Source organism: Equus quagga, chromosome 15 (genome assembly GCF_021613505.1).
Source record: "Equus quagga isolate Etosha38 chromosome 15, UCLA_HA_Equagga_1.0, whole genome shotgun sequence".
NCBI lineage: Eukaryota > Metazoa > Chordata > Mammalia > Perissodactyla > Equidae > Equus > Equus quagga.
Window position 1 is genome coordinate 82,833,536 of NC_060281.1, and position 521,594 is coordinate 83,355,129.

At 48.5% G+C, this 521,594-nt stretch overlaps 2 protein-coding genes across 7 annotated transcripts; both read left to right on the forward strand.

Moving 5' to 3' along the window:
• The first annotated feature begins 6 nt into the window (after positions 1 to 6).
• GRK3 (G protein-coupled receptor kinase 3) lies at positions 7 to 128,297 on the forward strand. Of its 4 annotated transcripts, XM_046639773.1 has the most exons (23): positions 85 to 221; positions 8,660 to 8,845; positions 9,010 to 9,112; positions 29,791 to 29,867; positions 58,043 to 58,116; positions 68,237 to 68,338; positions 70,072 to 70,146; positions 76,201 to 76,262; positions 81,307 to 81,358; positions 83,071 to 83,162; positions 87,415 to 87,514; positions 94,038 to 94,116; positions 95,738 to 95,868; positions 97,982 to 98,076; positions 102,146 to 102,253; positions 109,425 to 109,491; positions 109,950 to 110,050; positions 114,583 to 114,649; positions 115,673 to 115,768; positions 118,964 to 119,126; positions 121,310 to 121,446; positions 123,828 to 123,941; positions 125,027 to 128,297. In XM_046639773.1, exons 3-23 carry the CDS (start codon positions 9,066 to 9,068, stop codon positions 125,186 to 125,188), a joined length of 2,001 nt encoding a protein of 666 aa, XP_046495729.1. In that variant the 5' UTR covers positions 85 to 221; positions 8,660 to 8,845; positions 9,010 to 9,065; the 3' UTR covers positions 125,189 to 128,297. The 4 variants fall into 4 exon arrangements, with proteins under 4 accessions (XP_046495728.1, XP_046495729.1, XP_046495731.1 ...); XM_046639772.1 differs by lacking the exons at positions 8,660 to 8,845; positions 9,010 to 9,112 and having other exon boundaries at positions 7 to 221; XM_046639774.1 differs by lacking the exons at positions 85 to 221; positions 8,660 to 8,845; positions 9,010 to 9,112 and adding an exon at positions 11,779 to 11,930.
• A 13,165-nt stretch (positions 128,298 to 141,462) lies between these two features.
• On the forward strand, positions 141,463 to 391,010 carry MYO18B (myosin XVIIIB). Of its 3 annotated transcripts, none has more exons than XR_006885372.1 (44): positions 141,463 to 141,627; positions 156,661 to 156,806; positions 158,548 to 158,706; positions 163,443 to 164,681; positions 165,164 to 165,230; positions 166,055 to 166,167; positions 167,426 to 167,602; positions 171,925 to 172,123; positions 173,830 to 173,972; positions 174,772 to 174,872; positions 178,127 to 178,190; positions 188,908 to 189,052; positions 210,967 to 211,140; positions 214,681 to 214,771; positions 216,196 to 216,388; positions 219,655 to 219,735; positions 221,688 to 221,835; positions 228,583 to 228,742; positions 231,452 to 231,635; positions 232,457 to 232,679; positions 236,077 to 236,186; positions 247,169 to 247,234; positions 252,212 to 252,340; positions 254,167 to 254,310; positions 255,436 to 255,525; positions 268,998 to 269,117; positions 269,462 to 269,570; positions 273,136 to 273,263; positions 278,130 to 278,284; positions 282,008 to 282,131; positions 282,958 to 283,158; positions 286,889 to 286,999; positions 291,262 to 291,366; positions 296,647 to 296,799; positions 313,993 to 314,106; positions 315,419 to 315,535; positions 317,960 to 318,043; positions 319,084 to 319,221; positions 321,638 to 321,823; positions 353,148 to 353,278; positions 366,849 to 366,893; positions 368,176 to 368,313; positions 387,325 to 388,941; positions 390,806 to 391,010. XR_006885372.1 is itself a non-coding variant. In XM_046640628.1 (44 exons), exons 2-43 carry the CDS (start codon positions 156,768 to 156,770, stop codon positions 388,559 to 388,561), a joined length of 7,635 nt encoding a protein of 2,544 aa, XP_046496584.1. In that variant the 5' UTR covers positions 141,463 to 141,627; positions 156,661 to 156,767; the 3' UTR covers positions 388,562 to 388,572; positions 390,806 to 391,010. The 3 variants fall into 3 exon arrangements, 2 of the variants coding, with proteins under 2 accessions (XP_046496584.1, XP_046496585.1); XM_046640628.1 differs by having other exon boundaries at positions 387,325 to 388,572; XM_046640629.1 differs by having other exon boundaries at positions 273,139 to 273,263; positions 387,325 to 388,572.
• The last annotated feature ends 130,584 nt before the right edge of the window (positions 391,011 to 521,594 follow it).

The following is a 521,594-nucleotide window of genomic DNA, read 5'->3' on the forward strand; positions in this document are numbered from 1 at the left end:
GGGGGGGGCTGCCCCGGGGCGGCCCCCCCACGTCGGGGCGCGGCGGGCGGCGGCGGCGGCTCCTCGGGACCCGGACGGGACGCGCTCCCGCCGCCGCCGCTCGCCAACATGGCGGACCTGGAGGCCGTGCTGGCCGATGTCAGCTACCTGATGGCGATGGAGAAGAGCAAGGCCACCCCGGCCGCCCGCGCCAGCAAGAAGATCGTCCTGCCCGAGCCCAGGTACCGGCTGCCCCCGGCCCGCGCCGCCGCCCCCCGCGGCCGCCAGCGACCCCCTGCGTCCGGGAGGGTCGGGCGCTGCGCCGCGGCTGCCCCCCGGCCGGCGACCTCGGGGAGCGGGCGCTGCGGGGCCGGCCTCGCCGTGCCGGTCTCTAAAATGGGGCGGCGGAGAGCTGTTGGGGGGACTCCGGGAGAGAGCGCCCCAAAGTGCCCAGCGCGGCGCCTGGCTGTTAGGATGTGGTTGTGACTTGGCTGGACCAGCCCCCTCCCTGTCTCCCAGTCCAGCCCCGTCCTGTGCATCTTTCCAGCCCCATCCCTATGGTTCTCCCTGTTCCAACGCTGTGGTTTCCTCCTGCCCCATCCCTGTCACCCCTTCTGCCCCTTGCCTGTTGTTCCCTTGTGCTCCATCCTGGTCGTTTCTTCCCTGGCTCCTGCTGTCCCTCTTTCCAGCTCCATCCTCTCCTGAGCTCCCTCTGGGCTCCTTAGCTGGCGAGTGCAGGCTTCTTGCCTTTTTGTTCTAGGTACTTAAACTGCTGTTTTCAGTGCTCGCTCCCCTTGAGGTCCACCAGTCTAGACAGCTTCCTACCCTCCTTTCCTTTCCTCCTTTGTGCCCCCGGGCAGTAATGAGTGGCTTTGGACCCACTCAGTTTTCTTTCTGGTGCTGTGTGTATCTCCTGAGCGCTTTCCTCAACTTGCAGATCTGGTGGCACTTTTTTGAAAGGTTGAAATGAGATTCACTTAAAAATGCACATTGAATGGGTGATTCCAGACAGGAATTTGCTGTTTAAATTGCCAGAGAAGGGCCCCCATTGAATTGGCGAGGGGCTTGGTGAGGTCCATACCAAGTTGTAATTTTGTCTCGAAAATGATTTATTATTGATGAGCTAGTCAAAGACTTCACTAGTTCGTGTCACTAGCACAGCCCCAGGAACGATGGTCCATCAGATTAATAGTGAGTTTCAAATGGTACATCAAAGGATTAAGGTTGGATTTTTTTCGCCTAGCTTCTTTCCTAATTAACACCATCATGAGTTATACAGCAAGCGAATGTGGCTCCTTGATGCTAAATAGCTCTTAGTGGAATTGATGATAAAAAGCGGCATCTTCTTTATGGTGAATCTGAAACCATGCAATTTTGTAAAATATTAAAATCTCACTTAAAGCTGTTCTCTGTTTGAAACCATCAGTCCTTCAAATGTTATCTACCCAAGATTGCTTGTGTTACCTTGACATAAGAAAAAAGTCTTTCAATGCTAAAACATCACCAGATTATTTTACAAGTTCATCAGCCTGTACCCTACGTTATAGAAAATGTCAGTCCCTTTGAGTTATTTGTTGTGAAAAGCCAAATTGTGTAAATGAATGCATGTGAAGTATTTTGGGCTTCCTTTGCGCTTCCTAGCCCATGACTTGTTAGTTTTGCAGAATTGTGCTCTGATGAGCAATGCCAAGCTGAGAAAATCAGGGGAGAGTTCAGACCTTCTGGAGTGTCTTGAAATTAATACTGCTTGTCCAGAGTTTAACATATCTGGAGCTCGTTCAGAATCGGTGCTGTTTAAAATTGCTGGCAAGTGGGAAATTAAGTAACACGAGAACCCCCAGTTAAAACTTGAATTTCATTTAAAACCCCCCCAAAACCACATTTCTATAAATGTGCTATAAAATGCTTAATTTGGTTTTCTTCTGCCTTTTCTACTTTTCCTAAAGGGCAGGGAGTCCTACATATGTAGAGTTTCCATGTGTAAAGTCAACAAATCTTAATTCTTGGGGGGGGGGGGGCATATAAAATTACTAAAATTAGGAACTTCATTTTTTTTTTCTTGCTGTTTTGAACTTAATGTGACTTCTGCTTTTTTAGTGTCCTTCTTAAGAACATGCTTTATGCTTGGGCTCTTCACTTGCTTGTATGAATGCCTTTATTTTTTCTTTAGTAATGCTTTCTTTTAAGGCAGAATTAGGGATGAGGAGCATATTTCTCATGACATTTTAGGATTGAGAAATATCAACGGGGAGAGTAATTTTAGGAAACAGCTCTTTAGTAATTGTTATTCTGTTGCTGTTTTTTAAATAGACTCTTGAATTAGGCCACTGGAACCTCCTCCTGGGATCCTAAGTTGTTTTCTGTTTATCTGAACAGCATTGGCTTTAGTTTTGTAATGTGACCATTTACATAGTAACAGCCACTACTTGTGCTGTGTTAGGATTCTGTTACATTGAGATTATCGCGTAAAACAGCTTGTAAGTGTTTCCCCCTGCCCCTGGATGGCAGTTAGTGGCCTACCTGCTCCATTTTGGGGCGGGGGTGGGAAGCTGGGGGATTTCTAGATGTGGTAAGGAAGTTAATTTCACGTTAAAATGCCTCAGCATGATGACTCAAAAAACTAGAATGATTTCACTCTCTCGGTAGAGGATACTGGTCGAATGTTTTCGGATGAGAGTTTCTATTTCAGCTTCGTTTTGGAGAGAGCCGTGTGACCACCACTCTCTGGTATTCTTGAAAAAGATGTTTAGCTTTGTATTTTTAGTATCTCAGTGAGAAGCATCAACTTGCCACCGGCCTATCACCAGTGACCTTTTATTTCCAGCTAATTATTTCAAGTCACTGTAGTATTCTGTGTCCTTCCTTATTTTAGTTACTTTGCCTTTTCCACAGTTTTAAACAGAAAAGCAACAGACGTCAACAATATCTAGCTAGTTTAAATGAAGTGCCGGGTCTGCAGTCCCCTGCCTATTATGGGAGGATCTCAGAAAATGGAACATTCTGCCCGAGGGAGATTCGCTTCTCTGAGATAGCAAGAGGCAACCATTTTGTTATGTTGACACATTATTCAATTAACGAACCAATGAGTGTAAATCCTGTTAAAGCTGACTATTTGTTCAAATTATGTAGCTGCTTTAGTTTACTGGAACATTTGTTGAGCTAATGTGGCTGATAATGGATCTGTTGGGAATAGTAGGCTGTGACCCATGGATTCACTGTGCAGGCCAGTGGAAAACAGGAGCGTTTAGATGTGCCTGCCAGTTGTTTTACACCATGTTAGAAAAGAACTACTTTTGTTTAATAGGGTCCAGTTCATCAGCCAAGGCCTGCTAAGGGTCAGCATCTTAAGAGATCAAGACGGCTTTTACTTTAGGCCCCTTACTCTTTTAACTTTTCCCAAGCGGAATCAAATTCAGTTGACTTGAAATCACGCATAGTTGAAAAAGGTTGAGTCACATGAAATTGATCTTTCTGTTTAGTGGACCTTGAAAATTTTGAATCATCAGTTGCAAAGCTTGTCCTTTCAAAGTATTCATTCTATCACAATGTGATAGGAAGGTCTGAAAACAGCACTTTAAAGATTCTTTCTGACTTCCTGGGAGCGTTTAGACTGTTCTTAAGGACATTTGTGGTATTGTCTATTACGTTGATTCAGTACGTGGTTGTAGAGCTAGGCATGGGGATACCGAGGAACCCGACACAGCCCCTTCTTTCAAGGGGCTTCCAGTCCAGCGGGAAACGCAGGAGCAGTTGAGCAAGAAAGGTTTACTGTAAAGTATAATTGCTAGAAGATTCTATTTAACCTCAACAGGTAGGCTTTGGATGGCTTTTTTTATTCTGTGTTCATAGAACACATTTGCTAAGTGTTTTACAATAATTTGTTAATTCTTCCCTTTGACAAGCTATCTAGCCATGATATACACAGTAATATGGTAGTTTCCGTCTTCTTATAAACTCCCCGATGTAATGGATGCTGAAAAGTAGCTCTGTTTTCTTCTTTTGGGGAAATGCAGTTTCTTCAGTAATTTCCCTAACTGCTGTTGAGGAGTGATCGGTGAAATATGGAAATAGTCCTGTCTGTTTTTGTGGTCGGGTATTCTGTGCCTACGCTCTTCTGTGTCCCCAGCCTAACTCTGAACTGGAAAGCCAATGGTGAAAGAATAAATGGCTTTCTGGAAGAGCGTTCTTTCTGTTGATGCGAGGATTTCTGTGTATGAAACAGTGGTGGCGTTCTTGCTGCTTTTTCACTAAGGTCCACATTGAACGTGTAATTTGTTCTGACCTTTCTGGTATTGTTTCACTCTCGGTCGAAGTTAATTTGAGCTGGGGACCTGAAGATGCAAGTGCCGTGTGTAGTTGTCAGTTCCTAGAAATAGATGTTCCAGCGCAATCAGTTTTGGACTCAGCATCTGCCCAAGTCTAGCATCGTGAAATGCTTTGAAGTGAGAGCCCAGTAGATCTCTTTGAGGTACAGGCAGTCCCAGCTTTTATGCACAATGTGTTTTTAGAGACAGCATCTTCAACGCGCTTCCTCAGTACCCTGCGTTTGGCTTTGCCAGACATCTGTTTGGGCAAGGATGGGAGCTGTTGGATGGATGTCAGTGCTTGAAGAAGGGATGTGCAGGTCTTTGTCGGTCAGTGGATGGATGGCAAGCCTAGTGGGAAATGCAAAGTGGTAGAGAACAGGATGCCTGGGGTCCCCGGAGCCCCCAGAAGGGAGAGAGAATTGACCTTCCATCAAGTAGTAATATAATAACTGCCTTCCATTGAGAGCTTACCTACTGCCGGGCAGTCTGCATAATTAGTGCATTTATTCCCCACGATAGTGCTATCAGGTGAATAGCAGTTAAGGCACACTGCCCAGGTGACAGCTGAAGGTGGCTGGAGCAGGTGTCAGGCGCAGGTTTCCCAGTGTCCGGGTTCTTTCCGTCTTGCTGGGCTGTCTTGCCAGAAGGAATCAGGAACACCCTCACCTCTTACTTTGCAAGGAATGCACGCAAGAGTGATACTTGTTGGTTTGGGGCAAGATCATCTTTCGGGCCGTTTCAGTGGGCTGCTAGCGCCGCGTCTAAGTCAGGACGGTCCACAGAGACTCAGAGAACAGCTGTTCCCCTGGGGCCTGCGAAAAGGGTAATTATGACTAAGGGAATGAGCAGTTTCTTCCTTATTTCCCAGGAGAAGCTCGAGAGTTAAATGCCTGTTCTGGTTAATACAAGAAGCGCAATCTCGCCGCTGTTAATGAGAAATCGTTTAATGGACCGCCTCACCCCGCCCCAGCCTCCAAACGGGATTTCTACCTGTGGTCTTATTTAGAGAAAGGAGCCGCTCAGGCTGCCTCCCCAGAATTGCCATCTCTGGGAAAAAAGAAAAAGGGCCAAACAGTGTTTTTGGCTCTGTTTGCAATAAAAATCACTTTCTCATTCAGAGAATCTTCCTCTATTAATAAAACTGTGTCTGAAGACTGCTGTAGGTGCAAATGTGTTCTGTGCACGGGGTGGTCTGGTGCATTCTTATTTTCTGGACTTTGGTGCTGGGGAAATGGAAATGATGAACTCAGCAACTTTTACTATGTTACTGTCAAGTCATTTGTATGCTAAGTAATTTGCATGCGAATGAGGATGGATGTCCCTGACCTGCCCCTGCTTCTTCTATTTCTCACTTCTTTATATTCTTCTCTGTTTTTATCGTTGATGAGAAGCTAGAACCCCCAGGCCTTTTTTTGATTGCTACACAGGTCTAAAGTGCGGGAGGAGAAATAACACCGTGGCTCCTTATATCCTGTACATGTTTCTTCTAATTTTGGAAGTTTTCTTTGGGGTCCTCTGTGCTTCAGCCCGGGGTGGAGCGTAGGTGTGTTATAATACACTCTGTGTTGGACATTATAGAAAAAGCCCCATAGAGAGTACGGTGACAGTGTGTTTGCAGGTCATGTATTTTGTGACTGGTGGTCTGTCACAGTCAGCCTTGGCCTAGCCTTGGACCTGTCCTCTCATTTGCTATCATTTCCTTCTTCCAGGGTCTCGAGCAGGAAAGGGTGATTATAGGAAAAATAGCCAGGCCAGACTGTGAAGGCCAGCTGTCATTGCTGGCCCCTCATTTTCCTGTGCCCTCCCTGCTACCCGCCATATTATAATAAAAGAGAAAGTTCTAGATTAGGAACCATCAAGAATGGACCTGATTCCACTGGCCTCTTGCCATGGGCCCTCAGTAAGTCACTTAAATTCGTAGTATTCAGTTGCCCCATCTGTACAATATGATACCTAGTCATTTCTGATCATAAAATGTCCCAGTTAAAATCTCTGTCTCTTGTGAGCATTTTGTACCCTTACAACGTATTTGTAAACAGGAGAGAACATTAATGGCAAACACAGAGAACCCACACAGAGAAAAAGATTGGAAGAAACGTCAAAAGATGATTTTTCTTTTATTTACACCATAGGTGGAAGTTAGGATTATATGCACTCCGAGGTGTAACATCTTCAACAAGAGCAAAATGGAGCAGATAGAAGGCAGTATTGCATGGAGACCCGTGAGCCTCGTGCTCTGAGGGGCAGGCTCGGGAGGCAGGGCTTCTGAAAATTTGGATTATTGACCCTTAGAACCATAAGTAGGTGAATTTCTCAGATTTCTCCTCAGTTTTCTTCTGGCTTTGTTGTGGCACTGTTTGTCTAGAACCTTCTACACATGATGCCTCACTTGGTTCTTTTTCTTTCTTCCTCCCGCCTCCCCCTTTTTTCTTCCCTCCATCCCTCCTTCTTTCCTTCTTTCCTTCCATCCATCCATCCATCCATCCATTCTTCCTTCCTTCTATCATCCATCCACCCATCCATTCATCCATCCATCCATCCATCCATCCTTCCTTCCATCCCTCCCTCCCTCCCTCCATCCATCCACCCATTCATCCATCCATCCATCCATCCGTCCTTCCTTCCTTCCTTCCATCCCTCCCTCCCTCCACCCGTCCACCCACCCATCCATCCATCCATCCATCCATCCATCCATCCATCCATTCTTCCATCCATCTATTCATCCATCCATCCATCCACCCATCCATCCATCCATCCATTCTTCCATCCATCTATCCATCCATCCCATAGGCTCTGGGCTATGTTGGCTGCAGTACAGAAGAGTTCACACACATACTATTCTTAAATATAGATAACTAAGCAATTAGAAGAGTTGACTCATCCTTTGGAGGTCTTTGCTTCAGTAAACTGAACCAAAAATCATAATCTAAAAGCAGCTGGCTTCAGTGACTGGAGCATAAGGTGATTCATTCTAGTCTTCCTGAGACATTAACAGATTGCATATTAATAACATAGCATGATAGTATCTCATGTTTGAAAAGATCTTGGAGGGCGTCCAACCCAGTGGTGCCTTAGATGGGTGACTTCCCTCTCTAGCAGGCAGCCAGGGTCGTCTTGGAGGACCGTCTTTGCAAGCTCGGTGGTGTTACAAAGCCCTCGTGTAAATCATTCTGTGTACCTCTCTCTGACTCTCCTTTGTGGTCATGCAAAACTAGTTTAACCCTCTCAAAAGTGACAGATCTCCCAATATCTGAAGGCAGCTGTCCTAGCCAGGGTGGCTTTTATAGGGAGCTGTTCCCAGTTCCTTTCGACTTTCTTCATGTCATACTGAATTCTGCACACCGCTCCTTGTGTAATCCACGCCCATCCGTCTGCAAATTACCTAGCTAAGTAAGAATATTAAAATTTATGAAGACTAGAAGGATATCTGTAAAATTACTATAATTAATTTAATGATGGCAAAACTAGTCATCAATCCTATTTCAAGGGTAGGGTTTAGTCCTAGAGTTCCATTATGGAGAGAACATTTTTACTTCCTTGAATGATTTAAAGCTCATTACCCTGGTTTGATGAGGGGGTTAATGTTCCCATTAGTCAGAGTCTCGAAGCTAGGCACTGGCGATGTGTGTTATTACAGGGCCTGCCGTTTGCCGAGTGCCAAGGAGGTGCTAGGCGCTGCGTAATTCTTAGATAATTATGGGCTAAAATATTTTAGGAGGAAAGTGAGCTTTAATTATGCCGAAGAGATCCTCTTCTGAGGATTTTAGGGTTTATGTTTCATGTGTTCAGAAACTTACAACTCCTTTAGCTGAGGGGGGCAGCAAGCTTCTTCATTTGCAGCAATAAAACTTTCTTGAGTGACATGCCCTTCGTATTTGTGCTCTGTGTGAGTCAGTGCATGGCTCCTTATTACCTTATCTGGAAAGATGACTCTGCTTATACGCGCGGGTTATTTCTTATGCATCTTCCGTATCTGCATCAATTTTGATAAGGGTTTAAGTTAAAAATGGACTAGCTGTTACGTGGGAAGGCATTTACACAGCTGTTCAACACCGCAGACTTGCATTTTGCATTGTGAATGTCTGAGGCCGTGATGACGTTTTAGATGTATCTTCTCTTAAAAATAGGAGGTTTTTGCTGTTTGGTGGTGGTGGTGGTGGTGGGGGGTCTATGCTCCATTTAGAAATGGGACTCATCCTGATGGGTAAGGCGGGGGACTCGAAAATTCATCTTTAATCAGGCCTACCTTTTCCAACTTATATTGTAATGACACCCTAACTGGGAAAGGAAGCATGTAACGACTCTTGTCGTCACGACGTGAAGCACAGAACGGAGTGTAACGTTTTCGTGCTATCCTTGTGTGTTCCCTTTAGGCCCTGCCTCCTTCTGTTTTGTTTCCAGTGGCAGCAGAAGAAAGCTCATAATTTATGCAGAACATCCCAACTAGAATTGCTCCAGAAGGGAACATCTTTCCTGTACAATAGCAATTTCCAGTAAAGCATGAGAAGATACCTATGTTAATGACTCCCCTTCCAGCCCCCCACAAAACCCCCAAAATGGTGAGAGTTTTTGTGATCAGGGATTTTTTAGGGTTTCACCATTTGGTTAATTGTTTTTTTAATTCCATGTGGAAAACTAGCTCGTATTCTGTGTTTCTGTCTTTTAAAAAAAGGGACCTGCTCAATGAGATTGGTGTTTCAAATTGTGTTTCTTAAAAATTCAGGTTACTCTATAAGAAGAGCTTATTTTCCTCTGGCCATTTCATACTGGAAAAGTTTAATGAGGTGGATGGTAGAAACTCCTGCATGTGAGATTAGAGTTTTAAGGTAAGGATTATGGCCTGTGGTTGTCTCATGACTGTCTAGGGTAGGATATATGATGACAGAACAGTAGAAAGAGCAAGACCTTTTTTTTCCTTTTTTTGGTGAGGAAGATTGGCCCTGAGTTAACATCTGTGGCCAATCTTCCTCCTTTTGCTTGAAGAAGATTATCCCTGAGCTAACATCTGCGCCAGTCTTCCTCTATTTTGTATGTGGGACACCACCACAGCATGGCTTGATGAGTGATGTGTAGGTCTGTGCCTGGGATCCCAATCTGCGAACCCCGGGCTGCTGAAGCAGGTATGCGAACTTTAACACCATGCCACTGGCCTGGCCCCCTGCAAGACCCTTTGGAACTGCCTCAGAGGTTCTAACCTGTTAAAACTCTCTCCTATTCTAGGAAACTTTCTCCAGAACTGGGGTATGACTTGGATCAGTATTGGAATGATCATGATGAGACATAATTGACTTGCTGGACTTCACATTTAGAGCCTTATGTGTGTCTGTTAACTTATTAAACCATGGCGTCTGATAACTGATTTCATATTTATGTGATAGATTTGAATTGAAAGTAAAAAACCTCCACTAATACTTGGATATAGTGCTTTATACTTTTTTTTTCTTGAGGAAGATTAGCCCTGAGCTAACATCTGCTGCCAATCCTCCTCTTTTTGCTGAGGAAGACTGGCCCTATGCTAACATCCATGCCCATCTTCCTCTACTTTCTATGTGGGACGCCTGCCACAGCATGGCTTGCCAAGCGGTGCCATGTCTACACCCGGGATCCGAACCGGCGAACCCTGGGCCACCGAAGCAGAACGTGAAAACTTAACAGCTGCGCCACCAGGCTGGCCCCATATGGTGCTGTATATTTTTATATGTATTAGCTCTTTTTACTTCTTGCAGTTATCCTCTGTGTTAGGTAGAAATTTAAAAAAGAAAAAAGAATTACCCCAGACATGTCCACACGGGGATGCTGAGAGGTGTATTTTGTCTATTTGGGGCAAAAACTGTCTCTCTCCTTAGACACTCCTATCTTTCCTGTGGTCCTGGGGGTGGCCCTCAGCCTTTCAGACTCAGAAACTAGATTTTGAGTTTCGGAAACTGTCCTGAGCGTTTATCTGTCTCTTGTTGTGAAATTCACGTCAATCGGCCAAGTCTGCCTGACCAGCCCGTTGTCTGCTTTAGGCTGGTGGTTCTTATTTTAAAGTTAAAGACCCCTTTGAGAATCCGATGAAGCTAGAGGCTCCCACTCCCCAAAATGCACTAACTCACGTAGCAGATTTATCTGAAAAGCCAAATGATAGCTGGAATGTCAAATCACTCCTTTGCGCTCAATGCCAACTCTTTCAGGGGCCTGGATGCCCGAAGTCCGCGTGACCGGAGTGTTCTCTCCTGCAGGTTGCCGTTGTGCAAGTGAAGTGGGCCTGAGAAGGTGGCACAGCCGGCACGGGCCTGTGTCTGGATGGCTCGGCAGGGTCTAGCCTCTCGCTCAGCAGATCCAGTAGCTGGGACCAAGTCATTTCTGCAGGGGCTCGCTTTACGCTGGAGGTGGAATACTGGAGTGCCCTGACAGTGAGTGGCTTCTGTGAGCCTTGCCTGTCTATATTTCCGCGTTTCCTGTTCTGATTGATGGGCAGGCCACCATTGGATCTGCTGATACAGTCACTGAAGCCACAGCCGAGGCTCGCCAGCCCAGGAGCCCCTGGCATTTCTCTGCCCTTTGTGTTATGTTTTGATTTAGCGTTTTTATTCTCAGAGGGCCACTTTTCGTCCTTATATTCAGATTCCTCGAAACGGCTTCCCAGTCCTCATCATCCCTGCTTTAGAACGGGGAAGTTCAGGTTCAGAGAGAAGCTAATTGCTCAAGATGACATTGATGGCAAAGGACACAGTTGAACCTCAAACCAAATTCTCTGCATTTTAATAGACGTCAGTGTGTCTTTTGCCAAGTGAATCATCTAAGAGAAGAAGGTTCTTGGATTGGGGTAGGGGAACACTGTCAATTTCAGGCGTTACTATCACTGAAAATGCATTGTTTGTGTTCAGTGAGGGTTATCAGCTCCAGCGATCTGCTAAGGTGCTTATATACACAGTCTGTGCTGCATGATGCCGTTTTGGTCCATGATGGACTGTCCATAAGATTGGTGCCATGTAGCCTAGGTGTGGAGCAGGCTATCCCGTCTAGGTTTGTGTAAGTGCACTCTATGATTTTGCACAGCAACGAGGTCACCTAACGACACATCTCTGAGAACGTATCCCCATCATTGAGTGGCGCGTGACTGTAATTTCACTGGAGACATTGGTTTAGTAATAAAGATAGGATAATTCCTTAAAAGATAAGATGTCATAAATTTCATGTTAAGTAATAGGATCGTTATCAATAATGATGGCAATGTTATAAATTGAGAAAAGCTACATGTAAGGGGTTCTTAATATTTTCTTACCCCAAACATCTTTTTATTATTGTGTGTGTAGCCTTCTCTTAAAAAACAAAATTAAAATTCATCTCTCTCCCTTTCAGTAGGTAAATGAGTGTTCTTGGCTTGAACAGACTTATTGTTTACTCTGGATACATAGAGGATTTTTTTTTTAATATATGTATATATTTTTTCTGCTTTATCTCCCCAAACCCACCCTGTACACAGTTGTATATCTTAGTTGCAGGTCCTTCTGGTTGTGGGATGTGGGACGCCACCTCAACGTGGCCTGACAAGCGGTGCCATGTCTGTGCCCTGGGCCGCTGCAGCGGAGCGTGCGAACTTAACCACTCGCCACGGAGCCGGCCCCAAGATTTTTTATGTTAAGCTTGATAATGTTAGTGGTAAGTTCTAAATGGTGACAGACAATTAATGGAATGGGTTTCCTATTTAACCTTTATACCGAAAGGTTGTTGAGATCTCATTGGGATGGTGTTCTGTGTGTTGGGCACACGTTAGCGGGTCCGTTTACAACTTACCTTCTTCACTGAGTGGTACACGCTCAGCTTTCCTTGTTAGTCGTGTTGAGATGAATCTCATTCTTTTGAATTTCTGCGTGACATGTCATAAAACCGTTATGTACCTAAGCCTGTGTTCAGTGACTACGCTCCCCCGTGTGTCTCCGGGCCTGTGTGAGTCCTTCTGTAGGACAGCCCCTCGAAGTAAGAAAGATGTGAGTATTTTTAGTTTGGCTAGATGTTGCCAGATTGTCCTCTGTATTTTAAGGATAAACAGAGCTGCATTCAGAATAAATTTAAAATCATTTCATATGGACCATGTAGACACAATTGGGTGATAAGAACCAAGATTTTAACTTTAAACGAAGAGATACATGAGTACCAGAGCTAAGTGAAAATCCTGCAAGGTTAAATTGGCATTGGAAAGTCGTGATTTTTTTTCTTTTCAAATTTGTATTATCAGCCCCAGCCGTTTAAGAGCCAGAAAAGCAATTGGGGTCCTATCTCAGTGGGCATCCTGCCCAGCCACTCCTGATGCTAGATATGGGCAGGGGCCAGGCGAGACAAACCTGGACCCTCAGTTTTCTGTTGAGTCAGAAAGCAAAGGAGGCATCCTCGAGTTGGAGTGGGCACCATGCTAACAAATGCAGAGGCTGGAGGAGGGGCTCCCGCTGGCCAAAGGTGAGACAATTTGAGCAGCAAGAGAATACGGCTGCAACTGGTTACATTGCTCTGAATAAATTGGAACCCTTGTGGTCGGCAGAATAATGGCGTCCTAAAATGTCCACGTCCCAATGTCCATAACCTATGACTGTACGTTGTCAAGAGGATATTAAGGTCTGAGATGGAATTAAGGCAGGTGACGTGCTGACTTTAAGATAAGGAGAGTATCCTGGGTTATCTGAGTGGCCCAGGGGAATTGCAAGGAAGGGAGGGAGTCGAAGTCCGAGTGACCAGCATAAAAAGGAGTCGACCCGCCACTGCTGGCTGTGACCACAGGCTGGGGCCAGGGCCCAAGGAGATGGATTCTGCCCTGGGGCCTCCACGAGGAACGCAGCCGTGCTCACACTTTGATCTCAGCCCAGCGAGGCCCATTTCAGACTTCTGACCTAAGATCTGAAAGGTCATAAATTTCTGTTGTTTTAAGGCCATCCAGGTTGTGGTAATTTGTTACAGCAGTGATAGGAAGCTGATACACCCAGACTCTCCAAAAAAAAGAGGTTCCCAAACACAACAGAGGAAAACGAAGCACCTTGTGGATCCCCTCTGGCAGTGAAAATAGGGCACTAGCTCTCTCTCTGAAAAGCGGCAATTAAAAGGTAAAGAATTAAGCATTTGTCTTACCTTTCCTGTCAGAACTACATTGTGGGGTCACCAAAAATCCCGAGTTGATGGGGGAAAATTCCTCCTTGCATAAGAATTGCAGCAGATGAATGTGGAAGGAATGATGGAGTTAGAAAAATCACTGTTTTGCGGCTCTTCAAGTTTTGATTTAGGAGAAGATCATCAATGTATGAAACGGCTAAGTGACAGGTTGATGGGGAATTTTACCAGGAGGGGTGAGACTGCCACCAACTGAATTTTCTAAGTAATTTTCACATCAGGAAGAAGGAATAACGTTACGCCCCCTTGGGTGAAGGAGTGTAAAGTACCAAGACCACCGAGTGAGTGTTCCTGCCCCGAGAAGGTCGCTTGCATATAATCAGGTCTTCAGAGGTAGCTGTCAGCTCACAGGAAACATGGAGCGAGAGGAATCGATCGAGTGACTGTAAGAGGAAGCGAACAGAGAAATCCAGAACGGGCGACGTTCAGGACTGCTGTGGTGGTTTCCTCCGTGAGTCCCTGGAGTGAAGATACAAAGTGGGTGGTGGGCAGGGGGCTGCTCCAGACAAACGGATTTAAGAGCCAGAACAATCAGGTGAGTGTATGATCTTGAGGGTGTCCTGATACAGACTCATCCAAAAGACCGCTCTCAGACGATCATGGGCGTTTGAATAGGAACTGGGTACTAGGTCTTCAGGAATTATTACTATTTCCAGAGCGGTGCTGGGGAGCCATAATGCATTGTGTTTATGGGAGGAAAATGTCCGTAATGTTTAGAAGTGCAGACTGGAGTAGTAAAGGTAAAAGGACACGCAGTCTGAGATTTGCTTTAAAAAGCGGAGGAATAGTGGGGTGTGATAAAAGTGGCAGGCTTAAATCTTGATCACTGTTAATGAGGTGCTGAATGATGGTTATGGGGGTTCACTATACTCTTCTTTTCCGTATGTTTGAAAAATTTTACAGTAATGTTTAAAAACAGTGGAGTAGATGGCTGGGTGTGAGGATCACGGCTATGTTCTGGCAGGGCTGATGAAAACCTCAGTTGTCCCAGTGTCACGTGTAAGAGGGCTGGTGACTTAGCATATAAATTCCTCTGACAGCATCGTACACAGATGAAAGGCATCCTGCAGCTCAGATAACTTAGACCGAAGGGGGATGCTGTGCTTTCTGGAAACTGCATCTGATGACTCAGAAACAGGCTCCACGACACGGATTGCAAAGAGGTGGGGAGAGTTTTTGTCAGTCCATTTGCAACCAAAGAGTCCTGACTGATCCAGGTGGTATGGACAGATTTCCAACCTCTTGGCCTGAAGACTGCTCACAGAAGGATGAGAATAGAACATGCGAGAAGGCTGAGTAAGAGACAAAGCAGAGTGAGACGTGAAACTTTAGAAAATGGCATCCATTTACTCCCTGAGTACCAGAGGCTTCTCTGAGCTTCCTTCAGTCATGAATAGCTATTAAATCATAGCTCTGAGGCTTAAATTTAGGAGGAAAAAATAATAGCCCATGTGCTTTCAGATGATCCACTCTCTGAGCGTACTTTCCCTGCTTAATGACACTGTGCAATGGAGTCTCTCTTATGAAAATTACTTTCACAGCGTTCTCTTTTTAAATTACTCCAATATGAATTTGTCAAAACATTTCCAAATAATTACTTTAAAATAAGTGTTTTCTAATGGGTTGCTCTAAACCAGGCCTTCCTAACTAATTACCAACAAGACCAGTATGAAGAAAGACAAAATTACTAAGAGAAGTCAAAGAAAACTGGCTCAGTGGAGAGCTGTCGGGTGTTCCTGGAGAGGAGGACGCAATATTGGGGGGATGTCAGTTCCCTTCAAATGAATCGAATCAGAACCCAAACAAGACTTTTAAAGAGCTGACAGGCTGATCCTCATTCATCTAGAAGAGAAAAATGGGCAAAAATGACCGGTAACATCTTGAAAAAGTGAAACATTGGGAATCTCTTCTACCAAGCAGAAAACATGGCTACAGCATTAAAACAGTGTGAAATTGTGCAGTCCATACGTACAAGTGGTACAGCACGCAAAGTCTTGTCTCTACGTACATTTACATTCATCTGTAATATAATTTGAATTTGGCTTATGAATAAAGTTGGCATTTTGAGTCTGTGAGGGAAAGGATGCTGTGTGATTGCTGGCCATCCAATAAAGTCATAATCTCTCCATGTTGTACGAAAAAATAAATTCCCGTGTTTAATGAGATCGTCATAAAAACATTAATAATAGAAAAATATGAGAGAATGTATTTTTAGGACTCTGGAGTATAACAGGCTCTCCCAAGGAAACCCCAAACCTGGAAACCATGAAGGGGAAGATGATGACTATATGACACAAATGGAAGGTTCTCATGTGGCAAAAGGTATCATGTACCAAATTAAAGACAAGTCGTGGAGAAATTCCATGGGGTGGTCTTGTTTGGAGCATGTTTTAGGGGGTAAATCTGTTTGCCTAGACAGTGCTCGTTTCCTGAGGTTCTGGGCTGGTTCACGTGGCCTCGGGGTGGAGTGGGGGCAGGGGGCCCAGCTGTTTGGGGGCGAGGAAGGATGTGATTTGTATCCAACGAGTCAGCATTTTTGCCAGAAAGAAAGTGTCATCTGTCAGTCCTTGGAAAGGAAGTGTTCGCTTGAAATAAGCCGTGAAAAGCTGGTCATCAATCTCGTTTTTCACACACTTAGAAAAATAAGTGAGTCCAAAGGTGGAGGCTGTTTTGTGGTCTGGCGTTTTTCTCTGTGTATTTGTTTTTTAATTGCTGTCGTCCTTTGGCCCTGTTGTTCAGTTATTTGGTGCAGGCTGACGTGGCTTGGAAGATCCTTCTCGAGTGGCCCCATTGCTTCCTGTCCCATTTCATCTTTGCCAGCGGCCCCTCAGGTTCTGTAGTTCAGCTGTGTTGAAAAGGCTGTCACCTTCTGTAATTGGCCCAAAGAAGCATACTTGTCACATCGTGTTGGGAACTTGCTGTTTACTTTGCTGTCGCCCCTCTCGACATGAGTTTCTTCAGGACAGAGACGCGTAGGACTCCCCGTGTCTTCCTGGTGGCCCGCGTGGTGCCTGGCCCATAGAAAGGATGCAGTACACGTTTTGAATGACTGAATGATTTTTTTTCAAGTTTCAGATACTTATTCATCAGCGTAGACCCTACACAATATCCCAACGTGGTTTTGTGCACTTAGAGGGGAAGTCTTTCCTGGTTAAGTGGACAGTTGTGCCGGTGGCTTCTGGAACACCTTCATTCTTTATTCTTTACTTTTCTCCGTTTGGGGCAGACCTTCACTATAAAGCAGCTTCATAGTGAAACATTTCGTTTAGATGTTGGGACCTTCTTTCGTCACTTTGCTGTAATCTGTTCACTGAGTAGAACTTGTATGGGTCATTAGGACCCAGTTTGTTCCAGGGTTCGGGGTTGTTCTTTCTGTCCCAACTGAAGTCTGATGTATGTTTATGTATTTACAATGCATTGTGGGAAATGGGACGACAGTGCCGTTCGACGGGCAGCGGAAACTGTAGCGAGAGGGCTTACTCTGCTGGAGTCGGGGGAGGCGTCACAGGGTTAGCGACCCCGACCTGGATCCTGGAGGATGAGTAGGAGGCTTGCCTTAGAGGGAATAGCATTTGCAGAATCACTGAGCAGTGAAGTCCGGTGTGGCTGCCCTGGGACGAAGACAGCGGCGAGATGTGGCTGAGGATTTGGGGCCCCTTTGGAAATGCTCCCTATTATAAGAGTTTGGATGTTGGTCAAAGTGAGGGGCCCTTGGAATCTTCTGGGTTAATTACACGAAAAGTTGCTCTTGGAAACGAGGAGGATGCCGCGCGCCCTCCTGCAGGGTCTCCTTGCTGCTAGTCTCTTCCCCTCTGATGCTTGTTCCGCACAGACCTCGACACAGCTGTGGAGTGAAGCTGCTTATGTATGGCTGCTGACTCAAAGGCATTTTGATGAAAGGGTGAATGGATTCTAAAATGATTATTGTAACCGATATGAAGGGATGGTTTAGACCATGAAATTCAGTAGCTTTGATTAGGTAAACTGATGACCCCATGAATTTGTTTATCCGTCAGATTGTGTGTCTTTGGGGGTGACTTTTGTCTATGGCGACGGGTTTTTTTTGGCTAGGGAAATTTGAGTATGTTTAGTGTCCCTTTAATGTCGGGTAACATATTGCAAAGAAAAAGGCATTAAAAACAGGATGTGGATTGTCAAAATATTGTAGGAAAAAAGCACAAAGGATTCACATTTAGCTGAATTGGGTTGTGACCCTCTGAATTTAGATCTCTCCTGTGGAATTGTTTAATGCGATGCAAATTATATGCAAGACTTTTCTGCCGAAGACTTGGTGACCCAGGAACCTTGAGAAGAGTTGACATTAAGCTGTACCAGACCCTTGCACAGCCCTCAGAATCTGGTAGAGTTTGGTGGTTTGAAACCTACTAAAGTTTTTATTGTGACTTTGGATAACCTAGCTTTATTTGGGGTGTTTAATGAATAGTGAGTGGAAAATATTTAGTAACTACATATGAAAGAAAGCAACTTGGAGGGAGGAATTGAATCTTGGTATGACTGCTTAGTCATCCTGTTTTTTAAAAATCTGCCTTTTGGGTTCCTTGACGGTCAGGAATGGTGCTTCTAACAGGGCATTCTCTTAGCATCATGCTCCATCTTATGCGATGCTAGTTTTTTTAGGTGATATGTTATTTGAAGTATTTGTTTAGATGCCTTTTACTTTAGACATTAGAATGAAACAGAATTAAACTTTGTATGGAATATAGGGGCTTTTAATAATGGGAAATATTTGGCTATGTCGCCAATATTGCAGTTTCTCTACTAGTAAGGTGTTGAAGTGCAACTTAGCTCGCCTACTCTTTGCCCAATAGAGAGCAGATGTCTGGTGCCTTGTCTTTGAGCCCCTTTAATAGTAGAGAAAAATTTTTAATTATGATACAATATTTCTGATACTTACCCTGCATTTATATAGCAGGACCCCAATAGGTCATGAGAGGTAGGGTTGGTGTATCTCCAACCAGTTGGGATTAAATTAAAAAAAAGTCCATTATGCCTCCAATCAATATACATGGTATTGTATATAGTATAGATGCCTTATTTTGATGAAGAGGTATGTAAAGGAATGGTCCAGGAATCCAGAGGCCACAATTTGATTTTTTTCAACTCTCCACAGTGAAAATTCTGAATACATAGAGGAGAGAATAATGTAATGAAATTGATGTCGCCAACACGCAGCTTTATCAGTGATCAGCGCATTACCAATCTTGTTTCATCCATACCTGCTAGTTCCCTTTAGATTATTTTGAAGCATACCTAGACATGGTCTGTCATTTCATCTGTATTTCTGTATGTATTTCTAAAAGAGGAGAACTCTTTTAAGATATAAAAACATAAGCAAAAACATAAGCATACATTGCCACTGCTAAAAAAGTAATACTTTCTTAATGTCGTCAAATTTTCAGTCTGTATGCCCATTTCTCCAGTTTTTGTAAGAATGTTTTTCTTACTTGAGTTGAGTTTTAAATAAGGTCTGTCCATTATGCCCGATTGTTGTTTCTTTTGCCCTTTTGAACTATAGGTTCCCCAATTTTTGTTAAAGAAATCAAGTCTTGTGTTGTGTAGAATTTCCCACACTCCAGATTTTGCTGATCGCATCCTTTTGGTGTAATTAAAAAACACCACAACAGCTTTATTGAGTGTAATTAACATAAAATAACTGCACATATTTCAAATGTCCAGTTTGGTAACTTTTGTGTTTTACCACAATTAAGGTAATGAACTTATATGTTATGTCGCCTTTCAACAATTTTCGATTTTCTGACACCAACTGGGTGTCCTGCGATTCAGTTCACTTCTGGCACTAGCTCCCCTGAGTTGGCACAGACCCCCAGATTAAGGGCTCAGTCCCACAAGACTGCCCCACTTCAGATGCCAGCTGCAAATGGAATCCTCAGTATACCCTCCTTTCTGCCCAGCTGGCTACAAATTTGGGGGTTCCCATGACCCTCCCCTTAGGTTTGATGTTTCACTAGAACTCACAGAACTCAGGAAAGTGCTGTGCTCATAGTTAGTTTTATTGTAAAGGGTACAACTCAGGAACTGCAAAGTGGCAGTTACCTAAGGCAAGGTCTTGTGGGGAGGGTAGAGCTTCCGGGCCCTAGCGAGGGGCACCACCCTCCCAGTGCATCGATGGGTTCCCCAGTCCCCAAGCTCTCCAGAGCTCATCGTTCTAAAGTTTCTATCAAAGTTTCGTTTTGTGGGCGTGATTGATTAAATCGTTGGCTATTGGTAATAGAACTCCATCTCCAGCCTCCCAGAGGTCAAGTGGTGGGGCTGAAAGTTCCAGTTCGCCCATCACACGTTTGGTCCCTCTGGCAACCAAGCCCAACCTAAGCTGTCTAGGGCTCACCAAGGGTCACTCATTAGCATAAACTCAGGGGTGGTTGACAAGGGCTCCTTAGGAGTAAGACATGCCCATCACTCAGAAAATTCTAAGGGTTTTAGGAGCTCTGTGCCAAGAACTGGGACAAAGACCAAATATATATATATTTTTATTTTACCATATACATCTTCCCCGAAGTTTGCTCCTGCCTCTCTGTAATCAAACGCTATGTATTCTCTGTCTCTCTTTTTTGGATCTGACTTCTTTTACTCAGAATAATTATTTTGAGACCCGTTTGACAACATGGATGAAATGGACAAATTCCTTAAAAGACACGAGTTACCAAACGTAATACAAGAAGAAATAGAAAATGTGAAGAGCCCTCTATCCATGAAAGAAATGGATTGTAATTTAAAACCTTCCCAGGAAGAAAATTCTAGGCTCCAATGGCTTCACGATGAGTTCTATCAAACATTTAAGGAAGAATTAATGCTTCTTATGCCAACTCTTTCAGAAAATAAAGCAGAAGGGGATAGTTCCTTTCTCATTTTATGACTCATATTGTCCTGTTACCGAAACCAAAGAAAACTGCTACAAGAAAAGGACAAGACGTCTATACTCAAAGCTACAAAATATTGATAGAAATTACAGAAGATCTAGATAAGTGGAGAAATATGTCCTATTTATGGATTGGCCACTTAATATTATTAAGAGGTTAATTTTCTCCCAAATTGATCTGTAGATTTAACATAATACCAATCAAAGGCCCAGCAGGCGTTTTCTGGGAAGAAGTTTCATGTTGATTTAAAAACTTTTTTTTTTTTTTATTAATGTTATGATAGATTACAACCTTGTGAGATTTCAGTTGTACATTTTTGTTAGTCATGTTGTGGGTACGCCACTTCCCCCTCTGTGCCCTCCCCCCACCCCCCCTTTTCCCTGGTAACCACCGATCAGATCTCCATATCAATATACTAAATTCCACCTATGAGTGGAGTCATATAGAGTTCGTCTTTCTCTGACTGGCTTATTTCGCTTAACATAATACCCTCGAGGTCCATCCAAGTTGTTGTGAATGGGCCAATTTTGTCTTTTTTTATGGCTGAGTAGTATTCCATTGTGTATATATACCACATCTTCTTTATCCAATCATCAGTTTCTGGGCATGTAGGTTGGTTCCACATCTTGGCTATTGTAAATAATGCTGCGATGAACATAGGGGTGCAACGGACTCTTGAGATTTCTGATTTCAGGTTCTTAGGATAGATACCCAGTAATGGGATGGCTGGGTCATAGGGTATTTCTATTTTTAACTTTTTGAGAAATCTCCATACTGTTTTCCATAGTGGTTGTACCAGTTTGCATTCCCACCAACAGTGTATGAGGGTTCCTTTTTCTCCACAACCTCTCCAACATTTGTCACTCTTGGTTTTGGATGTTTTTGCCAATCTAACGGGTGTAAGGTGATATCTTAGTGTAGTTTTGATTTGCATTTCCCTGATGATTAGCGATGATGAGCATCTTTTCATGTGTCTATTGGCCATATTCATATCTTCTTTTGAGAAATGTCTGTTCATGTCCTCTGCCCATTTTTTGATCGGGTTGTTTGTTTTTTTGTTGTTAAGCCGTGTGAGTTCTTTGTATATTATGGAGATTAACCCTTTGTTGGATAAGTGGCTTGTGAATATTTTTTCCCAATTAGTGAGCTATTTTTTTGTTTCAATCCTGTTTTCCCTTGCCTTGAAGAAGCTCTTTAGTCTGATGAAGTCCCATTTGTTTATTCTTTCTATTGTTTCCCTCAACTGAGGAGTTACAGTGTCCGAAAAGATTCTTTTGAAACTGATGTCAAAGAGTGTACTGCCTATATTCTCTTCCAAAAGACTTATTGTCTCAGGCCTAATCTTTAGGTCTTTGATCCATTTTGAGTTTATTTTGGTGTGTGGTGAAAAAGACTGGTCAATTTTCAATCTTTTGCATGTGGCTGTCCAGTTTTCCCACCACCATTTGTTGAAGAGACTTTCTTTTCTCCATTGTAGGCCCTCAGCTCCTTTGTCGAAGATTAGCTGTCCAAAGATGTGTGGTTTTATCTCTGGGCTTTCAATTCTGTTCCATTGATCTGTGGACCTGTTTTTGTACCAGTACCATGCTGTTTTGATCACTGTAGCTTTGTAGTATGTTTTGAAATCGGGCATTGTGATTCCGCCGGCTTTGTTTTTCTTGCTCAGGATTGCTTTAGCAATTCGCGGTCTTTTGTTGCCCCATATGAATTTTAGGATTGTTTGTTCAATATCTGTGAAGAATGTTCTTGGGATTCTGATTGGGATAGCATTGAATCTGTATATTGCTTTAGGTAGTATGGACATTTTAACTATGTTTATTCTTCCAATCCATGTGCAAGGAATGTCTTTCCATCTCTTTATGTCATCGTCAATTTCTTTCAAGAAAGTCTTGTAGTTTTCATTGTATAGATCCTTCACTTCCTTGGTTAAGTTTATCCCAAGGTATTTTATTCTTTTCGTTGTGATTGTGATTGGGATTGAGTTCTTGAGTTCTTTTTCTGTTAGTTCATTGTTAGTGTATAGAAATGCTACTGATTTATGCACGTTAATTTTATACCCTGCTACTTTGCTGTAGTTGTTGATTATTTCTAATAGTTTTTCTGTGGATTCTTTGGGGTTTTCTATATATAAGATCATGTCGTCTGCAAACAACGAGAGTTTTACTTCTTCGTTACCTATTTGGATTCCTTTTATTTCTTTTTCCTGCCGAATTGCTCTGGCCAGCACCTCCAGTACTATGTTGAATAGGAGTGGTGAAAGTGGGCACCCTTGTCTTGTTCCTGTCCTCAGAGGGATGGCTTTCAGTTTTTGTCCATTGAGTATGATGTTGGCTGTGGGTCTATCATATATGGCCTTTATTATGTTGAGGTACTTTCCTTCTATACCCATTTTACTGAGGGTTTTTATCATAAATGGGTGTTGGATCTTGTCGAATGCTTTCTCTGCATCTGTTGAGATGATCATGTGGTTTTTGTTTTTCATTTTGTTGATGTAGTGTATCACGTTGATTGACTTGCGGATGTTGAACCATCCCTGTGTCCCTGGTATAAATCCCACTTGATCATGGTGTATAATCTTTTTGATGTATTGCTGTAATCGGTTTGCCAAAATTTTGTTGAGGATTTTGCATCTATGTTCATCAGTGATATCGGCCTGTAGTTCTCCTTCTTTGTGTTGTCCTTGTCAGGTTTGGGGATCAGGGTGATGTTGGTTTCATAGAATGTGTTAGGGAGTTCTCCATCTTTCTCAATTTTCTGGAACAGTTTGAGGAGAATAGGTATTAAGTCTTCTTTGAATGTTTGGTAGAATTCTCCAGAGAAGCCATCTGGTCCTGGACTCTTATTTTTGGGGAGGTTTTTGATTACCGTTTCTATTTCCTTACTTGTGATTGGCCTATTCAGATTCTCCATTTCTTCCTGATTCAGTTTGGGGAGATTGTAGGAGTCTAGGAATTTGTCCATTTCTTCCAAGTTGTTCAATTTGTTGGCATATAGTTTTTCATAGTATTCTCTTATGATCTCTTGTATTTCATTGGTATCTGTTGTGATTTCTCCTCTGTCATTCCTAATTTTATTAATTTGCGATTTCTCTCTTCTTTTCTTGGTGAGTCTGGCTAGGGGTTTGTCAATTTTGTTAATTCTTTCGAAGAACCAACTCTTTGTTTCATTGATCCTTTCTATTGTCTTTTTTGTTTCAATATCGTTTATTTCTGCTCTTATTTTTATTATTTCCCTCCTTCTACTGACTCTGGGCTTTGTTTGTTCTTCTTTTTCTAGTTCTGTTAGGTGTCGTTTGAGGTTGCTTATGTGAGCTTTTTCTTGTTTAGTGAGGTGGGCCTGTATTGCGATGAATTTCCCTCTTAGGACTGCTTTTGCTGCATCCCAAATGTTTTGGTATGTTGTGTTCTCATTTTCATTAGTCTCCAGATAAAATTTGATTTCTTCTTTAATTTCTTCAATGATCCATTGTTTGTTGAGAAGCGTGTTGTTTAGTCTCCACATTTTTGCACCTTTCTCTGCTTTTTTCTTGTAGTTGATTTCTAGTTTAATAGCATTATGATCAGAAAAGATGCTTGATATTATTTCAACTCTCTTGTATTTATTGATGTTTGCTTTGGTTCCCAAAATATGGTCAATCCTTGAGAATGTTCCATGTGCACTTGAGAAGAATGTGTAACCTGCTGTTTTTGGATGAAGTGTTCTATATATATCTATGAAGTCCATCTGGTCTAATTTTTCATTTAATTCTATTATTTCCTTGTTGATTTTCTGTCTGGATGTTCTGTCCATTGGTGTTAATGGTGTGTTGAGGTCCCCTACTATTATTGTATTGTTGTTGATGTCTTCTTTTAGTTCTGTTAAGAGTTGCTTTACAAATTTTGGTGCTCCTGTGTTGGGTGCGTATATATTTATAAGTGTTATGTCTTCTTGGTGGAGAGTCCCTTTTATCATTATATACTGTCCCTCTTTATCTTTCTTTATCTGTTTTGCTTTGAAATCTACCTTGTCTGATATTAGTATAGCGACACCTGCTTTCTTTTGTTCATTATTAGCTTGGAGTATTGTTCTCCATTCCTTCACTCTGAGTCTGTGTTTGTCTTTGGGGCTGAGGTGTGTTTCCTGGAGGCAGCATATTGTTGGATCTTGTTCTTTGATCCATCCTGCCACTCTGTGTCTTTTGATTGGGGAGTTCAATCCATTTACATTTAGAGTGATTATTGAGACGTGGGGGCCTACCACTACCATTTTGTGTCTTGTTTTCCGCTTTTCTTCAGTTTCCTTTGTTTCTCGTCCCATGGTTTAATCTGTTCTGATGTAGAGCTGCTACTCTCTGTTGTTGTCCTTCTACTTATCTCCTCTGCTCTTGGTTTTGTAGCCCCTTTCCTTTTTTGGTTTTTTCAGGAATGAGGGTTTTCCTGAGGATTTCCTGAAGAGGAGGTTTTGTGGCAATGAACTCCCTTAATTTTTGTCTATCTGTGAAAGTTTTTATTTCTCCATCATATTTGAAGGATATTTTCGCTGGGTAGAGAATTCTCGGCTGTAGATTTTTGTCCTTCAGATTTTTGAATATATCATTCCACTCTCTTCTAGCCTGTAAAGTTTCTGCTGAGAAATCTGCTGATAGCCTGATGGGGGTTCCTTTGTAGGTTAGTTTCTTTTGCCTGGCTGTCCTTAGTATTTTCTCCTTGTCGTTGACTTTTGCTAGCTTCACTACTATATGGCGTGGAGTTGGTCTTCTTGCATTGATAAAGTTTGGGGATCTATTGGCTTCTGTCACCTGAAGATCCATCTCCCTCACCAGATTTGGGAAGTTCTCAGCCATTATTTCTTTGAATAGGCTTTCTGCCCCCTTCTCCTTCTCTTCTCCCTCTGGTATACCTATAATCCTTACGTTGCATCTCCTAATTGTGTCTGATAATTCTCGGAGAGTTTCTTCATTTCTTTTTAGTCTTGCTTCTCTCTCCTCCTCTGCCTGCAGCAATTCTATATTGCCATCTTCCAAATTGCTAATTCTTTCCTCCATATTATCGGCCCTACTGTTCAGAGCATCTAGATTTTTCTTAATCTCCTCTATTGTGTTCTTCATTTCCAATATTTCTGTTTGATTCTTCTTTATCGTATCAAACTCTTTTGTGACATAGCTCCTGAACTCGTTGAGTTGACGGTCAGAACTCTCTCTTAACTCATTGAGAATTTTAATGATGGCTGTTTTGAAGTCATCATTATTTAGGTTATATATCTCATTTTCTTTGGGATTGTTTTCTGTGTATTTGTTACTTTCTTTCTGTTCTGGAGATTTAATGTATTTTTTCATATTGCTTGATGTTGTTGATTTGTGCCTCCGCATGGAGATAGAGTTTAGTTGCTCCTTTCACTTGTTTCAGCTGCTGCGGTGGGGGAGCAGCTGTTTATACTGCACCAACCAGGAACCCTGTCCACAGTTGCTAACTGGGCCTGGGCCCCTCCTCATAGCCACAGTGGCCCTTTGGATTCCCTTCTCTGCTGTGGGGGCCGTCACAGGGGGGCTTCAGGCTGCTGGTGCCTACTGTTGCAGCCCGCCTAGATGTGCTCTCTCCTTGGGGTCTGCAACGGTGTTATGGGCTTTTCCAGCGGCCAGGGGTGGGATCACTTATATTTGTCGCTCCGTTGCTGTCGGCACCCACAAAATCTCACTTGTCCTCTATGGGTCGTAGGAGAGCTATTGGCATCTTCTACAGTCTGTGGTTAGTTCACCTAGCTATGCTGCTGTTGCCCTGGGGTCTTCCAGCCTTGTGGCTGGTGGCTGGGTGCCTTCTACTGGTGCTGTTCAGAGGCTTTCCCTAAGGCTGCTGTGAGCCTGTAGGGTTTCCCCCTAGGCTACGAAGCTGGGTCTCTGGAACTCCCCCCAGCCCCAGTCCTCTCCGAGATCTCCGGCTATCCCTAGACCCACGGGGTGGGCAACGGCAGCTGGGGGTCACCCCGCCCTCTGGGATTCTCTCCGGGCCTCTCCCGGAGCCGTGAATGCTCGGTGTGGCCCCTCTGCTAATGGCAGACAGAGAGTTTTGTCTGCTGCCCGGGCGGAACTCCGGCGCTTCCCGTCCGGGTCGCAGAGCCGGCCTTTGAAACTTCCCCCAGCCCCGGTCCTCTCCGAGATCTCCGGCAATCCCTAGTTCCACGGGGCGGGCAACGGCAGCTGGGAGACCTCCGTACCCTCAGCGACTCTCTCTGGGACCCTCCGGGCGCCGCGAACACCCAGCGGGGACTCCCCGCCAATGGCGGGGAGAGACTCTCCCCGCGGGCTCAGGTGTGCAACTCCAAAGTTTCCCTCTGCGTTTAGGAGTAATTGCGGGGGGTTTAGGTAGGGTTCTGGTCACCTGTTTCCACCGTCGCTCCTCTGTTGTGTGCTCGCTCCTGCCCTAGATGTGTGTGGATCCTCTGGGGGCGTCCGTTGGAAGAAAGCCGCTTGCGGGTACTAGGCTGCTCGTCGGGGTCGGAGAGTTTTCACCTATTTCCACATCCTCCCGGAGAAAAGTCCATCCGCCTTCCGATGTATAGTCGCGTGGGTCTCTCAGACGTCCTGAAATGCTGTCTGGATATCCTTTGTCAAGCGATAACTGTCCAAATAATTGTAGACTCGAAGGGGGATAGACAAAGAGGACTACTCACGGCGCCATCTTGGATCCAGCGATTTAAAAACTTTTATGGAAATGCAAAGAACCTAAGAGAGCTGAAAAAGAAAATAAAAAGCAATAGAGCTAAGTTGGAAGACTTAGATTACCTGGCTTCAAGACTGACGGCAAACCTATGGCAATCAGGACAACGTAGTATTTAGGGAAGGATAGACGTATAGATCAATGCAACAAGATAGTCCAGAGATAGACCCACACAGTGTTGGATCGACAAAAATGACCAAAAAATTCAATGGAGAAAGGGTAGTTTTTCAACAAGTGATACTGGAACAATTATGTATTATAAGGAGGAAAGGAACCTTGATTCTTATCTTGCATCATACACAAAAATTAACATGAAGTAGATCTTAGGCCTAAACGTAAAAGCTAAAAGCTTTAAAATTTCTAAAGGGGGCCGGCCCAGTGGCGCAGTGGTTAAGTTCGCAGGTTCTGCTTTGGCGGCCCAGGGTCCCCAGTTCTGATCCCGAGTGTGGACCTGCGTACGTACCGCTTGGCAAGCCATGCTGTGGTAGGCGTCCCACATATAAAGTAGAGGAAGATGGGCACGGATGTTAGCTCAGGGCCAGTCTTCCTCAGCAAAAAGAGGAGGATTGGTGGCACATGTTAGCTCAGGGCTAATCTTCCTCAAAAAAAAATTTTTTTTCTAAAGGAAAATATAGGTTAAAATCTTCACGACCCTGGGATGTGAAAGATTTCTTAGCATAGACTATCCACCAAAGAACTAAACAATAAGTCAGAGGTCATCAGCTAAATAATTCTGCTCTGAGAAGGACTTCATGAAGAAAATGAAGAGGCAAGATGCAGACTGGGAGAAAATATTATCATATAGATCTGATGTAAGACTTGTTTCCAGGCTATATAAAGAAATTTTACAACTGAGGAATAACACAGACAACTCAATGAAAAGGCAAAAGATTTCACTACGCCCCTCACAAAAGAAGATATGCAGATCCCAGTGATCATGCACAAACACGCTCAGCATCGTTATTCATTAGGGAAACGCAAATTAAAATACAAATGAAAACAAAATGCCGCTACACACCCAACAGAATGGCTAAAACTAAAAAGACTGACAACGCAAGTGCTGGCAAGGGATATGGAGCAACTGGAACTATCATACATTGTTGGTGGGAATATAAAATCGTATAACCAGTTTGGAATCTGGTCCAGCACTTTTTCATAGTGTGAAATATAATTTACCATGGGAGCACCAATTTCATGTCTACATATTTACCCATGAAAAATGAAAACACACGCCCATAAAAAGACAGATGTACAAATATTTAAAGCAGCTTTATTCATAATAGCTCCAAACTGGAGACAACTGAAATGTCTATCAGCAGAAGAATGGAGGAACAAATGGTGGCATATTCGTACAATGACATACCACTTGGCAGTAAAAAAGAACTAAATACTTATGCGTACAACACTATGGGTGAAGCTTGCTTATGCCGAGTGAAAGAAGCCAGACACAAAAGACGACATATTGTATGATTTTATTTATGTAAAATTCTAGAGCTGGAGTGAGTAATCTATAGTAACAGAAAGGAGATCAGTAGTTGCCTGGATCCTGGCGTATGGGGAGATTGATTGCAAAGGGGCATCTTTTGGGGTGATGCAAATATTCTATATCTTGATTAGGATGGTAGGTATATGTGAAAAACTCATCTAATGGTACACTTAAAATATGCATTAATTATGTATAAATTATACCTCAGTTAGTTTGTTTTAAAGTGTAAAAAAAAAGGGGGAGGTAATGTCAAATTGTTGTCCATCCGTGGATGATAGAGATGCGATCTGTGCTTTTGCCATTTGGATAATCACTTTTGGTTCACTCATTGAATGATCCCTCCTTTGCCCATTTTTCTGCTTGTTACTTCTATTGTGTATTGAAGTTCTCTGGCGGGGGTGGGGCGGGAGGAGTCAGTGTCTGTGTCTCTGTTCCATTTCACTGATCAATTTATCCTGTCTTAGTTATTTTAGCTTCATAATTAGCCCCATTATCATTGTTCTCTTTCTTCAGGAATGTTTTTGATTTTCTTGACCCTGCGTTGGTTTGGACACATTTTATAAAGAGCTCATCTGTTTCTGTGTTCTATGAAAAACCCTATTGGAATATTGATGGATGTTGTATCGATTTTATAGATAAATTTGGGTAAATTTTGAATTTTTGCAGTATTAAATCTTTCTGTTCATAACTGTGGTGTTTCTCTCCTTTTATTAAAATCTTCTTTAATGTCTCTCCATACAATTTGTCATTTTCCCTGTAAAGTTCCTCCACATATTTTGAAAGATTTCTTCCAAGGCATGTGATATTTCTTAATTTACCGTAAGTGAAATTTTCCGTCTAATTATGTTTTCTCATGGTTTATTGTTGATATATAGGAATGTGATGTCTTTTCAATATTAATCATAGATTCGGGGGACATTTGCTTTTGTTTTAGAAAGAAGCTCGTTGGTGGATTAGCAGAATTCGTCGTGTATGTGCACACACTGGTGCATATTTTGGAAAGCAGTTGTGTTCAGGTTGAGCTTTCCCAAAGTCCTTGTTATTTTGTGTAGTCGAGCCTCTACATGTGAGGTTGGCCCCGAGTGGCAGGAGAGGCTACTGCTGGAGCCATAATGTGCCTGGCTCTGCGTCTGCTCAGCCGTTCCTGCCGTCATGGGTGTCAGTAAGAGGGGCCTCTCGTCTGGCCAGTATCCTTGAGTTAAGACATCCACGTATTTTCTCATCTGGGGATGGTTCCTCATGATGCTGGCTGTAATTGTTAAAAACGTGTCACTCTTCTCTTTTAGTATCCGGAGTGTGATGCAGAAGTATCTTGAGGAGAGAAATGAAATAACCTTTGACAAGATTTTTAATCAGAAAATTGGTAAGTCCTGCTTGCTCGCTTGGCATGCTGTCATTCAGGATGGTGTCGGGAGACAAACAGTTGCATACATGCAGCCGTAATGCATTAAATGCTTTATAGCTCAAGCCGGGAATGACGGGGATTTCATGGAATCAACAGGATCCTTAACGATTGCTTGTATTCCTAGTAACGCATCTTGTGAATAAGCTATTGGCAGACAGACTAGTTTGATTCTAGGTTTTAAGGCAGTTTGGGGGTTGCCAAAAACAAAGGATTGGGTAGGTGGTGGGCAGAAAGAAGCTCTCCCTGGACCCGCTTCTGACGCTGCTGTCGTACTTTCTGTGATCACAGGGAGCTGGCCTGTGTCCTCAGAAACGTTACCCCACTCTTGTGGTTTGCTGTCTCCTTCCAAAGCGTGGGGCTGGCTCACTGGATCTCATCAGGTTTCAAGGGTTTGTGGGTTTTGTGCCCTGCTCGTTATTGTCAGTTCCACATCAATTACTCGTATTCCTGTGGCTCCTTCAGAGTCTCTGCTTAGCGTGTCACCGGGACTCCGCCTGTGGTGTACGCAGATTAAGCAGCCAACTCTCACCGGCTGATGCGCAGCCGGTCATGGCCCGTGCTGGTCTTGGCCCGTGCAGACGTATGGCTGTGGAGGAGCGCTCTGTGCCTACCAGCAGTTAGTGCCCAGAGAAGTTCGACTGGGCAGGAATCGCTTCACTGTGGGGTTTCAAGGCTAATGAAGAAATGAGATGTGTTATGTTCTCACCTGCGAACTGAAAGGCTGGCGATTTGTTTAGAGGTGACTGTCAGCCGGGTGAGGTTAGAGCCGTAGTCCACGTACTTATTTTTTTTCATTCCCCCACATCAGTTCCTGCCATCCAGAAATTTCCTAAACAATATTTTGTTCTCATCTAGGATAGGATTCGTCATTTGGCCCTCCAGCTGGCTGTCTTGTTAACCTGCCCTCGGTGATGTGGCAAACAGATAATTCTAGGGTTTTTACGTGAAAAATGCATAGCTAAGTGTCAGACAATAGGCAGTTCTTTTTCATTCTTTGCACCTTGCTGGCTTCCTGCAATCATTCAGACAAAGTTTGCTGAGGAATTGGGTCTTAGTTTTCAAATTATTTTACTTCTAGAGGAAATTACTTACTGAAGGTCCCTAGGACTCTATTTCTGCGTTTAGTTCGGTTTCCGTGATTCATAGACGCGGACCGATGATCCCTTTGGCACTGAATATTCTTAGCGATCATTCTGGGCAGCCGTTCCGCTCACAGGTACGGAGACGTGGACTCGGGCGGTGCAGCGACTTGCTCTGGTCCCCAGTTCTCCTTCTGTGCTCTGATCATCCTTTAAAGACTATTGGAAAGGAAACAGTGAACATAAAATGTGCTCCAGAAGGTCACCCGGTGAGCACTGGATAGATTTTTTTAAAGAAAGAGTTACGATGCTCTTTTTTGTTCATGTAGAGCAGAAACTGGTACCGAAAGTCTTTGGATTTTTGTAAACCAATTTTCACCTGGTCACAACAATTAGCCCTGTATTAAGGCGGTCTTCCATCGACATAGTTTCTGTGATAACCTGTGAAATACAGTGGTGGAAAGGTGGGTGACGTGCTCTGGAGAAGCAGGTGACGTGTGGCCTGTCTGCAGTGAGGACAGTGTGTGGAGAGCTGATGGCCCCGGGCCACACGGGAAAACTTCATCCTGCTCGTCGGCATTTGGGTGGGGAGCAGATCAGTTAGAAGGGTTTGGTTTTAATCTCATTTTTTGTGGCCACTTCTCATTGTTTTCATGGGATCTGGGTAGCCGTCATCCATATAAATGCTCTCCTTTGCTTCTGATTTTGTCCTAAAAAAATAGAAAATAAAACTGTCATGATAACAAGAGAGAGAAACTCCATGTCTTTGGAAGGGAAGAGAAAAAAAGGATTATTTATTACTTAAAATTAAAAAAATTTTTTTTTACCGCTTCATTGAGATATTTTATATAGCATAAAATTCACCCATTTAATGTATACAGTTGAGTAGTTTTTGGTGTATTCACAGAGTTGGGCAACCATCAACACAGTCTCATCTTAGAACATTTTCAACACCTGAAGAAGAAAGTTGGTCCCCATTGGGGGTCACTCTCCATTCTCCCCCTCCCCCACCCCCTCCATTCTGCTGATGCAATTTCTGTCTCTGTGGATTTGCGTATGTTGGACACTCCACGTAAGTGGACTCATACAGTATGTGGTTTTTGCATCTAGCATCTCTCAGGATAATCTCTTCCAGGTTTATCCGTGGTGTAGCCTGGATGAAGGCTTGCTCCTTTCCTTTCTCCGCTTGATAATATTCCACTGTATGGATGGACCACATTTTGTTTATCCCTTCATCTGTCGATGGATATTTGGGTTGTTTCCTCTTTTTGGCTGTTATGAATCATGCTACTATGAGAAGAGGGTATTTTTTAACATATAATTTGAGCAAGTGGATCCCTGTTATTAAGACACACTGGTGGATGTGACAAGCCTGCCCTCGTGCGCGGCTCTCATTCCAGTCTCTGAAATGCATTGAGGGTTCCTTCTCCCTTTGTGTTTTTGCTCCTCGCTCCTCCTCCTGTGACCCCTTTCCTGTCTGCCATCTCCCCAACACACGTGCCAGCCCCCAAACATTGTCTTTTCCATTTTGGTCTAAACCTTAGCTGAAGCTGGCTCCGCGAGACTTTGTTCTGAGCACCTAGTGGCGTTCGTGTGGCCTCATCCTCCGCTCCAGCCAGATTCCACCCCCAGAGCAGCCTCACGCGGCACTGATGGTCTGTAACTTTTATCTCAATGGAGCTATTAAAAAAAAATTGTTTAAATAAATAACTCTTTCTTCCCTTCTTTCCAGTTTATGAGCTTGGGGCTGGTGAGCTGGGTGCGGGGAGCTGAGTGTAAACTTGGCTGCAGGAAAGATCAGCCGCGGAGTGGGGGTGGGGCTGGGGAGAGCGCACAAGGGGATGCCCCGGACACGAGTCTATCATTATGTTTTGACACAGCTGTGTATTTAGGGTGTCTAGCCCTTGTCTGTCTGGTCCCTCCTTCTGCCGTGTGGCATTCTCATTTTCTGGCTGGGGATTGGGAGTGGGGAAGAACAGAAGGTTGACAGAGGTAGGAGCAGGTCTCCCTGACTCCCCAGGGCTTCTATCTTCCTGTGACAGCATCCTCCTTTTTCCCTTTGTCTTCGCCATCTGTTTTGTCTGCCCCTTTCCATGACTGTGTCCACGTGTTACCGCCTGGTCGACTTCTGTGGTTTTCTCTTGTTGCTCTTTCTGCCTATCAACTCTTCTCTTTTCCTGTACCTCCCAGCATCCCTCATGCTGATGGTCAGCGCAGCGTCGGGAGGACTGCCCTCTGATGGATGCTGTAGCTGATGCTGACGTGTAAAAATATTTTGTGAAGTGAAGCGTGTAGAAATCTTTCATTTACATGGCCTGTGCGGCTTTGCTGAGGTGATGGGTGATGGGCGGACCTGGTGGCTACGCCCCAAACTGGTTCTTCCGTTGCTTTTCTCGTCTATAGATGTGGGACTGAGAATAGTACCTTCTTCGTCAGGTTGTTGTGAGGATTCGGCAGGAAACGTGTATGACGCTCTTAACAGAGTGAGTGCTTCTCAGCAGATGCACAGTGAGTGGAAGCTCTTAAACGAAATTGTTGGTTATAAAAATATCGAGTCATACACAGAAGTAGACTAGGATAATGAACCCCCGTACATAGACATCACCCAGATTCAGTAATTTTCAACATTTTGCTGTACTTGCTTCATCCATCCCCTCCTTTTGTGACTGCTGCAATATTTTAAAGCAATTAGCAAACCCCTCATAGCATTTCAGCCCCATGTACGTCTGTAAAACACAGGAATGTTTTCTTGTACAACCGCCATGCCTTTATCCCAGCCAATGAAAGTGATGATTCTTAGTTTAGTATTTAATGAGGATGCTTACTTTAATACTGCGTCTGATGAATGCATAAAGTCCCTTTACTCTCGTTTGTTTGAATCAGGATCCAGATTTTGTTCTTGTATTGTAATTGATGACAGCGTCTTTTTTAATCTAGAACAGGTACCCCCTCGGCCCCCTCCCCCACAGGTAATTGACTTATGAAGGAAACGGGGCCAGTTTTCCTGTAGAGCGTTCCGCATTCTGGGTTTTTCTCTTTGCTGCTCCTATTTCCTACATTTCCTGTAAACTGAAAGTCAGCTCCAAACGCTCGATGAGATTCGGCGTGAATTTTGTGGCGTGAGGGCCTCGCAGGCGGTGCTGAGCGCTTTGTGGCAGGAGGTGCACCCCACACAGGCGGGCCTCTGTCCTCCCGTCTCCAAAGGGGGCTCAGGTGTGGTCAGCGCCCAGGTTCCTCATTAAGCCGTTGTCTGCTGTTTGTTTCATCTTCATGGGTGATATCTGCCTAGATCGGTTATTTTCTTAGGTAATGGCAAAATGGGGAGTTTTCTCGTTATGTCGTTCCTCCACATCTAGGACTTGACTCAGCAACTTGAGCTGTTTGGTTGCCTTTAGATTTAGTTCGTGTAGGAAGGGTGGGTGTTGTTGGCAGAATTTTCAGACGTCTCCCGTTGCCTTCGCCTCTGGGGTTCCTTCCAGGAGTAGCCGAGCTGAAAGGGATGTTGCAGGTGTCATTACTGTTGCGTTGTGGGTGGGCTTCATCTGCTCACACCAGCCCTTTAAGAGCAGAGCATTTCCTCAGGCTGGAGGCAGAAGAGAAAGTCAGGGGTGGAAGCACAAGAAAGAGTGCACGTCCTGTGGCCAACTGTGCAGGTGGAGGGGCCCACAGGGGAAGCACTGTGGGTGTTCTCCAGGAGCTGAGTGACTTCTCGATGGCAGGCAGCAAGGACACAGTGACCTCAGTCCTACAACCATAGATGCTGAATTCTGCCAACAAGCTGAATGAGTTTGGAAGCAGCTCCCTCCCCGGAGCCTCTAGATACGGACCCAGCTTGCCAACACCTTGGTTTTGGCCCTAAGGCGGGAAACCCAGTGGAGCCCACCAGGGCCTCTGACCTGAGCGACCGTGAGCTAATAAATGAGCGGTGGTTCTTTTTTTTTAGGAATATTAGCCCTGAACTAACTACTGCCTATCTCCCTCTTTTTTTGCTGAGGAAGACTGGCCCTGAGCTAACATCCGTGCCCGTCTTCCTCTACTTTACATGTGGGACGCCTACCACAGCATGGCTTTTTGCCAAGCGGTGCCATGTCCGCACCCGGGATCTGAACCAGCGAACCCCGGGCTGCTGAGAAGTGGAACGTGCGCACTTAACCGCTGCGCCACCGGGCCGGGCCCCTGAGCGATGTTTTTAAGTCACCGAGTCTGCGGTGGATTCTTACACAGCAGTAGAAAACGAACCCAGCAGGATCAATGCTTAATTCTTTGTTTTTAATTGCCAGTTTTCAGAATTAAAAGGGTTAAGTGACAGCTGCTTTTATTCTCTTTCTCATCCTTATATAGAAATTATATGTCTTACTGGACATGAATTAAGTTGATTCCAAATTTGCTGTCAGTAAAACTTAGACATTTCGATATTGACACTGTTCTTGCTTTGGCTCATTGAAGGGATGGTTTTAAAGGGACATTGGTTTTTGAATAGACAGTAAAATCAATTTGGCAGTTATGCTTGAGATGATTCTCTTGATAAGATATACTGAAATGATAATTTCATCATATGCAAGTGAGGCACATGGCATTTGATAAATTCCATCTGTCTGTCGACAATCTACTTAGCTTCTCTGTCTGTGTACCCACTCCTATTAGGGGAGGATGTTTCTGATTAGAAGGAGAGTCCGAAATAGGTCCTTAATTCGTGAAGTATGCAAATGTCGCTCTCGTGTATAAAGAACATCACGGTTAATGTAATATTGCGCCACGTATTGCCACAGGAGACATTTCATTTTCTGACAGTGACTTCAGAGTTTGATCCAGAGTTTGAAAATTAATCTTTTTGAACTTGCGTGAAATAGTCTTGGTGTCCGAATCATGACTTTTGGTCAAAATAAAAGTTGGCAATTTTTACTTTTTTTAAAAGCAGCTTTATTGAAATCTATTGGTAGTACCTGCCATAAAATTCACCCATTGTAAGCATACACTTTGATGAGTTTTAGTACATTCACAGAGCTGTGCAGCCATCACCACAATCCAATTTGGAAACAACTCCACGCCTCAAAGAGACCCCTTGTGCCCATGTGTGGTCACTTCCTGTCCCCGTCCCCAGCCAGCTGCTAATCTGCTTTCCGTCGCTGTAGATTTGCCTTTTCTGAACCTTTCGTGTGAGTGGACTCTTACAGTATGGAGCCTGTAGTCTTTGCATCTGGCCTCTGATGTAGCCTGGGGTTTCGGAGGTTCGTCCATGCCGTGTGTACTGGTCCTCCGTTCCCTTTTGTTGCTGAATAATATTCCTTTATATGGGTAGAGCACACTTTGTTTATCCATTCAGTAGTCGATGGACACGTGGATTATTTGCACTTTTTGTCTATTACAAACGATACTGCTGTGAACATTTGTGTACAAGCTTGGACATACATTTTCATTTCTTCTGGTTATGTAACTAGGAGAAAAATTGCTAGGTTGTATGGCAAATTCATGTTGTTTTTTTTTTTTTGAGGAAGATTAGCCCTGAGCTAACATCTGCTGCCAATCCTCCTCTTTTTTGCTGAGGAAGACTGGCCCTGAGCTAACATCCGTGCCCATCTTCCTCTACTTTATATGTGGGATGCCTGCCACAGCATGGCATGCCAAACAGTGCTGTGTCCGCACCCGGGATCTGAACCAGTGAACCCTGGGCCGCCGAAGTGGAACGTGCGCACTTAACTGCTGCACCACCGGGCCGGTCCCAAATTCACGTTTAACTTTTTAAGAAATTACTAATTATTTTCCAAAGTGGCTGTAGTGTTTTACATTCTTCCATCAATTTATGAGAGTTCCAGGTTTGTCATAGCTCTTCAGCGCTTGCTGTTGTCTTTGTGATTATTGCCATTCTGCTGGGCATGTTGCTGTGATGCTGAAAGCTAGGCCACTGGGATTACAAATACCATCAGGGTCACCCACAGTGGACAGGTTTCAGCGGAGCTTCCAGACTAAGACAGACTAGGAAGAAGGACCCGGCCACCCACATCTGAAAAATCAGCCATGACAACCCTGTGAACAGCAGCAGAGCATCGTCTGATAGAGCGCCAGAAGGTGAGCGGATGGCGCAAAAACCAGGCAGGTTCCGCTCTGCTGTGCACACGGTCGCTAGGAGTCGGAATTGACTCACCAGCACTGACAGCAGAGTGGGTATGAAGCGGTGCTTCATTCTGGTTTTGATTTGTGTTTCCCCAACAGTTAATGCTATTGAACACGTGTGTACTAATTAGCCATTCTTATGTCTTCCTTGGTGAAATGTCTGTTTAAATCTTTTGCCCATTTTAAAAATTGATTGTCATTATTTATATTATTTATCATATGGATAATTTACAAATTTTTTCTCCCAGTTAGTGGCTTCTCTTTTTCATTTTCTTAATGGTGACTTTGGGAGTGCAAAAGGCTTTAATTTTGATGAAGTCCAATTTATACATTTTTTTTTAATGAATCATACTTTGGTGTCATATCGAAGAACTTTTTGCCTGATGAAATCTACAGAGATTTTCTTCTATTTTATTTCTAAAAGTTTGATCATTTTAGCTCTTATGTTTAGGTCTTTGGTCGATTTTGAGTTGATTTTTGTATATGGTGTGAGGTAAGGGTCTATCTTTTTTTTGTATGTGGGTATCCAATTGTCTGAACACCATTTGTTGAAAAAATGTTTCCTTTCCACTTGGGTTATCTTGGCACCTTTGTTGAAAATTAATTGACCGTAAATGTAAGGACTTACTTCTGGACTCTCACTTTCGTTCCATTGGTCTTTGTTTCTGTCCTTATGCCAGCACCACGCTGTCTCGATTGCTGTAGCTTTATAGTAAGTTTTGAAATCGGGAAATAAAAATCCTCCTACTTTGTTCCTTTTTCTAAAAATTGCTTTTGGCTATTCTGGATCCTTTGCATATGCATTTGAATTTTAGCATCAGTTTTTCAATTTCTGTAAAAAAAAATCCTGCTGGAATTTTGAGAGAGATTGTGTTGAATCTATAATTTGGGGAGAATTGCCATTTTAACAATATTGAGTCTTCTATGAAAATGCAGTGTCTCTACATTTATTTAGATTGTCTTTAGTCTCTCTCAGCCATGCTTTGTAGCGTTGTAAATTCCTTGGGATTTTTCTACATGTGGGATCCTGTCTCTGAATAAAAACAATTTTACTTCTTTTCAATCTGGTGCCTTTTATTTTTTTTCAATTTTTCACTTTGATTTCCTAAATACTTTTTATGTTGGTCTCAAATGTATTTAGCCTGATTTCAAAGAACATTTACCTAGAAAGAATGCATAAATTATATTTGGCATTTGGGGTTAAGGCATAAGAAATATACTTGCCGTGAGCTTTGAAAACAAAAGTATATATTTCATTATAAAAAGAATACATTGGAAAAGCAGAGATTACTACCTTAGAATATCCTTTAAAAAAAATTTCTAAGCAGTCCTTATGGAAATAAAGATGGACGCAGATATGTCATAGGCATTTATTTAAAACATTTGGTAATTATACAAGACCACAGAATAGTAAGAAACATAAGTGACAAGAAAACATTTTAGGGTTATCTTTTTGTCACTTTCAAAGAACAAACTTTCTAATCTAGTTTAGAATTTATAAAATTATTGCCTGAAGTGTTTTGTGCTTCAAAACACAATAGATATTGAAAACCTGCAAATATTTATAACGGTGCAAATTCCCACTCAAAGGCTGGGGTTATGTTACAGCCAATGGAGCATTTTTGCCTGTGGTTGGACAGCGGGAAATCCTAACCTGGGAACCAGCTTCTGTCTTTGTTTTCCCTTTTGTGTCCACCTTTGTCTGGAAGTGTTTGCTTCTGTCACTGTGAAGGGCCTTCCCCTGACCCACACCCTCTGATGGACGGGTCACGGAGCCGGGTTCCCACCCTGTCTTATCCATAAAACGTTCTCCAGCTGAGAGCAGGCAGCCACCACCCGGAAGAAAAACCTGGGGCCCCATTCAATGCTGCATCAATTATCCATCCCTTTGTGCAGACTGTCAGCGAGGGAAAGAGTTAAAGATCCATTTAAGCTTTCAAATAGGAGCGAGCAACACTTGACTAAGCAACAGCTAATTGGATTTTCAATTGAAAAGGCCACGCAGCAACAGGCACAGAGTGGTGAGGGAGCCCCAGGAAGTTAGGGACACAGATACTGTGGAGTTTCACCTTGGGTTTTCTAACAAAAATGCTGCCCAGAGAGCAGAGACACTGGAAGAGAGGGAAAAGCTGTTACTTAAAAACCTCCTGGCAGGCAGGCTTTTCAGCTGAGTTTTTATCTGTGTTGGCTTCGAGAAGCCTGGTGTCGGCTCCTCGCGTTGGCGTCTGCCCCAGCTGGGAGACGCCACCTGCCCTGCAGCGCAGCCTCTCCAGCTCTGAAAATTTGGGACAGCTGAGAGATTGGAAGCAGCTTTCAGAGAGGTTGAAAGGGCTATACCAGTTCCATGAGAAAATTTAGTTTTTTAAAAAAGCAGTTTATTAGGGCTGATTTTCCTTTTAAAGCCATCATTCAAGTTCTAAGATCAGCCATAGTGATCACTTCTAAGAAAAATCAGAAGAGCGACATTTTACTGGAATTACAATCCTTTAGCATCTGCTAATCACCAGAACTGTAGGAAGGCTGGCATCTTACCGCGAGACCCCCGGGCTGCAGGCTGGCGGCTCTCCTTATGATCTTTTAAATTGTTGCCACTGAGCTTGCCCTGAGCTCGGCTGATAGCAATTACAGGTACTGTTAGTTTAAGACTGTGATGGCTCCCTGGTCCTGAGCGCCGCTCTGCTTCCTGGGCCAGGTAAACATAACGTGCCCAAGTTCACGCACCTTTCGAGAGGCACAGCCAGGATTGGAAGTTATGCTCTTTACAACTGCTTTTTTCTGCCTCTGGCCAGGAAAAGTGAGTGTGGAAATTAGCACGCACATGGCGTTTCTCTCTGTCTCTTTTTAAAATAACATATCCTATTTCCTGTGTAATGATGCTATAGTCCAGAATTGGGGTTGATGCACCAAGATCTCTCTCTATCAGATGTGCTTTGCTGAACGAGACATTCCTAATCGAATATGTTTTGAGGGCTTCCCTGGAAATGTCTGTTTAAACAAAAAGGCCATGGTCAAGGCTACGACAGCGCGTCAGGCCACAGAGGGCTTCCGTCCCCCAGCCAGCTTGCCCCACCAAGGAATCTATGTGAAACCCACAGACCTCTGGCATGCCAGTGTTGACCACTTGTAAAGTGTGTTTACGGCTGCCAAGGAGGTCCTGAGATTCATGCAAAAGGGCTGCTGGTGATGTTTCTGAGGCATGAGTTTGTCTCAAATGTGGGGAAGCCACTTTCTTAGGCAAGAGGTAAGCCTCGCCCGTCAGCCAGCGCCTGCAGCTGACTCAGTGTGCTAGCTCTCTCCCCGCCAGGGTCCACATATTGTAGGGAAAGAAATTTGTACACTCTGGCAGTATTAGCAAATGTGTGTGGTCTTAGTTTACATTGCTGGAGAATGCCAGGGACCTGGGAAACATCGCCTATCCTGAAAGGGTTGTCCGTCAGCTTTTTGAACTGATGGTGGGGGGTGACGCTGGCTCGCGGACCAGCGCGATAGCCGTGGAGGCGGTGAGAAGTCACTGCCCTCCAGACTTGAAGATGGGATTTGTAATGAGTTGTATGGTGGCACGAAATTGGGTGGGAGGGACCGGGGCTTGCAGGGGACGCATGTCCCCGGGTCCAGTTAAAGGAGATGCTCTGGTAAGAGGCTGAATGTGTAGGGTGATGGTTTTGTTCCTGCATCTTGGAATTACCGTGACTTGATTTGCACCGCGGGCCAGTTGCTGGAGAGTGTTGACACGCCCCCTTTGCGTTCTGCCTGATGGCTTTAGGTCGGCCTTAAGCTCGGAGCTCTGTCCCAACTCTGATCGCCTTCTGCTCGCTGACGAACAGAGAAGAGAAGCCCCAGCAACGGTGGCGCAGGGAGAGTTGATCTAGTCCCTGAAAGAGACTGTTTATAACAGTGGAACACAAAGAGAGAAGCCAGGACAACTTCCCGAAGGGCAATTTTCCTTGTCTTGTAAGATGCACTTGCTTTCCACAGAAATCTTTTTTTTTTTTTAATTAAAATTTTCACTGCTTTGAGTGTGGGTGAAAGAAGAAATTTTTAAAAAAAAACTGTTGTCAAGTCTTCAAAGCTTGCTCTTTAGGAATCCTCTGGCTACCGTCTGATTGAGGGCTGTTGAGAAGATCCAAGTTAGTTTTGTTTCGTGGCTTCTGCTCTTAAACCAACAAGCGGGTTCAGAATTGTGATAGAAATGAACGTGAAATAGAATAGCTTCCTGGGAACATTAATTTAGGCCGTTTTCATCCATTGCATTATTTTCAGAATATGCCTGATATCCTCCTCATGAGGTACCACATATATAAGAATCCAATTGTTACTTATTTTTTTCCTTGTTTACTGATATGTCTGTGTTCCTCTTAAAAACAACTGTGTAGAGGTATAATATGTATGCAGTGAAATACATCCGTCTTAAGTATATTGAGTTTTGACAAAAGTGTACACCTGTGGAGGCCGGCCCGGTGACACAGTGGTTAAGTTCATGTGCTCCACACGGGTTTGGATTCTGGGCGCAGATCTAGCACCCCTTGTCAAGCCATGCTGCGGCAGCATCTCACATAACCATAGAGGAAGACTGGCACAGATGTTAGCCCAGTGACAATCTTCCTCAAGCAAAAAGAGGAAGATTGGGAAAGATGTTAGCTCAGGGCCAATCTTCCTCACAAAAGAAAAAAACTGCCCACCTGTGTACTTAACTGCCACAATCTATTTATAGACCATTTCTATCACTTTACAAAGTACACTCTTGCTCCTTTGTATTCGGTTCACTGCAGCCCCAGGCAACCACCGATCTGCTTTCAGTCTCAATAGATTGCACTTGCCTTTTCTAGAACTTCTTATCAGTGGAATCAGATGATAAGCAGTCTCTGTGTCTGGGTTATTGGCTTCAGCACAACGTCCTTCCTTGAGGTTCATCTCTACTGTTGCTTGCATTGGGATTTTCTTTCTTTTATTACTGAGTAGTATTTCTTTGTACGGACTTAACATAGTTCACTTGCTTGTGGATGTTGGGGTTGTTTACAGTTTGGGGCGATTATGAATAAAGCTGCTCTGGACCTTGTTGCACGAGGCTTGTTGTGAACACGGGCCATTGTTTCTCTTTGCTAAGTCCCTGGGGGAGGAGTTCCTGGATCTCCTGTGAGAGGTGCGCGCACGTTACAATTGTTAAATCGTTTTGATGAGTTGACCCCTTTTTCATTTTGAGATATCCTTTATCCTGGTCATGATATATTGTTCTGACATCCTCTTTGTCTAAGATTAGTATAATCATTCCAGCTTTCTTGGTTTTAGTGTTTACATGGTTTATCTGTTCTCTAATCTCTGCCTTTTAATTAGAAGATTTGGACCATTTATAGTTAAATAATTACCAGTGTAGTTGGGTTTAAGTCTCACATCCTTCCATTCGTTACTTTGTTGCTTTTTGCTTCTTTTCCTGGCTTTTCGATTGAGTATATTCTAGTACCTTATGTGGTTGTTACTCCTGGCTGATTAGCTATATATATCTTCGTTTTATCTACTTTTTGTGTGTTTCCAGGCGCCTTGGCTTCCCTGAACTCCTGCTGCCCTGGGCTCAGCAAGACCCCATGGGCTGCCTGGGTCTCCCTCCCAGTGTCACATTTCAGAACGTACCTGCAGGCCAAGAGTGGCCCATCCTGGCGCCCTCCTAGTTTATTTCCCTTCTCTTGGGGACCACAGCCCTTTCCACGTGTGAAGACAATTATTTCCTATATTTTGCCCAGTTTTCTGGTTGTTGTGGTGGGAGGTTAAGTCTGGCCCTGGTTGCTGTATTATGCCCTGAAGTGTAGTTTTCAAAGTAAAATATTTGGCTCTTGGTGGGAAATGGGTTAAATATACGAAACTGGGACAACCTGTAAAACTCTAGACTTACCACCCCATTGTTATAACTTCACATAGTGACTCAAAGATGATGATCACTTTCCAGCAGGACGGGCAAATCTGAAAGTAGAAGCTTTGAGCAAGTCTGTTTCAGGACCGTTTGATGATCGCAACAGTTACCAAGCCCTTGGGCGCTCAGCATTCTAAGTACAGAGCTCGGTCAGTCTTCAGAATAACCCCCGCGGAGGTCGTTGGTAGCCCCATCTCACGGGCGAGAAGGCCGGCACTCAGAGGGGAAGCGACTTGCCCGGTGTCTTGCCCGCAGCGACGGGGTTGAGCTGGAATTGAGCCGACAGAGCAGGACTAATTAGGAGGGTTTTCCTGATTGTGTAGATGAAACGTCTTATGGGGCTGCAGTGGAGTTCAGCTTCACTAAGGCCGGAACTTCACGCAGGAAGTGGTTCGTTTCTTCCTGAAATAGCTCCGTGTTGCCGGGACAAAGCAGGGTGATTAATTTCCCACAAGAAATGGCTCCACCCAAACCCTCACCCTCTCTCCATCTTCTCTCCTCCTCTACTCCCTCCTCCCTCCCTCCTTTCTTACTTTACTTTTCCGTTCCTTTCTCTTTCCCCTCCTCTACCTGTCAAAAGAACAATAAGAAAATGGCAAAAAACAATGAAATAAAGACTAATCCCAGTTTAATTTATGGAAATGTAGAATATTGGGTCTAAATGCAACATTAGATTTTATGCGTCCCGGTCCCTTTGTTTTATTGATGAGGAAATGAGGGAACATTGGCACAAAGTGAGTCGACTGAACCCACACGGCAGGCGCTGGAGTGTAGGTGTACTCACCGTGGTAGGATGTGGGTGTCGGCTGCCTGCGAGGTGTGGTGAATGTCAAATGGGCGTAAGCGTCCTGTCTGTGCTGTGTGGCTAATGACAGCAGGTGACAAGAAGGAGACCGGCCAGGCAATTGCTTCAATTTGTCATTTAGGGAATGCTTCTTTGAGGAAATAATTGGTTTTGAGAAGGAAGGAGCCATCCCCGTGCAGATCAGATAGAAAAGCATTCTCAGCAGAGAGGGAACAGCATTCCTGGCAGAGGGAACACGTGGTCATTAGCCGGGGGGCAGAAGGAGCACAGTGCGATTCAGAAACAGCCAGAAGGCCAGTGCTGAGTGAGGGGGGGGCAGGCGCCGGGGTTTTGTTGTACGTTTGGTGGGAATCTCTGGTGGGTTTTGACACACGTGTTCTCTGTTTTAAGATCGTTCCTGCCTCTTTATGGAGAGTGAATTGTTGGGGTCAAAAGTGGGAGAGAGGAAGCAGGGAGATGAATCCAGAAGATGCTGGTGGTGGCTTCCGTCAGATCAGGGAGCTGGAGATGCGGGAGGCGGTGGGTTGGGGATGCATTCTGGACGTGGAAACTGACAGGTTGGCTAATGAGTGTGGGGAGCGAGGGAAGAGAAGACTCAGGGAGAACTTAAGTGCCGTTTTGGGGGGCAATAGTTTACTTAATTTCTATGATCTAGGGGAATACATACATTCTCTTAAGTATATTTCCTTTAATTATTCAAAACTTTGGATAGTTACTGTACAGAAAGATGAAATGAGACAAAGTGACACAGCGGCGTGATGGAGTTGGGCGTATGCTAGTTCCCGGCGCCGGAGGCTTGGCGAGGCCGTCTTGTTCCCATCTGTCTCCTGCATCCTTGTCTGTGCGCGTCCACTCCCACAGGGCGCCCGCACCCGATCCCACAGCTTCTCCTTGAGCCGTAGCGAGCCAGCTCTTGGCCGTCTCCTGCCTAGAGATCACTTCCTGGGTCGTGTGGTGCCCCTGTCCCCTGAGAACAAATCCAAACCTGCCTCATTGTCTCCTCCCCTCACCGGAAAACCCCAAACTCAGAAACCAAAACACACATGTGCACACGTGCACACCAGACTGGCCCCTTCCCTCCCCTGCTGTTGATATTGATGATACCGCCGTTTCCTATGACACCTGGATCGCAAATTTGTGACACCCGTTGACCTCTCTGCCCTTGTCACTCATGCCCTGTCATTTTCCATCTCTGCCACCACTTTAGTCTCTCCCTAAGAGTTTCCCCTAATCCAGACACTGGATGATGTGACTCGGCCCGTACCGTGACCCACATTTTTCAGGACTGGCTGTCCATCCTAGTTTTATTTTCTTTCTTCATCCCCTTTTCTACCTGTTGGGCGGTAGTCCGAAGACACCGCTTCCTCATGTCGTGTTCGTGTTCTCAGCCTGTCCTGAGCCCCCGCTGCAGGAGAAAGCTCGTCTGTGACTGTCACTCACGTCACCGCGCCTGGCCTCAGTCCGTCTTCCTCCTGGCACCCGCCTTCACTGACGAGCGCCCTGTGCTGTCGCCTCCCCTTGCGTTCACATCTGTCTCCCTCTGTGCAAGGCCCCCTCCCAGCTGGTGCTTTGCTCAGAGATCCACCCAGTGGAGGGCTAGCTTAACCCCTTATTTCTGACGATAAAACAGCCCGTTTTCTTACGTTGCTGCGTCACTGGTCTGTGGCATGCATTTGGCACTCACTGTGGAACATCTCTATTACACATGCCTCTTCATGCTGTTTCCCTCGCTGGGGTATCAACTCCTTGAGACCAGAGAATGTCTGATGCTGTTCCCTCTGTAATGCTGAATTTATACGGCAGAGGAATCGACCCTTATTTTCCTTTTGGTTGACTTTCTGTTTCCGCAGGAGGTCCTTTCAACGGCCATTACTGTAAACTCTTATTTGTAACGTTCTGTGTAAAGAGTGTATTTGTACACTGTGTCATGACAGCATTCCGGGGGAGAGGTAAGGGCCCACTGATCATACACTGGTGTCCCCTCCGTCACCTTCGCCGTGGGCCTCGAGGGCATCTGCGCTGTTGGGATGGGTGGTAGCGTGAACATCCTGCAAACAGGGGGATCAGCTGGCGGCTGTTTGGAACAGACAGGTCACAGACTGGCAGCTGTGTAGTTGTGCCCAGCCCACCCCTGCGCTGTGTGGAAGGAACATTCATTGATAAAGCCAGGTTGCTTCCCATGGCACCATCCGCACTTCTGGGAGATGGTATAAGGCACTGAGTGTAACTTTCTTTAAAAAATTAAGCCTGGGCCAGCCCTGGTGGCCTAGCGGTTAAGTGTGGTATGCTCTACGTCGGCAGCCTGGGTTCAGTTCTCGGGTGTGGACATACACCACTCTTCTGTTAACGTCCATGCTGTGGCAGTGGCTCACATAAAAAAGGAGAAAAAGAGGAAGATTGGCAGTGGATGTTAACTCAGGGCGAATCTTCCTCAGGGAAAAAAACCCCCACAATGTCAAGTAATTTGTCAATTAAATGACAGCTGGTTATAAGTTAAAATGAATTTGAGCAACATAATGAAAAACCATCTCATCATTGTAGTAAGTAGTCACTCATATTCATTAAATTTCACGTCAAATATGAAACGCAACTTGGACTGCGAGTCTCTTGAGGTTCCCCAGTAGTGGGCTGTGGACTTTCCTGCCCCAGCAGTCGGCACGGGCAACCTCGCCACCTGGCCTTCCACCATCACGGTTCTATTGTGTCTCGAAGGCGAAGGCTTTTGATAACGTGAACATTCTCATAGAAATACTCAGGGGGTGGTGGTAGGCAGGCACTATTAACACGTGGGGTCAGCACCAGGTCCCTATTTTAGGTCGGCTTAGGGAATGGGATGAGGACACGAAAGGCCGTCTAGGGACAGGTGGTGGCAGATGAGTGTCTATGGCAGAAGCCGAGGCGAAAGGGAAGGGGTAAGAATTCAGCTTAGCCCAGGGCCTGCCATGTTGAGGACACAGAGCCCACCTCTGGAATCCTCAGACCTGGATTTGAGAGCTGGATTTGAGAGCTGAGCTTTTTAATTTTTTATAAAACAATTGCCCACTTGTAATAAAAAGGATTCGCCAGCAGGCTTTTTGGCCTCTCAGAGCTCTCGGCGAACACTGAGTGTTGTGTAAGGGGTAAATAAACCCCTGGTGTCGGGGTTCTTCTAAATGGACCCTCCGCCTGCTGGTGGAGCGTGGCTCTCCTCGTGCACTGAGGCGTTCATGATGTAGTGAAGCACCCTTCCCACCGCCTCCCCCGAGGGACTGGCCCTCCCCGGGATTGAAGTCTCCCTCTGTCCTTACCTCACCTAAAGTTTCCTGCCTCAGAGACTTGTCTGCTTTCCCCGACCCTCTCTGGTCCATTGATCTCTCCACGCCCAGCTGGTGCTCTGCCTCTTCCTGAAACTCTGTGTGACCGTGCTGCACGCTGCACCGACCTGCCCCTTGGGAAATTTATCGAATGTTTATTGAGCCGAGGAAGTCCCAGCCATTGTGCTGAGGATCAGAGAGAAAAATACACAGGAGCAGGCGGTTCCCTCGTGGAGCCCTCAAGTAAATAACAAGACTTATACTGACATCTTAACATGATGCCAGCTGTCTATTCCAGAGGCTGGTGTCGTGTGTGACAGGGAAATGCTAGAGGTGTTTCCATAAACGCCAGGAATATAACAAGGAACCAGAAATGGATGTGTGGATCACCCAGACGGGGCCGAGGACCCGAGAGGTGGAGAGCTGGAAGATTTGGCACAGCCGACCTGATGGCAAACCCCAAAGCAGAAGGGCCCTAGACACCTGTGAGCAGAAGACCCATAACCCAGGGTAGACACAGGCAAAGACTATGCAGACAGGCCATTACAAAGGAAAAACAGGGCCAGCCCTGATGGCCTGGTGGTTAAAGTTCAGCACGCTCTGCTTCAGCAGCCCAGGCTCAGTTCCCAGGCACGTCTGTCAGTGGCCATGCTGTCGTGGTGGCTCACATACGAAAAGAGGAAGATTGGCAGCAGATGTTAGCTCAGGGTGAATCTTCCTCAACAAAAAAAACCCCCAAAATAAATAAATAAAAAGCAAAAACAAATGGATCCTAAACATTTGAAAAGATTTCAACCTCACTAAAAAAATAAGGGAAAGGCAAATTAAAGTTACTCTGAAATAGGATTTTATTTTTTTATCTTTCAAATTGGCAAAAGATCCTAAAGTTCAATAATGCTTTTTTTTTTTTGAGGAAGACTGGCACTGAGCTAACATCCGTGCCCATCTTCCTCTACTTTCTATGTGGGACGCCTACCACAGCATGGCGTGCCAAGCAGTGCCATGTCTGCACCTGGCATCTGAACCAGCGAACCCCAGGCTGCCGAAGCAGAATGTGCGCACTTAATTGCTGTGCCACTGGGCTGGCCCCCAATAACGCTTTTGATGGGGTTGCGGGTTTCAGAACAGGTCCTCTGTGCCATTGCTGGTGGGACTATGTACAGGTCCTACTCCAGTGGGGCTAGTTGGGCCAGGTCTGGAAAAGAACAGAATGTCTGTGTAACCTTGAGCTCTTCAGTTTCCCTCTGAGGAGTGTATCCTACAGATGTACTTGAACACGTGAGACATGATGTATGGCAGAGATTATTTCCTGCAGCAGTTCTGTAAAAGCGAAATATTTGCAACAACTCAAATGTTCATCATTAGGGACGAGTCATATAAATAGTGATACTCCGCACCATGGAATGCCACGCAGCCATGAGGAGGAAGCAAGGAGCTCTTCTTGACGAGTCTAGAAAGGTCTCCAGGGTTCTACTATTGTGGGAAAATGCTGATGGCATAGCATGGCGGAAGATAAGAGTTCGTATTCAGACCTGCCTCCGTGTCGTGTTAGAAGTTGACACGTGCTCCTGTAACAAAGAGATGCGGGATGTCAGGGCCTCTACACACAGAGGTTTCTTTCTCATCTGGTGACAGCGCGGGCCGGTGTTTTGGGTTAGTGGGAGGTTTCCCTCCGGGTGCCAAGCTCTTTCCATGTTGTGGTGCTGGTGTCCCTCAGGACTTGTGTGAAAGAGGGAAAAGAAGTCGCACTGATTTCCTAACAGCCCTGGTCCGGAAGTGACCCCACCACTTCCCCGAAAAGACACGTACCAGGAGCCAGTAACCGTGGTCCCCTTGGAGGTGGTGGTGGTGGCGCACCACCGGGAAGACGGGGGACGGGGATGGGAAAGAAGCTTGTCACTTGATACCTTGTAATGTATTTTTAACACTTTGACCCATTTTAGCCATTTGTGAAATAAAAACAGAAGATTGAAATATACTGAGATAAGGCTTTGAAAGGTCTAAGAACGCCAGGCTATGGGAGCAGAGAAGAGGGGCAGCGCCTCCCCCTAGCCTGGGCTGGGGTCCCTCAGAGTTGACTGCCTTATGTTACTGCCATTTGAAGTCCTCAAGGTGAGGTGGGCGTTAACCAGATAAAGTCTGGAGGGAATGTGAGAAAGAGGGATGGTTGTGAGAAAGACGGTGGAAAGTGGGTGGAGGAGAATTGTCAGGTGGCTGGTGGGAAGGGAGTGGGTGCGGAGAGAAGAGGAGTGTGTTTCACTTAGAGGAGTCCGTGTGAAGGTGCGGAGGGCTCGTGGCATGTCAAGTGACAGGTGCTCCCATCGGCCGTGCGGGCGGGCATGGTGCATGCTGCGCCTCTGTGCAGGGGAGGCTGTGGGGCAGAGTGTGGTCTGCACCACGGGGCAGACAAAGGAAGCTGGGTCTTAGCCAGCATTCTGGGCCACCTACAAGGAGAATTTCCAAAGCAGGGGGACGGCATGATCGGGTCTGGGGCAGCAGCGTGCGGCATGAATCGGAACAGAGACTGGATGAGTGGCCGGGAGCCTGGTGAGGTTGCTGTCTGGTGATCTAAGGAAGGAATGCGTCTGTCCCTACAAAGTAAATGTGACACTTAACTAATGCTATGTGATGAAGTGTTATCTTTATGTCTATCTGTCCATACCTCCAATCAGAGTATAATTGTTTTGAGAACCTCTACATTTCACACTTACAGTACCATGCTATAAATACTTATTGGTTGATTCTCTTTTGTGTTTTTTTGTTTTTGTTTTGGTGAGGAAGATTGGCCCTGAGCTAACATCCGTGCCACTCTTCCTCTATTTTGTGTGTGGGATGTCACCTCAGCATGGCTTGATAAGCGGTGTGTAGGTCCACGCCCAGGATCCGAACCTGCAAACCCCAGGCCGCTGAAGCAGAACACGCAAACTTAACCACTACACCATGGGGCTGGCCCCTGATTCTCTTTTGTTTTAAATAAACCTTTGTTGAAATACTGCTATAGACAAGTGCTCAAATACAAGTGCATAGCCTCCTGAATTATTACCAACTGAACACACATGTGTAAATTGGTTGACTCTCATTCTGTTTCTTCCTTGTGAAAATTGTGGTTAGACTTGGCATGTCCAACCCCATCCCCATTTTGTCCCGGCCGTGTTTAATCTGGGTTGGACCTGCAGACTCTGATTTTCCTAATGCCAATTTTAATCATTGTTCTTGGAGGAGTCTTTGGGAAACATAAATCAGATGGCATATTGGCATAATATTTCTACTTCACTTTCAATTATGTTAAATCTCACTTTAGTTGTCAGTTAGTTTGTTTATGATCGGATGTGCGCAGAACTGTGATAAATGAAAACATGGACCAAGTCTGGAAAGAGCGTGTGGCGGAGCAGGAAACTTTGTCTTTTCTATCATTTCGTAATAAAATTTTTTAAAAGGCTAAAAGTAACCCAACTATTCGAAGGGTTTGGATATACTTTTCTTGCCGCTGTATTTTCACATTTTCCTCCCAGGCCCAGTTTCTTTTGCTTTTCCTTTTGAGTTAAGAGCCAATTGCTTGGGAAATTGTGGATTCTTCTTCAGCCACCTTCCTTACCATCTGTGCTTTTGTCAACTGGACTATTAATATTCAGGGCCCCAAATCTCCCCATTGTCTAAATGAATGATCTCGTTAATTAATCTGAGAATATTTTATTGAACACATCTGTGAGGAATTTAAATTGAGGCTGGGATGGATAACTTGCATTTTAGAAGACCTCACTATTTACAATATTCCTAAGTTACATTTCATTGATAATTTTCTCTTTCTGTGAAGTTTGAAGTCAAGAAGTGAAAGTTCTAGTTTGATAAGTAGAGTCAAATAAAAATAAATAGGTTTAAGGTTTACATTGCAATAAGTAAATATAATTAAATATTCATTTCAATTTGTATTTATTTAGTCCTGTTGGAACTCGGAAGAAATGAAAGCGAGAATTATTCATTGGGAGTTTAGGTTAGAAAGACTCAGCTGGGAAGGATGGCACACCCGATGGGAGTTTTCAGTTTTTATACGTGTATGCTTTTATTTTCTTCATTTACGAGTTTGCCTTTCTATTTATCATTTAAGATTTCCTTTATTTTCGCTTCAAAGAGTATTGTGTATCCTGGATGTGTCGGAGTTGTTGCTTCCGACCCCTGCATTACCGAGCAGCTTTGTCGTTACTCATTTCGTCCCATGCCTCTGTGTGTGCGTGGTTTTATCTCCCGTGCAAACTTGTGCTTCGTGAAGAACGTCTTATAGATAGTGAGGGCCGTGTAAGTGGTCAGGCATTGGCTTCTAGAAATTTTAGATCCCGGTTTGTGGCCCACGGACAGCCACTCCAGCAGTCCCCCCTTATCCACGGGGGACGCGTTCCAAGACCCCTGGTGGGTGCCTGACCCGCGGACGGTACCCGGCCCTGGTTCTCTCTGTCTCCTTCAGTCTGGGGAATTCCTCAGCCGTCTTTGGGTTTCTTGACTGTAACATTTTCAGAGTACAGGCCAGCTGTTTTGTGATGTCTCTTTATTTTGGTTTGTTTAAAGTTTCATAACAGTTTAGATTCAGATCATGCTTCTTGTCAGGAATACGGCAGATGGCTGTGTTGTTCTCATGCGCTGTGACTTTGTTTTGTCCCAGTACTGGCGATGCTAATTCCAATCACCTCCTGAGGTGGGTGTCTGCGAGGGTCTGCAGGTGCGAGCTCCCCTTTGTAAGACACCAGTGATTTATAGGACATTCCTTCTGAGCCTGTGTGGATATTCTGGTCCTCATCAAACTCTGACCCACTGGCTTTGGCACCTTTTGATTTTCTGACTCCATCATTCCTTCTAGAGTTTTTGGTCGGCATTTGACTCTAAGAAAGCGCCTTCCCTCCTTTCTCTTTCTTTCTTCCTCCCTTTCTTCTTTCTTCTCCCTCCTCTGCTCCTTTCTTCCCTTCCCTCCAGGGTGGAGTCCTGGAGTTGCAGACCAGCCTCCCCCTGGTAGTCAGGATCAGTCACCCCCGCCAGCACAGTAACTCTGTTCCTTGCCTGTTGACTCAGAGGCACGAGGAGTCCAAACCATCCGACAGCTGCTCAGTGAGCGAGAGTTCTGGAGCCAACATTTGACGTTGTCAGTCTTTTTGACTCTGCCGTTATAGTGGTTGCACAGTGCTTTTCTTGTGTTTGTTGACTGTTTGTGTCTCTTCTTTGTGAAGTGTTCGAATTTTTTGCCTGTTCTCATATTAGGCTGTTTTTCCTTTTAAAAATTGATTTGTAAGAGGTTTTTATTTGGGGGGAGGGGGAAGACTATTGGCTCTGAGCTAACGTCTGTGCCAATCCTCCTCTTTTTGCTTGAGGAAGACCGTTGCTGAGCTAGCATCTGTACTAGTCTCCCTCTATTTTATGTGGGATGCCGCCACAGCTTGGCTTGACGAGCGTTGCTAGGTCTGCGCCCAGGATCTGAACCTGTGAATGAACCTTGGCCACCAGAGCGGAGTGCACAAACTTGATCACTACGTCACCGGGCTGGCCCCGTTGTTTTGTGTTTTTTTAATGTATACATAACCTGGGTACAGGCCTTTTTCAGATTTAAGTTTTGTAATATATTATCCCAGTCTGTGGGTGATCTGTTTTCTTAAATGTCTTTTAATGAGCACAAGTTCTAAATTTTGCTAAAATCAAATTTATCATTTCTTTCTGTATCCTGCCTGAGAAATCTGCTGCATAAATATTTCCTGTGAAGATACTCTATATATTTTCTAGAAACTTTATAATTTTAGCTTTTACATTTAGCTCTATGATCAATCTTAATTTCATTCTTTGTGAGGTGTGAACTAAGAGTTGTTTTCCTTTCTTCCCCCCATTTGAATATAAGGTTTTCCAGCACCATTTGTTGAAAAGACTTCTTTTTCCCAATGAATTGCTTTGGTATCTTTGTTGACAAAAGTTGACTGCATATAAATGAGGGTGTATTTCTGGGCCCTCTATTCTGTTCCGTTGTTTAATCTTCTGCCAGAACCCCAGTGTATTGATTCCTGTGGCTGTGTAATGAATCTTGACATCCACTGGTCTAAGTCCTTGAACCTTTTCTTCTTTCCCCAGATGTTTTGGGTGTTCTAGATTTTTTGCATTTCCATATACATTTTAGAAACTGCTTGTTGGTTTCTTTAGAAAGCCTGCAGGAATTCTGATCGGGATTGCACTGAATCTAGAGATCCATTTGGGGAGAGTGAACATTGAACCAGTACTGGGTCTTCCAGTCCATACACTGAGTGTATGTTTCTCTTTATTTAGATCTTCTTTAATCTCCGTCAGTAGTATTTTGTAGTTTTCAGCTCATGGCCTTAGCATGTCTCTTATTTATTTATTCCTAAGTTTGGATTGTTCTTTGATGTTATTACAAATGGTCTTGTTTGAAAATTCCATTTTAAAATTGTGTGATACAAGTATATCGGAATGTCATTGATTCTCATCTCCTTGTATTTTGTGGTCTTGCTGCATTCGCTGTGTGTCCCAGTAGTTACTTTGTAGCTGGGATTTCCCATGTAGATAACCAGATTGTCTATGAACAGAATCGGTTTTAATTCTTCCTTTCCACTTTGAGTAACTTTTATTTCCTTTTCTTACCTTATTGCACTGGCTAAGACTTCTAATACAATATGGAGTCGAAGGTGTGAAATCAGGCATTCTAGGCTTTCTTAATCTGAAACGCTTTGTGCTTTGTCATCTCAGAGTTCAGAAAGGTCTTAAGGACATTCTATGTGAAATACATTGTCCTCTTTTTATCATCCATCTCAGCATCATATTTAATTCCTTTATATTGTTTACCATAAATTACAGTTGTTTTATTTGTTTACTTCTTTGTTGTACGGACCTTACGTCAGCTCTTAAGCCCTTTTTGAGAAAAACTCTGTCTACACCATTGCATCTCGGTGCTTAGCGCAATGGCTCCTAGACAGCACTCAGTGAGGGCTGTGTCAAATCAGTTGATGTTGGTAGGAACTTTTAGCAGTTACACAGTCTCTCCTCCTTCCTAGTGTTTGAATCTTATGTCTTAAGGGATTTTTTTCGTATTTCTTTTTTCCCCTTTTAAATTTTTTAGGAGGTTAAATTGCAGAATTTCTCATAGAAACCACTTATATTTAATACTTTCAGAAGTTCTTAATTGATATTTTATAAAAAGCAATACAAGGGCTGACCTGTGTATTGACATAGTGGTTAAGTTCGGCATATTCCACCTCGGTGTCCTGGGTTCACGGGTTTGGATTCCAGGCACAGACCTACACCACTCATCAGTGGCCATGCTGTGGTGGTGACCCACATACAAAATAGAGGAAGATTGGCAATAGATACTAGCTCAGGGCTAGTCTTCCTCAGCAAAAAATAAAAAAAAAATTGCAATACAATTCTTTCCACTAACTTTTGCAAAATATTGTGGTGGCAAATTGGGATCATTTGCCTTTCCTGGATGTTATAGACACTCAAAAGTTAATCAGTATTCAGGCAATTTGCAGTGGTTCAATAAAGAAACAAGGGCAAACACATTCCATAATTATCTAGTAAGCAGGTGTTGGGGCCCTGTTTTTTATTCTTTAAAATCTGGAGAAATTGCACTGATGAAGTGAACTTGTTAGGCAAATTGTTTCCTTATTTTTGCCCTTTAGCTTTTGTTCTAATCTGAGTAATGCTTCATTTGTTTTTTTATGTAATTTAAGCCTGATGAAGGTAAATTGCTTTCAGCCTGGAGCACAATGATCTAAAATTTATCCAAAAGCCAAAATATCTTTCTTCTTGCTGCTCCATTTTTAGCAACTGCTGTGATAGAAAGTAAAGCTCCAGTTTATGTACAGACGTGAGGAAAATACTGAATTTTTTCCACTGTAGAATGTTCAAATAATCTTTTGGCTCATCCTACACTTGACAATGGAAATTGCATTAAAGAAGTGGGTAAAAACATTTGAAGTCAGATGTTTATTATTCTATTCCCTCTCCCCCTCATCCTTCTTCTCTCCCCCCTCCCTTTTTTCTTCCTTTCTTCTTTCCTTGTTTCCTGCCTGCCTTTCTCCTCCCCTTCCTCCTTCCTTTCTTTGTCCTTTCTCCTGAGCTCACTCTGTGTCACAGTCGGTGTTTTTGTCGCTGCAAATGCAGTAGAGAATGAGACATACACAGCCCGTCCATATGCAGCTTACCTCGCAGTGGGGAAGGTTGAGAATAAAGAAGTAAAAAACATATGCATATGGTAGGTTTTGGTAGTCGTAAGTGCTGTAAACAAGTTGTCAGTGTTTGTGTTGTATGTACGTGAACACGTGGGCATGCACACGCATGTGTTTGTGAGAGAGAGAGAGGAATGGATGAGAGATGAGAGCGACTGAGGGTCACAGAGGGCCTTTCTGAGGAGGAGGAGCATGTGAGCTGAGCTCTGACGGTTCCTAAAACCCAGGGAAACAGAGTTTCAGGAAGTGGGGATAGCAAGTTAGAACCCCTGAGAACGGATTGAACTTGGTGTTAGAGAAACTAGAATACAGGCACTTGGCCTGAGACACGTGAGCTCGGGACAGAATCTAGCAACAAGGCTGGAGAAGAAAGTAGGGACTAGATTCTGGAGGCCGTGAGAGGGCGCGATGAAACACTTTCCATCTGCTTCCAAGGGCCGTCAAAAGCTAGTGGTCCATGCGTCGTGTTATTTCGTTTTGTCATATAGACATTTTAAAGACGTCTCTAATATGATCAGAATACCTAAATTCAGATTCTCATTTTAGTTTTTCGGTTCCAAAAATAGAAAAAGAAATACATGAAGCAGAAATTGACAGAACTGAAAAAAGATGAACAAATCCACAATTACAAATGGCGATTTTAACAGTCCTCTGTCGATCATGCATAAAATAAACAGACAGACATTTATGCAGTGAGGGCTGAGAGGACAGACCCGGGCAACCTTGTCAACCAACTTGGCTTAATTGCCTTTTTATTTTGCTTAATGAAATGCTCCGCCCTATACGCTGCTGTTTTTTCAAGTGCACCCGAAACATTCACCTAGATGGAGCAAATGTGGGACCCAAACCGAGTTTCAGTAAATTTAAAAGCATTGAAATCATATTGAATCTGTTCTCTGACCACAACAGAATTAAACAGAAGTCAGCATCAGAAACATACGTGCCAGAAAACCCCCAAAATATCTGGAAGTTAAACTATACATTGTTGAATGACTCATGAGTCAGAGAAGAACTGACAAGGGGGATTGAAATTACTGTGAAATGAATGAGAATGAAAAGACAACCAATACTCTTACTTAAAAATAAAAATATTAACGTGCGAATGGGTAGAGATTTGCATCTTCAGCTCTTCCTGCTTGTCTGCCTCTTGAATTTCCTGTCTGCTTCGTATGTGGCCTCACCCTCACCACAGTTCCTTGATAAGATTAGTGTGGCCCTGCTTTTGCTGCCGATCTGCCCCCAACCCTGGTTAAGGCTGGCCTTGCCCGTTTAGCTTGAGTTGTCCTAATACTTTTAGTTCCAATGAGCAAGCATCTACCATTTTCTTTTCTTTTTTTTTTTGAGGAAGATTAGCCCTGAGCTAACATCTGCTGCCAATCCTCCTCTTTTTTTTTGCTGAGGAAGAGTGGCCCTGAGCTAACATCTGTGCCCATCTTCCTCTACTTTCTATGTGGGACGCCTGCCACAGCATGGCTTGCCAAGTAGTGCTGTGTCCACACCTGGGATCCGAACCAGCGAACCCCAGGCCACTGAAGCAGAACGTGCACACTTAACTGCTGTGCCACCGGGCCAGCCCCATGTCTACCATTTTCAAAGGTCATGTTCCTGGAACTATGTAGGGGAATTTATGGAGCAAGAACAGACAAGTTCAAGTTACATGATTCTGACGCTAACTGGAATGAAAATCTTGTCAAAACTGCTTCCTTTGTGTCCGTCCCACCTGGGGAATTCGGGTCTACCTTCTGTCTGCAAAGTAGACTTTCTGTGAGTCTTTCTTCAGTTCCTTTCTGTGACTTCTGTTTCTTCTAGCAATCCTTTGCTTGTTTTGTTTTTGTCAGTTGTTTTTAACTTTTTATAATCTTCCAGTATCTCCACCCTCAGTGTGCTAACAGTTTGTCCTACTCAACCTCATTCTTGCTTTTCAGCTTGCCTGTGTGTTAGGCATTAAGCTGGACATACATTGGCAGATGGGGTGGGAGATATGAATCTGATAATTAATTGGAGTATGCTCAGTACTCTCACAGAGGCATGTTGGAAAGCCCACGTAAACATATATTTAGTTAACAAGTATTCATTGGCCTCCTACTGTGTACCAGGCACTGTGCATGGGGGCGGTATTCCAGGCATAAGGGACTGGTTGTTTAAAGATGAAGCGTGGAGTTGTATAGGAGCAAAGAATGATCTGGGAATGTGCTCTGGCATGGGGCATTTGGTGGGGACTCTGAGGGACTTTGGGGTAGTAAGTGGTGAGAGAAAAGTATAGTATCTCCAGTATTCAGCTAGAAAGGTTGTGAAAGTCTGTCTGTCTTTTTAGGGAGTTTAGCCCTGTTTCTGTGGGCACAGTGTTTATCAGCTCCATGGCAACCCTAACCAACACTCCCACGGTACCCGTATCTCTGACTTCGTGGTCATCCTTCTGCTTGCTCTAGTAACCAGTGGCTCTAAGTGGCGGTGACCACCAGCCCTGCTTATGGTGCATTTTTAAAAAGTGGGAGGGGGGCTGCCCATAGAGAAGGAACCCCAGACCAAGGAGCCCAGTATGTGGTCCTCTTGCTTCACCTGGAGTGTTTCCTTCTCGAGTATAATTAGCCTCTTGAAATCTTTATTTATTTACTTTTTTCGAGGTAGGGGAGGAAGAGGTTGAGGTATGAACACATTCCTTTGAAAACATCCTGTGAGGTAAAAAAATTCCATTTATTGCCCACCCTGAAATTTTCTATTCTTTTCCTTTAGGTTTCTTGCTATTTAAAGATTTTTGTTTGAATGAAATTAATGAAGCTGTCCCTCAGGTGAAGTTTTATGAAGAGGTAAGAAGTTTTACTGATGCTTTTCTTTCAAAAGCATATTTAAACTGTCCTTTGGAAAATATTAAGACTACTAAATATCTTACAAATATTCGTTGAGAGTAATTAGTAGTACAAGATATGATATGTGGTTTATTAGAGATGTGACAACATCTGTAAAAATCATACTTTTAAAGGCTTTAGAATGCTCTGGAAACAGTGAGGGATGTGTATATATATGTATATATATCTAGTTGGGCTAAGTTTCTAGAGATGAGAGAATCATTCAGAGGTGCCCTGGGGATTACCAGCCATTTGGTTTTCTGCAGAAGCCTGCTGATTCTGGAGATGACGCTAGGCAGAAGGCTACTACTGGGCGAAAGAGAAACTAGCGAAGTTTTCTGATCACACGTTGCTGAAGTGACAAATCTGAGACTTGGTGGGAGGCGGGGCCCTCAAACACACAGCTGGTTTTCCCAACGAGACATTTGGAGGGGAGCTGGAGAGAGAAGCCAACAGCTTCTAGAAGACACGTTGACATTCCCCACTGCCCTACCGTGTTGTGCTGAAGTGTAGACCTGCTGTGTCAGGAATCTGAAAACTGAACAGGCCTGAGAGGAAACCCTGGGAGTGGTCCACCGACACTGACGATCTGTAGCTGCTTATCGCCTGGGGCAGCTGTTGATTCCAGCCGTGGTGGGCAGAGGAGAGTCCAGCTCTGTCCCCTGGCAGAAGGCTGCTTCTGGGAGACAGAAAAACCAGAAGAGGTTTCTGGGCCTAGAGAAAAAAAACAAGTGAAACTGGAGAAACCCCAAACACGTGGTTAGTCTCCCTCTTGAGATGTATGCCGAGTATTGAAGCCGAATGAGGCAGGAGGCCAAAGAGCTGTTGTGAAGACGTCTGGAGGGCAGCACTGAATCTGGGGCTGAGGAGACAGTGAGCGCTCACTGTGCTCCATGGAGAGGCTACCTTAGCAAGCGGGCAAACCGGAGGCAGACGCAGTTCTGCAAAAATGGCAACTGAGCCCCAGCCCAGCTTAACCCCTTAGTGGCTTATGAGCCCCCTCCCCACCTGTGTAACAGAGCACAAGGGGAGCCCTCTCTGTCCTTTTCTATAGGTGGAAAATAATATAGAGAGACTCTCCAGTATTCAGCATACAGTAGAAAATTCTTAGACATCTAAGAGGCAAGGTAATGTGGCTCACAAACAAGGGAATAGAAGCAGACCCACAGATGAATCAGATATTGGAATTAGTTGACAAGTACTTAGAAATAACTATAAATAATATGTTCAAGACAATAGAGGAAAAGATGGATAGCATAGATGGAGGAATGGTGAATTTCAGCATAATTTGAATTCATTATGAAGAACCAAATGGATGTTCTAGAACCTTGTGGCTAGAACCTAGCAGGTTGGTTACAGCATAAAACAGGATTAATAAATAGGGAGGCAGTCAGTAGATAATCTCAAACTGAAGCACACAGAAAAAGGAATGTACAAAAGAAATACATAAGGACATTAAAGACATGTGGGACGTGGTTAAAAGAAACGTGTTGAATTGGAATCCCAAAAAGAGAAGAAAGAGAATGGGGCAGAAGTAATATTTGAAGAGATTATGCTAAGAATTTTACAAAAGGATGAAAGACAGCAGCTTAAAGATGCAAAGAACTTGGAAAACCCTACACAGCGTGAATACAAAGGTAACACACCTTTGCACATTGTTATAAGTCTGTGGAAACCTACTGCAAAGAGAAAATCTTCAAATCACCCGGAGGGTGGAAGGAGACACGGTGCTGTTAAAGGAGCCATAATACGGCTGACCTGACTGTGACATCTGAAAAGAAATGGTAAAGAAAAAGGCAGACAGGGAAATGGCCATCTTTAAAGTAATGAAAGAGGAAAAACTGCCAATCCAGAATTCTATTCCCAGCAAAAATTTCCTTCCAAAATGAAAATGAAATAAAGACATTTTCAGACGAAACCTGGGAGAATTTGTCAATAGTGGACCTGCGTTAAGATAAATACTAAAGAGAGATACTATAGGCAGAAAGAAATTGATCCCAGATGGAAATGCGAGAAGGAATGAAGGACGTTATACAGGGTCAATCTGTTTGTAAAATATAAATGAATATTAAACATGGAAACAATAATATAATGTTTTAGGTTTTTTAAATGTATATAAAACTAAAATCTATGACAGCACAAAAGGCAGGAGAGGGGTTCAAGAAGTCAAGTATTTTAAGATTCTAGGATTATTGGGGGAGGATAGTAAAAGTAATAATTTGTGTTGGCTTTTAATCAGTTAAGGATACATACTGTAATCTCAAGGTAACCTTCAAAAGAATAAAATGTGTGTATCTAACAAGTTAAAAGAGGAAAAATGGAATTAAACAACATTGGATTAATCCAAAATAGGACACAAAGAGAGGACGTAAAATAGATGGGTCAAATTGAAGACAAAGAATAAGATGCTATAAATTTATCTACATAAGTAATTGCATTTAATGTAAATGGACTCAATATTCCAAGTAAAAGAATAAGTTTGCCTGGATAAATAATCACACTCTATTATATATTGCATACAAGTTACATACTTTAAACAGGAGGATGGAAGAAGATAGACGATTCCAACATTAACCAAAGCCAAGCTGTAAATCAACACTAATATCAGACAAGCTGCACAGTAATGCTGCTTGGAGAGAAAAAGAGATTATTTCATGATGATAAAAGGGTCAGTATCACAATCTTAAATCTGTATGTTACAAATAACATAACTTCAAAATATAAAAAGCAAAAGTGGACGGATCTGAAACAAGACAACTCTACATTCCTACTGGGTGACGTTAACACACACACTTCAAGAACTTATAGAACAAACAGACAAAACATTGGTAAAGATAGAGAAGGTCTTAATAAAGCGATGAATAAATTTGACCTAACTGACGTAGACAGAATGCTCCATCCAGCAAAAATGGAATTTGCCTTCTGTAAAGTACACGTGGAAGATTTATCCAAATGGATCGTATGCTGAGCCCTGAAGAAAGCTTCTACAGATTTGTTCAGAGTCTGCTCTGACCACAATGGAATTAAGCTCAAATTTAATAAGAGTTTACTAAGAAATCCCTAACTGCCTGGAATGAATATGCTTCTAAATAATTTATGGGTCAAAGAAGAAATTAAAACAGAACTTAGAAAATATTTTTAATTAAAATGTATTTAAGAAATAACATATGCTGTTATTAGCATGATGTATCTTTACCCTAAAGCATTTTAAGTGGTCCAAAGAAGGCAAAGCATAATTTGAACTAATTTTAGTAATCTTTGTATGTTTGAAAATTGGAGAGAGATTCCTTTCTTTCTGGTTTATTGATATACATGAAGAGTTGATATTTTTCTGTACTTTTTAGATTATATTAATGTATTTCCAAGAAGAATGGTCAAATTATGGTGTACATTCAGCATCATGTAAAAAAGTAAGCTAAATCCAACAGGATTTTACTCAGTACGGAGAACTCTATTATTTCCGTCTGAATCATAATCAGGCGTTTTGTCTGGATGAGTATGACAGCTTGATCTGTCAAAAAAAATTTCTTTCTTGTGTCTTAGAAGCTTCGCTCTCCGGTTTCAGTGTGTGCTGAGTCGCCTTGTGAGACTCAGAGAAATCTCCTTTAATAGATAAATCTTGCTAGGTTGAAACAGACGGGCAATCGACATGGGGTTATTCTTAAGCACTTCTTGCCGGTATTGGTGACCGATGCTGATGTGTCTTCATCTGAACTTGAAACGTTGGAGCTTTTCTTTGTTGGCTTGCTCCCCAGCGCTTCTCTTTCTCTTCCACCTCCGCACACGGTGGGTCTTGTTGACCAGATTATTCCCGTGGGGCGTAATGCTCCACGGCTCCTCAGCAGCTTGCTCGATACTCTTACTGAAGATACCGTCCAGCCTTGGGGCATCACGTACGGTTCTCGAAATCAGTGAACCTTTAGGCATTGAAGTTATCAATAATTCTCTGACTCCTCGGTTTCATCATTTCTGGTGGTTGTTTTATGACCCCAAACCCCAGGAAACTCTTGTCAGACATCTTGAAATGTATGTTTTGTATATGGTATTTCTACTTTCCTGTGTCCCCAGACTTTTAATGCTTAACCTATTTCCTGTGCATTAAGGTCCAAAGAGCTTGTCCTGACATGCACCTGTCTCTATATGAGTAATCACCTACCTTTCCCTCTTTGTCTTTCTCCACCTTCTTACATAGAACTTCCACTAACCGACATTCCCCAAACCCACCAAACCCATTCTCGTTTTTGTTGCTTTGCTTGTGTCCTCTCCCCAGCCTAGAACCGGCTTCCGCTTCTTGGCTTGTGGAAACCTCGCTTCTTTTGTGGTCTAACTCGCTGTCTGTGTTCCCCACCGAGTCTGTGTGTACGGCTATCCCAGTCTTCCGTGATTGCTTCCTCCTTTGATCCTCACACCATGCGTTGTCTCTAACGCTGGTGTAGTGCTTAGTATATGCTTGCTGCGTGCGTGCGTGTGGTCAGTGTTTTCATCGTGACCATTAGTTGACTCGCAGACAGAAGGCCTAGCTAGGGTTAGGGGCAGCCGTGCCTCTCACCTGCCGTGTGATGTGGGGCCAGTGACTGAACACACTCTGGAGGCGTGCCTGGTTTCAGATCCAGAGGTTACAAGTGCGAGCAGTACAGTGTCCCTGCTCTTAAGGGGCTCACAGCGTGCGGACTTCATATTGGAGCTTCTGTGACCTCATCTATGAAATGAGGCGCAAATAGGATACTGGATGCACAATCACTTTCTAAACCAGAATATTTATAATATGCTGTTTAGGTCTATGGGTGGCCGTACGTAATGGTCAAGAGTTCAGGCTCTAAATTCAGACTGCCTGGGTTTGGATCTGGACTCCCCTCGTTACTAGCTGCATAAAACTGGGCGAGCGGTCCAGCTTTTCCCCCTGGGTTTCCTCGGCTGAGAATCCGAGAGATGGCAGAGCCCGTCTCTCAGGCTTGTGGTGTGTGCATGGAGCACGCCAGAGCAGCGCCCGGCCTGCTGTTACTCCTCAGTGTGTTGATTTATACGCTCTCGTTCCAGTTAGATTTGGAGGCAGCTTATAAATATATGTATGTTATACCCAGATTTAGAAATAAATCTTGGAAAACAGGAAATAAATATAAGATCAGAGGTAAAGTTACCGTCTAGGATTTCCTTCACTCGTTCAGCCCGTGTTTATCAAACACTGACGCTGGGCCAGGCATTGCTGGGATGAGCAAGGTAGACAAAGGCCTTGCTTTCTCTGAGCTTCTGTTCTATTTCCTTGAGTTTCTGTTGAGAGAAACAGAAATAAACAGGAAATGTATCAGGAAGTAATAACGTCTATACTCCAAACAGACTCGAAACTCAGTGTCAGGTATTCTGACTTGGGGGCCACGTTAGATCGATGGGTCGAAGACTGACCCCCTGGAGAAGTGGCGTTGAACTGGAGACTTGAATGACAAGGCTGGTCTTTCGAAGATGGGAGCAGGGTGAGGAGGGAGAGCGTCTTAGGCTGAAGTCATGGCTCAGACGTAGCCCGTAATGTGGTGGGAAAGAGCGTGTTTAAGGAACTGGAAGAAGCCGGGTGTGGTGTGGCTGTAATGGATGAGGGGGGTGGGGCGGGATGAGACGAGATCAAGCTGAAGAGAGAGAGGGTTTGCGGGGCCAGAGTAACAAACGCAGATTTTATTCTAAAGCCTATGGAACATTTAAAATGGGAGCGTTCGGTGGATATTTTCTAAATATCACTGGTTGATGTAATAAATCATCTCCATCTTTACTGATTTTATGTCTAATTGTCCTGTCGATTGCTGAGAGAAGGGTGATAAAATCTCCAGCTCTGACTGTAGGATTGTCTTATTTCTTCTTTTTATTGTTACTTTTAGATGTATTTTGAAGCTCTGTTGTTAGGTTCATATATGTTTATGATTGCTATATCTTTTCATATGAAGTGTCCCTCTTTCTTGCTGATAATATTCTTTGTCTTGAAAATGACTTCACGGGACGTTAATATAGCCACTTCCATTTCCTCATGCTTTCTGTTTTCATGATGTATCTTTTCCCATCCACTTTCAACCAGTGTTTTTATGTGTAAAGTGTCTTTCTTTTAGACAGATATAAAAGTGTTCCCCCTCTCTCATTTCTGACAATCTCTGCATTTTAGTGGAGTAATTTTAGATATTGTGTTTATCCTTTGTGGGGTTTCTTAAATCTGTAAGTTTATATCTTTCACCAAATCTGAGAAAATTTGGGCCGTTATTTCTTAAAACCTTTTGTCTCCCTCAATCTCTCTTTCTCCTCTTTCTGGAACTCCAATTATATGTATGTTTGATTTTGGGTTATTATCGTAAATAACACTGATGCCCTGTTCAATTTTTTTCCCCGAGTATTTTTTCTTTCTGTTCTTCAGATTGGGTAATTTCTAGGGATCCATCTTCAAGTTCATTGACTCTTTTGACATCTCTAGTCTGCTATTAGGTCCATCCATTGAGTTTTTTATTTCAGATATTGCGTTTTTTAGTTTTAAATTTTCCATTTGGTCCTTCTCATAGCTAATACTTTTCTGCTGCTGTTTCCTATCTTTTAGTTCATTACATGCGTATTTTCTGGGATGTCTGAGTATAGGTATCAATCATAGCTGCATTAAATCCTTATCTGATAATTCCAGCATCGAAGTCATCTTGGACTGGTCTTCACTTATGGTCTGTTTTCCTGCATTTGGGCCACATTTTCCTGCTTCTTCATATGTGGAATAATTTTAGATTGTATATCTTGTACATTGTGATGGATACATTGTAGACACTCTAAACTCTGTGTGCTTCTCCAAAGGGTGTGGATTTTTTGCCTTAGCAGTTAACGTGGCGCACTCAAACTTTGAGCTCTTTCTGCTACCGTGGGTGGCAGCTGAATCCTGTTAAGTTCTTTTAGCCTTGGCTGGACTGCTTTGGGTCTGCTGTGCTTACCTGTCATTTTGGGGTCCAACAGACATCCGAACAGAGTCTATACACAGAATTTCGGAGTTCCCCCTCTTTGGCTCTTTATTTTCAGGAATGTTCTCTCTTCCTTCCCAGCTTCTGTTTGATGCCCCTTCCCCATTATCTGTGTACTTTTGGTCACTCTCCCGTGCTCCAGTGTACTTGGGTTTTCTGTGTGTCCAGAATTTACAGTTGTTTTCTCAGGAAGATTGTTCTAGTAGCAGTTGGTTGGCTGTTCCCTGAAGCAGAGCCTGGGTTGTGATATATTTTGAATGTCAATCCGACGTGATTGGCTGATGAGCTGGACGTAGGGGCTGGTGGGGGTTGGGGTGTGAGAAAAGAGTGGAATCGATGATTATTCCTTTTTTTGGTTTAAGCAACTGGGAGGATTGTTTTACTCATTCTTGTGATAAAGAAGACTAGGGGAAGAGCCTGCTTGGTTGGGGTAGAGAGGATGTGCGAGTGTCAGATCAGTAGTTCAATATGTAGACTCTGGAGTGCCAGGGAGAAGTGAGTCCTAGAGATCCAGACTTAGTCACGGGATATAATTGGTCATTGAAGCTGTGGGACTGAGCAGCTTTACCTTAGGAGAAAAAGGGGTGCCCCAGCATCGTGCTTGGAGGCACTTCAGTGTTTAGAAATACAGCCTGGGAGGAAGAACTACTGAGGGAGGCTGAGGAAGGGGTGCCGGTATGCACAGCTCCTGACGAGTGTAGACCGCAGAAGTCAGAGAAGAAAGCTTCAGAGAAGGTGGGAGTGGACGGCTGAGCTGAATGCTCATGGGAAGTCAGTGAAGCTAAGGACAAGAGACAGACCCTTGACTGGGCAAGGCAGAGGCCATTAGTGACTTCTCTAGAACATCTCACTGGAATGGTCATGGAGCAAATGGGAGGGGACAAAGTGGACACCGTGACAGTTATGGTCCCAAAGCACTTGCTCTTAGGGTTCCAGATATTTAGGCTCCATGTTCAGCCTTGAGTTTTGTAACCATCAAAGCAGAAAGCGACTGTATCATCAGTGAATGTTCATCATTGGTGACGATGCTTCTCTTCTGCTGAACGGGACACTTTCCACCTTGACCTCAGCCCTCTGACGGCTCAGGTTACCCAGACAACCTGACTGCCAGAAGTAGAGGTGGCATTTTCTATGTGGATGCTACAGTAAGGATGTCCTGTCGAGAGCAAATCGATAGTTGACTGCACGTTCTTTAATTAATGGTCTTACTCGTAATAGCAAGTGAATGTTGAATGACACCCATTGATACTTTAGGCTCTTACTTTGCCCGCCTTTTCTGTTGTTCAAGTTGGAGTTTATGAGCCCCAGGGCTCTTAATAAAGCCAGTATTGTGGTTCAGAGTATCCTTTGGCCGAGGAATGAGAATTTTCTGGAATTACTTTCGTAGAGTTGGCGTTTGTTTAACTAGACGTCAACCTGCTTTATAGGCCCCCCGGAACATAGACTTACGTGTCGTTGCACTTGTTTTCAAGGATGCTAATTCTGTGAAGGCTTCATTCCTTGAGTTTGTTCGTATGTTTAGACAGAAGCACTTGCCTTTGGTTCACTAGCAGTCGGCCTGTTTTGTCCTAGCATTCTGACACAAACCTTTGGACCTGCCTAAAGCAAAACAACACAAGAAATCAACCAAGCCAGAGTCCTGTGTTCATTTCCTGACTCTCCTTCAGATTTTGGTGTCTGGCGTCTGTTGCCTTGCGGCCGCCATCTTTGCTCTGATGTGTGTTTGGACTCTTCAGACTTGTTCCCCTGAGTTGACTCAGGATGGTTAGGCCCAGGTCCTTTGGTTGTGCCAACAGTGTTGGATTGCTTCTGTGTGAAAAGAGTCCTTTCCTCTTGGATGGGGTATCGGCCTACTCCAGTCTCCCGCCTTTGTCAGGTTTTATTGTCTGTTCCAAGGAGATTCTGTTCTAAGCCCCCAACTTGTAAGTTTCAGGCATCTCAGTGTGACACTGATGGTGTTTCAGGGCAATTAAGACGATCCCAGTAATTTCTCAGTGTCTGAACCAGCTAGCCTTCATAAAGGACCTCGGCATTTCACATCCCCCTCGCCCTGCCGACTGTGCTCTTTCTCTGTCAGAAATTCCTATAGGATTCACTGGTTTTGATTTCAAAACTGTCAACCCCACACTATAAAGTAAAAAGGTAACTTTGTTGTATTGAGTTCATACTCTCTCCCGTAGGAGTGGTTGGCCCCACCTTTTATCAGAGCAGAATAAAGAGCACACAGATATTATGAAAGTCAGTGTAATAAATGGTTACCTGTGAGAAACAATTTTTTCCCCAAAATAAGTCATACGAAGTAGTCATTATATTGAAGATCTTTCCTGCAGTCTTCCAGCTGGCTCCATATTTCATTTGCGTTTCCATTCTCTTCTTGTCTTTTGGATTAAAAGTATTTCTGTAAATAAATGAAAACACTTCTCTGATCCAGGAGCTTCTGTTAGCGGGTGAGAGCGATTGGCGTTATTTCCACATAAGGCAGGTATTCCTAAGGCACGTTTAATTATTTGGCTCGCTAACTTAGCAAAATAATACCCTTTGAAGTAACCTTTCTGTTAATACTTTTATATGCAGATGAGGTTCCAACCTGAAAAACCAGTGCTTTTATCTGTGGGTTAATGTCTTTCCAATATATTTAGTTGATTAAAAAATATCTCTGCAGGAATCCTCACCATATATTTTTCCCTCTTGTTCATCTTGTAACACTGTAGTTGAGTGAGAACAATCCCCATCATAACTTTTAGACCTGAAGTACAGCCAAATTTAAATTATTTTTTCTTTGGAAAGGAGAATTGGCATGGATGAGTGGTCCATGGCTGGTATATTGTAAGATAATTGTAACCATGGCAGTATTTGTTTCCTAATATTGTGTTTCTGAATTTAAATGACGAAGTTTATCTTAGGAAAATATCCATTTGTATCTTTCAAGTTGGATTTAAATGATTCCAACTGCGTTGTTGCGACATTAGAAGTAGTTGTTTCCTGTGGGATAGCCGGCTCAGTCATTTGCTTGATCTCATGTGGAAGTGGTTTCTGCCAAGACTAGTAATATCTTTTAATAAAGTGAGTTTCTGGGAAGACATTCCTAATGATGATAACTTTAAAAAATCTAGATAAAAGAGTACGAAAAGCTTGAGAATGAGGAAGATCGCCTTGGTAGAAGTCGACAGATTTATGACACCTACATCATGAAGGAGCTGCTGTCCTGTTCACATGTGAGTATCACTTTTTATTCTGTTACTTTATGTGGGTAAATATGGGACAGCCTTCAGTGTTTGCAGAATGAAAGCAAAACAGGAGGAGGTGTTTAAAAATTAAACAGTCTTCATCCAGGGTGACACCTCCTTTTTCTCCTTTGTCGTTTGTTTCCTGTTAATGCAGATCCAGCATCTGTTGCTCCATGCACACTTCCAGAAGCAGATGCTTTCACTGCAAAAATTGATGAAATAGCTGATTCAGATCAATGGAATACAAGGCTAATCTCCAATCTAGACTTTCTGAAGGAAATTAAGCTTTATCATTTTTAACTTATCTATATGTTAACAATTAGGCTAATCAAATAGTGATAAATATGAATCTTAAATGGTTTGTTTGAATCAATAAGGAGGGTTATACTTATTATGTTAATTTTGTTCATTAATAGTTAAATAATGGCTGAGATAATTTTTTTTTCCCCCTTGTAAGTCAGATTTACACTCCAACTCGGCCGTTAGGATAAACTAGCTTCCTAGGAAATCATTCCACCAGGAGTGAGTGGGATAATTAATAATGAAAATTTCCCCTGTAATCTCTCTACATTAAGACTGTTTTCCAAAGGAGTCTGCTAATCGTCCTAGCCTGCTGTGTCCAATACGGTAGCCACTAGCCACATGTGACAGTTTAAATTTAATTAAAATCAAATGGAATAAAAATTTAATTCCTGACTTCCTCATCAGCTACCTTTCAAGTGATCAATAACCACATGTGGCCAGTGGCTCCTGTATCAGACAACACAGACCCACAACATTTCCATCAGCGCACAAAGCTCGATTGGACGGCGCTGGTCAGGATAATGATGTATGTTAGTGCTTCTGTATTTATTGTGCTGTTTACAGTTCCTGCTGGCTTCTGAATAACTGTGGCTAAAGGTGATACCTCTTGTAGCATATGATGCTTGTTGTTCCCACCTACCTTGTCGTAGAAAGATTTCTGAGCTAGAGCTAGTCGTTGATGCTCTTTGCTTGCTCCCTTGCTGGAGAATGGCTGAACTTTGGAAAATGCCAGATAGTCACTGGGAAAGCCTCCGTTAACTTAGTTTTCGTGTAGCTCAGAAATTTAGAGGGTTTTCAGCAGTAGGATGTGCTTTTTAAGCTTTTCTCGTGCATTGTTGAAGAAGGCATAATTTGAAGTTTTAGGGGACAGTAGAGTTTGTAGTTCTTGTCAGTGTAGGTTCCATCCTTTTCGACCCGGTCCCCCTCAGCTGTGGACACAGCAAGACTTTCCTTAACCAGAGCCCTTTACCTCCCTGACTTAGCTTTGTCATCCTGGCATTTAATTCTTAAGTATATTTTCATGCATTCATTTTATCTTATATAGTAGGAATTTTACATTTTTAGGACCCTGTTACCAGCTAATTGAGGGATGTATATATTTAATAAGGTGACGATAAGATTCTTTATACTTTTTCATCACCCTCAGCTTGAACTCTTGTGGAATTAGACGTGTCCATCAGATGCCCTCAGGCTTCCCCACGTGGCCTCTGAGAGCTCTGGAAGCTCAGAGGAGCGAGCAGCTGTTTGGATGGCCCACGATATTCAGTAGACTTTTAAAGAATGTTTGTTAATGTAATTATCATAGGTTACTGTGTAGTCATGGTTGTGTTAAATGATCTGTTGTGATGATGTATAACATACAGAGGTTTGTTCGTTTTCTATTTGTGGAAAAAATATTGTTTTTGATTTTTAAAAAGCCATTCTCAAGGCAAGCTGTAGAACACGTGCAAAGTCATCTATCCAAGAAGCAAGTGACATCAACTCTTTTTCAGGTAAGATAAAATTATTTCCAAATAAACATTTTAATTTGCTTGACCGTTGGGCTTGGTGACATTCTCCCTGCATGTGTGAATGTACTTGAGGAATTGATGTATAAACCCGTGTTCTTATCTGGAGCGTTATCTGGAACAATTGAACTTTAATATTGTTTGTCTTCTCGTTGAAATGTGCTCTTATGCCAACATCCTGCATAAGGACTTTCCTGAAAAAGGTCACAGAGCTTTCTAGTAACGTTATTTTCTATAAATTAGTCAAGACAAGACATTGGAGGAGAAAGCCTGGTGCCATTTGTCATTCCAGGCTCCTGTGATGAGCAGGGACAAGATTTATTTTGTAGAGAGAGGTGTCGCTCCCCATGGGGATTATCCCGCAGGTGAAATAGATTCCTTTTCAAGCATCCAGAGTGAAGGTTTTACGACCCTGGAGTCTTGATGAGCAATGGATTTGCCTTGGCTCCTCCTATCTTGAACACAACACAGGCATCGAGATCTAAACGACTAGATTTGGAAAGCTAAATCCACAGCTGGAGGGCCCACGTAGCTGCCGCCCTTCAGCTGTGATGGTTTCACCTCCTCGCGAAGCCTGTTCTGTCCTGTGTGTTTTCTGTAGAGGTGGCAGCGGCTTGCAAGGACATGGTCAGGTTTTCAAATGGGTACCGTACCTTTTATGTCCCTTGGTTATAAGAAGTAGGAAGGAATGCCATAAGTAATGTGATGATTTTCATCAATGAAAAGAATTAATTTATCCTTTTCTTGGGTTGTTCAGTTCTTTACAGAGAAGTGAGTTGATTTCTGCTTTGGTGTCTCAGGATAGGATTTATTTATACAAAATGAATCTGATTATTCTATAAAGAAAATACTAATTTGGCTCTCAGAACATTTGGATATAGAACAAATTGAGTGTTACATGTCTGCCAAAATAATTACTATTAATTAATTAAAGTAATTAGGTAATTAGGACTTTTCCTAAAATGTGGGACCTGTCTGTGTAGTCTAGTTGGTTATGAGCTTGGGCTCTGAATCCGTTGACCTGGGTTAAATCCTGGGGCCACGGCCCAGAGACCCTGGGCGAGCTCCTGCCCTTTTCCTAACTTCACTTTTCTCTCTGTAAAGTGGAGATGACAGTGGGCTGTCTCTCCCTCCCTCCGAGGGATCCTCGAGGATTCTGTGAGGAAAGTACACGGTGTGTTGCTTTGCCCTGAGCCTGCCCATCACAATGCTCCATAAATGTTAGCTATTAGCACCTATTTTACATTCAAAAAGCGCAACGTGAATTTTTGCTTTTTGTTGTCTCCATGGTATTTTAGAGTCAGAATTTCAGTTTTCAACAGACTTTGACGTGGTTCGTAGACTGTCTTACTGTCAATCACATTTCACGTTGCTACATTACACCTCACAGTACGTGGATTTCACAACTCTGATTTGAACTTTTCCTGGAGCCTAAGTAACATTAAAAAAAAAACAACAAAACATTCCAGGTGAGACACGAAGACCACCAAGATTCAAGATTCGTGCCTTCAAGGAACGTTCATTTAGAAGCTTCTTCTTCAGTATATATTTTAAAAACACTTTCCTGATTTGTTCATAAAAAATTAAATGAAAATAGTATTTCGGTAAAATAGGTATAGAATGGGTGGTACTCTTATTAGGTGAAAGAAATAGTCATTATTAAGTTGATTAAATTAAGGAGTGAATTAGTGACATGTACCATCAGAACACAGTGACCCGGAGTGTAAATAGAAGTTACACCTTTGAATGCCCTGTTTACAGAGGCGCATTAGCCATAAAGTGCATTGAAGTTCTTTGAGTCGAAGTTTCTTTTTTCCCCAGCTTTATTGAAGTATAACCGACAAATATTGCGTATGATTTAAGATATGCAACGTGATGTTTCTGTTTTGTTTCTTAAAATACTTATTTATTGATTGAGGTATAATTGACCTACAACGTTATGTTAGTTTCCGGTGTATAACATAATGACTCAATGTTTGTATATATTGCGAAATGATCATCACAATAAGTCTAATTAACATCCAGCACCATATGTAGTTACAAAATTTTATTTCATATGGTGAGAACTTTTAAGATCTACTTTCTTAGCAACTTTCAAATATGTGATACAGTATTATTAACTATAGTCACCATGTTGTACATTACATCCCCGTGACTCATTTATTTATAACTGGGAGTTTGTTCCTTTGACGCTCTTCGCTCATTTCATCCCCCTCTCCCGCCTCTAACAACTACCAATCTTTGCTCTGTATCCGTGAGCTTGTTTCTTTTTTTAGATTCCACGTATAAGTGAGGTCATAGGGTATTTGTCTTTCTCTGACTTATTTCACTCTGCATAATGCCCTCGAGATCCATCCATGTTGTGACTAATGGCAAGATTTCGTTTTTTTATGGCTGAATAATATTCCATTGTATATATATAAATCCCACATGTTCTTTATCCATTCATCCGTTGATGGACGCTTAGGTCATTTCCATATCTAGGCTATTGTGACTAATACTGCAATGGACGTGAGAGTGGAGATAGATTTTCAAGTGAGTGTTTCCACAATGTGATGTTTTGATAAATGTATACATTGTGAAGTGGTTACCACAATCAAGCTAATTAACAGATCCATCAACTGACATGGTTACTTTTTTTTGTGTGTGGTAAGAATACGTAAGATCAACTCTCTTAGCAAACAGATTTCAAGTATACGATACAGTGTCTTGAACTGTATCACCATTCTGTACACTGGATCCCCAGAACTTATTCATCCTGCTTAACTGGAAGTTTGGACCCTTTGACCAACATCTGCCCATTTCCCCCACGCCCCAGGCCCTGGCACCACCATTCTCTGCTTTTATGAGTTCGACTTTTTTTAGATTCCATATATAACTACGATCATAAAGTATTTGTCTTTTTCTGTCTGGCTTATTTCACTTAACATGATGTCCTCCAGATTCATTCATCCATGTTATCACAAATAGCAGGATTTCCTTCTTTTTAAAGGTTGAATAATATTTCATTATGTGTATGTAACGTGTATATATATATCTCCATCCATCCGTCCCACATGTTCTTTATCCACTCATCCATTGATGCACACTTGGCTGTTGTGAATAATCCTGCGATGAATGTGAGAGTGGAGAGAGATGTCTCTTCTAGACACTGTTTATACCCAGAAGTAAGATTGCTGAATCATATGGCAGTTCTATTTTTAATTTTTTGAGGAACCTCCATACTGTGTTCCGTAATGGCTACCCCAGTTTACATTCCCGCCACCAGTGCACAGTGCTTCCCTTTTCTCCACATCCTGGTCAACATTTGTTATTTCTTGTCTTTTTGATAAAAGGCACCCTTACAGTATGAGATGAGATCTCCTTGTGGTTTTGATTTGCATTTCCCTGATGATAAGTGGTGTTGAGCACTTTTCATGTACCTGTTGGCCCTCTGTATGTCTCCTTTGAAAAAATGTCTACTCAGGTCCTTTGCCCATTTTTTAACCAAGTGTTTGTTTTTTTGCTCTTCAGTTGAATTCCGTATATGTTTTGGATATTAACCCTTTATCAGATGTATGGTTTGTAAATATTTTCTCCCATTCCGTAGGTTGCCTTTTCACTCTGTTGATTGTTTCCTTTGCTGAGCAGAAGCTTTTGAGTTTGATGCAATCCCACTTGTCTGTTTTTGCTTCTGTTGCCTGAGGTTTTGGTGTCATATCCAAAAAATCATTGCCCAGACCAATGTCAAAGAGCTTTTTCCTCTATCTTTTCTTCTAATAGTTGTACGGTTTTGGGTCTTACGTTGAAGTCTTTAATTCATCTTGAGTTGATTTTTGCATATGGTGTGAGACAAGAGTCCTATTTCATTCTGCATGTGGGTGTCTAGTTTTCCTAACACCATTTATTGAAGAGACTGTCCTCTCCCCTTTGTATGTTCTTGGCACTCTTGTCAAAGATCAGTTGACCGTAGATGTGTGGATTTATTTCTAGACTCTGTTCTGTTCCTTTGGTCTGTAATGTCTGCCTTTACGTCAGCACCGTACTATTTTGGTTACCATAGCTTTATAATATATTCTGATATCAGAAAGTGTGAGGCCTGAGTTGGAATTTCTTATCAAGGAGAAGAAGGTAGTGAAACAAAAATGCTCTGAAAGTAAATACAAAATGCTTTTTATTAAATTCTTTTGCTTGCAAAATTGACATTATAAATAAGTAACTGCATAGGCACCATTTGGCGACAAGGGTTGGGAGGGGTCCTGGCTTACATTTGGGTGCCCACAATGGGCCAGGCTCGGTGCTCAGCTCTCACCGTTCTTGATCTTTAATTCTCACAGTGGCCTTGCAAATTAGATATGCTATCCTGTTTTACAGATCAGGGCCCTGGGAATCAGAGAGCTGAAGCAGTTTGCACGTGTGCCCCTTTTGAACTCTGGCTTTTGCACCGTTTACTTGGCATATCTTGTGGTTCTTTCTGGTGAAAAGTGGCAATATGGTGTATTATGTGCAGTCTTGAGAACTTCTAGTGACCTTTGTCTTTTATTTTATTAGCAGAACGTAGGGGATTTTTGATAAAATATGAAAGAAAAATTTCAATTGACATAATAGTTTTTGTAAATAGAAAATTTGCAGTATACAAATTTAGCTTCTTCATAGAACTTAGAGCACTTGATTGGTTTTGTCTTTCGATGTCTCTTGGACCGCTTGAGACTTGTGGCCCTCAGCTTTCGCATCTAGAGGACTCAGCTAAGAGACGTTCTATGTCATCATGGAAACACAGGGTCTAAGAGCTTGAAAGAGCTTGAGAGAGAGGGTTCCGCTTCCCCTTTTACCAAGGAGGGAATCAGTTGGTTTGAGTGACCAGTCTCGGTGCCCTGCCCGGGACAGTGACAGTCCCGCAAGGTGGCGGAGGCTGGCTTGGCCCTGAGTCTCCTTTTTGCCACAGGAAGTGAGGCCCCACAGAGCTGTGGGTGTCTCACAGCCTGTGTTTGGTGACTGTGGCTTCTGCAGACTTCCTGGTCTTGTCACTTGCTTTGGATGCTCCCACGATCTGGTCCTTCTTTTTTGCAAAATTTCTGGATGATCTGTGAAGACACAGAAAACGTTAAATTTGCATCATTCAGTGAGTGTAGGGTCTCAAGACATTTTCTAAAAGTATCAGATTGACTCAAGGCTGAACCGTGACAGGTTGGTATTTGATGTTTTTATAGATTTAAAGTTCACGTGGAAAAGAGAAGTTTATGCAGTTTCTTCGGTAATGTGTAAAGCAGCGTGCAATGGAAGGAGCTTGTTCCCCCACGAGGGGAGAGCACTGCACGCGTGAGCCAGGAGCCCTTGCCCGCATCCCGGTTTAGCCATGAACTTGCTCAGAGACTCTGGAGAAGCGCTCGCCCGCCATGCGGCTGCCTCCTTATGTGAAAAATGAGGAGCGGAGTTAACTCTCCCCTCTGGTTACCTTTAGCTCTGTGATTCCAAGAAGCAGAAAATCAATAAAGAAAAATGTCACTAAAGAGTTTTAGTCTTTAAGACTCAGTATTAATGCTGATCATTTATAATAATCACAATCAATTGATTTTAGCTTACAGGATGTGCTACGTAACTTACAGGGCCAAGTACAAAATGAAAATGTGGGCCCCCTGTTCAGAAATGACTAAGAATTTCAAGATGACGTCAGCAGGGCACTAGACCAAGCCCTGGGCTATTCTGAGCACGAGCCCCATGGGATGCACAGGTCGCACGCCCGTGCAGCCAGCTCTGGTCATTTAAGAAGCGGGTATGACTTGCCAGGAGCTGTGCAAGTCTGTAAGGATGCAGCGGAGAGCAGGACAGACCTGCCTTTGCCTTCGTGGAACGTGCCATTAAGTGACGTAGATAACTATTACATAATTGTGACGATGAATCCGTTCGCGAAGCTGGACAAGGGCCAAGAAGGACAAGTGCAAGATGCGGTGGGAGCGCGTCCCTGGGAGTCCCACCTGGTCTGGGTCTCACCGATTTGTGTTTTCCACTTTAACACCTTCCTATTTATGCAGTGTGCAATTTCTTTTCTCTCCTTTCCAGCCATACATAGAAGAAATTTGTGACAGTCTTCGAGGCAACATTTTTCAAAAATTTATGGAAAGGTATGAAACTTCATGTATAGATATAAAATCTTTTTTCATCGAGATATTTGACACGTTAGTATACTGTATGTGTATAAAATCTTGTGTTGCATAGGTAAACTTCATTTTACCCGTTAGGCGCTGTCCTTCCAACGTGTGTTTCTTCGTTCAAGTGCTTAGTAACCACGTCCCGTGTACCAGGCTTCGTGTTCCTTTGTTTCCTCAACAGCTTACGTTATTGTTTAGAATTTTAGAGCTTAACTTCTTTTTTGACCTTTAGTTCTTTAGCTTCAAAATGCTCTAAAATTCAAATAGACTAGGGCACCTTATACTAACAGTAGCTCATTGGAACACCTTTGCTAATCCAAGCACACGACTCTATAATGTATTTAATTCACTTGTTTGCACTTTGAAATCACATGCCCCCAGAGTAGGACAGCCCTGCGCTTGATTCTTTATGTCATAGAACTTAAGGATATGGGCAAGTGTCTGTGGTCACATATATGTTATTAATATACCTAATAAATATGTCTTGGGGCCAGCCCAGTGGTGTAGTGGTTAAGTTCACATGTTCCACTTTGGTGGCCTCGGGGTTCACTGGTTGGGATCCTGGGCATGGGCCTACACACTACTTGGCAAGCCATGCTGCGGTAGGCGTCCCACATATAAAGTAGAGGAAGATGGATGTGGATGTTAGCTCAGGGCCAGTCTTCCTCAGCAAAAAGAGGAGGATTGGCAGTAGTAAGCTCAGGGTTAATCTTCATCAAAAAAAATAAATCACTAAGTGCCTTTGGGTTGTTCAAACTATAGAGCATGTTTGTGACAGAAAATTCTGGAAATTATTGATGATGCCTATAAACGGGTCCAGCTCACATCCTCTGCAGGCACCTCCCTGTCCATTCTTCAGTCCCCTGTTTCTCTGTGATAATGCCCTGTCGGAATGGGAAGTTCTAAAATTCCATCTGCATTCACACCGACTGGACTTTTCGCCATCAACTCGGCTAATTTCTAGACAATGGACGTGCTGACTGTCTCCTCTCCAGAGCAGCCTGCAGCTGTTCAGTAATTGCCCTTTAAGAACAAACGCTGCTTCACTGCAATTTTTTTCCTCCACTTATTCGCAGAACTAAAGTAATTTAAAAAAAAAAAAAAGTTGTGTTGTGATTCTAACTAGAGTTCAAGAGAGAATTTTGTCCTCGAGTAGAGTCACTAATATTCATACAGATGATTCCACTTTTCTGAGTAAGAGCGGAAACTTTGCCAAAAAGCAGCAGAATCAAACCGAGGGGATGGGTTGCTGGCTCAGGGCTGACTCCGTCGCTCTTGGTTCTAAAACCTGGCCTTTCCCAACTCAGGTCAGCCTAGCTTGTATATGATTCTTGAGAGAGACGGGAGAAATTGGGATGGGAATTAAAATTGGGGGAACGCTCTCCAACTCTTTGCTGTGTGTTTTGCTCACCACCAGGCAAACCTGCATGGGTCGTTTTCTCCCACTGAATCAGCCATTCACTGTTACTGTCACAGGAAACGCCAGGGAAGCTGGCTGCACGCACACTGGATTTCCTGCGACAGTTACTGCTTTATGTCAGTGAATTATTTTTAAAGTCAACTTGTTCATTTTTATCCCCCTTTGGGTTCTTTTTGTGTTAATACATTCTCAAATTAGAATGAAAAAAAATCCATTATCCAAGAATTTCGAGTCCCAGCTTTGAAAAGCACACGCACCCCATAAATAGGACCTCGCAGCCTCCAGCCTCGCCTGGACCACTGCCCTGCTGTCTGCTCATGAAGAGGCAGCTGCCCACCGCGCAGGGGCTCATCTCTCCCCTCTCCTGAGCCGAGCAGGGGACCAGTTGCAGGCACGGCTGGATCGGGAGGGGAAGCTTTCCGTCTTCTGGATGAGCCTGTGGTCCTCTGTCAGGGAGTGAACTTCAGCTGCTTAACAGTCTGGAGCCGGAGGCAGGGCTGGGAGTTAAAAACGCTTATCCACCCCACCCTCACTGCACCCCAGTCCTTTTTGCATCTTCCCAAGTCGTGTGCAAGGGCTCTGGCTGGCTGAGCCCTTTGTTGCCCAGGCTCTGTTCTCTTCTCAGCCGCTGGTCCTCTTCTTTTAAGAAGCGCCCATTCCGGTGACTAGGTGCTGACTAGGCATGGGGCTTGAGGAAGCCCCATGGACGCGTGACTGAGCCTGGACACCTGGGGACCATCTGTACTTGCTAGAGGAGAACTTGTTACAGTAAACCCACACTGAAGGGGCAACATATCTGTGTGAGGATGTTCTTTTTTTTGGTAGGGGGTGTCTTCCTGGAGCAGGGTGTGGGTTGAGAGTTGGTTCTCCTTGACTCTTCTCTTGGCCAACAGGGCCCTTCTCTTTCCCCGGTTGTTAGCCCTCCACAGCTAGTTTGAAAGTTTATAAAAGGTGCCAGATCACCACCCACTGTCTCCAGCTCTGAACCCCTGCATCCGTGAGAAAAGAGAGCATGGGTTAGTCCAACAAGCAAGTGAATTTCAAAGTATTGTTACCACCCAAGCAGGGTCGTCTGCCCTCCGCAAGAGGCGCCAGTGGATAAGAGGCAAAGTGGTGGCAGAGAAAGGGTTTTTATTACAGCTTGCTAGCAAGAGGGAAGGTGGCCGACTAATGTCTGAGAGCACTTTCTTAAGAGGGGCACAGAATCTTGAAGCAGTTATATAGGCCAATGGGTTGTCAGGGAGGGCGTTAGGAAGGCTAGCCCCGCTGGTGTCACAGACTGGAAGTTGCCACATCAGAGCTTTCCGTTGTCGTGGGTATCAGCGTGGAATCTCTGTCCAGAGGCCATCACATTACTACGGAACTCAAAAGAACAAAGTTACCATCTTATCGCAGCTGGGAGGGGCTGTAAAATGGACAGAGCCTGCCTCTCCCCCACCCTGGAGACAGGCCCTGAATTATCCAGGCAAACTAAAGCAAAGGTTCAAAGGGGCTGGTGAGTCAGGGTTTTTCATAGTCCAACATGACTTTCTCCTATAAGATGGCTTCCCTTACGCTAACTTTTGACTGTGCCTGTATCAGTTAACTCGGCGGTGCTAACAGTGACCGTCATGGATTCACAAACGCTGAGTACACCCCAATGTGGTTGTGTCTTGTGCACTCACCCTGTGTTAAAAGCTGTTTGAGGGGCCGGCCCCGTGGCCCAGTGGTTAAGTTCGTGCACTCTGCTTTGCCGGCCCAGAGTTTCTCCAGTTCAGATCCTGGGCACAGACATGGCGCCGCTCATCGGGCCATGCTGAGGCAGCGTCCCACATAGAAGAACTAGAAAGACCACAACTAGGATGTACAACTATGTACTGGGGGGGCTTTGGGGAGAAGAAGAAGAAAAGAAATGGTTGGCCATCGATGTTAGCTCAGGGCCAATCTTTTTTAAAACAACAAACTGTTTGAAACAACTCTCAGAAACTCTCAAAATATAGTTTAATTTTACCAACCTCATGGAAGTGTCAGGAGGATCTAGGATGTGCTTTCTAAAAGTCCTTTTAGATTCATTGAGAAAAGACGCTATGTAATTACAAAGAATTCTTCTGCTTTTGATTTTCGATTTAATTATTAGCCTCAGATATATTTTTGAAAGATGTTTAGAAGGCGTGTTAAATGAAACCTCCAGGGAATTGGGTATGTGGATGTCCTGGGCATTCTCTTATAGTGCTGATAACACCACTAAGTTGCATTTCATTAAAATTCCTTCCCTCCCTTCTTGCCTTCCTTCCTCTCTCCCTCCTTTTCTCCTTTCTTCTTCTTTCATTCATTCATTCATTCATTCATTCTAAGAACCCTGAATACTCTATCTACATGGCCAACCATCACAAAAATTGTTCCTTGCTTTTTTTTGAGGAAGATTAGCCCTGAGCTAACACCTGCCGCCAATCCTCCTCTTTTTGCTGAGGAAGACTGGCCCTGAACTAACATCCATGCCCATCTTCCTCTACTTTATATATGGAACGCCTACCACAGCATGGCTTGCCAAGCGGTGCCATGTCCGCACCTGGGATCCGAACCAGCGAACCCTGGGCTGCCGAAGCAGAATGTGCGCACTTAACCGCTGTGCCACCGGGCCGGCCCCTGAATGTTCCTTGCTTTTACGGAGTATTCAATCTAGAAAACATTTCTTTTGAAAATTTTAAAAACAAACACCGTATAAATATGGTGCTCATTAATAAGAAAAGTAATCAAAATAGCATCTTTATTAAACAGAGATGGCATAGATACTTTTCTTACTTCATGGATGAAAAGTCACTCATCCAGCAGTTGAGTGGGTTGCGGGAGCACGTCTGTGCTGTGTGACTTCCTGCTCTTCCGGTTCTGGTCTCAGGGCTGCTCCCTACGCTGTGTGTATCTTGGAGAGGCAGCACTTGGTCTGGGTTCGGTCAGGCTCCACCATTCTCTCACTATGTGACCTTGAGCACGCCTCGGTCTTCTCAGCTGTAAAGGGGGGTCATCCCCGTGTCCGGTCATCGAGTCGATGGTGGGAGTCATGAGCAGAGCCTGGCACATGCGAGGTACCATCTGAGTGCTCGCTACTCTTATAATTATTTATAAACATGGGTTTTTGTCATTTAGAGCTACTCTGTCCGCTGTGGTAGCCACTAGCCACATGTGGCTGCTGAGAATTTGAAATATGCCTAGTCTGGCTTAAGATGGACTATAAGTGCAGGATACACACTGAGCTTCAAAGACGTCATATAAAAACAAGGATATAGACTATCTCACTAATAATTTTATTGATTACTGTTTGAAATGATAATTTTTTGGTATGTTGGGTTGCATAAAATACATTATCAAAGTTAAATGACCTGGGTGGCTCGTGTTATCCTTCTCTGGGACACCGCTGGTGTGATAAAGATGTCACCACAGCAAAATGGCAATTAAAAGAGAAAGCTCAGGCCTTTGAGTTTATGAAAAAATGTTTAAGAAAGCTTGCTCTGTTTGAGAAGCAACAAAATGGTACAATTCTAGTTTATCTGGTAACGTTGTTCTTTAAATCCAGTTAATTTGATATTTAACTTTTTGGTAATTATTTATATTCTCTTTTAGTGACAAGTTCACTAGATTTTGTCAGTGGAAAAACGTAGAATTAAATATCCATGTGAGTATCATCTTTTTCTTTTTTTTTTTAAGTAAAAACTTCCTCTGGCTTAACTTCGTGAGAAAGTATTTCGTTCTGGAACAAACTCCCATGGGCAATACACTGCCAGATGTCGTTCTTACAGCTTTATGTAGGAACAATTCATCCTCCCGTACCCTATTGTAAACGTTGGCGTTTGTATTCTCTTTTATTCATATTCATATACAAGAATGTGTTTATTTATTTAAGAAAGGCTATTTTAAGCAGTCATTGACCCTTTAACGGAAATAGTAGTAAATATATGTCTACAGAAAGTAATTCCCGTATGCTCTTTTCTTTCGCCATCCTGCTAACGTCCCCTTTCGTTTTCTTCTTATTAAATGTAGTCACATAATAAAAATGATGACGTCTTCTCCTAAATCCAAGTTTCATCTTCTTTTTTTGTTGTTTTGAGAATGTTCAAAGCAACCGTCAAACGCAGGCTGCTTTCTCACGTGTGTTTTCTTAGCGTTTCCTCTTCTTTTAGCTTTTCCTCTCTGTAATTCCAGGGCGTCACCTACGTCACTGTCAGGACGCACTTTTCATTGTATGGCCTCTCTTACCTTCTTCATGTTCTCCCTTCACAAAGGTTTGCAGTTGGGAAAAAGAAATAATCAAGTGGAGTTTTTTTTTTTTTTGAGGTTTTTACTTGAATGGTACTGTTGGAAGAAGAGGTTTTCTTTTCTTTCTTTCTTTTTTTTCACCTTTCCTTTTCTATCATATTTCCTGGCAGGATTTAGAAGCAAGAGGCAGTGACACATTTTTTAAAAATCCCTTATGTCTGCTGTGGATTTTTGTTATGCTTATGCTCCTTCACACCTGGTGTCCTCATGTCTCCGTGTCCTCTGAGCATCAAACATGAAGTTTTTGGGTGAAACGCTCCACCTGGGCCGCGGCCGTGATGTTTGAAGGGTTGTTGGGGAACCCTTCAAGAATCTGACCCTTATCTTGCCAGGATACATAAACGAGGAGGCATTTGCTGTTGTCCGACGGCCTCTTACCATGAACGTAGGACGCGCTGTCTCCTCTGTTCCGTCAAGTGCTATTAAAACCGCTTATGGAGCAGGACATAACTGAGAGGCTACTGACAAAAGGAAAACGCTTATGAATAAAGCCTCTGTATGTGCTTTGCTCGCACTTAGTCTTGTTCATGCTCACATGCCCAGCACGAGTCCTCTCTGTTCACTGATGTTATCGATAAAAAATTCACGTGGCCAGCATCCGTTGCGTTCACTCATCGTATGGCCCACTGTTATGAAAACACAGAAGCCCTTGACGTACACTTGTCTTCGACCGTGACGGTTCCTGGAATTGCTGGACCCTTCCCAGACTTTTGGCTTCAGGCTAGCTAAGGTCGCTTTTCATTTTGACTAGAAATTTCACGCTCACTTATCTTCAAGGTATGTGTCTTGTCATCTAAGATTTATGAGACTGAAAAAACAGTCACACTTGACTCCCACTCTGTCATCTTCCCACTTGCCTCTGTTTTGTGCATTTTGAGAGTGGAGCAGAAGAAGGTTCTAGAAAGTCTTGCCGCCTTGTGCGTCTCATCTCTCAGTTCGAGGAATCACTCTTGGAAGGGGCAGATCCCTACGTCAGAATTGCCATTTTAACAACTATGTATGTTTTGCATGAAAACAACCGCCTAATATTTATTCAGTTTTACGTTTCTGTTTTGTATTTCCACTTCGCAGTTGACCATGAATGATTTCAGCGTCCATAGGATCATCGGACGAGGAGGATTTGGTGAAGTGTATGGCTGCAGGAAAGCAGACACTGGAAAAATGTAAGTTTTTATGCTCATATATTTTGCTGGGAATACTGGAATTTTACGCTTGTGTCCAAAGAAAATGCCTACATAAGTATATGGAATCCCACGATCTGGCTTCTGTAATTTACCCCAGAAGAAAATAGACTCTATTTTGTTAAGCATAGTAAATGAGAAAAGTAAGCTGAGACCTCTGCCTCTTAGGGCCAAATGGGGAGTCACCCGGTAACCAGGTATCACGAGCACACGGTGGTTCAGGCCATGGGCGGAGCCAGGCACCCAGAGGTGACCAGGAAGGGGTCTCTGGGTCATAAGGCAAAGAATTCTCTGCTTTATGGAAGAGAGACATTCTCTTCTAAATAATGACCCACTTCTGATTAACGTATGCGGTTTTGGGTGATGTAACATTCCAGGAGACGTCGGTCCCATCGATGAGTAGCTCGGGTGGGTGCCGGTGAGCAGGACGCCCTGCTGCGAGGATCATGATCATGGGGCTCTGTCACTCTACTCTGTCGTTTGTCTTATGGGAAGTTGGTACGAGGCAATGAAGTGCCGTGAGCCAGATGTGAGGTCTCCTGGAAGATGAGTGATGGAGTTCTTAAGTGAGGGAGGAAAATGTTTTTTTAATATAGAAGCAGTTTAAGTGAACATATTTTTGAAAGCAAAAGAGAATAGAACAGAACTACAAGTTTAACCAGGCGACAGCCGTGTTAGGACAATGGCAAGGTGGATAGTCTGTGAAGCTTCGTTTATAGATCGTTGAGTCAGCGTAAGGAGTGACGGAGGTCCCTGAACTCAGCGCCCAACTCCCCCTGCTGCCCCAGCGTCACCCACAGGCTGTCACTCAGCCTCGGCTTGGCTCCCTCCCGGGAGTGGGCAATGACGGCCTTGCCTTTCCGTTTTCAGATGGCTCCCACAGCTGGCATGCTTTTTATTATTTGGGGGCTGAAATTTACCTTCGCTAATTTCTGCCCATTGCTGCCTTCCTGCTTGGGGACCCCATGGAGGGCGAACCCAATGCCTGGCCCCCAGGTGTCTGAAGTCTGGTGTCGTGCAGAGACAGGAAAACCTGGTGACCCAGAGTGGCGGGCCTGGCGCCATCCGACTAGGTCGGAGGCAGCTTCCACGCTCTCTGGCTTGAGTTCGAGCCCTCCGGGAGCCTCTGTATCCTAGCCTATAAACTACGAATAATTAAAATACCTACTTTGTAGAAATAATACCCCCTAAAGCATTCAGAACGCTGCCTATCCCACAGTATTAGCAAACAGTCGTTTCTGGAAACATTCATCCCCGTTCTTTACTTGCACAGTAGACTTTCTGATCCTAAATGACACGCTTTACCCATCACTTGTTACACTTCACTGAGTTTGTTTATCTGTTTTACTCCACGTTGCCGCTTGTCAAGGTGTTTATGAGGTCTAATCTGACACATGCTGTTGTAGAGGCGAATAATATCAAGTTGTCTCTTCAAAAAGCGAATGTTATTTCGCTGAACTCTCAAAAACAGCCAGCGTTTGGTAAATAGTCTTTTATTTCATAGATTAAGGGTAGACACTTAGCAGCACTCAGCTAGAACGTGGCCAAGCCCCACTCCTGTGAGTCCCTGAGTGTGTCCCCCCGAGTCTCCAGGCTCCCGGTTCCCTGCGCGCTGGCCCTGAGCCCCTCAGGGACTCGACAGCCACCTGCCCTGGGGAGCCTGATCCAGGCGTCGTGCTTTCTCAGGGCTCAGGGCCTGGGTGAGCCGTATGCGCTGGGCTGTGGCTTAAAGGTTTTATTAAACCCCATCCTGGTGGAGGGTAGTGACAGAAGCAGTATGAAGCATTTTGAAAATTCTGTATCATAAAAAGTAAATATTTAAAGAACCCGTCACTCCCCGTGTTCTCTATATTTGATCCCATAATTGAGCAAATCAGTGACTCGTCAACGAATATTTTATAAAGAACTCCTGGAGGAGTGGATGAAAATATCAAATTTGAACATCTGTCTCTGTTTTACTGTAAGTCAGGACATTCTGAGTTATGAGCAGTTAGAAATAAATGGATGTTCTGTGTTCTACCTCAGCCGGACAGCTGTCTTTGTGGTATCCCGGGGCCTGAAGAAGTAGTCCGTCAGTGGGAATTTATACGCAGAATTTTACACATGCACAGAATTTTCAAGGCCCTGCAACCCTTGTAAAAATCTTCCTTTCAGCTCTCTGTTGTCATGTGGAACAGCCTGCTCTCTTTAACCTGTGATTACAGAGCATGCCAAAATAACGTCTGTATTTCCTTCATATTAATTTGTCCCAAGTTTTCAAAATTTCTTAAGTTGCCAACTGTTTCTTCGCAACTAACTTTAATATAAAAATTTATTGATTCTTTTTATTATTTGAAATACAAGTATCAAGATTAAAAACAAACCCATTAAATAGCATTTTAGAACATGCTCTTTTGAACACGTTTTTCCCTTCCCCTTTTATTGATCGCCGATGTTTTAGAGTCTCACACTCTGCAGTCTTATAAAATCTTTTTTTTTTTTTCTTTGAGGAAGATTAGCTCTGAGTTAACTACTGCCAATCCTCCTCTTTTTGCTGAGGAAGACTGGCCCTGAGTTAACATCCATGCCCATCTTCCTCTACTTTATATGTGGGACGCCTACCACAGCATGGCTTTTGCCAAGCAGTGCCATGTCCACACCCAGGATCCAAACTGGCGAACCCTGGGCTGCTGAGAAGCGGAACGTGCGCACTTAACTGCTGTGCCACCGGGCTGGCCCCATGCAGCCTTATAAAATCTTGACCACTGGGGCTGGCCCCGTGGCCGAGTGGTTAAGTTCGTGCGCTCCGCTGCAGGCGGCCCAGTGTTTTGTTGGTTCGAATCCTGGGCGCGGACATGGCACTGCTCATCAGACCACACTGAGGCAGCGTCCCACATGCCACAACTAGAAGGACCCACAACAAAGAATATACAACTATGTGCTGGGGGGCTTTGGGAAGAAAAAGGAAAAAAAGTAAAATCTTAAAAAAAAAAAATCTTGACCACTGCCAAGTTCACGGTTCGTAAATGCTGAATATTATGCCTACACCAATACACAGAGTGGTACGAGCAGTACCTAAAAAGTGTATTCCGCTGAATTTATTTACATTTGTCTTTATGCTTTTATTTAATTGGAACTTCCATTCATGTATGATAGAAATATCTTAATTACTGCTTGATTTTTTAAAAAAAATAACCTTTTTATTTTAGAATAGTTTTAGGTTTACAGAAAAGGTCCAGAGAGCACAGGGAGTCCCACATGCCCCACGCCCAGGATCCTCACCCTGCATTCGTCACAGCTAATGAACCAGTGTTGAGACATTATCATTAACAAAGGCTCTCCTTACTCAGATTTCTGTGTTTTCTACCCAAAGTCTTCTGTTCCAGGATCCCACGTTACGTTTGGTCATCAGGTCTCCTTAGGCTCCTGTAGATGGTGACAGTTTTTCAGACTTGTCTTTGGTGGCCATGACGGCCCTGAGGGGGGCTGGTCTGGTGTGTTGCAGAGGGCCTGCACTTGAGTTTGTCTGATGCTTTTCTCATAGTTACACTGGGGTTACGGTCTTTTGGAAGGAAGACCCCAGAGGTAAAGTGCCCTTCTCATCACATCACATCAAGGGTACATGTTATTAACATGCCTGTCGAGGTTGACCTTGACCTTGACCACTTGGCTGAGGTCGTGCTTGTCAGGCTTCTCCACTACAAGGCTACTGTCCCGTCTCCTCCGTACTCTGCTCTTTGGACGGAAGTCACTGTGTGCAGCCCACACCAAGGAGTGGGTGATGCTCTGCTTCCTGGAGGGGGGAGCTGATTGTTTTCTTTTTTTTTTTTACTTTTTTTTTCTTTTGAGGAAGATTAGCCCTGAGCTAACATCTGCTGCCAATCCTCCTCTTTTTGCTGAGGAAGACTGGCCCTGAGCTAACATCCATGCCCATCTTCCTCTACTTTATATGTGGGACGCCTACCACAGCATGGCTTGCCAAGCGGTGCCATGTCTGCACCCGGGGTCTGAACCAGCGAACCCTGGACCACCAAAGCAGAACCTGCGAACTTAACCACTGTGGCCCCTGATTTTTTTCTTAATACATGCGAATTAAAAAAAAAAAAAAAAGTTTTTTGCATGGCACTTGGGTGCCATTTTGCTTTTTTAAAATGCTGTCCAATCTTGAGAAATTTTCTCCAGTATGATGTGTATTACTTAAATCAGCATAGATATATTTTTGGTGTGGATTTTTCAATAATATGTATGTTTCTAGGTATGCTATGAAATGCTTAGATAAGAAGAGGATCAAGATGAAACAAGGAGAAACATTAGCCTTAAATGAAAGGATTATGTTGTCTCTCGTGAGTACAGGAGTAAGTATTCAATTTTGAGCATTGCTTTTCTTTTCTGTATTTATTTGTTTTAGAACAATTTATTAAAAATGCAGGCTTTTTTTTTTCTGGCGACTTATGGGGCTAACCAATTCTTGGGTGGGTTAGAATGGATAGAATGCAGGCAGCAGCATCTCTAAGTTAATATGAGAAGTGTATAATTCAGATATTATCTTTGTTTCATTTGGGAGTTAGACGTCGTTATGCACGCCCACGACTTCTCCCTTTACTGCCTGTTTATGCCTGCCTTCTTTGCAAGTGTCGTTGCAGAGATGGCAGGAAATAATCATAGCAACAAGAAAAGAATCACTTGAGTATAATTAAGAATCGGCTGTTGTCGACTGAGAAGGAAACCCAGAGAAGAAAAAGGAAGAGAAAAGTAGCTGTTGTCATTCATAAAAGGAGAGGCAGCGACGTGGGCCAGTCAAATCTGAGTTGTCCCTTTGGGGTTGCCCCCAGTCTGTGTGTCCTTTGAAGGTGACTTTATCTTCTCAGCACTTGGCCGCTGTGACCTGCGGTGGACTTTGGCCCTGTCCGTTTCTAGCAGTGTTTCTACCTGTTGGACGTTTTGTTTGCGTGCCCAGCTCTCATTTTTAGCTCAGCACACGTGTAAACATTGACTTTGTGTCTTCTTTACTTGACAAACAGCTTCCCATTCTGATGTCTTTTTCTGTTAATGGTGTTCCCCAGGACCCAAAGCTTGGCTCTGATTTATTTGTACCGTCGCCAGTGTACACATAAGGACACATCCAGAAAAACCCAGCGTCCCAGAGACCTGGGCACGCCTGTGTGCACCCGCAGGTTGTTTCCATCCAGTGTTCCGAGGAGGCTGGGGAGTTGGGATCTAGAAAGAAAGGCGTGAAGTGAACATGGAGTGGCCAGTTGCATGCTGTGTAGCTCACATGAGAGTTTTCTGTTAAACACTGAGCCAGGAGGGTTTGTACACGGTGAGACGTGGGCGGCCCTCTGCGTATCCTGGCTGGGTGCTAAATAAGGTCATCTTCACCCAAAGGATTTGAACAAATCAAATCTTCATGGTGAATCCAAGAACCCCTTTCCTCTAGTAAGCGAGGAACCTGAGACCCAGGAGGGTCGTTTCCTTGCCCAGCGTCTCTGGACTCCTGGCACCCCACTGTTCCTCTCCCGCCATCGTTTTATGGGCTCCATGTTTTTATCGCATCGATTTATTGTATTGTAGTTTATATTATTCTGGTGTTAGTTTTAAGTGGTTCTGGAAAGGCTATCTGCTGTGGAAGCAAGAGAATATCATAATTTAGCTCAACAATAACAAATGAAAATGCCATCGCTATAAATAATTTCTAATATGTGCGTCTGCCTCCCAACCTGTGGACGTGAAGCATTTCAAATAAGAGTTGTCCTGTGTGTGTGTGACCAAGGTTTTAGCTGGCTGCAATGGCAACTGAGCAGCCTGCTCCTCGTGTTGGACTCGGTGTGAATGGCAGTGGCTTCTCGTTTCCATTGGCAACGTCTTCGTCTTAAATTTCAGATGTGGATGTGTGCATACTGCATAGTGTAAGTGGTTATTAAGATACTAATTTTTAATGAGTTATCTCAAAACCCTAGGTCTTTCTTCTCGAGAAAGCCTATGGAAAAAAATGTTGGGTTTTGGGAAAGTATACGTACAATTTTCATGTAGCATTTTTTTGTTGTATTCAAGTGAGGGAGAATGTGGTTGAGTAGTTGTATAGATTCTCACTGGTTTGCCCCTAAGGGAATGAAGACAAAGAAAAAATTGGAGTTATATTGGCCTACTGGTTGGAACTAATTCTAAAGAATTGTTTATATTTTTTATTCAAACGCCAAAACTATTTAGTATTTTTGTCACTTCTAAATACATAATTTAAGCAAAAGAGTTGTAGGAAAGTTAGTTGGAGATTTTTTTGCTAATCAAAGACCACTGTCTCGAGGTTTTTGGTGATCTTGAGTCTAAAATTGCCGCATTTGGTTAGACGGTAGGTCAGCCCGTGTCAACACGCTCTCCTGGGGGATGGCGCGAGCCTGGACTGCAGCCGCTCGTCGCAGCTTTCTTTTTACTGGAAGGTCTGTTTTTCTGTCAATCTCAAATTGAGCATTCCGACCCCTCCTCCCCCAGAGACAGCAGGAACTACTGCCCCCGTCTTACTCTGTAATTCTTGGCTAGAAAAAAGGGCATCTGCGTGTCTGAGAACCGGGTGGAGAATGTCCATAGCTGGAAGGGCAGACAGCACGTTCCTGAAATAAGTCACTTCCTGTTCATCAGAGGTGACTCGCTTGGTCCTTGAGCCATATTTGAGGGTCTGGGTGGTGCCAGGCGCTCTGCCACGAGGTGGGGGCTCCCAGAGCTCGACTTCGGCTCTTGCTGTTCTAGAGCCGCCTAGAAAGCGAGAAGGTGGTAGTATGCAGATAAGCTCAGAAATGTGTGCATAACTGGAACACGTGGCTGGAGCTGTGAGGGACAGGTACCCCCAGCTCGGAAGGTGTTTAACCGGGTGGAGACGGGGTCGAGGGTGCTGCTCTGAAGTCAGAGGAGTGTTTGAGGACCTCACGGGAGGCAGCGTAGCTGGGCCTGAAGGGATGGGCCGAGTAGCACAAGATGAAGACGGAGTCCAGAGCAGACCATGAAGAGCCTTCTAGGCCCGTATTGAGGATTGTTAAGAATCTTAGAGCCATTGGAAGCAAAGAGTGTTGAAGAGGAAGACAGCATGATGAGTTTGAAAAGACTCCTTGCACCGCGGTGTGGGGAAATTTTCTGCAGGAGCGGCTTCATCGTCCATTTTATCACAGTTTTCTACAGAGTTCCTGCAGAATGCAAGCTGTTTTGCTCCCTGCCGGTAGGAAATCAAAGAAGAGAGTTCCTGGCTGAGGGTTTGCCTCTGAAAATCTACCAGTTCTTGGTGACCTTTAATTTTTAACGAAGGCAGAGCGTCTTCCCCAGCATTATCTTGGGAACTGTATCAACCCCGGCATTACATTGCTGCCCCTTTTTCCACGTTGGTCGCCATCCAGTCCTTTGCGACTCGGACCCCACAGGAGACCCAGGAGAGCGTCTGCTCAGCGCCTGAGCCATGCAGATTGCAGTCCTTGGGTTCTGTAGAGGGAACTGAATCCTAGCCCTCTAACCGAGCTTTTATTTTCTGTCGCCATGGAAACCTGGCCTTCATAAGTAGCCTCGCATCAGAGAACCCTGGAGAGGCCAGGGGACCTGGGGGTTGACTCTTGGCTGGCTGCCACATTTCTTTGTGACCTCAACCAAGTCATTTCCCTTTTGGGGGGCTTAGTTTCCTTGTCTTTAAGAAGTCCGACCAAGTGATTTTTTTTTTTTTTTTTGTGAGAGCCCTTCTTACTCAGGTGGCCTATGATTCCCAATTTACAATTCACGTCCCATCCAGTAACATCATGTCTTAAGAATACTTGACTCTTTTGCCATTCTCTCAGGGCCGTTGTTAGAAGGATTGTATACCATCGTGTGTGGAAATCCCCCTTGGCGGGGTCTGCTTGTCCCCATGGAGATGTGAGTGTGGTGCCCTCTCAAGCTGGGAAAGAGCCCGGCTGTGCTAAGTTCTGGGTCCACCCGCTTCTCTCTAGGTCAGTTTGCTATCAGATCAGGAACCAGATTTGTGGGGAACCCCATTCGGGAAGGAGCAGAATGAGCGCCTGCAGCGGGCTTTTAGAAACTTCTGGTGAAACAGGTGGGTTCCCAGTGGGATGGTGCCCAGGAAGGCCACAGGGCTTTTAATAGAAAAGGGATAGCACCCTTGTTTCACTTATTTTCAAGCAAAATAAATCTTGAAATCAGTAAAAACGAACACCATCTCAACAGAACTCTAAGGAAAACCAGGTAACCGCAAAATGAATTTTGTAGTTCATTCTGGAGCAATTTCCTCCAGAAGATTTATGGAAATTGAATTCAAGTTCATGAATCTTTAGCGTATAGGAATATGTTAGCTCCAATTTATCTGTAGGCCGTTAATACAGACGGTTGAACAATGCCAGTTCTGTTTATAGATTATTCTGTTGAAACTTGAATCTTTTCTGTGGAAGTTAGTAATTCTTTGTTTCTGTTGAGAAAGTGGATATAGATATTTTATGCCATTTTTTAGTTGAATCGGTGGAGTGGCAAGTGTTCGCTGTATAGAAAGAATCTAAATAGGCCTGGTAGTTCTGGCGGAGCACGATGGATTTCCACAAGGGAACACGTGCGTGTGTCTCCAGCACCAGATCAAGAGATGGAAAGTTACCGGTGTTCCAGAAGCCTCCCCCTTCCGTCACTCGCCCCACCCCACGCCCAAGCTAACTACCACCCAGGTTCCTAGCACCGTTAATTTAGCTCAGCCTGGGTTTGAACTTCATGTAAGCGTTCTCTTTTGTGTCTGGCTTCTCACTCAGCCTTCCTTGTGTGGTTCGTCTGTGTTGTTGCACACGGCAATAGTGCCTTCTCTCTTTTTTTTAACTGAGGTCACCTTGGTTCGTAATGTTCTATCCATTTCAGGTGTACAACATTGTATTTCGGCTTCTGTGTAGACTACTTCGTGTTCACCACCAAAACTCTAGTGCCTTCTGTGACTAAATACAGGGGACAGCAAGTTAGGAGTGGCCCGTGGACCAAGTCTGGCTTGTGACCTTTTTTGGTACAGGCCATGAACGAAGGATGATTTTTACGTTTTCAAAGGATTGTAAAGAAAAGAAGAATATATGACAGAGGCTGTATGGGGCCTGCGAAGCCTGAAATATTTACTTGTTTGGCCCTTCCTAGAAAGTTTGCTGCCCTGCTCTAGAATATTCCATTGCATAAAGAGGCCACAATTTATGTATCCATCCCACTGTTGGTGGACACTGGGGCTGTCTCCTGGTTTGGGCTGTTTCGAATAGTGCTACGAGGAACATTCTCGAGCAGTTCCTCTGGTGCATGTCAGTACACGCTGCTGTGAGGTGGGTACCCTGAGTGGAATCTCTGGGTCGTGGGGTTTGCAGGTGGCGCTCAGCTTTAGGAGATACCACCAAACTGCTTTCAAAACTGGTGGTACCGTTGGATACTCCTAGCAGCCGTATATGAAAGTTCCATTTACTCCCTATCTTTCAACACTTGATATTGTCGGTTTTTTAAGTTTTAGCTATTTTCTTGGGTTTTAGTGACAGCCTGTTGTGATTTTAATTTGCATTTCCTTGGGGACAGCTGAGGTTGAGCATCTGTTCATATGGGCTTGCCCGCCCTAGAGTATCCTGTTATGTAAGGTGCCTACTTTTTATTATTATTATTTTTGCCGTTTTTCTGTTGGGTTGTTTGCCTTTTTCTTTATTGATTTGTAAGAGTTCTTTATATATTCTAGATATGAGTCCTTTGTGTGTTTATGGATTGTAAATATCTTCTTCCATTCTGTGGCTTGTCTTTTCACCCTCTTAATGGTGTCATCTGATGAACGGAAGTTTTTTGTTTTATTTTAGTCTAGTTTATCAATATTTTTATGGTTAGTGCTTTTGGTGGCACATTTAAGAAATCTTTACTTACCCTAAGATCATGGAGATGTTCTTTTTTTTCTTCTTCCAGAAGTTTTCTTGCTTTACGTTGCTCATTTAGATCAGTATCTACCTGGAGTTGATTTCAGCGTGTGGTGTGAAGTAGGGGTCAGTGTTGATATTTATTGTACAGATATCCCACTGCTCCAGCATTGCTGATTGGAAAGGTCGTCCTTTCCCCCTGCCCTGTTGTGTCACTTTATCATACATCAAACGACCCTTTATGTGCGGGTCTATTTCAGGATGCTCTGTTCTGTTCCTTAGGCTTAATTGTCTGTCCTTGGGCTAAGACCACACTGTCTGAATTACTTTTGTTTTATAATAAGTCCATTTCTTGCACTATAAATTTCCCAGGTTTGTTTTTCTTCAAGAATATCTGAACTTTTCTTGGCTGCTTACATTTCCGTATAAATTTTAGAATCTGCGTGTAAATGTTCATTTTAATTACCATTGCATGTAAACTATAGATTAATTTGGGGAAAGCTGACATCTTTGCAATTGAGTTATTCAGTTCCTGACCCTGGTATTTTTTTCCACTTTCGGAAGCTAATTTAATTCCGTGTTTATTCTGAATGTTTCAAGACGATAATACAGATGACATTTTTCCTCCCGTGGTATGGTTTTTCCAACTTCAGAATCAGAGATTGAAATGGATATTTGACTAGCCAGAACCAAAATGTAGACCAGCAAAAAGAGGCAGTAATATTTTCCTGTAGAATCTGAGTTTTTGGAAGATGTAGATAGAAGAGTCAAGATTGAATCCGAGTGAGAGAGGACCTTCGAGTTTGCTCCAATTGGTGCTGTTATGTCTCTGTGTATTTTATCAGTAACCAGATGCGTTTTACTGCGGCTGTTAAAGTTACCACGTGGGTGTCTGTACTCGATGGGCAGGGCAGTGGTGTGGGGAAAAATCTACACGTGGTATTTGGTGGCAGATATGCTTTCCACGACAGCTTTTGCTTTTCTTATGCACTTGTTTTCTTCACTCTAGGATTGTCCTTTCATTGTCTGTATGACCTACGCCTTCCACACTCCGGATAAACTCTGCTTCATCCTGGATCTGATGAACGGTGAGCCACACTCGGGAAGTCTGGAGACACTCACACACGTCGCCGCGCTGTGAAAGCTCAGCATGCGTTAATTTAGGCACACTGGCACTTCGGCTCTTTCAGATAATGAGGTTCCCCCTGAAGTTTAAGGAAACCTTTGACTCTTCCATTTTCAGTTAAAATTCGTTTAAAAATATTGACTGCAGTTTCCCTCTGGCCTTCGTCATCTCTCCCCAGGAAGTTGCATTTTCTAGAAAAGATTTTCATAAAACACTTATAGTGAAGCTCAATTTTCTGGAATACAGCTGGCCTAGATCTTTAATAAGCTTGTTTCCTGACCCCCCAACTTTTAGGAATGAAATGCGTCGTCATAATAAAGGCCAAAGACAGAAATGTATTTAAAAACCAACTTGGAAGGACTGACTTTGGGCCAGTGCAGATTTTTGCCCAATCTCTTGCCCCTTTGAAACCTGCAGTACTATAAGTTGAACTTTTGAACTAGGCATAGTGACCCCGAGAGTGCCGAAAACTTTATAGCTAGAAAAGTAGTTTCTAATACTAGAAAGCAGCATGGTATGTGTTCAAAGGGTTTTTAGTAACAAGAACTAAAATAAAGAGGCATACAGTTCAACAAATGGAATACCTAGGTTTTTTTGAAGTTCATTTGAAGTTTTATTGTGTTTTGAGCGCTTGATTTAACATGAAGGAATTTCACAGACACAACAGTGAAAGAATCAGACACGGCAGCATCTAGGCTGTGTGTTCCGACTGACGTGACTATCAGAACAGGCAGAACTAATCGACGGTGGGAGAGACGAGAGTAGGGTCCCCTTTGCTGACCAGGGGCCGGGAGCCGAGGTACTGACTGGGTAGGGCCCTTCTGGGATACTGGAGACCCTTTACATCTTGTTCTGGTCATGGTTCGCAGAAGTGCGTGCCTGTGAAAGAGAGGAGTCTTGTAAAGCCAGGGCAGTAAGGTTGGACACACACTAACTTTTATAGATCAATAGAAGCTTTTCCCTTACAGTTTATAAAACGTTTCCTTACCCTGTTGGTGGCATTTTCTGTCTGTGTAACTTTAGGCTGCCTGTTTACATTTTCCGACATTTTCTTATGAAAAATTTCAAACATATATCAAAATTGAAAGAACTCCTGGGCACCCACAAATACCTGCCTCCTGGATTTTACCAGTTAAAATTTAGCTGTATTTGTGTGATCGAATATCTCTCCGTATAATCAGTTTGTTTATTTATTCGTGTATTGCCCACAGAGCCAGTCGCTGAGCCACGCACTGGATCACTGTGTAGGTCAGTTCGGTTAGTAGACAGGACTTAAGCAATCGGAGCACAGTAGCTCAGCGCAGCCTGGGATGGTGCATCTGGGAGCCGCGCTGCCTGCCCAAGACGGGTCACTTTGTTGTATATCATCCCGGTCATTGCTACGTCCAGTCTTCTCAATGTCGAAGTTTTCGCTATAATTTTTACAGTGTCTTGTCAAACCGCAGAAACCAGAGAGAGGCATAGAGACAAAGCCGAAGCACAGTTGACCTTTTTTGCCGCGTCCTAACTATTCAGGAGGACAGCAGTTTTTGTTCCCTTTAAATGAACACGCTTTGCATTAAATCAGGCGTCTCTGATTGCAGGGGGCGATTTGCACTATCACCTTTCACAGCACGGGGTCTTTTCTGAGAAGGAGATGCGGTTCTATGCCACGGAGATCATCCTGGGGCTGGAGCACATGCACAACCGGTTTGTCGTCTACAGGGATCTGAAGGTGAGGCCGTTCGCGCACTCGCTCTGTCTGCTGGACCCGCGCAGTCCGTGTTGTGGTCTCTGTTTCGTTGCATCCTGTCGTCTTCCTCATCTCAGCCCCGATGACGTCTTCGTCTGTGGGCCTCCTGCAGACTGCACACTCTGTTCTGGGACCTCGTGTCCACCCCCAGTCGTCACTGTCCCTCAGTGCCTGCTCCAGTGCCTGGTACAGCTCATGCACTAACTCAGACATTTTCCTGGGTTAATTGACGAAAAGCAGGGTAGGCATTCTTGGTGTCTTCCATTTTACAATTTATTGTAATTCACTTAAAGGTCACTAAGCAGCTGATTTGGCCATGGCTCTGTGTTAGAACCGGAGAGGTACAAAGATGAACGAGCGGAGACCATGCGTCTCACCTGGGGCTTAGACCTCGGTGAACCAAGACATCACGTGGCCGGGTCGTAACTCATCTGAGGCCAGGCTGATCCAGTGGGGCGGGGCTGCCGATCAGCCTGCAGAACTTCCCCCAGTCGCCACTCTCAGAGCTTGATGCTGTTTTGAGACTGCCTTGAAAATCACTGCTAGATTTTTAGATCCAGCTCGTAGCCCGAGACTGCTGTGCTTGGGCTTCTGTTCTCGTTCTCTTGAAAACCTCACTGGATTGAGAAAATGCATTCAGTCTATTCTGAGTTCCTCCCTTCCAGACCTTGGTGCTGGGACCCGGGTTCTGTGTTAATGGGGGAGGTAGGACTTCGCTCCGTGCATCAGTGGTGTCACTCATCCAGCCAGCAGTCTGCAGACGGGGGAGGGATAAAGGGGACCCTGACAGGATGTAGAAATGCTCATGCAGATGCATAAATGTGTAAATAATGAGAAGAACAATGACAGGAGTGGCAGTTTCCCAGTAGGAGAATGTGTTTGCCTCCTGTCGCAGATTCCTTTTTGAATGAACCCAAGGAAACCAGCTGAAATGTCCCAACTGAAATGTACAGATTGCGTTCCTTTCTCTAAGGAGCTAATATGTTTTGCATTAGCTTTTTAAGGTTCCCCTTTAAGAATCTAAAATATTGTATTTTATTTTCAAGCCTAATATTTTTTTTCACAAAATGTTTGTAAATTTTGAAGCTTTCTTCAAGGTTAAAGAATTATTCCCTTAGTTCCATATGAACATAAAGAGGAAAAAATGTATTTTCATCGAACTAGAAATAATTAGACGCTGCTTGGCACATGACATTTTATTTCCTCATGTGATTTTTGCAGAAGAGTGAAATGCATCTGAAGGCCCGTGAAATGCCATTGTAATACATTTTAATTTAAATCTATAACCGGTTTCTAATCATCTTTATGCTGTATTTTTGTTTTCCAAGCTATTTAGTGCGCAGCGGGCTTAATTTCTATTCAAACTTAATTCTAGTCACTCATGATTATTCATGCTTCATTTTTATAATAGCATGGCATTATTTTTATTTCAAGGAAAACAATAGTTGATCTCCAGCAGAAAAATATCATTAAGATGACTATAATTCAGTGTATGTTAGAGAGAGGAGCTTTGTTTGCCGTGATTATGCTGAGTAAATCTAATCTTAATGGACACATTTCATCAGAGTTGCGGTCAAAATTGTATTTGGTCATTTGGTCGAGCCCTGGGTTGGTGACGTACCAACAAACAGAAATGACATTTATCGGGATTGGTGTGGCCCTGCGGAATATTTTTGGTCTCTTAGGTCAGCGTTTGTACATTCCCGTAAGATTCCTTCTGTTCTGTGCTTGGTGGCCTTCCTCTCCGAAGTCCTTGGCCGAAGCCAAGAAGCTGGCGGCCTCACCCGCTCTGTGGACAGGCCACTGTCCTGGCCAGATCGCTGTTCTTGGCGTGAGAAGGACAAGCTTTCAACTGTGGTGAACTGTTGAACGAGTGGGATCCTTCGCTTCTGTCATTACCATTTTCCTGCTGAAATTAACATGAAAAACACTATTCTCAGTGTCACGCCCTCCCTGGGTGTGCTAATATAAGCTAGCATTGGTGTTTAGGAACAGACTGTGGTGAAACAGTAAAATACGTGTGCCTGTCGTTTTAGAAGTTCTTGAAGCCCCCAGGCATTTTGGGAACTCTTGAAGATCTTCTCTTTCTCTCTAGCCTGCAAACATCCTCTTGGACGAACACGGACACGTGCGGATATCAGATCTCGGCCTGGCCTGTGATTTTTCCAAAAAGAAGCCACACGCCAGCGTGTGAGTAGTGCATTGACTGCTTGCTGTCGTTTCTCTGAGGCCACTCGTTTATTCACTCAGACCCCGACCTGGTCGTGTGTTCCCCCAACTTTTTCTTGCCATTGGTGATTTCAATATGTGATGATGCCTGGTTGGGGGAAGACCCCATGTCCCGGGGTGTGGGAGGACACGAGGGTGGGACACTTTCTCTTGCTGTCTGGGGGAAGTGTGGACAGACCCACAGCAAAGGGCTCAGGGGCCAGGGTGGTCTGTGGGAAGGAGGGATCTCAGCAAGACGCCCAAATTCACACTGGCTGTGTGACCCTGAGTCGGTCAGCTTACCTCTGTGACCCTCGGTCTCTTCTTCTGTAAAGTAGAGGTAATGATAAGTGCCTGAACGTTGTCATGAGGAGAAGTGGAAAAGGCCACGTGTCATGGAAGCTATGAAAGCAGCCCTCCAAGGAAGGCCCGGAGGTCAAGTTTCTCTCTCCATCTACTTTTTCCTTCCTTTTCAGAGTGGCTTCTATTTTTCTGAAGAGAAATTAGGAATCTGTCTTTTTTTAATTAAAAAACCAAATCGTCTACTTGCAGTTCAAGCTTGCAGGTCATGTTGTTAGATTTGAGTATTACATCAGGCCTCTAAACGACCGTGTGGAAGAAACTTCCTGACGCCGCAGCCCTCGGCCAGCAGCTGACCTGTCCTCAGCCTAAACTACCTCTGGCCATGGCCCAGCTTGATCAGCGCGCGTTGTCACTGGCCCGAGGACTTCCCTGAAGCCGGGGTTGTTACAGTGACTGCAGGACTCTAAGGTGGCTGTCCCAGCCCTCTCCAGAAACAGCACAGGATGCGTCCTGGCTTTCGTTTCTCTTTCTTTGGTATCAGTTTATCTGGTTGGAAAGTGTGGACAGGTGGGCAGCTTGCGGAAAAACAGATGACCTTTGCTTTATTTTTGCTTTTTAAATTTATCATTCTTAGCACTGAACCTTTTAAAATTACGCTTAACAGAGAGCTAACGTTCCTCTCCGTGTTGAATGCTCTTAAAAAATCTCCCAGGAGCCTCATTTCCCGCAGCCGTGCAGAAAAGCGGCAGATGCTTCTCAGAAGTCAAGCGGTTCTGAATTTCAATCCTTTTCGAGGGGCTGCTTAAAGCTGAGCCGCCTTTTAGAGCCCTGATCAGATGTTAACAGTGAATCGCGCCGTCTCTGTAAACACGTTTCTTTCTACAGAATCTGGGATATGGTGATAAAAGCATTAGCATTTTGCCAGCACTTTACAGTTATTAGGCCAGAACCTCTGCTTGTATAAGCTTCTCCTAGGGAGTTCGTTAGACATTTTTTAAGAGAGTCATTTGAATTTTTAATGCCACAGCTATTTCATATGCTAATTTCTTCCATTTAGTGTAGTCACAACTGAATACGAATCCAAGAGCTCATAAGACTTAGTCTTGTAAAGGAATTAACTTTCGGGTGTGGGGTTGTTTGTTTTCTTACAGAGCCACTCCCACCTCTCTCTGTGATTCCCTTGTCGGCTCTGAGAGGTGGGTGGGGTGCGCCGGGTTTGACCAGCATCTGTGAGGGGATGAGGTTGGGAAGGTTGGTTTCCATGTTCAAATGCCGAGAGCGGGGCCACTACTTAAAAAGGATGAACGCGCTATGAAGTGCCCATTTGTGAGGGAAGGAGGCGTGCTGGGGCCGAGAACAGAGGCTTTCGAGCCCGCAGCTCTGGGTGCGAACCCTCCCTCCCACTGTGCCAGCCTCGTTCTTCTCCCCATAAAGACGAGATGATCATGATGTTTCCTTGACGTGACCGTCGTGAGTGTTGTCAGCTAATTCGCACGGCAGGTGTTTATTGAACGTTGGCTGTGTGCCAGGGGCTGGCGCTGTGACTGTGCAGTGGTGACCAAGACAGAGGATCGCTGCCCTCCTGAGCCGGCAGCCCAGGAACCTGTCAGGGCCGGGGGGGAGGGGGGCCCAGTGTGTGGGCTAGCGGTGCCAGCAGCCACAGCCCTTGTCCTGTCATTAGCTGACCACTGCTCGCCCAGGCACGCATGGCCAGCTGCTTTGAATATCTTATTATTGTCACAGAAAGCCCATAGGTCATAGGTATCATTATCTACTTTTTGTGGCATGGAAACTGAGGTTCAGAGAAATTAAGTAACTTGAACAAGGTCACTTACCTGGCACGTAGTGGGGCTAGAATTAAAATCCAGTTCTGTCTGACTCCAGAGCTCGTGCTCCTTACACTAGGTGGGCAAACTCCCCGAGGCTTTGAAGTGATCTGCTTAGTACCAAAGATTTTTGGCCGGAATTTCACCCGGTTCCACAGGTCTTTTCAAAGCTGTAGGTGTGATCCGGGCACTCGCCCGGTGCGGCCCCATCTACAGAGCAGCGTGTGGGTGAGGTTCCTGACTTGAGTCCATTTACTGATGGAAGCAAATTATCATAAACTAAAAGTTAACTGTGGAGTAGCCACAAAATTCAAAATAAAAGCATTGACTTGAACGGATCATTGTATGTAGTTTGAGTCCCTGCTTACTTTATCGGAGAGCACAGAGCCGCGTCTCACGTCGCGTGTCTGCAGACGTTCAGGTGCTGTTTCCGTATTAATCGTGGTGCAGATCTCCAGGGGAAACGTCAGGACATGCTCGTGGCTGCCGTGTGAGCAGAAGCAGAACCCCACAGTGGCAGGCGCGCGGTGTTCTGCTCTCATGTGTCCTGTGTCAGCTTACAGGTCTGATCTGCATTAACCCGTTGTCACTATCCTTGTCCGTATCTTCCCGTTCCACAATTGGGTTTTGATCCCCACAATCTCAGATTCAAAGGTCACCGCAGAGGTTTTCCGCGGCAATGCTGAAATTAAACCTTCCCAGAAAGTGGTTTGGCTGCCTGGCCCTCAGGGACGTCGCCCGTGCTCTCAGCATGGCTCCGTGACCTCCTGCTCTAGGTTCTGGATGGTGGAGCTTTTCTGAGTCCTGGACCAGCGCCTGTCTTCACTGTTTGTTCAGAGTAGGACTCTAAGGCAGACGGTGCCGGGCCCAGAGCTGATCCAGGATCTTTAATGATGGAGGATCGCTTTGCTGAGCAGATCCTCATTGTTCCTATAAGGAAATTAAAAATGATTATAATGCAATAAGAATAGAGATTGAAATCCCTGGCACGGGTTGGGTTTTTAGATGCCCACACTTTGCTAAACCCAACGCATCTGTGTAATCCCCGCAGCCGCCCTGTGGGGTGGAGGTGTTGCCACCCGTTTTCTCAGTGAAGCGTGGGAGCATGCAGGGTGGCCGGGGGGGCCTGTGTGGGGCCCTTTCAGGCTGCGTCTTGTCACTTCCCCGCGGGCCGCCTCTCGCTCTTCGAGATGGAACGGTGCCTGCCCAGATCCTTAAGGAGGGGTGGCAGTCGGAACGGGAAGGGACTGACAGGTTGCAGACAGCGTGGAGTATCTCTAAAATGGTGTCCTCCCTGGTGATTTGTCTCCGCTCCCTGAAAATTGTCTTCGTGTTTGCTCAGCTGAGTCCTTGAACCTGTTGGCAGCTTTTAAAACCTGACACGATTTCTCCATCTTGTACCTGTTGGCTTGTGCCCCCCCTTCTTCCTCACTCCTTTGGGGACTGTCACTGACCGGGTAGGCCAGGGGCTACTTCCTTGGTCCTCAGCGCGGGCGGGGGGGTGCCACACCGGAGTGCACGTCCCCATCCCTTCAAGGTCCATCACACGGTGGCGTGGTCGCCTGCTCACTGTCCCCAACCCCACAGATCTCCCGTGAGAGCTCCCGACCGCCCAGGAGACCTGTGGCTCCTCGTGGCCGTGGTGGAGAAGGACTGATGTGATTCATATTTCACCTCCGAGCCTGCGGACCTCGCGGGTTTCATGTTTATTTGGTGTGGCAATTTATTTCTATTAATTCCTATACTAATTAAGACAGAAAGGTGGTTTTCCCGTTGGGCGTTGGGTGAGTCGTTCTGGTGGAAGCCCCATCGTCCCCACTCCCTTGTGCACAGTCGCTGCCATTGAATGAAGAACGCCCCGACCTCTTGATGAGCCGTTAACGTTTCCTCCAGTGACCGTCTGTCCACTTTCTTCCCCCTAGTGGCACCCATGGGTACATGGCTCCCGAGGTGCTCCAGAAGGGGACGGCGTATGACAGCAGTGCCGACTGGTTCTCCCTGGGTTGCATGCTGTTCAAACTTCTGAGAGGGTGAGTGAACCACGTCCTTTTGCTACTGTCGCCGTGGCGTGTGCTTGGAACAAAATCAAGAATGTTTAGACCTTCTTAGGCCCTAATATTATTTTAGATCACACAGCGATCTTTAAGTGACATGCTAATCTAGACAATGACTGTTGCTCTTTCCCGTAAGCTTATAGAAAAGCTTATGGTTGGTATTTTTGTTCCATACCACTCAGAAGTTACGACCCATTTAGACCTAAAATAAGACTGCGTTGAAGTGTTTCTACTGATAAGCTTTATTTTGGGGAATAAATGTTATTTTAAAATGTGGATAATTAAAGAAGGTAGGATAATTTTTTTCCCTAGAGATCGATGACTCACGTCTGTCTTGTGAGCCTAAAGCATTTTGAGGGTTACCCAAAAGGATGAAGACTCAAAATGAACCCATTGTAGAAGTGCGCGTTTGTTTGTAAACATGCCAAAATTGATTTGTGTTTTTTAAAATGCAAAGATGAAATTGTGTAATTTTGTGTTTTTAATTAATTTGTGTTCTTTTTGGCCCTCAGTTCTGAACTACCAAAGATGAGGGAATAGAGTGAAAAGACTATGAAATGAAAGCGTTCTCAAAATATGTTCTCATATGGAGCACTTAACAGTTATGTTAATGGTTCAATTAATTTTAAGAATTTTTAGCCAATTTTAAAGGAGGTCTTAAGTTTTTAAAATATATTTTTGATTATTCTTCATTCACAAAGATACAAAAAACACTTGATATTAAAATTTCTAGAGGCCGGCCCAGTGGCGCAGTGGTTAAATGTGCATGTTCCATTTTGGTCGCCCGGGGTTCGCCGGTTCGGATCCTGGGTGTGGACATGGCGCCGCTTGGCAAGCCATGCTGTGGTAGGTGTTCCACATATAAAGTAGAGGAAGATGTGCCTGGATGTGAGCTCAGGGCCAGTCTTCCTCAGCAAAACGAGGAGGATTGGCAGCAGATGTTACTCAGGGCTAATCTTCCTCAAAAAAAAAAAAAATTCTGAGTCAAGATTCCCCCTCTCATATTTCTCATGTGGACACAGACCTGGGAGTTTGTTAACTTTTGGCGTGTCTGTTGGAAAGCCTCACAGAGCACCCCTGCATCCTCTTACCTTCTGCACATCTGAGAAGATGCTGGATTCCATGTCCTCCCCCAAAACGGGGTTCGAAGCACCCTTGCTGCCTCCTCAGGACCCCGACAGTCCAGTGGTTCTCTGCTTACCGTATTCATGTGGGAACGAAAATTGGATTATTGCTTAGAAAGTCAGGTCCTGTTGGTCCCTAATTGAATCATTGTGTTTGTGGAGCCTGGCTGGCCTTAATTCATGTCGTAAGACTAGCTCACCTAATTAGAACGTTTCTGCGAGACAAACCAGAGAAAACCACGTCCCACCCGAGACGCCCTTCCAGCCGGTGGGGTCGCTGCTTGCACAGCGAGCACGTGGAGAGACGCCGCAGGTCTTTGTGGGGTCTCCGCTCGAGATAGGATGGGACATCCAGAATCCCACTAGAGAATTTCGAGATGATAAAAACCCTGTGCAAAAGCTCACCTGTGGAGTGCGTTAACTCAAGAGTCAGAAACCAACAGTAAGATGCAACAGGGAACCCTGCAAATCCTGTCTGTTTATGGTAATGTCCCTGCGTATGGATTGGGGGTGAGCTGATGTGAGGCTATTTTTAAAACATCTGAAAATTTGTTTAACCATTAGCCATATGCCAGCAGTGTGATTTGTGGCTGATAAAGTGGATTTGGTCTTATTTGGCCATAAATCAAGTCTGGAGTATTGACTTGGAAGATCTGAAGTCCTTTGTGAAGTCTTGGATGAGGCTCTGCTTAAGTATTAGGTTCCGTGTGGCTCCTGTGGAGAGGAGCTTGGCCGACGGGAAGGCGGCTGGAGGATGGCGAGGAGGCTGGGGTGGGATCGAGGAGGTGAGATGGCGGTAGGCTAGAACGTGGCTCCTGTGGAAAGCACAGAACTTAGGGGAGCCGTAACGATCAGCACCAGCTATTGGAAGGCCCATGTTATCTTACATTCACGCTTTATAGCTGCAGACGGAAGGCATTTTAAGGAAGGAGAAGTTTTCCATTTGACACAAGAATGTCCATTCAAGCATTTGAGTTGCCCAGTGAAGGAGTGTCCTGCCTCACGGATGGCAAGCTCCCTGTCACTGTCTGGTGACTGTCTATTGACCCTGAAATAGAAAGAACCCTTCCAGTGTGTAATAGAGAGGATTGGGTGAATCTTTGCCATGAAGGTGAATGGTCTTGTGCCGTTCTTTCTGTTACTGGTTCGGAAGTCATGCACAGGAAAGGATATAGCAGTAAAGCCAAGGAGCGGGGAAACAGCGTTTGACTTAGTGATTTAAATTAAATCTGGTAAGCATGTCTGGAGTCCCTATGATACGCTATGGGGGAAAGAAGGAAGGGAAGGAGAGAAGGAGAGAGGGAGGGAGGAAGGAAGCCACATACGGCTCTTAAGGACCTTGCAGGAGAGTAGACACACACTGGGGACTGTGAGCCAGGCGGTCTGTGCTGACTCACGGGGTGGCACGGTCCTGGGGACCACGGAAATGGGCAACCAGCTCTAACTTGGCAGAGGAGGGCCTACTTCCCGGTGGAGATGGAACACGAAGAGATTTGAGAGACAGATAGGATGGCAATCTGAAGACTTGGGGCCAGGCTAAGCCTCTTTTCTACATGGAGGGGACAATACAGAACAGGCTGGCTTTCCCCATCAGTGACCTGTGAGTGGCGGGTCACCTGTTTGTCAGGAGGGGAGGGTGTGCTCAGAAAGGAAGGCGAGAAGATGCGGTCAAGACTGGGGAGCACCTAGCACTCCATGCTGGGAGGTGGGGCTTTGTTCTCGAGGCCCCAGGGCTGAAGGCTTTCGGGCAAAGGGGGGACATGGTGGGGTTGTTTTCCAGTAAGAGGATTCTGGCAGCAGCACGGCGCAAGGAGGGACAAAGACAGGAGGCGTGAGCACCTGGACTAGCACCGCGGTACTGGGACTTAGTATTATTGTTAGAGTCCACAGCACTACAGTGATTTTGAGTTTTTTCTTTTTTTTTCCAATGGATGCTTGCATGTGGAAGGATCGGAGTCAAAGACGGTGCTGGTTTAGATTCAAGGTAATTGGGAGGGTGGTGATATCACTACCAAAATCAGCAGTTGTAAAATGTCAGTGGTTCGTATTAAACTGATGTTTGTTGAGGGCCCTTTAGAAACAAAACCCTGTGTTGGGTCTGCAGGCGATGGGGCTGTGCCCAGGAGCCTTCTCCTCTCAGTGGTAGGCGAGTGGATTGTGTCACCTGTCCGCTTCCTTACCAGGTTGCATGTGGGAAAACCTTGAAGATTTGTAGAGAAGCGTCCTGTAGTTTTCACAGGCCGCACAGAGGACAGCCTGAGCAGCTGTTTTCTCGGGCACCAGGGGCTTAAGAAATGGAAACAGGTAGAGCAGGCGGGTGAGGGGGCAAAGCATCGGGCTGCGGGGCCTCCTGGCTGAGGGCTCGGGGAGCAGCTTGTCCCCTGGGCATCCTGGCACTCTCACAGGGCAGCCACAGTGTCAGTCCTTGTGGGTGAACCAGACGCTGTCAGCCGCTACCCAGTGCTCCCCCCAGGGACGCTTGGCAATGCCTGGAGACGTTTTTGGTTGGCACAGCTGGGGGAAGGGCTCCTGCTGGCATCCAGCAGTGAGAGGCCAGGGATGCTGCTCCACAACCTACTGTGCGCAGGACAGCCCCCGCTGCCCCCAGAAGGAATTACCCAGCCCAGAAGGTCAACAGCGCCGAGGATGAGAAACTCTTCTCTAGAGCGAGTTTCTTCACCTCCTTCCCACATCCGAGCAGGGGGGTCGAACCGGGTCACCAAGGGTCCCTACGCTTCTATTTTCTGTGAGCGAATACTTCTTGCACTGACCAACGCGTCCCACTGCTTCTCTGGAAACACTTCTCTGCACCCGTGGTTTTGTCTCGACGCTCCAGAAGAACAGCTCGGGCCTGAGGGCAAGGAGCCTGGGTGTGAGGAAGTGCTCCAGGCTTGAGTGCGTTTTGCATCCCTGGTCTCGCTGTGATGGACCAAGCCGTTCAGAGGCCACGTGTGTGGGTGCGGCTCCCTCCTTCCCCTTCAAATGATGTTGTCAGATATTTAAGAGCATCTGCGTAGGAGGATGTGTCCCAGTTGCAGATGTGTGGAATTGCTGTCGTGGTCCTCAGTCTGGATTTCAGATGTCTGTTGAGGAAAAGAATTGATGTGACGATAGCCTTGATCTTAAGCTTGTCACCATTGATTGTCTGTCCCTGAAGATGTCAGATGCAGGAAGAGCCTGCGTGTCGGCCTAGGGAGAGTTGGGCTCTGCCTGAGGTTACCCAGTTTGTTCCATCGGGAAAAAAGGAATGTTTATAAATATTTTGGCAGCTGTTGGCTTAGGTTCAAAACACAGATTTGATGTAACGTGCAATCTTTTTGGTATTCTAAAATTAAGTTTGGATGTAAGAGTTTTTAATCACTTCATTATAGATGTATTGTTTTTGAACTCATTGTTTCATCGTGAATATGATATCTCTGATGTGGTGTGTGTGTGCGTTTTCCCCCATCATTTATCATGTCTTGAAGAATTTCCCAACTCATCTGGGGAAAATTTGCAGCTCTATCTGTCCTTCCAAAGCCACATCTGACCACGGCACATGTCACTTCTATTCCCATAGCATTCTCTGATGCAGCCGGAATGTGGCATGTGCTGTGGGCAGAACTTGGCCCGCCTTGGGAGCCGTCGACAGGCCTGTGACTGTCTCCTATTTAAAGCGGCTGCTTGGGGGAGCAGCTGTATCACACAGGGGCTGTGGGCACCACGTGCCTCGCTCAGAATGGAGATTATTACTATCGGAGCTTTTCTTTAACATTTTCCAAAACAGAAACAGATCCTTTGGTTTCAGTCACAAAGAATAATCAAGAATACATTGGAAACAGACGTGCATCAAGATTTTTAACTTGAAAGACCAAACTTTCTCAACACTATGGCACAGAACTGCAGAGCTGCGAAGCATTTCCGATCATTGCTTACTGAGTCGGACACGGAATAGCTATATTTATAAAATGGGATTTTTAGGGACAGGGCCCATGTGCTGCAAATGTTTTTGGCATCCCTAACTTTGACTCCAGGCCCCTTGCAGGCCTCCCTCTGGTCTCATGAAGGGCTTTTTAAATTTAGCACAGAGCGTTTCTGGCAGGGCACAGCCGCCCTTCTCCAGAGAGGCAGGACACAGCCCTCCGTTCCGGGGCAGACACGGGCGAGCACGCGAGGGTCAGGAGCTGGTGAGGGGGCCTCTGGCATTGCACTCGACAGCCAGATCCAGAAGGGTCTGCCCAAACACAGGATCTTCACATAATCCCCTTTTGTACAGTAAGGAACTTTGTGGGGTGGAAAACAGAGAGACTAAGCTTTTAGTAGGATTTCATAAACCTTTACTCCTCTTCTCTCAAACCATGAGCATGTTAATATCCCTGTGCATTTTGCGTAACAGAGCGATATAAGTATGATCCTTTTAAAAAATTATATCTTATAAATAACAAAAAGATACTGTTTGGGGTCGTATCCTATTTGCTTTTTAAAGGCGTTCCTTTTGCATTTTTCTCTTTGGAAACAATCAGGGTGGAAAGAATATTTCCAATCAGAATCTGTTTTGAAAATCACTGTATGTTTGCTTGGGACTAATTCACCTTGTTTAGATTTTTTTCCCCAAAATTAATGCTTTCAAGGGATGGAAATTACCTTGTGTTTCACTGCATGATAAGAAAGAGAATAAGGCGTTAGAGTGCCCTCTTTTGTACAAAATGAAAATGAAAATATTTAAGACAAGAAATGCTCTGAGATGTAACCATCTCTTCAAGAAATGTTTCGGTGCATGACTTAGCTAATTCAGTAAGGTGGCCAGATCACTGGGAGAGCAAAGAAACGTAGAATTTTAGTTATTTTTTCCAAATCACACTGATTTATGTGTTCAACTTTCTAATCCATTTTATAGTTAACTTTCAAATATTTTACATAATATCTTGCCTCAGATTATCTATGCCTTATAAACAAATCTATAGGGTTAATCATTCTACAGGCATATCTCAGTGTAAGAAAGTACAATCATCTATATCCTTTCTTTAATTTTCAAATAAATAAATAAGGCAATGAGATTTGCTAATTTGCGTATTTAATAGTCTCTTTGAATGGTAAGATTTCCTTTAAAAGCCAGCTTCTCCAGAGTTTTAAAAACGTGGTAAAGAGTGAGAATAATTTGTTTTACATAGTTTATCAAGCAGACGTTCATTTTATAAAGTGAGATTCATCTTCATTAACTTCACAAATGATTACTCCATTAGATACCTACTATATACTGCCATTGTCTTGGCTTTTAGCATATACATCATTTTGGTTGTCCCCTTCCCTGTTTCTGCAAGGGACGTGGCGTTTATACCCATTATACAGATGAAGAAATTGGTTTTGAAGATTTCTGTGACTGGCTCACAGCCAGTGCACAGACGAGTTGCAACTTGAGCCTGGTTCTCCGACTCTTAAGCCCGGGGGCCCCGTGAGCGGAGCTTGAGTAAGAGCTCTCAGATCTCTGGGTGTCCAGGGACCCAGGTTAGTGTATCTCTGTTATCGTCAGAGGAACGTGTTGCTTAAAATCACTGGTTTCTCGAGGGGAAGCGTGTGCATCTCGGTCCTGTTTTTGGTTTGTCCCTCCTGGGGTGGGTGGTTTGAGGGACTATTAGGCATCTTTCCAAAAAAGAAAATTATATGACAGTTAATATCTCAGACACTAATGTGGCAGATATTATATAAGTGACTTTCATTTTCATGGCTACCTGTTGGCTAATTAGGTTTTTTCTAATATTTTAAAATATGCTTTGGAATATGTTTGCTAAAGCGTATTTTAGTGCCGTGATTTCATTGAAGTTAAAGGTGGGACGGTCCAAATGAGATGTAAGTCTTCCTCTTTCAGGATCTAACATATCTGATTGTCAGTTTTTCTCTGGAAATGATAAATGTTCATGGCTCTTGTGTTTCTGTAGTTTTGAATGAACAGTGACAGAACACAATGCTTTACCTATACAGTAGCCGCTGATGGGTGCTAAGTTACGTGACAGCATCTTGTAATAACATGTTCTCTATTTCTACAGTCACAGCCCTTTCAGACAACATAAAACCAAAGATAAGCATGAGATAGACCGAATGACGCTGACCGTGGTAAGGAGATTAAAAACTCTATTTTTATTCTCATTTTAATTTTCGTGTTTCATTCCATTACAACGAGTGTAAAAATTTGCTTTCTTAAAATAAATCAGTGAAAATACAATCCCTAGAAGAATTTCTGAAAGAAAAATGAATGGAAATAGATGACAAGGTAAAAATCAAGATTTGCCAACCGATAGTAAGAGAAAGGTGCAGAAAACTGGGAACAAAGCTAAAGAGATCAAATCAGAGGGAAAACCTCTGAGCTGCAGAAGAGGAGGAGCCCTCTGATTCTTCTGGCCTGGCCCCAGCCTGTCGATCGACTCTGAAAAGGACTAGTAACTGTTTCGTTTCTTTAGAGTAAATATTTGTGATGAATCTGCCATCTTCAACACTATCCTCTAAATCTGACTGAGTGTGAGGAGGCTGTGTCCGTGGATGCATGTTTGAAATCCTGCTCTTTTTTCCCCCAGAATGTGGAACTTCCAGACACTTTCTCCCCTGAGCTGAAGTCCCTCCTGCAGGGCCTGCTCCAGCGAGACGTCAGTAAGCGGCTCGGCTGTCACGGCGGCGGGTAGGCCATTGTTTCTGCCTTTCGCTGTCTTTACCGGAAAGCAAATAGTTACTTGCCATATATCAAAAGTCTTGCCTTGGGGCTGGCCCAGTGGCGCAGCGGTTAAGTTCGCATGTTCTGCTTCTTGGCGGCCCAGGATTCGCCGGTTCGGATCCCGGGTGTGGACATGGTACTGCTTGGCACGCCATGCTGTGGTAGGCGTCCCACATATAAAGTAGAGGAGGATGGGCACGGATGTTAGCTCAGGGCCAGGATTCCTCAGCAAAAAAGAGGAGGACTGGCAGTGGTTAGCTCAGGGCTAATCTTCCTCAAAAAAAAAAAAAAAAAAAAAGTCTTGCCTTGTCCTTAAAAATCTTCCATCTCAATTCAAGGGGAAAAAATTACATGGGAAATAGATGTGTATTTTCCTATGTGTTCTGTAATTAACAAGTTGGAGGGGTCGCTAACTTCTTAACTTGAGAAGTCAGTCTTGTGGGTGATGGGAATGAATTCCGACATTGCATAGTCCATTTGGTTAAGTTTTAGTAATGATTATGTTTGTGATTTTGGCAGTTTCACATTCTGATCAGGTACTCGCATATTTTCTCTCATGCAAAACTAACTGCATCTTATACGTGCTTTCTACCCGCTGCTCCCTCTGCCAAAAAAAAAAAAAAAAAACCCAGACGGTAATACCTGGAAAGCTGCTAGAAAAAGACTTAAGAGAGATCTTTCCCCTCTTTCTCCCTCCGCCATCGCTTGGTTTGCATAAGAAACAACTTTTAACTCATGTATGTGTGTCATAGATGTGTGTGCATGCGTGTTTTTACAGTAGCATATGTGTGTATACATATTATATCTATATATTATATGTATATTATATAGATAGCTAAAGAATGTGCTTATATGCATATTTCCTTATTTATTAATTTGAGAAATTACTTATTCCTGCAATAATAGGTAAAGATTTAGCTCAGTTATTACTCTCCATATAGCTGTCCCTTTCCACCACCTCCCAAAAGAGTTGAAGCACTGTTTTTGGTTCCTTTTTCGCTTACCCTTTGACACTTTAAATTAATGTACTTCCCCAGTGGGCCTTGTTCCCCCACTATAAATAGTGTTTCTCGAGTCCCTAATATATAGAAGGAGAGGTGGGCATCCTGTCTTGCGTTGTGGTCTTCTCTCCCACTGCTTAGTTTCTGGCATTGTTAAGTTTTATTTTTACATTGTCAAATTGATGCTGTTTCTTCCCTCGTCTGGGATCCTAATCAATCTTTGCGCTTTGCACAAAAGGCTGATTTCAAAAGTTGCCAGTGAAAAAGCAGTATTTATACTATATGGCAACGTAAGTGTCATTCCTTACACAGTTTCTACAGAGCCTGGTCATGCACTTTGTTTTATATATATATGGCGTATATATGATATGTGTGTGTATTTATATATATTTTATATATATAAAATTTTTTAATATCTATTTTATGTTTCAAAAGATGATCTCACAGCTGTGGACTCTGTTTTCTCTTTCCTTTCGTGGGGACTCAGCCTACGGGCTCCAGAGAGTGCTGGCCTCCTTTCTCTTCCTGCTCATCAGCACCCTCCTACCAGGCCCTTGCCTTTGTTGGTCCTCCTGGTTTGAATCTGCCGTAGACTTTAAGCCCGTGCCTTCCGCGTTTCTGGGTCTGCATGCCGCGTCCCAGACCCTTCAGCTGGAGCAAGTTCTCATGTGAGAAGATGAGAGAGGGCGTGTGGGGGTAAACTTTCTGTGCTCCTGCATGTCTGAAGTGTCTTCCTGCTGTCCTCAAGCTTGACTGGCCTTTTGGCTGCATCTACAGTTCTAAACCGAGAGTACTTGCCCCCGAACTTTGCAGACACCGCTTTACTGCGCCCCGTGAAGAGTCAGGGCTGGTGTGGAACATGGCTCTCAGTCATGTCGGGACTTCAAGTCCCCCCACTGGGACGGCTCTTCATTTGATTTATCCGACACCTCCTCGCCTCCATTCCCTTGGATCGCCCCTAGAACTCCTGTTAGATGGAAGCTGGGATTTCTAGAATGGTCATCCACGCTCCTGATCTTGTCTATTACCTATGTCTTTGCTTTGATTCTGTTTGACTTTCTGATAGCTTAAGTTTCCAACCCTTTTATTGATTGCTTTTTAAAATCTTTAGCAGGTTTAATTTCTTAAAAGTAGAACCTTTCAGGGTGGCCTGGTGGCATAGTGGTTAAGTTTGTGCGCTTGTCTTCAGCAGCCTGGGGTTCGAATGTTCAGATCCCAGATGCGGACCTACACTACTCATCAAACCATGCTGTGGCAGCAGCCCACATACAAAATAGAGGAAGATGGGCACAGATGTTAGCCCAGGGCCAATCTTCCTCACTAAAAAACAAACAAAAAATGTGGAACCTTTCATAGGTCCCCCCACTCATTAGAATAAACACCAGCTGCAGTTGTTTTCGGTTGGATGCAGAGGAAGAAAGGACGAGGTATGAGCATAAGTGTGCATGTGTGAAGGGTTCCATGTACAGAGTTCCAGTCAACATTCTGTCTTCAGCCTGTGCCTCCCCGACTCCCAGCCCCTCGCCCTGCCTCACACTGTGATGAGCCTGCAGCTCAGCATCTCTGCCCCCAGGGCAGCAGTCTGCCACTTTTTTTTTTTTTTTTTTTTGCTGAGGAAGATTCACCCTGAGCTAACATCTGTGCCAATCTTTCTTTATTTTTTTTGTATGTGGGAGACCTCCACAGCATGGTTGGTGAGTGGCATAGGTCCACACCTGGGATCTTAACCCATGAACCCGGGCTGCTGAAGAGGAGCACAACTCTGGCACTTTTTGCCGTCAGTGTCTGCTCCTCCATCCACTCCCATCTTGTCTGCTGATGGTCCTCTGTCACTCTCTTCCCGGTGGATTTGTGCCTCCACGTTCCTCTTGGATCATTTTGGTGGTTGCTGGGAAGGAGTGAAGTCATATGCCTGTGCTCGGTCACCGACCTGAACCAGAAGTCTTCTCCCTGGGGTATTTTTAGTTGCTTGGATGTATATGTGTGCAGGCAGACTTCTTGTTAGCTTACCACAGTTAATGTGAGGAACAGTGACGGGCACAGTGTGGAACAGAATAAGAAAATCACCCAAGTGTTGGTGGTGAAAATGCAGAGGGACACAATCTGACTTGGATTTCCTTCCTTCATTCCATAAATATTTGCTGAACCCCCTGAGTGCCAGACCCTTCTTAGTGCTGGGCTGAGGCAGTACCCAGCTAGACATGTCCCTGCCTTCTGGGAGCTTCCATTGGGGGTGGGGGGTCACATTGTGGACACAGTCAGATGATTGAGAGGACCACAGACAGTGAAAGCACAGGAAGAAGTCAATGAGGCAGGGCGGGGCCTGAGCCACCAGCCTTGTGAAGGAGGGCAGACATTCCAGGCGCAGGGGCCAGGGAGGGTAGGGCTCCGAGGTGGAATCAAGCTTTCACGATTTAAGAAAGCAAGAGGAGAGAGAGGTCAGGAGCGGGTCAGCGGGCTGGTGGGCTCGCAGGTTCCCTGTGCCGGGGCCTTTGGAGAGTTCGGAGCCAGGCAGTGGTGAGATCATTGAACAGGACCCTGGGCGCTGTGCCGAGGGGTGGGCTGTGCTGCGGTGGCGAGTGGAGGCTGGGTCAGGAGGCAGGTAGGGCGGCTCCCGTGAGTGGTGGCGGTGGCTTGGGTGGTGGCTGGACGCATTGATGCAGTGCAGGACCTTTAGCATCCTCTCTGTGATCAGAGACGCCGCCGCCCCTCCTGAGCATCGCGTGAGGATTGGAGGTTCTAGGGAGGGGTTGGGCCCGGGACTGACTGGGGGAAGAGAAGAGTCGCGATGGTCTTGGCCTGTTGGCCCGAGGCTGCAGGGGGTGGGAGGGAAAGTCAGGAGTTCCGCTGTAGACTTTTTCACCTCTTCTAAGTGGAAAGGTCGAGAAGGCACTTGGACATGGGGGCCTTGCTTGGGGTGTAGATTCGGGGGTCATCTGCTAGGACAGGGCACTTGAAGGCCCGGGCAGGGTGCCGTCACCCACGGAGTGATGGCAGAGGAAGGGGGCCGAGAACCCGCCCCGGGGCTCAGGGTTGGCAGAGCACCCCTGTGGGGCCTGGGAACTGCCTGATGCAGGCAGTCTTCAAAATACACTGCTTCTGTTCTGCACCCGCTGAGCCTTAACGATGGTCCCCAGGAAAACTTGTTTCTTTGATTTATAATGAGGAAAACTTGTTTCTTAATATATATATCATATATCTGTTTATATATCTGTAAAATAGACACTTATCTATGAAAACTCTTACGTCGTCATAAACTGCAATAAACATCCCAAATAAATAATCGTCTAGGATAATATTCCTAGCTTCAGCATACAATATTTCTGAACATCACAGTGTTTCCTGTGTTGCCTTGAAAAACACATATTTTCCTTGCTTTCTTAAAGAACTGGAAGTAGTTGTTTCTTCTGTGTTCTTAATGAGAGACAATTTTTGCCAAACATTTCTTATAGTTCCAACTGCATGCTCACCGCTGTTACAACTCTCTCTCTTCTGCAGCGCACAGGAGGTGAAAGGGCACAGCTTTTTCAAGGGCGTTGACTGGCAGCATGTCTACCTGCAGAAGGTATGCCCCCCGGGACCCCGCCCCGGCTCCCACGGCCTCCACCGTCTCTCCGTCCGTCTCTGCCTCCCGGCTCTGCTCCCGTGGGTCCCCGCCCCCGCCTCCCCTGTCCGCGGTGTTCTTGCTCTTCTGTCCAAGTGTGGCCAGGTGGCTAATTCCCTCTGAGGCCGCCACTCTCTCTTCATTTCCCTAGGTTAAACATTTTGAAAATGTCTTCTATATAAATTAACACATGGTGCAGTGTTCTGTAGCTAATCCAAATGTCCGCACAATTGAGACATTTTTAGCTTCAGCTCTTCTCGACGTCTTATCTCAATATGTGACTATTTTTATGTAGATCTATGTAAAAATGTGTGAGAAACGTTTGTCATAAACTTACATATACTTTCCAGCCCAGCACCACATAATTTAAGAATTAGCGTAATTGGATATCATCTTTATTTCAAGATATTTTGATATTCTCATGGATATAGGCAAACCCCCAAAATTAGTTTTTTAAAAACATCGGTTGTCAGCTTTGGACTTGTTTTTGCATGAACTCAAACTGTGGAGGATTGATGCTCTGTTAGTCCCGCCTGGTTCGAGTTAGAGGTCCAGCTCTGGTCCGTCAGCATCGGCCCCAGGACCTTTGTGGGTGTGGAGCCCTCTGTCTGGGGCCCTGTTGTACATGAATGCTGCAGCAGCTCGAATGTGGCCCCGTCATCCGAGAGAACATGCTTTCTTAACGTTGCACCGGGAGGATGGGCAGCTTTGAGGCTTCACTATATTTAATAATTATTTAAGACTTTGAGCATGAATCTTTTTCTTTTTTTACTTAAATTTGTTAAAATCCAGGGCTCCCTTTGGGGCTGTTTCAGTGCGCAGGCTCGTCTGTGAAACGTGTGATTGATTTGTATGAGCTCGGACGCCGTGCTGCCCGGTGCGGCGTGTGGATACCCTGCGCGGTGTCCCCTTTGTGGAGTGGTGGGTTGGGACGGGACCGTAAGGTCATCTGATCCCTGAGCCACACCTCTTTGGGTATTCCAGTATCCTCCACCCCTGATCCCTCCCCGGGGCGAAGTCAATGCTGCCGACGCCTTTGACATCGGTTCGTTTGATGAAGAGGATACCAAAGGCGTCAAGGTACGAGGGTGATGTTTGCTTGTGGTTTTCTGGGAGGGTGGGGGGATTTTTTATTGGGAACCAAACTGAGTGATTGTCTTGGTGTTGGCCTGTTTGTGGCATGTAACTTACAAACGAATATCTGCGTATTTGAAGAACGTGGAAGTCAGGGACCTACGTGAGTTAGAAGCTGTGAAAGCTTTCTGTGGACTAATCATTTTATGTTGGACAAACTGCAAAAGGGTCAGAGTTGTATTGATTTGGATATATGTGTGATTGAAATGAAACTGGAATATGTGTGAAGCAAGAAAAACAACTGTGTGATGGCAATTGTACGTCCCCTCGTGCCAAAGAGCCAGGCATCGTAATTCTTCTAAGGATTTAGATCTCTCCGTGTTGGGATGAAAAGAGCAGACAGCAGGAATCGTTTTGCATGTCAGTCAAAGGTGAAATAATCACTGTTTTTTTTTTTTTCTCTAATCCTCTGCATTTTGGGAACTTTTGTTCATATCATTATATTTCCAAGTAGACAAGATATCATCACAGATGGTGAGTCAGAGAGGAATCCTCCGCTTCTGGAGGCTAAGTCGAAGTGTATCACTCGTGTCAGCGTTCATCTGCCCCCACTTTCACTGCTGCCCCCGCATCTCCCCACTCCCTCCGTGATGCTCCCTGTCTCCTCTCAGCTGCCTGCGCTTATGCCCTTCTTCTGGTGGCCCCCCTCATTTTTCCTCTCAGATCCTCCCCTCCAGAAGGCTGCAGCCCCGTTAACACACACACCTGCGAGGCGCAGAGAAAAGAGGGACACGTCAAACGCAGGGTCCTAGCAGGAGGTGTAACCAGAGACACACAGAGCCGGCATCCGTAGGATATGGGGACAGAGGTGGCTGGAGGAAGGTGTGAAGATGGTGGGGAAGGGAGCAGCTGGCTCGTGGGGCACGAGGAGTGCAGCCGGGGTCTGGGAGGCAGCGGAAGCTGTTAGAATTGGCGGTGTCAGGAGAAGCGCTGGGTCCAGAGGACATCAGGGTGTTTGCAGGACCAGCTTCCCAGGAGTTGGGGCTCAGGCAGGAGGGAAGTCAAGAGGGCCACGGCCACGTCTGTGGTCTGGAGCAGTGGCTCGCCCGGGGACAGCAGTGTGACCAGTGCCCAGACGTGTACCCCGCTAGGCGGCGTCTGTGTCCTGGACGCCCAGTCCGTGTCAGGTGTGTTAGCGCCTCTCTGCAGCAGGGCGTGTGGACAATCCATTTCCAAAGTTACTTAACAGGATTACTGCTGTCACATAGACTCCTGTCACCAGATGTACTGTTGTCCATCAGAGGGACTAAAAATAAAACGGCCGTCACGTGGGAGCCTGTGAAATGTTTTGATGGTAAAAGAGAGTCTCACAAAGAGGTCCTCTTAAGTTTTGTCACTCATAGTCTAGGCTTCAGAGTCACAGCCTGGGCTCAAGTCCACACTCAGCTGAGCGAACCGGGACCCTTCAGGTCACTTCCTGCCACCGCGGGAGTCTCACCTGGAACGTGAGCGGTTCCATCGCCACGATTTCTCTCGGCATAAATGAGACGACCTGGGGAAGCCCCCTGACATACAGTCAGCGCTCACACGAGGAGCTGCTGTTATGTGGTTTGGGCTTTTCCTGAGCAACAGCCGAGAACCAGCACGCTTCGAGTCAGAAGTGGGGGTGGCAGGGCGGCAGCATGACGAGGAGCCCGGGTCCTGGCCCCAGGTGGCCTCGTCCAGTGGGAGCTGCATTTTAAGAAGCCATCTATTCTTTATCTTTGAAAAGGGGGCCCAAATCGTACATTGTTCTTTAAGGAAAAAGCTCACCTCATGTAAATATAAATTTTGTTGTTTATTTTATTCATTTTTAACAACATGGGCTGGGTCGTAAAGATGAGGCCTTCCTGAATCCGTGGGAGGTGGAGCAGTTTGTACGTGAGGCAGAGTCGACCCTTCCAGAACAGCTGCTTTGGAAAGGAGGGTGTTTTTACTGTGACTCTTCAGGGCTGGCCCAGTGTCCCTGATCAGGGTGCTCTTCTGGCCTGATGCTCCAGCACCACACCACACACACACACTCACACACTCACAGACGGGTGTGCACGCGCCTCTGGTGTTCACACTCTGAACAGCCGAGCATTTGAGCTCTGGGCTTGGTTTGGGCGTCTGAAGGAAGCAGGAAGGGGGAGGCTGTAGGAATCAAGCAATCTTCGATCAGCACGTTATGATAACGGGTCGGTGTGAGCCGGAGGGGCCGCCCGGATCGGGAGCTGGGCCCACGTGCTTCCGGTGTCGACTCATTGGCTGAAGGCCTGCGGCCTAGTGCTTCAAGCTCGCTCGCTCTTTTCCCTCTAGATCACGCACCTTTCTACTGTCCATCCTGTACCGAGGCAAGAGAGTGAGCAAATCATGTTTCTAGAGAGATTTGGGCTTTCGAAAGGCAAACGTGTTATTTTCCATCAGTGGGATTGCTCGCCTTTCCAGCACCAAACTGTGGCTCAGATGCATGAAACCATTTTCCTTGCTCATTGTCAGAGTTCAGCCTCACCTAGGGGGAAGTGTGAAGAATTTTGAGTAATAGTTTGGAAGGGAAATGTTGTCCTTAAGTGTAGTTTTTATTACAGCAGCTCTTAAAGGCCACGCGGCCTGAACTCTCCGTGTATCTTAAGCTTTAGACCCACTTGTACGTATGATCAGGCTGTTAGACTGGAATTCAGTGGGAGGTTCATGGAATGGATGGTAAATTCCTAGCTTATCTTTTGGTTTTCTCACTTCTCAGATTAATTGAGGTGGTTAGAAAGCCCTCCTGGCTTCTCCCTTGTCATTGGGTCTGAAACCTTAGGAGTCTACTTTCGTACTTTTATAAATAAAATAGCCTTGCCATAAATAAAATTTTATGTCATTAGAATCTTTTAATACTTTAAATAAAACCCTCTATATGTTAGTTTTCCCTGGCAAAAATGTAATGAAGAGAGCCTAGAAAAGTGGGCGGAATCTGGCTGATCCAGGAACAGAAGTGAAGTGCTCATCAGTTCTAACCACTCGTGGATCCTGGTTGCCTGATTGTCCCTATAGAGATTTGTGACAACGAATATCCATTGTCTCTGAATGATTATATGCTGTCGTCTAGTTATCTTCCTACATGCAGTTACGGTGCTTTTGAATCTGTTGCCTTCGTAAGTATGTTAAACCATAAACCTCTCGATTTCTTAAAATAAGCTTCTTGACTGCGACCAAGAGCTCTACAAGAATTTCCCCTTGGTGATCTCTGAGCGCTGGCAGCAGGAAATTGCCGAAACCGTTTACGAAGCAGTAAACACCGACACGGATAAACTCGAGGCCAGGAAGAGAGCTAAAAATAAGCAGCTCGGCCACGAAGAAGGTAAAAGAGCGAGTGTGTCTCGAAGTATTTCCAATGCCGTGCATTTTCGAAAGTTCTCGTAAAGCCGAAAAGGCGTTTGGGTCATAAAGTACTTTCCAGTAGGGGGAAATGCCATAACCTGTTTTAGTTTTTTCTGGCTGGAAAAGTTCAGTTTAATATATCAGTCTTCGGTTGACATAAATAAAAATATGTCAAGACAGGCAGCAGTGTTTTGTGGTGTGTCCTCTTATCTTGGAGCCTTCAGATTCTTGGTTTAAGGCTCTGCTGTCACCACCGTGACATTCTTAATGATTTTTAAACAGGGGGCCTGCATTTTCCTTTTCCACTGGGCCCCGCACAGTCTGTAGTTGGCCCTGGTCAGGAACTTAGCATCACAGGGCACTTGTGCAGAGATGTAAGTGTCTATAAATACATTTATGTTATCAACAGCATTGAAGAATTGCACAACCGTATTTTGATTTACAATATTTGAGTGCCCTGTGAGGATTTTCAAAGCAGAACTCATTACATCCAGTGTTCAATAAACCATTTATTCTTGACGCACCACAAATCGTCACTCTTGATTTTTTCTAAGACCTTATGAATTTTATATACTTCAATTTATTGTGGTTGATGATAGTAAGATATCACTTCGTTTTACTTCTAATTAAAGACCTTTGCGAGGTGAATATAGGACAAGAATGACCAGAGAGAACTTCCCTGTGTAATAGATTGCCTCGGTGGGGTGTCTTGCTGTGGCGTCATCATCTTATCAGCAGTTTCCCAGTAGCTTTTATCCTTACTCCTGGCATCGGAGTCACCTGGGCACACCAAGGGGACGTCACAGCCCTCTGACCGCGCACACCTCCCTTCTGCAGAGAAAGGGCCCTTATTTCTAAGCTCTTCCTTAGAAAACAGGTCCATCGAGAGCGCTCTGGACTGTTTGCCCAGCAGATTTTACACAGGAACTTATATCCATGGTAATTTGCTCACGGGCCAGCCACGATGGCACTAAAATCTTGACAGATTGGACCCAGAAAAAACGCACGTCTTAATGACCTTGTTGAAGTGGCTCCTTTTCGTTAGAGCTGCCGTTAGAATGGCTGGCGGGGGAATGAGTCGGTCTCCCTCTGTTGGGGAGTCATTTGGGCATAGCTGGGTCTCGGTTGCAGATCTCAGAAGTCTTCCTCACGGAACATTCTAGCGTGGGCTCAGATCTCGGAAGTCAGCATCCAAGGCTGACACTTTAAATGCCCTTTAGAAAGGCAGACGCTTCTGCTGTTAACATGGCAGCTCCGTGGAGCTCCCCCCGTCGCCTCCACCCCGCCTCGTCCCCTCGCCCCTGGGTTCTTCCCCTCCTGCCCGTGCTCATGGGAGGCACCGTGGGGATGGCCTGTTTGTTTACAGTCTGAATGTCCTCCTTAGAATGTGACCCCGAGGGTGAGGAGTTTGTCTTTTGCTCATTGCTGGATCCAGAATGCCCAGCACACGCCGGCACCTAGGTGTCCACGTAATAGTTGTACAATGAATGGGTAAGGGAGTGAATGAATGATGTTAGCATGGTCACCAAGGCCTTTAATGAAGGCAAAGCCAGCCACTTCAACTTAAGCTTTTCTTTTTTTTTTTAAGAGACAATACTTCCCTATAAAAATGTAATCAGGGCTCGACATGAGTCTGAATTAGCCTGGTCTGTCTACGTAACCATATATTTGGAGGATAAACATAATCTTAAATCTAGGAATGAACAGTTTCTGATCCTTGTGTTACTTTGGCTTACTGGACGAGAAAACCCCCACTCTGTTCTTTTTTATAAGAGTGAAGGGAGATCCCCAGTCCCACAGGAAGGCGGGAGTGCTGTGGGCATAGCTTGAATGTAACGACTCTCTCTTCTCCAGTTCTCGTTACACCCGATAAAAATATAGCTTGGGAACAAGCTTTCGCCCTCTCAGAACCATAAGCGAACATCAGGAATTTATCAGAATATTGAGCAATGGCCATTTCCTATACCAGTCGAGGGTTGAAGAAGCCTGTTGTTCAGAGTCCCAGTAAACACGCATTTAAAAACAGAAATCGTGGTTTCTGTAATGTGTTAGATTTATGCAAACTTGATTTTTCCAAAAAGCGTGTAGTTCCTTTTCTCTGAGAGTAACGGGGACATCCTGTCCCAGCGCCTGTGTGACTTCTGGTTATTTTCTGCTCCTCAGATTACGCGCTGGGAAGAGACTGCATCATGCACGGGTACATGCTGAAGCTGGGGAACCCGTTTCTGACTCAGTGGCAGCGGCGATATTTTTACCTCTTTCCAAACCGACTGGAATGGAGAGGCGAGGGGGAGTCCCGAGTAAGTCTCGGGGGCGGGCTGGCCACGTGCGCCGTCTCCTTCTGCCGACCGTCACCTGGGGACTTCAGATGGCTGACCGGCTGCAGAAAGCGTCCTCCGATGCTCGCTCTATTTTAACTCGTGTGCATCAGATTTTAATGTGCAGACTTTAATTTTTAAACTTCTGAGTCAAAGGAAGGATTTCGTAATATCTGAAAATAGACCGTGCCGTTCGCTGAGGTCAGGAGGCTGGAGGGCGGTTGGGTAGATCCTAAAAGAAAGCAACTCCGGGACGTCGGAGTCAGACAGAGGCGCTTAACTCCACAGCTCGGTGTCTCTGGGACTCGGAGCACATGACGTGGACTGAGCCTCAGTTTCCTCATCTGTGAAATGGGAGAAATAGAAATGATAACAACTACAATTTTTGAATATTTATCTTTGGCCAGATGCTGTTTAAAAAAACGCACATTTAATTTGCTTAGCAGCCTTTGAGGGTCCAGCTCGTGTCGTAAGGGATTTCATACAGTTAGACAGGGAGATGCAGCTCAGGTCCTTTAGGAGCCAGTGTTTGTGAACAAGCTAACAAGAAAGTTCTCGTCCACGCTGTCTCTCTTGGCAAGTCAAGCAGCATTTATTGAGCACCTGCTGTGTGAGGAGCGCAGGGCCTGTCACCGGGGAAGGCACCCCCCCCAGGCAGAAGGCGTGTTTCTGCTCTTGGGGAGGGAACGGCCAGTGGGAAGCGGGACAGCGGGCCCAGCGGTTAACAGGGAGGGTGATGTCCCGGATGTGTGGGAGGCTGCCCCTCAGTGCCCCAGCGGTCAGACGTGTGGACGGCTGTAAGCCCGAGTCCTTTATCTTTATCTTTGAGTTGGGAATGTGTTTTCTAAATCCCTCTTGGTGAGGACACCATTTAATTAGGAGTGATTGCCATTACATGTCACCACATTCTTTGCAGAGAAGCAAGATCTTCTGTCACTAGTGCCACAGAAGTCATTTTCTTTTTTTTTATTGAGGAAGATTAGCCCTGAGCTAACATCTACCACCAGTCCTCCTCTTTTTTTTTGCTGAGGAAGATTGGCCCTGAGCTAACATCCGTGCTCATCTTCCTCTACTTTATATGTGGGACACCTACCACAGCATGGCTTGCCAAGCGGTGCCATGTCCGCAACTGGGATCCGAACCAGTGAACCCTGGGCCGCTGAGAAGTGGAACATGTGAACTTAACTGCTGCACCACCGGGCTGGCCCCAGAAGTCATTTTCTAAAAGTTATTGTATCTAGGATCTGAGTTACGATTAATAAGACTCTTTGGGGGTCCTGAATTACAACTCAGGTGATGGTAGGTGGTATATAATATAAAATATATAATGTTATATAAAATAGATATTTTCTTTGTATATATTTATATATTATATATATTATTTTGTTTACATATTTATATTTTACTATTTTATAATTTATATTATATAATACTTACCAGGATCTGAGTTATAATTTGTATAGATCTTATTATATAATTCTATAATATTTCCATATATATTATAATATATAATATTTCCAGATAATGAGTGGCCCTGATCATATTTTGCATTTATTGTGCTCTCTGCTGGTAAGTCACTCTTGTGCACGTTGAAAGGAAATTGTCTTACTTTCAGGATGTTTGAAAACTAAAAAAAAGTCTTCCTGTGTTTCACATCGGATGCAATAAATTATCTTTAAGAGTCAACGTTCAGCGTTCCATTCGAGAAGCTACATGATATGCATGGGTGGCTTCCTAAGTGTAAATAAGGAAAAAGGAAATGTGAGAGTTGATGGTGGTGGTGTTTGTCATTTAGGGTTTCAGGCGTATTTATCCAAACAAACATAAAATGGTAAGGTTCCCCCGACACTCTAGCATCCCCTTAGGCAATAGTGCGATAGCCCTGGTGTGACATCTTTTAAGGCTGTCACTGGTATTGAGAAGATCATTGTGATGTTCTCAGGCTAGCGTTCCCTGACATTCACTGAGCTGCGGGGTTGAGACTCAGCCCCACGCCTTTGCTCGAGTAAGTCCTGTCGCGCTCTGCCGTTCCCTCACGGCTGTGTTGATCGAGTTTACGGAAAGCATCGATATGGTTCCTAACCATCCAAAAATCAATTCTGTGTTGAGGGAAATAGCTTTGCTCTTTTGCCTTAGAGAGACATTCCTTTCTTTGCGGTTTTCTCTGAGATGTGTTAATTTGAACTTTTCTTCAGGTTCTTTTGTAGCCATTTCCTCCCACTTCTAGAACATTGTCAAAGAAAGAAAAATACCAATTTTTTTTTTCTAAGCTTATCATTTGGGGTGTTATTTATTCATTTAACTTAAGAAATCCTGAAATAATGTGAAGTAATTAATCATTTTGTTTTTCTTTTTATGGCTAGCAAAATTTACTGACAATGGAACAGATTCTGTCTGTGGAAGAAACTCAGATTAAAGACAAAAAGTGCATTTTGTTGCGGATAAAAGGAGGGAAGCAATTTGTCTTGCAATGTGAGGTGAGTTTTCATGTCGTTTTTCCTTAGACGAAGGTTAGAACAGTTAAATAAATATTCAGCAAAGATGGCTGCCTGGTGGGACAACATTTTCTTACCCTATGCTTTATCACTTACAGACTTTGCAAGAAATCCCAAGGTACAAGTTCTCAGCAAATTAACTTTTTTTTTTTTTTTTGCTGAGGAAGATTTGCCATGAGCTAACATCTGTGCCAGTCTTCCTCTATTTTTTGTATGTGGGACACCTCCACGGCATGGCTGACGAGTAGAATAGATCCATGCCCAGGATCTGAACCTGTGAACCTGGGCTGCCAAAGTGGAGCACATTTAACTTTAACCACTCCGCCATGGGGCCGGCCCAACAGTTATTGTTAAAGGAACAAATATTAGAAAATGTGAGGAGGAAGTACATGGAATGACTTGATGACTTGATCTGGAAACTCTGTGCAGTGTGTCATAGGGGCCTAGAATTGTATTTGACACATAATTTTCCCAGATCTTATATTTCCTCACATTCTAGGTTGAGGTTTGCATGGTTAAATAAACATGAAGTACCAAAGGGACTCCTCTTGGAGAAAGGCCATCTTTCTCTCCCCAAATTTCTATCGTAGCCCAAATTTAATTCCTGAGCACTTTTCTACTGGGGTACGGGCGTGTGTGTGTACAGAGTGTATTTAGAGAGAGAAACCATGGTAGATACAAAAACGTGATTAAGAGCTTCAGGACTGCACTGCATACGGGGAGATGCTTTTTAATTTGTCAGAGGTCCTGCTCATGGCTTGTTTTTAGACTTGAGTTGTTCTGGAAGTCAGAAGTCAGAGGCGGTCTCTGCAGAACCTAAAGGCACTGGTTCTCCGGGGACCTTGCATGGGGATCGTCCAAGGGGCTTAACCCAGCCCTGCCTTCTCTCTGCAGAGACCCTGGAGTGGGTCACTGCATGAGTCACTGCTGATGGCCCCACGGTGGGGCAGAGAGATAGAGGGTGCTTTCATGGGGGCTTCCGAGGACCCTGGTAGTGACCAGAGGCGTCCGCGCCTGTGGCCGCATGGGGAGGCTGTCCCGACTTGTGCCTGTGTGTTTCTGTGTAGAGTGACCCCGAGTTTGTGCAGTGGAAGAAGGAGCTCACCGAGACCTTCACGGAGGCCCAGCGGCTCCTGCGGCGCGCCCCCAAGTTCCTCAACAAACCTCGAGCTGGGCTGCTCGAGCTCGCCAAGCCGCCCCTCTGCCACAGGAACAGCAATGGCCTCTGACCTCAGGGCGGGGAGGGCTCTGGGGACCACGTGCCTGGAGGAAGTCCACCCCGGCTGCTGACAGCCCTGGAAATGGGTCCTTTGGAGAAGCATGAGGAGTCGAGGCTGGGGTCCCTCATCTCCGGGTTTCTTCCACCGTTGGGAAGACCCAGGACCCCGAGATGCTCCCAACAGGAGCCGTGAGCACGCTCAGGCTTGGAGTCGGCCCACCTCCCCTCCTGCGTCCTCCTGACGCCACCGCATCTGTCCGCACTCGAAACTACTGAGGACACGAAAGCTCTTTTTCTTTGCTACACACATATTTTGGTATATACGAACCTAGAACTCCAGATGATTCCTGCTTGTCACTTCAATTTATATGGCCGATGTCAAACGTATCTTAGACTTGCCCAGATGGCATTTGCCTGTCTGCAGTGTTCGGTAATGGACTGCCCCAGTGTTGTCATATTTTGTCTATAAACAGCCACTGCTGACTCTCTCTGTCTCTGTTCCATGCTGCTGAGGGAGGGGGAGATCGACCGTGTGTTTCTTCTGTGCCCTCGAGAACCGACTTCTTCTTGTCCTGTGGTTGAAAGCTGAAGATGTTTTCTAAAGAGGTTGCGCTGGGGCCACACAGGTACCGGCCCGCCTCTGCCAGGGCCCAGGGCCTGGGGACCTCGGGGCGCATGGAGCCACTCGTCACTGAAGGCGTCCAGCGGTGGATCCTCAGAGAGGTGGACGGTGATTCTGAAGGAGACACGGTAGAGGTCTTACCTTTAGGGCGATAGCGATTTTTGAGAATGTTCGAGTAAACCAGCAGCACTTTCACGGGTCCGGGTGTGTGTGAACGCTTGTGGGTGAGTCTCTCGGGTTTCACCAATAAGCAGTCGTGTGACGCGGTAATTCTGGTCCCTTCTGCCTGCCCTCAGGAAATATAGGAGTGATGGATGTGTAAAGGAAGGAAAGAATTGCTCTGTTTGCCATTTTAGTGTAATTTAAAGTGAGTTTTATTGAAAAAAAGAATGCTGAAGAATGAATGTGTCAACAAGGGTTCACTGTGTCTGTTGACTCTTGTGTTGTCCTGGGTCTGTCCGTAGGGAATGACACTTTGCACCGGTGGGTTCTGTGACAGGACCCCATCTGAGCGTAGAGGCCATCTGCCCATGCCAGTGGCTCCTTGCCGTGCCCTGCTCGTGTCCCAGTAAAGTGCTGGGTTAGAAGAACCAGAGTGCTTCCCCACGAAGTCCCCCATGTCCTCAGACTAAAAATGATAACAGTAATTTTAAGAGTCCACATGTTTGCCCTGTTCTTAGTGCGATTTTGTTGTGTGTTTCTAAGTGAGCCAGTAACAGTGTGCATGACTTGACATTGTGATTGTCTGCTCCCCGTCCTCGACATTTTCAGTCGTCCCAAATCTTTGTTTGGACATTCGTGCGCCATGTTCACTGAGAAAATAAGTACTTTCTAGTGAAATTCTATTTTGAAAATTTGGAAGATAATTGCTGATAGAGTCTTTTATTTCATAGGAGTTACTTTGGAAAAGAAACTCTGAGGGTCACTGTCCGTCTCAACTACTAGTCAGAGTCTAAATTAAAATACGTGTTCTGCCATCTGCTGTGTGAACATAGGGGAGGGCGTGCTATTTACGCGGGTTCCCCCAATTTAAAAGGGAAGACTAGTATTCAAATTCTGTTTAAAGCCAAAGCAAAAAACCGCCAGAGACAGCAAAGCAATTGTTCTTTATAAAGAGGGCGCGTCCTCCCAGGCGTGGCTGATGACGGCTGTCACCGCGTGGTCGCCGGCTCCATTGCCAGCGCCCACGTGCTCAGCACTCAGATTGAGGAGTCGCTGTGCCCTAGGCCTCTGCTGGACAGGGTGACGGGCGCATGGGGAGGGCACGGGGCCTCCTTCAGGGTCAGCGTCGCCCATGTCACACCTAGGGCGATAGCTATGCCAGTTTGCATTTCTGAAAAATATGATATTTGCTCTGGAGTAAAATATAAGGTTCATCTCTCTTTTAGAAAAGAAAGATGAATTGGAAGATATCCTGAGAGTCCTTTAGCCTCAGACTTATTCCTGTAAACTTGTATGCCCCCCTCACGTTCGATGTGTAATGACCTGGCTGAGAAGTTCGTTACAGGGATGCAGTTGACCACAAGAGCTGCAGGGGATGCGGCTGGGCGGCCTGTGGGGCGTCTCTGCTCTGCTGGGTCTGGTTGGCTGTCCTGGCGAGGCAAGTCTTCCGCCCGAACTGGTGCCTGCAGCCGTTCTGATGGGGTCCGTGTTTCTGCTGCTGGATGCAAGACCCTTCCGGGACCCCTCCGTGCCTGCGCCTGGTGCCCAGGCGGTCACAGGAGTTGGTTGGTTTGCAAGTCTTGGTAGATGTGGCTGTTCTTGGTTTTCTATGTGACCCTTCCTGTGTTTGACCATTAAAAAGGACAAAATTCAGCACAGTCTTCTCATTATTTTAGATTTATCTGGGCGGGATATTTTAATATTGTCAAAGAAGATAAGCGAAGTTGATATTATTTTTATAAAACTGTGTTATAAGTCTTGATCTCATAATTCAAAGGAAATGAATAAAGCAAAACCTAGAAATAATAGATTACTTTAAGCTGCTATACAACGTGTATGGAATAAATTAAAAACTTTTGTGAATCCAAGGTTATTTTTTTTAACCTAAAACATTCTCTTTGGTGCATTTATTCCCCTTGTGTTATTGGGGTTCCTGGGTTTTCTTTCTATATCACATTGAAGTGTGATTTTTCAGCAAGACTTCTAGAAATTAGCATCGTTTCACTGCTGATGCAGATGTTCTGCTGTGACGTGTCTCTGATTGGTCGACTCACTGTTGTTATCGTCTCAAATTCTGTATCTGCAAAGAAGGGGCCAAAAGCTGAGTCCTGTTGTGGGAAGGAAGCATTCTGCTCAAGAAAGAGAGCGACCCAACTGGAAACAAGGGCAGCAACAGCAATGATCTATTTTCAAGCAAGATTCGGCTTGATTTGCAGTTTGAAATATGTCGTACAGATATTAGAAACAATTGTTTTAAGGCCCTCAGTGTCCATTAAAAAAATACCGTTTACCCACCGACAATGTGATCTGTCTAGATTAAAAAGATCAAAGTGTGGTTTTTTTCCTGATGATTGTTTTCATTTCATTCGGAATTTATAGTTGGGTCAGTTCAATACAACATTTGACTCTACAGTGGAATTGATTTTTCTGCAGTTTCAAAATGTTCACAAACCGAGAAGAAAACGAAATTCTCAAAGTTGGCCTTTTTTCGCCTCATGTCTATCTATAAAAAATACTTTGCAATGTGCTGAGGTGAGATAAGCCTTATCTTGTATGATTGGAGCGTGTGGAACTTTTTCTCGGTTCTGTTCAGGGCAGTGTTTCCGGGTCACTCAGAGATGCTGGAGGGATGAACCCCGCCCCACCCCAAGGGCCTGCCGTGGTGCTGGCGCCTGCAGAGGTGTGGGGCTTCACTGGGTCCGTGACAGGTGGTGGCTGGGAGGTGAGTGGAGTGGGTGTCTCGGAAAGAAGGCTAGTGGTGGAGATGGGGCAAAGGAAGAAAGGAGTTAATTTGCTGATAAAAATCATTCCCTTTATCCCCTAAAGCACTCAGGAGATGACTGAGTTAAGCTTGATGTTTTGGGTTTTTTCCCCTTTTAACAGAGGAGTTGAGTAGTAATTATTGTAAGACTTGGTCACTTTATTTTTGAATATGGAGCTGCTGGATTTAATAACAACCGATTGCTTTCCATCAGGACTTTCCGTAGAAATTAGGCCGTGGCAGCTTGTCATCCAGCATCGCCGGTGAGGGCTCACGGGACCCAAGCTGACACCCTGTCTGCGTGTCACCTTGCAGCCAGTGGAGGCCAGAGTGGGGTCTGGGTGGCTGTCGGGGCATCGCCCTTTGCTCAGCTCGGACACTTGCACATCCACTGACGTTTCCATAAAACCTCTAGAAGATAACGGGACCCGTGCCCATTTCTAGAGGGAGCCGTGATCGTTTAAATTTTCAAAATTCTTTTTCTGAGAGATCTCACATGACTTTCCCTCCCAGCTAAGGTTGACTTGAGAGCCCTGAATTAATTGCTTAGATTCATGTTAATATGAATATTTTTATCCAGGCCACATTTTTAAAAATTGTACTGTAGAATTAATGAAAGTTGAACTCTAAAATGATCCTCCTCGATTTCCTCAAGTCAGTGGACTTTGGATTTCCTGTGCCCCCGAAGATAAGAGAGCTGTTCCAACAGCGGAGTACCAGGGATGGGACCCCGCAGTGTCCTAGGGCCTGGAACGTGCAAATGGCCCGCCCCCTCGCCAACCCTTGGGCCGGGTTCCTGATGGGGCTGGGGTACCATTGATCCGTAAATGCAGCACCCCAAATTTTAAATTGCCTTTATTTTGAAAAAACACACTACAGAAAATGGGTTAACAGTGTATACATTTCATCAGAAACATAGGAAAAACCCTGCATTTTAGAGATAAATAACTCATATAGCAGAGCTCACTTCTTGTACCTAATGGTCTCAAAATCTCTGAAAACTGGTAACTATGCTTCCATTTTTTATTCTATCCTAATATAATATGCTTTGCTGTAAGGGTAGGGAATGGAAATATTTCTAATCATGTATTCATATTACAAAGGACTTGAAATTTGTTTCTTAGTCGCTTTATGTTCCATGATGTATATATTATATGTGGTTTACAAGCTAAACACTAGCCAATTTTTTGTTCTGTTGTTAAGCTGTATTTTTCTATGTTTTCACTAATTATAATAGATTTGGCTTTTTTCTGGGTAACATAAAGAATTGCTAAACTACAGATATATATAAAACAAGAGTTCTATTTTAGCACAAAAGCCTTTTATATTATTTATTGAATCCTTGAGTTTGTTTCCCTCAGAAACATTCCTTATCATTTCTGCTCCTTTTTATGTGTATAGTTTGTTATTTAAAGGAATGACCGTCCTTTCTGTTTTTCACAAAATAAAATCGAAATATTGCATGTAGCAATGTGCAGCAAACGGCTCTTCTCACGGGCTGTGACTATTTTCGACAACAGCGCATCCTTCGGTCTGTGTGGAGAGGCGCCTGCTTTTGGTACGATCTGCAGATAACTGGCTATGAAATACTGCTTCCATCTACCTCTCCAGAAGGCCGCCTGCCTGTTGACAGGTGCCCAGAATGCTCTACGCTAGACTGGCTACATTATAAAAGAATTTCAATGAAACCTTTTGGTGTAATTCTCTTGTGACGTATATTGGTTTTTAAAGGCACCACCTCCTCCAGGGCCCCCCAGTGGGCGGGGCCGATAGATACATCCTTTCTGGACAGCTGGCCTTCGGAGCTGATACTCCGATTGTGCCAAATCCCCACAATCACTCTTCCCGTCACCTCTAGACTCAACTGTCGCCCCTGCTTTGTCAAGCGCTGGATGGAAAGTTCCTACGCGACACCATTCTTTCTAACTGGCCAGCTGTGTTTAAGAACACTGATTCTAGGAGTGGCACGTTTAAATGTGACTCTTTCCCCCTCGCTGTTTCAAAATGGTTTGGAAAATGGGGTCATAAAGGCAAATGGCCTCGTATGTGATAAAAGCTTTACTAGAGGTCTCATTTTTGAGCGGACCCTTCAGGATTTATGTGAAATAGAATGGGGATCGGGCCCTGCGAGGGGGGTTGCTCCCCACATGCTCACCTTTGCTCTGCCTGTCTTCCTAGTTGCCTCGCCATCAGTGTGGTACCGTATTTCCTGTATTCTTGGTGAAGTGTGATACCCTTAAAGAAAGAAATCCGTTTTCTATTGTGCGTTGGTATACACAGTGAAGCCAGTGAATTAGATATTGCAAATCTAGATATTGTACCAATAAAATTAGCATTTGTTTTTATCTCCTTTCACATCGATTGTGCCAGTGGGAGTATGGCCCTCTCTCCGTGTACGTTTACTAGTGCACGTCTGAAACAGCAACCTATGAGATGCTGTTCCGAGTCTGTGGTCACCCGCCCGTGTGTGCTGTGTCACCGTCGGTTAGTGTCAACATCTTTTGGTGATTCTGGAGCAGCAAGGCTGGTTTCCTGTGTTGATAAATTGCTTACATAAATCTCAATAAAACGAATCTGTACAAAGATACTTCATTGAGTGTTCTGTTTTCCCGCCGCTTAAAAACTGTTTGTCAAGCTGTTAAGACATCAGGATGTGACTCATTTTAAAGGATCCTGACTTTGGGGAGAATTCGTGCAGGGGCTGCTACTATAATGAGAAAGGGGGCTGCAGTCGAGCGTTTCTGCTGATTTCCTGCGTTGTTGGAAGCTGGACAGCATCACAGGTTCAGAACCACTCGTGCCTCCAGGAAGACGTGTTGCCAGGAAAGAGTCTGGAAGGTCCGGGCCTTGAGGAAGGCCAGGAGGTCCAGCTCATCTCCAGTTTGTCTAGGAGCTACGCCACGCTCCCCAGCATACTCCTGGGGCGACCTTGGAGTTCTTCCCAGAAGTTAAGACCCCTCACTCTCTTTACCTGCTCCCACACAGACGTGCTGAGAGACCCCATGGTACGTGTCCCTTTAAGCCAGAGACCCAAAGAGGTGGTGGTCCCAGCGCCACAACCGCCTGAGCAGAACTGTCTGTCTGTGGGTCCACAGGTGGAGGGCGTGGTGGGCATTTCCTGTCCTTGAGCCAGAAGTACCGCCTGTCTTTTGCTCGTTCAGGAAGGAAGGAAGTGGCAATGGATCTGTATAGCCAACCAGTTTCCCTGCAACGTATTTGTGTTTGCCCATTTGAAAACCGTTTAACCAAATCGTTGACAGGAGACCCAGCTATGGAGTGGGTGGTCCACCCCACGGCAGCTCCATAATGGAGCCGTCGCTCTGCTGCATTCCGTTCCCAAGAGCTGCTCCTGAGAGCCGCAGACGTCAGTCACTCCTGGGCACCCGGAAGGAGGGGAAAAAGTGCTGGAGACCCTATTCCCAGCACGGTCACTTTGGGCATCCTCTTTGGTCCTCAGTTTAGTCATCCCTAAGTTGAGAGAGGAATTCCATGGTCTTGAAGGACCATTCCAGCCGAAAACATCCTCCAAGTTTCTGACGGAGGCTAAGCGTGAGGGACTCAGGCTGTGCGTGGAGGGCAGAAAGGAAATGCTCCCACTGCCTGTCCCACGGCTGTGCCCACGTCACCTTATAGCTGACGGTGTTACTCTCCCATTGTAAACCGTGCCTTCCCTGGTCCGCGAGTCCCTTCTGCTTTGCCGGGGCAGGAACCACGTGTTGAATTCAAGGAGGGGAATCTAACAGCTCCACAGCTTTCTCTTCCTGGCCCCTGTTTACCAGTCTGGATGCTGGAGATTGAAAAAAAGGTTTTCAGTCCGAATTATTCAGGCTGGCTGTGTCCAGGGATCAGATTAACCAAATAAACCCCTGAACCTTGACTTTGCGCTCACAGACGCAGCTTCGGAAGTGCACTTAATCAATAAAGTCCACCAGGGGGCATTTATTTAGTGGCTCCTATTATTGGATATGTAACAGGCAAAATGGGAGACTGAGGCAAATAATCGTGGCAAGGAGACATTTTGCCTAACATGGACGCCCCAAATAACTGGTTTTTACATTTTTACTTTTATTCTTTAGCCTTGTTTCTGAGTAAAATGCCCAGTTCTTCACTTACCCTTTGATGTATAGACACAGTGTCGACTTGATGGTCAGAAAACACGTCTTTCTTGGCTAGAAGGTGCTGAGTGGTAGAGGGTGGTGGAGTCAGCTTGTCTGGGAGCTGAGCTGGGCTCCCCGGCTACCTCCTGGGGTGGCCGTGGGTGGGTTCCTCAACCTCTCAGTGCCTGTGTCGCCTCATCTCTGCAGTGGGATGATGGACACACACATCCCAAATCTATCATAGATTTTCTGAGGGTTTAATCAGTTGGAACATACACAGTGCTCGGAATGCTGTGTGACAGTATTCCCTCGATGCAGACCCCCTTTTATTCTTATTAATATTTGGAACTGTTTGTGGATCCACAGCAGTATATTGTCAACTCACAGCTCCGGGTTCTGGAGTCCTGTCTCGTCTGCAAGCCCACCCACTGGCAGGACCTGCTCCCCATTCTTGGGAGCTCAACGCCGGGCTGGGAGCCTCCTGGAGGGGGAAGGACCCGAGGTGCTGCCCCGGCTGATGATTCTGAAACGTGCCCTTCCGTGGGTGTGGGTGCAGGTCCTGAGCGACAAAATGCTGCTTTTCAGTTTACGTAACTGAAATGTGCTTCAAAGCGCAGATCTGCACCCGCCCTACCTTGAACCTTGAACCGCCTGTCGCGGGGATGTGCTCGTGGTTCGACAGTCAGCTTTGAGCTCGGGTCTCTGGCGCAGAAGGAAGTTTTGATCGCGCTGCTTTTGGACGGTCGTGCCTCTTCCAGGAGAAGCAGGTTCTGTGTCCCCTCCGGCTAGCAGAGGATCAGCTGGCCTTACCGCTTCAGTCCTGAGCCATCCAGCTCTTGAACTTTCCGTTGCTGTTTCTGTGGGGTCCCCTTTCCATACTCATCAGGTGAGCTTGCTATCGCCCGGGCCCGGAAGATGGAGTCACAGATGCAAGGGCCTGGCGTGCAGCCCTCACTGGCCTCTTAGTGTTGCTCCGAGCAGTTTGCTGGGAAGGAGTCTTAAGGCTCGTCATCAAACTTGAGAATTGAAGGTTTAAGCTCTTAGCCTCTTCGCCAGAGATCAACACTGCCGGGAGCACCAGTAGCGAATGTGAGTTATAGAAACCGCGAAAACAGCAAGGCGTCTTCTTATTGTCTTGGTTCAGGCTGCCTGACAAGTCTTTTTAAAAAATGTCAACTGGGTAACATCTAGAATCATTTTAGGCTTTAAGAAACAATGGCAAGAGGAAAATGCCAGGGCAATCACTAAAAGGATAGAAATCGTGAATAACTTCCAAACTGGGACAGAGAAAAATTGAAAACGAGAAAGAAGTCTTGATCTATTATGAGTATTTAACTCTCGTTTGTTTAAAGACACACAGAGTTCAGACGCCGTGGAGCAAGGGCAAGGGGAAGATATTTGCAATATGTAGGACCGAAGGACTAGTGTGGATGACATATGAGGAACTCCCACATCAATAAAAAGTCAGCTAAGCCAATGGAAAAGTGGGCTGAAGGCAAAAGACGATTCACAGAAAAGGAAATGTCAGGGGCCCAGAAACATGAAAAAATGCACAACGTTATTAGTAAGCAGGGAACTGCAAATTGCTAATTTCCATTGCAGAAAGACAGAAATTTTAAATGAAAACTCTGATCGTTTGCAAGTGCTGGTGAAAATGTGGAGTGGCTTGTACTCTCTTTGCTGGGAGCTGTGCACGTTGCCACCGCCCTTTTGAAAACCATTTGGTATTTTCTAGAAAGTGTGAACATCATGCATATGCTACAACCTGTGGTTTCCACTCCTAGTTGTGTGTGTCTTCTCAGAGAGACTTTTACACAAGTATGACGGGGGGTGTGTACACCGATGTTCATCATAGCGTTCTTGGTAATAACACACAGAAATGTGCCCGTCGCAGTAGACTGGATAAATGCAGCATTTTCCTACTGAGTACTGCACAGCCTGCCAACTTATAAACCACGGGGGCGTGCACCAGCGTCAAACTGTTACACTGAGTGAGAGAAGAGCAAATCAGAGAATAATACATATACTATGATTCCATTTATATTCGAAGTTCAAAATAGACAAACTAAGTAGTATTTTATCACAGGATACCTATATATATGATAAACCTGAAAGAAAAGAGAATGATTAATGGAAAATTCAGAATAATGACTGATTAAAGAAAATTCAGAATAGCGATCACATCTCGGGGAGAGCAAAGGGTTTGAAGGCGTTTGTACTATATGGTATTTCTTGTAGCCCACATGTAATTCTGTGCATGTATTCCTGTACATGTGTGTAAGACATTTGACATTTTTTCCTGTACAAGAAGTCGAATGGGGGCTGGCCCCGTGGCCGAGTGTTTAAATTTGCGCGCTCCGCTGCAGCGGCCCAGGGTTTCACTGGTTCGGATCCTGGGTGCGGATATGGCACCGCTCATCAGGCCATGCTGGGGCAGCGTCCCACATGCCGCAACTAGAAGGACCTGCAACTAAGATATACGACTATGTACAGGGGGGATTTGGGGAGATAAAAGCAGAAGAAAAAAAGAAAAGAAGTCGAATGTACCATCTTGAGAGCATTTTTAGTAGGCTATTTTAAGACACTTTAGTCTTGGGCCTGGAAGAACGTTGACGTGGAAAGACGTTCATAGTATATTAAGCGGAATAGGTCCCTTTTGGAAGACCATGTGTGTTCCCTTTTGGAAGATGCGTCTCTGCCTTGAAGAAAGTCTAGAAGGCGAAATTATTGGTAACAGGGTTGCCTGGGGTTAATGAGGTGGATTCTCTGGGTGATCATGACGGGTTTCTTTAGCTTGTCCGCGATGAATTTGTGTTACTTGTGTATTCTATTTCTACTTTTCCCCCCAGGAGGCTGGTCCATGTGGTCCCACGTAGATTGGACCAGCGGGCGCCCTTAGTATCTGACTTTGGCTGGGCTCAGATAAAGCGAGCCGCTGCAGGAGCCCAGAGGGCAGGGGAGAAAGAAGTTGGGGTAATATTTCCAGCCTCCCTCCACCCACGTTACCTTGGGTCAGCTGCGGTCAGCCAGCCCTCCGGGTAGCCGTCCTGGCACACGACGCCTCCTGCATCCGGCCAGAGCTGGGAGCCACCAGCCTCTGCGGTCCACACTGTCCTTGTTGGTTTTCCTAACCTCTGTCCATGATTGTAGACAGTCTCTTTAATAAACTCTGCTGGCATGAACCGACGTGAGAATATCTTTTCTGCTGTGACTCCCAGACTAATACCCACATCCTTCCTCCCCCATGCTGCCCCCGATTGCCTGGCAGAGACTTTATGACAGTACTGGTGGAGTGTGACAGGAGCCCACGGCCCTCCCCGTCCTCGGGAGCCCGGGGTGGGAACTGTGCGGGAGACAGTTTGTCAACCTCAGCACATTTGGGGCCAGGTAATGTTTAGTTGGGGAGGAGGGGCTGTCCTGTGCATCCCCGGCCTCGACCCGCTGGATGCCAGCGCATCCTCCCACCCCAGTCTTGACGACCCAAAATGGCTCCAGACGTTGCCAGATGTCCTTAGGGGGCAAAACCACCCCCAGCTGAGAAGCCCTGGGGAGAGGATGGGAGAGTCTCAGTGTGTTGGGGATGGTGGCGGCAGGGACTCCACAAAGGTGAAAGGCTGTTGCTGGCATTAGAGGTCAAGGCTCTGACTCCTGGGAGTCTGCGTAGACCATGAGGTCTGCCATGTGGTTGCTGCGGCCAAATGCCTTGTTGTGCCAGGAAACGAGCTTGACCAAGTGATGTTGAGGGTAATGCTAGCCTCCAAGGTTGGGGAGCAGGGCTTACTGTCAAAATCGCAGGAGGGGGGGCTGGCCCCGTGGCCGAGTGGTTAAGTTCGCGCGCTCCGCTGCAGGCGGCCCAGTGTTTCGTCGGTTCGAATCCTGGGCGCGGACATGGCACTGCTCGTCAGACCACGCTGAGGCAGCGTCCCACATGCCACAACTAGAGGAACCCACAACGAAGAATACACAACTATGTACCGGGGGGCTTTGGGGAGAAAAAGGAAAAGATAAAATCTTTAAAAAAAAAAAAATCGCGGGAGGGGACCTGGCCCTCCGCGCGGCCCAGGGCTGCCTCTGACACCTGCTTCACCCCCTTCTCAATGTCAGTATATTTGGCAGATTTTTCCAGACAGCAGATCAGATCCGCGAGACACCGTGGGGATGAGGACATGAAATCGTGAAATGCGGCGCCAGTGAGCTTCCCGCTCAACTCAGAGTCACCTTTGCCCACAGCCTTGGTCAGTGGATGCGGGGGTGAGGATAGGGCTCTGCATCCACCCGCAGATCTCTGGGCGGCAGCGATGCTGCAGACCATGGTCCAGAGTCGTGGTCATGGATGCCCTGGGCCAGGGAGTCTGTAGTGGATACTGTCACGTGCTGTCTAGATCCTCCTCCATCAAAGGACTCCTTGACTCAGCTGCTAGGGGTGCAGTCCTCAGCCGCCAGCCCCTTCAGGGGTGCCTCAGCCACAGCGAGCTGCCTTGCCTGATGTCATGCCCCACCCAGGGTGCCCACATCCAATGGCTGGTTGACACAGAGGTACGAAGCCCTGGCCATCTTGTCCCAGCCTGGCTCCAGAGGTCACAGTGGGTTGGCCCAGGCTGTCTTTGGGTCTTCATCAGAACTACACATTTTCCTCTGCCTAATCCTGATTCCTTCTCCATCCTTCCACAGTGGCAAGGGCGCTCCTTAATAAACATCTGTTCATTAAATTCTATCTCAGAGTCTGTTTCCCGGAGAACCCGATCTGCACCTGTTGGTCCCGGGTGTGGTTGGAGGAAGCAGGCACTAAGATGGGAGGTGGCAGCTGGACCACGCCTTGCCTGGCTGGCCGTGGTCATAGGTGGAAATAGGTGGAACACACATAGCCGCTGGTGTGCAGAGGGGGGCCCAGCATTCAAAGCTCCAACAGGTGAATTGGGAGGGTAAACCAGTGGGAGAGAATGCACTGGCTGGTGTGCCCCATCGAGCATTTGAGAAAATGGGAGAAATAATGGACAATGGAATTGGGTGGCTGTTGCTAAGCTCAAAGGATGCTTTGGAAAAAGATAATAAAAATCAGAGAGAAATTAATTGCTCATTGAAAACTAAGTGTGAAAGCCAGTAGTATGTAAGGAGGGGCCCAGCTGTAGTGGGAGGGAGGGGAAACTGAGGACGGGACCCAGGACTTAACAGTCAGACCAGACAAGCTCCAAGGATGGTTAAACTCCCAACCGAGGCAGGTCTGCTTTGCCAAGACGCACTCTGCTTGGGAAAGAATGAGACCTTGTCACATGGGCTGGGGACATCCAAGCCGATGCCCGTGAAAACCTTGGATCTCCAGAATCCTCTGGACTCTCCGAGGCTGCAGAAGGTTCTGCTCCTTCCTAGGGAGAAATGGCAGCCCCCCTGCTTGAGGATGAGGAGGTGGCCATGTGGGCCCCGTCAGGACCTGCTCCTCCACCCCTCCTTGCCACTAGGCCTGTGGCTAGGGTGAAGTTATGTCATAGGCCAGCTGGGGACGTGCTGGGCCTGATAAGGGAGGAAAGGAATTAGACCCCGATGGCGCTGCAGGACCCAGCCAGCACCGACGGGCAGGAGCTGAGACACATGGGATGGGATGCTGTGCACGTTTGAGCAAGGGGAGCATCAGGTAAGGCTGCATAAAGGAGAGTCTGCGCATTCGGGGTCACTCTCGTGGGCTACAGGACTTCACACCCGGGCAAGGGCACCAGGAGGTGGTGCAAACTCACCACCAGCCTGACTCCTGCAAGCCTGGGAAGGCCGGTGCTGGGGAGGCTGGGATGCTGGAGTTCCCGTGGCGAACAGTGAAAGAGGGATGAAAGGACTCAGAGAGGTGGGTGGGCTTGAGGGGGTATACTAAGTAAGGCCAGAAAACCCCCCAGGGCCAGGTGGACACCTCAAGTCCAGCAGGGGAGAGGGCACCAGCACCATGAGGAAGCTCAGTGTTGGCTCTCCTCTGCAGGCAGTGCTGATGTTAGGAAAAGCTAGTATAGATCTACATTCAGTCATTTAGTCATTCAACAAACATCCACTGAATACCTACCATGGACCATGCAGACTGGAGCAGTCAGTGGGACCGGGCTTCCCATTTTACAGAGAGGCTCCCCGGGGCCCAGTGAGTGGAGGCCACTTCCCCGAGGTCGGGATTGGGCCTGGCCCCAAAGCCCATGCCCTGCCCCCACACCCAGAGCTCAGCACAGACACCACCTTGGACCTGGGTCAGAGGGCAGGCCCTGGGGGGTTTCCTCTGCAGGGATCTCTCCCCTCCACACTCCAGACTAGAGTCTCTGTTCACTCATTGCCTTGTGCACCAGTGATTCCATGAGCCCCTCAGAGCCCGGCCCTGTGCTGGGATGAGCAAGGGACCACAGGCTGGAGGGCATGGACAGACAGACAGACATCTGAAGAAAGCATGATGTGGGACCAGGTCCTCAGACACCTGCTCCAGCCCAGTTTCCATACATTCACTTCTTCATTCCATAAGCATTTATGGAGCACCTGCTGTGTACTGCCACTTAAAGAGACACAGAGAGACAGCTCCCCTTCATCCCACGGGGACCGTGACACACAGTGCAGGCCCCCGCAGTAGTGGAAGGATTCTCGTGATTGTCGCACACACAGACATGCACGGGACTTTCCTCCAGTTTATCAGCACACGCACATGCACATGCATGCATGCTCACACAGACACGCATGTGCACATGGCTCTCCCATAGCAGTGGGGATGATAGGAGCCCAAACCCCAGAGGCCGGGTGACGGCACGTGACCATCCGAAGGCGGGTGAGCACTCTTCCTAGTGTGTGCGAGGTGGGGGACACCCAGGGCTCCTGCTGGCGGGACAGACGGAGATGACCAATAGAATGTAGCATCTCACGGGTTCTGCTCAGAAAGGAAATTAAGGATGATCAGGCGGCTGGAGTCAATTGCCCCAATAAAATGTCACAACCACTCTGCCATTTCGTGGACCCAGAACTCACTGAGGAAAAGGCCAGGTCTCCAGGGAGAAGGGTCACAACCCCAGGGCAGGTGTGCACAGTCATGATTCCCTCAGTTTTTGCCCAAAAGGACCTATAGCCCCTTGGACTGTCCGTGCTAACTGGACGGGAAGCACCAGAAGGGACCCGTTCTCTGGGGGCCTTGCTCCGAGTGCCTCCACTTTCTCGTCCTTTCCTCCCACCTGGGGAACGAAGCCCGGAGACTGGGAGATAAATGCTCACCAGGGGACAAAATGTTATTTACAAAGGCCACCCTAAATCGTAGCCGGGTCAGAGCCATACTTGATTGTCCTGGGGGATGAAAATGCACCCCCACAGGTACGAGGGGAATAAAGTAGACCAGCCAGGTGCCCTCGGGACAGACGGTTTCTGTAAGGTCAACCTAACCATCATTGCAGGTGGCGGCTTACGGAGACCCCAGCCCGGGCCCGGGGGGTCATTTATGCATGCCCACCCATCAGTTAAGACCCACAGTCACGAAAAGATGTGAAGGACAGAAAAGCCCCAGGAGACGAGTCTCAGCAGGTGGGTTCACGTTTCAACAGCAGAGGATGGAGCACCACGTGGAGAAGGCAGCCTGTGGAACCTGTCCTCTTCAACCCGGCGGGGAGCGGCCTGAGATGTGCCACGCCACCCTCGGAGGGGTGCCCCCTGGGACCCTCACCGATGTTGTGTTGATTGTGTAGACTGCCACGTCCAAAGCGGGCTTTGCTTAGTCTTTTGATGAACTTCCAATTGGATGCTAATTCTCAGGACCCAGAAGGACATAAGTGCTCTGGGAACATGTTACTCTACCCGCCACGGGGACAGAAGAGTAACAACAGGTGTTAATAGTCGAAACGCTTCTTAAGAGAAGCAGCATGTCCTGTTCGAACGACCCTGAGCTTCAGAATCAGAAAGACCTGGATTTCAGTCCCGACTCTACTCCTCGCCAGCAGTGTGGACCTGCATGGTCCAGTCTATCTTTTGAAGCCTCTGCTTTTCTCCTTCCCGTCAGTGAATGAAGCGGTCTATAGAGCATCCTGTTTGGTGTGGTGTTTAAGACTGTGCCCGCTGGGGCCAGCACTACCTGAGTTCGAATCCTGCCTCTCCATTGTTTTGGGCAAGTTGGTTAACCATTCTGTGCCTCAGTTTCCCCATCTATCAAATGGGAGTGGGGATAGACCCTACCTCATTGGGCCGTCGGGAATAGTAAGCGAGTCCCTTTAAGTCCTCAGTTGCGGGTCTGGCGTGTGATCACTGCCACGTATTCCTTGGGCCCGTTTTCATGCATCGGTTCTTTCCTAGCAGGAACCAGCATTGGTTCAAATCATTTCTTCCCAGCGTCCAGCTGGAGTGCAGACCCGGGCTCACCTCGCCCGGGTCCTGTGGCCTCTGGTTGTCCGCACAGTGCAGAGGCCGGAGTGCGGGGGTGCGGCCCGCTGGGACGAGGATGACGGGTGAGAATGTGCTTGCGTCGGGAGCTGTCCCCTCCCCTGGGCCGCGCCACCAAATATGTCCATGCTCTCTGAGGCCTGGTCACCGGCCGCCCCGGGCTGCCGTCTCCTGGCCAGACCTGGGGCTCACCGGCTAATTTTAGAAATGACTTGTCGACTCAGCTGCTGCGATCACATTGGCGCAGAGGGAGGGAGGGTGAGGGGAGGACGAGGAGGAGCAGGCAGGGAAGGGATGTGTGTGAGGGTGCGGGGAGGCGAGCGCTGACATTTCTCCTCCGCCCCTGCTGGCCGGCTTGGTGGGGTCTCGGCCCTGCGACCCGGGGAGCCCTCTTGGGCGGGAGTGTTTCCTGAGACGGGTGGCCCCGCGTGGAGCAGGTACTGTCGGGCTGGGTTTGGCGACGGGCACCTCGCGAGCTGTTGGGCCTGATTTTCCAGCATGTGCTTTTGGGTGCTTCAGGGGCCAGGCCTCCAGTCTTTGTGTCTATTTTAGGTCTTTCTGGCCTAAAATATTTAGAGCCTGTAAGATTTAGAGCCTACGAGACCTTTCTCTTCTCTGGCTGCCTCTGTCGCTCGTTCAGAAAACGAGAGTATTTCCTGGAAGGGTTTTAAAACAAAGCACGAGGGCGAGTGGACACTTTGAAAGATCGCCCTTGTCAGGACCCAGCTGTTTGCTAATCATTTAAAAAACTATGTCCAGAGGCCTGAGACGCCTCCGCTGTGGGATCTCAACCGGCAGACGTCAGGGTCCCTATTTTTCCTCAACGACCAGCGATTTCTGCTTAACTGGTTGTCAGTTTACGGTCAGGGAGCCAATCTCTTCCCTTTCACGTTTCCAACCGTGCTGAGTACAAGCCTTCATGGTAAAGTATTTGCGTATTTTTATTCCAGCTCAGCATGTGTGGGCGGCCGGGGAGGAGAGATGGTGTCTCCTGGACCAAAGTTTGAATTTCACGCGGCACTGGCTTGATGCTGCGTCCCAGAGGGGGCCTTTTCTCTGGTGCCCTTTCCAGGTTTCTCTTTGAATGGAGCAGTTCCACAGGCCTCAGGGACAATGGGGATGGTGGGGACACCAAGGAGGCTGTGCTTAAACGTGGAGCCCCCTCCCTGGAGTCACCACGACCCGCCCCCACCCCAGCCGTGGGCCTGGGGCTGCTGCCTCCGTGTGGCTCTCGGGGAGAGGCGGCTGGGAGGGAAAAGCCGGGTGGGTTCCAAGCCGCCCAGGCTGGCCTTGACCCGGCGGGGGCCTGGGCTTCCATCCCACAGGGCCCGGAAAGCTGGCCTGCTGCTTTCACTTTGTGGCCAGCCAAGGAGATGCCAGGCCGCTCACCGCGCCAGCTCCGGAGGCTGAGGGTCCCCCGCGGGCTTCCGTGTCAGGCAGGACGGTGGTGCCTCAGGGGCTGTGTTTGCTACCGAACAGACTTGTATTCTGTATGTGGATAAAGAGTCCAGGGTGGGTTAGGGGAGGGCCCGTGTGGTTTAGGTGATGGGTAAGTTCTAGAAAATAATAGAGAGAGAGGGGAGGGGGAAGGAGGTGGAGGAGAGTCTCCTGAGGTTTGAGGGGCTGCGTGTCGCCAAGGCACACAGGCCTGGTCACCTTGAGTGGCCTAGTCTGGGCTCTGCTGACTCTGTGACCTCAGACAAGTCCCTGCCCCAATCTGAGCTTCGGTTTCCCCTTCCGAAACCTGAGGGGGTTGGGTGACGCCATCCCGGAGGCGGCTCCCAGGGTTGACTGTCCCCGGCAGGGCTCCTCCCAGTGCGGGGTGTCCACCACCCGCCTCAGCCTCACCTGAGGGCCTTTCAGGACGCAGATTCCCAGGCTCGTCTTGGAACCACCCTCCCGTCTTGGGAGGGGGCCCAGACGCGCGTGGATTTAAGAGCTCTCAGGGGGTTCTGGTGCCCACGGAAGGCGGGAGCCGCCCGTCCTCTGCTGTGAGCCAAGAAAACACAGGGGGCAGCTGCTCAGGACCCGCTGTGTCAAACGGGGAAACATGCACGCTGCTTTGGGAGGGCTGATGTCTGCAAAATTTCCTAAGGCCCCTGCTCACCCAGATCAGGCGTTTCTGATGGCATTTTGAGATGAGAACAGAGGCCCGAGAGCCTGAGAGACCCTCCTGGTTCTGCTGCGTCTCCACGAGGCCAATGACAAGACGGCCCTTCAGCGGGTCCTGGTTTACCTGGTCCCTAAAAGCAACTGTCTGAGTGGTGTGGTTCGAGCAGGTGGTTAGTTGCTGCGGCATATGGCATAGCCTTAATTTTTTTAATGAATAAACTTTATTTTTTAGAGGACTCAGGTTTACAGCAAAACTGACTGAGCAGAAAGTATGGAGAGTTCCCAGACACCCCCTGCCCCCAACCACGCACAGCCTCCCGCACTGGCAACATCCCCGCCAGAGGGGGACATTTGTTACAATGGATGAACCTACGGTGACACGTCGTTATTGCCCAAAGTCCACAGTCGACATTAGGGTTCACTCAGTGATGTACATTCTGTGGGTTTGGACAAATGGACAACAACACAGATCTGCCATCACAGCATCACACAGAGTAGTTTCACTGCCCTAAACATCCTCTCTGCTCCTCCTGTCCTGGCAACCACTGATCTTTTTACTGGCTGCATAGTTTTCCCTTTTCCAGAATGTCATAGAATTGGAATCATACAGTCTGTAGCCTTTTCAGATTGGTTTCTTCCACTTAGGAATGTGCATTTAAGGTTCCTCCTTGTCTTTTCATGGTACCCTTCACGTTTAACCTACGTGACATTGAATTATTTGAAAAATGGAGAAGGCGAGTTTGAGACAAGTGGAGGGTCCCCGGGTACTGACGAATTCAACCCCACGTGTTCACAGATAGGGCAACTGAGGCACAGAGAAGGGAAGCAACTGCTCAAGGACACACAGCTCTGCAGGGAGAGCGTTGGACTTAGAATAGCCCCTGCCTTCCAGGCTGGCATTCAGGGAGCAGCCTGGGGCTCATGGTAGGAATAAAAACCCAAGTTTCCCTATTACTCTCAGCCCAAAATCTTCTCCGTCATCATCTTTGAAATCTCAAAGGAAGGGGTTCAATCTGAGCTTTAATTTCAGTTGCAAGTAATGAAAATGCACTTTATTACACAAACAAGGTCCTTGAGATGAGAACTAATGGGGGCATCTCATAACCATCAAGGCAGATTCTTACACACACACACACCCCCCATTCTGTCTCAAGGATCCAGAGCCACCATCAGCCTCTTCTGAATCACCTCTCCCGCCCCCGCAGGACTCTCTCCGCTCCCTCATTTTCCTCTTCCACTCCGCTCGTCACTGTGACTCTCACTGACCCTCAATTCCTTTGAAGAACCAAAATTCCTGATCACGAAGGAAAGACGCTGGAGGATTGGCAGTGTGGGTTTACCAAATACGCGGCCAGTGCTCTCACTCAGGGAAGGAGGAATTTCAAGGGCCAGGGTCCCAGGGGAATTTATCCCCGCCCATAAAGGACCGAGGGCACGTTCAGCTGTTTCTCTGATACCAGCTGGGGTTTGAGTTTCCATTTCTTGGAGGCCAACTGGCTTAGCTGTTGAGTTGAGGGACAGACGGTCGCTCAATGCGGTTAAATGTCTCATTCACGCTGAATTTTCCTGTGAGCTTGGGCGTGAGTTATTGGCCCCATTTTTCAGATCAGGAAGTGGCATTTAGAGGTTTAAGTGATTCAAGGTCATCGGTGAAATGAAACTGGGACTTGGTGCCTTTCTGTCGGAGGCGTGTATGTTTCATCTAGTTTAATAAACAACATGAGCTAAGATAATGAATTCTGCAACACTGTTTCTTACAGGAACAGAGACCAAAGCCCCTTCACACTCACTGCCCTGTTCAATCTACTGATAATCAAGGGAGTGTGTGTGTGATGCGGTCCCAGCTTCATTGAGGAGGAAACTGAGAATCAGAGAGGTTTAGTGACTTGCCTGGGGCCACAGAGCTCCTAAGAGGGTGAAGAGTCTAAGAGTTACTTCTCTTCTTGTTCTGTCAACAGAGGGTTGGCTTATTTTCTCAGTTCTATGTCACATCTGTTTACTGTTCAGAACAAGATTAGTTTGCTTCTTTTTTTTTCCCCTTAATGCTCCCCTCCACTTGATGTGATTTTTCCAGACCAGTGTTTCTCAGTCTCCCCACTGTGGACATTCGAGGTTGGATAATTCTTTGCGATGGGGCTGTCCTGTGCATTGTAGGCTGCTTAGCAGCATCCCTGGCCTCTACTCACTAGATGCCAGAGGCACCCCTCTCTCTGAGGATGTCTTCCAACATTACCACATGTCCATGGGGGACACAATCGCCACCTACTAGAACCACTGATTCAGTCCAGTTCCATCCAACAGAACCTTCTGTGATGACAGAAGTGCTCTGCGTCTGTGCTGTCCAATATGGTAGCCGCTGGCCACGTGTGACCACTTGAAATGCGGCTAGGGCGACTGAGAAGCTGAAGTTTTCATTTCATTTAATTTTCATTCATTTAAATTTAACTAGTCGCATGTGGCTAGTGGCTACTGCGTTAGTACAGCTCCAGGTAGCAAAACAGCAGGGGTAGAAAGATAACCCTTTGATGGACCGCTCAAACCCTAAATGCAGTCAGGGGAGCCTCCCAGTAGAAGTCCGACCAGCTTCTTGCTTCACCGTGGCAGGGGGAACAGCAGACTGGAAATAGCAAGTACTCGGCACAGGCAGCACCCCTAACCATTCCTGTGTCCACGGCAGACATTGCTAGTCAATCACCGTACACCTTCCTGCTAGTCCAGGGGCAGCTCAGATTCCTTCTCGGTACAGCACCCCAGGCAGCTCCCAACTACAGATCAGTCGATGCTGGCATGCGAGAGAGAAATTACCGCCCATCCAGGACTGGGCCACAAGGCTCATTGGTGAGGTCCTGCATCTCATCAGGCTGTGAGGTAGCTGGCAAGGGTCGGGTGGTCAACTTAGGCCAGTGGCACAACCACAGAGATGGAGAGGAGAGAGGCAATGTGCTGGAGGAGCCAAGATTTTTCTCTCTAATCATTTCTCCAAGAAACACTCGTAGCACCTTCTAGGGGTGGAGGCAGGGGTGGGGGTGGGGGAGGGGAGGTGCTGGCTCGTCAGCCACCAATGAGCAAGGCATTCGGAGATTTCACTTGACCTGGGTGCCATAGTGTGATTTATAAGCAGAAATATGTATTTGGTCATTCAGATGATCAAAATATACTTCTCGTATATATTTGGTCTTCGTCCACAGTTCCTGACTCACAGCTCCCAAAACCTGAGCGATAAAGCTGATGTTACGTGAATGAGGTGACTTTTGGAAAGCGCCTAAGGAGAGGGGCTGGTGGCCAGGGGGCGCCAACCGTGTGATCAGAGGTTTGGAACTTTCAGACGCACCCAGACCTCCGGGGAGGGGGGAGGGGCTGGAGACTGAGTTCAATCACCAATGGCCAACGACTTAATCAGTGATGCCAAAATACTGGGGCCTCCATCAAACCCAAAAGGACGGGGTTCCGAGAGCTTCCGTGTTGTGAACACGTGGAGACGTGGGGACAGTGGCACTCGCGGAGGGAGTCAGAGAGAACAGGGCAGAGCCCTTCCCCACGCCTTGCCCTGTGCATCTCTTCCGTCTGGCTGCGTCATATCCTTTTCTAACAAACTGGTGATCTAGGAAGTCAATGTTTCTCTGAGTTCTGTGAGCCGTCCTAGCAAATTCATGAAACCCAAAGAGGGGCTTGTGGGAGCCTCTGGTTTGTAGCCGGTCCGTAAGAGCACAGGTGGCAGCCCAGACTCGGGATTGCGTCTGAAGTGGAGGCTGCCTGGTGGGACCGAGTCCTTTGCCTGTGGAATCTGACGCTGTCTCCGGGCAGATCATGTTGGAACAGAGTTGACTGTGTCAAATTCTCCACACCCTGCTGGTGTCTGAGAAATGCATGATGTTGTGTGGGAAGCCCCAGGCCCCTCCACCCCCGCCCCATGACGTTGGAATTGAGTCCATGAACCTAAAAGACTGGAACTCCACCAGAGTCCACAGGGGACAGGGCTGCTGTGAAGGGACGTCGTCATAAAGTGAGTGATGTCTGCTGGGTGGACTCACATGACTCCAGGGAGTAGACGAGAGAGGCGGGGCCCCCATGTGACAGATGGGGAAGTTGCAGACTCGATGTTGAACACCAGGCAGACAGGGGTCCAAGCTGAGGTGCGAGAACTCCGGGGTTGATGTCAGCCCCCTGAAGGGCGGGACGGCCTCTGTGTTCAGCCTGGCCACCCTCTTTCGGAGTGAAGGGTCCACTTCTGCTGCAGACAGCAGTCTCAAAAACTCCCGGGAGACAGTGGCTGGCGTTCTGAAGGACCTGGGAGCTACGAGAAACTTCCCACCTGAGAAAGGGTTGAAGGCACCAGGTGAGAAAATTGGGGGCAGACCCGACAGGTGGCACATGGAAACCCTTATCTGCCGCTCCAGAGAGCAGACCTGGGGCCGGCACGTGGCTGTCCTGGTGAGGCAGCTCTCTGGGTAGGAGAAAAAAGCAGCAGACCCCAGGCCCTGGGAGATGAGGACCCTGGTTCGGCTGCTGTCAGGGGCTGTGGACCCTTAGCTGAGTCCCTTCTAGAACAGTCACTCCCTGGTCTACAGATGCCAGGAAGGGGAAGGTGGCTTTAACTACTTCTGAGGGCCCTGCAGCTCAGGGTCCAAAGAAGAAAAGCAATTAGATCAGACCCCGAATGTCTTACTGAGTAGTGAGCTCCCCGTCACTGGACGTGACCAAGAGGGACTCATTGATTCTTGAGGCTGGGCCTCTGAGGCTCCCTGACAGCGGATGGGGCATTACAGGCTGTCTCCACCCCCTGCTGTCCCTCTTTTCTCAGTTCTTCTCCATCTCAATGCCTCACCTGCTTTGCCCTCCCTCCTTCTCTCTTCACTATCTCTCTTTCCTCCTGTTAACATCCCTGCCCTTGTTTCTCACTCATCCTCCTCGGCTCTCTCATCTTCTAGGATAATGTGGGTTGTTGCGGGTGTGGCCTGAATCCTCAGCTAGTCACGGCTGTGGGCTTCCCTTGGCTTGATTAGGGGAGGGGGTCTGTGTAGCGGGCAGTCCCTTTTCATTACTGTCTGGCTCTTTGGCCGCCAAGCTCAAGGTCTGGACGAGCTTGGCTGGACCGTGTGTGAATTATGAGAGTCACTTTGTCCACTTAGCTCACAGAGGGCAAATAGATAGCAATCGTGCATCCTTCCCTCCCACCTCACCCTGGGCAGACATTAATAATCAATCAGAATGTTCTTTTCCACGGAGCCCAGATAAACTCAGAGTCCTTCCTGTTTAAGACTCCAGGTGGCAACTCCCCATCTATCGAGAAAGGGGTCATTAGGAAGCACAGAAAGAAGAACTGAGCCCCCAGGAGCCAGCACAGACTTGGAGCCCTTCCAAGGGAAGCCCCAGCCCCAAGGCCTGGCTCCTGGGAAGAAGGGATGGGGAAAGGAGATCCTGCAGGAGGACCCCAGGGAGAGTGTGCCGCGTGGATGCTGGAGCTGGGCCCCGTTCCCCCAACACTCTCCCAGGCAGCCTCTCCTTCCCCCGGGGACGTGGCCGCCGTCTCCTCAGGGCCCCAGCACTTGCTCACTCCAAGAAAGGGATTATTTATCAAAGTGGGGGCAGGATTTAATGTGACCCTCAAGGCAGGGATCAGCAAATGACTGCCAAATTCAGCTCTCCCCCTGGTTTGAAAAATAAAGTTGTGTTGGAAGAGCCCTGCCCATTCTTTTACGTATCGCCCATGGCTGCTTCAGAAACACAAAGGCGGAGCTGCGTAGGTGCAACAGAAACCATAGTCCCTGGATGCTTGAAAGATTTACTGTCTTACCATTACAGAAAAGATGTGCTGAGCCCTCGACCCAGGAATGCACAGCATGCCGGGCTAGCAATGGTGGGAGCTGTTGTTTCCTCTGGGACCGAAAAGGCAGGACAGGGAGCTGCTGCCAGAACAGGAGAGGACAGTATGTGGAGAGGGCGGCAGGTGGAGAGGGCGGCAGGGGGAGAGGGCCGCAGGTGGAGAGGGTGTCCCAAGGGCCCTTTGGTTGAGGCAGGTGGCTGACCCGTGGCTGCCCTGCAGGCAGACGCTGGAGAGCACAGACGCCCTCTGTTTGCTGCCGTTGGGTGATTCCCCATAGCTGAACCCACCTGGGAGTGGGAGGGCAGAAGAGGTGGAGGGTGTGTCTGAGGGGGCAAACAGAAGACCCCCAGCTCGGGGGCCAAAGGTCGTGACTTCTACTCTCCCGGCATCCTCCTCTCCCCACTGTCCCTGCCTGCCTGGCCTCCAAGGTGACCCACAGAGAGACCGGGTGTCGGGCAGCTGGCTCGTCTCCGCTGAGCATCCTCGCTCCACGCAGGTTTTCACAGTGGCCAACGCCTTCTGCCTGCCTCCAGGGACCTCGTGAGCCAGCGGGAGAATAAACACACTCACGGGGTACACTGTGGGCAGACAGATTCTAAATGGAAGTGGACATGAGAAAGGACCAGAGAGGGACACCAGTCACCTGGCCAGTGAGCAAAGGGGCAGGTGATGGGGGGGATCAGGTGGAGGAGGCCGGAGGCTGTGAGAGGGTCCTGTGAGGGTGGCACTGATGGCGCTCTCAGGGAAGGAGTGATGGAGGAGGTGACCCGACAGGGATATGAAAGATGGAGGCCATGTGTAAGAGACGAGAAGGAGGAAGGACGCGGCTGCTGTTGGGAAGATGCTGCAGGCCAGACACGGTGACCCGCGATGCGGGGAGGTGCATGCACCATGGTGGTCGTGAGCACAGCCTCTGAGGTCAGACCATCTGGGTCCAAGAGTCAGTTCCGTCACCCCCGGGCCAGGGGCGAGGCCCTGAGCCTCCTGAGACGGGGTGACCTGCAGAAGCCACCTTACAACGGGGCGGCTGGAAGAAGAAGTTTGTGGTCCACGGAAGTTCTCAGCACCGAGCAGTGCCTGCATCCCAGCGGTACTGTCATCCAGAGCCCTGCTCCCGTCCGGGGTGGGAGCACAGAGACCTCAGTGTTGAGCAGAAGGACATAGGCACCCAGGTCATCCACGCCCTCCTGTGGGACCCTGAGGAAATTTGCTAACCCCTCATCCCCAGACTATAACAGCCCAGCACCGTCACTAACACCAAACAGACGCTAAGGAAATATCGAAGCCCGCCCGGCCCGCCCCCTGCATGGACCTCCTAGAGCCAACGTCCTAGGGCTCCGCAAGGCGCCCCAGGACCTGCAACACCTCTGAGCCCCAACCTGGAGGCCCCGGATTGGTCTTCTCTTGTCATCACCAATGTGGAGTTGTGCTGGGAGCTGAGCATATGTGGGAGGAGGCAGACACGCCTATGGGAGGGTCTCAGGTTGGCCTTCTTGCTGGGTGACCTTGGGTAAATGCTTCAACCTCTCTGAGCCAATGACTGCTCTATGGGCATGACGTCAACCACGTGGTGCTGTTGTAGGAACGAAATGTGATAACAGATTTTCAGAGAATTCAACTCCAGGTCCAGCAGGAATCTAACGGGGCTGGGGACAATTTAGGTGCAGGGATCCGACCTCGGTGCTTGACACATGGTAGGTTCTCCCTAAATGTGGGTGACTCATCCTGTGCTGGGGCCTGAGTTGGGTCTTGGGCGGGACAGCCTCAACCACGGAGCCACAGGAAACTGAAAAGGCAATTGAGAGCAGGTCCGAGCGATCAAGCATCTGCTTCGAATGGGGGCTTCCTCTTCCCATTTGACAGCTGAGAAAATTGAGCCTCAGGGAACTTTCCAGGGCCCCACGGGGTCATGGAGACATGAACTCGGGCCGTGATAACAAATCATATTGAGAGCTAAGTATGCGCCAGGCACTGCTCTAGGCTCTGGGCTACATCAGATGGAAATTCTGGCTCTCACAGGGGCCACGTTCTGCAGGGGGAGTCAGAAACTAAACCAAAAGTACCCAGCATGATGGACAGTGTTTAAGTGCTACGGGGGAAGAAAGGAGCAAGATAGGATGATGGGCAGTCTGAGCTAGGGGGTGTGGGGTGGGATGGGGGCTAAGCTGCAATTTAAATAGGATGGTGAAGGCAGATCATTGAGAAGACGACTCTGAGCAAAGACTTGAAGGAGGTGTGAGTCATGCAGAAGGAAAAGCATTTGAAGCACAGGGAAGAGTATGTGCAAAGGCCCTGTGGTGGGAACCTGGGTGGGAGGGTGCCTCCAGGAGGTCAGTGTCACTGAATTGGAGGAGCAAGGGGGAGAGGTGTTAGGACATATATTCACGAGGGCCTTATAGGCCACTCTAAAGACTTGGGACGGGGCCTGGCCCCATGGCCAAGTGATTAAGTTCACGTGCTCTGTTTCGGCAGCTCAGAGTTCGCCGGTTCAGATCCTGGGCTCAGACGTATGCATTGCTCATCAGGCCGTGCTGTGGCAGTGTCACAAGTAGAAGAACCAGAATGACTTACAAGTAGGATGTACAACTGTGTCCTGGGACTTTGGGGAGAAAGAAAAAGAGGAAGATTGGCAACAGATGTCAGCTCAGGGCCAATCTTCCTCACAAAATAAAAAATAAAGACTTAAGAGTTTGTTCTTTGAGACGGGTGATATCATTTGAGGACTGGCTGCGGTGTCAGGAATGGACACTGGGGGAGAGAGGATGACCCTAGAGCCTTTTGGACCCAGCATATGTACATGGAAACCTGTTTTGAGCCATCCCCGGCTTGGGGGTCACCAACCTCCCTCACCCCTAAGGGGAGACTTGAGACTTTATACCACGAGTTCCAAGCATCTGGGGCCTCCTCACGGGCTTAAAACAGCAACTGGTGGGGCAGGTGTGAGGGGCAGGCCAGGAAGGGAATGTGGTGATAAGAACTCGCTTAAATTAAGGCCTGACAGCCTCCTCGGCGGGGTTGGCTCCCGGCCCCGGGTCAGTGGGGCTGGCCTGGAGCCGCTGAGGGAGGACGTGTGGAAGGAAGGCCGCGCTGCGCTGCCTCTGTTCCCCCGAGCGCTGTGCCCTCTGGGCAGGCCGGCAGCCCCAGCTGAGGACAGCGGGGACCGTCAGCCAGGGTTCCCCCGGGAGCCTTGAAGCTGAGGGCAATTCCCAGGAGGCAGCCAGTGCCCGGGCCAGGCCCAGGCTGGAAGGAAAGAGTGGGGGCCGCGGCCAGGACTGCCAGCACGTCAGGCCTATTCATAACCCGGCTTGGCTCCCCAGGCGTGTCACAGAGCAGATTCTGTCCGTGAGTCACTCGGGGCCTCTCCGGGGTCTCCCAAGGGGATGAGTGGGGAGGGGGTCCTTTGTCCCCCCTCCTTCCAGTCCCTCTGCCCCGAGATCTGGCCTCCTGCCTAATCATCTGCTTTTCACGTGTCTTTGCAAGCTGGAGAGCGCACACCATAGGGGGCTTGTTCTCCAGGCAAAGACTTGACTGTTTGCACAGGGACGTGTTTCCAGGGTCTCCCCGGGGGCATGTGACTCCATCAGAGCTGGAATGTCCCTTCTTGGGTCTTTGGATGTTGAAGTTTTCTCCCTGAGGTCTCAGCCAGTCACATTGCCTGTCAATGTTTCTTGGCCAGCTCCTGGAATAAAAGCCCAAATCTGTAGCATTTGCCGATTTCTGCAGTGTAAACACCCCCATGGCTGGTTTCAAGCTACTAATGTGACGTCGCCGATTGCAGAGGACGAAGGAGATGTTCACACTGGGCTCTCGCGAGGTGATGAGAGCCGGCCTCGACCCGGTGCGTGGCCAGCCGGGTCCTGTCTCATCAGCTTCCTTGTTGTGCAGCTGCCCCCGCGGGAGGCAAGATCACCTTGAACCGTCTTCCATGGCTAAGGCACTGACAGCGGCTACTTACAGGCCACCGAGGCCTTTGGTGGGTGGTAGCTCTGACAGCCGGGGGTGGGGGGCTGTCCTCCAGGAAGGGGCTGGGAGGGGTCCGTGAGGGACACACTCAGAGGGCAGGCCCAGGCGGGAGTTGGAAGGGAGAGAGTCAAAGGGAGAAGAAAGAGACTCGGTCCTCCACTTGTGGCCACCTCTGCTGAGATCTCGGTGCATGCCCGTCCCCTCTTCGTTTCCCGTGTGGAGCGTTCTGTGCTTTGCTCATTTGGGAGGGTTTCAGCGTGTGCAAGGTCGCCTTCCACCTTCTTCAGTATACAAGCCAGCGAGAGCCAGTGTGACCTGCAGTGTCGCACTTCCAGTGTGACTGCAACTGCTTCCCTAACAAGCCTGGTACTCTACAGCCGGGATGGGAAATGGTGTAGCCACGTTGGAGAACAGTGTGGAAGTTTCTAAGAATCAAACATAAAGTTACCATGCGACCCAGCAACGCCACTCCCAGGAACCTACATAAGAGAAGTGGAAACATGGGCACACAAAGGTTTCCATGGCAGCGTCATGCGTAATGGTGCCACGGTGGAAACAACACAGATGTCCACCACCCCGTGAATGGATAAGCAAGATGCGGTCCATCCACGCAAAGGGACACCATTTAACAGCAGAAAGGAATGCAGCGCAGACACACACAACAACGTGCATGAGCCTCAAAAACGCCATGCAAAGTGACAAAAGCCAGACGTGAAAGACCGCACGCTCTAGGATTCCATCTGTATCAAGTGTCCAGAAAAGGCATTCGATAGAGATCGAGAGTAGATTAGTGGTTGCCTGGGGTTAGAAAACAGAATTCAACCGAGTAAATTTGAAGATCTAATTGCTTTATTAAACAACTCATGAGTCAGATAGCGTCCTGTGGAGCAAGCAGGAGGGTGCTCAGAGAGGCTGTATGAAACGGAAGGTTTTTATAGGAAGAAGGGCAGACCAGGAGCTATTAGCCAAGGAGGAGAAAGGGTTATTTTTAGGCCAGGACTTCTCCTCTGGGGAAAGCTATGGGAGGGGTCTTTATCAGCAGATTCGCTACTTCTTCTGGGAGGGGGTTGGGAGGACCCATATGACAGATGACCTTACTGATGCTTGACCAGAACATTCTAGAGTGACTGGTCCATGAAAACTGCATTTCTGGGAGAGGTTGAAACTGCCTGAGATCAGGTCTTAAATCCAGGTTTGATATCACGGGCTCCAGCACCAGCGACTCCATTTTGGGCCTCTGGTTTTCTTTTTCACCGTGGGAACAGCTGGTCATTGCTCACGGGCACGAAGGGTCTTTTTGGGGGTGATGAGATGGTGGAGATGGTTGCAAACTCTGTAAATATGTTTTCAAAACTGTAGATTTATCAAAAATCATCAAATTGTATGCCTTACAATGGCTGAATCTTATGGCTGGCGTAGAAATTATACCTCAATAAAGCTGTTTTAAAATGTTTCCTAAGTACTCTTTTCAGTGGGTTTATATTATTCCTTCAAGTTAGATGTGCTGTAATCTATTTGATATTTTCTAGTTATTGGACACTTGGGTCTGTGGTTGTGTGTGTGTGTGTGTGTGTGTGTGTGTGCTACAAGCAACACAGTGATGACATTTTCTGCCTTAGGATTACTTCCTCAAACTTATTTTCCAGAGGAAGGCTTTCTAGGCCAGCTGGGAGAAAATATTCACAAATCGTATGTTCAATAAGGGGTTAATTTCCAAAATATATAAAGAGCGCTTACACCTCAACAATAAAAAAAAATGAACAACCTGATCAAAAAATGGGCAGAGGATATGAACAGACATTTTTGCAAAGAAGATATATAGATGGCCAACAGGCCCATGAAAAGGTGTTCAGCATCACCCATCATTAGGGAAATGCAAATCGAAACTACCATGAGATATTAGCTCACACCCGTCAGAATGGCTATTCTTAAAAAAAGAAGAAAGAACAAGTGTTGCAAAGGATGTGGAGAAAAGGGAACCCTCATACACTGCTGGTGGGAATGCAAACTGGTGCAGCCACTGTGGAAAACAGTATGGAGATTTCTCAATAAACTAAAAATGGAAATATATGACCCAGCTATTCTACTACTGGGTATTTATCCAAAGAACATGAAAACACGAATTCGAAAAGATACTTGCACCCCCATGTTCACTGCAGCATATTCACAATAGCCAAGACGTGGAAGCAACCTAGGTACCCATCAGAGGAGGAAAGGATAAAGAAGATGTGGTATTTATACACAATGGAATACTACTCAGCCATAAGAAATGATGAAATCCAGCCGTTTGTGACAACATGGGTGGACCTTGAGGGTATTACGCCGAGCGAAATAAGTCAGAGGGAGAAAGTCAAATTCTGTATGATCTCACCCATATGTGGAAGATAAACAAACAAGCAAACACATAGATAAGGAGAACAGATTAGTGGTTACCAGAGGGGAGGGGGATGGGGGGAGGGCAAAAGGGGTAAAGGGGCATGTGTGTGTGGTGACAGATGGACACCAGACTTTTGGTGGTGAACACAATGCAGTCTATGCAGAAGCCGAAATAGAATGATGCACACCTGAAATTTACACAATGTTATAAACCAATGTGACCTCAAGTAAAAAAAAAAGTTATGAACATTTGTTAAGGTTTTCAATATGATGCTAAATATGCTAAATTGCTTCCCAGGAGGGCTGGGCCGATCAATAGCTTTGGTTTCCTGCCCTTTCCTAATTTGCATGGCCAACCTGTGGAGCCCACCGCTCCTTCACAAAAGAAACACACTGTTCTGTATTAGAAGTCGGGATACTGGTGGCCCTGGCTGGAAGAGTAACTAGAAGGGGGCATGGGGGAGGGTCAGGTGGGCTGCTAACCTCCTGTTTATTTTTTGGATTGAGATATGATTTAATACAGTAAACTTTTCAACCTTAACTGAAGAGCCGGATGAAGTTTTACGATGATATACTGGCACAGCCATCACCCACGTCAAGATACAGGACATTTCCATCATCCCAGGGCTTTCCTCGTGCCCCCTCCCGCCTCCCCCCGGCCCAGAGCTAACAGCTCCTCTGGCCTCCGTCACCATCCGTTAGATCTGTCGTTCTTGAACTTCTTATAAATAAGATATTTTTATTTAAACAATTTAATTTTTAATAATTTTAATTAAATTATTTTAATGTAATTGAAATTGTTATTATTTTAATTAATATGATTTTAAATTTAACTTAATATATTGAAAAATAAAATCATATTTTTTATTTGAAAAATTTACAATAATATTTTTAATTTGATCGAGGTGCTGGTAGGATAGTTATGTTCTCTATGGGAGAGCCACTGATTATATACTTATCTGCTTGTGTGTTGTCTCTCAATAAAAAGTCGAAGTGTGGGGTCAAGGGGGAAGGGTTTCAGGGCGCTGTCCCCTCCATGGGCGGCGGCCTCCACGCTGACCGTCCTCCTCCCGGGTGTAAACGGCGGTGCGCTGGGCCGACAGTGTGGTCTTGGGTGATGGCGTTGGAGGGGAGCGGGCAATGCCCCGAGCTAACCTGTCTCTCTCTTCTCTCCCCCGTGTGTCTCCTGCGGCAGGCTGTGTCCATCCATCTCATGTGCTGCGTGTTCCCGTAGAGCCTTGTTCCGTGCCGTCCGGCAGAGAGCTCCGTCTCGTCGCCTCTCAGGCCCTGCCCTGCCTCAGCATGGCCATCTCATCGCGCCTCGCCCTGTGGGAGCAGAAGGAAAGTGGCGCTCAGGGGGCGGCTCCACCCTCGGGGGACAAGCCACAGTGCAGGTGGCCCAGGCTGCCCCTCCCACCTCCGGCAGTGCCTCCCCCGGGGCATGTCCGGTCCCCTCTTCCATCCTCTCCCAGCCAGCTCGGTTAGCCTCGGCCTCTCCAGCCCAGCTGGGCACGGGTGACCGTGCCTGGGACCCCTCCCATGACAGCCTGGTCTTTCCCTGCCCCTCAGTGGGCAGCGGGGGAGCGAGGATTGACCAGCAGTCCCGTCTCCATCCTTGTGGCAGCTCTGATGAGCACCGGGGTTCTTGTGGGAAGAGGGGTCGGGGGGCACAGGGGTGGGAGCAGAGGCAGAGCTGTTGGCTGCCAGGCTTCTGCGACGGCGAGGGGTGTCCGTGGTCCCTGCCTTCTGTCACCATGGAGAACGGGAAACGGACTCTTCTCCCCAGTTATCCCTCTTTTCCTTTTTGTACTCCTCGCAAGATACCATGAAGGGCTACCTCTTTCTTTGATGTGTTTTCTCCGCCCCTCATCCCACCCTCGGGATTTGAAGAGATGGAGGCTGAAGGGTTGGGGGGGAGCACGAAGCTTCTCTCCCTCCTGGCTGCCTCTGCCACTCCCGGACAGATGTGGGGGTAGCATTGAGAATGACGCTGGAAGGAGCAGAGGTTGACCCCGCTGAGCGAGCCCTCAGTCTCCCTGTCTCTTATGACCCGTGGCTTCCAGTCCACGTGGAGAAGGGGACGCATGGTGTAGACGTGAGCCCAGCCTCGCGTGTCCCCTGCCTCTCCCTGCCTCTGCTCTGTCTCCCGGCTTTCCTATCTCCTCTGGATTCCCCGGTTATCAAAGATGAAGTCTTTGCCAGCCACTCGCAGAGGACCTTGATAAGGAGCCTATTTTAAACCAGTGTGTAGCTCTGCCATAGAAAGTGCTGGAGATTTTTTTTTTTTTTGAAGTCATGAGCAGTCCCAGTGATGCTGGTTAAAGACACACCCGAGTGGGCCACAGCCAGTCCAGGTCTCAGCCCCCAAGGTCGCTGTGGCCCACGATGGAGTCTGAGTTGTAACCCACGTCTAGCCCAGCTCTGGCCTGGACCACGTTTTTGGGGTAAAATGCCCGTGTCCAGCCTGCCGGCTGTATGTCCCAGTGTTGGGGAGCCCCTCTGGCTGCCCAGGTCCTGGTTTTAGGACTATCGGGAAGCCCAAGCACGGGGTCAGTGCAGTGGGCTGTAGCTAGAGGGTTGGATCCTTGTATAAGCCGTGGCTCTTGCCCCTCCCTCCTTTACCGTGTTCCTGGCGCACAGTGAGCGATTAACTAATAGATCAATCTATTATATTAATTGCAAGCTGAGATGGGCAGGAGAATGATGACCCAGTGGATCCCTGTGGCCCATTCTCGCCTGGAAACTGGAAAATCTGTTTTGGGACCAAGTCCTCCTGGGGATGCGTCTGTCCCACGCGAGGAAGGGACCAGCAGCCTCATGGTCCAAATATACCTTAAGAGGAAACTCGGTCCAGGCAGAAATCTTATTGACTGGAGTAACCTCTGCAGCTTTCACGGACCATCTTGGGTCCCCCCCAGAGCCCCGCCAGGACTCGTCTGCCTTGCTGTGGCCTCCTACCTGGGCTTGGTCATGGATGTCCTCCTCGGTCCCCTCCCAGGCTCCATCGCAAACTTTTTCAAGGGCAACTTGCCCCCACTGGTTCACTCACTGAGCTTTCTCCTTCCTTATTTCTGCAAAACAGATCCGGGAAGAGGACAAGAGCCCTCCACCGTCCTCGCCCCCTCCCCTTTTCTCTGTCATCCCAGGGGGCTTCATTAGGCAACTGGTCCGAGAGACTGAGAAAGAGTCCAAGGAAGCGAGACGGAGGAAGGAGGCAGAGCTCGCCTCTCCGGAACGAGAGGTAAGTGGCCCCGCAGGAAGGGGACCCGGTGCCTGTCAATACCCACCGTCCTGTCCTGTGAGCCTCTGCTCAGTCCTTCTCTATCCCACCTTTGCTCCTGCTGTCCCACTTCATGGAATGTCTTTTCTTCAGCTTGATCTGTTGAACTCCTATGCATCCTTCAAAACCCAGCTCAAATCGTACCTCTCTGGAAAGCTGTTTCATTGCCTTCCTTCCTCTGATTCCCACTGACCCCTCTGTGCCTACATTAATTGCAGTCAGCATGGTAATTACTTGATCATATGACTTGTTTGACTAGGAGTCCCTTCAGAGCAACAACTCTCTCTCTCTCCTTCAACTCTGCATCTTAAGCAGATCTTGTAGTACTTGGTTCATAGCGAGGGCTCAACAAGTGTGTGTTGAATGAATGAATGAATGAATGAATGGTATCAGTTGATGTATGATGGTGGGATCATCCTACCCCTACTTCTGCAGAAAGGGAAACCCAGAGAGTAGCTAAGGATGTGTCATTAGCTCGCTTTAAGCAGAAAAGATACTCAGTTGGTCCTCAGTGGTTATGGCTGCATTGGTTATTAAAATATCGGAACCCTTCCATTCCAGGAGGTAAACAGCTGAGACCCCAGCCCCCCCAAGTGCCCTCCAGTGGCTGTGCTCACCGAGGTCCCTCCCCTGAGGCCCCCAAAATGGCCACAAGCCAGTAATTAAAGGGTTATTGCTTAGCGCAGGTAGGGACCTCCGTACCTGCTCCAGCTCGCGTCCCTTCTGATTGGCTGATGTCCACTAAAACCCCTCAATTATTCTGAACAGCACAGCTGGAATCAAGCAATAGTTGGACAAGATGCAGCCCCTGTCTTTAAGAACTTGCAAATTTGTCCCTGATGGTGGCCACTCCCTCCTTTTCCCCAGCTTCTCAGCCAGGGAGCCCGGACAGGATGACGAGGCTGGACACCAGGGAGGCAGGCTTAGGGAGCAGTGCACCCTGAGGGATGTCCTTTTTTCATGCTCATCTGTTAAACTCTTATGCATCCTTCAAAACCCAGCTCAAATAGTGCATCTCTGGAAATAGTGCCTCTGTGTTAGGCAGAACAGGCATCTCCTTGTGTCCCTCCAGCACCCCCTTGAGGTGGGGCAAATGCCGCAATGATTGGGCTGAGACATCTGGTGGCTGTGGGATCTAGAGTTGTCATGAGCCCAGGGGCCACCCTCGCTCCACCTCCCCCTCCCCTTCAGCTGTTTGCCCGGCCGGCCCTCCATGTGCCTGCATCTGTCCAATTACGACTTGGCTGCATCAGAGAAGTCCTCTGGCAGCTGAATAGCAGCAGCTGCTGGAGCCCCTGCCAAGTCTTTGTCAGGGAAGAAGACAGGAAGGACAGGCGCTGTCCCCACCCCTGCCTGACCCAGATGTAGGCAGGGGCCAAAGTTGCCCCCTGTGGGCTGGTGTTAGGTCATGATGAAATATTGCTGTGTGCCGTTTGTCACTAGACGATTCTCTCTGTGCTCTCATGGGTGTATTTGTGCAGTAGTGGGGGAGATGGAATTACACCCACTTCTCAGAGGGGGAGACCGAGGCTCTGAGAGGTCAAGCGACTTGCCCCAGCTCAGGAGGCCAGCCAGAGGCAGAGCCAGGGCGAGAGTCTGGGCATTCTCTGCTCTCGCCAGCTGCCTGTGGAAGGGGCAGGTCTGGGGAGTGAGGCGGCCAGCGTGGTGGCCCCAGGGGCCTGGGGAGGAGAGGGCGCCCTGAGGCTGCAGGCCGTGCTGGCATTGCTGTCCGTAAGCTAAGAAGCAGAGCCGAGCAGAGCATAGGGACAGGCTGTCATCGCTGGGCCTGGACAGAGACTCAGAGCCAAGATGCGGGATGGACGGGCCCCAGACCACGACAGGTGTCTGGACCACGGGCCAAGACGTTCCTGGGCCCGGAGCAGGGCAGCCTGGGGACATGTTCTTGTGAGGCGGCAAGCCCTGGCTGGCTCCTGCCAGTTGAATTTTCTTGTCCCCATCAGTCAATAACTCCAGACACTCTCTCCTCATCCCAGTGCAGCCGCGTCATTTGACCCTCATATAATCCTCGCCGGGAGCCATCAGGATCCATCCCCATTTTGTAGGAACAGAAAACAAGGCCCAGGGACGTGACTTGGTTTTCACAAGGCCACCCAGCCGGTGAGGGACAGGGAGAGGCTGGAATAGCACTGAAGTAGAAAGGGACCCATATTGAACGTCAGGAGAGCTCGGTTCCAGCTCTGGCCCCCTCACTCTGTGTGGTTCAGGCCAAATCCTTTCCCTGCTCTTGGCCTCAGTTTGCTCATCTGTGAAATGGATGTGCTGTGAGTTTCCTCTCTGCTCCTCCGGTACCCTAAGAAGGCCGCACGGGGGACACAGGGCTTTGGGGACTAGAAACACAAAGGAGGAGAGTTCACGAGGTCGGGGGAGGAGGCTGGGATTGTTGTCCTGTCTGGCCCATCCCCACGTTACCGTCTCCTCCGTGGTGGTTGGTTAAAAATAAGGCGCTGACTCACTTTCAAAATGGTGTACACGGGGGTGAGATGTGCCAGGCGCGGCCTATGTCCTTTCCGGGGCTGCGTCCTCTCTGGCCCCCGGAGGTCAGACTTTGCCACCAGGCTCGGGGCCCCAGGGCGGGGTTCTCGGTCCTGTTTGCATGTCGGAATCACAGAGGAGTCACCGCCCAGACCAACCACATCAGACTCCGGGAGTGGGGCCCATGCACGAGTATCCTTTAAAGGTCCCGGGAGACTCCAGTGAGCCCCAGGGAGACAAGAAGGACATTAATGTGAGCAGTTGAGGGCACTGGCTTTTGGCTCAGAGAGGCCTGCGTGACGTCACCTTCTGGCTTTGTGTCTTGGGCCATACTGTTTTTGTGTTGGCTTCCTTATCTGTCGGATCGGGGGAAGTTCCGACCCCACTGCGGTGGGTTCTCACGTGGGTGAAGCAGGATGTGGCCCGATGGTGATGAAGGGCCCATTGCAAACGACCTATAAATTATGGCTGTTATTATCATCATCGTCATTGTCACGAAGATGAAGACAAGGGCTATGCTCTTGAGGCCTCCACCGCCTAAAACAGGAGAGGAACCCAAATCAAGGCCAGAAGCAGAACGTGGCCATTGCTGCAGGTGGCGTGCCGGCCCAGTGCCCTAGGGTGTCGGGGGCATAGGGGACAATTTCGGATCTAGGTCCTTAGGCGAAGTTTTGCAAGGAGGTGGCATTTGAGCTGGGTATAGAAAGCTGAGACGAGCACGGATGCGGGAAGCAGGCAGGGCTCTCCAGGCAGCAAGCTCAGCATGAATGGGAGCATGGAAGCAGGGAGGCGTCAGACGTGGTGGGAGATGCCCCGTGTGGCTGAGGCATCGGGATAAATGGGGACAGTGAGACCAGGGTGGGTGGGGGGCTCCTCGTTGAGCACTTTGAGTGGCAGCTGGTGGTGTTGAGTGGTTTTCCCGTAGCCTGTGGGCAGCGGCCCAAGTCTTTTGATCAGGTTTAAAGTGATGGGCAGCGAGTGGAAGGGACGCCAGAGCAGAGGTTGTGACCGTGGCCCGGGTGAGCAAGAGTGGACCTGGATCTGAGAAAGGAGACAGACATGAGGCTTTGCAGAGTGGAATCGAGACGATCCTGGGGCCAGTTTAGATGCAAGAGGACGATGGGAAGTGCAGATTCCCAGGCCTGGGGGTGGGGGACGCTGGTCTTAGTGTGGTCCAAGATGGCAGAACCCAGACGAGGGCAGGTGGTGAGGTCAGGGCGGAGCAGAACCGCCCACCGGGTCGCTTTCCGCAGAGGCAGAGGGAAGGCTGGCCGTGAGAGCAAGGCAGGCCGCAGCCTGACTGGAGGATGGAGGGCTGGGCGGGGCTGACATCACAAGGTGGTAAAAGGGCCTGGAGAGGAGCGGGCGGTGGAGACTGGGGGCCGGATGTTTGGGTCAGGCCGGAGTGGAGGGGCTCGGGGCGGGAGCCAGGGCCCTTGCCTGGTACGGGGGCGTGGGTATGGGTGCCTGGATGCCAGAAGTGGCAGCAGTTCAGTTTGTTCCATGCTCAGCAATTTCCAAAGTGCTTTTCACGTCACGTCTTACAAAAAAATCCAGATGGTCGAGCGGCACGGCGGGAAAACTGAGGTCAGAGAGGACAGGTGGTCCATGTCCCCCAGCTGGAAGGTGTCTAGAACAGGTCCTCTGATGACAGGCCCCAGGGTCTCTCCCTGATGATTCCTTTCTAGCCGAGCAGGAAAAATGAAAGCATACATAATAATAATAAAAATAATAACAGCCACAACGGCAACAATAACAATGACAGCAGCAGTTACTGTTACTGAGGACTGACTGTGTGCTGGGCACAGTTTCTGTGTGTTATCCTGAATCCTCACACCCACCCTGCATGGCAGGCCATTATGATCCTCATTTCTGGATCAGGAAACTGGCTCAAACAGAGAGCGGAAGTAACTTACCTAAGGCCACACAGCCAATGAGCGGCAGAGTTTAGAGTTGAATTTGGGCCTGTTGGGCTCCAAAGTCCACTCTCCTTCCACTCTGTCACTTGGCCTTGAGGTGCCAGGCCAAGGCCCAGGGGGTTGGGGTTCGACTGATTGCCTGGCACAGTGCCTGTCAGATCCCATAGGTGCTCGAGGGTCTTTGGATGGATCAGTGGCTGGGTGAACAAGTGAGTGAGTGAATGAGTGAATGACAAAGCTGTCAGATCCACCAGCAACTGAGTACGATGGTGGTCTCTCTCCTAGATCCCAGACATTTCCACTAGCCAACCCAACAGCAAATCCAACAGTGGCGCCAAATCTGGAAGCCAACAGATTCCCCAGGACAGCCAGCCGAGCTCTGCCCAGGACTCAAGCATTCCGGGCAAGGAGCGCGAGGGGGCCGGCCCCGCGGACCCCATGCTGATGACCAGCATCAACGGCGAGAAACCCCAGGAGTCGGGCCCCGGCGGGACACCGGCCAAAAAACCTGTGCCCTTCAGGAGAGGAATAAGAAGAGGCGACGTGTTGCTCATGGTGGCCAAGCTGGACCTGGACGCCGCCAAGCCGGAGCAGAGGGCCCAGCCCCGTGATGGCCCCACCTGCAAGTCCCCACCGCCAGCCACAGACCCTGGAGGGGAGAAGAAAGGGGAGACCCCAGGGCCTCCTCGTGGCCCCCAGGCCAGCACTGAAGATGCAGCCCCGAAAGCTGAGAAGATTCAGACTGGGGGTCTTGGGGACCCAGGCCAGAAGGCACAAGGCACAGGGGAGAAAGGGGGCGGGGCCCCCCAGACCAAAGGGCTGAAAGGGGGTGAGGGCAACGAGGGGCCAGGTGAAGGGGGGCAACCACGGACAGCGGAGAAGGGGGCAGGGGACCCCCCAGCCAAGATGGCAAAGGGAAAACTCTCCAAGGATGCCGGCGGGGAGGGGAGGTGGGCTGGGGCCCAAATCCAGATGAGAAGGTGGGGAGGTTCCCTGGGCAGAAGGAGCAAGTGGGATGGTCCCCAGAGTAAGAAGGACAGAGAGGGTGACCTCCTAAGTAAGGCAGAGAAGACAGATGGACCTCAGATCAAGACGGAGACGGGCAATGCACAGGAGAAGGTTGGCAAGGTGGGGGAAGCTCCCAGACTGACCGAGAAGGCAGGGGAGCCCCTGGGTGAGATGGGGAAGGTGGGGCAGCCTCAGGGTGAGGCCGGGGAGGCAGGGAGGGCTGGGAGCAAGACTGAGAAGGGCTGGGAAGCCCCCAAGGAGGCGGACGCACGGGGGGAGACCCCAGCGGCAGCTAGGAAGGCGGGCCGGCCAGACAGGAAAGGGCAGAAGGCAGAGGAACCCCGTGCCAGGGTGGACGTTGGGGCCAAAGCTTTGGAGACACTGCTGGCACGACCCAGACCCCCCGCTCTGGAGAGCCAGGCAGAGAGGACTCAGACACAGAAGGAGACCCGAGAGGGGCCGGCCCTGCAGGAGGGGGGCAATGGAGGCCAGAGTGGAGCCTCTGACCAGGACCAGGTGAGCGGCTGCGGCCCGGGAGAGGGGAGGGGCAGCAGGACCCTGCAGAGAAGGAGGGATGGGAAGGACCTGCCCCTGAGGGTGGACAAGGTAGGGACAGGAGATGGACAGGGAATTGGAGAGGGCTGGCCAGCCCAGAGGAGGGAACAAGCAGGGATCTCGAGGCCCCCACTGCCACCTGTCCCGGGGGTGAGATTCCTCATAGAGTGAAGGAGTCCCCAAGAATGCAAGATGTCCCCTCGCGGCCGAGCTTGCTCACAATGTCACATGAGAGACTGCTCAAGATGCAGCCTTCTGGGCCCTCCTTGGGGCCTGTCATTCAAAAGGCCGGGGATGGGGTCACAGCATCTGCATTTGAATGAGCCCCCCACTTCCCCTAGGCCACACTGGGAGGAACTCCCAGGCAAGGGGTTCACCCTCACATGGGGGTGGGGGTGGGGGGCAGCGTCATCCTGGTTTAATTCTGTGGTCTGTGCCCTCAGGCTCCAGAAGACAGATGGTACGAGGCCGAGAAAGTCTGGCTGGTCCAGAAGGATGGATTCACCCTCGGTAATTAGGGGTGTTAGCACATCTGCGGGAGGGGGTCTAAGTCTTTTCCTCTTGCGCCCCCTACTGCTGCTAGCCACATTTGCCAGGTCCTGATCACAGTTTGGGGAGAAAGGAGGAGGAGGAGCGGCTGAGAACAGCATGGGGATACATGGTTTTGGGTGTGGGAATAGCTGAGCATCATCTCACCCTTGGCAGTGGTCCACAGGGTGCTGTTTCAAAGGTGTTTGAGCTTTGGTGATTAACTGTTAACTAATTCACTGGTGCAGCAATGTTGTTTGGTTCCTACAGCCTTCCGCCAGGAATTCGGAGTCTAGTGCAAGTGGGCAAATAGCTTTCATCTCGTGAGCCCCCTCTTGTGGATTAGTTGTGACCACACTCCACTGAGAAGCGTTTCTGAGTTCCGCTCAGAACACGGTTGGGAAAAGTGATTGATTAGTGATGCCTGTCATGGGCACCAAGAGGGGAGAGGGCAGCCCGTGTGCCATTATCTGCCATCCCAGGTCTAGGTACGTGATGGGTCCATGCATCCAGCCACCTGGGTGCCTACTCTGTGCCTGACACTGTGCTAGCTGATAAAAGCCCAGAGTGAGGTGGACCTAGTCTCTGTCCTCAAAGTGTTTGGGGTCACAATTCAGAACCCTCCAAGTGAATAGGCTGCAGCCCTGGGAGTGGGGAGGGGCTGGCGGGACCCTCCAGAGAAGGGTCTTGTCCCAGGAGCCCTCTCCAGCTCCCTGGTCTGGCTCAGCAGCTCAGAGCCTGTCTCTCCTCCCCTCCCCTCCCCTCCCCTTCCCTTCTCATCTGTCTTTTTTTGGCCTGTCCACCAGCAACGGTGCTGAAGCCAGACGAGGGAACAGCCGACCTGCCAGCAGGAAGGGTGCGCCTTTGCATTGATGCTGACAAAACCATCACCGAGGTGGATGAGGAGCATGTTCATCGGGTGAGCCCCCTCCCCTGGCTGCTCCACACCTTCCTTCCTCACCCCTGCAAGAGGTCTCCTGGTCCCTGACTGTGGACACTTCTTTGGCTTGATGCTCTGGAGGGAGTGATAGGGAAGATCACTATCGCACTCATTGCCCTGCTGGAACTATATTGTTAGGGGGTCACTACTCTGTCCCACAGCGTCCCCTTTATGAGGGTGCCTGAAGACATAGGTTTGCCAGGTCTTGGGCCTGGGAGTTCTTCTGCTTGACCTGAGAAAGTGATTGCTTTTCATTTTCTGGACGTCGCAACTCACGTTACAGAGCCTGTTTCCTTTTTCACCCTGGCTGCTGGGGAACTCAGAGCCAAATTTGCTGCTTGCCATTACCCATAGCATAGGTTCCAACGGCCTAGGTTTTGGGTATCAACCTTTATTTTGGTTTTGCTTTTTCAGTTGTTTTGTATAAATTTTACAGTGCACCATAAACCTATTTGAGGATAAGTTGAAGTAGGACAGAAAAAAAATTGGTGTCCTGATCCTTTTCCACCCCTCACAGCCCACTAATTGAGAAGGAGTTTCCTCCAGGAGCTCCGTGTGGGCCTCGTTCATCTTCATCCCTCTCCGCTCCTCCTGTGCCCACCCCAGGCCCTTAGAAGAAAGGCTGATCCCTAAGGGAGCCCAGGCTTGACCCAAACCCCAGAGCAATAGGCCCAGAGACCTTCTAGAAGTGGAAAGAATGGCGGGAAGGCTTTTAGAATGGATGCCCCAAGCGGAAGCTGCAGGAACCCCTTACTTCTGGAAGGGTTGGGCACATCTCCAAGGGATCGATGCCTGATGGGCCAGCAGAGAAACGGGGCTGTTTGGCCATTGGCCTCCATCCCTGAGTGTCGCAGAGAGATGCAGGGTGCCCCCACAAGACCCCGAAGAGGGAGAAATGGCAGTGGGCCCTGCCTTGCTCTGGAACACCCCCTTCTTTCTGTGTGTTTGAGACACAGAAGGCGCTCTGCATCTCGCTGTGTCTGTCTTGGGCGCATCTCCCCTCAGGGGCCAAGGAGTGTGGGAAGGAAGGACCTGTGTGAAGAGAGGGGTGGCTCTCAGGCTGCACAAAGGGCAAAGTAGAAGGGCTGCCCTATTTCATTTGTAGGGTATCCTCTCTCTCTGTTCTGGTCTTTGGCACCCCTCTCCTGGGACAGCCTCACCAGGGCTGTGTGCGAGTGCAAGGGGGGTGGTGTGGGGGCCCAGGAGGCCAGAGGACACTCTGTGTGCTGGTTCACAGGCCAACCCCCCCGAGCTGGACCAGGCCGACAACCTGGCCTCCCTGGTCAGTGTCAACGAGTCGAGTGTCCTGAACACGCTTCGGCACCGCTACGAAGCTGGGCTGCTGCACACCTGGACCGGGCCGGACCTGATCGTCCTGCAGCCGCGGGGGTCCCCGGCACCCTCTGCAGGCAAGGTGAGCGGGGACCGTGGGGGCAGGGTGGTGGGGACAGGTGCAGGAAGGGTGGGCTCGGGGTGGTCCCTCTGCATCTCAGGGAGAGCAGAGCGCCCTGCGAGCCTGTCTGTGAACAGCATCCTGCCAGACATGAGATTCGGGCACATCGCAGGCCGTCAAGGACCCTGTGATCCTCCCGCCTTGGAGAGGACAGATAGTAACTGATGGAAACAACAGAGGAGCGTTAAAGACGGCGATAAGAAGAGGAATAGTGAATGAGTGCCACCCGGGTACCAGGCGCTGCTTCAGGACTTTCGCGTAGTATCTCAATTAATTCTCACGCCCACTGAAAAGACGGGCGCCATCACTAGCCCCATTTGACAGACGTAACCTGGCCGGGCCAGTGGCTAAACGCTCATCTTCAGCAAGCAGAGGAGGCGGAATCAAGGCCAGGCCACCAGCTCCTCTGCGCTCTGAACCCCACGCTGGGCTCTTGGGGGTCCCGGAGGCCCATAGATGTTGGCATGGAAACAGCAGCCTCGGCTCTGCTTTGGTTTGCTTTGTTCCTGCGAAGTGTGGAAATAGGCAGCTTTGGTGAGGACGGTCAAAGCAAAGCCGATCTCTCTGTGCCCCCTTGAGGAACGGGCTGCAGCCGCAGCTCAGCGATTTGAGCCGGATCCCCTTCATTCATTCACTGCTGTTGATGGACACATGGAGTGGGGGTTCTCCTACAAGCCAGCCACGGGCTGGGGAGGAGCAGGGGAGAAGGCGGGCTCAGAAGGCTGCTCTCGGGAGCTTCCATTCGAGTGGGGAAGACGGTCCCCCAACAATAAGATTACAGTGGGCGGAGCAGACGAGGGTGGAGGAGGCGACAGTGAGGAGTCCGGAGAAGCGGGACCCTGTCTTAGACGTGGTCTTAATGATCTGGCTTTTACTCTGAGCTTGACGGCAGCTGCTGGAGACTTGGCAGAGCGGCTAGGTGGTCTGACTTACATTGTAAGGACCTTGGCTCCGGGTGGAGGACAGATGGCAGGGGCAGAGGTGGAGGCGGGAGACCCGAGGCAGATCGGACGTCTTGTCTGTGTGCCGTCCTGAGGATTGTCGGTGGGAAGACGCAGCCCCCAGGACACCCGCTGATGCACCGCAGGGGCCTTGCAAGATCACGGTGCCTCGCTGGCCTCGGTGTTTCGTCTGTCAATGTGGGTGAAAAGCCACATCTTGCCCTCTGGAGTCCCATGGGAGAAATATGGTCCTAGCCCCCCAGTGATGCTGAGTCCAGCGGCCCTGCACCCTTCTCCCCGAGACTTCTCTTCTCCGGATACCCCGCCCCACCTCCTAAGTCATCCTCCAGGCCCCTCCCCAGCCTGCTGGCCATGGCCAGGGGCCTGGAGGACGACAGCTGGGCACGTGCATTTTCCCCTCCCTTGCTGTGATGGCTGTGCTCCTGTTACTGCAGCCCAGGGCCTCTGAGCCTTCCAAGAAGCACAGCGAGTCCTCTGGCTCCTTGGGAGCCCCTGGGAGGGACATTTTGTGCAGGCCTCCAGGCAAGCCAGATTCTCCCCGCCTCTCCCCGATTACGGCATCCATTGCAGAACGGGGCCAAAGAGCCTAGGAGGACAGCCACGGGAGCACGGCCTGGAAGGAGGAGCTGGAGTCTCGGGGTCACCTAAGCCCCTAGCCCAGGGCCCCCGTTCCGTTCCCTCAGGCCCTCCAGCCTCCCACACCCCAACCCACAGCCGCCTCCTATTCTTTGGCTGAGTCGCATCTGGTTCCTCAAATGGCCACCAGGTGGGAGCACAGACCCGCGGTGAGGCTGCCACTGGGACCACCTGGAAGTCGGCCTGGGTGGGGGGTCCGGGGCAGGGCTGGGGGCCTCTCTCACTGGGAGTCTGAGCCCACCTGGCGGCTGGGAGCTGGGTGGGTGCCTGGAGGGGGGTGCAAGTGGGCAGGATCGTGTGGGGTGTAGATGGGCCCCCTCTGTGTGCAGGGGCCTCTGCCACTGTTGGGTGCAGGTGCCTGTGAGCACACCAGCGTGCAAGCCTGCAAGGGCACGTGTGCACCAGTGCACGTGTGTGCATGCACCCGTGTGTGTACACAGGGGCCTGGAGCTGCAGAATTGTCTCTTCCTCTGATGGGGGCCGATGGATGGGATAACCTGTCCCCTGGACTTCAGAGTTTCCAGGGTGGGAGGCAGCTTCAGACCCCAGGACCCTCTGCCCGTCTCATGCCCTAAGGCTGTGTCCAGCCAGCATGGGGCTTGTCCCACCTTTGGGGTCCCTCTGAGGCCTGTGTTTTGCATCAGGATAGGGACTCTTTACTGGAGTCTTGGAGCAGGAAAGGCCAACGGTGGATTGGGGGCACCCCTTGGCCCCAGGCTGGGGGTCCAGGCTCGGGGGAGGGCCACCACACTGGGGCTGGTGCCCCTGGTCCTGTGGAGGCACTCGGGGTGGGGTCTTGCTGGGCCCGGTGGTCTCCCATGTAGCCTCCCAGCTTCTGGTGTCCTCCTCCAGCCAGGCCGGTGCCCGGCCCCCTTGGTGCCCTTCCACTGACCCCTCTGTCCCCGGTTGCCCGCTTCTCTTCACGCCTAGCACACTCTCGTCACCCCAGGGAGCTCCGTGCTGCCCAACCCACTGCCAGACGGTCCAGCCTCTGGCCTCCTCTGACTTGACCCTCAGCAGCGTGTGTGGAGCCGGCCCCCCCCCCCTCCACTATCGCTCCCTCCTGGGCTCCAGGACGCCGCTCTCCTGGTTCCCTCTGGCCCGTGGCCCTCCTTCTCAGACCCCCTGCGGGCCCTCCTGACCTCGCCGAGCCATCCCCACCCCCACGTCCCATCCTCAGCAGCCTCTCATTTACTTTTTGTCCCTATAATTTTGCCTTTTCTGAAAAGTCATCTCAATGGAGTCGTACAGCTCGTGCCCTCTGAAGTGACTTCTTCCACTTAGCCCAGCGCGGGGCTTCACCCCAGGGCTGGACCTCCAGCCGCTCATCTCTTTATTTTACTCTCTTTTATTGCTTCTCCCTTCACAGGGGCACCAATTGTCCTGGTTTCCGTGGGACCCAGGGGTTTCCTGGGACCTGGGACTGTCAATGCTAAAACCAGGATGGGTCGTGAGCTGAAGGACATTTGGGCTGTTTCTGGGTTTTGGTGATTTTGAGTATATGTTCACTATACGCAATGACATGGAGGGTTATTGGGGACATAAATGGTCGTTTCTCTTGGGAAAATACCCCGGAGTGGACCGCTGGGCTTTCTGACGGGCGCATCTCAAGGTATAAGAAACAGTGAGTTGTTTCTTGTATGTTTCTCACTGTATAAGAAACTGTTGGGGCTGGCCCGGGGGCGCAGTGGTTAAGTGCGCACGTTCCGCTTTGGTGGCCCAGGGTTCGTTGGTTTGAATCCTGGATGCGGACATGGCACCACTTGGCACGCCATGCTGTGGAAGGCATCCCACATAGAAAGTAGAGGAAGATGGGCATGGATGTTAGCTCAGGGCCAGTCTTCCTCAGCAAAAAGAGGAGGATTCGCAGCAGTTAGCTCAGGGCTAATCTTCCTCAAAAAAAAAAAAAAAAAGGAAACTGTCAAACTGTCTTCTGGATGCTGTACCATTCAGCGTCCGACAGCACCGTGTGACAATTCCAGTCGCTCCCATCTTCACTGGAACTTGGTAGTGAGTGTTAAAAAAATTAAAACCATTTCTTAGCCATCCTATTAGGTGGGTATAGTGTCTCCTTGTTGGCTGGGATTTCTTTTATCCGTTGTGTGGTGTTGTGTCCCCACTGCCTGGACAGTGCCTGCTACATGGTACATGCTCAGTGGATTTTTTTATTGATGAGGAGTGAATGAATGGATGGACGGATGGTTGGATGGCCGGATGAAGTGGAAGGAACTTCAGCCATTACCTAAATTGGTTCTGGCAAATGCACAGCACATGTACCGCCAGCTGCCCCAGCCCCATTTTGTTTCCACGGCAGACATTACTAATCGATTGTGCCATTTCATCGAGCTGCCTCATTCCAGGCAGTACTTCCCAATAATTTGAGCAGCAAGTGAGATGAGCCCCATGAGCTAATGCAGCCCGGGGTCCAGCCTCCCGTTAGCTGAAGAGGACATCTGGGCCCAGAGTGGCCGCCAAGGCTGCCCGAGGACTCACAGTGAGCCCCGGGCAGGGCTGGACTCCAGGCTGGGCTCTTCCTGGTGAAATGCGAGACTTCTCCAGCAAGGAGGGGGCAGGACGGGAGGCAGGGACATGGAGCTGGGCTCGAGGCTGGGGTGGCATGCTGTCTGGGGTACTCCCTGGGCACCAGCGGGGGTGGGAACACTGATGCCTGGGGTCTTCCTGCAGGTGCCTAGAGGCCGCTGGGATGGCCTGCCCGCCCATGTTGGCTCCCTGGCCCAGCGGGCGTACTGGGAGCTGCTGAGCGAGCGGAAGGACCAGAGCATCGTGGCCCTGGGCCGGAGCGGTGCTGGGAAGACCACCTGCTGCAAGCAGGTCCTGGAGCACCTGGTGGGGATGGCAGGCAGTGTGGATGGCACGGTCTCAGGTATGGTGGTCTCCAGGTGCCATGCATTGGGGGTGGGAAGGACAGGGGGAGGGAGGATTGGAGTGGGCGCTGGGCTGCCCCTCCCTATGTCCACTCAGCTGGCAGTCACTGAGCATATGTGCTGACTGTGCTTGCCACTGGGCCACCCCTAGTCCATGGGACACCTTTGTGCGAATTAGAAAGAGGTCCTCCTTCTTCAAGACATTCACAGCCATCTGTGGGGCAATCCTCCACTGACATTGTTAGAACCAAACACTGGACGGCCACGTGCTGGGGAATCATCCTAATCAGCATACAAATCTATGATAGTATGATGAAATGAAGTGCCCTTTGGACACGGTGTCCTTGTGCAGTGCACAACCTGCTGAACTGTACAGAGGACCCAACAAGTCAAGTCAGGAGGGCAGGACCTGTGCTCAGGAGGAGCTGACAGCCAGAAGGGAAACTGAACCGCCCGTATCTGCCAAACTCGAGTGCTCTGCACAAAGTGCTGGTTAGGGGAGAGGCAGAGGGAGCATGGGGGGGAGCAGGGGAGGTGACGTTTGTCCTGGGCCTTAGAGAAAGAGTGCCAACTAATAATAATAATTAGAATTTTAATAACAATCCTAGTAAACACTTGCTGAGGGCTTCTGTGCCAGGGCCTATTCCAAACATCTTACCTTATTTATTACTTACAACAGCCGTATAAGGTAGATATTATTATTATTCACATTTTATAGATGAGGACATTAAGACTCAGAGAGGGTAACCAGCTTGCCTCAGGCCACACAGCTAATCTATCCTTGAGCTGAGATTCAAACTCAGGCAGTCCGGCTCCAGAGCGGTGACCCCCGGGCCAGCGTTCTCAATGCTTTTTCATTGTTGTTCCCCAAACGAGCCTTTTTAGACATTTTTTTCCCCTAGTCATCCCCCCACGATGAAGTTTTAATGCCATAGATACGCCACGGTCTGTTATGCGGTGTATGTACATCTGTGCCCTCTACATAAGGTGGGAAAATTCCCCCACCCCAAGGACCTGCTTCTGCCCTCGGGGGGCAGTTTTCCAGAAGACACGGCCCAGCTATCGTGCTTTTCTCGTCGTAATAAATATAATGCGAGCACCACCACACCTGGAGCGCGTCCTAAGAACTTTACTTTATTCAATCATCCAGTTCTCATGACAACCACATGAAAGAGGTACTATTATCGTCCCTGTTGTACAGATGGGGTGTCTGAGGCACAGGGAGCTGCATTAATTTGAGGGGAGGTGCCAGGGTTAGACAGGGTGGGAGTCAGGCTAGGCTGTATCCAGGTGCCTAGCCCAGTGCCTGGAGCAGAGTAGGTACTAGATGAATAGTTGCGAGGAGACTGCGGGGCTTTTAAAGCCTGCTGTGACGGGGAGTGCCCTGAGAGTGGGTCTGAGCACGTTAATGCCCTGCCCTCCTCCTGGATTCCCTCAGGCCCAGGAGGCCCCAGGGCAGCCCCTGCCACCCAGATTCTACCAACCCTGGATCTGTGTGTCTCTGTTTCCTGACTCAGTCTTGCTCTCACTGCAGTCCTGCTCGCGGCGCAGGGCCAGGCCAGTGGTGAAATGTGTGTGGTTCGGAGCTGAGCTGGGGAGGTGGCAAGGAGCCCGCTGGGGTCTGGGGCCAGGATGTGGTCAGGCCCTGGGGAAGGGCGGTCCTGGGAGAGGTGAGGGTGACGCCCTGCCCCGTGCTTCCCCACAGTGGAGAAGATTCGAGCTGTCTTCACCGTCCTCCGGGCCTTTGGCTCCGTGTCCACCGGCCACAGCCACAGTGCCACCCGCTTCACCATGCTGATGTCGCTGGACTTCAATGCCACAGGCCGGGTCACGGCCGCTCAGCTGCAGGTGAGACCTCTGCGTGGATGGGAGAGGGGGTTTCTCGGGGCTGCAGGGTCCCCAACCCCACTCAGCAGAGCCCACGCCTCCAGCTGGGGCCCTGGAACGTGTCTATATGGTGATGGCTCCCCAGGCCGTGGTCAGCCCCTCCCCGCCTTGCTCAGGGACCCCGATGGCTCTCCTGGAGCAGGCCAGCCCCTCTGCGTCCCGGAATGTGGCGGGATGAGCAATTCACGGGGAGACATCGAATTCAGCCGCTTGGTGGCTGATGCTTAAAGCGCCAGCTGGAATTCCACGGATCCCCCCCCGCCCCCACCTTGGCGCAGGTGCACGAGGACCCCCGCCGTTTGGTGTGCATCCAGCATCGCCAGGCCCCTGCCATCCCCCTCGGACACACTGTTGGAACAGAAAATAGCGTTAGGTTGTTAGAAGGGTTGTTTGTACGTGGAGCTGGGATGACACCCAGGCTCAAGGAAAGCTCCTGGGTGCCACAGATCCCCGTCTGCCCCAGCCCCGAGACTCCCCATTCCTCGCCATTTGGGTCCAGTTACGAAAGTCTCCCCTTCTCCCCTCTGGATGCGTCGCTGGGAATGGGCTCTGGCGTCATGGAGCCCCTGGATGGACCCTGAATGAGTGAGATAAGGGACACAGCAGTTTTGAGATGAGCGTCCGGAAGAGTTTGGACCTGAGATGTTGCCTCGAAGGGTGGGCTGGGGTGGGGTCCCTCCGGGCCACGGGGCAGCAGGGCCCCAGGCACGGGGTGGAGGTCCCCAGAGTGCCGACCGGGGGCCGTCCTCTCCCCTCGCAGACGATGCTTCTGGAGAAGAGCCGTGTGGCACGGCAGCCGGAGGGCGAAGGCAATTTCGAAGTTTTCTCCCAGATGTTGGCAGGACTGGACTTGGATCTCAGGTGAGCGGCTGGGCCGGGCAGGGACAGCCGAGGGCCGTGGGACACTGGGCACCTGCTCTCCCGGGGCCCAGCCTTAGCTCTGCCCGGAGCCGAGAGGCGGTGGAAGCCAGTGGTTAGGGTCCCGGCCTCTAATTCCAGCTGCCTGGTACTGCTCACAGGCTGGGTGACCTTGGTCGAGTGTCAACCACTCTGAACCTCTGTTTCCTCCTCGGTAAAGTGGAGACAATACCTTGACTGACCTCATAGGATTATGTGAGATAAGTCACATACAGCTCTTCACAAATCTGGGGGGTGGCGGAGGCTGGGGCTGGGCCGGTGGTGTGTCAAGACAGGGCCTGACAGCAGCGTGGGAGGAGAGCAAGGAACAGCAGACCCCAAGTCTTCCAGAAGTTTCTAAACTCTGGAGGAGCCCTGGGTGCACATGAGGGGTTGCCCGCATGGGGCACCTTAGGTCAAGGGGACGCGGGTGGAGCAGCCGGCAGGGTAACCAGACAAGATTCATCTTGGAGGCCCTCCTGGGGGAGGTGGCCCAGCGAGTCCCCAGCTCTGTAGGGCCTCCTTGGGCCTGTGGCTCTCTCTCTCGGAGCCTCGGTTCCCTGGTTTGTCGAATGAATGGGCAAAGTTCTAGAGGAGCCCCAGGGAGGGGAAGACGCTGGCTTTTCCCTGGCGAGGGGCGAGAATCCGTGTGTCCCCTCCCCTTGTGTCCCCCATTGTTTGTCTCCTGCCTCCCTCCTCCGTGTGAAGGGCAGGATCCACCTGTCCCGGGCCTCCTGGCTAAGGCCGAGGGACAACTGTACCCCTTGGAGAGAGGGCCGTTAGCGAGGGGACTCCCGGTTTCCAGAGAAGGGTAACTGAGTAGTAGGGAAGCTTCTGGAAGGCCTTCTGAACCTATCGAAGAGCTTGGGACAGAAAGGTGTAGTTTCGTGGCTAGGCCCACAGACTTTGGGGCCAAGCTGCGTGGATTCGCGTCTGGCTTTTCCACATGTCGGCTGTGTGACCTCGGGCTAGTGATTTCACCTCTCTGAGCCTCCCTTTCCCTGTCTTCAAATGAGTGTGATAAAACCTGCCTCTGAGTGTGGCAGTGAGGATTCAAGAGTGAGTAGGTGTACAATGCTTACAGCACCAGGGCATACCGCATGCTTTGTGTGGGTGTGTTGTTCTTCTGGAGGATTTGATCTGCCCCGGCACCCCCTCAGGTCCTCACCAGGCCTGTGCTGGAAAGAACTGACTTTGGTCAGAGGGACATGTGTTTAGATCCAGGCTTTGCCACATGTGGTCCTCTCTGAACCTCAGTTTCCTTTTCTGTAGAAGGGGAACCTACTAGTGCCAACCCTGAGGGCATTTAAGCCAGATCCCATGTCAAGGCAGCGGGCCCCGTGTGGGAGGGCACGCTGTATAGACTCTGCACATGGGAGTCTGAACCCTGTTTTCTGGCTCCCTGGCTTCGGGTGGGGGGCTTCGCCTCTCAGGGCTCCATTTCCTCATCTCTTGGAAACCGAAGGGCATGCACATCTCCCCTGAGACCCCCACAGTGGGGCCATCCCTTCTGTACCCCCTGGGGGGCTCCACCCTGGGCCTGGAGCCACTGCCTGCTGGAGAGGGGGAGTCGGGGGTCCCTGTGATGGGCACAGGGAGGATAAGGCTGGGCTGCTGCCAGCAGAGGGTGCCAGGCCTGGGGGCTCTTTGCCGGTGGGCCTGACTGGGCGAGTGTGGCATCTTTTGGAGCCAGGACAAAGCTGTGTCTGAGAGGACGAGGCTGCCCCGGAGGAGTTTTAGGGGCCCCGGGAGAGTGGAGAAAAGTGCTTAGAACAACTCAGACCTCTTGGGGGTGTGGTCTCTCTGGGGGCTCCCTGGTGGTCTCAGGCCCTCTCCCTTTCTCACCCTCTGCAGCTGCCAGGCTGTTCCCTCAGCCACAGTGAAGCTTCCAAAGGACAAAACTGGTTCCCACTTCCACAGACGTCCTTCCTTTCTCCCATGCATTCATGCGGCAAACTCCTATTCATCCTTCAAAACCCTGCTCTGAATCCCTTCTTTCGAGGAGTGCTGCCTGGTTCCTACTCCCTCAGCTTCCCCTTTATACCATTTTGGTGCCTGGGGTGAGCCTCTGGTCTAGCACCTGGCACCCTGGGGCATCCGGGTCTCTCTCCCTCACCCGACAGACTGTGAGATCTCAGAATCAGGGGCCCTGCCTTCCTCCTTTCCGTCTTCCCAGCACATAGCGTAGGGCCTATTAATCATTTGTCAAGTTGAACTTCTGACTAATGGAATATAGACCCCGTCAAGTGCAGGGGGACAGATATCAAGTCCTACTGTGCACCAGGCCGGCAGTGGGAGTTTCTCTGTATCATCTCATTTAATCCTGTGAGGCGAGCGGTAGGAAGCCCGTTAACAGAGGAGCTACAGGGGGACCCAGAGAAGAGAACTGGCTTGTCCGCTCCCTCGTGGGGCTGGGGTTGGACTCAAACCCTGGCCAACAGGGAGCCTTCCAGGCTGTGAGGCTGAGGCTGGGGGGGCGGGGCCTGGAGAGAAGTAGGGGAGAAGGCACAAAGGGACCCAGAAGTGGAGAGAGTGGCTGGGGACTGTGGTGAGCCCCCGCCCCGGGGACCAGCACGAGCCCCATGGTGGGTGGGGGCCTGGCCTGCTTCCACCTCCCCGTCTGCCCACATTCCTCAGGCCGGTGGGGCTGGGCAGCCCCTTCGCCGGGCCCACTCTCAAGGCACCTTTAGTCTGAGCACTGGAGGGGCTTTCAACATCCTGTCGCCTTGTGGGGGGAGACAGAGGCTGGGAGAAGGGGCGGTGGCAGGACAGCGTGGGACTCTGTGCTCTGGGGGCCAGAGGAGCTCAGCCCGACCCCCGACCCTGCGTTGCTGGCAGTGTGGGCAGCGTGCTGACTGCCGGTGCCTCTGCTTTGTCGTCTGTAAGATGGGAATGACATTGGCACCTGTCGGGTGGGGCGGTGCTGCGGATCCTGGAACTCGCTCCTCCCAGCGGTTCTAACATCATCCCTGAGCCGGTTCTCCTAGTGGGCTGGCAGGAGACCCCGAGTTAGAACCCGCTTTCAGGATTTGAGCCCCGGACCCTTTCGTCCAGGGTTTCCTGGCGCTTAGGAAGGGCCGAGGGAGGGCGGTGAGCGAGGAGTATTCGGGAGGGGGTGCTGGGGCCGCTGGGGCCGCCTGGGGCACGTGAGGGCCCCCTGCCTGCCGGGCCGCCAGTGCGGGGTGTCCTCCTGACCCTGCCCCCATCTCTGCTTCCAGGACGGACCTGTACCTGCACCAGATGGCGGACAGCAGCTCCTTCGGCATGGGCACTTGGCCCAAGGTAAGGCGGGGGTCCTTCTGGGGGGTGTGGGTGTAGCCCAGGGTGGGAGGGTGACGGAGGGGGCCCATGCGACTCGTCTGCGTTGCTGTTGGGTGCATCGCTGGAAAGGCTGTTGGTGTTGGGGAGGCAGGGGCTGGACTCCCCGGGGCGAGGAGACATGTGCAGAGAAAGGCAACAAGGGGACGGTATCTGTAAAGGGAGGAGCCTGGGCTCTGGGGACAGGCCATCTTTGTTCAAAGCGCGGCTCTGACACTTGTTAGCTGCGTGACCTCGGGCATGGAAGCCAGCCTCTCTGAACGTCTGTTTCCTCTTTGGTGAAATGACGATAGGAGCCGTGACTGCCACACGGGCTCGTTGTGGGATGAAAGGAAACAATGGGCATAAAGCACCTAGCACATTCTTGGCCCAAATCCGTCAGTTGGGGACTCTTAGTAAACGTCACTGTGAGTACTGTGGGCGGACGCCTCAGAGCCGGCTTCCTGGAGGCTGTGGCTTGGGAGCAGGGCCTGAGAGGTGGCGTTCAATTGATGAAAAAAGCAACTTGTTCCCTCGCTCGTTCATTCTTTTATTCATTTTTTTATATGTCGACAATTGTTTTCTGAGTCGCCTCCCCCTACTGCCCCCACCAGCACCAGCTGTGCCAGGCCTGTGCTAAGTGCTGGGGTGATGGTCCGTATCCATGAATTTCCCTCTGTCAGGAGAGAAGGGCTTGGGGACTGGTGCAATCATGTGGGATAAGAACATGCCGGAGGCTGCACAGATGCTGTGGGCACCAGGGGGTTGTTGAAAGACCTGCTTGGCCTCAGTCAGGGAAGGCTTCTTGGCCAAGGAGACAATCGGTCTGGGTTTTGTAGGATGAGTAGGAGTTCGCCAGGTGGAGAAGGGTGGATAATTTCTACTCCAAAGCCTTTTTCAAACATATATGTCTGGGAAACAAATGGTGTTGGGATAATTGGACATCTTCATGCCAAAAAAAATGAATTTCAATCTGTGTCCTCATACCATATACAAAAATTAACAGGAATTGGATCATAGTCCTAAACGTAAAACTGAAAACCGTAACATTTCTAGAAGAAAGCGGGAGAAAAAATTCTGTAACCTTGGATTTGGCAAAGATTTCTTAGATGTGACACCAAAAGCACGGTCCAGAATAAAACAAATTGATAAATTGTACTCCCATGAAGTGAAGAACTTCTGCTCTGTGAAAATCGCTGTTCATGTGAAAATCCAAGGCACAGACTGGGAGAAAATATTTGCAAATCACATATCTGATGAAATATTTGAATCCAGAATATATAAACGACTCTCAAAACTCAAGTAGAACAACCCGATGGAAAAAAAAATGGGCAAAAGATTTCAGCATACTTCACAAAAAAAAGATACATGGATGGCAAATAAGCACATGAAAATACGCTCGACATCATTGGTCGTTACAGACCTTCAAAGGAAAGCCACAATGTGACACCGCTGCAGGGTCACCAGACTGTCTGCATTTAAAAAGACCGATCGTACCAAGTGCTGGCGAGAACTTGGGGTAACTGGAGCTCTCCCACCCTGCAGGTGGGAATGCAAAATAGCACAGCCGTTTTGGAAAACAGTTTCTTAAACCAGTTAAACATCCACCTCCCGTATGACGCACTGTTCTCCTTCTAGGTGCTTATGCAGAAGGATGAGACTGTCACGTCCATACAAAAACTCTTGCAAGAAAGTTCACAGCAGTTTTATTTGCAACAGCCCAAACTTAGAAACTACCCGAAGGTCTAGTTATGTCTGATAATTAAGCCGGGTGAAAAATCTCAGCTGAAAGAGAGTGCAACTCTGTGATTCCATGTATGTGAAACTCTAGACAGTGCAAGCTGATCTGCAGGGTCAGAAACAGGTCAGATGCCAGCCCGGTGGCCTAGTGGCTCTGCTTTGGTGGCTTTGGTTGGGTTTCCTGGGTGCAGACCTATGCCGCTCATTAGCCATGCTGTGGTGGTGACCCACATACAAAATAGAGGAAGATTGGTACAGATGTTAGCTCAGGATGAATCTTCCTCAGCAAAAAAAAAAAAAAGAAAAGAAAAGAAGAGAAAACAGGTCAATCGTTGCCTGGGGATTGGGTGAGGGCAAGACGAGGGGAGAAAAAATTATAAAAGGGAGCCTTTGGGGGTGACGGATATGTTCATTGTCTTTACTGTGGAGATGGTTTCACGAGTGTAAATGTCCAAGTTTATCAAATTCTATGTTTGTAAAGACAGGTGGGTTCTCCTTTGTCAATTACACATCAATAAAGCGGTTACACACACGCTGGGTGCCGTCCACAGAGTTACTGAATCAGCGGGTCTGGGGTGGGGCCTGAGAATCTGCATTTCTCACGAGTCCCCAGGGCTGCTGATGCTGCTGGTTCCGGGACCTCACTCTGAGAACCCCTGGAGCAGAGCCCTTTTCCGTGGTGGGTGGGGTGGGATGGAGCGGGTGATGCAGCTCCCCCGTCTTTAGATTCCGGGGGCTGATCCACGGTCCCCTTGCTGGTCCCCCTTCACTGGGGCGTCTGCGGGGTGTTCATCCTTCATGCCCCCATGACTAGGGGCCGTTGGGCACCCAGACCTCCATCTTGATGGCGGAGGATGTGGGGCGATCCCTGCGCTGGGTTTTCTCGTTCATTTAATGGGTTTTGGCCAAATGCATCCATTTCATCAGCAAGAAGGTGGTTGTTTGTTTTCCTGTTGTTTTCGAGGAGGAAAAGGGCGGGAGCCAGGCCTGTGACCCGTTTGTTCACAGTCTTACGCAGGACGGTCGCTGCGGGAATCCGCGTCCAGGAGGCGTTTGAAGTGGTTTGTTTTTTCCCTGTGTTTCCGGGGGTGTTTTTGAGAACACTGGATGTGTGGGAACTGGTCGGATGGCCCTTTGTTCTCTCTGCTCCTTGGCAGGTACGCAGAGAGTGTTTTCTCTGTTCTTTGAGATCAAAAATAAAGTCTGAGGACTCGTCGGTCTTTGAGACGAGCCTGGGCTAGTTCTCTGGAGGGGGCGGTCTGGGGACCATCTCACAAGGGAGGTTGAGGTCAGAAAATGCCTCCTGAGAATGGGAGTTGCTAAGTAGAAACCCCCAAAGGGGTCAGATTTAGCAGATAAAAATACAGGATGCCCAGAACTGATTCGTCCTGTAACGGATCGAACCACGGTGACCACAGCTGATGCTGCTGGACGGATCGTGTCCTTGAAAGGTGACGAGAGCCTGGATCCTGTGTTCCTACCACACACACATGGTGACCAGGTGAGGTGACGGATGTGTAACATACTTGATTGTGGCGATCACAGCACAGGGTACGCATATATCAAATCATTACCTTGTACACCTAAAAATTCACAAATTTTATTTGTCCATTATAACTCAATAAAGCTGGAAAAAATACAGGATGCTGGTTAAATTTGAATTTCAGATAAACATCTAATAGTTTTTTAATGTAAGCGTATGGCAAACAATACACGGGCAGGCCTGGAGGGCTGGAGTCGTATCAGAGAAGGCTGCCTGGAGGAGGAGGCACAAGCTGGTCCTGGACTTAGAATGAAGTTAGACGAGTGTGGTGAGGTCCGTTTTCCGGCGACACCAAATATGGCAGGGAGATATGCTAAAAAAAAGGATCTGTTGTTGGTCTGAAATTCAAATTGGACTCGATGTCCTTCCTCGTATCTGGCGATTCTACTGCCCGTATTTCTCCCCCGCTGAGCCCTCTTTCCCCGCCTGCTGGCCGTTCCCCTGACTGGTCACTTCTGGTTCTGTTTCATCTGTCACAGTCGGTTCCATCGTCCCCTGAAAATTCACCGACGATGGTGGTTGGGAAGCGGTCTGTGGAGTCTGACATACGCGGGTTCCAGTTCCACCGCCAGCACTTAGCTCGGTGGCCTCAGACCCCCGGGCCTCAGTTTCCTCATGTGTAAAATCGGGATGGTCATTGTCCGCCCTGCTCCGGAGTGACGTGAGATGAAGCCCGTGACGCCCCTGGACAGTGCCTGGATCCACCCCATGCCGGCTTTATTATTATCATCGCTGTTGTTATTATTGGGATTAGTCAGTTTGAGCCGGACGGCAGCGTTGGACCAGCCAGGTGGGGCCAGGCCTCAGTGGCCCCCGGGGTCCCCGATCCACGTTCCTCGCGGCACATGCCATGTTTTTTCTCTTTCTGGCTTTATCTCAATTCTCCTCGAGTTTATATTTTTAAGGAAACATTTATTTAAAAAATTAAATTAGTCCATACGTCCGTGGGAAAATCAGAAAAAAAGCAGAGATACAAAAAACCCCAAAACGCACACATTCCAAACCAAAAAACAGGCTCCACGGACGGCACCCTCCAGAGACCTCCGTTGGTCCCGTCTCCACGGATCTCCTCTCAGTAATTTTCATTTGAAGATTTTACATGGAACACAAACTGTAGAGGGCCTTCCCATGGTCCTTGATGGTGAGGTGATAAATATCTTTGTGCATCTTCTCAGGCCTGAGCTCCTCCCCCTGCCCAGCCCTCTGTCCACGGAGAGGCCACCCGTGTGGTGTATGTCGCCACTTCCTTGGTGACGGTCATCATGTGTCACACTGTTAACTTATGGCCTGTCTCCCCTCGGCCCTAAGTTCCGAGAGGATGAGGGGTCTTCTGTGTCCTGTCCACTGCTTAACGTACAAGGCCTTGCACTGAGCCAGGCATGCGAGTGCTCAGTAAATGTCTGTTGAGTGAATAAGTGATTGAGCATGTTCCCCACCACAACTTGGCAAAAATCACATCTTTTCAGCTTTCTAAACTGTGCTGCTGTGGTAGGCAGAGCTGTGTTAATGATGTTCTAATTTATCCCTCTGTGTCTGTGAGGCGTGTCCCCAGGGCTTTGGGGATCTGGTGTCTGTCTTTGGACCCGCCACCTGCATCCTGGGAGCTGGGGCCATTGCTGGCAGTCACAGACGACCTGGAGAAGGGGATTAGACAGTTGGGGGCTCTCATCCCTCAGCCAGCCTGGGCCTCCGGGGTCCTCCAGCCCAGGATTAGTCGTCACACGGGCCCAGCCCAGGGGGTGCATGCACTTTACCCCAACGTCAACGGCTCCTATTTGGGGACACCAACTGCAGCTCAGTGACATTCACTCAAGAATGGGTATTTATTGCCCTTATTAGAGACCAGGCACTGACATGCAGAGATGACCCAGCTGGGTCTCTGTCACCAAAGGCAGGTGGGGGGCTGCCACTGCCACATAAGAGGGTCATTCCAAGCCAGAGAGATAGGTGCCTGAATAGAGGTGCGGGCAGGCTGAGGCCAGGCTGGGAGGGATGGGGGTATATCTGGGAAGCCTGCCTGGAGGAGGTGACAACAGGCTAGTCCTTAACTAACCGTGAAGTTAGACAGGTGCGGCGCGGTCGGCTACACCAAGCTGCTGAGGCAAAGGCATTGGTGGAGGGACACCAAACAGCGCAGGGTGAGGCTGGGGGTCTGGGGGATGTGCTGGGACCCTCGGGTGGCGCTGGCCTCAGTGGCCGCCTCTGCTCGCCAACTGCCAGTTCCACCTCTGGCCCCTCACCGCGCCCGCACTCCCTGCCATGTTTCAGCTTTCACGTGGCACTGAGTCGGCTGTGGCCAGGACACAAAGTCACAAAGCTTTGAGATGCTTTTCTTCCTCTCTGTAATTCACTTTTCTGCAAGCTTGCCTGATGTTTTAAAAAAGGACCCAGCAGCAGTGGTCATAATAATAACAGGAATCCTTGCCTCCCAGCAGTCTGCTTCCCGCCGTCACCTTCCAGGCGTGGGCCCGAGCGAGCACATTTATTTATTTATTTATTTATTTGAGGAAGATTAGCCCTGCGCTAACATCCGTGCCCATCCTCCTCTATTTTATGCGTGGAACACCTACCACAGCATGGCGTGCCAAGCGGTGCCATGTCCACATCCGGGATCCAAACCGGCGAACCCCAGGTCACCAAGAAGCAGAAAGTGCGCACTTAACCGCTGCGCCACCAGGCCGGCCCCGAGCACACCTATTTTTTATGACCGGGCGTCAACTGCGGAGGAAGGGGCTCTGATGACAGGGTGGGGACCAGGCACTGCTGTCCGGGGCTCTGCCGGGAGCTTTGTCTTATTTCATCCTCCTAACGGTCCTTTGAGGCAAAGGGTTATTTTCGTGTCTGTTTCTCAGGTGGAGTGAGCAGGCTCAGAGAGGTGGAGTAATTTGCCCAAGGGCACAGAGCTTTGAAGTGGCAGAGGGAGGAATGGAACCCGGGTCGGCCTGATTCCGAGCCTGACATTCGTGTCCGTCCCCCTGTGTCATCTCAGCCCTGTGTTGTGGCTGAAGATCGTGTGCCCTGGGATCTGACCCACTGTGTGCCCTTGGGCCGCGTGTCCTCTCTTGGCCTCAGTTTTTCCACCTGTGGAGTGGGTAGAGCAGCCCCGACTCCTGGGTCTGCTCTTAGGATTGGGGGCCCCTTAGAATACCTGGCATATTGTGACTCTGCCCCTCCCCAGCTGGGCGGCCTCAGACAGGTGCCTAACCCTCTCTGAGCCTCAGTTTCCTCCTCTGTCAATTGGAGACACCTACCCCTGCCTTACAGGGTTAAAGCGCCTGTGCAACACAGTAGGTGCTCAATTAACGCATCCTCTTCTTCCGCCTCGAGTGGACTCTGGTGCCAGGAGAGGACATGGATCAGTCCACGTTGAGCGTGGGGCAGAGCCGCTTGGGAACAGGGGGCCCCTGGCTCTGGCCCCACACCTGCCCTGCCCTCCCCACTGTCTCCATGAGGTCTGCCCTCCCCATGCCGGCACCCATGTTGTTTCCCAAACGAATAGAGTCAGTGTTCTCATTTTCCTCCCAGAGCCAGGCTGCAGGTCCAGGCGCGGAGGGAGGGGCGTGCCCCGGGCTGGGTGGCGGTAGAGACACAGGGGAGCCCACCCCGGCCCTGGAGGAGGGGCTGGTTCCATCCCCACCAGGCTGCCTGAGGCCCCCGTGGTGCATATAACCTGGGGAGAGGACGCCCAGGTGCCGGGTCCCTCGGCCACGCGTTCCATTGGAGAGCTGCTCCCAGCTGCAAACCATGGCTCCAGGACCCTTCGCTCTGCAAGACAAGATTCTCGGCCCCCAACGCACCCTGTCCCCCCAGCCCCGCGCCCTTCTGCTCGGGGACCCTTCCTGCCTCCCCAGCACCCAGTTGGCCTCACTCGTTCGGTTTGTTTCCTACATCGCTTCTTCCAGGAAGCCTCCGACCCCTGCCATTCTTCCCACCCCCAGCACGCACTGTGCTGTGTCCATTTGCACCTCTGTCCCCCTTGTTGGACTGGGAGCCCCTCGAGGAGAGGACCGTGCCTGATGCACTTTCCATGGAGGGCTGGGCAGGGACTTGGGCAGGAATTGGGAAAAGTGTCTCCGGAAGGAGGAACAGCCTGAGCAAAGGTGAGGCGTGTGGGATGCAGTGGTGAGTGGAGACCAGCATTTCCTGAGCACCACTGTGTACCTGGCTTCTTCGAAACAAACACATCAACTCATTTAATCCTTGCAATGGCCTGAGGAGGAGGATGGGCTGTCATTTCCCTCCTACAGAAGCAGAAACTGAGCCTCGTGCAAGGGCAAGAGATCTGTGCAAAGTCACACTGAGAACATCCGGTTCTGTCTGAGTCCGAACACAAACCTGGCCTCTGTGCCACGTGGGACTCTCCCGGGCCCGCTAAACGCAGGCCGGTTTACTGTGAAAGAACATTTTGGATTTCGTTTTTCCCCTCAATTGCCAGCAGCCTTCGCTTGATCTTGAGCCTCTGATTGCAGCAGACAAACCCTGGGCATCTTGTGCGTTGACTTTTTTTTCACCAATTTTTCCTGAAAATGAGGTGAGCCATACAGTAAAGCATATAAAGGGCACTAATGTGACGTGTACAACTCAATGATCATTATATTCTTAAACACACCTGCACACGGCCCAGGTCAAGATCTAGAACATTCCTCATTCCCACAAAGGCTCCCTCAAGGCTCCTCCCCATGAAGGGTTTCCCTCCCACCCTGGAGTCGTCACCCTAACTTCTCCTATCACACGTGAGTTTGGCCTGCACTTGACCTTCACAGACATGGAACCGTAGGATGTCGTCTCGGGTGCCCGGCTTCTCTGACTCACGTGGGGTCTGTGGGATTCATATACGTGATTGCACGCATGGGTGACGTGTTCCTTTTCCTCGCTGCGTAGTACTCCACCACTGTGCCCTGGCTAGACCACCCATCGTTTACCCGTTCTTCTGTTGATAAACATTTGGGCTATGAATTGACTTATTCCACTAACTTGACTGATTTCTATTTTTGTGATATTGGTGCAAGGAGTGGCTTTTATCAGGGCACTATGCAGAGGTCTTTGGCTCTCTAGAATCTTACGGAACTGCGACCATTTCCTGCTGCTAATTGTCTTGGATCACAAACGTATATATTTGTCCCTCCATGTCTTCATTGCAACAGAGACTTGGCGGAGGGAGGGAGAGAAAAAGAAGCAAATATGCTCCAGCAGAAGTTTCTGGTTCTTCCCTTCACGTGAGCTAAGTGGCAGATGATGGAGCGCGCCTGTAATTTAAAGTCAAATGCTCGTGGCTGACAGTGGGAGCCGTAATAAATGTGTTGCCACTGTCCTTTTCGTGTCCTTTCTCTGCTCCTTTGAAATCTCATAAATAACCAAGCGCGTGTTGGTGAGACGCCTGCCTCTCGTCCCCGGCTCCAGCGCAGCAGCTGCGGTTGCTAGGTTGAGCTCCTGGTTGCTAGGGATTCTGTGGTCCTGTGGTGGCCCAGAAATATGATGGATCCGTGGAACATGCTTTTGCTATTAATCGAAATATTTCCACAGCGAATCTCTCAATGTCACTGCACGCTTTGATGGCATCCCAATTGCTGGATGATCCTTGCAGGTTGCTTTCCCAGTTAGAAGAAGTGGCTTGAATGGAGACACAAATGGCCTAGACGGGGAGTCAGAGAACCTGATTTTGGTCCTGTATCTGATATTAATTTGCTGTGTGACCTTGGGCAAGTGTCGTCCCCTCTCTGGGCCTTGGACTCCACAACATTCAAGGACTTGCCAGCGTTAGTAGCCTCTAGTTCATCACTCAAGCTCTGTAGGCAGGCCAACTGCAAATCAGTTCCTCATTATCTGCTGGTGGATTGTAGACAAAAGAATTCTCCTCCCTAGCTCGCTTCCTCTCAACCCAGCAGGCTTCTGGGCTGAGAGTACTTGGCCAGATGGTGTGTGTGCAAGAGTTTCAGACTAATTTTAATATTCAATCAAACATAATTGGGATCATAAATCTGGAAAAGAAAAAAACAACACCCTACAACCCATAAACATCTGATCATGTCATTTTCTCTTTTCTCCTGCTTAAAAATCTTTGGCAGTTTCCCATGGCTGACTCTGGGGGTGGCAGACAGGTTCCATTTCTGTTGCTGAGGCAGATCAGTTGGTGGCAGCTGCAGCTGATGATGTCCTGAAAAGAATCTGGACTTGCTGGTGTCCTGTGGGCTCTTGATCGATTATGATGTCTGCCACGGGTTGGACTCTGGACTCACGGTGTGGGATCTTGATGGGTTAATGATGTCTACCACGGGTTGGAATCTGGACTCACTGGTGTGCTATGGGATCTTGATCAGTTAATGATGTCTGCCACTGGTTAGAATCTGGACTCACTGACAGGTGGTGGACCTTGATTGATTAATGATGTCTGCCACAGGTCAGAATCTGGACTCACTGGTAGATGGTGGACCTTGATCAATTAATGATGTCTGCCACACGTTGGAATCTGGACTCACTAGTGTGCTGTGGGATCTTGATCGATTAATGATGTCTGTGATGGGTTAGACTCTGGACTCACTGGCATGCTATGGGATTTTGATTGATTAATGATGTCTGCCACTGATTAGAATCTGGACTCACTGACAGGTGGTGGGATCTTGATAGATTAGTGATGTCTGCCATGGGTCCAGGAATGTAGACAGGGGCACGTATTTGCCAATCATGGCTGGAGCTCAGAGCCCATACCCTTTAAGATCATCTTGGAGGCCTTCACGGTTGGCCCCTGCCAGCTTCTTGTGCTCTATCTCCTCTCCTTCTCTGTCCACCCCACCTCCAGAAATACCTCCTTCTGTGTCCACATCCAGTTGGCCACCTGGTGTCTCCAAAGATCTCCTTTGTTTGTGTTGCGCCCTTTGTCAGGACCTTTATTACACTAAATCAGTCGGCTCTGCCTGTGTATCCTTCAATCACAGTTTTGTCTCGTCGTCTGTGACAGCTCTTTGACTCTCTCGGGTGGGGTTGGTTAGGCCATTCCCGCGCCTGACATCCCGTAGTGCCCACTTATACCCGTAGCCTACCACTCCGCCTGTCTCGTGTTTGGTTACTCTCATGCCTCTTTCCACGTCTGCCTCGAGAGGCCCTCAGTGTCACGTTCTGGGTTCCACCCATCTTTGTGTTCCCGGAGCCCAGCAGGGTGCAGAGCCACAGTAAACCCACCGGGTGAACTCATGAATGAGGAAAAATCACACCACCTTCCCACGTCAGATAGAAATGGTTTTCATCACTCTCCCAGCAGCCTGAGTTCTGGGTGTCAGCACTCCTCAGCTTAATTGTGGGTAATTTACTGTGCTAACAAAGCAACCACACGTTCCCCAGAGACGGAGCCCTGCTTCGCGGGGTGAGTTTGCATTCTCTCCACCCTGATGGCCTCTCTCTCCTCCTCTCTCCCTTTGCTCTCAGCCTGAAGACAAGCAGAAGGCAGCGGCTGCCTTTGCCCAGCTCCAGGGCGCCATGGGGACGCTGGGCATCTCGGAGAGCGAGCAGCGAGCCGTTTGGCGGGTGTTGGCGGCCATCTACCACCTGGGTGCCGCGGGGGCCTGCAAAGGTAACGTCCTTCCTGCCGAGCTCACCTGGGCTGCCAGCTTTCTCCGTTGGCAGGTGCCCCACAAGGCCCTTCTCTCAGTGAGGTGGGACAGGGCCAACTGCCACCTTCCGTGTCTCGGGGGCGTCTCTCGGGGCGGCTGCTGAACCAGGCATGGTGAGAAGAAGCAGGGCTGGATGTTTCTAGCAAATCTTGTAGACTGGCGCCACCCAACAGAACTTTCCACGATGATGGAGACACTCTCGGTATCCACTGTCCAGTGCAGTAGCCACCAGCCGCATGTGGCTGTTGGGCATTTGACATGCAGCTAGTGTGACTGAGGAATTGAATTTTCAGTTGTGTTACATTTTAATTAGCATAAATTTAATTAGCCATGTGTAGCTGTTGGCTACTGTACTGAGCAGAGAAGCCCTGAAACATGTGAGAGAGGTTGGGTCCAAGCAACAAAGGGGCTGTCTCTGTCTGGACATCTTGGAGATGCTCCCCACTATAGGTGCTGGAGCTGACCCATTATCCTTTTCCTCCCGGGTCTGCTCTCTCTCCTTATTTGTCTGTTTCTCCGGTGGTTCTGATCACCCCTCGGGCCCTCACCCCTCCCTATCTAATCATTCCCTTTGCCCTGTAGACACTCCCTGGGACAGCATTTCTGTCCTGGCTTCTCTATTCTTACTCTTTGTCTTTTTTTCTTTTTTTTTTTTGCTTGGACTGTTGCAGTAGCCTCTTTGCAGCTGCCTTCACTTCTCCTTATGTCTATCCTCAGTGTGACCACCGGGCTCCTCACCTAGTGCCACTCCCCTGCTTAGAATCTTCCCGGGGCTCTCCCTTGCCTGCTAAATAATTTCTTGGCTTGGCATTCAAGGCTCCTCACCTCCCTAACCAGCCTCTTCTGCCCTCTCTTCTGGCACAGTAAAAGGTCCTGAGGGGACAGCAGGGATCAGGAGTAATGTGGTTCCTGCCTTGATGGGGCTTATGGGGCCTTGTATTGTGATTGAGTCCTTGTCTAGCTCTTTCCAGGAGGGAGTGGCTTCCTTTGGGCCCAGAACATAGAGTTCTGGAGTTGGAACTCACTTGTCAAATGAACATGTGTGAGTTGAGGTCTGTCCTCTGGAATGATGTACTGACTCTGCCCATTCTCCTGTGGAGCAGCAGACGCTTCTAGAATATGCTGGCACATCATTCCTGCCATTCCCACAGTCGTGGGCCGTGTGGCCCATTGTTTTGAGTCTCATCCGTTTCAGCCACATGCGTTGGCCGCTGATTTGATTTCGGAAATTTCTAGAAGTTATGCTGAGTCGGACGTGAGTAAAATAGCCGTTCCACAGTTGGTACCATGTCAGACATGCCTGACTACACAAATGTGCAAAAAACAGGTGCCACTTGCGTTTCTGAAACTCAGCCACGGGCCCTGCTCAGACCCTTGGGTGTCGGGATGTCACCACTGTTTTGTTCACGGGACGTAACATCTCTCGCTCAGCTTCCTGGTCACTGGGACCCCCAGGGTCATGAACACCAGGGTGTGAGAACGCGGTCCTCTCACCAGCCTAGGGGGCGTTTCTCTTCCTGCAAAACTCTAGTCGCCAGTTAGAAACCCCCAGCTCTGCGTCTGGCTTCATCTACACCAGGGGTCAGCAAATTGGGGCTTGGGGGCCCCATCCAGCCTGCTGCCTGCTTTTGTGCAGCCCGCAAACTAAGAATAGTTTTTCCATTTCAACTAGATGAAAATATGCATATATATGAATAATATTTTGGGACTTATGAAAATTATCTGGCGTTCAAATTATAGTGTCCATAATTCAAGTTTGCTTGGAACACAGCCACGCTCGTTCATTTACGCGTCTACGGCTGCGTTCCTGCTACAACGGCAGAGAGGAGTAGCTGAGACACGGATCGTACAGCCTGCCAAGACAAAAATAATTACGATATGGCTCCTCACAGAGAAAGTTGGCCGACCCTATTCCACACCATCCCCCTGGGAGGTCTCAGCCCTCGGGGGTCCCTGTGCCTCTGAATTAACTGTTCGGTTGTGCTCTGAAGAAATTTCTCCATCCTCCTCGGCTCCAGCCAAACTAGAGAGAGGATGTCAGGAATCTGGCCCTGCCCCCAACTTGCTGTGTGACCTTGAGCAAGTCACCTGTCTCTCTGGTCTCAGTTTTCTCGGATGCGAAATTCTGGAATTGGGCCAGATTAGAGGTTCTTAATCTGGGGTCCGTGTACCTGGCCACCCATTCAAGTGTGGGTTTCAGGGCTTTGTTAGTTTTCTAAGGCTGTTATAACGAAGGACCACAAACTGGGGGCTTAAACAACAGGAATCTGTTTTCTGACAGCTCTGGAGGCTGGAAGCCAGGATCAAGGTGTCACAGGGTGGGTTTCTCCTGAGGCCTCTCTCCTCGGCTTGCAGATAGCCACCTTCCTGCTGTCTTCACATGATCACCCTCCATTTGTGTGTCGTCTGTCCTGATTTCCTCTTCTTATAAGGACACCAGTCACACGGGATTGGGGTCCACCCATATGACCTCATTTCACCTTAATTACCCCTTTAAAGGCTCAGTCAACAAATACAGTCACCGTGTGAGGGACCCGGGGCCGGTACTTCAATGTAGGAGTTTGGGGTGGGGCATAATTCAGCCATAACACACCCCAGTCCCTGAGATGAGCCGGCACTGACTTTGTGCCCATACCCGGCTGAGGGAGGGATCGGAGAGGCTGTGAAGACGGAGTCCTTTCTTGTGAGTTTGCCATTTTATTTGGAGAGAGGAAACTTCTGAACTTGACTCCATCAGCCGATTTTGTAAACGGGCCGAGTTTGGGGTGCGATCACTCGGTGCAGGCCGGGAAAGCTGTGGAGGTTCAGAGTCGGGGTGTGGACGCCCTCCGACTGGGGGTGTGAGGAAAGAAGCAAACCCATCTTACAGAATGGGAAGCTGAGGCTCAGGAGGTCTAGATGCATTAAGCCAGGGTTCAAACCCAAACTTCTCTGGGCTTCCGTGGCCTCCTCTTTCAATGCACTGAGGATGGGGTTGATGGGAGGAAAAACGGGATCAGGAAAACGCAGCTGAATTAGGCTGGGTTCCCCCGAAGACAAAGATTTGGGTGCATTTAGATTATTTGCACCCAAAGGGACCCCAGGAGGCACTGGTGGGGAAGTGAGGCAGGGAGGGGAGGGAGGTGACAGGATATGTTGATGAGCGGGTTACCTCTGGGTGTTTGGGGCTCAGTCCCCCTGCGGACCTCAGGGAGCCTGAGGGACATGCCTCCTGGTTGAGTTACCCAGGAGAGGAAGCCGGGGTGTTTATACACCGCCTCCTGCTTCCCCCTGCTTGACGGGTGCTCCTGGGTGGAGGGCGTTACCTCCTGCACCCTGAGCCTGCCCCGTGCGTGGGCTAAGCACGCTCCTGCAACCAGAGAAAGCAGAGAGGAACAGACAGGTACCCACAGTGACAGGCCAGGGACACCTATGGGTGGCACGTGTCGGGTGGCCAGGGCGACGCGGGGTGGACGGGTCACCAAGAGCATCTAGCTCAAGGTGGTCCTCCTGGAGGAGGTGGCTCCATGACGGTGGTGTTGAGCCCGGAAGAAGGGACTCTCCCAAGGAGACACAGCCACTTGCCTCTCTGTCACACTCCACTCAGACAGGTTGCTCCCTCCTGGGGATCTGCAAAGCCTAGGGAGAGAGGAGCCTTGCAGATGGCTGCGGGCTGCCTTCTGATTTCCATGGTCACACGTGAACCCTCGCTGCCTTTGATGTGACAAGACAGAGGCCAGCGAAGCCCCCTGGCCTATTGACCTGTCCCCAGAGCAGTGTGCTTCCCGCCCCGCGTTCCTCCTCGTGGGGCACGTGGGGCGCCCCCTCTGATGTGGGCTCAGGAACCTGACCCGTACCTGTGGCCGCCTGTGATGCTAAAAGAGAAAGTCACATTTATAAATATTTTATTAATACATGATTATGGCAATAATTTCTCCCAGCCTCCCCCACCCCACCTTATAAATTATTTTAAGAGGAGCCACTGTCAGTCTGCCTGGGAGGCCTGCCCGATGATTTACTAACTGTATATTGTGGTTCGGAAGATTTCATAATAGGCAGCTCTAAAATCAGCGGTTAAGAATTTCAGAGTCGTATATAAATGTCTTTGCTTTGTGTCATAACAGATCATTTTGAAATATATTAAGAATCATTTCCATTAATCAGCTTTTTTTTTTTTTTCATTAAAATAATTCCCTCCCCCGGTGCGCCTGGCTTCCTTAGCTTATTTGAAAGCCCTGATTCTGATTTTCAAAACCGACATCACCCCCAGTGGGGAGATTTAGGGCCTTATAACTGGACTCGGGGTTTCTGAGCTGTGATAGCGAAAACAACCACCCCCGCTAATGTCAGTTTACTGTTTTGTGGTTTCAAAGCCCCGGGACCTCACTTCTGCCTTTGGGTCTGATTAGATTTCTGCAGTAACCTGGTGAGGAAGAAGAGCGCCTCGTGGGCAAGAATCAGGAGTCAGCCTGCTGGGTGTGGATCCTGGCTTGGCTTCTCTGAGCCTCAGTTTCCTCCTCTATACCACAGGGCTCATGATGGTACTCACTGCGTAGGCTTGTTGTAAGGGTTAAATGCATCCATGCCAAATGTGTGGCACACAGGACTTGGCCCATGATCGGGTGCTTCCTAAGTGTTGGCTTTCATCCATCTCCACTTGATAGATTAGAAAACGGAGGCTCAGAGAGGGTATGTGATTGGCCTGACATCACACAGCTCGTATGTTTCAGAGTGAGCTTCGGAACCTCGGCTGGGCTCCCTGCAAAGATGACTCTATTGCCCTAGACTTTGCAATGGGCTGTTAGGGTCATTCTCTGCTGGAGAATTGGCTTGTTTTCCTGGGTGCCGTGCTGAGAGCTTACAGCCACGAGGACGTCACTGTACAGCCCTTGAACAGCCTGGGGAGGGTGAGAACTGTTAGGATGCCCATTATACAGATAATGAGGCTGCGGCTTCCCAGAGAGGTTGACCCACATCTCCCAGGGCACACAGCTAAAGCCACAGGTGGGATTTGGACTCAGGTCCACCGAGCTCTGAGCCCAAACTCTGGGGCCACACCTGCCGCCTCCTCAGCTCCATGGCTGCTGCTTCTGTCCCACTGGCTCCAAGAGGGCTGCTGATGTCACTCGTTCCCTGGGACGCCCCGAACCGTGTTTACTCACACTCCTGACACCAAATGTGGGGGGTTTTCCCCCCACACCCACTGATTCTCTGATTCTCCAGACACCCACAGGGGGTCCTACGATTCAGTCCCATTCTGACACTACCTGGAGTTAGCACAGAGCCCCAGGCTCTGGGACGGTCCCCCAAAACTGCCCGACCTCAGACCCCAATCAGATGTCTGGGCCACGTAGGCTTCTGATGGACTGGCTATTGAGTTGGGGTCCCCACACCCCCTCCCTAGGTTCGATAATTTCCTGGAACAGCTCGCAGACTGCAGGAAGGCACTTAGCTGGCTCTCACCGGTTATTATAAAAGATACGACTCAGGAACAGCCAAATGGAAAAGATCCACAGGGCGAGGCGTGTGGGGAGGCCGCGTCCTCTCTGGCAGGCCGTCCTCCCTGCCCTTCTCCGTGTCCACCAGTCCAGAAGCTCCCCAGACTCCGGCACTTAGGGATTTGTGAAGGCTTCATTCCACGGGCACGGCTGACTCGATCCTTGGCCGTGGGTGCTCAGCTCAGTCCTCAACTCCTCTCCCTCCGGGGGTCGGGGCGGGGCTGAGAGTTCCAAGCTTGGAATCATGCCTTGGGCTTTCTGGCGGCCAGCCCCCCTCCTGCAGCTGTCTAGGGTCCCCAGACGCCAGTCAACCCAACGGCACACAGAAGCCCCTCTTGTCACCTCGCAGTCTCCAAGGGCTTGAGGAGCTGTGTGCCGGGAACTGGGACAAAGACCAAAAATGTATTCATCGCAGGCTGAGCCCTCTGCCTCCACCAGCTGCCTCTGGGACATAGAGCCTTGATCCCTGGGTTTCGGGTCAACCGGAAGGGGCACAAGGCAGTGGACATGTGGAGGGCTGGGTGGAGGCCGGGGACCCGGAAGGGACGTTTCCTTTGCAGTGTCGTCCTCTTCCTCCCACTGTGGAAATGTTACTTCCTCCTTCTCTTCTGAAAACTTGCTTCCCTTTTTTCGTGCTTTTCCCAGCCCTTCTTTGTCCCATAAAAGGCCCCTGAGCATGTGCAGGGTGGTCCCAGGCCGATGGGGGCCCAGACCCTCTGGTCTCCATGTGGTCCCAGCACACACGTGGCCCCTGCTCAGTTCAGCTCTCCCCAGGGAGCCTTCAGCACTGACATCACATGTGGCCCCAGTGTGCCTCCTTGGGGCCCCTCTGAGCCTTCTCCGTTGGGGGTTCATACCCTGTTCCCCCTGAAGTCCCGCCAGGCCCCGTTGACCCCTGAGTCCCTGAGGGTCCCTGCCGCCATGACCTCCCCCACCCGCTTCTCAGTCCCTTCGGCCCCTGTGATGTGGTGGCCTTCACCCCAGGAGGCTGGCTCCCCGCAGGGGCCCTGGGTCACCCTGTCACCAGCGGTGCCCTGGGCAGCCTCAAAGTCAGAGGGGACGCCTCCCCTCAGGATGTGGCAGGGAAAGGACATGGGTGTTTTGAAGTCAGCCGGTCCTGGGTTCAGATCTCAGCGTGACCTTTTAGTAGCTGTGTGTGACATCAGCCATGTTACGGAACTCGCCTGAGCCTCATCTGTGGGATGGAGGAGGGGCCGCACACAGCTGTCTGGGGGCTCCCCCAAGGTTGCAATGCCAATAATGCTCTGACCCTGGGCCGCCTCCCATCGACAAGCTGGGTGGCTCCTGGGGACCGAGTCCGTCCCACCCTCTGCATCGTGTCTCCAGAGTGGATCTCCAGGGGCACCAGGGGACTGGCTCCACACGGCGGGCGGAAAACCCCCGGTGATTTGACATCATGGCTGGTTTGCTGCTAACCCAGGCTCGTGGCTTGGGGCCATCCCCCGGGAGCCATCAGGCAATCATTCATCCTGCCTCATGTTTCTTTCCTTGGGCGAAAAGTGGCCCACGGAACAATTCGCTAGCGCCCACGTGTTTTAAAGGACAGCAAATGGATGCTCTCTGGAGCTCGCTTGATAAGGAGAGAGGGAGGGAGGAGGGAAAAGCTGAGGCCTCGAGTTGGGCAGAGTTGGCTTGGAATGCTGGTTCCTCCACCTGCTGGCTGTGTGATTTAATGTGGGGAACGGATATCACCTCCCGGACCTCAGCGTCCGTGTCTGTAAAATGGTAATAACTCCCCCCTCCCTCCTACGGCCGTTTAATAGTCAGATAATGGACATGTAACACCTGGCACAAGGGAGGAGGTCAGCAAGCTGTAGCTGTCTCCTCTGCAGAGTGTTTTTGCTGTCGGTTGTCTTCATTGGCATTGAAGCTGGCCCCTTAATGGGTGGGGGTCATCAGGCCCCATAGGTGGGTGAAGACCCTGGGCCTCTGCGAGATGAAGCTCCTTTCCTAAGGGCCCACGACGAAACTTCTGTGCTCATGAATGAACCAGGATCCAGTTCTGGACTCTCAGTCCAGTGTTCTCCCCACAACTTAGCAGAAGGTCCTGGGGGCCAAGGACAGTGCAGGGTAGTGGTCAGAGCGGCCAGGACGGACTCAGACCTGGGCTTTAATTGAAGTGAGGGTCCCAACACTCGCTAGCTCTGTGGCTGGTCCAGTTACCGGGCTGTGTAGCAATTCAGCCCCAAACTCTGCAGCTTAAACAACAATCATTTTATTCTCTCCGGCGGCTTCTGTGGGTCTGTGGTGTGGAAGGGCTCAGCTGGGCGGTTCTGGCTGAGGTGGCTCGTGTGGTTGCTGTCAGATGGTGGCTGGTGCTGGCACTGGCCGGGCGTCTCCCTGTCCTCGTGTGGTCTCGGGTCTCTCTGCATGGGCTTCTCCGGGCTTCCTCGTGGCCGTGGCAGCTTCTGGGTTCCAAACACAGGTTTCCAGAGAGCAACGTGGAAGCTGCGTCGTCGTTTCTGAGCTGGCCTCATTGTCACGCAGCATCCCTCTGCCATGTTCTGTTGGTTATAAGAGTGTCACACCTTCGAGGGCCAGAGAATCTAGACTCCACCCCTGGGTGGGGGAGCAACAAGGTTCTAGAACACGTAGGATGGGGGCTATTGGTGTGGCCACATTTTGCCATCGTGGCCTCGAGCAGGTAACTTAAGCTTTCGGAGGCTCAGTTTTCTGGCCTGTAAAATGGGATTGAAAAGAGTAGTGGCTTCCCAGGCCTGCTCTGCAGGGGAACAGAGGTGCTGTCTGTCGAGGGCGCAGCACAGCGCCGGGCACATGGCAAGTTCTGGCTGTTGTCGTTACGATGCTGCAAGGCTTGTGGAGTCCCACAGCTGATGCCTCCAAGTCCCCTGCTGAGGTGGCCAGAGGAAGCTCCCAGGACGTCAGCTCTCTGCTTTCATGACCGGTGCCCCCCCACTATCCTCTGATGCCCCCTAAGGACCCTGTCCCCAGAGAAGAGTAAATCAAGGGTGAACCCAGTGCCCTCTTTGCAGCAAGAAACCATTTCTCTGTCTCAGGGCCTCTTGGCTGTACGTGATTAAAATTAGACCCAACACGCTTTCCAGGAATGAGCTCTGTGAACAAAATCCTCTTGGAGTCTCCTTGCTCTGCCCCTCGGCCCAGGGCTGGGGGACACTCCACCTGTTCTCTCTTTTAATTCTCGCCTGATGGGCAGGGCAGGAATCCCACTTTGCGGTTCAGGATGCTGAGGCTCAGAGAGTTTATGTAACATTGCCAAGGTCAAACAGCATCCTGCGGTGGAGCCGAGGTTGGAATCAGTGTCTGTCCACCTCCACAGCTGCTGCCCTTCTCCTCCACGAGGCCGCCCGCCTGGCCAGGTCCTTGGGTGCGTCTGGCTGCCCGGACCTCAGCTCTCTCCTAAGAGTCCTTCTCAGCTCAGTCTAGCCTCCATCCGCCCCTCCAGCCTCCACTCTCCGTTCCTCCACCTGGAAGGTCATCCTCTAAGCAGGCTGGAGGCAGGAGAGCTCCGAATTGAGGCTTACGGCCTGGCCTCTGGGACCAGGCCGATGTGAGTTCAGTTGTGGTTCCCCTCATGATCGTGGTGATGCCCGGACCTCTGAGACGCAGCGTCCCCCTCTGTAAATTGGGGACAACAACAGTGCCTACCTGCTAGGGTAGGCTTACATTATTTATGTAAAGTGTTGTCGTTGTTATTATTGGCATTACTATTATTTTTTTTTTTTTTAAGGATTGGCACCTGGGCTAACAATTGTGGCCAATCTTTTTTTTTTCTGCTTTATCTCCCCAAACCCGCCCTGTACACAGTTGTATATCTTAGTTGCATGTCCTTCTAGTTGTGGGATGTGGGACGCAGTCTCAACGTGGCCTGACGAGTGGTGCCATGTCCGCGCCCAGGATCCAAACCTTGGGCCGCCGCAGTGGAGCACGCGAACTCAACCACTCGGCCACGGAGCCGGCCCCTCCATTACTATTATTAATGGAAAATCTGTCCACTGTCCAGAGTTTTCCCCAGTGAAGCTCGAGTCCACAGGGCTGACTCGGGCTGGTCTTCAATCCTCTGCATCCTTGGGGGCCCGTAGCTGTAAGAGATGACGGAGGCTCTCCCAGGAAATCTGAGGCTGTTTGTCACCCTGTCTGCCGTCCCTCATTATTCCACGAAAATGACAACAATGTTCAGAATCCAAAAGAGCAACAAAGATGAGCGATGCCCGCCTTGATGGCTGCGTGGCTCTGCTTTCCTTCTGCCCCGGAGGTTGGCGGGAGGTTTAATTTATTTGTCTCTCACTAAACTTGCCAGTCTGCATGCCGCTGACCCCACGGCCTAATAGATGACACGGTCAGGCCCATCTATCACCCGAGGAGAGGCCGCGTAACGGGTAACGAAAGGAGGCTGCCCGTCAGCCTGCCGGTCCCCGCCTGCTGCAATAAAGATGTCAGTCCCTGAATGGATGGGGCCGTCAGTCCAGGAGCCCAGAGGGCCCCGCAGGAAGGAGAGACGATGGCAATAATGCCAAGGGCCCAGCCGCCCGCCCTCTGCCGGGACGCCCCGACATCCAGCAGTCAGGGCCGTCCACCAGGGAAGGGAGGGGGCGGCCCGATGCTCCCCAAGCTGGGGCGAGACCCCGCATGCCGAAGGCCGGTGGGAAAAAACACAGATGCTACCAACACAAAGCCAGGACCACACATTCAAGCACTTGGTGAACAGTTTGACTATTTTTATTATTTTAAAACAAATGCACGGTACTATTGTAAAGTTGTCTTATGAAAAACGAAAACAAGACAGAAGAATATAGAGTAAAAGAATGGTCCCTACTCACCCCCCCACCGGATCCTCTGCCCTCAAAGGTGACCATTGTTAAGGTGACATTTGTTACAACTGATGAGCCCATGTTGACACGTTATTATTAACTAAAGTCTACAGGTGGCATCAGGAGTCACCTTGGTGGCGTCCACTCGACAGGTTTGGACAAAGGTCCAGTGTCATGTTGCACCACGACAGGGTCACACAGGACATGTTCACTGCCCCGACAGGCTGGGGTTTTTTTTTCCCTCTTCAACTTTTTGATCTGAAATAATTATAGACACACAGGGAGATGGAACAGCAATGCATGGAGTCCCGCGCCCCCTTGCCCCGGGCGGGGCGTCTGTAGGGCCACAGCACCTGTCACACCCAGCAAATCGACACCCGTGTGTTCCTGTCGCCTCAGCAACGGGCCTTTTAAAACTGTGCATTTAGCTGCATCGTGCGTATAACAAACCTATAGGTTGTTTGTTTGGTTGGGTGTGGTTTTTACACAAATGGGTTCACACCATCGCCATTTTTACGCTCTCTGATTTTTCTGTGTCACAGAGAGTCTTCGACCTCTTTGCACGTTGGTTCGTGGCGACGTCCCTGATTGTTGACTGCAGGGGCGTGCCAGGAGTAGGCGGGCTGCGTGACAGTTCTCCAGCCTGTCATTGTTCAGGTCATTCCCTGCCTGGTGTTATAAACAACGCCCCAGGGGACATCCTTGCATGTAGAGGGTGTGCACCTGAGCGAGCGTTTTGGAGGCCTGGTTTCCCGGATGTGGGGCTGCTGGGTCCGAGGGCGCGTTCGATGTTTAACATCTCGATGAAGGCAGCCCAGATTGCCTCCCTTGGGTGTTTGTTTATACACCAGTTGGCTCATTTAACCCTCACAGGCCTGAGGGGTAGTCACTGCTGTTACCATTTCTGTTTATAGGTGAGGAAGCTGAGGCTCAGAGAGGTGAAGCCACTAACTCAGGGTCACACAGCTCTAAGGGGCACAAAGCTGGACCTTCTGCCTGCCATGCACTGGGTCGCCGGGGGTCTGAGGAAGGCTTGGCGTTTTCAAATAGACCTGCGGCCTCCACTTTGGGGCTGCCACTTCTGTCCACTACCCCAAAACGGACGCTTGGCCTCCCCTCTCTTTGCTTTTCCGAGCTCACTGCTGTTTCTGGAAGTGAAGCCTGCAGGGCTCCAAGGGGTCGAGGCCAGGCTCTCATGCGGGGGTTCCTCACTGTGGCGGCTCAGCCCCCTGCCTCACTCTCCTCCAACTTAGAGGGGCTTCTCCCACACTCCCAGCGGCTCCGTGCCCCTAATGAGACGGACGGCTCCCTTGTCACAGGGCGTTCGGGGCTCCGAGTATGCAGTTTTCCCACGAGTGCTGATTAGGGCTGGTGGCTGGGCCCCGCTGGCTGGGACCAGCCGTGCCTGTTTCTTCTGGCTCTGGGTTAAGGGACGTCAAGAGTCATCGAGTCAGGAGGAGCAGGCAGCTGCGGCCTGGCCTCCATGACTTTTCTGTGCAGAGGGCCTCGGAGGGACGGCAAGCTCGGCCTCCCACAGCCTCGGCTGCCAGGGGGACACCTCCCTGCGTGGTTGCAGATGCCTGGGAGGATGGCCCCTCTGCCTGACCTGTGAACGTCCCTGCCCGGCTGGGAATCCACATGCTGAGGAGGGGCTGGGATGGGCAGGCCTGAGCCCCTCTTTGTCAGGGCAGGGACTGAGGCCCAGAGAGGGGAGGGTACTTGCTCAGGGTCACACAGCACGGCTGTAGGGGATATAGGACTGGAATCTGAGTCTCCGATTCTCTGGTCATTGTGTGTCCACTCTGCTCAGCCTTTCCTTTTTCCCCCCCCCCCCCCCCGTCTTCATCCTTTTTCTCCTCCTTCACGTCTTTCCTTCTCTCCTTTTCATTTCCTCCCTCCTTCTCTCTCTCTCTCCTCCTTTCTTGTCGTCTCCTCTATGCCTGTTGGGACAGGCCCTCGGCTGCCCTGGGACACCATCCTCACTTTCTAAGACCAAATTTCCATCCAATCAAGGAAGATTGACCCAGACAAGTGCATTGGTGATGCTAAGAGAAAATTCTAGCAGGAGACACCCAAAGTTCAGAGTGGGCAGCCTCATCTAAGGGGTCCTAGGGCCTGGGACCCTTGAGCTGAATCTCCCAAACTGGGAGGAAATTGGGGAGGGTGGTGCAAGCATAGGGACCTCCGTGAGCAAAGGTGTGGTGGTTTGAGCAAGGCCTGGGGCCTCTGTGTTCGCGTCCACAAGGCACCAGCCTGAGGGCCGTGCACTGGCACTGTGGGGATAAGACAGGATTACCACGTGGCCCCACAGCCTGGAGGTTTCATTGATCTGTCCTTGGACCCAGCACCCCTGAGGCCTGTCCCCTCCTGGGCGCCGTCCCACCGCCTGGCTTCCCGAGGCCACAGGCCCACATCCTCCACCCTGGATGGCGGCTTGGCTCCTTGACTGACAGCTGGTGCGGCCAGGCCTATTCTGGGCCACAAGCAAAGATTTATTCTGCGTTTTCTGAGCATATTGAACTCATTCATTAAGCTGGAATGGCTGCTCTGGGATGTAAACAATTATATTAAAAAACCCACAGAACCCTGGAGTGGCTGATGCTGGAAGCCAGGGCTCGCTGGTAGCCCCGAGCCTTGGGAGGGTGGGGCGGGGAGGTGGGACCACCTGGGGGATGAGTTCAGACTGGCCAAGCCACTGCCCTGCTGGGCGGCCCTGTAAAGGCCTCTGCCCTCCTCCTGGCCTCTGTTTCGCCTACATAACAGCAGCTAATGTTTATCCAGTGCTTACATGCCAGGCACTATTCTAAGATCTTTGGCCATCTCAGCAATCCTGTGTAGGGGGGTGGTAGGTGCTGTTATCCCATTTTGCAGATGAGGAAACTGAGGCTCAGAGAGGGGAAAGGACTTGCCCAGTGCGGGTGGACCAGATGCTCTGTGGGGTCTCTTTTATCCTTGATCAGCAGAGACACTAACCTGTTGTGGGAGGGCAGACAGCCGGGGCTCCGTGAAAACTCTGCTGTGAACATCTGCACCCACCGCTCAGAGACCAAGCACAGCCACGCTGCTGAGGACAGGATGGCGAGCACGATGATGATGGAATCACTGACTGTCACTCTTGGCTGAGGATCCGCTCTCTGCCAGGCATGACTTAAGTGCTGTGTGTGGATTACTCCGTTGACTGCTCCTGACCCGGTCTGTGGCTGAGACAGTGGAGGCTCAGAGAGCAAGCTGTCCAAGGTCATGGACGAGGGCAGGGGAGGGGCCCAACTGTACCTGGGAGTTCTGTCTTGGGAGCCTGTCCCCCTGTTCTTTATGCCACGTTCTGTTGCATTGTCCATGGCATCATCGAGGAATGGAATCAGTCCTCGGACCTTTTCCTGTGGTTGTTGCATCCATGAGACTAAGTGCTTAGCACATTGGAGCACCAGCTGTCGTGGGCTTCCCTGGGGCCCCAGGAAACAGCCTCAAAGGGGACAGTTTGATGGGTTGAGTGACTCTGGTGCAGCCTGCTGTGGTGAGGGACAGTTGAATGTGGCAGGAGCGTTGGATGGGGGGCCACCCAGGGCTGGGTTGGGCCCTGGCTCTGCTTCACTAGCTATGGGGCCTCAGCAAGTCCCTCACAGGCTTGCTGTTGGCCCCACCCCCAGGCTTTGCTTCTGCAGTGCCCCTGAGGGACTGAGGGACGCCTTTCAGCGGAGGTCTCCCTGGTGACTCTGCTCCTCGGCTCGGATCACCCGCTCTGGGGACACTCCCAGGCAGCTTCGCATCCACTGTCTCATTTCATCCTTAGAGCAACCCGCAGGGAGAATAGTCACCCCATTTTCCAGATACAGAAACTGAGGTTCCGAGAGGTGAGATCTCCTGTTCGAGGCCCTGCAGCCAGGCTGAAGGTGTCTCTGGATGTCCAGCCTCCAGTTCTTTCCACCATTCCCCCCCCCCCCCATCCCAAAGATGCCACATCAGCCTTTCCCCTCCAGCCTCTTGATCGATTTAGTTCAGGAGACCCCAGCCCCCTGCTCCCTTTCTCTTGTAAATTCCAACGCACATTGGCATTCTCAAGGTTCTGAGAAGTCCTGCAGGAAAGCAGCCCATTCTTCTGGGTTTAACCTGATGCTGCCCCACCTGGTCTGTCCAATCAGCCCTCTGTTCCAGAAAACCTGCTCACGTTCCCTGGCACATTGGGAGGCGTCTATGAGTTGTCGTTCCAGCTCTTAGGGTGCGGGCAGTGACTCATGTAGGATTATGAGCAACTCAGCAGCAATTTATAGACGGCTTGTTGGCCAGGCCTTACAGTGGGCACTCACTGTGCAGACGGGCAAAGGCCCTGGGGCAGATGGCAACTTTCTCCAAAGCCAGACAGGTGAAACAATATATTCAGGTTTGTGGGGCTGCATGGCACCTGGGGACAACAGGGACAGGCAGGAGCCATAAGAAGCGGGAAGGGACTAGAAGTTCTGGCCTCTAAGAGGGTTGCATCTTCTATGATCCCAACAATAGACCTTTACTGGATGTCCCCAGGCGGAAATCTCAGGGTGCGATCACAACTGCAAGAGTCGACATTTACTGAGCGGATTCTGTGCTAAGTGATCTGCCCAATAACCTCACTGATGCTTCACCAGAACTCTGTGGGGATAGATTCCCATTTTACAGAAGAAGAAACTGAGACTCTGAGAGCGGATGTCACTTTCCCGACATCCTGGGGCTCGAAGCGGCGGAAGTGAGATCTGGACGGGGGCGGTGTTTCCGGAGCGCTGCCTTTTCTTGCAGCATCTCCACCCCTTTCATCTTCTCTCTTCCCGGCAGGTGGCCTCCTTCCTTGCCGGCCTCCGAATGGTGAACGTATGCGAGAAGACTTGTGAGCCAGACGCACCAGCGTTCTAAATAAGTCACGTAACGTTCAGTCATTCAACAATGGCGCGGCTATTGTTGGAAGGAGAAACAACTCGGTTATTAATAAACGCAGGAGCCCACAGTAGTTGATGGCAGTTGAGCTCATGGCCCGTGGGGGAAAACACTCGTGTCATGGGCTCCTCTCTCCCTTTTTTTGTATTGAGCGCAAAGGGACAAATCTGCCTTTGCAGGTGGCTTTGAGCAGCTCAGAAACTGCAGTTCCATTCCTTTCTCTTGCTCCTTCCTTTTTTCTTTCTCTCCTTTCTCCTTTGTTCGTTCTCTGTTCAAATCCCAGCCTGCCTCTTACTGATGCTGTGACCTTGGGCAAGTGGCTTGGGTGACGTGGTTTGCCCAGGGTCACCTGGTTAGTTGAGAGCTCTTTCATCTAAACCGGTATTTCCTAAACTAGTGTCTCCCGGGACATTAGACCTGCAAGCTGCTCTATGAAAGCATTTGGAGGCCAAATAAGTCTGAATAGAACTTCCCTTCTTGGAGATTTGTAAGATATCCTTTCAAGGCTCTGAGAAGCCCTGCAGCTAAGAAACTTGTTTCAGCAAGCAGAGACCGAATTGATATGGTACATGCCCTTTCCACCCTCTGGAGAGCTTCTGACTCAGCCCTGTCCTTGGGAGCACATGGCTGGAGCCGGGCCTCGCCCAGACGTGACGGTGGCTTCTGAGGAATAGACAGAGATGGAAAGAAAGCAGTGTGCGGAGACCTTGGCTCCCTTTCAGAGAACCTTCTCTTGGCTTCTAGAATTGAAGCGAGAACCGAGCCAAACCTTGCTCAGTGTGAGGCTCTCTCTGAGCCTTAGCAGCTGCTGGGACAAGGCTTCAAGGGCAAGACCTTCCTGTGGGAGGCGATGCCGGGGAGTGCTGGGAGGGGCTTGAGGATGGGAAGCGGGGCTGGAAGGCAGCCACAAAGAGGGTGTCATCAGGCCAGTGACCTATGTGGTCACCTGGGGCTCCATCCCTCCAGGGACCTCTGGGGGTCAGCAGAGAGCACCCACCCGAGTTATCCCATTCGAAGGGCGTTGTCGCTGGTTCAGGGCTGGGGATGTGAATTCTGTGGCGCTCCCAGCCTGCTCTCCGTCTGAGCAAGTGCAGTTCGAGAGAGTGCCCTCTGCAGCAGGGAGCACAGTGGGGCCCGGGGGAACATGGGGGAGCAGTGACAGCTCGGTCCGGGTCCACCCGCCATGTTGCCATCTGAAGCCTGTCCCCGTTTCCTCTTGATTGACCTCAGCCCATGCATATGCTCAAGCCAAGTCTAAATGGGATATGTGGGGGTGCCAGAGCCACTCCTAATCCTGTGCCCCTGGCCCGGGGGGTCAGGCGACCTGGACTCGAGTTCCAGCTCAGCTATTTGCATGCTATGTGACTTAGGGCTGGGCGATATCCCTTTCTGTGTCTTGATGGCCTCTGCTGTAACATCAGGCTTAGCAACACTCAGCCTGCAGACCCTGCAAGGTGGTTGGGAGGTCAGCCCGGGTAGCCCAACCATCCTCCCGCTCAGTGTAGACATGCTCAGGGGTGCGTCCTCCAGGCCATGGCAAGATGCACGGCCCATCGGTCATTAAGAATAATAATAGAATTGGTATTGGCAAATAATTTTTAATGTAGAGCAGATTCAAGGGTGGGTGGTCCCATCCTATGTGGATTGTATTTATAGAAGTCCAACCACACACACAAGGGCAATGTGAGGTTAGCAGTGACAGACGCGTATTTTTTCTTATGTCGTGGTCCCTAAAGGCAAGCCACCACTTCCTCTCATGTCCCATGGGGGAAAGCTTGCTGTGCTGGACTCCTGGAAGCATGCTACCATCCCGTACGTTCTGGGCAATTTAAGAGGTTCTCAAGGGAAATGTTAAGGGCTCGCGATGTTTCTCCTTAGACTCTGACCCTAGGACGATGCCCCTTTATGAGAGGAGGCCCCTCTGCCCAGCGCCGTGGTCAGGGTGTTGAGTGCCGGGTCAGGAGTTCTGAGTTCAGATCCGGCCTCTGCCGCTCACCAGCTGCGCACCCTTGGAGGGTCGCCCTCTCGGAAGCTCTGTTTTCTCGTAAGTCCAGTGGGGATGTTGATGCTGCAGGAGGGTTGAAGGAGGCGGCGTGTGTTCAGAGCTCAGCTCAGTGCCTGGCATGTCACGCGTGCGCAGGACATGCTGCTGGCCGATGTTGTGATATTGAGGTCGCCTTTGTAATACTCTTGGGCATTTGCATTCGGGTGTTTTTGCTTGAGTGGGTGAGACAGAGGAGGGGTGACTGGTGAGTGGCCAGGGGGCCTTTCCTACCAGTCAGCATCTCGTGTCCTGAGTGATGCATGCAGAAGGAGAGGCGGAGGGTCCCTAGACGTCCTGCGTGGGACGCCTGTTGCAGAGCCGCCCCGCGGGTGCACCGGCTACGGGCTCCTGTTTGCCGCCAGCGACTGGCAGCATGGCTGGCGGCCAAATGCACACGCGGGAAATGATCTCTGCGTTTAGCTTTGGGATCGTTCTGGGCACAGCCTCTTTGCCTCCTGGATAGAGTGTGTTGATTGCCTCTGGAGCAGGCTGGGGGCAGGAAAAATGCACAAACCCCCACGGAGTGCCCTTGGAGGAGCCAGCTCCGTCCTGTCTCTCCGTTTCCATCTCTGTCTCGTGGCCTCTCCCTCTCTGTGTCTCTCTGCCTCTCTCGCTTCAGTTTTATCTTTTATTTGATCTTTCCTGTTCGAGAAGGCCATCTCTAAGTTTCCGATGGCTGGTCCCTTGGGGGCAGGGGAATAGAGAGGTTCTCGCTCCCAAATCTTGGAGCACAGGGGCTGGGGGGTGGGCAGGGCTGGCCATCAGCAAGAAGCGTTCATTCCTTCGTCGATTCCTTCCTTCATTGAATCACTCATTTCACAACTGTTTGTTGAGCCCTTCCTGGTGCCAGTTCTGTTCTGGATAGAGCAGTGACCACACAGATGTCTGCTCATGCGGAACAGCACGCGACTACTGCACGGTCTGAGATCAGCGCACGAGGTGGGGATCCCGCTCTGCCACTCACGCCCTGTTCCACCTGGAACAAGAAACTAGACCTTACCGAGTCTGTTCCGCATCTGTGAATTATCTCAGACGGTTTTATGAGAGTAAAGAGGGTGAGGCCAGGGAATCACGGAGCACAGTGTCTGACACCGTGCGCGCTCAGCGCTCCGTGGCTGTTCCTGTTGGTTAGATAATGGCTGTGGGAGAGGAGCCGTCCGTGTACAAGAACCTCACTTGTACTGGAATCTCCAACCTCGGTGGCATTCAGAGGACAGCTTTGTCCCTGGATTTGCGGTAGCTGGGTGGGCGATGCTGAGCCCAACGTGTCCACCTTTCCATGGGGGAGAAATGACCTCAGGGGGCGCAGAATTCCTGGGGGGTGAGCTGCGTCAGAAGCGCACCAATTCATTATTCATCCCACAAATCCTCTTGGTGAAGCCACGGATAGACAGCCTTGCAGCCCTATGAAGAGGTGTTTGAGGCTTTATGACTCCATTTTACAGACGAGGAAACTGAGGCTCAAAAACGCTGTGTGACTGGCCCAAAGACTGACAACTGGAAATGGCAGAAATGCCCGTGGACCCAGATGCTGTCTGGTTCAGCGTCCACGCTCTTGTCCAGTTCCCTTTCTCCCTGCCTCAGATGCCCCCTCAGGGTTCCCAGCCTCCATCGAGAAGGCTTTGGCCTCCACCTGTGTCTGGACAAATAAGGAGGAGCCCTCGGGGTTGGATTTTGGGCGCTGGCCAGCCTTCCAGGGAGCTGGAAGCAGAAATGCCTTTTCCTGGCACAGCTGCCCGTGTGCCTCCTGGATTTCCCCGTAAGGATGCTGCTCGGCTGCGCCTGGAAATATCACCCTTAAGTGAGGCAGGGTTTAGAGTCCGGCCGAGTCCCTTCACTGCTCCTCTTTCCCTTCATGATGTCCCCCTGGCTCGGCGAGGCCACAGAAGGTCCGTGCAGGTGGAGGTGGGACATTATTTCAGAGAGCGGCCGTGGAGGGTTGACGGGGCAGGACATCGCCCCCTAGAAACTTGCCTCCTATTTAATTCACTTTCAAGCCCCCGCCCAGGGTGAAGGAAGTCCCCTTTATTGCTGGTGACCTTCAATGCCTCTCTCTAGCGCTCACTAGTCTGCCTTTTTAATGAAGAGAGAGCAGATCTCAGGCTCCCACGTAACTGTGTCTACTTAGAAGCTAAGGATATTTTTGTGCTCATATTGTATTTATTTTCTGCTTCTATTTGTCACAAGTGGTAACGGTGTTGGTTTGCAAACCGGCCTCCATACACAGAGGGCAAGGAGAGATGGAAGAAGAGGCAGGCCACTCCAGATGGGTGGGCGGCAGGTTTGATAAGCAGGGGAGCTTTGCGAGACGAGTGGATCTGTGCGGCCGCCGGCCGGAATCTGAAGAGTTTATACGGAGGCCTCCGCTGGGCTCAGTCATGTGCGCGGTCCAGATGGTCTCAGGAACACCTCAGTCTCTCAAGGCGGCATCCTCGACGACGGCTCCCACTGTAGGAAGGATGGACGGAATGTCCGTTTCAAGGACAAGGGAGCCCGCGAGGAGTCTCTGATTGCCTGGGGCCAGCTCACAGGTCAACCAGCGGTCACCTTCTTTTGATGACCTCCTCCAGCCAATGGGTTCTCGGTTAAGATGATGCTATAACACCTCCTTTCACGGTGTATTTATTTACGTGAAAAGATAAGTGAGAGCATTTGAAAAAGTCTTATCCGAGGTTGGATCCCAAGGATGTGTGTACATTTCCTGAAGGCGGCGTTTGGAGGATTGCTTCTGGGGAAATAATAGCTCTTCCACTTAGTCTGACTTCTGGTGACTTCTCTGAGTCTGTTTTCTCGTCTATCAAATGGGAATGATCATCCTGCTTTCCAGGACTCTCGTGATGATTAATAATAATACTAATGAATTGCAACTATCATTTATTGAGCCTTTTCTGCCTGTCACACCTGGAGCTCTAACGCAAGCTTCCTGACTTCAAAAGCCAGGAGCTGAACAAAGATGACGTCTTGGATAAAATGGGGTCAATGGGTGGTAACTGTTATCATCGCCACCATAATCATTTTTAAAGTGGCGGGACTTTTCATTAGCCACAGGACCTCTCTGAGTCTCAGTTTTGTCATTGGTAAAATGGGAGTGATTTGTAAAATGGAGGCAATGAAATAACGTTCTTGTGATGGTCGGTGCTAAGTGACACATAGGAGGACCTCAGTGAGCAGTGGCTATTTATGGTCCCCAGTGACCTGGGGCCAGAGCTCCTCGTCCTCGTGTCAAAGTCCCAGATAAAGGCTTTGTCCAAATTTCTGATTTTGCCATAAACCAGGTAGATTCTGCATGAAGGATGGGACCCTCGCGATCTCTTCCCGATAGATTAGGAAATCTCTCGGCAGGTGTGGTTCTTGTTTCACAGAAGGAAATGCATTTACAGGAAGATAAGAGAGGGGAGAAAATTATTTAAGGATGGCACTATTTGTTTTCATACAAGTTATTTACTTTTTATTTGAATTACAAAATTGGTGCACAACCACCGTAGAAAATGTGGAAAATCCAAAACCCCCCAGACCCAGCTGTGATTGTTCAGATTTGGGCATATTTCCTTTTTTACTGTTTTTGACAGCGTTTAGAATAATTTACACGGTTGACAGGATACTGTGGTGTGGTTTCCAGTTTGCTTTTCATTTAACTTTCGACTGCAAGCGTCATCCATATTGCACAAAGTCTTCGTTGCTGATCTTAAATGGGCTTGTAATCGTCCGTGGACTGGCTCCCCACTGCTTCTTCAGCCTCATCTGTTTCCTCTCCTCTTCCCCTGATGTTTTAGCCATGCTTGTCTTCTTGGCATCTCTCGAACACACCGTGCTCATTTCTGCCACAGGACCTTTGCACTGCCTCCTCCTTCTACCGCTAAAGCTCTTCCTTGGTTCTTTATGTGGCCAGCTCCTTCTCACCTTTCATAACCCAGTTCCAACAACATCATGTCCTCAGACAGAGCCCTCTCTGACCACCGTAGATCCCTAGCAACTCCCTCGGTTTCTCTTGATCTCGTCACCCGGTTCGATTTTCTCCTTAGAGGAGGGGTCTCCTTATCGCCTGAGAGTCTTATTTATCTATTTGTTTACTTGTTTATTGTCTCAGTCCCTCAGTAGACTGTAAGGTCCTTGAGGACAGACACCCTGTCTGTCTTGCTCATCCCAGATTCCCCAGCGGCTAACACAGTGCCTGTCACATAGCAGGAGCTCAGTAACTCTGTACTGAAGAAGTGGATGGGGGGTTAGACGGTTGGACGTGTGGCTAGGTAGGTAGCTGAATGGGTAGGTGGGCGGGTGGCAGCGGGTGGTGAATGGGTGGATGGAGAGAGAAACGGGTATGTGGGTGGATAAATCCTACTTTTACTAACCATTCCCCAATTCCACAATTAGCGTGTTCCCCATGATCATTTTGATTGCTTCCAAAAAGGGGACAATGCAAATGGCAGGGAATAGGAATAAACGTGTCTGCTCCAGAAAGCTGAGCCCTGCCTTGGGGCCATCACCCGGGGGTCATCCCCCAGGGCCCAGGCCTGGGCCCGGGCAGTTGTTCAGGCTCCTGCCGAAGTTGGGAGGTGGAGAGATTCTCTGAGGTCCCCTTGGAGGCCCACCCGGCCCATCCCCGGGACCTCACCACCAGCGTCTGCTTTGTCCCTGTGCAGTGGGCCGGAAGCAGTTCATGCGGTTCGAGTGGGCGAACCGTGCAGCCGAGGCCCTGGGCTGTGAGTATGAGGAGCTGAACACGGCCACCTTCAAGCACCACCTGCGACAGATCATCGAGCAGGTGACGAGTGGGCCGAACCGGCGGGGCCTTGAGGACGAGGAGACCAGCTCAGGTACCACGCTGCTACCTCCCCTGGTGGGCCGGGTCCCCGCTGGGCCAGCCCCTGGGGCACTCCAGCGTTCTCTCACCCGTCCGTCAGGGATGTATTGAGGCTCTACCATAAGTGGACATTGTCGGTGCGAGGGAGGCCACTGCTGGTGGGACTGGCCGTGGGCCCACCTGCACAGGTGCTCATGGTCCGTCCAGTGATTGCAAAGGCTGCTGAAACCTGGCGGGGGGCACTGTGCTGCCGAGAGGGGACATTGTCGGCAGCCCCAAGGGGCCAACACTTTCCCATATGCTGGGCCCCTGCTCTGTAGGGAGAAGACTAGCCTTCCAGTGTGAGGAACAGAAATAGGGGCAGGATGGCCGGAGGGGCTAGGAGGGCAGTAGGAGATGAGGTTGGAGAGCGAGGTGGGGTCAGCTCATGGAGTAGTCTGTCAACTGGAGTTTTTCGGCTCACACCGATGAGAAGCCGTGGAGGGGTGTAAGCAGGGGAATGGCATGACTTGACTTGTTCTTTCTGAAGCTCAGCCTGGAGGAAGATTGCAGAATGAGTGGGAGAGGGGAGAGCCATTAGGAACCTAACCAAGTCACCCTGGTCAGAGGGGTGGTGGGTGGACAAGGGAAGTGGTGGAAGAGACGGGGCGAGGTGGACACATTCAAGGTCTGGTTTACAATCACAGAGGATGGCGTGGGTCCTGGGGGAAGCGAGGGACCAGGTCGGCTTCCAGGATTTCGGCCTGGGCAGCGGAGGAATGCGGTTGCTTTGAACTGACGTGGGGAAGGCAGGAGGAGTTGGAGCCGCACCTCCTGGGGTCTGCTGGGCCCCATGTCTGCAGCCACTGCAGGCCAGACGCTTGGCTGCACAAGGCGGGGCAGGGGCGTCTTGTGAGCCCGGGGGTCTCCAAGTGCACTCTAAGGGAAGCTCTCCCGGAGACCACAGCCTGGGGGTAGTGGTAGACTGTGGTGAGTCCTGGTTTTGGGGCAAAGCTCTTAGAGGCCCCTTGGGTCCTTGGAGCTGCTCCATGTTCCAGGGACTTTGGCTTGATGGCTGATGTCACTGGCCTTTTGTGTCCTTCCTTCCAGCTCTAGAAGTAGCTGTCCTCTGACACACACACACACACACACGTGTGCATATACAGGGACACACATGTGCACAACCACGCACACAGCATGCTCATGTGCACAGACACACACAACACACACACACACATACATATAATTGCACAGACACACACCACACACTTGCACACATGTGCACAGACCTATACAGGCACCACACAAAAGGACACAGACATGCACACACAGGCACCTATGTGCACGCACATGCGCACACACAAACACCAAACACGTGGCCATGGATACACACCACACATGCACAGACGCGTGCATACAACACACACATTCGCAAACACGTTCAAGACACATACCACCTCCATGGACACAGACACTCTCCCCCCAGGCAAATGTGCACAGCCACCACACACACACAAGCACAGACACGAGCACACACTGCTTTGTGAGGCCGAGTCAACCTCGCAGGCCAAGGTCTCCGGGGGTGGAGGTTAAGCAGGCAGGGGACCAGCGGGTTCAGGAGATGCTGGGAGGCCGTGGGTTGCCTAGCAACGGCCCAGGGTGGGGGTGGAGTTAGAAGAGGGATGGGGAGTGCTTTGGGGCGGCAGCAGGCTGCCTGCAATGTACCAGCACAACGATTTCTCCAGGTGCCAGTGCCGGCAGATTTGGACGCTGTTTTCAATTCTGGGGACGGAACCAAAACCTAAGGGTCAGGATTTGTGATCTGGTCTCCTGGCTCCTCACCTGACTTCGTTCAATGCACCCTAATCAAGGCAGGCTGTTTCAGGGGGACCAGCGAGCGTGTGTGTTTAAACAAAATTGAGCCCACAACTATAATAATAGTTTGCGAAGGTTTTCATCCCTCCCACCATTACAGGGGCAGAGCTTTGCCATCTCAGTCAGTGTTCTTCTCTACCTGACTTTCCGCGTGCCTTTGCACGGAGCACTGCAAATTAGCTAACCCATTTGCTATTGTTGGATATTCAAGTTGTCTCGAAAAAGCGATTTTCGCCAATTTAAGCAACAATCGGGAGAACATATGTCCCCAGAAATCTTTGTTCCTCTGAATATTTTATTAGAATAAAAGCCAAGAGCAAGGTTATCAAGTCTAAGTATATGAACCTTTGATGGCTTTTGATATAAAATTGCCAAATGTCCCTCCCAAAAGAGGGAACAACCAACATTTGCTGAGGATCTGCTACCTGTCACGCTCTGGGGGTTTGAAAGCCAGAAACCCAGAGACCGTCCCCATCCCCAGGGCGCTCCCAGCCGGGTGGGGAGACACAGTCCATAAGTAACCAGGAGAGATGTGCTGTGGTCAGTGCTATGAAAACAGAGTCGATCTGTCCTTCCATGTCTGGCCTTTTTAGCTCAGCATAATGTCCGCCAAGCTCATCCACATTGTAGCAAATGGCAGGATTTCCTTCCTTTTTATGGCTGAGAAATAAACTACGGGATCCTGCTTCTGTTAGGAATTTACAGCAGTCAAGCTCACAGAAACAGAGAGGAGAATGGCAGTTACCAGGGGCCGGGGGCCGGGGAAACGGGAGAGACTGATCAAAGGCACACAGTTTCGTTGAGCAAGTCCCAGAGAGCAGACGAGTCAGGAGGGGGATCCGTCTCCCATGCAGCAGGCGCTAGTTAACAAGCCCGTGCCGTGTACTCCCACACTTCTTAAGAGGGTCGATCTTTCGTTCAACGTTCCAATCACAAACGTACACACACAAACAGGGAGAGAGGAAACGTTTGGAGGTGATGGTTATCTTATGCCGTTGCTTATAGTGACGTATGCCGATCGTCAAACCCATCAGGATGTGTCTGCCGCATAGGGAGGTACAGCTGTTTGTATGTCAATCACACCTCAATAAAAAAATTAATTTTTTTAAAAAAGAAGCAGGGGGCTCGCCTGGTGGTGGAGTGGTTGAGTTCTCCTGCTCTGCTTTGGCGGGATGGGGTTCGCAGGTTCAGACCCTGGATGCGGACCTGAATAGCGCTCATTGGGACATGCTGTGGCGGTGTCCCACATGTAAAATGGAGATAGATTGGCACAGATGTTGGCTCAGGGAAATCTTCCTCAAGCAAAAAAGAGGAAGATTGGCAACAGACGTTAGCTCAGGGTTAATCTTCCTCGCCAAAAAAAAAAAAAAAAAAAGAAGCAAGGTAGAGCTGGGAATTGGCCTCATGGGGTAGTGGTCAAGGCAGGCTTCCCTAAGGAGGTGACACGGCTGGGCCCCATGGGGTGATCAGGAGAGCATGTTGGAGAGACTCTAGGGCCAGGTTACCCAGGATCCTCTAGGTCCTGATAAGACACTTGTTCTTGGTCTTAAGAACACGAGGGCGTCATTTCAGCCGTGGGGGGATGTGTGTGAAGGAGGGCAGTTCTCTGAGGCAGGTAGGGATGCCTCTGGAGTGATGTCCCTGGGCCCAGGCGAGGGCCTGACCACAGGATGCTGACCCTTCCCTTTTTCCCGCCCAGGGCTCAAGATGACAGGCGTAGAGTGTGTGGAGGGGATGGCCTCGGGCCTGTACCAGGAGCTCTTTGCTGTCGTGGTCTCGCTTATCAACAGGTAACGGCCGCCTTTTCCTTGGGCACAAAGTCGGCCTCTTTGCAGATGGACGCAGGAGCCCAAGTACAGGGCAGGGTTTTGAGCTAGAGAGTGGGTTTTCAAACCAGATGGCGTGGGGTTTAAATTCGCCTTGGCCACCCAAGGCGATCACCTCGCCTCCCCAGCCTCCCCTTCCTCTGGGGAGCAGGAGGCGTAATCGGGCTCCAGCATCCTTTTAAAGGGATGAGGCCAGGACGTGGCAACGGAGCAGCCGGGTTCTCCAGGGTCGCTGCGGATGCAGAATCAACTCGCTCTGGCGCTGATGGAGCAGGGACCATCCGAGAGAACAGACACGTTATCTAGAAACCACGGGGGTCCCTGTGGGCGGAGGCAGGGGTGCTGGAGGTGGGAGTGCACTGCTGGCGGCGAGGCCATCAGCCCACGGGGGCGGCTGCTGCGCGGTGTGGGTCCTGGGGCCAGCAGCCGTGGAACGAACGTGTTCCACCCCAGCTTTGACGTGCACCCAGGAGGCATCTGGCTTCCTGGACGTTAGTGGACTTAATCTTCACCCGTGTCTGTGTGGGGCTAATCGTCTTGGCCCCATTTTATAGATGGGAACCCCTGGCAGGTAACGGAGAAGAGCTCCCGTTTGAACTCAGGGCCGTCGAAACCTGTAGTGGCTCCTGCTGCTGCTGATAATCACAGAGAGCGTTGCAGGCACTGACCGTGTGGCCGGTCTGTGTTCAGAGCGTGGATGCTTTGTCACATCCAACCCTTTCCACAGTCTTTGAGCTGGCCCCATCCTTAACCTTTTCACAGCTGAGGCTCAGAGAAGTCAGGCAACTATCTTGAGACACGCAGCCCCTCTGTGGCAGAGTGAGAGTTGGAGCCCACACGGGGCTGTCCCTTAACTCCTGCATTTGGATGTCACCAATCTCTGCTCTGGCCATACCAACCGTCATCAGAGGATCCCAGGAGGTGACAGCTTGAAAGAACTTTGTAAACTGAGGCACTGAACAAAATTGTTTTTCTATCGTATGTGTTACCAAGAGAGAAAAGGAGGCTCTAGTCCTAACTTTATAACTGATTTGCTGTATGGCCATAAGCAAGTCATTTCTCCACTCTGGGCCTGGTGCAGAGAGATTTCCTGAAGGCCTGCTGTGCCCACGGGAGGCCATTTCCATACTTCAACTCCTCCCATTCTTGTCGCAGCCCCTGGGTCACCCTACTCATCCCTACCATCATTTAACAGTTGGGGAAAGCCATGCTCAGAGAGGTTAAGGAACTTGCCCAAAGTCACACAGCCTGTGAGTGGTGAGCCTGATTTGGAGACTTGATCCGCTGGATCCCCAAATCCGCCCAGCCTGCTTCTCCATCGCTGTGATGGGCGAGTGGGGGGCCGAGACAGGCGGGGCTCTAAGATTCCATGCCGTCTCTCTCCCCAGGTCCCTCTCCTCCCACCACCTCTCCATGGCCTCCATCACGGTGGTGGACCCTCCTGGCTTTCAAAACCCCCGGCACCAGGGCAAGGAGCGGGCGGCCACCTTCGAGGAGCTGTGCCACAACTACGCCCACGAGCGCCTGCAGCTGCTCTTCCACCGGCGGACCTTTGTCTCAGCGCTGGAGCGACACCGGGAGGTCCGGCCTGGCGGGGTGGGGCCTCCTCGGGGCTCACGGCGGGCGGGAGGCAGACGGGGACGGCGGGGCCGGTCCTCCCATAACCGTTGGCTTCCTCCTGTTGGGCTCACAGCGAATGAAACCTTAGCTCCAGGCCTGGTCCCCCCAGGCCCTCTGTGCCCCATCTTCCTGGGACGCCCAGCCCCCACCCACGGCCCCTGCGCCCTACGGTCCAGAGATGCCAGGGACGTGGGGCTCCCCAGGCCTTGCTCCCACAGCCGTCCCTTCTTTGGGGCGACCTGTCCCTTGTCGCCGCTTCCCCCAGCTGAAGCCTCCTCCAGCCGTAAGCCTGCATCTTCCCCAGCGTGGGAAGCACTTCATGCTCCGTTGTGGGGTGAAGACCGCAGGTTTGCACACCTTTCGGGTCAGAACGTGGCTAAAAAGTCACAGATGCAGTTCTGCTTCTGGGAACTCTGTGTTTCTCTGGGAAACATGGACACATGCCTGCCAGCCTTTCTTTTCTCATTAAAAATCAAGTTTAAATTGAAATATAACATTTACACAGGAAAGGGCATAAGTCAGATGCGTACAGCTCGGTGAATTTACCCAGACAAACACACCTGTGCATCTACCATCCAGGTAAAAGGTAGAACATTGCTAATGCCCCCAGATGCCCCCATATCTACTTTCTCCCTCCTCCCTGAGTGGGGACCTCTTGACTCCAGCAAGTGCTAATACCAAAATATTAGAAATGACCATGCTGCTCATCAGTAGGATAATGGGTACTGAAGTTATGGTCATTTCTTTGTTTGCAGCCTGCACAGCAATCAACACATGGGCATCCACATGGATAGTTCTCAAACAAATGACCTTGATGAGACCTGGGGTCTGACCCTAACTCTGTCAGTTATGGGCTGTGTGGCCTTAGGAAAGTCACTCACCCTCTCTGAGCCTAGATTTCTTCACATGTGAAACAGAAATAGCTATACTCCTGTATCAGTTACGTTTGCCTCAACAATGCTACATAAGAAATGACCCCAAAACATAGTGGTTTAAAAAATAACATTCTCTTATTGCTCACAAGTCTCTGGGTGGCCTGGGTAGCTCTCTGGTCCTGGCTGGGAGAGCTCTCGTGCCTGTGCTCAGATGCTGGTTGGGTAGGTGGCTCTGATGGTCTGGGCTGGACCCTCATGTGTCTGGGGTCAGGTGGCCGTGATCTGGTCCAGGCGGGCCTCAGCTGGGACACCGCGTCTGTGCTCCGGGGCCGTTCTCTCCTCCGGCAGGCCAGGCCAGGCTGTTCTCTTGGCGCTGGGCAGGGTTCCAAGAGAGTGGGCAGAAGCGTGCGGGCCCCTTGACATCCAGACTGGGGACTGGCAGCGTCACTTCTGCTGTATTCGATCGGTGACAGCAAGTCCAGGGCCAGGCCCTGACTCAGGGTGGGAAATAGGTTCCGCTTCTTGGCGGGAGAGGCTGCAGCATCTCTGTGCAAAGAGTGTGGATCCAGGGACGTGGAGGGGGGGTTACGTTTATAATCATTTTCACCCACTGCCGGAGGGGCTGTCTGAGCGTTTAATGCAGCAGAATAGAAAGCACCTGTGTTAGGCGTTTAACCTATGGGAACAGCTACCATATTTTTTCCCCAAAATATCTCACTTATTTCTGATCATCAAAGTAATACCTGTTCTTTATTAAAAATTCTGGAAAGTGTCCATCAGTGTCAAGAAGCAGAAAACACCATCTCCTTTCGCCTCACCATCGAGAGGCCACCCCTGTCCCTGCTCTCTGATTTTATATGAGTCATTTTTCCAGACATTGTCTCCCCTGCAGATTTCTGATCCTTCCGTCCCCCCGGTTTGGTTGCCTGCTGTTCCCCTCGCAGCATCCTGCCCATCACATTTTCTCCCTCCACTTAGACAGCTCTTCATAAACGTGCGTTTCAGTGCTTGTGTCCGATTCGATCTTGTCTCTCCTTTGGCCATCTGGGCGATTTCCACGGTTAAGCCATTATAATCAACACTGTGATGAACATCTTTGTGCGGAGCATTGTGTGGACATTTCTCGTTGCTTTTCTATGGCATCTGTTCTCATCTATAGTTTGTGCCGGCTCCCACAGCACTCAGCACTCGGCCCAGCACACAATAAATGTTAGAAAGGTTTGGACTGAATTCTTGGTTCCTGGTAAAGCTCTGACTCTGGTTGCCGACAGCCTCGCAGGATGAACACTGTCAGGATTTATTGGAATGTTGGTGTACAGCCTTTCTTCTCTGACAGGGGCTAAGGGTGACGATAAAAACAAACAACCCGATTAAAGAATGGGCAAAGGACTTGAATGGGTATTGCCCCCCAAAAGATATACAAATGGCCAATAAGGACATGAAAAGATGCTCAACTTCACTGATCATTAGGGGGATGCAAATCAAAGCCACAATGAAATCTTGCCTCACACCCATCGGAATGGTTATTATTAAAAAACCCCAAACGAGAAAATAACAAGTGTTGGTGGGGACGTGGAGAAACTGGGGCCTTTATGCACCACTAGTGGAAATGTAAACTGGTGCAGCCACTGTGGAAAACAGTATGTGTTTTCTCAGAGTTAAAAATAGAATTACCGTATGACGTAGAAATCCCACTTCTTGGTGTATCCCCAAAAGAATTGACAGCAAGGTCTCGAAGAGATATGTGTTCACACATGTTCATTGCAGCATTAGTCACAATCACCAAAAGGTGGAAGCAACCCAAGTGTCCATCACAGATGAACAGAGAAACAAACATAGTCTAGCCACACAGTGGAATATTATTCAGCCCTTAAAAAGGAAGGAAATTCTGAGACATGCTACAACACAGATGAACCTTGAAGACATGCCCAGTGAAATAAGCCAGTCACAAAGGGACAAATACTGTGTGATTTCGCTCATATGAGAACTTGGAGCAGTCAAATTCCTGGAGGCAGAAAGTAGAATGGTGGTCCGCAGTGGCTGGGGGATGGGGAATGGGGAGTCCTGGTTTAATGGGTACCAAGTTTCAGTTTGGGAAGATGGAAAAGTTCAGGAGGGGGATGGTGGTGATGGCTGCACAACGTGGTGGATGTGCTTAATGCCACCGAACTGAACACTTAAACATGGTTAAAATGGTAAATTTTATGCTAAGTATATTTAGTGTAATTTTAAAAAATAATTTACGAAAAGCTGAGCAAGGATGAAAGTCCTCACGTCTCTTTCCTCCTCCAGGAGTTTTCTCCCCCGCTCAGCTCAGCAAGGAGCTAATGCTGATCTTCTCTGCCTTTCCAGGAAGGTGTCCCTGTGCAGTTTGACCTTCCGGAGCCGTCCCCAGGGACCACGGTGGCCGTGGTGGATCAGAGTCCCTCCCAGGTAACACAGGGCCCCGGGAACCCAGGCTCTCAGACACCAAGAAGGCTTTCTATAGAAATGCGGGCAGACTTCAGCCTTTAAGCTACGATTGACGCCGTCTGCACCTAGGATCACCCAGAGGTTTTTAAAGATGCTCCCAGATTCTGCACTGATTGCTCTAGGTGTGGCCTGGGCGACGAATATTGAAATCCCTCCACTGAGAGCCCCTGCTCTGCTCCAGGTCCGAGTCTGCATCTGAGAACGCACTCACGCCAGGAGCCTGGGGCCTGAGCCGAGGGGCATCCACGGCCCGGCCCAGCGGCCACCAGTTGCTCTTGCCGGGAAAGGTCAGGTGTCCCTAGGGGATGGAGAAAGGGGGCAGTGTTGGGTCCAGGCCCCCGACCTCCCGTGGAGGCAGGCAGGTGCTAGTCTGGGGGTTACCTGAGTCTTTACCCATTTTCTCCATCCCGAGAATGCACTGTGCTGACCCCCGACCTGCAGCTCGGCTCACCCCTCTCCCAGAACAGCCCCGGGCCATTTCACTCCACTCGCCAGGCTCCCATCCAGTCTTGGGGACTTTGGGTGTGTCACTCCACCTCTCCGAGCCTCAGTTTTCTCCTTTCCAAAATGGGACCGATCGTAGCCCCCAGGGTTGCTGTGAATGTCCACGAGATCTGGCACAGAGAGCACCGGGCGCGTCCTGCAGGTGGCCTTGCTCCTGCATTCGACGGCACAGGCTGCCTTTTCCTCGTCCCTCGTCTCCTGTCGGCTGGGCTGCGTTCCAGCCTTGGCTCACGGCGGGCTGCACCTGTGCCCGCAGAGCCCCCTCGTCCGCAAGCCCCGCTGACTGTTACCTGCTCCTTCTCCTGTTGTCACCTCTCGGGGGGGTTCCGCCTCCCTGGAAGGGACGGCCCAGGCAGCAGGAAGAAGGAAGGGCCCTGGTGTCCCCAGGACGCCTGGGCAGGGGCTGGGGACGGCTGCCTTCTGAGGGCGGGCTGGCTGTTGATTTCAACCCCAGTAAAGAGGGCCAAGGTGGAAGGCTCAGGGTACGGGGTCCAGTTCCAGTTCTGCCCCTGTGCCTCTCCTGGGACCCTGGACGTGTCCTTCTCTTCTCTGGGCCTCTGAGTGGGGTGGAGCAATGTTTCTGAGCTAGGGGACCAGCTGTCCTGGTTTGCCTGGCACTTGCTGCTTTTAGCACGGAAATCCTCACGTCCTGGGAAGCCCCTGGTCCCATGCGCCCTGGGACGCACCTCATTTCCTCCAGGGCCACTCGGCGCCTTTTTGGGTTGTTCAAGGGCCACCTCACTGTGGGCCCTTGAATAAGCCCTTCAGACTCTCCAGGCCCTTCTCTGCTTTCCAGCCGCAGAGCGACAGGTTTCCTCAGTGGTCCCTGACTGTTTGAAACCCAGCTCGTGGCTAGATTTAAAATTCCGTGCCTGCGCTGTTGAACCAAGCTCACCTTCTCCTCTAAAATGTTCTTTGGGCACTTTTTTTTCCTCTCAAGATTTTAGTTTAAAAAATAAAGACTTCTAAGAGGAAACGCAGATAGAATGAATCCTTTTGTGTTTGGCTGTGCAGAGATATACCCTGCAGCCTGTGTGTATCTAGAAACATGTAATTTACAGAGTGCTTCCTCTTGTTAAATCCTCGCTATGGTCCTCTGAGGAAGGTGTGCCCAGCCTCCCTTTTGCATAGGAGGACATGAGGCCCAGAGAGGTGCAGTAAGTTACCCAAGGTCACACAGGAAGTGAGGACAGAGGCAGGATTTGGACCTCTTGTAACTGAGAGGTTGTTAGTTTTGTGGTTTCGACACTGAGAATCTGGGGGTGAGCAGGAATGTGGATCGGGGCTGCCACATCTGAGTCGTGACGCCTGGGACTCAGATTCCTGACTCCCACAGGTGGGAAGAGAAGCCGGGGACTGGCCTCCATCAGCGATCAGGGCTCCTTAACATGTCCTGGGTTTCCCGCCAGGTCCGCTTACCAGCTGGAGGAAGCACTGAGGATGCGGGGGGCCTTTTCTGGGTCCTGGATGAGGAGGTCCGGGTGGAGGGCTCGAGTGACAGCGTGGTGCTCGAGCGTCTCTGTGCTGCCTTCGAGAAGAAAGGAGCTGGGGCTGACGGTAAGGAAATAAGGAGCGGGGGGGAAGGATGCTGAGTCCAGCCTGGGAGTTGGAATCTGTCCTTGTCAGTTGCAGAAAAAGCCCTGACAAGGCCTGCACTGGAGGAGGGGAGGGTCTGAGTGCAGAAACGTCTGTGCGCGTACCTGTGTGCCTTTATTCATTTCTGTTATTCATTCGTGTATTCAACAAACGTACGGAGCAGCTACTGTGTGCTGGGTACATTGCTATGCAGTGGTGAACCAACCTGATGTGGCCCGAGTCCTCCAGGGGAGAGGATGGGGGATGAGGCCATGGAGAAGCTAACAGATAAGCACATACGTGTCCAGTGAGCCTGAGATGACAGACTGTGGCGCTTGGCCGTGTGCATCAGGCAGACTTAATTTCTCGGGGGACAAGGGGGCACTCGGCGGAGATGTACGTGGGTAAATCCACCAAAGAAGGGGGAACACGGTGCAGGACAAGATGGAGTTGTTGTCTGGGCTCAGGCTGCAGAGGCCTTTGCAAACTGTGCGGAAAACATTGGTCTTAATCTCAGAGCGTTGAGAAGCCGTGGGTTCTAAGCAGCGGGAGACACGGCCAGATGCATGTTCTGGAAAGTTCACCCGGGCTCCAGTGTGGAGACATGGCAGGAAGGTGACCAGCGGGGTGAGGGAGGAGCTGGCCTGGTCCTGGGATGGTGGGCTGACTCGGGAGGGATTTAGGGGGTAGGATCCACGGCACGTGGTGATGGGTTGTGTTGGTGGGAGGGAGGAGGGGAGGGGAGATGGAGGCACGAGCTGGATCAAGATCAGAAGCCATGGGATCTGGCATCAGTCGGCCCCAAGTTCAAGTCCAACCGGCCGTACCTTCATCAACGTGACCCTGAGCGAACCTCGCAAAGTCTCAGGTGGTGTCCTTGAACAACGGGGGTGGGGACCCGCTTCACCGGAATTTGTGCTACGACGGTTGGGTGAGAGGATGTACGTGGGGGGCTCCGCTATTGGCTGCCGAGTGTTGGTGATGAGGTGGGGCTGCTGATGGCGAAGAGGAATATTATCCTTGTCATTTGAGGAGGTGGAGGGACACTGTCTGTACTCCCCGCAGGGCCCCGTGCACAGAGCTTTGTGTATATCGTCTAGACGAATTCTGTCACACATTCGGAGGTCGATATTCTTAACCCCCAAGAGGAGGAAACGGAGCTCCAGAGAGATGCTTCTGGACGTGCTTGTCCAAGATCATCCTGAGGGGGTGTGTCAGTGTCAGATTCACAACACGCTGGGTCTGGATCTGAACCTCTTGTGATCCCAACCCCAGCGGGTGCCCTAAGACATTTACGAAGGTAGATACACCGAGATCTTACGGCTTGGCCGTCAGGACCTGGGCCCATTCATTCAACAAATATTTATGGACCACCTAATATGGAGCCGCCACTGTCGTAGGCCGGGAGATACGTCCCGGAACAAAACAAATATTTCCCCCCGACCCGGGGAACTGATGTTCTGGCAGGGGAGATGGATGATAAGACAAGTGGATCTGGAAGAAGGAGATTGAGGACCACGATTCTGGTTGAGGTCGCTATTGAGGGTCGGCAGAGAAGATGGGCAAGGACTCAGCCCCAGGACATTCCAATGTCAAGGGGTCAAGGACAAGGCGAGTGACCAGCAAAGGAGACTAAGGAGGAGTGGCCAGGGAGGGAGGAGGGATGCCGGGGGTGTGTGGCATCCTGGACGCCGTAGGAGAAGGGAGGGACCAAGTGATTTCAGTGCTGCCGTGGGGTCAGGTGAGGCGTGGCTGAAGAATGGTCATTGATGTGGCTTCGTGGAGGTCATTGGAGATCAAGACAGGTGCAATTTCAGTGGCGCATCCGGGTGAACGTGTGACTGGAGTGGTTTATAAAAATTGGGAGAAAAGTTGGAGAAAGACGTATGACAGCTCAGTGCTGCTGTCCACCGGGCTGGCGATGGCAGCGTCCTCCACCCTGGGGAGGGACCCACTGAGTCCTCTGTCTGGGACATTCAAGGAGCGTTCCTGTGCTCGAATCGGGATGAGATTTTCTAAGCAACAGCATCATCTGCTGGTTCCAGCAGCTCTCCTTGGACCCAGCTCAGAGCTCTGCTGCCCGGATTATTCCCAGAGAGCTTGGCTGTGCGAGCGACTGGCCCAGGGCGAGCCTCTCTGCCAGGCACAGGAGGGGCAGGGTTTGGGGCTCCCCGTGCTGTTAGGGGCCCATAAAAATATTTTCATTTCTGTTCAAAGCAGGACAAAAAATGAACTTTGAGGTCAAATACAGTGTTTTCATATATATATGCTATGGGCCAAATTGCCCCCTCCCCCTCCCAATTTATATGTTGACGTCCTGACCCCCAGTACTTCAGAATGTCACTGCATTCGAAGACAGGGTCTTTAAAGAGGTCATAAGGTTAGCTGAGGTCCTTGGGGTGGGTCCTAATTTAATGTGACTACTGTCCATATAAGAAGAGGTTAGGACACGGGCATGCACAGAGGAAAGACACAGGGGTACGGCGGCCGTCTGCAAGCTAAGGAGCGAGGCCTGGGAATGAAACCAACCCTGGGACACCCCGATCTTGGACTTCCAGCCTCCAGAGCTGTGAGAGAATAAATTTCTGTTGTTTAAACCCTCAAGGTAGTTTGTTATGGGTGCAAACTAAGACAAAGTCTTTATGTATGATTAATATGAATCTGTTTTTATATCAACACAGTCATGAAATGTAATTTTTAATATTTTTTTTTATGGAGGAAGGGGCCCATGAATGCAAGTGTCTAGGGCCCAGGAAAGTCATAATGCAGCCTGGGCGTCCCTCACTCCCAAGGGTCCTGGGGCTCATCTGGACTCTGGCAATGATACTTCTGTCCTCTGAAGGTCACCTCTGTTCTCTGCAGTATGTCTGCCCCTTTACCAGCCGGTGAATGAAGATAGAGGAGCTCTTAGCCCAAGCCAAGCATTGTGGGCTCCACTTCCCCTCTACAGTGGGGTCACTGAGGCCTCGGAGCGGCCAACGACTGATCAGGGCCCTGTAGGCACTGAGAACAGAGGGGACGGTGCCCCTGGGAGGCCTCCCTCCAAAGGCCAGGCAGACCCCTGGCCCCTCTCCAGGCTGTGAGAGGGTCCCCCTCCTCAGGGAATGACACCAGGGCCCAGCAAGGGAGGGATTTGGGGGGGGTGGTGATGGAAGAGGGAGCTCACCCAGATCCACAAGCCCAGGCCTCAGACCCCAGAGACCCGCCTGGGATCCCTCCTCCATGGCTGCGCTGTGATGTGTGTGACTTCTGGGAAGCCGCGGCCTCTGTCTGTAAAATGGCCACACCCACCTCCGGGACTCGTGCGAGAACAGAAGAGCTAATGGGTGCCAAGAAGCCTTAGCACATCCTCCTCAGGCAGAGTGATTGTCCATTGCTCCCCCTTAGAGCCCTTCCTGACCCCTGTCTGCAGCTGTCCCCCCACAGCTCCCTGGTCTGTCCTTCAAGGCCCTTTCTGGGCTCTGGAATGTTCCGTTATCTCTGTGCTTTACTTGCTCCGGTTCCCCGATGACCCTGTAGCCCCCGAGGGTGCAGGGCGCACCTGCTGTTGTCCCCTGCTGTCTCCCGGGGCCTGGGACACGGCACGGCCTCTGTGGGTATCTGCCACTTGCCCCGCCCTGCTCCTCCCTTGCTCCGTCCCAACCACACAGCTCTCTTTGGTGCCCCTTGAACACCCCAAGCACGCTCCCACCTCAGGGCCCTTGCACTGGCAGTTCCTTCTGCCTGGGACGCTATTCCGCCACGTTTCAGCACCACTCACTCCCTCGCCTCCTGGGGGGCCTGCCGACCACCCTGCGTAAAAGAATAAACCGCCCCCTCCGTCCCCCTGCCCGTCTCCCTTCCCCACTCGCTTTCTCTTCCCCGCTGCAGCCACCCCCTCGGACGTCACGCCTTCACCCTCACGGGAAGGTGGGCTCCATGACGGCGGGGGGCTGTCTGGTCCCCTCTGTGTCCACAGCCCCCGGCACAATGAGGGGTGCAGCGCATGCCTGATGCAGCATAGACGGATATGGGAAAACCCAGTGACCCAGAATCGCATGAACGCACATCTCAGAGGGAATGCGTCTGGATCCTGACTTTTAGGCAAAAGAGACAAAGAGTGGAGGCAGAGGCAGAAGGCGTCTTGCGGGGTGTAGCTGGGGCAGGAGGGGGTCCGGGTAGATTTGGGGCCCCCTCTTCTTTTCCTGTGAGGTGCTCGCCCCAGACACCCCGAGCTCGGAGGCTCTCCGTCCCCAGCGGAGAGATGCTAGTATATCTCTTTTGCTGCTGACGGAGACACACACATTAACTCAGACATTCTGGGTAAAAAATAAAAAGGTGTTTTGCCTCTAGGGTTTTCTGATGAGCTCTGAGTTAATGAGGACGTTCCATCAAGCAGAGCGCGTGGGGTTTCTGGGTAACCCAGCACTGACTGTCCCCTGGCACCTAAGGTGCGTTTGCTGGGCGGTGGGCCGAGCAGGGGGCTGGGGCCGCCCTCACGGAGCCCAGGCCCAGTGGACGGTCAGGTGACAGGCATTCGCAATGCAGCCGTGGCGGGTGAATGCCCGGGGCAGAGGTGGGTGGAGGAGCCCCAGTCTGGGGGTCAGGCTCCTGGGGGAGGTGATGGCGCTGAAGCCACAAGAGAGATGCTGGGTGAGGCTCCATCTTACAGACGTTCCCGGGAGCTCCTGACAGCAAAAGCAGCCTGTGAAGTGATTGGATGAACAAAACGGGTGTGAAACCCTCTCCGGGAGGAAGGGGCGGGGGGTGGGGAGGCCTGCGTCCCGGGACTCTTTTCCAGGACGGTTCCTGGGAAACGTGGCATCTCCGTGTACTGGGCCACCACCCTGGAGGGGACAGGCTCTGGGGCCGGCAGACCTGTGTCCTCATCCTGGTCCTCCGACGTGCTGTGCAACTTTAACCAAGCTGTCTCATGTCTCTGAACCTCAGTGTCACCTTCTGGAAACCAGCCTGGTGATGCTCATGCCACGGACCAGAGCGAGGACTGAATGACATCATGCGTGTCCGGCAGAGGCTGGTGGGGGCTCAGCAAACACGAACGCCCTTTCCTCTCTCTGTCCTTGGTCCCCCTCCAATGCTGTAGGGGTCCTCATTCAATTCAGAGCCCAGCCCTGTGCTAGCTGCTGGACACAACGATGAGGGGACACAGCCCCTGCCCTCAAGCTGCTTCCAGTCCAGCACAGGGAGGCAGCCCCGAGACGGAAGCCTGCAGCGTTGTCCGGGCAACGTGGACGTGGGTGCCAGAGCCTGGCACGCGCTTTGTCACCGTGCTCCCTGTGGGGTGCTTTCTCTCCCGTCGGAAGGGGTCTCCTTGAGGGCAGGGGCTGTACGGCTGTGACGGGCTCCTGGCAGGCTTCTGATGCAACGACCCTTCACTCAACTAGAAGTGCTCCTTGCTGGTGACTTCAGTTATCCAGAACACAGAGGCGATCCCGGAAGTGAGCACAAGGACCCCCCAACCAGCCAATCACGCAGCAGAATCCACGCCCTTTCTCACAGGAGGCCTGCAGGCTCTCAGACTGCGTTTCTTTTGTATGGAATTCCAAGAAATGCTGGTGCCTCGTTTCCTAGTGCCCTGCAGTGTAGAGGGAGCAAATCAGGACTTGGGGGAGGGGCTCGAGACCCCAGTCCGCGCAGGTGCGTTGGTAATAGCGGGCTTGGAAAGCATGGAAAGATCCTTCAGAATAGATGCAAGAACTGAATCAATGCTGGCGCTCCTGATAATAATTGGTCAGCGGCCACTGCTCTACTGGGAGCATCACTGCAATTAGAGGATTATAATACATACTCAACAATTCATTCATTCGTTTGTTCATTCATTCATTCCACAAGCCCTTCTGGATGCCATTTGTGAGTCAGGCATGATGCTGAACACTGAGAATGTGGAGATAAGCCCTTTGTGACTCTAGAACACCAGCAGAAGGTTAAATGCAGGAAAAGGAGTGATGCCCACTATGGCTCTTTGAGTGACGGCTATGTGCCAGGCCCTGCGCTAAAATATTTCACACACATTCTCCCCTTCAGCCTTATGCCGCCCTGGGAGGGATGCATTATTGAATCCACATTTTACAGAGGGGGAGACTGAGGCTCAGAGATTTCAGTGGCTTGGTCCCTGTCACACCGCAATAGGTGATAGATTCAGAATTTGAAACCAAGTCTTGTCTGACTCCTGGCGCATTTGTTTCTCCCGTTCCATCCTGTGCAGCCAAGTGTCTGCCAGCAGCTCCCAAGAGTATCCTGTGCATTAATTTGGTTGATGGTATTCAAGACGATTTTAGGGGGCACATGAATAAATATTTTCAAAATATGTAATGATTATGTATTTACCTCCATGAATATTAGAAAATAAATCTAGGTGGCACAGCAAACCTGCAATATATTTCTTCTTTTTAATGGATTTACTTGTAAAAGTATGTGTTGATTTAAAGAAAACATTAAGTCAATGACAGCCCAGGGGTTAGCTGGGTATGGCAATAATCGTGAAGATCGTCCGCCCTGGTGATGTTTGGGGAAGCAGGTATCCTGGACTCAACAAAGCGCGGGGGAGCATGATCCACTCTGGAAATAATGCGCACAAACGCACAAAGCCGGGGAAATGTGGGTGCCCAGAGCTGGCAGCTTTAGCGGTCTAGAAACATATGAAAATGGACAAAGCGTGTTCTTGCTGATGCCACGCGATTGCAATGTCCCCACCGGGCCCCCGTGCTCATGTGCTGTGTCTGTTTTCAGGGATGTCGGCCCTTCGGACCTGTGAGCAGCCCCTCCAGTGTGAGATTTCCCACCAGCTGGGACGGGACCCCGTGCGCTATGACCTCACGGGCTGGCTCCACAGAGCCAAGCCCAACCTCTCAACCCTGGGCGCCCCCCAAGTCCTGCAAGAGTCCAAAAGGTGAGTCCCCAGGGCTGGGGACGGGTCAGGGGCGTCTGAGATGCTGTGGTTCCCTCCCCACCGGGGCTGTGCGGTCACAAGCGCTCAGGGAGTGAGGGCCAGCCTGGGAGCCCCTCCCTAAGGACGCAGAGAACCGTAACTGGAGTCGGAGCGGTGCAGCGTCTCCCTGAGGCCAGCGTGAGTCCAGCCGAGGAGAGAAGCTGGCCTTCCGGGGAAGGTGGAACAAAACCTCAAAAGCTGTGACTTCTTCTTTGGCTTTTTGCCTTTCATTAAGTCTCTGAGAGATCATGTGACTGCAGCGACTTTTATGGACATCCTAGAACTAAGGGGTCGTAAATCCGAAGTGATCACATTTTGGAGCATTAAAAAGAGCTCACTCCCTTCCCTAACTGCTCTTCTCAGAAGGGCTGGCTGAGGGCTGGCGGCAACGCTGCCTTCAGTTCCGAGTTATTGGGAAATGCCCGATGCGTGTGGCACGTGCACGGTGATCCTCCCAAATTCATTGCTGGAATCCCGCAGGGGCAGAGCTTGGGGACAAGAACAGAATCAGAGGCCGCCAGGGAGGTGTTGGGGGTGTGAGAATGGGGAAGGAACGACATTTACCGACCGCCCACTGTGTACCCGGCATCCGGGGAAATGCTTTATGAGTATCTTATTAATCCTGACAACAGCGCTGTATCCTTAGCCCCATTTTATGGATGAGAAAACTGAGGCCCAGGAAGTGAAGTGGCTCGCCTTTGACCACACAGTAAAAGTGGGGCAGAGCCGGGGTTCAGCTTGGGTCTACGTGGTCCTGGCAGAAGTTCTCAGGACGTTATGGTCAGAGTTGATTAGAAACTGCGTCCAGAGGGGCTGACGGGCACACAGCTCTGGAAGAGAGATCAAGTCAGGGGATGGGCACAAGGAAGGTTATCGAGTGCACAGAGGACTGCGTGGAGAGCCGGGGGGCCTGGGTCAAGTCCTAGCCCTGCCCTTGTCACCGGGTGCCTGCAAACAGTCCCTTTCCCTCCCCCGGGCTTTTTTCTTCCTCCATCGTAAAATAGGTGTTCCCAGGGCTGGGCTGTAAGACGCCGTGGCTCCTGCACAGCCTTCGAGTCAGGCAGGTGTTCACGTCCTGCTCGGCCCCTTTCAAGCTGCATGACCTGGGCCTCAGTTTCCTGATCTGCGAAGTGGGAGCAATGACGCCAAGCTTACGCATTTGGTGTCACGCTTTGGTGACTCGACCTAGCGGATGGCTTACGAAGGAGCCTGGGTCACAGCAGGCCCGCATCACACGTGCCGGCCCCGTGAATCCCCCTCCTGCTTTCAAACCCTGCGGCTCAAGCTGAGGGAGGGGTGTGGGCCTAGGAAAGGGCCAGGCGACACTTTGTTGAGCAGGTGGCCGGCGAGTGAGGGGCCTTCTGGGAGGAAGGAACAGCTCGTGCAAAGTCTCGGCTCACGGGGGCGAGAGAGCATGGCAGGTCTGGGAGCGAAGCCTGTTAGGATGCCTTTCATGCTTGAGAGCCAAGCTGCGGTGATTTCTGAGAGCAAACCGTGCTGTTTCCTAGCCTGGGCTTCTGCACCCAGGAGCCCAGATTCTGCAGGACCGCTCGTTAACATTCCGGTTCCCGGGCCCATCTGGTCTCTCTTGGGGAGGGTTTTGGGGACCGACCTTGCTGGGAAGGCGTCCCAGGAAGTTCTCATGCACACTCAAGTTTTGGTCAAGGACTTTTGCTTTACGTATAGGGAGCTTGGGCCCAAAGGGGACATGTGACTTGCCCAAGGTCACGCAGTCAATTGAAGACAGGTCTCTCAAACCCACGATAGGGCGATCCACATGTGGGAGTCAGGGCTGTGGATGTGACCTCCCTGCCCTGTACCAGAGAACCCTGTCCTCTCCTCTCAGGGCTCCTGCGCCCAGGGGTCTCCTCCAGGCTCCTACCTAGATTTTTATTTCAACGCGAGCGTATTCAAGCCGTTGTTCATCTTTGTGCTCTGCCGTGCATTTAACAACTTTATACGCCATTGGCACGTTTGGGCACGACTCATTTTCTTGCACGTCTGGACAGTCAGCTTGGGCATAGAGGGTGATGGAGAACGTGTCTCCAGGGCTGGGGCCGGGGGTGCGGCCTGGCCTTGCGGGAGTGATGGACGATGCCTGCCTGCTTCCACCGGAGGCAATGGGGCAATCAGGCCCCGGGTGGCACAGTAGGGTCTGCCCGGCCTTATTAGTCCTCTTTGCCCAAACAAGAGGGCAGGCCCGCTCAGGTCTATCAGAGCCCTCGCCGACTAGTCTCAGAACCTGGACACTACAGGAGTGCCCTGGGATGACACTGTCCACGCTTGGCATCAGGCCGGGCATTTCACGGATGGGTTGAGACCTGTCTGTGGGACCTGCAGTCCTTCATTCCTGCATGAGGCACGTAGTAGGCAGCTCTTACATACTGGATCTGTTCTGGGGGTAACCGAGATGATTTTGCCCTCTGAGAAAGTGCAGGCTTAGGAGGTGTGTACCCAGTAGGAAGAAGGATGTTCTTAGGTCCGGGAGGGAGAGAGGCCTGAGGAAGGAGCTGGCGCTGGGCGGGAAGCGAAGGGCCTGTGGATGAGCGGGAAGCAGCCAGGACGTGTGATGCGAGGGGAGCGTTCAGTCAGCAGATCAGGCGGAAGCCAGGTGGACGCATTCCCCGGGAGCACCCTGAAGCCCCCTCTCTTTCCCCTCCTGTCTGCCAGGGAGGAGCTGAGGAGTCTGTTCCAGGCCCGGGCCAAGCTGCCGCCTGTGTGCCGGGCCGTGGCAGGCCTGGAGGGCGCCTCCCCACAGGCGCTGCAGAGGAGCTGCGTCGTCAGGAGGACCTTTGCCAGCAGCTTCGCGGCAGTGAAGAGGAGAGCCCCGTGCTCGCAGATCAAGCTGCAGATGGTGAGTGGGGGCCCCGTCTCCGTGGCACCCTGGCCTTCATCTCCATGTGGCCCTCCCCCCTCCAGGATGGCTTAGCTCCCTGCATCCTCTCTGAGCTCCCCAGCGAGCCTGGAGGGGCGGGCCTCATCCCACGCTCCACAGTGGGGGAAACTAAGGCTCCGGGCAGCACAGAAACTTGGCCTCGTCACACTGCTGGGAGGCGACAGACCCGAGTCTGAGGCTTAAGCCTCGGCTGCTCGTTACTGACTTGAGTGGCTTCGGCAGGTCTCAGGAACCCCGGTGACACTGTCACAGCCAGACCAGCCCCGCCTGCCTTCCTCTCCTCTCAAATGCCTCCATTTTCACCACTGGGCTCTCCTGGGGGGAGGCAGCAGGATCCAGCACTGGACGTAAATACGTTACCCAGACACATTAATCTAATAACAAAGGAGGGCGCTTGGGTTGGTTGGCGCAGGCTGAGCCCAGAAGGGTGAGACCTGGGAAGGTTACATTTTGCAAAACAACCTTATAGCATATTATACAAGAAAAGCCCTCAGACTAGATCCCGGGTTCCAGTCCACCCCTTGTGCTAGTGGTCTGTGTGACCCTGGGGCTATTTGTTTGCCCTTTCTGTGCCTCAGTTTCCCCATCTGTACAAGGAATAATGGCCTCTTATTTCTCATGAGTACCAAGCAGGCTGTAGATACGAGGTCCTTGGTGGAAGACACAGGTGCCCCCAAAGATGCCCAGGCCAGGCTGAATGTTTGTTTGGGGAGTGTCCAGACCCCTGTCTGTCTCACCCCAAGACGGCTGGCCCTGACCCCCTCTCCTCTCTGTCCTAGGACGCGTTGACCAGCGTCATCAGACGGTCTCAGCTACACTTCATCCACTGCCTGCTCCCGGGTCCAGTGGTGGAGGGCAGGGGCAGGCAGGGGTCTTCGACGTCACTACAGCCTGGTGGAGACCAGCCCGGGGCTGGCGGGCCCCTGCCCTTGGACATCCCGGCCCTGAGGGTGCAGCTTGCAGGGTCCTGCATCCTGGAGGCGCTGCGTCTGCACAGGGCAGGTAAGAGGCAGCCAGGGAGCGAGCGCTTGGCTCCGACTCCTGGGACATGCCCGTCAGAAAATGCAGCCACGGGACAAGAGCACCAGCCATGTGCCTGGAGCTTTCCATGCGGCATCCTATGGACGCTTCCCAGCAGCCCTGTGAGAGGGGAGCTAGGATTACCCCCATTTTACAGATGAAGAAACCGAAGCTCAGAGAGGGCAAAGGACTTCCTGAAGGGCACACCACTAGGATCTGGCAGAGCATGGATCTGGACCTGCCTCTCTTGGAGTCCACAGCCCATCATATTTCCTGAATTAGTATTGCACTCCTGGAAGGCTAGGGCTGTGTCTTACTCATCTTCCTTTCGTCTAAGGAGCGTCTAGCTTGGGATAGAGTGGCATCCCCACAATGAGTCATTTTTTGGTTGTCGAGATGCTCAGCCTGGTTTGGGAGATCCGTGTGGAAACAGGCAATGATAATACGATGTGCTGAGGGCCTGCAGCACGTGGGGATGCAGGAGGCACCTGGAGACCTCGAGGAGGAAGCTCTGTGCTCTCACTGGGGAGATTGGAAAAACCTCCTAGAGGGTATAACATCTTTGTCGGGTCTTGAAACAAAGCAAGCAGCTCACCTCTGGGGGCTGAGGGGAGAGGGGATGCTGGCAGTGAGATCAGCTTCTACAGAGGCAGGAGGCATGGAAGAGCCCGGGTGTCCGGGGAACGGGGTTCAGAATGCGTACGGCAATTGTGGGAGAGGAGGCTGGGGGATGCAGCAGGAAGGCTGTGAGAGCCGCCTTTCGGAGTTTGGCTTCTGCAGGTCCAGCTGAGGAGATGATGGGGCGGTGAGGGGAGAGAAAAGTGTTTTCATTACAGGAGCGAAGCCTCTGCCTTGTATTTTAGAAAGCAAGCATGCACCGAGGTTTCCACCCTTCGCTCATCTTATGAACTGAGTTTGGTCTGAATCCTTCCCATATTTTCCTGCCTCTCAGACCCCGGAGGCCACCATGTGGATTCCCCTCCTGGCAATTAGAAACGACTCAGGCTCCTTCTCCGCAGAGGGTGGGGTGGCTGGGGCTGGGGGGCAGTCTAGGTGGGCACCTGGTGTTTAATATCTCTGTGGTCACAGTCCCCATCTCCTCCCACCGCGTTCATAATGGAACCCTGGGCACGAGGTGCTTGCTGGAGAAGCTGGGAGCAGCCAGAAGCAAAGATGAGACCCTCACTCCTCTAAGGGTCTCATTGATTTTCTCTCCTGCCCGCACAACCACGGGCAGAAGGAGAGAGAGTGTCACAGGAGAAGAACAGGATAGTCACAGCCAGCGGCTGATCGGTTCTGCCTGGCTGGCTGGCGGAAAGCGCCGGGCCTTTGCAGGTGTCTTGAAGCACCTGTGAGAGCCCCTGCATGCGTGCCCGGGTTGGCACGTCCCCTTCCTCGGGCCTCTTGTCCTCACTGCGGCGTCCGCCCTCCACGTTCTCAGCACGGCCCAACTTGGTCAGGACGAGTTTTCCAGCTAAGTAAAGGGTTGATGTCTCATAGTAGGTCTTTCCAATTTCGGCCTCCCAGTCCTGGCTCATTTCCTCATGTTTTTTCTGCTCTAAGTTGCTTCTGTCTGTCTCACACCCTGTAAGAAATATCTACACGCATCCGTAGATACAAACACACGTATCAGATATTTATAATTCTGAATTTGTGCATCTGTGACGCGCAGATGCATATGCACACATGCATACACATGTATGCTACTTATTGAGCACTGTGTCATTGCTCGTGCTCCCTGACGTTGTTCTCACACAGCATGGCTCCCACTCTTAGCATAGTGCCTGGCGTAGCGAATGCTCATTAGATATTACGTATCGTACAGCCTGGCGCAGACCCTGGAGTGAGTCGGCCGGCCCTGACTCTGGCCGACAGCGGGCAGGGCCTTACATGGTGCCTCCTTCTCTTCCCTGACAACAGCTCAGATCTCAGAGAGCTGTTGAGCGGGTTGATGAGTTAATAAGGAAATGACACTTTGAAGAGTGCCTGGATGTAGGAACCCGCTCAATCCACGCCAGCCTCTCTTACTATCATCAGCATTGGATTTCAGCCTCATCACGACCTTGTGACAATAGATCTTATTATTCTCCTCTGATGAGTGAAGAAATTGAGTCGCAAAGAGCTTGGGTCATTTGTCACCTGCCCTAATAAGGCTGACTCAAAAGGGCAGGCTTGTAACCTCCCGGCTCCCCTGTCTCTGTGCGGTCGGCATCCTGTGAACCTGGCCTGAGGCCCTCCTCCTCCCCCAGGAAGGCTTCCTGGATTTGTCACACGCACCCACTCTTCCTCACTCTTCCTCATGGTTTATGCGTTTGTCTTATTGTGATGTGAAGGCTCCAAGATGAAGTGAGGTTTCACCAGACATTCTCTCATCCGGCCACTTGAGGGCTCTTTTTGAGGCAACTGAGGCTCTGCCGTTCTTCTTGTATCAGGACACAGTCTGAACCTTGAGGCTTGGAATTTGAGTCCGGGTTCCTTTGGGATCCAGTCCCTGGTCATCTTTGAGCTCATTATGGGCTCCTCTCCGCTGGGTGAGTTACTGTCCCTGACTGGGTTTGAGCCCCCACTGGGAGAGTAACTATCTGTGTGACTTGAACTCTTGGGGCCTCGATTTCCACATCTATGAAATGGGGACAATAATACAGGTCCCAGAGTGTCTACGACACAAGGAAGTTGTCATCCTAGCGTCTTGCACACGTGAGTGCTCAGTAGATGCTGGCCGTTGCTCTGACTGTGGAACAAATCTTAGATTTCTCCGCCCCAGCTCCCCCTGCCTAGACTTCTCTTCCACACCAAACCCGCGGCAAACTCTTACGGCTCCTTCAGAGGCCGGCTCTGGTGTCACTTCTTGGTAGCTTTCCACGTGCCTCTTCCTGGCTTCCCACACAGAAGGATGCAGCTGTGTCCACCCTGTGTGTTAGACTTAAAAGAACCCTTACATATTATCTGCTGTGGTGTTTCCACGTGCATCTGTGGGATGGAATAAGTGTTTTTTTTTCCCATGATCAAACAGGCTTGGAAAACTCTGGGCTGAGCGGAGCTAGCCAGGCCTCTTCCCTGCAGACCTTCTCAGAGCCTTTGACACCAATGCTGACAGGCATTGTGACCTTCCAAGAGGCAGGTGGAGAGTGCAGCTTTTGCAAACTTTCAGTGGAGCGTTTCATAGGGTTCATGCCCTGGGGAAGGCATTTGGGAAACGCTGATTGGACCCAAGCTCTTAAATCAGTCAGTGGGGAAACTGAGGCCCAGAGAGCGGAGTCTGCACAGCAAGTTGGTAGCCAGGCTGGGAGCAGGACCCTGAAGACCTGCATGCGGGGCCCCCGGCTGGTCTTCTCATTTGGACTCCTTGTTCCTCTCTTACCCGCTCCCACCTCCCCAGGCTATGCTGACCACATGGGGCTCACCCGGTTCCGCCGACGGTTCCAGGCGCTGGACCCTCTGCTCATGAAGAAGCTCATGTTGGCCGCCGAGAGGATTGACGAGAGGAAGGTACGTGGAGTGGGGGGTGACGGGGGCTGGAGGCCTTGGATGCTTCTGTTCCTTAGGACATGACCCCAGGGGGCATCTGGACCCACTGGGATCGGAGAGCCAGGCCTTGGGGACAAAGATGAGGGTGGCGTGAGTTTTGGCCCAGATCCCTGCTCCGGACTGTACCTCCTGCAATGTCACTTAGGACACTACCCGTCCCAGAGTGGCCCTTCTGAAACCCTGCATGAGGAAGCGCAGGGAAAGAATCAGATGAGAAGAGTGCAACCCAGTGAGCAGGGCCCTCAGCAAGATGAAGACCGTCCTTTCCAAAGAGAGTTCCCCTCAGCACACAGCACCCTGAGCTAGGCTAGGCAAAGAGGGCTTCACCGTTTGAAATGTCTGGGGAGCGTTTTCTCTACAATGAGAGCCCACATCGTAGAGAATTACAGTGAACACCTCCCCAGGGCCTTTGCACCAGCTGTTCCCTCTGCCTCAGCACTCTATCCTCCAATCTTTGCATGGCCAGTGCCATCCTGCTATTCAGATCTTGGCTCAGACGCTACTCTCCATCACATCGTCTTGTTTTAATGTTTGTGTAGCACTTATCCTTGTCTGAAATTACGTAGACCCCCCTATGTGTTTTCTGGCTCATAATTTTATGTCAAACAAATGAATGAATGAATACGTATACCTAACCTTGTATTTCTGCCCCTGTGTGTCTCCTTTCTCCAACTCTAGGCTCCTAGGGCTGTAAGCTCATCTTTACTCCTGGTGCCAAACCATCAATAAATGTGTCTATCAGAATGACCACAAATGATCAATGATTACAGAGATCTTTAGAATTTGCAAAACCCTATTGCGTCCTCAAAACAGCCCTGCACAACAAGAGCTGTTACATGCCTTTTACAAATGAGGAAAGGGAGGCATCTGGGGGTCGATTGACTCCCCTGAGGCCACCCAGGGAGGCATGGGTGGGTTTTGGCCTTGAACTCAAATTTCTTGATTCCAGGGAGGGTAGTTGAAATAACGCAGGCTCCAGAGTCTAACAGACCTGTAGATGATTCCCTTCTAGGGACGTGTGAACTTAAGCAAGTTAATTTATCTTTCTGCCTCAGTTTCCTCATCTGGAAAGAGGGAACAACAATAACTCCTACCTCAATGGGGTGTTTGGGGATGAAATGTGATAGTATAGTGGATGTGCTTGACACAGGACCTGGTGCTTAGGAAGGGCTCAGTACGTACGCACTACTGTCATCAGCATCATCAGCATCAACGTCAGCACCAGCATCATCATCGTCTTTCAAGGCCAGACTCTATTATATTCACAACCATGTTGAAACCTGACCTCCAGGTGAGAGTGCCCGTGTGTGCCTGAGACATCAGCACTGGAATCCTCAGTGAGTCATGAGGCTAGAGAAGCAAACAGAGTCACAATAATTAGGTCCTTCTTGAGTCTTCTCTGCAGTAAGGGACACAGCATAGGCCACCTCCTGCAGACGGGGCAGCATCTTCTATGCGGCCCTCCTACCTCACCATGGGGAGGGGGCGTCAGACCCAGCTAGTGTGGTCCCCCACCCAGGGAGGGGGAAGCCCATTTTGGAAGCCGTGAAACTCTGCCTGGCTTGGTGCCGCCAACCACTCTATACCGATCTTCATTTAGCGTTCCTTAGCATCCTTGGTCCCCCGAAACTTGATCTCTGTTTGGAGCATCTGGAATGGAGCCGCTGTAAGGGTCTTGGACTCCTCTGTAGCTGAAAACAGCACCAAAGTGAGCTGTGGGGGAGTTTTCTGTGGGGAAAACGGGTGTAGCATATGGACGCATTTCTATTCTGGACGACTCAGCAGTTCTCTGTTGTAGCCAAACCGAAGCCACCTCCGTCCCCACGATGGAGGCCTCAGAAAATGGAAAATTACAAGGGGAAGAGCCTTGGTTGGGCGTTTTTGCTTCTTATTATTCTTTTTTTTTTTTATTTGCTCACAAATTTCATTTGCTGCAGCAGAGGATTTTGGTGGCGACAAAAGGAAACGTCATCCTGCCTCTTATGAAAAAGCTGATAAATATTCATTTGCTAGGCAACGTGATATGCCATGAATTATACATGGACACGTGCTCGGGGGGCAAACTGTCAGCCTCTGTGTGCAAAGCAGTTAAGACCTCAGGATTTAATAAGACAAGTGTGACAGCTAGAAAAGGTCAATATTGTCATTAGACACTAGACGGCAGCAGAGGGAATTCATTGTCAGGGTGTAAAATGGGCCACGGTGAGGTCCCCTGTGTGCCTAACATGTGGCGTCTAAACATTGGTTTTTCATATCAAGACTATTTCTCAAGACAGTATTCTCCTTTGGTGGTACCTGCTGGATATTTTGTGTTCCCGAAATAAAAATACCGCTATTTTTAGCAACTTTTAGGCTTTTAGCACATGCGTACAAACTCCCATCACAGCATATCATGCACGTTGTGATAAAGGTTACAGGTCGTTGATCTGAAACAGCCACCAAAAGAGAAAGCCCCCCCCCGTCTGGGGATTACCCCCATTTCACAGCAGAGGCCACTGAGGCTGTCACCACCCAGCTGGGTCGTGGTGGGGCTGGGATGTGAACTCAGGCTCTCAGATCCCTCAAACAGGGCTTTTTACTTTTTATTCTGGTAAAATACACAGAACGTAAAATTTCCCATCTTCACCATTTTCACATGTGCAGATCAGTCGCCTTAGGCACATTCACGTTGTTGTGCAACCATTACCACCAGCCCTCTCCAGAACTCTTTTCATGTCGCAAAACTGAAACTCTGTCCCCATTCAACACCAGCTCCCTGTCCCTTCCCCCACCCCCAGCTCCTGGCAGCCACCATTCTGCTGTCTCCTCCATGGATTTGACTCCTCTAGGTCTCTTCATGTAAGTAGAATCATATAGCGTTTGCCCCTTTGTGACTGGCTTATTTCACTTAACATAATGTGCTCAAGGTTCATCCATGTTGTAGCAGGTGTCAGAATCTCCTTCCTTTTTAAGGCTGCATAATATTCCATTGTATGCATATACCTCATTTTGTTTATCCATCCATCCATCAATGGACTTGGGTTGCTTCCAGCTTTTGCCTCTTGTAACAATTTGTCTATTGTTAGTTATAATAATGAATGATGCTGCCATGAACGTGGGTGTATAAATATATTTTCAATGCTCCGCTTTCCATTCTTTTGGGTGTACACCCAGAAGCGGAATGGCAGAATCATACAGTAATTCTATATCTAATTTTCTGAGGAACTGCCAAACGTTTTCCAGAGTGGCTGCACTATTTTACATTCCCACCAACAATGTTCAAAGGTTCTAATTTCTCCACATCCTTGCCAACATTTTTTATTCTCTGGTTTTTTTTTTTTTTTTGATGGTAGCCACCCTGATGGGTGCGAGGCGGCATCTCATGGTAGTTTTGACTCGCGTTTCCCTGATGATCATGATGTTGAGCAGCTTTAATGCCCACACAGCACTGTTGAATGGAAGCCCTTTGAGGACAGGCAGGGTGTTGGTGAGGTTCTGTACAGGACGTGCCATCCATGATATTAATTTAAAATAATTATTGAATTCACCCAACTTTAACCAAGTGCCTGCTGTGCGTCTGCTGTGCTAGGTGCCAGAGACACAAGAATGGACAGAACATAATCTCATGGGGGGAGAAAGACTAACACAAGCAATTCCCGTACCGAGGGATGGCTTTGGGACCCAGAGAACACCCCTAAAACTTTTGATATTTGCAGCAAGGGTGAGGGTGGGGCAGTCAGGGAAGACACCTCAGAGCAGTGACGATTGAGTTGAGACTGGGGGACAATTTGGAAGAATCAGGTAAGAGAAAGAGCACAGGCGTTCTCACTCAGGCTACAGCACTCCAGAGACCTGGAGTCACAAGGTCACATGGCTAGTTTAGTATAGCTGATGCCAAGTGCCAAGAAAAGGGGCTGAGGATGTTGGCAGGGGCTGGACCAGGGCTCCTTGTTAGCGGGGACAAAGAGTTGGGTTCTATCAGGCCGTCAGTGATGGTCCATTGAAATGTTATCTTCAGAAACATGGCATAGAAGACCTGACCTTTATTACTTGAGCTGGCTTAAGCAAAGTTATGAAGGAAGTCAAGTGCACTCTGCCCATTCTCTGCTCCTCTCTGGAGAGCAGTGTCCTCATGCTGACCTCCAGCTATTCAGGATGCTCCTGTCTCTTCTAGACACCCAGGCACATGCTCAGGTCTCCGGAAGGACACTATCTTCCCCCTTTAATCATCTTGGGTCCATTCCTCTCTCCCAGGTTATCCCATGTAGTTAAGAGTATGCCTTAACCTACAGTGAAACCCACCCAGAGTGACTAATCGTGGCATCTCAGACAGGTCCGTGGAGGAGCTCTTTCAGCTCATCTTGCATATGTCCCAGATTCTTCCCCTTCAGTCTCTCTACTGCTGAGGCTGCTCTCAGCAGTGTGAGGGAACCTTGGGCTCACCTCGCCCTCTTCTCCTCAGAATGTCTACAGTGTAGATTGATTGACTTTAGTCAACAAAATCTGTGTCCCTGGGGACTTGAGCTGAAGAACACAATTAAGGGCTGTCAATTCATCTTCTCAAAGGCAGCCATTCTTGTTGTGTCTCAAACCCTGGTGGACACTCCCAGTTTTCTCTGAATTTTGGCCGAGTCCCTTTCTGCTGGGAAGAAGCCCCTGTAAGCCCATGGCTGGGAGAGGGAGCTGTCCGCTCTCAGGGTGCTGAACGGCTATTCAGAGTCTCCCATGGCCTTAGCCCTCTGGAATTTTTTCATTATCATTTTCTTGCTCACCTTGCTGTCCTCCATTTTGAGTCTATTGTTTTAATAATTTTACCTGTTTTCCATTCACTGTTAACCAACCCAATTATGCGTGTGTATGTGTGTGTGAACACGCGTGCTTATTTGTTTGTTTGTTTATACAGTTTCTGCCCTGTGCTGGGCATTCTGTTTACAGTCTTGAGCATATCAAGTTCAATAACAGACGCCTAGTCCCCACCCTTATGGAATGTTTTGATCAGAGTATAAGTGAGAGGTTCAGTGATTAAAAGCATGTGATTTAGAGTCAGACAGACTTGAGTTCAAATCCTGGTTTCTGCTACCCCTCTTTCCATTCGTCCATGCCCCTTGATACCTGATAACTGTATGACCATGGGCAACATGTAATAGGACATAACAAAGTGCCTGGCACATAGTAGGTACCCAACAGATGGCAGCAGTTGGGCCATGGTGTGGGTTTCATGGAGGAAGTGCTGTGTTGGGTCATCATCCAATGCCACAGACACAGGTTCTCCATATCGCACAGCTCATTGAGGAGTGAGTTTTGGAAGCATTTCTCAGCCATGGCTCTTCATTATTTCTGGGGTCTCTCACCGCTTGTCTGCCGTGTTTAGCATACTATGGGATGTCAGACCATACGATTTTTGGGTATGTCCTTGTCGAACGTTGGAGAGACAGCTCTTTGCACAGTTCTAGGACACAAAGGAGCTCTGTTAGTGGAGGCATGAGCTGGGTTTCTCCCAGGTACATTCAAGGGCTCATCATTTGAGTCTGGAATGGTGGAGGCGAAGGGCGTGTCATCACTTGATAGTGTCGAAAAGGGGCTTATCACCTCAGAACCTGCAACACTTCTTAGTGTTTATTGAAACTCAGCATGTGCCAGGCATGATGTAAGCACTCCATGTGCATTATAATAGCTTCTTGGAAGTCTTTGTCTATTAAGTCCAAGATCTAAGCCGCAGAGGGTTTCTATTGACTGCTTTTTCTTGTTTCCTTGAGTATAGATCGCAATTCCACTTTCTTTGCACGTCTTGTAGTCTTTTTTCGACAACTGGACATTTTAGATAATATGTAACAACATCTCTTGATTCTGATCGTTTCCCACTTATTTAATAACTTATCTGGACTGGATTTATGGAGTCTGTCTCCCCCGTGGTGTGCGACTGCTGATCCCTCTGCTCAGTTTTTTATTCTTGTTTTTATTCCAAATTGTGGATTCTCAGGGGTTGCCCCTGTGTCAGCATAGCTTAGTGGTCAGCAGGAGTAGTGATCAAACACATTGGATCTGTGAGACCTGATTCTCATGGAGCCGTGAGTGGGTTGGGAAATGTGTTCAACGTCCAGGCATTTACAGTTGGGCCCCACTTTTTGCTTTCTGTTTGGCTCTTTCACATGTTTTCTGCCTGGGCACATGGCCTTATGTTTAAATAGGGAGATGTGGATAGCTAGGGCCCTCTCCCTCTCTCCTGTGCGTGCGTGTGTCCTTGAGTGTGTGTGAAGTCTTCCAGATTGTCAAGACCCGCTGTGGCTGTCCCTTGCTAACTTGTATCTCCTTGCTAACTTTCCAGCTAGTCCCTGGTCCTTGGCTTGCCCCAATCAGGATAACAACCTTAAACTAGCTGTGCCATTGACCTTCTGCATTTGTTTGTTTCCAAGATCACTATGGTTTCTGACAGTGATCCTGGGTGTGGGGTTTTTCTGTGCTTCACTCTATAAGTGAGCTCCTTCTGGCAGCAATGTTGCTGGTTTTCACAGCTTGCCTCACCCTGGTAGCACTGTGGCAGTAACAGAGCTCGGTGGGGACTGGAAGAATCCTAGTCAAGACTGCCATAAACTCCCACTGTTTTTTGCCTAAAGTTCAATAGTTTTTTTCCCTTCTTTCTTTCCTCCTTTCCTCTTTTCTTTCTTTCCTCTTTTCTTTCCTTTCTTTCTTCCCTCCCTCCTTCCTTCCTTCCTTTCTTTCTCTTACTGAGGTCACATTGATTTATAACACTATGTAAGTTTCAGGTGTACATCATTATATTTTTGGCTTCTGTATAGACTGCATTGTGCTCAGTACCAAAAGTCTAGTTTTTATCCACCACTCTACATATGTGCCCCTTTACCCCTTTCACCCTCCCCCACCTGCTTCCCCTCTGGTAACCACCAATCTGTTCTCCAGACCTGTGTTTGTTTGTTTGTTTATCTTGCACATATCCATGAAGCAATACGGTAATTGTCTTTTTCCATCTCAATTATTCCACTCAGCATAATACCTTCAAGGTCCACCCATGTTGTTGCAAATGGCACGATTTCATCTTTTTTATGGCTGAGTAGTATTCCATTTATATATACACCATATCTTCTTTACCCATTCATCCACTGATGGGTACTTGGGTTGCTTCTAAGTCTTGGCTATTGTGAATAACACTGCAATGAACATAGGTGTGCATGTATCTTTTGAATTAACATTTTTGCGTTCTTTGGATAAATATCCAGAGGTGGAATAGCTGGATCACATGGTAGTTCTATTTTTAATTTTTTGAGGAATCACCATACTGTTTTCTGTAGTGGCTGCACCAGTTTGCATTCCCACCAGCAGTGTATGAGGGTTCCTTTTTCTCCGCATCCTCTCAATACTTTTCTTGAATAAGTGCTTCTCAATTTGTTGTAGCCCACTTTCAGTTTCCAGAGTATTAAATTTGTTGCTTTTGAAATTTTTTTCCACTTTCATCATTTTTTTTCTTGGGGAGGGGATTTATCAAGTTCCTTGTTCCATCATCTAAAAGTCTCACTCCTACACGCTACTTTTGTGACCTCATTCAATCCCCAATATGTCCTTGTAGGATAGGCAGGATTACCCCATATTCTAGAATATGAGGATCAGAGAGGAAGAGTGGCTTGCTCAGGGTCACACAGCTGGTGAGTGGTGGAGCCGGACTGGATCTAAGCATCAGAGGGCTGAGGACAAGCTCAAGAATCTGATTCCTTAAGACTTGTTTCCTCCTCCATCACTTCTTAGCATGTGACCTTTGACAAGTCATTTCATCACACTGGACCTCACTTTCCTTCTCAGTAACGTAGGCATAAAATAGTACTTTTTGGAGAGGCTTGAAAATAAAATGAGTTATGGGTAAAGTACTGAGATGCTCAGACTCAAAAACACAAGAGAAAATTGTTTCCTTGGAGCAAAGTGGCCAACATTTTACTCAGCGTCCCATGCTGAGTAGGGAGAGGCATCAATTATCCAGACAATTCAGACGGAATAGCCGATTCCATAAAGACGTGGGACAAGGACAACATTTCTCATAGTCACCTGGATTCTTGCCCTGTCTTCCATCAACCAGCTGTGGGACAATGAATACATTATGTAGAAGCAAATTAAGTCACATATTTGACCTAAGCAAGTGACAATTTTATGTAGTTCGATCTAAGAGTGATATTGACGATGATAATGGTAATGGTAGTTAAGTGCAAAGTCACTTACAAAGTCTTTTTCACAAATTCTCAACTGCCTGACGCCTGTACGGTCTGGGTAGGGCATAGAATCACCATTTTGCAGGTGAAGAAAATGAGGGTCAGAAGTCCAGTTCAATGCCCGTAGCCACTCACTCACTCTATCCTTTGGACCTCAGCTTTCTGATCTGCAAAATGAGGTCAACAGAACAGAATGTCTCTGTTAGGACTAGTGTTCTTGGCTACACAGACATTTAAAGGCTTTAAGAAAACAAGGAGATGGAAACGAAGTCTCAGATATTGTGGGGGTTCGATGTGTGTTTTGGCCACGTTCAGAATGTACCTGAGAAATGGAATGGTCTGTGTTTTGTACCACCTCTACTAGGCTCTGACCACGACCGAGCGGTAGGAGTCACTCCAGGACATTAGGACTAGCTCATAATGTTTGTTCGGTCATTACGGTATGCCAGGTCCTATGTGAAGCACTTCACAAGCACAAACACAGAATCTTCTGAAATAGGTGCTGTTATCTCGCCTCATTTTTCCGAAGAGGAGCCTGCAGCTCCATGCAAAATGCTTGTCCAAGGTTGCAGAGGTCATGAGTGGTAAAACCAGGATCTCAACCCGTAGGCATCTAACTCCACATCCTGAATTTCCTCCCCAAACCTCGACTCTGGGTGTTAACTCCTAGGTAGACTTAGGAAAATTTCTTAGGCTGTAGGTTTCACTTATTTTTCATCCATCTATCTTATTTTCAGCCAATTTTTATTTTGTTTCCCTCTTGTTCAGAGAGAAAAGATGTTGTATTTTGGATATATTGGTTTTGTGCATTCTGCTGCCTGCAGCTCCCTGGGAACACTTTTGGCTAAAATGTAATAAGCAAAACCATTGAATCTTTGGAGGGTGTTGTGGAATGTTCTTCGAAGAGGCCAGAGGAGGAGACTTCCTCCCACATTACAGTCTTGGACTAGACTTTTAATAAGCTTTTTTTCTTCTTCTTTTTTTGTATCTTAGGAAGTTTTCTGTGATACTGATGACCCATGGAATTGAAACTCATCTACGAAATTACTCCAATCTCAATACCTTTTGCTTCTTCAGTGTTGCAATTACTTTTCTGACAGTTTATTCTGAAAATAGACTTTGTGATTTTCAGTGAATGGAAGGTCCACGAGGGGTGGTGTGGAGGTGGAAGGAGAGGAATTGGCAGTCACAAAGGAACTGGGCGACCTGCATTTATCTGAGGGTACAAGTCTCTGGCAGGGTTGTTTTAGAGCTGAGCTGCAGGGCGATATGAAAAGAGGAAAATTCCATTAAATGGCTGATGGTTTGGCCAGTGCTGCATCCAGGAGTCTCTCTGAGTGAATTTGTTCCTTCTGCATGGAGCTGCCTTTCTCCTCTCTACCCTTTACCCCCATTGGATGTCTCTTGTTCGGGTAGTCATTTATTTAGTCATTCTATTTATTGAGCTCCTACTGTATGCACAAAATAGTACCAGGTGCAGCAGAGGAAATAAGAGATGAGTTAAACACAGGCTCTTGCTTCATCATCTAGGTCAGGCACAGAAGGTTAATGGCCATGTCATTTATTCAGCAAATATTTGAGAGAGGGAGGTAGTCGCTGGCAAGTACAATGAGAGAAGGACAGAGTACTGGGGAAGCTGTCCCAGAGGACTTTAGTGACACACTGGGTGAATTGCCTCATGCCCTAGGGTCCTCTGGAGCCATCCTGGGCGTGGGAAGCAGTTCAAGATATCGATGTTGCGATGTGGCCCAGCAGACCTTGATTCGAACCGGGCTCTGCCCATGTGCAACTTATAACCTTGGAACAACGTCTTCACTTATTTTTTTTTAATTGTGGTAAATATATATAACATAAAATTTACCATTTTAACCATTTTTAAGTATGCAATTAAGTGGTATTAAGCACATTCACGTTGTTGTGCAACCATCACCGCCATTCATCTCCAGAACTCTTTTCATCTTGCAAAATTGAAACTCTGCCCCCAATAGACACTAACTGCCCCTTCCCTTCCCCTCAGCTCCTGGCCACCACCATTCTGCTTTCTTCTCTATGAATCTGACTCCTTTAGGGACCTCATAAAAGTGGAATCATACAGTATTGTTCCTTTTGTACCTGGCTTATTGCACTTAACATGGTGTCCGCAAGGCTCATCCATGTCATAGCACATGTCAGAATTTCCCTCCCTTTTAAAGCTGATTAATGTGTCATGCGTATATACACCACGTTTTGTTTATCCACTCATCAGTTGAATGGTTGGGTTGCTTCCACCTTCTGGCTGTTGTGAATAGTGCTGCGATGAACGTGGCTGTGCAAACACCTGTTCAAGCCCCTACTTTCACTTCTTTTGGGTTTATACCCAGGAGTGGAATTGCAGGATCATATGGTAGTTGTATGTTTAATTTTTTTAGGGACCGCTATACTGTTTTCCAGAGCAGACACATCCTTCATTTAGTTTTGTATCTTTGGTTTTCTCTTTTATAAAATGGGCGTGGTAGTATGGTTGCTATGAGGGTTAAATAAGGTGGCGTCTCTGAAGGTCCCAGCAAGTGGATGGCACACATTAGGTGCTCAATATATGCTCATCTTCTGCACTCACCTGGGTGAGCCAGGGCTCTGTTATCCAAAGCTCACAGACACATGGGATTGTCCTCTCTCTCGTGATGCACCAGCCATCCAGCCAACCTGACCTTCCTCTTTGAGAATCTCCCACCTTTAATCTCTCTTCTCCTCTGACTTTTCTTTTCTTCCCAGGCTGTGGAGGAGCTCCTGCAGACCCTGGATCTGGAGAAGAAGGCAGTGGCCGTGGGGCACAGCCAAGTATGTAGTGCACTTTTTTTTCCTTTTTTTTTCTTTTGGTGAGGAAGATTGGCCCCGAGTTAACACCTGTGCCCATCTTCCTCTATTTTGTGTGGGATCCCACGACAGCATGACTTGATGAGCGGTGTGTAGGTCCATGTCTGGGACCCGAACCAGCAAACCCCGGGCTGCTGAAGTGAAGTACACGAACTTAACCACTACACCACCGGGGCGGCCCCCATGTAGTGCTTCTTTCTTAGGCTGTTCTGCCCACCACACCAGGGACCCAGATGAGACCCGATTTGTGTCCTACCTCAGTGTCTGTTACCTCTGAGAATCTCCTTATCATGAAACTGAAATCAGGGCTAACGATTTTCTGCCCCATGTATCTTAACAAGGTCGTGAAGATAAAATGTTATAATGTGGGAGGAAATAACATCGGGAAATATCATTTTTTAGAGGCCCCCTCCCAGGACCTCAGTGTTCTGCAAGAGTTAACCTTCTGGACCTCAGTAGGACTTTCTGAGCCTCAGAAAGAGCTGCCATAAAACCTGAGAAGAAACGCTCGTCCTCTCTCAGAGCCTTGTAACTTTTACTTTGCAACGAACTGTAACGCAACTGCAGGCCTAGCTGATTTGCGGCAGTGAGTGGAAAGAAAGGGCTTGGGAAGAAAATACAGGACTTTAGAGTTGAAAGAAATAGCTTTTGACAAACTGGTGTTGAGCCAAAAGCTCTTCCAAAAATGTTTAAACATTTAGAGAAGAGTTCCACAGAGCCCTCATATGCTCACATTTAAAGTTTTCAAGAGGGAAAATACAGTTTTTAGGGCTTGCCAAACTATTTGACCATGGGACTCCCACCCTTTTGCTTTTGTGGAAGATGCTTTACTGCCTCCCAGAACGAGTGTTCCACAGGTTAGAGTTTGGGAAGTGGGGTACAGAGATTGTAAACTCAAGGACCAGATGGTGGACAGGGGAGAAGGGACAAAGTTTAGAAATGCAAACTGGAGAGAGAATAGACCAAAGGAAAAACAGCTCCATCCGTCTCCCCACATAATTATATAGTGATTAACGTCAACCAATAAACCTTTGTTGATTGCCTTCTACCTCCGGGTGCTGTGAAAGGTGCTGGGGAAGGGCTCTGGTCTCCAGAAGCCCACTGTAGTGACATTATTGTCCATTAGTACCTCTTGGAACCCCAAGGAGCCTGCCCCATCACACTTCCATCTCTGGAGGGCTCACAACCATTTACACTCATCGCTGCCCCATAGACACACTGGGCTCTCCCTGCAGACTTCTTGGTCCTGCTGAAGCATATGGTTGAAGCTGTTAGCCTGCTGGGATTTCAACCTGATTTATCCAGCTGGGAGTTGTCAGCAACTGGACCTTTGCAGACCTTTCCAGTAGAGAGAATAAACCTGTCGGTTACTGGGCTCCCACCAGGAGCCAGGGCTACGCTAGGCAACTTCATACATTGGTTCTCTTTCTCCCCTCACAATCTCCTGGGAGATAATTAGTATATTCCTTCTCTACAGATGAGGAAGCTGTGCCTCTGGGAAGTAAGCTCCCTTTCAAGGTCTTATAGGTAGCTAGGTACAGGTACAGCTCCTATGAAAACCGGTATCGATCCAGGGATCTTTTCAATACACTGTGGGTTCTATTATTTATTAATGGAAACATATGATACGTTCTTTACGCATGGGTTGTTATGATCCAGAATCAGAGAAATTATTCTTCGGCTCCAAGAGCTTCATCCTTCTAGACTAGCGGTTCTCAAAGTATGGTCCCTGGACCAGCAGCATCTGCATCCCTGGAGAGCTTGCTAGAAAAATAAACTCTCAGGCACCACCCCAGACCTGGTGAATCTGACATTCTGGGGGAGGGACCCAGCAGTCCGGGCTGTAACAAGCCCTTAGGGGATTCCAGGGCACGCTCAAGTTTGAGAACCACTGGTCTAGATAAGTACTCAGTTAGTTCATGAATGCAAAAGTCAGTGCTTATGATCCCAGGAGCTATTGTCCCGGGAGCTATTGGAGAGCAAGGAAAAAAACAGAGGAAGACAAGAAATCGCTAGGCACAGTTTCACAGTGGCAGGCCAAGAAGTCTATAAGCACAAACATCCCAATAGTAAAACAGTGTTTTTATTGAGTAATACTTGGTGTTCACTAAGAAACCGTTAAGAGCAAATTAAGGTCAATGTATCCTTTTGGAAGCCAGGCTAGACTGAGATCTCTAAGGGCAAATGCAACATGTATATATATATATATATCTCACAGGATTTAACCCTTAATAGGTGGGAAGGTTACAAAGTAGAGAAGAGAAAAGGCTGCCCTGGTCCACACCCAGGCTCCAGCACTTCCTAACTGAGTGCATCCTGAGTGAGTGATTTAGCCTCTCTGAACCTCAGTTTTCTCATCTGTAAAATGGGGCCACTGCTTTCTACCTCCCACATTGGCCGTGGGAATCAGTAACTTGCCATTTAACCGGGGTTGGCTGTCATTACTTGTCGAAAACATTTGTCAGTGGGGCAAGATGCTTATCAAATCTGATAACATTTTAGTGTCTAAAGAATTGAACTCCTTTAATCTGGAAAATTACTAAGAGGAGAGAGCTAATTCCTCAGCAGGACCAGATATAGGAGCTGTCACTGTATCAGAGTTTTAAACCTTGGCCTTCGGCATTTTTTAGTGGAAAAAGAGCTTGCATAGCAGTGGGCCCCCTAGATTCCTGAAAGATGGGGGTGTCGGGGTGTTACACTCTGCTTGGGTTCGATAAGCAGCTGGACCCATGAAAAGCGACTAATTTAGATTTTCCTTTGTGATTCTCAGTGCCTTATCTAGGCCTGTGACTAGGGCCATGACATTTATGAAAAAAGTGGGATTCCACACACGGTCGGCCTTCTGATCAGCAATACGCTCTTAAAAGGGGGGGAAAAAAAGCAGGATAAGACTCCGCAGAGGCGATGACTTATTCCAGTTCTGTGTATGGTCGTTTCCAATTATCTTTTTAATGAAAGCTTCATACTTAATCAATAGCGGTTTGGGCAGCCCCCACCGCCTTTTGTAATGTATGAACTAGCGCTGTCATCACTTTGATCATTGATTTTTTTTTCATGGCAGCTTTTGGGACTCACCAGCTTGTGAAATTAATATAGTCATTATTGAGGCCATCTGATAGGTAATGAGTCAATCATGTCATTATTTCAATGAGGCTAATTGTCTTGGTGGCCCTGGCTCATAGGAAGTGTTCTGTAAAGCGATGGAGGGTTACGAAACAGAATTAGCACCGATTGGGTGTGCTAATTTTCATTTTCCCATCGAGAAAGGGTTTACTGTGGGACCAGTGCAGTGGTCTCCATTACAGAAAATCGGTTTAGGGGCATGGAGAATAGACCTTTTGTCTCACCTAGAATCAAATTGCAATTCAACCGCAAACTTCATGCATCTGTATCATAATGAACCAGGAAATGAAGCCACATGTTGACACGGAGAATGGGGGCAGGACATGAACTCACGGTTTTGGGTTCAAGTCTTAGGTTTGTCAATCCCCAGCCATATGAACTGGAGTCACTTACACAGCCTCCCAGCGCCAATGGATTCCTCAGAGGGTTGTCTGGAGTTTTAAAGTGAGACACAGGAGGAAGAGCTTTGAAAAATGCAGCTGGCATACAAATGTCAATTACCTTTGGTGATAATTACAGTCTTGTCTGGAGTCAGGTAGAAGGAGATAAATCCTGGTATTGCCATTTGCTAGTGGAGGATTGTGGGAAATGCCTTTTTTTAGCCTTGGTTTATCCTGCTGTAAAATGGGGGCATCTTAATAGCGACCACAGAGGATTGTGCATGTAAAGGGCTTTAGCTGTGTATCAGGTGGTTAGTTCAGATCCAAAACGCAGTAAGGCCTCCGTAAAATGTTGGCCATTAATCGATAACGTCAGCGATTCCTTGATAACATCACTGATTAAGATGGAGCTACCCAGTGCCTCCAGAGAGAGGCATCTTTGGGGTTATAAGCCACATCTGGCAAAGAGACTCCCAGGGCTGTTTATAGAAATAAGCAGCATAAAGTCTTCTGAAAAGCATCGCTTCTCCTATCACTGACTCGGATCCCACGGCTAGAGCATCTTTCCTTTGCCTCTGGGGAGGCGAGAACAACACAGCTCCCCGACCACGTTGGCGGGAGGAGGCCAGACCCCAAAGCTTCACGGGCTCTCGGAAAACCCTCCTGTCTGCCCTGCAGTCTGTTCGAAGGCAGCCCTGCGGGGTGCCCGAGGAGGCATTGATCACTCTGCTGCAGAGGCCTCATCCATTATTGACGAGCCAAGGCCTGGAAATTGTGGACCTCAAGCTGTTTTCTGCTAGATGCCTGAGCCCCTTCTGTGGGTGGCACGAGCCTGGCCCCGTCCTCTCCTGACTGAGGAGGGCTGCCCTCACCTCCCCCACATTCTCTGCCTCTCCTTCTAAGGCAAGACCCAGTATTTCTGGGGCACAGCTTCCCTCAGATGGCGGGTGACACATATCAAAGAGAATGCACATCCCAGGCCTGACACAAAAGCCCACTGGCTCATACTTTCCTGGCGTGAGGCCTCAGAATCTGCATTGACGACCCCCCCCCCCAGGTGATTCTAGTACACAGAGCAGTTTCGACAGGTCTGTCCTAGCAGTGGTTCTCAAAGGAATGTGTGTGGATCCCCTGGGGATCGTGTTGAAATGCTGGCTCTGATCCGGCAGGTCTGGGGTAGGGTCCCAGCTTCTGCATCTCTGGGTGGCCACGATGCTGCTGGCGTGTGGACCACACCGTGCATATCCAGGGGCTGGAAGAAGGGAGGGAGGAGCAGTCAGAGACAAGATGCTTTGATAATTCAGACCCTCAGTTAAGGGCATCTCCTAACAAACATTTCAGGCGGATACAAGAAAACTGGGGTCTGAGTGGCAACCGCCTCCCACTTCAGACAGTCTGATGCGGCGGCGAAGTCACCTGCAGCCTTCTCTCCTTCCAGGTCTTCCTCAAGGCGGGCGTGGTCTCCAGGCTTGAGAAACAGCGAGAGAAGATGCTGATTCATAGCATCGTTTTTTTCCAGGCGACTTGCAAGGGCTTTCTGTCTCGCCAGGAATTCAAGAAGCTGAAGGTATGGAGGTCGGCCTGCCTCGTGAGCCTGGCAGAGGAGTGAGATCCTGGGAAAGCAGCTCTCTTGCTGGTCCAGGGGCTGGAATCCCGCGCTTCTCACTCTCGTGCGTGAATCTGCTGCGGGATAATGTTAACGCGCAGATTCTGATCTGATGGATCCAGGGCGGGCACGGGAGTTTGCGTGTGTCCCATGACGGTGCCAGTGATGCTGGTCCACGAGCCACTCTGAGCGGTGAGACTCAAGTGATGCTTTGCAAGATGCTGTGATTGTTTCCAGGATGTTGACAGCAAGTTACCAATGATGTTGGCCTCAATCTAGATATCCAGGAGCTTGTCCAAGCCCTCCTGGGTCGGTTCATGGTTTCAACCTGTCCCATCTCTGGAAAACTTGGCTTTCAGGGGTCAGCAGATGGGGGATGGTCAGGACCCAGCCACAGAGGCCTTTGGGACTAAAGGGCAAGCTTAGCGTCTACAGTTGTGACCCATCCTGGGCCACCATCCTCGGAGCTCTCTGGAGACTGAATTTCCTCTCTGTAGCCTGAAAATGGAGAGAAGGCAGCGCAGGTTTGGAGACAAACAAGACCTGTGCTCGAATCCCACCCCCACTGCTTAGAAGCTGGGCGAAGGGAAAATGAGATAAAGGGCACTTAGTATGCAATGAGGCACATAGTAACTGCTCAATAAATACTCAGTACTATTACCTTAGTATTGTCACTGTTAATTAGTACTACTAGCCTGAAGTCTCATTACATGGGCCTCCAGCTTATGTGAATTTGTAAAGTCAAGTACATGCGCTTGGCAAAGCAGAAAAAAGCAAGAGCCTGGATAATTCAAGTATTGTGGGCAATCCCACTGGCCCTGCCCTCGAGGACCTTATGCCCTTGGAGTAGAGGGTAATTATGAGCCTGGGCTCTGTCTGCAGCTGGACTGCGTGGGCTCAAATCCCAACTCTGCCGCTGAGAACCTGTGTGACACTAGGCACGTGACTTTAACCTCTCTGTGCCTCAGTTTCCCCATTGGTAAAATGGAGATAATAATAACAACCCCCTTCACGGGTTGTCGTGAGGATTGAGCTAAAGTGGGTGAGATGCTCGGGGCAGTTCCTGGCCCGCGGGAAGCACCACACCAGCTGTACAAGTATTGGCCGTTGTAACGGTGATGACGGGAAAGGATCTTCTGGCGCGTAAGTCAGCAAGAGTCTCACCTACAAAAGAATGAATTAGGTCAGCGGCTCCCCAAGTGTGGTCCCCGGACCAGCAGCCTTCGCATCAACTGGGGACTTGTTAGTAGCGCAAATTCTCGGGCCCCGCCCCGGCCTTGCTGAATCGGACCCTCAGGGGGTGGAGCCCGGCCCTCTGTGTTTTAACAAGTCTCCAGGTAATTCTGATGCACACAAGTGTGAGAAGCACGGAATTCCTGTTTAAACACACTTAAAATGAGATCTATCCTTAAATATCAACTCACAACGCAATCATGGCCATCGATTGTTGTGGGCAATTTCAGGGATTTTCAAAGATAGATTCTGCCTAGCACAGTGACTTTTGAATGTAATCCCTCTATAAGATGTGACCCTCTTGCGTAATATTTTACACTCCTTGTCCTGTTATTATTATTAGGTCATGCGAGATTCAATTGTGGCTTAATTCCTGATCCTAAGAACCTGACTCCATGAAAGGAAGCTTTTTTTTTTAAAGTTACCCAGTCCCTTCCACTAGGATATAAACCCATTTCCCCCATCCTTTTGGCCACCGTCTGCCTCCTGTCTTTCCTTTCTCTTCACCTGGGTTGGGAAGGACCCCTCAAATCTCCACTCTCCTTCCCCTGCAGATTCACCGACTGGCCGCACAGCGCATCCAGAAGAACATGGCTGTGTTCCTGGCGGTCAAGGACTGGCCGTGGTGGAAGCTGCTGGGTTCCCTGAGGCCCCGGCTGAGTACCGCCATCGGGGATGAGCAGCTCCATGCCAAGGAGGTCGGTCCATGCGGCAGGCAGGGTGCTGCGTGCTTCTCCCTCCCTCCGATCCCATCTTAGCCCTTGTGTCCACACCCAGTGCCCCCACCCCGGAAAATTCTTGATCTGAGAATGCTCTGCCCAGCAGCTCTCCCTGCCATTTCTAAATATCTCTTCTCCCCTGAACACAGACCACCCGCCATCCCGTGCCCAGCTCCCTTCTAGGCTCATGGGGGCTGGTCGGATGCAGCACGACCCCCCAGGGAACATGATCACTTACTGCTCATCCCATGAGACCCCTGGTGGACCTTTGAGTCCTTTACCCTCTTACCTCTCAGAGAACTCTCCCCTGACTGTCCCTTCCACCCCGTTTCCGTCCACCTTTGATAGGTAACCGTTTTGACTGATTTCTGGTTTATCCCACCTCTTGTTTCTTTTTGCAAAATACAGCACATACACACACTCTTCGTTCCCTTCTTTCTTACACAAAAGCTAGCATACTGTATTTATTCTTCTGAAATTTGCATTTTTCACTTAAAAGTACATTTAGAGAATCATGCCATATCCCTTCTTTTGGGGATTTTCTTTAAAAATTTTTTTTATTGAAATATATTTGACATTTAAGGTTGTATAAATTAAGGAATACAACATGTTAATTTGATACATTTGTATATTGTAATATGGTTGCCATTTTTTTAGAAATCTGCCTTGTTCTCTTTTCATGGCTGCATAGTACTCCTTTGTGTGTGCATTCCAGAGTTCCAATTGCCAGCCTGCTGTGCATGGGGGTTTAAGTTGCCCCTAGTGGTGGTGGCATAAGCATCGTGCTGAGCCACTGGCAGTAAAGTGATATTCAGGGAGGATGCAGGGCTGAGCCACCACCTCACCCAGGCGTGCCCGGTCTCAGGTTAAGCAATGGATCCATTTCGAGAACCCGCATTCAGCCCCTAGACCGGGCTGATGTGAACCAGGCTTGCATGAGCAGAGATGTTGGTGTTTGGAAATGGTGAAAGAAAAGGTCCCTTGTAGGCACTTGGCATCTGGGCATCCTCACAGACAGGCTGGCCGAATCACCCACTCTGTTCCCTGGCCACTCTTAACACCTGTGGTCCCGAAAGACTTCTATTAAGGTGTTTGTTTTTGTAGGAGGAGCTTACAATGCTGAGAAAGAAGCTAGAAAGATCGGAGAAGTCTCGGAATGAACTCCGGCAGAGCACAGACCTGCTGGAGAGCAAGGTAGCCGTGTCCCTCCTGTGGGGGTCCCCGTGCGGGGTGAGGTCTGTTCACGGGGAAGATGGCAATGAGCCTGGTGTTGTGCTCAGCGCTTTACAAGCCTTCTCAAAACAACCCTGTGAGGTGCATGCTCTTATTGTCCCCATTTTGCAACGGAGGAGAATGAGGCCCGGAACGTTAGATATCTTCCTGAGGCCACACGACCAGCAAGCAGAGAGCTGAGATTCACACCCGTGTCATCCAGCTCTGAAGGGAAGAATTTCTTAAATAAATCACAAAAGCACAAATCACAGGGGAAAAATAAATGTGACTATTTTAAAGTCATCAGCTTCTGTTAACAAAGTGTAAAATGAAGACACACCACAGACTCGTAGACAAAATTTGCAACACATGTAACTGGCAAAGGCATCCAGAATCTGTAAAGAATTTCCTCAGATCAGTTGAAAAAGGCAAACACTCCAATAGAAACAAAAAATAGGCCAAAAAAAAAAAAATAGGAATTGGCAATTCCCAGGTGGCGAACTCTTGTTTCAAGGGTTCAGAGGTTCAGGAATTCCGATGGCCAATAAACTCACGAAAAGATGCTCAGCCTCACTAGCAATTGGGACGTGCAAATTAACACCACACACGATAAATGCTGTTTCACACTTCAGACGGGCAAAATGGAAAAGTCTGATATAGCCAAGCATTGGCAGGGCTTTGTAGCAACAGGGACTCCCATGCTGGGGGTGACGGTGTAAATGGATCCCATGGCTCTTAAACAGCTTAGCATTATCTCTGAAAGCTGAAGCTGGCCGTTCCCTGTGCCCCAGTGAGTCCGCGTCTAGGTATTGTGCTAGAGTCTTGCTCCCGTGCATATATGCAAAGGCAGGTGGTATATAGCAGCAGCGTTTGCCGTGTTAAAGAAGTGTAGACATCCAGTGGGAGTCTGTTGATAGAATGCATGAACACATTTATGTTATATTCGAATTTGAGTTACCAAAAGTGAAAACGAGTCAAGAGGCGAGCCACCCGTGGCCCGCGGGTCCAGTCCAGTTGTCCCCCCGGTCTTTGTCAATAAAGCTTTATTGGCACACGGCCACGCCCATTCCTCCATGTGCAGTCTCTGCTCTCGTGCCGTGGGGGCAGAGTTCAGTCGTGATGGAGACGGTAGGACCTGCGAGGACTAAAACTAGTTCCCCTCCGGCTCTTTAGAGAAAAAGTTTCCTGACCCTTCAGCTACACACCCACGAATCAACACGATTGCCCTCGCAGACATAACTCTGAAGGAAAATGACTAAGTTACAAAAGAATACTAAACTGTGATGTCGCACATATTAACTTTTTAAACGTGCAGAAGGATGCTCTCTATTGCTTGGGGCGTTTACAGCACAGGAGCAGTAACCCCAAATCCGGAGTAGTGGTCCCCTCCGAGGGGTGGAAACGGACTTGTGACTGGACGAGATTGTGTGGGACTCCGGGCTGGGGTCTTCTTTCTGTAGTTGGATGTTGAGTTTGGGGGTGAGGGTGGGAACGCGAGACAGACTGTCCCTGTCCCCAGGCAGACTAGCGTCAACCATGGCTTTCTCAACAAATCCAGACAAGGTAAGGTGGGGCGTGGTCAGTGAGCTGTGGGGAGAGCAAAGAAGAGCCGTTCAAGGTTCAAGGACAGTTTGCTGTTCCACGTACCCCTCAGGGCCAGGACTACGATAAGGAGAGGAGAGCGAGGCGCTCATCCGGGCCGCAAAACTTCAAGGGGCGCCAAAAGACTCAGCACGATAAATACTATTTTAATGCAGTACCTGTGAAAATGTTAACTCATGCAAAAAAAAACCCATAATGAGCCAAATATCAAACTTAAATAAACGCAGGATCCGTGGGGGAGGATTAGGGTGAAACAAGTGAGACAGTCTATGGGATGGGATCCCGTCTTCATTTAAAAGTTTGATATTTTATTCATCACAGATTTCTGGCACTGATTTTGGTTTTCTTGAAGATTGCATTCAAATTTTGTTTATCTTAATTTCTGAATTATTTGGCACTCCCTTAAATTTTGCAGCCCAGGTGGGTGTTTCGCACGCCTCGTCCTTAGTCTCAGCTATCTTTTTCCATGAAGCCCTGTGTACCTCATTTATTCAGCAAATATGTATGAGCACCTCCTGTGTGTCAGGCATGTGACTGGACATCTTGGTTAAGGTTAGGGACAAGGCAAAGTCCCCGACAGACTAGAAGCACATAAACAAGTGAAGGAGTTTCAGATTGTGCGGGGCTGCAGATATTAAGTAGAGGGAGGTGGCAACAAAGGGAGGTTGAGTAGGAGCTATTTTTGCCCAAGTGGTCAGAGAAGGCCTTGATTCTAGATCTGAATGATTCAATGTCCCATCTATGTGCAGATCTGGGGGAAGAGTAGATATGGCATGTGCAAAGGTCCTGAGGCAATGTGGGATAATATCTGTCAGTCCAGAGCAAAACTAGAGCTTTCTACGCCTGTGAGGCTATGGGGTTATTATTACTGATAATAGTGCTTGGTTTGGTTGATGCATAGAGATGACTTTAATTAGATTCACGATCAAGGCAACAGAGCACATTCTTTTTCTTACGTTGCCAGCCCCAGCTGAGCATGGCTGGCTCACATGGGGATGTGGAATGAAGTTGAGGAGGGGGCTCTTTTCTCCCCTTCTCATCCTCTTCATGATTGTGTTCACTCTCCCCACCAAGGATTCTCAGCCTGCGTAACTCATGCCCTCTCCCACCGCAACAGTAAAGCATCCACTGTTGAGTGGGCCATGCACGAGGAAGAAGCAGGAGCTTGGAAGTCAGTCCCGTCTGCACATAGTTAGGAGCTGGGCTGAGCTGCTGCACCAGGAGCCTGTGCCCTCTTAGGGGAAAGACTGTAAGGAGCAGAGGAGGTGGCGCCCATGCACCTCATGTTCTGGCTCGAGGCTCTAGAGAACAAGAGCCTGACCCCTCTTGCTGGAAGCAGCAATGAGTGGAGAAGCAGAAGCAAAAGATCGGAGAGCTGTGGGCTGGCGGGGAACATCAGTGACTTCCCTGCCGAAATTCCTTCCCGCGGAGCTGACATGCAATGCGGTAATTCATCACGAGCTGTCAGGTGGGATGTGGGGGCTTGCGCTGCAGTGGCTGCCCTGCTGGGGGAGATGTGGCGAGAGGGAGGGATGAGATGCGCATCTTTAGCATCTAGAGCCACAGCCTCTGGGGAACTGGGAGAAGGGAGGGAGGGAGCCAGGCTTCTGAGCCCTGGACCAGACCAACCAGTGCCGGCACCTACAGAAAATTCTGCTGGGTTCTTTGTGTCTTTGTATCACACATGGTCATGTAAGATGTATGGGGCCTTGAAAAAGTAAGACAAAATTTAAGAGAAAATCAGAGCAAAGGGAAATAAGAGTTGACGAGTATACCAACCAGGGAAAGAGAAAATAGAACTTTGCCATTGGCCTCAGACTCACTTTTGTTTCATGGCCTTTGAACATGCTGTTCCCTCTGCCTGGAACACTGCCCTCCACCCTCTTCACCTGGTTAATGCCTGCTCATCCCTTCTCACTTAAGTCAAGTGGCACTTCCTCCAGGAAGCCTTCCTTGATTCTCTAAGGGTGGGTTAGGCCCCCACTATATGCAACCACTGGCCCTGTGCTTCCCCTCATGGCATTGATGGGTGCATTCTAACCACCTCCTGCAGACCTGCGTCCCAGCCAGATGGTGAGACCCAAGGGCAGGGATGTGTCTTGCTCATCACCTTGGCCCAGCCCCTGTGCAGAGCAGACACAGAATGGGCGAATGGAACCACTAAAGGTGGGCTGGAATTTTGACACTGAGCTTCCTAGCAACCAAAGCAAAGAGCAAACCAAGATATTCCATAAACACAGTGTACCTAGCTTACACACACACACCCCTGTTGCCTGAGATAAGAATAACTTTGCAGGGCAGTGAGATATTACAGAAGTTTCTCCCATGAGTCTTCATAAAAAGGACACTAACGGATATGGCGAGGTGCGACCTCAGCAACGTTCATAGAGTGAGGTCAATTCCCTAAAAAAGGATTCAGCTGGGAGTCAGAGCGGTTCGTTATCTGGGAAGCACATTTAGGCGACTGAGCTTAGGATTTCTTCCTCCCCCTTCCCAAATCCTCTCCCTCCCTCGGCTTCCTCCTCTTTCTCCTTTACCGCCATCTTTTTAAACTTTATATTAAGGTCCAACATGCAAAAAAGTGCACACAGCTCAACGAATTTTCACAAAGTGAACACACCAATGCAACCAGCACCCAGACTGAGACAGAGATCATTCCCAGCTCCTCCCAAATCCCCCCCCATGCCCCCTTTCAGCCACTACCCTCCAAGGGTAACCACCGAACTGACTTCTAACACTAAGGGTTAGTTTTCCCCCATTTTTGAACTTTACTAAATGCAATCAAACGTGTGTACTCATTTGTGTCTGCTTCCTTTCATTTTTTTCTTCCTTCCTTCATTTTTTTTTTCTCTGAGGATGATTGACCCTGAGCTAACATCTGTTGCCAATCTTCCTCTTTTTACTTGAGGAAGATTGTCCGTGAACTAACATATATGCCAATCTTCCTCCATTTTGTATGTGGGATGCTGCCACAGCATGGCTCGATGAGCAGTGTATAGGTCCATGCCTGGGATCTGAACCCATGAAGCCTGGGCCACTGAAGCAGAGTGCATGAACTTAACCTCTACACCACCGGGCTGGCCCCCTGCTTTCTTTCACTTGACATTATGCTTGGACATGCATCCGAGTTATTGTGGGGGTTGTGTGTTACTCATTCTTGTTGCTGTAGAGTGTTCCATGATGTGTATAGACCGCTGTTATCCATTCTACTCTAAAGGAAGATTCGGGTCTTTCCAGTTTTGACCGATCATAAGTAAGGCTGCTGTGAACATTCTTACACGTCTTCTGATGCACACAACCTAGGAATGAAATTTTAAGTGATTTCGGTGTTCAGTTTTAATAGCTACTGCCAGATAGTTTGCCAAGGTGTTTGTGTCAATTTTCACTCCCCTGGCAATGGGTGAGCGTTCAGTTGCTCCACATCCTTGCCAGCACTTGGTATTGTCTGTCCTTTTCAGTTAGTGGTTTTTGTGGGTGTGCAGTGGTCCCACACTGTGATTTTAATTTGCACCTTTTCACCTGTTTTTGGCTATTTGGTTATCCTCTTTGGGAAATCAGTCTGTCAAGTCTTGCCTATTGCTTTTCTTATTGATTGTAGCAATTCTGTATATATTGTGGATATAAGGTCAGTCATTGGATATAAGTAGTACAAATATCTTTTTTCACTCTGTGGCTTGCCTTTTCGGATGCAGTAATTTGAAGTATTTTCTGAAGCCCTGAGTCTCTTCTTACTTGCCAAAGGGCAAGGAAGAGGTCAAAGGGTTCCAGAACTCCCAAACGTGCACCAATCACCGTAGATGCACTTCTTTGGTTTCATTCTGTATTTTGTCGATTCTCAGAGGTGCGTTATCTTCCACCTTTGTACATCTCCGGAGTCGGGATCCATCTTCATGATCAACGACATCTTACACTGGACATTGGGGGCACTTTTTTGTCTTACACTTGCATCTTATCATCCATGGCGGTTCAGATTTGGTGAAAAGATCAAGGCTCCATACACCTTTGTATAAACATTTGTGATGCAAAGATGCCGAGAACCTGGGTAGAATATTCTGTAGTTGCTTGGTTCAGCGCTCAGAAGCCTGGCTCCCTCCCTTCCTTCTCCCGGTGTCCCACAAGCTGTGGCTGTAAATGCTATCGTATTGGGGTCCAAGTAGGATTTTATTTGAAGAAAGGGCTCTAATTTCCTTCCCCCCCCCCCCCCCAAATGCTATGGATTTATATTGGTTGTTTTTGCACTATAAAGAGCATCCGAATCACCTGGGAGGAGCTGCTAACCCTGCAGTCCCCCAGTCCCAGCTCCCAAGGGTCTGACCCAGGAGGTAATCTTGATGGGGGGCGGGGGGGTTCTTCTCTGCTTCTTTAACAAGCCTGAGGTGGTCCTGATGCAGGAGGTCATGCTGCATTAGAGCAGCGGTGCTCATCCTCGAAAGTGCGCCAGAATCCCCCGGAGGATGTGTTAGAATAGAGGATGCTGGACCCCCACCTTAGAGGTTCTGCGTCAGTGGGCTTGGGGTGGCCCTGGAGCTTCTGGATTTCTAAAAAGTTCTCAGGTGAGGCGGAACCTGCTGGTCCCTGGACCACACTCTGAGAAACCTTAGGCCTGAGGACCTAGAGAAGGGAGCTCCTTGCATGCGCTTCTCTTTCTCAGAAGAGAGTTTCTATGAAACGCCGGGGCGTAGACACTCCTCCAGGGCCGTGGGTCACGAAGACACCCTGCCCCCTTTCACGGCCTCTGCGCCCCACCCCCTTGTCTCAGCATGGGGGAAAACAACGGATAGAAACGTTGCTGAAACGTTGTGCCTCGTCAGTGGAAACGCCATTTGACTAGGCCTATTAAGGAGACAACATTACTGCAAGATGATTTAAGGGCTTCATTTGCGAAGGAGCGAAAGAGATCAGGAGCCTCGGAGAAGCCGGCTGTCAATATTCTTCAAGCGTGCAAAATCTGCCTCGATGCAAAGTGGGGTTTCATATTTTCACAAGAAAGCAGCCCCGTCTCGTAGGAAGTACCTGTAAGGCTTCGAGAGCACACGGGGCTACGTGAGAGGGGGGTGCTTTCTTCTCTTTGGAATATCTTCTGGGTTTTCCCCCCAAGACGTTATTTATGGCAAAAGCCGGAGGCCCGCGCGCTCGGTTGTCTGCTCTGGTCAGCCTGAGAAATTTCACTTTTGGGTACGGAATGGCTGAGAGAACCCACCAGGATACAGTCGGGGCTGGAGATTTAGGTCAGAAAGTCCATTTGCAAAGCACCAGGGGGGCGGGGTTCGGTTCATGAGTGTGCCCGGCAGGTTACCTCCGGGAGGGGAGGGGAACCGACTTGCCGGAGGTCCTGTAGTCACATAGGGACGGGTCAAGGTCGCATCCAGGTCTCCTGACTCCCAGCCCTGTGCTCGCCACAGCCCTGTGCCTCTGTGGGGCCTGGAGGTGGAAGCTCCCTCGTCCCCAGGAGAATGCGACAGCCTGCTTCCTGTCTGACTCAGGATATTAGGGCCTCGTGGGCCTCACCTGCTGGAGCCTGCGGGGAGGGTCTCCTTCCTGCGGACGGCTGGCTGCAGCGGCTCTGTGGCCAGAGTGTGTGCAGGTTCATCGAGGACCACAGTGGGGTTAGCTGAGGCCCCGCAGAGGTGGGCACAGCTGGAATGTCCTTTCTGTCTGTCTCAGTTTCTCCATATAACAATCAGGGCCACAGTCTCTTCTCTTGCGACACGAATGAAGAAGCTGGGAACTGTCCAAGGTCAGCGATGGGTATGATGACTGACCTGGCATGTTTGGTACAGGAGCGGAGGGTCCGTCAGGACAGCTGGCTTTGTACCCTTATTGCTACGAGATTGGGGGCAAATTCTTCAAGTCTCTGAGCCTTTGTGTCATCATCAGCGAAATGGTGACAGTAATAGTTCCATATTCTTCTCCACGGGGTTGCAATGAGGAGGTGCATATAAGATAGTCATCGCACTGTAGCCTCTTACAAAGCAAACCTTCACACATCTCCACTATCACTGACGTATATTTAAATTTTTTTCATCCACCCTGCGGTAGACTGTGTTCCTCAGAGATAATGATACATCTTAGCTATTTCTTACCCCTCAAATCATTCAATTTGGATTGAATGAATGAGTGGAATAATGCTGAATTTAATCATTAAAGGAACATTTAATGAGCGGTGTGTCTATGCCGGGTGCTGTGATAAATCCTCTACCTGCATTATCTAATTTTACCTTCCAATCAAACTCCCAGGAAGGTGTTAGTACTCCCATGTTCCAGATGAGGAAAGTAAAGACCAGAGAGGGGAAGCAATTTGTCCAACATCACACAGCTGAGGAGTAGCAGAGCCTGGATTGGAACCCAGGTCTGGCTGATTCCAAACAGCCGGTGATGGAGAAGGAGCATCCACATAGATGGGAATGAGGTTGGGGAGGGCTTCTTGGAGGATGGGTCTTGAAGGATGAGTAGGAGCTGGCCAGGTGATGAGGTAGGGGAGCATCCCAGGTGGAGGAAACAGCGCGAGTGAGACGGAGAGTGGGGACCTGGTCTGGCACATGCATTCCTGGTTGTTTGAGTGTCTCGTGTATGGGGGGGGAGTGGTTATGGGGTGGGGATCAGGCCATGAAGCTGGGCCAGATCGTAGGGCTATGAGAGTCGTGTTGGCGGTCTACACTCCATCCTAAAGATGAGGGAGGGACCAAAGGACATTTTCAATAAGGGTCGTGTAGGTGATGACATCCGGGGGGTCATTTCCTCTTTTGGGGTCTCTAGGGAACCTCGAAGGCCCCTCCTGAAGCTCATGAAAGCCCCTAACCGCCCCTCCTCCCGCCACGGCGGGGCGGTGATGTCATCCCCACGTGCCCCGCTCAAAGGTGCCCCTTCTCTGGGCGTTCTTCCAGAAGTGGCCCCATTTCCACTGACACGGGTGTGCCGGCGCTTGGCGTCCTCCTCTACTCCTTGGCTCACTCAAACCTTTACTAGCTCACCCGGCGTGTGTATTTTGAGCCCCCAAGAGGCGATTTGATGTTGTGGTTGGGGGTGAAGGTTCTGGAGCCAGGCTTGATTCACATCCAGCTCTGCCGCTGGCTGGCTGGGCATCCTTGGGTGACTATGTGCACGCTGGTGACTCAGTTTCCCCCTCTGCAATCTGGAGAGATCAGGACCTCCCTCTCCATGTTGCTGCGAGGACTCTGGGGGTGAACCTGTGCTGGGCACGCAGGAAGCATGGTCTTGGGTCTGGATATTATGAAGATAACTCTTGCTGTTACTTGGTAGTGGGTGCTATTCCCTGCTGGGAAGAGAAATACACAGCGTGGTGCCTGAACTCGTGCCCGGTGTGCGTCTCTGGGGAGCCCTGGAGCTCGCCACTAAGCTGGAGATTTGTTCTGAATTTCCCCTAATGACAGCTTTGGGCGCAGGTACCTCGAGACTGAAGCCACGGCTTAATCTCCTTGACAAACAAACAGTGTACCAGCTGGCTGGCTCTGCAGTTGGGCTGGCCCTTCCCCTGTGGATTCATTTTCTCTCCCATTCTCTTTTTCTTTTTTCCCGATTTGGTTTTTCCTTTTCTCTTTGAGTTGCTCAGGTTTATGGGGATGGGGCCCCGCACAGGCTCCCTTTGTCCGTGGCCCCACAGGGTGGTTGAGGTCCAGGTCTTAGCTGACCTTTGCTCTGCACCCCTCTGGCTGTCCAAGCTGACAGCCCTGAGCCGCTGCCTCCTGCTCTGCTCCAGGTGAACAGTGACGCCTGCTCCGCTGACCCCAGGGGCCTGGGGGTGGGCAATTGTGCTGGACGGCAGATTTGGGACAGAAGAAAGTGCTGTAGTTATGAGCCAGGACGCGGGACTTGGGCTTCCTGGGCTGGACTCCCTCTGCGACTTACAAGCTATGATCTTGGGCTAATCATTTCAAAGTTCAGTGCCTCAGTTTCCCATTCTGTTGAAAAGGAGTAACAAAAATGCCCTCCTCATTAGGCATTTGAGGGGCTTGAAGAAGATGGCATGTGCCAGTGCTCCACCCGTGTCTATCCTCAGCATTTGAGGACTGAGAGCTGTTTCCCATACAAGGGCTTAGCACGAACAGATCCTTTTGGTTCCACTGGAAAGCGCTAGAAGAGAGTGGAAGCATGCTCGCCTTGTGCTCTCGTAGCGAAGGGCATCTTGGGCGTCTCGAGAGGCTTTGAGTACAAGAGCCAGGGGCAGGGGTAGGCTGAGGCATGTGGGGCCCCATATTTGCCTTTATCTCCCCAACTCGATGCTGGGTCCTTGAAGGCGGGGCCGGGTACACAGTAGGTGCTCACATAGTGAATGACAAGTGACAGTGACAGCCCAAGGGAGCCCAGGTGTGCTTGGAATTTGACATCTACCAAATCCCCGTCACCCTCTGCTCCCCAAACTGCACGTGATGCCAGGGCGCGGGATAGATGATTTCTGTTTGGGTCGATGCAAAACGTACAGCAAATTCATTCATGCCTGTCTGCGTCTCTCTAACGGACCCTTGGAGTCATTGTCCCTAAGTAATGGTTTGGCCAAGTGGTGGATCCAGGGAGGTTTTCCGATGATTTCCTGTTAATTCGTCCTTGAGTAATCTGCAAGGACACTTCTGGCTTTGCACACCGGGCTCTCCCCCTCATTAAGCTGCCTTTCTGCTGGCATTCACCTAACAGCCTTGGGCGTGGTGCCCGCCCCTCACCTCTGTGGACAAAGCCCCTGGGCCCCGAGATGTGGGAAGAGAGGGATTTGTGGGGACAGGGGAAGTTCAGGGGCTGCTTGTCTCTGTGAAAATCGTCGGTCATTTCCCCAGTTTGAAAGGACTGGTCGTCTTTTGGGCTCCTGACTTGGGTTCTGTAGGAACTCAAAATTAACGCATTAAATTAATTTTGTGCTCCCTTTGCTCAAGCTGATTAGCGCAAATCAAATTTCACACTAATTGGCTAAGGCAGAGAGAGCAGGAGCCCAGTGTGTGGGATGGATGCTGATGGTGGGGGTGGGGGGTGGAGGTGAGGGGCGTGACCTGGGGCGTTCCTGGATTGACCAGCCTGTATTCAGTGCCCATTGCAGATGATCACCTCTCCAGCTCGGGGGCTTGTGTGTGTCCACAAGCAAATTAACCCATCTAAAGCCAAGCGTGAGGCCAAGATTAGGAAGAGATCCTAGCAATTTCTATGGCAGTAATTCTATTTAAATTATTTTGTTGAGGTCACTTGGTTTATAACATTCTGTAAATTTCAGGTGTACATCATCATGGATCAGTTTCGGTGTAGACTGTATTGTATTCACCCCCAATAGTTTAGTTTTGTCCGTCAACGAACGCCTGTGCCCCTTTATCCGTCTCACCCTTCTTCCACCCTCTTCCCCTGTAGTAACCACCAATCTAGTCTCCACTTCTATGTGTTTGTTTATCTTCCACACATGAGTGAAATCACTCATTTGTGTTTGTCTTTCTCTGTCTGACTTATTTCGCTCCGCGTAATACCCTCGAGGTCCATCCCTGTTGTTGCAAATGGCGCAGTTTTGCCTTTTAAACTTTGTTGTGCTTAAGAATCACCCTAGAGTGTTGAAATTCAGATCTGTGGGTCCAGCCTCAGAGGTGGTGGTTGGGGGCATCTGAGGGTCCTGGAATTTGCATTTTAACATCCATCCCAGGTCAGTGCAATGCAAGTGTTTCCCCAGAACACTTTAAGGACAACAGTGTAAGGAATAGCAAAAGATGGCCCCAGCCCAACGACAGCCAGGAACACTCTGGTAGAGCCCCTCCTTCATGGACTGGGGGCTGTGACTTGGATGTGACGGATCTGGGTTCTGCCACTTCCTTGCTTTGTGATGTCACAGCACGCCCCGTAAACCTCCTTGTTTCTCTGTTTCTATTGAAATCTGCATTGTGGTCTGAGCCGTCACTGGTGTGGCCAGCAGGATGGGAAGCGGATGGGCTGGAGGAGAGAAAAATCTGGGGAGCAGAGAATCTACAGGCAGCCCAGCTCAACTTTTTTTTGGACTCTTTAAAAGATACTGTTGTGTGTTTTTCTGATTGTGCAAGTGGTTAAAAAAAATCAACAGTATAGAAATGCGTCAGAAGGCAGTTGGAGTCCCTTGTGGGCCCACCCTTCCAGAAAAAAAAAAATCCCTAGTAACAGTTTGGGAATGCCTTTTTTTGTGCAAGTACAAATAAAAATGGGAACATGTTGAAGATTCTATTCTGCAACTTTGCTTTTTTTTTCCCCCTTGGCAATGTACCTTGGGGAGTTTTTAATGGCAGAAAATATAGATTTGCATCCTCTCCCTTCGTGGGGCAGCTGAATGATTATTGAGACAGCCTGTGAGCTGATAGCATTGATGGGGACTCGCTTGGAAGGGCAGCCAGATTCCATACTGGAAGGGCCACTTAGCACCTGTGTGATAACACCCCACCGGCGCCCCTCAGTACCACGCGGAGGGTCTGATGGGAGAGCGAGGTGTTTTGACATCTTCGTACGTGACATTAGTGGCATAGAATGGGAATCCCGGGAAGACAATGGGCATTGCCTAATTCAATGCATTTACAGCGCAGGGGACCAAAGCCCCGTACAGGAAGACGCCAGTCCACGGTCACACAATATGTTAGTCGTTCTGTTGGGACTTGAACCCTGTACTTGCCTCTATTTCTTTTTCTTTTCCTTCTCTGACCCTTGACTTTAACCACAGCCTCACCTAAGAGGTCACCTGTTTCATGATCCACCCTCGTTCTGTGCAAGGTCATTTCTGAGCCTCTTGGGCGTAAAGACTCCACTCGTATATTTCTCTCCCCACTTTCTTCAGCATATCCTTGAGCCTGGAAGGCTGCATTTTGGAACAATTATACCATTTGTTATTTACTGGTCAGTTATTTTGGTGAAAAAGAAAAGTCAGTGCTAATGGGAATTCATTGAAAAATAAACATTTGTCTTTTTAATTTTAAACCTGTCTATCTTACCTCATTGAGGTAGGACCTAAGCCCTTTGAGAACGAGCATCTCACTCAAGATCCACTTCTTTCTTCCTTAAACCAAGCCCCTAACACACGACTATCTGATTTCCAGTTTTGATTTCAAGCAGAGCCAGTGGCAAAGTAACGTGAGTGTAGAAACCTAATCTTTTACTTTTGCTTTTTTTATAGTTCTTGCACCTACGCCCATTTGACAGGATTTTAAAAAGCAACTCACCTGTATTTATTCTTTTCAAAGCATTCACCCTAGTTTTCCTGGAAATTCTTTGCCCAGCCACATTTTATGGTTATGTAATAGCTAATTGAATAGGTAATTACAGTAAAAATGGAACAGGCATAAACAGGTGAGGAACACACACAATTGACATTAGGTGGGCGTGACTATGGCCACGCCCGGTAGAGGCAGATGGTAGAGGAGAGCTTCCCTGGCTGAGAGCGTTCCTATGTGGGGGCGTCTGTGGGTGTGTCTTCCTGAGGGAGCCAGTTGGTTGGTCCAGCAAGAGGACTCCCTCAAGGATGGTTAAGCAGAGTTTGTACTAGAATAGCTATTTTTTATTGAGCAGTTACCATGTGCCAGGTACTGTGTTAAGCTTTATGTGGATTATCTCACTTAATTCTCAAAACAATGCTGTAAGTTATCCCTTGCTCTCTGAAGATGAGAAAACTGAGCATCAGATGGACGTCCTATCTGGTTTAAAGTCACACAGTTGGTGGGTGTCGGGCCAAGAATTCTAACACACCAAGACCAGTAAAATCCTGATGCCCGTGCTCTCGATCACCTCATTACACTGAAGGGTCGCCTTGCCATGAGAGCCAGTGATCTGTCCAAGGGTGGTCATGTGGAGTGTGCCTAAGGGAGAATGGTTGGCGGCCCTAGTGAGTGACTTTCCTTGAACCCTTCCCATCCCAGATTGCTGACTTGACCACAGAGCTCGCTGATGAGCGCTTCAAAGGGGACGTGGCCTGCCAGGTGCTGGAGAGTGAGCGGGCCGAGAGGCTGAGGGCCTTCCGGGAGGTCCAGGAGCTGAAGGTGAGGGGTCTGGGGTGGTGGTGGGTGGCTGAACAGGGTGGCTGGGAGTGGTTGGGCCTGCCCTCCTCTGCTTACATCTGGGACCAGTAAACCCAAGCAAGATGCACAGGCTTACTGAACCCCATGCTCAAGGTCCTGGAGGACACTTGGATCTTCTTAAGGATTGGCCTTGGAGATGCCCTGGGTGAAGACTGTGCAGAGGGTGGACAGTCCCTGGCTAGGGAGGCACCCTGGGTGAGGACCATGCATGGGTGGCGAGTCCTGGTTTGGGAGGCACCGAGGGGGAGATGGCCAGCTCAGGCCTCTGTCCAGCCCCAGTGGGGACCTCGAGGCCTTTCTTCCAGAGCAAGTATGAGCAAGTCCAGAAGAATTTGGGAGAAGTGCAGAAGCAGTTGGAAGAAGCTCAGCAGAAAATTCAGTTGAATGACTTGGAGAGGAGTCACACTGGAAGAGGTGAGCAGGCTGGGACCCTTGGGGTTGGATGCTGGTGGGAAAAGCTACCTTTCATGTCATTCATTCATTCATAATTCATTCACTCATACACACTGAGCGCTTACTCTGCGCTAGACCCTGCGTGGGGGGCTGAGACCTTGGCAGAGCCTACAGTCTAGTGGGACAGACAGACATTGAGCAGATAATCCCACAATAAATATCCCAAACAATGAATTATCCATGTGACAGGTGCTGGGTAGTAATAATGCAAAGAATGATAACAAAGTAGTATCTCGATGGGCAAGGCACCTTTATATTTATATGAGTATTTTTAGTATAAATTTTGGGGAAGGCAGTTGACTGCTTAAAAGTGAAACCTATGACGTCACGATTCTGGATTTGAATCCAGACTCCATCTTTTATTAGATGAGTGGCTTTGGGCATAGAAATTATTGGGCCTCGATTTTCTCATCTTTCAATGGAGGTAGTCACAGATGATTAATAGAAAGGGTTTAGCCACTTACATGGCACCAAGGGCTGAATAGCTGTTAGCTGCTTTACCCTTATTACCAATACTTCTAATAGTGGGATCGTAATCCATGCTCGTAACCACCCACGGAGCAGAAACTACTACTGTCCCCATTTAAAAGTGATGTCGGGCACTGAGCAGTTGCTGAATGAATGGAGAGGAAGTGAGGGGACCCCTGAATTGCCCAATGATCGATGTGCTCAGCAGAGCCAAGCGTTTCTGGTGGTGCCCGTCTTACACAGTTGCCTGCAGACTCACATCCCATGGTTGGATGGGCATGGTGACATCTTTGTCAACTCCGCTCCCTGGTCTAAATGAGTCAGGTGAGAAGGATGCCCAGGGTGCTTGTCAGCCTTTATCAAATGTTGACATCATTCCTTCGGTGCCCCTAGAGAATTCATGCCCCAGAAATGTCAGGGACACTCAGAGGAACGGAGATCAGGAGGCGGTGGAGAAGAGACAAGGCGCGTTTGCTTTCTACTCTGCTCTTGTCCTGCTCTCATCCTGGCCGCCCCCAGGGCAGGCATTTCCCAGGGAGGTTAATGCAGAGGACTTTGAGGTTGTAAGAAGACCTAACAAGGTGGGTACATACAAGGTCAGGGAAACGAGTTTGCACAGAACCGGCGGAGAGGAACAGCACAGTCTCCCCAGAACATCATGAGCCCCATTTCCGTCCTGACTGTGGCTTATGTTTCAGTGGTACGCCCCTGTGTGTTTTCCTATGGAAAAGCGTGGGAGTTGAATGAGAGGGGGAGATGGGCACATTAGTCACAATGCTATATAGGTTCTCAGCTCCAGATGCTCATTTTAGGAAGCCAATCCACAAATATTTTGTTTTTCATTATGAAAGGAATACATACTCCTGATAGAAAATTTCTAAAATGCAGGAAAGTTGAAAGAAGCAATATAACAATTTAATCCCACTGCTGCAGTGCCCCCACAACCCCCTCTATGGATCAAGCTGGAGTATAAATTATCAAAAATATATGTTTTTCCTCGATGCAGGGTTAAGTATTTAAAGACAACCGTTTATGGTATGCATCCAGCACTGAGCTGGACACTGGGAGCCGGGGGGAGGTCACAGAAGAATTATAGTTGGGCCCTGCTGTCAAGAAACTTGCAATATAAGTGGGGAAGTCAGATAAACCCAGGAAAAATGTGACTGGAGAATGAAGGGCTGAGCTGTATGCACTGATTGAGAATGGCACCGTGGGAAGGGAGGGTAGAGGTGGAAATCAGCCTTGAAGACTGGAGAACAGTTTCCTCATCTGCTCATGTTGCCCCCTCATTCCACCTGCTCCTGGCACATCATAGCACAGAGTATGCAGTCAGCCAGAGAAATGCTTTCTACTTCCTCTTCTTTTTCCAGGCTATGCTGTTTGCTACTTGAGATTTTGTTTTTCCTGGTGGGGAGGCAGAATTCTTTTCCCATCATAATATTATTTACCTTAGTGGAAACATGAAAAAGCTCTAACTCCTCACAATTAGATCATCCTTCTGTTTGGGTTAGTTATCTGGGTTTCCCTGTTGTGGTCACCTCCTTCAAGACTCAGTCCTACCATCCACCCACCTATCCATCCATCCACCCACCCATCCATCCATACATCCATCCACCCACCCACCCATCCACCCATCCACCCACCCACCCATCCATCCATCCATCCACCCACCCATCCATCCATCCACCCACCCATCCATCCATCCATCCATCCTTCCATCCATGTATCCATCTATATACTCACCTATACATCCACTATTCCAGTGAAACTTATGGAGCATTTATGATATGATAGGCATTGTAGTAAGTTCTGGGGACACAACAATTAACAACAACAACAAAAAAAAGGTTTGCTGCCCTTTTACTTTTGAATCCTCTTCTGGATTTCCATAAGCTTCCTTTATAAGAGCCTTGATCATGCCAGGTTGCAGCTATCTTTCCACATGTTTGTCTCCGCCACAAGATTCTCTTGGAAAATAGAATGGTTTCTTATTTATTCCATTATTTCTTGTGCCTGATATGGAGTACTGTGCTCAATGAATGCTTGGATGGATGGTAGGTAGATGGAAGAATATATGATGGATGGATGAATGGGTGGATGAATGGAGAGATGGATGGATGGATAGATGGATGGATGTATGGAGGGATGGGTGGGTGGATGGACGGATGAAAGGATGGATCAATGGAGAGATGGATGGATGGATGGATGGATGAATGGATGGATGAAGAGATGGATGGATGGAGAGATGGTGGATGGATTGAAGGATGCATGGATGAATGGATGGAGAGATGGATGAAATGGATGGTCTCTATCTTAAACTCTCCACTTGTGTAATGTTTTCCACAGCTCCATTACCTTAAGGGACATCACTCTATTACTCAGAGAGTCAAAAGTTAAGACATCATAACCTAGTCTAGCCCACTCTTTTCAGCCAGTTTTCATCACACCAGCAAATGATTTTTTTAGATTTTTATCAAATCAAGGAATTGTTCTCTTATCTCATAGAGACATCTTGTGACCAATGTCTCTGTTGTTATGCATTCAGTAGACTTTTTAATTATTGCTCATTGATTTGTTAACTAATTCAACCAAGAGTCACCGATTACACGCTCTGTGTCACCCAGTGTGGTTGGCCAGTAGGATGACTGCAGTCGGTGAACTTGTACAAATATGGGGAATCTCCTGTGTGTAGGGAATTCTTCTAGAGGGTGTTGAGGATCCACCAAGAACTAAAACATCTCCCTTGCCCTCAAGGATTGTGGAATTTTCTTGGAAATAGAAAGATATGTGTGCACTTGTATAGAGAAATTGAACAGTATAAAGCAACCAAACTAGAAAAACGAGTAATAACCAGACAACTGGAGACGGTCAGGAGAGATCACCTGTAGGAAGTGTTTTTCTTTAAGCTTAGACTTAAAACAGGATTTCCTAACCTGAAGTCCAAGGTCGAGCCTCAGGAACTCTATTAATGTTGTGAAGTTGTGGACAAAGAGCTCAGAAAGTGGAGAAGAAGCTCGCTCATTCACCCAGCCTTCCGTCTTGGCCTCCCTTTGTTAAGCAGCGGACGAGTGGCAGATGCGCTTTGACTGTGCCCAGATGGAGAATGAGTTCCTCAGAAAGCGGCTACAGCAATTTGAAGAGAGGTTGGACTCAGAGCTGACATCCAGGAAAGAGCTGGAGCAGAAGGTAAGAGGCAGGAGTCTGGGTCACAAAAGTGGCCGAGTGGGCGGGTTCTCACCCCTACTGTGGATGATCCAGCTGTTGGCCGGCCCTGGGTGGGTAGAAGGAGGGTGCCAACAATTTCGTGTTTTTCCACCTCCACTGATATTACAAATGCTGGTCACTGTGGGAGGTGGAAAATATTGTCTCTACACGTGGGTCTTCTACACTGGGGAAGAATACTCTGTGGCATAAAAAACTTGAACGTTAACTCAGGGTCCCATTTCTGCTTTGACCTTGTGGAAATCACTTTACCTTTTGGGTCTCGGATTTCTCATCTATAAAATGGTTGATATGCTCTTAAAACAGTCAAATTTTGTCCATTCTAATCTTCCACCTCCATCTCCCATCCAGACCAGAGCAAGAGCCTTCTAACTGGTCTCCTTGCCTGCAGCCTCTTCCCTCAACCGCCTGGCACACTGCAGCCAAGGGGTCTTTCAGATTCTCTTTCACATTGTTCTGTTATCGCGAGTTGTGCTGGCTCTCGTGGTGGAGTGTTTCCTTGCGTGTTTTGTACATTTTGATTGTGAGCTCATCTTCAACACGTCCCTCAACTCCCACTGTAGTGGCCCCAAGTAGTTTGCTTTGTGAAATACTCCTTGTTTTCCCTTCCCTCATGGTAAATTTCTTGTGTGTGTATTTAGCCATTTTTTATTGTGAGTTAATCTTATTTTTAAATTTTAAAAAGTTTTTATCAGTTTTAATGAGTCCCGTATTTACAAGGTTGTGGGTGTGCTCTTCGAGAAGAAGCATTTTTGCACTTTCTTCTGCAGCAGCCCCTGAGGTTATGCTAAATTCTCCATTTCAGATCTTTGCAACACGTGCAAAGTGTCAATTTGAACTCTGAACCTGCATGAGGCACAGACCTCAGGTTTTGATATCTTACGGGACTCCTTTCTCCCCACTCAGAGCCAGAGTGGCAGCAAGCTTTCTTAGCACCTTCCCGGCCAGTGTGGGGAGCTTTCCTGCCCCCTCTCACCGAGGGGAAGCTCCTGAGGGGCCTGACTTAAGGCCAGTGTCTTCATTCCAGCTCCCCACCTTCCATGCGTCCAAGGCCCTGTCTCCTGTCTCTGTCAGGGAATTAAAACACAACCTCTATCCTTAGGGATGTTCTAGATCTTTCAGCTGCTCCTCTTCTCCCTTACCCTGGCTACCATAGTGTCAGCATCTACCCATATTGCTCTTCTTTTGTGTCCTCTGCATTTCCTACATCCTGAAATTTCCTTTTCTTTCTTGAAAGTGCAGCTGGATACGAAAAATATAACATCATTTTACCTAGTGTTTCTGGATGGACGTTTTGATGGTTTGGGCTCTTTACCTGTTTTGCGTTCTCTCCATCACCTCTAGTCTGCATTCCAACCAGTCTCCACTTTAACCGGTGATGTGCTGGTAAACCGGCTCTCCGAAAACAGACCAACAGACACCCTGATGTGTAGTATTTTCCAATTGCCAGTTTCTGGGGTGTAAATAGTCCCACCATGGCCAGTTTGAAGCTACCATTCTGAGGTCTCTGAATGTGGAATTGGGACGAGATTCGCAGAATCAACTCTTGTAAGTTGGCATAAGCCCGCTCCAGCACTCCATTGAGTCCAACCACACCCAGTTGCTTAAGGCTCACAACAAAATTGAGAGGAAGGTATGGAGATTTCCCATAAGCTCCCTGCCCCCAAACATGCGTAGTCTCCCCCATTATCAACGTCCTCCACCGCAGGGGGACATTAGTTACGGTGGATGAACCTACACTGACACTTTATGATCACCCAAAGTCCATAGTTTACATTAGGGTTCACTCTTGGTGTTGTCCATTCTATGGGTTTGGACAAATGTATAATGACATATATCCACCATTATAGTTTTATACAAAGTAGTTTCACTGCCCTAAAAATCTTCCATGCTCTACCAATTCACCCCTCTCACTAACCCCAGGCAACCACTGATCTTTTTACTGTCTCCATAGTTTTGCCTTTTCCAGAACGTCATGTAGTTGGAATCACACAGTACACAACCTTTTCAGATTGGCTTTTTTCACTTGGTAGTATGCTTTTAAGTTTCTTCCATGTCTTTTCATGGCTGGATGGCTCGTTTCCTTTTAGTGCCGAATAATATTCTATTGTCTTGGGGTACCAGAGTTTATTTATCCACTCACCTACTCAAGGACATCTTGGTTGCTTCCATGTTTTGGCAATAAGGAATAAACCTGCAATACATCTCCATGTCCAGGTTTTTATGCAGACATAAATTTTCAGCTCCTATGGGTAAATACCAAGAGGCATGATTGCTGGATCAAGTGGTAAGAGTGTGTCTAGTTTTGTGAGAAACTGTCAAACCATCTCCCAACGTGGCTGTCCCATTCTGCATTCCTGCCAGCAATGAATGAGAGTTCCTGTTGCTCCACGTCCTCACCAGCATTTGATGTTGTCAGTGTTCTGGATTTTAGCCGTCGAATAGGTGTGTAGTGGTATCTCAGTGTAGTGTTAACTTCATGTCCCTGATGGTGTATGATGCAGGGCATCTTTTCATAAACTTATTTGCCATCCGTCTTCCTTCTTTGGCGAAGTGTCTGTTAAGGTCTTTGGCCCATTTTTTAATTGAGTTGTTTTCTTATTATTGAGTTTTAAGAGTTCTTTGCATATTCTGGATAACAGTCTTTTATCAGTCGTGTCTTTTGCAAGTATTTTCTCCCAGTTGGTGTCATTTCATTCTCGTGATAGTGTCTTTTGCAGAGCAGAAATTTTTAATTTTAATAAAGCCCTGCTTATAAATTCTTTCTGTCGTGGGTCATACCTTTGGTGTCATATCTAAAAAGTCATTGCCAAACCCAAGGTCATCTAGGCTTGCTCCTGTGTTATCATCCAGGAGCTTTAAGGTTTTGGATTTTACATTTAGGTCTGCGATCCATTTTGAGTTAGTTTTTGTGAAGGGCGTAAAGTCCAATTCATCTTTTTGCATGCTGATGTCCAATTGTTCAAGCACCATTTGCTAAAAAGACTGTCTTTCCTTTATTGAATTGCCTTTGCCCCTTTGTGAAATATCAATTGATTAGATTTCTGTGGGTCTATTTCTGGGCTGTCTATTCTGTTCCATTGCACTGTTTTTTCCTTCCTTCCAAAAGTGCCTTATTCTTTCTCATCCCTGGGCCTTTGCATATGCTGTTTCTCTTCCTAGAACACTCTTTCTCTTCTTTACCTAGGTATCTCCAACTATCCTTAAGATCTCAGCTTAAATGTTGTTCCCTCCAGAAAGGCTTGCTTGACACAGATTGGGTTCCCCTGAATTGTTTTCCCAAGTATAAGCCTCCTCATGCTGCACTGTAGTGGTCTCCCCAATTAGAGGGGAGCACCATGAAAGCTGAGGTTGTCTTTGCCTGTCCCACTATTATATATATCTCCCCATTGTGAGGGGGTAGTATCCTGTGGTCACCTTGCAGAGTGGGCCAGGGTGAGACCACATGGGATTATATAAACAGTGGAGGTGAGGCTCACGTCCTCGGTGGTAGTGATGGTTTTGGTGGTTCCTTCCAAGATGGACAGGATACTGTGATCCTCAGGAGACACCCCGAGCTGTAGGTTCCCATATGCAGGAGGAGAAGGGCAAGGCCCAGTTCTTTAATAACAAATTATAAAGTCAGGTCAGTTTCCCCTAGGAAGGGGGGTGGTATTCATGCTACATTAAAAAGTAATAAAGCTGCAACCTTTTCTGAGCAGTAGAATCTAAGAAAACATCCCATTTGCCTTCGAATACGGAATTTAGAATTACAGGCTTCATTAACTCAGCATTTTGCTTATTTAAAGCAATTCTTTAATGAGGCCATTTCTTCAAAGCGAGTGTGCTGAGTTGCGCTTGCTCCCAGATCTAAAGTAGGACATTTGGGAGGGTGCTTCCCGGAGAAGATGCTGGAGCTCGGCCTCTTCTGTTTGTTTACGGCCGTGTGCATTCCTGGGTAATTCAGCCCATCCAAAGTGCCGCTTGCTGCTCTCACCTTTCCAGCCCGGCTGTTGGGTTTCCTGGGCAGATTTCCAGGTGTGCCATTTTGGCTGCTTCATGGCTAATCCTCATATAGCACCACAGATTATCCAGCCGATGGGGATGTCAATTATACAATACTCAAGGTGTTTCCAGTCCCGGAGGCCAGTGATTAAGATCTGGTGCTCTCACCGCTATAGCCCGGGTTCATTTTCCAGTCAGGGAACCACGTCACCTATCTATAGGTTGTCAACTGTGGCGGCTGCATGTCGCTGTGATGCTGAAAGCTATGCCACGGGTATTTCAAATACCAGCAGGGTCACCCATGGTGGACAGGTTTCAGCAGAGCTTCCAGACTAAGACAGACTAGGAAGATGGACCTGGCCACCCACTTCTGGAAAAATTGGCCATGACAACCCTGTGAACAGCAGCAGAGCATCGTCTGATACAGTGCTGGAGGGTGAGAGGATGGTGCAAAGAGACCAGGCAGGGGTCTGCTCTGCTGTCCACAGGGGCGTTAGGAGTCAGAATCCACTCGACAACACTAACAACAAACTCAAGGAGCTGTCGAGTGGAGGCAGGGCATGGAAAGAATCTGTGGCATGTTGACAGGAGGGTTATTGAGGAAAATGAAAAACAACCCCAGGAGATTGATGGAATTGTTCCCATTATACCCCTGATCAAACTGAGGCTCAGAGAAATAGCTTCTCAAGGAGACACAGGTAGAAAGTGGTCAAGACAGGGTCTCTCCAGCTCCAGGCTGTTCTTTCTCCATCACGCTCACCTTGGGAATGGCAGCCGCTTGCAACAAAAAGTAGAAAGCTCGTTGAGCGCCACCAGAGTGAGTGATTCCTTCCATCCCCCCCACAGCTTGGGGAGCTGCAGAGCGCTTACGAAGGTGCCAAGAAGACGGCTCACCAGCTGAGGAGGAAGTGCCACGGTCTGACCTGCGACCTGGAGGACACCCGCCTCCTGCTGGAGAACCAGCAAAGTCGCAACCACGAGCTCGAGAAGAAGCAGAAAAAGTGAGTCATGTTCTGCATCCTCCCTTGGGGCCAGGGCGGGGGCTGCCTCGGTGCTGGGGTCTTCTGGGGTCCCTGGGTTCTCCTCCTAAGCCCCCTCACTTCTGTTCAGGGCTCCTCGTTCATGGGGTGTAACCGCGTCATCCTGCCCTAAGTGCCCGGTCCCCTCACATCTTATTCTTGGTTCTCCCAAGAATTCAGCAAGAAACTATTCTTTTCTGTTACCCAGTCTCAGCTCTCCTACCAATGGACTATGTGACCCTGAGGAACTTTCTCGGCTTCTCTGGGCCTCAACTTCCCCATTTATCAAGTGAAGAATTTGTTATGGAGGGCGAAGACAGTCTAGCTTGGCGGTTAGCGCAAATGCTGATGTCACCCCACCCCCCAAGTCCCAGCTGTGGCTCTTTCTAGCTGTGTGACCTTGGACAAGTCATTCAACCCTTCTCAGCCTCAGAGTCTTGTCTTTAGGTGGCGGGTGAGGATGCCTCCTTGTGGTGAGGACTAAATGATACAATTGGCATCTACAAACAGACAAAATTTGGGTTCCCATCCCCATTGTTGAAAATGGGCAAAGAGAATGAGGAGATGACCAAGAAGTGGAGTCGCTGCCCTTTGCATTTAGGGTTTGGATGCTCGGATCACGTGAGCAATTCTGCTGGAGGCTGGACCTTGTGCACCAAGAAGATGCCCATCTTGAGTCTGCACACGGGTTCCCGTGTCCGCTTCCCGTGGGGATGCTGTCACAGCTCGCCAGTGGTGGAGCCTAGCCTGGAGCCCAGGTCCACACTCACGGGCTTCCTTATACAAAACCTCAGCCCTGTGATGCCCTGGTTCCTGGCCACCCTGGCTGTGTCTGAAGGTCTTCAGCTCACTCGGTGAGGGTGGGTCCTGAGCAGAGGTCCTGTTTTGAGCCAGAGGAGCCCTGATGGAGACTTCATGAGGGAAATAGGTGAAATGCAGCCTCTTTTAGAAGGTCCAGGATGAAAATACAGAAAAACATTCCGGTGTGTGCCAGGACCTGGTTTCGCTGAGGACGTCTCTGTTCCAATACTTGGTCAGCCGAATTTTATTTCCATGGCAATGGCATTGATTTTGAACTTGATCTGAATTCAATACTATTTCTCTCATTTATCCTTGAGCTTTCCTGAGCTGGCTTCTTCATCTGGAAAAAAAAAAAAAAAGATCTTTTAGGAGTTGTTAGCATGCTCCCCAAAAGGAGAGGTTTATTCTCTTCCTATGGATGTTTGACTCCGTTTCCTTTTCCACCTTCCCGTGGGTGCTCTGGCTAAACCTTGTCCTTACAGTGGGAAAAATGGCTTAGGCCCGTCTTGGCCATTTCTTGGGTGACCTTGTCAAATGGTACCATCCCTGTGGGCCAGAGAGTGACCGAGGTTTCAGAGGAGTCCTTGGACTTAAGCAGGTCACCTGGCGCTGGAGAATGGCTCCAACAGACCCATCTGTCAATCGAGAGGCACGGACTCCGTCATCCCTGAGGTTTCCGGGGGTCATGGAGCTGTGAGGATCTTGGTCCTCCTCTGTGGGTTTTGCTCCTGTTCTGAGAGGCTGTATGGAGGGTTTAAGCCCTCTGATGGGGGGAGGGGGGCCTGCCCCTGGAGTTTATGCAGCTAGATAATTCCATCTCTTGGGTCTTTCCGTGACCCCTTTGGGCAGAATCTCTCATTCCAGGTACTCAAGAACCTCCCCCGTGAGGCCCCCTGGGAAAGTCCCCATTTCTTATACTCACATTTCCTCCTCTCAAGACTTACCTGTCCCGTGATGCCCTCCGCTCTGCTACCATCTCTTGACAGAACACGTTAACTTATGTTCTTATGCTAATTGCAAGTAGCAGCCATTATCTTTCTAGCTGGACTAGCTTTCCAGCAGGGAGCCTTCGGGGTCAGTAGAAGTCTCAGTCCAATGGTGGAAATTTGGGCCGAATGACTCTAGTGAGGGAAAGATCTAGAAGTTAGCAGTACTTCCTTATCTCTCTCTAAGTTTAATCAGATTGTATATCCAGCCGCCTCCTTAGCTTGTGGGCGATGAAGGGACGTCTTCACGCTGCTAGAGCTCCCTGCTCCCGCCTTGGCTTTTAAGTTCAGAGTGGCCCGCAATGGTTCCATTGGCGTCGGCTCCTGGTTGCCATGGTTACCCCATGGCCCGCCAAGCTCAGTTCTGAGGGCTGATGGAACCCCAGCCTGCTTCCTCGGGGTAAGCCCTGTGCTGGGCTCATGGACTCCCACACTCACCGGCGGCCGGACCCCAGGCCCACTCCCAGTGGGCTGAAGGGTGTGTGCAAATCCGTCTGGCCTCAGGCAGTGGGTGGGTCAGTGTGTGCCAGAAGTTAAAATCTGTAGGAGCCATTCTTTGGCATCAAGTGACCTGCTAAGTCAAGGGCTCCTTTGAAACCTCAGTCACTGTCTGGCCCCCGCTGTCTTCCCCTCCCTGTCCCAGGGCATGAGCAGGTAGATGGGGACTAGCTGAGACAGGGGAGAAGCTGGGCTGAAGCCCACCTGCACCACTGTAGAACTTGGGGCTCAACTGCTCCATGTCTCTGAGCTTCAGCTTCCTCCTCTGTAAAATGGATGCAATGACATGTTTCTTGCTGAATTGTTACAAGGACTGTATGGACCCCAACCCGGAGCCTGGCACTTTGGTGCTGCTGGAGCATTATGATCATCACAATGTTCCTAGCGCCTCTTGAATGATGTCACCAGCAGCCAATCAGAAGGCTCCTGGGCTGTTCCAACAGTGGGGCTCCATCTGTGAGCCGTGATTGGCTTTCCCAGGAGTCTGAGGCTTTGAATGACCATCTAGTCTTAAGGGACTTTGGATAATCTTGTAGCAAGGGAGAGCTTCTTCTCACCAAGGCCCAAACCTCACGCCCACTTCTTCCATCTGGCTGCACCAAGTTCCCCGGAGCTGTGGGCTGAGGGCAAGCGACTGAAGTCCCATCTTACTGAGGCTTGGCGGAGCCTCCTCTGCTGGTTTTCTCCTCTGTGATCAGCACCAAAGGCTGAGACAACTGCCTGGCACGGCATGAAGTCCAAGAAACACTTCTCCCCCGCAGTCCCCACCGTGGAGGGGCAGGTGGGCCCCGTCGAGGCGTTTCCTAATTCTCGAGATGGCCCCCAGTAGGACTGTCCCGTCTATGTGTTTTCTGCTGGGGAGACAAATGAAGACCAGACTGAATTTATAAATATCCCACATTTTGTTGCTAATTACTGCGCTCCCACATGACTGAGGAATGCGTAAGCCGGACCATATAGTGTGAAATATGAAATGTAGACCATCCCTTATTTAGGCAAATATATGCATTCATTCATGCATGCTCGATGAATATTAGATACCAAACCTGGGCCTCGCAGATTTAATGGTTCTTGGCACATATGAGCAAACCGGATAGATTAGCTTTTCCTATATATCTACAGGTGTTTTATTCTTATTTTCTATTTGTATATAGTTTTATGCTATTTTTATTTTTATCTATATGTTTTTATCACATTTTAAGTAAGTATCCAGGACTTTTGTGGAAATATAAACCCTAAAAGTTGCTCTCTGGTATTCCAGGTTCCTACCCCGCATCCACCATCTTATATAAAAGCATCGAGCAAACGCTCCATCCTTTCCTTCTCTCTCTCTTGAGTGGTTCCCAGCAAACTGCTCTCGCCAGCCCCTCTCCTCCCCCACCCCAAGCACGGTGCCATGACCCATGTTCTGCTTGGACAGGTTTGACACGCAGCTGGCCCAGGCCCTGGGTGAGTCGGTGTTTGAGAAGGGCCTCCGAGAGAAAGTGGCCCAGGAAAACACCAGCGTCCGGTGGGAGCTAGGCCAGCTTCAGCAACAGTTGAAGGTAAGGGATGGGAGGCACGGAGCCCTCTGCACCCTTGGGGGCAGGGTCTCAGGAAACCCCACTGGGCACCTGCTGTCAATGGTGATGGGGAGAGAACTCTGTGTGGGTACCTGGTCTGCCAGCCAACTGGGGTCGTGGATCCCAACATGCCTGAATAAACTAAATAGTGGGTGGCAGATTGATCGTCAGACCTCCCTAGTGTCATGTAGTGAAATTGCTTTGGTCACCTGTATGCGTTCTAAGGTGCCATCTGTGAGGTCTGAGAGGTTCGGCAAAGAATGAGTCAGCTGTAGCCCCATCCAGGGGCAGTGCCCTATCCCATGCAGGCTCCAATGCAGAGGGAGTTTGTAAAATATGACATGGGCACCTCACCCCTTACTCTTCGGTGGCTCCCTATTACCCCCGGGAGAACCTCTAACATCTTAGCCTGGCGTGCAGCTCCTTCATGATCTAGCCTAAGTTCTTTGACCCTGGAGCCAACTTGCTAACCTGGAAGAGTCATTTCTGTACACTTTGCCTCCCTGCTCCAGCAGCTCAATCTTAGCCTTGGCAGGTGCACAGCTCACAAATGGGGCAAACACTTCCTGGAGGTGTTTGGGCTCTGATGCATTGCTCTCCCACAAAGGCCACCATCCTGCCTAGGTGATCTGTCCCAGAGAGCAGCCCTTGGTGTCCCACAGGGGGTGCCGTGAGGGGCTGCAAGGGAGGTGGAGGTCGAGGTGGCATGCCTTGAGAAGTGGTGAGCGCCCTTCCAGCAGGCGGTAGACAGTGAGGAAGGGGCACCTGGTCATGTGACTCTACATCTCTGTCCCCTTTGTCGCTGTAGCAAAAGGACCAGGAAGCCATGAAGCTGAGGCAGGAGGTGGAGATGCTGCAGGCCCATAAGCGGGAGCTGCTGGGGTCATCTTCTCTGGGGGAAAATTGCATCGCGGGCTTGAAAGAGAGGCTCTGGAAGCTGGAATCCAGCGCCCTCGAGCAGCAGAAAATCCAGAACCAGCAGGAAAACACCATCAAGCAGCTGGAGCAGGTAGGGAAGCTCTGTCCAGGAGCCATGCCCTGCCCCACGCTGACCCCAGTGCAGAGGGGTGTTATTAAAGCACGACATAGGCACCTCACTCAGCCACTCCGCATCCTTCTGTGGCTCCCTATTGCCCCAGAGAATCTCTCAACCCATAAGGCTGACATTCGGATCCTTCATGATCCAGCCCTCCCCTACGGTCCTAAAAGCATCAATGTCCCCTCACGGAAGCTTGCCTGATCGCCTTCTCAAAAATAGCCCCACCCCCATGCCACATTTGCTTCCTGTCTCCAGAGCTGGTTTGTCCTCCTTCATAGTACCTGCCATCATATTTTTTAAAAATTTGTGCAATGCTTCTCTCTCCCATTCGGGTATAAGTTTCAGGAAGCCAAGGATTTTTGTTGGTCTTACTTATCAGGAACCCACAGAGCCTAGAATGAGGCCTGGTACATCATTGGTGCTCGATAAATGTTGACCCAATATCTGACATTTATTGAGTACTGTCTGTGTACCAGACTCAGCCCTAAGCTCTCCCCACGTATCATCCCGTGAATCTCCACAAGCACCTTATATGGTGAGAGAGTAGCCTGATCCCCACTCTACAGATGTGAAAGTTGAGGCTCAGAGACGTGGAGAAAGTAGCAGGGATGGGCTTGGAGCCTGCACCGTCTGACTCCACAGGGCCTTGAATACCTACTATGTGCACGGCCTCGAGGAAGATTGGAGCACCGTCTCTGGGAAATGCAAAATAACTAAGGGGAATAGGTAGGGGTATCAAATACTCCAGTACCAGCACCCTCAATGAGGTACCACAGGAGTACTTATCTGCTTGTTTGTTTATATGCCCACCTTGTTCAACAAAGAATTCGAGGCAGCTTATAAGATGCATGCATAATAAAACAGAAAAATTAGAAATAAAAATCTGAACCAGAAAAACACAAGATAAGTTAGATGCTAAGGAGGAGTGGGGATGGTGAATTAACACACAGGGGCACAAAACATACGATCTTACATACTTTATAGTTTTAGCTCTGAGGTTCCTGGTGGCCAGAGAGAAAAAGGAAATGTGTTACACACATGTTTTTTATTGTCCCCTAGATGAAAACAAACCAGTTCTTCAAGGGTAAATAAGACTTTTCCTGAGGCTTAGCTCTGAATAAACTTCTTATGTAGGATTTCATAAGACGCAATTATCTTGAAGTGGTTTTAAGGCTAGGGCCCCTTTTTCAAGAAAATCTCACCAGGCAGTGTGAATGGGTAAAGTGGGGACCTCTGAGCAGCAGTGATGAAGTCGGGGGTAGGGGTGAGGGTGAGGGATGCGGGGGGAAAACTGGGGTGCCAGCCCTTGCTTCTCACTTACCCCCACTCCCTTGGCACGGCCTGCTCAGTATTGAGACATGGGGATGGTGGACATGGATGGCCAGAGTCTTGAGCAGTTCAGAAAACACAGTTCCTTTCCTCACGCAGTCAACCTGTATTTATCAAGCAGCTACTTTGTGTCGGGTACCGTGTAGATGCTAAGCATGCAGCTGTAAACAAGGCAGACGTGGTCCCCGCCCTCCCAGCATAGCGATGCTGATGCTGAAGGTCATGGGCAAGTTTAACTTGCAGATCTGGTCTGAGGAGCAGGGTTGGGGAGACAACCAAGAAAGACTTCCTGGAGGAAGTGCCATTTACTGAAGCTGAAAAATGGGTCTGAGTTGGCTGACCAAGAGAATTCTGGGCAGGAGGAACAACCTGGAGGTGGGAAGGTCATGGGACATTAAGGAGCTGTAACATGGTCCCATCCAGACAGGGTCCTTGAGGCAGCTCATGGTCTGTATGACGTTAGGCAGGCCGCCTGTTTTCTCTGGACTCAGTCTCCTCATCTGAAGGATGAGGTAGATGAAGTCAGAGCCTTGTCAATCCCCTGGTCCCCCTCCACCCCGGCTGTGAATCTGTGAATGTTCAGGAAGGGGGGGGAATATCTGTGTGGGTCATTCAGGGACATGGAGGACGGCGCAACGTCATATAGCAGCCCAGAGTCAAGAACAAAGCAAGCGCCTGGGAAAATGGTGTGAACTCTTTAAGATACCGCCAGGGAGCCACTCGGCGCTCCGAAGCAGGAAAGTTCTCCTGTGACCTCAGGGACCTGAAAGTTAATGCGGCTTCCTAAGTTTCCACCCTCAACTTACTCGGGAGGCAAGGCTGACTCAACACTTTCATCGGTCTCTAGCCTCACCCGTAACCTCATCCTGCGTTCATTGTGTCCTTGTAGACATCCAGGAGATATTTATTGGTTACAATATAGCACTTTTTCCAGGGAATCTTATGTTAACTCATATACGCTTGACATAAATGGTATTGCAGCCGTCAGGAGTGTCCAAGAGGCTAGAGAAAAAGGAAAAAGAAATATTATATTTACTTGCTTAAGCTCCTCATTTTGGATTATCTTCCCATAACCTCTGTCATTTTAAAGGAGGCGAGGAAGGGAGTTGACATTTAAAGGGAGCCCGCTTCATGCCAGCAACTGTAATAGGAGCTCTGACGTCCTCTTTGCTTTAGACGCTTTGCCACAGTCCTGTGTACACAGCAGAGAATATTATCAACATTTTCAAAGACCAAGATTGTTTTTTCTCAACTTAATTTCCATGTTAGGGCCAGCAGTTGTAACCTTCTGAAGCTTGGTGAGAGACGCCAGGCAGAGCAATAAATAATCAGAAGGTCGTAGTTTCTACAATGTAACCCATCTACACGCTTCGGTTCCAAATGGTGCTTCATGGACCAACCCCATTCAAGTGTGTAGACTAATGAAAGCTTGAAGGTATAGATTCATGGGACCTGCATCCCAGAGATTCTGATTCATTAGGTCTAGGATGAAACCCTGAAATTTAAAGTTTTAAAAAATGCATTTAGGTAATTCTAATGTGTCACAAAATGTGAGAAGCAAGAGCTTGGAGCGGTTTCTCAGTTATGCAGATTGAGAAAGTGACGTCTTGAACTGAAATTGGAACCCATGACTTCTGTCACCGGTTCTAAAACCTTTCATACAATGTCACACAGTTTAAACATCACACACAACTCTTTGCTCAGAGCAAGTTTTGGGGGCTCTCATTTAAAAGGCTCATCTCCTTCCTGGGAGCACAGCTAATTATGTCAGGCTGCCAGGAAGGGAGAGGATGGTCCTTTCTCTCTGTTTTCAAGATAATGGGGAAAGAGCGAGTAATGTTTATGTGACAGGCACCGGCTAGATCCTTTACACGGATCATCTCATTGAGTTCTCAGAACTCAAAGATGGTTGGTTTTTACAGAGAAAGGGAACCGGGCAGAGTCGAGGTGAATTGTCCATAACATCCTGGGTGAGTTATCTCCCGTTCCGGGCTCTCATATCTTCATAAATAAAATTTTGTTCCACCATCCGTCCACTCACCTATCCACCCATCTAAAAACCATCACTGATGTCTCATCCAGGAATAACAAATTTTTAAGAACGATAAGAGTGATTCTGAGGCTACATTTAAACTCAGTGGGAAAGAGTGTGATTGACTGGTGATGTCTGTTATGAGCACAGGAAGGGATACAGGCAGCCTTGGGGCTGTTTGTTTACCATTTCTGACCTTCCTGGGGGCCTGGGAGGATAACTTGACCCTCATCCATGCACTCCAAACATGGACAATGCAATTGGGATGCCAAGGATGACGTGGAGGGCCTGGGGAGTCAGTGAGGGTCACCCTCACACTCTGTCCTTGCTGCCCCTCAGCTCCGCCAGCGGTTCGAGCTGGAGATCGAGAGGATGAAGCAGATGCACCAGAAGGACCGTGAGGACCAGGAGGAGGAGCTGGAGGACATCCGCCAGTCCTGCCAGAAGCGGGTATGTGAGCGGCGAGGCCAGCCACGCCCTTGGGCCCTGATGGGTCCAGCCTTGTTTCTCTTCCCTAGAGTGAAGGGGAGGCCGGGGTCTGGGGACGGGGCACTTTCTGCAACCACCTGCGACTTAGCTCCCTAGGTGCTTTGAAGGGGTGCTTGCACAGAGGTATCTATCTTAAATATGGTCCTGGAACTTCCAGAAGCCTCTGGAACTGTCCAGCATAATCACCCCACGATTTCTCCCAGGAGCCCATGATGCCATGCGGCTGATGCTTTGGGCGAGGACATGTATCATAGATGTTTCAAGACGGGGACCGTCCCTTCTGGCTATTTCCCTTCTAACTCACATAATTTCTTGCATTTATCCAAGCTCTTTGCAGACGTTTAAAACAGTGTATAAAAAAGCACTAAGTCCTTGAAATCTCACCACCTAGAAATCATCGTTATTACTATTTTTAAATATTGCCTTGTCTCTCTCTTTCATCGTATCCACACACCTGTGTATTCGTAGAGATATCATTTTGCCTAAATGGGTCATGCTGTTTTGAAGCCTGCTGTTTACACTCAGAGGTCTGTCCTGGGCCTCCTTCCATGGCGGTAAATACAGAGCAAACGTACGTTTAATGGCTTACAAGGAGCCCACCGGAGGAGCGTGCGCTAACTTACTCAAGTCTCCTGTTGTCAGACACTTAGGATGTTTCTGACTTTCTGTTACTATACTCGGTGCTGGGACAAACATCTTTATAGATGCTTTGACTGATGTGAGTGTAAGATGAATCTTTACAGCGGGATTGCGGGCACGCTTAGGGTTTGGCCTCATGTGCCAGGTTTCGTCTCTGCAGGACTTCTCCGGGTCTTTCCTAGCCTGGTGCACATTCTGAATCTCCAGGAAGGGGCTGAGACCATTTCCCAAAGTTGACCGCGATTATTCGCTCCCTATACAGTATCTCTGTGGAGACATTAGGCTGTAGGGGTGAGAACTGGGGCGTTGGGGTCCATAGACTCCTGCCCTTCAACTTAACCACTGTGTGATCTCGGAGAAGTGATTTTAAACCCTCAAATTCCACCCAAATCCCGTCCGCTCCCTGGCTCCTTGCTCTGTATCCAGGGCTGGTCAGTCAGAGACAGTTTGTAAGACACACGAGAAAGCCAGCGTTGCTATATTATTTGGAGTCGCGGAGAGTTGGATCAGGTCCCAACCCCATTAACTACCCAATGTGGGACATTGGAGAAATCCCGTAACCTTGCTCATAAGCCTCGCTTTTTTCATCTGTACAATAGGGTCATAATGGCTCCCTGGCAGGGTCGCAGCACAGAATCAAGCAGATCACCGATGGGGAAACGTTGCGTAGAGTTTCCTAATTGAATCCCTGGATGTTGGAAACTAACAAGCAGCGCCGATGTGTGTGGATTTCCAGGCAGCCGGCCCTTCCAGATGAGCCAGGGACCCGGCCTGGTGGTTGGCTTGTTCTTAGGCCTGATTAACCCACTCAAGAGAAGACTGGGTGCCCTGCAGAGCCCCCAGTGCTGCATGATCCTGGGTGGGGCTGGAGGGGGCCTCGGTGATTGTCAGACCTCGTTGGGGGATGGGAAGCTAGCTGGGCTCGTCCTCGGGCAGATGGGACTGCCCTGTACCCTGTCCCTGCTCCAGGGGAGTGTAAGAACTGAGCCTGTTCTTCACCCCCAGTGGTGGATGCTGCCACATCTGCTGTCAGTCGTGCTCCTCATATACTCCTTTTGGGGCCCCTTTAAGGCTCATTTCCTCTGGGGGTTCACATGGATCATCCTCAGGGCCCAAGTGCATCCCCCCAGAGGTCCCCAGGGTTGGAGAGAAAGTCTATGATTTGGGGCTCAGCCTGACCTGTGTGCCCTCAAGAAAGTCCCGTAACCTCCCAAGACTCAGTTTTCTGATCTGTGAAATGGGAGCCATGATAGAAACTGTTCTCCCTTCCTTTCGCTATTGTGAGGATGAAATAGATGAATGAGAAGTGCCTTGTAAACTGGAAAGTTCTTGGAGTTATCACTGAGCAGCCAGTTCCTGCTTATTTTCTGTTATTCCATATTTGGGGGACACAAGTGGCATTCTTTGAACTCCCAGTGGGCGCCATGCACCAGGCTGGGTTCTTTATGTCTGTCAGCTTACATAATCCTCACAAGAACTCTGTAAGGTTTATTGTCCTGCTTCTACAGATGAGGAAACTGGAGCTCAAAAGGTTGAAGTGACTCACCCAAGGCCACCCAGCTGGGAAGTAGCTGAGCCAGAACTTGATCTCAGTCCTGTCTGACCCAAAGCCCAGTGTCTTAACCAAAACACTATATATGTATATACATATATACATGCAATATATGTATTGCAATATACATACTGCAAATGTTTAGACCACAGAAGACAATGTAAGAAGCACTTGATAGAAGTCAGCCTTGGGCAATGCTGTATCCTTTAGCGCTTCCTGCATGTGAGCTTCCCAAAGGCTCTGATAAGTCCGTCACTGAAGAACCCATTAACTCAGTGGTTCCCACACTTATTCTAGTGCAGACATCCCTCCGCACCCCCCCACATCATACCTGTGAACACCACGTGGAAATATTCTACGGAACACGCTCGAGAAAACTTTGCCTTGCTTAATGGATAGTTTTTATTATTTTGTATATGTTTCAAAATGAGTTTTGGCTATTCCGGTCTTCATTCTAAAAGCAGACGTGAGCAGAGGGCCTTGAATCTCTTACTCTGAAAAGAGAGTTTTGAAATGAACTTGCTTTCTCCATACATCGCCATCAATCATTATAATTTCCCCCCGTGTGTCAGGAGATGGAGGCCCCCAGTCCCTGCCGCTGTGCCCTCGGGTGAAGGTTGCACAATTTCTGGTGCATTCCAAGAGTGCATCACAGCATGATGAGCACCCCGAGCCAGGGCCCCGGCAAGGTGGGGATGTGACCCAGACCTTCCTGAGGCTTTTCCGTGGACAGATTTATAGAGAGAGAGAGTGAGGTCAGAGAAAGGTGTTTTTCTCCTTATGACAGACTCTCACATCGACTTCACATCTGCCGACTGCCCTGCTCAGTCCGTCTCTCACGGTGGCAGGAAATCAATTGTGAGTGACCTGGGTGGGAATGCGGATGGCCGTCTGGGGTGGCAGAGGAGCTGGGGCCGGGAGAGAGACCGCTAACTGCTCTCAACAGCAACTGACTTAGGCGTGTGTGCTTCAGAACCCCTCTCTGACTCACTTTACCCGTCTGTGAAATAGGGTTCTTGATAGTGCAAGATGGAGAGGGAGGAGGAAGGGGTGAGGTAACATACACGGGGGAGGCGGGGGGAGGGGAAGAGGGTGTGAAAAGCACTGCTAACGCGGGGTATTCCCTCCGGGGGAGTGCCTGCCTTTGCTGCGTGATTACTGAGCAATCAGAGTGACCGTAAACTAAATGAGATGCTCATCCTGATGTCTTAGCTGGTTCTGGCTGCTATAACAGAATATCACAGATCGGGGGCTTAAACCATGAACACTTATTTCTCACAGTTCTGGAGGCTGAGAAGTCCAAGACCAAGGTGGTGGCAGATTGGGGGTCTGGTGAGGGCTCTCTTCCTGGCTTGTGGGTGGCCGCCTTCTCGTTGTAGGTGGAGAGAGAGGAAGCCAGCTCTGTGGAATCTCTTCCTGTGTGGGGGGGGGGCACTCAGCCCAGCCTGGGGGCCCCACCCACATGACCTCATCTAATTACCACCGGAAGGCCCCACCTCCAGATACTGTCACACTGGGGTTAGGGCCTCAACACAGGAATTTCGGAGGGACCCAACATGCAGTCCATAACACAGAATAATCTCATATGCAACTTTTCTTCTTTTTTTTTTACTGCATCATTGTATATTTATCAATGGAGATGGATGCATTTTGCTATGTTGCACATAATGTTGTGCAGAACCTTAAAAAGTCTGAGTGGCAAGAGTTGTAAATAGTCAATAGATCTTGGCATAGGCAGGCGACATCCGTTAGGGAACGGGTAGGGAGCTGGTGGAGGAGGCTTCACAGTGAAGGGCAGGGGGCTCCCCACAATTGGCCGGCTCTCCCCATAGTTGTCTGGCTCCCAAGCTTTAAGGCTCCTGAGTTCTCTGACAGAGACACCCCTTCCCAATCTCTAGGGCAGCCTTTCTGGAGCTGGACAAGGGGCCATGAGCTCCATGTCATCTCGCTCCTCCGAGGGTCCCTGCCTGGTGGTATTTGTCCCAGTGGAGCTCATTTATCCCATGCATGCCTCTGCCCTTTGTGCCCGCAGCTCCGCCAGCTGGAAATGCAGCTGGAGCAGGAATATGAGGAGAAGCAGATGGTCCTCCATGAGAAGCAGGATTTGGAAGGCTTGATCGGGACCCTCTGTGATCAGGTAAGGCGGGGACACCAGCAGACACTTGGGAGAACACTTTCCCTGCCTCTGGGCCCTATTTGAGAGGCGGGTTCGTGGGGAGGCCAGCTGGAGGGGTCTCAGGACTAACCAGGGCCAGTCCCCTCACCTGGCTTCCACCTGCTTCTCTCCAGCGCCCTCTTCTCCATCACTTCTGTCCCTGCCCACACTCACCGGCTCTTCTAAGGGGACCTTCCAGTGTCTGCACACAGCAGGGTCTTGGGAGAGCCTGTGAGTCTAAACAGAGGGGGCCAGCAGTGGCGGATGAGGCCGCCTCACTTCAGCTGCTGTCGGGGTGAGAGTGTAGACAGCCCTTGCTTTACTGGGGTGGGTGTGAATGGCCAGGGCACTCACAAGTGGCCTCGTGAGAACAAGACTTTTGCTAGAGGCTTCAAGTCAGGCAAATGTGGCTTTAAGCACTCCCCAGGCCACTTCTGTCTACACAGCTTTGGGCGAGCTGGTTAACCGCTCTGAGCCTCTGCAGGGCAGGGCCTGTGGGGTTGTTGCCATTGCTGAATAGCAGGGTTCTCAGCTGCAGCTCTGTGGACATTTCGAGCCACATCATTCTTTGTGGTGAGGGGCTATCCCAGGCTTTGTAGCATGTGGAGCAGCATCCCTGGCCTCCACCCATTAGATGCCAGCTGTACCCCCCCGGATGTGACAGCCAGAAATGTCTACAGACGTTGCCAAATGTCCCTGGAGAACAAAATCGACCTTCCCTCTTACAGAGAACCGCTGCCGTAAATAAGGCAGCCGTCAGAGCACAGGGCCAGCTCGTAGTTTCAGAGTTGGGAGGAAATGCTCCCTCGGCCCCTAACTATTCCTTTCTCTGCCTGTTCTTCTGCTACATGAAACCCCAAGGTTGGAGGGATATGCCTGTGGCTTCTATGATCTCCTTTAAAATAGCATAGGAGTGTATTTTAATGTATTTGCTTAACATGCGTTCATTGTCTTTTAATTAGCAATGATCCTGCCATCAAAGACCTTCCCCAAGAGTCATTAGTTTTGTTCACAAAGGAATGTGGGCCTCCTTCAAACGCTCATCTAGGGCAGCCGGGCCTGGACAAATAGGTGCTCACTATGCATTTTGAAAAAAGTTGATTCAATGAGTGAATCCTAGCTGTTCTGAGGAATAGGGTTCTATACATGACAAATGGATCAGCTTGTTAATTTTGTGATTTAAATATTATACTCAAATATAAAAGCACAAACCACAAAGGAAAAGTTAAAAATATATTAAAAAAATCACTTCCTATTAACTTTGATTTTGTCTGCTTGAACTGTTTCTGGAAGAGTCCTGTTATATTCCCACTGTTATTGTGGTTTTGCCAAGTTTTGCTTATAATTCTGTTTTAGTTTTCTCTTTATGTATTTTGAGGTTATATTTTTAGGTGCATCTAAATTTATCATTGCCTTATTTCCTTGGCAGATTGTAGATTGTTTCTTTGATTATTGTATAGTGTCCCTTTTTCTCCACAAATGGCTTTTGCCTTATTTTATTTTGCTTGTTTTTTTAAGATGCCTGCAGGACTTTTTTTATCCCTTCATGTCCAACCTTTCCAAATGTGTGTGTGTGTGTTTCATTTAAACAGTTGGATACTTTTTAACCCCATATTTTAGTCTCTAACTTTTCATAAGAGAATCTAGTTCATTTACATTTATTATAATGACTGATATATTTGAAATTATTTCTAGTCTCTTATTTTTGCATTTAGTATTTGCTGGTTTATTGTCCTTTTTCTTTGCTTCTTTCTTTATTCCTTTCCTGCTTTTAGACAGATTGATAACATTTTCTGTGATCCCTTTTGTTCTACTGTTCGCTCTAAAGCTACAAACCGTGTTTTTATTCTGTTAGTAGATAAGTATTTAATCTTAATTTTTTCTAACAGACTTTATTTAATTTTTACCGCAGTGCTATGGGATAGTTATTATTAGTTTCTTCATATGAGAGAAGTGAGGCTCAAAATGTATTGCAAATTGCCCAAGATCATATAGCTTGTTAGCGGTCTATGTAGATTTGAAATGAGGTCTATATTATTTGAAAGCCTATTTATTTTTTTAATCTAGCACCTTGCTGCTTAAAAGCAATTAAAGTCCAGTTAACTAGAATCAACTTTTGTTGACTGTGTTGATTTTTTCATAATGTTATCGAGAGGTCCAGCTCTGCCACTAATTTACTGTGCGACCTTCAGCAACACGCATTGCCCTCCAAACCTCAATTTCCCCATCTGTAAAGGGACTTGGTTATCCCTAACAACATTTCCAGGTCGTATTTTAAAAGTATTTGGAGAGATCTTTGACAACAGACATTTAACTCCTGCCCCAAACAATTTGCCTTCATGATAAATGGTGAAACATTTGAGGTTTGAATACAGTTTCCCACAAGAACACTAAACATCATTTAGATTTATTGGTTAATTATTCACCAGATTTATCCAAATTTGAATCTTCATGCTGCAAAATGTGAACTTGCAGAATGACATTTATTTCCCATTAAGCTAATGAGGTTTTTTTTTTTTTTTGCCCTCCTCTCCCGTAGTAATTCATTATGATGGGGAGGATGACTTGTCTGAGATTTTGTTGTGAATTTTGTTTGCAATAATTCCTCTGGAAAGGAGATGGTGCCAGCATTTTTAGGGGCTCTCTGGCAGTGAAGACGGTAGGATCTGAGCCATCCCTACTGCATGGTCAGTGACAACATCAAGGAATGTCCCTCATGCCAACTTGCCCCACAGCAGGATTAAAGGCACTTTAGAATATATGCAGAGCAAGAACACACACAAAAATAAGAAAGATGCAAAGCACACTGTTTGAATGCAATCACGGTAAAGACCCTGGGCTCAAGTTAATAAAGTGGGATTCAGGTTCCACCAGGTGCTGTGGTGCAGTGGTTAGAGACTTGCATTCTAATGCTGAGCTTCCTGGGTTCAAATCCCTGGTCAGCCCCTTAGTAGCAGTGTGACCTTGGGCAGATCACTTACCCTCTCTGTATTCGTTTTTTTCAGCTGTACCTCCATTTCCCCAGGACAGCACCTGCTTAAGAGCCCCACACAGCTCAGAAGGCAGGAGCTGGTTCCGGGCAACTTGTCTCGCTCTGTGACCTGGCCCACCCTCGTGGTTCATACCCTGATGCTAATCACCCAGAATTGCATGTACAAGACAGTTTCCTGGCCCTCTATCTCGCCCATGCAGTGCCTTCCACCTGCAGTGCTCTTCCTGAACCTCACCCAGCTCCTGCTTATCTCAGACCCTTCCTGACCCTTCCCAGCCTGAGCTGGGTGACGCTCCCCTGTGTCTTCATAACGCTGTTTCCTCTCATCATCTATTTTACTCAAATTACCTCTCTGCTGTCAGAAAAGCTGGGTTCATATCCTAACTCTGCCACTTATTACTAACTGTGTGATCTTGGGCAAAACTATTTCACCTCTGTGAGCTTCCGTTTCGTCATCTGTGGGATGAGAATCATAATACTACGCACCCCATACATTCATCGGGAGGACTAAATATGTTAATATCCGTAAAGTGTTTAGAACAGTGTCTGACACTTAGAAAGCCCTCCATAAATGTAAGCTATTACTACTTTTATAAAGGCAATAACAATAATGTCTATTTTTAAGAGATTGTCACAGGAGTTAAATGCAATAACACGTGACAAAGGGCCTGGCACGATGCCCAGTCTTCCGCTCAGCAGGTGAGAATATGTGTGTGTGTATATATATATTAGACCAGCATTTTAAACTGAGCAAAGCCGTACATCAGAGCATAAAGAGGCCGTATTCTAAGAACCAACTCATTTTTCAAAGAATTCAAAACTCGTGCTAGAGAAATAATAAGGCAAAATCTAGAGATGTACATTCTGGGTCATCAAACAATACTCATAATCCTTTATATTTGTAAAGCACTTGACAGCGTACAAAATGCTTTCAATCCATTATCACACCTGATCCTTGTCTTGTCTCGACATGGAGGATAGAGAATTTTTTTCTTTTTGTTCTTTTGGAGAAAAGGAAACTCAGGTTCAGAAAGGTCGCATGACTCAGCCACAGTTCCCGCCAGCCAATGGCGAGCCAGGATGTAAAGCCTGGGTAACCTCCTTCCAAATCCCACATTCTTTCTAGAATATTCTGGGGCCTTCTGAGCCTCCCAGGAAGTGTTTGTACTTGGTGTAGAGACACAGATATCCAGGTGTGTAGAAACTGGGTCCCACGGTTGAGACACCTATATCCTATTTTCTTGGAAGCTCCCCACCTGACTGATGACGCCGTGTTCTTTCCTCCGGTCCCCTGAAGAGAAGGGGACTGTCAGGCTCTTTTAGAGACGCAAGCCCAATGTTTTTAAGTCAATGCCCTGTTTCTAGGGGAGACCGTAGGCTGTCGGGGTTTCACGGCAGGCCCCTGTTGTGACTCTGTGTCTCCCTTGGTTGTCTCTGCCTGTGTTGTTGACCTTTGAGAGTGGTCACCCTCCTGGTGCCAAGTCCAGAATGTGGCTTCCTTAAGAGCCACCTGACAACTGTTTGCTTGGAGTACAGGGCCTGCAAATTCAGGATTCTAGGGGAAGGAATGTGCTCTCCTCTGGGTAAGCTCCCTCTGCTGAAAATGACCGCATCTGCCCGTCCTTAAACTGGCACAAGGGACCAGCTCGAGGGACAAAAAAGCTTGATTGAGACGTTCAAACACAGCAAGCGATTTTTACTACTCTTTACTGAAGTGTAACACACACGCAGAGAAGCACGCCGTATCCCACTGTACAGCTCAATGAATTTTCATAAACTCCTCAAACCAGCAGCCAGACTAATAGCGCGAATAACGGCCCCCTCCTGGACTAGCCAGTCCCTTACCTCCAGGGTGACTGTGGTCCCTACTTCTGCCAGCAGAGGTCCTCACCGGGCAGGTGGGCTCCTGCGAGGTGAGGAGAGGTCCCACTGAGGACTTTCATGCAATTAAAGATGAGACAGAATGACTTTGGGTCCTCACAGGCTGCCATCACAGCAATGACGGCAACTCATCTTCCTCGTGCCTTTCCTATGAGTTGGGCACAAAGCTGAGCCCGTATTTAATTTTCGCAGCAGCCCTGTGTGGTTGATGCCGTTCCCACATTCAGATGAGGAAACTGAGGCTCAGGGAGGAGAAGGGTCTTGTTCAAGGTCTCCCAGTGTGAGTGGTGGAGGCAGGATTCAAATCCAAGGGGCCTGGTTCCAGAGAACTAGGATTTGGGCCACTGCTTTGCTGTCTTAGCTCACAAGAGCCCTCCCTTGGCTTCCAGATCGGCCATCGGGACTTTGACGTCGAGAAGCGTCTTCGGAGGGACCTCAGAAGGACCCATGCGCTGTTGTCGGACGTACAGCTCCTTCTGGGGACCATGGAGGATAGCAAGACGTCGGTCAGCAAGGAGGAGCTGGAGAAAGTACACAGCCAGGTGGGTGCTGCTGGGCTGCAGAGGAAGCTGCAGCCAGCAGTGGGGGAAGAATGGCTCCCCATCCCGGGAAGGGACATGGCCACAGTGCTGACCTCCGACCTTCACAGACCTGCAGGGCGATGAGGGCCCCCGGGGGCTCGGTAGGTCCCCTGGAGGTGGTAGGTGAGGGGGAGGTGTTTACAAATGACTGAGGGGTCCTGTTTCTTTCTCAGGGCTGAGGTCAACTGTCTTGAGGGCTTGGGCAGAACAGGGCCGTGGGGCAGAATGGCTGAGTGCAGCTCACATGCGTGTGTGCGTGTGTGTGTGTGTGTTTGGTGACCACCCGGGCTGGGCATGAAACAAATGGGAATAGTGCTAATAATGCAAAGCTTATCCCTAATGACAACAATAACAAAAATAGCCACGTGCCTGCCTATTGGGAGGCTAGTGTTACCGACCACGACGGGATGCTGATCCGCGGCTGCTCCCTTCTGGAGCCCCCACCATGTACCGGGTACTCTGTACAGAATGTTGCACTGAGTTCTCAGGAGAACTGAGGGACGTGAGGATCATCACCTCCATTTCACAAGTGAGGTGACTGGGTGGCAGAGAGGGGAGGTGACCCCCCAAAGTCACACGGCTAGAAGGTGGCCGAGCCAGAATTCGAACTCAGGGCTTGGGCCCACCATCCCTGGCTGCCTCAGAGGAGGACCAGAGCAGTGAGTCTGAGGGAGGATGGAAATGAGACCAGGCAGGAGCTGGGGACCTCAGGAGATGTGCCAGGTGTGGCCATGGTGGCCGGGGCGGTGGGTGTGCAGAAGCGTGATGGGCAGATCCCACAGTGTGAGGGGAGCCTTGGGGAGAGACGGCCCGGAGCAGAATGACACTCAGGATGTGCTGGCTGTCCCCCGGGGAGCTGGACACACACACAGAGGCTCGGGACCCTGCTGGGGGTGTTGCATCCATGCATTTGGTGTCCTTCTAAGGTACGCACACCCCACCCTTGGATAAACCACCGTTTGAATCCAAGTGTGGGGAGACAAGCATTTCCGTCTGCCTTCACCGTCTCTCCTTCTCTGAGTGTTGCCATCGTGTTTTCCTCCTCCTCTGGGCTTCTGTCATGCCACATGGCCGGGGGCTTCTTTATCTTCACAGAACATCCCCAGAAACTCACATGGGTCACATTGGACTGACTCTTGAACAAGACTCTATGCTTCCTGAGGGCAGGACTCTGTTTTGTTCACCTCTGATGACGCCCATCCAGTCCATTGCACATCAGGAATACTGAATAAATGCCTTCCTGTGGAATTCAATTGGCGCATCCTCCTCTTTTGACAAATGAGGAAACCAAAGAACAGAGAGGGTGAGGGATTTGCCTGAGGTCACACAGCCAGTTAAAGGCAGAGCCGGGCCTCAAGCCACATTCTGTGACTCCAAGCCCAGTGCTCATCTCTCTTCCTTCTGGAGAAGCTTCTGAGAGTCAGCAGTCCCCAGGAAGGCTGCGGGGGGCAGCAGGGTCTAGCTCCAGGTGTTAGAAACTGGATCCAGACTTCCACTGCTTTCTGCCTCTAGCATCACTTTCCCATCTGTAAAATGAAAGGTTTCAGATACAGATTATTAGCTAAAGTAGACCTGTTTTAGAAAAAAGAAACAGAGACCTAAATAGCAGACTTGATTTCTGTTTCTCTGTTAATGTCCTTTTCCTGTTCCAGAATCTCACCCCGGGCGCCACACTGTGTTTAGCTGTCACACCTGCCCGGTACCCTCTGGTCTGGGACAGTTTCTCAGTCTTACCTTGTTTGTCATGACCTTGACAGAGTACTGGCCAGGTAACCTGTAAAATGTCCCCAAGCTGGGTTTGTCTGATGTTTTTCTCACGACAAGACCAGAAGGGCAGAGCTGTTAAACCAGAAGGCACATCAGGGCCCTTTTCTCTTGATAATTCTATGATTCTTAGCAGTTTTCGTCATCCAGACACTCTCCTCTAGGGTGACCAACCATCCTGGCTTGTCCCCAGCTGTCCTGGTTTTGGCACTGACAGTCCTGTGTCTCGGCTGAGTACTCAGCGCCAGGCAAACCGGGGCAGTTGGCCACTCTCTTCTCCTTATGGCCATGTCCGAAAACTAGAATCATCTGTCTTGAATGCATCCCCTCACTCAATCCTCACGATTCCCCTGGGGAGAGGGGAAGTGGTATTGTGCCCATTTTACAGATGGAGAAATTTTGTCCAGAGAGGGGAAGCAATGCGCCCAAGGTAACACAGCAGGTGAGTAGCCGAGCTGCGATTCAGACCCAGGGCTCATGATTCTTCAGTGCAGGATCTGGGGGTTCCTTTGCCTCAGCCTGCTTCTTCCTGTCTGTCTGGCTAGCCAGGTGGGCTGGGGACCCTGAGCCTCTTGACTTGCCTCAAGTGGGCAGGGATGTCTGAGCCCTCGGTCAGGGGCCAGGCACCCAGGGTTCATGCAGCTGCCTTGGCAGGGACCACTTGCTCCTCCTGTCTCCCACTGGAACATTCCTGATACCACAGCATCCACACCTTCCCCGTCCCCACAGATGAATGTTCTCGAAAAGGAACCACGGTGGGTTTGTTTCCTTTTCTTTTTCTTTCTTTTTTTAGCATCCATGAGAAATCTCCCTCTGCAGGGTTAAAATGTGTGTTCTCAGAAAATAGCGGTGTTTCATGGAGGCGCCTTGAGCTGAATCAAAGAGCCTCATTCTTCTGAAAGTCCTTCTCCCCGTCTCTGCATCCGCCTCCTATCAAAGGGAATTCACAGCCTTGGCTTTCTGTCACTGTTGTCATGGAAATCGTTATAAGGATGGGATGGCGTGGACCAGAGGTCGGGGTACAGTTGCTTCGGCTCCCAGCACACGTGGCCCGGATGCTGGAGTCGGAGATAATCAAATAAAGTGGCGATGACATTGGACGTCGCTGCATCTCCTCCCCGATGGACGGTGTTTGTCCTCTACCTGAAGGCTCCAGGGACTGACGGAGGCGGGGGAGCAGACGGGAGGGGGCGGGGAGCTAACTTTGCTGCTGACTGCCTCTCAAGTGTTGGGTATGCTGCCGAACAATCCTGTTCCTTCATCCATCCATCCATTCATTCATTCAGTATTATGTAGCACCTACTATGCGTCAGGCAATGTGCAAGGTCTACGTGGACAGCCGTAAGACAGGTGTGGTACCCTCCCCCGTGAAACTTACATCTGATGGAACAGAAGACAATCAAATGATGATTCAAATAAACGGTTACATCCCAGCTGAATTCAGGTGATAAAGGAAATAAGCGGGGTCTGGAGCAGGGAATCGTAAGGGGTCCCGTTTAGCTTGGATGGTCAGCTAAACTCCCCTGAGAAGGCGAAGCGGGCAGGGACCAGGACGTGCACAGCCTGGAAGTCTGGATTTTATTCCAAGGGCGCAGAGAAGCCACTGGGAGGTTTTGAGCAGAGGGGGCGTAATCCGATTCGCAGTTAGAGGTCGCTCTTCCGTGCAGAGAACGGATTGTGGAGGGAAGGAGCGGGTGCCGTTAGGAGGCTAGGGCACTGTTCTGGGCCAGAGGAACTGGCTGCCTGGGCAAGTGGTGATGGAGATGGCGAGAGGGGTCAAGCTTGGGGTTCAAGTAGACGGGACTTGCAGATGGTCGGGGTGGCAGCAATAAGTACATTATTTAGGTAATCCTCTCCATACCCCTAAGAGGTGGATATTTCTACTTTTTGACCCATTTTACTAATAAGGAAACATGTTCTGAGAGGTTGAGTAATTTACCCAAGAGCACACAGCAGTATGTGTCGGAAAGCTGTGCGTGCCAACGGTTTCAGACTTAGGCAACTAGGTTTGCATAATATGGGTCTGTTAACCTTTGTCAAGCACCTACTATGTTCTAGGATTTTCCCTGGTGTCTCGGTCCCCAAACTTGGCTGCACACCAGATCACTTAAGTACCATTTAAAAGTCACAGATTTCTGGATCCCACCCTCAGAGTCCTTGTTAAGTCTGGTTTGGGACCCAGGACTTATTATTTTAATGGTCGCATCAGGGGCTTCTGATACTGGTCCCAGGACCAGCATTTGGGTATCATGGACCTCATTTATCCCCCCTTTTCAAGTTCAGTGGCAATACATCCGTTTTGCAGATGAGACAAATGATGGCGAGGTTATATTAGTGCAACAGATCTTAGTTCAACTGATTTTAAAATTAATTGAATTTCGAGTCAAGTGAACTGGATGCAGCGCCTGCTAGTTTTGTGACCTTTGACAAGCGACGTGACCTCCCTGAGCCCTTTGCCTACAGTGGAGCGTCCTCATCGCTTGATGTCCCAGGAGGTTGCAGGGGGCTGATGAGGTGGAGCCAGCCAGGGCTTCAGAAACTCGGACACCCTGCAGCCTTCACAGCTCGCTGCCCGTGGCGGGATCACCCAGAGGAAGGTTTGCTCTGGAAGTGCACGGGGAGGGCAGGGGTCCTGAGGCAGCTATGAGAGAACTGCACGCATTCGGCAACTATGGATTCATTTGTCTCCACTGGGGGATGAATTCGAGGCCAGCCTGCAGGGAGATGGAGGAGACAACAAGGTCCCTGCCCTCGAGGGTCCCCTGGTCCAGGCAATGGGCAGAACTAGGAGCAGACTAGTGACAAGCAACGTGGTGAGCTCTTTATTGGGGTGATGCTGGCATTTAGCTAGAGAGGATGCCCTTGATTTAGCGGTGGGAGAGGAGCTAGTGGCTTCAGCGGTCTCTTTAAAGATGGAAATGACTTGCTGGTTAGGTAAGATGCACGTGGCCATTCTAGGAGCATAAAGGGCTGAGGCACGTGGAGATGGGAAGCGTGTTCCCCTTGGCACCGTGTTGCTGGAGTAGAAAGTGCCCGGGAGTCAGAGCGGAGAGGATAATATCAGTAATTGAGGCTGCAGCCAGCTCACGAATGGTTTAGTGAACCCGGCTAAGGAGGTTGCGCTTTATCCCTAAGGTAATAGGGAGCCATGAAGAGCTACAGAGCAGAGAAGGACGTGGTCAGAAGTGCTCGTGAAAAATGGCAGGGTTCCAGGTCCAGCTGAAGCACTAATGTGCGACATGCCAGGCTCCATCAGCAGCCTGGGAGAGGGCTCCCTCAGACAGAGCATCTTCTAGAGTCCCTGGGTTCTTCCCAAATGGACAGGCACCCCCTCTGCCCATTGCCCTGCTGTCCAGAATCCCAAGCGAATTGTTAATCTCTTTCCACCCACTTTCTCTCCATTGGGAGCCTTGGATAGATCTCAGATCATGTCTGAGGTTTAAGACTCTGCTGATAAAACATGGAAGGTTCTGGAGTGAGGTAGAACCTTTTCGATTCAGATCCTCCCTCTGCTACCTAATTAGCTATAGGATTTGGGGCAAGCCACTCTCCCTTTCCCACTTAAAAAGGGGCTGTGGTATTCCTGGCTCCTTGGGTTGACATAAAAAACACGAGACCATGGATTTGAAAGAATTCTTGAAACTGAAAACTATGAGACGATGATTTCAAAATGTAGAGCTCCCCTCCGGCTCCCTGGTCCCCCACGCTGGTGTCGGCTGTTGGAAGCCTTTGGTTTCTGGGCACACGATTTTACAAGACCTCATGGAACAGGCAGAGAGGTGAGGTGTGGGGTGACTCTAACGACACCTCCTCCTCAGGAGCCAATTACTAAATAATTCCCATGGAAATGTTTCCACTGGAAAGAAACTCATCTGGAGACACCAGCAACTCCAACAACCAAGACACATAATTGAGATAATTGCTGTGCATAAATAACACCGTGAGGAGCAGATGCTGCCACCTGGCTCTGAGGAGAGAGCTGAAGACGTCTTCTCCAGGACAGTGGTTCCTCCTTTTTCTTCATTGGATTCATGCTCTTGACTTTTGTCTCCTCCCCAAAGGGACTACGTGATTTGCTTTTTGTTAAATGGAGAAGAGTTTGCACTGAGTTGCACTTTATTTGTTTGCTTAATTCATGCCAGGGGCTGTATTCACCCCTTCCTGCCGAGAACAAAGCTGTCACCCCACCTCTCTTCTCTCACGGTCTCCTGGGTTTGCCCCTGGGATAGGACACAGGATGCCCTCCCACTTGCCCCCTTTGTGCACCCGTCTCCTCATTCACCTTCCAACGTCTTAAAGGCAGGAGTAGAATGAGTGAACATGTTACAAAACTTGTCCAAAGTCACAAAGGTAGTAAGAGATCAAGGTGGGGTTTGAACCCATGGAGTGTGACTTCAACACCTTGGAACTCAGTAACCACTAGCCCGAAGTACCAATGCGCCTCCTGTTGGCCCGCTGCCGGCTCTGGGCGCTCACATCCCTTCTGGAAGCCCCGAGTGCTCCTGTCGGCCCTTCCGCTGGGCGATTCTGGCTCAGCTTCAGGGGGCCCGTTGGGCTTGGTGCGTCTGCTGCACAATGACCTCCCAGGGGTGGTCAGGTCACAGTCTGAGGTCCTCCTGTGAGCGCACGCGAGACCTGTAACTCTTGATTCCTCCCAAGCGCCCTTCGTTGGGACATTTGTCACCGTGTATCACGCATGCTCCCATGAGACGTTGTAAACAGCTCATAAGCTCTGGGAAGATGACCCTGAGGGGAGTTTTTTGTGCCACTGAATGCCTTGGGGACACTTCTCCCCAGCCAGGGACCACAGGACAGGCGGCTGGAATGTTTTATTTGAAGAGACTTTTTTTTTTAAAGATTATGTTGGAATGAGTTGATTCAATATTAACATAACCTCCTGTCAGAGGAGATAAAGGCTGAATTGTAATTGGTTAAAAACATGGTTATCATGGGCCAGTTCACCCCACAAATATTGACACTTCGAATACGGTGATGGATGAGGTGGGAAAGGCTGGGTTCGTTATAGGCAGGGCGTGCCATTTATGCATCTCCCCCAAAGGGCCTGGGACCGTTAGCCGTGGAGGGCCAGGCCCCCGGAGCAGCTCAGCCGGCCACCAGTGTAATAATAACCATCTCGATATTGATAGTGAGCATCTGTGGTTTACATCGTGCTGGGCACAGGGCCGAGCACTTGGATGTCATGACCTCATTCTGTCCCCCCATCTCACTTGAACACAGTGAATTCCGGGAGGGCAGGGCCTCTTCAGTTTGGGGGCCTGAGCGTAGCAGTGTGTCTGCATCTAGCAGGCGCTCAGTGAACGAGGAGGGACTGGCGGGATGGCCTGTGACTTCACCGGAAGCAGCTCATACGATGTCCACCTGACGTAGGAGGAAACTCAGCAGACAGGAAACTCGCCCAAAGTCACAGAGTTTGGGAGGAACTGAGATTTTTAAAAAAATAACAACTTTTGACAGCATTTCAAACTTACAGAAAAGTGGCAAGAATAGTTCAAAGGACTCCTGTGTCTCCTCCCCCTCAATTCATTAATTTTTAACATTTTGCCACATTTGCTTTCTCATTCTCTAAATTATATTTTCTGCATTTTTTGAAAACACGTTACAGACATGAGACTCCTTTGCTCTAATCAAAATCAGAAGATTTAATGTTGATAAAATACTGTTTTCTAATCCGAGGGTCAGCGAGCTGTGGCCCTCATGCCACATTCAGGGTACGGCCTGTTTTTTCTGTTGTTATTTTGTTTTTTGTTTTTTTATTACTGCCTCAGAGCCGAGAACGGTTTTCATGTTTTTAAATGGCTGCATTTAAAGTGTTTAGATGACTATCTACATATATCTTTCAATTTTGCCCCTTGGCCTGCAAAGCCTAAAATTTACTATGTGAACCTTGAAGAAAAAGTTTCATCTTATTTGCTGACTATTCGAGTTTTTCCCATTGCCCCATGAATGTTCTTTATAGAAATTTTTCTCCCTGTTTAGGATCCAACCTGGATGCAAAACGGCTTGCATCAGTCTTCATGATGTCATAGGTCCTCGGCGTTTCTTTGTATTTAATGACACTGACCTTCTCGGAGAGCTCGGGCCAGCTATATTATAGAATATTCTTCCATTTGGGTGAGCTGGAGTTCGAGCCTCCTTCTTTTTTATTTCAGAGCCATTTGGATTTGTGCAGGTCTGAGGGTGTTCCTGGGGCACAGGACTTCCAATGCGAAAACCAGAAAAGTCTTAAGCAAACAGGGATGAGCTGCCATCCTATAGCCAGCGTCTGAGGCACTGAGTAAGCCTGGGGAGGAGAAAAGGGCCCCTGGCCTTTCAGTATGGCCTGTTCTCAAGGGGTACCCGTAGGTTTAGGGGAGAGCGTGAATGGACCAGAAGCCAGTTTAAGAGTCTTTTCTCGATTATCTGCTCATGTGGCTGCTTCGGTGAATTCTCACCATCCACTTGTTCCAGCCTTGTGTCTTGCTTTTCTTGCTCATTTATGCACGTGAGACTCATTGCTATTATTCTATATTCTAGTTGGTTCATTCTCCTTGCTATTTTATGAGATGACAGCACAGTTTATCCATTTTGACATTTATGGACATGTAAGTTGTGTCTAGATTTTGGTTATTAGGAATACAGCCACTGTGAACATTTTTCCTACGTTATTTTACTTGTGCTGGGGCACAAGCGTGTGCATTTCTGTAGAGTGTGTACACCCAGCCGCATGATGTCTCTGGCTCATGGTACACGTGTTTCTTCAACTGTAGTAGATACTGTCAAATGGTTCCCCAAAGCATCTGTGGGCATGGGCACTCCCAACAGCAGAAACGAGATGCCACAGGCATCCCATCCTTGTCAGCACTTGGTATTGTCGGTCATTTGCATTTTAGCCATTCTGAGGAGGACGTGTTTTTGCAGTTCTATATTGCGTTTCTTTGATGAGTAATGAGGTGGATCAGCTTTTCAAAGTCGATCGGCCACCTGGAGAGCTGCTTCTGCTGTTCAAGCCGTCTGCTCATCTTTCTTGGGTGGTTTTCTTACTGATTTGTGGGATATGCTGAGTGTAAGCTCTTTGCTGGGTGTATGGCAAATATTTCACCCCACTTTGGGGCTTGCTGTTAGATTCTCTTAGCGGTGTCATTTCATGACTAGAAGTGCTTCATTTTAAGGTCACCCGACTGATCAATCGTAGATATCTTGGAACCCAAATTTAAAATCACTTGGTTAGGCAGAGGGTGTCTGGTTAGCTGAATGCTGTGGGTAAGTGAGTCTTGTGGTGCAGGATGGTGGGAAGCCCACCGCCCTACTTGGGGGGCCGGCTGGGCCTTGTGGTCCTGTGCCCCTCTGCGCTGTCAGGCTCTCCTGAGTTGTTCTACTCCAGGAACGGCAGAGCTTTCTTTGTAAAGTGAGGAAGATTTGAGCTATCCCGGGGCTTTTCAAGCGTGTATGTGTCTGTTTACTTTTTAGCAGAAGCAGCCCCCTTGTTGAGGGGAAATCTCATTAGAGGGCCCTCTGCCTTGAGCATCCCCGGGCCAGCGCTTGACTGGGCTCCCCTCATTTATCCCGAAGTGACCTCCTTCCAGCTTGGAAGAAAGGGACCCCCTTGGGGACCCGGAGTTTGGTGAACAAGTCTGTGGTCACTGTCCTCGTCCAGGTCATTTCCTCCTGCAGGGGAGGGTCCTGCCCACACGGCCCGCCCCTTGTCCTTCCTAGGGAGCCCACTGTCTGGACACCAGCCGGCGTCTGGGTCAGAGACCTGTGCTTGGGGGGCCCCGGGGAGCAGATGGGCAGCGGGTGGCTTCCCTGGGGGGAGTGGGGCTCGAGTGGGCAACCCACGTTGAGGGGTGGGCAGCTCAGGCTGCAGACTCAGGCAGCCCCACTGACTGGCCGGGTCTAGCCTTGTGTCTTGCTTTTCTTGCTCATTTATGCACATGAGACTTATTGCTATTATTCTATGTTCTAGTTGGTTCATTCTCCTTGATATCAATAAATGATGGTCCTGTAGCACAATGTAGGGGAAATTATGGAATGTTTCATGTGTGCCCAAATAGCTTGAGATCAAGGACACAGAATGGAACCACAAAATGGTCTTAGGAAACGTCCCCTTGGGGCCACTGTCATCCAACTTCTGAGTCTCATAGACCATTGGTGGACCTGGCTCTTTTTTTTTTTTTTTTTTTTGTGAGAAATCACCCCCGAGATCACATCTGCTGCAAACCCCCCCTTTTTTTTGAGGAAGACTGGCCCTGAGCTCACATCCATGCCCATCTTCCTCTACTTTATATGTGGGACACCTACCACAGCATGGCTTGCCAAGCAGTGCCATGTCCGCACCTGGGATCCAAACCGACGATCCCTGGGCCGCTGAAGCGGAATGTGGGAACTTAACCACTGTGCCACCGGGCCGGCCCCTGGCCTGACACTTTTAATGTCTCCATTTCATAAATTTGCTGGATCTCAGGGCTCCTGTGGTGTGAGGTGCTGGTGAGCCCCTTCAGGGAGAGCCTTTCTGTTGGAGGTTCATTCTCCCGAGAGTCTTGACGGGATGTCGAGGCCTGGAAAGGGCTGCCATTAGCCCGCCAAAGACACCATTTCTTAGACAGAATGCTTCCCCAGGGCATTTGTGATGCAATATTTTTAAATCCTCTGAGTTGTTCAAACCAGATTCAGAAATCCAGGTTCTAACTGTTCTGCTGAAATATCAGAATTTCTGCTCTCCCCGCCTCGTTCCGTCTGTCTAGCCAACCCATCGAGGAGCTTTAATAAGTCCAGAGGAAACATTTTACCCGGGTATTTAAAGCAGGCAGATGGCTTCGCGGAGGAAAGTGACGCTATTCATGGGCTTGTGGCTGATGGAAATGCGATGGGAATCTCAATGGCCGGTGCCCTGAGTGAAAGGAGGTGGGTGTTGGGGACAGAAGGGCTGCGATGAACTCAGAGAAGGACTCATGTGCGCAGGGGGTGTGTGTGGGGGCCCAGAAATTGCCTGGGTTTGGAGTCTCCTCCTCTTGAGTCTGGCCTTGGGCAAGTCACTTCCACTGCCCGGGCTGCGTTTCCTCCTTTGTAAACTGATGAGGGCTGTTTCCGTCCTTGCAGGGCTGGTGTGGGCTATAGGGGTAACGACCGTCAGGTGGCCCACGCGGTGCTTGATGCAGTAGGTGATGAAGAAATCTTCCATCCTCTGTCCCTCAGTGAATAATCAGGAAGGGAGAGCATTTATCCCTTCGTGGGGAGGGATCATCCACAGGGTAGGTAAGCCATAAACGATGTTATTCTATCACAGGGTTTTGGGTAGGGCTACTTTGATCCAGCTTTGGCAGAACAGCATCAACAAACACTATCTCCAGTGGTTTTGAGTGTTTACTCTGGGGCTGACAATGTATGTATTGTTTCCTCTAACTTGCTCGCTCATTCTGTATCTGGGTTCCAGGTGACGGCAACCCAGCTCAAAATGGCTGGAGCAGAAAAAGGGAATTTATTGCCCAAGATATCTGGAGTTCTGAGGCTAGGACTGCCTTCAGGTTTGGCTGGATCTAGGTGCTTAACAATGTCATTAAGAATGTGTCTCCTGCCTCCTCAACCTTGATATAACCTTGTAGTCTTAGGAAGGCACTTCCTTCTTGGTGGGAAGAGGACCCTCAGACACTCCAAGCTTGTGTTCTGCATTAGAAAGAACCAACTTTGTTTCCACGGCCCCAGCAAGAATCCTTGCGTCAGCCATGCTGTTTTCCCACAAGCAACCTCTATGGCAATGGGAGGTGGTGCTCTGATTGGCTAGGCTGAGTCACGTCATCTTCTCTGGGCCTGAGAGGGCAGGGGAAGCCCCACCAGAACCACATGGACATTTGGGGGGTGCACATTTTTTGCAGGGAAGATGGGGTGTTGCTTTCAAAGGAAGGGAGAGTAGATGCTGTGCAGCCACGTCATAAGATTTCCCCTACAGAGCGTGTGCGGTGGGCACCCCTGTTGCAGATGGAGTGCAGGGTAATGCCTCAGAGTGGGGACTTGGTGGCCAGATGGCCTAGGTTCATCACCCAGATCTGCCACTTAGTACTTGTGTGACCTCCAGCAAGTCGCTTGACCTCTCTTCCCTTCGGTTTCCTCAACCGTAACAACAGGCATGGCTGTTGACGCTACCTCAGTGTGTTGCTGTGACGGTTAAATGAGTTAACACGGAACAGTCTTGAGAGCAGTGCATGGTATGGAGTAAGAACTCATCTTCGTGACCTATGTGCATAGCATCCCCTAGACTTGTGCAGTACACAACAAATACAACTATGCTCAGCAGTCCTGTTTAATGAATATGAACCATTTTCTCCCCCATGTTATGGATGGTGAATACCGAAGCTCAGAGAGGCTAAGGAAGCTGCTCAAGGTCACAGGCTCGTAGATAAGAGGAGCTGGGGCTGGAACCCAATTCTGCCTGACCACTGGGTCTGCGCTTAACGACTGTGTGATGCTGTGTGATGTTGAATGTCCCCCTTGCGGGAGATGAGAGGCCGTATTGGGAGAATGTACCCCTACCCCCATCCTTTGGTGACAGGTGTTTGGAGCAGTGCCTGGCACAGAGGAAGAGCTCGTTCTCACACCCCCTGTGCGTGGCGTCCCCCACGCTCCTGCGACACTTTCATCCTAGATGGCGCTCATCTCCTCTTGCCCCTGAGGACACCAGGCTTCCAGGACCTTTAGCATCCTCCCACAATCCCCGAAGAGTCGAGACCTCCCCGAACATCCCCACACCAAACCTGAGAGACCCTTAACTCACCCACAAGGTTGGGAGGCACGTTCCCACCCGCAGTTGCAGTCTGGGGGGCCTGGGAATGGGCACATGCTCACAAGTGGAGGCTCTGGGCTCCCGGGGCTGGGCAACCAACGACGCCCTCCTGGGACACGTGCCCCTCAGAGCGGGAGCAGACTCTGGGGACGGTGACAGATTTAATGAGTGGATGATAGAATGACGGAACGTGCCGGGGTGAGAGAGTTTTCTGGCTTTCAGAGGTGTTTTGATGCTTTGTCCCCCCATATGTGTGGCATTATTGTGTTGGTTTTACAAGACACAAGATTTGGGAGAGAAAGAAAAGCAGGAAATCCATACCTGTGGCCTCGGTGAGAGTCTCTTGTGGGTCCACTCCCACGCGAGGTCTAGACAGGGATGGAAGCCACCGGGGTCTCTCCCTCCCCCCGGTGCAAACCCAGGGGGGCTTGTCCATGGGATCATGACGGTGACCTGGAGCTCAGAGGTGTGAGGTGGCGGCTGTCCCCCCTGGGGCTTCTCATTGGCGCGCCGGCTGCCAGGGCTGCAGAATGGACCCCCATAAGCCTTCCCCCGGAGCTGCGTGTCACCCGGCTGCCCCGTCCCCCTCTGCTCGAACCCCTGTTCTGCCAGGATCCCCTCCCGGGAAGGCATTTTGAAAGCCCTGGTGGACAGTGTCGCACTGCCGGAGGATGCCATCCCGGCCCGAAGGTGACTTGCCACCCGACTTCATAAAAACGTCCGTCAAACAGCCCCAATCTGGAAGTAATGTGCAGTGAGATATTCCTACCCCAGCTCATCCATAACAGGAAATCAGCCCAAGATGGCCCTGTATTTCTTCCTGCTCCCTAAAGAGTAATAAATTGAAATTTTTAAAGCTCGGCGTTAAGATGGCTTGTCAGCAGCAGCCCGGAGCCTGCCCAGTGAGGGAGGCTTTGGGCTGGAGAATTTCCCGTCTCGTCCATCCAGATGCTACTAAAACGCGCGCCTGCTGGACGTGTGTGCTCTGGGCTCGGCACCCTGTCCGCCCATCCCAGTCTGCCGGGAAGCCTAAAATTCCTCCTTGAGATCGTGGGTGCCCAGGCCCTGCGGCATCCCGGCAGCGTGACCTTGACAGCCCCTGCGGCCTCTGCTTCATTTTCTTCCCCTCTAAAATGGGGATAAAAACTGCCACGTCTCAGGCCGTGAAGGGGATGAAAGGGATGAACCACAGCCACACCCGCCGGCCCTTTTGTAGGGTGCTCTCAGTGCCAGGCGTGTGCTACGCACTGTCGTGTTTTCAGTCATTCATCCTGGGAGGACCCTGTGATGGAACTGTCCCCATGGCACAGATGAGGAAAGCGAGGCATGGCCACCTTCGAGGACTGGCTGGAGAGGCAGATCCCGCGGGTCTGGATCCAGGGCCCTAGCTCCGACCTCCACACGCCGTGGGATCTGGCACTTCAGTGCCACCAAATGTTGGTTTCCTTCCTCTTCCCTGCGGGGTGAACTTGTTCATCTCTGGAAGTTTCTAGTAACGATGCATGTCACTGCCCCCACATTGATTCAAACCCTGAACTCTGTCTGTTCTCTCCGGTTTGTTTATTTACCTCTCCTTCTACAGCCCCACCCTGGGACAGGCCCTCATGACACTATCTGAGTGGCTTCTATTACGGCACCAAGTCTCTGAGCTGACTGCTTTCTCTGCAACCGAACTCTCCCTTTATTTTAATCCCTCCTACCCATGTGGTCAGACTTGCCATGAGGGGCTGTGGAGCCCAGTGGTTAAAAGCTTGGGGTCTTGAGTTGGACCAACCTATTGTATCCACTGACCAGCTGTGTGACTGTGGGCAAGTCACTTCCCCTCTCTGAGCCTCAGTTTCCTCCTCTATCCATTAGTCTTCCTGGTGGCACCTTTGTCCTAGAACTGTTGTGGGAGGTTCTGGAGCAAGGCAGACGAAGCACAGAGCACTGGAAACGGTCCCCAAGCAACAGCAGCAGGTGTGGTGTTCATGCCCAAACCCTCAGGGCCAGGATAATCCTGCCTCTAACCCAGTGTGAGCGGAGAACACCGCCAGCAGCCGTCTCCATCAACAGGGAAAGGATGGAGCATTTCTGGATCGTGCGCCATATACCACCTGTAAAATGGGGATCAAAATAGGGCCTCCTTTCTCCGCTGGCTCCGAGGACCAGCAGCATCACGCAGATGCGACCCTCAGCCACAGGAGGAGCGGAGCAGGCGGGCGCTGCTGTCGTCCTCTGCGGCTCTGCCCTGTTGAGCTCCTTACAGTGGCTCTCGCTCGCCTCCTGGCCCTGGGCCGAGCAACTTGGGCTGGAGCGGGGCCCTGCGTGGTGCCTCCCGTCCACCATTAGTTGTCTGACATCACCTCCGTGATGGCCCATCTGCTCCCGTCTGCTCAGACCTTTTGTTCTGTGCACACCGGCTGTGCAGTCTTCCCTTTCTGTCTACTTCCTCTCTGATTGGAGCACCTGCTTCCTGGAGGACTGCAGAGGCATCCTTGCTGGCCGCTGTGTTACTGATCTTGTCCGCGAAAGCCCATCCTCCCCACAGCAGCCAGAGGAAGGTCATGCCACCCTCCTTGGAAACCGCCAATGGTTTCCCTACAGACTGAAAATAAACCGCAGCTTTGCGTGCTGGCTCACAAACCTCACTGAAGTGACCCCCATTCACTTCTTCTGCATCACCTCCTCCTCTCTCTCTCTGTCCAGTTGTCCAGCCACACCGGCCATCTTTCCATTTCTCGGCACCAAGTTTGTTCTTGTTCCTGCCCCAGGTCCTTTGCACTGGCTATTGCCTCTACTCAGGGCACTCTTCTTCCTAAATCTGCACATGGCCGTCTCCTGTGCATCTTAGGTCTTAGCTGAAACGCCTCTCCTTAGTGAGGCCTCTGGCTTCTGCAGGAATCAGGGGCTGCCTTTGCCCTGCCTGCTGGCAGGGGAGCCCTCCTTCCCCTCTCCCCACCTTGCCAGAGGCCCTGGAGCTGCCTGTGGGAAGGTGAGACTGTGCCTGACTTCAAGCTTCCTCTGTCGATTATGCTGTAATGATGCCGATCACCTCCCCTTGCTCCACATCATTTTTCTCGGTGTGTTTCTATTCCTCCCAGTCGCTGAGGAAGACGGGCCACCAAGTTCTCCTCCTCCAGGCCCTGTGCTGAGCCTGCTGCAGGAATAGACTGTTCTCAGGGTCTCGAAAAGGGGGCTTTTGTGGATTTCGGTTGCTGGCAGTTGGGTGGGACTGGAGCTAGAGATGCTGGTGTGGGAAGCTGTGGGAGTGGGCCAGGGCCTTGACCTTCGAATGGATGAAGCCTCCCTTCTTCCTCTCTGCCTTCCATTCACATTATCATTATTCTAACATCTGGGGCTGAGTTCCTGGACACCATTTTTTTTTTTTTTTTTTTTTTTGCTGAGGAAGACTGGCCCTGAGCTAACATCCGTGCCTATCTTCCTCTACTTCATATCTGGGACGCCTACCACCACATGGCTTGCCAAGTGGTTTCATGTCCGCACCTGGGATCAAACCAGCAAACGCTGGGCCGCCGAAGCGGAATGTGTGCACTTAACCACTGTGCCACTGGGTCAGCCCCAAGGACACCCTTTTTTTTTTGCTGCCTTTTTGCACCAACTTTAATGGCATTAACTGTTTTGGGGGGTGCTATCAGCCTGGCAGTTGAGAAGGTAAAAGTACGCTGGTCTGGACTATATAAGTGATATCTTTGCTCCTTGCAGCTGTGTGACTCTGGGCAAGGCCCTGGCCCTCTCTGGGCTCCAAGTGTTTTCCTTAAGTGACTTCTAAGGGTGTTTTCTGTTCAAAGATTCTAGAGTTCAAGAATCAAGGGGAAGCTGCCTTAAGGGGAAGACGGACTTAAGATTTATGCATAGACGTGCTTTTTTTCTGTCTGCCTTCTGGGGCCATGTAGGTAATTGTATCTATCTTGATGGCCCCCCTTGGCTAAGATGGGAGGCCTACTGTGTGCAGGTGGGCGGAAGGATGAGAAAGAGAGACTGTTTAAGTCAGTGACTCTTAACCTTGGAGAATCCAGTGGAAGTCGTGAATTGCGACCAGCAAATGCTCACATGCAGAATATTTTGCATTCCGTTTGTAGGGTCTTCCCAACTCTGGAACCAGAGAAATGTCTACTTGGCAAGTCCCCAGTGACCTCCAAGCACCTCCTCCAGGCAGCCTTCCCTGACCCCATCCCGGTCCCCAGGGTCCCCGTGCCTGCCCCCCTCCCTGTACTCCTTCTGAGTGGCTGTCATTACCTGTCCTTGCCGCTCTCCCCCACGGGAGGCCAGGGCCCTGCCTCACTGTTTCCTGCGTGCCTGTGACTGGCCCTCAGTGGGCGTCAGCAGATGTTTGCTGAATGGAACTGGGGCCAGCTCCTGGCACTGAGGCCGGGGTGGCCTGGCCTTATTTCACGGGGCAGGGCCCGTTCAATTGTGAGCGCGCTCAGACCTGGCAGCCTCGGATGCAGGCACACTTGCTTCCTCGACTGTGGGCTGATGAACAGTTGTGAAGACACGGGGGCTGCCTGGGAATTATACCGCCACGTGAGGGGGGCGGGCGGGGCTGGACGGAAGGACATGCAAGGGGGCAGCATCGGGACTTCTCATTTCTCCTCACCTCCCGCCTGGTCCAGCTGGAGCAGAGTGAAGCCAAGTGCGAGGACGCCTTGAAGACCCAGAAGGCGCTGACTGCCGACCTGGAGAGCATGCACAGCGAGCTGGAAAACATGACCCGGAGCAAGACCCTGGTACCTGTCCATTCCTGGGGCTGTGGGGACTCGGCCAGCACGGGCTCTGAGCTAGCATGGGCCTACTGTGTGCTCAGTATGATAAGAGGGACTAGGGCACTCAGTGTACTGTAGTTGGAGGTACAGAGACCCATTGTAGACCTACTGGGTGTTCCACACTGAGTATAGACATCCTACTATAGCTGAGCATTAGAAAGGTATAAGGACATCTATGAGCATCGACTATGCCTCTGCACAGGGAGGCTAGGAAACCTGTGTGGACCTAGTGTGTGCTCAGCACTGCGGGATGCATCTCATAGGAGCCTACTGTTTGCTTAGCACCCTAAGCGGGAACACCACTATCTATTGTGTGCCCACACCCACTCACCACTGTAAGTGGTTCTCAGTCATCTGTTGTAGTCCTACTGTGTGCTCATCACCATAGTCATTATTGTTGGGCTACTGCATGTCCATTCTTATAAGTGGAGACAAGGGCAGCCCTTATGTCCCACTTAGGCTCACTCCTAAAAAGGACCCAGTCATTTATATGGGCCTACTATGCGCTCACCACTGAACAGGGACAAAGGAACACACATTATGGATCTATTATGTTGGTGAAAACTGGGTGTGGGTTTCCAAGTCCCCCGGCTGGGCATACAGGGTTGGCTTAAATTTATACTTGACGTGTAAAATCCTAAAGTTTAGGTATAGCTAGAGATTTATAGGGAAAAGTTTGCCTTAAGATCTCTATTGGCCCTTTTGTCGCAGATTTTGTTTGCACTAGATTAAGGGGAACGTGCCCCCAAACATTCACACACATACACACACACACACACACGCAGAGATGAATTTACCCACTCACATATAAAATCACCAGACACACGTACAAAATAAATGCCCTCGAGGGGAAAATATACATCTAAATGTCGCCATATTTATTGAGCACCTGCAGGCCAAGCACTGGGGATCTACCTGTGAACATAAATAAGTCCCTGCGTTCAGGGAGATTACAGGGTTTGCACTCACAAATATGTACCATGCACATTTAAAATGTGTGTGCAGATTCCAGGTGGGCTTGCACAGACAGACATCCATTCCCATACACACAGGCAACATTTACACAGTCCCATGCATGCCCAGTACACACACATGCACACACACACACTCACAGAGCTGTCATACCCACAGCATGCGTTGACACACCCATGGCCACCCTTCCAGGTAGCGGTTCACTCACCTGACACACCCACGGGCAAGCCCCCTTTGGTCTTCATCAGCACCCTGTTGTCCCCCTCCCCCCACTGACCCCAGCCACTGTCCTGCCTCCCGCCAGGTGGATGAACAGCTGTACCGGCTACAGTTTGAGAGAGCAGATCTCCTGAAGCGCATCGATGAGGACCAGGATGACCTGAATGACCTCATGCAGAAGCACAAGGACCTCATTGCTCAGGTAATGGCCTCAAGTGGAAGAAGGCTTGGTGGCCTCAGGCTGGGTAGGTGGGGGATATTGAGAAGGTGATGTGGTTGGGCCACTCCCTGATCTCAGGACCTTGGAGATAAATGTCACAAAGATAAACAGAAGTGATGGAAGTTCACGTGGCCCTAAGGGAGGAGAATGTCACCTTCAGATGGTGTGTGCATCTCTGGAGGTCATCTCCACCAAGAAAGACTTTGACTTATTCATATGTCAATATACCCATCTACCCGCCCACATATCCATCCATCTATACATGGAAATATTCTGTATCCACTATCTATCTGCTTATCAATGTACCCGCGCACCTATCCAATCTTTTATCCACCCACCCACCTATCCATTCATCTATCCATTCACCCATTCATCCATCCATCCTTCTACCCACTTACCCATCCATCCACCCATCCACCTATCCATGTATCCATCCGTGCATCCATGCATCCATCCATGCATCCATGCATCCATCCATTCATCCACCCACCCATCCATCCATCCATCCACCCATCTATCCATCCATCCACCCATCCATCCATCTATCCATCCACCCATCTATCCATCCATCCATCCATCCATCCGTCCATCCATCCATCCATCCACCCATCCATCCATCCATCCTTCCTTCTACCTGTCCATCAACTTCTCCATCTACCCATTCATTCATTCATTCAGTATTTACTGAGCGCCCACTATGTGTCAGGTACTGTGTGAAATGCCAAGGATACTGTGTTGAGCAAAAGCACATCCCACTCCTGCCTTCTTGTGGCTCTTAGCTTCATGGGCTGGGCAGACCTTATCACATAGACCCCAGAGCAGAGGGAAGACTTGAAAAGTGAGCTAAGAGTCCAGAAAGGAAATTAAAATGGTTCTGCAAACCTTGGCCTAGTTGGCGGTCAGGGAAGACTTCCCTGAGGAGGTGGCACTTGGCTGGAGATCTGAACGAGGAGCAGGAGTTAATTACACTGAAGTGGGATGGTGAGTGAACAGGGGAGTATTCCAGGCAGAGGGAACAGCACGCACAAAGGGCCTATGATGGTGCATCTGAGAGGCTGAAAGGAGGTCAGTGAGGGGAGCGTGGCATGAGATGAGCTCAGTGAGGCCAGCAGAGGAGGGCCAGATCAAGGTCTCGTAAGCTGTGATGAGTTTGGATTCTATTTTACATGTGATGGGAAACCCTGGCAAGCTTTTTAGGGGAAAGAGCAGGAGGAGAGGGTCAGCTCTACAATGACAGAGTTCGCCTGTCTCATCCAACGCTGTATCCCAGAGCCTAGAAGGGCGCCTGGCACGGAGTAGATGCTCGGTAACTAGCTGCTGAATAACTGAAAGTGGCGGTCAGCCAGGGGAGCGACAATGGTGCTTGTGTCAGAAGATGGAGTGGAGATCGCAGGAGTGGCTGGACCCAGGAGACAATGAGGAGCCAGGATGGCAGGACGGGGAGGATCAGGGGCATTGGAGTGGAGCTGAGGGCTGCGATGAGGATCCCCTGCAGGTTTCTGATCTGCATAACTGGGGAGAACAGCCCCCCCAAGCAGTGAGCATCTTCCCCACATTAGACCCCCCAGAGGAGATCCATGGTGGAATGCCTGCCAGGCTTCAAAGGCATCCTACAGAGATTCCATCTGAGGGAATTTCCCCTAAACAGGGAATCATAATAACAAAAATAATCAATGCTATCATTAACGTTATAACAACCACCACAAAAATAGCCTGTGCCATCTTCTGCCTTTGCAAATCACACTTATTTTTGTTCGAAGTGGAAATTTCTTTATTTCTTCAATTACAAAGGCAGTATATTCACATGCCCATTATACATAATTTAAATAATAAATACGTGTGGGAAGTAGAAAGTGAGAGACCGCTTGCCCCCTGGAATCCCTCTCTTTGGACATAATCAGGCTTAACAGCTTGGTTTTCCTCTTTTTTAAGGACATTTACTGTCCATGGCCTCATTTAATCTCTCAACAAACCGTGTGCAGAGGGGCTGAGCAGATTCTCAGCCCATTGTACAGATGGGGATGCTGAGGTGCAGAGGGGTTCTGTGGCTTGTCGAGGCCGGTATCCAGCTCTAGAATCCCAGTTATCTGACACTCAGGATAGTTCTCTTCCCTTGGAATCTGGTCCCAGTGCTGTGGCCAGCCCATTTCCATCTGGGCTCTCAAGGGCATATAATAAAGAACTAGACAGTTGACCAAAGCTATAGGTTTTTACAGTGGGAATGACTCAGCGAACCTTGAGATGAAGGATGGTGGGGAGGATGTGAGAGGTGACGTTCTGGAAGCAGCTCCTGTCACAGAGGATCTGAGAGAGTTAGACATCTGTGGATGCGGGGAGAAGGGATGGACAGAGGTGGTTTTCCAGCAAAGCCTGTGTTCTCAGGGTGACCTTTTTTTGTCTCCCCAGTCTGCGACTGACATTGGGCAGATCCAACAATTGCAGCTGCAGCTGGAGGAAGCCAAGAAGGAGAAGCACAAGCTTCAAGAACAAGTACGTGCTCAGAGCTGCCATATTGTTTGGGGAGGAGGGGAAGGGCTCCCTCTGGGACCCCCCCAGAAACTGTCATTCATTCATTCACTCATTCGCTCAACTTCAGTCTTGTGACAAATGAGTTGAGAACAATCCCAGCAGGTGCACACAGACACACACACACACACACACAGTAACTCCTGCCCGTGTCTGTTCAGCATCCAAATGTGCCCTGTGCAATGAGACTCATCAGCCATTCAGCGCAGGATTTTCTCCCTCTGAGAAATGGCTCCAAGGAAAAGGGGACGGTCTGTGCAAGACAGGATCATCCTTCTCTGTGAAATCTTCCTTTGAAGTCACGCTTCCTCCTAACACCCCTGAATTTCCCTCATTAGCTAGTGGGTTGCTATTATCCGGGAAATTCTCAAAGTTCTTCTAGAATTGTTGCACGTGGCTGCTGACGGTGGCTGTCAGAATGACTGAGTGTCCAGCAAACGTCCCTGGGTGCTGAGTAACAACAAGCACAAGAGAAATAAGAGCCCCAGTGGCCATTGCTGGGTACTTATTATGTACCAGGCACTGAGCTCCTTCAGTCCTCACACAAAAAAGGAAGAAATGGGGCTCAAGGAAGAGGACTGACTTGCCCAGGCTCATCCAGCTGGAAAGTGGCGGGGCCTGGTTTTGAACCCTGATCTGTGTGCTTGGCTCCCAAACCCAGTCTTGGTTGTGTCCTTTGATGCTGAAGCTTGCTGCTCACAGACTGGCTTTGCTCCCTTAGCAGAGCAGGGAAAGAAGGTAAGAGAAGCCTTACCTGATTGCAAATCTTACAGCTGAGGCTGAAGGCCCAGGAAATGTCACCTCCCAGCACCTGAGACCCAAGGGCAGGGTCTGGCATGAAGATCCAGATTGTACCCAGCAATTCTTGCTTGAGCATTCAACAGACAGCACCTGAGCCGAGAAGGAGGCGGTGTGAATGGGTCTGGGGCCGGGCCCTGCATGAGTCTCCATCCTGGGACTCAGGGCCATCAGGTGGCCAATGGCCCTCTTGGGTTTGCCCCCAGCTGCAGGTGGCTCAGATGCGCATCGAGTACCTGGAACAGTCCACTGTGGATCGAGCCATTGTCAGCAGGCAGGAGGCAATCATCTGTGACCTGGAGAACAAGACAGAGTTCCAGAAAGTGCAGATTAAGAGATTCGAGGTACTTGTGGATGTGTAAATGTTGCTCAGGGCTGGAGCGGTGCGGGCTTTTGTGTAAGCTCTGTCCATCCTTCCATCATCCATCTATCCACTCACATGCCTCCACCTGGATGTATATTGCTCACCTGACTCCCACAGGGGTCCCCTCCTTCCCTCGCTCCCTTCCTCCTTTCTTCAACCACACTGCCCCACAGACCGCCTATCCATCACCCTATCCACCCCCATCTATCTCTTTCCATCTCCATCTACCTTCGTCGGTCCATTCATTACCACCTTCCATTTGTCCTACCTTTATCTCTTCATTCTTCTTCCTCCTAGTCTATTCTTTTTCTCTTCAGACCTTGACCTCTCTGTCTGCCCATGTTTTTATCCATTGATCCACTTCTGCCCATCTCCATCCACCTACTCCTCCATGAATGTGCCCAACACTCGTTATGAGCAGACCTTTATTTTGCACTTAGAGTGTGCTAGGCTGTTTTAACCGCATGAAAGACAGATGTATAAAACAGATTCTGCTTTCCAGAAGCATAGAGCTTTGTAGGAGGCGTGGGTAAGATATGTACATAAATACCCATCACGGGGAGAGAGGGCTGTGAGGTCTGGAGGACAGAGGTCTTTTCAGGCTGGGGAATCAGGGAGGCCTCCAGGAGGAGGTGGCATTGATGCTGGACCTTGAAGGACAGATTAAGACACGGATGGGTCAGGTGGGGTCCAATGATTATATTCAATTTAGCTCTATAGGCTAATGACATGAGACATTTACAGAGGACATGACCATTGTCAAAATCCTTCCTCATCAGCCATTCCACTTGACCTTCACCACAGCCCCGTGGGGCTGGTAGGATAGAATGAGATGACCCCAGAGAGGTCAAATGACTTATTCAAGATAAAGCCAGGTAGTGTCAGTGACAAGAGTAGGTTGACACTTGCCCTTCACTCCGTCCTGGTCCCGGGCTGTAACTTCTCTGCGGCCAGCTGGCTTGCCCACAGTATGGCAGCGCATCTGGACAGTGGGAGGCCGCACTTTGCATTCTGAGACATTTTCTCCCAATGCTTTGTTGCGCCTTTGGTCTCTCAGAAGGCTGCCATGGCTGAGGAACAGAGAAAAGTTCCTGTTCATCTTAACTGTCAGTGGTTCTCGGAATTGCTCACAGGATCGCTCAAGGCATCATTGTCTCTGCAGATCACCCTGAAGCTTTGATCTACTATATTTTAAATGATTCGATACATAATGTTGGGCCACATCACAGAATGTTTTTTCACTTGAGTCTAGCAGAGTCAAGTGATAGCCGAGAAGAAAAGAAACTGATGGTAGAAAAACATTAAATAGCAGATTCTATCTCCAGATTCATTTTTCCACCTTGTCATCATTATTTGAATTTGGTGGAATTCCAGGTCCTTGAGACGGGGTGCCGCAGGACACAGTTCGAGAACTACTCTTCCTCCTTCTGACCCTCCTGCTGCCCTTTGAACTTGTTGCTAAACTCCATTTGCAAGGCGAGGGGGGTATGAATAGTAAAGCTTTTTTTTCTTTCACGCCATTATTCAGTCTCTGATCTGCAAAGGGGCTCAGAGTCCTCAGGAAGGGCCTGAAACATTCATGCGGGCTCCGCTCTGTGTCAACACTTGAGTATTTGCCCATCAGGATCGATCGGTTCCAGGCTTGTTGGCTGACTAATGAATTCTGCAGAACAGCCAGCCGTCGGGTTTGTTTTCTGTAGCACTGGCGATGCCCACAGCTCTTTGCTCTCTGTTGTTACGCTGTGTCCGCAAGGATTTCCTCCCGAGTAAAGGGGAAATGCCGTAAAGTCTTAGAGCTGGGGCTCGTGGGAGATTATTTGTTCAATCTCCTCATTTTACAAATTGGGGAAACCGGAACCCATGTTGGGGAAGGGATTTTAATCTCCCAGCGTGATGCTTTCCCCACTGCACCAGTCCACCTCCCAGATCTTGAGATGAATGAAGGCTGCTATAAATATTAATAATTCCCAACCCTTATCCAGCACGTCATCCGCTAATGTGCCAGGCACTGAGTTAAGCCTTCTGCATAAGTTAACGTGTGCAGTCCTGACGGCATCCCTGGGACAAAGGTACTGTTAACATCCGTGTCAATCAGAGAGGTTGAATAACCTGCCCAAGGTCACACAGCCAGGAAGAGGAAGAGGTGGGATTTGAACCCAGAGCATATTCACAGTCAGGGTTCCCAACAGCATGCTACACTGCCCCTCAGAACAGCACTTATCACTGTCGAGGCTTTTAAAGTACATTCCTGATTTTTGTGTCAGTAGTCAGGATTAGTATCCTGATTATAAAAACACACAGAGATTCGGCAAAGGATTTCTCTTCCTGCAGCCCACTGTTCCATGCCCCTGGCCTCTTAACTCCGAGGTGGGCATGTGCTCTCTGACCCGCTCCAGGTCCTCGTGATCCGGCTCCGGGACAGCCTGATCAAGATGGGCGAGGAGCTCTCGCAGGCGACCACGTCCGAGTCCCAGCAGCGAGAGAGCAGCCAGTACTACCAGCGGCGCCTGGAGGAGCTGAAGGCGGACATGGAGGAGCTGGTGCAGCGGGAGGCGGAGGCCAGCCGCAGGTGCATGGAGCTGGTGAGTGCTGTCCCCAGCGCCGGCTCTCCTGTGATTGACAGCTTGAGACTGGGGAGAGTTCTCCCTCTTTTTGAATGGGAGACTCCTGCATGCCTCTGGGACCTTTGGGTGGGCGGGAAGCTGGGAGAACCTGAAAGAGGGTGAATGGAGAGACGACGCTGCCATTGGCTGCAAGCCAGGGGCGGGCCCAAAGTGGACCAATGGCATTCCCTGCTGCTGGATGACGGCCCAGCGCCTTTCCATCTCAGACTCCAGACTTTCTTTTCCGCCTCCCTCTTTCCGCTCCAGAGGCAGGGCGGCCTCAGGCGGAGAGGAGGGCATCCACGTTTATTAAATGTCTGCCTTGCATTGAGTCTTAACATCCATAATATCATGTAATCGTCGTAACAACCCTGTGGAGCCCGGATTATTGTCCCATTTTACAGATGTGGAAACTGAGGCTTCAAAGAGATGAGATAGCTTATGTAAGGTCACACCAAGTAAGTGTGAGTGCGATTTCTGGGCTATTAACAGCAACAACAAAGATCGAAGGTAAAAGCAATAATGTTACAGCCACCATTTATTAAGCACTTGGTGTGTGCCAGCTTCTGGGTCAAATATTTCTCGTTTAAATCCTCCTGTCAGTACTGTGAGGTCGGTACTATTCTTATCTCCACTTTACAGGTGGGCAAACTGAGGCACGGGGACATCGACAGGCCAAACTGAGGCTCAAAATGGTACATCCACTTGCTAGTAAGAATTTGAAGCCAGATCTGCCCAACTCTGTACTCTCTGCTTTTATTCACTAAGCCGTGCTTTGCTCCCTGGTGTGGTCCAAAGAACGTTTTAAAATTTGCTTCCTGCCCACTGGGAAGGTTTCTCCATGATTCAGTGTATTTCTCTGAGAACAGTTTCCTGCAGGGATCGCAGAGCATCGGAGAGAGCCTGCTTCTCCTTTTCCCTGCGAGGCCAGATATCTCTGACTCCAGATATTTGCTTCTGTGACGGGGAGGCATCTGGTACCCCATGAAGTCTTCACTGAGACAACCCACAACATGCTGAGGCTTGGGGCAGAGGTCTATAAGTCAGTCATTATCTCATTCCGGCCCTGTCCACCCTGGTTTTGTGACAGGTCTCACCAACTTGTCCTCCTGCAGCAAGTATATTTCTCAGGCCACTGCCTCTCACGGCCAGTGTCATCCCCATCAGTTTTACCCTTGACAAGGCAGCAGCCTGGCTGGTATGTGGGGGGGGGGGCACGGGGGGGCAGGGAGGTGAGGCCCGGCGCAGAGACCCAGGTCCCCAGACACAGTCGGAGCCCCGTGACTGTCGGTTCCTCCACCCTCCGTGGCTCTGGGAGAGAGAAAGGCTGTTTCCCCCAACTGACAGGAAACCTTCCTCATTAGCCAGCCCTGCTTCTCATGCAGCTGAGTTCTCCTCCTGCCAGCTCCGGCTGGGAGTGACAGAACATCCGTCGTCTTTCTGCTCTGATGTCTTCTTTAACTGACCCGACACCTGGACATTCCGGCCAGATCAAACAGAGATTTCATTCCTCTCTCTTTTGTTCTCTTTTTCTTCCTCTGGCTTCTCTCTTCTCCTTCCCTCTCTTCCCACTTCCCTTTCTCTGTCCCCATTTCTAGGGATGGATTAAGATCTTTAAAAGCCCTAAAATACTGAAAAGATTTTAGGGCAACCCCCAGACATGAATCAAAGTAGAAACAAACACAAAACCGTAAGACACAAAGCTTGCGTGTATGCTGAAATCAGACCTGCGTCTGTCTCTGTTTTCCCATTGCAAGATTCTGGCTCAGTTTCCCGGGGCTAAACTTTTCTCTTTGCTGTGATTGGGCAGCGTATCCGTTTCCTTGGGCCACTGTAATAAATTACCAAAAACGGGGTAGCTTAAGACAACAGCAACTTGTTCTCTCAGTTCTGGAGGCCAGAAGTCTGCAATCGGGTGTTGGCAGAGCCACACTCCCTCTGAGACTCTCGGGGAGGATCCTCGGCTGTGGCCGCATCACTCCAGTCTCTGCCTCCATCTTCACATGGTCCTCATCCCTGTGTTTGTGTGTCTCAAATATCCCTCTGCCTTTTTCTTCAAAGGGTGCCTGTAATTGGATTTGGGGCCCACCCTAAATCCAGGTTGATTTCATCTCAGATCCTTACCTTAATTATATCTATAAAGACCCTTTTCCCAAATAAGGCCGCATGGATAGGGTCCGGTGGACATGACTTTTGAACTCCCTTCAGCCCACACAGGAGGGAAGGGCAGGTGCTATTCATCTGGCATTCTGCCGTGATCCCCACGGCTTGTTTCCTCGGTGATTCTGTGGATGAGCCAGGCTGAAAGGGACAATGTCGGGCTGGCTGATCCTTCCTAATAGTAGATGTCCCAGACTCACCAACCTATTCACCCTCAAATATGCCCCTTGCCTTTGGGCCCTGGCATATTTCCACTGGGAGAAGGGAGGAAGTCATGTTTTCTTGTATCGTTACATTTATTTATCCAACATTTATCTATTCACCACCACTATGGCCATGTCACAGGGATGGGGATTGCTGGAGAGGGGCAAGGAGGCCTAAGGTCCCTGCTTTGTAGAAGCTCACAATGCGGACGAAACACAGCTCAGTGGGAGAGTTCAATGAGCAGTGTCATTTTAAGACAAACGCTGTTGCCGAGGCCCCTCCCACTGGCGTGGCATCCTGGTACTTTGCAGGCTTCTCATCTCCCCTCTCCAGGTCCATGTCAAGTCACGAGTTTGCCTTCCCCCATCCCATCCCTGTAAGACGGGGGCAGCTGCTCTGTGTCATGCGTTCTCTATAAACTTCACCAAAAGCTTGCAAGGCAGTCCGGGTTCTGCTTCTTTCATTCCTGCGAGATGTGTCTCTAGTGTTTCCTGTGCGCCAAGCCCTGTGCTAGATGTTGGGATCCAGCGGAGAACAAGACACGCTCTTGCCTTCAAGGAGCCCATGCTGAACGGAGAGAGATGCCTAAGGCCGTCGCGAGTGTATTTTGTACAATTCTCTGTAAGGGACGCCCAGTGCTTCCACGGGCAAAACCCGGCGTCTGTGTTCTGGGATGTGGGGGGTTCTCAGATGACCCACGCTCACCACCACAAGTCATTTCTTTGGGTAAAGCATTGCCCTCTTCACCTTCCATGTATGAAATTCCAATCTCCCTGGGAGGGATAGAATGAATTTCCTGTCTCCGTAGTCCAAGCATTCATTCATTCATTCATTCATTCCCTGGACAAACATTCCTTGAGTCGCTCTATGCTCAAGCTCTTTGCACGTGTTGTCTCCTTTCACACTTATGTCGACCTTAGCAGGAGGAGAATGTGGAGGTGCAGATGTGTGGGGTGGCTTGCCTGGGAGTACAGAGTTCAGAGTGGCAGAGCTGGTCTTGGTGGCCCTGTGTGTCCAACTCGAGTGCTACCAATGGGAAACCATGCTGTCCTTTCGCCCAACCCTGCTGAAAAATGGCTCTGCTCTGGGGGACTGCCAGAAAAGGGATCCCGCACTCTGGGCCCCGCTGAGAAGCGAGAAGGATGTTGATGGATCTCCTCTCCGTGTTCCTTCCCTCCTGTCCCCGGCCTGTACCATTTGTCACTGTTGGTGTTGGTTTAAAGGGCTGCGAGTTGTTTCGTGTAAATGATTTACACCTCTAGCTGGCACACCGGCACGTCCAGATCAGGATCAATTACCCTGCCCATGGAACTTCTCTTCCCGGAAAAAAGAAAAATGAGGTTTTGCCATTAATTTTAGTAAATGTACTATTCCTGGCGACTCCCAGAGCCATTATGGAGAAAAGAATCTTCTGGCTCTAAATCATTCAAGTCCGTTTGTCACTGGAGCGACGACACAGCTCATCCGTGGATTTATATCCTGTTGGTTTTCAATAGTTACAGAGCCCAGGGGAAAGCACCTTGGCCCCAGGACGGGGTATTCAAGGGAGGTCAAGGGCAGCTGGAAGAGCCGAAGGTGACAGGAAGGCCTGCCCTCTGCCTCCTTTTGGCCAACGCGCCCGTTGTGGAGGCTGCAGCCGTTGCGTTTACCCTTCATGTCACCTTGGCCTCTGGTCTCAAATTTCCCCTGGGTCAGACGTCCTTATCACAGGCTTGCTGGTCTTGAAAACCTCAGATGGGGCTTCCGCTCACTATTGTGCATCCCCCCAGTGACCTGCAGTAGGAATCGCAGTGGCCTGCCTCCCCCTGCCTCACACAGATGAATGGTCAGGCCCGCTCGTTTTAATTTATTTAGGTATTTTTCCAATCCTTTCCCTCCTGTTCCATCCCAGCTTCCTCCATCTTTATTGAATCTCCAACCCCTCCGGTCCGGGCCTCTACAGTTGCTTTCTAACTTGTTTCCCCACTGTTCCTCCACTCTTGCTCCTCCTTGCAGAACTTTCCAGAAGGGTTGCATTTTACCATGCTATTCTCCTGCTAAGAAATCTTCCATGGCTCTCCGTGGCCTTTAGAACAAAGACCCAATTCCTTCCCAGGGCCTCTGACATCTGGCCTCTGTAGATTTTTCTGCTGTTGCTTGTCTGCTGCTTATCACCTTGCATGTTAAGCAAGTGTGCCGGACACAATGCCATGTTCTTTCTTGACTCCTCACCTTTGTTCTCATGCATTCCTCTGCCTGCCTGTTCAACCTTCAAAATTCAGATCGGGTCTCATCTCCAGGAAGCCCTCAGAATTATCCCCACCCTTCACTAGGTTAAGCATCTCCTTTGGTCCTGTGTTCCCCCATCCATGCCTGTATCACTCAGTTGTTGCAATTGCTTGCATTTTTGCCTTCCTAGATGGAGAGCCCCTGAGAGAGGGATTGGGTTTGGTTTGACTCTGGGTCTCCAGCCTCCAGTTCAAGGTCAGACATAGGGTAGATTCTCGGTAATTGTTTGCTGACGTCTCCTCAACATTTGGAGGTTTTGCCTCCTAAGAGAACAGTTTGAAAAGTATATCTTAAAAATTAGAACTTTCAGATCAATAAAGTTTTGTTTGAGTCATATGTGCCTGTCCCTGTGCTTGATATTAGGAGTGATGCAAACATGAATGGGTCAGGGACTGTGCTCTTTGAGAGCTCGAGATCAAGGGCAGATGCATGTGTCCCTAAATAATTCTGATATAAGATGGGATGTGTGGGCACAGGAGGAAGTGGTTTGGAGCAGCCATGAGACCCAGCGAAGATAGCACGGGAAATGCATCGTGAGTTTCCTCAGTGATGGGGCAATATTGGCTGGCAGGTTTGGGGGAGCAGTGGTCCCACCATGGTCATCGTGACCTCCTCATACTTGCATTCAGCAAATGTCTAGTGAATGCCTGCTGTGTGTCAGGCAATGTTCACGTCTCCAGAAATGCAGAGAAACCACGTATCGGATATAAACACAGACTCCTCAGCTCCTCCTTCCTTCCTTCCTTCCTTTCTTCCTTCCTTCTCTTCCTTCTCATTGCAGCTCCCCCATTGAATGCCAACTGCAAAGGTCCTTTCTCTGTCTCCCAATCCCCTCTTTTCTGCTGTTTCCCATGCTCCTCTTCAGCTATCACTTGTCTAGGCATGGACATGTTATTTCTCTCTCTTTGATTCCCTCACAGAATTGCCCTGACTCATGTTGAGGGGGAGGGTGTGTATTTGTTTCTTAGGGCTGTCATAAAAAATTACCAAAAACTGGTTTTCTTAAAACAGTAGAAATGTATCCTTTTACAGTTCTGGAGGCCAGAGACTAATAAGCAAGATGTCGGCAGGGCCATGCTCCCTCTGAAGGCCCCAGGGGAGAATCCTTCCTTCCTCCTCCAGCTTCTGCTGGCTCTGGGCATTCCTTGGCAGTGGCAACATAACTTTAGTCTCTGGCTCCATGTTCACGTGACCGTCTTCTCTATCTCCATATCATCTCTTCTTCTTGTAAGAACACTAGCCATTGGATTTAAGGCCCCCCTAATCCAATAGGACCTCACCTTAACTCATTACTCCTGCAAAGACCCTATTTCCAGGAAGGTCACATTCTGAGGTTCCAAGTGGACATGAGTTTTGGGGGGACACTTCAGCCCACTACCAGGTGGTGGAAAGAGCACTGGAGTTGGAGTCTGAGACCTTAGGCAGCTGAGTTACTGTTGCAGACTTCAGTTTCTCCATCATCATAAATCAAGAGGGTAAAATGCGGCCAATGTCACTGGGTGGCTGTGAGGATTAAATGAGATGATGTGTATAAAAGTGCCCACTGATAGCACACAGTAGGCACTTAATAGATGCTACTTTGTCTTCTTTCTCCTTTTGCTCCTCCTCTAGCTCTCTTTCTTCCTCTGCTCAAACTTCACCATCCGTCTGCCAGCTCCACTTCTGCATCCCGTACACTGTCCACGATGGTGGATGCTGATGCTGATGCGAGCTAGGATTTGTTTACCACTTACTGTGTGCTGGTCAGCACGTTAAGTACTTTGCGTGGGTTCTCTCATTTAACCTTCTCCCTTTAAGCTAATTATCCCTATTTTACTAACAAAGATACTAAGAGCCAGAGAGCTGAAGCGACTTCTCCAGAGTCACGTTCCTAGCAAGTGGCATAGTCAGAATTGGAACCCAGATCTGAGCCACTCAAACCCATTCTCTTCCTCATAAGTTGTAGACTCGTGGCATTTACTCATTCACGTATGTTTTTTATAAAGTGAATCATATAAATTAACACTGCTTCTGATTCTGTAATATAGGGTTTCTCAACCTTGGCATTATTGACATTTTGGGTCGGATAATTGTCTGTTGTGGGGCTGTCCTGTGCCTTGTAGGATCCTTAGCAGCAGCCCTGGCCTCTAAGGACTGGACGCAAGTGGCATCACCCCCCTCCCCCATCCCCTGCCAAGTCATCACAGTCAAGAATATCTCCAGACTTTGCCAAATGTCCCCTGGGGGCACAGCCACCCCCAGTTAACAATCCTGCTCTGCTCCCATCCTCACAATAACTCTTAAGGCAATGCCTATGGTACGCCCCATTTTCCAGATGATCAAACTGAGGCTCTGGGGAGGGGAGGGGTGACAGGATGTGTCCAAGGTCACAGAAAAACTGGAGCTGGGGGCACATTAGGAAGAGAGAAATTCAAGGATGGAGGAGGAGGCAGCTTAACTCCCTCCACACGCAGGAAAAAGACAGTAGCGGTTCCAGCCAAATCTAATCCCAGCCCTTCTGAGCCCCAGAGGCGACTTCACAGCAGAATCTAATTCTGAGTGGAATCGAAGGCCTCGCCGCAGACTGTGTACTTTTAATAATGTTTAAATAAAACATGGGAGCCTGGGTGTGATCTCCTCGCTGAGCCTGGCTTGTCAGCCACCCGGGCAAAGTCATAAATAGTTAAAAGACAACCACTTATGGCTCTACTTCTGTTAAACCCAGCATCAATTATATATGGTCCATGAATTATTTAGTTGGTGTTACTTTGGGGTATATTTGCCACCTTCGGGGGGGCAAATGAAAAGAAGGTGAGGCCTAAAACAGATGAGGGGCCAGCCCCGAGAGAGCCTCGGCTCCCTTCTGGGAGGGTGAATTTCCCTGGAAGGAGAAAGCCTCCTCCTGGTGTGATTGACAGGTCAGCATGAATTGGGATCCCAGAGGACTCGGCCAGACCACTGGGAGCAAAGCTTGTGGTGTGCTTGTAGATGTTTAACAACCGGTTCTCCAGGGCCGACAGCCTCCTGGTTTAGTGTTTACCCATCTTTGTGGTATAAATCACCCCCCAGCCCCAGGACTGATTTCAGGCTAACGACATGATGTCACTGGATGTGGAACCGGGAAGCCACGTACAGTAGCACACCCTTTTTTGTTTTTTGGTTTTTTTTTTTGAGGAAGATTAGCCCTGAGCTAACATCTCTTGCCAATCCTCCTCTTTTTGCTGAGGAAGACTGGCCCTGAGCTAACATCCGTGCCCATCTTGCTCTCCTCTATATGTGGGACGCCTACCACAGCATGGCTTGCCAAGCAGTGCCATGTCCGCACCCAGGATCCGAACCCGCAAACCCCGGGCCACTGAAGTGGAACGTGCGAACTTAACTGCTGCGCCACCTGGCCGGCCCCTTGTAGCACCCGCTTACATAGCATTTCCACCGTACAGATATGAAAAACAGAAATAACTTCAAAAGCGTAGATAATAGTCAGATGTCAGTAAAATAATTAAGAAGCAATGAGTTTGGAGTGGGTGTCACCTTTCTTTTTAATACGATTTATTTAATTGTGAGTCTATACCCTTTAATTCTTAAGAATAGTTATGTTTAACAACTGGCTCGCAATATTCCTGAAAATCGAGCAGTCTACTCTCGCAGGCTGGTGGGAGCTGGTTCCAGCATCCCACTGGCTTGGCGTCTCCTTGATGGGGTCTCTGTGCCCCGGTTAGGAGGCCTTGGTGGTGAGCAAGGAACCTGGAGTCACAAGGCTCCCCAGTCAGATCCCACTGCTCACTGCCTGTCTTGTTTTTAAGCAAAATTACTTCACCTTTAGGACCGACCCTGTCATCTTCAGGGTGTTCTGTCCGCTCGTGTATAAAATGGGGACAATTACGTCAGCTCAGATAGATAATTCACGCCACGCTTCTGGCTCTGCCTGTCGCATCAGTACCTCTGAGGGCACGCTGGCTCTCCATCTTTCCCTCTTGTCCACGTTCTCCTGTTTTCTGAGAATCTGGCCACATCTGGTAGGGGCCGTAGGAAGCCCAAAGCGAGATTCAGTCGTTTTCATGTTTGTTATTGTTTTTTCTTGTTTTGGTTTTCAGCCACCCAAAGACCCAAGTTTCCAAACCCTCGGTCAGAGCACAGCCCCTCCCACCCCTGGCCCAGAGGCATTCACCAAACCCAGTTAAGGGTTTCCTTTTAAAACGCTCTCAGTGCTTTCCTCCTGCAAATGGCTATGAACCTCAGAGCATAAAGATGAATTATTCTGGCTGGGAACTGGAGTGTTTAAAAAGGCATTCCATATGGAGGGCGCACGGGGCCACGAACAGGGTGTAAATAACATCTTCTACGGTTCTCCCGACACAGAGAGAGCTCTCCTAATTACGGCCCGTTAGCTCAGCGTGATCCAGCAAGACCCAACACGTTTATAAACTCCCTCTTCACAGCCGGCTGCACTCCCCGCTCTTAATTGCCTCCCGCATTTTCGGAGAGCTGGCCAGGGAAATGGGGGGTGTTTCTGTCATTCTCCTCTTTCTAGGCATCGTGGTCTCCTGTTTGTACCCCCACAAAGGTTTCTGTACAAAAGAAACTCAATCCTAAAAAGGATTTAGGACCCGGGGTCGCCAGCCCCAGACGCGTTTCTGAAACGGAGTTCTTCCAAGCTGTTTTGATCCCAAATGCCAGATGCGCTTGTCTCAATTCGAGAGGTGTTATCATCTAATGAAATGAGTTTCTTTGCGCCTGCCTCTCAGATGAAATATCTTGATAATAAAATCTATTACTGAAAGCCTACCTAGGAATAATTGGGTCTATTACTCCCCGACTCCTGGCTTTGTTTCTGCATTGAAAACAGTCTCTCTCGTAATTAATCAGAATTTAAAGTTGCTAATACCAATTACAAATAATATGTGGAGTCTTGAGATGGCAAACAGAAGAGCAGATACTAATCTTGTCCCCTGAGACTTCATCAATTGAACTTTTGTCACTCTAGATTTGCTGGAAATTAGGAGTAACTTAAGTCTGCCATGTTAATTACTTAAAAAAAACAGGGGGAGTAATATTGATGGAATGTTGCAGGTGTACATTAAATTATTCAAATATATCCAACTGAAATTGTTTAGAGGAGATTATGCTTCACTTAATTGCATGTCAGAGAGGCTGGGGAAGGTTAATCTTCACAATCGGAAGCACGATTGTTGTTACAATTGGACATCTTCAGAAGGTGGTGGTCCCTAGGAAATCCAGGAGGCCTCAAATCAGACTTTTAAGGTTCTGATTTTATTTCCAAACTGTAATTTGGTTTGAAGGGTAATTCGTCTCTTTTTTGGGTGCTCTTTTATCTTTTTGGCTGAGCTTAAACAATGAGAAGGCAGGAGACCTCGGAACTGGAGGAAGGACCAAGCAGTGGGAAAGAAAATGGTTTTACTGGGAGAATTGGCTGGTTTGGAATTGCAAGTGTATGTTGTGGGCAAGGATGAGTGAACTGGTCTGAGTGATGGTGATAAGTGACAGAAACAAAATTCAAATTGGCTTAAGCAAAGGGAACTTACTGGGTCATCTAGTGAAAAAGTCGAGTGACCTCTGGTTTTAGGCCCGGTGGAATTCAAGGACTGAAATGATGTCAACAGGCTGTATCCAGTGTCCTGGGGCGAACGGGTACCAGCTTGCCAGAGCTAACTGTGCACATCTCTTCCCAACTCTGTAACTTTGTTCTCACTGACATCATGTTGGTAGACTGACATTAGCCATTGACGCAGGATTTACTCCATGGAAATTGGCAAGTGCTATAAACCAGGGATTTTCTTTTCCCTCAGAGGCAATTTTAAACATTTCCCAGCACATCATTGGCTGAATTCTTCTTTCCATCCATTCTCAGGTAAGCGTTCCCTTCCCAGCGACAACAGTCAGGCTGAAAAATGACCAGCTGCTCAACCTCAGTGATAAGAAGGTCTCTTGTACCCAACAGCTCAAACAAAGGTCCAGAAATGGAATCTCACGGATTCTGATTGGTCTGGTTTGGGTCACGTGCCCATCCCTAAACCAAGCACCAGTGCTGGAAGGATGCCGTCTCGGGTTGGACGGTTCTGGGATACACGCTCAGCCTTGAATCCAGGAGTAGAGTCAGCCCCATGCTACCCACGTGGATGGAGAGTAGGGGAAGAGGAGTTACCCCAAGGACAACTGGACTGTGGGTACCAGAGGAAGGGGTCTAGACTCCCCCTAGAAGGAGGTCGTATCTGTGAGCCTGAGCCTCGCTGACTTCTCTCTGCTCCGCCCCAGGTCCCTTTTAGGTTTTCTCTTCTCTTCTCGATCTCTTGCTTCCCACTTGATGTTCTCATCCTCTGTTTTACTTATTTTCTGTTATTCCCGGGGCTGGGAGCTCCCAAAAGTAGGATGGAGCCAAGAGAGGAAGAGGAGGCTGGAAGAGGCGGCCTGATGTTCCTTTGTGTCTCCTCAAGGGAGTGGCTCTCAGAGTGGGAGGGGCCTGCCTTGAAGCCAGGTCCTGGATTTGCCCCACTTCTGCCTCCCACCGACTGTGTGACCTTAGGCCTGCCTCTCCCTGTGCTGGACTCACTTTTTCTCTTTGTGAAATGGACCGGCTGATCTCTAGGGCTCTTCCTGCTGAGACACTGGCAAGTCTAGAGCTGGTTGGTCATGGAGCTGCAGGCCTTGGGAGTGTCTCAGAAGGCTGGTAAGTCATGGTGACAGCCTCCTCTGGAACGAGCACATCCCTGCACCCCAGGACCTCTGCACACAGTTACAGAATCTCAGACCTGAAGGTTTTGTCTCATCCAATGCTTTCCAGGCTCAGTCTCGTGGAAAGGCCACCTCTGGTTATGCAGCTGCAGAGTTGGAGAAATCCCTACCTCCGTGGGCAGCCACATCCCTGTAGACACCTTCCTCTCTCCAGAGCATCCCAGACTGTTTCTATACCAACCCCACAGCTGGACTCCAGATGTGTCACTTTATCTCTGGGGATTTGGTTTCAGAGGGTAGAGGGACACCTCCTCGCTTCTCTCACCTGCGAGACAAGGCATTATCCAGAGACTGCCTAGTTTTGCTTTATTTTTATTTATTTATTTTTTTTGGTGAAGAAGATTGGCCCTGAGCTAACATCGATGCCAATCTTCCTCTGTTTTATGTGGGATGCCACTACAGCATGGCTTGACGAGCGGTGTGCAGGTCCGCCCCAGGGATCTGAATCCACAAACTCTGGGCTGCCAAAGGGGAGTGCACGAACTTAAACCACTATGCCACCGGGCCGGCCCCTGCTTTATTTATTTATTTTTTTGAGTAGCTAGACCCTCTTTAAAATCCACAGCTAATGCACATCTGTGATGAATAGAAGCAGAGCTCTCCGTCGGGTCTCACCTGCTCTCACCCTGTCCCCTTGAAGCAGTGCCACAAAACACGGCTGGACTGGGGCTCGGCCATCTGCAGTAAGTGGGACAAATCTGGCCTGCCTTCTGGTTTTTTTAATAAATAAAGCTTTATTGGAACACAATGACAATAAGTTATGTATTGTCCCTGGCTGCTCTCACACTACAATGGCAGAGATGAGTGTGTGACAGAGACCATTTGACCCATAAAATCTAAAATATTTTATAGAAAAAGATTGTTTGCTTTTGCCCTAGAATATTGCTTGGCACATAGTAGGCATTCAAAAAATGCATGTTGAAGAAAGGGCTTGACAGAAAGGGCAAAGAACCGGGAATAAGCAGGCCTAGATGAAGATCTCAGCTCCCTAACTTCCCTACTGTGTGACTTTGCTCAAGACACTCACCTTCTCTGTGTCTCTGTTTCCTTATAAAATGGGGACAGTCAGTGCAACGCCCCCGCAGCACTGTGGGGACGGTTTAATGAGAAATGCACTTAAATGCTTGTCGCAGTGCCTAACACAAGGGAAGCTCACTGTCATCATCATCATCACCATCATTGTCTCAGTCCATGCCGGCTGCTGTCACAAAATACCACAGACTGGGTGGCTTACAAACAACGGAAATTTAGTGCTCTCAGTTCTGGAGGCTGGAAGTCCAAAATCAACGCATCAGCATGCTCATATTTTGATGAAGATCCTCTCCCTGGTTCATGGCTGGTGCCTTCTTACTGTATCCTCAGATGGTGGAATGAGCTAAGGATCTCTCTGGCCATTTTTATGGGAGTGCTAATCTCATTTACGGGGGCTCCACCCTCATGACCTAATCACCTAGAAAGGCCCCACCCACTAATACCATCACCTTGGGGATTAAGATTTCAACGTATGAATTTGGATGTGGGGGACACAAGCATTCAGACTATAGTAATCTTCATCATCATCACCATCACCACCACCGTCATCACACTACCACCATCACCATCATTATTATCATCATAATCATCGTTACTCCAGCATCATCACAATCATCATCACCATCATTATCACTACCAGCACCACCTCATCATCGTTGCCATTACCTCCATCCCCACCACCATCATCATCAATGTCACCATGACCACCGTCACTGCCGTCACCATCATCATCCTTATCACCATCGTCACCATGACTACCACTGTCATCATCATCGCTGTCATCATGTTCATCACTGTTATTATGACTACCACCACAAGCTCATCATCCTCACCATTACTACCATCCCCATCATCATCATCAACATCACCACTACTATCATCACTACCGTCGCCTCATCCTCATCACCATCCCCGCCATGAGCATCACCACCATCACCGTCATCGTCACTATCACCATCATCACCACAAAAGTGAGACCCAGAGCAGAGAGCACCACAGAGCCCCTTCAAGTGCAGGCAAACTCTGAGCTTCAAAACAGGGGTACAAGTCTAGGCCAGTGGTTCGATCATTTCCAGTTTGACAATTCTGTCCCCCATGTGCTGCATCTCCCCTTGTGACCCGTGGGTTCATAGCTGCCTCCTTATTTGTGCTCAGTGCCCTGGGCGTCGGCTTCATTGGAATTCTGCTCTTTCCCCAGACTTGCCTTGGCTGAATTCCAGGTAAATGACGCGGAGCCCATCCTGCCACATGTCACCTCTGCCGCCCGCTCGGATAATTAGAATCAACACATTCGTTTCCCTAACAGCCTTCTCGTCTTCCCCCTGAAAAGTTTTAAAAGGGAAAAAGAAAGGCAAAAACAAGCTACATCTGGCCTTGTTCAGGCAATTTGCAGCTGTCCACAGCTGACATCCACCCGGCTGGGTGGCAGAGCGAGGCTTCCTGTCTGCTTTGGGTGGGAGATGGTGTCGTTGATGCTGTCATTCGAGTCTGGCAGCGGCTTAGACACAAAGCGTCCTGCTGGAGGGAAGCTTATAAACAAACTCTCAGGGGGAGTCCTTCAGCCTCCTGCCTTTGTGAACGAATTGCTTGGTGGGTGGGGAGAAAAAAAGAAGACGGATGTTGCTTCTCAGCAAACAAAAGGAGAAGAACTCGAGAAATAAGACGGTTTTCCCTTCTTCCCGAGAACCCGGCAGAACTTCCCAGGGTGGCACCCAGCTAGTAACTGGATGTTCTGTGCCAGGGATCGGCAAATATTTTCTGTAAACGGCCAGCTAGTAAATAGATGTTGTGGGCCACACTGTCTTTATCACAAAAACGTCTGTCATTGCGGCACAAAAGCAGCCATAAACAATACGGGAATGAATGAGTGTGTGTGTTCCGATAAAACTTTATTTACAAAAACAGGTGGTGGGCCAGATTTGGCCCACGGTCTGTGGTTTACCAATTCCTGCTGGACTCTCTATTGGAAGGAAAAGTGGAGTAGGGGATCGATAGCTGAGCTAGGTTTCAATCCTGGCTCTAGTCCTTCCAGACGCATGTCCTGGTCATACACCTGGGCAAGCCACCTGTCTTCTCTCAGTCTCAGTTTCCTCATCTGTTAAATGGGTTATAAGGTAGTCAGGAGAGTGAAGGAGCGTCTCGCACGTATTAAAAGGTCAATAAATTGTAACCCTCTCTAGTACTAAGCTTCTCACCCTTGCTGAAGATCATGAGGGATGAAAGGAGGCCATGGGAGTGCCTTTCTGTTGGCCCCAGCTCCCATGACAGGTTCAGTGACAAAGATCTTTGTGTAGCTCATTTGAAAGTCTAGCGGCTTTGCGTTTCTCAAGGCTGATCCTTTTCTTGTCCGTTTCTGCCAGCGCCCCGCCACACCAGGACGCCTCCCCTGGCTCAGCCGACCCCACTGTCATCACAGAGGGGCTGCCTTGGCTGCAAAACCCCAAGTTCACAAATCAAGATTCTGTGTCCACACGTCTGCTGTGGAGAGCGAGCAGTTTCTGTTGTGGTTTATGTGGGGCCATCATTAACGACTGTGTCTGCAAGTCAAGGATGCTGTGTTTCAAATCTAACGAGGATGTTTGCCTTGTAACTGGTGTGAGTTTTGGACAGGGTCTTGGGGACCATTCAGACTTTGGTGTGACAATCCTTATGGGTCAGATTCACTTAACCAGAAGGAAGAAAAAACAGATTGCTCTTCATAGGGAAAGTGCAAACAGAACCTTGATTTGTGATTCTATGGGCTTATTTATTTATTTTCTACTGTGGATGTCAGCTGGCGGTTGATTTTAGGTTGGGTTTATGTATAGTTGGTATTTACTTATTGCTGTTGTTTTATTATGATTATTTATGTAACGGCCTATCATTTGTGCCAGGGCTAAGCATGTTTTATGCCTGATGTCATCTAATTCTCCCGAATTCCCTGTCACCTACCACTTTGCTTTTCCAAGTGTGATTCGCAGACCAGCAGCCTTGGCTGCAGAAATGCAGAGTCCCAGGCCCCGCCCCGCCCCTCTGAATCTGCATTTTCATAAGACCCTCAGGTGCCTCCTATGGACAAGAGGGCCCTGATGGAGATACTTCATCACGACTGTGTTACAGATAAGGAGACGGGGACAGAGAGAGGTTAGAGACAGGGCTTTCTCCCATCCAGACCCAGCCCTGCAGTCTACTACCCAATTTAGCTTATGGTTCCTGCCTCTGGGTTAGTGATTTGGTTGCTTTGCTTCTGTATCTTTTTCCCCAACTACACCATCCGCTTCCTCTTGTTAGGCATCACTTTCTTCTTGACCCTTCCAACGTGGGGCTGAAATGTTAACCGCATACCCAGTAGGTGTGCACATATCAACTGCCTGAGCAACCCCTTGAAGCATTTGCAAATGCAAAACAGAGAGCCTGCTGTTAAGAGAAAGGAGCAGTGGCTGTCAGGACCACTCAGTGGGGTTTCCCGGGCACATCTGCGCCTCAGTGCTTTGAGAATGTGTTAGAACCATGGGAACATTGGACACGGAAGCATAGAACCCGTGCGCTCCCAGAAAGTCGGCGTTCCTCCAGCTTTTCCCTTGGAGTGATGGTTTCAGCAGACAGGACAGGTGAAGGACAGCGGTTTCCCAGATATTTAGATGATTTTCCACCTCACTATAACGTATATGAATCCCCTAGAATGGTGGTGTCCAACGCGGAAGTCACTGGCCTCATGGTGCCGTTAAATTTAGGTTAATTCCAATTAAATAGGAAATTCATTTGCTCCATTGCCCTGGCCACACACCAAGTGCTCCACAGCCACCTGCGACAGCAGGAATAATCTCAAACAGGCATAATTGTTTTGTGTGTAATCCGAATTCTTCTCCTTTGTTTCCATCTTATTCACAATTCCCTCCCAGACTTCTCCCTGGGGTGGAGCTAGGCATGCCACATGCTGCTTCATTTGCTTCATTTCATTTCCAATCCTTTTTTTACACACATATGGCTTTTCTCATTGCCATAGGAAGGGGGACTTGTTTTTGAAGCAACCAAGAATAGGACATGCTCAGCAGAGCCTCATTTGGACCCCGAGTTCCTTTAGGTTAAATCCCATTTGTGTTTTATGCCACTCTTGTCTTGGGATGGCAAGGTCACAAACATTGTCACCTACTCTCTATATTTCATCCGTTTTGTCACAAGGTACCACTGACCTGCATTTTTTGAAAAATGAATTTACTAGCTAAACTCTTTTATGTCTGCTAATTAACTTTCGTACCTCCTCTAATACAACAGCACTTCCTAATTATCAATATGGCTGCTCGACATTTAGACCCACGGAATCTCAGCATGTGGAATGATAGCATCCTAGAACCAGGATGTATAAGACCTTAGAATCTTCAAGCCCGAAAACCTTAGGACTCACAGAATCTTGAATCATTAGATATACATAATATTAAAATCTTATTAGATTGAGCTGTATGCATTTGCCAATTGCTTCGTTCAAAAATGGTTGAATATAGTTGATTTCATGTGGCACAACCTAAAAAAGTATGGAGCATTGAAATCCATACCTTCTTAGAATTAACTCCCAATGCTACAAGATTTTAGGAGCTTAGGACTTTAGAACACAGGCCAGTAAGCTTTGTTTTTTGGCCAAGGGCCAGATAGTAAATATTTTCAGCCCTGTGGACCACAGCATCTCTCTGTCTCAACCTCTGAACTCTGAAAGCAGCCATAGACAATATATAAATGAATGAGCGTGGTTGTGTTCCAATAAAACTTTATTTACAAAAACAGGCACAGGTCAAATTTGACCCACGGGCCATAGTTTGCCAGCCCTGTTTTGGAGCATCAAAGCTGAAAGAGTTTCATCAAGTGCTTGGATTTGCGCAGGAAACTCACAGACCTATTTCCAGGGGTTCCGAAGGACCGCATTCCAACGTGGACCCATTTGAAGGACGGTTTGCCTGTTTCAGACCACTGTCTCTCCCAGGACAGCATCTGGCCTCCAGAGAGGTAACAAGGGGAAGAAAGAGCCCTGGGGGCTGTTGCTAACATGCTCCCCAGCTCTGGGAGGGAGCCAAAGAGCTGTGTCCTTGAACTGAGGAAAACTAGTCAGAGGCCATTGGAATCGGCATCTTGCTTTCCAAGTGCTGGCCCCGTGAGCCGAGAGACTCCATCAGGAGCAGGTGATCCCGCGGGCCTGGGAGGGCAGGATCGATGGACCTGGCGAGAGCCGTTGGGCCCCAGCTGTGAGGTGGATTTGATGAGGTTGTTCATCCGAGAGCCGTGCGCGACCGGGCCGTAACCTTGAGATGCGGAGGGAAAGGAGACTGCGCACACCGCTTACCAGTTGTTTTTCTTTCCTGCTGGGTCAATAAATGAATAAATGGACCGTGAGTGGCCAAGTGGCTGATATAATTTTAGACTCCATCAAAAGGAAGATCACAAAACTGTATGGAGGGAGCATCCACATCTTTATGGCCCCCGCTGGGAGCCCGGGCTTAGCAATTGTTCCAGTCTGAGCGTGAGCTGTCTGAAAGGAGGGCAGGGCCGCCCAAGCGCCAACATGGACGGCCTGTCTGCTCTGTGGCAGACGCTGTGCTGAGCGATTTCCACGCACCATCTAATTAAATCTGCACTTTCAACCTTAGGAGCGAGGGAATATTTTTATCTCTATTTTACACATTTTAAAGAAGACACTTGAAAGAGGTGAATTGACTTGCCCAAGGCTAGACAGCTAGGAAAGATTGGCACCAGGATATGAAATCAGTCTCTTGGAGTCCAAAACCCATGCTCTCCATCGCAATGCTGGTGTTTCTCAAACCTCACATGCACAGATTGTTACAATGCAGATGCTGAGTCAGCAGGTCCAGGACAGGGCCTAAGACTCAGGATTTCTAACTGGCAACCAGGTGATACTGATGCTGTTGGCCCGGGGCCCTCATTGGAGCGGTTGGCACAACATCCTACTTCCTCCTTATTCTTGACCCCATGAAGTCATGGGAGGGGGAGGCTTATGTTTTTCAGATGCGGTTACACAGCAGGAAGTGGTTCATTCAGGATTCAAATTTACATCTGTCGGATCCAGGGTCTGTATCTTTTCCACAAGCATCTCTGCCACCTAGCCTTGTGCTTTTAGCTCAGCTCTCAGCTGGGGTCAACTTTGCCCCTCAGGGAGTAGTTTTCAATATCTGGAGATGTTTTGGGGTGGCACAACTTGGGGGTGGGGGTGCTGCTGGTGTCTGGTGGGTAGAGACCGGGGATGCTGCTAAACATTGTACTATACACAAGGCAGCCGACTTCCCCCGCAACGAAGAATTATGTGGCCCCAAATACCAATAATGGTAAAGTTGAGAAACCTTGCTTTTTGGCTCAGTGTTCTTCCACCCAGAAAATAAAAATCCACCCAGAGCCCCTGTCTGGAGGCCACGTGGTGCCCTTGAATTAGAGGAGTCAGCAAGCATTTGAAATCATCCCACTAAAACGTGGCGTGCATAAATGAGACTCATAACTACCAGGAAAGTCCATTTCCCAGCCCATAGGTGGAACTTTCCGCTACTCTGAGACGAGGCCGGGGGATTCGTGTGTCTCTAACATCCTCTCGCCTCAGCAGATGGAAGCCAGTCAAGTCTAGAAATCATTGTCTTAATCTCCGATCCTTATCACGCCTGGCCACACGCTGTTTCTCGGCGTCTGTTGCTGTTTATGTCACTCGTGCTGTTTTCTCTGACAATAACTCCCGCCTCCACCCGTTTCTCAGCCACACGGCATTGACTCTGGTCCAAGCGTGGGGAAGGCCAGGATCTGGCATTGATCGGCAATACCAATACCTCGGGTCCATGTCCTCCTTGATCAATTCTTGGGGATCGTATCTAAGAACACGAGACTGTGGATGAGGTTGATTTTCCTGGAGGGATGTGCTCCCTGCTCCCTCAGCTTCGTTCATGATGCTTCTTTGGCTCGTTGGGGATGCTGGCTGGAGCTTCAGTTGTCACGAGGCGATCGGACGTGCCTGAGAAGGGCAGTGGATCTCCGGAGAGGGCAGAAGCAGTATGACGAGTGGCGATCTTGCAGGCCTTCAGCACTTCACAGTTTGCAAAGCCCTTAAAGGTGATCTGAGCCCCCCAATATTCTGTATCGAAGGTGGGGAGGGAATTGATGCCTGTTGTGGAGTTGAGGGCACAGACTCTGGAATGTGCCCGTTGGTGCTTAGGGAGTTGGAGCAGATGTGGGACCCACCTCCAGGTCCTGAGTCTGGTGTGGTCCTCCATCTTATCCCCATGCCGTCCCTTCCTCCTTGTGCCCACCTGGTGTCCCCCCTGGGATGCGCTCATTTCTGTCACTGCTGAGCTGGGTGACTGTTCAAGGGGTGATCTTCCAACTCCCGCATTCGTAGGCAATGTCTGCAGTCCCCAGCCAGGTCTCTCCTGGGATGCTCTGCGCACAAATGGATGCTAACAGGGATGAGGCCTAACCTGAGCGGGGGCACTGGCCCATGGACAGTATTGATTTTATTTAATGCTCTGGTGTGTTTGGGTGACTTGTGACCGGCAGTGAGGGAGTTGGGCAAAATGTGAGCATGTTTTGGTGGAGAGGAGACAGGAAGGATTTTGAGGACCGTGTTTGAGGCATTAAAATAGTGTGGCGAGTGAGGTGCAGGATTAAGAGCTCCAGAGGCCTAAATGAGGACTGTGAGAGGGCCGGGGGAGATGGGGAGAAAGCCACAGAATAGAAGAGACCTCGTAAACTTGCCCCATTTCCCCAGCTGTCACGCAGTCACTCTGAGAACAGGAAAGAGGGTTGTTTATTGAGTACCTGCTATGTTTTATGCAGTGAGTGAAGCCCCGCCCACCTGTGAATCCTCAGCTAGTCCCGCAGCCCGGTGATGCCCACTTCACAGATGAGGAAACTGAGGGTCACGTGGGAAGCTGACAAGTGGTGGAACTGGGTTGCGAGTCCATGTCTATGTGATAGAGACCATGTGGTGAGACCCGCTGCATATCGCCCACATCATGCCTTAGAGTTGGGAGACTTTAAAGTCCAAGTATTTATGTGGTGACTTCTAAGTTCCAGGTCCTGCAGCGGGCATTTGGGATAGAAGGCTCAGTACAATCTTACTCTTAAGGAGCTCAATAAAGCAAGAAATTAGAAATTGGAAAATAATTTACAATCTGATAGGCTATGTGCTTATCCCAGTGACTTGTACAAACGCTAGGGGCACAGAGACCAAAGGGGCTTATTCTACCGAGAGCAGTCAGAGAGGGCACCATGGAGGAGGCGACTGTGGAATGGGTCTTGAAGGATGAGTAGGAGTTCACTTGTCAGAGCAAGGAAGAACATTCCAGGTGGAGGAATGGTATCTGCGAAGGCACAGAGGCATGAAAGAACACGGCATGTTTGGGAGCTGGTGAAGACTGTCAGAATTACTGGTGTGTGGGGTACAGGGCGTGGGCAGTGGAAGGAGAAGAACCTTGTAGGGTGGGTTGGGAGAGAGACTGCGAAGGACTTCATTCTTCCTTGGATGCTCTATGGAATACTAGCTGGAGAGGGATCCAAGAGAGGAACCAGTTTAAGGCCACAAGAACCCTTAGGAGGTGATGATGAAGACTAAATTTATGAGACGGGCACAGAGAGCAGGAGAAAGATGCAAGAGATGAGCGCATTGTATGGAGGAGGTCTTGAGCCAAGAGGAGAGACCCAGGGTACGTAACAAACCATTCTCACACTAACTTCTTCCGATGCGAAACCCAGTGGCCACTTGAGAATTTTCAAAGTCCAGTTTCCATGCTTCTGCAGTCACGTGGGCTAGCGTGCCGAGGAGAAATATGAGCTTCATTTCCATTTAAATTGAAATAAGACATGTCAAAGGTGGCTGGGTAATGACGGCCTGGAACAATGACCCTCTGATGCGGGGAACGTAGTGTTGGTGTATGTGGTACAGATCATTTTTTCATTTGAGACTTAATTATGTTGATATAATTATTCCTGTGTCAGGAGAATTGGGTGGCACAGATCTGCCATATTTGCATTTGAGCAGAAAAAGGAAATGCCTTTTTCCTTTTTTTTTCGGGAAGCCATTGGGTGGGTGAGGGGAAGTCAGGAGGGGGGGGGTCGGAGTTCTCCCCAAGTCAGGATGCCTGTCTGCAGCCGGTGGTTTTGGGAGGGCCCTGCTAGTGTCAAGCTGGAGAGGGATCGACCCCAGTGACAGTCCTTCTTGGCTTCTTTCTGAAGATGCTGCGTCAGAGTCACAGGCTGAGGGCAGTTTTAGGGCTGGGAAAAAAAAGCTATGGGCTCTGAACAGAGTTGTAGGAACTTTAAATTTAAAATTTAAAATTTTAAACTTTAAATTTAAAAAAAAATTTATTTGCAAACCCTGTGACTCAAAGACTCATGGCAGAGTTGCACATGGTGCCTCAAAGCCTGATCACCATCCCTTCCCTGTTCCTATGTCCCTGGCCCGCGAGACCCTCAGCCACATCCCCCTTCTGTGTGTGAGGGTCTCGTGCCCGTCTGAGGGGTCTGTGTCCTCCACCAGTCCCCACCTGTCGGGGGGAACTTGGGACCCCAAGAATCAAGTAGAGAGACCCCTCCTCACCATTGGAAAGACAGTCTGTGGCGCCATTACTGTTCAAGTAGCTGGAGCCAGAGTTTAGGCAGAAATGGCTTCTCCAAAGTGTGTTAAACGGAGAATAAGAGAGGAGTGCACTTTCTAACGGGGGTGGAGGGGTCTTGGGTAGGAGAGGCCTGGTTCTAGTTCTGCCACCCACTGGCCCAGCATCCTTGGCCAGGTGGCTTCCTGCTCTGATGGTATGTGATGTGTGTGTCCACAGATGTATAAGTGATGTGTGAATACACATAGCGAATACACATGTCTTAGACTTTCGGCAGGCCAGATCTTCATGTAGATTTTGAGCAGCCCAAATTGCCTGAAATGTTAACTTTCCAGAAGCTATAAAGACCTTCAGGCAATAGCTGGGGGCATTTTAAAACAATCAGCTTGAAAAATGAGAAAGGAAAGGAGCCTGAAAGCAGGTGCCTGGAGCCCCAAGCTCTTCTACCTTAAGAGACTGGAGAATCCTGGCCGGGCACGTTGGAGGGTGGGCTGGGGGTTCCATGGTCCCCTGCTTGTCTGCATGGCTAACTCCATTCTGCCTTTAATATAAAACCGTTTTGTCTGCGTGTATGTCAGATAGCTGTATCTATACACACAGGCAGAAATGGACACAGGATGGGACCACACCAACATAGTCATTGAGAGAGGTTGTCCCCAAGTCACAGACTTAAGGGCCATTTTTATTGGTTTTTTTTTTTTCCATTTTATTTTCTAACTTCTCTATAGTGAACCCTATTAGAACCAGAAAAGAAAAATAATGGTGTTTAGAAGAAAAGTAAAACATCACATAGTGTTATACTAGTGTGCTAGGGCTGCCGGACCAAAGGACCATAAACCGGGGGGCTTGGAAAAAGGGATATTTATTGTCTTATTGTTCTGGTGGCCAGAAGTCTGAAATCAAGGTGTCGGCATGGCCGCGCTCCTTGGAAGGCGCTAGAGAAGGACCTGTTCCAGGCGTCACTCTGAGCTTCCGGTGGTGTGCAGACAATCTTTGGTGTTCCCTGGCTGGTCCATGCATCGCTCCAATCCCCCGTCTACACAGGGCACTCTCCCTGGGTGTCTTCACTTCGTCTTCCCTCTGTGTGTCTGTCTCTGTTTCTGAATTTCCCTCTTCTTACAAGGACACCAGCTGGATTGGATGGGGGCCCACTCGAATGACCTAATTTTAACCTGGTTACCTCTGCAAAGACCCCATCTCCAAATACAGCTACATCCTGAAGTCCTGGGGATTCCATTTCAACATATCTTTTTGTGGGGGGGACACAATTCAGCCCATAAACAGATGTGTTCCTAGAAATGGGAAGAAGTTCAGAGCAGCTACCGTGGTTTCCTTTGTGGGCGGGGGAGTCAATTCAGAAGAACTTTTGGTGTTACTGTGGTCGCCAGCTTCCAAGATGGTTCGAATGGCCCCACCTCTGGCATTCACACCCCCGTGTAGCGTCCTCCCGGGATGTGTCAGAGCTGATCCGAGGGACCAGCAGATCACGTCGGCAGTAACGATGCGTCACGTCTGAGGCTCGTTTATAAAAGGCACTGGGTGCTTGCCTTGCTCTCTCAGATCAGTCATCCAGGGAAGCCAGCCGCCATGTCATGAGGACGCTCAAGCTGCTCAGTGAGGGCCGTCGTGGCGGGGAACTGAGGCCTCCCGCCAACAACCATGTCAGTGGGGCTTCTTGGAAGGGACGCTCCAGCCTCAGTCAAGCCTTCAGACAACCATAGGCCTGGCTGGCACCTTCACTGTGGCATGAGGACTAATCCTGTACAAGTTTCCTGTGGCTGCTACAAGAAATAACCACAAACACAGTAGCTTAAAATAACACAACTTATTCTTTTATAGTTTTGGAGGGCTCTGTGTCCTCCACCACTCCCCACCTGTCGGGGGGAACTTGGGACCCCAAGAATCAAGTACAGAGCCCCTCCTCACCATTGGAAAGGGGGTTAAAATTAAGGTGCAAGCAGGGCTGGTTCCTTGTGGAGGTCCCAGGGGCCAATCCGTTCCTTGCCCCATCCGGCTTCTAGAGGCCGCCAGCATTTCTTGGCTCTTGGCTGAGTCAGTCTAATCTGTGACTCCATCATCGCATTGCTGCTTTCTTCCCCACTGCCCCTCTTGCCTTCCTTTTATAAGGACCCTTATGATTATGTTTAGGGTCCACCCGGATAATCTCCCCATCTCAAGATACTGTCTTTGATCACAGCTGCAATTCCTCTTGCCGTCTAAGTTAACATATTCACCTGTTTTGGGGGTTGGGACGTGGACATCTCTGGGGGTCATCCTACCACAGACCCTGAGTCGGAACCACCCCGGTGAGCCACTCCTGAATTCCTCACCCACAGGAAAGCATGAGAGATGCTGAGTTTATTTGCTATTTCAAAACACTAGGTGTTGAGGCAATTGGTCACGTAGCCATAAATAACTAACAGAGACTAGGGGTTCGTAATCGAGCATTTGATTCTGTAACACTTGAAAATCATCATCTGGATTTCTTATAACTTTCTCCTTGAAATATACATTTAGAAAAGTGTGCAAATCTCGGAAGTGTAGAGTTCGATGAATGTTTACAAACTGAAAACAGCCTTGTCTGGCTTTGGTGGTGGAGCCTGGGCTGAGCCCGGCGACTTCCGTGCTCTGTACTGGTAATTCTCCTACTTGCTCTCAGATCCATCCTTGCCCCTTCTCTGCTCTGCTCTAAATTACAGGCAACCGTATTTCCTAGCTTGCCTTCTGGTAGGTTCAGCCAACAAAAGGCAGTGAGGGACAATTGAAAGACAGGAGGAGGAGAGAAGCCAGGGTGTTTCCTCCCTCTTGAGCTGCCTTGGGAGGCGTCTCCGGCAGCAGCTGAGCCTCTGTAATTCCAGATCCCATTAGGTTCTGCCCCCCTCCCTGAAGCCAACTTCTGCTGGGCCACCTGTGGCAGTTTCAGCTCCCGTTGAATGGCCTGATTCTTGGCTTTCCTTTCAGCCCTGTGTAGGCGGTGCCTTCCTTCAGTTGCTAATCTCTTTTGGCTCATCTTTGCCATCACCTGGATAACCAATTCCCCACATTAAATTCCTTTGGCCGAATAATCTAGAGTGATTTCTATTTTCCTGACTGATACTGGCTCCTGCGAGGCATTGTATTAAATTCTTGCGGCTTCAACAAAAAAGCATTAGGTTCGTAGACTTCATTTTCTGAAAAGTGAGGCTGTCCTCACTATATGACACCTGCCGGCTTCATATTTTCAGAGCCTTTACTTAGAAAGAAGGAAATGGGAACACTTGCTATGCATCAAGGACGTGCCACTGTTAGCTCTACCAGGTGAACACAGTTTTCCATGATTGCACTTGTTCCTTGCAACAACCTTTTAGCACGGAATAATACTGTCATTTTAACAGATGAGGAAGTGAGAGGGAGAAAGGATTAGTGACTCCTCAAAATTCACACAGATGCTTTGGGTTCTTCTTGTTTTGAGACCAGCGTTCGCCCTCTGCTCCCATGTTATTAGTAGGTTGTGTCTCCCCACCCCACCTACCAGGGTCCCTCCCTAAGTGGTGGGCTTCAGCTTTCCTCAGTTCCATAGAGCACTCATCAATTCTCCAGGAGACCCCTCTTCCCCGTGCCAACCAACCAACTCATGTAAATGTCTTCTTAGAGGATTCGGGGGGCACTTCCAGAAGGATTGCGGTCATGTAAAGTGTGGCAGAGTTGGGAATTCCCATTGATGCTGGTAGATGGAGCACGGGGCAGCCCTGGGATGGAGCACAGAGCTTGGCAGTTCAGAGTATGGACTCTGCCCCAGATTGCCCGGGTCTAGGCAGTGATTGATGCGGCATGCCTGCCATGGGTGAAGAAAAGGATGGAGGGAATTGCCAAGTATTTACAGATCCTTTGAAAATCGGCTGGCTTGAGCTTGAATCTGTCTGTCATTTTCCAGCTGTGTGGCTTTGGAATCTTGGAGGAGTCTCTCTGTGTCTATAGCCACATCATGAAAATAGAATAGAACAATTTCTTTGTAGGATGATTATGAAGAAAGCACCTACTCCCTGATCCCTCTTACTCTTGGGGGTTGGGCTCCTTCCAGTCTTAAATAAGAGACTCTGATGCGTACTTTTGGGTTCTCTAATGGGCACCCTGACTCTTCTGTTTCCCATAATGAGACTGAATGCTTCCTGCCAGTGCTAATTCCATCGTCAATACGGCCTTGGAGCTCTTGTCCTGCTAAGAGCCGTGTGTCTCCGAGGCCAATGACCCTCGGGCAGTTGGAATGAAACAATGGCAGTTCCTCATAATCTTTCTTTCTAGGAAAACACCCCCCAACCTCCAGAAACACGGACACCCTTGAATGAAACAGGAGCAATTAGAGGCAAAGCAGGAAAGAGCTGTGGGCCGGGTCCACAGAAGACCCGGTCCAACCCCAGATTGGCATGTTTGGGTACATGTCCTGGGACAAGTGGCTTAACCTTCCTGAGGCTCAGCCTGCTCATCTATAAAATGGGAATGATGAGGCTGCCAGGAGAGGCACTGGGCAGGTGGACCAGGAGCTTGTTCAATGTAGGGTAGAGAGAAATAAAGTCCTATACTTTTTAACTTTCTGATAATAAAAGTAATTCATATTCCTTGCAGAAAATCTGGAAAAGTACACAAAGGAAAATAAAAATCACCTGATATCTCACCACACAGAGAAAATAACTCTCTTACTTGTGTTGTAATATTCTCAGGTTACTGTTTATGTGTTAATATCGTACTTGACCCCAAGGGTCCTAATAAAGATGGCGTGAGATAAGGTATTTCAAACATTTAGCAGAGTGTCTGCCCATGTGAGAAATATAAACACACACATTCATTTATTAATGAATTCAACAAGTATTCATTATGTATGTGCTATGTGTCAGACTGGTGGTGTTTGTGTGTGTCTGTCTACACACGTGTGCACACACATTCGCACATAGACAGATTTATATGTGTCTATAATTTTTTTTTTTAGCACCCAGCTGTGTAACATGAAGTTTCTCTTTGTCTTTACTGCATCAGAAGAAAATAATAAGATCAATTTTCATCAAGTTTCGGGGGGTGTTTTGAGATAGTTTGATCTATAATTATAAACTATGTGAAATTAACTTTGGTAGATCTTGGGGGCACATCTCGAAACGTTAGAGAGGTGACCCCAGAGCCGAGGAAACTGACCTATGAGAGTCCTGTGTGTTTGCAGACAGGAGAAGGTCCTCTGAAGATTGAGATGCCCTGAGCAGAGAAAACCAACAACGGCTTTAAGTATTAGCCTCTAATTGAACCTCACAAGAGGAGATGATTTTAATTGCAGCCACTAATTATCATATGAACTGCTCCCACAAGGCAGCTGTGCGACATGTTCCAGAGGGAGTAGCTTGGGGTTTAACATGGGTTAATGATTCTCTTAAGTGGTGTTGGGGAGGCCAACATGCCTACATACTATGTGCTATTGTGTTTGTCTTTGCATGCATGGTGTATAAGATGTGCGCATTAGCAGGTGTGTGCAATAGCATTGCCCTTCCTTCATTCCCACTTAGAGTCATGCAATAATTCCATTCATCCAGTCCCAAAACATATATTGAGTGCCTGCCATGATCTAGACACGGGCCATACAGATGGATCAGGTCCCCTCGAGAATGCCAGCTTCCTGGAATTTAGGATTTTGTCTGTATCTTCTGTGCCTAGATCAGCGCTGTTGCGTGGTAAATGCTTGGTAAATGTTTAGTGAATGAGTGAATGAGTGGTATATGAATATATATATATATATAAAAATATAGAGAATGTCTATTATAGAAGTGTGGTATGTGTCTATTACAATGTATATATCGCTGTGTTGGAGCTATAGATTAATATGGGCATATGGTATATTTATTCGTGGGTTTCTGCTATATGCGTCTTACTATCTAAATAGTTTCATATCCTAATTTTCCCCCCAACTTCTTCATGCTCCAAATCTCCAAAGAGAGGTAGTCGTAGAGAAGACTAAGCTCCTACCTGGCCTCCAAACACACCCCAACTGCACTCAGGAGTCCTGATCCAGCCCCAAGCATCATTGGTCCGGTGTCACGGAGGGTGGGAGAAGGCCTGACTCCTGGACTGAGAGGGGGTGCCTCCCTCGTGCTGCCTTCTCCTTGTGCGCCCCTCTCCGTGTCTCTGGAGCGATCTCTGGCTGGGGCCTTGTTTAGTCTGCCCCAGGCAGACTGTTTGGGGCACCGCATTCATTTCACGTGATGACTTGGTCTCTGCAATCAGCAGACTCTGTTTGGTTTTCGAGTTGGAACGGGAAAGGTTTGCTGATTGCTGATTACACAGACTCTAAGTTTCCCCAATTCGTCTCCTTGGGGTGTTCCCAGTGAGCCAGGATGTGAGTCCCCTGGCAGATGGAGGGTGGGGCGCGGGGGCGAGAGAGCGCAGTGGAGGGTGTTGAGCAGTGGCAGGTCCTCTAAACCCCATCCTTGGTCCGTGTATCCTCATCTGTCTATGGTTTCCTTGCTCTCAGCTCTCCTCACTCCGTCTAGCTAACTCATCCCCTATGCTGCCCTTGCTTAACGCTCCTGTCTTTCCTCCGCAGGAGACTGAAAAAGCTTTGGGCCAGAGTCCTGCATTCCAATCTCTTTATTCACTGTGTGACCTTGGCAATCCTCCTCAGTGACATGGGGACACCCAGCCACTTACTCATCATTACCTCTGGCATGATAGTAATACCACCACTGGCCAAGCCTTTTCTCTCTGCCAAGCTCATTTAGTGCTCACAACAGCCCTGTGAATGAAAGGGCTACAACTGCCCACTTTTTACCCATGAGGGTCAGAGAGGTTGGGTAACTTGCTGAAGGTCACACAGCCAGTGAGCAGTAGAGCTGGGATTCGAACCCAGGCATCCTGGCTCCAGGGCCTGCTTTCACTTTTCTTGGGATTCAACCCATCTCAGCTCCCCATTTCCTCTTCTCACCTGCTTTGTCCCAGCCCAGAGCCTGCCATCCCTGAGACTCGGCACCTGCCCTGTCCCTGTCCCTCTCCTCCGCCCAGGAGGCTCCGCGAGGGTTGGGACTTCAGGCCCCAGCTGCTCCCTCCGAGTGACATTGACGGCAGAGTTCACCCAGGGCAACTGGGAGGGGCCGGCTGTGCTCTCTTCTCATCTCTCAGCACCTGTGGCCTAGAGCGCTCTCACCTAAGACCCCAGGTCCTGTATGCCCATCTTGGCTTTGTGGTCTCCCAGCTGCGTGACCTCAGACAGGCCATTCCACTGCTCTCGTCTTTAGTTTCCTCCTTCCTAAAATGAGCATTCACCACGAGCCTAAGATAGCTCAGATGTGGACTCTGGATAGCATCTTCTTGTCCTCTAAAGACACAGGTGCCGCATCTCCAGGGACAAGGTGGCTGATTCCCAGGGACGCCGTCATCCCGGCTGACTACGAAGGGGCCAAGCCTGAGCAGATGCTCCGGGAAGCTGCTGGGATTTTGCACCCCGCCATTTTTCTAGGTGGCTTTGGAGCTGACATGCTGGCGTCCTGGGGCGAGCACCCGTGTCGCCACCCCATGGTGTCTGTTATTTCCTCTGACAGTCCATTGGCCTCCTGCCCGGGGTCCCCTGCCTCAGATCGTCTCTCACCTTGTCAGCAACAAGATAGGGATTTCACAGCTGGCAGCTTCAATCAGCTACAACGCTCTGCTGGCCCCTGGCGCACCACCACTGCCTCCCCACGCCACCCCTGCTCTCATCAGCTCGGCTTGGCCCTGGGGCTTTCTCTGTCTGTGCCTTCTCTCTCTCTTTCTCTCTCTCAAATTGGAAAAGACTCAAACTCAGTTGAAAGGAGCAGACTTACAATCCCGTGAATGGACAAGCCGATCTGCCAAGAAGAGTTCAGCGTGTCCCTATAATGGACAGCAGCCCTGGTTTTCGCTGGCTTTTCTTGGGGTGTATACATGTAGCCCCAGAAAGATCGCTGACCTGGAAGCAGGGCAGACCAGGGTTTACATGGGGCTCTGCTCCTTACTACCCTGAGTGACTTCACTGGCCTCAATTTCCCAATCTCCAACATAAAGAAAAATGATCCCAGGCTCCGAGAGGGGCGGTGAACTGTCCAAGGTCACACAGTGAGTGAGTATTAAATGGGGAGCTGAGAATTGCTCTTAGGTTTGATCCTAAATCCTTGTATTTTCACCCTTCCATGTTCTCATCATTTGGTATATATGTGTTCCTTAAAACAGCAGTCAAAAAATAAACTTTACATAATTAGAACAGCTTAAAAGAAAAGTCCTATCGGAACCCGTCTTCAGCAAGTGTTTTCCAGGTGTGTGTGTGTCATTTGCCTATAGATATGGGCATGATGGTTCTCTGTTCTGTTCCGTTTGCTTAACATGATTTCACAGAAGCATTCCATGCTGTGGCAATCCTTATTTCTAATGTCAGAGTCTGCTATTAGCATCAAAGTGACACGCTCTGATGTCCCTAGCCGTTCCCAATTGTTGAGTGATGGGGCGGCTTTCCGCTTCTCCGTGTCATCAGCCCCGGCATCCTCGGGAACACAGCCTTGCTGTGCCTTTTGATTTATTCCCTGTCGGGTTAACTCCCAGAAGGTCGGATTCCAGGTTTTATGTAGGGTTTCTCAGACCGGGCACTGCGGATATTTGGGCGAGGTCCTTCTTTATGGTGGGGGCTGTCCTGTGCTTGGAGGACGCTGGGTGCATCCTTGCCCTCGACCCCACCCTAGAGCTCACTGAGCACTCACCACAGCTCTGGGCACAGAAAGACCTCAGGAGATGCCCGCGGTGTTTGTCTGCTCTGGGGCAGCCCCGCTGGGACGTCCATCTTCGTCTTTGCTGCCTTTGAGGACGGGAAGCTGGAGGAGTCGAGGTGACAGGGATGAAAGGGAACTATTGTTGTTCTGCCCTTTCTGCAACTTCCTGCTCCCAGATCCATCCCTGGGGTAGACTCGGCTTCCGGAAGCAGCCTCTGTGACTGTTCCGGGAAACATGAGTTGATTCGTACCCTGACTCCTCTGTCCAAGGTGTGCTGGGCACCCACTCTGCAGGCAGCATGGCCGTGCAGGTTCAGAGCGTGGCTCTGGGGTCAGACAGACTGGGTTAGCACCACCAGCATGAGTGAGTGAGCGCTGTCCATGGCCGTGCCCTGGAGGCCCCCAAGCATCCATTTCCTCTAGAAAATTCAGAGCATCTCTCTGAGGGTGCGGGGAGCCCGTCCCCAGAGAGAACCCCTTGTGGGGTACCCACCACGTAACAGGTGCTCGGTGAACACGAGGGTCAGCCAGGGGTATGTCCCCCCAGAGAGCTCACGGGCAAGTGGGGCTCCTGCCCAAGGTCAACGTGCTTGTGGTCTCTGTCTCCAGGAGAAGTACGTGGAGGAGCTCGCAGCGGTGAGGCAGACCCTCCAGACAGACCTGGAGACGTCCATCCGGCGGATTGCTGACCTGCAGGCAGCCTTGGAAGAGGTGGCGTCCAGCGACAGCGACACGGAGAGGTAACCTACAAGGGGCGGGTGGGGCTGGAGAGCTGCTGTCTTCAGTGGACAGAGCTCCCCCTCGCAGGCCTGGGGGCTCTGGGGGCCGCATCTGCTGGGACACGCAGATGTGTTTGGGGGTGGGAGAGAGAACTGGCTGGCTCAGGTGAGGAGAGACAGGATGCTGCCCCGCTGGTGTTAACGTCTCCTTGTGACTGCCAAAAACACCTGGCCCAGCTCGCCAAGGCTTTGTTGGGGGTGGGGGTGCGGGTAATCTGGGAGAGTGGCTGCAAAGTGGACTGCTGTGTGTGATCTTGGGCAGTTACACATCCAGCCTGGGCCTGACTCCCTCATCTGTAAAGTGGACGCAATGCTATTGGACAGATCACATCTAATTGCCAAGATTTGACCACTTTGGACCTACAGGCTGGACTTATCAACCCACACTCCCTACCTCATAGAGCTGTTGGGGAGGGTTAAATGAGTTAATAGATGAGCATCAAGTAGGACAGCGTCCAGGGCACATAAGTGCCATCAGAGTGTAAGCTACGTTTGTACAGAATAGCAAGAAATTTTATAAAGGCAACCAGATTGAAGGGTGCAAGATGAGACAGGCAGTGATTGGCGAGGCCACTCAAAGTCAATGTCAGGGCATTGCTCCTTCCTCAGGAGATGGACAGGCTGCCTCCCGCTGTCTCCATTCAGGTCTCAAGCAGCCACAGGTCATGGCTGTGTGGCCCCTGCAGGTGGCCCCAAGTGTCCTGTCCCCAAAGCTGCTGGTGTAGCCTTGGCATGGTACTTCTCGGCAAATCACAGCCGCCCATCTTGCCACAGCCTCTCTGCCCCCTTCTCAGCCTCTGCAGCAAAGCCTGGGGAGCGGGGAGAGGCATTTTCGTTGCATTGCTTCGGTGAGGAGCGACATGCCTTAGACTACCCTTCAGCTGTGGTTCCTCCGAGCGCCAGCCAGCTGTCTCTGCACACACCTGTGTGGGCTGCGTGGGCAGTCACTCCCTCTTGGTGTTCGTCTCTGTCGGGGGTACTTCTTGCTGCAGCCAGAACAGTCAAGCATCAGACCGTGGAGTGCAACCTTCTCCGTTCCCATGAGGACCCTGACCTCATGGTTCAAGTTTAAGGTCACACAGCAAATTAGCACCGTACACCGAGTTAGAACGTAAGGCTGCTGAGTTTCTTACTCAACCTTTGCCTGCCGCACCCCTCTTAGCATGGCGAAGGCAGGGGCCAGCTGCTGACCGGTGGGAGGTGTGGGCATGAGACAGACAGCGAGGGAAGCAGAGACGGTTGCAAATCGGCTGCAGTTTAACCAGCAAGAGGAACCAGGTGCCCGTGTTGGAGCCGATCATGCCTCGTCAAGAAAAAAAGACTGGAAGGAAACACACCAACATTCCAACACTGGGGTAGGACTTTACGGGTGACCTAAATTTTTGTTTTCTTCCAGCTTATTTATATTTTCTAAAACTGCATGAACATGCACACACATCTCTAGCTATACTGGTGCCCTCTTTAGGAGATTTTGCTGGTATAAGTTACGTGCTTTATACACCCTATTTTAGAATGTGAACACGTTCTTCCCTTGAGGTAGTCCCGGGCTGGTCATAAGCAGCTCAGAGTCATGTCGCCTCAAACTGTCCTGTGAAGTGGACAGCCTCAGCGGGACAGTGACCCATAGGACTCTGAAACCCCACATTCTTGCCTCTCAAGAAAGGGCTCTATCTAAAAAATCTTCAGTGTGTGGAAAACCGCTGCTATGCACATTCTGAGTGTTTCTGCCACTCCCTGCTAATTTGCACAGCTGCCAAATTGCTGGTGAAATGGTAAATACTGATGTTGCAGCTGCTCCCCACTTCGGGAGCCCATGTAGGACCTCCCGGCCGCCGCCCACGCCCCCAGTTTTGTTAGTGTCCTGACAGAACCGACGTCTGTAATTACAAAGCCCTATTGCCGATATTCTCTGCTTGATGCTTGGGCTGGCTTTTCCATTAACAGAAAGACAGGAGCTTTTGCATTGATTATAATGAGACTCAGTGGCTGTCTATACTAGCATTTTTTAATTTTTGCCAATGAGCAAAACCTTTGAACCATTTTCACTTGCATAGCAAGAGATTGCTTTTCTGATAAATAAAAATGATAAAAATAGCACGTTTAGAGGTGTGGGCGTAGCCTGGACAGAAGGTGTGGTGAGGCGCAAGGAGCAGATCCTCCCTGGGGGAGTGAGATCCTGGTGGTGAGGTCGCAGAGGGTCACGGACATCACTCCAGTCTCTGCTTGTGGGGGATCCTCTCCAGCCTTCAAGGGACCCTGCCCTCATCCTAATAGGAGATGCTGTTACCTGTCTCCACTCCGGGTGACAAGCTTCATGCTCACCCCCTTGTTCTGATCCAGCTTTTCTGAGCTCCCGGCCCTGGGCCCCTGGAAATCCAGGCTGAACTCTAGGTTTCTATCTGTGTTTTCATGTTCTTTTGTCTCTGGGGCCTTAACTCTCTCTCTCCGCTGGTGTCTGTTGCCTTCTCTTCGTCTGGGTCTCTGATACCCGCACAGAACCTGACTCACAGTTCCTGAAGTAGGAGGGGGCCTCACCTGTGTTTCAGGGTTGTGTGAGGCGTGAAAGGATCAGAGAACACCGGTGTGAGGAAATGCGTCTTGTTTCTGGCAAAGCCCCATGCAGTGTGTAGGATTACCCCAAGTGGATTTGGGGGAGGCTGTGGGGAGGGGACAGACCCTGCATTCTAATCAGGGATCCAGCGGGTCATTTCTGCATGACCCTCAGCAAGTTATTCAACCTCTCTGAGCCTCAATCTCTTCATCTGTAAGATGGGTTAATAATAAAAAAGTGAAAACATATGACCCCCCAGCACAGTGCCTTGGACATAGTAGGGGCTCAACAATCCTCAGTTTCATTCATTCATTCATTTGATGAGTTCTTGCTGAGCACCTGTTCCACACCAGACACTGCTCTAGGTGTTTGTGTCCTTGCACTTGTGTCTTGTTATCATTTTTCTCCATCTTATGGATGAAGAGAGATCGAATAACTTGCCCGAGCCTGGCAGACGTTAACATTCTGTTGAATTCCTAAGGAAGAGAGAAGGAGAAGAGGATAGATATAAAGTCCCTGCCTTCATGGAACCCGCTTTCTGATGGAGGAGTGTGTGTCTGTGTGTGTGTGTTCATGGATAAAGTGAACAGACTGGTCAGTGAAACACTAGAATGCAATAGGAATTTTGGAGGCAGAGAACACAGTGCTATGATGAACAGGTTAGGTGGACATGAGCTCTCTGACAGGAAGGTATTTGAATTGAACCTGAATGAGAAGAAGGAGCCAGCCATGGAGAGATCTGGAGACAAGCGAGCAAGGGCTGAACAAGGCACGTTTTTGGCACTGAGAGACCTGTGTGCCCAAATCAGGTAGTTGAAAGAGAAACGGCTCTCCTTCTCTCCTTTCTTCCTCCTCCACCCCACCTTCCTCCACTTCCTCCTTCCCTTTCCCCACCTTTCTTCCTCTCTCGAAATGGCCCACAGAAGCCCACTGAGTCCGTTTGTTCCTTCAAGGGCCCCAGACCCCCAGGCAGGATCCACTACATAATTTGTGGGTCCACTATGAAGTGAAAATGGGGACTTCTTGTCCCAAAATTGTTAGACTTTTGAGGCAGCAACAGCAGAGAATTTACACCAGGCGCAGACCCTTCTGGGCATGAGTTGCAAGCCTGTGAAGCCAGCCATGGCCCCACAGTGGGTCTTAGGAAGCGTTTCTTAAGTCTCAGCAGGCTTGGGTCCTCACTTGCTGTCTTGTACTTAGATTTGAAATTACCACAGAGCATAAATTTCAGTAATAGCATAAGAATGGGGGAAGACTGGGAAAAATTGCTCACAGAGAAGTCTCAGCTCATTTCAGAGAATTAATATTATACAGACCATGTTCTCTGGTCACAGTGCAATTAAATAGGTTATCAACAATCAAAAGAAATGTATGCATTGCTAGGTATAGAGCTTCCGTCCGGAGCAGGTCTCCAGATCCTGCCCCAGTGCCAGCCTGTACTCTCCCCAATCCTGGCAGCTCCACACCACACTCCCCTCTCCGTTGTCTCATTGCCTGGGGTAAGAGGTTTGGGTTGGGGCCGGAGGGATTGGTCCCAGGTCCTTCTCCAAATGGAGCTTCCGTTAGGATTCAAACCCCCTCCCCACCCCCTGGGAGTGAGAGAGAGAGGGAGGGGTACTTAAGCTGGAGGTGAGGTTCTTTGAGAGACTTGTTCAAATTATAAAAAGTCACATTTCCCCATGTTGGGAATTAGATCCCAGTGTAACAGGCCTTCCAGGCTGGAAAGGTGGCTACGTGATCAGAAAGCCAGGTGGCCTGTGCAGCAGCCTTGAAACACATGCTGTCTGGCACTAGGGCCCGACATTGGAATTTAGACGGCATCAACCTCCTTAGATTAATGGGGAAATGCCTGAAGCTGTTCCCCCAGGCCTGGAGCACACTCATTACTCATGGAGGGAGGATGCGTCAGCTGACTGACAGCCCCATCTATTCCTGGCCCGGGGTCTGTGGCTGGTCTGTCTGTGCCTTGGCTGGGAGTTTGGAGGGGGGAGGGTGGAGAGGTCAATGGATGACCTCTGACTCCTGGGTCACTTGAGAGTGTATCAATTCCAGCTGGCCCAATCTGAGATGGATGCTGTGGAATGGCATCCTCTATGACTGTGTTGAGGGTAAGCTGTACATTTTCCAACATACATCCTCTAAACGTGGCTAAAGTTAGGCTGCAGTAGGACAAGTAGAAAGATCTGGGCCTATCCAAAGATTGCAGCTGGCACTGAGGGCATAATTCCGAGTTAATTTACTCACTAGTGGGCCCAGGCTCTGGTCAGACTCTAAAGATTCCTGCTACATAGTAAAACAGGGTTTGGAACTGCCCAAATGTCTTTCCCTACAACTCTCTTACCTTCCCCTCACCTTGAATAATAAGCATCCCAGGCCTGGGGGAACAGCTTAAAGCATTTCTCCATTATTCTAAGTAAGTTGATGTCGCATGTCAAGTCACAACACAGGGCCCTAGTGCAGGATAGCACGTGTGTAAATAATTCCACAGGGGCCACCTGGCTCTCTAAGCATCTTTTAGCTTGGAGGGCCTGGGTACCCATCTAGTGGGGTTCATGGGGAGTGAGGGCTCCAAACTACCTTATCCACTCTGGCATTATAGGAAATAATAATTGTGATGATGGGGACTCTTTCCTGAGGACTAACTTTGTACCAAGCTGCACAACCTGCCTGTTTTATATGCGTTGTCCTCAAAACAACTGTCTGAGGTTGGTACCATTGTCATCCCTGGTTTACAGATGAAGACACTGGAGCCTAGAGAAGTCAAGAAACTGTCCCATGCTCACACAGTAAGTGACGGGGCCCTGATTTGATCTCCAGGCTGACCCCATCACCCTCACTTGTAATGACCAAGCTCTGCTGTCGTGTCAAACATACCCTTTCTTCTCCCTTTCTCTTGTCAAGTCTTTGTTTTCTGACAACAAAACTGGCCTGTCATGCTGGTGAACTTGTGTCTGTCACTGTGACGTGGGGCCAGTGCATTTGTGTGACTTCCCAGGCAATGTTTGCAGTTAGACTGGAGCGTCTGGCAAAGACTGCCATTAAAGGAATACAACAGAAGACATTTAATTAATTCTCTTGCTCCTCAGCAGTCCCCTATCCACAAATACTTGGCTCAAGTTCCTTTTTAAAAGCCACATGCTCCAAGGTGAGAGAAAGAACCACTGACCACACGTCAGGAGATGAGGCTTCGGGTCTTGGGCTGCACTGCCAGCTAGATCAGGACCACGGACAGGTCACCTGCCCTTCCGGGGCCTCTGCTTGCCCGCTCAACGGACTAAAATCATCATCGTCATCACCATCATCATCATTGAGCACCTTCCATGTCAGGACAGGAGGTACAGCAGGGAACAGGCAGACCTGGACCTGACCCATGGAGTTTGCAGTCCAGAGACTCTTTCTTCTTATGGTGAAGGGGTCGGTGGGTTTCAAATGCCCAAATTCATTTAAGTAGAATGCCCTTTTTTACACCAAAGCAAGCTCCTGTAGGAAATTCAAGCTTAGGATGGAGTGCAGCCACCCTCTGATTGGAGTGAGAGAGGGAGGTTTGGGGCTGAGCCCCCCTCCTAGGTCCCTCTCCCTGACCCTTTGGAAGCAGGTGAGGTTTCCCAGAATTCAAGGGCTCCGTGGACCATGGTGCACCAACTTAAGTACCTGCCAGGACCGATAATCCATGACTTGTATACAGTTAAACTTGTGGTGACTTCTACCATCTGGTTTAATGCTTCTCAGGATCAGACAGAACAAAACTCCTCCTGCTTCTGCCTGGAAGCCTTTCCCCACCCCCTTCCCACAGGCCTCCGTCCTAGACCACCTCAGGATAAAGGAGTGAGGTGTCTTCACCAGGTTCTCATACTACAGTGGTGTGGCATGGTTTCTAGAAGGTCTTATCAACCCAGCCTCTCTATTTTAAACAAACTCTACTTTGTTGTGACTTTCTCATATGGCAGGTAGTGTGTGGTCCAGGCTGGACACCACTCTTGGTCTGAATGGCATTTCATCGTGGATGGGCAAATAAATGCCTGGCAGGCCTTGACTTCCACCTCAGAGGTTCTGTGCAAAGGCAACTTGCCTTGGACTCTGTGGGAGACAAGGTCTCTCTCTGCTGGGCAGCCAGGCATCCTTCCTCACATACTTCATTTGACTGTATGTGATTCATTTGATTGTATGTAAGCAATCTTTATTTGAACCCAGCACAGCAAAGTCTTTACAGCACAATACAACTAATCAAGGCACGTGCTGGTGTTAATTCATGACCACTATTCACCCTAACCAACTCCATGACTATGAGGCCCAGCGGTGGACTCCGTGTTTACATTTTCCCCCTTCTGAAAGGGCTCTTTCCCCCTAGACTAGAGACTCACTCATTGTGAGATGTCCAGTTGGGCAGGACATCTTCTCTTTGCTCTTCCACATCCACTCCATGCTCTCCACCCTGCTATGTGCCTGGGAGGCTGACCCAGATGGACCACATCAACGGGCTCTCTGCCCTGTGGCTTCCCCCATGGACTCAGACAATAGGGAACTCAGGTGACAATTGGAGGGAAGGAGGGAGGAGAGGAAGGCTGGAGTACTTATTTATAAAAATAGCACGTTTAGAGGTGTGGGGGTAGCCTGGACAGAAGGTGTGGTGAGAAGCAAGGAGCAGCTCCTCCCCGGGGGAGCGAGATCCTGGTGGTGAGGGCACAGAGGGTCACAGACATCACTCCAGTCTCTGCTTATGGGCTGTCCAGTTTTCCCAGCACCGTTTATTGAATAGAACTTCCTTACTCCCTTGTGTGTTCTTAGCTCCTTTGTTGAAGGTTAGCTGTCCGTAGATATGTGGCTTTATTTCTGGGCTTTCAATTCTGTTCCATTGATCTGTGTGTTTTTGTACCAGTACATGCTGTTTTGGTTACTAGAGGTTTGTAGTATATTTTGAAGTCAGGGATTGTGATGCCTCCAGTTTTGTTCTTTTTCTCAGGATTGCTTTAGCTATCTGGGGTCTTTTGTTGCCCCATATGAATTTTAGGATGCTTTGTTCTATTTCTGTGATGCATGTCATTGGGATTCTGACTGGGATTGCACTGAATCTGTAGATTGCTTTAGGTAGAACGGACATTTTAACTATGTTTATTCTTCCAATCCGTGAATATGGGATATCTTTCCATTTCTTTATGTCATCATCAATTTCTTTCAATAATGTCTTATAGTTTTTATTGTATAGGTCTTTCACCTCCTTAGTTAAATTTATTCCTAGGTATTTTATTGTTTTTGTTGCGATTGTAAATGGGATTGTATTCTTGAGTTCTCTTTCTGTTAGTTTGTTGTTAGAGTATAGAAATGCAACTGGTTTTTATAAGTTCACTTTGTACCCTGAAATTTTGCTGTAGTTGGTGATTATTTCTAATAGTTTTCTGATGGATTCTTTAGAGTTTTCTGTATGTGAAATCATGTTGTCTGCAAACAGTGAGAGCTTCACTTCTTCATTGCCAATTTGAACACCTTTTACTTCTTTTTCTTCCCTAATTGCTCTTGTCAAAACCTCCAGTGCTATGTGGAATAAGAGTGGTGAGAGTGGGCACCCTAGTCTTGTTCCTGTTCTCAGAGGGATGTATTTCAGTTTTTCCCGATTGAGTGTGATATTGGCTGTGGGTTTGTCATATATGGCCTTTATTATGTTGAGGTACTTTCCTTCTATACTCATTTTCTTGAGAGTTTTTATCATATATGGATGTTGGATCTTGTCAAATGCATTCTCTGCATCTATTGAAATGATTATGTGGTTTTTATTCCTCATTTGTTAATGTGGTGTATTGCATTGGTTGATTTGTGAATGTTGAACCATCCCTGCATCCCTGGAATAAATCCCACTTGATCATGGTGTATGATCCTTTTAATGTATTACTGTATTCGGTTTGCCAATATTTTGTTGAGGATTTTTGCATCTGTGTTCATCAGCGATATTGGCCTATAATTTTCCTTCTTTGTGTTGTGCTTGTCTGGCTTTGGGATCAGGGTGATGTTGGCCTTGTAGAATGTGTTAGGAAGTGTTCTGTTTTCTTGAATTTTCTGGAATAGTTTGAGAAGTATAGGTGTTAAATCTTCTTTGAATGTTTGGTAGAATTCTCCAGGGAAGCCATCTGGTCCTGGACTTTTATTTTGGGGGAGGTTTTTGATTACTGTTTCAATCTCTTTACTTGTGATTGGTCTATTCAGATTCTCTATTTCTTCTTGATTCAGTTTTGGGAGGTTGTATCAGTCTAAGAATTTATGCATTTCTTCTAGATTGTCCAATTTGTTGGCAGATAGTTTTTCGTAGTATTCTCTTATAGTCCTTTGTATTTCTGTGGTATCCATTGTAATTTATCCTCTTTCATTTCTAATTTTGTTTATTTGAGTCTTCTCTGTTTTGTTCTTAGTGAGTCTGGCTAAGGGTTTGTCAATTTTGTTTATCTTCTCAAAGAACCAGCTCTTAGTTTCTTTGATCCTTTGTACTGTTTTTTTTGTTGTTGTTGTTTAAATTTCATTTATTTCTGCTCTAATTTTTATTATTTCCCTCCTGCTAACTTTGGGCTTTGTTCTTCTTTTTCTAGTTCTGTTAAGTATAGTTAAAGATTGCTTATTTTGATTTTTCTTGCTTGTTAAGGTGGACCTGTATTGTTATGAATTTCCCTCTTAGGACTACTTTTGCTGCATCACATAAGAGTTGGTATGGTGTATTTTCATTTTCATTTGTCTCCAAATATTTTTTGATTTCTCCCTTAATTTCTTCAATGATCCATTTGTTGTTCAGTAGTGTGTTGTTTAGTCTCTGCATATTTGTGACTTTCTCAGCTTTTTTCTTTCCAGTTGATTTCCAGTTTCATAGCATTATGGTCAGAAAAGATGCTTGATGTGATTTCTATCTTCTTAAGTTTATTGAGGCTTGCCTTGTTTCCCAACATATGGTCTATTTTAGAGAGTATTCCATGTGCACTTGAGAAGAATGTGTATTCTGCTGTTTTGGGATGGAGTGTTCTATATATATCTATTAAGTCCATCTGGTTTAGTTTTTGTTTAATTCCACTATTTCCTTGTTGACTTCCTGTCTGGTTGGTCTATCCATTGTTGTAAGTGGGGTGTGAAGGTTCCCTACTATTATTGCGTTGCTGTTAATATCTCCTTTTAGGTCTGTTAAAAGTTGCTCTTTGTACTTTGGTGCTCCTGTGTTAGATGCATGTATATTAATAAGTGTTATGTCTTCATGGTGGAGTGTCCCTTTTATCATTATATACTGCCCCTCTTTGTCTCTCTTTGCCTTTCTCATTTTGATGTCTACTGCGTCTGATATAAGTATGGCAACACCTGCTTTCTTTTGTTTGTCATTAGCTTGGAGTATCATCTTCCATCCCTTCACTCTGAGCCTGTGATTTTCTTTAGAGCTGAGATGTGTTTCCTGGAGGCAGCTTATTGTTGTGTCTTGTTTTCGATCCATCCCACCACTCTGTGTCTTTTGATTGGAGAATTCAATCCATTTATGTTTAGAGTGATTACTGATATATGAGGGCCTAATACTGCCATTTTATCACTTGTTTTTCAGTTGCTCTATATTTCCCCTGTTGCTCATCCCATGTATTTTGGACTGCCAGTTCAGTCTGGTGGTTCTCTATGATGGCTTTCTCAGTTTTCTCTTTATTTATCATTTGTGTCTCTGTTCTGATTTTCTGTTTAGATGTTACCATGAGGCTTATATAAAAGATCTCATAGATGAGACAGTCCATTTTCTGATAGCCTCTTATTTCCTTAGTCTAAGCAGGTTCCACCCCTTCCCTCATCCCCATCTAAGTTGTTGTTGTCACAACTTATTCTGTTTTGTGTCATGAGTTAAAATGAAGGGGTTATAGTTATCTTTGATGTTTTCCTTCCCTTTATCTTTAATGTTATACTTAAGTGTTAGCTAACCTGTTCTGATGGAGAGCTGCAGTTTCCTGATTTTGTCTGCCTATTTATCTCCTTTCTCAAGGCTTTGTAAAACCTTTCTTTTCTTTTTTTTTTTTTTCAGGCATGAGAGCCTTCTTGATCATTTCTTGTAGGGGAAGTCTTGTGGTGATGAACTCCCTCAGCTTTGTTTATCTGGGAAAGTTTTTATTTCTCCGTCATCTCTGAAGGATAATTTCTTCTTTTCTTTTTAGTCTTAGTTCTCTCTCCTCCCCCATCTGAAGCAGGGCTACATTTCTGTCCTCTAAATTGCTAATTCTGTCCTCCATAATATCAGCTCTGTTATTTAAAGATTCCAGCTTTTTCTTTATCTCATTCATTGTGTTTTTCATCTCCAACATTTCTGATTGATTTTTTTAATGTTTTCAATCACTTTTGTGAAGAACTCCCTCTGTTCATTAATTCTATTCCTGATGTCATTGGATTGTCTCTCTGAGTTTTCTTATAACTTGTTGAGTTTTTTTTTATGATAGCTATTTTGAATTCTCTGTCATTTAGATTGTAAATTTCTATGCTTTCAGGATTGATTTCTGGATGCTTGTCATTTTCCTTCTGGTATTGAGTGTTAATGTACCTGTTGGTAGTATTTGATGGTGTGGATTTGTGCCTTCTCATAGTGGGGATATCTGGTCACAGATTCCACCTGCCTCTGCTCTTTCCACTGCCTCCTGGGGGGTCCAGCACCTCCACCTTCTGATGTGTGGCTATGTGGGTCTCTCAGATGTCTATTGTGTTGTGTGAATGTCGTTTGTTGGTTTATGAGTGTCCTTTTCATTGTATCTTAGTGGGGAGAATCTAAGGGAAGAGCTCACTCTGCCATGATGCTGACATCACTGTCTCAAGTTACAATTTTAATGTCCTGCTTTCTTCTTCCTCATTGGACCTGTGACCTCCATGCTTCCCCACCCATCACCCTCTCTACTTTTAAAAGGAATGCTACATCACTTTGAACACTATGGCGTGGGCCACAAGGGCCTTGAGTTCTTTTTTTCTTTCTGTGAGCATATCAGAAGATGTATCTCCATTCACTCAAATCCCCCTGCTTCCACGGGGCCTCACCTGACACATTCTTAGTTTCTTTGGTCAGCTGAAACCAATTTCCTTAACCTGGGGTCTGTGAACCAGTAGGTCGAGGGAGGGGGCCATGCATGAGGTCAGGATGATACCAGCAATCCTCAGATATTACATTAAATTAGAATCTGTGTTTGTACATTTGGGGAGGTGGAAGTTCCGTAGTCTCTATGAAAGATTCTCACAAAAGGCCAAGGACTCCTGCTTTAGGGCCCAAATGCATCCTCTCCACTGTGTATAATCTTCAGGGATCCAAGTTCAACAAGGCCTTAGCTCGTTGGTTCAAACTCCTGGCTTCACGGATGGGGACACTGAGGCTCCAAGCAGGAAAGAGAGCAGGCCAAGGCCACACAGCGAGGGCACTAGGATTCAGTCAGCTTTTCTCTTAATATCATGTTCTTTCCACAGCCCCAGCCCAGCAGAGCCTCAGAAAAGACTCAGGTCTCCAGAAGGATTTGAACTGGGTCTACTCACGTTGACCACTTCCGATAACAAAGTTGTGGGGTTATTTTAAACTATTTTTAAGTTTTAAATAGTTTACTAAAAAGATAACCTCCCCTTCTCAGCATCCTTAACCTTCACCACATCTGCACAGTCCATGTTACCACGTCAGGAAGTGTCATCATAGGTTGTTGGGATTAAGGATTAGGACGTTCATATCTCTGGAGGTCATTATTCTGCCTGTCACAGGGTCATTCACAAAAGTGCTTTTGTTCTCCTGGAGAGGTCAGCAAACTTTTCTTTTAAAAGGCTAGATAGTAAATATTTTAGGATTTCAGGCCACATTTTCTCTGTTGCAACTACTCTACTCTGCTACTGTGGAGAAAAAGCCATCACGGACAACATGTAGATGAGTGAGTGCGGCTGTGTTCCAATAAACCCTTATTTATAAACCAGACTTGCAGGCTTGGGTTGAAGTTTACAGATCTCTCTTCTATTGGAGTCGCCAAGCCTTGTCTGAGAGAACTCCTGGTCTGGCCTGAGCCCTGGGGCTAAGGGATGGTTAATACATGTTACTGCCCATTAGGGGCCCTTGCCATCTGATGAGGACAGGTAGATGTTAATAGAAGCCCTGAGGGTGATAGGTCCTTGAGGGTGGGTCCCAAGGCGCAGCAGGTGCACCCCACGGAGGAACCAACCAGGTCTTCCAAGGAAGGAATTGCCCAGATTCCAGCAGAAAATAAAGCTGGGAGGTCCCAGCCTGAGGATCCAGGATTAAAATGAGGTCCTAGGCGTCTGAGGTTTGCTGTTTGGCTGTTTACACCTGAACACTGGGCACTTGCACACTGGCTAAGAGCGTGACCTTTAATGGCTCATACAGACCTGGGATTCAGAGCTGTGTGACCTTCAACAAGGGTGTCGGGTTCCTCATCCCTAAAATGGAGATGGGCAGGTGGTTAGATGAGATCGTGGGTGAGGCATATTTGTTGGATGAGGGGGTACTCCCTGAAGAATATGCTCTATTGATGTTATTATGGTCATTGTAATTGCTGCTATTGCAATTAGTTTTGGAGTTTCCCAGAATGCCCTGGGAAGCTGACCACCTCACCCTCATGTGTAATTTTCTAAGCACTCACAAGGACCATAAAACAAATGCCTTGTGTGTTGACAATAATGATGCTGTTAATAACAACAGTACAAAAACAAGAAGAGCAGTAATGGTTCCTACCATTTAATTAGCACTAACTGTTTGCCAAGAACTATGCTGAGATCTTTACAAGGGTCGTCTCATTGACTCTGCTCTACAACTCTGGAGGCAGAGTCCCGTTATTAGCTGCACTTTGCAAAGGGGCACAGGAGGCTCAGAGAAGGTAAGTGACTTGCCTAAGATCACACAGCAGCACAGGTTGGAAGTGAGACTTGAACTCAAGTTTGTCTAACGTCAAAGACTGTGTTCTTCACCAGCCCCTGACAGCACAAGGGTAACAGACTCTTTCCTGTGCCTCCTTCTAGTGTCCAGACGGCAGTGGATTGTGGCGGCAGTGGCAGAAAAGAGATGTAAGTTAACACTGAGTAGAACTGAGCAGCTTATACTGATGCCCAGGGCAAGCCCCCGCCTCTCTGTGTCCAGTCTGCAGGGGGAACATCCATGCCTCCTTGGGGAATTACCAGCAATGCCAATGAGAGCTCTGACTCCATGGTCATAGCATGTAGCCTGGGGATGTACTATTTAACCATCCAACTTCTTTTTGACAGAGAGAAGCCCATGACTTATCACGTCACTGTCCCCCTCACACACTTTCACTGGCTCCCCATTCCTCAGAATAGACATTTTAGACTGACATTTGAGCCCTGCGCATTCTGACCCTTACTTCCATCTCTACCCGGCACTCCTACTTTCCATATCATCCATGTCCTGCCCTTTGCGGGCTCCGTGCCTTATGTGTGCTGCTCCTTCCACCCCAGATTTCCTTCTCCAGGCCCTGCATGGCCACGTCCTAACCTTCGAACAAGACGTAGCTCAACTGCCACTGTTCGATGCCTTCCCTTATGACTCCAAGAAGCAATTCAAGGCTCCCTCCTTATTCTCCCTAGAATGTACCCCTCTGTCCCTCTCTCTGGCACTGATAATTTTCTCCTTTATTTTATGGTTATTTATATAGATATCTACTCTGCTAAGATGGGGTTTTAAGGACAGGGTCAATGCTGGGTTCATGTTTACAGCTCCTTCCCATGGAGCCTGGGACAGAATATTCTATCAGTCAATCAATCAATCTATCAATATTTATAATGTTGAGTAAGTAAATCAACAGAAAATAACCACTGAGTACCCACATGGGCCTCTCCCTGTGCTGCTTTCAGGGCAGGAAGGCATACAAGTGAAGTCCTTGTCCACGGTGACATTTCCAACCAAGGTGGGCAAGGAATTGAGACCTTCACACTGGAGATATTCCAGGAACATATCATTTGTTATAAAGTTCAATACTGATTTTTCATCCAAAATTGGAGATACCTCAACATCTGTGATAGAGTGTTTGTTTTCCAAGGAACAGTGGTCAGTAGCCTGGGCATTGGGATCAGATAGGCCAGGGTTTGCACCCCAACTTCATCACGGACCAGCTGGGTGACCTTGGCCAAGACTCAGGTGGGCCTTCCCACATCTCATTACTTTCATCTGTGTCATGGGGTCCCTCCTCTCAGGGATTGTGTTAGTATTCACTGAGCTTATGCATAAGCAGCACTTAGCACAAGGCCTGGCTCATGCTAAGGGGTGAGTATCTAGTTATTGCTGTTACTGTGGTTGTCATTGTGTTGACAGCATCCTGCATTCTCGTTCTAGAGACAACGTCTCCGTCGTCAGCTCCCAGCCAGAGGGCAGTCTGCAGTCCTGGTTGAGTTGTACTCTGTCCCTGGCCACAGACACCATGAGGAGCCCCTCTCGACAGTCAGCCATCAGCAGCCACATCCTCAGCCCCAGGTAAGGGTGTTTTCCTGCTGCCTCTGGATGGCCGATAGCTCAAAGACTCTCACACTTTGAAGATTGTTGTTCAAGTCTTCTGTTTCCATCCTAGGCGATGACAAGCATGGTCCAGTTTGAGATATGACCCTGCTACTTCCTAGCTGTGTGACTTTAGGCAAGTCAGTTACCCTCTCTGAGCCTTCATTCCTCATCTCCAAAACAGGAAATAAAATTGCATTTACTGCCCCAAACAGTTGAAATGATGAGGATCTAATGCAGCCCTCCCTGAAGAGTGGTCTTTCAGATGATTTTAAATAGTACACAGAGAACATTTAAGAAATAGGAGCCGGCCCAGTGGCCGAGTGGTTAAGTTCATGTGCTCCTCTCTGGCGGCCCAGGGTTTCACCGGTTTGGATCCTGGGTGCAGACATGGCACCGCTCATCAGGCCATGCTGAGGCAGCATCACACATAGCACAACTAGAAGGACCCACAACTAAAAATGCACAACTATGTACCAGGGGGCTTTGGGGCGAAAAAGCAGAAGAAAAAAAATTTATAAGAAATTGCTATGGATTCACTACAGTTGCCTTTTCTCTGAGTCCTACTTGTTTTCCATTTATAGATCGTTCTGGGTTTAAACTTTCTTTATAAACATATTCACTTAAAGTTTTGTTTTTGTTTTTTAACGGTGAGTTGGTATAAAGACAGTTAGGCTGGATGACCTCTTCCTCAGGGATTTTAGCTTTGTTTGGAGGTCAGGATTTTATATTTCTGCTACCATAAAGAAGATGAAGTCGGCCACGGCCTGAGATGGGACCCTGGCGAATATATACGATTGCCAACAATAGGTTGCTCCAACAAATGGGCCTCGGGATTCACCCTCAGTTGTAGGACTTAAATCCTTCTCGCCTCTTGCTTTTCAGTTCCATTTCTCTCAGCTCATTTGCTTTTCCTTTTCAAGGGTGGCCCTCTTGTAATTAGGAGCTAATGGCCATAAATCAGAAATTATGGATTAAACAGATGTGTAATTAAGATGAAATGCACACCGCTTCTGTGATAATAGAAGAACCAGTGTGATAAGATAGAAAGAAAAGTCACAGACTGATGGAGAAAACCCAGATAACCCCTTCCTCACTTGAAATGTGCTTGCTCTGAAGCAGGGGGTGTCTCCACAAAAGAGAAGGGGGTGAAAATTCATGCTAACCTTTCGGGCATATTCAGCAAATGGCAAATGTCTGGCACATGTCTACAGATCATCTTATGCTGAAAGATTTGATGTCAAAAATATCAAAGGGAGCCTCCAAGAGTGGGGTGCATCTGGGGAGTTAATTAAAGCAAGATTATCTGATTACTGCTCTTAATTAAAAAGAAGGGTCTGTATGGAGAAAGAGCCACGTCCTCTGTGAACCCCAAATGGCGAGGACTCTGTCACTCCTGATAACTCAATACTTTTGTTTTTTTCCATCAGCCAATTTATAAGACAGCAGAAGCAGAAGTGGAGGCGGCCAGAGCCGATTGTGAATGCTCATTAACATAATATCCAAGCTCATAATTAGAATTGTATTAAAGTGCATGAGAAGGATGCTTAGCCCTTGAATGACACCCTAAGTTGTTTAGCACCCATTCGAGTGGGAGACGGGAGGCTGTGGTGGTTTCAGTACATGGTCTGAAGTCAAGGCATCTGGATTTCTAGTCTATATTTGCTCCTCTGCAGCTGTGAGACTTGGGGCAGGTTGCTTAACCTCTCTGTTCCTGTTTCCTTGTGAGTAAATCAGGTTTGTTGTCAGGGTCAATGAGATGGTGCACGAGTCGGTATTCACTCAGAGCCTGGCACCTCGAAAGAGCTCAAGAAAAGTAGCTGCTTTCTTAGGGTTGGTGTCTATTTGATGCCCAGAGGAACCCCAGGAGACAGACATCATTACCCCCCGGTAACAAGAGGAATCTGAGGCTGGGGGGGGGCGGGAACAACTGACTCAGGCACAGACCGTCTTACGTCCGCTCCTGTAGCGGCACCTGGCAGAGTGGGTCCTCGGCATCCCCCGGCAGCCCTCTCTAGAGCCTCGTCGGTCTTCCCCCACCCCCACTCCAAGTCCTCAGGCTTGTCCAGTTGCAGTTAGAGAAGAGGTGCCCACACCATGGACAGCCTGGGGCAGCAGGCAAGAAGGGACCATGAGCTCCTTGTCGGTTTTCTTCATATTGGTGTCCCTAGAGCTGGCACACAGTAGGTGCTCAATAAATTTCTGTTGAGTGAATAATGATCATAATGTCAGAGCGGGAACAGAAATATTAACTGTACCTGGTCACAGCTCAGCACTGACTGTGACACAGAGAAGGTCGATAATTTGTTCAGTGTCACACAGCAGGTAAGTGGAAGAGCCAGACTTTGAACCCAGATTTGAATCCCTCCAAAATCTGTATTTGCATTTGCCACACTGCATGGTTTTGCAACATTTCTCAGGGAGTAGATCACTCACCTGGCAAGGTTCACTGGCAAAGAGCTGGCCTGTTATTAATGTTAAAAGTGCATGAGGATCGTTATGCAACATTCAACATCCATCCAAAAGGTATTTATTAAATGCCTGCTGACTGCCAGACCCCATGGCATTAAGCCCTGAAAAATTTTGAGCCCCGTCCTTGGAGTAGGTTTACAGTTTAAAGGTTCTAGAACTTCTGAGTTGGAGGGGACCTCTGGGATTTTCTAATCCAAGTTGCTCATTATATCAAATGAGAAATGAAAATCTGAAATCTGCAGAGGGAAATATCTTACCCAAATTTATAGTAAGGACTGACCTAGAAGATGCCTTGACTTCCACGTCTTTCTACTTGCTCAAGTAATCTCTGAATGCTTTCCCCTTTCAAGAGCTTAAACTATAACAGAGAAGATTAAAGTCCTCTTGGTCACCACCCCAATCTCAGCTCCTTTCCCAAAGGTATCCACCATCTTCAGTTTGGTGTGCATCCTTCCGCATCTTTCTCTGTGTATTTATAAACGTATATGTAGTTGTAGCAAGTACACAGCATATTCGTGGGCTTTTTAAAAACATAAATGATTTGATGCTATATTATATATTACGCTACACAAAAGTTCTTACAATGTGCTTCTTTCCCTCAATAGCTTGCCTTGGCCGTCTTTCCTTATCAGTATGCATAAGTCTATCATGTCCTCTTAAAGTCATGCAAAAGATCTTAAAGTTATGCCATGATTTATTTAACTATAGTCTTCTCGTTTCACTTTTAATTCCTTTCCAGACTTTTCCTACTAACCTGTAAAGCTTCAAAAAACACATGTCCTTAAGCACATGGGCAAATGATTCTCTGGGTCAAAGGGCACTTGCATTTTAGACTTGACTAGATCCTGCTAGATTGCCCCAGCATTCTTCTATTAGATGACTAAATCAGTGGAGTGTGACACTCTCGTCTGCCATCCTCATATTCCATGGCACATCACAGGGCCTCATATGTGAGTCTCATGGACATTTCCAATTTGACTGAAAAAGAAGGTCACTCTAAAACCAGAAGAGAGGGAGAAAGCAGTCTTCTGCCAAAAAAAAATGAAAGCATTCCTTGTATTATTTATAAGGGGACGTCAACTCAAGAGAAATACACCTAAAGCTTTATGATTTATGGCCCAGGAAGCAGGCAGCTGCTCCTGATAAATGCAAGAGCTTCTGGAGACGAGGACACTAAATTTCCTTCGTGGCCCCAGAGAGCAAGTTTATGGGCTTCGTGGTGGCAGCCACACTTGGCTCCAGAGTCTCTTTTAACGTCTGGCTGCGGCTGATGCCAGGGCCGTCCTGCGTCTGGCATGCTCCCCTTGGCCCCTGCTGTGTGCGTGGTCTCTGCTTCCCGCCCTCGAGGGCTGTTGGCCTGCTGGAAGAGTGTTAAAGGGAGGGAGGCTCTCCCCACTTCCTGCTTGTCCTCACAGCCCCTCAGGCTTTCCAAGGAGGGTCCACGACCCATTTCACTCTAGTCCTGCATCCCCATGCCCAACAGAACCCCAGCCTTGGTCACTCACACAGTTCTGCAGGGTCCGTGTGCTGACAGGCATTAACTGACCCAACTATGCAGACTCCTAACATCTTGTCTTGTCACTGGTCAGTCACTTCTCTCATTTTACTGGACAATTATTCTAAACCATCTTGACTTTCCTCCAGTCACTGTCCCTAACTTTAAAGAGACATCCTAAACTCCTGGTTCATTCAAAGAAAAAATATGGCCTCAACTTCTGTGGTTCCTTTAAATCCATCTCTATCTGCCGCCATCTTCCCTCTGGTCTCAGAAGGTGAGATCTGGTCCTGTCTGAGTCCAATTCGTACTCCTCCTCCGCTCCTTCCTCTCCCATACAGGGCTCCCATCCACCTGGTGTCCCCTCTCGCTCCTTTATCCTCAACTTTCCGCATTTCAGTTGTCCTCCCTCCACAGGCTATAACCACCTTCAGGGCATCCCCATCCTAACCGTATCCTCACCCATCATTCTGTACTCCTATTGAATTACTCCTCTTCCTTCTCTTCAGAACCAAGCTTCTCCAGTGTGGGGTCCACACTCACTATCTTCACTTACTTAACATTTTATTCCTCAGTTTCCTACAGACCAGAGCCTACCCCCACCACTCCATGGAAACTTTTCTCCCCATGTCAGTGGCTTCCAATGGGACAAATCAGGGGACATTCTCCAGTCTTGATCTTTTTCTGGACTTCTCCCCTGCATTGGCAACTATGGAACCTTCCTTGGAACTCTCTGTTTGCGTGGCTTTGTGGATGTTTCTGTTCCTTGGTGCTGCCCAGACTTCTCTTTCCTGGTCTCTTCCCCTCCTCCAGCCCCTGAATGCTGGGATTCTCAGGAGGCTGCCCTCACCTGACTGTTTTTCTCTTCACCTGATCCCAGGCAATCCTTCTGTGATTTTTAACCCCTCTGCTGTAAGCCGATGACCCCCAAATCTAGACCTCCAGCTCTCCTGTTCTCCCAGGCTTTAAACTTATGTATCATATCTAATTGCCTACACTGAGAAGATTGCCAACTGGATGTGTCCCAGTGTCTTAACTCAGCATATGCAAGAGGAAATCCCTCCCTCCCCACCGACCTGTGTTGTCCATCCTTGGGTGGTTCTATCATCCACAAAGCTTCCCAAGCTGGAACCCTTGACTTACCTAAGACCATCATCCCTCTCTCTCCTCCCCTCATTCAACTGGTCCCTAAATCTTGTTTGTTCTGCCCCCTTTCAAGAAAACACTCTTGGTGCTCTTTCTACTTATCTCCATTCCCACTGCCACCACCTTTAATTCAGGCTTCCATCATTTTGCTCTTAGATTCTGGCAAAGAGCTTCCAACACCACCCTCCTTCAGCCCATCCACTACGCTTCAGCCATGATCCTTCTAGAACAAAAACCTGGTTTCAGTGGCTCCCCATCACCTACAGCAGGGGGCAGCACACTCAACTGCCCACAGCCCAAATCTGGCCCCCCAACCTGTTTTTGTAAATAAAGTTTTATTGGAACACAGCCATGCCCATGTTTTTGTTTTTAATTTTACATGTTGCTTGTGACTGTCTTTGTACTGTGATGGTAGAGTTGAGTAATTGCAACAGAAACCATATGGTTCCAAAGCCAAAAATATTTGCCATCTGCCCTCTACAGAAAAACTTTGGTGATCTCTGCCCTACAGGATAGCACAGTATGGAATTCAAGCACCTCAGCTGGCTTATAGTGTCCGCCATGACCTGGCTCTTGTCTACCTCTCTGGTCTCATTTCCCTCCATCTCCTCTTCATACTTTGTGTCCCAGATGGTTTAGAGCTCTCCCTCATACACTGTGCTGTTTCCCACTCCTTGTCCTCTGTGCATGATATGCCCTCTGCCTGGACACCTTTCCCACATTTCTTCACCTGCCAAACTGTTACTCACCCTTCAAGACTCAGCCCATGGATCACCTTCCCCAGGAGCCTGCCGTGACTCCCTGGCTGGGTCAGGCGCCCCTCTGCTGTGGTCCTACAGACCCCATATGTCCCCCTTCCATAGCACTTACCTTATTATGTTGAGATCACCTGTTCAGGTGTCTATCTCCCTTAATAGGCTGTGAGCCCTTTAAGGACATAAAATTTATCTTTTCCTTCTTGTACCTCAGCATCTAGCACAGCGCCTGGCACATAGTAGGTGCTCAATAAATATGGATTGAACAAATAAATGACCAGTGAATGGAAGTTAGATGGCCTCTCACCAGATGATTAGAAGAATAAGGCTGATATCAAGAGCCAAGGGTGGATTTGCCAGACTGGTTCTTAGCAACATGGAACCAGGATTGATGGAACATAGTGGAGAAAACTGAAGATCTGGACTCAGTTCTGCAGAGTGCAGACTGAGGGCAGCGGCAGGTGGTGGGCACAGAGGGTGAAACTGGATCTGCAAGGGGCCTTGAAGACACACTCAGGAGGTAAAGGAAAGACAACAGTCTTTGCAGTCTGGTAGACCTGGTTTCTAATGTGAACTTACGAGCTGCCTGACCATGAGCAAGTTAGAGTCTCTGGATCTCAGCCCCTCCTCCATGTTATATTTCCTTTGCGGGATTAAAGTAACAGCTACAGAGTGGCTGGTGGAAGGCCTGGCACCAATTTAGCATTTAATAAGCAAAAGATCTCTTCTGCTCTCCTCCCTTCATCCCAGGCCAGGCTGGGTGGGTGCTGCTCTGGGAGGCAGGATGCTGAAGGTAGGACAAGGGAAAACTATGCCTGGCTTATAATCTCACGTGCCAGAGATTGTGGAAGTGTCTAGACTTGAAGCAGAAAACCATGAGCACAACAGAGACTCTCTTGTCAATGAAAGTGGAGTTTTGGTGAATTTGGGTTTAAATATGTTGAACTTAATATGTTTGGGGACATCCAAGTGGAACTGTCCAGGTCTGGATCCATGAGATGCCAGAACTTCTCTGCCTAATGTAATAGTTAGGATTCTTTGAGGTATAAGTGACATAAAACCCAACTCAACCTGGCTTGTACAAAAAGGAAATGTATTATCTTGTGCAGCTTGGAAACCAAGGGTAGAGCTAGCTTCAGGCACTACTAGATCAAGGGATTAAAAAATGATCATGGGGATTTGACCCCTCATCAACCACTCTGCTCTGCTTTCCTCTGTGTTGGCTCCTTTCTCAGGCAGCAAGATGGCAGCCAACAGCTCCAAGCTCTTGCCTACACCTCTCTGAGCCCAAGAGTAAAGAGGGCTTCTCTCTTCTCAACAGTTCCACAAAAATCTTGAGCTTGACTTTCATTGGCCCAAAGTGAGCCACATGTCTGTCACTGGACTAGTCAGAATGGACAAGGAGGATGAAGGAGCCTTTTCCCTTAGGCTCAAATTTGTGTTCTCACCTAGCTCTGGGAGATAGGGTTATTCCCACCCAAATCACAGGAACACTGAGGGAGAAAGGGTTTTCCCAAAGGACAACAGGGTACCTTACCTGAAGCAGGAGAATGATACTGGGTAGATAAAAAAAAAATAAGCAAAGCAAATGTTCTCCACCAAGAGAAAGGTTGAATTACGGGAGCGGACAAGATTACGTAGAAGGAGGAAGAGAGAGAGAGAGCTCCCAGTGGAGGGGAGGGGAGTGGGGAGGAGAGGAAAGAGAGAGAGATGGGGGCGAGGGGGAGAGAGAAAACATTAGAGTGTTTGAGATCCCCGTTTGGTAGCCTCAGGAAGTCCAAATAAAATTGTGTGTCTCCTGGTCAGAGACTTTATTTATCCCTAAATTTCCGTGACCGATCTATCACCACGCAATTAGTGATGCTGTGATTGGAATTTATTACCAAACATGGCTCTCCACTGTTGCTGTTGGACTTGTACCATATTGCAGTGTGAGCGTGGAGATTATTGTATAAATTATTCTCACTCACATAATCATCGTGATTTTAATTACTGTGTAATCTTCGCTAATTACTGTTGTATGTATCATTTGCTTTGGTGCCCATTTAACACAACTGCTTTTCGTTTGGCTAAAAGATGGCAATACAACTTTTCCTTTTCCTGGGGAAAATTTGCTTTCTGTAAACATTTGCAGCCCCATACTCTTGGCTTGTGGCTCTTAGTTTAAAAGGAAAAGATTTAGACCCCACCACCCTCCTGTCGTCCCCGTTGATTTTTATTTGGGATGAGGCTGGCTTGAATTAGTATAAAGGTCTAAATTATAGGGTATTTAAAAAATAAAGTTGTATTCCTTTCAAGGAAATGCAATTACTCCACTGCAGAAGTGAAGCAAGGACAGGTCACGTGGGGCCTGCTCAAATGATTAGATAAGACTCGTTTGTAATTAGTTCATTAATTATGTAAATGTGAATGGATGGTACTTAGCATTAAAAACAGCTTGTTCTCAAAGTAGGTTAAGCACCCACCTCTAATCTTTTTCAAGTGTGCATTTGTTTACTGGTCTCTGTATTCCTAGAAGCAGAGCTCAGGATCATTTTAATCCAGCCGGAATATGCTTAATGAATGGGCCTCTCATGAACATGGTCTTATGTCTTCCTAGAACAAAGGAGTTCTTTTCAGTTTTATCAGTATTGGGAAGATTAGTGGAAAAGATGTTGAAAGTGAAGGCGTGGAAATATTCAAAGCAAGCACATTAATCCTGAACCCAAGGCCTAAGCAAGTGAAACCAGGAGAAGTCTGGCTCTGTCCAGGATTCAGCTTGCAGCCAGCATCACTCTTGGACAGGTTTCTGTCGAAGGAGAGCTGTTTTCTACCTGGAACTTGGTCTTGGGTGGTAGAGCTGCAGATGTTTTGGGAAATTTTGAGGTTCGCCTGAGTTAGCTGCAAGTTTGTAGAAAATCATTTGAATTCATCATTTGATGGTTCAGAAGATTCTTTTAGAATCTGTGGTTCTCTAATTGAGCTAAATTTTTGTTAAGCAAACTTGTTATTGAATATAGGTAGCAGAAAGTACACCTTGGTGAAATTTTCAGAAGCTGGTCATACCTAGGTAATTACTACCCTGAATCAAAAACCAGACCGTAACTAGTCGTGACCTTTCCTTCCTCAAAGGTAGCCGCCATCTTGATTTCTAACACTATAAATTAGATCTCTCTGTTTTTGAATTCTATGTAAATAGAAGCATCCAGTAGTACTCTTTGGTGTCTGGCTTCTTTTTTTCCCCATATCATGTTAATGAGATTCATCCACATTGTTGCATGCAGCAGTAATTCTCTTGTTTTCCTTGCTCTATGGTCCATAAGAGTGGTTCTCAACTGGGGACACTTTTGCATCCTCTTCCTTGCCAAAGGACAGTTGATAAGGTCTGGGGACATTTTTGGTTGTCATAACAGAGAGAGAGAGGTGCTATTGGTATCTAGGACATAGAAGCCCAGGATGCCGCTGAGCATCCTACAGTTCTCAGGACAAGCCAGAGAGAATTATCTGGTCCAAAATGTCAATTATGCCACTACTGAGAAACCCTGGTCTATAATAGTCCATTGTATGAATATAAAATAATGGTTTTATACATTCTATTATTACTAGACGCTTAGGTTGTTTCCAGCTTAGCACTGTTATGAATAGTACTACCTTGAACAATCTTATACCCAGCTTTTGTTGAATAAGCATACAGATTTCTGTTGGGTATATACCTAGGAGTTTTCCTCAAGATCAGCAAATGACTCCAGGGGAGAGTTCCACACCATGCTGGGTTCACCTCAGTGTACTTCCCTCTTTCCAGAATTTGGCCCTTCAAGTCCTGGCTGTTTTGGTGGCTCTCCAATATCTTTAAATTTAAACTTAGCTCTTCTGGTTTTTCTAAGTTGGGGTTTCCCCTGATACAGGCTAGTTGATCGTGTCTGGAGGTTGAATGCTGAGCTAGGCTTTCCTTCTCCCTTTGCTAGGTAAACAGTCGTCCTTAGTTTCCTTGCCTGAGAGGGCATGAAAGTTCACTCGTATTTCCCTCCAGTCATAGCTTGGTGACTCTATTTCCTCCTCTAGACTAAGCTTCTTGAATGCAAGGGTTACTCATCTCTGTATCAGCAACATCTGGCATCATGGCACTCAATAAATGATTTCGGATGGATGTAAGGAGGGAGGGATGGATGGATGGATGGATAGTATCCATTCGCTTAAAACTGCGTTTTCATGAGGACCCAAGTGCTTTTATGAATAAGCCTGAGATTTTATGCAGTGATTGCCATTGCATCTGCTCAACTCAGGCAATGTCTAGGCATGGAAAGTGAAGGAAGGCATCGAAAATTTATTTAAAATAGGTTGCACCAAGTTGAATCTCTAATCAATTGTAGATCTTAATTACTTTACATACCAAGTTTATTCTGTCAAAACGTTGTGGAAAATGTATCAGAAGGTGAAAGACTGGAGTTTTAGAGGCAGCGCTTTCCTCATCTCATCAGAGTGTGACCCAGGAAGGTCGTCTTCCCTTCTCTGTTTTTCCAGGTGTAGAATGAGGTTCCAACCAGATGAGGTCCCAGCTCCCTCTTGATTCTGATATTCCAGAAGTTGATAAAACTCTGTAGAAATGAAACCAGGCTCTTGGCTTGGGTTTAGACATATGAGCAATTCACTCTAGATTGTGACTGGAAGCTGATTTTGAATTGATTGTTTCTAAGCCAAGAGTAGTGGCTCTGGCTGACTGATCAGTAGGGCTACAGGGTCTCAGTTAACCAGCCAGATGAGGCAGGTGGAGCCATTTTGTTCATTCTTTCTACAATCCCTTGTCTTTTACTCCTCCATTCCTTCCTTCTTTCCATTCTGTGAACTTTCCTTGAGCCACTCTTCCAGTTTCTGGGGATTCATAAAGGGAAACTATTGTCTAGTTCAGAACTAATGGTCTTGTTGGGAGTCATAAACAAGTAATGATAGTACAGAGTGATGGGGAAGCACAGGGACTGTGGAAGGCAAAGGAACCCCTTAACCCAAGCTGGGAGGTGGGTGAAGTCTTCCTGGAGGAGGCGACAGCTGGGCTGACCATTGAAGGGTGGGTAAAAATGGTTGTTTTTCTTCTTTTTTTAAATATAGAGCAACGGTTCCTCAGAATCACCTGTAAAGTGTCCCTTCCCCTCTCTCTCTCTTTCTTTCTTTCTTCTTATTTTTTTGACAACCAAGGTATCTGGGCACCACCAAATCTTTGAGCCTCCACTTTGATTGGACCATGACTAGTGTTTCTTCATGTACATTTCATTTCTATGTTTTACCTCCTTCTCTACTTATGTCAATATCTAAACACATTTTTCCTGCTCAACAATGTGAAAAGAAGTTGAAAACATTATGACAGTTCTCCTTAAATAGTTTTGCGTCTTTTTTCTAAGACGGACATTTCCTAACCATTGTACCACTACACACTAAGAAAATCAACAAATCCATAATATCATCCAAGATCTCAACCATCATATTATCCCAATTGTCCTAAAATTGCCTTGGATCCCTGTATTTTTTAAAAGGAAGATCCTCTTAAGCATACTCATTGCATTCAATAGCTTTATTTCTTTAGTCTTTCTCTTAAAAAAAAATAATAGATTTTATTTTTTAGAGAAATTTTATTACAGAAAATTTGAACGGAAAGTACAAAGAATGCCCATCTACCCCCTGGCCTCCCCCACATGGGTTCCCCTATTATTAACATCTTCCATTAGTCTTTAGACTCTTCTAAACTGGTAATGGTCTCCTTGCCTCCACCCTCCCATTGAAATTAATTTTTGGTTGAGTTCCAGGGGTGACTCTGGTGGGCAACTCTGTTCAAAAACAGCTGGTCCTCATACCCGGAAGGCAGTAAGAATGTGTGGGGGAGGCGAGCAGATTCTGTTCTCCCATAAAAAATATGTGGGCAGGTGTCCACTGGGGGCAGTGCACTGGGTTGGTTTTAAAAAGTGTCGAGGGTTCGGCACCCACTTCAGTTCAGAGAGGAGAGCAAGCGAGGCTTAAGAGTTATCTTGCCTCATAAAAACATTCTCTGATAAGGAATATAGGATATTTATAGAGTCTGTTTCCTGACTCAAGTCTCCGCGCCCTCAGGCTTGGGGACTGTCTGCTGCTCATTTCCTCACCTCCCCTGCTTGCAGTTGAGCAAGCTGCCTTGGTTATTCCACCCCATGGCTTCCTCCTTGCTCTGAGTCTTCCCGTCCAGCTGGGTGGCTCCTCTAAGCCTTGATGTCCTTGCCTGTGAAATTTGGATGTCAGCTCTTGTTTGTCAAGGGTTTTGCAGAAACCGTTGAATAAGCTGATAACTGGTTAGAAGGATTTTCTTCTCCCACTTGGAGTGTCTTCCTCAACCCCATACCACCACCCAAATCCTACTCCTCTTCCAAAAGCCTGACTCAGCCCCACCCCCTGCAGAAAGGCTGTGCATGCAGGCTCCGGCACCCACTCTCTCCTGTGCCAGCTTCTGCTGCGCTTGGTTTATAGTTTACCTGGAACTCCTTGCATTGCTGATCCGTCTTCCCAGGGTCGTTCTATCCGGTCTCCACACCTACAGTGTGCTCTCCAGGAGGGAAGACAAGTCCCCTTCTACCGTGTGAGCTCAGCCTAACAGTGCATATAGTCAGACAGAGGGGGGCCTCAGCCCTGCTGCTTCCTCAGCAAGCACCTGCCTCTCTGAGCCTCCATGTCCTCATCTGTAAAATGGGACAATAAAGGGCAGTAGAGCAGAGCGGTTAGAAGGCATGGATCCCAGAATTGGACTCTTTGTTTCCAATCCACGTCCTCCCATATCTTCTACGACAAAACACTTATCCTTTCTGAGCCTCATCGTGAAACGGGAAGATTACAGCAGTATCTACTGTGAAGATAAACTTGAGTAATGTCTGGGAAGCCTAAAGCCACAATATACAGTAGCTATTGTTATGCAGAATTCACCTGCACACTACAGGGGCTCAATAAATGTTTCACGTTTCCTACCACATCATGCACAGTTTTGGGGCACCCTGTAAACTTTTATTCCAGACTATCAATTAGTGTGTTGGACTCAGTCACAAAACCTTCAGGCCATCTTAAAAGGACATCTGGTTTCCCATCGCAGGCCTCACCAGTGCTAAAGAACATCGATACATTTTTAATTTCCTTTTTAATTTCAGGGTGTGGATGAAGAATGGGGGTGACAGCACGCCTTTGGGAATGATTCATGGTGTCATTAAAATTGCATTGAGTTTCCTGTAGCTCCTGTTGGCCCAGACTCAGACCTGGGAATTTTGTGTTTTGCTGTGTGATTATGTGTAATGCCATTGAGTCCAGCATCTCTTTGACTTGGACCTCCATTTTTTGGATCATTGTGTTTCAGTGGATTTTGAAAAATATATACGTGTAGATGGGAGTTCAACCGGTTGATGTTTCCAGCTTTCTACCTGGAGAGCGTGTGATGTGGAAGGAAGAAGCACGAGCTTCAGATCTGGTCAACCAGGGTCCACATCCAGGCCCTGCCACATAGCAGGGTGACCTTGAGCAAATGGCTTCTCACCAATGAGCCTCAGGGTCATCATCTGCAAGATGGGGTGACGATTCTCATCCTGATGAGATGGTGTGTACAATATATGTGCATATATAGGTGTGTTCTTTGTTCTTCATCCGATATTCACGGAGCATCTTCTCCCATGGTAGGCACTAGCGATAAAAAGATGGAGCCACATTCATGGGACTGCCTGGCAGGGCGGAGGGGTGTGGTGCAAGCTGGAGACACATGTCTCTCAGGCTGAGCAGACCCCTTCAATATCCGCATCCTTTTCCTTTGCTGCCCAGGACAGGATCATACATAGGAAATGCTTACTCTTGAACATCTGTCCTCATTTTGGGGCCTTCTCCAGCCCTGATGGAAAGGGCTGTTAAAAACAATCAAGCGAGCATTAAGATTTTTAAACATATATTTATTAGTAGCAATGCTTTGAAGTGAATAGGTAATATATGCAAGTTTAACTGTGTGATGCTCCTGGGACCTGACTGTCCCTATGACACACGTCATCTCTAATTCCTCCCCAAACCCTATGAGATAGGGCATTATTGTCCCCACGCTCCCAGCTGAACAAGTCCAGGCTCCACAAGACACCAGACTCGGAAGGGGCGGGACCAGGATTTGAACCTGGGCCTGTCTGCTTCTGAAGCCCGTTTGCTTGGCCTTGCAGGTTAGAAAGAGCAGAACTTCCACTATTTCTGAATGTTCAGATCCTAGTTTACCTGATCAGGCTTCATAAATTGAAACCACCAATATTTAGAGCATTTTCATATCTATTCTCTTGGTCACCAATTCCCTTAATAAACATTTATTCGATACCTACTGTGTGGCAGGCACTGGAGCTTCACTCATTCATCCAACACATACTTACTGTGGACCTACAATGTGCCAGAGGGCTATAGATTCACTCATTCATTCAACACATGTTTCTTGAGCACCTACTATGTGCTAGGACACTGTTCCGGGCATTGGCGTAGAACCCCGAGTACAAGAGACAAAAATCTCTGCCTCCTGGAGCTCTTCTCTCTGCTATGTTGCCAGGTTGGCCTGGTTTCCCCCATTTTGCAGCTGAGGAAACTGAGACCAAGAGAAGTTAGGTTGACTCTTCCAAAGCCACACGGCTAGTGAACGGCGGAAGCAGACTAGGCTCCAAGCAACACATGTTATCTGGACAAGGTGACGTAGGCGATGCTATGAAACCTATATCATGTCACGGGGCTTAGGGGAAGTTTCTAGAGAACGGGGCTACTGGCTGTGGGGTCAGCTAACCTGGGGTCAGAAACCTGCCTCTGTCACTTCTACCTGTGTGTGATGTGGAGGCCACCCCGCCTCCCCATGCCTGGAGGTCATAGTCCCTACCCAGGGTTGCCATGGAGATTATCAATGAACATGGCATCAGCTCCATGAGGGCACAAGGCCCATCAGCTTGTTCTTCCTTGGATCCATGGCACCCAGCACTGTCCCTGGCACCCAGTAGGTGCTCAACCAGGGGTGGCTATTGTGGCAACTGTTGAGTTATGGGATCAGCCAGTACCTTTGTGGCTGGATGCTCAGGGATGCCCGCTGGCTCCTTATAATGGCAGGTGTGCTAGAAGGCTGTTCCTTTTCAGATAGGCTAAGGGGCAGTGAGCAGAAGTTCCCAAGATGTTTCTGGAGTCTGTCCTCAGAGAATCACAGTGCCCCTGCCTAGCATTTGTCCACAGCTGTCTCCCAGTGACTCGGAGAGCCTCCTATCCATCATCTCTCTCTCCATGGCCAAGGCTCTGGGAGGCAGGCACAGTGACATCTTGATTATCCGCCATCCATCCGTCACCCGATGCTGATGGGGGGGGAGTTCCGTCTGAGCCAAGCTGTCCAGTGAGGACAGCTGAAAAAAATGAGTCTCCCCAGGTCCTTGGATGAAGACAGCAAGCTGGGTTTGAAATGCGCAAAGCCAGGACAGAAATGGAGAGGGTCATCCTACCTCAGAGAGCAGACCTGGGACCCTCGTCCTGAAGCCTGCAACAGGGCCTCTGAATTCAGATTCACTCTGAATTCTGCAGCCTCCACACAGAAAGGATGCAATGAACTCCTCCCTTGGAGTGGCAACGCAGACAGGAAGTAGATTTCATGGAGACGTGGGTGGATTTCTGAATGGTAAACCCAGAAGGCGCGCTCAGCCACAACTTCCTCCCTCCTCACTCTACCCCCACTCCCACTCCTCTCCACCCCCCACACCCTGGAAGTCTACACTGCTTGGCTTGTTCCTGTTTCCAGCCCACCAGCTGATGCTCCAAAAGCACCAGACCCCTCCAGAAAGGAGGGACCCCACCCACCCCCCCCCCCCCCCCCCCGCAAGAGATCAGACCCTCGGGCTCCTCGGCAGAGCTCAGTGATCACCATCTGGTGTTAGCCAGGCTGGGTCCTGAGTGGCTGTGCTGGGACCTTTGGGGGTGCACACCTTGAGGAAGGCGCTGCTCCTCGGGGGCCCCGAAGAAGGCGGTCAGATCTCCCCCTGGTCTGGCAGAGCTGGGGATCCTGACAGCTTGGGCCGAGGCTGCTTGTGCCCTCTGTGCCTGGACACCAGCACTCATAGGCTGGGACTCCAGATGCCCACTCCTGGGCTGCCGATGGCTTTGCGTGTCCACGAGTCAGTCCTAACTTTGGGTCGAAGATGAGGAGGGCGGATCCTCAGCTGCCAGCCTGCACCCCATCTCACCCTCCCCACTGTCCTCCTGGCCTCTGCCCCTCCTCCTCCTCCCCCTACTCCATCACCGCAGGTCTCTTTCCTCTTGCTCTCCATCTCTGCCACCCGTTCTCATTTCAACTTCTCTCTTGTTAGCCTGCTTCCTCCTCTGCCCACTTCCCTTTGCCCCTCTTCCACTTTTCTCATCCTGCCTGCTTCCTCTTCCTCGTAGACTCGGTTTCCAGGGTAGACTTGATTCAATTCAATAGTTACTGAGCATCTCCTGTGTGCTGGGCACGGTGCCAACTCAGAGGGTACAGGTGAGAGTTGGCGAGATCTTGACGGCATGGGCTGGAGACCTGCTTCCCTCACCTCGTCTCCTTCTGCCTTTTTCCCTCCTTCCTCCTTCTCCTCCTCTCCCTCCCTCCTTCTCTTCCTCCTCCTCCTGTCACTTCTCTTCCTTCCCTTTCCCTGTGCCCTGTCTTGGCGTCCACAGCCAGCCCTGGAGGTGGGAGTTGGGGTGAGCGGGATGGCAGAGTCCCAGGAGATTCGGTGACAGGAGCCCTTGATGCCGCCATCCCCACGTGGCAGGCAATGGATAAGACTGAGCACTCGAGACCCGTTCATCACGCCCGCCTCCTTTCAGGGCCAAGACAAGACGGAAATGACTTCTGTCAGCTCTGTGGCAGCCCACTGCCCCTGGCAGCTCCAAGCTGTTTATTAAAGAAAGAGAGAGAGAGAGAGAGAAATACAGGAGTGTGAATGCCATCTTGCTGTGTATTAGGGGAGCGGTTCCAAAGTGATGAAGTTGACAAATACCCCTTCAGGTAATCGTACAGGAGTGTGCCGGCTCCTTTCCCAGCCTGTGTCCAGCCATGACGGAGATGGAAGGTGACAGCCAAGAAATGGGAGAGGAGGCAGCTGCTCCAGGCACATCGCATGGCTTTTGTTTTAGCCACAGAGGCCAGCTGGTCTCAGGAATGATGAGATGCAAGGTCACCTACCCATTCATTCGTCCGTTCATCCCTCTTGCAATTTCACCTGAGGCTTTTATTTAATCCAGTGGCGGGTTAGGCTCTGGAAATTCAGAGATTATTAGTAGTAATAATAATGACCATTAATTGGTAGCTATTAATGACTAGTAGCCATTAATTATTCATCATGACCATCCCCCGTTATTTGAGGAGCTGGGCGTCGGGCACTTTGCTCAGTCCCGTGACTTCCCCGTGAGGTCAGTGCGATGACTGGGTGTGGGAGGAGGTGGAGGGGGGGCTTCAGAAAAGGGAACCACAAATGCAAAACCCAGAGGCAGGAAGGGCCTGTCCTGTCCCAGGAGCCCCGTGAGGCCAGGGCAGAGAGAACAGGAGGCTGTGAGGGAATGGGGAGCCTGACTTGGCAAGAGGAGGACTGAGGATGGTGAGAGGAGTGGCGGATGGAGGGAGCTTATCGACTCCCTCAACCCCGGGGTCTCCCCGCCACCCCAGCACCATGACGTTGACCCTCTCCTGACCTAGGGAATAAGGAGGGCCAGAGGAGCACACCATTCGTGGAGCCCTTTAACAGAGCATCGTTGCCATGGCAACCTCCCCCAGATCCCCGGTCAGGGGAGGCTCCTGCCAGTCCCAGACAATAGAGGCTCATGGGATGGTCGGAGGTCTGGCCTCTGGGGCTCAGGCAGACGGTGTCCAGGTCCCTACCCATGTCCCTTAAAATGACCCTGATGCTCTACCCTCTCTGTCCCCTCCTCTCGCCTCTGCGCATCCCCTCCACGGGCCATAGGTGACTTTCTTCCCAGATTCAAAAGCCCTTTGGGTCCTTATGGGCAGCTCTCTTCCTTCTAAACCGTCCTGTGTGATCTGGGGCTGGGAATGGTGAGCTCAGAGGGTGGTGAGCAAGAAACCCTCCCCAAAGTCTTGTCCCAGGATCCCAACCACCCTTCCTGGATAGAGGACTGAATCCCACAGTTGTCCCTGTTGGTACAGTTCGCGCACCAGGCAGGGAGTGGACCACATGAGCGGAAAGCTGCGTGTGCGTCACTCGCCGCCGTGTCCAGGCCTGAGCCCCCGGCTTTGCCTGCCGCGCCCAAACCCCGCATTCGGCACCGCTTCTGCTCGTTTATAAATTATAACTGCGCTGGTGGGCGGAAAGGAGCTCGTTCGTCTTCGACGGAGGACAAATAGATTTTATTTATCAAAGGAAACGTTGATGGACTCCAGGCTCTCTCCTTTGAGCGACCCTTTTATTTCACAGTCTATAATTTCGCCCCACTGCGACGCTCCTGCATTTCCGAGGGAAAGTGTGTTTGGCTCGGCTGCTGAAAAGTCCCTGTGAGTCAGGGCCAGGCCTGGTGTAGTCCCAGAATAGAAGGTGTCTGTCCTCTTGTGTATAGGCTTGGTTGCGAGTTGATTTCATGTAAATCTTTCCTTTTGAGGGGACCATTTCTCACCCCCCTGCCGCAGCCTATGAAACGATCAGGAGTGACCCCCAGCATCTCATGGAGGCCCACATTTCGGTCATTGACTCTCAGAAGGCCCGCTTGGTGAGGCTGCCCCCTGAGCTTGGTCCTAAATAAATAAATAACCTCCCGCGGGTCCCCCTCAAGTCTTCAAGAAGCAAATTACCTATTTCACAGTAGGTTCTGGGATGATAGGTCCTATCATGTCAGATATGATGCCTCATAATCTAAGTCAGCCATCCTCTCTGCCATTTTAATCTACCCAAACGTGCTTAGCTGGGTTTAATTATAGACAGAAATTGCATTTCGGAAAGCAACAAGAAATCATTTACATGGCTTGAATTCGTGCATTAAATCATACGGTTCATTTGAGAGTGTGGTAGAGACGGCAGTTCCAAAGAAAAATAGTATTAATGCCCGTGCTTAGTGGCTCTCACACCAATTGCACAAATTGTATGAATTGCACGATTTCCACTGATTACGTTTTTCTTCTTGGCGCAGGATGAATGAGGAGGTCGGGGATGCTGAGAGGACCCAAGAGGCGTCGGCACTGAGTGGAGCCCGGGACGTGCCAAGCAAGAGCTCTGGGGACAAGTCCGTTTCTCCCCTCTCCCTCTGCCGGCCAAAGTACTGCCATTTTGGGGAGGGTGAAGAGTGTGGCGCCCAGAGAAAGCCCACGGAGAGATTAGGAGCTCCGTCTTCTTCCCCAGCCTCTCGGAGTACAAACTCATCCCCGTCATCCAGGGAAAAGCTGCCGAGTCCTTCGGCGGCCCTGTCGGAGTTTGTGGAAGGACTCCGGAGGAAGAGAGCGCAGAGAGGCCAGGGCTCGGCGCTGAGCTTGGAGGACTGGCCCACTCTGCCCATTTACCAGACCACCGGGGCGTCCACACTGAGGAGGGCCAGGGCGGGCAGTGACAAAGGAGACCTCTCACCGAGGCTCAGGGCAAAGTCACCCCTGGAGACGCAGGCCACCGCTGGGACATCAGCTGGTCTCCTGCGGTCCACCAGCCTGAAATGCATCTCTTCTGAGAGCACGGAGGGCACCGCCTTGCTGCCCGAGAAGCTGAAGACCAGGTTCAGTTCCTGCGAGTCCATCTTAGAGTCAGGGCCAGGCTCGGGGAGAAAAGCGAGATCCCCAACCATGCCCAGGGACACGTTCTTGTCGCCCACGCTGCGCCCCCGGAGGCGCTGTCTGGAGGCCTCCCTGGACGACGCGGGCTGTCCAGACCTTGGGAAGGAGCCGCTCGTCTTCCAGAACCGCCAGTTTGCCCACCTAATGGGGGAGCCTCTGGGCAGTGACCCGTTCAGCTGGAAGCTCCCAAGCCTTAACTATGAACGCAAGACCAAAGTGGATTTCGATGACTTTCTCCCGGCCATCCGGAAGCCCGAGACTCCTACGTCCTTGGCCAGAGCAGCCAAAGATGGGCAAGACAGGCCGCAGCATTCAAGCGTCCACTTTGAGACGGAAGAGGCCGACCGGACCTTTCTCACAGGGATCAAGACCATTTTGAAGAAGAGCCCGGAGTCCAAGGAGGACCCCGCTCTCCTCTCTGACTCGTCCTCCTCCTCCAGCTCCATCGTGTCCTTCAAAAGCGCCGACAGCATCAAGAGCCGGCCGAGAATCCCGCGGCTGGAGGGTGACAGTGGGGAGCGCACGTCACCCGAGAACAGAGAGCCGGGGGCGGGGAGGAAAGACGAGGATGTTGAGAGCATAATGAAGAAATACCTGCAGAAGTAGGAGCTGCTCAGGTAAAGCAACAGCCTGGGACCATTCTTGCGGAATGAAAGCAAGATCGTTTGCCAGGCCCGGCAGCCTGGAGGGAACCAGTTGCTGCTGCCTTTAATGCTGTGATGATTTCTCTAGAGACAAGGGCTTCTAGAGGTTTTTGCTGAAATATTGTGTTGCTGGATGCAAAGCTTATCAGATGCCCTCCACTGGGCGCCACCTACTTCTTTACACTTTAAAATGCAGACCCCTCGGAAAGCAAGAGGGTCCTGTGGGATGATGCTGAAGAAGATGCTGGACTTCACAAGTTTCCTGACCCCTGTCTGGTATTCTTGGCAGAATGCAGGAGCTGGCATGGCATCCTGTCCACGCAGTGTCGGGAGATCCGTGTGGTAGGGTCAGGAGGGTAAAAAGAGGCCTTGAGGATGGTGGAGTCCGGCTCTTGCATTAAATAGAGAGAGAGAGAAACTGAGGCCCAAGGTGGGGGAGGGGACAGGTGCAAAGGTCACAGAGCAGCCATGGGGAGAAGCGGTGTTTCTCTCTGCCTGCCCTCCTCCTCCCCATCCCAGTCCTGGCCCTTCTCTGGAAGACAGGTAGGAAGAGGAATGCTTTGCTAATAATGACGGATGCTTATTGAGTGTCTGTATCAGGTGGTCATTTCGCACCCACCATAACCCGGAGAGGTGAGTGGTATGACTTATTCCCATTTTACAGATTGGCAAACTGAGACTCAGAGAGGCTAAGCCACTCACACCAGATCACCCAGGCAGAACTGGGATTTGAAACTGAAGAATCCCCAGTGGTATCTGTCACACTTTTCCTGAGGGACGTTTTCCAGGCTTCTTCAGGAGTAAACTCAGAGGCACATTGAGGGTCTTTAAAGAGGTTGCCTCCACGGACCTCCCAAACGGAGGTAGACTTGAGAACCCCGAATCTAAAGGGGAGTTGGAATTCATGGACTCTGACCTCACTGTGGCAAAAATGAGGGAGACCTCAAGCTTGGGGTCACCCCGTGAGTCTGCCGCCAGCCCAGCCACCCAGACTCCCAGTTCTTTGCTTTCTGCCATGAGGCAGGGCTGGCCCCTGACAACCCCTCATAGGGCGTGTTTCCAGCCTTAGAGCCTGAGCCTTCCACTCCATGGCTCCCGTCTGAAAGGCAAAGCCCCCTAGGGGTGGCTGGACATCAGGTGCAGACACAAGGCAAGCCCACAGCCCAATGAGAGCCCACAACCTTCAGAAATCTCCCCGAGACTCAATCTCAGATCTCACAGCAGCTCCAGGCTCAGGTGGCGGAGCTGTCCCACGCAGGTGCTCCGCCAACACCTTGTGTCAGCCCCCAGCCCTCCTTCCAAGAGCCTCCTGGACCCAAACCAGCCACACATCCTCCACTTCTAGAGACCTGCTCCTTTGAGAGGCACCCCAGCCCATCAAAAAGCCGTTGTCCCTTCGCTGGAGATGGGCTCGGACTGTATCGCAGCTAATTAATTTGACTTAACATGGCCTTCTCTCTGCTCTCAATTACCGAGGAGAGATCTGACGTTCATTTACATTATTATGCTCTCGGGGACACAGAAAGCAGTTTCAAAGGCCAAGCAAAGGGCATACGTCCATAAGGGGAATGGTCCTTAGCAGCAGTCATCACAGAACATCTTGTCTCTGCCACTTTTTTTAAACACAAGCCTCCCCTCCTCCTCCCAGCTAGGCTCACCATGATAACAGAGCACCTGCCTTAAAATTCTGTCCACCCTGGACGTCCATGCTGGAGTTTTGAAGGAGACATTACCGTCCCGTTCCCCGTGATGCAAATGCATCCCAGGATTTGGAACCACACAATCCCCAAAGCCCAGTTCTTGCCTGTAACTGGCCGTGAGATCTTGGGCAAGCGATGCGACCTTGCTGAGCAGCTGTGTTCTCGGCTGGAGAATGGGGGTGATAGTCCCAGCCACCCAAAGTAACACTGGGGGTTTGATGCGAATTCGAGAGATCCCTGGCGCAGAGCCTGGCACCCCGTGGTGGCAATAAACCTCAGGTTGACCTGCACCTGGACATTTTGGCCCTTCAGGAACCCTCTCCCCAATTTCCCTCCACTTGTGTTCCTTCTGCCACCCACATGTCTTCATTCCTTTCCTTGGTGTCGCTGCAGCAATGCCACCTGGGAGTATGGGCGTCCAGGGCTCCCACCCTCTTTTGCCCTCCCAATCAAAGTGTGCGCTTCCTGGGTCCCGTTCATCGGATCTGATCTGTGTTTGTTTCCAGCCTCCTGAGATGCACTGCCCTTGAAGATTCCTGACTCCCCAGCTGTCTGGAGAGAGAGAGCGGCCAGGCCTCCCCAGGGGCCCGCAGTCCAGAGCCAGCCAGTGTGGCCACTCTCGAAAGGCAAGAGGGGCCCAGCCAAGGCATATCCCGCAAGACGTGGGGGCTCCCAGTGTGCCTGGTCTGTACAAAATAAAGTGTTGGCTTCTTGGCATCCATGCCTTCTCTCTGTTCTGTGTTCATGTTCCCTGGGACTCTGGAGGGTTGATGGGGTACAGCTTGGGGTAGAAGGGTTCTGAGGAATGGAACTCACCCAAAACGTTTGTAGTTTTGGGTGCACACTGCTATTTTTCTTCCTACATGTCTACATGCAATGGCCTTGCTCCTCTTCGCTTGGCCAAATTCAGCTCAAGTGTGGCCTCCTCCAGGAAGTCTTCCCTGATACACTGAACTGAAATAAATGCCGCTTCTCCATTCTCCCTTAACTCCCATACTTACCTTTATCCTATTTCCCTTACTGACTTACTTATCTACACAGTGTGTGTAGGTGTGCAAGCATTCAAAAATTCTGATGAATGAGTGAACGAGCCATGAACAAGTTAATGAGCCCACACACCCTGAAGGCATGTGACACACTGACTTACGCATCCCTACACATGTCCATGCATATCAGCATAAGAAGCGGTGACATCGGCTCTCGCAGTCCCCCGCACACCTCCTCCTGTACTCATCCCTGCCATGCACACACAAACACTCACGTGTGCCGTGAACTGCACTCCCACGGGCACGCCTGTAACTTGGAGCCCTGCTTCTCCAAACATCCTTAAGCATTAGCGATACAAAAAGCATTGGCTAACGTTTATTGATCACATACTCTGCGCTGGCTGCTGGCTCAGCATCCTACATGGTGCATGTCACTGCAGCTTTGCAAAAATCCTGAACAACAAACTGATTCTTCCCTTGGTGCAAAGGCAGAACCAGCTTATGCCCACAGTAGGGAGCCAGCACTGCCTCTGTTTAAATTCCCACCAGCATAGACCCCACGTCCTCCATAGACACATGTCCAACAGGAGCCTCCATGCCCAGGCCCCCTCTGGTGTAGACGATCCCAGCTCCCACCAAAGGGAGGAAAGTCCTGTTTGCATCACTGGTGAGTTCATCACCAGGGCTGCTGTAACAAAGTGCTGCAAACGGGGGCGCTTAACACAACGGAAATGTACCGTCTCATAGTTCTGGAGGCTGGAGTCCAAAATCAAGGTGTGGGCAGGGTTGGTTCCTCCCAAGGGCTGTCAGGGTCTCTCCTTGGCGTGGAGACGGCCGTCTTCTCCCTGTGTCTTTTCATGTCGGCTTCCTCTTGTATGTGTCTGTCTCTGGGTGCAAATTTCTCCCTTTCATGAGGACCCCAGTCGTATCAGATCAAAGCCCACCCTAGTGATGTCATCTTAACTGGATTACACGTGTAATGACCCTGTCTCCAAATAGGGCCACAGCTGGGATACTGGGGGTTGGGATATCTTTTTGGGAAATCAAAGGACACAAAGCCATAACAACTCACCAGTTGAAGCTCCCTCCAAGAAGGGGAGCTCTCAGTTCTCACCCTCCCCTGGAGGCTGTGGGTGCACGTGGGAAGAGCTGGACAGACGGGGTAGGGGGAGACTCGCTGGATCCCCTCCCTGGAAGACCTCACCATCTTCCTGATAGAGTGGGTCTGTGCAACAGCGGACTCTGTTTGCTCAGATGCAGGAATGCTCTCCCACTTGGCGAGCCTTTGGGCAAATGCTATCAGAGGAGCAGCCACCAGCCTGTCGTTCCCAGGAGGGCCCCACTCCCTGGAGAGACCTGGGACACATGGAGGGAGCATCCAGGACCTCTGCTTGGAATCAGAGGCCCTGGCAAGGAAGAGGGTGCTACCCAAAAGTTCCCCGACATTTGGGCGTGAGGGATGGATGGGAGAAGATGTGGACCTGTGCACCAGGCTCTCCCAATGTTTCCTACAGCGGGTCCCATGGAGTCTTGGAACCTCAGACAAGTCACTTCCCTTGCTGGGCCTCAGTTCCCTCATCTCAACAATGGGGTAATAGTTATTAGAATCTACTCGATCTGGGAATGGGGGAGTAGCATGCTGCATTAGTAGGATGGGAGAGTAGTATGCTAGAGCGGCCATAACACGATACCACGGCCTGGGGCGTTTAAACAACAGAATGTTACTTTCTCACCATTCTGGAGGCTGGAAGCCCAAGAGGAAGGTGTCAGCAGGTCTGGCTCCTTCTGAAGCCTGTCTCCCTGGCTTGCAAACAGGCACCTTCTCTCCGTGTCCTCCCATAGTCTTTCCTGTGTTCGTGCACCCCCAGCGTCTCCATGCTTCCAAATTTCCTCTTCCCGTAAGGACACTAGTCAGATTGGGTTACGGCCACCCTAACAACCTCATTTTAATTAATCACCTCCCTAAAGGCCCTGTGTCCAAATACAGACACATTCTGAGATACTGGGGGGTTAGAGCTTCAAATTTGGGGGGTCACAATACAGCCTATGTCACACACTATGCAATAGTAGGTGGTGATTTAATTTATTAACGATGATCATTGTCATTCATGTCGTGATCAGATAAAAATGTTCCGAGCTCCTGGCTTGGCCCTCAAACAAAAACAACTATGGAAGTCAGGAAATGATTCATGCTGCCTTCCTGGCACTGAGGTTTCCTGGACCTTTTTTAGGGCCCAGAACTCATGAGTTCCCATGAGCTTCTCCTCGTGTGCCAGCGGGATTAGTCATTCCGCCAGTATTTGCCGAGAACCTGCTATGTGCCGGGCACTGTTCGCCACTCTGGGGATCCATGGGGAGCAGGCAGAGACCCCTGCTTGTCTGGAGGGAGCATCCTACCTAGAGAGGCAGAAAATAAGCAAGAAAATAAATCCACTGTCAGAGAGCAAGAGGTGTTATAAAGAAAAATAAAGACGGAATTATCTTGTGAGCTCCCCGTTAAAGACTTCCTGGACATTTATTTTACAAAGTACCTTTTTGTCAAAGGAAGAAATCTGTCATTATTCCTCAGGGATGTGCAAGGGATGCATTCACAAAGGTTAAACCTGCGTAATCACAGCAAAGCTTTCCTCATTGTGCAGCAGGAAACAGAAATCCTGAAGATGCTCTTTAAGAGTCAATTTAACATCCTAGAAAATGACAACTGTCTCCTGCCTCGCAGACCTCCCAACCCCACACAGCCTGATGCAGAAGCTACTCTCCCAGCTTAGTCCTCCTCCCTGTAAGCTGACTCCAGAAATCCCGGCGTGGACTCTGCTGTCGCATCAGTAGCGTGTGAGCCCAGGACCGGGCTCAGGAAGCCCCACGCAAGCCTTCACTTCTACCATTTCCACGAGCAGGGATGATGAAGTGCCTCATGCCCTGGGCAATGCCATTCCCTCCCTTCACGACCTCAGTCCGTTCACCTTTTTCTAGCCCTCCTTTTCTCATCTGTATCATCTGTATCATGGGTCTAGGACGGGTACCAGCTCCCCAGCGTCCTGTGAAAAATCAAACGCTCGTGAAGCACTTAGCACATGCCTGGCACATAGTCAGCCTGCAATAAACAGTGGCAATAAACAATGATCTTTGGACTCAGAAGTGCTATTTCCTGACATCCAGTCTAAGGCTCCATCTGTGTCGCTGAACTTTGCTGTGGCTTCTCTGCTAAGGTCACTAAAGTTAATTCCAAGGTGAGGGTCTTGGAAGAAACGGATCCAGGTGGGTCAAGAGGCCAGCGGAAATGTTTCGGGCCCCAAGGCCATTTGTAACAGCATGCTCAGATCTTAAAGGAACCCCAGCCTTTCAGGACTAGAAGAAAGCTCGAGATGACTTAACAGATGAGGAAATCAAGGCTCAGAGAGAGAAAAGATCTGTCCACAGACTCTCAAAGGCAGATCTGAGTTTAGAACTCAATTAACATTTTTGCATTCCATAAATATTTATTGACCTTTCCACCCGCTCCCCCCTATATTCTTGGCACAGTTGCAGGCACCATAGATAAAGCCAAGACTGGGATGCATGGAGCTCTGCCTTCCGGAAGCTTACGGTTTACTGGAGGAGACAGGTAACAAACTTGGAGATGCGTGCATCAGCCGTGCCCTGTCACCTGACGCCCCATCGGGATTTTACCTGCTACGGACCATCCTCCTGTGTCTGCCCCATCCCAGCCCTTCCCAGCGCCTGCCCCAGGCCAAAAGAGACCCAGCCCTGTCCCAAGGCACCTGGCTGTCTGCACAGTTCAGGGCCGAGGAATGGAGGTCCTGCACTGTTTCCAGTCCCAAAGAGTACGAGTGGGAAGAACAGGAGAGGGGAGATGCTGCAGCCGGGAGAGGCAGATGCCATGGCGTGTGGGGTGTGGAAGGCTCTAGATGTGATTAATGGCCTGGCTGAGCTCCCGTGGTTGTCCTCAAGGGATGAGCACCCCGGGCTTGTTCCCACCCCTCAGACCCGATTGCTTGTGTACCTGTCAGTGTGGGCAGCAAGCTTCAGGGCACGATGACGGATGCTCAGCAGCAGCCTTGGTGACAAGGCGAGGCAGTGACCTTGTCACCCTTTGTTAAGAACCATCACAGCTCCCATTCCTTGTACATCTTTAAGGATCTGGGTGCTGTGTTTGGCGCTATTCAAACATCACTTCTAGGAGATGGGTGTTGGGGGTCCGCTGCCCCGTCCATCACTCTGTGTCTTCTACGCATGTAAGAAAAAATTTAAAATGACTCAACACTCTTTCGTATCTTGTTGCATGAAGGCCTGGTCCCTTTGGGTACAATTGTGCTCATAGCACAGGCCTTCCACATGCGGAGCTCACTGGAGTGGCTTATTTAACTCTTCTCCGTCTCCCATCTCCCACAATCTAAAGTTCATGGTCTTCCTGCTCAGCCTGGCTGCAAAGGGTAGGGGAGATGTGGCGGCATTTGCCAAAAGCCCTTGGCCCCGCCGGGCCCCCAGGTTATGCTTCGGTGAGGGGGGCGCATCAGCTGCAGGAGGTGAAGGATGCTGGGGATGCGATCCTTTAGGGCACAAGTGGCCTCGCTCCCTGGTAAACTGAGTCCAGGCTGGGTGCGACCAGTTCAATGAATAACAGGTCTTCATTGCTCTGCGCCTGGGGAGAGCGAAGTGAGCGAGGGGTCGGGAAGAAGATGAAACGAGGGGAGAGGTTGGGGATCCTCCCTCTGACTCAGGCCTTGATGTTCAGGGAGGACAAGAGGATGAGCCGGTGGAACTGGGGATGGAACCCAGGGCTCTGACCCCTGGGTCCATGCTCTCTGGCCTCATGGTATGGCAATAACACCAGGAGCCAAGCTTGGCAGTGTAGACGGTGCTTCCTAAAAGTCGGCTGGTAGAACGGGCTTATGGATCAGATCACATCACTCCAGCTTTACCATCTCCCTCTGGCCAAAGTCTGGCCAAAGATGGAGCCCTGCCTGCTCCATCCGGGAGCTAACGAGGCCCAGACTCTAGGAATGGGCTTGGCTCCTTGAGCTGCTTACTAAACCCCTCCAGGCCTGGGTTTCTGCTTGTGTAATAAGGGGTGGGAGGGGAGACCCTGAGTTTTAGAGCCTGTCTGGCAGTCAGAAGCACCAGGATGAGGACTATTGTGCCCATTTTACAGAGGCGGAAACTGAGACTCCGGAAAACCAAGTGACGGACCCAGTTAGCAATGAAGGAGCTGGGATAAGAGTTCAGAGCGCCTGACTCCTCAGTCTGCGCTCTCTGGCCTCCTTCCAATGTTGTGGCCAGGTCACCTGGGGAGTTGCAGCTCTGACGCGGGCACGGCCACCCTAAGAGAGGGCCCAGCCGCACCGATCGTTCACCTCTGTTGTCAGCTCCCATCTCAAGCAACCTCCTCCCAGGGGGAGAAGGTTGGAGGGGATGGCTCCCCAGGTGCCCAGCCGGCTCTGCTGTCTTCGAAGGAACCCAATTTCATGCCTAATGGGTCGAGTGACTTACACCAAATTGCCGTGGCATGAGAAGCCATCAGATAGATTTAAACATGTCATTTCCAAAAAAGAGGGAGGTAACTGAAATTATTCTTGCTGCTGGTGAGATCAGATATCTCCATTATGGCTGGGTGGGCGCCCGGGTTTTCGGTCCACAGACTGCTCCCCCCGGTACCTATGCATGGACATCCCAGAGGTGAGTGTGGAAGGTGGGGCAAGTGGGGGGTGGGCAGGGATGTTCTCTGTGGAGGAGGAGCAGACACTGCTGGCAGGGCGGGGTCTTCTTGACCTTCTTCCTTCAGTTCTCAGCCTTCCGACTTCTGGGCGGGGTTTGGGGGCTCTGCCTCAGTCTCCCCCATGCCTATTTCTCCCTCTGCCATCGTATTGGCAGCCCAGCCTGCAGCTCTGTGCTCGCTCGCTGCCCCCGCCCCAACCCAACTGTGAGATCCAGGACCCAACTCGTGGGCGACACCAAGGAAGTTCATTCACGCAACCTGTATTGATAAAGCACCTACTGTGTGTCAGGCACCATGCTAGCACCGGGGATAAAGCAATGACTAAAATAGACAAAGATTCATGCCCTCGTGGGCTTCGCATTCTAGTTGGGAGCAGGACAAATGGTAAAAAAGAGATGAAAGTAAAATACATAATGTGTGAGATCAAGAAAGGAATGGGGGAGAAAAAATAAAGCAGGAGAGAGGTCTCAGAGGCATTGAGAGTGGTGTGGAGATTATTTCAGATAGAGTGGGCAGCAGAAGACTCCTTGAGAAAGGCCTGAAAGTAAAGGCCTGAAGAGTGTGACATTGCCAACCACATCTATAACTTGAGGAAGAGCTTTTAAGGTCAAGGGAACAGCCAGTGCAAAGGCCCTGAGGTGGGAGCATGAATGACATGTTTGCACATCTGCAAGGAGGCCAGTATGGCTGGAGTGGGGTGAGGGAGGGGGCGAGGAGTGGCGGACGAGGTCAAAGAGGTGACGGGGGCCGGACGAGGGAGGACTTTGTAAAGATGTTGGCTTTAACTCAGAGAGATTTGCGAGCCATTTAGAGTGACCAACCATCCCACATCACCCCAGACTGAGAGGGTTCCTGGGACGACACAGGACTTTCAGTGCTCAAATTGGGAAAGCCCCAGGCAAACCAGGAGGAGATGGTCGCCCTACAGCTGTTGCAGGGTGTGGAGCAGAGCTGTGACGTGATATGACCTGGAATTTATGAGAATCAACCTATTTGCTGGGTAGAGCATAGGCTCCAAGGGACAAGAGCAGAATCATGGAAACCAGTGTGGAGCCCGCCCGTCCTGGTGAGGTATGAAGGTGGCTCAGACCAGGGTGGTGGCAGTCGGGGTGTGAGAAGCGGTGAGCTCCTGAACAGATTAAGAAGGCAGCACCAACTGGAAAGTTTTGATGGAGAACTGAGTGTCCGTTCCCTGAGTCGGCAACATGGCAGGTGACCTCCTGGCTGGCGACATGCCCATCTGCGCTGGGCGAGATGAGAAGTTGGTGCCTCTCTGCCCTCCCTGAGGTTCCTCTCAGCCTCACCTCTTCCCAGGCAGAGAGACCAAGAAACAGTGACCACCTGCTGCTTCTGGGCACCGTCCAGGATGCTGTCTTCATGGCTTCGCCCAGAGGATGCAGAGAAGGGAAGGCATGGAGCACCTTTGCACAGATGAGGAAATTGAAGCTCAGAGAGCGTTATGCATCCCTGGGCGCCCAGCAGGCAAGTGTTAGAGCCAGGATTACACTCTGGTTCACACCCCTGCAAGGTGTCAGGCAGGCCTGGGTTTCGGTGCCAATCCCGACAGAGTGTAACTCGTCTGAGATCCTTCTGAGACTCTGTTTTCTCATCTCTGAAATGGAGACAATGACCCTTGCTGGCTTCATTCATGGGAACAAAGGAGACGATGCATATGGACGTGCTCAGCACGGTGCCCAATGCATAGTAGGCGCTCCACGACGTCAGTTTCTGTTTCTTTCCCTGGACCACTCTCCCAGCCTCCCCTGCAAAGCCTTCCTGAGTAAGTCAAAGGATGTTCTTAAGGGCTATTCTCGGAAGCCCAGTGGAGCCATCCTGTTCAGCTGAGTGGGGAATATTTACATCTTCTTTTCTAAAGGCAAATGATTTCCTCGAGACGCTGAATTAGTTCCCAAGCAGCCTCCAGGCTGTCTTGTAAATACATAGATGTAAGTGTTAACCGAGCCCCCATTTGTCCAGCAAACCAGAACTGAGATGCTGGAGGGCTGTAAATATCGGGGCTGTGCTTCTCCCAGCTGTGCTTTCTAAAGCCAGACGTTGCTTTCACTCCTTCCCTCGCCCTCTTCACACGCACTCGTTTGTTCACTCGTGAATTCATTCAACGAACATTTACTGACCACCTATTGTGTACTATGCTGAGCACTGGGGAAACAAGCAGGAGCAAGAGAGACAGGGTCCCGCCCTCATGGCACTTATGTACAAGACAAAATGCTTAAGCGTCAACCATGATGCCTGGTGCACAAAAAAAACAGTAATGACAATCATAAAAACAATAGCTCATGTTTCTTAATTGATGTCAACTTTATATGCAATGAAATGCTCAGATCTAAAGTGTACTGTTCAATCTATTTTGATGCCTGCCTATCGAAACAGAACATTAGTCACCCCAGAAACTTCCCTCATGTCCCTTCTCCACCAAATTCCCCTCCCCTCCCCTGGGCGACTGTCGCTGACTCTTTGCCCCGAGGAGCACAGGGAAGGTTTCAAGCAGCATTTAGTTGTTTCTCCAAATTGTTTTTGTTGTTGTTGTTTTGTTGAGAGATGCGATCACCAAGCAGCTTGAACCCTCCAAACCCACTGAAAGAGGGAGGGAAGCCTGTGTAGACGGCCGGGAAGTGCTCAAGAGACGAACTGAGCTTCATTTAATACTAAAATTTCTGCCCCAGGAGGAGGCTAAGGCTTATTACCATAATCTGCAATGTACTTGGAACCACGTTTTCCAACTGAGCCTGTGCAAGCGAATGCCCACCTCTCCCTTCTGAATATTCATCCCCCATCCAAAATAAAAGTCCCTTCTTCCCCATTCTCGGGGAGCCATGGCTTTGGGAAAATAATTCCCTGTGGGCTCCTTATTTGCAGCAAATAAACTTGACTTTGTGTGACAACTACTTCTGGTGAAGCCTCTCATTTTAACTCACCAAGAAGCAGACCCACTTTAGTTCGGTGACACAACCACTGTCTTGATTTGCATTATCACAGGTGAGTTTTGCCTATCTTAGAATTTCCTTGAAATGAAATCACACAAAATGTATTTTCTGTGTGTGTGTATGAGGAGGATTGTCACTGAGCCACCGTCTGTGCCAATCTTCCTCTATTTTACGTGGGACACTGCCGTGGCATGGCTCAATGAATGGTGCTTGGTCCACAGCCACGATCCGAACCTGTGAACCCCGGGCTGCCAAAGCACAAACCTGACCACTATGCCACTGGGCAGCCTTCCAAAATATCCTTTTGTGTGTGTGGATCTCTTTCACTCAGCAAGACCTTTTTGAGTTTCATCGGCTGTTGGATGAATCCATAGTACATGGCTTTTTATTGCTGAGTAATATTCCATCGTCCAAATGCCATGATTTTTAAATCTGTTTTCCTGCAGATGGATATTTAGGCTGTTTTTAGTTTGGGGCCATGTGAAAAGAGTTGTTGTGGACATTTGTATTCAAAGCTTTTTATGGATGTTTGTTTTCATTGCTCTGGGATAAATACCTAGGAATGCAGTGTTGGGTCAGAGGGTAGATGGATGTTAAACTTCTTAGGAAATTGTCAACTGTTTTCCAAAGTGATTGCACTATTTTCCATCCCCTCCAGCAGTGTAGGAGGGTCCTGGCTCCCCCACACTCTCACTCACATTTGGTGATATTGGTCTTTAGTTTTAGCCATTCTGGTGGGTGTGCAGCAGTATCTCAGTGATTTTATTTGTCATTTTCCTAATGGTCAGTGATGGTGAGAGCGTTTTCCTGTGTGACTGGCCATTTGCATACATCCTTGAATGAAGCGTCTGTTCACGTCTTTCATTGAATTGCTTGTCTCTTTTTATTGAGTTGTAAGAATTCCTCATACGTTCTGGATGCAAGTCCACTGTCAGGTATATGTTTTGCAATATTTTCTTCCAGTCTGTGGCTTGTCTAGTTATTTTCTTACAGGCATCTTTTGATGAGCAGAAGTTTTTGTCTTTGGTGAAGCCCAGTTTATTATTATTTTTTTCTTTTGTGATTCATGCTTTCTAAGCACTTTCTATGAAATCCTTCCTCCCAAAAGGTCATCAAGATATTCTCCTGTCTTTTTCTTCTAGCAGCTTTTTGTTCTAGCTCCTACACTTAGGAACGTGATGATTCATAATATACCAGGGATGCGTCAGTGGCTCAACACGCAGTGTCTTATTTAATTCTTCTTAACAATTCTGTAAAGTAAGTACAAACATTGTCTCCATTGTCGCAAAGGAAGACTCTCCTTTGGGTCTCTTATTGCATTTCACTCATTTATTCACTTGTTTGTTCCACAAACACTTATCTGAGATTCCCTTTGGAGCTGGATGGAGCTGCGTCTGAATTTGCATTCCACCTGCATGTTGAAGCTCTCAGTACCTGCCCAGAGAGACTCCAGGGGATGGGGGGAGACAGGGACTGTGGGCAGGAAGGACTTCACAGAGGAGCAAGGCTTGGGACAGCCTGTGGGCATTGGGTAAGATGCAAATATTCGAGGACAAGGAGAAAAGTCATCAAGGGAGAGGAAATACATTGACAAAGGCTCAGAGGCTGGCATCCTCTCGCTGGTGTGGGCCAATAATATTGAATGTGGCAAATCGTAACAATGGCCCCAGTGCTTCATCTCTCCCTATACTCTTGCTGTGTCATGTGACCTTGGAGTTCCTATTCTACAAGCAAAGCTCTTCCTTCTCCGTGTAACATTTTTTTAGATGATAGAATGAAGCCGAAGCTGCAATGTGCCAGTTCCAAGCATAGGTGTCAAGAGGTGTCTTGGTCTGCTGGAGCTGCCATTACAAAATACCAGAGATTGGGGGCCTTGAACAACAGACATTTCTTTCTTACAGTTCTGGAGGCTGGGGAGTCCGAGACCAAGGTGCTGGCAGGGTGGGTTTCAGGTTGAGCCCTCTTCTTTTGGCTTGTAGGTGGACACTCTCTCTCTAAGGAGAGGAGAGGAGGCACTTTCAACTTCTAACTTGCACTAACTCTCAGGATCGTTCTGAAGTGGGCACTGTGATGGATGTGAAAGCTTCCGAATTATCCTCAGAGGCTCCTCCAAAGCATTTCCAACATACATTTTGAACTCTTCCCTCTACATCACCTCCTTTATCCAACCCATCAGAGGGACTTTTGACCCTATCATCGAAATATCTCAAATAGGTACATTCCTCTCCACCTGCACCACTGCCACCCTTGTCAGAGCCGCCAGCTTCTCCTGCCTGGATGCTGTGACCATCTCCCACCTGGATTCCCCATTCCCACTCTTGCCCTGACAGTCTGTTCTTAGCCCAACAGTCTGAGGGGTCTGGTTAAAAATAAAGTCAGCTCAAGTCACTCCTCTGCTCAAAATCCATCCATGCTTCTTCAATTCACTGCACGTCAAAACAAAATCCTTACCATGGTGTTTTGTTTCTCTATTGCTACAACACAAACCACCCAAAATCTTAGTGGCTTGAGATAAAAATGTACTCTTTTTTACAATTACGTAGGTTGACTGTGAATGTCTCATGCTTCACCTGGAATGGGCTGGGACACTGGGACAGCTGAAAGTTCCAAAATGACCTCACTCACCTGGCTGGTAATTAGAGCTGGCTGCTGACCGGGAGCTCAACAGGGGCCATCAGCTGAGTGCCTAGCTTCTGCTTCACGTGATCTTGTACACTCCTCCCAGCATGGCGGCCGAGTCCAATTCAAGCTTTATAAGAGGTGAAAGTGGAGGTTGCAGAACGCCAAAGGTCCAGCCTTGGAAATTATACAGCATCATTCCTGCTGCATTCTGTTACTTGAACCATTCTTACTGTGGGGGCGGTCTACAAAAGAGCGTGACTATTGAGAAGCATGGTCTACTGGGGTGAAGGGCGGATGTCACCAATGCAACTGACTACCACCAGCACCTTTCACACTCCAGCCTTGCTCCATCCAATACAGTCGCCGCTGGCCACATATGGCTATTAAGTGCTTAAAATGTGGCTGTCCAAATGGAGACAGGCTGTAAACATTAAATACAAACCAGGTTGCAAAGACATAGAATGCAAAAAGCATAAAATACATCATTAATAATTTTATATGTGTGTTACAAATTGGCATGATCATATTTTGGCTACACTGGGTTAAATAAACTATGTTGTTAAAATTAATTTCACCTTGTTTATTTCTACTCTTTCTTCAATTCCTTTCCTACCTCTGATCTTTTTTATAGACTGTTCCTTATGCCTAAAACGCTCTTCCCCTTGAAGTCAACGTGGCTGGATCCTTCTGATCGCTCAGATCTCCGCTTAAACGTCTTCTCCTCTCAAAGTCTAAACAGGCTCCCCCTGGTTGCTTTATACCTCGCTCCCTGTTTATCTTCTTTAGCGCCTGAATCACAGGTTGTTCATTGGTTGTCGGTCTGCTTGTGTGCCGTCACACACGGGGCAGTAAAATCCACAAGGACAAGATCTCTTTCCTTGCACCAAGCAGGAACTCAAAATATAATTGTGAGACAAATGCTCTAAAAAGACTTGGGGCAAAGGTTGAAAAGCCCCCAAACTCTAGACCAACAAGATAAATGTATGGTGGACCCCCAGATCATAGAATCAAGGCTTAGATTTACATGGAGTTATTATTATCATTATTATTACTAGTAATTGTTATTATTATTATTACTATTGCCTAGGGATTAAAAACTTGCAGGGAATTCTTAGGGACAGAGTGGGGATGCAGAGCATGGCTCTTGTCATCTGCCTACAGGGTCTTTCTCCATCAGCAGAAGGGAATAAGGTGAAGGAGCTGACAGACTCTCTCACAGTTGAGCTATATAATTCAATGGCTCCCTATTACCTTGGGAGCAAAGGAAATCTCAATTCTTTGTCATGGTCTATAGGGCTATAGACACATAGTTGATGCACATCTGTTTGTTTGAGCTGTTTGCTTGTCCTCTCTCCTGTTATAAAAGGAAACCAGAGAAGGAATGACTAGATATGTGGTAGGGGAATAGCAGACTTCCGGGAGGGGGCTGACTGCCCAGGGGCTGTTCTTAGCTGTGAAATCAGACCCTGTAGGTCTCCAAGGTGACGCCCAGCCCCCAGCATGGAAGAACTATGTGCTCATCCAAATGCAACGGCAGTGGAAAGCGAAAGACACCAATCCAGAGACCCAAGGAGCATTTTAAGAGCAGCAGAAAGCAGAGAGTGAAACAAATGAAAGAGGGGCGGTAATTTAATTTAAATGCAATTGCTTCGAGTATAGTAAACACGAGCCTCTGGTTTGGGGAAGATTAAGTGGAAGAGGATGGACTTTCAATAACAGGCCACTCCAAAGTCACAGGTCTCATTTACCGTTTATTTAAGCATTAGGGAGTCCAGTAAATTTATTCAAAATGAGATAATGGTGTGAATGCATTTTGTAAACTTTCAAGCGCTTGGCAAATGAAAGGCAACGGTTATTTTGCAAGCATAATGTGCTCCTGACAGAATAGCAATAAAGTTCCATAAATGCAGAGCCGTGACCGTCTTGTCCAACACTGACCCCTCAGCGCCCAGCACCGGGAGACACTAATGCATACTTATGGGATAAATGAGTGACTCCATGAAGACATAAATCCTCACAGGGCTGGGAATGCAGAGGCCTGAATTTGTGTTCTGACCACACTGCCAAGTGGGCTTGGGCAAGTCACTTCACCTCTCTGAGCCTCTGTTTCCACATCTATAACCATAGTCCCTGCCTCATAAAGATGTCCTGAGGATTCAGTGGGAAAATTCATGTTAAGTACTGGGTACTGTAGCTGTTACACAGCAAGTGCAAAATAATGGCAAACCCTGTTTTGCATTGCAAAGCCAAAATCCAGACTAAATACATCAGAGCTTTTCAATTTAAAGCGTCGCTACCCTTGCAAAGTCATTCGGAATCAATGCTTGAGTTGATTTCAATTCTTAAAAGAAAGGGCCTCAGAAAAACAACTCTATTTGTCTCTGGTGGGAAATTTGGTTATAAAACAAATAAACAAGGGTGAGCACCACCCATCTGACCGCAGCACTGGGTGCGTGGAAATTGATGGGCCGATGTTAAATGCAGGATCGCTCCTACCGGAGCACTATGTAAACGCAGGTTGGCAATACGAGGAAATGAGTCATTTATCTGTGGCTGGAGACGGACTCACAGATGCACCTATGGGGTCATAATTATACACCACAAGCATGCCGTACAGGCTCCGGAGTCCATTCCGAGCCCCAGCATGATGCGAACTGGTGGCTTCCTTGGGAGTTTTGATATATGGGACTAGAAGTGTTCTCAGAGCTCAGACACGGCTCAACCAGTCTGGGAAAAGCTATTTAAGGTTCCCATCTGTGGCTACTCACTCTGCGGATGTTGGGTGGAAGGACAGTGAGGAAAAGAATAACAGATTTATTAAATGGAGGTGATGGAAGGGAGATCACCAGCTCTCAGTGTATCTGAATTTTCTGGACAGGGCACAGTAGGAACACAGGTCACAGAAGAAAACACGACATGCCACTTCCCAGTTCTCGGCAAGTTTCTTAACTTTACTGTATCTCATCTTTCATTGTCTTGTCTATACAGTGAAAATAATAATAATCCTTACTTCCCTGGGGATTTGCATGAATTAAGAGTTAAAACAGTGTTAGGTGCATAAAAAATGTCCAATAGATATTAGATATTATTTTTTGCTCATGGGCAGTAATAACGGGGCTCTGAGAGGGCCCAGAGGCCAATGTGCTCCATTGTAGGAGTTGAGGTTGGATAAAGTTGGGTAGAAAAGTTGCTGGAAAGAGTTGCAAACTGTGTTGAGGCGAGAGTAGTTGACGGTAAACCTGGATGGCTATTAAGTTCCAGGGCAAGTATAGCTCTGAGAGAGGGAAGTGAAGACAAAGATCAGGGAACAGACAGTATTCTGGCCTTGTGTGATCAACAAGGCTTGGAGACAAAGACCAAGACAGAAAGATTACCTTTTATGGAGCATCCACTATCTTCCAGCAGCATGCTGAGGATTTGGTGTACATGGTCTCACGTCGTTCTCACAACCAGGCAAGAGATAGGTCATTGTTTCCATTTTATAGCGGGAAAACAGAGATCTGAGAGGTGAAATGCTTTGCCAAAGTCACATAGCTGATGAGTAAAGAATGGGATTTGAATTTGGGTCTATCTCCAAGTATGTGCAATTTTCTCCCTAAAAAGAGGAAGTTTCGTTACAAGGTAAAAGCTGTCTATGGAAAGAAAAAAACATGTACTAGAAGCCATGCAATCAAAAACGTTCCCTTCCCACTCCCGCCCCTGGTCCCATTCCCCAGGGGTGACTTATGTTAACCTTTCCTGCGATGACTTCTATGCATGGACAAGCATACATGTAAGGTATGTGAATTTTAAATGTAGAAAACAATTTTTAAAAACACAAATTAGAGCACATTAAATAAATGTTTCTGCACTCTACTTTTTGGACTTAAAAATATACCTTGGAGATTTTCCTGTGTCGGCACAGAGAGGACCACTGGCATATGCCTCTGTGTGAATCCGCCATAATTTTTTAACCATTCCTCCTTGGTGGACATTTAGCTTCTTTCAAGCCTATTTCTTCTACGATGTTGTAAGAAATATCAGCGAATAGATCTCTGGATATATGTTTGATGTCACTTTTTAGAATAAATTCTTAAAGATTAAGTCAAAAGATTAAGTGCATTTTTTGGGTTTATTTTAGTGGGTATTGGTAAAATCTAAAGCAGGGGCGGCTCTTCACTATTCTGAAGCTCCCCCTTCTCCGTCGTTGGCCTGGCTGGAGGTTGGCTTGTTAGGGGTTAAAGGCGTAGGTTTGGGGGCTGGAAATCTTTCCAACTTGGTGTAGCTTCCTTTGGGATGGTTTTGATCATTTCACACAATATCCTCTTAGAGAATGAGAAAAGTCATCTCAATTCGTAGAGTCGGTTACCAAAGATAGAGGTGGCAATTCACCAATTCATTGCCTATATCAGATCCTGTGCTGCTCCATTGCATCTTAACAGGGAAGATGAGGCTAATAAATGTATGTTATCAGCCTCATTCCCTCCCCTCACAGACCCAGGAAAATTTTTCTCTTCTTTGCTCACCATTCCCACCCTCCCTCCCATGGTCCCAAACACTTATTGGGCACAAAGAAGGAGAACTCATTTGGGGGGAGAACCGAGAGGTGGGATTGGAGAGATTTGTTTAGAAGGAGAAAAAAGTGAACAGAAGAAGAAAGAAAGGAGAAGATGAGAGGTTGGCAGCTTGGGTGCCGAGCTTTTGACTCAGAGTTGAGAATCATGGGGAGGTGAGGAACGGCATCACTGTGGGGAGATACCAGGTGGGAGAGTAAGAGAAATTAGGAAAGGGAGTTTTAAACATGGTGCTGTGGCTTAGGAACTGGATGTCTCTTTGAGAGAGATAAGTAAATATTGGAACTACTTTTTAGTGCCTTTTGATTGCTGGACTGTGTTTCTTTGAATGTTACGCTGTTCCAAAGCCGGACCATGTGTCCCAGGATATACTTGGGTCACGCTGTTATCGCTGCCATCATCATCAATTATCCTCATCATCATTACTGCTATTTGTTAAACACGTTTGTGTGCAAGATACAACATTAGAGGCTTTACATAATTTTAAAAAACCAGTAAGATAGACAATACTACTATGTGTATTTTACCGAGGAAGTAACTCAAACTAAGTGTGGTTCAGCATTTTGCCTAGAGCCTCATGGCTGGTGCCAGGACTGGAATTTACATCCACGTGTGTCCATGAAAAAAGCCCGTGCTCTAATCCCGCATCCTCCTGGTTAGCATCTTATTAGTGTAATCCGTGTTAATGCAGAGATGTGCTTAATTTGCACAATACGACTGTCAGCCTCTTGAGAGTGAAGCCCCAATTCATGGTTACCTAAAATTTTCCTGGAAAGCTGGAGGGTGTCCCTTGGGGGAAAGCAACACACTGACTCTTAAGAATTGCATAAAGATGCCTGGCTGGGGCTGAGTGCACTTGTGGGTAATAGAAATAGCACGTGTGGTGACAGGGAGGTGAGGAGGTCTGCTGATGCTTAGAGAGGGTGAATCCAGGTGCAAAAAGGTGAGACCCCAGAACTAGACAAGGGCTGGCTCATGAAGGGGTTTGAACCCCAGGTCAAGGTATTGGTTTCATGGTAAAGACACGAGAAGTCTTTAAGGGATTTTGAGTATATTGTCCTCCTAAGAAAATCATTCCAGCTGCAAAGGAGATGATACACCAGAGATGGGCATGAGGAAGGGTGTGGGGACACAAAAGACGACAAAGTGAACTCAGTCAGAGTAACCTCCTCCCTCAGCCAGAGAGAAGATGATGCAGAAAGACCTGGGAACTCACTGAATGGGGAGGTTGAGAAAAGAGGACCATCGCAGGATGCTTCTGAGGTTTCTCATCTGGGTGACTTCTATTTTCCCAGTCACTGAGTAGCATCATCCCAGGGCAGGGAATCCCCAGGACCATATACAAAATCTGCAGCCCCAGGAGACAATTCTGCTATATCACCCACCTCTGGGGTCCCCACTGAGGAGCCTGTGTCATGAGCTACATTGTTTTGCCTTGACGTTACAACTGCATTTTTGCCTCCTTCTCAGTCCATAATCCTACCCCATGGAAGGAGGCTGTTAGCACCTCACCAGGCTCAATAAAATTAACTTTGTGCCCACCGTGTTCCTGAGTCCCACGTGCTCGGGTTCCTTGCCAGGAAATCTACCCAGGCAGCAGGGCCCCATGCCAAGGACGTGCGATCCCCTGTTACTACGATTAATTTGGTTAAACATATGTTGAAGAAGCACCAGGGACTGAGTTCTTCTCAGTGAGTCAGAATGAGCCGTGTTGAAACTAGATCACCCAGGCTTCAAATCTGGAGACAACTTCCGGGGGGCATGGGGCGGCGGGGAGAGCGGGCAGGCAGTTATGGAATTTCAAAGCACCCAGAATACAAGTTCCTCAAAGGGAATCTCCACTTCACACTTGGTCCTTCCGAGTCGACAGATAAACAGGGCTAAGAGCCCCGGAGAGAAACTGAGCTTTGTTTTGCTCTTCACAGAGCCCCCGAGAAGGAGCAACTGTTTGTTGAGACAGTTTACTAGAGGCAAGAGCTTTGGCATCAATGTCAACTGGACGTGAGGACAGAGCCTTGCTGTGACACTTACTGTGGGAGCTGAGTCCGGAAACTGGCCTCAGAGTCTCATTTTTCTCATCTGTGCAACATAAGGTGATGGTGTTATCTACCTCCTCCAGTGTCTTGAGGATCAAGTGCTGTAATAACACATACAAAGTGCGCTTAAGCAACACAAACTTTTGAGCATCAACTACGTGCCAGGCACCATGCTGAGCATCAACGGCTGAAGAAGGCAGACTGATCCCCTGGCTTCTTAGAGCATACAGTCTAGTAAATAATAAACTCTTCACACCCATCAGGCATCCTGGTGTGCGCCAGACTCCATGCTAGGAGCTCTCATTTGTTGTCTATGAGCCTCAATCAAAAGCTAGGAGGTAAGCCATTTACAATGCCCAACATTGTTTCTCTTTAGAACACTAGGTTCATTTAGGGATGGGGCCGACATGATGCTCTGTCCACTGTGCGCCAAGCCCTTAGTTGCAGACAACCACTGTGTAGCATAACAACCCTCTCTTGCTACGTTGGGAGAAACTATCTTACACCACTGGCTTCTTTTGTAGCCTCATTATGTTCTGTTTCCCGACGCTGGGGAGAGCCGTGTTCTGGTGTAGGCTGGGGTTTTAGTAAGCAGAGCGTTGAAGGGGGACCGGTCTCCTGTAATCCTGTGAGAGTAAGGTTGCTAAGGAGACCATTGTCCTATTAACTCAGTAAGCACGGAGATGCTGATGACTCCAGTGAGGCGACGCTTTGTCTTTGGAGAAAGGAAAATCTCTCCCTTTAGACTGAAGGGGAAAAACCATGGTGAGGATTGTTGCCATCGTGTTGGCAAAGAGACTCAACCCCTTTGCAACTTTTTATCTTCCTGTTTGTCATGAGGCTAGGAAGGAGGCAGGGAAGTTGGAGAAATTCCATAGTCGTCTTACAGCTAATCAAGCAATCCAGGCTCCACGAGGTTACCTCTGCAAACCATGTGCCTTATACTTTAGAACACGTGATTTTAAAAAGAGAAAGAAAAGCAAGAGAAAATAAAGAGAAACAGGAGAGACAATTTAGGAGAGAATGCACACCTCTTTATAGCTGGGTTGGAAACGCAGGCTTTTAATAAGGCGAGGACCCTGATGTCAGGCTGACTTGAAAATACAGAGAGGACTCCACCTTCCCGGGGGAACCAATCCTACGCCTGAGCTGAGCTCGCTCTGCTTGTTTAGGAAAAGTAACGTGAAAGCATTAATCTATTCTCTGATGGATAAAAAGTGCCTGCGTATGGATTTCTTTCAATAAAATGTTAATCACGGATAAAAAAGATTGATTGACCAGATGAGTAAATAGTATTCCGTGTCATTGGAGTTTTGAATTCTGTGCTCTATCAGATACAGACGCATCAGAGGTGTATGCAAATCCGGGAAACCCCCACTGTGGTCAGTTGAGGTTCTGTTGTAAGTACTGAGGTTGGGTCTCTATGAGGCTAAACTTTGGACTCACCAAAGAAGTCAGTTTTTCCACCAACTTTGGTTCATGGAATCATAAATCCATGGGTTGTAGGTGTTGAATAGAAACACGACGAAAATCTTACCCAACAATTTCAATTTGCAAGCAAAGGCTGGGAGCTAGAAAGGTTCGGTCACTTGCTCAAGGTCAAACAGACCATCACTAGAACCCAGGTGTCCTCTCTCCTAATCTTGTTCACCTGTCACACCAGGACAGCTGTTGGTTTATTTGATGGTTTTGAGCGTCTTTGTTGAATCTGCCCACAGGTATAGCACCACCTGCATTTGAGCCATGAGAATGCTGACCTGATAAATCAACTTCTGCCTCATTCTTCTTCCACTCCCTTCACTCTCACAGTCGTTAGCATCTCTGTCACCAACAACTTCAGCTGCCACTCAGCTCTCAGTTCCCTGCAATTCCTGTCTTGGCCGATCCCCGCAGAGCGGGACAGGGGGATGGACGGGCATGGGGAGGGAAGATGGACAGCCAGCTGAGAAGCCTCTGTGATTCAGAGGCCTTTTGGTGACACGTACCACAAAGAGACAAGGAAAGAATGGCTTTTTCAAACGGCATAAATAGAAAGCCACTGGGCCTGAGTGCTCGCTGCTACATAATGAGCACGCTTGCCTTTTCCTAACAACATTTTAAGTCGGTAATTGGCCCAACAGGGGACGTGAACTGTACACTGAGTCACAGAATAGTACAGAAAATCTCAGAATGGCTTCGCCTCCCACCAAGAGAGCTGCCTGTGTGCTGAGCCCTGTAGAGACACGTTCCTGGCATTTAGAAGATTGCAGACATTCGGAACAAGAAATGGCCTTGGACAGCCGCCATCCCCGGGGTCCCCAGCCTCTTCCACATCAGAGGGCTCTTTGATATGTGCCCCCCTTCCCTGGGGTCTCATGTTCTAAAGGATGCAGCCAGCAAACCAAACTGCTTGATCATCTGAAACAGGATGTGTTTTCCCACAGAATAACCCTGGATCTATACAGCTTATGATCACTCGGTTACTATGGTGCCTCTAAAATCTAAGTGACCTAGCACATCTAAAATAATAATAATATCAATAATAATGACTTATGGGATGCCTCCTGGGTCCCAGCTAAGGGATTTACAAACCATACCTTTCTTAATCCTTAGTAGACTGTCATGAAGCTGTCCTCATTTCACAGTTTAGGAAATGGAGGTACAGAGGAGTCTGTGCCTTACCCATCTAGGGCTCCAAATTTGGATTGATCTGACCCCAAAGTCGCTCCTTTTTTTTTTTTTTTTGGTGAGGAAGACTGTCCCTGAGCTAACATCTGTGCCCATCTTCCTCTGTTCTGTAAATGGGATGCCACCACAGTGTGGCTTGATGAGCAGCGTGTAGGTCCATGCCCTGGATCCCAACTAGCGAACCCTGGGCTGCTGAAGTGGAGCATGTGAACTTAACCACTATGCCACCGGGCTGGCCCCCACAAAGTCACTCTTAACCATCACATGCTACAGCTTTTTCACTAGTCTTTTTGAAATAACGACAGTCATTTGGCGAATGTCCATCAATTTCTTCACAAACTTCTGCAAGATGAACTATTTTTGTTTTGGTCTCAACATTTCCCTTAATAGTAAAAAGAGTGGAGGCCCAGAAAGGATTAGTAAATTTCTCTGTATCAACCCAGCTAATTTAGCAGCAATGCTAATTTTAAACCCCAGTTTTTCTAACTCTGGTTTCTGAGCTCTTTATTTCCCACTTAGCTTCAGCAAGTGAAAGTTGAACGCCTTCCACAGGGACGGCAGATAAGCAGCAAGCGTGTCATCACTGTCCTAGCCCATAACTGCAGCAGACATTACTAATCGATCATGGAACTTTCCTACTGCATGTGATTCCAGCAAGCACTCCCAATCAACTGGATTTGGCAAACGAGATAAACGCTATTGACTATCGTCATCATGCATAGTGCTGTTCAAGGCCTTCAGGATGACACAAAACAAGTACGAAATGAGTATCTGCTATAAGAAATTTTATCGCTTTCGGAAAATTATATCAGACCAAAGCAATTTCTTTCAAAGTACTAGGGAAGACCAATTTCTAAGGCTGGTGATTTTTGGAGACAGATAAGCAACATTATGAGTTTCTGTTCATACTCTGCTCACAAGGTCAAAATAAACCAGGATGAGAGTGGGGAGGCGACTGACCGTGAGTGGGAGAAGTCGGTAGCTGGAGGGCCGGTCAATACGAGACAACAGTAACCTGAGAGTAATCTGTGAGCACATGAAGCCAAGGACGAAGCATATACAATCTGACCAAGAGGACAGTTGAGATTGACAGCTGAGTGACAAGGCGGTAAACACTGGGTTTCAGGGACAAAGCTCGATTTGAAAGTTGGTGGAGCAGTTAAAAAATACGAATTATGGGGCTGGCCCCGTGGCCGAGTGGTTAAAGTTCGCGCGCTCTGCTGCAGGCGGCCCAGTGTTTGATTGGTTCGAATCCCGGGCGTGGACATGGCACTGCTCATCAAACCACGCTGAGGCGGCCTCCCACATGCCACAACTAGAAGGACCCACAGGGAAGAATATACAACTATGTTCTGGGGGGCTTTCGGGGAAAAGGAAAAAAATGAAATCTTTAAAAAAAATATGAATTATATATATTCAAGACCTCTGAACTAGATAGCTCTCTTTGCCCTCTTCTTTTTTTACATGGTGGCCATAGAGAAGGGAGGGTAATAGAATTAGGAGATGAGGGTAGTATAATATTAGCCTTCATAGCATCTTCGGGACCTCTCTGAATAAGACTTGGACAAGGACATTCCCAAGTTGGTAGCGGACATGCCCTAAGTGGTGGATGCCATGTGGTCAGCAAGTTCAGTCAAGATTTTTCCAACCAAACAAGTCTATGTCATAGTGGTTCTTACTGAGGGCTGTGTATAGGGTGATGGATGTGGGTAGCACTAACAAAGTGAGTCAAAAGCACAAAAGGAGGAAGACCAAAATGTGGGGTAAAGGAGATGGAGGTGGTGGGAGCACCAAGTCTAAAACAGCCCCACCCTGGGCTGAGAAGAGAGGGTCGTGGGCAAATGCCAAAATGAGCGGCTCTATTTCCATTTGGAATTTTAAGAAATGAGGGCTTTCTAGAGAAGTTTGTCTTCAAGGGAGGAATTCTATTTTGTAGATCTGTCAACGTTTAGTGCCAAACCCTCCCCCCAGGCAAAGGGAGTCCAGGCTGGGCAGTGGGCATGCCCTGAGCTTGGGAAAGGGGACAACAACTCCCTGAGCTGATCAGCCACTGTCTGCGCCACTTTGGACCAATTCCAACTTGAATACGTTGCCACTGCCTGCCTAAATCCATTCTCAAACCCCAAGAGGGCATTTCGGAGAATTATTGTCACAATTCCAGAGGCAGAATTAGCCTCTTCAAACCAATGAGAGAGCAGCCCTTGACTGGTGGTTCATTACGTACAATTCAAAATCAACCCCCTGCAGTTCAAGCTTCTCCGGGGCCGGGGCTCTTGCAAGGAGAAATGATATGTTATCCTAGAGCAGGTTGTTGATGGGGTGTGGGTCCAGGTTGCAACGTGTTAGCGCATCTTAAAGACACATGGGTCCGGGTTGCAACATGTTGGCGCATCTTAAAGACACCTGCGATAACAACGTAGTCGATTGTTGTGACAGCCTCGGAAAGATTTTGCAAGCCCGAATCCTGGGAGAAGCAATTTGAAGCACACGGTATTTTAAAATGGTTCTTTTATTAGCCTTGGGATCTGTGCAGTCCAGGATTCCGTTCCTGTTGGGAGAAGCAGAGTTCACTTCCTGAGTGTCAGGTGCAAAGATAATAACTCTCTTTCTCACATCCCCAGGTTCATACATCCCTATGGGCCAAATCCAACTTGTAGCTGTTTATATAAATAAAGTTTTATCAGAACACAGCGATTTGTTTCCATATGGTGAATGGCTGCTTCACACTACAACAGCAGAGTCGAGTAGTTGCAGCAGAGACTGAATGGGCCAGAGAAACTAAAATATTTACTACCCCCATCCTTTCTGGAAAAAGCTTGCCGATCTCTGATCTAGCTGAATATCCAGGAAACCACATGATCTTGTATTTTGAAGCTGAGGTTCTGTGCTGGCCCCTGACCTCTCTCACCATTTTTTTTTTCTGCTCTGTTTAACAAAGCAAAAAATTGCAAAGGGGCTGACTCTTCTTGGTGCATTTGAGGATCCTGAATCAGCTGGCTTCTGTCTGGGTCCGGCAATGGTCCAGGAGACTGGAGAGTGAAAAGAATGGCTACTTACACACAAACACACACACACGCATACACACAGGTCAGCATCTCTAGTAGCAACTTTGTCCCCTTCTTTAGTTCCAGATTCTGTTGAACTATCCTACCGTGATGCCAGCTTCTGCTCGGGGACCCCAGACCCCGGGCTCTGCTAACACTGTCTCCCCACTTTGAGCCTCCAATCAAGAGGTGGCAGGGGCTTCCTGCTGTATTACTCACTGAGATATCTCAGCGGGGCCTGTTCAGCCTCTCAGCTCTTCCATCACCAGGTCCCTCTAACAAATTCCCTATTTTAAATCCATAGAGTTGTTTCTGTTTTCCTGGTTGGATCCTGACAGATACAAGTCTTGACTCTGAATCCCAGGCCAGAGCTGGAGCATCTTGTTAGAGTCAGCTTTAGGTTCCACCTTGATTGAGCTGTTAGAGTTTTGCTCTGAATTCTCAGTGACTGTTCTGCCCTGTGTTGAGAGCAGACAGCTCCATCAGCTGAGGAGTCCTTGCTAGGGCCTCGGCTTCTCCAGCCTCCCTGGATGAACGCCCGGCCCCCTCCTCCAGTGTTACTCTCCTGCCCGCTTCGAGATGGCCCCTATTAAGTGGCTCTATTATAGTTGCCAGCATCTGGCTTTTTTGCCCGCTCCAGCCCGCCCGTGCACTATGCCCCTAGCATCCAAGAAAGAGCGTCCATCAGTTGCTCTTTGCTTGTTCCTGAACTGCTCACACTCTCAACGCACTCTGCTCAACTCCAACCTCTTGGTCCAGTAACACCAACGTCACTCCTGTCTCAGACTGTTTGTCTTTGGTGTTCTTGGCACCTGATCTTTACCCTCCCTAGCCCATTTAGGATTTTTTATATATATATATTTTAAAATTGATTCTGAAAAATGAAAAGAATCTGTGGTCAAACCATTGTAGGGAATGCTAAGTTTAAACAGATTTAAATTTAAAGAGATCTTCACTGCAGGACTTCTCAGAGCCTTTAAAATAGAAGGCAATGGAGATTGCAGTGGTCTCAAAGCTAACTTGGGCATGGAACTTTTCTTCTGTATGTGTGTGTGTATCATCCCATGGGACTTGGGATCCTTGAAGAATTATTAGTATGATGAATGTTTGTTATTTTTGTCTGTCTAGCTTCCACCCTTCCTCTTCCCCCTTCTTCTGGTGAGGGGATACTCTCTCTAGTCAGAGACCTTGTGCATCCAGTGTGGGTGGGACTGAGCCCCTGCAACCATCTCCAGCAAAAGGATTGAGATGTGACCCAGTCCTTCCACAGGGCTTGGCTGAGGATGAGAATGTGATCTAAACTGGACCGAACAGAGTCCTTGCTTAGACTTTTCTGGCAAAGATCTCAGGAAAGACTTGTTCTTTCTTCCGCTGGGGATTTTGAGTTGCTAGGATACTAGTGGGCCAGGAGGTCAAATGGCTATCAGATGGACAGAACCTACTGGAGTAGAAACTCAAGCCGAGAAAGGATTGGGAGATGGAGAGAGAACAGAACCCTGACAATATTTCCTGAGCCCCTGGGCCCGGTCAAGACTGAAGCCAGTTCCATTCCTTTGACTTCTTAATTACATAAGCTAATAAATCCCATCACCCCTTTCTAAATTTTATTTTTGCTTAAGCTAGTTTGAATTCACTGTTTTTGTTCCATAATTGAAACACACCTGACTAATTGATGGAGAAAATACAGCCTCCTCTGGTTCAATGTATGCATCATGTCACCTTGGGTCAGAGTCTCTCTGCTGCCCCTGAATCCTCGGAATGCAGTCCCCAAGGTCCAGCTCCCTGGCTGGCATCCTGGTTCACCCATTCCAGGTTCCACGAGGAGAGAAGGCTGTGCAGAAGTGAGGGGTTGAACATGGAGCAGAAAGATGGAGCAAGAGTACAGGACGGCCTCCATCCATAATTCGTCTTTCTAAAGCCAGGTCACGGCCTCAGCATCCTGGAGATTTGTCGTGTGCAAACCCAATGTAAGGTCTTAGGGACATGGCCATCCAGGCCTGTGCCTCCCCTTGGATTATGTCACGAGTCTATGCTTGCTCTAAATTTCTGCTTCCTCTGCTGTTACACCGTGAACACACCAAAGATCATTGTTTCCAACTCTGGAATAATTTACTTGATGCAACTAGAAAACAACATATGTTGACTTGAATGATATTCAGATTAATAAACGGGAGACTCCAAGGCCTTCCAGCGAAGTGGCAGTTTTAATTTGGAAATTACTCATGTGGAATGGCAGAAGTGCCAAGAATACAGGTGTAAACAAGTGGCAGAAATGAGAAGAACCTGATGCGTGAAGGGAACGATGAAAATACCACCTTATGCACTCAACGTCACTGGAAGTTGGAAAAGAGCTTCCACAAACAATCTTGTTGGGACTCAAACCGCCCTCGGAGCAGGCAACGATGGTTACTCCCGTTTTGCAGAGAAGATCATCGAGTGACTGGCCCGAGGTCGCATAGCCAGAGGGGTTGGTCAGGGCTGGAATGCGGATACCGGGCTCTGGTCCAGTTCTCTTTGCACACTTTCCCACTGTGTTGGTTGGTTCCCATCTGTGGTCAACATGGGACTCTATTTCCCATTTTTCCAGCCAGTGGATACAGTGTGTCTGCCCTTAATCCTCACCCAAAGGTCTAAAGTTTACCCCACAACCATAAACACCACTTTTCTAGAATATCTGCCTTTTCCTTCCACCACTAGCTTTTCCACCTGGGAAAACTATGACTATAGATTCCAACGTAAACTGTAAAGGGTCAGAGTCTGAGAAGAGTGTGATGACAGTTTAGGCTTTTCTTTTGCCCAACCATTCATTTCTTGATTTGTTGGCTTAAGGCCTATTATGGCTTTTTAACAAATCAAAGAGTAATTTTTTGGAGGAGGGTAAAGTCCAAAGATAATCCTTGAAAACATGGTGGACATAAGTAAATTTGATCATTCTTACCAGACTCAATGAACTCCATTAAGATGAGCTAACAGTCCCTAATGAGGACAGCAGCCATCAGTTAAATCATTAATTTTCATTTCTTTCGTGTCTTTCTCTCCAGTTCAATCGTAAGTTCCATGAGAAATTGTGCCTGTCTTGTTCATTTCTCTATATCCTTAGCAGTAGAACAACACTGAGCACATAGTAAGTGCTTAATGAGGAAATAATATGATAATTGAATGAATAAACAAACTATTAAGATGAGATAATTAAATCAGCACAAATACAACTTACTGATTGCTGACCCTAGATAAACATTAGCCTCTGAATTTTACCACCAATGATGAGCTCTCTGCTCGTTGATTGTAACTCACGTCCATTCAGTAAAGCAGTAATTGTTCTCCTACTATGTGCCAGGGGGGCTTAGATTGACAGCCACTTCATATTCTCCTTAGACTGACTCAAGATGCAAACACACAGACACTCAAACATATAAACAAACAGAAACACAAAAATAGATACTATACATACTCACTCACAGAAACATACATACACATACATGGCAACATATATATACATATAAAATATATTTTAAAATATAATATATATATTAAAAGTATTAATTTGGTTAAGATGTCAATACTACCCTAAGCTATCTACAGTTTTAATGCCTATCAAAATCCCAATGATGTTTTTTGCAGAAATAGAAAAACCCATCCTAAAATTCATAAGGAATCTCAAGGAACCCCAAGTAGCAAAAACAATCCTGAAAAAAGAAGAACAAAGCTCAAGGACTCACACTTCATGGTTTCAAAATTTACTACAAAGCCACAGTAATCAAAACAGTGTGGTACTGGCATAACGATAGACGTAGACCAATGGAATGGAATAGAGAGTCCAGAGGTAAATCCTCACATTTATGGTTCAATAATTTTTAAGAAGGATGCCAAGACCATTCAATGGGGAAAGAACAGCTTTTTCAAAAAATGACGCTGGGAAAATTGGATATCCACGTGCAAAAGAATGAAGCTGGACCTTTACCTAATAGCACATAGAAAAATTAACTCAAAGTGAATCACAGATCTAAGTGTAAGACCTAAAACTATACAACGCTTAGAGGAAAACACAGGGCAAAATCTTTATGACGTTGGATTTGGCAATGATTTCTTAGATATGACACCAAAGGGCTAGGAAGCAAAAGAACAAATAGACATTGGGACTTCATGAAAATTTAAAAAATTCTGCTCATCAATTTTTACTCTATCAATAGAGTAAAAAGGTGATCCACAGAATGGAATAAAATATTTGCAAATCATATATCTGATAAGGGATTAATAACTAGACTACATGGAGAACTCCTCAAACTCAACACCAACAAAAAGCAACCCAATTCAAAAATGGGTAAAGGACTTTAATAGACGTTTCTCCAAAGAAGATATACAAATGGCTGATAGGCACCTGAAAAAATGCTCAACATCACTGATCATTAGAGAAATGCAAATAAAAACCACGATGAGACACCACCTCACACCTGTTAGGACGGCTATTACTAAAAAAACCAACAAAAGATAAATGTTGGCGAGGCTGTGAAGAAATTGCAACACTTGTGCATTGTTGTTGGGAATGTTAAGATGATGCATGATACAGCTGCTGTAGAAAACAGTATGGAGTCTCCTCAAAATATTAAAAATAGAATTACCGTGTAATCCAGCAATTCCGCTCCTGGGTATATACTCCAAAGAATTGAAAGCAGGACCTCAAAGAGATATTTGTATACCCATGTTCGTAGCAGCATTATTTATAATAGCCAAAACATAGAAGCAGCCCAAGTGTCCATTGATGGATGGATGGATGGATAAGCAATGGAATAAGTACGGAAATCCATACAATGGAATATTATTCATCCCTTAAAAAGTAATGTCTTGGCTTGCTTCTCTACTAGTCAGGAAATGCCTGGGTCTGACCTGTGCATATTTGCTCCCCTCACATCTATAACTCCCTGATTTCTTCTTATACCCCTCCCTGCGTCAACATGAAGCACCAACCCTTCACGCAGATGGGCCACATTTAAGCCTCTGCTGCACCCACGCCTTGGGGTTGCCCATCCCCCAGTCTTCCACTTGGGCCTCTGCCTTGTTCCCTGTGCCCTCTGCCCTCACCCAGTGTCTCCGCCCTTCTCATAAACTTTGGCATGGGTCTCTATCTCTTGGACGCCTACGCCCTGTCTCAGTTTCCCCAGTCCCTCTTGGGCCCTGGACACAGCACAGAGGTTGGGCCCTACACTGGACTCTCTTGATGCCCATTTCTCTGGTCTCTCCAGTGCCCTGCCAGGGGGGTCACTTCAGAATCCCAAAGATCATGCTTGCTAGAACTTGAGCTGACCCATGAATGACAGCCTTTTCCTGCCAACTTGAACTCGCGGTGGACACCAGCATATGGGATGCCTCCTCGAGAAGGAGGGACCAGCTCTGATCCTTCTGTCTGCTCTGCACTGCTGTAAGTAAATGGACAGAGACCCGGGGGAGGCACGGCTCTGGCATGTCTATTTGCTTTGAATAAATGTGCATGCAGTTTCTTTATTTGTTAATTCTTAGAACAGGGTTTCTCCACTGCAACATTATTGACATTTGAGACTGGGTAACTCTTTGTGGTGGGGCTGTCCTGTGCATTGTAGGATGTTTAACAGCATCCCTGGCCTCTACTCATGAGACGTCAGTGGCACCCTCATCCCAGTTGTGACAATCAAAAATGTCTCCACTGTTGCCAAAAATCACCCACAGTTGAGATCCATTGCTTTAGAAAATTCACATGGTTTCCCTTGAATAGAGAACATCTGCTATTCTCTTATCTCACTTCAAGAGGAGCCAAATGGATTCAGGGACATTATCTGTCTTATGAGGCTGCTATAAGGATTAATGCTGACAGGGTGAGTATCTGTGTCTTATGTCTGTCCAGTCTTCATTCCCCATACAGCAACCTGATGGTCCATTGGGGTACCACCCCTCCCCACTCTCAGGCCATGGAACTGTATGAGGCTGGTGCACCTGCCTCTTTCTCCCTTCCCCTCAAGCTCTAAGTGTGGCCACATGACCCAGACATGACCAATCAGAGCATTCTATCCTCTTGGCCACAGGGATGGGTTTAGGGAGGAGTAAGGACTTAAGTTGGTCTAATGGGAGTCAGCCCCAGGACTTTCGCTGAACTCTTGGAACAAGAAGCTCTTTGGCCTATTAGAATTTTTAGCTGGAAAGGAGCAAACCTGGAGCTGTCTGTGGCCAATTTTACCATCTTGCACCTATCCAGGAATGGAGTCAACACGTTGCCTTCCAGAAAGGAGAAGTGAGAAAAAGAATATGGGATAGCAAAACTAACTGACGATTGGTGTGAGATTGGTGTGGATGTCTAGATACAGCCATACCTGAAGGTCATGCACCTTTATATAAGGCGGCCAATCCAACTCTGTTTGTTGGTTTAAACTATTTTGAGCTGAGTTTCTGTCATTTGCAACCAAAGGAATTCTGATGAGTATAGCTGAGCTGTGTAACATCTAGCATAGTGTTAAAACATAATTAGTGACCAATATTAAGAAAATATGGTAACTAATTATTTAGCTGACGACTATTTTGATACCTACTATGTGCCAAGCATGCTAAGTTGTGTTAAGTGTTGGGAATAGCCGTGATGTACTTGAAGGCTTGGATTCCAGTCCTGGCTTCATCCCTTATATGTGATCTTGGATAAGTTCCCACTCCTGTCTGATCCTTAGTTTTCCTCATCTGTAAGAAGATGGGGTTGCAACCGCTCAGACACTGCAAATTGGTGGTCGTGGGTTAGATCCAGCCCTTCTTCGGTGTTTCATTTGGCCTGCACAGTATTTTACAGTTTAGAAAATTGCATATGAACAGACAGGTTTCCAGCTTCTTTAGAAAAATTGGGAATCGGCCGGCTTTGGGCTCCCATTGCCTCATAGCGGTGACAGATAGTTTTAGGAGGGGCACATAAGCTCTGAGTCACCCCAGCCCCCAGCCCCCATCATCTTACACTTGCCTGCTTCACTCAGCTCCTGATCTGCTGGCCTCAAAAAGCTTTTGAGTTTTTCCAGACCAAACACTCTCTTTCACCAGTAACATTTCCTGAGAAGGCAGAACATATCCTTCAGGGTCCAGGAAAAGAGATCGAAAGCAAGAAGGAAAACACCACCAGACTTGGGAAGAAATCTGTTATTCTAATCTCTCCAGGGTCCTTGGGGGTCCTCGGACCCAGAGAAGTGGCAGCAGTCAGGGGCCAGAGACAAACAGCCAAGATTGTCCTTCTTTGCCTTTCAGTCCAACAAAGAAAATGCACCTCCGTGCAAAGACCCCCCCCACAGGCCTTGATGTCGCTCTTCCATCAGCGCCACTTCAGACAAGAGAGGCAGGCAGGGGCAGAGAGCCGAGAACAAAGAAGCGTTTCCTGGGCTGCTAATTATTCCCCTTCTGTGTAAATAATTATCTGGAAGGAAGAAAACAGTTCAGGGCTAAAGAGCTGGAAAAACAAAAGGAAGATGAAAGGGGGCTGGGGATTTGATGTGTCCCCAGGAGCAATCCTTGAAGGGAAAGCGAGGCATGGCAAAGCCCTTCTTCCTTCCTGGGTTTCAAACACCTCATCTGGGACTTTCAAAGCCCTTGGCATCGGTGCTGTAATTAAATCATGGTTCTGGAAGCTGGCATGTTGATAATCCCATGGTTTCTGGCTCTGGCTCCTGCTGGACTGGGCTGGAGGAGAGGCAGGAGGTCTTAGAGAGTAAGGCTCGGGGTTCATTGGGCCTGAGCTTGAACTTGGCTCCATCGCTTACTATGAACAGGGTTAGGGACAAGTTGCTTCTTTCTACGTTAGGGCCTGTGCAGAGCTCACCCGAGGCTGGGTCTGGGTTGAAGGCAGAAGAGACCAGTGTCAGGCAGGCCTGTGAGGGGCAGCTGAAACAGTTTTAAGGAGAAAAAGCAGCAGATTCCTGGGGCCAGAGAAGCAGGATGGGGGTAGAGGAGTCAGACAGATGCTCCATGTCAAAAGAAGTTTGGTGAGTCCTGATCATCTTGTCCTGGGTGCAAAGGGCCACTTGAGTTTCCCCCACAGGCACAGGAAGGACAGGTGCATGGATGGCCGAGCCCCCCTGCCTGGCAGAGGAAGCAAGCTGAGTCAGGGGAATCACTGCCCGCTATCTGCTCGTCTCTGCCTGACAGTGGGGCCATTCACTGCCAGGGCATTCAGAGGCATCCATTTGGAAGAAAGAGTGAGAAACAGAACACCCCCAGTCACCCAGCCATCCACAAAAGGCTCTTTGCCACCGGGGGTGTGTATACCTAGTGGGCAGAGGACGACGACCTTGCATTTGGTTCTTTAGACTCTCCCAAGCAATGCATTCAAGTCAGATGACATGTTATCATCTGATCTGTGACCTGAGGAAGCTGGATTCCAAAGATCCTGTTCCAGAACCTCTCATCAGCACCAGAGTCCCTAGCTTTGCGAAGGGCAGGGGGATTTCCTCCCCTCTCAGAGGATCAAGAGACAGATGATACTCACTGTATTTGCATTGTGCTTTGGGGGCTGGGAGCAGCAATTGTATGGCAGGGCTGTGCTGGCTGCCTCTGATGGGGCTCTGCAGTCTCCATCCGTCAAGGGCAGTAAGAGAAGGTGACAGGATGGGTCTCAAGTGGAATTATGGGCTGAGCACCAAGGGTTATTGATGAAGATGCAGAATTAGCACAGACACCAGATAAGCCACGAGGTGGATACGGGGCCAGTTCATTTCTTCAGTGTTGGATGAGCCAAGGGAGTCAGCTGGTGGTAGGGTTGCTGACCTTAACCCTAACTCTAACCCAAACCCTAGTCAAATTTGAATTTCAGATTAAAAAAAAATAATAACTTTTAGCATAAGTATGTCCCATGCAACTTTGGGGATATACTTATACTAAAAGTTATTCATTGTTTATCTGAAATTCAAATTGATCTAGCATTTTCTGTTTTATTTACTAAATCTGGCAACCCTAGCTGGGGAGCTTAGCGGAAATTTAATGTAGAGGCTGAAGATTTGTGGCCTGCAGGCTAAAATGCTTTGGTTTGGTCAGTATAGCACTTCAAAAAGGAGGAGATTTCACATAAAATCCAGACTTCCACTTTCTCTTGAGAAGTCAGAGATCTGGTCACACCTTCGTGTTGACCACCAACTCACCACCAACCTCATCACTACTTGACCACCTGGACCCAATTTGCTCTTTCATTGCTGCCTGCCTGGTCCTTATATTGTTTGAGTTGGAGACCATTGTCTTGTCCCAGGGCACAGAGACCCTGCTTTACTCACTGCAATGGCAAACCCCCCAGATCAAGAACTTGGAGTCATTGGTCAGAGGTCCAACTTCATCATGGTGCACTCCATTCTTCCTCTACTTGGGTCTTCATTTTCCCATCTGTGAAATGGAGATAAGTCCAACCCTAGCTCACTCTGGAATATGATAAACATGGAAATAAGGTGTTAATATGAAAGGTCTCTGAAGAAGGGAGTGACCTTGATCATGGGCTTCACCAGACCTCCATTCACGAAACTCCACTCAGTAGGCAGCATGATCTTTCCAAAATATACATCCTACCATGGTTTTCTGTAAGATAAAATCAAAATTCCCTGATATGGCGTGCAAAGTTCAGTGGTTCAGCTCAACTCACCCCATCTCCAAACCCATCTGTGGCTACCGCCTTCTACTCAATGCTCCAGACACTGAACATCCCAGTTCTTCAAAGTCACTCTGCACTCTCACAGCCCTGGGCCTTTGAGTGCAATACTTACTGCTCCCAGAACATGCTCCCTACCCCTCTTGGTGGCTGCAGCTTGAATGCCACCCCTCCACATCCCACACTGTTAGGATATACTTGTCCCTGCTATGTGCCCCATGTCACTCTTCTTTCCTAGTCAGATATTTCTTTTACAAGTTCCCACTAGAGTCTAAGTGTGAGAAACTGATGCTAGCTCATTTGAACCAGGCCAAGCAGTTACTAGAAGAAAGCACCAGGCTTCTGGAAGGTCAGAGACCAGGTAGGCTTCAGGGATCATAAAAGCAAGGGTAGGAGGATGGTCTCTCTAAAATGTTGCCATGGGTGACACAGTCCCAGCTCCCTTCTGTCTCTGAGAATCTCTGGTCAGTCTAATTCTCAGCCAATAGGATGTGATTGACCCGACTTGGCCTATACACAAGTATCTGTGGCCATCTGTGATTGACGTCTGTGATTGACAGCTAGGATGAAGGGCATGGGGGTGGGAGGAGAAATTTCTCCAACGAGAAGAAGGTGCCATTATCCTGCGAAGCAAGGAAGGGGCTCAATAGACCAAACCAACATGTGTCCTGCACAGGCTTATATTATCGATGGGCTTTTTCCCCCCTTTGTCCCTCTCTCACCACCTAGACTGCCCGTTACTTGAGATCAGAACCTTTCATTCCCCAGCACGTAGCCTCATAGTGGGATCTCCATTAAGATTCACAGGATGAGTGTAAGTTCTGAAAGGGGGTCTTTATGGGAAAGAATTAAGATAACGGGTCTGAGGATGTGATCTTCAGAAAGCTCTGCTTGCAAGATTGGTCCTCAGCTGGCGTCTGGGAGCTTGGCTTTCAGAATGCCTCCTCCATTGCCTAACTGATAAGGTTGATTCTCCAGGCCTGGACAGTTTGTACAACGTGATTTAGTGTGAACACTTGCTCTCCTTCTGGGAGTCTGGAAGTTGCTAGACAGAGAAACCTATGTGACTAAGCCCCAATAAACAAGCTAAACTCTGAGTCTCAAACAGGCTAGTCTGGGCATTGCAGATATTACAAACGTGTTGTATTTTTGCTACTGGAGGGAGTGTCCCCCGTATAACTCCGCACGGGAGGGAGAGAGTATAGGATCCTGCACACGGATTCCTCCAGACCCCACCTGTGCCTTTTTCCCTTCCTGAGCTGACTGCGCATCCTGACTGCGTCGCTCTAAAGAACTTAAGTCATGAGCGTGACAATACGCTGGGTCCAGTGAGTGCTTCTAGTGAACGACTGAAGTATGGATGGTCTTGGGAACCCCCAAAACAGGACCAAACCTTTAGAGCGGGGTCTACAATTTGCAACGGCATTTCATTAATCTTCTTACCCATGCCGTGAGGGAGGTAACATTCTTAGTTTAGAGATTAGGACACTAAAGCTCAGAGAGGTAAAGTAGGTGAGCCAAGGACACACAGCTAACAAATAGAAGAGTGTTTCTATGAACGAGTATATTTGTCTGGTTCCAAAGTCACACTATGGCAGCCCTCATTGCAGGGAGGAGAGGCTGGCCCCATGGTGATAACCCTCTCGTGTCCAGGACCGCTTCACTCTGTGCGTCTAGAAGGGGCACTGCTCCTCTGGGATGAGTTGGTGGGTGATAGCAGAGCTGGTGTTTGCCCTGTGCCCATTTGCCCTGGGGTCCCCAAGTTCAGAACCATTGCAGTTTTTTGGCCTCTAACATCAGTCCGTTGCTCCAAGCATTCACCCCTTCCTTTGCAAAAGGGAACTGACAATCATCTAGCTGATTGTGAGAAGAACACAAACATCCCTCTGAAGCACCTGGGTAAGTGTCACCAATGCTGGTCCTTTCTCTTCCCCACCCCGCCCCTTACTCCCTACGTGGGCCTGCGTGAGTCCTACTGCTCTCTCCGTCTGCTTCTCCCTCTGCAAAATGAGACGGCTCCCAGTGATTTTTGTGATCAAAATGATTTTGATGCTCCCAGTGTCCTTCTGGGGCTGGCATCATATATCAAAGAATGAGCTTTTCTCTGGAGCCATCTTTTAAAATCCCGCCAGCTCTGATCATAACAGGCAGATCAAACCCATCCTCTGCCCACTTAAAAACAAGGCTGTGTGCATACTGCACAAAGACAGTGTGGCAAAAACATGCTCCAGCCTCTTGCAGATGCTGCTCCTGGAGAAAGACAGGTCAGAGGGTTGAAGAGTTCTTTGTTTAACTAAGGCATGGGCAGAGGGAAAAGGGAGGGTATAGATATATATATAGAGAGAGAGAGAGAGAGAGAGAGATGGGGCTGGATTCTGTACAACCAGGTCATCAATCTAAATTCTTATGGAGCTCAGTGGATAATTTTTATAGAGCTTAGTGGACAAGAGTGAAACAAATGTCTGCTCAGGAGACAATAGGGAGTGGTGGGGACTGTGGCAAACTGCAGATACTATGCCTAGCCTTGGAGAGGGACCCTCCCGGCTCCAAATTCTGCTGCCAGATGGGAATGTAGGCATGTTGCTGGCATATTGTTTCCTTTTTTAAAAAAGAGAAGCCATAATTTTGAAGTAAAGAGACTCAATTTTTAAGTGTTGGCTTGAATTTTCTTAAAGATCTTTATGAGTACAATAGAATTCAAGTTGCTGATCTGGTCCACAGGCTGTTTGCAATCTCTGAGCAGCCAGGCCTCATTTGCAGCATCTTTGTCACTAAATCCTGAAGAACTTGTGACTGTAGCTTGCTTCCACGTCTTCTAAGATGGCCAGTTTCAGAGACATGGGAGGACAATTTTAAAGAAAAGCCAGTGTCATTTAACTTTTAGCTGTTGCGGCAAATACTGTCTCTCCATACCCCTTTACTTTTGTTCAGATGCATCCCTCCTCAAAATAACATCCAGCTGGACAACTCCTATTCAGCCTTCAAAACCCAGCTCAGGGGCCAGCCTGGTGGCACAGCAGTTAAGTGCGCACATTCCACTTCTCAGCGGCCTGGGGTTGGCCAGTTCAGATCCTTGGTGCAGACATGGCACTGCTTGGCAAAAAGCCATGCTGTGGTAGGCATCCCACGTATAAAAAGTAGAAGAAGATGGGCATGGATGTTAGCTCAGGGCCAGTCTTCCTCAGCAAAAAGAGGAAGTTTGGCAGCAGTTAGCTCAGGGCTAACCTTCCCCCCCCCAATAAAAAAACAACAACAAAAAACCAGCTCAAATGTCCATTCCTTTGTGAACTTTACTGATCTTCACCCTCTTTTCCCAGGGTTTAGTGCCCTGCCCCAGTTCTGCCGCTCTGCTCTCCATGTTCACAGTGTGTATTAGTCAGAGTCTCAGCTGACAACAAATGGCACATTCAAACTGGACAATATGAGGAGGCTTTAAGAAAGGGGCCAGGGGCTGGCCAGGTGGCGTATTGATTAAGTTCGCACGTTCCGCTTTGGTGGCCCGGGGTTTGCCAGTTTGGAACCCGGGTGCGGACATGGCACCACCTGGCAAAAGCCATGCTGTGCTACGCGTCCCACATATAAAGTAGAGGAAGATGGGCACGGATGTTAGCTCAGGGCCAGTCTTCCTCAGCAAAAAGAGGAGGATTGGCAGCAGATGTTAGCTCAGGGCTGATCTTCCTCAAAATAAAAGGGGGGGGGGTGGCTATTAACAATGGAGTATACATTACAATGGTCAGGGTTTAAGCAAACCAACTAGACATAGAGCAACACCCGGGGTTTGTAACACCGGGGAGCTGTTATCCCCAAGGTCTCAGGCTGCAAAGGGAGGAACAGTTACAAAACTCACAAAGGATGGAAGTGTAAGGCATCATAGTGACCTGTCAGAAGGGAACCAGGAGAATAAACCCCCAACCTCACTGCCCTCCTGCTCTCCAGTATCTCGTTGGGTCCTTTCATTGACAGAACATAGCTGGCAGCAAGACGGTCAGGGAGGCCAGCCTCTGGGGGCTGAGCAGGGTGGAGAAGATGCCCGCACCCACCATCCTGTGTGTAGACCTCTCTCGTAGCACTTGCTGCTTAGTTCCAGGTCCCCCAGAGGCTGGGAGCAACTAGAGGGCAGTCACATCTACAGGCCCCAAATCTGGCACACAGCAGGTGAGCAATAAGTGGTTATGGGAATTACCAGGGGCATCATACAGCTCCTGGTAAAATACAGATACAACATAAGGATTATCTTTAGATTCTGCATAGGCGTGAAGTAATCATGAGCTTCTTCTTCTCATCCAATATTCCACCAGCTTCTTCTGTGGGAGGTATTATCTCGGATCTCCAGGAGCTCTAAAACTAGAAACTCCTAGGACGCAGAAGTTAGGTGGCATCTATTCCAAAATTTCTCTACGCGGGTGCCACAGAACACGGGTTTGCTAGGATGCTCAGAGATGTTATATCAGACGAGACAAGTCCATTGTCAAGTGTCAGGTCCTAGGGATGAAGCAAATGTCTTTCCTGCTGGACTTGCCAGAGCCTTTAATGTGCCAATGTGTGATGAGAGTCTCATTAAGTGGGTCAGAGCAGGCAGCCTTTCCCAAAATTATGTGGTCACAGGATCCTTTTCCCATGCAGCATCTCGTAAATCCACTTTGTTGGAATATACTTTGGAAAACATGGGCCTTCTTTTTTTTTTTTTTAAAGGAAGATTAGCCCTGAGCTAACTACTGTCAATCCTCCTCTTCTTGCTGAGGAAGACTGGCCCTGAGCTAACATCCGTGCCCATCTTCCTCTGTGTATATGTGGGAGGCCTACCACAGCGTGGCTTTTGCCAAGCAGTGGCATGTCCACACTAGGGATCTGAACCAGCGAACCCCAGGCCGCCAAAGCGGAATGTGCAAACTTAACCAATGCGCCACCAGGCAAGCCTCAACATGGACCTTCTTTAACCAGTTCATTTTGCAGGCAGGAAAACTAAGCTCCAAATGAGCTGTCACCAATCGGTCTTGCAGGCAGCATCATGTGCCTCAGGAAATAAATGTCAAACTTGTGTCCACTGTTGCCTTTTGGTCTTTCTCCGCATTATCGTCCATTCTTTCTCAGGGGGTGTCTTCTCCAGCCATGACGAGGGTGGACCGGGAGTAGCAGGTGGTCCTTCCTGCTGAGCACCCCTGGGCCTCCGGCTGTGGCTGTCGTGGAGCATTGGCCTCCCAGCTGATGGGTCTGACCCGTTGTGAGATGCTGTCACAATGATGGAGCAGCAGCTCGTTGGGTCGTGCACAGATAGAGGATGACGATGAGCGAGAGGAGGGAGAGGGTAGTTGAGCACAGCTCTCCCCTGGGGTGACATCTGACTGTCCCTCGGGGCAAAGGCCACTTGCCATCAGCACCAGGCAGGGAAACTCCATTCTCAACAGGGCAGCCAGAAGGGCTTTTCAAAACAGCATGCCTGACCACAGCTCCCTTGTAGTGGCTTCCCTTTGCCTCGGTGCGAAGTCTCGATTTCTTGTTATAGATTTTATCTTTCTCTTTGGCCTCATCTGGTGCCACCAGCTGCCCCCGTGACCCTGCTCACCACGCACAATGCACTCCAGCCAGTGTATACGGCATCCATTTCCTCAGACTCACCACTCCGCCACTCACCTGCGAACCTTTGCATGTACCGTTTTCCCCACCTAAAGCTGCCTCTCACCATCCAAATAAACGCTGGCCAGCTTTCATTATAAGAGGTGAGGTTAATGCATGGGCCCAGAAGCCTAAGGACCTGGGTTCAAACCCAGCTTTGTCTGTTCACATCTGTGCAGCTTTTGGCAAATGACTTAACCTCTCTGGGCCTCGGTTTCCTTGTCTCTAAAATGAGGATGACAATAATACTACCTGCCTCAAAAAATGTTTTAAGGGTTAAATAGGATCATCCTCTGCCTGACACATAGTAGCTGCTCAAAAAGTGGTGGTTATGATTCTACCTCCTTCAAGTTTGAGTTTAGAAGCCAATCCCCTGGGAAAGCTTCTGTGACTTCCCCCAACACACACACACACACACACACACACGCACACACATGCACACACATAGTCCTTCCCAAGGCACCTATATTTTCTCCAACTCTGCCCCCAGCATTTATCTCATCATTAAGCAATCATCACCTTACTTTCCTATGCCTCTGCTTCCCTTACTCATCAGCTCTAGGCGGAGAGGAACCATATCTTGTTGCATCCCCAGCACCTAGGGCAGTGCTGGACTCAGAGTAGGTGCATGTGACACATCCTGGACAGTTTCTACTTGTCTTCAGGCAGAAAGAGCCAGTGTCAGAGCAGGCCCTGGGGACCAGACTCAGGAACGAGGAAGCGTTTGCCCAAAGCCACACAGCTTGTCAATGGCAAGGACACACTGACCCAGGTCTCCTGAGAATTGTCCGGGACATCCTCCGTTCCTACAGAGGCCATACAAAGGAATCCCAGTTCCCACCACTGCTGCGGCCTCAAGATTGGCATACTCTCTCTAGTTGTTGAATGGGGGCAAGGAAAATCCTCCTTTTTCTTTCCCCTCTCAATTCCCTAAGCAAGTATTCCATTTCCTGAAAGACAATGGGTTCCGTATCTCCTTCAGTCTACCAGCAGCGGTCTCCCTGCTGAATCACAATCACTGATGACTTCTTTGAAAGAGAGCAGTCAGCTCAGGAAATGTGGTACCCAGGTAAAACGACTCCTGGAGGGAACAAGGTGGGATCCGGGAGCGTCCTCAGGCTCAGGTTTCCCCAAATGAAATGTGGAGCGCTTGTCTCTGGTTTCTGCTGTGAATTGTGTCTTTTAGGCAGCCCAGCTCTGAGTCGGGTCAACAGCACCGATACCCATGGGATCATCCTGGCTCTGTTCAAAGCGAACATCCCTTGTCCTATCAGGTTCCACTCCCTCCCGGGAGCAGCTGCAGGGGTGTCTGAAAGGATGACCTCCTTTTAGCACAGAGATTATTCATGGTGGTTAAAACAGTGAGGTGGGCGTGGAAATCGATCCTGGTCATCTCTTTACCTGTAGGGAAGCGAAGGCCAGGAGATGGAAAGCAATTGGCCTGAGGTCACACAGCAGGTGAGTGGCAGAGCCAGCTGAGATCTGTCCACCTTTCTACCACACCTGCAGACTCTCACTGGCTATTTCTGGATATCCACTGGGTGATCAAACAGTCATACTACAATATATTTGGAACAGCCACACAAAAAATGGCAGAGTCCCCACACAGCAATTGTGGGCTCCCTTGTGAAACCTCTTGGTGGCCCATGACACAAGAATTCAAATACAGAAAATAAATACGTTAGCTAAGGTTTGTTGAGCACTGAGTAGATACCAGAAACTTCCCCAAGTGCTTTATATTCATGGCCTCATTTCCCATCCCCAATGACCCAATGAGTCATCACTCTTTTACAGATGGGCAAACTGAGGGGGACAGAGGTTAAGAGACTTGCCCAAGGTCACATAGCTGACATGCGGCAGAATCTGGACATGACCCTGTTTTTCTGACAGCAGAGCTTATGCACTTAACTGTTAGGCCATCCTGCCTCTTGTTCCGCAAACATTTAGTAAAGACTAGTCTGTGCGAGGCACTGTGTTGGGTACTAAAGAGTCAAGGATGCATGAAATACAGCTCCTGTCCCCAAGGATCTCACTTTCATTTAAGAAAGAAAGATACAAACAGATAATTACTAAATTATATGTGATCAGAGCTAAACATGGGAGCTATACTCCCTTCTGTTGATTTACTTTTTCAAAAGGTTTACGTCATTCTAAATTTGATTGCACTTGGACCCACGTAGCCCACCAAGGAAGACATTGGAGGTCTTATCGGCCCTTGACAGATGTGGTTGCTGAAGCCCAGAGAGGAGAAAGGACCGGTTCAGGTAACAGAACCAAGCTGGTGTCATGCCCTAGTGTCCAGGCTCCATCCCAGTTTCTTTCTCCATTAGACAACGAGGAACATCCAAACAGGTCCCTGGCGGCCAGAATTAGCCCAAATACTGAGGACTGGCAAAATCTGAAGTAGGGAGAAATCACTCCACTTATACTGCTCCCTTGTGCGTCCTCCCTAGTCTCACAGAGGACATCTAAGCAGAAATCTCTGGATTCAGTAGAGGTGTGGGGAAGTCACCAGCAGACCTTATTGTGGTCCTCTGACCTTGCTGTTGTTTGGGTTTCTTCTTCTTGGCCCTCATTTCTTGGCCCAGAAATCTCAACAAGTGGAATCTTTGGCTTTGTAATCCTAACGGTCTAACCTGTGGGTTTGCCAACGTGTTCTGAAATTTTCATTTCTTTCTCTCTTATCTTCTCCCCAGCTCTCCTCACAAACATACCTGTTTTGTGAATCAGGAAGGCTCTGCAGCCTTTCTATCACTGCTATTTCTTGTGGAAATGAGTTTTGACCTTAATTAACTGTTCAAGAACTAGTCACATGCTCCCCACTGTGATCAGAGCAAAGAATTAGCCGTGAAGATAAACAATGAGAGTGGAGGGGGGGGGGGGGGGGGGTTGGTGGTGACTTACAGAATTATAAAGTACATAAGGAAGCATCTAGACTGCCCCTGAAGAGCTGTTTAGTGCATTGCAAGACAGAGTGGGTATGCTGGAGTGAACATTGGGGGCATGTTGCTCCTCTGCTGAAGCGCTCAATTCTCTAACAATTCCTGTCACTGTCCAAGGTACTGATGAAGATATTCTAGAGCCCAAAGAGTTGATCAATTCCAAAGACTTCCACGTTCTAGGAAGGGCATGGGGCAGTGTCTTGGTCTGAAAGTGAGTGTAAGAGGTCATGGCTGAAACCCATAAGAAGACTTGGATTGATATTGCCAGCCTATTATTGATTCTGGCAACTTTGGTCTCAACCTCTCAAATCTCTCATCTGTCTGTGGAGGAACAGGCTTATGCTACCCACTCCACAGAGATATTAAAAAGATTCAGTATCATTAAATGTATTTCAAAGTCTGGTTTTGTGCACTGAAAATATGATGGTGATGATAATGATGATGATGATGATGATAACGGTGCTGATCATGATGATGATGGTAATCACATTAAACTTTCAATAAAATTGAAGAATATGTACCTGGCATTGTTCTAACCAGCTTACATGTGTGAATTCATGGAATTGTCATAAAATTTCCTTATATTATGCGATTTCATTTTGCTCATTGTGTAGATGAGAAACCCACAACACAGAGAGTTTCAATCACTTCCCCCAGCTCATACAGCTAATGGAGCAGGAGCTCAATATATGGAAATAAGTATTACTGTGAAGGAGAGAATAGGTATAAATATGGATTGTGAATTCACCTCTAGATCCTCCGAACTTCCCAGAATGGGGTCCCTGATTTCCATTCTCTCAAACGGGAAGCTTCATGTCTATCCCCCAAGACCAACTTCCACATTGTACACAGATGTTCTGAGCCAGTGGTCCCATCATATCACCCTTGTGCCTTGAAACCTCAATGACAATCACCTCCCTTGCTCATAAGATCGTGTCCAAACACATTAGTTTGACATCCAAGACCACTCACCATTAAGATTTCCTTTCCTGGTGATTCCTTTTCTCCCACTGTCAACACTCAAGCCACTCCATACTTCTCCCTGCTCTCTGAATACGTCATGAGTTTCCTACCTCTAAGTCTTGACCTGTGCTATTCCACCACCAGAAATGCCCTCCTTTGTCTAACAGGATAACTCCTATTCAGGCTTCAAGGTCACAGTAAACGTTTCCTCCTCAGGAAGCCTTCCCTGATTTCACTTTCTCTTTTGTGCTTCTATATCCCTTTGTACTTCTCTCTCTTGTAAGACCTAAGGTACATTTTAACTATTGGTAGGAATCTCTCTCTCCTCTCTCCGTAATCAGAGCAATTCCAAGGCCAGCGTGCCTTATTCATCTCTCTACCCACAAACTTTCACCTAGGGCTTGCCATTTACGTTGTGTATATGAAAGGATGAATGTGGCTTCTCCCAGAAGGAAGAGAGAGGAGACGTTAGAGCTAATTCCCAGGGGGAAAAGGCTAAAAAAAGCACCACGGATTCAAATTTAAAAGTCTGTGCTCAGCAGTTGAAGTTTAAGCACAGAACAACAGAAAGAGCTAGAGCTTGGAAGTCAGATGGTTCCAGGTTTGACGCCTTTCTCTGCACTTTTCAGCTCTGACCTGGAAAAGCTTCTTTTCTTCTCTGAGCCTCAGCTCCCTCATCTATAAAACCAAGAGGATTATATTCTATGTGGTGGGGTCTCTATAGAGATTAAATGAGAAACTGGGAACAACCCAAGTTTCCATCAACAGAAGAATGGATATAATGGAACACCAGGCAGCTGTAAAAATGAATAAACTACAGCTATACACATTAATGCCAATGAATCTCAGAAACATAATATTGAGCCAAAGAAATAAATTCTGTAAAAATCCATAACATACGAGACCATGTATCTAAAGTTCAAAAACAAGCAAACCAAAATGTCTGTTGAGAGACAGAACAGCAGAGTCATTACGGACTCTGAAGCCAACAACGATTTCAGGAGTGGGCAGCCCCTTCTTCTCACTATGTGACCCTAGTGAGTTATCTAAACTCTCTGTGCCTCAGTTTCTTCATCGGCAGAATGTTGACGACAACAACAGTCTCTACCTCCAAGAGCTGTTGCGAAGATTAAAAGAATTAACAAGTAAAGTGCTTAGAAGGGCTACTGGCACACAGAAAACACTATATAAATACCAGCTCCTATTATTACTTCTGTCTTTGTTGTTGTTACTACCGTTATTGCTATCATTTTTTAGGAACGCGTACATGATGGTGAAACTATAAAGAAAAGCAAGGAAATGATTAAAACAAAATTCAGGATCGTGGGTTCTTTTAGGAGCTTCTGAATTATTAACGATGTTCTGTTTCATGAGTCAAGTGGTGAGTACACAGATATTCATGCTATGGTTATTCTTTAAGCATCTGTATAGATTTTCACTGTTTTGTGTGTACGATGTGTTTAACAATACAATTTTTTAAAGATTAAATGGAATTAATTATTGAAAAGGACCAGCACCTTCCTCCTCCCGCTCCCGGCTGAAGTCTAGCCTTTTCTGCGGGGCTCTCGATGATATATCTGCCGTCACAAAGCGGGCCTCAACCTTCCGGAGAGGAACTGATCTGCTCAGCAGCCGTCCCCATCCATCATCCCCCAAGCAGTGTGTTTTACATTCCTCTGCAGATGAAGATAAAAGGGTGGTGCAGCGCCCTCTTTAAGATCGCTGGCGGGATAAGCATGAAGAGGAAGGCTTTCATATTTTACCCTAGGCTCTCCGAGCACTTGCGGTCCTCAGAATAGAAGAAGCTTGGCTTGCTTCTCAAGTGCTATTTGAGAAGCCAAATGCCCAAGGAAGAACAGAAGATTCTAAGCCCCGGAAATGCAACATCTCCAGGTCAAGATTTTGTTGCCAACGCCATCGTATTGGAGTTGAGCAGTTTGCTGTCCCAGGGATTTTCCCAGCATGCTTGGTGGCTGTTATTCCACATGGCTTCTGAACTCAAGAGCTTTATAAAAATAATAATGGTAATAATTGATTAAGTACTTGCTCTGCACCAGGCTCTGGGCCAAGTATTTTACAAGCATGATTTCCTGTAATCCTCACAACAGTCTTATGAGGTACTCACATTTATCTCCATTTTATAGCTAAACAAACAGAGGGTCAGAGAGGTGAAGATGCTTGCACAAAGTCACACAGCAAGTAGGGAGGCAGAGCCAGGATTTGAATAAAAATCCATCTCCTTTGCATTCATACCTTTTTATTCCTCCATAATTCTGGGAGAAGAGGAGTGTTCCCATCCTTATTCAGCATTTGTGTAAACTGAGCCCCAGAGAGAGAAAGTCATCAGCCCAAGGAGATTCAGCTAGGACGTGTCAGGACTCAATCTGAGCCCCATCTGACTCCTGAACTGAAGGGTTCAGCCACTCCAACCTTGCCTTCCTTTTTTAATTCCTTCCTTAATTCCTGAATTTCCTGTGAACATGTATGCCAGTCTACACCAAACTCACAAGAGTCAGTGGAGAAAAATCACTGCATTGAGTGTAGAGCTTGGGCAGAAGTGCCTTGATATTCCTGGACCAGTTAAAGGATGGCGTCAGATCCAGAGTAGGAAGGAAAGACACTAGAGGGTGTAGAATTGAGTCTGAAGGGGCAGTGAGCAGGCAGAGTTTGCGGCTCCAGAAGTGAGGAAGGGCACAGGCATCTCCGGAAAAAAGTGTCTGCAGGAGAGATGTGGCTAAGAGGTAGAGGTGAGAGAATGGAAGAAGCAGAGGTCATGAGAGGCTGTAGACAGTAATCCGTCCCTATCTGCATTTTCGCTTTCCACGGTTTCTGTTACCATGGTCAACCCATAGGTAACCGAAACCATTAGATGGAAAATTCCAGAATTAAAGAATTCATAAGTTTTAAATTGTGCACCGTTCTGAGTAGCGTGATGAAATCTCGTGCCGTCCTGCTCCGTCCTGCCCAGGACGTGAATCATCCTTTTGTCCAGCGTATCCACGCTGTACTGTACAGGAAAACATAGTTTATATAGGATCCAGTACTATCCATGGTTTCAGGCATCCACTGGGGGTCTTGGAACGTATCCCCTGCTGATAAGGGGAGACCACCGTACAAGAAACCCTGTAACAAGTATGGTACCTTAGCATCCAAATGGGAGAGGAAATCATTGAGGAGTATTGAGTGGAAAAGTGACATGATCTTATTTTATTTTAAAAGGATCCTGCTTGGATGATGGGGACATGGATGGAGGCAAAGAGGACCACGTGGAGGCTTCTAGAGTAACCCAGGTGGGATGTCATTGTGGCTTGGCCCAGAATAATAACAGTGCAGGCTTTAAGAAGTCATCAGATTCTAGATTATTTGGAAGGTCAGGCTTTCCTGACAGCTGGAAGGATGGAGTCGCCATTTATGAGATGTGGGAGGTACAGCTGGACATCTTAGGTTGGATGCCAATTAGACATCCAATGAAGATGCTGAGCAGGACCACACGGGTTTGGAGAAACTGGGACTGGTCCTGTATGGGGGAGTTGTCAGAGCAGAGCTTGAGTGTAAAGCTCAGAGACCGGACGAGGCCCCTGCGGGAGTGAGTGTAGAGAGGGAAGATTCCTGAGTCCTGAGATGCTGGTATGCAGAGGGCAGGCAATGAGGAGCAGGCAGGGAAAGGGCTGGGGAAGAAGCAGCAAGGAGGGAGGAGGAAAACCAGGAGCACGCTTGTCCTGGAAGCCACGTGGAGAAAGAGTTTCGTGACGAAGGGGGCAATCAGTTGTAACAGATACTGCTGATAGTTCACCTAAGAGGAACACTAAGGATGGCCTGTTGGATGTGGCAACGTGGGGATCATCAGTGACCCTCCAGGGGCGGCTTCAGTGCAGCCTGGCTGGAGTGGACTCAAGGGAGAACGGGCGAGGAAGAATTAGAGGAATCTGGATAACTCTTCTGAGTAATTTTTCTTTTTCTAAAGGGAACAGATGGTGGTTGGAATGGGCTGTGGGGTCAAGGCGAGTTTTTTTAAGTTTCGTCTCTTTTGTTTTGTTCTAAGAAGGAAGCTGTGACAGCAAGTTTGCTTGCTGATGGGGATGACCCAGCAGAAAGAGAAAAACTGATGAGGCAGGAGAGAAAAGCATCCACTGCTGGGGTGGTGATGCGCTTAATTAGGTGCGAGCAGAGCAGAGGAACCCAGGGCCCCGGGGGAGGGGCTGGCAGCACCGATGGACGCCAGCCACGGGCGCAGGAGGGGGGCAGGTGCACAGGTTCACCTGGGGAAGGCTGGCAGGTGTGGAGGCGGCAGGAACACAGCAGGGGGAAAATCCCTTCCTGTTTTCTCAGGGGAAGGGAAGCAAGACTGAGGAGGAAGAGTTGGAGAGTCGAAGCAAGAGTTATGAATGTCGTTTCGCAGCTGGGATCGTGGAAATGGAATAGGATTGTGAAGTTAGTGAGCATGAGCTTAAAGTGAAAAATGGCTGGGGTTTTTCTCCATGTGGATGTACATAGCCACAGGTGCGGAAAAGGCCAGCTCTTGAATTTAACTTGGGTTGAGGTTTTGCTAAGTGAGGGTCAAGGAAGTAGAAGGTAGAGAATGTTAGGGTTGAAAGACAAGGAGTGATTATAACAACGGGCCATCTCTCTCTCTCTTTCTGTCTGACACACGCACACGTACATTTACACACATTACACTTTGAGGGGATGTGGGGGGAGGTGTTTGTATCTTTCAGAAATATGACAGACGTGGCAGCTATGTGACAGCTCCGCAATTGTGACGTGAGCTGCATCCATTTTGATGCTAAAGTGACTGTTGTATTTGCTCTGCGTCAGCGTATCATATCTTTTCCCATCAAACCGGAGAATAAAAAGAAAGAACTGTGATCGCCAGAGAAGGAGGAAGTGGGAAAAACCACTGCAAAACCAGAAGCGTGTGTCCGTTGACGGTTCTCTTCATTTCCTCAACTCCCTGCGTCTTTAAAACAAAGCCCCCAGCCCCACGGGTCACGAATGATTCTCTTTTCCTCTCACTCGAGAGTCCGTCCTGCCCTGGAGAGGCATCAGACTCAAGGGGACCCATTTGGGACAAGCAGACTCTCGTCAGCCTCTAATTCAAGTACGAGGAAATTACCGGGGACAGGCAGCGACGGGCAGGGAGCTAAATTCAGCTGGGAGGTGGGGAGAGTGTGGAGGATGGCCGCCAATACAGATGGGAGCGTTCCGTCTTACTGGAAAGGGCTCCTAATGATGTGATTCTACACCTGGATAAAGGATTTTTTAAAGCACAAATAGCTTTTTCTGTAATAGCTGTTCCTTTTCTCAGGTATCGGCGGGCAGAGAGCCAGAGGACAAAGGAAGATGTCTCAGTGACCCAAACCGCACGGAGCAGTGTGTGCTCGGTGAGGCAGAGCAGCCCAGATTCCTGGGCTCACGGCTGCCCAGAGCAGGGGTCTGGGGTCGGGAGGAGGGTAGGATATGGGCAAAGAGTTGCTGCTCCTCGGCCCAACCCCAATCTGCTGTAAACAGCTGGCCATTTACAACAGCCCTGTGCAAGGAAGATTTATGAGGCTCAGTGAGAAAGACTGCTGGGATTGATTAGCAATGTCTGCCACACGCACGGAAGTGGAGAGTGGCGGTATGTGTGCCATGTAGCAGAAATTTGTGATTCAGGATCTTTTTGTGGAAAGTGTACCAATCCAGCTAGATGTGAGTGTGGCTCTAAGGCAACAGGGCAGAGTGTCAGGTCAGTAGACCCCTGCCAGAAGGTGAATCCAAATCCTACATCCACCATTCTATTACCACGTGACCTTGGGCAAATGACTACATCTCTTGGAGCTTCTCTCTCTCTCTCTCTTTTTTTTCTTTTGTTTGTATAAAGGGAGGAATGATCACTACATCACTGGTGATATTGATGATAAAACAACTATTAAAGTCCTTTGTGCTCTGTGAACATCTATACAGGTGCAAGGCATCGTTAATATGATCACAATGATTTCTGTTATTAGTCTTTGGTCTACTGTCCAACTATGTGCCCGGTACCCTGCTTGGTGCTCCTGTGTGTGTTATTTATTTCTCCTAATGGCTCTGCAAGTCAGGTGCTCATCATTGCCTCCATCTTACAGAGAGGAAAACTGAGTGTCACAGAGGAGAGGTGACTCACTTATCCACACAAGCAGTGGGGATGGATCCAGGACATGAACCGGGCTGGAGAGATCCCACAGCCATCACTTTTAATCCCCACTCTTGATCTCTTAGCACCCACCAGCCTAGGAGCTCAGCTTCCTGGGTCCGATTCTTGGATTCTCTGAAGACCCACTGTGTGTCCTGAGGAAGTCACACCCTTACTTGGAATGTGGTCTTCACATCTTGGAAAGAGACAGTCAGAACAGCCCTGTGGCGCTCAGACTGTGTTCCTCAGAGTCCCAGAGGTTTTCAGAATTTCCCCCAAGGACGAGAGAAGCCGAGCCCGGGGGTGGGGTAGATTTAGGTCCCTACCCCCACTCGAACATGAGCATCTCTCATTCGCTTTATTTCCCGCGTCAGAGTTCTAGGTATGACTTATCTTGAAAAGCATTCTTGCTACTGAATGGAAGTTTGGAGACCAACTCCTTAGATGATAGTGGCTGTCATATTTAGTGTCTAGTATATGCTGAGCCTTTCCCATATGTTATTCCCAACCCTCAGTAACACAACTACAAGGTAGGCATTATTATCCGCATTCTTTTTAGAAAAGGAAACTGAGGTTCAGAGAGGTTCCGTCTCTGGCTCAAGGTCACCTTGGTAGTTGTGCCAAAGCACGGATCCCAGTTCAGATCTGTCTGATTTGGAAGCCCGTCGTTCAACCTCAGGCTGCTGCCCCATATCTCTTATTGGAGGTAGCTTGTAATTGGCACTATTTCATTGTCATCATGAGAAAAGACACTCCCAGGGAGGAACGGTCCAAACGATGGCGCGAGGTCAGCCGGGAGCCGTTTGGCTTTCTCACCGGTGGATCTCTAGAGCAGACAAGGGCAGTAACCCGTTTTAACAAGCAACCTTCTTGTTCTCGGAGAACTGTCCAGACGTAGTGCGCATTAGTCGCAATGCAGAACCGAGAACAAGATTTCACCAGCCGCGACTACACGCCCAGAAAACTTTTTTAGTCTTTCGGGAGCATCGCTGGCAAATGTAATTTGAAAATCTTTCTCCTTAACAGGCTGCCTCCTGTCAAAGAATAGGCTTCTCATGCATATTTCATTATGATTCTTTTTAATTAAAAGCTATTATATATTTATTTTTCAGTTGCTGTAGAGGGAGGAAATGTAAGCATTCATTCAATGAACATGTGTTATGCCCCTTTTACGTGTCAGCCCTGTGGTGGACACCGGGACGCGCAAAAATGATTAAGCCACAGTCCCTCCCCTCAAGGGGGTTACAACCCAGTTGTGGGCGAAGGGAATAGATAAGTAAATAAGTAAGGTTGGTGAGGGGTGCTAAGTGCTGTGATGGAAGCATATTCACTGCAGGAAGGAATTTCTAACAGATGGATTATGAGTCAAATCCAGCCCATGAGCATATTTTGAGGCCCTCATGAAAATTGAACTTGTGGCCAATTATTGTCAGGAGGTTACGCATAAAAATCTAGATTTAGAGCCTCTCATGAGAAATCAGAAGATCTGGCAATACCAGGCCTAGCTTTCCATAAAATAATCATCAGCCGGAGCTGAGTAGGGACCATCCCCTCCTGGAAGGACACAATTCACCACTTGACCTCAGTCCCCACCACTCCCTATTGCCCTACACCTGGCCTGTTAGGCTTATTTATGCTGCCCCCCGCCCCTGGCCTCTGGATGGTTTGTGTTCATGATTCTCTATAGAAAGGTAAGATGGCAAGTCCTCTGGCCTTGACCTGATGCCTCTCAGATGTTCCCTGGGCTACACGGCCTGGTCTCTAATTCCAGCTCTTGGTAACCTTGAACAGACCACTTCTTTTCTCTAGAGCTCAATTTCCTCATGTTTTATAATTGTTGAATTCTGGTACAGGTAGGCTTTCAAAAAAGTTCCTGAGGGAGGGAGGGGAAGGAGAGAGTGGAGAAGGAGCTGTTATGTCACCTTCTCAGACTTTTTGTGAGAGTCCAGCAGGGCATTACGAACATGCTTGTAAAATTTAAGTCATATACACATGTAAGGTATTTTTAACAACATAGTTATGTTTCTGAGCTTGCAAAAAAGCATCCTATAGAATCCTAGAATAGTGAGATTCTACTTAAAAACAGGTATTATCAAAGAAGTTTTGGAAATGGAGTCAAGTTCAATTTTGTTTCCTTGCAGGACTTGTCAGAGCCTTTATTATGCCTTACAATGCAGTATGCATTCTCAATAGAGGAAGATCCCACGTGGGTATCTCATCAGGGAACACTTCTTTCACAGAATGTCGTGAAGGACGAGTATCCTGTGATACACACCTTGAGAAACGCTGAGTTGATTTTATGCAAGAGGACACTCAGATCAGTGGAGAGAGTGACATGTGCATTATCACATAGAAAGTGACAGAAAGTATAGATGCTGAGCCTGAATTTTAGTCCACTGCTCTTCATGCAATAGTGTCTTTCTCCAGTGTTCCTTTCCTGACCTCTACCATTTCTCCCAACCCTTCAAGCTGATTTGGGGCCTCCTCTTGGCTCCCAGCATCTATCAGCTGGGTTGTAATGCCCTAGATGATGGGTTCCAGGAGGCCAGGTCACCTTTATCATATCATGTCTGTCTTGTACTTCGCTAAATCTCCAGAGCCTAGCTCAGCGCCTGATACATGGATTCACTTTCTCATTCTCATTCTCTCTCTGATACGTGTTAGATTCTCTTGTATTATATATACATTTTGATTCTATAGCTAGATAATAGGTGTGCAGAAATAAAAAAATAGGATCTAATATATATTCAGATAGATAGCTTGATAGCTAGATGGATGGATGGCTAGAGGGATAGCTAGAAAGAAAGAAAGAAAGAAAGCTAGCTAGCTAGATAGATAGATAGATGATAGATTGATTCTAATGTTTATCTAATATCTATTCAGATAGATAGCTCACTAGCTGGAGTGATGGATGGATGGCTAGAAACGTAGATGATAGATACATAGATAGATAGATGGATGGATAGGTAAATAGATGATAGATAGATAGATAGATAGATAGATTCTAATGTTTGTCTAATGTATATTCAGATAGATAGCTCAATAGCTGAATGTATGGATGGATGGATGGATGGATGGCTAGAAAGATAGATGATAGATAAGTCGATAGATACATAGATAGATAGATAGACAGATAGATAGATACATAGATAGATAGATAGACAGATAGATAGATACATAGATAGATAGATAGATAGATAGATAGCTAGATAGATAGATAGATAGACAGATAGAAGGAAAGAAAAAAGAATAAAACTCTCTCCACTGTTGTGTTTCCACATAAAATTTGAGGATTGAGGATTTTTCTCTAAGCATCCAAATAATTCAAAAGGTGAGGGAAAAGCTGCCTCTTAAGCCAATTATCTGACAAACAGATTGTCTGGGTATTTGTCCGACTTCCTTCTGGGTCTGCTTTTTCAGCACGGAGACATGAACAGATGCAGCCTCTCTCTGTTCCAAGTAAATTACCTTCCACCGAGTCGATCATGCTGTTGCAAGCACGACGGAATTTTCTTTTGCTTCACAAAGTGTTTCCTCAAAGTTGGCCTTTGATTTGCCTTCCCGAGGCTTCACAGCCTCCCAGCTTTGGCAGAGTCGCTCCTTTGATAAAAGTGTTTGGTCTCTCTGGTTTCCGTTTTGCTGGGCACGCTGGAAGCCTGGGGGGAGGCAGGTCCTGCTGGAAAATGAGCAGCGTCTTTCAGCCCATGTGACCTGAATTTCATGGCAGCTCTGGGCTTCCGGCTCTGCGGCGGACAGCTGAGGGTCTGCACAGAAAGCCGGGACCCCAGGTGGGAAGGGACACTGGAGGACATCTCCTCCCCATATTCCAGACTGGGAAACTGAGGAGCAGAGAGGGGAGGAGCCTTTCCCAGTGTTCCGAAGACTACACATCCCTGAGACAAGAGGTCTTAGTATTTTCTCCACGTTTCCCTTCAGATGTTTTTGTAGGCGACGGCGGTTTTTTCGTTTGGTTGTTCTTTGTTGTTTTGCTTGTAGCCACACTTTCCTCAGCTGTGCCTTGAAAGAGACGGTATACAGTGCAGTGGTTAAAGAGCACGGCCTCTGAAGTTAAATTGCTCAAGTCCAAATTCCATCTCCACCAACTTTCCTGCTGTGTGACTTGGGGCATGTTGTACAACCTCTCTGTGATTCAGTCTCTGTGTGTGTGAAATGGGAGTAATCATGGATTGTTGTTAAGATTAAAGAGATCAATTTGGCTAGAATCTAGTAAGCTCTATAAGTGTGCTTGCTACCTTTATTATCCACAAATGCCATCATTTTTCCTAACACATCCTCTTTTAAGGCTTATATTGCGTGCTGAACATGTTTGCATGAAAAGCCTCTTTGAGTTTTTTAAATATACTTTGTATATAGTCTTTGACCAACATCAGTTACACTCATTCATTCAACCCAACACATATTTGTAGGCCTACTAAGTGCGAGCACTAAATGTAAGCATTACTAAGCACTAGTACTACACTAGTAAGGACCACTACTACTACTAAGCACTAGTACTACTACTAAGCACTACTACTAAGTGCAAGCACTGCCCTAAACAGTGAACAAAACAGACAAAGCCCCGACTCTCTCAGTCCTTACTTTCTAATTCTTACTTATAAGCAAACTATCCTCACCCACATTAGAGAACTTATCTTACTCATTTAAAAACCTTTTAGGAGCTTGTTGTATTTCAGGCTGCGCTCTGAGCATTTTACAAGCAGTAACTCTTTTAATACTTATGACAAAACTCTCAATATGGTCCCTGTTTCACAGAGAAGGAAACCAGCTCACGGAGAAGATGCATCACTTGCCCAAGATCACACGGTGAGTAAATGGCAAGATGCCCCGTGTGCCCTTTTTCCCAGCGTACCCAGTCCTGGCCACAGGTCTCAGCCTTCAGTCTGACGTCGTTAGGGCCATGAATTGGCTGAGCGATGGCCAACGTGTCAGCAGTGCCAGCATTTTGACTAAGCCTGTTAGCTCAGTACTGCTTGCAAGCCACGATGTGTGTTTACCTCTCACTTCCTGTCTTAGGAGATCACAGGAAAATAGCTCTGACTCCTCAGACAGGCCCTGATTAGAGAAGAAGAGAGGAGGGCCCAGAACCCCTTGGTCATCTTTCCAGAAACCTCCCAGAGGCATTTAAGGATGAAGCATGTGGCTGATTCTTACATCCCTCTGCTAGTGGGACCTCAGCAAGTTGGGAGCTGACCTCCCCTGGGGTTCATCCATGAAGAGACCCAGACCACAAGGGAAGGATGGCACCGTGCAAGGTTTCCCAAGGGTCAGTGGCAGGTCTACCACCTGAATCCTGGTCTCCTGACTCTCTCTTCAGTGCCCCTTCCAGAGAGGAAGGAGGTAGGCAGGAAGGAGAAACCTCAGGAATGGAAGGCAACAAGGCAACTGTCCTTGTTTCATGAATTCTTGTTTGCTCACTGCAGTGCCATCCTCATGCCCCTGGGAGATCCCTCTTTCATTTAGTCAGTCATTTATTCATTCAACAAACATTGATGGAGCTCCATCCTCATCAGGGACATAAATCATCATAACACAAAGTGTGGGAAGCATCAAGGGCTTCAGCAGCCTGCAGGAGGTACTCAACTCAGCCTGGGGGCCTCAGGAAGGCTCCTAGGAGAGACTGGGGGGTGAACAGGAGTCGGCCAGGTGAAGCAGGGGAAACTGAGACAGAGGATTCACCTGCCGAAGGTGAGAGGCGAGAGAGAACAGGGCCCTCCCAACGAACCAAGAGGAGCCCCACCTGCCTGGCAGAGGGCTGGGATGGCGCGGGTGGAGAGCGGCGAGGAGGGGCGGGGCCCAGAGGGAGCAGCCCACTGTCGGTCGGGGCCAGGCCGTAGCTCCTCTCTGCCTCGAACTCCCCTCTGACACGTGAATTTGCCCTTTGAGACCTCAGTCTCCACGTCTGTCACTGGGGAGACTGAACCCATTTGTACTCTGCAAGCTCCCTTCCCACTCTGACGTTTCTATACTGAATTTCCCATTCCGGCTTCAGAGCCTTCGGCAGCCTCCCCCCTTGGCCCACGCACAGAGCAGAGGCCTTTCAGCGTGTGGCCCCTGGAGTCAGAGGGGCCCCGGTTCGAATCCCACCTTCACCACCATCGCCCTTTAACTCTCCAAACCTCCATTTCTTCATCAGTAGAACAGGAATGATAACGTGTTGCCCACACAAAAGGGTAGAGCAGGTCAAGGGTTTAGCAGAAGGCGGGCTCTGCAAATGGTGGCTCTCGGAATGTCGTCTAGACGCCCGCTGGGTCTTGGCCTGCCTGCTATAGAAGCTTGAAGAGGGACCAAGACCTCAGAGGGCCTCAGTCTGAGGCCAAGAGGCTGCAGACATCAGGGGGAAAAGGAACTAATATTTGAGTCCTACTGCATACCAGGCCCTGTAAGATCCGCTTTATTCCTCACGACATCCTTATAAGAAGGTTCCATTATCATCCCCATTTTAGAGATGGGGAAACTGAGGCTCAGAGAAGCAGAGCAACCGGTCCCATAATCACGAGCCCAGCTCTGTCTGACTCCACTAGGTCAGAGGTCGTCAAGCTTTTTCTGCAAAGGACCTACATTTTTAGCAAGCACTCAACTCCGTCATCACAGCACAGAAGCAGCCACGTGTAATACCCAACTGAATGGGCCCGGCTCTTTTCTGATGAAACTTGGTTTACTTTATTTGGCCCGTGGGCCCGAGTTTGCTCCCCTGTGCTCCACGCCACTTCCCTGGAGGCTGAGTCATAGTATTGTCCGTCATTACCCAGCGCTCATGCCATGGGAGGCACCATGCTGGAAGCTTGGGCTGCATTTTCTGGTTGCATCTTTACACAGTTCTTAGGGGCGGTCATATTATTCTCCCCATTTTTGAGATGAGAAAACGGAGGCTCCTCAAACTGTCTGTTGCACAAACCAACACTTTCTGAGCACGTTGTGTGGCCTCCTTGCAGGCACATCACGGAGCCACAGCTTTGGGCGTCTCCCGTTTTCCTTCCATAGCACGTGGGTTTTCACGTTTTTCTCTGCAACAGGACAAAATAAGCAGCCATGTGTTTGCAAAGGTCGCGGAATTCAAATAAAGTGCACCATGCTTCCTCTCCTCCTGCAGAAAGCACGAGAGGATGTAACGAGAGGGCGTGACTTCGCATTCGTTCCCGGCTTGATTCCTGTGCTGGAGGAGAGCCCGGGACCTGGGGAGGGGTGGGTGGCAGGGAACTGACAGGCTGTCCTCTAGGTTGGAGCCATGGGGCCCGGGAAGCCTCTCTTGCCTGAAAACAAACAGGACGTGCTGGGCATCACCACTTTCTGTGAACCGGGAGGACGCTCCCTCCTCCTTGGAAGGAAATGTCTGCAGTGGAGATGAACATTTACCTGGAATGGGCCAAGTGCTCCTCTGCTCTCAACTGGCTCCCCACACACTGTCACAGCACTCAGATGTTTACCCTGACTGTTACCTTTCTAAGAATAACCTAAAGGCCCAGTCAGTCATTAACACAATAGTGTGAATTAGTTAGACCTCAGAGCAGAAAAAGTACTGGGCTGGGAGTAGAGACATACAGCTTCAGCCACTTTATCAACTCTGTGGCTGTAGGTAAATCATGCTTTCATCTGCCAAGTACAGGAGCCGAACTAGAGCAAAGGTTATAAGTGGTCATGGAGCCTCCAGATGTATTTCATCTCTATTAAATATTTTTATTTTTAATTGGGATAAGTAATTTTTAATAATTAAAAAAATTAAACTCAGCTACCTATTTAAATACCTCTAAATTTATGTTTAATATTTAAATTTAGCTATTTAAGTATATTCAAATTTAATGTTTAATATTGAATGCTGCTGTTTATTTAAATATACTTAAATATGATAATTTATATTTCAACAATAAATTTTAATTTTTAAAATAAATTTTAATTAATTTTTAAATTTTTAATTGGGGGAATTCATTTAAATATTTAGGATTTGCCCAGACCCCAGAGTCCCTGATGTCTAGCATCTGACTGCCTTGCACGTTCTTTACACCTGCCTGGCCCCTGTCGTCATTTGATTTTGATACCAGGTTGCAAAAATCGCTCTGAATTTTGATGCAATGAGAAGAGGCTGGAGCTGGGCTCTGAGGGGTGGGACCTGCTCAGGTGAGTGTTGATGAAGGGGATGGCAGAACACCCGCCTTCACGGTGTTTTCTGGGGAAGGTGGGTGTGATGAGAAACCGCGAGGCATCAAGGGGACAGGCAGTGTCACTGCAACGAAATTTTAGCGTCCTTGCTTTGACACAGGATACACATCTAATCAAAAGTACCCTGGAGCCTCGTCTACACACCAGGCTTCAAATCCAATTCCGACCCTGTTTCCCTGGGCGCCTCGCTAGACCCCTCGGAAGCCCTTAATAGATGACTGGTCATCTTTTCCACGTCTTTATTTTTTTAACTTCCTATACAAGGCAAGACATTTCTAGTACACTTTCTCCTCCACAAAACGAGTAGAAATTGCTTTCCTCACTTTATAGTGGAAAAGTTGAGGCTCAGGAGACCCCCTAGAGGGCAGGAAGTCACATGGGGAGCCGTGGGCTGGGTTCCAGCCTCATCTCTCTACCTCCTGAGCCCACACGCCTTCCACGTCGCCCCGACGCTTCCAGGCTCCGCCTGACAAGCTGGAGCACTGACGAAACTCACCCGCCAGGGCAGGCGTGAGGACTGCGTGAGGCTTGAGGATGGCAAGGGACCACCTGAGGAGACCATCGTGCTGGGTGCACCTGCGGGTCCACAGGCCTCCTGGGTCCCGGCTGATTGCAACTTAGCTATTTAATCTGGAAGATGCTTGCTCATGAAGCAATTCCATTTCCTGTTTCCAACCCCCTTGATTTAGCGAGCAATTATCCTGCTGCTCCCCACAGGCCCGAGAGGGAGGGGGGACTGGCTCCTGGCTGGAAGGGTTGCTGGTGGCGGTGTTTGCTTCCGAGTGGCCAGTCCCCTGGGCTTGTTTCTGAGCAGCCTGGGGAGGGAGGTTCACACTGAAAGAAGACGAGGAGGGTCCTGATGGGTCGTTTCCTTTCAGATTCGTCTCACACTCTAAGAGGGTCCGGGGGCATGATGGAAATAAGGTCACGTCCATCAAGCAGCCATCAGCCCGTTGAGAGGAAGCGGATGGAGATCAGGCCAGGACGTTTGGGGGGAGGAAAAAAATCACACAGCGCTTCCCTCGTACATTATCCTAGTTGATTCGAGTGGCTTTGTTCTTTCCTTTTTTATTATCATTACGATTATATTATCATTACCATTCTTCTCCCCATTGAGTTTCATGGCCTGTTATAAGAGAACAAGGCGTAAATTCTCCGAACACTTCCTTCTGCAGCCTGAACACACAATGATGGCTTTTCCAGCCAGGTTCACTCCCCTCAGTGAAGAGGAGAATTGGAGAGTGACCCAGGAGATGCAACGACGTGGGCCTCGACCCTCACAAATTAAAAGATAGGGGGTTTCTCACTTTCCTATAAGTTTTTTTTTTCTTTTTAACTTTTCAAAGTCTGCTCAGAACCATGATCTCTTTTAAGTCTCGTACCAACCCTGGGAAGTAGGCTGGCTAGCATGATTCTTCCCATTTTACAGGTGGGAAAACTGAGGCCCAGAGCGGTTAGGTACGTTTGCCCAAGATCACACAGCAAGCCCCAGCAGAGCCCAGTCGGGACTCGGACCTTCTGACCCCTCATCCAGGCCTGTCCACAGGTGGCAGGGGGAGTCTGTCCGTTGCCCAGACTAGCCCATAGATACATACTGGACACTCAGAAGGGGTGTCCCAACCAAGAGACAAGGGTTATGGCCTCCACACTGATGGTGGTCACTGGGTGTCTTCCATGGAGGGCTTAGATGGGCTGGGGAAGAGGGCATTGTGACGGGCAGGAGAGCCCGGAGACCCACTGACGCCTCTGCCAGGACTGGTTCTGAGGCATTCATTCCGTGGATCCATCTCTTTCACCCTGTGTCTCTTTGCCTTTGTCTGTCTCTGTCTGTCCCCATTGCTCTCTCCACGGCTTTCTCCCCGCTCTGTGTATTTCTGTCTCTGTATGTTACTGCCTCTCCCTCTCTTCCTCTCTCTCCCTCTCCCTCCTTCTCTCTCTTCCTCTCCCCTCCCCCCCACACATGTACCCCTTATCTGACAGTTTTTCTCTTCTTCTCCAAGTGATGTAAGAAGATAAAGACAGTCTCTCCCTCCAAATAGGTAGAAACCCTTTGATCTGGAAGGCGTTAAATTTTCCACTACCTCGTTCATTTTCAAGGTAAGTTTCATGTCTCTGTTCCCTCCATTTGATACCGTAATTGGGGCATTTTCCTGATTCCTTAATTCAGCAGTTCGATTTTAGAAACGTTCATTCCATTGTCCCTCCCAGGCCTCATTTCCCACACTTCTCCTCCCTTTATTCATTCCACACCTGGTTCCTAGGACACCGTCTCTTCCTTCAGTGCAAACCAAAACAGGTTTTTTTAATCCTTGTCCTTGCAATTGATATCCTTCAGGAAAAATTTTTTTTAACAATTTGAAAGATCTTTGGATCATTTTAAAGCTGATTGCAACGGACTGCTGCTCTAGTCAAAAAGACTGTCGGCAAACCCCCGTCCCCACCATCCAGGGACAGAGAAATAAGGTGGGGAGCGGAGCCAAAATCGTTTCACAAATCCCACGTTTCATGTCTTTGCTCGTCAGCTTTCCTATTCAATATCAGCAACTCTCTCCAAGGTGAAAAGGGGAAAATGAGGTCTCAGATGGCAACAGCAGGAGTCGCTGAGTAGAATGCTCTCAGTTCCTGCAGCCACAGCCACCCATGGGTCTCTGTGCTTAGGACTCAGGCAGAGCTGGGTTCAAATCCCAGCTCTGCCACTCAATGGCTGTGTGACCTTGAATTCTAATTCCACCTCTCTGAGCCTTGGGTTTCTCTTCCTTTACCCGTGGGGTTGTTGGGAAGGTTTATTAAGATAGTGATTGTCTATTACCAGTGATAGTCTCGGGCACTAATTAGTGATGCTTAATATGTATCCTTAGATGGGATTCTCACTCCATCCTCACTACAGTTCTACAAGAGTCAATGTGACCATTATATCCGTGGTACAGCTGCAGACACTGAGGAAGAGAGAGGTGCAGCAACTTGCCCAAGGTCACACAGCTACTATACAGCACACCAGAACTGTTCTTAACCACACGTGAAAACATCAGGACACAGTGTCCTCCATGAATACAGGCTTAGAAATTTTTGTTCCCGCTCTTGTCCCCAAAAACACCATTAGGACTGAGGTATCAGCCTCAGTCTGGGCTTAATAACTCCGTGTGTGCCCTCTCCGGAGACCTCCAGAATAAAGGCCGCTTTAATTAGTAGAATGGTGCTCTTTGGGGCCAAAGTAAAGAGACAGTAAAGCAACTCCCAGAGTGGACAAGTGCATGGACCGGAGCCAAGCACTTCCTCCTGACACCAGGGAGATTAATGGCCTGTAAAGTGGTGTAGTAACCATTTAGGTTCAGCCTGCGGCTTCTGGAGGGCACTCACCCCACCGTGGTTTTGGAGTCGCTGATGGGGGGTGTCAGACCTGCCCCCGCTCACATCTGGCCCACTTAACTGCCATCATGGAAGCCCCCTCTGGCCAGGATTGGCAGTCCCCACTATGGAGTCAGGGTCCAGAAACCCCACTGCAGTCTGATCCCAGGACCCAAGAGGAACTCAGAATAATTGCATCTCTGTTAACGCTGTGACGGCCCCGTCTCTATCTTATTTCTCAAACTTCGTGGTCTCAGGACTGTTTACATGCTTCGAAATGATTGGAGACCCCAAAGAACGTCTGTGTATGTGGGTTATAGCAATAAACGTGATCAGATTAGAAATTAAAACCAAAACATTTTTCGAACACTTATTTATTAGTTTACCATAACAATAATAAACCCATTACAAGTTGACACTCTGGTGAAAAATAATTATGTTTCTGCACAACCAAAAGACATACTGAGAAGAGTGACACTGAGGATGGTGATGAGGATGATTGCGCGACGATGACGGATGCGCTCACACTCCGGCCCCTGCCCTACCAGCACGCGGAATCTTTACAGCAGTTCCGTGAGGTGATGCTACGATTCTTCTCATTTCACCACCTGCGACACAGAAGTTTGAGTAGCTCGCTCCAGAGCAGAGCCTTCAAAACCCGGCATCGGGCTCCAGGGACCGTGATCTGGGCCATGACACCGTGTGTACGGTCCCGATCACAGATAAACAGTCGCGGGCAGAGCGTCACGTCAGCCAAGGTGGTAAATCTCTGGAGTTGCATTTGGCAACGAAAAATGCTGAGTGCATGCTAGAACTAGGCAAGGCTGGGTTTATCCAGTGTTGTGTCTGTTAAATATTTGATCTGGGAGGATTAAATGGCATCTTCTCTCTAGAGAACCGAAGCAGACGGGCCCAGAAATAAAGTTGATGAAAATAGCCCTAATTGTAATCACACACCAGTGTGCACAGTTTACAAAACCCTTCCGTATGTGTTAGCTTATTTAATCCTCTGTTTAAATGGTGCTTGCCGGTCCTTCCTCAAAGCTGCCCTCTGTACACAGCTGCATCCTTGAACCAGGCTTCATTGTCGCTGGTCTGCAACCTCCCAAACCCCCATCCCACGTCTCCTCACCTAGCTGTGCCACCTGCACGTTGCCTCGAGAGAGATTTCCTTCGGTGATGACAATGACACTGAATATGAATTGAGCACTCACCGTGTACCAGGCACCCTGCTGAAGGCTAGGCATGGTTCTATCCTTTGCTCCTTTCCGTAACTCTGAGTTGTGTATTTTTTATTATCATCTTCCCCATTTTACAAATGAGCACAGCCAAGCTTAACGAAGTCACATAATTTATACCCAAGGATACGCAACTAGGAGACACAGATCAGGCGATTTGAGTGCAGCAGCCTCCCCATCTTGTTCTTAACCATTGAGCAAACCTGCCTCTCATCTGTAAAGCGACCTCATCCATCACCTCCCTCAGTGAGCTTCTTTGGGTCCTCGATGTGCAGAGACACTTCTATATGGCATCCAAGTCCTTTAAAACTGGGTTCCTGACTCCTCTCCTGGCCTCTCCTTCCAGCCTCGCCTGACCACCGTGCACCCGCTACGCAGCACATCACGCTCCGTGACACCCGTCACAGCGCCACGACTTCGCACGTGCCGGGGCCTCCCCTGACCGCCACGCCCTCCTCGCCAGTCAAACTCCTTCCTTACTAGTCAGATTCCTCCCTGGCCTTGAAGACCCAGTTCCAGCGCCCTGTCCCTCCTGAAGTCATGGGGGATTTCTGCTCCCTGCTTGGGGCACCGTCAGAGCACGCCCTTCCTCCACGGATTTATCTTAACACGCTGTGTTGTTTAGGGCCCTGGAGAAGAGCACGGACAGGGGATTCGGAACCTCTGGGTCCATATCCAGCCTCTGCTTCCTACTAACTGTGCGTAAGTGATGTCACCTTTCTGAGCCTTGGCGTCCCCATCTGTGAAATGGGTCTGATGAGAGGCTTGCCTGCTCTCACAGGGCTATCCTAAAGATGCAGGGGAATGGACTTTCTGGATTACCACAGACGAGGGGAGAGAGGTCGCCCGGGGTCACCCGGCCACTGCTTCAGCCTCCTCCCCCCAGGTGTGGCCCTGGACCTCAGGATGCTGCTGCATTCGCCTGAGAGCTAGACGAGGCCTGAGAGTCTATGAGAATTTCCTAGCAAGGATGCAGACTGTGTGGATTCTGTTGAAAGGAGACGTGAGCCCCAAGTAAACAGGGCTGTAGAGCCACGAGAAACGAGCCTCTCTGGGATCTGGCAGGCCCCCGGGTTTCAGGACGTCGGTCTAATCTCACAGAGCGTGTGGCATTTGGGAAGGGGTGGGGCAAGGTCTCCTCCAGCCCATCCACGGCCCACCTGGGAGTCTGCAGAGGGGTCGACAGGATGATCGCGAGAAGCAGTTACACAGCACCGGGGGCCAAGTAAGTGCTTTCTAAGTGTTACCTATTTTTAACCACAGGAACAGCACAGACCTGTTCTTTATCTTCTGCTTGAGGCATCTCCCCATGGTCTCATTGGGTGGAGAGCGGGGGTCATCTCCCTAGCTACAAAAAGAATAGCTTACTGAGGCAAAGAGTCCTCCAGGGTATTTGAAATCACCGGTGAGAAACGTGTGTGTGTGTGTGTGTGTGTGCACAAGCACCTGAATCCCGTCTAGTGAACACCCACACATGCATGCACACCCCCCACACACACACACACACAGCCCCCCTTCGCCCTCCCATCACTCATCACCCGCCTGGGGCTCGCCCTCCTCTGCCCTGACCAGCTCAGCTAGTTCTCTCTCCATCTTCCTCTTCCCCTCTGTTCCACCTCGTGCCAGTTGCCTCGGGATAATCTCACATCCTTTCCAGACCCACTGCCACATTTCTAGCTGACAGGTTCCTTCCTGTTGTCACTGAGCCCCCACCATCTCCAGCCCAGCGCCGGGACTTCCCAGGCCCTCAACCCTCTGTAATCCAGGGGAGCTGTTGCTGCCTCCAGCGAGGTGGAGGGAGCTGCCACCTGTGAGCGTCCCCAGGATGTTCTCTGCAGAGGCGAGGTCAAAACCTTCGCTCTGTCCGCCAACGGGGGCTGAAGGCTGTGGCCCTGATGCATTCTCCCCCGTACCTCGGCCTCCAGATCTTGCTCTTGTGGGGTCCTCTGTCTAGAGTTCTCATCCCCCCACCTCCTCTTTGCTCCTTCTCCAACTTCAAGACTCTTCCTAGACATCGCCACCTCCAGGAAGGCTTCTCTGATCCCCAGACTGACTTAGGTGCTACTTCTGGACTCCCAAAGCTGCAGCTGCCTCAGTTTCTCCCATTAGAGCACTCAATCCACCAAATCATAATTGCCTGACTGTGACTTCATGAATCCATGTTGTTCACCACATTATTTCCATGACCTGGCACTGAGGGGCCCCTCAATCAGTTGTTGTCGTTGTTTAAATGGATGACAAAAAGATTGCTATGCTATCTGCCCCCAGTGAAATATGACTTGTGTGGCCCTGGATGATTTTCCAGAAAGTTCCCCCAATCGGTCCCTTGCCCCAGAGGCAGCCACATCAGGCTGCCGTCCAGCTGAGAGTTTTCTGGCTCACGACGTGTAAGTCCCCACCATGATGACAATGACAGAGGATGTGGCAGAGAATCAATTATGCTCCTCCCCATCCAGCCTGGTCCTTAGACCCCCTCCTAGCCCCAGCCCCACAGGATCAGCCAGAGCTCACACGGACATTACTCAGAGAATCCCACAGACTCGGGGGTGAAACCTTCACGGGTTTGGGCAAGGACGGGGTGACGGGTCCACTGAGGACCCAGGAGCGGTCGCCTTTCTCTCTCTCCAGGTGGGGAAGTGTTTTCCCTCAAACATGATTTGGGCTGCTGGCTCCTTCCCTCCCGTGGCCTGAGCGTAACCAGGACTCGTTCTGCTAGGGCCGTCGGGAGGCCCCCGTATTATGATTTGTCTCTTATAAACTCCTTTGGGGCACCTGCAGTCACCATGTGTGTTTTCATCCTGGAGGATAATATCCTGTTGCACAAACGTACGTGTTTTCTGCCCATTATTATCCAACATTGCCTTTTCTAGGGACCTTTGATGATATGTTTTTACCTAAGAGCCATGAAAGGGCTTGGCTTGTGTTTTCCAAAGATGGATATACATATATTCCCCTAAGTTCTTCTTATAATGTGACTGACACTCCTTCCACTTGGGGGGGGGTGGTCTTTGTACCCCTCCCTTGACTCTCAGTGGGGTGTGGTGACTGCTTCATTCAAGAGAACATAATGGAAGTGATGTTACAGGACTTCCAAGGCAAGGTCATAAAAAGGATACAATTCCCTCCTGGAGCTCCACTCTCCTCTCCTCCCCTCTCTTCTCTCTCTCTCTCTCTTTTCACGTTTGGAATCCAGCCATCATGCTCTGAGGAAGCCCAAACCAGCCCATGCTGAAAGACCACATAGAGAGGAGCCATGCAGAGAGGAACTGAGGCTGCAGCCTATAGTCTGTCTCCACCGCCAGACAGAGGAATAAATGAGACTTGAGATGCTTCCAACCGCAGCCTCGAAGTCTTCCAGCTGAGACCCCAGGCATCAAGGAGCAGAGACAAGCCACCCCCTGCTGTGCCCCGGTCTGATTCCCAGCCCCCAGAAGCTGTGAGCCTATAAATGGTTGTTTTACATCTCTGAGTTCTGGGGTAATTTGTTATGCAGCCGTAGTAACTGGAACAAGACTGCAACACAAAAATATATGGAGGCTGAAAGAAATGGTGGATGCACAAGAATGGTCGGGGAGGCCATTGACCTCCCATTTCTGTATCAGCAAGGGCTTTAAAATCATAACACACCAACTAAATGCGGATTTCAAAGTGACCACCTCAAAGGAAGATGAGTAATAACCCTATCTTGTAGATAAGGAAACTGAGGCCCAGAGAGACCGCCCATGAAATGATCGAGCAGAGACTCAACCCATCCGCATCCAGGCGTGGAAAACACCTAGTATATTATACACATAATGGAAGTGTTCTCCCCTGGTAAAAATTGTCATAATAATGAGGATTTATTGAGCACCTTCAAGTATAAGGAGCTCCATCTACCTTGCTAAATGTAATCTTTGCCATACTCCTTCCGTGTAGCCATTATTGCCTTCAATGTAGCCATCCTTCCGCAGATGATAAAATTAAGGCTCAAGGAGAAGAGAGGGGCTAGTCCGAGGTCAGATAGCCAGGAGGTGATGGCCCTGAGTCCAGAGCCCCGATCTGCCCCCCTAGCCCCACTGGCTTCTCACAATTTGGGCTGCTTGTCCCCTTATTGTCATTTCCTGCTTTCCCCCACCCCAAGAGCACAAATGATGTCTTCAGTGTTAATGCCCTTGGAGGCACTAAGCTGGGAGAGGGCACGGCTACTGCCTTCCAAATCAGATGCCCATGGTTCAAATCTTTCATCCACTGCTTATAACCTGCACAACCTTGGGTAAGATGTCACTTCACCTCTTTGAGCCTCAACTTTCTTGACAGTAAAAAGGGATTAAAATGCCTTCTTGCTGTAAGCGATCAGATGGAACAAGGGCTGTCAGGGGCCCAGAATGGCTCCCATTAAATGTTAGTCACCAATCCAAGCTGATTTTCCTCTCCTAATCCCCATTCCAGCACCCCCCTTCCCAAAGGCTTTTCATAATAAAACTAACAGCTTTCAGTGATTGAGAGCTTGCCATGTAGTAGGCATGGTTTAAAGTGCTCTACGTGAATTATATTTCATCCTCACCACAACACCACGAGGTCTAGATGCTATCATTATCTTTACAGATGAGAAAACAAAGGCACAAAGAGGTAAAGTTGTATGAATGTCCTGGGGCCGCCATAACCAAGGACCACAAACTGCGTGGCTTAGAACAACAGAAATAGCGTCTCACAGCCTGGAGGCCAGAAGTCTGAGATGAAGGTGCCAATAGGGTTAGTTCTTCCCAAGGGCTGTGTATGAGAATCTGTTCCGCTGTGCCTGTTCTCTAGCTTCTGGTGGGTTGCTGGCATCTTTGGCATTCCTTCGCTTGTAGAAACATCACTCTGATCTCTGCCTTCATCTTCATATGTTATTCTGCCTGTGTGTGTGTGTCTGTATCCAAATTTCCTCCTTTGATAAACTCACCAGTCGCATTGAAATAGGAGCCCACCCTAGTCTAGCATAACCTCATCTTAAGTAACTACATCCGCAATGACGCTATTTCCAAATAAAGTCACATTCTGAGATACTAAGGGCTAGGATTTCAGCGTATAAATTGGGGGGGGGGGGCACAGTTCAGCTACTAACAGTCATCTTATCCAAGATGATGCAGCTGATAAACAGTGGAGCCAGGCTTCACGTCCAGGTGGGCTGCCTCCAGCATCTGTGCCCTTGACCGAATCTCTGATAACGATCTGAATGCCCCATGGATGGATGGGGAGAAGGATTCTCTGGGAAGAAGACGCCGCTTTGCAAGCCTCGTTGTGCTGCCTTGGAAGCTCTCTGGTTCCCCAGGACCAGCCCCCTTCCTGGTGATGACTCAGACAGCCTGGGAACACCGGGGGTGGCTTCTCCAACAATTCCACCCGAGCACAAGAACAGTTCGTTTGCTAAAGTAATTAAAAATATAATCTGTGCTATTAAATTCCTCCTCTGTTTTTCTGCTGTACATGTTCCCCAGCGAGCTGAGTTATATACCTTCCCTAATCATTGCTGACATGTCAGCTCTACCCCCATCTCTCCCTCCTAAACTGCCATCCTCAGAGATGACGGGGGCTCGAGACAGTTTGTTTTAATGTCGGGATCTACGTCTCTGATAATTATATACACACACCCCGTTTGCTGGGAATTCACTGCTCAAATGAGAGTCTGGGTTGGCAGCTCTGACACCCCACCTCTCTCATCAGCTGCAGACAGGGGTTCATGCCCAGGGCACGGGTGCCAGTCTCATCACTGTGGGAGTTCACCCTGAGCTGACTTTCTGTGGTGTCAGATGACAGTCGTTGCAGGGTATGAACCAGAGGAGTCCGTCCTTGACGACTAGACCATGGAGGAAACATCACCCAACCTACCCACAATTGTCTTTCCCACAACACATACCATTTATTAAGTGGGAGAATTAAAAATGAGATGTGCCCCTAATAGAGGATGCTCTGGCCCCCTTTTGTTTAGAAGCATTTATTGATGAGCCTATCATGGCGCATGAAAGGGAAATGTCACTTATTAAGCATCTACTATGTGTCAGGGACTGCCAAACCATTCACATTGTCTGAATTTTCATGGTAGCCCTGAGATGGTATTTTATTGCCATTTCTGGATGATTAAACCAAAGCGTACAGAAGGGAAGTGATCTAAGTAAGGTAGCTCAGCTGAACTGGGATTTCAAAGCTATGATTTGACCTCGTTATGCTACTTTATACTCTTGGTAACACCCTTCCATGAAACTCTTCTTCTGTTAGACTTTGAAGTAATTCTCAGTTTCGTTTGCACCTGATTGTCCTTTCGTCATATTCCCCTTTCTGCTAAGGCTCTTCTCTGCTGTTTTACCATTAAATGTCAATGCTCTCCAGGGATTTTCTATGCTCAGTATCCTCACTACCCAAAACTCTCCCTGGAAGGCCCCACCTATGCCATGGCTTCAACATTCAGCCATATGCTGAGGGTCCCCAAAGTCTACAGGTTAAATGTTAGTCTCATCTAAAAAAATGTCTTCACAATGATGTTTAGACTGGTGTTTGGTCAAATATCTGGGCATCGTGGCCTAGTCAAGTTGATACATGAAATTAACCATCACATAGAGTAAAAGCCAATAAATCCTTTATGAAGGAATGATTGAATGAATAAAATTTAATTTATTAGTTTTTTAACATTAACAAACAGATGCATAAATTGATGGATGGATGGAAGGACGGATGGATAAATGGATGTAGAGATGAGTAGTTGAATGAATGGATGAGTGGGAGGGTAGATGGATCAGTGAATGGATGGATGGATGGATGGATGGATGGATGGATGGATGGAGACACGGGCAGAAAGATGAATGGGTTGGAGTCCCTAGATAGTCTTCTTAAGAAACCTGCCATAGAAGCAGACATGTCCAGAACTAACGAAGCCTGGTGAATCCTAAGGTATAGGGTGGCAGGCTGTAAGAAACATGAGAAGTGCATACAAGATGCAGAGGGGCGAGGGCATTGGGGCAGGCTTCCTGAGTAAAGTGGAACCCAGGATGTGTCTGGAAGATGGAAAGAATTTACACAGGTGGAGACAGAAGGAAAACGTGTTCCAGGAAGAGAGACCAATGAGATAACTATACACCTATCGTTTCTGCTTTACAGCTGAGGAAGCTGGGACTCAGGCGAGATGAAGTGAGAGGCAGAACTCACCTGCCGAGGGACTGCAGTGAAGTGGGATTTAGACCCAATTTGACAAAACTGACAGGCGATTATTATGATGTACAGATGACTAGAGAGTGAGAGAATAGCTAAGCATAAATCTCTCCTCAATGTGGGTAGAGGGCACGAATCTCCTGCTAAGTGTCATGGTTTGTGGCTCTGAGTGCCCCTCGTTAGCCGGCCCCAAATGAGAGGCCCCCATCCAGGGGAGGGGCTGGGGCAGAACTCATGAGAGGGGGCAGCCCATTAGCCCTGACACACTGCCCAATGGGGACAAGCAAATCTGGTCCTCACTGGGCAAGCCCATCAGGTAAGTCAGACCCAGGATCAGGGGCTGGTGTGGGACAGAAGCACAGCCCTGACTGATATCGATCACCTACTGTGCGCCAGGCACCGCATAAAACTCCCATTTATTGAGGCTTCGCTATGCATGTGTGCTGTACTAAGCCCTTCAGTAGGAAATATCTATCATAAATATCTCCATGGTACAGATGAGGAAACTGAGGATCAAGGAAAATAAGTCACCGACCCAAAGTCACATGGCTTATTAGTGGCAAGATGTGAAATTAAGCTTAATCTGTCTGGTTCCAGGGCCTCAATACTCCTCACCTACATCAGAATAGTTACTCCTCCTAACCTCCCAATGGCATAAATTCCATCACCCCCCTGCCATCTCTGTAGAGAAGGAAAGTGAGGTTCAGAGAGGTACAGTAAGCTACAAAAGGTTGCACAGCAGTGGCAAGACCGGAATTTAAACTCACGTCTATCTTAACCTCAAACTTTCCCCTTTACATGAATGCAGCTTCAGTTTATATGCGATAAACCCACTGGGATGGGACGGAAGTGGTGAGAGGATAGGGCTGGAACGTCTCTTTCTGTGCTCAACAGAAGCAGGTGATGTGTCTAGAACAGTGTTTCTCAACTACGGACAATTTTTCTCCCCAGGGGATGTTTGGAAATGTCTGGAGACGTTTCTGGCTTTGACAACAGGGATGGGGGAGGAGAGACCAGTGGCATCTAGTGAGTAGAGACCAGAGCTGCTGCTAAACATCCTACAATGCACAGAACAGACCCCTACAACAAAGAATTATCCAGCCCAAAATGTCAGAAGCGCCAAGGCTGAGAAAACCCAGTTAAGTGAGACCCTCGTTAAGTGAGTTGGAGGTTAGGATGCAGCTGTGTTCTTGGGGTTCCAAATATAGTGAGCACGAAGCTGTGGTTTGGAGTCCAAGGTGGACGCAGGGCTTTGAACCAGACGGGGGAGAGAGCTGTGTGACCTTGGGTACATGGCCTCACCTCTCTGAGCCTCAGTTTCCTCATCCATAAAATGAAGACAATACCTAGCTCACGGGTGGCTGTGGGGCTCAAACGAGTTCACATAGTGGTCTGAAAACTTGAGTGTGCACCAGCTTCCCCCAGAGGGCTTGTTACAACACAGAGGCTGGGCCCTCCCCCTGAGTTTCTGGTTCAGTAGGTTTAGGGTGGGACCCAAGAATTTGCATGTCTAAGTTCCCAGGTGACGGTGCTGCTGGTTCAGGGACCGCGTTCTGAGAACCACGAAGTTAGTTCCTATGAAGACGTTAGCCTAGGGCCCAGCACACTGGAAGCTCAGTAAAATACTGGCTGCTGTCATCAGCTCCTCATCGTCTTCACCATCATCATCGCTACTGCGTCACCCGGTGGGCTGAGAACTTTCTGGCAAGGGATCTGGATCTTGCTGGCAGCAAAGGCAATGGGAGCCAGGAAGGCTGTGGTGGAAGTGCGGGACTTTACTCTATGTCCCCTGCTAAGGTCCCTGTGGGAGGCAGGGAGGAAGGAAGAGGGTGCTCGAAGACCTGTCCAGAGCGACACCTCCTGAGCCAACGAGAGTGAGCGGAGGGAGCTGGGAACTCAAGAGGTGTCAGTCAGAGGATTTAGCTGTAGGAGAGCAGGCTCCTGGCCGTCTACAGCACTGGGGCTCCCTACAACGGCTCTGACATCTGACAGAGCTGAATTTGAACCCTGGACCTGCCTCTCCCTGGCTGTGTGACTCTGGGTAAGCCACTTGCCCTCTCTGTTCTTCAGTTTCCTCTGTAAAATGGGAATGATCATAACAGTATTTACCTCCCAGAGCTACTTTTGCAGATTAAGTAAGATACTTATGGGAATTGCTTGGCATAGTACCCGGCACATAGTCAGTACTCAAGAACTGAACTCTGATATTAGTCTCCACCCTCCCGGTGCACTGAGACTAGAGCACATTAAGACCCTTGACCTCCTGGCCCCAGAATCCAACACTCAGTCTGGGAGCCAGCACTCCGTGTCTGCGGATCTGTTCTAATTTCTTTGGTTCTGTCTGTTCACCCTCCTCGGGGCCTCTGCCTCTTCAGATGAAGATTTGAATTGTTACCTCCCAGAGCCAATAATACATCTCACCTCTCTGCAGACGAAGGTAAATATAATTAAAAAGTGATTATAATCTGGGACTACACTCATAAGCTTTGCTAGACCTAATTATACAACAAGTGGAAGTCTCTGGGCATCGAATCCTTCCTAGATGGAATTCACTGGCACCGTCAGCCGTGTGCTGGTGAGCAGCCGTGAGATTTGTGCTGATGGCATCAGGGTCTGGGCTGTAGCACGGCCACATCCAGGCTCTGACGATGCTCCCAGTCCTGAGTTTGTTCATCCGAGGGGCATTTATGGAGCATCACCCACAGGTCAGATCCTGCTCTCAAGTCTCATTAGGGGAGAGGGGCTTGTCAGGAAAAGCAGAGGGATGAATTCGGGAAAGAGCATTGATTCCCCAAAGACGCTATACAGATGGCAAATAAGCATGTGAAAAGATGCTCCCCACCATTCACCAAGGGGAAATGCAAATTAAAACTACAAGGAGATATCACTACACACCTATCAGAATGGCTACAATTAAAAACAGTGACTGCACCAAATGCTGGCAAAAATGCGGAGAAATTGGATCACTCATGCATGGCTGGCGGGAAGGCCAAATGGGGCAGCCACTTTGCACTTCCTTCTAAAACTAAACATGCAAATACTGTAAGGCCCAGCAACTGCACTCTTGGGCATTTATCCCAGAGAAATGAAAATTTATGTCCACACAAAAACCTGTACATGCACGTTTATCGTAGTTTTATTTGTAATAGCCAAAAACCGGAAACGATGCAGGTGACCTTCAGTGGGTGAATGGTTAAAGAAGCTATGGTACATCCACAAATGGAACAGTACTCAGCAATGACAAAGAAAGAACTGTCGATGCCTGCCACGCCCCGCATGAATCTACAGGGAATTCTGCTCCATGGGGGGGAAAAGCAGATCTCAAAAGGTTACTATATGATTCCACTTATATAACGTTCTGGAAATGACAAAATTATAGAAATGGAGAACAGGTGAGTGGTTGTCAGGGCTTAAGGAGAAGCTGTGGGTGGGACAGAAGTGGGTGTGGCTATAAAAGGATGACATGAGGGGTCCATGTGGTGATGAACGTGCTCTGTATCTCGACTGTGTCAGTGTCAACCTCCAGGTTGTGATGCTGTCCTGTAGTTTTGCAAAATGTTGCTGTTGGGGGAAACTGGGCAAAGGGTACAGAGACTCTCTCTGTGTTATTTCTTACAGTGACAGGTGAATCTAAAACTATCTCAAAATTTAAAAATTCCTTTAAAAAAAAAAGAGCTTTGGCCCCCTACCTAAAACCTCCCAAAGCTTCCTATTGACTTTGTAATAAAATCCAGACTCTCCTCTTGTCCTACGGGCCCTGCCAACCTCCCAAATAATCCCGTGATGCCCCATTCTCCAGACTCTAGCCCCCTCAGCCTGCTTTTGTCTTGTTTCCCACCTGATTTCAAGCCTTCCCTATGGTGTTCCCTCTCCATGGAATGTTTTCTTCTCCATTTTTCTCTCACCTGGCTCCTCCTCCTTATTTGGATTTCAGCTTAAGTGTCACCTCCCCATGGAAGCCTTCCGTGATTTCCTCCAAAGCAGCCCCCCTCAGTTCTCTTTAACTGTCCCCTTTCCTTTTTTCATAGCCCTGAAAGCAATTTATAATTATTAGTGTGTTTCCTGGCTTACTTACTTACTTACTTGTTTGTTTTTGTCTTCTCCGCTAGGCTACAACCTCCGTGAGGGGAGAGACCAAGTCAACTCTGTTTACTGGTGCTTCCGCAGAGTCAAGTGAGTGGCCAGGACATGGTGGAGACTCCGTAAATATTTGCAGGCAGAAGGAGGAGAGGAAGGGAGAACAGAAGGGAAGAAAGGAGGAGGGAGATGGAAGGAAGGAGGGAGGAAGGAAATCAGGGAAGGAGTGAGGAAGAAAAAATGGGGATTGGAAGGAGGGTGGGGTGGGCTTGGGAGACACGGAGGAGGTGGCATCCACAGGACTTTGTGGCTGGGGGAAAAGGGGGAGAGGAGGAGGCTGTGGTGACACCTGGTTTGGGCTCAGGCACCCTGGCAGACGGCAGGGCCACGTGTCCCTCCCGAGGAAGGAAAGTGTGGTGTGAGGGGAAGGAGGGCACGTCTGAATTCATCTCCGGTGTGTTGATTTCCTTCCTCTCCGTACCTGCCCGGGTCCCTCTGTGACCGGCTACACAGCGGAGCCCTCCTACCGAATCCACAAGGACCAGTAATTAGCCAGCTAATCAAAACGAAAACGGTTAAAACTAAGAAGGAAAATAATAAATTCCTTAACACTCTTTCTAAAACTCAAAGACGTGTGCAGTGAGTCATTGATGTGAGGACGGTGGGTAAGGCTTTCTCCCTGAGTGCGTTTTTGCTGTTGGTGTTTCATGGAACTTTTCTTGCAAAACCACCACAGTGGGATACGCATTGACTCTGAACCTTAACAGCCACCTCCCACACCTCATTTCACGGCAGAGGTTTTTTTTCCCCAGGAATTCTCATTTTCATTGAGTCTTTGTACAGCGTTCAGTTTCCTATTCATAGGAACATTTCCCTTTCTTTTCACACTACATTTAATTTAATCGGTTTACTTAATTAAATTGTGTGATTATAATAACAAGGACAACTGGCATAAACAGGTTTGGGAACAGACAGGAGCGACTTGGAGGGAGTATACCACTCAGCGGAGGGGTACCAAGGGCTCAGGCAAATGAGAGTGATGTCTAATAGCCATCAGTGGGCGGTGGGCATCCGCCATCATGTTTTTCAGAGAGAATGAGAGTCTGTAAATAGGGCAAGTTGGTCAAGAGGCAGTTGGCAAAGATTCAGTTAAGCATTTAAACATTTAGTTAACTCTTCATCGAATAAATGAATGAGAGTTGGGGTCTAATCTCAATCACGCCTCTGGCCTCAGTGTTCTTGTCTGTGAAATGGACCTGAGACTAGTTAAGCAACCGAGCAGTTGTAGACAAAAAAATAAGGACAAAGGGTCTAAACTCGGCACCTGGCTCCTGCCCAAACCTGGAGCTAGAGAAGAAGATTCCAGAGCCTTCAGCCCATGAGGTCTGCAGGTCAACAATTTTTTACAAAAGCAGCCAGGGTTCTCCTTGCCTTGCTCCCTGATGCCCAAATGATGCAACAGCAATCTCATTGATGACATCTCTCACACTTAAAGGGCAGTCAAGTTCCTCCCCCTGGAGAAGTCCCTAGGGAGCCCATTCAGCAGAAACGACTCAGACGCTGAGGTCAGGTAGACAAGGTCTGAACCCCAACTCAAATGCGTATCGGCCATGTCTTCCCAGGCAAGTGACTCCAACTGCCAGAGCCTCAGTTTCCTCATCCATAGAATAGGAGTTAAAATTAATGAGCATGAAGTGCCACATTTATGTGTAGAACATAGCAAGTACCTCATAGATAGTGGTTACTATTATCATCATCATCATCATCATCATCATCATTATTATTATTATTATTATCATTATTGGAAGCTGGGAGAGACAGGCAGCCCACCAGACAGCAAATGAAATGAAAGTTGCTTTTATGTCCTAGAGAGGAAAAAGCTATTTGCTATTTCCTCTCCCACTTGAGGTGATTGCGGTTTCCTTCGGATTCATATTTATGAGGCTGGCTGTGTGCCTTTGCAGGGAAAGGGCCCTGTTTGTTGAGCAGAGGACCATAAATTTGTATGGTAATTATCCTCCCCTCCGGTCCAGTGCCCATAGAAGCAAAGATGACTGAAACAAGGCACCCATGAGTTCACGGCCAGGAGGCATTGGCCATGGAGAAAGAAAGGACACAAGACATCTGCCAGAAATGTGCTGGGAAGACCAGTTTCCTGGCCTCCTGCGATGCCGGAGTGGGAGGGTTGTCAGAGGTGGTCTGGGCAGATTTGCCCACCCAGCGTTCCTTCCATTTGCTCTGCTCACATCATCTGATTTTCCACAGGGAGCCATCACTGCCCACCTGCAGGGAGAGCCCAACACCAGGTCTGGTCAATCAGCACGGCCCAGCCCTGTTCCCCACAGGGATTGGTCGGTAAGGGGCACAGGACTCAGGCTGGCCAAATCAGAGTGAATCTTGGGACTCTGTCATGAAAGAGGTGCCCGTAAGCTGGGAGGTTGTCAGGTTGGAAGTGCTGGAGAGCCTGCCCCAGGAGCAAACCAAAGCAGAGCCTCTGGAAGATAGACGACACCAATTCTTGATAAATCACTTGAGTGCTGGATACAGCTGTGCCTGAAGTTCGACTCCCTCAACTTTGCAGTTACGTGAACCAATAAATGATTAATTGTTGCCTTAACTCAGTTGAGTTTGGTTTCTCTCACTTGCAACCAAGAGAAATCTACGAAAGTTTACCCCTTCGTTTGATAGATAAGGATATTGATCCCCAAAGAGGGGAAGTGACTTGCCCAAGGTCACACAGCAAGCTCGTGGTGGAATTCAGCGTGGATTGAAGGAGACGGGGTCCCCTTTGATTTTTGTATTTTACAAACACACATTAGGCACGGCTTTAGAATAAATGCTGGTAGCCAGTGCTGGTGTGGTATGAGGAAATAGCACGACAATACACTAACTGGAAAGTGTGTATATTGGTGAGCCTTGCTGGGGGGCATTTTGGTAAAAGAATAGTTATAAATCACATTGATATTTAGCGTGCCAATAGATCATATTATACAGGAACCCTGAAGGCATGAATCTTGCCTAAAAATATGTGTATCTTCTGGTCCAGGAATTCCACTTGAAGAGTTCATCCTAAGGGAATAATCTGAAGAACCTACAAAAGATGTCCATTGCTGCACTGTTTACGATAGCAAAACCTGGGGGGGAGGAGAAAGCTTCATAGGGAAATTGGTTAAATAAGTAGGGCACATCCATAAAATGGAATAAACGAAATGATTAAAGATCATGGTTTTGAAGGATATTTCATGACACAGGAAAATGTCCGTAATCTATTAATGGGAAAAGGCAGGTTACAATCTGGTTTATACCACATGACACCATAGGACCCAACTTAAGGGAGGCAGCACCAGTCTTTACGGACGTATGCGTATGTGAATGCAGCATAGAATATTGACAACAAGAAAATAAGCCAAAATGTTAGCAGTGTTTACCTCTGGGTGATATTTATTTGCTTCTTTGTGCTTTTCTGTGGTTTCCAAATATACTACAGTGAACATGCGTTACTTATGTAATCAGAAAAAAATTGAAGTGTAATATAAAAAAAATTAAGTGATGCAAGTTAGTAAGAAATAACTGGGCCAGCCAGGGATGGGGACATGGTACAGCCTCTGTCAGCCACTTTGTGGATTCCACAGAGACTCCGAAATAATTGCCTCGGCGACAGACCTGCATCCATAACCTGAATTATGACAGTAGCAACCTTGTATTGAACTTGGACCCAGAATCAGGCAGCGTGCTAAATGTACTGCATACGGTATCTTGATTCTCTCAACAACTTCTAAGAAAAGGCGTGATCAGTCCCACTTTACAGGTGAAATGGTGGAGGCTCAGAGAGGGTGAGGGTCTTGCTCAAAGTCACACAGCTGGGCAAGGGGCAAAATTGGAATTCAGACCCCATCAATCCGATTCAAATTTAGCTTGTGATGGCTACTGTTCTCCTCTGACCTGGTGGAGGACTGGGGTAGCCCCATTTTACAGGGGAGATAACTGAGGCCCCACAGGGTGGAGTCATTTGCCCGATATCACACAGCTGATAGACGGCCCATAGTTCATCCTGAAGCCTGGATGCCATGCACTGCCCTGCTGCCTCTGGACCAGCCCTTCTCAGGCCGCAGGGGGAGGGGCAGCCTCTCACAGCCTGGGCTTTGGAGAACTGCCGTGTTAATTGCCAGAATCAATTTGTGCTGACCCCCCATGACTCTGAGCTGCTGAGAGCTGTCTCTGTGGCCTGTGAGCCTCAAATTGGCCACAGGTAATGGAAGTCATTTCTAAAGAGGCCTTTATTGGTCCCAACCTCAGCTGCGTTCCGAGCCAGCATCTAGTCCTCAAACAAGTAGTATTGAAAGGGCCTTTGAGAAGGAAAGCAGAGGGGAACACTCACCAATCCCATCTGACCATTCTGGAAAGGGTGCTCCTGGCCTGACCCTGCAAGGCTGCTACCGAGAGAGAAGCTCTTTAAGGTGAAAGTCTGTGAGTAGAGACGGTCTCTCCATGCTCTCTCGCCCAAATCCATCTTCCTATGAGGCTCATGGACCCATCATCCCTCCAACACTTGCGGATCTCCTGCTGTATCCCTGGCAGGATGCTGGGCATTGAGGTTACAGAGGCGAAAGATGCTCCCATGGAGAGCTCACGGGCTGGAGTGGGGGGCAGAGGGGGTGACAGGGGAGATTTGCTCATCCATTTATTCACTTGGAGAAGATTTACTGGGTAGCTGGTCAGCATCGTCAAACTGCACTGCGACTGAAGAGGTTACAGGTCAGGATCTTAGGGAAGCAGACCCTGGGCAGGGTTCAGGAGCAGCAAGGAGAGCCCTTGGGAGGAACACCTGTAGAAGGACGGAGAAGGATGCAGGACTGGACAGAGAGAAGAACAGCCATGTCCAGACCAACGCCAGCCTTAGCCAACCCTCTGAGGGGCCTGGGAGTTGGGATGGCCTCTCAGCATTGTCCCAAATTGGACCAGGATGAGCAGGTCTTTATACTCAACTTCAATTGGTCACTGGGGTGTGGACCACCCCAGGAAGGGCATGTCCCTGGGTGGGGCGGCTCTCTGTAGCCCAGACATCCCTGAGGGGCTGAGAACAGAGGGCCATCTGCCAAGAGCACTTGAAGAAGGATCTGAGCAGTGCATCCGCATGTCCAGCATAGCAGAGAGAGCAATGAGCAAAAGAAATGCGACCCCAGCCCTCACAGAGCTTTCCTTCCTTCTGAGAAACTCTGTTCTGTGGAACAGACAAGCTTGAGCCACCAGGAAGGTAAAAAAGCATTCATTCACTCATTGATCCACTGAATATTGATTAAACAATTACTGTGTACCAGATACTGCTAAGGATAACAGCCAGGACAAGAGAGACACAATCTCTGCCCTCAGGGAGACATTAGACAGACAGTTCCATAATGAATTATTTTGATGTCATTATGACAAGAGCTACAAAGAGAAGCAAGGCGTAGACTCTAATAGAAGTGCATTTATCTCTAACAAGGTACATCGGCGTTATCTGTGAGAGACGATCCATTCGAGGGCGTTGCATTGAGGGAAGGCTTCCCAGAGGAGGTGACATTTGAGGCAAGTCTTGAGGCAGAGCAGGAGCTCATAGTAGGTGGAAGCAGAGGAAGAAACATTCAAAGGGAAGGAAACAGCTTGTTCAGAGCTGCAGAAGTGCAAGACCATGTCCCCCATATGGAGGAAAAGCATTTTGCAGCCGGGAGAACACTGAAGTGGTCTCCCTTATGCCTTTCTCCACGGCATGAGAGCAATGGCACGAGCTCATTTGATGCAAACCCTTTTGTAGAAGACCTTGGAAGTTCCTGGGAGAAGGTGGGTGGCCCTTAGCCTCAGCCACGCACTATTAACTCCCTTCGCAAAGCTCCGTGCAGATTCAATGACAGCGTCACTCTCCTTTCAGAGCAAAATGTCTATGCAGCCTGCTTCTCTCTGACCAGTGAAATCTGGATTCTGTGGCTGTCAACACTTTCTACAAACATCTCTTTAGGCTAGTCCCCTGGCAATAATAATATTAATAATAGCTAATGTTTATGGAGAGCAGTCTACATGCCAGGCATGTTGTTAAGCTGTTACCCACATCATCTCGAATAACCCTCACCAGCGCTATGAAGGGGGTACCATTGTTATCTCTATGCTGCAGAGGAGAAAGAGGAATCCCTCGCAGAGACGGTGAGTCATTGACACAAGGTCACCCAGTCTGCAAGTTGCCCAGCCAAGACTCAAACCCAACAGCAAGGCCAAGGCCAAGTTCAGTCACCTGCATTGCTTTCGTCTCCTCCCTCACCTCGAACTCCTCAGCGATGTTTAAAGACTCCGCTTCCTGGCGAGCTCAGGCCATTTTCCAGTATTAAGCTAACCGGAAAAGGTTTTTCTTGTTAAAAATAGCTTTCCCCATTATCAAACACACACGCATTATAGAAGTGCTGTTGTATAAATTACAGCAGAACGAAGAAAAGTATTGACACTTCCGCCACTGCCACACAAGGACGGTTAAGGTTTTGATACAGTTGATACATTTTGATGCATTTGATACATTCCCTTCGGTTTTGTTTGGAACATTGTTTTGCTGTGGAGGACTAGTCTTTCTGTGGTCACGATCAATTCCATGTGCATTCCACTGTATCATAAGCATTGCCCAGGTCGGCATAGATACTTTGTAATCATCATTTTTAGTGGCTACATAATACTCCATTGAGGGACATGGTGCAGAATTTCTTGGCCCTCATTTTGGAGAGTTAGGCCATTTTCCATTTTCACTGGTTCCAAGTACCACTGCAGCTACCATACGTCTGTCTATCAAGCCTGTATTTAGGGTTATTTCATGAGAAAAGAATCTCAGATGTACAGTTACTGCAACAAAAGTCATAAACAATTAAAGACTCGCTATCGGACGGCACCCATGCTTTCTGCAGCTGTTTGCATCGATACAAGCTGCCTCTGGCAACAAATGAGCCCAACAGAGTATTTTCCTCTTTATTTTATTTTTTCACACAAGTAAAACACGTTCGTCATAGAACAGCAGTGCAGGTTTTTAATAAACCTAAATAGAGATTTCTTCCCCAAGGTCATGCAATCCGTCTTTCTTTCAGATACTGCCAATTTAGTTTGCTCCGTTCTTGTGGGGTCTCCCTTCCGTCTCCTGGAAGGGTTACCATAGCAGCACAGAAAACTTAAGATGATCCTTAGCTTTCGTGAGCTCATCATTGTGAGACAAGAAGAGGACACTCAGGGCACCCACCTAAACAAAGTCAGGTGTTAGAATTTTTTCACAATAGCCTCATCCCAGTTGGTCCCACTAGAATGTTCTACCATCTTGCAGAATCAACTGATGCATCTTCAGTAAACACACAAGGACATTGCACCCCTCCTGGACATCAGGCCTGCCTCAGGGCCGTGAAGTCTGTGCCAGTCCAAGACCTTCAGCACAGGGGGGCTGCAGATGGACTCATTCCTGAGCCCCTTGCCCCAGCTCCTCTTCTCTTTCTTGCTTCCAATTCTGACCTCATGACTTGCTTCCAGTTGATCTCTTACCCGCCTCAGATCACAGGTGCCCCGTGCGAGAACTGGCTTCCAATTCCCTGCTCATGAGGGACGCTTACTCGTCATCAGCTGCTGGCCTATCTCCCCTCACACACGTCTCTCGAATCTGCCCACTTCCCTTCCCCCCGACTGCCGCCCCTGCATGCCGACCCACCATCGTCTCTCGCCTGAACTGCGGTAATCCCTCCTGATTGGTCTCAATTGGTCTTAATCCCTCTGCTCTTGCCCCCGCAGTCCATTCTGAAAGACAGTCATCTTTTTAATGAAGTTGGAGTCAACTCTGGAAAACACAAATCGGGTCCTGATGAATCTGGTGGTAACCTTCCAATGATTTCCCACTGGACTCTGAACACGGATAAATACCCCGGTCTTCTTTGTTTCTTCCCCTTCACCTCCTGCTGTAATTTCTCCACCTTTTGTCACTCTCCCCAGCCCGCAGACAACAGGCCTCCCACATCGGGCTTTTCCCATGCTGTTCCCTCAGCCCTCAATGCCCTTCCTCCTTCTTTGTCCCCTTGACCCCTCCCCACTCCGGGTCTCAGCTTAAATGCCACGTCTTCAGGAAAGCCTTTCCTGACCATTGGTGAAACAGGATCTGGAACCCCTCTCGGACCTGGTCATAGCTCCTTGTGCTTTGCCCACTTGCTAAAGTTTAAAACCATGCCTTTGAATATTTTTCCTTATTATGGTAAAATACATATAACGTGAAAACTAGCATTTTAACTATTTTTCAGTGTACAATTCAGTAGTGTTTTAAGAACCTTCACATTGCTGTGTGGCTGTCACCCCATCCATGTGCAGAACTCCTTTCGTCTTGCAAAATTAAAACTCTGCACCTATCAAACAACTCCCCATTCCCCCCACCCCCAGCCCCTGACAACTACAATTCTACTTTTTGTCTCTGTGAATTATCGCTCTCGGGACCTCATATAAGTGGAATCATACAGAATTTGTCTTTTTGTGACTGGCTTATTTTACATTCCCACCAACAGTGCACAAGGGTTCCAATGTCTCCACCTCCTCACCAACACACTTCTTACTTTCTGGGTTTTTTGATAATGGCCATCCCAAGAGGGCTGAGGATCTCACTGTGGTTTTGATTGGCATTTCCCTAATGACTAGTGATGGTGAGCATCTTTTCATGGGCTCATTGACCATTTATATAAAATCTTTGGAGAAATATCTATTCAAGTCCTTTGCCTGTTTTTCAATCGAGTTGTTTGTTTTTTTGTTGTTGAGTTGTAAGAGTTATTTACATATTCTGGATATTAACCCCTTATCAGATATACAATTAGCAAATACATCTCCCATTCTGTAGGTTGCTGGGTACGTTTTTATAGTGTGTCCCCACCTCATGACTGTAAGATTCTTGAGGGCAGAGAGTACGTCTGCTCCACTCATCAGTGTATTACAAGCACCTGACACAATGCCTGGAACTTAAAAGATGCTCAATAAATATTTATTGAGTGAATGGATCAATCAGTCAGTCAGCTACTGTTTGGGGACCCATCTACTGGGCTGCCTTCTTGGCTTCTGTTCCTGACAAGCCTCTTGGTGACTGGAACCTAGGTAGACCCCTGGAGGCAAGTAGGAAGCATGTTGCCACAGAGTTAAAAGTTTTTACTTCCCTTCCTCACCACAGCTTTTTCCCGATGACTAGCAACCTATTTCATGGGAAGCTGAAGCCTTTACTTTGCTGGGGCTTTTTTTCCCTGCAATGAATAACATTTCTGTTCACTGCAAAGCCGGAGCATCTCCAGCAACTATGCCAGGAACAAAACCTTGAGAGAATAAGAGAGAGGAAAAATCAGCTTGGTCAGGCAAAAATAAACCATGGAATCCCAGGGAAGTTGCTTGGAGCCAGAGTTCCTGCAGGAGAGCCAGGGCTGGGAAGCTGCTGAGCTGGGGTTGAAGCCAGTGTGACGTTCCATTTGTGTGCTGGGAGCAGGGTCTCAAGGTGAGTCTTGACTGCAGTGACAAGCATTGTTATTAGAAGCATGGTGCCCTCGGCCAGCCTGGGAGGGCTGACTCCACGATGCCAAGAGGAGAGAGATGAGCTGGTTATACGTCGTGACAGTGCTTTCGAAGCGGAAATAGCCATGCATTAGATGAGGGCCAAACTGCTCAGAGGGAGAAGAGTGCTGCCCTGGGGCCGAGAGAGGGTGATGGAGTGGCACGGTGTGGCCCTGTCCTTGGTGAGCAGAGGTTTCCGTGGATGCTCACATCTGGCAGCAGAGGCTGCTTCTGAGGAATGCAGTCGAAGATGGGCTCTGGGTAGCCGGGGGAGGAAGCCCCACCCTCGTCCCCACCATTAGCTCCTCAGGTGACCCCTGGAGCCTGTCTATCCCATCACCTGGAATGATCTCTCTCCTTTGGGTCCCTGGATTCTTTAAAGCCCCTATGACAAGTGCGACTCTGCAAGGTGCTCCGAGGACAAGGACCATGTCCGTCCTGCTCACCGCTGGATCCCCAGCACCTAGGACTGGCCTGGCGTAGAATAGGCTCCCAATAAATATTTGTTGAATGAATGAATGAGTCATTGTCTGGCACATAGTGGATGCTCAATGAGCATTTGTTGAATGAATGGATGTATCTCTGTGTGACTCGTTGTGGTGGGCTTGGTGTCCGGTGCAGAACCAAGGGTAGGAGTCAGAAATGTGATGAATGAATGAGTGTGTGAAGAAGTGAATGAGTCACTCTGTGGGGCACATAATAAGTGGTCGCTGAGTGTTGGTTGAGCAAATGGATGTGAATTCTTATGTTACCCTTGGTCTCTAGTACAGAGCCACAGGGATATAGTGAGAAACTTGATGAATAAATGAATGAATTAATCTCTCTTTCACATTCACTCCTATACCTCCAGTACCCACCTGAGGGCTTGGTAAAGAATAGGTACTTAATAAATGCTTACCAATGAATTAATTATACTAAGGGTACAGAAACGTGTGCAAGCTACCAGCCAGGCATGTAGTCCTCCCCATAGACGTGTGTGTTTATTCCTTTTTAAACTTCCTAGAAGGGGTATCGAAAGGCCATAAAGCAATTAATTACTAATGCTAAATATTGAAGTTAAGAGATTTTAAAACTTTTAACAATTTTTTTGCTCTCCTACTGGCCCACATATCCTTGAGATAAATCACACTCACCTCAGAAAGGGTTAACTAGTTGTTCTGAATCTCTCCCTACCCCCCATCTCTGTCTCTCTGTCTCTGTCTCTCTCTGTATACACACACACACACACACTCTCATGCTCCTGGGCATAAAAATGCAAAAATGCGTGCATTAACCGTGCTCTCAGGTTTAATGGGCTTCTTGCTAAGGTTTGAGTTCGTGAAAAGAACAGCACGTTTGGCCAGAGAAGACAAGAGGCTGTGGGGTCCAGAATCACCTCCATCCTCCTTCTCTGCACACCCTCGGCTCTCAACATCCGTGGCCCCCAAGCTGGCTCTGGCATCAGCCCATCTGGAAGCCAGCTCTGAGGTCACTCCTCCCCTACCACACTCACACATGCAGACACACGTGTATATCCTCCCACACTCATACTCACTCCCAAACTCTCAGCCACACCCTCACACACTCACACATTCTCACAGGCTCTCACGCACACTCCTTCACAAGCTGACACCCTTGACCTTGGTCAAGTCATTAACCTCACCGTATCCACTTTTCCTTCCATGAATTGATGGACAATCCCTGCTTCAAGACATACTTATGGAGCATCTGCTACAGGCCATGTCCTCTGCTAGCTGCTGGGGATACACAGAGTAACGTATGGCTTGTCCCCAAGGACCTTGAGTCTGATGTTGCCCACATAACTATTATGGGTTGACTTGTCTCCCCCAAATTCATATGCTGAAGTCTTAACCCCAGTACCTCAAAAGGTGGCCTCATTTGGAAATAGGTTCGTTGTAGATGTTGTTACTTAAGATGAGGTCATTAGTGTGGGTTCTCTTCCAACATGACCAGTGTCTTTATGAAAAGGGGACATTTGGACATAGACATGCACACCAGGAGAACACTGTGTGAAGACGAGGACAGAGATCAGGGCGAGGCTTCCACAAGCCAAGGGATGCCAAAGATTGCTGGCAAACCACCAGGAGCCAGATGAGGAGCATAGAACAGATTGTCCTTCATAGCCGTCAGAAGGAACAACCCTGTTGACCGCTTGATCTTGGACTTCGAGCCTCCAGAAACGTGAGACAATAAATTTCTGTTGTTTAATCTGCCCAGTCTAAGCTACTTTGTCCAAGGGATGTTCAACGAGAGTTTGCTCATTCACTCATCAAGCATTTCCCAAGGCTGCTATGTACTTAAGGGTGAGATCCGTGAGGACAAAGGCTGTCTCTGGCTTGTTCATCACCGGGTCCCTAACTCAGAGTGCAGGTGCAAGAAATACTGCAGATGAATAGACAAGTCGATGACGGGGAGAATGAATGAGAAATTGGCACCAGGACTCTACAATAAAGTCTGGGGGAGTCTTCAGTGTGGTGATGATGGATGATGGATGGATGGAAATCCCTTGGAAAGCAGGATCAAAGCCAGCACTGTGTGAGCATCCTTGGAAATCATTCAGACAAGATGCACAGCTGCTGTTGACACAATCACTTTCTGTACAGAGAGAGAGTCCTTTCAGTTTGCGAATTTTATAACTTACTCCAAATGTATCCATAGCAGTGTAATATATTGATATGAAAAGCTATATTTAATTCAAGTCCTTGTACCCCTTCTTTTGCCTACATTGCTAGCAACAGTGAGGAATCCTATCAGATCGCCCTCAGGGAAGGGAGGCAAAAAAATAAATAAATAAGAATTGAGCATCAGTATTGGCTTTGAGTTCCTAGGTAGACTTTCGTGAATCCCTAACAGAAACCATGGGATTAAAAGCCATGGGTTTCAACTGAAAATGTCAAATCTTTCAACAGAAAAAAAAAAATACCCTCTTTTGTTTTTAATGTCCACAAACTGGCTTTAAATATCAGGAACCTGGTACATAAAGCAGAGTGCAGGAGAATGTGTGAAGGCATAATCCCCATTTTTTCAGGATAGTGAACTGGAGAGAATCAGAAGGACCCCAGGATCCTGATCTTCAAGCAGAGGGAGAGACAGGAGCCACTGAAATCCCATAAGTTGAGGTGTATCTCACGCCTCCTGACTTCCCAGATAAGCCTGAACTTCAACACGACCCCTGGACCATAGAGTAGCGATGGCCGGGGGAGTCGTCTAGACTGGAGGCAGCCCTCAGAGCTGCCCGGGGTGCAGTAAAAGCACTTCCTGAGGATGCCTCCCAGCTGGAACAAGAAGAATGCCACGTGGACACAACAGCTGCACAGCTCGGTACACTGTGGGCATTAGCAAGGTCACAGTTGACCCGTGAGACCTGGCAGGAGGTCAGCAGAGGCCAGCCAGGACAGAAGCCCTCCCTGGATTCAGATGGTGCCCAGGGATAAAGGGGCGAGAGAGGAGAATCCTGAATTGACCCAGCAATTACCCCAAAAGGGACTGAGTTTAACCCCCAACTCCAGAAGAGGCTCAGTTGCCTTGACTTGGTAAAGTTAATACCTCCGCTCGCAGAGGGGCTCGGGAGCAAGGCTGAGTTTATTATAAGGAAGAAAGAGCACAGCCTGCGGCCAGTCACGACTGTCTATCAACGGGCTGACTTGGAGATTAAATCGAGCTGCTTGAGAGATACTCTTTGGTCTCTTGAATTTTCAGCTCTTGTAGGGTAGACAGATTTAGCAAATAAAAATATAGGACGCCCATATTTTACTTAGCAACCCTAAGCTCTTGCCCACCCCCTACCACCACCACCAAGAACCCTTGCCTGGTGCTCAAGTGGAAGCAACCTACTCTTTGAGATAGGGGGTTGGGGTCTTTTTAGAAACTTAGAGAGAGCCCTGGTCTCGGATTTGCAAATGCATAGCACATCAGCAGCCCCTGAACCCACCATCCCCACCCCTGTTGTGACAGACATCACAAGTGGATTGCTGAACCTCACAATTCTTTTCAATACACCATTCAAGACAGCAACAACCTGTTGATGGGAGTTGGCATACAAGTCAGAATTAATTGCCCTCCTTGATTGAATCTGCATTCAGACTGAGAGAGAAAAGGGGGACCAGTGAGTGACAGTGCCAAGAATGGAACTCGATATCCCTGCTCCCCAAGTGGGCACTCTCCACGGGGTTCTGTTTTGCTCCTTTGTGACTGGCATCGTGTGCTGTGTGTGCAGGAGAGAGAGCACTAAAGATTCACCCCAGTAGGTGAAGCGCCCCACCAGGGCCCGCCACAGGAGGGACAAATTGCTGCCATGTGGGTTGACATTCAGGGGCAACAGAAAATTTGCTCCAAAGCCACAGTCCTGAGTTCGAATCCTAGCCCCTGCGTTTCCCGGCTGTGTGATTTGAGACCAGTTCTTTTGTCCTCTGAGCCTCAGTTTCTGCATCTGTAAAATGGGAACTTGGTACTTTCCTCGCTGGGTTGTTGTAAGGATTAAAAGAGATGATTCATGGAAAGCCCAGCTCCTGGCATGTGTCAGGTGCTCGCAGAATGGTAGTTGGTACCATTCAAAACCCTACAGGACGATTCTGGTGCCACTAACACCGTCCCCGCTCGCTGCCAGCTTTCTTTCTTTGGCCTGCAGCTCTCCAAGGAGAGGATTGTATTTTGAGTTTTGTTAATGAGTCATTTGCATCCAAAAGCAACCAAGGAGAAAATGGCATAAAAGAACCATCAGCCTTGGACGAGATCTGGAATGAAACCCCAGTGGTCGCTTTGGATTCTGGATGTTCTGCAAGCAGCCTCGTCTATCCAAGGCTCAGTTTCCTCGTTTTCACAATGGGGGGAAGTTGAGGTGCCTCTTGGGGCTCTGTGACGGCAGGGGAGGGGATGCCTGTGTGCGTGTCTGCCCCGCTGGGCACTGTGAGACGTGCTTTCCAGGAGCATCAGCGCTTGGCGGCAGCCCCTGGCCCGTGGTGGTGGGCTAGGCTCCCAGGGCAAGAGGTAATGAAGTTTGACTCAGGCTTTTGTTAACGCTCCGCCGCGGCTGGCCAGGCCTCCCTCCACCGGGGTTAGTGCTGGCGACGAGGCTGAGCTTGGCCGGGCAAACGGGGCTGCAGGGAAACCGGCTCTTGCCAGGCAGAGGGCGGGAGGCTGGAAGCCACACATCACCGCAGTCAGTGGTGGATCCGGTCCAGGAGGAGAAAAATAGAGAAGCGGAATCCAGACGCTGCCTTCCAGCCTCTTCTTTCTGGTCTTCTCCCCCGACGGAGGACTAATATAATAGAAAGTGAAAATGGACATAGGCTGCCGTCCAGCCTTCAGCCACTGAGGCACAGAGGGGGTGAGCAGCCTGCCCAGCGTCTCCTAGCCAAGAAAGGGCGGAGTCTGGACTCAAATCCAGGTCTGTTAGATTCCCAAACCCAAAACCCAAGCTGTTCACCGGCTAGCCTGCCTTCTATGAGAAATTTAGAGGGTTTGTCCAGCGGAAAAGAAAGGGGAAAAAATTAATATTAATTGAGCACATACTATGGTTCAGGGAATGTATTGACCTTAAGAGGTTTTTTTCCCCTCCTGACACCAGCCAATTCTCCAATTCTCCGAAACCACCTGGGGTCCTACAGTTCAATTCAATTCTGACACGAAACACCCGGCATTAGCATCAGACCCCACAGGTTTAAGGGCTCGGTCCCACAAGACTGCCTTCATCTCAGATGCCGGATACAAGTCTTGGGTTCCCAGGTCATGAGCACTTCTGCCCAACTTGGCTACAAATTCAGGGCCTCCCACCAGGCCCAACCACCAGATTGGATAATTCACTTGAATGGCTCACAGAACTCAGGAAAGTGTTTTACCTACAATGACCGGTTGATTATAGAGTATACAACTCAGGAACAGCCAAATGGAAGTGATGCCCAGGACAAGGCAGGGGGGAAAGGGCGCAGAGTTTCCATGCCCTATCTGGGTGGGGTCACCTTCCCAGCACCGCGATATGTTCACCAACCCTGAACCCCACCATTTAGGGGTTTTATGGAGGTTTCATTACGTAGCCGTGATTGAACACACCATTGGCCAATGGTAATATCCAGCCCTCTCTCCTCCTGGGAGGTTGAGGGATGGGGCTGAAAGTTCCAAGCTTCTAATCAGGGTTCGGTCTGTCAGGTGACAAGCCCCATCCTGAAGCTGTCTAGGGACCCACTAAGAGTCACCTCATTAGAACAAAAGATGCTCCTATTACCCTCACTCAGGAAATTCCAAGGGTCTGGGAGCTCTGTGCCAGGAGCTGGGAACAAAAATCAAATAGCTTTCAGGGCTACCACTGTGGCTCGTCATGTTAATTTAACCACTGCCACCCTGGTCATTTGAACTCCGTTTACCTCACTGGGATGTCATAAAGACCAAATGAGTTTGCAAATGTAAAGACTTAGAACAGTGCTTGGCACATGCAAACACCTCTGTGAGTGTTTACGTCTGCCATTATTACTATTGTTTCTGACATTATTATTATCACTACCCAAGACCAAATTGTTGCAAAGTGGCAGAGTTACATTCAAAGAGAAGTCTGTATATTTTTCCCCTGTCCCCGTGTGCTTGCTACCAGGTCAGTACTTCCCAGACATTTGGACATCAGTGGTCAGCCAAAAAAGTAAAAACCTAAAAACAGAAAATAAAACAAATATATATGGATTGACGTAGTGCATTCCGTTTTCTATTTTGCCAAATAAGACATTTTGTAAAAATGACTACCTCTCTCCTCACCATCATTTCATAAAGCAAGGGCGTTTTAACACCTAAAAGGTATGAAAAAGACATAATCGCAGGATAGAGGAGAGCCCTTTAAATGAAATAAATGTGGCTTTCTGAGCATTCTGTCAACATTTTTCTTCTCATTTTCCCTGCAGACCAGTGGAAACCTCATCAGAGGCCAGCCCAGGTTTTCAGACCAGCCTTTCAAAAGTGCTGTCTGCCCAACCCCCCACCAATGCTTTGTGGGGGGGGGGGGGGGGGACAGGGGTTTGGGGTGTCAGAGCATATTCCTAAAATAGTGTGTTTTCAGAAAAGTATCAGCTGATAAACAGCTGGAGAAAAAAATATATATGTATTTTTCTTCTCCAGGTAACAGCACGAATTCAGCAAACCCAAAAGAGGATTTCTTACAACAATAATGTAGTAACAGACTCGGATGAGCGTATCTCACAATTTATAGGGGAGGCATTAAGCAGAAGCCGAGAAACTCCTGGCATGAATACCAATCTGGGAATAAGCCCACGGGACTCAGACACACCTAAGCAAGCACTGACTTCCTTCTGCATCAGCCCTGCGGAGGCAGCTGGCACAGAGCAGGTCTTTCTCGGTAGCCGAGTCGAGGCAGCAAGCCTACAGCCCATGTCAGCTTCCAGAGGGAAGGAGGGGACAAATGAAAGAGGGTCTGAGATTGGAGCATGGCTCTTGGGTGACTGGAAAGGAAAGCCAGCTCTGGGCTTCCAATGAGAAAGGGAGGCAGCCACACGCAGCTCACAAAGCTTGGGTTTGCATGGCAGACCAAGGTGAATTTGAATCCAGTTTCTGCTACCTCTTCCCTCTGGGTCTCAGCTTTCACATCTGTAAAATGGGGTGGTGATAGTAAGTGGAATCATATGAAATGCTGTTTTGTTTTTTGTGGGGTTCTTTTTGAGGAAGATCAGCCCTGAGCTAACATCTGCTGCCAATCCTCCACTTTTTCTTGCTGAGGAAGACTGGCCTTGAGTTAACATTTGTGCCTATCTTCCTCTACTTTCTATATGGGACACCTACCACAACATGGCTTGCCAAGTGGTGTCATGTCTGCACCCGGGATCCAAACAGGCGAAGCCTGGGCTGCAGAAGCAGAACATGCAAACTTAACCACTGTGCCACTGGGCTGGCCCCTGAAATGCTGTTTTTAATGGATCAAAAAGCAGTTCACAATCAAGACGATAGATAAGTGTAAGCAGTGGTGAGTGTGTAAATAAATTGGAATTCTCATCCACTGTTGGTTGCGCTGTAAAATGGTGCAGCCGCTCTGGGAAAGGGTTTGGCAGTTCCTCATACATTTAAACAGAAATTTACCGCATGACTTATCAATCCTAGGAATCTTTCCAAGGGAAGTGAAAGCATGTGTGCACACAAAGACTTGTACACGAATCTTTGTAGCAACATTATTCAGAATTGTCAAAAAGTGGAAACAACCCAAATGTCCATCATCTGGCCAATGGATAAACCAAATGTGGTATATCCATTCAGTGGAATACTACTTGGCAATGAAAAGGAGTGAAGTCCTGATCCACCCTGCAACATGGTGAACCTCACAAACATCATGTAAGTGAAAGAATGCAAAAGACCATGTATCGTATGATTCCATTTATCTGAAATGTCCAGGAAAGGCCAATCTATAGAGTCAGAAAGCAGATTAGTGTTGTCTAGAGTTGCAGGTGGGAATGGAGAATTGACTGCAAAGAGGCAAGGGGGATCTTTCAGGGGTGACAGAAATGTTCTATAACTGGATTGTGGTGATGGTTGCTCAAGTTTGTAAATTTACTAAAAATAATTGAATTGTACACTTAAAATGGATGGATTTTATGGTTATAGATTATACCTCAATAAAGCTGGGGTTTTTGTTTCTGCTTTTGTTTTTTCTTTTTTTGCTGAGGAAGATTTGCCCTGAGCTAACAACTGCTGCCAATCTTCCTTTTCTGTATGTGAGCCAGCAGAGCACAGCCACTGACAGACGAGTGGTGTAGGTCCACACCCAGGGACTGAACTGAGGCCACTGCAGTGGAGTGCGCCAAGTTAACCAAAGGCCACCAGGGGTGGCACTAAAGCTGTTTTAAAACATCAAATATTGGCTTCAAAATATATGAACCAAAAACTGATAGAACTAAGAGCAAAAAATAGACAAATCAACATTATTGTCAGAGGTTTCAACATCCTATCTCAATAATTGATGGAATGGTAGACACAAAATCAAAAGGGTATAGATACTTGGAGAACACAGCCAACCAACTTAATTGTCACTCTGCCTAATGACAGCAGGATACGTATTCTTTTCAAGAGTAAATGGAATATTTTGCCAATATATGCCATATTATAGGCCATAAAACAAGTCTCAATAAATATAAAATGATTCAAATTATACAGAGCATATTCTCTAACCACAATGGAGTTAAATTAGAAATACGTAACAGATATCTGGAAAGTTGCCAAATATTTGGAAGCTAAAAACACACTTCCAAACAGCCAACAAGTCAAAGAAGAAATCAAAAGAGAAATTAAAGTACATTTGAATTGAATTTTTTAAAAGTGCAACATATCAAGATTTGGATGCAGCCAAAGCAGTGTAAGAGGGGAATTTATAGCATCAAATGCTTATATTAGAAAAGGAGAAATAAATGACCTCAGTTTCTATCTTCAGAAACTAAAAATAGAAGATTAGGGGGCCGGCCCCATGGCCGAGTGGTTAAGTTCATGAGCTCCGCTTCGGTGGCCCAGGACTTTGCTGGTCCAGATCCTGGGCGCGGACATGGCACCACTGGTCAGGCCATGGTGAGGCAGCGTCCTACATGCCACAAATAGAAGGACCCACAACTAAAAATATACAACTATATACTGGGGGGATTTTGGAAGGAAAAAAGCAGAAGGAAAAAAAAAAAGATTGGTAACAGTTGTTAGCTCAGGTGCCAATCCTAAAAAGATTAAAAATTTTTTAAAAAAGAAGATTAAATTAAACCCAAAGTAAGCAGAAGAAAGGAAATAATAAAGATCAGAGCAGAAATCAATAAAACAGAAGACAAAAGAGCAATGGAATCAATGAAAGTAAAGCTGGTTCTTTGTGAAAAATCGGTAAAAGTAATAAAGCTTTAGAAAGAATGATCAGGAAAAAAGAGAAGACACAAATTACTAATGTCAAGAATGAGAGAGGCAGCATTGTGACAGATGCGATAGATATTAAAAAGCTCACTGGAGAATATTATGAACAGTGTTATATTAATAAACTCAGCAACTTAGGTAAAATGGAAAAATTCCGTGGAAAATGCCAAGCAAAGCTCACTCAAGAAAAAATGGATGACTTGAGTAGCCCTGTATGTATTAAGGAACTTGAATTTGTGCTTTAAAATTTCCTACAAAGAAAACTCCAGTCTCAGATGACTTTACTGGTGAATTCTACCAAAGATCTAAGGAAAAAAAAATACAATTAAACACAAATATTTTCAGAATATAGGAGAAAAGAGAACTTCTCAATTCATTCAGTGAGGCCAGTTTGATCCTGTTACCAGGATCAGATGCAGGCACTACGGAAAAGAAACTTCAGATCAACGTCCGTCATGAACATAGACACGTATTTTTAACGAAGTTTTAGCAAATCCAATCCAGCAATATATAAAAAGTACAATTCATGATGACTAAGTGTGGCGTATGCCAGAAATGCAGGATCAATTTAAAATTTGAAAGTAGATAAATGGAAATCACCATGCTAAGAGACTAAAAGAAGAAAATTAAATGATCTTTTCAATAGATGCAGAAGAAGCATTTGATAAAATTCAACATCTAGTCCTGATAAAAATCCTCATCAAACCAGGGATAGAAAGAAACTTCTTTGACCTGATAAAGGGTATTTACAAAAAACCCTACAGCTAACGTTGTCCTTAATGGTGACGGACTGAATGCTTTCCCTCGTTGGTGGGGAATGATGCAAGGGTGTCCACTCTAATTATGTTCATTCACCACTGTGCTTGAGGTCCTAGTCAGAGCAATGAAGAAAACCATTAAAGATGTACAGAGGGGAAAGGAGGAAGTAAAAGTAATGTTAATTGCAGAAGGCATGATTATCTCTGTAGAAAATCCTAAGGATTTTACAAAGAAAGAATCCTAAGGAAATCTACAAAGAAGCTACCAGAACTAATAAGTGAGTTTACAAGGTCAATATACAAAAAAAGGAATTATATTTCTCTAAACTAGTAAGAAGCTTTTGGATGTTGAAGTTAAATACCACTACCACTGTAGCATGAAAAATGTGAAATAATGATAAATTCAACAAGGGATATTCAAGACCTGAACTCTGAGAAGCATAAAATGTTGTTGAGAGAAATTAAAGGCATAAAAACATGAGAAAATAAACCACATTCACGAGTCATAGCATTTAATATTAAGATGTCAATGCTCCCCACATTGACCCACAGATTCAGTGTGATCCCAATCAAAACCTCAGCAGAACTTTTTGTAGAAATTTACAAGATTATGTCATTCAGATGGAAAGACAAAGACCCCAAGAGAGAAAAAATCATTTTGAGAAAGAAGCAGCAAGTTGGAGGACGTACCCTGCTTGATTTTAAGCTGTATCGTAAGGCTGTAGTACTCAAGATTGAATCAGCGTGGTATCGGCATTGGGATGGACATAGAGATCAACAGAAAAGAATAAAGTTGAGAAATAGACCCATGTGTATATAGTCAATTGATTTTCGATAAAGCTGCCAACGCAATTCCATGGGGGAAAGGACAATCTTTTCATTAAATTGGGCTGAAACAATTGGATAGTCAAAAAAAAAGTGAACCTTGACTCGTACCTCAAACCATGCAAGAAAATTACTCAAAATAGATCATAGACCTAGATGTAAGAGCTGAAATCATAAAACTTCCAGGAGAAAACATAAGTGAAAATCTTTCTAGCCTTGGATTTGGCACAGGTTTTTAAAATACGTCACAAAAGCACAAACTATAAAAGAAAACATGAATTAGTTGGACAAGATCAAAATTTAAATATTTTGCTCTCTAAGATACATTCATGAAAAGAAAAGGCAAGCCCCTAATTGGGAGAAAACATTTACAGAATGCATATCCAACAAAGGTTTTGTCTCTGGAATATATAAAGAACTCCTACAACACAATAATCAAAAATTACCCCCCAAAATGAGTAGAAGATTGAACATACACTTCATCAAAGATATACGAATGACAAATAAGCACATAATAAGATGCTCAACCACAATGGGTCATCAGAAAATGAAAATGAAAACCACAATGAGATACCACTGTATACCCACTAGAACGGCTTAAATTAGGAAAATGGATCAGACCAAGCGCTGGCAAGGACGTGAAGTGACCAGGACTTGCATACCTTGCTAGTGGTCATGTGAAATGGCACACAACCACTTTGGAAAACCATTCTGTGGTTCCTTAAGTAGTTAAACACACATCTACCATATGGTATAACCGTTCCCCTCCTGCATATTTACCTAAGAGAAATGAAAACATGTGCTCTCACAATGACTTGTAGGCAAATTTTTGTAGCCATTTTATTTATAGTAGCCAAAAAGTGGAAACAATCGATAGGTGAGGGGGAGGAGAAATGTGATATATTCCCACGATGGAACACCACTGGCATCTTGATGCTTCTGATTCATCTAGTGGATTTCAGCCCATGTGCCCTTTACAGCACCAGACTATAGGGGAAGTCTGTCCAATATCAGAGAGTTTGAAATAAAACACCCTTGAGTGTATATACTAAATCTTTACAAACCTATCCGGGGCCTTTGTGCCCCCCCACACCCAGAGCCCTTATCTCTACTCACATTGAGGGATCCAGACCCGTTTCCATAGGGTTACATAGTTTCATTTGTTTCAGTACATCCTATTCCTTAAGAATACAAGTAAGCATGATTACATCTTCACACCTCTACAAAACAGAAAATAAGTGCTCTTTGTCTAACCACAGGTAGGAATTTTCGCTTGGGAAATATGGCCATCAGGCTTGGTTTGGATTCCTAGCTTACATCTCTTGGTTGTCTTTTTCCTCATTTCTGATTTCTTGAGTCCCTTTGGCTCTGTTTAGGTAGAAGTGGTATATTAGTATATAAGATAATGTGGGTTCAAAACCTGGTTCTTCCATTTACTAGCTGTGTCACCTTCGGAAGATTACTTAACCTCTCTGTGCCCCAGTCTTCCAACTTGGAAAACAGTAATAATCAGAGTACTACTACTTGGAGCTATTGAGTAGTAAAGCTCTTAGCATTGGGCCCATAAATGGTCAGTAAATATTTGCTATTCTTAGTACGTAAACCTAGTTTCTGGACAGGGTCTAAAGGTCTGATTCACCTTATCACGTTGTCTTATAATGATCAGACTCAGTACGTGATCCCCCAGGTGGAGATAGCATTTTAATAGCGTCTTGTCACAGGAGACAGATTCTTTTTTTTTTTTTTGAGGAAGATTAGCCCTGAGCTAACTGCTGCCAGTCCTCCTCTTTTTTTGTTTTTTTGCTGAGGAAGCCTGGCCCTGAGCTAACATCCATGCCCATCTTCCTCTATTTTTTATATGTGGGACGCCTACCACAGCATGGCGTGCGAAGCAGTGCCATGTCCACACCCAGGATCCGAACCAACGAACCCCAGGCCGCCAAGAAGCGGAACGTGCGCACTTAACAACTGCCCCACCAGGCCAGCCCCAGGAGACAGATTCTAACTGAGATTTCAGACCCGATCACATTGGGGTGAGTGAAGAGTGGCTGGGGTGGGCATTGCTGCCCAGGGCCATACTGTGTCCTAATTACAATGTGCGTCAGAACTACACGAGAAAGTCGGTAAAATTAGCATCTCTGAATACTGGGCCTGGGGATCCACGTTCTAACAAACCCTCCAGACAATTCCCATTTCTAGGAAAGTTTAGAACCCCTCCCTATGGCATGTGTCTCAGAATAGAAGCTTTTTTTTTTTTTCATGATCTCTTGCTATTACATTTTTACACATCTTTCTCCTCAATTTCTTCACTTTGGGGGGAGGCGAATAATGTTTTTAAAAACCTTAAGTACCTGGAACTTCTTTTTTCTTCTTATTTTGTCCTTCTCAGGGCTTGTACAGATGCATTTTTTATTTTTATGCCTCTGCAGTAATGTATACGTAGAATTGTGTATTCTGCATCCAATTAACATTATGCCATATGTATTATTTCATCCTGCTACATTTTTTTTCTTGTGCCGTCTCTTCGTCATCTTTTTCTTCTCTGTCTTATCTGTCCACATAAGCATGTAATGTGGCTAGACAGGTTTGTGCCTGTGCACACACTCATACCATCTTATTCAGATATATAGTTATAGACTTTGATTTTGGGGAGCTTGATATATCTTTGGTTTCTCTTACTGTGTGTATTTTATAAGCATTCTGAAACATTTTTTCTGAAAGTTAAATGAATAAGTAAAGGATGTCTTTAGTCTGTGCCTGTACTTAAAGCTTCGCATAAGACCTCTATAGTGGGGACGATTGTGTTACATTAATGAGGATTGTATTTACTCTTTTAGCCTCACTTGCAATTACTGGGTGAACTCAGGTCTCTTAGTTCATTACCACCGTTAGTGCCTGTCAATAACAGAGTGTGCCTGAAATGCACAAGCACCTGGGAGCTCAGAGGTCTCATCTCTTCCAGTGGAGGGCAGCTCTGGCAGCTTGGGTCTCTCCCTGGGCTGCAGTCGCTCCAGCTGTACAAGATGGCTAGGACACCAAGGCGGTGTCTCTCTCAGAGTGCCCTGTGGACCACGAGCTTCAGAATCACCTGCACGCTAGTTGAAATGCAGATCTCCTGGGGTTCACTCCGTTGAACCACAACCTGGTGCCTAGGACTTTGCATGTTTAGCAAGTCTCACAGTCGGCTCTTATGGAATATTAAAGGTTGGGAACCACAGAGGCCCGCGGTTAAGCGTCCTGTGCAACTCAGCTTCAAGCTCATCTTTGTTCACTCTCAGTCCTCCCTAGCCAGCATGGTCCTCACCTGCTCCTGCAGGAGCTACCCCAGGCTCCAGGGAGGGGCCTCGCTAGTTCCTGGCCATCTGCATAGCTGCTGCATGGCCTCCGCAGCCCATGGACAGAAGCCAGAGTAACCACAGCTGGCCTGCCCCGTAACAGCTCAGACCTCAGGAGACCACTCCAGCCCTGGCTGGGCCTCCAGTCTCCAGAGGATAGACTGACATCTATCCATCCTCCCCTTGCAGTTCCTATGGGGACCTGTCTTGCTTCCTAGAGCCTGAGATTAAGACTGAAATCCTAAATGCCCAGCACACACCAGGAGCCCATTGCAAGTCTGATAAATGAGTAGAGTTTTGAGTGAGTGGATGATATAAGAAGTGTGGGGTGGGATCTTATGTGCTAGGCAGATACTGGTGAGCAACAAATATTTTTTGGATAAATGTGTATCAGTAAATGAAATTCAAACACCTGGTGCGTAGTAGGTATTTTAATCCTGGTATGATAGATGCACTTGTTAGTCTCCTCTTCCCTAAATCCCTTCAGCCCTCAACACGTCATTGTGTGGCCTCCAACTGTTAGCATCTGCATCTCTTTGTGGAGGGCTGTCTCTACCATCTGCTTGCAGAGCAGGCCTGAAGTCCTAGGGAGTTCGCTCAGGATCTCCAGCCACCCTGGAAACAAAAACTGCTTGAAGCTGGTGTATAAATACCCCAGTTCCCTCACCACTCATGAGGACAGCTCTGAGATGTGGGTCTCCCAGAAGTCCCCAGTGAGATAGAGCCCCAGTTGCCCACAATGGTCATTTGCTTGATAACACACCCATTTTTTTGGGAGGGGTCCTAACCCTTCCTTCTTTCACTTCTTCACTCCGCTACTGATATTTCCCAGGATCACCTCCCAAATAAACTATTTTCACCCAGATCCTTGCCTCAGTATCTGCTTCTGAGGGAGCCCCCCCCCCCCCCAACTAAGGTAGCTGTTGAATGGATGAATGACTGCATGTTTAACAAATGAAGCTTGAGGGCTAAAATGCTATATACTTAAACCAGTAAACCTTTGTAGGAGGTTGCCAAAAGAATAGCATTCAATAAATGGATAGCATTCAAGGTAGACCCCTACAAATCTAGTACTTGATTTCTGGTACAAAAATGCTTTTTGAAAGGGTGGATGGATGAATGAATGAATGACCGTCGAGTAGAGTCAAGAGCTAGAACTTTATGTCCTGGTACATAGGTGGTATTCAATAAATGCTCTTCATGTGGATGGGACAGAAAAGGAAGGAGAGAGGGAAGAAAAAGAAGCAGGTGAGAAGAAATTAGGGAAGGGGGAAGGAGTTTCAGAGAGGCTTGGAGCCTGAAGTGGCGAGGCGCTGAGCATCCTGAAGGGGCTGTAAGACCCACGTGGTCTGGCTTCTGCTCAGGCCCCGCATCCCCCCCACCACTTTTTGATAACACTCCCCATCAGCTTCCTTTCAGTTCCACGTCTTTACAAATGCTGTTTTCTTAGCCAGGAAGGATCTCCTACTTATACTCTCCTGCCTCCTTACTTCCCGATACTCTTAATGTCCCAGCTAAGAATTTGCTTCCTCAGGGAAGCTTACCAGACTTCTCCATCATGCCAAGTATATATATATATAACAATAAGAGTTCTTACATCACCTGGTATTTCCCACGTATGTAATGAGACATTTAATGGTGGCCTCAACCCAGTGGAATAGCAACTCTCATCCGTACTTCCAGCACCCATCACAGGACCTGGCACAAAGGAAGAGCTCAGTAAATATTGGATGAATGACACAGGTATGGCACCTGGCCCAGCTTTAACCTCAGAACCAAGCCTTTCCTGAGCAGAATCAGGGTTCTAGGAACTGTCACCCACACACATAATGTTCCCACCCCCTTAGCACCCCAAACCAGCCAAATGGCCAAATGCACCCAAAATCTGGGAAAAGCTTTTGACAAGTCATCTCAGCATAGTAACAGCTTCTGTCCCAGCCAGCACTGTCACGGGCAGCTTAATTATGGTAATTAGGACCCACATTAAAACATGACTATAACATAAAATTGGAATTAGCTGTATAACACATCCAAATTTTTTGGTATGCTTATTGATTTTCTTCCCCTGTTAATTAGAGGGCCACAGTAAATTCAGATAGGTCTGGTCTAATTAAAACTGAGCCTGTAAACGCTAGCGAAAACCCTAATTAGCATCTGTCTTTTGTTATGGACAGCGAGGTGGGGATGTATGTTTTTACGGGGAACGTAATCAGAGCATTTGTGTTCCTCTTCTGGATACTAGGTGGGGCAGGCCACGCTGTTCTCCTCCCTGTTTATGAACTGTTTTGAAAAAAGATGCAAGTTGTGAAGACATCTAAGCGCCTAAATAAGAAGTGGTTGGTTTAAGGAAAAACAATTAGTCAAACTTGGTGATTGGAGGTATGTAGACAAAACAGCCAATTGAATGGAATTGTTCTCTTTTCTGTATGTTGGAGTGGCATTGAAACCAGGAAACCTCGAGTTCGCATCTTAACTCTGTTATTTACTAGCTGTGGGGTCTTGAACAAGTTTTGTTTTGCCTCTCTGAGCCTCAGTTTGCTCCTCTGTGAAACGGGGATAGTGGTAGAGCCTATCTTACAGGGCAATTCGGGGGATTAAAGACATGCAAATTTTTCAGCATATAGTAATACTTTAAAAATTAGAAGTTGCTTGTGGGGGACCCACCTGGTGGCATAGTGGTTAAGATCATGCACTCCACTTTGGCAGCCCAGGGCCCACAGTTTCAGATCCTGGGTGCAGACCTGTGCACCGTTTGTCAAGCTATGCTGTGGCAGTGTCCCACATACAAAATAGAGGAAGGTGGGCACAGATGTTAGCTCAGGGCCAATCTTCCTTGGCAAAAAGAGGAGGATTGGTGGTTGATGTTAGCTCAGGGCTGATCTTCCTCAAAAAAAAGAAAAGGAGTTGCTATCACATTCATCATCATCATCATCTTCATCATCCTCCTCCTCCTCATTATCTTTATCATCATCATCATCACCACCATCACTTTTATCACTGTCTTTATTTTCATCCAATGAAGAGAAGACTCTTGTAATGCCTTCATGGCTCAGGTGAGCCTCATAGAGTAACAGAAACACCATAATTCTGGATTCAGGTGGCACTCCAACCTGTACCACTTATGAAGTATGCAACCTCAGACAAGTCATTATATTCGTCTCAATTTGCTTCCTCATTTGTAAAATAAGCACAGTTTTCAAGGGGATGTTGGAGATGTGATGAGGGACCTGGATTATGCCTGGCACGGAGCTAACCATTTGAGCAACGTTGGTTCTCCGTCTCCAATATCCAGTCCCACACCCTCGGCAGAACGCTTTGGTGGTGCACTGTCTCAGGCATGTGTAGAATCTAAAATAAAGAATCTCCAGGTTTCTAATAAGCAGCCTTCACTCAGAGGCATGCTGTTTGCTTTTCTGTGCTGCCTCCTATAAGCCCCATGTCCCACTGCCATGGTCTTAATTGTTGGGAAGAGTTCCTGTATGTGTGGAAGAGACAGCAGAACTCATCCAACCTTCCACGTGCTCCTCTGCATCGCCCAGCCTCCCTTGCAGTTCGGGTGGGGCCATGTGACTCTTTCTAACCAATAGACTGTGAGCAGAAATATCTCCCTTCCGTTTGGAGGGTATTAAAGAGCAGTGGCCAGGAAGCCGCATGGATAGATAATAAAACACACAAAGTGGAAGTGACCTAGATGAACGAGTCACTTCAGGCAGGACAGGTGTACCTAGAGAGCAGCTGAATCCCCCACGGGACTTCTAGGAATGAAGAATAAACCATTGTTGCATTATGCCACTGAGGTTTGGAAGTTTCTTCGTTATGGCAGCATAACCCAACTGATACTGATTAACACAGCCTCTGCAATCAAGTCCACTGCTTTGATTATGCCTCCTGCTCTGAAGGCACTAGCAGTTTATGGCTACTGGCCATTCCCAGACTGATGGGCCTTCTTCCAGAACAGATTTTGGGTAGACCAGAGGGGAACTGGGACTTCTGAGTCCAGATATTTGCCATGATGTTCATGCTCTCTATGCAACTTGCAGCTGGTCCCTCACTATTCAGATGGCTCAGATGGCTGGAAGGAAGAAACATGGAAAACCCAAGAATCAGGGTCTTTGTATAGCTCTTTCACAGCCACAAAGCCTTCTGTACATACGGGGGTGCCCAACGGAATCGATATGTCAAGTATCAAGGGCATCTATTGTTTGCCCTTGACCAGAATCCATAGCCATTTTATCTTGATATTAGCACCTTAGTTTTATTTTGAGAACCACTCATTAGGTGCCATCCTGGTGAGCTCATCAATCAAAAGGCTTTACCCTTTAGTGAAAGTGACACATGACCCAACCTGGGTAGTGATTCATAGCAAGTACAGCCTCTTTAAAGGGCTGGGGAGGGTGCCTGCTTCCTGGATCCCCAGAATTGCTGTGGAGCTATCCCCGGCCCTGCCTTCTCGACTCTGCTTCAATCTATGAGATACTCCTATCCTTCTAACAAAGCCCTCCCACCTTTTTCTGGCTGAGTTTGGCCATCATCAGCTCCTTTTCAGCAAAGAGTCCTAAGCAACACGTGGTAATGAATGCCATCCAGTCCTGACAGAGTCTCCATCATATGCTGGGTGCCATGCTGTATTCTATTGCCCTATTATTCTCAGTTTGGAATAAATTTTATGATTGATGGAGTCAGGAAACATAATTCAGAGGTTAAATAAAATGTGGACTCACTTATTCATTCAACAAACGTACTGTGAGTGCCAATTATGGGCAAATGCACATCTAGGCGCTGGGGATGCAGGAATGAACAAAACAGAGCAAAGCCCTCCTTCTTGGGACTGACATTCTAGATAGAGGAGGCGGATGTAAATAACACAAACAATGAAAATATAGAGTAGTCAGATGCTCAGAAATGCTATGAGGAGAAATAAAGCAAGACAGGAGGACTGAGAGCATGCAATCTAGGGACAGGATAAAGAGGGTCACAATTTTAAACCCACTGGTCAGGGAAGACTTCACTGAGATTTGAGCAAAACCTGGAAAATAGAATTGTGTGCTTTCTTGGTCTGGTTTCCAAATTCCATTTTGCAGGTGACTTGGTTTATAGGACTACTGTGGGGACAGGACCTGACACTTAAAGAGTACACAATAAACATCAGCTGGAAAACAAGGGCAAAGAAGCCGTTGGAATGCTAAGTCAGCACTCGGTGTGTGGGGAGCCCCAGCACCCACCCTCCCATCCTGAACTGTCACCTTGGGGCTGCTGCGACCTTGAGGCCCCAGGCAAAGCCCCTCCTCCTTCAGGCCCTGAAAGTGCTGAGGCTGTGGCCTCCCAGGGTGGTTTGCAGTCACCAGCCCCCCAGCCCCCAGGTGGCTTTAATTAGGGACCTTGGGCAGCGCTGGCTGCTGGCTGGTCCTGGTGCTCCCGCCTCAGGACCAACTGGGGGAGAAAGAGAGAGAGAGGAAGGGAGAGAGACAGAGGGAGGGAGGAACAGGGAGAAGAACAGAAGACAGGGCACAGAGAGGGACGGAAAACTCAGCCCCCAGGCCCGAGAGAGGCAGACGGCACTCCTCTGCAGGGGGTTTTGTCCCCGGTGGGCAGGGCACTTCTAATGTCTCCTGTTCCTAGCTGCTGCCCCAACCCGCCTACAGTCAAGAAATGCTCAAAAGCATTGGCTCCGGACAGAGGTGGACCTGGGTTCCAATCTCGTCTCTGCCATTGCCTGGACACAAGAATGTGGGCGATCTCACTGCTCTGAGTCTCAGTGGCATAATGCCAGCTTCACAGGCTAAGTGACGATGACGGTGTGATGCACGGAGAGCCCCCAGCTGTGCCAAGCACTCAGTACCGGGATCCTGGCTCCGTCCTAGCTCTGGGTCCTTGGCCTCAGCCCCCAGGAGACCCTGGTCCCACACCTTCATGCGGAACGGTGGTTAGGACTCTGAATGAGAACCTTGAGCCCAGTGGCTAAGGTGACTGCGATGACCTGGGGAGCTTTAAGGAACACAGATGGCTGGGCTCACTCCCAGAGAGACTGGCATAAGTAACTTGGGGTGCAGCCTGGGCACCAGAATTTCTAAAAGCTCCCAGGTGATTCAAGGTGCAGCCAAGGTTGAGAAGCAGAGCTGGCCCCGGGCTCTGATTTTAAGCCCCCACATTTCTTCTCAAAGACTGAGATACCCTCAGACACCGTGCCTTTAGGCAGCCTCTCGGACCATCTGATTTTTTTTTTCTAACTTGATTAGATGAGTATTTATTGAGCATCTACTGTGCTCCTGGCACACCGTTAGACCCCCGATAAAGCATTGTTCCCGCCCTCAGGTCACTTGGCGTCTGGGTGACCATACCATGGATAAATGCTATGATTGAGGGGGCCATGGGAGCAGGGAGGAGAGATGCTCACCCAGATTGGGGGATGGCTGGGAAAGGAGGGGGTTTGCAGGGTCCCACCTAAACTTCAGCTTGAAAAACGGAGTAGCAGTTGGGCTGGCAGAGATGTGGAAGGAAGGAGGCCAGAATAACGTGAGCAAATGTGCGGTGGTGTGGAACATCCAGCAGGGAGGGACACAAGGAGGAGAGGCATTGCCTACAGGCAGGTCTATGTGACAGGAGGACAAAGGGCAGGAGAGGAAGCTGGATATAGAGATCTTATAGCCGTGCCAGGACCCCTGCCCTTCACATTAGGGGCACTGAGGAGCCGTGGCAGGCTGTAGGTTAGGAGGCAGCCTTTATCCTGTGCATAAGAATTCAGGGTGCAGCTGCTGTTGAGTGCTGGGGGTGGGAGGTCCAAAGAAGGAAAAGCTTTTGTTTCACAATTTTCCCCAAGCAATTTTATTCCATTCCATTCCATCATGTAGAAACTTCAAGTTATCGGGAGAACATCACTGCCATGGTAACGGTAAGAGAAACAAACAAGGCATGCATTGTATAAAATTGTCCATAAAGGCTGTTTATTTTTCATACCATTATTTTAATAGGTGGGGATGGCAGTGATGGGATGAAGAGCAGCAGGCTTTAATGGTGCCACTAACGTCGCCTTTTCTTGGAACGACTTGAAATGCTCACAGACATGCAGACATGGGCACTTAGCTCATGTCTCCGGCGGGGGCCTCCCGCTGGTTTAGCATCTCAGTGCTGGGAAAGCATCACCTGTTCCCGGATCCAAAAGGCAGGGTTGCCAAGTGGTTACAGACTTGAGCAGGTCAGACGGCCCCCGGTGTGAGTTCTAGTTGTGTCACACTTACTGATTGGTGACTGCTGGCAAATTTCATCACCCTCCGAGCCTCTGTTTATTCATCTGCAAAGTGTGGATCATTCACTCATTTATCCATTCATTCAATATTTAAGATTTCCTTGAAAATCTCCTATGTGTTTTGTGCCGAAATGTCCTTGCATTCATGGAGGTCAAATCTAGTGGGAGAACGCAGATAACACACCTGTAAACATATAAGTAAATAAGAAAGATGGTTTTAGATAGTGATAATCGCTAAGAAGGAATTAAAACTGAGAAAGTTCTCTCTGAGGAGGTGCCATTCTAGCTGAGCACCAAAGGATGAGAAAGAACCAGCTGTGTACCTACCAGGAGGAAAGGCCTTCCAGGTCGGGGAACAGCTAGAGCAAAGGCCTGAGTTTGGGAGGTTTGAAACTGGAGTTTCAGAAAGGGAAGCACAAGATAAGGTCAGAGAGGGCGGAGGGGCCAAATCCGGAGGGCCCTATAGGCTAGCATAGGAGTGTGGGTTACAGTAATACAGCCTCCTAGGGTGGTTGTGAGGATTAAATGAGATATCAGATGGTAAACTCTAAGCAGCTGTTTAAAAATATCAGCTTTTATTCTCACTGAGATAACTGTGGTGGAACTCATCATCTCCTGGGTGTGGAAGCTGATGCCTAGAATGATCGAATTTCAGAACTGTGAGGGCTTTCAGAGATTGTTTTTCTTAATGACTTTCCTTTTTTGTATGGGCGAATTAAAGACCAGAGAGGGCAAGGGACTTATACAGACAGCACACAGGAGTTTGTGGGGAAGCCTCCAGACTCTGTGACTTCTATCCACTGTCCTTGGGTTCCCGGACTCAAGCCATGCACGATCTCTGAGGGGAAATTCCTTGGCCTCAGTTCCTGCTGATGCTGGAGGCACTTCCTTCTGGAGAACAGTGTGGGGTAAGGGAAAACACTGACCCTCCGAGACTCAGAGGGTCTCAGACATTACTCCTCTGCTCCCCACCCTCCTCTGTCTTCCTGGGCACAAAGGCCGGGCTTTGGCTGGAGCTGGGAAAAAGGATGCTGCTCAGCAGGGACCTGACGCAGCCTGGCCTTTTCAGTATTCCATGTTGAAGGGAGCGGTGAGGTTGGAGAGGAAGGCGGGGCTGAGGATATTCCTGCCACAGAACAGAACAGCGCTGCCTCGCTTAATTTCAAGTGAGACGAGTCACATGAAAAATGGGTTAGATTAGCCGAGTCCCTGATGGGCTTGGGAGTTCTACTTATGCTGTACCCTTAACCCCAGCTGGACTTTCTTCTGGATGTAGACATACATAAATACATTTAATAAATCCTACTACAGAAGAGCTTTTCACGGCATCTGGGCTGTTTTTCACTTACAATATGTGTCATACATTATAATTACTCTGGTTTATTGGCGAGCACTTCCTGTGGGATGGGTACTTAGGTCAGCAGTGAGCACGCACCCTACCTCTTGCCATTATAAAAACTCCAGGGCATAGATACGAACATCCCTGGCTTCATACAGACAAGGAAACTGAGGTTTAAAGGTGACACATCTGGGAGGGGGCTCTGACTCCAGCTCCGGCAGTCTGAGCCCAAATAAACCTGCTGATTCCAAAGGACACAGGTGCTCATGGGGTCACCAAACAAGAAAGTCAGAGTAACCCATAGGTGTGTGCTCCTATGCAGATGTAAGCTGTCCTTTATGGTCTGAAAAATGTACGTGTCACAGTTTATACTGTCAACAGCGTATATAAATAGACACAGTATCTTCAATCGATATTTTTTTCTCATCTTTGAGGCCCCAAAACATAAACCCAGGAAAATCTCCCAGCTGGGCTTGCAGGAACATCACTGTGGGGTCCCATCAGATCCTGTATGTTACCCCACTCTTTTAGCCTCCTTCGTGTTTCTGACAGCACACTGGTTTCCCTTCTCGTCTGGCCAGACGAGCCTCTGGAGAATGCAAATCCATCTTGCAGCCTCACTTTGTATTCTGTAAACTTTCAGTTTCAAAATAGAGGCGTTGTCTCCTTGTCGAATCTCTGCTGTGCACAGGCATATCTCAAGAGCAAGGGCAGGTGGTATAGACAGATCGAACATTTCCAAGAAAACCAGAGAGGCATAGCTGCTTCTTTTCCAGGCAATGTGGCCACACTGGATGGGGGTGCCTGCATCATAGTTGATCATTCTCTTGTTAGCATCCTGCCAGAGAGACGTGATGGCCCCGGGCTTCCTGCATGGGGCTGCAGAGGCTCATTGGCAAGTGATGAAGATTGAGTTGAAAACAAACGCAGGAGATGCTGTTTGGACCCCTCTGCCTGCCTTTCAAAGACTCAGGGTGGGCTTGTCTCCTGAGCTATACTATTGCTGGGTCTTTTTTTTTTTTTCTAGCTTACTCTCTCCTTCTCTTCCAAGGTGTCTCCTTTTGTATTTCATTTTTACTCCAAGACAAAAGATTTGTTTCTTTCTCTTTATCTCCCCCCAGTGATGAAGACCTTCCCAACACCGGATGTTCCCAGGGGAGAAGAGTGAGGTTGAGTGTGGGTGGGGCAGGAGTGTGAATAAGAATCGGAACTTCCAACGTTGTATGTTGATGCAAAGAGTAAAAACTGAGTACCGACTTCCTGGCAAACTCAAATTCAAGCCCCAGTTAATTATGATCCGTGGAGACAGAGAAATGGCATCTCAGAAATATGATGACAATGGCTACGTTCATGGCAACGATGCTGGTTCAGCCCCAGAGCCTTGCACTTCCTGTGTCCTGAACCTGGAACGTTCTCTTCCTCAGATCTTCACTGCTTACCTCCTTCTCACCATTCACTTCTCTGCTTCAATGTCTCCTAGTCTGGGAGGCCATCCCTCATCACTCAGAAAGAACATGCCTCCTTTACTCTCAACTCATCTTGTTTTACCTTCCTTATAGAACTTAGAGCTCCCTGAAATTCTTATTTACTAAAGGTTTTACTGTCTATCTCTCAGCTGTATAAGATAAGCTCCAGAGAGCAAGGGCTCTGTCTGTCTTGCTCATTACTACATAACCAGTGCCCAAAACAGTGTCTGGCACATAGAAGGTACTCAAAAAATATTTGTTGAAAGGGTAGATGGATGGATGGATGGATAGGTAGATGGATGGATAGGGAAACAGAGCTCCAGAGAGGCTGCTAACTCACCTAAGATCACATAGCAATTCAGCAAAGGAGGGATCAGAACTCAAGACTCCTAATCCAGTGCTCCCTCTGCAACATCAAACTTTCGAGAATGAAACTGTCTATTTTCCTTACAGTCTGAACTGGGCTAAAGGCTTTAGTTCACCAACTCATGGGGTCCTCTCTGTAACCCTGTGAAATCAGTGCTATTGCATCCCTTCATGTCTCAGGGGTATTATTACCTACTTGTGTCAATCAATGACAAGGGTTATTTTTATCTCATGATAAGAAGAGGAAAATAGGACTCAGAGAGGTTGAATAACTTGCCCTTCTTACCCAGCAGGAAGAGGCGAGGCCAGGATCTAAGCCTTTGTCTGCACTGGACCAATTTTAATTGCAGAAGAGCTGATTCATCAAGTGGCAACTTATAAAGTGGACAGAGTTGTGGGCACACATCGTCTGCTCTGCAGAGAAGCTAGGATTCTCTCCCCGAGGGGCCGTGGGTAGCAGGAAGTCCACCCTGACACCAGAGTCTAGGCCAGAGGTGCCCTGGGGTAAGAGAGAGAGCACAAACCTGGACAAAAGATAGACCAAGTAGGGGCCGGCCCGGTGGTGCAGCGGTTAAGTTCGCACGTTCCGCTTCTCTGCAGCCCGGGGTTCGCCGGTTCAGATCCTGGGTGTGGACACGGCACTGCTTGTCAAGCCATGCTGTGGTAGGCATCCCACGTATAAAGTAGAGGAAGATGGGCACGGATGTTAGCTCAGGGCCAGTCTTCCTCAGTAAAAAGAGGAGGATTGGCAGCAGATGCTAGCTCAGGGCTAGTCTTCCTCAAAAAAAAAAAAAAAAAAGATAGACCACGTGTATGATACTGATCAAGTCATTTCACCTCCCTGACCGTCAGTTTCCTCATCTGTAACAGGAGTATCAAAATTTCAACAGGGGAAGATTTTCATCTGCAAGCCACTGTGGTCCCTTGCAGAATTCTATTCCTATCATGGTATTTCATTCTCCAAACAAACCAAAAAGTCTCACTATTGCTCCAAGAGAATCCCCTTACATTCCCACCATCACAATTTCAGACCGCCAGGTCTGTGTGTCATTCTCTGAAGACTTTTCTCTGTGCCATGTTTCAGCTGGCAAATGGAATGAGTAAGCCCCTGCCCACGTATTCAGTGGGTTAATGGTTTATGGTGTCGCTTCTTCCATATCAGATACCTGCAATGGCCTTCTAGAGGCCCAATGCCATTACCAAAAGGAGTGACTCTGATGGCGGACTTTTGGTCCTGGTGTCCTATTGGTAACGAGGATGTGTTGAAGTGCCGGGGGACATCCACCGGATCATAGCATAGAGGCAGCCATCAAATTCCCGGAAAGCAGAGCGTTGAGGTGGAATGGGTTCTGGCTCCGGACTCAGACCTGGCATTGAACCCGCCTCATTCCACCACTTCATGGCTGAGTGACCTCAGCAGGGTTGTGACCCTCTCTAGAGCCCAGGCACTTACCTGCCAGGTGGAAACAACCACACCTCACTGTCAGGATCATTATGAAATTGAAATGAGCAACCGTGCACAAGGTGGTATAGCATCTGGCAAACAGTAGGTGCTTATGAACATTAGTTTCTTCCCCTCCGAGGGTGGGGCTGGCCTATCTCTTTGTCTTTCTCTTACTCACTTTCTCCCTTTTCCTTTTCTTCCATCTTCCTTGCTTATTTTAGTTTCCATTCAACAAGTATGCTTGTGCGCCTGCTGCATGCTAGCACTGCGCTGGGCCAGAGTGTTTGCTGATGGTCAAGGGAGGCAAGGCCGCTTCCTGCAGAGCTGCCAGCCTAAGACGGCAAAGCCCCGGGGTGCTTCGCGTTCCCCAGAGGAGACATCAGCTCTGAGGCACCCCCTGCCTCAGCCTCCCTCTCTATAAAAGCCAGTGGGCTTTACTGCTGGGAGTGGAAACTTCTTGCAGCCAAGGATTGCATTTTACTGCAGGCTCTCTGTCCCCCCAGCCTCATGCAGATCTGGACCTGCAGTGAGTTCCCTGTGAAGGAGCATCGAATGAATGAGTAAACGGGGAAGCTCTGGGGGACCGGGGTCTTCGGAGCCCCCAGGCCGGAGTGCTCCCTCTCTGCTCCTGCCCTCCCCCACCCATTCTCCATAGGGACGCCCAGCCCCATCACTCTGCTAAAGACACATTCCTCCCCGTCACTGCTGCCTGCAACCTTCTCTCCATCTGCTCCCTCTGCCTGCTCAGGCTGAACGCATAGAGAGCATGGCAAGGTGGGGTGGGGGGAGGCAGAGGGAGGGCTTGTAAACTGGGGTGAGAGACCTGGGGACCCAGCTGGGGATGCAAAGGTAGTCCATGCCACGCCGTCAGCCTCCAGGAGCGGGTGCAAGCCTGCCCTCCACCTAGCCCTTGGTCAGGGCCTGTCCCCAAGCATCCATTGTCCTCTACCATCTCCATTTGTAGGGAAAAGACAAGTTGCTGAGAATCAGGGCTGGGCAAGAACACAGGAGATGAGGACGGGCCTTGAACTGAGGCTCAGATGGGAAAAGGGGGCATAGACAGAGGAGCTAAGGGGCCAAGCCAGAGGAAGCCCTGTCGCATTGGGAAAGATGGAGCTCAGATTAGAACACGGACAAATTTTAACTTACAGTACCTGGTTGGGCTTTAGAGGGGTACGGAGCCCCCCAGGATCGATGCACAGTCTTGTGGCCACTGGTACCCTTCTGGGGGAGATAGACAGCTCTCATCGGATCCACAGAGTTTGAGGCTTTCTAGGTTATGGGGACTCACTTTGGAAACACTGGAGGGCTGGCAGGGAAGAGGGCTGGTCGGGGACCAGCGGGGCCCGGGAGGGCTGAAATACAGCGGAGCGAACTGGAACTGGGATCTCTCTGGAAGGCTGAGCCTGGAAACGTCTGGGCTGTTCACCAGCTGGAGGCTGCCCTCAGCTTTGAGGCCTCCATCTCACCGTCTGGAAAATGGTCAGGACGCTCTCCGGCCTCGCCTCCCCGGCGCAGGGCTGCTGGGAGCCTCGGCCGCGAGGAAACGCTCTGGCCACAGGAGGCAAGGGGGCTTGGCGTTAAACTTTGCAGGGCCGACGGGCCAGAGGCCAGAGGAGGAGGCTGGCACGGGGGCGCGGCGGCCCCTCTCTATCGCCGCCCGCCCCCTCCCTCTCTCCCTCCCTCCCTTCCTGCACTCGCTCGGCACAGGCTCGGCTCCAGCCCCCTCCCTCCTCCCGCTCGCTCCACGCTCGCTCTCTCGCTCGCCGGCTCCTCCTCACTCGCCCGCCCGCGCCCGGCGCAGCTCGGCCAGAGCGATCGCGGGGCTGAGCGCGCGTCCGCCCGGGGGCTCCGGCGGCTGCCCCGGCCCGCGGCCCCCTCCCTCGCTCCCGCCTTCCCCTCCTCGCTCGCTGCCTCCCTCCTTCCCCGGCTCCCGAGCCGTCCGCCCGCCGCGCAGCCCGCGGCTCCGCGCCCCCCGCAGCCACGATGCCCGCGGCCCGGCCGCCCACCGCGGGACTCGGCGGGACCTCGCTGCTCCTCGCTCTGCTCCTGGGGAGCCCCGCGGCAGCTCTGGCGGGAGGTAAGCGCCTCGAGGGGCGGGGCGGGGGAGGGGGCAAAGTTGCAGCGAGCGCGGGGCGGCTGGGGGTCGTCCCCGACCCCGGCGACTCAAGCACCGCCCGCCAGGATGGGGAAGGGGGCTGCTGCCCACGTTCGGGGTTGGAAACAGCGTCCCCTCTGCCCGGGCTGATGGAAGTGTGGAGGCGGGGATGTGTCTGAAGGACTCGGGCGCTTCCCTGGTTCGGCTGCGGGCTCCCCTTCTGTCTCCCTGGCTGTGGGGCTGACGCCCCTTTGCAGCCCCAGAGAATCTCCTTGGAGTGGGGTGGCCTCCAAACCCCAGATTCCCGGAGCTCTCTGCAACCGCACCCGGGGCTGGGTGCCAGATAATTGTCACCCTCTCGGAGAGAGGACGAGAAGGGGGGCCGCTGACTCGCCCTGCAACTGAGGACTAGAATCAAACAGTGCGTCTGGGGGCGTCGTAGTGCCGCTCCCTCCCACTCCAGGACCCTGTGCCTCCTTTCGATTTAGGCTGCCCCTAGGGACTGGGTCCTTGGACCGATCCCAACCAAGTGTCTGGAAGCCGGACTTGGGTGTGGCTTTCCCCTTGAGGCCAGTGGAGGGGCCTCAGGGTCTCAGAACTTGGCGGGGGAGGGAGAGCAGACGTTACGTTACAGTCTGGGGAACCTGAGCGGACTCCCCCCTTCCTTCTCCCCCCTAACAGCCTAGCATCTCTTAGCACTGTTATGAATGGGGAGGGGGGCAGGGTGGTAGTTGCACCCACCACGTGCTTGCCGGTTCGGGAAGAGGGGGCCGAGTTTAGCGGAGGATGGCGGCTTCTTTTTCCCGGACCTGGAGCCGCACCCTCTTCCCCACCCCGCTGAGGTCCCCCAATAAAAAGTTGTGGCGGGGGAGACGGGGGTGGAGAGAGGAGTACAGCGCCTAACTCACTTCAAAGCTAACCCTAGGAGCTTCGAGGGTTTGAGCAGGCCACTAGGAGACCCGAGAGCGGACTGGAGCCTCGGGAGAGCACCCTATCTCGCCTTCTGAACGTCCAACTCTTGTTCCCAGAAACATGCTCCTCACACGGGCAAAAGCAGGCAGTTGCAGGGTCTTCCCAGGCTGAAGGGAGTCGGAGGGCGTGCACTCTGCCCATCTGGAGCCCCCTCTCTCTCGTCGGTACCTTCGTGACCTGGAGTTAGGGGACAGGCGGGCAGGCCCCTTCTCCCTCTGGACTTCTGGACCCCTGGCTGGCTCGCACAGCTGCTTTCAGCACCAGAGGTTGCGGACAGCTCTGCTCCGTGGGCCCTGGCGCTGGGTCCCTCCCCCTTCAACTCTTCCGGGTGGCCTGGAGTGCCCTCCACAGCATCAATCAGGCATTTTGTCCCCCACCTCCTTCTCTTGAAACGTGGAGCTGGGAGCGCAGAGCGAAGGAAATAATTCATCACCTTTTGTTTAACAAAGCATATCATTAAAGAATCCCCCTTTTATGAGGCAATAATATTCACAATTTACACTAGGTCTGGACAGTTTCTCTGGGAAAGATGGGGGAAGAGAATTGGTTTGAATAAATCGTCTCCACCACGGCATGCCCTTTCTTAATTAGCTGTCTCTTTCCAACAATGGCTTGGTGGCCTTGGACAGGGTCCAGCTCTCCCTCCTTCAGCCCACTTTTGAATCTGTGATGCGACTATAACACACACAAAAAGAACCCAAAGCTACCCAGTGGGTTGCTGCTTTTCCAAAATGATTCTACCTCTGAGGACCACGCTCTCCAATACACCACCCTCCAGGAAAAAATGTCTTAATGGCGCATATTGAATTGTCATCCAAGGCAAGGATTCATATCCTGCTTCCTTCACTGGCTTCAGACACAAAATGTGTGTGTGTTTTAATTTGTAAGACATTTTGTATTTTTGTTCAACTGCTCGACACTATGGCTAGCCAGCATATATTTTTAATTAACTTCAGGTCACCGCCAAATTAAAGTCCACTGACGTACTACTTCAGATGGCTCATTAATAACCGTGTGGCTCTGACTCCGAGAATCTGAGTCATAAGGAGGGAGCGAGGATAGCCAATGAGCATTGCCAATTCTGATGGTGCGTTTGGAAGCAAATTGACCTTCCAACATAAATTCTATTTTTAACGTGAAGCCCAACTTCCGCGAATGTCAGATGGAGAACTGTTCATCTAGTCTTGCAAGCTAGTCCTGTTTGCAGTGCAGTGTGAGGATTTGTAAATACTTGAAAGGAACTTGTTGCTACATTCGTATGCCGGTCACGTGATTCTCTGGGCCATTTTGCTGTAAGGCATGAATAAGTATAAAGTAAAACTTGTTTTTGAAGAGGCTCCTTATTGTCTAAGATATGCACATGGGGAATAATTGTAACGACGTGCTAAGAATGCAGAACCCGAGTGCAATTTCTTTTCTTTTTCTCTTGAATTAATAAAGCAAATTCGATATTGCTCAGGAAGACTCAAATTTGCTGCTCCCTCCAGTCTCTAATGTGCATTGTTATTAGATTCACTTAAAAACTATTTTCGTTGTGAGTCGTTATTCTTCTTCGCAGAGTTTTGGCCACCCCTGCCAGGGGCCGCCCTATCCAAGCTTGAACGATTGATCCCTCTTGTATTCACATGGCTCAGTTAGGCATTAGGAAAATAACGTTCTATTCCTTTCCTGTCTCTTTCAAGGCAAAAGAATGTTTTCTGATCTGAGAGGCTTGTCTTCTGGTGTCGCTCACGAGCTCAGTGCTGCTATTCAAAAAGCTATTCAAAAGGGCTCAATTGAATGGTCCTCATATTTGGCCCACAGACAATTTCTGCAACACGCCAGTGGTGCAGACCTCCACTAGGGGCGCTCAAAGCTAGAGTTGGTGACTGAGGGCAGAAGAGGTGAATTCTGGCCTTAGGAACCTCCAGGTGCGTGTGATGCCAAAGGTCAGCAGAATGAAGCTGTCATCAGCCTGAAGGTGGACTTGCCACCATCTCTGCCCTTCCTCTTTCTGCTTACTACAATTGATTGCTACTTCTCAGAGAGAAATCATTGATGACACTTGATGTATGCAGTTAAAAAAAAAAAAAAAGGAAAAGTTGAAAAGAGGGCAGAAGAATGCTTCAAGAAAGGCATTGTTAGGATGCAGAGTCCAGCTGCTGTTTTTATACCAGTTTGTGGTTTTCTTCGTGGAGTCAAATCGCAAAACACCAAAGAGGCCATGGCAAGGCTGTTCTGGGGAGTTAGACTGAGCTGGGCACTGGAATTAGATTTCTAGGGTTCCAGAAAAGAAGTACTGTGGCTTTGGAATCAGAGCACCCTGGGCCCAGTTCCATGGTTGATGGATGTGTGGACTCCAGCAGGACTGTCTTCCCTGAGCCTCCATTTCGCCATCTGTGGAATGGTGTGGGGGGGATTGATGGTCCTGGCCTGGAAGGATGGTTGTAGTAATTATATAACACTCACTCATAAAGCACCTGACACATAGTAGATGCTCAAGTGATGTTTACTCCCATTTCTTCCCTGCTTTCTGAAGAGCAAATTATCCCCATCAGTAGACGCCAAGAAAGCAAATCCCTGAAGATGGTGTGAAGCAGATGTTGGCATAAATATCTGGATAATTGAGGCCCAAGTAGAGGGGGCGAAGGTGGGGTAGTGAGCAGCCCCAGTTACCTAGATGTTGCCTGTGGAAGGTGAGAATTTATCATTGCCTCGTGCAGACTCCCCTCCTTTCCAAACATTCTCATGCTGTGTCTCTTTGAACCTCAGCATTACCATCAAGAAGCAGAGTTCCTGGTACCAGAGATATAGGATGGCAGGTTGATGGATGGAAAGAAGATATAAGGAGCTAGTCTTCTGGAAAAGATGGTTATTCATTCATTCATTCAACGTTTACTGAGCACTTGCTATGCATGCAGCAGGCTCCATGTTGGGTGCTGGAGAGACAGAGTAATAAGATGAGGTCTCTGTCCCAGGAATGGCAGCCTAGCAAGAGATCTGCAGGCAACCCACCAGTCCATGCCGTGTGATGCCTGCCTTGGGAGGGGGCTATCAGAGCGCTATGGGATCCCACAGGTGGGTGTGTTTAATTCCTGCCAGAGGTAGCCGGTGAAGGCTTCCTTGCGCAGGTAGCATTTGAGCTGGCCCTAAAGGGATGTGACAGGTACCAGCGGGCAGAGGGAAGTTTTCCACAGTGGGGTGGTGAAGATCCTGAAGAAGGCTCCACTTTCAGAACACGTCACACGCCCATGGGATTGGAGAGAGCGAGTGGGAGGGGAAAGGAGGAGGCACACACGCTCACACGTGAAAAAGATCATGGGACCTGCCCTTCCTCCTTGCGCTCCCCTGGACTCCATGGGCTCAGCGGACGAGAGTGGGATGAAGGCCTGTGGGCCGCGGTGTCCGCTCTTGTCCACTAGAGGTTGTGATGACACCAAAGGAATCTTCTCCGAAGACAGCCAGGCCCAGCCACTAAGCAGACACAGCACAGCCTTGGGTAAACACTGAGTTGCTGGATTTGCATATTTGCATAATCCTCTGGTTCCTGTGGTTCCTCAGAAGCAGCCCTTTGATGCTGGTGAAGGTAGGGGATGGGGAGAGAACAGGGCTGCTTCCGGGGAAAGATATAAGGATGATGAGTTGGGAGGAGGTCAGTGGACCCGCGTGACATAATTTTCTAGAACATGGCTGGGACTATGTCTTAATGAAAACAGCATTTATTGAGTGGTGATTTTGTTCCAAGCCTTGTGGTAAGTGGTTTATATAGATTTGTTCAGAGAATCCTCACCACGGCCCCATAAGATAGATGTAGTTATTATCCCTATTTTATGGCTTGGGGAAATTGAGGCACAGAGAGGTTAAGCAATGTGTTGAAAGTCACAAAGCCAAGAAGTGGTTGCAATCTGACATCAAACCCAGGCCTGAGCCAGAATCTTTTGACACCATGCCCCACTGCTGCCTTTTATATCCTGCATTCCCCAAGCCCATGTGCAGATCCCGCTGATACACGGGAGGGGCCAATAAATATTTGTCAGATGCATGTTGGATGCGTACCTTACGCCACCACAGTTCCTGGCACATGGTAAGCCCTCAAGTAAAACTAGTCAAATCGAAGAGTCATAAAGTGAAACAGGTTACGATTTATGTGGAGACAATTAATTCATAATCACATCTAATGAGCACTTAACATACGTCAGCTGCTTCCGTGGGTTATTTTATTTAATCTCCCTAATTTCTCCCCATTTCACAGATGAGGAAAGCAAGTCTTAGCGAGGCTGTTGTCAGTTCAGGAAGCTTATGGTTGTCAGCGAGGAAATGGCAGAGGGAAGATTTGGATCCAGGTGGTCCCGCTGCTGAGCATGTGAGCTTGACTGTGGGCAGAGCGCCTTTCAGGCTGGATCCTGCTGTATTTCCAAATGAAATGTGTGTGAAAAGATGCCTTCCCCATCAGCACGCGGTCAGGCTGGGCGGGTCCAAACTCCAGCTCACCAAACCCCAGAGACTGACCGGACAGAGACCAAAATCAACCAGGATTTTCCCAAGCCCTTAGTAGCACTTAGAAAAATGAGCCTAGGAATTATTCTCCCCAGTCGAGGAAAAGAGAAGACTTCATGAAAGAGGATGAGAAATATGGCTGGTTTGTTGGTTGGCTTTGAAATTCTGCCTGTTTGTTTGTAATTTCTCATGTTCCCGGGCCACCTGACCACTCATGGAAAACTCGCAATGTAGAAAATTAGTTTCTGTAAGCCCCTAACTTCAGGGCCTAAGTAGGTGCAACCATCTCCTAGCTAAGAGCCTCAATTTTCCCATCTGTGAAATGGTTCACAATAATCACTACCACATACACAAAGCTGTCCTCATGGGGCTGAGATGAGACAAGAGGGGCAAGATGCTACCAGAAAATCAAGCTTCAGGTAGGGGGGTGCTGGCATGGAAGGCTGAAGACCCCAAACCCCCCCTCCTGTTTCTTCCTGGGCTTCTTATGAGAGAACAATGAAATAAGCACTGCTCTTTGCCATTTAGCCTGGGCCTCCTCTGTGCCAGAGGACTGTCCATGTGTTTATGCTACAGTCACTCACTTGATCCTCACCCAACCCTACTGGGTGATACCACTAACTAGACATTGCAGATGAGGAAGCCGAGTCTTAGAAAGGTGAAGCCATTTGCTCAAGGTGTCACGGACAGCGAGTGATGGCGTCAAGGTTCAAACCCAGGACTGTTTGGTTCCAAAGCCCAGACTTGTCCTAGATGCTAGATATACGTAGCAATGGCAAGATGGAGAGCTGATGCAAGCTCAGAGATCAAGGAGGTTTGCCTGGACTCCGGGAGGGGAGATGTTTTCTCCCCAAGTGGCAAATGCCAAGTGTCTCAAGTCAGCTTGCCAAGAAGGGCAACAGTCCATGCCCACCTGCTGTACCCATTCTGATGGCCTCTGGTGAAGCGTTCGCGTGTCTTCTTCATGCTGTTCCTCCAACCTGCACCATCACCCTCGGAGGTGGTGAAGCTGAAGGAGTTCAGAGAGGACTAGATTAAATTCCCAGCTGGCTGATTTTAGCAGCATGATCTGGAGCTATTTGCTTTAGTTTTCTGAACCTATTTTTAGCCTGATACATAAAATACGATCATGTCTCCTTTGCAAGATTGTTAAGAATAGTCAGTACGTGTAGATATGTGTAGCCCATAGCAAGTACTCTATAAAAATTTAAAGTTTACCTGGCGAACTTCTATTCATCCTTCAAAACTTAGTCCTTAATTGTCCTTTTCTGTGAGACCTTCCCTTGCCTGTCTACTCTCCATGCCAGTTATGAATGATCCTCCGGGCCCCCCGTCGTATTTTATCCCTCTTTTATGGGTAACTCACGCGCTCATAATGCAAAGTTACCAGCTTGTATGCCTCTCTCCCACTAGACAATTAATTAACTCTTTGAAACCCTCAACTGGATCTTACTCGCGCATCTCTCTTAGCCTGTATCTAACCTAGTGTAAGTGCTCAAGCCATTTGTAACGTTGTGTTAAATTACCTTTTGTCTTCATCTCAGTTGTGGGGAGGTACGGTCAGAGTCCTAAGAGCTGAATTTAATTCCTGACTCTTTCTCCTACATCTGTGTGGTCCTAGGCAGCTCTGTATGAACATCATCTGAAAAATAGGAATAATCGTGGGATCCTACCTCATGGGATTGCTCTGAGGAAAATCAGAGATAGTAGATGTGAAATCACTGAAGAATTCTACAACAAGGAAGAGGAGAAAGAAAGATTAGAAGATGAGGAAGGAGAGAAATACACTTTGTAAAAAAAACAAAAAGGAAAACACACCTTTGTGCAAACACAGAGCCACACGGCAGGCCTTTCAATGGGTCCACGCTGGAGCTGTCTTTCTTTCCGAAGGGAATATTGGCTGCAATTATTAACCCTGTGGCTTAGGTCATTTCAGAATAGAAACTTTCTAGACACAACACTGCTGGTTGTAGAATCTGTCTTCTCTTGGGTCCCTGGCAGCTGCAGAAACAGCAAATGCCCAGTTGAAAACGGGGAAAGTATAGCAAAGTGAGCGAAAATCCAGGCTTTATAGTTAGAACAGCCCGAGCTTAAATCTATTGCTTTCTGTTAGATGCATGACCTTGGGCAAGCCACTTTGTCACGGTGAGCTGGCCATGGGTCTTGCAGAGAGGGGATGGTCCAGGCTAGGCCCTCTTCCCAGGGGTCATGTGATGGAGGTGAGCTCACTACAGACATGCTCTGCAAAATAAGTTAGCAAGGTACCCTTCCTGGGGTCTGTAATATGAATCAGATCGTACCAGTTCTTCCGGCTTCCCACCTTTCTCAATCCTCTCCCTGATATTTTCACTTGGTTGAGGAAAGAGACCCAAAGACCGGAAAGGACTCACTTCCTCGAGCTCCCACTGCTAGCGAGTGGCAGAGCCAGGACTCAAACCTGACTCCTGACTTCAGACTCCCATTCCAGAGTAACTTTCTCCCTCTTTTAAGAACAGTGTAATCCCTGCTCTCCTCAAGTGCGTGTTCTGAGACCCAAGGAGATGTGGCAATGAAAGCCTTAAGGGCATCTGTCTCCATTAAGCCAATGGCATCCATTACCCGAATTGGGTTTTTATATTATGAGGCCATGGCGGAGGGAGTGCATAAAAGAAGCTTTGGTAGAAGCTGTAATCAAGCCATAGTCCCCTTCCATGCTGACTTGCCACCTGAATCTTCCAGGCACCAGTGGACCAGCTTGCACCTGGGAATGGTGCCATCCAAGCAGATGGCTCGAGTCAAGCAAGCAAGAGTAAACCATGGAGGCTCAGGGAGGCACAGGTCCCAGGCCAGGTGCCCTTCTTGTGCTTCCTTGCTTTCACCATGGGTCATAGGGAGCGGCTGATTGAGAAACTCAGCAGGGCTACGGGGTGTGGAGAGCCAGGAAAGGGTCATGTGGGCATAGATGATGTGGTCAGGGCCAGCCCTGGGCAAGTAGCTGAACACCAGGGACTAGAGGTTAGAGTAAGATGGGTGGATACTGTGTAATAGATTGGGTCTGGAGCTTGGGACAAGCCTTAGAGGGAAAAGAGGTGAGTATGAGCCGCTGGATGACAGTTTCCTTGTCTGGTCTCCCCCATTCTCAGTTTGAGGGTAGGCATATGCCAAAGCTTAGCATCATAAATCACTGAGATCAGGATGCCAAAGTGGAGTATTAGCCCAGGAACAAGAGCCTGGCTGGTCAAGGCAATGTAGCATAATAAAGAGCACAGACTCTGGAGTCAGAGAGGTATCAGTTCCAACCTAACTGTATGATCTTAGACAAGTCACTTAACTCTGAGATGATGGGGGTGGGGGTTGTGACAGTGATGGCAATGATTTGTTGTTTTTGTGTTGTCGTTACCCTGAGCTGATTCTCAAATTCTCAGATCAGTGCTGGCTTCCAAGAGAGGAACCATTATGTCTTTTGGCTGCACAGAACAAAGACTCACTCCGGATAGCTCGAGAATAAGAAGGCTTACTCGAAGAATACCCCAAATATTGGGCCAAGTTTGTTCCAGGGACTGGCTACTCTCTCCATTTCTCTCCCATGGCATCTGCTTCTTTCTGTGCATCTATCGCTTCTGGCTCCCTCTCTATTGCCTGCCTCCTTCTGCTCGCTCATCACAGATGTCCTCCTCCACCTCCTCTTACACATGGGCCATTATGGCTTCTCCAGCTCAAACGCTGCATGCACACTCATATGGTAGCCACTAGTCACAAGTGGCTATTTAATCTTAAATTTGAATTAGTTAACATTAAATTAGAATTAGACGCTAGCCATATTTCAAGTACTCGATAGCCATGGTTGGCTAGTGGCTGCCATAATGGATGGCACGGAGAGAGTACATTTCCATCTTGACAGAAAGTTCTGTTGGACAATACTGCAATAGATCATAGCAGTCCAGACATACTTCCTAACACTCAGCCTCTTCATGTTTGCTGGTTCAGATTCCTAAGAGGAATACAGCCTGTCCTGCTGGGGTAATAGGTTGGCTGTTCCTGTTTAGTCTAATCATCTGGCTGGTGTGGTAAGCATGCACGGGGCTTAATCCAGGGCCACTTGGGTCTCTACTTTGGGTTGAGTAATCAGCGCTAAGAATACTTCATACACTTGCTCTGCTGGCCTCAATAGGTGCTTTTTCAACACTTCTAATTGCTAGGATGTGGCTCTGGACCTCTTTTGCCAGTACGTCCACATTCATCAAGCTGTGGCCTCACTTATAGACACATCCAAGAGAGTTAGGAAGATCACAGCGTGTTGTCACTGTCTGCCAACTCGTCTCCCTCCCTCTGGACAGTGAGATCCTTGGGGTCAGGGGTTGACTCTTCTTAGCTCTCTATTCTCAGCTGTTTTGTTGAATGGATGAGCGGATGAATGAATGAATGAAATGTATTCTTCGGCCATGAATGACCGCAATTTTGGGGGCATAGAGCACAAAAGCATTTGTGGAAAATGTGCAATTTTCACACCATTTGGGTAAACTTGACTTAGGGAAAAATAATTTAGGGTAGGAGTTTACGAGAGGGCTCCTCATAAACTGGTGTAATTCGGCATTTCAAGGTGTCTATTCTCTTTGAAAATCAGTCTGGCGTGGAAAGTGAAGAGAAGCTTCAAGATGGGGTCCCAGGAGCCCCCTCCCTCCTTATGAAAGGTTCATCTGGAATGACAACGATGCATTCAGGAGCAATGATGGACGTCAGTGGGAAAACGGGATGCACTTTTTCAAACATGTGGTGCTATGCGTGGTTTTAGTAACAAGGCCATCATATAACATTGTGATTTCTCCAAAGCTTTAATAGCAAGGAAACTGGAGGAGGCATCTAAGAGACTGTACTCAGAGTGAACTTTCTGAGAGTGGTGGACCCCACACGGGGTTTGGACTGAGACAGGACTGCATGTGGATCCCACCTTAGCTATTTGCATGTTGTGTGATGCCGCAGGAAGTGATCCAATCAACTCAAGCCTCAGTTTCCATCTGCAAAATGAGAACATAATGCTTCCTCGCTCTCCCTCCACAGGGTGGATGGCGAGAATGCAATGCATACGGCCATCCCCCTGCACAACTCCAGGAGGAGCTATTCATACTGCAGTGAATGTGAAGGGTCCCCCTTGAAGTTAAGCAGTGCACAACCTATGCAACCGTATGTGGCAGCCCTGGATATGGAAGTGCCCTACTGAACTGTAAAGTGATTAGCAAAGGGGGAGGGACAGACCTCTTCCAACTGACCTCTTATTCCCTAAAGACTCCTGATCAGGCCTCCACCTCCATGGCCCCCTTTAAAACAGGTTTCCCAAATTGTCAAGCTAATTTGAGACCAACCACCCCTTGGAAATCAATGCAAAATATGTGGAATCAGGCCTAGTTTTCCAGGGCTTCAGGAAGTGAAATTTGCCTAATTTATGGCATAAATAAAAAATGATGTGCTGGGGCTAATTTGCATACTTTTATTTCAATTGGGGTTAAAAACAACATTTTGTTGTTTTTAAAGAAAGCCCCAGACCTCTCTTGTTATTCCAAATGTGAAAGCTTAGGCAAAGTTACAGAAGCTGTCTAGGCCTCAATTTCCCCAACTGTGAAATGAGAATCGTAAATGGACCCACATCATAGTATTCTGATGAAGAGTCATGAGTTAGCACTGCAAAACTCATAGAATAGTGGTTGGTACATAGAACAGAGCAGGTGCCCAGCTAGGGGCTGCAAGAACAAATGGGCTATAATCATCATTGATCACTTCCCCAAGGACGCAAGTGTTTGAAAGCCTTTCTTCCCTCCTAGACAATGAGGTCCTCCAAGGCAGGGAATATGTCACACTGGTCTCTCCATCGCCACCTCTCAACAGTAGATCTCCCAGAGAACAGAAGCTCAGTAAATGCAGAATTGTTGAATGAGTGAATGCTGACGTGGAATCATTCTTCATTAGCGTGCAGGAAGGGCTTATTGTCCGCATGCGTGCTGGTGCCCAGTTGTCTTCTTCACAGACTAAGAGCTCCTCATGTCCGTGTCAGCAAAATTAAGTTCAGGGCATGGCACATCAGGCAGGCAGCAGGTGCTCCTTGGGCGTATGACAGTGGCCAAGAGCTCAGAATTTAGGGTCGCAGAGGCCTGAGTCTGAATTCCAGCTTTACCACTTCCTAGCTGCCTAACTTTGGGCAAGTTATTTGTGCTTTATGGGAAAAGTATGGGATGGGAAAATAACTGCACCTTTTTCATCTAGTTGATAAGAGATGCAAATAAGGAATTTTCCATCAAGAGCTTAGCACAGTGCCTGACACAAATTAGGTACCCAATATAGATGTCACTATGAATAAATGAATACATGACCTTTCGCAAGAGTCTTGACAGAGGAAGAAGGACTTATGTGTATGATAACCAGCTGCAACAGAATTCACAATTGCTTGAACCCCACAGATCAAACATTCTGTGGGAATTCAGAGAGGAGCATCGCTGTACAGCAAGTACGTCTAAACTCTGCTTCTCAGTTTAAGGCGTTTTATTATCTTGTTTCATACAATTGAGGTTCTAAGTAGAAGGCAGGGGTCTGGGTGGGTGGACCCGTTCTTCACTGGCTGGTGTTTTAGGACCAAGTTTTATCTCAGGTCAAACCCCAGACAAGGAAGCATGTGGGCCTGGCCTGTTCCCCCATGAGCCCTCTTGCCTGCCGTTACGGGCTTCCGGAGGGAGACGTCTGGGGCTTATCTGTCTCTCTCTGCACTATGCCCCTTCTCTGTTCCCAGAGAAAGTAGACCCCTGAACAGGCTGAGGAGGAAGCAGGCTCCTGTCTGTCTTTAGAGTGCCTTCTTTGGCTTCATTTACAGAATCTCACTTAACCATTCCCAGAACCTTCCAAGGCGACTGTGATAGCCGTTAGATTACAGATAAGGAAGCTGGGGCTCGGATGGCTAAACAAGGGTGGGTTAGGATTCACTCATTCCATCAAGACCTATTTTCTCTTCCTTCAAGACCTTCAACGCTGTACCAGGCATCTGGTAGGTGCTAGAGATACAGAGATGCATAAAACATACATTGCCCTCAGAGAACTTAGCATCTAACCATTCTTCAAACTCAGGGCTGCCTCAGAAACGCAAGTCCTTCCTTCTCTCCTCTCCCCATCTCGTGTTGCCCTGATGACTTCCAGGCAGGGAGCAGTTCCTTCCAAGAGACCAGGGCTGGGAGCAGTGAATTCCCAGGGCCACTGCTTATGGTCTTGATGGGTGTCACATAAAGCAAATTGGTTTGGTCTCACCCACCCTCATTTCTAGAATAAAAAAGGTCTTAGTTGATGCTGTTTAATGGGCCAAATAAATATGTCACTTTAAGAGAACCCTCAATAACCATCCCAGACTTCCTAGGGACAGACGAGAGAACTCAGCAGGGTCCTGAGAGCGATGTTACTGACTTCACTCATGACAACCGTATGTTGGCGCTTTGGTCTCTTGTGCTTGTGGGAAAATATACCCGGAGCAGAACTGCAGAGAACTACAGATGTAGCTGGGTGTGTATTTATATAACACATAAACATACATAAGCATACATACAGCATAAACTTGGGCCATCAGTTAATGAGATTTGGCCAAAAACAAATTAATTCTTTTTGGGCCTGGGGAAATTATATTCTAAGTAGTAATAAAAATAGTCATTTAGAAGATGGCCCTGTGGCCGAGTGGTTAAGTTCCCGCGCTTCATGTCAGTGGCCCGGGGTTTCGCTGGTTCTGATCCTGGGCGCAAACATGGCACCACTCACCAGGCCATGCTAAGGTGGCGTCCCACACAGCACAGCCAGAGGCACTCACAACTAGAATATACAACTATGTACTGTGGGGCTTTGGGGAGAAGAAAAAAAAAAGAAGATTGGCAAGAGTTGTTAGCTCAGGTGCCAATTTAAAAAAAAAAATAGTCATTTACTTGTGCATAGCATGTGGCAGAGGATACCTACTATTGTGTTAGATTGTCACAGACAACTTTGAGGAGCTAGTAATATGGAAAATTAGTCCTGTTTATCAGAGGAGGAAACTGAGGGTCAGAGAGGCTCCATGATGGAACAGTCCTTGGCCTTGGTTTTTCCTGACATTGACGTGTTTGAAGAGTGCTAGCCCATGATTTTGTAGAAGGACCCTCAATTCGGGTATATAAGCTTTGAATTCTTACAAAATGGCACCGTGCTGTCCATACTGGTCTGTAAATTGCTTTTTTCCTTCTTGGAGCTCTTTTCTGTGATTGGAAAAAGGCCCAGAATTCCCCCGAGTCAGGCTCTCTTCACCAGCTCCCTCCCTCCCCACTCTCCAATACCCTGGACCCTGTTCTGGGATCCCTCCCCTGGCGCCTCTCTCCTTCCCTCTCCCTTGTCTGTGCGTCCTGGCCCCAGGCTGGCACCCCTGCTGTGGTAAGGAGGATGCACTATTCTTAGTTTTGGTTTATGCATCTGGCTTTCCCACAGGCTGCTGTGGGAAATTCACTGATTGATTCAACCACACATGGCAAATGCTTAATGAGTATCTGCTGCTCTGGCTCTGCTCCAGGAACAGGAACGAAACCCGACAGTGCCAGCCCTCGAGGAACTTACACTCTCTGTGATCTTTCATTCATTCACCGATTCAGCACATTCATTCATTCATTCATTCAACAAATATTCATTAATGGTTCTTGTGCTGGGCGGTATCCTTTGCATCACACTGATATTTGCATAATGGGGTGGAAATGATGCCCCACCCTCGCAATGAGAGGGAAAAGGTTGGGTTTGTTCATCTGTGATAGTAAACCAGAGAGAGTTTCTGAAGAACTGCCCTGCTGACATTCTCATGGGCACTGTGTACTCGAAGGGTTAAAAAGAGAGTGGGGGGATTCTAAGAGCATCTCTAACCCCAAAGAGCGTGAGATGAGCGGGGATCCCTCATGCTGCCTGTGGGGGCTCAGCCGGATCCAGGCACCTCCATCAGACCTAATGTAGCTCCTTGGCGTGGACTAGCAGAAAGACCACCCAACCAGGAGTCAGAGATCTGCATTCTGGAGCTGACACAGCTGCTGAAGAGGTGCTGTGTGACCTCGGGCCCATCTCTGACCCTCTCTGGGCCTCAGTTTCTCCATCTCGCAATTAGTGGCCTGGGCTGAATCAGTAGTTTCTAACATGGACCGTGAGTTAAAGACACAGATGCTCAGGTTACACTCCCACTTGCTGCCTAGGAAGCAAGCTCACTGCCTCTGGAGATTTCCAATGCCTCGATAAACTGTGCCTGGATTATCTGACCCTAAACCATGAGCTTTTATGACTCCTTTGTTCATGATAATTATGCTTACCATTTATACGCCAGGTGCATGCTGAGTTCTTTGCTCACATTCTCTCATTTAAGCCGCATAATGGTCCAGCGGGGTAGAGACTCAGTCCCACTTTACAGCAGTAACCACTGAGACTTGGAGCCATTCAGAGACTTGCACAAGGTCACACAGCTCTGGTGAGGCCCAGAGCCGGGAGCTATGTCCGCATCTGAGTGACTTTAAAAGAATTCTCTGCCTCTCTGTGGTATGGGTGCGGGTGGGAGTCTGCTCTTAGCCCGCCGTGGTCCCTCCCCCGGGGCAGTCTCAGTCTCCCAGCTCCTCTCGTCTCTGAAAATCTAGTTAACTCTTGTAATGAGCCAAATAAATGCACCCGGTGAAGTGTGTGATCGATCACATCCCAGTTCCCGTGGACCAGGCGCAGGCTGGCCGTGCACCGGGGCGGCCTCCCGACATGAGTTATTGCTGCCGTCAGCCCTCTTTCTGCTCCTGCACCTGCAGGGGACGGACTGAGCTGGGGATGTGTGCGCACTCAGGATTCGACTCCCGGCTTGGCCACGGAGAAGTCGCTAGAGTTAGGGGCATTTGAAGAAGCAAAAAAAGCTGCTGTGGCCAGAGTATGGAGACCAGAGGGGAAAAGTGGGTAAAACAAAGTTGGGAGGTGGTTGGGCCAGATCCTATAGGGCAGGGAGGGCTGCCAGGGGGTGTTGGGGTTCATTCTCATGGGCTTAGAAGCCACCGTAAGCAGGGGAGTAGCCTATCCTGGTAAAGCCGTCTGTGGCGTGGAGGGGGAACATGTAGGAGGCTCCTGCAGACCCGACTTCAAGGAGTTAGTCCCACTCCCGTAGCCCCCGCACCATGAGGCGGGGTCCCCTGTCTTCTGCCTCCCAGCTAAGGTCTGGAATCATTTGAATTCCATTCCACCAGCCCACCCCTCCTGACACAATCTCCCTCTCATCGCAATGGCAGAAGGCAGGCCGATGTTCTGAGTCTGCTCACAAGTCCACAGGATTCTCAGTCCTTAACCCTTCGACTGTGTTTAAAGTCTCCAACTCACCCAGGCTTGCCCCCTTCCAACCCGGCCTGGGACTTTGAAAGCCTTTCTTTGTCCTCCTCGCGGTGGCTAGGACCCAGGAAAAGTGGCCGAGAGGAGGGGAAGAGAATATAAACTTGGACAAACAGTGACTACATTCTCCCCTCCTCCCAAACCCTGGTCAGACTGTGCAAAAAAGATCTTATACATATTATCACTGGCTCTCGGTTTCACGTAGGCCCGACATTGCTGGGTAAATTAAACGACATTTATAATATAGCTTAACTATAAAAATGTGCTTGGGGCAGAAATTAGACACACCGAGCCTTTTCCAGCAAAAGACATTTTCACAGATGCATGAGCACCTGAACCAGTGTGGAGGCCCTGTCATTTTGATTTAGAGCTGGGGAAGTGGGGCTGATCCCTAAAGAGGAGAAGCAATTATCCGGGTGAGAGAAGATTTTTGAATTCTGCTTCTTAAAAACTCACCTTGGTCTCAAAAGCATCATGAGGAAAAGCTGGGACCCTTTTTCATCTGCATAACCTGCACGTCCCAGGTGACTTCCACATGCTGTCTCTTCCAGGGAGCCTTCCCACCCCTCTAAGCTGGGTTAGGAAGATCTCATTGGTGCACTCACATCCACTTTGTTTCAGTTAGTTATTGCCGTGTAACAAACCACCCCCAAAACTTAATGGCTTAAAATAATAACCATCTATTTTTACCTCGGATGATTCTGTGCCTTGACTGGGCTCAGCTTGGTGATTCTTCTGGTCCAGGTAGTGGCAGACAGAGCCACGGTCATCGGGCGGCTTGACTGGGCTGGAAGGTCCAAGGGTCTCCCCCATGTGGCCGGTAGCTTAAGCTGCTTATCACCCGAGCATCTCAGTTTTCCCTCACGCGGCATCTCCATGTGGCTTGGGGTTCTCCCAGCACAACAGCTGGATTCTAAGAGGATTCCAAGAGCAAGGTCGGAAACTAAACACCTCTTAAGGGCCAGCTTCAGAAGTTGCACACCATTCTGTTGGTCAAAACACATCCCAAGGCCAGCTCCGATTCAAGGGGAGGGGGAACAGACCCCACTTGTGATGAGAAGAGCGGCAGACTTGGCAGTCTTCTCTGCTCTACCTGTCTCTTGTACTTACTCATGATATAGAACTTACTATGCTCTCACCATGTGCTTGGCAGCTGCTATGCCGGGTACTCACCACTCTATAGTCAGTTGTCAGTCTGTGTCTCCTTGTGTAAAGGGACCCTTGTCTGTTCCATGTCAGGTACAACGGAGGTGCTACTGGTTCAGGTTCAATAGAGAGGCCATAGTCCTGGGTGTTCATTCCAAGTGCGATCACTCTTAATGCAGGAGATCACTGGGTGAAACACTGCAGAATCTAAGAACCAGTATTAAGTTCTCTTATAGGAGCGGCAGTAATGATAACAGCAGTAGTCATAATGATGATTAATAGCAGTAAGTATTAACAAGTATAATTCCTTCTGCTCTAATCCTAATAACTGTAATACTGCCTTACACTTAAGCAGCATTTGGCCGTTTAAAAAGCATTTTTATTTCTGTTATTTCACTATTCTATCCCACAACCTTGTGAAATGGCCCCAGGAGGACTTTTCATTATAATCCATAGTTTTTAATTGGGGAAACCGAGCCTGAGAAAGGATGAAAAGCTTATCATTGGTCAGTCACAGTGGATATAAAATATCAAAGATATTTTGGGCACCTTACGCCAACAATTTAATTTCCTTCTCCTAGCAATGGCGTGAGGTAGATACCAGCATTGCCACCATTTTACAGATGAGGATACTGAGGCTCAGAGAGGGGAGGTCCTTTACTTGTCAGTTTCACGGCTGGGATTCACTTCTAGATCAATCTAACTCACGAGCCAGCGGTTCTTTCCACAATGCTGCACTCACTTCCTCCCAGATCACCATTTTCTAAATTACGCTGAGCTGGGAAAACGTGACGTGCGTGTAAAACTAGTGTGCAAAATCAGAGTGAGGGACTCCTCTGTGAATAGCTCCCACCAGCTTTAGAGCCCACCCTTTGCTGCATTTTCGACCTTGAAAGCTTTCGTGCTCCACCTGCTGTCTGCTCTTGGTGACTTCCACATGACCAGGAAGTAAATTTCCAGAAAAGTGAGTTATCATATGTAGAAAGTTACATGAGGTCATTGAGTCCAATTCTTTCAGGGATCAAGTCACTTTGAAGTTGTAAATTAAGCCCTCAATGGGAGCAAACATATATATTCTTCAACACCTGTGATAAAATCCATCAGCTGTATTTTTGGAGGACGTACTATACACCAAGTACTAAAAGGTGAAATACTGCAGAGTTAAGCATGCCAACTCGAAATCAGGCCACTGGAGTTCAAGTCTTATCTCTGCCACTTATCAGCTACACAATCTTGGCCAAGTTATTTAACCATCTATGCCTCAGTTTCTTGTCTTTAAAACGGATTTATAACAGTACCTATTTCACAGGGTAGTGGAGAGGACTAAGTAGGCTAAAATATATACTATATAGTCCGATTTGGCTCATGTGCACATCTTTGAACCAATCACTGGGGCTGGAGTGATGCAAGACAATGATTGACCAGCCCTGGATTCCCCCCGACACATGGATTAAGAGTGAAGGATGGAGCCTTCCGGAGGGATAATCAAAATGCTGTCATCAAAGAAAAGAAACAGAGAAGTCCACTATGTTAAGGAACCAAGTTCTTTTTTTTTCTGCCGTGTCTCAACTGATATCTGAAGGACTCAGGAAGGGACTGAGTATGTGCTAAAAATAAGATGACATGAACGTGGATTAAGCAGATATGTTTCTCCCAAGCAGGCTCTACAAAGTAGCTTGGGCCCAGACCCAACACTGCCATCCACCATTCTGCCTTCCTCAGGAGACAGCAGGGAGAGTGTGCAGGAAAGATCCTGGGGCTTGGCAAGACAGAGTCCTGTCAGTTTAGCAACAAGTTGTCATCAGTTGTGAAACACTATCCTATAAATATATAGGGTGCCTGAGAAGCAGACATGCGCCAGGCTCTCCAAGAGGCAAACGTTTAAGCAACATCCTCCTGTTTGATGAGAATGGAGAAAATGTACCATCAGCTAAGTCCCTTCCTTCCTCTAAGCCTCAGTTTTTTCATCTGTAAAATGAGCAAGTTATACTCGATGGTCTCTTGGGACTCTTCCAGTCTTTGTGCTCAAGGAATTGTGACTAACTTTAAATAGCTTTAGTTAACAGTTTGAAAGCGAGGAGTCAGGGCACATCCACTAATTTACCGAGTAATACTGAGCAAGTAACTTCATCCATCCATCTATCCATCCATCCATCCATCCATCCACCCATCCATCCATCTATCCATCCA

Coding starts and splice junctions, on each gene's coding strand:
- MYO18B (XM_046640628.1), top strand. CDS start 156,768: ATGGCCATCTCATCGCGCCTCGCCCTGTGGGAGCAGAAG. Junction 166,168..167,425: donor ATGAGGAGCATGTTCATCGG/GTGAGCCCCCTC, acceptor GCTGGTTCACAG/GCCAACCCCCCCGAGCTGGA. Junction 269,118..269,461: donor GGGAGGTCCAGGAGCTGAAG/GTGAGGGGTCTG, acceptor CCTTTCTTCCAG/AGCAAGTATGAGCAAGTCCA.
- GRK3 (XM_046639772.1), top strand. CDS start 109: ATGGCGGACCTGGAGGCCGTGCTGGCCGATGTCAGCTACCTGATGGCG. Junction 70,147..76,200: donor TGACATCAACTCTTTTTCAG/GTAAGATAAAAT, acceptor TCTCCTTTCCAG/CCATACATAGAAGAAATTTG. Junction 123,942..125,026: donor AATTTGTCTTGCAATGTGAG/GTGAGTTTTCAT, acceptor GTTTCTGTGTAG/AGTGACCCCGAGTTTGTGCA.